The sequence below is a fragment of the Mirounga angustirostris genome, unplaced genomic scaffold (assembly GCF_029215605.1).
Source record: "Mirounga angustirostris isolate CCGP_5_RB_7025 unplaced genomic scaffold, mMirAng1.0.hap1 SCAF_10, whole genome shotgun sequence".
NCBI lineage: Eukaryota > Metazoa > Chordata > Mammalia > Carnivora > Phocidae > Mirounga > Mirounga angustirostris.
The window spans coordinates 17,684,187-18,171,773 of record NW_026991718.1 but is presented as its reverse complement, the minus strand read 5'-3'; the positions used below and the strand labels follow the sequence as shown (position 1 = coordinate 18,171,773).

General features: G+C 42.6%; 1 long non-coding RNA gene across 1 annotated transcript; it reads left to right on the top strand.

Moving 5' to 3' along the window:
* Positions 1–1,851: 1,851 nt before the first annotated feature.
* LOC135361838 (uncharacterized) lies at positions 1,852–445,746 on the top strand. The gene is made up of 6 exons (XR_010405979.1): positions 1,852–2,140; positions 156,590–156,773; positions 273,118–273,220; positions 288,254–288,366; positions 404,170–404,285; positions 445,548–445,746. It is a non-coding gene; the product is annotated as an uncharacterized LOC135361838 (long non-coding RNA).
* The last annotated feature ends 41,841 nt before the right edge of the window (positions 445,747–487,587 follow it).

The following is a 487,587-nucleotide window of genomic DNA, read 5'->3' as shown; positions in this document are numbered from 1 at the left end:
TGTTTGCAAATTCCTTTAGTTTTGTTTGTCCTGGAAGCTTTTTATCTCTCCTTCAATTTTCAATGACAGCCTAGCTGGATATAGTATTCTTGGCTGCATATTTTTCTCATTTAGTGCTCTGAATATATCCTGCCAGTCCTTTCTGGCCTGCCAGGTCTCTGTGGATAGGTCTGTTGCCAATCTAATGTTTCTGCCATTGGAGGTTACATATCTCTTCTCCCGAGCTGCTTTCAGGATTTTCTCTTTGTCTCTGAGACTCATAAGTTTTACTATTAGGTGTCGGGGTGTTGACCTATTTTTATTGATTTTGAGAGGGGTTCTCTGTGCTTCCTGGATTTTGATGTGTGTTTCCTTCCCCAAATTAGGGAAGTTCTCTGCTATAATTTGCTCCATTATACCTTCTGCCCCTCTTTCTCTTTCTTCTTCTTTTTCTGGGATCCCAATTATTCTAATTTTGTTTCATCTTATGAGATCGCTTATCTCTCGAATTCTGCCCTCGTGATCCGGTAGTTGTTTATTTCTCTTTTTCTCAGCTTCTTTATTTTCCATCATTTGGTCTTCTACATCACTGATTCTCTCTTCTGCCTCATTTATCCTAGCAGTTAGCACCCCCATATTTGATTGCACCTCATTAATAGCCTTTTTGATTTCTACTTGGTTAGATTTTAGTTCTTTTACTTCTCCAGAAAGGGTTTCTCTAATAACTTCAGTGCTTTTTTCAAACCCAGCTAGTATCTTTAAAGTGATGATTCTGAACTCTAGATTTGACGTTGTACTAATGTCTGTAATGAGTAGGTCCCTGGCAGTCGGTACTACCTCTTGTTCTTTTTGTTGAGGTGATTTTTTTCTGTCTTGTCATTTTGTCCAGAGGAGAATAGATTAATGAGAGAACAAAATGCTAACAGGGTAACAACATTCCCAGAAAATATACTCTAAACAAGTCAGAAAAGACTTGAAGTAGTGGGAAAAGAAAGGGAAAGAGAGAAAAAAGAAAAAGAAAAAAGAAAGGAAAAGAAAAAGATAAAGTTAAAAACAAATAAAAACAGAACAAAACAAAACAAAAAAACCAGAATGTGATCAAATATGATCAGGCTGGTATATAGATCAGTGCCACACACTAGATTTTGGGTGTATTTGGTCTGTTAGAAGAAAGTGCCTCCCAAAATTTTAAAGAAAGAAAAACTTATATATGTATAAAAATAAGGGTTGATATGATGAAGGGATGGAATATGACTGTAAAGATGGAAATTATAAAAAATTTTATAAAAGGAATTGATAAGAAGTTGTTTGAAAAAAGAAAGAAGAAGATTTTTAAAAAAAAAAAGGGGAGAGAATGTGATCAGGCAGGGGAGTAGCAAAAAACCATACAGTAGAGATTTAGGGTATATTTTGATCTGTTAGAAGAAACTATCTCAAAATTTTAAAGAGAGGACAACTTATATATATATGCCAAAAATACAGGTAACTACTATGAAGGGATAGAATATGACTCTAAAAATGAAAAATAAAAATGAAAAATAAAAATGTTTTTTTTTTAAAAAAGGGATTGATAAGATGTTGGTTGAAAAGGGAAAAAGAAAAATTCAAATAAAACAAAAAAAAAGACAGTTAAAAAAATTAACTTTGAAAGACTAAAGAATCATGGTAAAAAAGCCATGAATTCTATGTGCATTATTCCCCTAGTGCTGGGGTTCTGCCGTTCTCATTGATCGGTAAACTTGGTCTTGGCTGGCTGTTCTCGCTGATCTTCTGGGGGAGGGGCCTGTTGCCCTGGTTCCCAAGTGTCTTTGCCAAAGGTTGAATTGCCCCGCCCTTGCCCGGTCCGGACTAAGTAATCTGCTTGGGTTTGCTGTCCGGAGCTTCTGTTCCCTTCAAGCTTTCCCTACAGCTTTGGAGGCGGAGAATGAAAATGGTGGCCTCCCAATCTCTCGGAGGAGCTGAGAACTCGGGCCCCACTCCTCAGTGAGCCCCCAGAGAAAAGCCGCCAGTCACTCCCGTCTCCCCAGTCTCCGGCCACACTCCGTGCTCACCCGGCCTGTGACCACGCGTTTCTATCTCTGGCACCCGGCCCCGTGTGGAGTCTCCAAACCCAGCAGATCCCTGCGGTGCACTCCCGCACCTCTCATCCCGGGGGAAGAAGGTGAGTCTCCCCGGATCTGCCACTTGTTGGGTCCCTGCTGGAGGAGCAGGGGCCTGACTGTGCCATGGATCTCAGTTTATGGCAACCCCAAGCTGAGAGCCCGCGCCTGGGCTCTGTCTCTGCCACTGGCTTCCCTGCTCAGATACCTGGGACCTCTGCCGCACTCAGGCACCGCTGGTCTTTCTGTGACCCCGAGGGTCCTGAGACCACACTGTTGCACGAGGGTTCCACCCCCCGTTTATCCACCGGAGTTACGTCCCTTAGCGGAGCAGACTTCTAAAAGTTCTGATTTTGTGCTCCCTGGCTCTATCACTTGCCAGAAGCGGCTGACGGAGTCCCCTCCCCCGCCATCTATCCTCCCGAATATTGCCTCGGATTCACTTCTCCGCACGTCCTACCTTCCAGAAAGTGGTCGCTTTTCTGCTCAGAGAGTTGTTGCTCTTCTTTTCTTCGATCTCCTGTTGAGTTCGTAGGTGTTCAGATTGGTTTGATCCCTATCCAGCTGAATTCCTGAGAGGAGATGAAATCCGGGTCTCCTACTCCTCTGCCATCTTGCTCTGCCCCCCCTAGACCTTAGTTGTATATGTAATTTTGGTACGAATGCAGAAATCACTTGTCAAATTACCTGGAGAGTTTGTCATCTCAGTGGCTGAATATGTAAAGCTCAAAGCAAAAAGGACCCCTATTGTTATAATGAAAAAGTTCAGTTTTAACTCAGCAATGAAAATAAATGTTCACCAATAAACCTTATTGTGTCCAGAAGGTTTGAAATGACTTTTGCCATTTGATCCACCGGTATCCTGGATTAGGACATCCCCATCAAACATGTCTGCAAAGTGAAATCTCATATACCAAAACCATATTTCCAGTTTAACCAAAAATATGTTCTGATCATAGACTCACAGGCAGTGTTCAATTTATATTGATTGGTTAATTAGTTGTCTGAGAGCACTAAAATATGGCCATGGTCATCCCTAGTCTTCCCAGTACCCAGTCCCCTCCTTTTACTCCATGAATAGACCATAGCAGAGTTTAGCAAAGCATTGCAGCCCATGACCAGAAAAACATGACAAGTGGTTGCTTTGTGGTCATTTGAGACATGGCTTCAGGGCTGACACGATTTCCTTTGCATGTATTTGGGTCAAGAGAGGGCTTTTGAGAAGTATGTGTTAAATGAATGAGTGAACGAATGAATGCATGCCAGGTCGCCTTCAGCAATGTTCTGACTTGAGCTTTTTACACATTAGAGGGCGGATCTGTGGATTTCTGAGCAGGACAGCATTCTCTCCTTGACTTACACATTCATCGTAAACCTGACCAGATGATGCTCTGCGAGTCCTCAGCATAGCTAGACCTGAAAACATTTTTTCTCCCCGCCCTCCCCCCACCAAGTGTGTTTCCTTCACAACCCTCCAGCCAAGCCCACTCAGTCTGGGAGAGGTGCCAGGAGGGAGGAGTCAGGGAGCATGCCTTAAAAGGCATTTAAGGGTAATGAGAAAAACACATCTCGCTGTGCACACAGCTCCTTCTGCTTCTGCTGCCTGTGTGAGCTTGTGGGAGAGGCTGAAAAGCACATTCTTTAAAATCCTGGCCCTTAAAAGGAATGCATTTTGGGCTGAAATGTCAGTTTGGCTCTGCCCTGACCGCAGGACAGTTCCTTTATTGCTGACTTTTTGACATGGTAAAACCCAGCCCCTTCCCTTCCACTCTGGGGATGGTTCCTAGAACTGATGAAATTTCAACTGTATTGGATTTTTATCACAATTCAACGATTTTACAAATTGCATTTCTATCCTTCCTTTTTGTCTTCCTCCCCCACCACTCCTGTCTCAAAATCACATCTTATCCGAACCAGTGGCATTAGATGTCCAAGTAAGCCTTTGCTTCGGACCCTGGGGTCAGCTGAGTCACATCCATTTCTTTCCACCTTTTAAGAAGCCAATACGGGCCTCCACCTCTCTTGCCCACAGCAGGTTGGGTCAGATTGTGGGTGGCCCAAGGATGAGCTCATCAGCTTGTCTCACTGCCCAGCTCACAGCTCCTCTTGCTGAACCGTCACTTGCTGAGTTAAATCTGAATTCCTCAAACATCATTCTTCAGCTATTTTCATCTTTGGAGATTTTAAGCTTCTTTAAATGTATTCCAACTTTGTTTGGAAATTTGGTTTCTCTGACTTTTGACCTTACAACAGGCCCCCTGGGTTTAATTGCCTAACATTAGTTTAGAATTGACCAGACATTACTTCAACTGTGACTCCTACAGACAAGGGGCCTCTAACTGGCTTTGTTCACCCCTGTCCTGGATTTTCATAGGCAGACATGGCCATCAGTCTAGTGGCTTTCTGTTTCAATAGACAAATACTCATTGTATACCTACTTATGAAAGATACTCAAGGGTGGTCTGATAAGACTGCTGCATAGAAAGTGGAGCTCTAATTTAGGAGCCCTAATAAAAGACTCTTTTGTTCATTCATTGGTCTGGGGGTTCTATGGCCCAGCATGGCAGGAGGCAGTCTGGCGGTGGTAAGGATAGCTAGTTTACCTTTTAGGGGTTTGGACTTATGATGAGATAAGATGTACATACAACAAAGTGATATCCCAGCAGGATGAAGCTATCACAAGCAAAGTCCCTGGGTTCACAGGAAGGAGAAGGAGGTGTGGTTGGGAATGAAGCAAGCATGGTAAACCGTGTGTCTTGAGCACTGGTATAGCTTCTGCAGGGCCTGAGCGGGGCCCAGAGAGGAATCCTCTCCTATCTGCAGGCTTAAGGAGCTCGCAGTCAGCTGGGGGAGAGGAGGCCCATGCAGCACACTGTGACAGCTTGTCCAGGGAGAGGCACATTCCTGAGACTCAGCCGTGGCTGGCTGTCACTGTCCAGTTAGCCCTTGTCATTTGTTCTCCTTACTGCATGGTGAGCAGCTGGCCTGAAAGTTACAGTCATTCTGGAAAGACTTGTGTCTCCATTTCCAGCCATAGCTGTCAGGGATGACCAGGACAGACTGGCAATGACCTGAGCTTTGGTGACCACCTCCCATCCTTACTCCAAACCAGGTTCTAGCCATCTCCATTTTCTAGGTTCCTAAGTGACTTTGATTTTCAATATAGTTACAAGTGTCTTGGGCCTTTAAATGTAATGAAATGGCTTTTAAATAAGTGCAGAGACACAGGAAAAAAGGGCATGACAGATTTTCCCCTTAGCTCGCTGACCATTAACTACTGGTCTTTGCCTGCCTGGCCACTGGAGTAGAGCTGGAGGGCGGGTGGTGACAGAACGAGAGGCACAGAAGGAAGGAAAGGACTTTAGGAATCAGCATTTTGAGTGTTGGTTTTTTTTTTGTTTGTTTGTTTTTCAGTAGGAATGGCTTTGTTGTCCCTATGCCGAGAAGTGGGCTGTCATATTTTCACTTCTTCCCATGAATGATCTCTGAGTAGGTGGGAAATTGCCAGGCTGGAGGGATGTTTGTGCTATGTCCATATAAATGTCCTTTGAAAGTCCTCATGTCTTATTTTTTATCATGCCTTTCTCCTGTATGTGTGTGCACACACATGGATAACTCAGGTGCTCGTGGGACCCTTGAGAGGTAGATGGCACGAGGATTGTGGGGACTATTTTGCAAGACCATCAGGTTTGTAAAACCAGTGCTATGTTGGAACAAAGCCCTGGCCTGGGGATGGGTAGGCTTCAGGTCTGGTTCTAGTTTTTTTACCCAGTGGAGCTGCGGGGAAGTTATTTTCCCTTTGGCCTCCTGTATTTCTCAATTGCACTGTTAGGTGTTAGACAATCTTTGAGGGCTCTTCATGATTCTAAGGATTTAACTCCCTATCTTACTGACCTCTCTTGAGATGAGGCAGAGATCAGGTATTGGCCCAGAATAGACCTTTAGGTTCCACTTGGTGAGACATGGAGTGGAAGTGTCAGTATGACAAGTCATGTCTGGTAGGGGCCAAAGCTGACAATTGAGTCCAAATGTGTTGTCTGTCAGTTAGCTCCAAGGAAACCATGGGAGATCTGCAAAAACCACTTTGTGGTTTTACAAATACAGTTAAATCTCATATTCTCACTCTAAGTTCTCTGGGATTTGGCTCCAACCATTTCTTACCCCGCGCCAGCTTTATTGAAATATAATTGACATATGGCATTGTGTAAGTTTATGGCATAAAATGTAATGATTTGATATATGTATATTTTGTGAAATGATTACCACAATAAGGTTTGTTGACACGCTTGTCACCTCACATAGTTACCCGCCCCCCCTTTTGTGGTATGCTGCTATTAACAAATATCAGGTACAGTACAGTATTGTTAATTACAGTTCCCATGCTGTACATTAGATTCATCTTATCATTGGAAGTTTGTTCCCTTTGACCAAGATCTCTGCATTTTCCCCATCCCCTAGCCTCTGGCCACCACCAATCTACTTTCTGTTTATATAAGTTAGATTTTTAAAGATTTCCCCTAGAAGTGAGCTCGTCCAGTATTTATCCTACTTTGTCTGACTTATTTCACTTATGTAATGCCCTTAAGATCTATCTATGCTGTTGCAAATGGTAGACTTTCCTACTTTTTTATGGCTGAATAATATTCCATTATATTGAATTCAGTTTGCTAGTATTTTGTTGAGAATTTTCTCATCTATATTCATCAGGAATAGTATTCCTTCCTTTTCAGTTTTTTGAAAGGTTTTGAGAAGGATTGGCATTCATTTTCTTTAAATATTTGGTAGAATTCACTGGTGAAACTGTCTGGTTCTGAACTTTTCTTTGTTGGGAGATTTTTAATTACTGATTCAATCTCCTTATTATTAGTCGGTTCAGATTTTATGCTTCTTTATGACTTAATCTTGCTAAACTGTATGTTTCTAGGAATTTATTCATTTTGTCTAGGTAGTCTAATTTGTTGGCATATTCATAGTAGTCTCTTATGATCCTTTGTATTTCTTTGGTATCTGTTGTAATGACTCGTTATTCATTGATTTACCTGAGCCCCCACTTTCTTTTCCTTGGTTAGCCTAGATAAAGGTTTGTCAATTTTGTTTATCCTTTCACAAAAAAATCAACTCTTAGTTTTATTGATCTTTTCTATTGGTTTTCTGTACTCTATTTAATTTATTTCTGCTCTAATCTTTATTATCCTTCTGCTAACTTTGGGCTTACTTTGTTTTTCTTTTTACAGCTCCTTGAGGTGTAACATTAGGTTGTTTATTTGAGATATTTCTTTTTTTTAATGTAGGCATTTATAGCTATAGACTTTCTCCTTAGACCTGCCATTGCTACATCCCATAAGATTTGGTATGTTGTGTTTCTATTTTCATTTGTCTCAAGATATTTTCTGATTTCCCTTTTGATTTCTTCTTTTATCCATTAGTTCTGCAGGAGTGTGTTGTTTAATGTCCATTGTTTGTGATTTTCCCAGTTTTCCTCCAGTTACTGATTTCTAGTTTCATGCCATGTGTTCAGAAAAGATACTTGATGTAATTTCTTTTATTTCTTTTATTTTTTAAAGATTTTATTTATTTATTTGAGAGAGAATGAGAGAGAGAGAGAGCACATGAGAGGGGGGAGGATCAGAGGGAGAAGCAGACCCCCTGCTGAGCAAGGAGCCTGATGCGGGACTTGATCCCGGGACTCCAGGAACATGACCTGAGCCGAAGGCAGTCGCTTAACCAACTGAGCCACCCAGGCGCCCTTGATGTAATTTCTATCTTCTTGAATTTGTCAAGACTTGTTTTGTTGCTTAAAGCACATGATACCTCTTGGATATTGTTCTGTGTGCCCTTGTGAAGAATATGTTTGCTGCTGCTGTTGGATGGAATATTCTGTATATGTTTGTTAAGTTCATTTGGTCTATGGTGTTGTTCAAATCTTCTGTTTCCTTATTAATTTTCTGTCTGGATGATCTGTGCATTGTGTGTGGGACACTAAAATCCCCTATTGTTATTGTATTGTTGTTTATTTCTCCTTTTAGATCTGTTAGTATTTGCTTTAAGTATTTAGGTATTCTGATGTTAGGTACATAAATATTTACAACTGTTATAATTCCTTGATAAATTTACCCCTTTATCATTATACAATAAACTTCTTTATCTCTTATGACCATTTTTAGCTTAACGTCTACTTTGATGTGTTAAGTATAGCTACCTCTGCTTTGCCTTTTTTTTTTTGGTTACCATTTACTTGTAATATAATATCTTTTTCTGTCCCTCACTTTTAGCCGATGTGTGCCCTTAAAGCTAAAATCAGTCTGTTATAGGCAGCATATCATTTGATCTTTTTTTAAAACCCATTTTGATATTCTGTGCTTTTTGATTAGAGAATTTAATCTATTTACATTTAAAGTAATTTTTGATAAGTAAGGATTTACTGTTGCCATTTTGCTAATTGTTTTCTCACTGGTTTGTTGTTCCTTTCTTTCTCTATTGGGGTCTTCCTTTGTGATTTGATGACTTTTGTTGTAGTATGCTTTGATTCCTTTATCTCATTTTTAAAATGTATCTTCTTTGGGTTTTTCCTTTTGTTTACCATGAGGCTTACATAAAATCTCTTATGGTAATCCTATTTTAAGCTGATAACAACTTAATTTTGATGGCATACAGAAACTATGCCTTTTCTTCTCACATTTTAGGCTATTAATGTTATAATTTACATCTTTTATATTGTGTACCCAGTAACAAATTATTATAGTTGTTTTTGATACATTTATTTTTTAACTTTTAAACTTGCACTGAAAGTGATTCAAAGAACACCACCATTATAGTATTATAATGACTCTGACTACATATTTACTTTTATTGGTGAGTTTTACACATTCATGTGTTTTCACATTGTTAATTAGCATTCTATTATTTCAGCTTGAAGAATTCTCTTTAACATTTGTTGTAAGTCAGGTGTAGTGGTGATGAATTCCCTTAGTTTTTGTTTGTTTGGGGAAGTCTTTATCACTTCTTCTTTCTGAAGGACAGCTCTGCTGGGAATAGTGTTCTTAGCTGATAGTTTTCTTCTTTTTGATATTTTTGATATATCATCCCTACCCTCTCCTGGCCCACAAAGTTTCTGCTGAGAAATCTGCCCATAATCTTATTGGAGCTCCCTTGTATGTGATGAGTCCCTTTTCTCTTGCTGTTTTCAGAACTCTCTCTTTGTGATTTTTAGCCAATCCCCTAGATAAGGAGTAATGAAATATTTATCAGTACAGGCTCTGTCAGGATGAGAGCCACAAAAACAAATGAGTGCCAGCCATAATAACCAAGATGGTGGCATTGGTGTGTACCAGCTGAGCTAGGCTTGCTGTAGACCACCTATGGGCCACTGGCTTAAACAAGAAGAAATTTATTATTTCAGATAAGAATCCTGGAGGTAGGGTGTCAACTACTAGTTGATTATTTCAGTAACTCAATGCATAATGGAAGAGTCAGCCACTTTTCATCTTTTTGCTTTGCTGTCTTTAGGAACTGGTATTATCTTCAGGATGATAGCCTCCTACTAATTCTTGAGACAGAACAAGAAAGGATATAATCCTTTTTCTTAGAAAGCCCCAGTAGAAACCCCAGTAGATCTCATCTTACATATCATTGCCCCGAATTTGGTCATAGGCCAATCACTGGCAAGGACAATGCCATCTACAGGAGTGGCTTTTACCAATCAGCATTTACTCCAGTTAGAAGAGGGAGCAGTAGACACAGGAATAAAATCAGGGCCCTCCCAGCATTTAAGAAGAGGGCATTGACCTCTGGGTAGGTAAACAAAGGTATCTGCCATATCATCCTTCATAAAAGGGAGAGAGAATCTGCCAGATTATCTTAAAAGATCTTGGACTTATTTAAATCTTATGTTAAAAACAAAACACCACAGAACAAATCATAGTCAGATATAAATAAAACTGAATATGATCCAAGTCCAGGCTAGCCTTTGGGTAGAAATCTTTGCATTTATCATAGGGGTTGTCCAGCTCAGCACTTCTAAATCCTGAGAATTATTCAATCATTTGAGCCTTTAGGGAAATTGCTTATGATCTGAGACAAACCAGATAAGCATACGTTTCCTCACATAAAACCTATTTCTACTATCTATAAAAAGTATGTGAACAAAATTCTCAGTGCTTGTGTATCTTATTTCTAATTACTTATAGATCAGGGTTTTTGTTTTGTTTTGTTTTGTTTTTGTGGCTCTCATTTCTTATTAGAAAAAAACTAAAAACCTCAGCAAGATACCTCAGACCCTCTGTGATCAGGCTTGCTGTTACCTCCCCAGCTCTTGTAATTATGGCATCCTTACGAGTCCCTAACTTTGTAGCCACACGGATGTACTTGCAGTGTCTTAGAGATGCTTGGTTCCTTTTCTTTATCACTTTTATTTTTTGACCTTTCACTTTTGTCAATCTGGCAACCTCCACTCAGCCTTCATGACCTAACACAGTTGTCGTTCTTGTAATGACTATCATTTCCAGGCTTTGCCAGACAGTTCATGTGCATCTGCCTGTGTGCAGCCCCAACTTGAAAGCAGTCCTGTGTCAGAGCCTTCATCACATAGCTGTAGTTAACTATTCTTCCGGGATGTGGGCTCCCTGAGCCAGAGGGGTCACTTCGCTGCTCTCTGCCACCTGCTTCTGGCAGAGACCCAACATTTAATGTGAGTAACAGTGGTAAATAAGCGGTTTCACATGTAAGCTTAGCATTTTCTTAATCAATTAGGGATACCTTGGTAGCTGTATTGCTTACTGCCCTCCATCATGTCCAAATTGGAGTCATAATCTGATAATTTATGAATAGATTAGCTACTTGTAAATGGGCATGTTTCTGCATATTTACCCTGACGTATATGTACTAATGACAACCAGAACCATTAGTGAATTCATTATTTTTCAATCCAAGTTGCACTTCTACTGCTAAGGTTAATTATTGATTTGTTTTATTCTATGATTAAAGCCATTAGCCACTATTAGCAAATGACGATGTTTATGCATGTTTGAATATCAGCTGGGTTGCATTTCATAGCAGGGGCCCAACGCAAATTAGTATTCTCTGGGACTGGCATCTAGAATGGTGATACAAAGCCTTGCTGAAGGTAACCGTGTATTTTGCCTTGTGATAGAAGGATAAACAGAACCTGATTGCCTTCACTAATTATTCCTTCTGAGTGCAGACCCTGGCCAGAATTTAGTTCTAGTTGAATGTGCCTCTGTCCCTTTTGATTTTGAACCATCAGAGACTCTGAGCAAGACTTCAAGAGTCTAAGATGTACCCTGGCTCTCTGCCTGCAGACATCACTTTTTAAATTTTCCTTTATCTGAGAGGTAGAATGGGCTGATTTGCTCTTTGAAACAGTGGGAATGGACTTTGCAGAGATTGGCTTCACCTGAACACGGATTCTGCCAGCGAGAGAAAGACCCTGCTTTTCAAAGTACTCTCTGGGCAGGTCACACCTTTTCTAGCTGTGCCCTATGTGGGGGAGCATTGGCCTGAATGGACCTGGCACCTGCAAAACTGCATGGCCAGAACTCTCAGCCACCCAGAGGCAAGGCAGGGTGGGGAATGTAGTTCTGTCTGGCAAAGCACAGGAAACCATTTGGGAAATGACTGGCCAGTGTCTGCTGCAACCTCCTTTGCTTCTTTCTAGTGGAAGAAGCTAAGCTGAATTGAGAGGGTTTTCCCACCTGGGCCACTTTCTCAGCCTATCACCTGTTTCTTTGATGTCCCAAGGAAGCCACCTCCAAGTTCATCCTTCCCTGAAGAGTCTTCAAGCTTTCAAGACTTCAAGCTAGGCAAAGGCAGAGAAAATAGCTTGAGGGCAGAGACAACCAGAAACCTGAATTCCTGGAGATCCCAACAGGGCATGGGGCACAAAGTAAACATTTGCTGAGTGATCATTGGTGGGCTGAATGATTTTAGGTGAACCTAAGGTTCTTGTCATCTGACTGTGACATATATTCATTTTAGAAGACCCATCTCTTTACCCTTTGCACAAGCCTTCCTGATTGTTATCTGCAGTTCATCTTTCCCAGGGAGATGGTTTAATTAAGACAACTCAAAATGAGTCCATGATTTGAGGGTACAGTTGACTACACTCTGATTAACTCCCTGATCGTCAGTCACAGAGATATATGATGGGAATTACCAGAGCAGGCAGAAAGGAGGGCAGACAAGCTAGTGGGGAAGGGAGGTAAACAGCTGGAAGATCAGAGTTTTGGGGGTACAAAGAAGAGGAAAGTGCCAGGAGAAGGTGGGGTTCCCCAAGAGGAGGAGAAGCTTGGAAGATAAGATGAGACAGCACATAGTCTTTAAGAAGTGTAATTTTGATGTCATAGCATTAGAAGGTCTGACTCTCAAGTTGAATGGAACTTTCCTGTGTTGTGAAAAGGAAAATAAATGTTAGAGGGTGGGAAAGACTGATGAGTTAGAGGTTCAACTAAACGGATTTTGAGGACTTGTAGTCCAGCCTGTCCTCAGCCATGTGATACCGGTACCTGCTTGAATCCAGGAGTGATGGTGCTTCTCACCCAGACAGGCTGCTGTTCCCCTGATGGGGGTTAGAATTGCTGGAAAGACCTCATGGTATCATTACCAAGGAGATGAGGAAAACACTCAACCTCATAGCCAAGCCCAGAATCCTCATGTGATGCCAGATCCCTGTATCCCATGTCTACCAAACATCCCACCTAGATGTCTCATGAGCAGAACACAGGAAAAGACCAGCTCTTCCTTGCCTCCCCTTCTGTGCTCTCCTCCCCTGTGGTTCCTAGCTCAGGGAACGACACCACTATCCACAGAGACTCCAGAAATGTGGACATCCTCTGCGACCTCCTCCTCTTGATTCTCATCTGTTATATTCAATTGTCCACCAGATCCTACAGTTCCACCCTCTTAACACCTCTCCAGCCCCACTGCCACATTCCTCGTCCAGGCTACCAGGATGCTTGATCTGGATTATTGTACCAGTTTCCCAATTGGGCTCCTTATCTCCAGTCTGGCCCAGCTGCAATCCAACTTCTGCACATACGATGAAGTGGCCATTCTGGGATGAAATTTGCTTTAGTCTTGGCTTTTTCTTGTCTTCAGTATAGAGGTCAATCTCTTCCATCATTGCTTCTGACAGTTGCACATTTGTCCATCCTCCTCTCTGGCCAGTCTTGCTTTCTACTCCCTGCTCCAGCCATGTGGGAGTACTCGTTCCCAGAAGACAACATACCCCTACTCCCGCACCCCCACACCTCTACAGTTTCCTCTGCTGGGAACCATTTTACCCCTACCCTACTCCCATCTACCTAGAAACAGTGGCTTGTGTCTCATGAGGCAGGTTAGGCCTCGCTTCTCGATCTTCCAACCTGTGGCCCCTCTCCTCTGCTTTCATGACACTGTTCCTCCTGCGTGATCTTCTTTCGTCACACTGCTGGGCTTCATGCTCCTACAGTTAGCCTGCTCCAACTTACTCTCCAGAACATGATTTCTGACACACAAATAGAATTCAATCCCTGCTCAACTTGAAACTTTTTTAGGGTTTTCCCCTGACTTTTAGGAGAAATTTTTAGAAATCCTGAACATCATTTCATGGCCCTTTATTATCTGTCCCATTTACCTCTCCAGTCTCATTTTGCCCCACTCCCCTTTCATTTCGGTTACTCTGTGCTGCAGCCACAGATCCCCAGATGCACCCTGCTTTCTCTTGCTTCACCTCTAGACCTTTGCACTTGCTGCTCCTTCTGCTGGGAGGTTCCTTCCCTCCACTTTGTCTTTCCCCCAACAGCCAGTTACAGTTTATACTTCAGTTAGACCTCACCTCTATCAAATCTCCCTCAAGTCTCAAGAGTGTTCTGCGGTTCTCTGCCCTGTCCCAGTGGGGGTGGGCTGGGGTTTGCATCTGACTCATTCTTCTATCACAGAGCCTAACATGGTGGCTGGCACTAGGCCTGGCTTCGTGGGTGTGTGACCAGTGCAGCTGTAAGAGGCCCTGTGCTCTGAAGAGCCCTGCACTCGAGGTTTCATGTTCTGTGTCAGCTGACTTGAAAGTCTTAGCAATATTATCTTTGAACTTGTGTTTTGTAAGTGAAACCCAGTGGAATAATGGAGCACTCACTGGGGGTCCCACCCTTCCATGATATCACCCAGACAGTGTCTCAGCTGCTTGGTTCCTGCCTCGACCTGGCAATGTCTGCCATGGTCTGCCCCCAGTGGGGACCTGGGCAAGGGTGTGATGCTGAGTCACAGGGTGGGCCCCTATGATGGACTGCATTTGCCCTGTGAGTGTCCCTAAGGCAAGCCCATTCTAGAAGATGCAGGTCTCCTCCCATATTCTGGGTTGGCTTGAGGCCCTCCCTTAGCCTTGCTGAACCTTTGTGGAATGGTGCTATGGTCTAGAGAGGTGGAGAGAGTGAGGAAGAGGGAATACCCTTTCCTGCTTTGGAACAAGTGGCCCTGTATCTCCTGTGTGTTCATGTTGCAAATAGCCCTGCAGACTGCAGTTTGCTGAAGACAAGCTATAGGCCTGGCACTTGGTAGGTGCTCAGGGATGGCGGGGTCTTAATCTTCTTAAATCTCTCTCTAGTGCACCCACATCCCTTCCCTTCAGATTCCACCACCCTAATCCAGGTTTAAGCTGCTCCTTGAACTATTGCAGCAGCTCTTTGTTCATCCTTGTGTCCCAGGTAGAGGGTTTGCACAGAGCAGGACCTCAGTAGGCATATGATGCATAAATGAAAGAATTAAATAAATAAGAGAATAGTCATTTTAAAATAGCATGCTGTCCATTCTGCAGGTTCAAGTGCTTTGTTAAAGTGCCTCTCGGGTATACCATTAGGAAATGTCCTTGGGAATTGTTTATTCAATTCTGTACTCTGGCCTCTCCTAGGAGCTGGTCAGAGCCCTGGGCTGATCTGTGCAGACAGGTATTGCCTCACCCTTCACCTTTAGAGAGCCCAGCTTTAGGCAACACCCTGGGAAACTACAGAGCCTTCCAAGCTTGGAAGCTGTTTTTGAAGCATTTGAATGACCGGGGTGGGGGGGAAGAGTTTATAATCAGAAACCGAGACATCTTAGGTCCTCAGTGATTGATCATGGGAGGCCACATCTAGATAGTAACAGCTTTGCTGAAAGGGGCAGTGATGTGGCCCCATAGCTTAACACAGTGAAGGGAAGGAGGTATCGAGAGAGTGGTGCTTGGTTTTGGTTTTACTCCTTTGTCTCAGTTTACCCAATGAGGCATTTTGTCTGTGGGTCTCTAGGAGGTTTGCTGTAGTGTATGAGAAAACTGCTTCTGAAGAAGTTGTGTAAGGTTGCCTGTATTCTGGCTGGTTTAGTCTCTGCTACTCTGGATTCACTGATCCTCAGTGAAGACTAAAAAGTCCAGTGAGCTGAATCTGCTTTGCATTTACCTAATCTGAGTTCCCATCTAAGCAGGCACAGAATTTATGCTCACCCATCACTGCATTGGTCACATCCTCTAATGCTTCAGTGGCTCTTACATTGGGTAACAGTCAAGAAATTCATAGCTGTGATGCCCATAACAGTACACACTATTGTAGGTGTGTTCTACTGATAATGTGCCAAGAAGTACATGTAGTGGCCTTTGTAGTAATATTGGACTATTTTATTGGAGCAGGTGTATTTTTCTGTGGTTCATGCAGTTCAGAACAAGGCAAGTTATGTCTGTCAAGTATTGTTTTGACAGGTGTCATTGCTACAGAAGGCAAGCATGGTTGGGGTGTGGAAGGTCTTTCAATGGTGGGTGGTTCCATTGGCATGGTGACTCATGGTGAGAGGAGTGAGCTCTGCTTTTTGGTGATTGCTGCAGCTCTAAACCAACAAGTAACAAGGGTATCAGCTTTTTTCCACCCACTTCCTTTACTAACAGAAGATAGAATTCAGATGCTGTGGACAATTTGGGAGTTCTTTCTAAGGTCTTTATGGGATCCACCATTGCATTAATTTTAAGGTCATACTCCTTGAAGGCTTCTCTCAGCCAACAACTAACCATGGCATGGGTGCTAAGGAAGAAGAGATGTGGGACTGCTCCAATAGATGAATTTGGCTTGAGTACTTCCAGTGACCTGGCTGAATCTTTTTGAAACTGTGCTGCAGTCCAAGATTCTTCCTCCCAGAATCCTCTTTCCTTTTAGGATTGCAGGGCTGCATCATAATCTGAAGATGCTCCTTTCATTCTCCTTCTTACTTCTCCAAACAATCTCTTTGATGTTTAATCACCTTTTGATGTCCCCTTCTCAGGGACCTAAATGAAATGCAGTCCCTTCCCCCATCTATCCATCCTCAAAGAGATAAGTAAATTTGCAGTATTTTTTGTTATTGAGGGTTGTTGGTGCTAGGGATCAAGTTATTTTATTTAAGAGGTAGAGGAGACCATATTTGGAGAAGGGAGACTGGAGAGGTGCTTGTGGTTTTGGTGTCTTTGAAAAATGTGGAACTGGGGCACCTGGGTGGCTCAGTCAGTTAAGCATCTACCTTCAGCTCAGCTCATGAACCAGGGTCCTGGGATGGAGCCCCGCATCAGGCTCCCTGCTCAGTGGGGAGTCTGCTTCTCCCTCTCCCTCTGCCCCTCCCCCTGTTCATGCTTTCTTTCTTACTCTCTGTCTCAAATGAATAAAATCTAAAAAAAAAAAAAAAAAAGAGAGGGAGAAATGTGGAACCCTACACTGCCTCCTATGCAAGGCCCAGAGAAGGGAGGGTACAGAAGGGAGGGTATAGCAGCAGTGGAGGTTACCATTCCTGGCCTGCATTAATTTAGTAACAGCATAGTAAGGATTAACTTTGAGCTCATAGAGGTGGTGGTGATTTACAGTAATAAAGATCAGATTCATTGTCAGTGACCAAAACTTCTCCATGTTCCAATGAAAGTGAAAATATGACAGACCAAAATTTGTGGGATGCATCTAAAACGGTACTTAGAGGGAAATTTATAGCACCAAGTGCCTATATTAGAAAAGATAAAAAGTCTCAAATCAATGATATAAACTAAGAATTGTCAAACTATGGTAAATGTGCAAAATTGAATCTACTGCCTATTTTCATAAATGAGGTTTTATTGAAACACAGCCATGTTCATTGATGTATGCATTGTCTATGGCTGCTTTCATGCTACAACAATAGAGTTTATTAGTTTAACAGAGATCATATGAATCTCAAAGCCTAAAATAATTACTCTCTGACCCCTTATGAAAAAGATTTCCTACTCCTGACCTAAGCTTCCACCTTAGAAACTAGAAAAAGAACAAATGAAACACAAAGTAAGCATAAGGAAGGAAATTATGAAGAGCAGAAGCCAATGAAATAGAAAAAAAACAAAAATTAGCATAATCAATGAAATGAAAATATGGTCCTTTGAGAAGATCAATAAAATTGACAAACCTCAAGATATATAGAGCAGGAAAAAAAAGAGAGAAAATACAAATTGCCAATATCAGAAGTGAGAGAGGAAACATCATAAAGATGGGCCACCTTGGCATGAACATTATTTTGAGTTAAAAGCAATCAAAACCAGAGGTTTTAGGAAAATATCTTTACCTCCCCCTCACTGCCTCTTTGTACCAGGAAGAGAATTATTCACAGAGATTCCTCTCTACCTAAGAAACTTATCTACATTAACAGAGCAATCTTTGTTTTCCAAACGTCCCCTTTCACCTTCCTGCTAATGGTATTTGTCCCTTTTGTATCCTCAGACCCTCCCCCTCTCCTTAGCTCTTGAGCCCCCTGTTGCCTGACTGTTTTTGGAATTTCCATGTCTGTGTGGGTTCCCTGTACAGTACATATCCTATTAAATTAGATTTTCTCCTCTTAATCTGTCTCAATCTGATTTTAAGTCCAGCTAGAAGGACCTTGAAGGACAGAGGAAATTCTTCCTCCCCAACAAGATCTTACAGACTTCACAATAAATACAGGAATATTATGAACAATTTTATACCCATCGATGTAGGGAAAGATGTTAGGGTTCGAAGCCAAGGGCCAAGAAAGAGTTCTTGAGAGGTCTTTGGTGCAAAAAGGTGATTTTATTAAAGCACGTTGACAGGACCCCTGGGCAGAAAGAGCTGTCCCTGGGTCATGAGGAGTGGCCCATTATATACTTTCAGGTTGGGAAAGGGTTAGGGATAGAGTAAGTCTCTAAGGAATTTGGAAGCAAGGTTTCCAGGACCTTGAGGGGGCTAGCTATTGTTGGGAAAACGTCATGTTATTACCGTCTAATAAAACCTTAGTCATTAGACCCTTCAGATGTATAACGGTGGGTCATATGCTTGGGGGATGATTGCCAACGTGTATCTTGGGGGGTAGAGATAAAGGAAGTTTCTAAAGGAATTTTTATATATTGAAGTAGACTTAAAGGATCCTGGGGGTTGGGCTAAGAGTGCCTTTTGCCCTAAGCAAGGTATTAACTTTGAGGCAATTGAGTCCCTAGAGGAATGTCACTCTACCTGTTTCAAGGACTTGTCAATGGGCTGTAGGTAGTAAGGAAATTTAATAATTTTTCTTCTGCCTTTGTTTCCCACATCAATAGCAATTCTGCAACCCTTCCAGAAAATTATGAAAATTAATCAAGCTGTATACTTAAAATTTATGCATTTCATTACATGTAAATTACACCTCAATTAAAACAGAGTATGGGAGAAGAAAATAAATAAAATTGCATCTTCCTGTCTCCTTGACTGCCTCTGCCTTCAGAGATAGCTATCATTAACCATATACCTCATATTATTTATTTCCCTTATAGCACTTCTCTAATTTGTGAAGATATGTATGTACATAAAAAACTTTTTAGTTTCTTTTTAAATAGTGGGTTCAGTGCTCATTACAGGTCTTTTTTTTTTTTAAGATTTTATTTATTTGACACAGAGAGACATAGCAAGAGAGGGAACACAAGCAGGGGGAGTGGGAGAGGGAGAAGCAGGCTTCCCGCGGAGCAGGGAGCCCGATGCGGGGCTCGATCCCAGGACCTCAGGATCATGACCTGAGCCAAAGGCAGACGCCTAACGACTGAGCCACCCAGGCGCCCCTCATTACAGGTCTTTTGACCACAACTTCTCCATTTGTTCTCAAATGGCTAGATTTTGTCATCAAAACTTTTTTTACGTAAGGGACTAATGAGTGCTGTAGTTCCCGAGTTCCTGTAAATCTGTGAATGCATGTCCGACACCTTTATACTCAGACAACACCTTGTTGGGCCTACAACTTTTGGATGACACTTTTTTCCTTTACAAACTCACATATATTGTTCCATTTTTCCCTTGTATTTTAATGTTGCTATAAAGAATTATGAGGCTAGCCTTATTCATCAGCCTTTTAAGTACATTTTTTTTTCGTTTCTTCTTTTCAAATGCCTAAGGAATTCTTTCAATATTTTTTATGTTCAGTAATTCACCAGGATTGATCTTGGTAGTGCTCATTCTGTCTCAGATTTCCTACAACATGCTGGTCTACTTGGAATGGTCTTTCAGTTATGTAGATTCAGTTCTTCATTTAAGGAAAGTTTTTTTTCCCCTATTATCTCTTGAATTTGTTTTGTATCACTTGTTGTGTCTCTGCTTCAGGGATGCCAGTTATCCTTTGTTCTATTATCATCATTGGAAGATACCTATTATCTTGCAATTATTTTAATATAGTTATCCTAAGTACACAGGCGCAGGCTTCTGCCTCTCTCGCAGATCATGAGCTCTCGGGGCATGGATGGGAGGCCTTGCCGACAAGCTGGAATGACAGGATTCAGTGCAGGCATCACCTTAGCCACGTGGGCACGCGTGGCCCCTGCTTTGCAGAGTCCACTCAAGCTCTAAGGCCGGCTTTCCTGCAGCAACAGCCATCCTGTAGGGTTGTCAGGATTTCCTCTTTCCCTCAGTCCTTCATTTCATCTTTTGTCCGCCTTCATGCCAAACTCAGATCCCAGAAAATGATCTGAAATTGACCAACAGGCCTCCTCTCCCAAGCTGGGCTCCTAACTCCCTGGTCCCAAACCCTTCCCTGGGTTTGCAGAGCTCAGGCCACAGTGTGCAGAGTTGAGGGGTCTTCCTGGTTGCACTGACTGCACCCAAGTGTTGGGTGGTGGAAAAGACTCACCTGCCTGAATTCCTCACTGCCTATGAGTGTCACATCTCCAATCTCAACCCCCAGGGCCCTGCTTTCTGTGTCGTGCCTGTCCTTGTCATCCAGGGTGGGGGTGCTTCGGGAGTGCTGCTCTGTCTCCCACCTGCCCACTCACCTTGGCACCTGCTCTGAAGGGCGCCCCACTCCTCACTCATCGGGGTTTTTCCTCTCAGGTAGTTCCTGCTGTGCAGAAGATTCCTTTCACTCTCAAATGAGCTGTGTGTTTCTAGTTTATTGGAAACATCTAATATTTGTATGGAGCTTGATAAAGTGTTAAGTTGGGGAAGGAAACATCAGAGACAGAGAGCTTTTCTTAAAGTGTAATTGCTTTTATCACTTTTATGGAAAAAGTGCTCGTTAGCCTAGCTACTTGAAACACTTTTCACCCTTCGATTTATTTTAGGGATCATTGAGATTTTAAAATACCCCTCACAAAAGTTATTTCCAGAGTTGTTTTATGCATCCAAAGGCAGTAAGATGGGTGGGCTCAGATTGTCATGTTTCTTTCTCTCCTCAGGTGGAAATGCTATCTTTTGCAAAGAGCCTTGTTCCGTATGGGGCCAGTCTCGGTCACTGGTTTCTTTTGCTCTCAGCAAACTTGTTTCTTTCTGATTACACCCAACCCCGTTGGCCTTGTCAGGGAATAAGCTGTTTAGGGCCTATCTCTTCATCCATTTAGCCCATGATGCTGGACATGTGTGCTTAATTTCACATTCTTCACAGTGCCCAGAATTCTGTAGGGCTCGGGGAGGGGGGGGCGCTCCAGTGTTTGCTGAATGCTGTGTGGCTTTCTAATCATGGTGGGGGGGGGGGGGGCGGGAAGCCTTTTGAAATGCCTGGGCTGCCACGGATTGGTCACTGCAACCCACTTCTGGTTTTCTCCTTCCAAAAATGATGCTTTGATTCTGACTAGTGGTTCTGGTGGTTTCAAAACATAAAAATCTCAGCCGCTGTGGTCAGTCAGTCTGGCCTTCAGACTGAGTATTTCCTCATTTATATGGTTGGCTTGTTTGAAACGCGGTCCAAAAGGGAATGGAATGATGACTTTTAAGTAAGATGCCACTGATCCCAATTGGACAGAGTCTTTGAGCCCATTGGATGTCAGAGCCCGGACGCTATGTGTCGCTCAGAGGTAACTTGCAAGCAGATAGATTAGTGCTGCTAGATAAACCGTAACTCTTCATTCCTAAACAATGTCACTTTCAAATTCTCAACCCCAATGTCATAGCAATGTGCATTGCATTGAATAATAATTGTATTTCTCACAGGACATCACCAAGTTTTGGTCTGACCTTTAAGAGGAAAAGCTTTTTATTTTTAATCAAAGTATTTCCTTTTGAACTTTAAGGAAGGGCTGCTGATTTACTTCTCTTAAGACCTTGACAAAGAGACATCTCTACTTGAGCCAAAGGTTGTTCACTGTTTACTAGAGTGGACCTCATTTTGGATACTAATGAAGTGGAGGCTAATGGGGACAAATTGATCTCTTCATAATTTGTCCAGTGAAGAGTGGCTAGCTGAAAATTTCATTATCATCACTGTTCTAGGAAAACTGTAAAAAAAAGTTAACAAAAGTCAGTTTCATAAAGTTTCCTTTCAGGGTGCGGAGGATTCTTGGTTGTCATTCATCGAAGAATCTGCTATAGTTTCTCTGATGCTGTAGCAAATAAAAAAGTGATTTGTGAAGTTACTCTCAACTCCCTTTGAAATGAAGGAGAGCCTCGTTCCATTTTCTGAAACTGAAAAATAATTTAAGGAGCAGCATTAAGAATTGCTGTTCTAGCCATTACAAGTATGATGTAGTTGCACATTTATCGACAAGGATAGATAGTCATATTATGTTAGTATACAACATGGATTACAAAATAGGATGTAAAGGATGATCCTATTTTTGTTTTTAAAAGGTGTATATATTTGCATGGGAAAAATCTAGAGATATGCTTGCATAATCGCAATGAGAAGTAAGGAAAAAAGATAAGCACGCCAAAAAAATGAACAAAGCATACAAACATAGAATTCATAAAAAAAGAAATATAAATACACAAAAATAAGTGAATATTTTATACTTTATTTGTAATTACAGAAAATAAGTTAAAATGATAATGAGATACCTTTATTTTTGTCGGTTTGGCAAAAATGTTTAAAATAGAGGAATACTCAGTGTTAGGGAGAAGACAAAAGGCATGCCAGTATATTCCTACTGGTGATTTATTTTAGCACAAATTTTAAAAAACATATATTGTTTACAACTTTATTGGGGTATAGTTAGCATCGGAAACCACGCCGAACACTGTGCATGGTGTCACAAAGGTGTACACCACTTAAAGTGTACAATTTGATAACATCTGACGTATGTATCCACTAATGAGACCATCGCAACAGTCATGATACTGAACACACCCAACATCCCCCCAAATTTCCTCCTGCCCCTGCATGTGCCAGCCCCATCCCAGGCATCCGCTGATCTGCTGTCAGTCATTACAGATTTTATTTTCTAGAATTTTATATGAGTGGAGACATACTATACGTACCCTCTGTTTTATCTGTCTGGCTTCTTTCCTCCAGTGTAATTATTTTGAGATTCATCCATGTTATTACATGTACCTGTAGTTCATTTTTTTTTTATAGCTGAGTAGTATTGCATTATGTGAATATTACAATTTTTTCAACTCTATGTGTTAGATACTATTTTTGTCTCAGATTTTAAGAATAGGAAACTGCGTTTATAGAGGTAAATTCACCCAAGGTAACCCAGATAATAAACAGTGGAGACAGAATTTGAATACACTTTTACTTTATTTTTTTAAGTAGGCTCCACACTGGGCACAGAGCCCAATGTGGGGCTTGAACTCACGATCCTGAGATTAAGACCTGAGCTGAGATCAAGAGTCAGATGCTTTACCAACTGAGCCACCCAGGTGCCCCGACACTCTTACTTTTTAGAATCCACATTCCCAACCACAAACTTTGAAATATTGTTTATATGATTTAGAAATACCTTAAAATCCCAATAATAGGGTAATAAGTTAACTGTTTTACATGTCTGTAATAGAGTTTATGTAGTCACTTAAAGATGATCTTGGAGAATATTTGAAAAAGACTTCAAGGATATGTAATAACGTGATGCCAGTTATCCCAAGTGATGAAATCATAGGTGATCTTAATTTTCTTCTTCTTTTTTTATCCTTCCTTAGAATTTTCAGATTTTGGGACTTTGCTCATAGAGAAAATAAATAAATCAAAAGGATAATAGCTCTGGGTGCTTTCCTGTCCATTAGCCATGAATGAGTTCTAAAAGTTGGGCTTTTGGCCCACATTTCTGATGTTTGTAGGCTCCCTTTTCTTTTGCATTCTCATCTTTTCCTTCTTTCCAAATTTTACCCCATCCTTTGTAGCCCACCTCCTGTTTAAGCTCTTTGGGAGTATCTACTGTGGTTACGCCTACCACCATTTTCCCACAGCATATAGCATGGAAGGGACCATTAACCAGTCCAATGATTGTCTCTCGGTGATGTTCTTCTCTTCCAAGTCTGGTTACAAACTTCTGGAGGGCAGTGTCACGCTCTGTATGATCCTATGTCCCTTTCTCTGGCCTGGGGCCACGGTAAGCACATTGTGATGAGAAACACCCTCTTGGACCACAGGACCACACAGGGAAAAGCTGCTTCCTTGGCTTTTGGCTCATTCTACTCTTTAGCAACCATCTGCGGTGGTGGTGATCGGGTGCGTGTGTGGGGGGGTCTCGTAACCCCTCTTTTATAAGGAAGTGTACTGAAGCCTGTATCGGGGAAGCAACTTCACTGAATACCACAACTAGCAAGTAGCGGAACAGGGATTAAAACACAGGTGTCCCAAGTGCCAGCCATGGTTCTATCTGTGCTGTCAAAGGCTAGGGGGAATAGTCATGAAGCCTAATTCCAAGTCTGAGCTCCCCCGTCCCACCCTCCTTTTGTCTCATTTCAGCCTCTTGCCCTGGCTGCCTTTAGCTGCTTTCTCTCTGGCTTGGAGGTTCACACGTGACCCTGGAGGCCATCAGTGCTTCCCCATGGATTATCTGTCCCAGTGGATTGGAAAACACCTGCTTTTGAAAAATAAACATGGCATCTATTATTGGCTCATTCCCCCCCCCCCCCCAGGCCCCAGGAGGTGAATTCTTAATGTCCCTCTCCCACTGCTTGAATACTAATTTCAATGCCTTGGGCCTTTTTAGTTGGTTTTCAAGCCTGAAGGGCTGTGCAGCTCAGGTCTTTGCTTCCCTGGGCCAGGTGAGGCATCCTTTCCTCCTCTTAATGAATAAAGGGTTTTCCTATTGGAAGTTTCTTCCTGAACTCCTTACTGTTAACTCCATATATGTCCATGTGGCACACCTTGACCTTGGAATTTATAGACTTTAGAGCTCTGACTGGATGCTTTCCTGAATCCTGGGAGAAGTTGGCCACTGGTTGGGAAAAGTGTTGCACGTCCCTGACACTTACCCTGGTAGATTGGGCAGGCTGGCAGCAGTCAAAACAAGACACTGGGTCCTCATCCAAGGAGGTAGCTTTAGCCAGAGGCAATAGTTTTGATTTCAGGCCTAGTCTAGCTGCATACTCACTTACTTTGCCTTTTCTGATCTCAGCAAGGGGGAGACCACCCAATCATTCGCCTTTCTCCAGAAACTTCAGCCTCAGCTTTATCTCCTGGTCTTTGTAATTGCCAAGACCCATGCTCAGAAGCATCTATCTCATTCTGATTCATCCTGTTTTCTCCTGTTTCTTACCACCCCCAACATGGAGTCAACTCTCCTCTGTCCCTGTGTAGCCCATGGTTCTTCTGGCTCTCAAGGCTTTGCTCCACTGTTCCTACTACTTCCCAGATTCAAGTTCTGCTCTTTCTTGGTGGCTTAGCTCAAATTCCTACGTCCTCCAGTCTGCCCCATCAGTCTTTGCCCCTCCAGAGAACTTATGTGGGGATTGATTATATTTGGTTGTCACCCTATCATTACACTGCTTCCTTCTCTCTTTTCTTCATGGTTAGACACGTAAGTAGGCTGTGAACTACTTGAGTCAGGAGTGCTCCTGCGATGCGCAGCATAGTACACACGATAATTGCTCAATGGCTTAAATCTTTAGGGTGTTGTGGAATCTCTTCGTTTAGTTATATTATCTCCTAACACTGCAGTAGTTCTAGTGAGAGGTAATGAGAACTCTAGTCATGGGGTAGAGAATAAGGTTTTCAGGGGTTAGCACAGATAGTGCTTAGAGTTCATGGCTGTTGGGGAACAGAGGAGGGAAGAGTCTAGAACTATCCAGATTTTGGCTCCAGCAACTAGGAGCATAGTGAGGCCATTCATGGAGATAGTATAGGAAGAGGAGTGTGTGTGTGTGTGTTGCATAAATGCGTTTGTGCTATACACGTGTCATGTGTGCGTGTGCAGAAGGGATGGTGGGGATGATGCATTCCCTTTTGGATGTGTTACATTGGAGGCATATGCAGTCCAAACCTCCTCTTGGGCCAGAGCAGACACGGTTCAGGCTGCAGCCAAGGGAGTTGTGGACAGACTTGGTCCTCAGGGATTCTCTGTGAGTTAGCCAGGAGGAAAAAGAGCCAGAGCAATGAGCCTAAGCCAAAGTCCTTAGTAATGCTGAGAGTCAAGTCAGGAAAATCAATGCAGTGTGAGTTCCCTGGCATGTCTCCGAATCCCCATGCAGGTCATCTTTGACAGGCTAGTCATGGGCTGCTGGCCTCTGATGTATAAAAGGATGACTTTTTTCTTGAGACAATCAGCCATATTGGTTTTAATGGTATTAAAACGTGAAATATACTTCGGAAAATTTGAATTTTACAGTGTTTAAAGAACATGCACCATAAAAATGTGCCCAAGAACATTTTATTCTGCTGTATTCTGTTTTGGATGAAATATGGTATTTTTGATGAAGAGTTAGTTGAGATACCATTCCTTCTTTGAGTCTCGTGATCAAAATTCACACAACTTAGCAATCATTCCTCTTACCTCAATCTAATTTCGTATTGCAGATGACAATATTATTTGGAGGGAAGGCGAAATACATAATTCAAGTTTAAATTTAATAGGGGATGGAGGTTTGAAGATGAGAGGGACATTGCCACAGTCTGGGTCTGGAGCAGCTCAAGCTTCCTTGTGGGCTAGGGCCAGGCCTGTGTGAGGGCAGGGGGACAGCATATGGGAATTCAACTGGATGACATTTCAGGTGGGGATTCTGGTGCCATGCCACGGTACCATAGGCACTGGCCATGGAACTCAGTGGCCTCCATGTGTCAGAGTTTGAGTTCCTGAACTAAAAATGAAAACCGTTTTCACTCTTGGATTCTTCCATTCTGGAATTTTTTAGCTTTGTGGTCAAAACTCCCTTGAGGTGTGGGAATATGATCTTCAGTCATCCATACAATCCCTTAAATACAAAAGGCACAAGGGTATTTATGTCCATCGTATCTAGAAGAGCATAGAGCTGGGAATAAGCAAGATGACCAGCTCCAGGGAACAGTAACCATATCCTGAATCCATTACTCCATGGAGTGTCATATGTTATATACAGAGAGGAGGCCAAGCCCTAGAGGGATGCTATCTCACCCTTACCCAGGGCCTTATTGATGTCATGCAGCTTGATGTGGCTGCGGCTGTTCAGTTCTGTGTGCCCAGAAACCCATTGTTGTCTTTATAGACAGAGGCCAGGTCCATACCTTCAGAGATGAGACGCTAACCATGCCACTGTGAGCCTGATGTGTAAGTGGGGACCAGATCATGCATTTACCATGGCACACTCCTAGATGATCACTAGAATGCTTCATCTCATCCCCCAGAACAGTCCCATCTCTGGACAGAATTTCTGGAAGGATGGGTTGTTACCTCCAACTGGTGACCAAGAAGTTAGAGCCAAGGGCCCAGGTGGAGTCTGAGAAACCACTCTCAGTCCACAGAGGAGGCCACCTCTCCAGTGGCCAAATGTCTTTGTCTCCAGTTCTGGGCCTCTCTCTCAGGTACTGCTGGACATACATCCTGGATCTTCAAGCTGTTGTTTTATAGCCCTGGTTCCCTGAGGCTATGTTGGTCATGCTGCTATCTCCAACATTTCAGATCCTGGCTTTCCTTTGTGGCTGGCTTAGCTCTTCCCTGGTGAACCCAACTTACTAGTTTTATACTTGGAAGTTTCCTTTATTCTAGGAATCATCTGAATTCTCCCCCCTTAAATTATGAAGATTATAAAAATCAAGACCATATGACATGGAAACTGTAGAACTTGGAAAAAATACAAAACATGATAATACCACAAGAAAGAAGGATACACAATTTTACTTAGACTCTTCTTCTGGGTGGGAAAAAAATGTGTGTGTATGTGGACAAGGAAGACCAGAGATTATAGAGAAATGTAAATTTGATGTGATTAGATAGTGGGAGTTTGTATGTCATAATTTCCCCTGACATTATAAACATATTTTCATCATAAATGACAAAAAGATACCTTGACCTTTGGATACAAGAACTCCAGTGGGCCCTGAGCAAGCAATCCATCTGTCTGGGTCAGAAGAGGCTGGATCCAGCTTGTGGCCAGAATAGACCTCTCCTTGGATTCCAGCCTTTGTGATCAGAATCTTCACTTTCTGCCTAAACATACACCCCTGCCTGGCCAGACCTCCCAGGAGTGTTGCAGGGTCCTGGGGAGCTCAATTTGCAAACTTTAGCATGGGGGATTCTGATGGGTCTGAGGTCAGTACCTGGAGGACAGGTCAGGTGATTTCTGTTTCAGACAGATTCTCAAGCTTGAACTCCCCCAAAGGGAGGCCATGATGGGGAAATGACCAGGGGGCTTTTTAGCTCCCAGTTCCTATGTGTATATATATATATATTTTTTTCCCCCCTTGAGTCCCACCCATAGTTTTTGAATCTCTTCTTCTCTCCCTTTTTTTTTTTTTTCTGATGGACCCTCTGTTATTCAACTTTCTCTGCCTTTTGCATTCTTTTCTCCCTTAAACAAAGAAAGCTTTTGTTTACTTGATCAAGTGAGATAAGTGTTTTGTAAAATGCAGAAGGCTGCACAACATAGAGAGTTACTCATGGTTATTTTGCCAGCACCGATTTGGAAGGATCTAACAAAGCCGTTAATTTATAAAATAGTCAATGCCATAGAATTCCATGTGTGCTCATCAAGGGAGGTGGGAAGTTAGTTGGGCAAAGCAGAAAACAGACTCAGGGTTGAAACATCACTTTGGCGCCTTAGAGCTTTGAGTGCATATTGATTAAGGGGGTGACTGGCACTGGGGAGGGGTGGAAGACTTCATGGTGAAGTGTCTGGAGAGTAGGACTGAAGTGTGAATGTCTTAATGAGTGGGACTCTTGGCTGGTGTCTCATGCCTTAGTGTCTTCATTTGTAAAATGAGGGAGTTGACTGGGGGGCTCTCCAAAGGCACTTCTAAGCATAATGTTTGTGACTCACGAAAATGTAATTGAGATATTTGGTTCTCCTATTCTCATTTTTCATCATGGTAACTTGCATGTTACTTGAGTATAATCAGAGTTAGAAATCCAGAGAGACTGTGGTGTGGTGGGGTTTCTGAGATTTGTGGTTTCTTTTTTATTGGAAGGTCTGGTTTGTAAATGAAAGTCACAAAGGTACACTCTGGAGCAGGTGCCCACAGCAGATGGAGAATTTCATAGTCCATGCCTGGTCGGCAGGTGGAACGATATCTCAGCATGAAAGACAGAAGAGGTCGAAGACAAGAGCCCGCTGTAACAAACACAGCCCAGGCTCAGGTTTCTGCCGGGAGAAAGTTTGGCCTCTCAGGATGCATACGTGGCCTCAACCCATGAAACGATCACAGAAATCTAATCCTAGCACTTTTCATGGGTCTGTGCCTATAATGCCTCCTCACATAAAGACATACCCTAGAAGAGAAAAACCAAGATGAAGTACTTTATTTTTATGCATCGTGGGTCCTCTCCTGAAGAAAGCCGAAGAAGTTATGGCATTGGTTAAACTTAAATTGTGGTTGGGAATTACCCACAGATCAGAACATTAACTGATGATTCAAATCCACATGCATCCTGCTCTGGTAGCTGAATGGGGCTGTGAGGGATATGCCTGCAGTATGATGTGTTTCACTGTGGCATTGTAAGGCCAGGTTTGTGCCCCATATTGAATGTTATATATAAAAAAAAGATATATAAGCTGGTTCCATGTGTCCATAAAATGTTGGGTAATACACGTATATACAAATATATAAATGTGCATATGGTAAGTATAAATACAATAAAAATTGGGGGGATAAAACTTCAAATAAGAACAAGGTTAAAAAGAAAAGTTTTTATTTAAACTTTTATTTTATTTAAAAAGTTAGTTTTTATTTAAGCTTTATAGCAGGTTTTCAAATTTCAGTGTGCCCCCCTTAACAGCTGTCTTTTACTGTTGGAGAGTAGTTTCATTGGCCGAAGTGACATATCCACTGCTCCAGGCTCATGTTTGCATATGGCACTGTGGAAGGGACAGCTGTGGCAGGAGCTGAGATGGTCCACATAAGGCTCATCTTTCAGAAAGTAAGCTGGAGTTGAGGTACCAACAAAATACCTAGACCCCAAATCATAGCATTGTTACTATCTGTTGGCAGCATTGCATTAAAAGAAAAAGATTAAGTTCTCTTCAAAGATTATTAGTTGAGAACCAGCTATGGCAGCATCTATAGAAGATTTTAAACAAATGCAAGTTGTAGCCCCTGCCCTAAGGAATTTATTTTTTTTGTGAATTCTGGAGGTTGTTGATAATTAAAAAAAACATACTACATCGTTTTAGTAAACAGACTTAGTAGAGGGGTAAGTCCAGCCGATGGGTCATTGGAGGAGGGAAGGAGAGAGAGAGAGATTAGGGAACAGATAACCAGGAAGCCCAGATCTGCTGCTGAGGGGAGGCTGGGGGAATCCACCATAACTTTGAGAATATTCCTAAAGTGGAATATTGAGAATCCATATTAGGGAGAGAAACAAAAATGATACGAGAATACAAATACATTTCTAGTAAAATGGTTTAAAAAATGTTTGCAATTCAGTCCCTTTCTAGACTTTAATCTGATTGTCCTCTGGGATAGAGAGGGGCCACGGAGGTAGTGGGAATTTGGTCTTGATCCGCTGTGGGATGGACACCCCAGCCAAAGGGCCTCCAATGGATAGCCAAGACCTCCGATCCCTTTCAATGGCTTTTGGAAAATGTCCATATTAGGAGCTGTTATCATACCAAAAAATCTTTTAATTTTGTCATTTATTTCTAAAAAGCCCTGGAAACAGAAGAGTAAAAACCATAAGCGTTTACAGAATGTCCAGGAAAAATAAAGAGAAATATAAAATCCAGACATTTATAAAGCACTTACCACGTCTGGTACCACATGTGATCTGATTCAATCCTTGTAATTATGTATGTGGCATGTATGAGGTATGTATTATTATTCCTGTTTTATAGATTAGTCATTAATTAGGACAGCAGCCAAAATGGAATGCACGGTTGAACAGGTAGAGAACCCAACTGTCAAACCTGGTGCCCTGGTTAATTGGCGGGTTGTTGATGGTAATTATCTGGCTGATGGGTCTTTGCAAAACTATGCATTGACTTTGGTGCAGGAGAAAACGTCTTTGGTAAAAATGAATTTATCTGAAATAAACATCACAATATTATGTTTTAAATCTCATGTATAAAAATTCAAATACAGAATACACATATAATTTTCCCCTTCCTTTTAGGTCCTTTTGATTTTAAAACTACTGTAACAATCACAGTCAATTTTAAAGTGTTGATGATAACAATACCGTCCTGAATTTTTATAGAGACTTTTTCTTGCAAGGACCTTGAAGTGCTAAAAATGTTGTCATCCATATAGGCAAACCTCGGGAATATCTAATTTAGCAAATGTCAGTGATAAATTCTTCTGGTGCCATTCTCCATGTCTTTGAATATATTAGAACGCCCTGGAAATAAGAGTGTTTATTCTATAGCAATTGACTGCTAGTAATATGGTTAGTTGGTATAATTCCACTTGTTTATTATTACTGTTTATCTTTTAAATAGCTATTGAGATTTAAAAAAATCCTTTACGTTTTCTTTCTGTTTCTAAAGTGGTAGGTATTACCCACTTTTCAGTGCTTTCTTCAGGTGGTCTAAGGGAACACTGTCTTTAGCAAACTTCATGTGCTGCTGAGCACCCTTTCACGAACACAACTGGATTTAAAATAAAAATTGGAATGTTAAAGGCCAAAACACACAGTTCCAGTGCAAGCAGGAAGCAGTGGAAACCGTGAGATCATGGAAGGCTTGGAGGATGCTGGGAGCAGATACCATGGGCCTCCCTGGGTCTTTTGAGCCCACTCACCCATTAGTTGACCAGCCTGGTTGGAGACGCCTGGGAGGAGACTTAGCGTGTCCCATGCTTTGTTTTGTACAGATTATGAAGTCATTCTGTTTCATGGAATGATTGTGAGCTGTTCAGTCTTTGCTCTTTAATTTTTAGTGACTTAATTAGTGACAAACTTTGTTCACAATAGATGCGTTATGTTTAAGAGTCAATTAAAGGCTGGGCAGTGTCATTAAATGGAATAGTGCAGCCAGCAGCATCTGCGGGAGCTTGGGAATGAACTTGCAGTGCCTGGGCTTCTTGGGCTGTGGTCGGGCCTGGCCTCAGAGCCCCTTCCCTGGTCCCCTCTGGACCAGTCGCTGTTGGCCAGGTCCCCCTGCTTCCCCGTCCTTGCCATCATGTTCATTCCCGACCCCGTGTCCTTCTCACACATCAAAAGCCTCCCTAGTCCTTAAATTCCAGTTTCAATCCCTTCATCCTCAAACTATCTCAGATTTCTCTGCTCATTGCCAGCCCCCAGTGATGACAGGAACCCCAGTTATAATTTGGAAATAGCTATTTGTTTCCGTATCTGGGGGTGGATCTGTTAAATATTAGTCCGGACAGGATATAAAGGTAGAGGCATGTCTGGATTACATTTAAGGATGGGGCTTTGTTGCAACAGTGCCTGAGAGCATGAGGATTGAGCAGGGAGAGGGCTTATCTTGACGAATTCAGCAGTCCCTGCCTCAGGGTGGGGGGCCTGGGAGTTCAGTGGGGTTGCTGATCACAGAGACAATGGCAAACTGTGGTCAGTGTGAGCCACGGAGAGCTGGGCTGACTGATGTCCCATATCTGCATTGATCTTCTAGTTGGCCCTATATTCATAATTCCTTAAGGGCGGGGCCCCTTGCCCTGTGTAGAGACCCCTGATCTGAGTTGCCTTTTCCAGGCAGAGCTTGGAGCTCTCAGAGGGGTCATGACTAGAAGGCAGGGACAGGTGGGACTATGTCCTCTCGTATCCAGAGAAGTAGGGTGTCTGTTTCATTTAGTATTCTAATGTGGACACTTCGGAAGTGAATGATTATGCTGGGACCACAGGTGTAAGCCTGGATAGAAGAGGGAGAACTAAGTGGGTGGTCTGACCCAGAAGCCACCTAGCATGATGACAGTGCACGGGGCTCAAGGCTCTCTCTGTTTCATCTGAACTGGGTCCTGCAAGTTTACAGCATCCCACTGTGCAGAGGGGGGAATGCAGACATGTCAGAGGGTCCTGGGGTGGTCGCCGGATACAGATGCAGCCGTGAGCTGACACCCACATCCCACTCTGCTGATGAGAAGGAACCCCCACTGGCAGCACACTCAGCTCTGCTTCAGAGGGGCCTGTGCCCTGCGTCTGGCCATGGGGGCTCAGGCCGGGCACCCCCAAGGACACTGCCCCTAGAATAAGGCTCTGTGTCCTCAGAGACCTGCTGACTTGAGGAGCAGGGACCCTAAACTCATAAATGCACCAGGAGATCTCTTCTTTGGTCCACTTGCTTGGCTCACAGAATTGTTTCTGGGTCTAAAGGCAGCAAGCTGCCTGTCCTCCCCCTGGAGGGGCCTCCCCCCAGGCTGTTGCCCTATTTCCCCCTGAATTCCAACAAGGTGTAGGCCGTTCACGTCACCGGAGTCATCTTCCAAATGAACAAATTGTGTTTTCTTCTTCGTTGAACCTGATATTTGAGCCAATCTGTGCAGGCAATTTCCTCCTCTTTGTTTTGCTGACCCCGAGCGCTCTCCAGCCCCGCGTAATTATCAGGCCTCTCCTGCCTCTGGGAGTGCGGCTCCTGTCTGCAGCACTAACAGTTCTGCTGAACACAAAGGGAAAAAGGCCCTGATGCTGGGGCTTTGTCTCCCTCTTAGATGTTGGTTATTTACAAAGTCTTCATTTCAGTGTCGAGTTAGAATTTCCCGGTGACACGTGGGAAAGCGTGGCCCGTGCTGTGTCTTCACTCTTCCCCAGAAAGCCCGACTGCTCCCCAGAGGTGGTACCCCCAGCCCACGTTCACCTTGGGGTCACATCGCTCGTCACCGCTTCCATCCTTTTCCCAATATCGTGTCTCTGTCCTGGGGCTGTGAAGGGAGCAGGGGAATTATCAAGCAGGTGCTTCCAGGAGAAAGGAGAGACTGTGGGGGAGGAGAAAGGGGTCAGCCTTTTCCAGCTCCTTGTTCCTGCCTTTGGCTCTGTCTGTCCCCAGCAAACACCTGTTTAGCAGCCATTCTCTTTTGTTGTCCATCCGTCTGTCTTTCTGTATCCCCCCAAACCATTCCACCAAACCCACAGCATTTATTTTATTTTTATTTTTTAAAAGATTTATCCATCTATTTTAGAGAGAAAGAGAGCACTTGAGCGAGCTTGGGAAAGGGGAGGAGCAGAGGGAGAGAGAGAGAATCCCAGCCAGACCCTCCCTCGACTGCTGAGCGTGGAGCCTGACTCGGGGCTGGATCCCAGGGCTCCGAGATCATGACCTGAGCAGATGCCAAGTATTGGACGCTCACCTGATTGAGCCACCCAGGTGCCCCAAACCCACAACACTTATTAAGCACTTAGCAATTGTTATGGGCTGAATTATGTACCTCCCCCAATTCATATGTTGAAATCCCAATCCCAGTAGCTCAGAATATGACTATATTTGGAGAAAGAGCCTTCAAAGAGGTAATTAAGGTAAAATGAGGCCATAGGGGTGGGCCCTCATCCAATCTCACTAGTGTCCTTTTAAGAAGAGATTAGGACAGATGCACACAGAAGGAAGACCAGTGTGAAGATACAGCAGTAAGATGGCCATCTACAAGCCAACGAGGAAGGCCTCAGAAGAAAGCCACTCTGCTGACACCCTGATTTTAGGCTTTCAGCCTCCAGAACTGTGAGAGCATAAATTTCTGTTGCATAAGCCCCCCAGTCTGTGGTATTTTGTTATGACAGCCTGAGCTGACACAGTGTTCTCTTGCAATGGGAACCCAGTGATGAGTAAAGAATCTTTAAGTTGCTCAGAGCCTAGTGAGGGACCTGGAACCGTAAAGAAGTAGAGGCAAAAAGAGATAGGTGGGCAGTTCCTTGGCTTGCTCTTCTTTCACATTATCTATCAGACAACATATAAAGGAAGGAAGGATGTGCATAAGCAGTCAGAGTGGTAGCTGAAAGGATGGATCCTAGCAGGACAGTGTGGCCTGTGACACATGATTATGACATAGGGGCACCATCTTGGTAGCTTAATAAGATAGAAGAACAACAGAGCACACATGGACCATATCCAAGGACATGCTAAGGGGGTAAAGCAGTGAAGCAAAATTGATGATGATCCTAGTTTGTATTCCTAGGCACGTGAAGCTGGGTTATATGAACACTGGTTTATAATTTTGACATTAATCAGTGAGTGTTTGTTAAGCAAAGAGCCTTATCCTCTGATGGGCTGATTCTGCACTGGGGGAAGGAGGAGGAAGAAACCAAGGCCTGTCCTTGCCTTGAAAAGACCTGGTCTAGGCCTTGGGGACACTCCTGGTCACATGGGGGGAGACTTACCCATGAGGGGATGGGAGGAATGTTCTGGACAACATGAAAGTGGCAGAGTGAGTGGTTCAGACCATGAGGTCAGAGCTGAGGAAGATCAATGTGGGCTAGAGCAGTTCATTTAAGTAGCAATTAGTTATAATTAATCAATTATGTAATTGAGTAGCACTTAATTATTTACTGCCTTGTTCAGTTTTCCAACTGCTCACAAGTGTCGGCTTTGTTTCCCTAGCCAGAGCCAAAGCTCCCCAAGAATAGGGACGGGCTCATTTATTGGTCAGATGGGGCCAGGGTCAGATTCTCACATCTCAGGGCAGTGATCTGAGGAAACAGAAACCATGGGACAATTGCTTTGAGGTCAAAATTGCACGATTCTGCCAAGAAATGACTGTCAAGGGAATCAGCCTTTAAAATAAATACAGAACAGTGAGGAACAAAGGCAGTTCAGATGGGTGTGTGGTTTTTCAACTGAAATTGGGCAGAAGGAGTGGCAGGGGGAGGACAGGCCCCCTTGGGAATGAATGGTGATAAATAACCTCATGACATCTGAGTACAGTGTGTGAGGGTGTGTCCCCATAGCTTCCCTGGCACGGGGATATGGGCCCTGTTGATGCTTTCTGAAGGGTCCTAGGCTGACCCTCTGAGCCAAAACCCAGCACGTCCATCTGGTGGTCTGAGTTAGCAACAGGGGCTGGAGAATGTCATGTGAACTCTGAGGACTTGCCAAATTCAACCTCAGGGGCTTTTGGTGCTCTAATGGTATTATTCTTTGGGATCAAGAGATGCCTCATGGAAGTCAGATAGACAGTGGAGGGTAATGCAATGAATGGTTTTGTAACAATAAGTGTAGGGTGTCCCAGGGTTTTAGGCTTATGGGAGGCCCTGCTAAGCTCCAGCTGTATGGCCACTAAATGACTCTGAAGCTCCTGAAAGGACAGATCCCCACCGTTAATGCTTAATGAGATCCTGAGCTTTGTGGGGGAAGCCAAACACGGCCACCTTCTAATTCCAGGTTTCCCTGGTTGGCTCAGGTCTGGCTCCTTTGCAGAGAACTATGGTGCCTCCTTTCTCTCCATGAGGTCAGTGGTATTATTACCTGTATTCACAAATGGGGCAGAACACCCCGAGACTTGCAGACTGATTGCTTTCATTAACTTTAATTGGATTCTTTCGCACTTGGAAAGAGAAGTGTAACCGGGGTTTAATTGGAAGAGCATCTCAGACCCAGGGTAACACAGGATTGTAAACATTAACAGTGCTACAGCTGCGTTGGTGGGAAATGTCGAAGTCACTTACATTGTTTGGAAGAAGAGTTTACAGATTTGGGGATATTAGGAAGTTCTGGGCGTGCCACATTTGGGGATTATTTTTGTGCCTGTTTAGAAAAAAAAGTGGTGGAATCAGATGTTTGTAACTGAAAGTATGGAGGAGACCAGACACATCCCAACTCTGCCATGTGCCCAGAGAAGCCCGCAGAAGCCGGGGGACCCTTGGAGTTGGTACATTCCCTGGGCTCGCCTGGGGCAGCATGGCAAGTCTTTACAGTTGAGTTGTACTACTTCCTACTGACTCTTCTCTCTGCTTCCTTGCTTTCCAACTATCATATCTTCTGCCTAGCATGTTCCTCTCTCATATTTCTGCATGGCAAACTCCCACCCAATATTTAAGACCTGGCTTTTGTGTCACAGCTCAGAAGCCTTGGCCAACGGCTCTACCGGACTTTGCTCCCCTGTGTGCCCACAGCTTTGTTCATACTCAGCAATGCAGGTAAATAAAAAGCAGGGAAGGGAGAAAGAAGGGTCATGGATTTCGGATTCCAAATAATAGTTAAAACACAATTATTTGGGGGAGTAAATGATGTTTTACAGGAGCTGATTGGGACCATGGTGCTTAATACGCATTTGTTGAACACGTGAGTAAGTGGATTGATTGATAGCCTAGGATTGGCTCGGCCCTCTGCCAGGTCAGGACTGGGTTGCTTCGGACCGGCTGCTGGCCTGGTGGAGGCCGGTGGTGGAGAAGTCAGGCTAATGGTGGCTAGCAGCCTGCCCTGAGAGGGCCCCAAGAATCCCGAAGAGTGGATTGTGCCTGAATCACTGCCTCAGCCCTGTGTCCCTCTCTCTCTCATGGCCTGACATGTCCTGTCTGCCCTCCTGTCTTCTTTCCTGGACTTACTTTGTTTAGAACCTGCTTTCTTTACTCTAAAGTGAGAGAGTGACTCTGGGCTGTCCTGACTTAACTTTCAGGCAGAGGTGCTCATGGTGGCATTGCTGAGCCCTGGGAGGAGGTCACAGGGCCACTAAGTCATTCTGAGCATTATCTAGTCACTGCTGCTGGGTACGGGACATTCTGAGCTTCCTGGACGCCCTGGATTAGATTTTCAAAGAACTGTCTCCAGCACGTTTTCCCACTTAGCCCTCTAGGAACCTGCTTTCAATCTCCTTGCTCTCTGGCGGCTCTCCCACGACCTGTGGATGCTAGTTGGCTGCAAGAGGGCTCGACACTCACCTTGCCAAGATGTGATGAGCTTTCCTTCTGGAGGCCAGGCTCGTAAGTGCAAAGTGTGTGCGCAGGTCGCTGGTGAGGGAGCTGCTTCCCCCTAAAGATTGTTCTTTGATTTTAAAAATAGTCTTTCCTAATTCACATGAAGAAACGAGACATGCTCTCAGAAGTTTTTTAAAAAAATTTAACTGTTTCGTCGGGACTCAGAAGGGCAGCTCAGATAGCGGTAAGAAGGTAAGAAGTGGGGTCTGGCTCGCTGGGCCAGGGCAGAGTGGGCGTCCACTGCCCAGCCGGGTCCCACAGGTGCAGGGGCCGGCTTTCTCTGGCCATTTTGGACTCACGGGTGAGGCACACTGGCCTCCGCCTTGGCCCTTGTCTAGGACATCCCCACTGGGTGTGGAGGACTTTAAAGGAGATTATGTAGCCTGCACTGCTCAAAAGGGAGCCTGGGAGCCGTGACTGGGCATATGGAAGGTGGCCAGTCCAATTGAAGCATGCTGTATGTGTAAAGTAAGGATACATACCAGATTCAAAGACTTAGTACAAAAGGAAGAATGAGGATTGTCTCATTTCTTAATAAGTTTTTATGATAATTACATGTTATAATGATAATATTTTGAATTTACTGTGTTAAACAAAACACACTATTAAAATTAATTTTGCCTGTTTCATCTTTTAAAGTGTGGCTACTAGAAAATCTAAAATTCTATGTGGCTTGCATTCTTTTTCTATTGGGCAGTGCTGGTCTAAGTCCTCTAAGACCAGGGAAGGTGGGGGGAGTTGGAAGACCTGGCGGGCATCAAATCTAAGAAACCCATGGGGCCAGGGACCTGAAGACATGCCACTTACCTTCTAGGGGTGAATATCCTTTGTTGACTTGCCCTGAAGACGATGGAGGTAGCATTTCCCTTGGAATATTGATTCCCTTTTCGGATCTGGGACCAGTATAATATGAAGCACATTTTGGACGGGATTGGATCTTCAGACCCTGTTCTGGGAGAGAACTAAGTTGACCAGATCTTCGTATTTGGGGCTTTGTTATTGTGACGCAAGTTGCCAGTGGGGTTTCCTGGTTGAGATAGTCTATCCACAAAAATTCCCAAACCAGTACTTCAACTCAAGCTGGATAATGACCAACATGACTAACTGAGGGCACTCATACTATGAAATAAGAACTAGGTAGAGTTTACTAACCAGTTATCCTAAGTCTGAGTACATATAAATAACTATTCACTGTACATTTTTGGGTCTGATTTAACTTTTAATTCTCTTTTGGGGTGGAATCAGAAAGTATCTTAGGAACATCTGACTAGGGGAAAACTCTTCCGTAGGGTTCCACCTTGTTCTTTTGTCTTTTGCTGCCATGGCTTTATTTCTATACAATGAGCACATCTTCTTCGATGTCCCATGTACTCCCGTGTTTTGTGCTAGTCAGTGCCAGAAAAGTCATTTTAGACTTCTTGGTCTTACCAAATGCAATTTCTCAGGGATAGTTATAGCTCTTTATATCTGTAAATAATGTCTACATTTAATTCATATATATGTTTGAATTAAATATTTTATTATTATAACATTCACTCTATAAACTTGTTATAATCATATACAGTTCTTTGTGTATTTATACTAACAGTACACTGGTTTTAATAAGGAGAATTAGAAATGGTTTCAGCGTTTATCAATAAAGGAATGTTAAAACATGTATCACCAATTCTATGGAATACATCACATAACCATTAAAGAGTAATTAGTAATTTGTGCATTTACATTGCTTGTAATTATCGTCAGACTTGACATTGTTTCAGGCAGCCTGTGCTTTCTCCTCTTTCACCTGGTTCATATTTATGCTTTTCTACTTGGATTTTTCTTTTTTTAAATAAAAATTATATATATTTAAGGTGTACAACATGGTTTTGATAGGTATATACGTTGTAAAATAATTATTATATTCAAGGTAGTTAATATATCTGTCACTTCACATAGTTACCTTTGTGAGTGTGTGTGGTGAGAGCACTTAAGATTTGCTCTCTTGTCAAGTTTTAGATACATAGTGTGATTAACTAGAATCACCATGCTGTACATTAGATCTCTAGAACTTATTCATCCTACATAACTGAAACTTCATACCTTTGACCAGCATCTCCCCATTTCTCTTAACCCCCACCTCCTGCCTCTACCACCATTCTACACTCTGTTTCTATTAATTCTACTTTTTTAGATACCATGTGTGAGATTGTACAGCATTTTCTTTCTGTGTCTGGCTTATTTCACTTAGTTCTAAGTGTTCTCCAGGTTCTCCATGTTGTTGCAAATGATAGATTTCCTTCTTTTTAAAGGCTGAATAATATCCCATTGTGTGTGTGTATGTGTATGTGTGTGTATGTGTATATATATGTGTATAACCATCCCATAGTATAGTACAGTTCTTTCTTTCTCTCTCTCTGCATATGTATATATAGTATGGTATATATATCGTATGATTACAATCCCTTTATTCATCTATCAACGGACACTCACACTGTTCTGTATCTTGGGTATTGTGAATAATGCTGCAGTGAACATGGGGGTGTAGATATCTCTTTGAGATACTGATTTCATTTACTTTGGATATATACCCAGAAGCAGAATTGCTGGATCATATGCTAGTTCTATTTTTAATTTTTTGAGGAGCCTCCATATTATTTTCCATAATGACTGTTCCAATTTATATTTCTGCCAGCAGTGCATAAGGGTTCCCTTTTCTCCACATCCTTGCCAATATTTGCTGTCTTTTGTCTTTTTGATTATAGCCATTCTAATAGGTATGAGATGATTTCTTAATATGGTTTTGATTTGCATTTTCCCTGATAATTGATAATGGTTGAGCATCTTTTCATGTATCTACTGTCCTTTTATAGGTCTTCTTTTGAGAAATGTCTATTCAGATCCTTTGCCCATTTTTAATTGGGATGTGTGTGTGTATATATATACACACACATATATATATATATATATGAGTTGTATGAGTTTCTTGTATATTTTGGATATTAACCCTGTGATACTGTGATTTATAAGAAATGTATATTTGGTCTTTGTCAACAGTTCTCCTTCACAGCTCTTCAAAGCCTTGGAATTCCTAAGTGTGGAGAGTGATAAAGGTGTCTTCTGTTATGTTAATGAGGCGATTTCTGGAAAGCATCTAAGGATTGGGGCTGGTTACCAGGGGAGCCAACCACCTGGTTAGAAGGTTGGAACTTTCAGTACCCACCCCAACCCCCAGACCTCCAGGAGGGAAGAGTTCCGGAGGTTGAATCAATTGCCAGTGGGTTAATCAGTCATGCCTATGTAATGAAGCCTCCATGAAAACCCAAGAGGCCAGGGTTTGGGGAGCTTCTGGGTTGGTGAACATGTGGAAATTCCGGGAGAGTGGTGCACCTGGAGAGGGAATGGAAGCTCCATGTCCTTTCTGTGTATATTGCCCTATGCATCTCTTCCATGTGGCTATTCCTGAGTCCTATCCTTTTATGATGAATTGGTAATCTGGTAAGTAAAATATTTCTCTGAGATCTGTAAGCTGCTCTAGCAAATTAATCAAACCCCAGGAGGGGGTCTTGGGAACCTCTGATTTATAGCGAGTTGATCAGAAGTATAGGTAGCAACCTGGGTTTGCAACTGGCATCTGAAATGGGGATGGGGGGAAGTCTTGCAAGGGCTGAGCTCTTCTCCTATGAGATCTGATGTTATCTCTGGGTAAACAGTGTCAGAATTGAGTGGAATTCTCCTTAGACACCCAGAGGTCTAAGCTAGGGTGAGTCATGAACACCTTAGTGTGGCTTAGGTTACTATTTCTTTTCTCTTGCTAAGGCAACCTATAGAGGATCAACAAACACTAAATAGATAAAATAAACTTTGATATTGGTATGCAATTAAAATAAACACTAAACCATAAAACAAGTATAAGAAGGTCCAACAAAATTCTTTCTGCAAAATTCTTTCCAGTGATTACTTGGATGTTTTTTTTAAAGTATTTCCAATATCAAATTTGTTCAGACATTTATTTTGATGCTTCTATTTTTCTGGTGTTCTGAAGATGTCCAGTGTCCTGGCTAATGGGTGCTGTACCAGAGCTGTGGGCATGAAATGGGAGGGGGGGTGGATATGAGGGAGACAAATGCCCAGAGGAGACAGAACTTCCCTGATGGCCCCTAGTATGGGGCATTGGCCTTGCATTTCAGAACTCCTGGGTGGGGCTCTAGTCCTGAAAAGTCGGGGGTCAGTGGAGGCAAATCTCTCCACTGGATGGATTTTTTTTTTTTCCTATGCTGTGTTTAGTGACCTACATTAGAATATGTGTTACCATTACAGTGCTCATAGAGAAGGCAAGGCCTCACAGTCTACCCTGACCAACACCCTTGTTTTAGAGTGCAGCAAAATAATACAATCTGCCAAAGCCAGTGACAGAGTTGTCGCTGGAACCCAAAGTCCTTGGTCTGGTGCATTTCCCAGAGCCCCTCTCAGGCTGTCATAGGTATAGGGAAAATATATCCCGAGATGCTTCTTGCACAGTGCCTGGCGTATGTCGGCACTTGCTGCATTTTTGCTGATTGGATGAATGAATACATAAATGATTTATCCATGATGGTTTCAAGCCATACAGCATCCTTTTCAATGACACATTGGGACAACAAACCTTTTAATATTAGGCTAAATCTCTTGAAATAATAGTAGATACCAAATATTTATCTATTAGATTTTTAGAGCAGCATTCTTCATTCTAAAACCTCAGGGTGCATTTGAATAAAATCACAAATAATTAAAATCTTTTAAAAAATCATAAAAACCTTAAAAGCAAAAATGATATTTTATGGTTAATAAAGCTAGAATGTAGGCATGATTATATGTTATATAATCATGTATGTAATTATTACATAAATAATATATAATCATTCTAATAAACCATGCAATTTCAGCCACTCCTTCCCCTGAAACTTCTCTATTTATAGGCCTGATGTAGTTGGCAGGGGGGAAGATAGATTTAGGGGAGGCTTGAGGATTAAGCACAGTGTGTAGCTTGGAAGGGCCTGTGCCGTTTACTAATTTAAGAGAATCTGTATCTGAACTGAATGAAGAAACCAGCTCTTAAGGGAATCACCTGAACCCAGTGAGCTGGTTCCTCCCCATTCCCACCTACCTTGATCTCCCACTCTGAGCCACACACAAGAGTGCCCTTCCTCATTTCTGCCTTTTCACAGCCAACTAGTATCCCTGGAGACTCATTGCTCCCCTCCCCATACCCTCCCACCCCCTGTAGCAGTGCCAGTCTCTGCAAAGCAAGTGGGTCACATAGTCTGGGGGTCTTTGATCATTTGCCAATTGTGTATGGATGCCGTTCTTGCTCCATTTGGCTTGAACTCCCCACAAGGCTGGGGCAGGGGATGGGCCCTCCTCTTCCCTGGATCTCACTCACCTCTGTTCCAGTGGAGGAGGCCAGTGGACTAAGCCAGGCAGTAGCACTCATCTTGGGATGGAGACACACCTGCTTCAAACATGCCACAAATCCTTCGGGCAGTGGCTCTCACACTTGGTCAGAATTATCAGCAGCGCTGGTTAAACCCTGTTTTCTCCACCTTCTTCCTCTTCCTCCAACCAGGATTTCTGATCCAATGGGTCTGGGTCTTGATAATTTGCATTATTAACAAGGTGAGGGGGACTGCACTGTGAGAACTCCTGGTTTAAGGAAATAGCCTACGGGCCTGTTGTAGTTTCAAGGCTGTGATGGATTCCAGGGTGACGGTGCTAGTTCTCTCCTAGAGTTGTGTGTGCATTACTGTTTACAAAATACTTTCTCATATATTCTTCCACAACCTTCCCAGGCAATAGGCAAGGTAGTGTTGATTCTTGTCTAGTTGCAGAAAGGTTGGATGCCTTGGTCAAGGCCCCTGCTGACAGGCCGGGGAGCTGGGGTTCGGGCCCGGGCCACTCTCCCACGTGTGCCATGCCTCTCAACACTTCCTCTTTGGATGGGACTGGTTCTGCTGGTTTGAATTTGCAGGCAGCTCTTCATCTAGTGATGCAGGCAATGGAACAGAATGTTCACTCGCTTCCAGGAGGGTTGATTGCTCCAGGAGTCCTGCAGAATCCGTGATCACAGGCTCTTTTCTTTGATCGATAAGCACACTCTTCTCACACTGCAAAGGAAACAGGTGGTAATTTGCAAGATGATACACGGCCTGAAGTTTGGACTCATTTCAGGGGCTGTTAGTAGCAGCTTCATTGTGAGGAGAGACAAGACGCACTGAGTTTGGCCATTGCCCACTGCTCCTCATCCAGGGGATCTTTCCAGTGACATCTCTCTGACCTCAGGTTGTATAAGGCCAGGGCTGCTGCTCAAATCACTCACGGGAGCCAAGCAGCAGAAGGTTTGTCTTTCAAATCTGTCCAACCTGTGACCACGGCTAGGAAGTAGAAGTCTCCCTCATCTCGAGGGCCCGAAGTAATGATAGGGTACCTGGGAATATGCACTTTACCAACCTCACTGTTTATTTTCATCTGAACATCGCATTCTGTTGTCAGATAAAGCCTCTGTCGAGCTACTGTTCAAAATCTGTATCCATTTTAGTAGGGAGATAATCTATTTGTGATAGATTTCTCTCATCTATTAGAACAGAAATGCCATGTTTTGGCAGATTATTACCTAAGGATCCCTCCATTGTAGCTCGTTCCACTGTATCCTCTCCCACTTTCTCATGGAACACTCTGAACATCTGGTGCCAACAAAGCCTGTAGGTCATGGTCAGTTGCCTAAGTCTTGAGCTCCTCAAGTGACATCCAGAGAGAAGAGAATAGTGGAGATATGTGTTTTATTTCATGATTCTACTTTGTCTTATTCAGAAAACACTTGTAGTGAAAAGAAGAATTTCTCAGAGACATTTGTATTTTCAACAATGAGTCTCATACTAAAAAAAAAAAAAAAAAAAATCTAAGCAGCAGCTTCTAGGTAAAGAGAGCTTGGATTGAAAAGAATTTGAAATGCATGAGCCCAGTCTGAGACCTCCATTCTGGGAGGGGGTCTTGTGAATTGTTTCCCAGGCATTGATCATATTGGGGACTCAGTGGCTTTAATTGTCATCGACACACTATCCCATCTTGCCTTTCATGGTACGATGGATGCTGAGCTGTCCTGGCTTCGATGATGTCTTTTTTTGGGCTTGTTTATCCTTGGGGCTCTGTGGGGAGCTGATGATCCTTTCACGAGATGCACATGCCTCCAGGACTGCGTTGCACTGGATGGACAATCGATGACCTTGTGGTCACTGCTGTCCTGCAGAGGGCGAGACTGGGGCTATTCACAGCTTGGTAATTGGCCCCGATGCTGAGATCTTCATCCTGAGCAAATGCTGGCATCAGGGGGCAGTTTCAGATCAAGGCAGGGGCGCCGAATACACAGGCCCCAGAAAAAAAATGCCAAAATCAAAAATGGATTTGTGTTTAGCGTGCATTGTATATCCTGGTCTGGTTATGAATAATTTAGCCTTCCCCAGGCTGAATAGACTATATTTAGCAAGCCTATTTTGCTTATAATACGTCCTATCCTTTTATGAAGAAGCATAAAGCATAGGACAGCGGCTCTGAATTTGGGATGACTTCATTTGGTGGGAGCAGGAGTGTGGAGGTGTTCTCCCTGGCAGCCCTTTGCTCATAACATAGGCCTGGGACAGCCAAGGGCAGAGGCCTAATGGCACTGGAGCTGAGAAAGGCATCAGGATTCTCTCTCCCTGCCTGGGCATGGGGTAGGACTACTCTTCCTGGGACGTTGGTGGCTCCCGGCTGGATCACCTGTCCGAGAGAGAAGGGACGTGGCAAGATTTGAGAGGTGCCAAGTGGTTTCACTTCCCTCCTGTTTTGTGACAGTCCCAGCAGAATTGAATGGCATGCTCAAATCGAGCAATTTGAGAAGACTTTATAGACTCCATGCAAAGGTGTAGGCAGGATGAAGGGGAACCCACAGGGGATGAGGCAGATTCCCAGGGCAGGAACAGCAGGGCTCAGTGAGGGTAGAGAGCAGTTTCTGGAACCCAGGAAAGGGAGGGCTGTGTGGACTGGCTGTTGAACAGAAATTCAGGCTTTGGTTGGGGACAGCCTGTGGTGACTCCATGGCGGGGAGGAAACTGGAAAGATAAATACCTGGACTGAACTTTCTTTTTTCTCCTCCCCTGTGGATGCTCCCCTATTGATTGACCCCAATAGAAAGCTAGGAGCAGGGGAGTCCCTCATGTCCTCTATATAGGCCAGCCTCCCAGGGAGAGAAATGTGGAAAGCAGATCTGGAGGTATAAATGGAAGATGCCAACCCCACAACACCTCTTGTAAGGAGACTTCTGCTGCGGGTTGCACTGCACTAGCTCAAGAAGGTACCTATTAACTTACAAACATCTAACCTTGGCAAAGTGATAGAGTTAGCCATTAGTAAAAGGTCTGGGGTGTTCATCAAATTGGTTGGCCATCAGCTATCTAAGGGATGGCACACGGGACAGGCACATTTTATGGGTAAGATGGAAAGAATAGTAATGGGAGCCTAATGGGTGAGCTCTCCACTGGGGGCCTTTATTTGTGTAACTGCTCTGGACACCTGCATGGTGGGGGTGAGGAGGATGGGGGTGGGGGCATGGATATGGAAAACAGAAGTCACTGGCCTGGTTTGGGGGCCTGCCAGACCTTGAGGTCCTTGGGAAGCAGATACTCAAACCCACTGCTGATTGCCAGGGGTATCCCAAGAATTCATCCCCAAGTCAGTTTTTTTTAGAATGTAAAACATATCTTCCTGTAAACAGTAATTCTGTGAAAATTGATTATGATTCTCAACTGCTCCTCAAAAGTCTATTTAAATGCTGGGTGGTAAGTACAAGGGCGTTTGTTAAATTATTTTCCTTTTTTTCCCGTATGTTTGAGATATTTCATAAGTAAAAATAAAATAGATTAAAAATTTAGTTTAATACATAATATTCTGACCTCCCCATGTCCTGGGAGGTGGGCCACTGGAGATAGAGAAGTTAAAGAAGTTAAAGAAGGAAGAGAGTCCTCTTTCCCTTATTTTTGGGGGCAAAACTTTGAAACAGGGTATATATGTCCTTGACTTCCTCCGATGTTCCCTTCTGCACCTTCAACGAGCTCCTGCCTCATCCAATGTGACAGCTCCATACCCCAAGTCAGCCCTTTGAACACCATGCCTTCCTGTTCACTCCCTTTAAAACCACCTTGTGGCTAGTCTTGGGAAGTGGTTAAGGATGCTCAATGAATGGTCTTAAAGCAATCATCATTTTATTTGCTCATGCTTCTGTGGGTCAGGAATTTGAAGAGAACATATGGGGATAGATGACAGTGTGTATGTGATCCTTGATGTCTGATTTTGATTGGAAAGGTTCACATGGCCAGGGGCTGGTTGGGACAGCTCAATGGGATCATATGTTTGGGGTTCTGCTCCTGGCTGCTGGTCGGTTCTCTGGTTTTCCTCCATGTAGCTTTTTCATGAGCCCAGCTTAGGCATCTTCACAGCATGGTGGACTCAGAATATTTTGATATCCTACATGGTATTCAACTTCCCCTGGAGGAAGTGGAAGCTGCTGGCTCTTTGAAACACTAGGCCAATTACTGTAGAGCCACTTTACCACATGCTGTATTGATAAAGCTGGCCCAGATTCAAGGGGAGGGGAAAGAGTAGTACCTTTGATGAGTGATGTGACATGAGTGTAACAGCGGGGGAAGGAGTCAATGGTGGCCATTCTTGGAGACTGACTTTCCCACAAAGGAATCAAGCTGACTTAAATTTTTCCTGGGGTGAATGTCAATAGCCTTGTATGGTGTTAAAAAAGATGGCTGCGAATTCTTTGATATTCCTTCCTAGAGACATGGTCTTCTCTTGGATCTGGGTGGGCATGTGGCTGGTTAACTAAAAGAATGTGGTGGAAGTAAGTCTGGTGACTTTCAAGGCTAGATCAAAAGGGCCATGAAGCTTCTGCCTGGTTCTCTCCAGATGTTCGCTCAGGTAAAAGCCAGGTGCCCACATAAGTCTGACCATCCTGGGGCCACCATGGTGGAGAGACCACATAAAGGGGCTCTAGTCTGCACCTCAGCCGAGCTGCCAGCCAACAGCCAGCATCAACTGCTCCCTATCTGAGTGTGCCATCTTGGACATCCAGGCCAGTCAAATCTTTACATGTTGCAGCCCCAGCTGACATCCACAACCCCAAACTTGAACATCCTGAGAGGCCAGAAGTAAGAACCCCTCAGACAAGCCCTTTCCAAATTCCTGACCCACAAAATTGTCAGGAAAGAAAATGGTTATTTTAAGCCTTGAAGTTTGGGGGGATTTGTTATGCAGCAGTATTACCAGAACATCTTATAAAGCTCCTGGAGATATCTCCATTTAAGCTGTTTCCATGTGAGGAATGGAATTCAGCAGTGAGATAAAAATGTGGGTAATGGGGAAAGACATGAGTTGGTGGTGATATAAAGTAGTCAGACTTGCTTTGGCTGAGAGTCTGGCTTCCCTAAGTGGCTCCTGCTTTTCACAGACTCTTGTTTACTCCTATATGAACCTGCAGATTGTCACAACCTCCAGGCAAGACAGAAGCCATTTCTCTCTCTAAGCTCCAGGGCCCTCATCTGAAAACAGGGGTACAAATACTTCCCTGAGTTCCTGTGAGACTTAGATTAGGCAACATTCAAGAAATCATCTAGCACATTGTCTGCCATATAATTGTGCAAAAATTTACTGAACATGAATCTGAGAACACGTTCATTCACCAAATATTTACTGAGCAATTAGTTTGTAAAACCTTGTGTTAGGTGCCAGGATTCAGGAGGTTCTTGGGACAAGAGATTGTCTGTATCTCTTGATTACTTTATATCCAGTTTCTGCACATACAAGGTCTCCCCCGAGCTGAGGCTGAGAAAGGGGGCAAATAGTTATGGCTCAGGGACGGAATTTCATTCCTGAATTGTGGCTCTATCTGGTCTCTCACTGTGAGGTGTGCAAGGAGCCCAGGGCCCAGAAGGGCCCGGGAGTTACATGTCAGGAAAAGTTTAACATTTAACATAGTGATTAGGAACATGGGGATGTGGGGTGAGATTGCCAGGACCCAATCCCAGATTTCCCACTTAATAGCTAATGAAATAGTGATAATAATAGTAACTAACCTCATAGGATTATTGTGAGTCTTCAGTCTGAGTGTCAGGCACACTCCTGTGTTTCATCTAGACCAGCCCAGCTCTGATGATAATGAGGATATTGTTATATTATCATTGTTATTACATTTAACCTTGAAAACTCAGCACAGACATGAACAGGCAAATTCCGGGGTTAGGCTGTTAAGGTCTTGAATGGGGGACATAGACACTGTGTCCTATAGACAAAGGGGAATTTCTAGCTGGAGTATGACAGGATCAAGCTCCTTCTCCCCTCCTCTCTCCTGCCCCTTCTGCCCTTGCTTTCTCATTTCCTCTTCTCTCCCCTCCTTCAAAATGATGACAGTATGTTCAAGTTGTGCAAATCAAAGGAATAGATTAGAAACAGAATAAATGTGCTTAGCAGACCCCGGAAATCTCCAGGGGATTGGAATTGATTACCCAGCATGTGACATACAAAACAATCATTTTTCTGCATGTGGTGAACAATGGGAATGAAGTAACTCCCCACTCCAATCCCCCTAATCTTAATGGGGTTTTCTCAATAAAAAAAATGGAGTGGAGTCACAGGGGTGAACAGGCTCGAACTGGGCCACCTCCCAATGACCTTTTTTTTTTTACTGGAAGTGTGGATGGCAGAGGGAAGAACAGAACGCTTTCCAGTGCGCTTACCTCATTTAATTTGGAGAGGAGACTGTGCATTTCCTGGGAGATGCCAGGACCTTGAGAAGTTTTGTGGGTGAAAGGATTGATGCTTTGTATTGAAAGTCACTGAGGCTTATAAAATGTATCCTGTTGCCTTTCCCCATGTGAGGAAGGACCTCTTCACATGGGCTCTGTGGGAACCACATGGCCTCATTATCATCTGGGGTGGTTTCCTGGTGTTGGACTTAGCTGGGAGCCCAACATTCCTTCGGTACTTGGAGAACCCCAGTTGTAGGATGGGTGCAGGTTGGAGAATGTTGTGCAGGCCATGAGCGTCAGAGTTTTGTCATTTTAGTTTCAGTTGGGATTGACTATAAGATCCTGGCTCAGATGAATTGAAGTCACTATAAGGAAGAGTCACCAGTTTTGGTTGAGTTGCTGATCCATCCATCTGGAAGGGTAAGGTTCTGATTTCTACCTGTTGCTCATTTTCTTTCATTCTGAAGGTTGAGACCTATTTGAATAAAGGGATGAAGATGGCATGAGTTGACAACCTATATGATGTCTTTGTGTTTATCAGGGAAAAAAACCACACACTTTCAGGGCATATTAAACTAAAGACTTAGGAGCAAGCATGGCCTACATTGTAACCTCCTATTATCCCCTGGTTGGGGAGAATTTGTGTAGTACCCACCTTGCACATCTAGATGTGGCAGTCTTGCATAAAAGGAAAATTCATAAGAATAGGCTGACCCAGTGCTTCAGAGAAGTGCATGAGCCTGGAAATCCTTTCTGATTTAGTGGTCTCTGATTAATAGTTTAGGGTTTCTGACTTATTAGATCTGAGGTAGGCCCCAAGAATTTGGATTTCTACCAAGTTCTGGAGTGATGCTGATGCCCTTGGTCTGGGGGCCCCGTTTTGAGATCCACTTCTCTGGAGCATAATTCCCTGACCCAGAATTTCCCACTGCCAGGCATGTGATTTGCTCATGCATTCTTATTTAGTGGTGCAGTTTGGTCCCAAATACATGGCTCCCCTTTCTGGAAGAGGTGCTCTCTAGCTTGTAGGAGTTTCCTGTTCTCTTGGAACCCACGGACATATTTGGAGAGAGTCCGCAGCACCTTGACCAGCACAGCCACCAGCATCAGAGTGGAGTAGAACCAGTTCTCCTTTCCCAAACCCCTCATAGTCTTCATAATCGCTTCCTGGACTCAGACATCTCCTGCTTGGTTTTAGTCTGGAGACCTAATTTTTATAGTCTGCAGAGAATATGCTCTGCTATTTTTTGTTACCTAAGTGTAAAACAATAGGACAAAACTTAGTGTATTAAGAATGAGGCAGAGACAATTTGGTACTTAGGCACCTTAGAACACACATGTGTGCAAACACACACAGGATGTACACAGGGTGACACAAGCTTTGGAGACATCCCTGAGTCAGGATGAATGAAAAATGGGCTGTCCTGATACTTAGAGCTGAGCCCATGAAGTTTAGACTTACTGGAGCTTGGTTGTTGGTGTTACCATGCTCCCTCTGGACCCGCAAGGAGTGAATTGGGACACTAATTTTTAGAGCCGTTGGAATTTCAAGCTCCTTTGCAGTCTTGGCAGTGGACCTGGCACGCTTTGAGATGTGGATGGCTTTCCCACTGACACCTCGCAGGACCACAGGACATTTTTTGAAAGGTTGAGCACCAAGTCACCACATCTCATTAGTGACAGCAGTTGCTTTATTTGTGAGAATAACTGTCCTTCTTAGTTTCTCACTTTGTCACCTGTGCAGTGATTTATTACCTTACAAAGCTGCAGTCATTGTATAATGATGCAAAAATAATGACAATCCACTCTGATAAACTTTATTACCTGTAGCATCTTGTATTCCAACTGCATTCCAGGATGCTCTATAGGATTTCAGAGCACCCCCACATGGACGACAGCTAGCAGGGAGGGTAGCTTCTCAGGCCTGGGAGGAAAAGAGAAAAATAAATGGTTCTAGAACTTCCTGAACAGAGGCTAAGAAGAAATGGGCTGGGGTGAGTTGATTCCATTTGGGGCACACATGTCAAATGGAGTTACCTTCATTTTTATCCCAAGAATGCTGTATTCACTTGACTATGTTAAATTGGGAATATAGAAGTGGCTTTTAAAAAAATCTTTAATGAAATATATGTTCATAAGAATGTATATAAATGGTGTGCAGTTGAATTTCTATTTTTTCTTTAACCCCCACCTTTAGAGCCTCTCCTTTTTATCAAATGACTAAGCTTTCAGCTCTCGCATGGGCTCAGATGATACCTTCCCTTGAGCTGGGTTGTAAAGCACTGCACAGTGTTCTCGTGCTAAGGGTTTAAAGGACTCAAGAAGGCTGCATTATGAAGTAACTTTCAGATTTGCTTCTCATTTTGGAAAAATATATGAAGTTAAAAACCCTTCATCTGGAATTGAGAAATGGGGTACAAAATTTTAATCAAATATGGCTGATAAGAGTGTTCTTCCAGTAACCAGAGCTTACTTGATTTTGGTCTATGGTTGGGGGTTGACAGGGGTAGGTCACCCCATTAATTTCCTGAATCAAGAGTAATGAGGGCCCTTCTATAGCTAACTGTGGAGGCAAAGATAGGAATCCTGGTCACCTTCCATCTCCTTCATGAGGACATGCCATGACCTGAGGCAATACCTCATTATTTTTTTTTAAAGATTTATTTGTTTATTTTAGAGAGAGAATGTGCACAAGTAGGGGGAAAGGCAGAGGGAGAGAATCTTCAAGCAGACTCCCCACTGAGTGTGGATCCTGATGTGGGGCTCAATCTCATGACCCATGAGATCATGACGTGAGCCAAAACCAAGAGTCAGATGCTTAACTGACTGGGCCACACAGGCACCTAATGCCTCATTCTTTAATGATAGATTCCCTTGGGATTGTACCAGTGGGCCTTGGTCAAGCCTGTGTCCTGAGTGTGGGGCTCGGTGGTGAGGACTGGGAGAGACTAGAGTACAGATGTTGCTAGTGCTGCCAATGTTCACTTTTCTCATCTTCACAGGCTCAGAGTAGGACTACATTTCCCAGCCTCTCTTACAGCTAGTTGGGACCATGTGACTTGTTCTGGCCAATGGAATGTAGGCATTTCCAGGACTGGCCCCGAATCTCCCATGTGTGATCTTCCTTTCTCTCTTTCCACCGCATGCCATTGCACAAGACCAATGCAAGCAGAAAAACCAGAGATGGGTGTGGCCTTGGGGGTTGAGTCACTGCTTGGAAGAGAGACTCCTATGATTTCAGTGGACTGTGTTGTGAATGAGAAATACATCTTTTTTTGTGTCAAGACACTGAGATTCCAGTTAATTTGTTAGCACAGTATAATCTATCCTATTCTGACTTCTTGGCTCTGAGAACCTGTGGAAGAGGTTAGTCCTAAGCCCACAGCTATGTCCTGACCTCCAGGAATTGACCTAGGTCTTTCTAATTGACCAAGGTTTTATTTTCCTCTTCTGAGTTTTCAGAATTGGGAGACATTTCAGTGTGAGAGTCCAAATGGTGATTCGAACTCTGGAGAGGCCCAGAGTTACAGCTGCTTTAAGGGAGACAGTGGTTTCAAGGCAAGGGCTAGAGCAGGCTTTCTCAGTCTTGGCTCTATCGACAGTTGGGTTAGATAGTTCTTTGTTGTGGGGGCTGATCTGTATATTGTAGTAAGCTTAGCAGCATCATTGGCTTCTCCCTACTAGATACTAGTAAGTGTACCCCATAGTTGTGGCAACCAAAATATTTCAAGATGTTGCTAAATGTCAGTGGGGCAAAGTCACTCCTAGTCAAGAACCACTGGGCTAGAGAAAGGCACATCCCCAGCCTCAGACATTGGGAATGTGAGTTTCCTTCTAGTCTGTGGCCAAAGAAATGTTTTCCTGTTTCTTTTCTCTACCTCTTGCTGCATGTTGAAACATTCCTTGCTTCCTCATAATACATTAAGACCAAAGCTGGCTTTTTGGCATTCAAGGCTCCTTATGAGTGGAAATGTGTTGCCTCTACTAGCTTCCTTTCTTCTCCCATATCATATTAGTTATCTGTAGCTGTAAAACAAATCACCCCAGAAGGTAGTGGCTTCGAGCAATAATAATTGATTATATTATAGTTCCTGTGGGCCAGGAATTGAGGAGCAGCTTTGTTGGATGGGTCTAGTTGAGTGTCTCTCGTGGTTGCAGTCAGGGCATTGGTGGGGGTAGTCATCTGAAAGTTTGAGTAGGGGTTGGGGATTTACTTCCAAGATGGCTCCCTCCCATGGTTGTTGGCAGAAGGCCTCCGTTCCTCACCATTGTAGGTTCTCCATGGCTGCTTGAGCATTGTCACAACATGGCATCTTGCTCCCTGAGAGCTAGTGGTCCAAGAGAGTGAGAGAAAACCAGGAGGAGGCCTCAGTGTCCTTTATGACCTGGTCTCTGGGGTCACACACCATCACTTTTGCTTTGTTCCTTTGATTAGAAGCAAGTCACTAAGTTCAGCCCATGTGCAAGAGAAGGAGAATTGGCCTCCACCTCTTGAAGAAAGGAGTATCCAGGAATTTGGGGACATAATTGGAAAACCATCATATCCCTCAGCACCAGGCTCTGTCTCCTTAGATACACTGGGCTGCTTGCTGGGCTGAGGCCACATGAAGCTTATTCCTAGATTTTGAACACCCCCCCGCCTTCTCCTACCCATAGTACCTTCACTCCATCTTTCAGACTCCCCAATTCCCACTGGATCGTGAACTCACCCAGGGCTTCCCTTTGGAGAAGCGTCTGATAAGCTCATTCAGGGAAGTTGTAAAATAAAGAAGGTTTGGAGTTTGGCCCTTCCTAGAGGTAGTTGGCACTTCATAGGAACTCCTAAATTTTGTTGTCCCATGACCAAGTAAGTCATGCTAATGGTGGGATTTCAGATCCTATGACAGGTGTGTGGAGGAAATTGAGAAAGGCTGTTGAGTGCTGACACTGGAGAGCTGACTGCCACCTGCCTCCCAATCTCAGCCCTGTCCAGATTCCCAGCTCCACCTGAGCCTAGTGAATGCCTCCCCAGCAGCTCTTGAACCCAGATCAGGTAGCACAATGGTAAAGAGGACAGACTCTGGAGCCGGGCTGCTTAGGGTTAGATCCCAGATCCAAAACTGTGGCAGACGTGGCCTGCTGACCACCTGAACTTTGTGTTTCCTTTCATAGTGTAGAATGGTGACCAGAAGTGGCCACCCAGCCTGGGTCAACATTTCTCAGTCTTTACTTGAATCCGGGCAGGTCTATGTGACTGAGCTTGGGCCCCTGGAAAATGGATGGAAGTCATATGCTCCTTCTGGGTGTGGCCCATGAGCACCTCCCCTGTGATTCTCCATGTTCCCCACCCCTCATATGTTCTGGAGGTAGGTTCCCAGAATGACACCAGACATCACCATGTGAGGATGGCAGGCTGCACCTGTCAGTGAGGTCCTGACTGACTGTGTGGGACTGAGCCTCTGATCTTCCCACCAACAACGCTTTCCGTGAGTGAGATAACAAGGTTCTATCATGTCACACCTGGAAGATTTCAGAGTTTATTATAGCAGTTAGCATTACTTAATGAATGGAATTATTTTTTAATGGTATAATGTTGGGAAGATTCACCTTTCTTGCCTTGGTTTCTTTTTCTATAAACTGGGTATCCTGAAAGTCATTATCTCATTATCTCATAGGGTTGTGATAATGGATAAATGAGATCAATCCACATAAAGCACTTAGAACAGTGTCTGGCTCATAGAACATGCTCACTAAGCTTATCTATTCTTATTGCTAATTGGAATAAATAATTGCCATCTGCCTGAGCTCTGTTGTGTGGAAAAGACTTTTTGGTTCAGAATAATTTCCCCTTCTGATTTATGGAGACTTGCTGGGATCCATCTGGGATCCAGCTACAAGGCAAAGCTCTTGTGTATTCTGACTTAAGGAAAATCCAGGTGGGTGGTGGAGCTGGGGCTGCATCATGGTCCTCTGTGGTCCTAGCTCTCCACAGGCTTGACAGTTGCTTCTGGCCGTGGACATAGGCAGTGTCCTCACTATGCAAACATCTGATAGTCAGGCCACACCAAACCAATGCACTGGGTGGACAGCTGACCTCAGAGAAAGGGGAGTGGGATTCCACAGCTGGGCGGTGTCCATGGAAGCCGTGTAGTGGCATCCAGCATGGCACCTTCCCTATCCAGGCTGCTGGTCCTTGCTAAGCCCACTCCTAAAACCAGAGAAGTAAAGCCCCCCCCGTTTCTCCTTAAACAGCCCTCCTTCCTGTTTAGCCAAGCCCATTTCCCCACTTGCACAAACATAGAATGGCCATTTTTGTTTTGCTGATGGAGCTGGGGCAGGGGGCGGGGTTTGCTGGGCAGCAGGAATTCACTTAGACTTTGCATCATGACCCGTTGTCCTCACCACCATTTTTCTGTTTGGATACGTCAGGCACTCTGCGGGTATTTGTAGTAGTCCTAAACAGTATTATCGAGTTGGGAGATGCACTTGGGGAAGCGTTCACTGCCTCAACATTTTGGCCACATCTGTACAGGCTGGGGATTTACTGAGGTCAGCAATGGTTGGAGGATCAATAAAGCATTTCAGATAAAACTCCATTTTTGCCTCCAGCAAATTCCCCCCGTTACTTTGCCTTTGTAAACAACATCTTAAGGAATGCTGATTGTAAATCATCTCCAGTGCACCTTTACACCCCTCTTGCCACGTGTTCTTCCTGATAATTTTTATACTAGAGGCAAGAAGGGGTCTTTGTGCCAGCGAAGACATGGAAGCCCAGAGCATTCAGGTGACTTGCCTTAGGTCATGGTGAATTAGTGTGGGAACATACAGACTCCCAGGCTCTCAGCTTCTGGCCCAGGGACTTTGCCCCTGCTTGGCCTAGTCTCCAGTGCCTCCCTTAACTCAGGGCTTGGAAGCGCTACTGACCTGGCTCTTTGCTCCTGCGGGTCTGATGAGCGCTAACCAGTGGGCGGGCTGCAGGCAGCCACAAGCTCAGGAACGCTGTCTGCACCTGAGGCTTCCCTCACCTGTTGGCTGGGCAGCCTGGCAGGAGATCAAATTTGCCTCTGGACCTAATTACCCGAGAAGAAAAGAACATCTCCCTGTCAGTTCCTTGAAATACCCTTTAAGCAGCCTGCAGGGAGGGGTAAGCTGAGGATGGGTCCTGCCTAGGAGGGAAAAATCCAGATGTGGATGTACCATGCAGCTGACCTAATGCTTGCTGGGTGGGTCTAGAATATCAGCTCCGCTGGGTTCTCATCAATCCGGAGAGAAGCACCGTCCAGGCTGTGGTCAGTGTGGTGGATGTCAGTGCGGGTCTGGACATGGTGATGGACCAGGGGGTGCTGGAGAGCACTGCCCCATTCCCAAGCAAAACGGCAGCGTGAAAGGGGCCCCAAACACACATCATATCCTTGTACCGAGCCTGAAGAATGCAGGACACGGGGCTGAAGATCTCGCCGGGGTTCTTTTGTCCAACCCTGCAAACATCCCATTTCTGGAGAGCCAGCACATTTCTGCCCCAAGCAAGGCTTTCCCTGAGGTGCTGACAGCGGATGTGTGTAGGAATGGCTCCTCACCTGTGGAACGAGGGTTGGGATCCAGTTTTATACCTGCAGTGGCTCTGTCCCTTACCCCAAGCTACCAAGCCACCTTCTGGGAGGAGAGAGAGGGGAGTCGGCTGGCAGCACCCACAGGTGCCAGAGCAGGTCAGGAGCCCAGCGGAAGATACAGCTGTGGGCCAACTATGGCTAGGGAGTACCTAGCGTGGATTACGAGGGCTAAGGGTCTGCCCTCATGTCACTTAGGGTTCAGAGCTGACTGTTAAATTTTGGTGAACTGATTGATATCTTCTTGATAGTTTCTCATTGGCCATGGTGGGAATATTTACACCATGAAAATTGGCAATGCTCTCACCCTGTTGTTAAACATTAACCGATACATCCCTACAGAGGGTTTCCCGATGGTGGGGTTTTCTTAGCCTTGTGCTCGACATGCCCTGATCTTGCTACGACTTACATATTTCCTCTCAGTGACTTCCAGGCAACCTCTCTCCTGATGTGGCGTGATCCCGGGTCTCTTCATCTCTCTGTTCTGGCAGGTGCACAGCAGGCTGTGGGGCTCTCCTGCTGGGGAGGAATTCTGTGTCCCCCTCAGCTGGGGGAGAGGCTGGTCGACCTTGAGGTGCCACTGCGATTCCTCTTGGTGTTGCTTGTCAGACACACGAGCTGAGCTGCTCTGATCTCCAGCTTCTCTTGTTTCTCCTCCTTCCCGGGCTCCATAGCCCATGGCCTCCATCTGCTCAGGCCTCCTCCCTGCTCTCAGGGTGGACCCTCCGCAGGGCCAGCAGATGCTGCAGAGGTGCGCCCTGGGCTGCGTCAGTCCCCGGCATTGGTTGGTCGCATCTCAGATCTTTGTTTTTCTGTACCTTTCAGAGCTTAGCTGATCTAAGGGATGACCTCTAATTTCATTTCACCTTCCTGAGCCAGCTCCCATCTCTGGGTGCTCACCATGTGCCAGGAACTGTGATGCACCCTGTTCTTTCTCAGGTGCTCTCCCCCAGCACCCCGTGAAGCCAGCCTGGCTGCAGGCTCCATGTCACCGACAGGGAATGGCAGCCAGGGGTGTCAGCCACGAAACTGTTAAGTGGCAGGAGAGGGATCCAGATGCAGATGGTTGGCTTCAAAGTCTCCAACCATAATGACTCTATTTCACTGTCCTTCTATCACAGCGATGGTCCAGGACATGCTATGAGGGTCAGGAGTGAGACATCACCTTTGACCTGTAGCACCTGCAGGGTTCTGGAAGCCTTCGGTAGCCAGGAGTGTTGTGGTGTTGGTGCAGAGATTTTAGAGGTAGTTCACTGTGTTTGGGATGGACATGAGTTGGAAAATACTTTTGAGATACACTGCTTGCTTTTTGTATTAGTTTGCTGGAGCTGCCGTAATAAGGGACTACAAACTGGGTGGTTTAAATAACTGAAATTTATTGTCTCACAGTTCTGGAGGCCAGAAGCCTGAGACTGAGGTAGTGGCAGGGTTGGGCCCTTCTGAGGGCTGTGAGGGAGAATCTGTCCAGTCTTCTAGCTTCTGGTTTGCTGGCAATCTGTGGTGTCCTTGGCTTAGAAAGCATCACCCAGATCTTTACCTTCATCTGCACATGGTGTCCTCACTGTGTGCATGTCTCTCTCTCTGTCCACATTCCCTGGGTTGTAAGGACACATTCTTATTGGGTTAGGGCCCACCTTGATGGCCTCATCTTAACTAGATATCTCTTTAGTGACCCTATTTCCAAATAAGGTCATGTTCTGCTGTGGTGCCGTACTGGGGGCTAGGACTTCAGCATATGAATTTTGGGGAGACACAGTTCAACCCATAACATGTTTGTTCATATTAGCTCTCAAGCTGAGAAAAACTATTAAAGGAAAATCTTTGTTCTTTCTGTTTCTTGTTGTAAAACTTTTTCTGTGCTGAAACTCCTGATCAAAATGAAGTAGCCACATGCTCTCTTTTCTGCACGGATCCCTTCTCCTAACTGGATTGAAAGCAACTCCTGAGGCCATCTGGGAGTGTATTCCTTGGCCCCCTGAGGACTTGTCCAAGCCCGGTCCCTTGGATGTGGTGAAACCACACGCAGGGTCAGTGCTTTGCCCTTTTCCTTCCCCAGTCGTCTGACCTGTTTCCCTCCCAGACCCCAGAGTTTTCTCCTCTACTGGGCTTTATTTTGATTCTCATCTGAATATTCTGTGGAACACGCAGCAGGGATGAAAGGCTTTGGGTACCTCTGGCTAAGCTAGTGGCCGCTGCTGACAGGGCTGTGAGAAGCTTACCCGAAGTGGGTGGTCCACCAATGGAATGAGTGCTCTTACACAGACTAGGTGGGATGTGGCTCCTGGGGGGAGGGAAGGTGAGCCTTGACTGAGAGCTGAGGACCTGGACCGACTGCAGGATAGGTGGGGGCTGGGGAGTGGGCAGAAGCCGCTTTGCCCTGGGGTGCTGCTCCTGGGGTGCTCATTGGCATTCTTTCAGGGGTGCAGCCTTGAGACCCTAGAGGACCCTCTGTGTCTCCCTGACCTACCGGCTGATGCAGCTCTTTCAATCATGGACTAAAAGTGTTAGGGGTCACATGATGACACCCTGAACTCAATCCGTGACCCAAAGATTTCTCCCAGACCGGACATTTCCACTTGATCATTTATTCACCCCTCTTTTCACTCAACCAAGGACAGAACTGGCTGGAAGGGGGCAAGTGGGGGACGGGGAGTGTTCTGGGTTCAGAAACAAAGGGCCAAAGGGTCAAAGAGGGTGAGAATGTAGTCTGTGCCTGAAATGAGAGAGGGTGGACCTGGCTGGAGGGAGAGTGAAGGGGAGTGAGTGTGAGAGAAGGGGAGACACTGGGCATCACATCAGTGAAGTTGGCACTAAGCCTGGATGTGTCCCAAGGGCATTGGGTGTCCGATGCACGAGAGGTGGAGGGGGCCTGATTCCGATGCAGGTAATGTCAGGGGCAGAAGTTGTGTAGGGGGCTCTTGTAATAATGCAGATATTGGCCCACTCACGGGTTCCTGCATCCTCTCTGTGTTGCCAGGGAGCGGCTGGAGTTGGAGGGGGCACTGCGCGTGGGGACCTTGGCTTTCAGCACCGCAGAGGTGCCCTCCCTTCTCTTCCCTGCGCTGACACCGCTGCGGCACCGGTGTGCTCTGGCCTGGGAGCCCTGTGCGTTTCTCTCCTTCTGAAAAGACACTGGGAGAGTGGGAGGCTGTCAGCTGTGTTTCCTGCTTTACAAGGAGAGCTTTGTTTGAAGAAGTTTCTGAGTGCAAAAGCCAGATTGAATACAATGGAGACACAAAATGAAATTGCTCTTTACAGGAAACCCAGGCGCAGTAAAGTGGAGATACACTTGTTTCAACACTGCAAATGTCCTGAGCATGTCTTAGGGCTACTGAGTAGGTGAAGCACAGGTGGGAGCCAGCCAAGGAAAGGATGAAGGCCGGTCAGAGAGGTTGCTGGGGTGCGTGCGTCCATGTGTGCACACTCACACGGACCCACACGTGTAACTGGGATACCCGGACTGGACAGACTTGAGGGATCTGGCCCTACGCCTGGAAGAGCAGGATAAGAGAAGAACAGGGAGAGAGGGCAGTGTGAACACAGAGGTGAACAAAGAAGACTCTGTATGTGTGTGTTCTGGTGTCTCAAGGGGGCACGAGTGTCCCATGGGTCTAGCAGACAATGTGGAGATGGCTGGGCTTGTGTATCCTGCCTGTGGGTGGTGGATCCTTAGACTGGAATGTGCAGGGGCTCAGCATCTTAGTCAGTAAGTGCCACTGTAACAAAATTACCATATCCTTGGGGGCTCAAACAAGAGACATTACTTCTCACACTTATGGGGGCTGGGAAGTCCAAGATCAAGTTGCCATCAGATCAGGTATTTGACGAGGATCTGCTTCTTGGTTCATAGATGGCAGTCTTCTTGCTGTGTCCTCACATGGTGGGAGGGGTGGAGGAGCTTTCTGGGGCCTCTTTTGTAAGGACACTAATCCCATTCATGGCAGCTCCACCCTCATGGCCTCATCACCTCCCAAAGGCCCCTCCTCCTAATAGCATGACACTAGGAGGTAGGATTTCAATTAATAAGAAATTTGGGGGGGAAACAAAAGCATTCAGTCCATTTGCACAGTAAGATAAGGGCTGGAATTGGACTTCCATGCTCCCATTTTAAGGAACCTTAGAGTGGAGGGGATGGCCCCAAAGAGGTCCACTTGTGCCCTGCTGAGGACCACCAACACCGAGTTAGGTAGCTTTGCTTGCATTCTTGTTCCACTCTCTTCCCAGCCTGGTGCCAGAGTAGCCTGGCCTTGACAGGTTGGGAGGACTAAGGGGTCAGAGTCCCCTAGGGCAAGCAGTCAAGCCCTGTCCCTAGCTTAGAGGGAGGGGAGCAGATGACATATAAATTACCCTTGACTTTTAATAAAGAAGCCATCAGAAAGTCATGAAGTTTGAGAAAGGTGTTAGAGAACCAGAATGGGGCCTCCGATGAGCCTTAACCAAAGGCAGGGGATGGAGAGAACTCATGTTTCTAGGTCATCACGTTGAGACGACTCCATAAACTAGTTGCATGACATTTTATATTACTGAAGCATGATTAAGTTCAGAAGAAACATCGGTGATTCAGACCACCCCTGCCCTGGGCTTGCTGGTCAATGTGGAGCTCCAGTAGCATCACCTGGATTCCCTCAGTGAGTGGGCGGCATCGAGCTCTCACAGTTCCTCTGGCCAAGGTGCAGAACCCAGTTGTTGGCCACATCACAGAAACAAGGGGAAAAGGTCTTCGGAAACATTTAGTGAGCACCGAGTGATTAAATTAATCATTAAAGTCTACAAAACAAGGAGGAAACAAAAAGAAGACTTTCCTAAGCATCTTACAATTGGGAAAACCCCAAAGAGGTGGCAGGCAGCCACCATCTGGTACAAGCCTCATGTGCACCGGAGAATGTTCTTGGCCAACTCTTTCTGATGGTGAATTTTATGGACTATTTGGAACAATGACAGCCACAGGGGCTCCTGAACTCTGAACCCTCACGAGTCAGGGAGTGTTCCCAAACAGCTAGGAACTGGCTGATGAAGGGCATCTTCTTTGTGTGTAAACCTTCTCATAAAAGCACTGAGGACTTTTCTTTTTTTAAAGAGGGAAAACACATTCCTAATTCCCAGCTCTCTTTCTTTCTAACAGGATAACTAGCTTTTTCTTGGCATGTTTTGTGTTTTGGCCACAGCATATATATTTTTACACAGTGAAAATCACAGTGTAGATACAGCTTTGGTCTCTCCTTGAAAGGTAAGCATAGACTTCCAGTTCCTCCCCTTCATAGCTCCAGAATATTTTATTATAAATCCCAGGGCACATTCCACTGTCCTCATGTGGATATTTGTATTTTTAAGATCATATGTGCTACTGTAGTGAACATCTTCATCCATGTAGTTGTTTTCTTTTGAAGAATGTTCTGTGGAGAGATTCCCAAGGGTGGGATTTCAGAGTCAGGCTGAGTGGCTGTTGTTGCCCATGGCCGTGTTTTCCCGTCACTGGTCCTGACTTGCACAGTGCACACGGGGTAATGCGTGCTCCTGGCAGGTGCAGGTGGGCTGCCCCATGAGGACACCTCGCAGGCAGGGCCACACTGCATGGGAGAGGGAATGCCTGACTATTTGTAGGCAACTTACTAACCAGGATAAAGAGTTTTGAAGGAATGGAGTTGGCTTTCTAAGGCTTATGCAGAGAGGGCATTTATTGATCTCTCATACTTACCCAAGATCAAGTATGGTTAAACTCTTGAGAGCCTACTTACTGTCTGCCACTCTCAGCCCTTCAGGTAGGATGGAGTGCAAGTCATTTATTCACATAAATCTTGTTTTGGAAATGGTTCCTGTACCTAGACCCATGTGGCTAGGTCTCACGGGGAGGGGACCGGTGAAGAACGTATAACCCTTGCTTTGATGCAGCTTCCTTTCACCCATTGCCATTCTCTGAGGCTGCTGTAGCGTGATGATAGTCATCACCGCTCACATTGGAACACTGACTGAGTCAGGCACTGCCTGCACCTGACCATCTCATTTCGTCTGCACGGCCATCCTCTGATCTAGGTTATGATTGTCCCTCTTTACATAGAAGGAAATTGAGGCATGGAGGGCACATAGCTAACAAGTGGTCATATTGGACCATGAGGTGGAAAGTTGACTAAGACTCAGCCTCCAGCACCTGTGTGTGTGTTCACATGAGATACACTAGTAAGCTGATAGAACAAAACTTCCAGTGGCACTGAAAGCTCTCAGAAGGGGACACCTACCCCATACTTGGTGGGGGGTGGAGTTATAGTCAAAGTTTACAGAGGGGGCAGATGATAAACTAAATTTTTAATTGGGAATAGGAGTTAGATAGGAGAAGGATACCTTATGGTTAAGGAAAGACAAGATTTACTCAGAAAAGACTAAAATATAATACATGACTCAAGATTAGGGGTAAATGCAGGCCCCGGCCCTCTGGGGGAGTTGTTGAATCGAGGGGGTCAAATCATTATTGAGGTGGAGACAACATGGTAGGAGCCACACTTTTTTTTTTCTTTTTTACAGGTTCTTTATTTTTTATTTTTTATTTATTTTTAAGTTTTATTATGTTAGTCACCATAAAGTACATCATTAGTTTTTGATGTAGTGATCCATGATCCATTGTTTTCATATAACACCCAGTGCTCCATGCAATACGTGCCCTCCTTAATACCATCACCGGGCTAACCAATCCCCCCTCCCCCCTCCCCTCTAAAACCCTGTTTGTTTCTCAGGTCCATAGTCTCTCATGGTTCATCTCTCCCTCCAATTCCCCCCACCCATTTTTCCCTTCCTTCTCCTAATGTCCTCCATATTATTCCTTATGTTCCACAAATAAGTGAAACCATATGATAATTGATTTTCTCTGCTTGACTGGTTTCACTTAGCATAATCTCCCCCAGTCCCATCCATGTTGATGTAAAAGTTGGGTATTCATCTTTTCTGATGGCTGAGTAATATTCCATTATATAAATGGACCACATCTTCTTTATCCATTCATCTGTTGAAGGGCATCTTGGCTCTTTCCACAGTTTGGCTATTGCGGACATTGCTGCTATGAACATTGGGGTGCATATGGCCCTTCTTTTCACTACATCTGTGTCTTTGGGGTAAGTACCCAGTAGTGCAATTGCTGGGTCATAGGGTAGCTCTTTATTTTTAAATTTTTGAGGAACCTCCACACTGTTTTCCAAAGTGGCTGTACCAACTTGCATTCCCACCAACAGTGTAAGAGGGTTCCCCTTTCTCCACAACCTCTCCAACATTTGTTGTTTCTTTCCCTGTCCATTTTTGCCATTCTAACTGGTGTAAGGTGGTATCTCAGTGTGGTTTTGATTTGGATTTCCCTGATGGCTAATGATGATGAATATTTTTTCATGTGTCTGTTAGCCATTTGTATGTCTTCTTCAGAGAAGTGTCTGTTCATCTCTTCTGCCCACTTTTTGACTTGATTATTTGTTTTTTGGGTGTTGAGTTTGAGAAGTTCTTTATAGATCTTGGATACCAGCCCTTTATCTGTAGTGTCATTTGCAAATATCTTCTCCCATTCTGTGGGTTGCCTCTTTGTTTTGTTGACTGTTTCCTTTGCTGTGCAGAAGCTTTTTATCTTGATGCAGTCCCAAAAGTTCATTTTTGCTTTTGTTTCACTAGCTTTTGGAGATGTATCTTGAAAGAAGTTGCTGTGGCCGATGTGAAAGAGGTTACTGCCTATGTTCTCCTCTAGGATTTTGATGGATTCCTGTCTCACATTGAGGTCTTTCATCCACTTTGAGTTTATCTTTGTGAATGGTGTTAGAGAATGGTCGAGTTTCATTCTTCTGCGTGTGGCTGTCCAATTTTCCCAGCACCATTTATTGAAGAGACTGTCTTTTTTCCATTGCATGTTTTTTCCTGTTTTGTCAAAGATTATTTGACCATAGAGTTGAGGGTCCATATCTGGGTTCTCTATTCTGTTCCATTGGTCTGTATGTCTGTTTTTGTGCCAGTACCATGCTGTCTTGGTGATCACTGCTTTGTAATATAGCTTGAAATCGGGCAACGTGATGCCCCCAGCTTTGTTTTTCTTTTTCAACATCTCCTTGGCGATTCGGGGTCTTTTCTGATTCCATACAAATTTTAGGATTGTTTGTTTCAGCACTTTGAAAAATGTCATTGGAATTTTGATTGGGATGGCATTGAAGGTATAGATTGCTCTGGGTAGCATAGACATTTTAACAATGTTTATTCTTCCAATCCATGAGCATGGAATATTTTTCCATCTTTTTGTGTCTTCTTCAATTTCTTTCATGAGTGTTTTGTAGTTCCTAGAGTATAGATCCTTTACCTCTTTGGTTAGGTTTATTCTGAGGTATCTTATTGTTTTTAGTGCTACTGTAAATGGAGTCGTTTCTTTAATTTCTCTTTCTACAGTTGCATTGTTAGTGTATAAGAAAGCAACTGATTTCTGTGCATTGATTTTGTATCCTGCCACATTACTGAATTGCTGGATGAGTTCTAGTAATTGGCGGTGGAGTCTTTTGGGTTTTCCACATAAAGTATCATGTCATCTGTGAAAAGAGAGAGTTTGACTTCTTCTTTGCCAATTTGAATACCTTTTATTTCTTTTTGTTGTCTGATTGCTGTTGCTAGGACTTCTAGTACTATGTTGAACAACAGTGGTGAGAGTGGGCACCCTTGACGTGTTCCTGATCTTAAGGGAAAGGCTCTCAGCTTTTCCCCATTGAGGATGATATTTGCTGTGGGTTTTTCATAGATGGATTTTATGAGCTTGAGGAATGTTCCCTCTATCCCTATACTCTGGAGAGTTTTAATCAGGAAAGGATGTTGTATTTTGTCAAATGCTTTTTCTGCATCCATTGAGAGGACCATATGGTTCTTCTCCCTCCTCTTATTAATGTGTTCTATCACACTGATTGATTTGCGAATGTTGAACCACCCTTGCATCCCGGGGATAAATCCCACTTGGTCGTGGTGGATGATCCTTTTAATGTATTGTTGGATCCTATTAGCTAGGATTTTGTTGAGGATTTTGGAATCCATATTCATCAGGGATATCGGTCTGAAATTCTCCTTTTTGATGGGGTCTTTGCCTGGTTTGGGGATTAAGGTGATGCTGGCCTCATAAAATGAGTTTGGAAGCTTTCCTTCTGTTTCTATTTTTTGAAACAGCTTCAGTAGAATAGGTATTATTTCTTCTTTGAATGTTTGGTAGAATTCCCCAGGGAATCCATCAGGCCCTGGACTCTTGTTTTTTGGGAGGTTTTTGATCACTGCTTCAATCTTGTTACTGGTTATTGGCCTATTCAGGTTGTCAATTTCTTCCTGTTTCAGTCTTGGCAGCTTATAGGTTTCCAGGAAGGCCTCCATTTCATCCAGATTGCTCAGTTTATTGGCATATAGTTGTTGATAATAATTTCTAATAATTGTTTCTATTTCCTTGGTGTTAGTCGTGATCTCTCTCCTTTCCTTCATAATTTTATTAATTGGGTCCTTTCTCTCTTCTTTTGGATAAGTCTGGCCAGTGGTTTATCAATCTTATTAATTCTTTCAGAGAACCAACTTCTAGTTTCATTGATCTGATCTACTGTGTTTCTGGTTTCTAATTCATTGATTTCTGCTCTAATTTTAATTATTTCTCTTCTAATGTGTGGCTTAGGCGTCGTTTGTTGCTTTTTCTCTAGCTCTTTAAGGCGTAGAGTTAGTTGGTGAATTCGGGATTTTTCTATTTTTTTGAGTGAGGCTTGGATGGCTATGTATTGCCCCCTTAGCACTGCCTTTGCAGTATCCCATAGGTTTTGGACCGATGTGTTTTCGTTCTCATTGATTTCCATGAATTGTTTAAGTTCTTCTTTGATTTCTTGGTTGACCCAAACATTCTTGAGCAGAGTGGTCTTTAGCTTCCAAGTGTTTGAATTTCTGCCAAATTTTTTCTTGTGATTGAGTTCCAGTTTTAGAGCATTGTGGTCTGAGAATATGCAGGGAATAATCTCAATCTTTTGGTATCGGTTGAGACCTGATTAGTGACGCAGTATGTGGTCTATTCTGGAGAAAGTTCCATGTGCGCTTGAGAAGAATGAGTATTCTGTTGTTTTAGGATGGAATGTTCTGTAAATATCTATGAGGTCCATCTGGTCCAATGTATCATTCAAAGCTCTTGTTTCCTTGTTGATTTTCTGCTTAGATGATCTGTCCATTGCTGAGAGTGGAGTATTGAGGTCTCCTACAATTAACGTATTGTTATCAATATGACTCTTTATTTTGATTAACAGTTGGCTTATGTAGATGGCTGCTCCCAGGTTGGGGGCATAGATATTTACAATGTTAGATCTTCTTGATGGATAGACCCTTTAAGAATGATATAGTGTCCTTCTGTGTCTCTTATTACAGACTTTAGTTTAAAATCTAATTTGTCTGATATAAGAATTGCTACCCCAGCTTTCTTTTGAGGTCCACTGGCATGGAAGATAGATCTCCATCCCTTCACTTTCAGTCTGGATGTATCTTTAGGTTCAAAATGAGTCTCTTAGAGACAGCATATGGATGGGTCCTGTCTTTTTATCCAATCCGCAACCCTGTGCCATTTTATGGGAGCGTTTAGGCCATTCACGTTGAGAGTGATTATTGAAAGATATGAATTAATTGTCATCATGTTGCCTGTGAAGACGTTGTTTTTATAGATTGTCCCTGTAAATTTCTGTTGTAGATCACTCTTGGGGTCTTTCTCCTTTTATAGAACCCCCCTTAATATTTCTTGCAGGGCCGGCTTAGTGGTCACATATTCTTTCAACTTCTGCCGGTCGTGGAAGCTCTGCATCTCTCCATCCATTCTAAATGAAAGCCTTGCTGGATAAAGTATTCTTGGCTGCATGTTCTTCTCATTTAGTACCCTGAATATGTCTTGCCAGGCCTTTCTGGCTTGCCAGGTCTCTGTGGATAGGTCTGACGTTATTCTGATGTTCCTCCCTCTGTACGTAAGGACTCTCTTCCCCCTAACTGCCCTTAAGATGGTTTCCTTGGTTCTAAGATTTGCAAGTTTTACTATTACATGCCAGGGTGTTGGCCTGTTTTCCTTGATCTTAGGAGGGGTCCTCTCTGCCTCTAGGACTCGAATGTTTGTTTCATTCCCCAGATTAGGGAAGTTCTCAGCTATGATTTGCTCAAATACATCTTCTAGCCCTCTCTCTCTCTCCACTCCCTCTGGGATTCCAATTATTCTGACATTGCAATGCCTCATGGTGTCACTTATTTCTCTGATTCTATTTTCATGGATTCTGAGTTGTTTTCCCCTGGCCTCCTCTTTTCCCTTTTTATCTATTATACTGTCTTCCAGATCGCTTATTCTCTCTTCTGTCTCAGTTACCCTAGCTGTTAGATTATCTAGATTGGATTGGATCTCATTGATAGCATTTTTAAGTTCTGCCAATTCACCTTTTATTTCTGCCCTTAGAGACTCTATGTTGCCATTAATTGATCTCTCCATTCTAGCCATTGTCTTCACAATTGGTAGCCTGAATTCCATCTCCGACATCTTGGTTATATCTGCATCCATTTGTAAATCTGCAGCATAAGTCATAATCTCTGAGTCTTTTCTGTTTTGGGGGCTCCTCCTCCTAGTCATTCTGTTGATGGGTGTTTGAGGGAATGTATAGAGTCGAAATTATTGACCAGAACCCAAGCAAGATGCACCTGTTTTCTTGGGACCTTAGGGTTGCTGGCCTCTTGTTTTCCCAGCCTGTCTTCTGGGGGGGGGCCTGCCTTGCTGTTACTCAGGCAACCCTGTTTGGGCGGAGTTGCCCTGCGCCCCTGTAGCGGGGGATGGGCTCAGCGGGAATCAGTCTTTGGGGCTTTTGTTCTCTGGCGCCTTTCCCTGGCGGCTTTCCGCGTCTCTTCCGCGAGTCAGAGCAGAAGAGACCATTTCCAACCCTCTGCCTCAGAGCAGAGAGACCTCAGTCTGTTCTTCAGTGAGCTCTCCAGGCCACACTGTCTCTGTTTCTGTCTGTGCTGCTATAAACTGCAGCGTCCTGGGTTGTGCGCCCCTCCGCAGCGCCCCCAGTCCTGCCTCCAGGTCGGGGCTCGTCTCTGCCCTTTGTGCTTCTAAAACTGCCAGCTGCTCCCAACTCGTGCGCGCGCGGCTCCACCACTCGGGGTTCCGTCCCGGGGACTGCAGTTCGCATGTGTGCGACTCCGCTGCTCGGAGTTTCCACCCCGGGGGCTGCAGTTCACCGGCAGGACCCAGCGCACCGGGTTTCCGTCTCAGAGGCTGCAGTTTGTGTGCGCGCGACCGTTGCTCCGGTTTCTGTCCGGGGCGGCTGCGGTTTGCGTTTGCGCGACCCCGCTGGTCTGGTCCTCCACCCCGGGGGGCTGCCCTAAAGTCCTTTCCCGACGCTACCGGTCTGCGAGTCTGTGCCCCGCCCGCAGCACGCGAGGCCGTTGCTCACCGGCGGTGTAGGATCCCCACGTCCAGCCTCCCTCCCGCTGCGATTTATCCTCCGATATCTGCCCGCGGAATCACGGCTCTCCGCTTTGTACCTCAAAACCAACCGCCTGCAATATTCTGTTTGTAGAGATCCAGATCTTCTTACATCTCAGGCTGGTTTCGTGGGTGCTCAGAGTGGTCTGGTAGTTATCCAGCTCAATTCCGGGGACCAGTTGAAATAGGGTCCCCTACTCCTCCGCCATCTTTCCCCCCTCTCTCAGGAGCCACACTTCTGAATGTGGGGGCGATGTGTGGCGGAAGAATATGCTGGGTCTCTAGCTTCCCACTGGTGGCTGCGCCTGGGCCCGGGGGACAGTCCGCAATGGGTCACACAGGCTGCTGGAGCTCACTGGCTGACAGAGAAGTTGTGATGCTGTATTTTGTTTTCTTCAACGACACTCTTTTCTTTTATTATGAGGTTTCCACTGTATTTCCTTGATTCTAAGTCACCATTGATATTATGGACTGAACTGTTGCCTCCCAGATTCATATGTTGAAGCCCTAATCCACCAGTGTTAAATAATAAGGATAAATAAGGGCATAAGAGAGGTCTGCAATCCAATAGGACTGGTGTCCTTGTAGGAAGAGGAAAAGTCACCAAGACTGCAAGAGTATGCAGAGGGAAGGACATGTGAAGACACAGCAGGAAGGCGACCGTCTACCAGCCAACGGGAGAGGTCTCAGAAGAAACTAAACTTGCGCACACTTTGATCTTGGATTTCCAGCCTCCAGATCTGTGACAAAATAAATTTCAGTTGTTTAAACCACTCCATCTGTGATATTTTGGCAACCAAGCACACCAATACAATTGATTTAAGAAACACCATCAATTTAATCGTACTTTCTTGGGGGGAAGAAAAAAATCCCACTTCATTCCATGTGTATATCAATTGCAAGGGTGTACCAAATTTCAAAAATGTTAAAATGTGAAAAACGGTGCCTAATTCCCAGATTTTGAGTCAGTGGAGCAGAGGATGTAAACATTTTTATGATTATTGATACATATTGCCAAAAATTATAGGTAATGCTATTATTCCCTCTCCTAACCTGGACACTGGATTTCAGATCTAATGTGAGCAGCAGATATACAACAAAACCATGATTTCTCTTTCCTGGATATAATGGACAAGTTAATTTCAGTATAAACACAAGGGTATTTTTATCTTTTTGTGTTTGATTTGACTTTAGATGAGAAAGTAATGGCTCTCTTTCAGAAACAGATCTGATAGAATATGTAAGACAGAATCCCATTGTTCTGGAATTTGTGATGGCAGTGCAGTGGGGCTGTGGGTGAAGTATGGGACTGGGTTGTATCATCCACACCCTTATACAGGAACCCCCAGGTCACTGCCCGGTCAGGACCCCCTGGGGACAGCAGGTCTCTTATCTCTGACCCTCAGTGGTGCTGGCTTGAGTAATGGAAGGCTCCAGCACTGATGACCCAAGACCCAGACTGTTATCTGAGTACTTTGGCCACCTTTCATTGCTTACACTGTCTCCAGGTCCATGAAGTCAGCTAGAAAGCTGTGCAGAAGCCCCACTTAGGAGAGCCCTTCCTCACCATGGGTGGAGTCTGTGACTTTGCTTCTCTTCTGGGATCCCATCCTTAAGGGGCCCCTTCACTCCCCTACCCAGGACAACATCATGTTTTTGTTTTTTTTTTTAAGATTTTATTTATTTATTTGGCAGAGAGAGAGCACAAGTAGGCAGAGCGGCAGGCAGAGGGAGAGGGAGAAGCAGACTCCCCACTGAGCAGGGAGCCTGATGCGGGGCTTGATCCCAGGACCCTGGGACCATGACCTGAGCCGAAGGCAGACGCTTAATCGACTGAGCCACCCAGGCGCCCCGACAACATCATGTTTTTAGAAGAATTAGTATGTCATAGCAGTTTTAAGATAATGAGCCAAAAGATAGGACTTTGTATTTTATTTGGACCATGCTTTGCTTCAACCTTGTTCTTGGTACAATATCTTTAATATAGATCTGTATGTCACATACATTGCTGTAACATTGTTTTCATATAACCATATTTGACACCCCGTTTGACAATGTCAACATTCACAGTGGTTCCTCAATACATTTGACAGTATCAGCCCTTAAAATGTTTTCACAATACTTACATGTAAGCACATTTGGCAGGATCAGCTGTTGAAATGTTCCACAAACCATGCACTCACAGTTTTGAATACCAGCAGCTATTGCGGTCACCATATCTCTGTAGAGTGACTGCTCATTTATTCAACTCACTTTTCTTTTCTTTTTTGAGAACTTATGAAACACCAGGCTTTGTGATAGGTTCTTTCCGACATCAGGTACAAAGATCATTAAAATTTAACTGACATAAAAAAGAGTTTTCATAAAACTCTTAGCAAAATCAAGTAAATATTAACCAACATTTATTGAGCACTTACTATGTATCATACATTGATCCAAGTGGTTTTCATGCAGCAACTCCCTTAATCCTTGCAACTACCTCATTGATCTAAGATAGCTTATATCAATCCCATTTTACAAATGAGGATACACGGTACAGAATGGCTAGAAGTTTGCCTGAGAGCACATAGCTTGAGAAAGGCAAAACTGGGATTTGAATCGAAGCAGTTTGCCTGTAGAACTCTTTGTGCTTTCTCCCCTCACTATGCACTCTCTGTTATACCATAATTATTACAATAGTGCGTGAGCACATAGTGTGAGTAATATGCTTTGGGGGCAAGGCAAAGGAGCCACCTACTGTCAGGTGGTGTTGAAAGAAGCCTTCAGGAGAGGGTAATATTTGAAGAGACCTCAAAGGTTTAGTAGGAGTTGGGTCTGATGGAGAAGCTGGGAAAATGTAAGAGTGTGTATAAATTCTAGGAGACACTTACTGGTAACACTTGTTAGGGGACTGGGTCAAGTTTGGGGTGGGGCTGGGAGGTGTGTATGATAGAGGCAACATTGGGAAGGACTTTGAATACGTTAGGAGGAAACATTTTTCCTCTACCCTCTTAGGTTCAGTACCTGAGGCCTGCATGTTAAATTAAGAACATATGGGGGGGAAAGGCACACAATTTTTATCAATATTTATGTGCCTAGAAGTTCACAGAAAATAAGTGAAACTCAAAGAAGTGGTTAGATTTGGATGCCTGTGTACCATTTTAACAAGGGAAAAGGGCCCGCCACTCCAAGAACAATAAATTGTGGAGAAGTAACTAGAACATATAAAAAGGAACTAATCAAAGATTAAGGTTATTTTAATAAGATCTTTTCTGCAAACTCATCTCAGTGTTGACTATCTCCAGTGACAGGAGTCCCTCTTCCCTTCCTGGTATTGCTGGGGCAGGGGCGGGCTGTTAAACATCTTCATGAAGGGAAATATATGTCCCATTTACAGGTGAATAAGGAGAGGGCAGAGAAGTCTTCCTACATCTGTTCATTCTCAGTGGCCTTCAAGTCAAAATAATCCTTATAACAATGTGGCATATTCTGGGGTGGTGTCTTCTGATCCCCTTCAAATGCCATGCTAGGAAATTTGGGCTTTATTTTATAGGATAGGTAGTTTTAAGCCTTAAGTGACATGGTCAGATTTGTGTGCTTGAAAACACATTCTGGCTGCAGTGTGGGGAAAGGTTTAGTAGGGGAGATGCTGGAACAGGGAGGCTTGTTCCATGGGGCTCCATGCAAGTACAGAAGAAAGAGAGGGAAGGCACTGCGTTTGGATTCCCTCTCCCCTTTATGTCCTCCTGAGAAAGCTGGGGTTTCCATTTCCCTTCCCCTGTGTGGCTACAGTTTGGAGGCCGCTTCATCTGTGCAGGGCTTATTGCTGCTGCTTCCAAGACACAGAACCCTGAAGCCTTTTGAATTCTACAAAACCCACCTGGAGAGCAAGAGCACACAGGTCACCCCAGACCTCTTGAAGGACCTCCTCAGAGGCTGTGCATGAGGAGTCACCTCTATCTTGTCCACCGTTGTCTGGTCCTCAGCAGGTCTGTCTTGCTCAGTGCTGCTTCCAACCCGCTTCATCCCTCCTTGCAAACGTTTAACTTTGGAGATCAGCTGTTCCTAGGGGACATGCAATGGGGGCTTCACTTTTCTTTTTTGTTTTAGAGTGTGGGGAAGCACCCGTAGCTGCATGCACTGGGGCAGGAGTTAAGGAGGGGGTCCCCTTGCTCCCCTCTCTCGGCACCGACAGGCAGAGAGTATGCCCTTGCCCACGCCTGTGCAGCCCCAGGAAGCCAGCCCTTCCTCATCCACTCTTCCTGCTCGGTGCCCTCCCCCCTGCCACCTTGCTCCCCAGGTTCCTGAGAGACTAACAGCCCAGTTGAGCTCTCCCAGCTGCTCCCCTCCCCGAGACAGTATCTTTCCAGAGCTGGTGTCATAGCTTAATGATGTCCCTTCAATAAGGGGAAGGTAATTGGTTGTTAAGTGAAAATATAAATTGTAATTAAATCCGTCACATTTCAGTTTTTCATTGTCGTGTGACCAGTCTCATAGTGCCTTCACAAGGACTGCAGGGATGGGGGAAGGATGGAGAGAGAGAAGAGGAGAACTGTCCTGTGTTGCCACATCCAGCGTGGTAGGTGGGCTTCACGGGGACTCTTGCACACGTGGGAGTATGTGTGGTGTGCACGTTCACTATTCACAAGGTCACATGAAATGAGGTGAAATACTTCCAGGTCCTTGGCTGCAGTATGCAGGTCTGGTTTGAGCTTCAAGTCTGTATTTCTAGCTTCCTTTTGGACATTTGGATTCTTTAAGAAGCTCATATATGCTAGAGGCATCATGCCAAGCATGTTCACTGTTGTGATCTCATTCCCTATTAAGTAGGAGGTATAACATGGTGATTAAGAAGTGGGCTTATGCTCCAGGCTGCTTGGGTTAGTGTAGTCGTTCTGCCGCTTACTGTGTAGGCTTCTAAGTTACTAACCTACCTGTGCCTCTGTTTTCCCATCTGTAAACTAGGCATAATTCCTGTTTACTGCTTAGGACTATCATGAGGATTGCATAGGGTTAACTTGGGGAAAGCACTTAGAAAAATAGATGCGGTAAAAACCCAATAATTATTAAAAACTATTTTTCAGGAACAGTGTTGTGTTAGTATGAGTCTGGGTACCTAGAAAACAGAGCCCAGGGCCAAGCTCCTGAGTTAGTGGTTTATTGGGAAGAGGGGAGGGTTAACCCCCAGGTAGCAGGAGTGACGGAAAAGGGGAGGTAGGGCAGGGAAGGAAGGACAGCACATAATGGTGGGACTTGTGTGGGGTTTCCAGTTTGCCCCAGCTTCAGGAAAACACAGCTTGTGTCTCTGTCACAGGAGATTTCTCCACAGGGGCGATATGGAATGATGCATCTCAGAATAGTCGGGGGGTGGGGGAGGAGGAACGGAGGGAAATTTATCTTTTGGCCGTTCCTAGCTCCTGTTTCTGGCCAAAATTCACTCCATAGGGCCTTGAGTCCCTGGAATATCCCCTGGCAGATGCAGGGGAAGTCCGAGCCTCTGTGCCTCTGGTCAGGCCAGACCTAACTGCCAGAGTTCTGGAGGCTCCTGCCCCAGGGAATGAACAGGAAGCCTTATGTGTGCCATCCCTGTGTTTAGGGCGCAGGGGAAACGGTGGCTAAGGTTCTCCATTCACCCCATAGCTTAGGCCTGGGGGATATGTGGGGCCTGAACCCTTGCAGATGGATAAACTAGGCCCCAAATATTTTCCCCTGTGTCACATCAACTCATACCCTCATACGAGTTTTTTGTTTCATTTTTCAAAATTTCTCATGAGGAAACCGTGCTCTAAATTTTTCCCTGAACAGAAAGGTGCTAACTCAGTCCTTTAAGGAATGTAGCCTCTATGAAGGCAATATATGTATGTGTATGTATATATATGTATATATTTTTTGAAATAATTTATAGTCCCATCTTGTGGTAAAGTATCTGCCATCTACAGATATCAGTAAATGTGTTGAATAACACCTATCCATATTTTCATCCATTCATGTCTTACTGACACTTAATTCACATAAGATAAAATGCATAGATCTTAAGGGAGGTTCAATTTGATGGGGTTTGACAATTGTGTACGCTTGTGTGACCGTCTATCAGCTTTCATTTCTCTGATCAAATTCCTCATCTTTTCACACATGTCGTTGATGATTTCTTTTAGATCCTTTAACATGTTTGGCATAGATTTTCTTTCTTTCAGATTCCTTGTATGAGAAATCCAACATCTGGGCCTTCTCTCAGTTTGATTGTTTTGTTCTTTTCTTATTTAGACCGTGGGCCACATTTTCAGGCTTCTTTGTGTGTTTCCTAGTTTTTTAAACTCTACCAGAACATAGGTATGAAGGGACAGAAGAGGCAAAAGTAAGTGAGTTGTACACCTAGAAAAGGGAAAGCCCCTCCTGTCGGGCTGGTAGAGTAGAATGAGGAGAAAATCCACCGTACAGTTGAGCTGGGCCTCAGCAACATTGCAGCTTTGCTTAGATTGGGTTCACTTCTGGCTTTAAATGCTTTGAGGGTGTGATCAAGACTCTCCCTTCAGCAGGGCTGGGGATCTGAACAGAGGTGAGATTCAAGAGATCGCTTTCAACTTTAAAGCTTTCTGAACTGTGGGAGATTCTGTCCGTTTTGTAGCCCACCTGCCCACTTTCTCAGTCCCTTGAGAATTCTGTTTTCTCCAGTCCTGCTGCTGCTTTTCTGTTCCTTCAGAAGGTTCTTTCTGTCCTGCTCTCAGTCTTTGGGGGGCTATTCCGGTGAACCAAGTGAAGCCCCTCAGAGCCTTTGTAGGGATTGGTCTTGGCTTTCCTGCCTGCCCCAGCCCCAGCCTTCAGTGGCCTACACCTGGGCACCAGATGTAAGTCCAGGATGTCTGAGAGAGATGTTCTCAGATCTCTTGCTCTGCCTCTACCTTACAGTGGGTCCCTGTCTTTTGCTTAAGGAGGGTCCCCTATGTTTTGCAAGGGGAGATCTCTTTCAGGTCTCTGCCCTGCCCCCAGCCTTTAATATACTACTCCCATACACTCGGTGAAGGCCTGTGAGAAAGAAGTGGGGCATGGGTGCAGAGTTATCTTGTGGAAGGGATGCCATGGGCTTCCTATCTCACTAGCTCACACGGGGCCACGAGAGACTTATAGAATGTTTGGCTGGTTTCTCCTTACCTTTGTGTATATTGAATTCCTTCTACTACTACTCTGCCAAGGATGAGAGCAACTGTGGGTCTCTACTCCCCAAGGAAGTGCTCACTGCTTTCTGGAATTTAATTCATGTAAGCTAATTGACATCTTCAGCTCTCTGATGGGCTTAAACACTACAATTTTACAGCTTATCTGGCTCCTTCTGCTCTTAGCATGGGGGTGACCCTCCTCTGTGATTTTCTGCATTTTAAACCCAACATCCATGTTTTGTAGCGTGGCTCTCTAGAAGTCTTCGCTGTGGGAAATAGCAGGTTTCATCTCTGGACAGTGAAAGATTATTAAACTCCAACCAACGGTTGTTTTGTTCTTCTGACATCCAAAGATCCATCCATACAGATGCAGACGTCAACATTCTTAAATAAAGCTTCTCACTTTTCCAGGTCATCGCTCCTAGCATTTGGGAAGCAATATCGGGAGGCAATATTAATCTGAATAGGCTGATTTTGGTTAGGGGGGTTTAATAAAGCAAATATTTTCTCTCTGACTTTAAGCAATGGTTCAAACCAGGTCTGCAGCATCAGGGAGACCAGGGCAACCCCCGTCCTTTTCTGTTTAAGCTAGAAACCTATAGTCAGGGGAGGGAGATGAGTTTCACAAAGTACAGGGTCCTCTTCATTTTTCATTCTGTAATCAGGGATGACTAGTCTGAATGATCCCCAATATTTACCACCCATTTCACATAAGAGCACCTCCTACTCTGTCTGGGGTCTTATTTCTTCTGGAGGCCCAATTTCCCTTTGGGTTTAGGGCTTTTTCTACTCCTGATCATGGTATCTTAACATCCCATAATGTCCTTTGGGAGAAGTGCTGAGAAATCACTAGACACTGACAGGGTACCTTGGAGGGCAGAAGGGCTCAGTAAATCAGGAGGAGGTGGTGAGTGTGTGCTTTGTCAAACATCACAGTGACTGCAAGGAGTACTGCAGTTACTGTAAATCCCTGGGTTCTATTATGTTGAAGCACCATGGGCATGATTACAGTGCCAGAGCTAATGAGGCACTTTTCATAGTATAGTAATAATAATTTTAATTAGTGAAGATCAGAGTGTAGCTTTTCATGCTCACAGGCAATCATGCACCCCAATGTACATAGGAGGTGTGCATCTAGAGACAGGCAGGTGGGCTGGAGAGGCCACTCTTTATACTTTGCCATTCCATGGCTCATGGTGGCAAGGTCACCCCCTTTTACTTGGGTTTGGCCTGTGATGGTGAAGTGAGGAGTGCTAACTCCAAGGCTGATTTCTAGTGAAGGATAGAAATACTTTCTTCAGTAAGATGTCTAAACAGACCCATAAAATCTTACAGAGGTAGATTTCCCACAACTGTATCCTGAAATCATAGGAATAATTGTCCCAGATCTGTGAGGACAACATGATTGAGAAGCTGGTAATACAGAGCATGGACCCTGACTCCTAGGTCAATTTGCCACTAGATATGGTGAGTGTCAACATTATTGCAAGTAGCCTTGTAGATTTTTGACCTACTTCCACTGACTTTTTAGGTGGCATCGATGAAACCATCTGGCGTGGATATGTTTTCATAGCCATAGTCTGTGGAGCCATACATGATGTCACCACTGGGCACCTAATACACAACCCAGACTTGGCAAGTTCAACATAGAACTCTTGATTCTTCCCTAAAACTCGTCATGCCTCAGTCGCCCTCATCCACCACTTTAAAGCCACAAATCTAAGCACCATATTTGATGTTATTTTTTTCTTTTATTCTCTATATCCAAACCATTTGCAAATCCTATTGCCTTTTCTTACAACACATACCTCAACCCACCTACCATGTCAATGCATATGTATGTGTGTGTGATATTCATGGGCATGTGTGCATGTACATATGTGTATGCTTATGTATGCATATGTATGTATATATGGATGGATGGCGATATATTTTATGCCTCTCTTCCCACCCTCCCAACTAGCATGTGAGCTGCATGAGAGCAAGTCCCTTGACTACCAGCTTTTTGTATCCCTAGTGCTTAGACCGTTCTGAATACCTGAATAAATCCTGAAAGAAAATGTCTGGAATTGCAGTTGGGAATTAAATATCTTCTACACAGGGGGCACCAAGCTCCAGAGAGGCAGAATCATTTACCTAATTTCATTGGAGAAACAAGTTCTTGGCCCAAACAGATACTGGGGAGATGCCTGGTAATGGATAAAGATCATGGATTTAATGTTCTGTGGAACAAAGTCACCCACCACCAGTCTAAGGTCTAAATCTGGCCTGCACAATGTTGAAAAAATTTTGAATTATTTGACAACGTAAAACGCAATAGTTGTTCTGTGTCTCTTGAAAGTCTGGGTTGTCTGGCAACACAGGACTCGTAATCCTGTCTAGCGACACACTGGTAACTGTACTGAGCAGTGGCTGCCCTTGAGCCAGGACCCTGCTGTCTGGTTGGCCACAGAAGGTTCTTCCTTGGCCCATTTCACTCATTTGCATTACCTGCCTGGCCTCTGTAGGCCTCTGAGTTTGAGACTGGGCCAATTTAGATTTCTACAGACCATCCTTATGAGCGGGCATGTGGCGAGGATGCTTCCCCGGCACCTTTTCCTTATCGCCCGCCTTGGATCGGTCTCCAGGTATAAACAGGCTTGTGGAGACTTGACGGCCAGTGTCTGGTCCCCTTTGGGCCTGGTCATGTCATACCACAACCCAGTATATTCCTTGTTCTCTGGTTATTTCCCAGACGTGTTCCTAAGAGCACGGTGAAGCGAGGGTGAATGCTAGTGTCAACCATAGCCTTTAGGCCTGAGGCAATGATTTAACACGTAAGTCCTGACAATTTGGCCTCTAGGGTCATCTGCCCAGGGCTATGTTGACTACGTGGAAGAAGTAATGGCCCACGTGTCAAGCTCTTCCATGTCAACCACAACCAGAACATTTTATCCTCCACTTCCCTTGACCAAAGGATGCCAGTGTTAGGCAGGAAGGCCTCTGAAATCCTGTTCTTCAGCCTCGTCACACTTTTGTGCTTAGAAGCCGGGGGTCTTCCAGGAGAAGAATTAGCCAGCCTGGGTCAGAATCAGGGCGTCACTCATCCTGTGTTCTTGTTCTCCGTGTATATGTGGCCAATTTCCTGGAGATTTTTATATTTCTCAAGGGTGGCAGGAGGTCAGACTTCTGTGAGAAATTACTCCCTAAGATGAAGTTGTGAATCAGAATTTCTCTTAATGTTTCCACAACCATACAGTGCAGCCGTGGAGCCCAGGAGATTTCCCCTGGGTTGGAAATGCCTATTCATTTTGTTATGTTGGTGGGTTACTTTTAAGTCACAGAAGGAATATAAATAGACAACACCAACTAGCACATGCATGGCATAAAACTCGGGCTCAGATGGCAACCTCTACATCCTTTACCATGGTCACAGCCTGGCCATCTCCTCATTTATCCAGTTGTTGTTTTAGAATATTCCAGTGATCAATATGTTTAACTCCTGTCTGGGAGGGTCCAATGAACAAAAAGGCATTGGCTGCAGAGGATGGCACTTTCTATGATTACAAGCAATTTGCTACTTTTCTTAGAAGAGCTTAAGAGGGGGGCACCGGGTGGCTCAGTGAGCCCCACATTGGGCTCCCTGCTCAGTGGGGAGCCTGCTTCTCCTTCTCCCTCTGCTCTTGTGCTTTGTCTCACTCTCTCTGTCAAATAAATAAATAAAATCTTTAAAAAAAAAAAAAAGAGCTTAAGAGGATTTCATGAAATGTCTGTTTTCAGAATCATTAACCATCGATTAAACTCTTTGTTTTACTTTGGGAAAATTCTGTTAAAAACAAAGGGTGAATAACAGTGCGGACCACCGCGCACTCACAGGACAGTCCAGCCTGGGTCTGCCTGTGGTGTGCTCAGTTTCAGGCTCTTTGGAAGGCAGGGCTGCCTGGGAACCTTTTGCCTGTCCGGGGTATTCAGTTTCTCTGACAGCTGTGTGTTTTGCTGCCCAGGTTCATCCTTTATGCTGATTTCTATTAGTGAATTTATAAATACAGCCTGAAGAATGCTACCTGTCCCTTAGCTCTTGAACCATCATTATGATCCAGAATGGTAAAGCCTTTGTAGGAGTCACCTTGGCTCAGCTGGGAAAAAAAAAAAAAAGTTATTGATGTGCTTTGAAAAGGTAGAGAGAGTTAGAGTTTTTTTTTTTTTTTTTTTTTTTTTTAATATAGCTGAATAGGATTTTAAGAAAGCAGAATTATAATGTGGAGTCAAAAGAAAAGCGAGAGGTTGGGTCAGAAACTGGGTTATCAGTACAATGCAGAAAGGGAAAATAAATGCTAATAGACTGCACATGTGCCCTTCCCGCTAGATTAGAGACCAGGAGGGCGCCTGCTCAATGCAGCCCATTGTGCAGCGGGACAGAACACAGGTCTGGGCTATTATCCCCTCCACACCCCCTTGTGCTGCAGATGGTGGTTCTTGCTTCTCTTATCGGTCAGTGCATTCAGTCTCTGTAGCTTGATCTCTTCCTCACTCTTGTGCTCATGCAAAATGGATTGATCTGCTAAAAGAGAGGGCCTGGGAGAGGGGCTGTCGGGAGAAAGAGGGGGCACATGGGGACAGACAGCCTGGGGGGCCAGGTGCAGGGACAGCGGGGGTGAGGAGAAGGGAACAAGCCACTGGGTGCAGCACAGGGACAGCCCTCCGCTGCCTGGAAAATGGCCTCGTGCCTTTGCGCTCTGGAGTGCCAAAGCTCGCAGCTGTTGAACAAGCAGCCTGACCCCTTCCGTGGGGACATGGAACCTCCAGGGGGGCCTTGCTTTCTGCCCTTGCTGCTCCCTTCCCAGGAGAGCCCAAGCTCTGCGTCTGAGCTGGCGGGCTGGAGCTGTGAATTCAGTGAAGGTGAGCTGGTGCCCGGGACCGAGGGCTTGAGGGGGGAGGGATTCCTCCCAGGAGAGCCCGCCCGGAGGGATGGAAGGGGTCACACTCAGGGCTGAATCCAGAGCCCCGGGGTGGCCTGGCCATAGCTGTTTTTCCTGATGCACATGAAGCCTGATGAATGAGTTCACATCGGACTCTCCCAGTTACCAGCTGGGAACCCTGGGAAATGTACTCAGCTTCTCTGGGCTGTAGTTTCTCCTCTACAAAATGGTACCTAATTCAGAGTTCTACTGTGAAGATGAGATGCGTTAATTCAAAGAAGGGGCTTAGAACAATGAATGGCTTAGAACAGGACCTTAGAAAGTGAGCTATTATTATGACCATCATCATTATTATCATTACATTGTATCATCATTATACATTGCCATGATATTACCATGACCTGTTATCATCATTATAACATACATATGCTATAACATGTATGTCGCATGTGTGTATGCATATATTTATATATGGAGATGGTCTAATTGAAAGGACATGGGCTTTGGAGGCAGGCAGTTTGAGACCTCACTCTGACGCTTAGCATGGGTGTGATTTCAGTAAGTCACTTAGTCTCTTCCAGCCTCCTTCTCTGTGAAGTGGGGCTCAGCGGTGGGATGGGTGGGAGGATAATGAGGTAATGCCTTTAAATTCCCCAGTACAGAGGCCGGCACATTGAGGAAGTTGGTCAATGGGGCTTGTGTTACTTAAACTCACCTGTGCAGACATGTGTTGTGTGCATCTGCCTGTGTGCTGTTGGTGTCCGGGTGGCGTGTTTCTGTTTTGGATGCATTTGTAGGACCATGCATGTGTCTGTTGGCAGGTGCCTGTGGGCTGCAGGCCCGAGGCATAATTGGTTGGGTCCTGTTTATGGCTTCTGTGAACCTTCAAGCCCAACTTTATGTCTCTCCCAGAACTCAGCTGCCTAATATAGCTTAAAGCTCCCAAATGCAGTTTTTAGGGGTGAGCTTTGGTCAGGGAGTTAAGAGAGGAGTTAATCCTCCTCACCAGCAAAAAATGGGAACTGAGGCATGGCTTTTCCCCCTCCCTGTGCCTTAGTTTCACCAGGGGCTGCCCCACATGAGCCCCAGATGCCCCCCCGCCACCCAGCTCTGTCACATGTTGGTTTCTTGAGTTCTAAGTTCTTATTCATCTCTGGTCTCCCCTTTCTACATTTCATCAGCCCTAGGGTCCCCAAAGAGCCCTTCTTTTCCATTCCTCTAGACAAGAAGTATGCTTGTAGAAAAGAATGAACAGTGTATGCCCTGGGGAGTCCTATCCGGAGGAAGTGTCCTGTCCCCTGAGTGTCTCTCGCTCTACCTTTACAGTGGAGGCTGGAACGTCAGAGTGAACCCAGAGGCAAGTGTGCAGTGCAGCAACCCAGGCTGGAGAGAGGAAGAGGTTGGCAGGAACTGATATAATCAGAAAGATGACCTCAGGATTCCTTGACTCATTGCCCTCATATACCTTTCCCCTTTGTTGCGGGACGAGATGTCCTTGTCTGAGTGAGGACTGGAGGAGACCCTAAGTGGGGAGGCTGAGCTTCCCCAGGTTCCAGGTGCTGCCCCCTGATGGATGACACAGCTGTGCCTTACCCCTGACTGGCACAGAGGTACAGGGCCCACATGGTTGTGAGCCGTGCCCGAATGACCCAGGAAGCACCATTCCCATTCCTAGTCATCCCAAGTTTACATCACCATTATGACAATTTTCTAGCAGATGGCCATGAAAGTGTCTTGAGAAAGCAAGGGCCATTTCTTTGTGATTTATACAAGGTCACCGTATTGGCTAGTAAGGGGTCTGTGATTCAGGATCTCCTTGGCTGCCTCTATCTGTTCTTCAGCCCTCCCTGGGGCCCCCTTCCAGGTCCCATGCCACAACATCCTTCCTCCTCCCTCCCCCCCACTCTTGGTTTAACCCTGAGATTTGCACTAAGTAATTGCAGGAAAAATTAACAGCCATGGGGAAGGCATACAGCTGGAGAAGCTTTAAAGCATGCCCATCTCTGTTTTCCCCAGAGTCCCAAGGGGTGTGATGGGGTTGAGCTCCTTCCTTGATTGTTTTCATTTCTTACCTCTCCTCTTTCTAGTTTCCTAAGCGGGCGCTCCTTCCTTCCCATTCAGTTTGCTTGTTAAATATTCCTGGGTTAAAGAGCCTCTGTTTCCTCTCCCCATCCTTGTAGGTGGCAGTAGGTCTTGCCCCTGACTGCAGAGGTGAGGCCCTCTTAATGTGTAAGTCCTATTGAGCCTCCAAATCCATTTGCTGATGGTAAGAGGAGGGGCCAGCTTCTCTCTCCTTAGGATTTTGCTCATCCATCAAAGCTGTGACCCCAGGCAGTTCTCAGAAACAAAGCAATATTACCAGAAAGGTAATATTTTTAGAATGGGCATTCATGAGTGTGGAGGGCATGGGGCTCCTAGGTCCCAGAGTGTCCTGGTTTGTAGTCCCTTTAGCCTTCGTGAAGAAGGTCATCTTTTGAAAAGAGCTTGGACTAGGAGGTAGGGACTAGAAGTCTGAGTCCCAGCTGTTACTTTCTACCTCTGCCACTTTTGGTAGTGATATAAATCTTGGACCTCAACTTTCTTATCTGTAAAATGGAATGCGGTTGTGTCCTCTTACCTGAGATTTTGCTTTCTAAAGTTTCAGTTACCCGTAGTCAACCACAGTCCAGAAACAGATGCTCCTCCTTCTTAAAGTCAGTAGTAGCCTGATGCTCCATCACAGTGCTTACATCATTCCCCTCACATTATCACAAGAGGAAGGGTGAGTACAGTGCAAGGTATTTTGAGAGTGAGAGAGAGGCCACATTCACATAACTTTTATTATAATATATCATTACAATTTTTCTATTTTGTTATCAGTTATTATTGTTAATCTCTTACTGTGCCTAATTTATAAATTAAACTTTATGATAGGTATGTATATATGGGAACAGTATAGTGTATATATATAGGGTTCAGTACTACCTGTGGTTTCAGGAGTCCACTGGGGACCTGGGAACATGTCCCCCAGGGATAAGGGGGGAGACTACTGTAATAGTAGTTAACTTGTCTATAGAACTGGATTTTCTGACACAAATTGGAAGAAAGCATGAAAAAGAGTTTGAGGACTGAAAATACTAAGTGGAAAGTACCCATATGCACAACAGGAATTCTTGACCTATGCCCTTCCCCCTCCCCCTCCTCTCTTAGGCAGTACCACAATTTTGAGATCCTGGCAGTTTTGTACCGACTGTCTCCACCAAGGGTAAATAAACATTAGTTATGTTTGATGATTTATCTTAACACTCTTCCTTATTTTTCCAGCATCTGGTATTAAGTCCCTGCTAAACATCAAACTTGTGAAGAAGAGTGATCAGTACATGACGGGGATGCCCACTGGGGAACCCCCCTCCTTCCGTTACCCCGTTGCGACCAACTGGCCCAATGCTTGACCAGGGGAAGGATAAATCCAGCCTTAGGTGTAAGCTCCTGTATTTAATGTTGTTCCCCCCCCAGGCAGCGATGCCTTCCAAGTCTTCCCTCCCTGAACTGGCTAATTCTCATGTGCTAGGGCTCTGACTGAGGGCTGAGATGTACACTGGAACCTCTGGCTGGCCTTCTCAGCTCTCCACACCAGGTCGGTTCCCAGAACATGAATCTGCAGATGATCCCTTTTCCCATATGCACAGCCCAACCCTGACGAGGAAGCGGGACATCTCCCCTTGCCCTACTGTGGCTCTGCCCGGATGGCTGCCTCTGAAGGATGGGGCCCCATTGCTTCCCTGCTGAGAAGAGCCAGGAGTCCAGACCCTTCAAATGAGGCCTCCCTTGGGGGCAGTTCATGGGTCTGCCTGAACCACTTCCTTCTTTTGTTTCCCACAGGGTCACTTGCCAAAACAAAATTGACTCTGAGACAAAAGAAAAAAAATTCCTCAGCATTTTGAATACATTAATACATAGGTGAAACAAATCAGTTTGAGTTTTTCTACACTTTCCACACTTTGTTTCTGAATAATAATAAAAAAAAATCCTTGCAGCAAATACTATTTTGAGACTAATTTCTGGAGGCTCCTAGCAGGCAAATCATTCTTTTTCTTGCTGTGATGTTCCTTTTAGTCTTAAAAAGAAAAGACTTAGGGAAGATGAAGGCTTGTATTTTTCAAACATTGAGCAGGTGTGTGGAGGAGGAAGCCCTGAAAGTTTTGGTGGCTACAGGAAGCAGAGCTGGGGGAGGCTGGCAGAGGGGCTAGCTGGAGGTTGAGGCTGGCAAATAGGATACTCCAGTGCTGTGATTCCCAACCAGCCTTGCTTCGGTAATCGCAATTGAGCTTGACTCTGGTATAGAGCCTGGGAATTGTGTTCTTTTAAAGACCCATTCTATACCTAGGGAATCAGAATTACCATAGGAGAAAAACATTTTTTAAATTGTCTACAGTGATTTCTGATGCAGGCAGGTCCCGGTGCCCAGAAAGGCATTTTCCTAAAATGACTGGCCCTTTCAAGATGCCCTCTGAAGTTTTGGGGCTCCTGTTGGGATAGAGACCGCAGAGCAGGCATGTGTACGTACAGGTGCAGCAGGCAGTTCCTTGCTAGGGGTGGGTGTGAAGCTGACTGACGGTCTCAGGGACTTGCTTTGACTTTGCATCAGTAGCTGGAGATGTTGCCCTTGTAGCTGATGTAAAGCCATGTTCACATCAAGTCCAAGGTGAATGGAAGATGTGGTTGGAAGGAAAGAGGCCACTGAGGAGGTGGTGGTGGTAATGCAACCTCTTTAAACTCTGGGAGTAAGCTATGGACTTTCCTACCTTGGCAGTTTTGTTTTACAAAATCTTCCTGCATCAAACACTTTGCACATTCCCCTCTGTGTATCCACTTAACCATCCGTGAAGACTCATCTCACATTCCATTCTCCATGAAGCCTCCTTTTGCAGGCATGTCAGGTGTGGAGCTGAGTGGTAGAAAGAATTGGAGGAAAATTAACAGTCACCTCTGCACAGCAAAGCTGGAGGCTAGTACTGGCCCCATGAGATGAGAGATCCAGGTCCTATCCCGGGATCTTGGATTTAGGGCAAGAGCTGGTGGTGCCTGTGCCTCTGGAAGCTTCCACGCTCGGCACACCTAGGAGGTCATGGTAGAGAATTCAGGGCTGATGATGGCTGGCATATCTATGGGAGAGAAGCACTAAGGTTTTGCCCACATTAGGAGGCAGTGAGCTTAATTTATCCCCAGATAATGTTCTGCTGTAAAAACAATCCAAAACAAACCTTAAATCCAAAGACCTAGTTTTGGGTCAAAGTTCTGTTCATTTTTAGTCATACGCCAGAGATCTTGGATAAGTCAGTATTTTTGATCTTTAGATTTCTCATCTGTAATATCGGGGTAATAGTACATAATTGGGTTGTCAAGAGATTCAGCAGAATTATGTTCAGTGCTGTGTAAATTATAAATGTTCTAGAAATGTGAACTATTAGTGTTACCCAAAACTCTAGTTTTGCGAGAATTAGGGAAAGCTTGTATCTGAATCCAAAGGATTTTACAAAATTGTTTAGACCTTTAATTTTCAGAAGAAAAAGTCTCTTTTCCTCCTTCTCTCCCTCCCTGCAAGACACACATGAATTGGACACTTACTATGGGGCTTGGAACTGGCGATGCCAAGAGGGACTGGGTCAGGTTTATGCCTTGGTACAGCTCATAGTGTAGTGAGGGACAGAATTAACGAAGAAATAAATTATTCTAAATTGTGATATGTACCATGACAGAGCGGAATGCCCTAGGTTCAGAGATTGGGCAGAGGAGGGAGTGATTAAGGATGAAGGCAGGAATCACTTCTTAATAAAACCGATATTTTCACTGATCTTGAAGGAATTCTCCAGGAAGATAGGGAGGATTGAAGTGTCTAGTCTTTTTGGATTGTATCCAGGACTTTCTAAATGATACATTGTAGACACTCTGGATTATTCTGTTTAATTCCTCTGATTTTTTTTTTTTTAAGTAGGAAGTTTAACTTCACTGAACTAAAACTCTAAACTCTGTCTCCACTTGTGGTGGCAACAGCATGACTGTCCCGTTTGAGTCTCAGTTGGCCTTCTTCATGTCTGTCCCACACATGTGTTGTTTAGGGGCAGCCAGAGATTTGGGCAGAATTTATATGTTCCCCCTCCTCAGCTCATTTCCTTTAGGGTTATTTTCCCCTCTTTTCCAGCAACTAGGGGTACCCTGAATTCTGTCCTCTGGTTCTTCAAGTCAGTAAGATTATGGGGTTCCTACCAAGTTTTAGCTGTTCTACTTGCTGCTGACTGAAGTCTGCCTTCAGGTAAAAAAAATGTCAAAGTGGAGAGTTGACCCAGTGCCATTCCTTTCTTCCAATGGTAGTCTTCCTTTACATTTTTCTTGTTCTTCATACCTTCCTGTGGCGGCCTTGAAAATATTTTCTAGTTTATAATTGTTATCTGCAGGAGGGTTGGTTTAATACCTGGTCATCATACTTGAGGAGCAGACTGTTTAATTAGAGGGACAGGAATCAAACACCAGGAGAAACCAGAGAATGAGTCCAGGAACATGATACGGATGAGTACCTCATTCATTCATGTATTTATTTATCCAAAAAACAGTTTGGAGCATCTGCTGTTGGGTAGAGCTCTTCTCAAGGCGTAAGATAAGATAATGTTGGCTATGGGTATATATTCTACAGTCATTCAAGATAAGAGATTATTTGGAAAATGTTGATTTAAGAAGAGATTTAGGAAGAAAAACAGGATTCAGCTTCTCAAAGGGGAGATAAAAGTGGCCTACATATTTGCTTTCCTGTACGGTTTCCATCAACCACAGATGGCTATTGATCACTTGAAATGTGATTAGTCTGAAATGAGATGTGCTGTAAGTATAAAATACACATCAGATTTTATAGACTCAGTGTGGAAAAAGAATGTAAAATATCTCATTAATTTTTTCCTAATGTACTATTTTGGATATATTTGGTTAGATAGATTATTACAATTAATTTCACCTGTTTCTTTTTACTTTTTTAATGTGTAGAATTCCGACACCAATTTCAATGTGGGTGGTTTTCCCACACCATCAAACAATTCTGTGACACCAGCTGGGTGTTCCACATATTTAATTCAATTCTGACACTGTCTACCTAGAAATAGCATCAGATCCCACAGGTCAGGGGCTCAGTCCCACAAGACTGCCCCCACTTCAGATGCTCATCACCAGTCCAGCTGGTCACCTGTGCTTCTGACTGACTGGCGGGAGATTGGAGGCCCCCACCACTCCCTCCTCCGGGTTGATTAATTTTCTAGAGTGGCTCACCGAGCTCAGAGGAACATTTTCCTTACAAGATTGCCAGTTTTTAAATTTGTTTGTTTCTTTGTTTTTAAGATTTTATTTATTTGACAGAGAGAGAGAGAGAGAGAGAGAGTGCACAAGCAGGGGAAGTGGCAGGCAGAGGGAGAGGGAGAAGCAGGCTCCCAGCAAGCAGAGAGCCTGATGTAGGACTCGATCCCAGAACCCTGGGATCATGACCTGAGCTGAAGGCAGACGCTTAACTGACTGAGCCACCCAGGCGCCCCTAGATTGCCAGTTTATTACAAAAGACTGTAACTCAGGATCAGCCAGATAGAAGAGACACATAAGGTGAGATATGTGGGAAAGGGCGTGGAGCTTTCATGCTTTCTGAGAGCACCACTCTGCCCAAATCTCCATGTGTTCTCCATGTGAACCCTGTCCTTTGGGTTTTTGGGGAGACTTCATTACATAGGCATGATTGATTAAATCATTGGCTATTGGCAGTTGATTCAATCTCCAGCCCTGACCCCCTCCCTGGAGGTCAGAGGGGTGAGACTGAAAATTCCAACTCTCCAATCACAGGGTTAGCTCCCCTGGCAACCAGCCTCCATCCTTAGGTGTGGTCCAAAAGCCACCTCATTAACATAAACTCAACCATGGTTGAAAGGGACTTGTGAATATCAAGACATCTTCATTGCTCTTATTACTTAGAAAATTGCAAGAGTTTAATTTTATTATTTTTTAAAAAATTTTTATTTATCTTCTAGTTAACATACAGTGTAGTATTAGTTTCAGGTATACGATATTGTGATTCAACAGTTCCGTACAGCACCCGGTGAAATTTCCAAGAGTTTTAGGAGTTCTGTGCCAAAAATGGGATGAAGACCAAATATATGTATTTCTTATTTTAAATCACAGTATCACAGTGTTCATACTAGAAAATGTAAAGTTACATATGTGGCTCACATTTTTCTATTGGACAGCACTGGTCTAGATCAGGGTCAGCACACATTTTTTTTTTTAATTGAAGTATAATGAACATACAGTGTTATATTAGTTTCGGGTATACATTTCACCCACCTCCTCTTTGGCAACCACCAGTTTGTTCTCTGTATTTAAGAGTCTGCTTTTTTTTGTTTGTCTCTTTTTTCTTTGTTCATTTGTTTTGTTTCTTAAATTTCACATATGAGTGAAATCATATGGGATTTGTCTTTCTCTGATTGGTTTATTTTACTTAGCATTATACTTTCTAGCTCCATCTATGTTGTAGTAAATGGCAAGATCTCTTTCTTTTCTTTAAACAGTCGGCTAGTAAATAGTTTAGACCTTGCAGGCCACATGGTGTCTGTTGTTAACTACTCAACTCAGCCATTGTATTGTAAAAGCAGCATAGCTAATCCATAAACAAATGAGTGTGGCTATGTCCTACTAAAACTTTATTTATAGACACTGATATTTGAATGTCTTATAATTTTAACGTGTCCCCCCAAATCATTATTCTTTTGACTGTTCCCCCCGCCCCATCGTTTAAAATATAAAAACCATTCTTAGTTGGCAGAACATAAAAAACAGGGGACAGGGTAAATGTAGCTTATGGGCCATTGTTTGCCAAGTCATTCTGAAGGACCTGAGAAACAATTTGCTTTGAAAAGTGTCATGGTAAATCAAACCCATGGTAGAATGAATTACTGTCTGCAGTTCTTGCTCATCTCCTGCATTGGAATTCCATATCCACAACCTATCCCATGTGACTTTGTGGTACCAGTTAGTAGAGGGGGTGCAGGGTACATCTTGACTATGGCACTTGGCTAATGGGATGAAGGTAAGCGTGGCAGTGTGCCAGGTCCAGCTTAAGGCTTCAGAGATTTTATGTGTTTCCACCTACCTTCATGAGATTTCTGTCATTATCACGAATAAAGCTTCTCTTTATTCCTGTTGTTTCATCCTATCTCCCAGAATAAGTACACGTGGAATAGACCAGAGCATGGACGTCAGTTGAGATACACCAATCTTAGCCCAATCTGCAGCTTGAAGCAGAGCCACCTAGACAAGCCCAGGATAGATCAGCAAACTCACAACTGACCCACAAATATGAGAAAAGTAAATGTTTATTGTTGTGTTACTAAGATTCTGTGATTATTCATTACACAGCATTTGCTGACCATTACAAATTCCGTTTTCATTTTCCTTTCATTGTATCTTACTTTATGTCTGTCCATCTTGTCCTAATCAGCAAAATCTGGGCTCTTCCCTGCCCATCAAGAGAGGTGCCATGGCAGCTGCATTAGTTCTGCACTTATTTCTAGGATTTCTCAGTTGAAGGTATTGTTTATTTCATGCTGACAATGGGAAAAAGTACAGCCAGTTAATCTAGATGCAATTGAATTTAGAAATAACTCAAATCTAGTTTTACTCACTTCTTCGTTCCCAAGTTACTCTTTCTGCTTCCTTTGGTTGTGTGTGTTTCAAATCATTTCCCGCTGTTTATTTTTAATTTCTACTTTATTTTAATTATTTAATAGGTGGCATCTGTGCAGCGCCTGTCATTCATCAAGCCATTTGTTTTCTGCTTATGGAATCACAAAAATACTTTATCTGCTGCTTCAGTGGTGTCACCGTCACTCAGACTCTAGAACATGGGATCCTTCCTTCTCGGGAAGAACAAAATTCTCTAAGGTGACCACAGTGCTTTGAAAGCCCAGCACCCAAACTGAACCTGAGCCCCAGTGAAAGGCAAGTAAAGAGGCTTTCCCTCTGTCTCTGTTGCTTTTGAGCAAATGCATATCTTCTTAAATGTCCCAGGTAACCTGACATGGATGACCTGCTCAGTGATTGGTGTTAGGGACCTATTCACGTTTTCCCAAGTCACATCACCTCTCCTTTTTAGGGGTGGGGTATGCTGGAGGGGGTGAGCCAAAATGCATATCTGTAGGATTATATCTACTCATACTCTAGGTACATGACTCTAGAAGCCAAGTGAGTTTTGAGACATCAAATGTAGTTTCCACAGAAAGGAAGAGGTTGGAGGAGATGGAGAAAGGCTCCCTGGAACATAATTAGCAGGATAATAATGATTATCAGCAGCATTCTATCCATTCCCAGAGTGTTTTGCAACTTTCAGAGGTTAGAACAAACCAATTTTGTGGGTTTCCTGCTGATGCCTTCCAATTTGGAGATTTCTGTTCCCTCATCTCTAAAATGGGTTGGCTCCATTAAACAGCCTCTTACAGCTTTGCCATCCCAGGCATTGGATGAATTCCATGTTCTTCATCTAATTTGAGAAAATTTCAAATTTGAAAGAGATGGTATCACTTTTTCTCTTGTACTGCTCCAAAGGGCTTAGCATTCTGCTAGAGTCTTTGCATTTGTGCAAAGTCTCTTGTGGTTTCTGAAATGATATTGCTAGAGGTCCATTTTTTGAATAGGAGCTGAAGAAATGCCCCTTAGACAGGCAATATCATTACACTGGCCACCTTAGTGAGAATCAGTGTGTGAGGTTAGTTAGTCTGCTAGCACCATCTGAACAGGAGAGGACTGTGGGTAGGGGCAGGTTGAGCATTTGCGGGAAGGGTATGGTGTCCAGGAAACAGTGGTATGGGTGTATTTGCTTGCATTACAAAGGAAAGGAAAGCACAGGGAGGGGAATATAGGGAAGCTGTTTTGGGCCCTAAAAAGTTCCCTGGAGCCAAGCAGTGGGGTTTCCAGACAGACCAGAACAGTCTGCCCTGGAACAGATTGCAAGTGAGCTTGGAAGATGATACACAGGAAGCAGCAGGAACAAGCAAAGAGAGACTCCTGCCTGGGCTCCCAGCCTCCACTCTGGGTCCCAAACAAGCTGTTCCGTACAACACAGAGCAGCCAATGTGAGCATTCTGAGACTCACATCAGACTGTGACTTTCTTCAAAGCCCTTCAGTGGCTTCCTGTCACACCAACAGTGGACTGAATACACTTACCATCCTTGATCGAACCCTGTCTCATCCCTGACCTCATGTCTTCTCTGCCTCCTTCTTGCTCATGGTTTTCTAGATGCGTAGGCCTTGGTTTTATTCATCTAACACACTTCCTCCCTCAGCCTTGGCTCTAGGCGTTCCCTCCCGCTGAAAGCTGCTTCTGTCAGATTCTAACGTAGTCCATTTCTTCACTGAATCAGGTCTCTTTCCAGATGTCATCCTCTCCACTTTCTTTTACCACCTGAAATAGACATCCTCAGTCACTGTCCATCGATACCACTTTATTTTCCTCTCTAGCACTTATCACTATGTTCTTATATACATATAGCTGTAATTTCTTGTTTGTCTCATGAGAACAGAGACTCTTTGAAAGGACAGGAACTTTGCTTCTTTTTTTTTCCTGCTGTAGCCCTAGTTTGGAGAACTGTGCCTGGCATATTGTAGATATTCCCAGAGAAAGTATTGAATGAATAAACTCACAGATAGCTTCAGTGTCTGGTTATAAGGCAGTAAGGCTACAGGTGCTTGGGAGGACTTGGCTTGTTGAAATTTCATCCATCTGGTTGAACATTTGTACTAAGTAGGTGATAGTAGTTAGATTGTGATAGATGATGGATAGAATCAGCAAACTGTCACTCTGTACAGACATTGTATGGGGGTAGATGGTATGAAAGGATGAATGGAAGAGGTCAGCTTAATGATATCGTTCCATTATCACACAAGGAAAGAGACTATAAGCCATCCTGTGGAATTGATACTGACTTTCAGAGATGTTCCAGAACTGAGCTGGGGAGAGGAAATGCTTCCTCTGTTGCCACAAGGATTCAAGTAGGACCAGCATGGAAGCCTTGTTAGAAATGTTGTTTCTTTCTTTTTTTTTTTTAGAAGAATTTATTTATTTCAGAGCTAGATGAATCATGATGTTCCTCCACGATTCTCAATTTTTTCTAATCTCTCGTTTTCATCTGAAAGCAGCATAGTCTGAACTCATGTTGCTCCTTGTTCGTTTTTTCTTCTTTCTTTTTAATTGTAATTTTTCTACTTTATCTTGTTTGTGTCTGGAAAAATCCTTCAAATAGCTAAATCAGATGTTGGCGTCACCTGTAGGGCTGAGGAGGTGAAACGTGCTTCTTGGCAGATTGAACTTTATTCTTGAAGGGGTGATTGCTCCTAGCCGGTGTAGTTGGGGCAGGTTTCTGGAGGAGGCAAGGTTTGAGCTGGACACTGACAGATGGATAAACTTAGGAAGAGAGGAAAGGAGGAAATTTAAGTACCACGGTGCCAGCAAAGGGCTCTGAGCTCTGCAAGTGGTGACAGCGCCCTCCTAGCTTTCCTGCTATGGAAGAAAAACCTCTCTCCAGGGCCTCATTACATGTAAAAAGGAGGGAACTAGGACGGTATGTCCCCCTTGCTTAGCACTGAGCTTCATGCGAGCTCTCTCCCTTCACACGTGCATCCACCTCACTCCTGGGAATGCACTTGTAGTGAGCACTAATTCTTGCCCAAATTCTAATCCTCGAAGTCTCCAAAACCCTGCCTCCACCTACACTACCCTTCTCCCCTCAGGCCTCAAAGATTAGGAAGGGAGAAAAAGACACAAACCCGACAAATTGGTATAAATTTGAACCACAACCAAGTTTATTTAGATAGGCAACCAAAGTGGGCTAATAAGGTGGGGTCCTGGACCTGTAACTGGGGTAAGTGGAAAGCAAATTACTGAAACCAAATGTTTAAAATAGAAATGGTAAAAAAGGGGGGGCGGAGCAAGATGGCAGAGGAGTAGGAGACCTGGATTTCCTCTGGTCTCAGGAATTCAGTTGCATAGGGATCAAACCATTCTGAACACCTACAAACTCAACAGGAGATCAAAAAAAAGAATAGCAAAAACTCTCTGAACAGAAGAGCAACCACTTTCTGGAAGGGATCCAACAAGTGGCAGATCCGGGGGGACTCCCCTTCCTCCCCTGGGAGGAGCAGTGAGGGAGCACACCGCAGGGATCTGCTGGGTTTGGAGACTCCACCCGGGGTCAGGTGCCAGAGATAGAAACGTGCGGTCACAGGCTGGGTGAGCACGGAGTGCGGCCGGAGACCGGGAAGACGGGAGTGATTGACTGCTTTTCTCTGGGGGCTCACTGAGGAGCGGGGCCCCGAGTTCTCGGCTCCTCCGGGGTGGAGATTGGGAGGCCGCCATTTTCACTCCCTCCAAATCTGTACCGAAAGCTTGCAGGGAACAAAAGCTCCTGAGAGCAAACCCGAGCAGATTACTTAGCCCAGATCGGCAAGGGTGGGGCAATTCCGCCTCTGGCAGACATTTGGGAACCACGGCAACAGGCCCCTCCCCCAGAAGATCAGCGAGAACAGCCAGCCAAGACCAAGTTTACCCATCAATGAGAACGGCAGAACTCCAGTGCTAGGGGAATACTGCACATAGAATCCATGGCTTTTTTACCATGATTCTTTAGTCTTTCAAAGTTAATTTTTTTTAACTGTTTTTTTTTTTTTTTGAATTTTTCTTTTTCCCTTTTTCAATCAACATCTTATCAATCTCTTTTTTAAAAAACACTTTTATTTTTCATTTTTAGAGTCATATATATATATTTTTTCATTTTTAGAGTCATATTCTATCCCTTCATAGTAGTTACCCTTATTTTTGGCATATATATATAAGTTGTTCTCTCTTTAAAATTTTGAGATACAGTTTCTTCTAACAGATCAAAATATACCCTAAATCTCTGGAGTATGGCTTTGTTCTAGTCTCCTGCCTGATCACATTCTTCCCCCCCCTTTTTTTTTAAATCCTCTTCTTTCTTTTTTCAAACAACTTCTTATCAATTCCTTTTATAAAATTTTTTGTAATTTTCATCTTTACAGTCATATTCCATCCCTTCATCATATCAACCCTTATTTTTGTACATATATAAGTTTTTCTTTCTTTAAATTTTGGGAGACACTTTCTTCTAACAGACCAAAATACACCCAAAATCTAGTGTGTGGCACTGATCTATGCACCAGCCTGATCATATTTGATCATACTCTGTTTTTTATTTGTTTTGTTCTGCTTTTGTTTGTTTTTATCTTTTTCTTTTCTTTTTCTTTTTTCTTTCTTTCCCTTTCTTTTCCCACTGCTTCAAGTCTTTTCTGATTTGTTTAGAGTATATTTTCTGGGGACGTTGTTACCCTGTTAGCATTTTGTTGTCTCATTCACCTATTCTCCTCTGGACAAAATGACAAGACAGAAAAAATCACCTCAACAAAAAGAACAAGAGGTAGTACTGACTGCCAGGGACCTACTCAATACAGACATTAGTACTATGTTGGATCTAGAGTTCAGAATCATCACTTTAAAGATACTAGCTGGGCTTGAAAAAAGCATGGAAGTTATTAGAGAAATCTTTTCTGGAGAAATAAAAGAACTACAATCTAAGCAAGTTGAATCAAAAAGGCTATTAATGAGGTGCAATAAAAAATGGGGGTGCTAACTGCTAGGATAAATGAGGCAGAAGAGAGAATCAGTGATATAGAAGACCAAATGATGGAAAATAAAGAAGCTGAGAAAAAGAGAGATAAACAACTACTGGATCACGAGGGCAGAATTCGAGAGATAAGCGATACCATAATACGAAACAACATTAGAATAATTGGAATCCCAAAAGAAGAAGAAAGAGAGAGAGGGGCAAAAGGTATATTGGAACAAATTATAGCAGAGAACTTCCCTAATTTGGGGAAGGAAACAGGCACCAAAATCCAAGAGGCACAGAGAACCCCTCTCAAAATCAATAAAAATAGGTCAACACCCCGATATCTAATAGTAAAACTTACGAGTCTCAGAGACAAAGAGAAAATCCTGAAAGCAGCTCGGGACAAGAGGTCTGTAACCTACAATGGTAGAAACATTAGATTGGCAACAGACCTATCCACAGAGACCTGGCAGGCCGGAATGGATTGGCATGATATATTCAGAGCACTACACGAGAAAAATATGCAGCCAAGAATACTCTATCCAGCTAGGCTGTCATTGAAAATTGAAGGAGAGATAAAAAGCTTCCAGGACAAACAAAAACTAAAGGAATTTGCAAACATGAAACCAGCCCTACAAGAAATCTTGAAAGGGGTCCTCTAAGCAAAGAGAGAGCCTGAAAGCAACATAGACCAGAAAGGAACACAGACAATATACAGTAACAGTCACCTTACAGGCAATACAATGGCACTAAATTCCTATCTTTCGATAGTTACCCTGAATGTAAATGGGCTCAATGCCCCAATCAAAAGACACAGGCTATCAGATTGGATTAAAAAACAAGACCCATCGATATGATGTCTGCAAGAGACTCATTTTAGACCCAAAGACACCCCCAGATTGAAAGTGAGGGGATGGAAAACCATTTACCATGGTAATGGACACCAAAAGAAAGCTGAGGTGGCAATCCTTATATCAGACATATTAGATTTTAAACCAAAGACTGTAATAAGAGATGAGGAAGGACACTATATCCTACTTAAAGGGTCTATCCAGCAAGAAGATCTAACAATTGTAAATATCTATGCCCCTAACATGGGAGCGGCCAATTATGTACGCCAACGAATAACAAAAGCAAAGAAACACATCAACAACAATACAATTAATAGTGGGGGACTTTAACACCCCCCTCACTGAAATGGACAGATCATCTAGACAAAAGATCAACAAGGAAATAAAGACTTTAAATGACACACTGGACCAAATGGACTTCACAGACATATTCAGAACATTCCATCCCAAAGCAACAGAATACACATTCTTCTCTAGTGCCCATAGAACATTCTCCAGAATCAGTCACATCCTAGGTCACAAATCAGGTCTCGACTGTTACCAAAAGTTTGGGTTCATTCCCTGCCTATTTTCAGACCACAATGCTTTGAAACTAGAACTCAATCACAAGAGGAAAGTTGGAAAGAACTCAAATACATGGAGGCTAAAGAGCATCCTACTGAAGAATGAATGGGTCAACCAGGAAATTAAAGAAGAATTTTAAAAATTCATGGAAACCAATGAAAATGAAAACAACTCTTCAAAATCTTTGGGGTGCCACAAGGGCAGTCCTAAGAGGAAAGTATATAGCAATACAAGCCTTTCTCAAGAAACAAGAAAGGTCTCAAGTACACAACCTAACCCTACACCTAAAGGAGCTGGAGAAAGAACAGCAAATAAAGCCTAAACCCAGCAGGAGAAGAGAAATAATAAAGATCAGAGCAGAAATCAATGAAATAGAAACCAAAAAACAGTAGAACAGATCAACGAAACTAGGAGCTGGTTCTTTGAAAGAACCCACAAGATTGATAAACCCCTGGCCAGACTTATCAAAAAGAAAAGAGAAATGACCCAAATCAACAAAATCCTGAGTGAAAGAGGAGAGATCACAATCAACACCAAAGAAATACAAACAATTCTAAGAACATATTATGAGCAACACTATGCCAGCAAATTAGATAACCTGGAAGAAATGGAGGCATTCCTAGAGATGTATCAACTACCAAAACTGAACCAGGAAGAAATAGAAAACCTGAACAGACCTATAACCACGAAGGAAATTGAAGCATTCATCAAAAACCTCCCAACAAACAAAAGCCCAGGGCCAGATGGCTTCCCAGGGGAATTCTACCATACATTTCAAGAAGAATTAATACCTATTCTTCTGAAACTGTTCCAAAAAATAGAAATGGAAGGAAAACTTCCAAACTCGTTTTATGAGGCCACCATTACCTTGATCCCCAAACCAGACAAAGACCCCATCAAAAAGGAGAATTAGAGACCAATATACTTGATGAACATGGATGCAAAAATTCTCACCAAAATACTAGCCAATAGGATCCAACAGTACATTAAAAGGATTATTCACCACAACCAAGTGGGATTTATCCCTGGGCTACAAGGTTGGTTCAACATCCACAAATCAATCAACATGATACAATACATTAACAAAAGAAAGAACAAGAATCATATGATCCTCTCAGTAGATGCAGAAAAAGCATTTGACAAAGTACAGCATCCTTTCTTGATCAAAACTCTTCAGAGTATAGGCATAGAGGGTACATACCTCAATATCATAAAAGCCATCTATGAAAAACCTACAGCGAATATCATTCTCAATGGGGAAAAACTGAGAGCATTCCGCCTAAGGTCAGGAACACGGCAGGGATGTCCACTCTCACCACTGCTATTCAACATAGTATTAGAAGTCCTAGCCACAGCCATCAGACAACAAAAAAGAAATAAAAGGCATCCAAATCGGCAAAGAAGAAGTCAAACTCTCACTCTTTGCAGTTGATATGATACTTTATGTGGAAAACCCCAAAGACTCCACCCCAAAACTGCTAGAACTCATACAGAATTCAGTCAAGTGGCAGGATATAAAATCAATGCACAGAAGTCAGTGGCATTCCTATACACCACCAACAAGACAGAAGAAAGAGAAATTAAGGAGTCGATCCCATTTACAATTGCACCCAAAACCATAAGATACCTAGGAATAAATCTAACCCAAGAGGCAAAGGATCTGTACTCAGAAAACTATAGAATACTCATGAAAGAAATTGAGGAAGACACAAAGAAATGGAAAAACGTTCCATGCTCATGGATTGGAAGAACAAATATTGTGAAGATGTCAATGCTACCTAGAGCAATCTACACATTCAATGCAATCCCCATCAAAATACCATCCCCTTTTTTCAAAGAAATGGAACAAATAATCCTAAAATTTGTATGGAGCCAGGAAAGACCCCGAATAGCCAGAGGAATGTTGAAAAAGAAAAGCAAAGCTGGCGACATCACAATTCCGGACTTCCAGCTCTATTACAAAGCTGTCATCATCAAGACAGTATGGTACTGGCACAAAAACAGACACATAGATCAATGGAACAGAATAGAGAGCCCAGAAATGGACCCTCAACTCTATGGTCAACTCATCTTCGACAAAGCAGGAAAGAATGTCCAATGGAAAAAAGACAGTCTCTTCAACAAATGGTGTTGGGAGAATTGGATAGCCACATGCAGAAGAATGAAACTGGACCATTTCCTTACCCCACACACAAAAATAGACTCCAAATGGTTGAAAGACCTCACTGTGAGACAGGAGTCCATCAAAATCCTAAGGGAGAACACAGGCAGCAACCTCTTCGACCTCAGCTGCATCAACTTCTTCCTATAAACATCGCCAAAGCAAGGGAAGCGAGGGCAAAAATGAACTATTGGGACTTCATCAGGATAAAAAGCTTTTGCACAGCAAAAGAAACAGTCAACAAAACCCAAAGACAACTGACAGAATGGGAGAAGATATTTGCAAATGACATATCAGATAAAGGGCTAATATCCAAAATCTACAAAGAACTTATCAAACTCAACACCCAAAGAACAAATAATCCCATCAAGAAATGGGCAGAAGACATGAACAGACATTTTTCTAAAGAAGACATCCAAATGGCCAACAGACACATGAAAAAGTGCTCAACATCGCTTGGCATCAGGGAAATCGAAATCAAAACCTCAATGAGATACCACCTCACACCAGCCAGAATGGCTAAAATTAACAAGTCAGGAAACAACAGATGTTGGCAGGGATGCGGAGAAAGGGGAACCCTCCTGCCCTGTTGGTGGGAATGCAAGCTGGTGCAACCACTCTGGAAAACAGTATGGAGGTTCCTCAAAAAGTTGAAAATAGAGCTACCATACGATCCAGCTTTTGCACTACTGGGGATTTACCCCAAAGATACAAAAGTAGGGATCCGAAAGGGTACGTGCACCCCGATGTTTATAGCCGCAATGTCCACAATAGCCAAACTGTGGAAAGAGCCAAGATGTCCATCGACAGATGAATGGATAAAGAAGAAGTGGTATGTATATATACAATGGAATATTACGCAGCCATCAAAAAGAATGAGATTTTGCCATTTGCAACGACGTGGATGGAACTGGAGGGTGTTATGCTGAGCAAAATAAGTCAGTCAGAGAAAGACATATATCATATGACCTCACTGATATGAGAAATTCTTAATATCAGGAAACAAACTGAGGGTTGCTGGAGTGGGGCATGAGGTAGGAAGAATGGGGTGGCTGGGTGATAGACATTGGGGAGCGTGTGTGCTATGGTGAACGCTGTGAACTGTGCAAGACTGTTGAATCACAGATCTGTACCTTTGAAACAAATAATGCAATATATGTTAAGGAAAAAAAAAAAGAAGAAGATTGCAGGAGGGAAAGAATGAAGGGGGGGAAATCGGAGGGGGAGACGAATCATGAGAGACGATGGACTCTGAAAAACAAACTGAGGGTTCTAGAGGGGAGGGGTTAGGAGGATGGGTTAGCCTGGTGATGGGTATTAAAGAGGGCACATTCTGCATGGAGCACTGGGTGTTATGCACAAACAGTGAATCGTGGAACAGTACATCTAAAACTAATGATGTAATGTATGGTGATTAACATAACAATAAAAAATTTAAAAAAAAAGTAAAAGAAAAAAACAAAACCCACAATAGCCCCAAATTTGAATTTCTGTTTTCCCGGCCCATGATATCACATCACTGTGTTTGGGGCTGAAGATGTGTACTTATTCCTCATCTTCCTTAGGGCAGAAAGTGATCTAAGAGCTTTGGGTAAAAGAAGATGGTATTGATAGACGAGCACATGAGCCAATGTGAAGAGAACACATTTCCTGGTACCAGGAGGTAGCCGCAGCCTCTAGATGATCTAAGACTTTGTGAACAGTCCCTCAAAGAGTATATATATAATTGAAATTTAATCATTTAATTTCGAGACCTGTGGAAGATAGAGAACAAATATCGACCCTTGCTCCCTAAAAGGCACAGACTTTAGACTTATTGAAGGAACTAGAATTACAAAATTATCTCAGAAAAAAAAAAAAGATCCTTTACATCTTTGCCTTTTAAAAGAAAACTGTGTAATCAGCTGGCCTGTTAGGCTGTTTAGCAAGGTAAAGAATATTAAAATATTTGTCTTGGCTTTTACACTTTCTCAGTGCTATAAAAATCATGGAACAGAGCCTGCCAATCATTTATTTGGCTGCTTGGATGAAGGAGCTTAATGGGCACAACAGTCTGTAACTACACAAGATGCCTGCAAAATTGGGTTCTTGGGGCTGATGGAATCTCCCGGAGTGGGTCCTGGAGCCAAAGTAGAGGCGGCTTCCTCAGTGGGCATGTGGCTGGCACTAATGAAGCTGCTGGACTCCTTTGGAAGATCGTCACCAATGTCTTCCTTGCATGTGGTTATGGAGGGGTCAAAACCTACCCTGGAGCTGCCAGTGCCATGGGGTTCGTGCTAAGAATCCCTTTGTTTTCTTAATCCATAATGTTGTCATCTGTTGGGTTCTCTAAGGAAGCTTCCTATGAGTAGGAATCCTCTGGTGTTCATGGCTCTGAGGAAGTTATGAATTGAAGAGTAAGGATGGGTTCCAAATGCATCACTGATAACAGCTAAGTTGGAGGTCATGAGCATAATTTGGTTAGCTTGTGGGCTGGTTAATTCTAAGCCCCAGATGGAAGCAGGTGCATCCACCCAGTGATCGTCACACTGAACGGGACAGGGTTTTTCACAGAGGGACGGCTGCCCAGGCCAGGGTTGTGGGAAATCTCCTTGTCCTGCATGGACTGGCTGGCTCCCACAGGTAATAAAGTTAGAGTTCAGCTGAGCATCCTCACTTATTTTTCTCAAAATCACCAATCAAATGAGTGATGTGGGAGATGGGCAGAGGCCAGAGTTTGTCGATGATAGAGTTCCCGCCACTTGCAAGGAAACATCAGGAATGGAGAAAAAGCTTCGTTTACCTTTAAAATCAGCTTGGGCAGGAAGGGTCCCTAGCCAGCAGGCCAAGGTCTCAGGCTTGTCTGCTCAAGTGTACTCCATCTTCTGTGTTCTGTAGCCTCCCCAGTTCTTAACACAGACACGGTTGCTCCAGCTTTAACCTACTGTGTTCAAGATTAGTGCCATGCACCAAACGCAAATGGAGGGACTTTGCAGTAAGGTGGCTCTTAGATCCTCTCTCTGCTGTGTTTCCCAAGGCTTCTGTCATGCCACGGATTGATATTATCTCCCATTTATGGGAAGGCACTAGTCTTCTCAGGGACCTCCTGGAATTCTCTTTCCCACACTGTAATTCACACTGCATGCTATCACTGGACTAATTTTCTGAAAACACTACTCTTACCGAGTCAGTCAAATTCTCTGAGCCTCCATCTCCTCATTGCTAAAATGGATATGTTTATGTTTTCCCTGCTTGCCTACCTCATATTGTTCCTAAAAGGATCAAAGAAGATCCTGGAAGCAAAAGTGCCTTGTAAATTGAAAAGTGTTGTGGATATGAGGGTGTGCCTTCCCATCAGAGGATCTGTCATTTCTTCCTGTGGTCTATCAAGTCAGGTTTGTGCTGTTGGGCTTGGTGTTCAAGGCTTCATTCAGGCATGTTCCAGATCTCTCCTCCCTACAACCCTGGCTCTCTTTCCCTTCCCTGCCTGTCCCTTTGGAAAGCCTTCCTGATTGCTCCTACCCTCAGGAGTCTCCCTCTCATCTGAACTTTACAGATTCTACATTTGGAATAAATGGGTCTCAACCATGGCTACACAAAGCTTTTATTTTTTTTTTAAAGATTTTATTTATTTATTTGACAGAGAGAGAGACAGTGAGAGCAGGGACACAGCAGGGGGAGTGGGAGAGGGAGAAGCAGGCTTTCTGCAGAGCAGGGAGCCTGATGTGGGGCTCTATCCCAGGACCCTGGGATCATGACCTGAGCCGAAGGCAGACGCTTAAAGACTGGGCCACCCAGGTGCCCCCCCCAGAAAGCTTTTAAATGACATCATTGACTGAATCTCAACCCAGAACAATTTAATGAAATCTCACAGGATGGGACCAGGAAAACTGTGTTTTCTAAAAGCTCTCCAGTGGCTCTAATGTACGGTCTAGGTAAGGAACTCCTAGTTTGTACCTTAGACTTAACATTGAATTGCTTTTGTCTCATGATTGCATCTTTCCCCCATGTGCTGTGTGGATTCCTTGTAGTACAGAGGCCCTGCCCCATCTCCTCAACCCTTTCCCTCCTTCTGTTGTCCTTCTTGTCTTTCCAGAACACATCTGGTTTCTATGAGTTGTACTGAGTGAATTTGCTTACTCTCCCTGTCTCCCAAATCTAACTCAGCAAGCTTTAGTGAATATGATGTGGAGGGCCATAGATGAGTCCAATCTGTGCTCACTGACAGCGTTCAAATTCATCATGTATGCTTGGTCGATTGATGAAGGGCATCACAAGAAGCCTCTTTGTATCTCTTGGGAGAGATCTACCTCTCTCAAGAGGTGGTCCCTTCCACCTCTTGGGAGAGATCCATTTTTTGAGGTTATGAGAGTCAGGAATCAACAGAAGTAAACATTTAGAACTAAGCATCTAGAACCAACATTAGGAAGCAATGGTAAGACATTTTCACGCAAAAAAGAAAATCCGGAAGATACATATGTTCAAGGCCTGGATGCTTAAGACAAATGTCTTTTAGTGATGACATTGTAGTTCACACCTTGTAGTACACAGTGGCCTTCCTTTATGTTCTGGGCTCACTATCCCAACGGGATCCTATGTGGGGGTTTGTCAAATCCTTCTGGAGATTGGATGGTTCTAACTATGGAGGAGAAAAACATTTAGAGCTTAAGAATGGAATTCCTGTTTTCAACAGATACATGCACTTGTGCATTTATTTCTCAGGCACCATTCAGGCACATGCACATAGACGCTGTGCACGGAAGTGATTGCATGCCTGCTCAAGTATACCCTTCCTGCAGAGGGGTTGTTCTAATTACGATGATTCTTTCAACTTGATCAGCTCTGGACAGCTTCAATTTGGTTGCAGTTTTAATGGCATGGTTCCATTTCATTTCTGTTTTTTTTTTTTTTCCTTTTTATATGATGTTGGAGTTTGTGATAAATTCCAAGCATCATACAAGGTCTTCTACTTTTCCAGGGTTTTCTTGACTATCTGCTCTGCTTAGTTTCTCTTCAGAACACATCTGGTCATTATGGGCTGCACTTAGCAATTTTGCTTTGGGACACATCTACTCTTTGGTGCCTGTTACCTGAGACGCCTTGCTTTGGTTTGTGGAAAACAAACAAACAAACAAAGAAACAAACATGCTTGATTGTATCGTGCTGCTGCTGTATGCTGAATATCTTTCTTATGGATACAAAAACCAGACTGTCCACTGTACTTCATTTCTAACCTAACCTACCAACCATTTAAATCTCACTCCTAATCAGTCATTTGGCATAAACTCAATAGCAGGCTTGGCTTGACAGGCTCATTGTTAACAGTGACTAAGGCACCTTATAAAGTCAATAGTGCCCGTTACAAATGTCTTACCTTAGCTCATACCGGGACAATTCTCTATCTACTGAATGCCTGATTCTCGAGGACACTCAATCCGTGTCCAATAGTGAACATTGTGCAGTGGGATCATAGTTGAGTCTGATTGGTGATCACCAATGGAATTCCGACGTGGTGTGTGCTTGGTAGACTGATACAGTGGGCCAAACAGAAGTACTTTTTGGTTTACTAGCTGGCTCTCTGCTGGCTAACTGGCTTAAATGCTTCTTGGCTTGTCTTTTTCCCTAGGTTTGTTCATCTCTTTCTTATCTCTTATTCCTGGAAGTCCTCATGACTCTCCCTCGGGATCCCTGAGCACTTAGAGCTACTTTCCTCTTCATGGTCAGAAAAATAATATGTTCATGAGCTCAGAACTTGGAGAGGGTTGCCCGTGAGTGTTTCTTGGGCTTTCGTCTGATTGTAGATCAAGCTGTGAGGTGCTCTCCTTTATGATGGGAAGTTTTACACTAAGTAGGCCATAGGTTCATCTCCTTTGCAACAGTTTCTTCTGAAATAGTTACAACAAATTGTTTAGATTACTTTGTAGTAGTTAACATGTTTAGTAAGACATAGTCCAGATACAGTGACTCAAAGATTTGGGCTGATAAAGTACATCAATACTCTTCATTTGCCTTGACATTATACATGTGTGTGAATGTGTATGGTCCGCAGTAATTATGGTGTATGCCACCTGCTACAGCCCAGAAGGTAGCATGAGAGCATTTTTGCATTGGTGGAATATTTTCCAAAATTGACATTTACTTCAGTAATTTCTCTTCCCTCTCTCAGGGTCAGTTGGCACATCTGTGGAGATTATTACCCCTTGTGTCCTGGCACTGGAGGAGATTGGTGAGGACACCTGGTCCCTTCCTGTTCATCACAGAGGGAGAGGCACAAGGGTTGTGAGCTCAGCAGTGAACATCTGAGTCTCATGGAGACATTTCAGCAAATATGCTGGGAGGGCATATGCTTGGAGTTATTCTTCCAGAGTTGGGAATAGAGCCAGAAGTACTTTATTTCACTCATTCCTTTGTTTAACATGATTTAGGTTGCTAATGTGTGTCATTCCTTGTTTTGAGAGCTGTGAGGGCTAGAGAAGACAGATTTTAATAAGGTATTTCTGCCCTGGAGTCTGGGGAGACCACACACACACACACACCCCCCCCCTCAAGAGTGATCTGAGGGAGGAGAAGCAGCCCTGGATGCTCTTAGGTGGGGTGAGGGGTGCCATTTTGAGCGCTGCCCCCTAGTTCCTGCCATGATCAGTTTTCAGCTCTACGTTCATTCACAGGCCTAACTGGTCTAGCTGCTGAGTGAAATCAGCACAAAGAAGGAAAAGGAATATTCTGTTTATGTTGAATACCAGGAGGCTGGATGGAGAAAGCAGGGGTCCATCTGTTTTGCATCAGTGTTGCAAGACTCAGACATGCCTTTGTTGAATGCCTTTTGAATGTATCCTCGAGTTTCTGGGGTTTTGGCCCAGAAAAAGATGCATTTGCTGCAAAAGGTGCATTTGCTGTAAACAAACATTCTTGTCTGAAATGAAAGCAGTAGATGTGTTTGCTCAGTGCTTAGTGACTCCAGCCCTTTGAAGGATCTGAAAGAGATCCCAACTCCACCCACAACTGTGCCTAGCCGGGATACAAACAGGTGGGGGTATTGTGGGGAAAGAACGGTTTACTCAGAGGACTGAGTAAAATCTATACCAGGTGGTCAGGCGATAGAAGCTTTGATTAGGGGCCCTTCTCCCAGGTCCTCATCCTTCCGCAGAGGGTGGGAGGATACTTGGAAAATAGGAAGGAAGAGAGGCCAATGGCCTAGGCTGCATTTTTGATGGGTCCCAGTGTTCCAGAAAAAAAAAAAAGATGAGCGTCTCCCCCTTCCCCAACTGGGAGGTGGATCTCTAGGGTATCCCAGTTTGTGATCTTTTATTCATGCACACAATCTGTTTGGCTCTGTCTTTGGGAAATTACTTCTATTTAGTGCTCTTAATTACTTAAATTGCTGTGGGTTTGCTGCATTTTAAAAAATTTGGTAAAAGACATGAGGAAAGATTGACAGTAAAATGTTTATCAGGTGAAAATCTTCACAGATTCACAGATCCAGTTTCATCTTGTGAATACTGAATTTGGAGGCCCAGGAAACAGATGAGAAGCCATTGATTTTTCACTTGTCCACAAATAGCAAGTAATAGAAATAATAACAGTCATGGTTACAAATTTTTGAATAGCCCCAATATGTTAAGCACTGAGGATTTTACATCAAATTCAATAGACAAAATGAAAGAATCTGTGATTCTGCTCCTGGCAACTCTGTGACTTCTAGGTCTTAATCTTTATGACCACTCCCAGTGCTCTGTGAAGCCCATCCAGCCAAGCTAGGGAAAGTTCCAGAAAGATCCTGCCCCCCCCCCGCCCCCCCACCTCCTGCTCTGAGGAGAGCCCTATAATGCCTTCCCGTTTTTATTCATGGCCACACCTCAGGAGGGAACTGAAGAGGAGAGGTTCTGGGAACCTGTTTCCAGTAAGCCCGCAGAACTGGCACTGGGCCTCGAACCCAAGAAAGTCAGAGCTGCCTAATAGCAGACAAGTGACCACAGCAGCTGCTGCATAGATGCCTTTGAACCTTGGCTCTGTTCCCCATCTGCGACTCTTGACTCTTTGTAACTGGGCATCTAAGGTCATGTTCCCTTTTTTATTTACACTTGGTGTTAGTTGATCTTGCTGACCTCTTTCCAGACAACATCTGTATTGTTTGTTACAGCAAATCCGAAAAGTGACCTGTTCATTCATTCATAGAGTTTTATCAGTTGCCTGTGGTGGGTGCATCATTGCAGAAGGGCATAAAGCAAATGTTCTGAGCTGAAATGTCCAAACTTCTTTAGCATTGGTGTTTGCTGGAGCAGGAATGAATGCTATCTGTCTGGGGTTCCCAGATCTGTGGACCACGTGATCATGATTCTGTTCCCAATCTAATCAGTAGTTTACAGAGCACCCTTGATCTCTGGAGACATTGCGTCTCTGAGGGGGCATTTGGAAGTGGGTCAGGGGCCTTTGGTTGACCCCATGATGCATTTGCTGCAAAAGGTGCATTTGCCTCTAAGTACTTTAATATGCAAAGGCAGGAGGGGTAGGGATGGGTCCTATATATGAGGAATTGTCCTACATCCTACATGAATCTCCAAAGTTTCAAGGGATGTTGATGTGTGTGAAAAACTCTTGATAATTAGCTGAGCATAGATCTTAACTGTTCTATATGCAACATAAGGTGTCTGTGCACAATTCTGATCTGCACTGACTTTCTCAGGGACGTTTCTACTGTGCAAATTTTGAGAAAAGATTGCATTTTATTACATTCGGAAATTTACCAGGAATTGTTCACATCATTCTGATCATGGAAAAGCATTATCACCAATGGCAACGCCTCTCATGGTATCAGAGTTGCCTTACAACATACCTGGAGCAATCTGTGCTCATAGCTGTCTCAGTCCTGGTGAGTCTATGTAGACATGAGCCTCTGCCCACTTCTTTATGTCTCCTAGTAAGGGATCCTCCTCTGCATTTGCAGATTGAAAACTACGTTATTTTGTACGTTGTTTTCCATCTATTTCTCTGTTACACTGGAATAAGTTCATTATATTGGTGATTGTTTTTGCATGTTTTAAATGAATGCATCTTTTCCGCTAAGAATGCAGGTCTATTGAGAAACGAGGTAAGGTTGTACTTTATTGTGCTCAGAACTTTACCAAGAGTTTTTCACCATCTTGAAAAATGAGCTCACTGATAGAAACAGTCTCCAGTAATCTCAGCCATAAATTCAAGACGCTTGAATCTGCCAGCATTTTTAGGTGTCACATTCATGATGATTCTTTCAGATATAGGGGTGACCATCTGATGACTTGATGTCTTCTAGTGCAGTTATGATCGCTTACGTATGGAGATATGGATTTTACTGTAAGTTATTTCCTTTAATCTCTCTACTTATAGTTAGGACGATGTATTTCTCGTTTTAAAAATCATGTTGGTAGGATATATTACCTGTGACTTTTGTTTTGGGGTAGTAAGGAGCATGACTGGAAGCTAGTTATCAAAAGGGGACATTGGGCGCCTGGGTGGCTCAGTTGGTTAAGCGACTGCCTTCGGCTCAGGTCATGATCCTGGAGTCCCTGGATCGAGTCCCACATCGGGCTCCCTGCTCAGCAGGGAGTCTGCTTCTCCCTCTGACCCTCCTCCCTCTCATGCTCTCTGTCTCTCATTCTCTCTCTCAAATAAAATAAATAAATAAATAAATAAATAAATAAATAAATTTAAAAGGGGACATGGTTCTTACAGGGCTCTGATGGGAAGTGCCGAGGAAAAGCTTGGGTGCAGGCATTCCCTGGCATTAGGAAGGTTCTAGTTCATCTGCTTCAAGCCTTCATGGGTCAACATGGGCATCCAGCTTTCTGTAGTCAGGTTTTCTTTCCCTAGACACTCACATGACTTGTTAAATATCAGTTGGAAATTTATCTATTGACCAGTTGGTCTAAAATTCAACTTCCTTCCAAGTGTTTTACTTTTCATTCAGGTGTTCTATAACCTTTTAACATTTTTCCCCCTAAAACACACTACCACATTTGCCTTACCATTCTCTCTTTCTCCCTCTCTCTCTCTCCCTCTCTTTCTGTATATCTACATATAATATATATGCGCATACATACTTCTTTTTTTTCTAATACATTTGAGATTATGTGCACAATGATACTCCTCTAAGTACTTTAATATGCAATTCCTAAAAAACAAGGACACTCTCCTCTAAAGCCACACTGCACCTCTCATGATTGGGAAATGAAGATCGACATCTTACCACCACACACATGTATTGCCGTGGATCCCATTCACAGACCTTGCACGTCCCAATACTGTTCTTTGTAGGTGTAGTTCAACAACACTCATTTAGTTGTCATGACTCTCTAGTCTCGTTCAACCTGACATTTTTTAAGAGGACAGGTCAGTTACTTGGAAGACTGTCCCATAGATGGGTGTTGTGTGGTGCTTTTTCCACAGTATATCAGATTATGCATTTTGGGGAGCAGTGTCACAGAAGTGATGCTGTGTGCTTCTGGGTATACAATTTCGGAAGGCACATGATGTCGGTGTCCCCATTCCTGATAAAGACAAAACACTGAACTTTTATCACTTAGTTAAAATGGTGGCTGTCAAGTTTCTCCACTGTAGAGGGAATTAGTAGGTATTTTAAGGGGGGGTTCTTTGAGACTGTGTACATAAAGCTCCTCCTTATCAAAACTTCACCCTAGAGCATGAGCATCTTTTGTTGAATCTCACCTGAATCAGTTCTCGAATGGCCATTTTCTCCATGTATGAATTAGCAGTCTACCATCAGGTAGAACTTCTATGTATGTATGTATTCAAGGGTTTCTGTTTATTCAGTGGGTTATAATCCCTCACCATCATCATCTATTTTGGTGCTCAGGTTGTCCTGCATTTGGCCATGGGACAGCTGTCAAGATGGATCCCTATCTTTTGGATAGGTTCCTATCATTCTGGCACAAGATGGTCAGGCTTGTATATTCCCTTCCCCAGCCCTGGAATCAGCCATTTTTTTCCCCAAGAATTCCTGATTTCCTTTAGAAACCAGGGTCTGATACTGGATGTGCTCATTGCTATTGGTTTCTCTTGCTTCCAGGCCTCTCAGACAGAGCTAGAATATTTAGCTAGCTAGCTAGCTGCATATCTATATCTGTTCCTATATACATGTATACATGCATATTTATCTGTCTATTAGGAACCGTAAGTTCACATCAGTATCCCTAAATTCAACCCAACATCATATGGATTATTCTAACATTCTCCTTTCCATTTTTGAACACTCATTCTCAGTAGAGAGAAACCTGGTTTGCATATCTTAATTTATTTGCTTATTTTCTCAGTCACCTTGTATGTAACTAATCTCTCAACTACAGGAGCTGTCTCTGGCTAAGCACTGCAAACTCCCACTGCTTCTCCCATGCAGAGACATTTCTCCCTCCTTCAGCCCTGGTTGATGCCACCTTACAGTTTGCCTATACTGATATTTTTGAGGTTATGTGGAAAAGAAAGGTTATATTACCTGTAAATTTTATTTCAGGATAATGGGGCAGTGTTGGAGGAGGACGTGACCTCTGGTTGACCCATGAGCCCAATCTAGGCAATAGGAGGCTCCTTCCCACTCCTCTGTCCTTGGAATCTACCTTCTGCCCACTGTTCCCATAACCAGAGCCATTTTCAAGGACACAGCCTTGAGAGAGGTTGTCGAGACTATCTGGACAGTATATCCAATGAACCCAGTTATTGCCTGGGTTCATTGCCTATGAACTTTTAAGATCCTGGCCCTGCAGACCTGGAGATCTCCTCCTCTGGTGGTGCCCAAGACAAGCCTCTTAGGTAAGTTCCCTTGGGTATTAAACCTGCCACCTCCCAGTCTGGAGTGGCCTGGTTCTCTCTCCCCTCCCTCCTTGCCCTCCCAGGACGGGGGCCAGCTTGCAAACCAACAGGCAGTTTATCTTTATAATGATATATATTAAGAAGTATTTATTTTTAATGATATCTCTTATCAATTGCCTTTTCTGTGCTCAAAATTGTTTCTCATGTATCATATCTTCCATCTCGTTTCAATTTTCTGTCTGAAAAGTGACTTTATTTTGCCTTTTTCCTGAAATAAGAGTTAAGCTGGCTATAAACACTGCCAAGTGTTTCTCCTTCCACATTTTGAGTATGTTAGTCCTTTCTCTTCTGGGATCTAGTTTTGACTTTGGGAAGCCTGTTTTCAATCTACATGTGATAGCTTTCTTTTCAAAGATAGGTTTTAAGATTCTTTGCATTACCTGTAACTTCTATAGTTGCACTATGCTTTGTCTAGGTATAGATTCATTTTTATTTTTCCCCTCCTGATAAATTGAGGGCACTTTATTCTCAAGATTTCTGTCTTTCTCAGGACACCTGGGTGGCGCAGTTGGTTGAGCATCTGACTCTTGGTTTCAGCTCAGGTCATGATCTCAGGGTTGTGAGATTGAGCCCTGCCTCAGGCTCTGTGCTTGGAGATTCTCTTCCTCTGCCCCATTCCCCACCCCCCCTCTCCCCCCGCCCCGGTCTGTCTCTCTCTAACGTAAATAAATAGATCTTAAAAAAAAAAAAAAGATGTCTGTTTTTGTCTACTTCTGGAACATTCTCAGTTTCCAGATACTGTTTCTGTGCCCCTGCCTCCATTCCCTTCTTCCTGAGCGCTTAATTCAACCTGTGTTTGCACCTCTCCCTTTACTCCATCTTTCTTAAGGAATCTTTCCTATCTCTTATCTTTTTCTCTCTGTGCCTGCAGCCTCTGGATGTACTTCTCCACACCATCTTTGCCTTTACTACTTTGCTTTCACTTCCGTTTCAGAGCTAGAGTTTCTCTCGTTTATCGATTTAAAAATCCTGCTTCTATTTATTACTATGATTTTCATTTCTGATTCTTACTGATTCATTTTCATATCATTTTCTTGTTTCACTTTTGCCTTTTCACCATAGAACAAGAGTTCATTGAAAGGATGTTATTCTTTCATTAATCCCCTAAACATGCTTATTTCCACACTTCAATAAAGGGATATAGATTGATTTTGTGTTTCAACTGCTCATTTTGTATGCTTGCTTTCTTAGTGTAATATTTCTTTGCATGGTTTGGAGTTTTGATTTATGGCTTCGTTTTGAGGGGGGAGATCCTATTGGTTCTTTCTTTTTCTCCTGTGAAGGCTCATTCCTATCTGAGTGGTTATGTGGTTGCCATTACATAATCCCAATCCCTGATCCTGAACAGATCCTGCAGGGGTGGTAGTTGTTTCCAGCCCAATTATATAATCAGAGAAATTATTAGCCCTGTTCCCAACTAGTGGGTGCCTTGCTTCCTTCTTGATCCTGGGCTGGATTTGTATTCTGTGCCTCCTGGAGTACATGGGAGTAGTCCTTTTCTGCTTCCTTTCTCAAGTGTTCTGTGTGTGTGTGTGTGTTGGGGGGTGGGGGAAGGATCTACCCCCTAGCTTTAAGCAGTGGGCCTGCTTTTCACCTCCTATTGTCCCAGAGGAATTGAACTCTGGGTCACCGCAGTGTTGGTCTGGGCCTGTGATTTCGGAGCTGTTTATGTTTTGGAATTGCTGTTCTGCTTCTGATCCATGAAGATATTTACTTGTTTCTGAGCCTGGCTGTGTTTCTTCGGTTGTTTTAAATAGACCATGGCTACATGTTTGGAGCCAGAGTGGTAATGTCAAAATGTAAATTTACTGGAGCTATTTGGATCGAAAGTTTCTTACTTCCACTAAGCAGAAGTAACATTCCAGTAGGGTAGTCATTAACTTCAGCGAGGCTGCTGGCACACATTCTCAGGTCAGAGCATTGAGAGATTTTATTCCCATCCTTCACCTAGTAGCAGATTCCCAGTAAGCACCGCTAAGGTGGACCGAGCCTATCTTTCAGTGCAGGGAATTTTCCATGGCAAGTTGCTGTGTCTCGGTGCCTTTCATTGTGGTTCTTGTGTGTAAAAACCTCCAGTTTATCTCCCTCTCTTGGTGGAGCACAAAGGGCACACTTGACACATGTATTCTTATAGAAGAAACTCAGAGATGTGTAAACCCAGCATCCCTCCCCACATTGGCATACACGTTAGTGGTTTTAGGGAAGGCAATTGAATTTTTCAAAACCCATACAATGGTTGCCCAAGGCAATCTTTATAGATCCTAAAGAGCAATATGACCCTTGCTGACATCTGCAGAGTTACAAAGTTTCCTTACTATCACGTCCAAATAGACCTCCTTGTAACTGCTACCATAATGATACTCCTGGCGTGGGAGCTATTGAGACATAGGAAGACATTCAGTGTTTTACATTCCGACTTTTCTCCTTTGGGCTAAATTCCCCTATTTCCTTTAGCACTGTCGCCTATAGTTCAGATGCCTTATTATTCTGTTGCCATCTCATTGATAGGTGTTGGGTGTTTCTTGGCCGTTTGTTTGGCTCAAGTGCTTATGCAAAGGATCAGGCAGTGCTATAATTTTTAAAGGAGGAGAGTGGAGAGTCCCATTTGGTATTGCATTCCCAGATCCCCTCAGCTGTGAAGAGGAAGGATTCAGTTGACTCTGTGGCCGGCTTCGAGGGTTAGTGGGATGGTGTGATTACATTTGCTTGTAGCCTGGGTTGTGCAGGCCACACTTCCCCCAGGCATGTGTCCACAATCCTGAGCTTCTCCTTTGGGCTGGTAAGCAATTCAAGCAGTTCTGCAATCCTGCCTTGCTCCTACTGCAGCCTGGGAATGGTTGCTTGCAAACCCCTTCTGTAGACAGGGTAATGGGGTATTGATTGGTGAACGAACAGGTGGTAGGGGTACAGTTTGATTTTTAGATATAATTCTGTTTTCTGCCTTTTGGCTTGTTGCTGGAAGGTGTTTATGCTGTAAACTTATTGTGGGATAATTTTGATTTCAATGCTTGCCAGTAGTTTTCATTTCTATTGTGTCCCCCTCCCCTTTTTTTTAAAACATAGACTGACTGACATGGTGCACTGGGACCATGTGATGATTAGGCCAAGAAAAACTGTGATGTGATTTGCTAAACTGGGTATGTGCAAAGAATGGATTCTCACTCAGGGACCTAAGTGAACCTGTGGGCTGAATCTTTTAGGGAAATGTTTCACAATACATGCTTCATGGAGTGCTGTAACCCTGTGGGATACTCTGTCAATAAGGGGTTCCATGATCATATTATTTGCAAGTGATGTATAATATGCCTCCTTCTTGGGAAGAACTTTAAATCTGACCATATGGAAGGCTGTGAGGTTTTCAGCAGCAAAGGAATATTTTTAGCTTTCTTTAATTTAACGTTGACCATGCTTATTTGGCCATGAAAATCCTGGAAGAGAAAACTGTGGTACCCATTAACATCTTGGGAAATCAACATTCCATTGGACACATGCTGGGAAATGCTTGACCACTCTGTGTGGTGTGGCTAGGAGTGTGTGTGTTCTGTGCCTCCTCTCACACATGCCAAATGCCTCTCCTGTCCCACCACTGTCCAGAAGACATTCTCTTGCCTCTTGCTGGGGAATTAATTGGACAATTCATCCTCAAGGGGATAGCACCAACCCCACAGAAGTGTGGTCCCTGAGTGAGAGGGCATTGAGCCGTTTGTGTCAGGAAATGGGGAATGACCGAGAGGGGGAATCTCAAAATGAGTTGGAGTTCATCCTAATGCCCTCTGGTAGATCTCTGAAGTGAAAATTTTGGTAGCTGGAGGCAGCCAATTCGGCCAAGTCAAGGCAGAAAAGAATTAATGAATAGAAGATGGGTGGAGAGCAAGCATGTTCCATGTCTTGGCTGATGCACAAGAGATGTGCGTTGACAAAGAAGAAAGGACATTGCTGTAGATGGACAAATTTAGAAGACAACTAATGAAAGACAATCCTCCCTGCAGAGTTTGAAATAGCTGTGAATGGTGTTCAAGACCCCCTTAAAGACCTCCAGGGAGGGCACGCTAGGATGTAAGTAATTTTCATGGGCCAGGGCCCCTTTGTCTGCTGTCAGACATATTTGAGGTGATTCCTGGCCTGAGTGGAGGCTGTAGGGATGGGGGATGGGGACAATTTGGGAGAACTTGATGATTACAAAGGACAGAGAGAAGAATCCAGATCAAATCAGCTGCTAGGGTCATAGTGACTGGGATCCAGGTGTTTCTGAAGGGTATCCTCAGGTCTCATAAAAATTGGTTTCCCCTTCCTCCTTGAAACAACACTGGGGTTGTCAATGAAGTTCTTAGCTGGAGGCTACCCAATCGCCATCCAGTCATTAGGAGATAAAAGCTATCGATCATTATTTGTCTGCTGCTTGTTGGAACCAGCAGGCCTCCTGCTAATATCTTTATCCACTTCTAAGGCTGTCAGCCTATTGACTGTTTTTTTTTTTTTCAAACCAGCTGATTGGAGTGTGAGGTGCTGAAGAAATTACTCTTAACCAAATGATGGGAAATTTGAGCATGGGACATCTGTAGCAGAGCATTCAGAACTTAAGGGGACTCTTTTCCAGTCTAGTGAAGGGGGAGGGGTGACAGCGAGAGGTTTGTCTTTTCTATTTACCTTACCATCTCATCACTTGAGAAAAGCCCAAAGCACAAAGAGAGTCAGAATGAAGAAGCAAGGTTCAGCAAGTGACCCAGAACTGCCTCCTCAGTCTCGGTTTACTCATCTGGGCAAGGAGTTACTTGGCACCAGACCTTGTCTTATGTTCTGAGGCTGTGGTAATGACAGGGGAGCATAGCACGTGGCTTCTCTGCCAAGGCTGCTGGACCCCTGGGGTATGCAAAGCACGGAGAGGACCAAAGCAGCCCTTGGTCTCTGGTTTTCGGCAGTGAGTGCCGCACTGTAGCCACCTGCAGGGAGTTCTAACATGAGCAAGCACACAAGACCTTTCCTGGGGCATGCTCTGATAGGAAACACAGCTGTCCCTGACAGAGGCAAAAAGGCTAAAGGCACAGAAAATGCTCTTCTTTTTAAAAATTAATCACATGTCATGACAGAGTGAAGAGTAGCCTCATGAGGGGGATCTCTCAGTGGGAGATTCATCAGCAAAATCATCAATGTTTTAACTGAGGCTTCTTGGGCCCAGACCTAGGCAGGTAGAGGAAGGACCCTGATGACAGGGTTCCTGGTCTTGGGATCACTGCTGGGGACAATGGTCAATGGTCTTTAATGGGTGCTGGTCACACTGTGTGTTTTAAACAACTTTATTGGGGTATGACTGACATATAATAAACTTCCTGTATTTGAAGTATACATTCTGATAAGGCTTGACTGATATGTACACTCATGAAACTATGCCCAATCAAGATAATGAACTATTACCCACAAAAGATCCTTGGAGCCCCTCTATAATCCCTCACTCCCACCAGTGTCTGCTCCCCATCCCCTGTTAACTGGTGATCTGCTGACATGATAAATTTGCATTTGTGAGTATTTCATATAAATGGAATCTGACACTAAGTACTATTTGACTGGCTTTTCCCACAAAGCATAATTATTTTGATACTCAGCCATGTTTTGTGTGTGTGACTAGTTCATTTCTTTTATGGCTGAGTAGTGTTCCACTTTATGGATAAACCATCATTTGTTTATCTCTTTACCAATTGATGGGCATTTGGGTCTTTCCAGTTTTTGCTCTTACAAATAAAGCTGTTATGAACATTTGTGGACAAATTTTGCATGTACATATGATAGCATTGTTCAAGTGTTCTATATTCTTTCCAATTACTTTTTGTACTTGTTTCTATCAATTTTTGGGAGATGAATGTTGAAAACTCTGACTGTAATTGTGGACTTGTCTGTTTCTTCTTGAAGTTCTATCAATTATTTTCATGTATTTTAAAACTCTGTTATAAGTTGCATAAACACTTAGGATTGTTCTGTGACTCTGGTGAATTGATCCCTTTATCATTATGACATGACTTTCTTTAACTTTGATAATATTCAGTGCTCTGAAATCCACTTCATATGCTATTAATATAGCCATTCCAGCTTTCTTTTTATTAATATTAACATTTACATATATACATATGTGTAAATGTACAGGTAATATATATATATTCCATTATTTTACATTTAACCATTTATGTTTTTTATATTTAAAATAATTTTTATGACAGCATAAATTTGGTCTTTTATATTTTTTGAATCTGAAAATCTCTCTCTTATAAAAGATTTTTATTTTGAGATAGTTGTAGATTCATATGCAGTTGTAAGAAATAATGTAGATAAATCCTTTGCTCCCTTTGCTCAATTTCCTTTGATAACAACTTGAAAACTGCAGTACAATATCAAAATCAGGATATTGACATTAATACAATCCATCAGACTTGTTTATATTTCCTGTTTTGCTTGAACTTATTTGTGTGTGTGTGTGTGTGTGTGTTCCCCAGTCAAGATGTAGAAAGTTCAGTCAACACAAAGATCTTCCATGTTTCTCCTTCCTCTGCTCTACCCTGCCCCTGTTTTTAATACCTAACAACTACCAGTCTGTCCCCCATTTCAGAAATTCAATCTTTGACCATAACTATGGTGTGAGCTGTGGCTTTTTTTGGTAGATGCTCTTTACCAGGTTAAAGTAATTCCCCTTAATTCCTAATTTGCTGAGAGTTTTTATTGTGAATGGATATTGGACTTTGTCAAACATTTTTTTTCTGAATCAGTTGAAATTATCATATGATTTTTCTTTAGCGTGTTGATGTAGGTTATTGATTGATTTTTCAATGTTGAACGAGCCTTGCATACTTGGAATAAATCCCATTTAGTCATGGGACATAATTCTTTTTATACATCACTGGATTTGATTTGTTACTATTTTGTTAAGGATTTTTGAATCTAAATTCATGTGAAATATTGGTGCGTACTTTTCTTTTTTGTACTTTATTTGTCTGGTTTTGGTAATCTCTGTCTTTCAATTGGAGTGTTTAGATCATTTATATTTAATATGACTATTGATATGGGTAGGTTTAAATCTATCATCTTGCTATTTGTTTTCTTTTTCTTTTTTTTTTAAGATTTTATTTATTTATTTGACAGAAAGAGAGATAGCGAGAGCAGGAACACAAGCAGGGGGAGTGGGAGAGGGAGAAGCAGGCTTCCCGACGAGCAGGGAGCCCGATGTGGGACTTGATCCCAGGACCCTGGGATCATGACCTGAGCCGAAGGCAGACGCTTAACGACTGAGCCACTCAGGCCCCCTTGCTGTTTGTTTTCTATTTATTCCATCTATTTTGAGTTTTTCTTTTCCTCTTTTTCTACCTTATTTTTGATTAACTAAGCACTTAATTTTTTTTCTATTTTGTCTTCTTTATTGGTTGACTTACAGCTATAACTCTTTGTCTAATTATTCTAATGGTTTCTTTATAAATTATAGAACATATTTAATCATGATCTACTTTCAAGTGATATTATATTATCTCACATGTGGTAAAAGTCCTTATAATAGTAAAGTCCAGGTCCTTTGGACTTTCAACTCTACCTGCTTGGCTCAGGCTATGTGCTGGTCTCTGCCTAGGTCCCTCTGTTTGGGTCATGACATAGAGACTCTCTCAAGGCAGTAACTGGGCATTTATAAGGCTCTAAGGCTCTACTCCTTTGTTCTTCCTCTTTCAGGGATCACTGTCCTTTATTCTCTGATGTACTGAATCTTGAAAACCATTGCTTCAGATATGTTGCTTTCTTGTTTGCTCTTTTTGTTTGTTCATTTGTTTCAGGCAGGAGGATGAATTTGGTTCCTCTTACTCCATCTTGGGGAGAAGAAGAAATTCCTTACTGTTATTTTAATGTGGATTCTGTAAACTTCATATTAGGGTCAAAGCACTAATCCTTTTTTTTTTTTTTTAAAGATTTTATTTATTTATTTATTTGCTAGAGAGAGAGAGCATAGGTGAGAGAGAGTGAGAGAGAGTACAAGCAGGGAGAGCTGCAGGCAGAGGGAGAAGCAGGCTCCCTGCTGAGCAAGGAGCCCGATGCGGGACTCGATCCCAGGACTCTGGGATCATGACCTGAGCCAAAGCCAGTCGCTTAACTGACTGAGCCATGCAGGTGTCCCCAAAGCACTAATCCTTTTAATACAGTCTCTGTTGTGGATCATAGAGAATGATCATAGAGAATCAAAGCATCCAGGCTATGTGACATGTATTAGGTCTTTCCTTTCAGAAAGATCCAGCCCACATGCTGGAACTTCATGGCATGGCAGATGTTTATGTGTGACGGTAGAACCCATTCTCCAGAAAGAGGAGGTGATTTGTGCCGAGGACTTTTGTTACATGTATATTTTTTCTCCATCTCACTTATATCTCTATGAATGAGACTAAATCTAGGACCATGAAATCCCCATTTCACATTTATCAAATAAACAACTCTACACCAAAGGCAAAGATAATTGGAGAGAAGGAAGGGCATCACATGCTGAAAGATTCACATAGTCTCAGATTCAGGAGGGTCCTCGAGAATAGCCCCCTGCTTCTAGGAAAATAAGATACCATCATCTTCCTTTTATATATTCTGGCAACTCTGAATATTATGGACTTACCCAGGGTCTTGTAAAGAGTAACCTCAGTTCTCTCTCCAAGTGTAACAGACACTTGCTTTTGCAATGATTCTGTCTGCAGTATTCTTCTCTCGCTCATTTTACTGTCTCGGGGGTGATTTCCTTCCCCCTAGCTTTGCCTGTCTTCTGATTAGCTGATGACATGTCCCCTAACGGCTTTCAGCATATTCCGCCTTTCTGGGTGAGGGCAAAACATACTTCCCTCTGAAGTTTCTCTGGGAAAGCTTTAGAGCTATACAATTAAAGTTTCCTCGTTCATTTCTGTCCCCTTATGGTCCTGGCCTCTGACAGCGGATGGATGGCTGTATCATAACACTCCCTCCACATCATTTGTCACGTCTTGGCACTGTGACAACAGCTTCTCTGTTTCTAGAAGACCAGGAGCTAGAATGTCAGGCAGGGAAACTAAATAACTTTTCACCCTTAGGACATAGTTCCTTCTTCAGAGAGCTGCGGGCCACTGAGAGCTGGTGTGAGGCCGTTGAGCTATTGAAGCATGGAGCATTTCTACCACCCTGGAACACGACTGTGAAGGCTTTATTCTTACCATGCCTGGTCCCAGAAAATTGATTTGGAAAAATGACCTGGAAGCTTTGCAGACAGTGGGATCTGTCCTCTTCCCTAAAGCAATGAGCTACAGTGCTCTGGCATCTTTCAGCAAGGTGCTGTCTGCTAATGGGAATTATGTAGAGCCAAGAGCAACTGTCATTAACAGGACAGAGAGTTTGGTTTGGAGAATAATAATAACCATAATGTTAACAGCAAACATCTTTATAGGGATTGTCTGAGCCAGGCACTATTCTAGGTCCCATAGGTATATTAGCTTATTGAATCTTTGCAACAACCATTCCAGGTAGGTACTGTTACCATCTATATTACAAATGAGAGAGCTTAGTGACTTATTCCAAGTCACTCAGCTAACAGGTGGCAGAACCTGGATTCAGACGCTGGCATTATGACTCCAGAGCCTGTGGTCTTAATTTCAATACCATACTGCCTCTGATTAAGGATATAAAATTCCTCTTCCTTATCAAATCACAGCATGGAGAGAAATGAGGCTTTAGATAAGAAAAGGTGGACTTCAGTAGCAGAATAGAGAGGAGATATACCTTTGTCCATAGAATGAAATGGCTGTTTAGTAGGTGGTGCAGACTTGGTCCTGCAGGGATTTCTGTAGACTTCTCTATTTTTCTACGCTTACTTGATTTAGATTCACCATGTGACTAGTTCTGGCCAATGAAATGTGGGCAGAAGTAATATGGACTAAGGTGGTTAAGTAATCCTGTGATTTCCTCTACTCCCTTCCCCCCATCTGCTGGCTTGTGAACAACCTCGAAGGGCAACCTCAACTCTGTAATAAGGTAGAACCACAGGAGAGGAGCAGCCCGGATCCCTGAACCGCTCCTTGGAGGAAAGCTGCTGAGGAGAACTACCAACCCACGTGGAACTTGGAGCAAATGAGAAATAAACTGATACTGTGTTGTTAAGCCATTGAGATTTCAGAGATTGTTTCTTCTCCTAACAAAGATAAACCAATCCTGATTAATACATAAACTTGCATGTCCCAGGTGCCTTGTGGCCTTTTCTGCTCGAAGGCCCTTTCTCTTCAGATCTTGAGAGACACTGCGAGCAGCTAGGGAGGAGACATTTTCTGCCAGGAACAGTTCAGTCTTTCCCCAGCTTTTGTTATCCGCTCTACAGGACATACAAGAGACAGGGGAGAGGTCTTAGTTTTCTAATATACAAAATGGGTAGAGGGCACTGTGTTATCTCTAAGGGCTCTTGAACCTATATAAGTCAGTGATTTATGGTCCTGTATCAGGATTATAATATGAATTTTTTTTGGCTGCTTGGAATTTCAGCTAATGCCACAAATCCAATAAAAAGGTATGCCAAATACCCTCACAATTTAAATGATAGGCTGGCCATCTATAAAGGGCTTTAAAAAGAGGTGACTCCAGGGCGCCTGGGTGGCTCAGTCGTTAAGCGGCTGCCTTTGGCTCAGGTCATGGTCCCAGAGTCCTGGGATCGAGTCCCACATCGGGCTCCCTGCTCAGCGGGAAGCCTGCTTCTCCCTCTCCCACTCCCCCTGCTTGTGTTCCTGCTCTCACTGTCTCTGTCTCTGTCAAATAAATAAATAAAATCTTTTTTTAAAAAAAAGAGGTGACCCCAAACTCTTCTGTCAGCATTAGCGCATCACCCATCTCCGGGGTATAAAAGAAAAGAGGTGGAAGATAGGAGGACAGGACATGGTGCCTTTGGGGAAAGTTGTCGATACATGGTGATTTGTTCTCCATATATCCCAAGTAGGGAGGAGTGGTGGAGGCTTCTCTAGTCAAGGGAGCTGCTCAGGGAGCTTTGCCCGTGTTCTCTGGCTTTTGATGGACCCAGCAAATGGACTCTTGGTTAGCTTGGGCAGGGACAGCAGAGAGGAAAGAATCAGAATTGCTTTGGGAATAGCCTGCCCTTCCAGGGTGTGACAAGGCCTATGAAGTGAATTTCCTGCAGAATAGAGGAAGTTCTGAGAAGGAGGTCTGCACAGGGTCCAGCTGCCCAAAGGGACCCTATGGAGAGGTGAGGGGACCTAGGAGTGGGGTAGACTAGAAGACGCTGATGGCTGAGGGAGTGCTGAGGGTCACAGGAAGCATTGTTTTTGCAAGAGATTGCAAGATTGGGGTCTCCAGTAAAGCACTCCATGAATAAAATAGCTTTGGATGATATTCCCTGCATTCCAAGAGCACTGATGCTGAACTATATCTGCACCATTCCAGGAAGACCTTTCCTGCCTCTTTCTTTCCCTCTGTCTCCCTTGTACTTACTCCTGTGGGGCCACACATAAGCACTGTAGAGTGTGTGTGTGTTGGGGGCGGGGGGCGGGGCAAAAGGAAAGAGCCAAGAAGCTGACTTCTCCCCCAGCCCTCCAGGGCCACCATTAAATTGGAGGAGATTTTAGAATTTTAATATTACATAGGACTGGCCTCCTTAATGTGCTCCACAAAGGAGGTTATTTGCTTTCTTCTGAGCATTAACAGAAAATGTTATGAGACTTGTTGGCTATTCATTCAGGAGCAGGGAGGCATGATCCCACAGAACAGGTTGAAAGGGGGCAGCTGTGACAGAGAAGTCAGGTCCTGTTGCTTGTGCCCTGTTGAGTCTGGTTCATTCATTAATCAGTCAAACGTACATAGTATCTCTCTTTCTGAAATATATCCATGTGCATTATCTTTTTGATACCTACCTGTCTATTGCCTGGTTGGGTGCACATAATTTGTACATAACCCATTTGTGCTCAGGTATCACTTCTGTGATATTTCCCTTGCTGGGCCTCAGATGTGGGCACTGCTATATGGGGACTGGTTCCTTACAGCCTCCGGTGCTGACTGCTGCCACTCTCATATTTGGACACTCCAGGCCATGAGCAATTCCAAGAGACACCTGGGAAGGCTTCTGAGCACCTTGGAAGCTTGGCCCACATGACTTCCCTGGGTGTCTAGAGAAGCGAGAGTATTGTGCACCCAGATGGTCAGAATGGTTCAGGGCAGAGGGACACTTGCATTGATGGGACTCTCCCTAACCCTTATCATCTGCCTCCCACTGCTTCCCACTCATGACCCTCCTTTCTCTACACAAAGCCAGCCTTTTCATGATTCCCAATAATATCCTGCATTCGCCCACCTCTGAGGCTTTTCTCAAGTTCGACTCTGTGTCTTAAATGCCCTCCTTCTATCTTCATTGTCCATGTCTTGACATTCTCCCAAGTCATGTCAAATTCCTGTCTCACCCCCACAGTCCCAGCAAGCCTTTTCTGGTGCCTCATAGGAGAGTTGCTTCTGTCTTTAGTCCTACAGTACGTTGTTATGTCTCCATGTAGTCCCCATGGTCATGGTGGCCAGATCATGACATTTGTGATGGTTTTGTCTCTCTTACTAGTTTATGAGGTCTCAGAATACAGAAATGTGGCTCCACTCATTTCTGTATCATCCCTGGAATCCTGTGGGTACTCACTGAATATATGTTAAATGGAATTAAATGGCAAATTACCAGTTGTGGGTGAATGTAAAGGATGTGTGATCTGGCATGTCAAAAATATCTTTAAAAAATGTGGGGCTCAAGCCCTAGCTCATGTTAAAGTGCACCGGAGTGTTTCATGACCCGAGTGGTCCATAGAAAATCCAGGTGTTCCATTCTTTTAATTCATATTCGTGCCCTGTGGCGGCTCTGTGAACCCGGAGGGGCAAATATGTGCATCCTGATTGGAAAAAGAATGGGTAAGTTGTTGATCTGGTTAATATCCTCCACAGCCACTCTTTTGCCAGGTAAAGAAAAAGTGAATTAATTGGGGAAATTATAGGTCAGGTTAGGGAGGGTAGGGCCAGGTATTATAATTCTGGATTAGGGAGGGCTCCCAGTATCACAGAGGGGAGATTTCTGTAGTCTGTGCAGGCCTGGGGCCATTAAGAAGTGGTTCTCAGAAGGCTAGATGGTTTTTTTTTTTTTTTTTGCCCTAATTTATTTTTTTTCTTTTTTTCCCCCTTTTTACTGTTATGTTAATCACCATACATTAAATCATTAGTTTTTTTTTAATTTTTTTATTCTTATATTATCCCCATACATTGCAATATTAGTATTAGATGTAGTGTTCCATGATTCATTGTTTGTGCATAACACCCAGTGCTCCATGCAGAATGTGCCCTCCTCAATACCCATCACCAGGCTAACCCATCCTCCCACGCCCCTCCCCTCTAGAACCCTCAGTTTGTTTTTCAGAGTCCATCATCTCTCATGGTTCGTCTACCCCTCCGATTTCCCCCCCTTCATTCTTCCCCTCCTGCTACCTTCTTCTTCTTCTTCTTCTTTTTTTTTTTTCTTAACATATATTGCATTATTTGTTTCAGAGGTACAGATCTGAGATTCAACAGTCTTGCACAATTCACAGCGCTTACCAGAGCACATACCCTCCCCAGTGTCTATCACCCAGTCACCCCATCCCTCCCATCTCACCCCCCACTCCAGCAACCCTCAGTTTGTTTCCTGAGATTAAGAATTCCTCATATCAGTGAGGTCATAGGATACATGTCTTTCTCTGATTGACTTATTTCGCTCAACATAATACCCTCCGGTTCCATCCACGTCGTTGCAAATGGCAAGATCTCATTCCTTTTGATGGCTGCATAATATTCCATTGTATATATATACCACTTCTTCTTTATCCATTCATCTGTTGATGGACATCTTGGCTCTTTCCAGTTTGGCTACTGTGGACATTGCTGCTATAAACATGGGGGTGCACGTACCCTTTCAGATCCTTAATTTTGTATCTTTGGGGTAAATACCCAGTAGTGCAATTGCTGGATCATATGGTAGCTCTATTTTCAACTTTTTGAGGAACCTCCATACTGTTTTCCAGAGTGGTTGCACCAGCTTGCATTCCCACCAACAATGTAGGAGGGTTCCCCTTTCTCCGCATCCCCGCCAACATCTGTCGTTTCCTGACTTGTTAATTTTAGCCATTCTGACTGGCGTGAGGTGGTATCTCATTGAGGTTTTGATTTGCATTTCCCTGATGCTGAGTGATATTGAGCACTTTTCATGTGTCTGTTGGCCATTTGGATGTCTTCTTTGGGAAAATGTCTGTTCATGTCTTCTGCCCATTTCTTGATTGGATTCTTTGTTCTTTGGGTGTTGAGTTTGATGAGTTCTTTATAGATTTTGGATACTAGCCCTTTATCTGATATGTCATTTGCAAATATCTTCTCCCATTCTGTCAGTTGTCTTTTGATTTTGTTGACTGTTTCCTTTGCCTTGCAAAAGCTTCTTATCCTGATGAAGTCCCAATAGTTCATTTTTGCCCTTGCTTGCCTTGCCTTTGGCGACGTTTCTAGGAAGAAGTTACTACAGCTGAGGTCGAAGAGGTTGCTGCCTGTGTTCTCCTTTAGGATTTTGATGGACTCCTGTCTCACATTGAGGTCTTTCAACCATTTGGAGTCTATTTTTGTGTGTGGTGTAAGGAAATGGTCCAGTTTCATTCTTCTGCCTGTGGCTGTCCAATTTTCCCAACACCATTTGTTGAAGAGACTGTCTTTTTTCCATTGGACATTCTTTCCTGCTTTGTCGAAGATGAGTTGACCATAGAGTTGAGGGTCCATTTCTGGGCTCTCTATTCTGTTCCATTGATCTATGTGTCTGTTTTTGTGCCAGTACCATACTGTCTTGATAATGACAGCTTTGTAATAGAGCTGGAAGTCCGGAATTGTGATGTCGCCAGCTTTGCTTTTCTTTTTCAACATTCCTCTGGCTATTCGGGGTCTTTCCTGGCTCCATACAAATTTTAGGATTATTTGTTCCATTTCTTTGAAAAAAGGGGATGGTATTTTGATGGGGATTGCATTGAATGTGTAGATTGCTCTAGGTAGCATTGACATCTTCACAATATTTGTTCTTCCAATCCATGAGCATGGAACGTTTTTCCATTTCTTTGTGTCTTCCTCAATTTCTTTCATGAGTATTCTATAGTTTTCTGAGTACAGATCCTTTGCCTCTTGGGTTAGATTTATTCCTAGGTATCTTATGGTTTTGGGTGCAATTGTAAATGGAATCGACTCCTTAATTTCTCTTTCTTCTGTCTTGTTGTTGGTGTATAGGAATGCCACTGACTTCTGTGCATTGATTTTATATCCTGCCACTTTACTGAATTCCTGTATGAGTTCTAGCAGTTTTGGGGTGGAGTCTTTGGGGTTTTCCACATAAAGTATCATATCGTCTGCAAAGAGTGAGAGTTTGACTTCTTCTTTGCCGATTTGGATGCCTTTTATTTCTTTTTGTTGTCTGATTGCTGTGGCTAGGACTTCCAATACTATGTTGAATAGCAGTGGTGATAGTGCACATCCCTGCCGCGTTCCTGACCTTAGGGGGAAAGCTCTCAGTTTTTCCCCATTGAGAATGATATTCGCTGTAGGTTTTTCATAGATGGCTTTTATGATATTGAGGTATGTACCCTCTATGCCTATACTCTGAAGAGTTTTGATCAAGAAAGGATGCTGTACTTTGTCAAATGCTTTTTCTGCATCTATTGAGAGGATCATATGGTTCTTGTTCTTTCTTTTGTTAATGTATTGTATCACGTTGATTGATTTGCGGATGTTGAACCAACCTTGCAGCCCAGGTATAAATCCCACTTGGTCGTGGTGAATAATCCTTTTAATGTACTGTTGGATCCTATTGGCTAGTATTTTGGTGAGAATTTTTGCATCCATGTTCATCAGGGATATTGGTCTCTAATTCTCCTTTTTGATGGGGTCTTTGTCTGGTTTGGGTTCAAGGTAATGGTGAACTCATAAAACGAGTTTGGAAATTTTCCTTCCATTTCTATTTTTTGGAACAGTTTCAGAAGAATAGATATTAATTCTTCTTGAAATGTTCGGTAGAATTCCCCTGGGAAGCCATCTGGCCCTGGGCTTTTGTTTTTTGGGAGATTTTTGATGACTGCTTCAATTTCCTTAGTGGTTATAGGTCTGTTCAGGTTTTCTATTTCTTCCTGGTTCAGTTTTGGTAGTTGATACATCTCTAGGAATGCCTCCATTTCTTCCAGATTATCTAATTTGCTGGCATAGTGTTGCTCATAATATGTTCTTAGAATTGTTTGTATTTCTTTGGTGTTGATTGTGATCTCTCCTCTTTCACTCAGGATTTTGTTGATTTGGGTCCTTTCTCTTTTCTTTTTGATAAGTCTGGCCAGGGGTTTATCAATCTTGTGGGTTCTTTCAAAGAACCAGCTCCTAGTTTCATTGATCTGTTCTACTGTTCTTTTAGTTTCTATTTCATTGATTTCTGCTCTGATCGTTATTATTTCTCTTCTCCTGCTGGGTTTAGGCTTTATTTGCTGTTCTTTCTCCAGCTCCTTTAGGTGTAGGGTTAGGTTGTGTACTTGAGACCTTTCTTGTTTCTTGAGAAAGGCTTGTATTGCTATATACTTTCCTCTTAGGACTGCCCTTGCTGCATCCCAAAGATTTTGAATAGTTATGTTTTCATTTTCTTTTTTTTTTAATTAAAGATTTTATTTATTTATTTGCGAGAGAGAACGAGAGACAGAGAGCACGAGAGGGAGGAGGGTCAGAGGGAAAAGCAGACCCCCCGCTGAGCAGGGAGCCTGATGCGGGACTCTCTCCCGGGACTCCAGGATCATGACCTAAGCCAAAGGCAGTCGCTTAACCGACTGAGCCACCCAGGCGTCTTGTGTTTTCATTTTCATTGGTTTCCATGAATTTTTTTAATTCTTCTTTAATTTCCTGGTTGACCCATTCATTCTTTAGTAGGATGCTCTTTAGGCTCCATGTATTTGAGTTCTTTCCGACTTTCTCTTGTGATTGAGTTCTAGTTTCAAAGCATTGTGGTCTGAAAATAGGCAGGGAATGATCCCAATCTTTTGGTACCGGTTGAGACCTGATTTGACCTATTATGTGATCTATTCTGGAGAATGTTCCATGGGCACTAGAGAAGAATGTGTATTCCATTGCTTTGGGATGGAATGTTCTGAAAATGTCTGTGAAGTCCATTTGGTCCAGTGTGTCATTTAAAGTCTTTATTTCCTTGTTGATCTTTTGCTTAGACGATCTGTCCATTTCAGTGAGGGGGGTGTTAAAGTCCCCCACTATTACTGCATTGTTGTCGATGTGTTTCTTTGCTTTTGTTATTAATTGCCTTATATAATTGGCTGCTCCCATGTTAGGGGCATAGATATTTACAATTGTTAGATCTTCATGTTGGATAGACCCTTTAAGTAGGATATAGTGTCCTTTCTCATCTCTTATTACAGTCTTTGGTTTAAAATCTAATGTGTCTAATATAAGGATTGCCACCCCAGCTTTCTTTTGGTGTCCATTATCATGGTAAATGGTTTTCCACCCCCTCACTTTCAATCTGGGGGTGTCTTTGGGTCTAAAATGAGTCTCTTGCAGACATCATATCGATGGGTCTTGTTTTTTAATCCAATCTGATAGCCTGTGTCTTTTGATTGGGGCATTGAGCCCATTTACATTCAGGGTAACTATTGAAAGATAGGAATTTAGTGCCATTGTATTGCCTGTAAGGTGACTGTTACTGTATATTGTCTGTGTTCCTTTCTGGTCTATGTTGCTTTCAGGCTCTCTCTTTGCTTAGAGGACCCCTTTCAAGATTTCTTGTAGGGCTGGTTTCATGTTTGCAAATTCCTTTAGTTTTTGTTTGTCCTGGAAGCTTTTTATCTCTCCTTCAATTTTCAATGACAGCCTAGCTGGATAGAGTATTCTTGGCTGCATATTTTTCTCATGTAGTGCTCTGAATATATCCTGCCAGTCCTTTCTGGCCTGCCAGGTCTCTGTGGATAGGTCTGTTGCCAATCTAATGTTTCTACCATTGTAGGTTATATATCACTTCTCCTGAGCTGCTTTCAGGATTTTCTCTTTGTCTCTGAGACTCGTAAGTTTTACTATTAGATGTTGGGGTGTTGACCTATTTTTATTGATTTTGAGGGGGGTTCTCTGTGCCTCCTGGATTTTGATGCCTGTTTCCTTCCCCAAATTAGGGAAGTTCTCGCTATAATTTGTTCCATTATACCTTCTGCCCCTCTCTCTTTCTTCTTCTTTTGGGATCCCAATTATTCTAATGTTGTTTCGTCTTATGGTATCGCTTATCTCTCGAATTCTGCCCTCGTGATCCAGTAGTTCTTTATCTCTCTTTTTCTCAGCTTCTTTATTTTCCATCATTTGGTCTTCTAAATCACTGATTCTCTCTTCTGCCTCATTTATCCTAACAGTTAGTGCCCCCATATTTGATTGCACCTCATTAATACCTTTTTGATTTCCACTTGGTTAGATTTTAGTTCTTTTACTTCTCCAGAAAGGGTTTCTCTAATAACTTCCATGCTTTTCTCAAGCCCAGCTAATATCTTTAAAGTGATGATTCTGAACTCTAGATATGACATTGTACTAATGTCCGTATTGAGTAGGTCCCTGGCAGTCGGTACTACCTCTTGTTCTTTTTGTTGAGGTGATTTTTTCCGTCTTGTCATTTTGTGCAGAGGAGAATAGATTAATGAGAGAACAAAATGCTAGCAGAGTAACAACGTCCCCAGAAAATATACTCTAAACAAATCAGAAAAGACCTGAAGCAGTGGGAAAAGAAAGGGAAAGAGAGAAAAATGAAAAAGAAAAAAAAGAAAAAGATAAAGTTAAAGATAAAAACAAACAAAAACAGAACAATACAAAACAACAACAACAACAAAAAACAGAATGCGATCAAATATGATCAGGCTGGTATATAGATCAGTGCCACACACTAGATTTTGGGTGTATTTTGGTCTGTTAGAAGAAAGTGTCTCCCAAAATTTTAAAGAAAGAAAAACTTATATATGTACAAAAATAAGGGTTGATATGATGAAAGGATGGAATATGACTGTAAAGATGGAAATTATAAAAAATTTTATAAAAGTAATTGATGAGAAGTTGTTTGAAAAAAGAAAGAAGAGGATTTAAAAAAAGAAAAAAGATAAAAAAAGGGAGAGAATATGATCCGGCAAGGGAGTAGAAAAAGACCATATACTAGAGATTTAGGGTATATTTTGATCTGTTAGAAGAAACTATCTCAAAATTTTAAAGAGAGAACAACTTATATATATATGCCAAAAATATGGGTAACTACTATGAAGGGATAGAATATGACTCTAAAAATGTAAAAGAAAATGTTTTTTAAGAAAGGGATTGATAAGATGTTGGTTGAAAATGGGAAAAAGAAAAATTCAAAAAAAAAAAAAAGAAAAAAAGACAGTTAAAAAAAATTAACTTTGAAAGACTAAAGAATCATGGTAAAAAAGCCATGAATTCTATGTGCAGTATTCCCCTAGCACTGGAGTTCTGCCGTTCCCATTGATTGGTAAACTTGGTCTTGGCTGGCTGTTCTCGCTGATCTTCTGGGGGAGGGGCCTGTTGCCGTGGTTCCCAAGTGTCTTTCCCAGAGGTGGAATTGCCCTGCCTTTACCCAGTCCGGGCTAAGTAATCTGCTCGGGTTGCTCTCCGGAGCTTTTGTTCCCTGCGAGCTTTCCGTACAGCTTTGGAGGTGGAGAGTGAAAATGGCGGCCTCCCAATCTCCGCCCCAGAGGAGCCGAGAACTCGGGGCCCCACTCCTCAGTGTGCCCCCAGAGAAAAGCAGTCAGTCACTCCCGGCTCCCCGGTCTCTAGCCGCACTCCGTGCTCACCCGGCCTGTGACCACGCGTTTCTATCTCTGGCACCCGGCCCCGTGTGGAGTCTCCAAACCCGGCAGATCCCTGCGGTGCGCTCCCACGCCGCTCCTCCCGTTGGAGGAAGGTGAGTCTCCCCAGATATGCCTCTTGTTGGGTCCCTGCTGGAGGAGTAGTGGCCCGACTGTGCCGCGGATCACGGTTTATGGCAACCCCGAGCTGAGAGCCCGCGCCTGGGCTCCGCCTCTGCAGCCGGCTTCCCTGCTCTGTTACCTGGGAGCTCTGCTGCACTCAGGCACCGCTGGTCTTTCTGTGACCCCGAGGGTCCTGAGATCACAGTGTCCCGTGAGGCTTCCACCCCCTGCTTAGCCACCGGAGTGACGTCCCTCAGTGGAGCAGACTTTTAAAAGTTCCGATTTTGTGCTCCGCGGCTCTATCACTTGCCAGAAGTGGCTGATGAAGGCCCCTCCCCCGCCTTCTATCCTCCCGAATATCGCCTCGGATTCACTTCTCCGCACGTCCTACCTTCCAGAAAGTGTTCGCTTTTCTGTTCAGAGAGTTGTTGCTCTTTTCTTTGATCTCCTGTTGAGTTTGTAGGTGTTCAGAATGGTTTGATCCCTATCAAGCTGAATTCCTGAGAGGAGACGAAATCCAGGTCTCCTACTCCTCCGCCATCTTGCTCTGCCCCCCTACATCATTAGTTTTTGATATAGTGTTCCATGATTCATTGTTTGTGCATAACACCCAGTGCTCCATGCAGAACGTGCCCTCTTTAATACCCATCACCAGGCTAACCCATCCTCCCACCCCCTTCCCCTCTAGAACCCTCAGTTTGTTTTTAATCTCAGGATGGGTTTTAATTCATACACAAATACGGCAGCTTAAGAATGAATCAGGGAATGGTTTTGAGCCAAGTAGTATTTAGGATGACCTAAATGTCAAGGATGATGGTTTTCCCTTTTGCTGGGGATATGGGAGGCTGGTGGATCTCCTATTCAGTACAGAGGGGTAATAGATGTGAAGACATTGGCATCCATATGACATTTGCTCCCAGTTGTCCTCGGTCCTCTCTTTGAGTGTGGGCAAAGCACTGCAGGCAGAGGGCTGGCGATCTGCCAGCATGCATGGCTTCTGTTTTAACAGGGTCAAGCTCTGCTATTTTGCTCGCCTACTGCTCCTGATCATTTTTCTCTTCTGCCTTTTATTTTTCCCCCAGACCTTTTGGTACCCAATGATTTTTGATTAATTTATTTATCATCGTTGGGTGATTGATGCTGTTTGGTGCTGGTACTTTGTAACTTTCCAATTCTTCTGGTTGTCAATGTGACAGCCTCTTGATGATTAATTAGACCCCGTCCCTGCTCTTTTCATTCTCCATGTGCGCCAAGGCTCTTGGTTTTTAGCAAATATAAATATTTCTAAGTGCACATTTAATGATTGAGAACACCCAACAAAAGCCAGAAAGATCTATGATCCTTTCATTCTTCTTTACTTTCCTACTGAAATGTAATACATTGTGTTTTTTCTCTCCCTGTTCTTTAAGTTTTGGGAATCCTCTTGCCTTTTTTGGGAATTCTCAAAGCTATATTCCTGCTCTTCTGGTGTCTCCATCTATTACTTTCTCATCTTTTGTCCATCTCAGTTTAGGTGAACTTGCTTTCTTCTACATAATACATAAGCTTGGGATGGTAGGAAGAAAGGAAACTGATATTTGTTAAATCCCTATTGTTTTCCTCAAACTACGAGAGACACTTTTCTATCAGGTTCATAAAATATTTATTGAGCGCTTATTATGGGCCAGAAACCCCCCTAGAACCTCCATACAAGATAGTCATCTTTATTTCTATTTTATAGACATGAAGCTGAGGCTTTGGGACAACAATCAAGGTGCTTTAAGTCATAGGAAAAGGCAGAGCAGAGATTTGAACGCAATCTTTCTGACTTTATTAACTTGTATTATTTTCTGTGACACTATTCTGCATAGATAAAGGATTCCTAGAACCCCAGAATTTAGAAGAGACCATAAACTTTATCTATACATGTGGTTCTCAAACTTAGGTAATTAGAACCCTGCTTGATCAGCTACATAAAAATCCCTTGGAATGCTTTTTAAAACACAGATTTCTGGGCTTTTCCATAATTGTTGAAGAAGTCTGGATTGGCCCAGAACTGTGTATTTTTAAAACACTGTCTACATTATTCTGAATCTTAGCCAGGTTAATGAGCTGGTGCTATCAGCTAACTATTACATAGTGCAGGACTTTTCTTGACATTCTTCACTGAGAGATGAGCATCCAGCTTTTGGGCAGGGCTCACTGTCCATGTGGTAGCTTCCATTAGTGAGCAGCCCTCAGTACTCCCGGAACATTCTTCTTCATGTTGCTCTGTTACCAGTTCTTCTGTCACCACAGTCTGTGATCTTTGCAATATAAATGATAGGGACTGGTTATTAAGAGTTCACTGTGTGCCAGAGATGTGCTAAGTGCTTTAGCTCTCTTAGGCACTCAACTCTGTGAGGTTGGCATTCTTCCTGCATTGCAGAGGAGACCATTTCGTTCTGGAGGTACAAATAATATGTTTATCTATTGTCATCATCCGTCCAGATATTTGCAGATAACATTCTTCCCAATCTCCCCATACTTTCATAATTTAATATGATAAGAAATTTAACTGGGTACTGACTTTTTCCAAGGCAAGTTGCTAATGTTGCAAATATGAGGAAGGTCTTTTACCTTGAGGTTCTACAGTCCAGTGGGAAAGACCAGCATGGACTCTAATGTAGTTTTGTGTGTGAACCTTGCTTCTCTAAGTGGACAAAGGGTCCTTGAGGGCAGAGCCTGTATTCTTCCCTTTTCTTCCCTACAGTCGGAGGGTTGAATTTGTGATGGGGAATCAATAGAGATACATTGTCATGGATTGATTGAGACTCTTTTTTTTTTTTCTTTCTTTTTTCTCTCCATGTTTCCTGAGTGAGTCAAGCGATTGGGCAGGGAGGAGGGTATGAGGCTGTCTTGAATTTCTGAAACATATGCCTTTGAGGTGGTTCATGAATTTCTTTGGAGTCCACACATCTGTTGATGTGGGGAATGTCTCCCTTGGAGAAAATAGCTGTGATGGTTAATTTTTAAACTTAACTGGGCTGAGGGGATGCTCAGATAGCTGGTAAAACATTATTCCGGGTGTGTCTCTGAGGATGTTTCCAGAAGAGATTAGCATTTGAAACAGTAGACTGAGTAAAGGAGACCCACCCTCACCGGTGTGGATGGGCGTCATCCAATCCACTGGGAGCCCAAATGGAACAACAAGAAGGAAGAAGGACAGATCTGCTTTCTTTTCTTAAGCTGGGACATCCATCTTCTCTTGCTTTCAGTGTTGGAGCTCCTGGTTCTCTGGCCTTCAGACTCTGGAAGTTAACACTAGTGGCCCCTCTTCTGCCTCCTTTGCAAAGCACCCTCCCCCAACTTTTTCATGCCATCAGACTTGGATTGAATTATACCACTGGCTTTTTTGGCTCCCCAGCTTGCAGATGGCATATCATGCATTTCTCAACCTTCATAATCACGTGAGCCAATTCCTGTAATAAATCTCCTCTTATGCATCTATATGTTTCCTATTGGTTCTGTTTCTCTAGAGAATTCTAATACAATACCTGCCCACAGTATCCTAGCCCAGTAGATTAAAATACAGGGTTTATAACCAAGACCATGTGGGCATCCTATCTACATTGTTGACTTTCTCCATGATCTTGGATCTAGCCTTACTCCATGCCTTGACTTTTTCCATCTGTCAAATGGGAATACCAATTCCTTATTAGTTCTCAAGGATATCTAGAAGGAAAATATTAGTTATTATTAATGTACTTCAAACTTTGTGGTGACACTAGCTGCATAAATATAGATCTTTCTTGTTTTAAACAAGTGATGCTAAACAAAACCAAAGAATATTAAATTATGAATTACAGAAGAGATAAATTATGGAGGTAGTTATTATTTAAATTGCAGAAATATTTCTCATTTTCAGCCCAGGGTTCCTTTACAAAGCAATCTGTCTTGTGCTTTTAAAAAAGTAATTCCATTTACCAAAATTTGATTTGCATGCAACTTTTTAGAAACATTTATCATGTAAAGTGAGACATCATCTGACTAAATTAGAGAATTTACCAATATGTTTTGGCTTAAGATGAATATCACTTCCTCCAAGGATGGGAATATTGGCAAATTGAATTTTACTTCTCTGCTTCTCAAAGTGAGACTATCCAAGTCCAGTTTTGAAGCATCTGGTCTGAGAATTAGTAGTCATGGTGGACATACTTGGATTCATGCTCTAGATCTGTCAATAAATCACGCATGTCTCAGGGAGGTCAACCTCTCGAGGCCTCAGTTTGCTCATCTGGAAAATGAGATTGTTGGAATTGATGGTCCCTTCCAGCTTTTGGGCTCATTGGTAGTGCTCAGCACCCACTGACAGTGCACAGAGGGCAGCCCCTGGCATACTCTCAATGTGTAATAAATATTTCATCAATGGATGAATGAAGTCTTGGCTTTCACTTCCTTCCAAGCCAATTCCAAAAATTCCAAAGTGGATTATAAAAACAAAATCAGTTCAGGAAACCCCTTTCCGTACTCATCACTGACTTGACCTCCCTCTAGCGTTTTTCACATCTTTAAGCCTGGTGAGAAAAAGACATCAGCTCTGTGTGAGGATCGGGATTTGCATTTCCAGTTGGTAAATTGCAGATGACAGTTGCAAGCCTGGAGAGACCCTGAGACAAGGTGGCCCCTCGCCTCGTCTCGCACGACAGCCCTGCACCTGCCTTGGCATTTGCTGCTTGTGTCCTCCCGGCGGCCTGGCCCGTCTGCGCCTTCCTCCAAGCCGTGCAAGAAGGCTTGGAGAAGCCAAGAGGTACCGAGGCTTCTCCAGCTTCGTGGTCCCGGCAGAGGTGTTGTTTCTTCTAAAAGTGGAGGGGAGAGAGAGTTGCTAAGGAACACCATTAATATGCTGACGGCACCGCACTCGCCCAGAGTTTTGGCCTCGGACGTTTGACTCTAATCAGGAAATCATTTTTAGGAGGATTTGTCAGTGTAAGAAAACAAGCTCCTGAACTAAATTAGGATCTGGATGATTTTTTTCCTCCTCTTCCAATCTGCGGTGCGAGGCAGATTGCTGAGCCCTCACGGTTTGTGTGTGGGTGAATTTGTTTCTGTTGCACATTTGAATCTGGAGCTCCCAAAGGCGTCTGTGTTTCTAAGGACTACGTTTTGGAGTGGTCCCCTCGGAGGTTTGGGGCTTGTCTCTCCTTGTCTCACACTGGTTGGCTTTCTTGGCAAGGTGGCCAGCTTGAGGACTCTAATCTGATTGTCTTTTTCTTTTCCGTTTTTTCCTCCCTGTAATGAATTCACCGCGTGTCTCTGGGAAATTAAGGTAATCCATTATACTCTTGTCTGCCCATGGTTGCTGCAGGGATAATAGTGTTTAACCCAGCTTGGAAGTATCCTGAGTGGCCTGTCAGGGTCTCTTCTTTAGAAGGACAAATTGAAAACATTTTAATAAATGCTCCTTAAGTGTATGCTTTAAAAATACATGGGGCCAAATGGCAAACGGCTCAGTAATAACTAGTCCAGCAAACAAGACTAGCCATTCATCACTCTCTCTGTTATTTCTGTTTGTCTCCTCTTCCTCACTCCACATACTTCCATTTCTCTGGGGGTATGCTGTCTCTGTTCGGGGTTAGGATCTTTGGGGGAACCTAGGGTTTTGGTGGTTACAGACCAATGCCTGCTGCCCGTGCAAATCCAGCCATCTCCTACCTGGGAGAGCAGTCGAGTTTCTCCCCCTGCAGTGCTCCTCCGTGCTTCTCTGTGCTCCCAAGAGATGTGCCTGAGGACAGAGAGGTGAGTGCCCAGCTCGGGTACTGCAGAGAGGACTGGGTGGCCTGGCCTCAGGTCCCATTTCTGATGCAGTCAGGGACCAAATCACACTTAGGATGTCATGGCCTGGCCTGGGCCTGTCAGGCTGATTTCCTCCTGCACTCCAGTGGAAATGTGTGTTCCCGCAAACCACAGGTCTGAGGCCTGGGGGCCATTCTTGGAGAGCAGGGTAGAAAGTGCCTTTTAACTTCATCTTCTTATCTGTTATCTTCTTATCTTCTCGGAAGATAAAGGTGGCCACAGACAGGACATGGAGTGGGGAAGTGCCCATTGGTGCCATGTGAGCCTATCCTGAAGATCAGAAGACAGAGTCAAGGCTGAGCCCTTTTATGTTTGCAGGGCTGGCTTCGTGAGGGGACAGGGCAGCTAGCTGTGCCCAGAGGCTTTAGATGTCTCTCCCATGTGCACTCAGAGTATCCAATATTCAACTGTTAAAGAGTTCCATTCCTTGGGTGTGGGGGCTGCTTGGGAATTCTCAGAAATGACATGATGTTAGCTCTGAGAGGAATATTCCTCTGGTGCTTTCTGCGGATGCCATGTGCTCTTCAGTGGAGGGTCCTGTGCTGATAAATGCCTCTCAACCTCTCAGACAGAGACATCCTAGATAAAAAGACTTTATCTATAAGAGGACCTGATGACCCAGATGAGCATCCAGGTAAATCTGAATGTTCTCATTTCTTCAGCTCATAAGAGACATGTTAAATGCATTGGGAAAAGAGGAGTTTAGAGGAGTTCTCCATGAAACAGTATGTGATGCAGGAACTGCCCTTGTTCAATCTCAAAACAGTCCCTTGGACAGGATTGACCAGCAGGTCAAGCCTGACCCTCTCAGGAAACACAGTCCTTGGCTTTTTACTCTCTGAGCTCCTGGGACGTGTGCTCTGGAGATTCCACCAGCAGCCGAGTTCTGTAACCAGGCTTCCAAGCTGTTCAATGAGGGCTTCTCTCATCTCCTCAGTGAGATTAGGAGACTTGAGCTTGAATTTCTCAGTCCTGGAGTAGACCACAGAGGTGATCATGCTCAGTGGATTCCATGTATGTGTGTATGTGTGTATTTAAGCAACCTTATCTCCTGCCCTCACCAAATAATATGAGGCATTCGAAAATACTAAACAGGTACGGGGAGGGGGGACATTCTCACTGAAGTGGGCAGGGGGTAGGGATTAGAATATCATCTACTTGTCCCTTCCCTGGCCCCATCTCCCATGTGGACCCTGCCCCTCAGTGGCTCCCAGGGTACTTTTGTGGAATCCAGAGCTGTAACCATCATGCTTGACCCTTGCATTTACAGATGAAGTCACTGAAGCTCAGAGAGATAGCTTAGCCTTGCGTTGCACCGTGCACATAGGAAATGTCCAACATATAAACCAAACACATGAAAATTCTTCCTATGCTGAGGAAGAGTTAAACTAAAACAGCCAGAAAAGTGCTGTGTGCTTTTGTCTTCCGTGGGAAGGAAGACGACTTTTGTTCTCCCCTCTGTTTTTCCTGCTTTTATGAGCCAGCCTGTTTCCTTCTGGGCCCTCACTGCTGTGTACATGGCTAGCAGGGGCTGGGATGAGCCCACAGGAAGGGGCTCTCCTTGTGTGCTAATGCAGGAAGGAATGTGGCATCGATCTATCTGCAATTATAAGCTCAATGTGTTTCCCTTGAATTTTTAGAAAAACCAGAGGTACTTTGCAAGTGCAATAGAGCTTCCAATTAGGCAGTTAAGTTCCCCATTTCTATTTCCCTAATGACTTGACTTGCTCTCTTGCTTTATGAAATGAAAATAGCTTTATTTGGGCACGAGGATGCAGCTGATCACATGCTTACTATGCTTTTGCAACAAGTTCCTGCCTGTTCCTGGCATATGCAATGGGCAGAATAATACATTTCTGTGCTGCTTTCTGTGATGTATAGTGGTCATTTGCTATCATTCCAAACCTATGGTAACTGAGGGTGGTGCAGTTTGATGTCCAGAAGGCTGGTGTTCTCGCCTCCAGAGGAAAAGTGCCCTTGAGGGCAGGGCACTGCCCCAGGGCCCTGTTTGTTGGGGGGTGTGGAGCTGTGGACTTCAAGTGCTGAGTGGTGGAAAGCGGTGGTGGGGCAGGTAGAAATCATGCAGCAGAGTTGAAGCAGAGCAATGGAGGGCAAAGAAAAGGCACTGGAAGGACATCAGCTGAGTTTTAAGAAAGAAATGGTAGGGATGAAGAATTCAGCTCTGTGAAGATGAAGGGTGGGGGTTTGGTAGTTGCTTCTTCACTTGAAAATAAGACTTGAAAATAAAAGATGTGTCCTCCTCCAACTTTACCTGGTTGAATATTGCACAGAGCCAGACCCCAGGCTCCAGAAAGCCAAAGGATATGCCTTCTCTATCTTTCCAGTTTATAGAAAACATTGCCTCAATCATGGATGGCCCTGAGAGTTGTTCAGATATCTGAGCAGCACCTTTGAAAACCACTTCAGAACATTCTCGATGTTCTCTGTCCCCACTCTTACCCTTTTTCTGAGCCTAGAAGCCTTCTGAGGGTCTCCGGCTGGTGCTCTGCAGACCCATTAATGCTCTCAGCCTGTACCCTGCTCCCAGCACTGTCTCCCAGCTCATGCATAAGACCATTCCTTTTCTTCCCTGGCCCCCATGGTGAATAGCTGGGCGCAGGTGGTATTCCCAGAAGGTGTGTCAGCTGACTCACAGGAAGTGGGACTGGAGCACAGCCAATTTTGGCATCCTGGTTGGCAGCAGTAGGGAGGGAATGCCCTCGGGTTTCCCATTGCTCCTACCTGGGTGGGTTTTTCATGTGGCTTGTTAGAGGCAGAGCCCTCCATGGAGAAGACCACAACCATGGCTCGGTTGTCTGGAGTGCTTTGCAAAGCAGAGTGTAATCTGTCTCTGAGGGGCCGGAGGTTGCTCTTGGCTTTATTGTCTAAATTGCCCTTGATCAGAGCTGAGATTATAGAGGAACTTGGTCATTGCTTCAAGGCAGCCATGGCTAAAAAATAGAAAAAGGAAAGAAGATCTCACATGGGTCAGCTCCTCTTTGTTTCTGGGAACGCTCTGGGCCTTCCTTAAAGTGCATCACCTGCATAGCAGTGTTGGCTGGTCTGCTGATGGGAAGACCTGCTTTCCAAGTCTGAAGGAGACCCTGAGGTCATTGTGTCCATTCCCCTGCCTTCAGGTAGGATTAGAGATAAGCCCTGCCAGAGGATAATCTCTTCTACTTGTAAAAGCTTCCAAAGCAGACCTGAATCTCTCTCTAGACCATTCATTGCAACTTTTAACAACCTTCACCATCAGGAAATTCTATCCTAAATCCCTTATGCTGTGGATTAAGTTTCTTTCCTTGTTCCATCCTCAGTAGCCACTGCCAAGACTTTGCTGGCACTGCCTGAGAGCTCTTATACCTGAAGATTGTGTTAAATCCGGCTGCCTGTCCTCCCCTGATGAATAATCCCAGCCTCTTATTCTCCCGGCCCTGCTGCCCGACCTGCTCCTCACCTTTGAGGTTGCCCTCTGACCTCTCTCTGAGTGCCAGTGTCCCTGGTGGGAGCCCAGAACCAGACTCAGGAGTACAGTGTGTTTCTGACCCATCTTAGGTCTGCGAGAGTCTGTCTTGAACCCACGGCATGAACATTACCTTCTTGCTCGGGCACCTGTGTGGGGTTTATGGGTTGGTGACACTCTCACTCACAGGCTTACAGTCACCTTTCAACCTACTAGCATATCAGATCATTTTCCTTTACTCCCTTGGATGTTAAGGGCAAGATAAATCACCCCCACCAGCAGTGGCACTGTATCATTTTATCTGCACCAACACTGACCGCTACTACCGCCGGAAAACAAGGGGAAGGGAGAATGGGGTCAATTCGGAGTGCCTGTGGCTCTTCTAGAAGGTTTTGACAAAAGCATGGAGCAGAGATGGTCAGTTGGTTGGATGGGGGTCCTCACACTGCTCTAATAACAACCAGCTTTCTTGGTCTGATGGCTTTCCTCCCGCTCCTTCTCAGTACCCTCTCTTCTGGTCTCCACTGCTCCCTACCACCCCACCCAGCACACTTACCCCATGACTATCCCATGCCAGGCTAACTCCAAGCCACCAAGCAGGTCCCAGAATCTGCAGAGCCAGAACGTGCTCACTGTGCACTGGGTGGAGACCCAGATGGGTGAGGCGGCCCCTTCCTCAAGGGGGTGAGGATGAGGCAGGGGCTTGAGACACAGGCCTGGCAAACTACCAACAGCGTGTGGGATTTGGCTTGTTGTTCACAAGAGGAGAGAGATGTCAAAAGGCAGCCCTCTGAAGAGGGCCACATGTGTTAGATAGGCATTCTGTGCAGAGGACCTCGGGCCAGCAGTCAGAGAGGTTTCCTGGAGGAGGTGGGGTTGGATGGGAGCTGGCCCTCAGGACGTAGGTGTTGGCTGGGCTTAGAGTGTCCCCTCCAGATTCTGTAAGAGAAGTCTGTGAGAGCTGGGAGGTGCTTGGTTGGCTCATGACTGTTGTTCTCCTCCCCCACCTTCAATCCTTCCAACTCTTTCCATCTCTAGTTGCCAGAAGAGAGAACTTTCCTCCTTTTATTCCATTCCTAAGTGAAAAAATACTTAATGAGCATCCTCTACTTGCTGGAACTATTCCAGGCCAGAGGCAGCCGATAACATGCTGCAAGACCATGACTGGTTCTGGTGTGTGGGTTCTGATTCCCTTGGTCCCTGGGCTGGACAGACATGGCGTGGGCTGGTCAGGCTCCTGGGTCTGGGTCACTTCCAGTTGCTTTCTGACTTTTTGCTGTGCATTATTCTCATTTTCCACATCTACTCTGTGTGGTTGGGGGCACCGTCCTGGGCCTTGGGATACAGAGATAACAAGGCAGGTAAAGTTCTACTCTAGTGGGTGAGGCAAGCAGCATTCTAAGATGGCCATCAAGATTCCCACCCCTGGTGTATGTGCCCTGTGTAATCCTGTCCCCTTGAGTGTGGATGTGGACTGTGAATATGATGGGACCTTCAATTTCATGATGAGGTGGTGTTATATGGCACAGTTGATTTTAAAAGTGATTGTTCTGAGTGTGCCTGAAATAATCAGGAAATCCCTCCAAAGGGACTTGGCTCTTCCTAGTGGGAGAGATTCACAGTGTGATGGGGCCTGGATGTGAGGAAGATTCTTTGTTTCTGGCTTTGAAGTTGGAAGGGCCACATGACAAGGAAGGTGGGCAGCCCCTAGGAGCTATGGGAGCCCCTGGCTGACAGCCTGCCAGGAAATGGCAACCCTCATCCCACACCTGCAGGGAGCTGAATCCTGCCACCACCACAGGACCCTGGAAGAGGACCTCAAGCTCCAGATGAGGATGCAGCCCAGCCGACACATCTTGTGAGACTCGTCTAGAGAGCTCAGTCACTTATGATGAATAGGCAGCTAACGAATGGGTGGTGTTGTAAGGTGAGTTTGTGGTGATTTGAGATGCAGTGATAGAAACTGAACATGAAAGATGCAGATGGTGGTAAGGATTACGTAGAAGTAGACTAAAACCCAGGAACGTAATGGAGAGAGGTTGCTGCAGGTAGCCAAGGAGACATCACCTTTGCTGAGGTAACATTTAAGCGGAATGACAAGAAGGACCAACCTGGCGAAGAGCAGGGGACAGAGCCATCCAGATGGAGGGAACAACTAGGGCAAAGTCCTTGGGGCTACAGCAAGCCTGTGGTAGTTTTCAGGTATGAAAAACGGGATGTGTGGCTGGATGCAGTCTACAGAGGCAGATACCAAATCATCCAGGGCTTTTGGAGATTGAACATGGCATTTGGATTTTATTTTCAGTGTGAGGGAAGCCAAGGAGGGTTTTAAGCAGAGAAGTGACATCTGCACTGAAAAAAAAAAATTTCTTTCTTTTTTATTAAAGATTTTTCTATTTTAGAGAGAGAACATGATCAAGTGATCGTGAGTGGGGGGAGGGGCAGAGGGAGAGGGAGAGAGAATCCCAAGCAGACTCCGCTGAGCATGGAGCCCGACATGGGGCTTGATCCCAAGACCCTGAGATCATGACCTGAGCTGAAACCAGGAGTTGGATACTCAACTGACTGAGCCACCCATGCACCCCTCTTTATTTTTTATTTTTTAATTAATTGATTAATTAAAAGATTTTATTTATTTGAGTAGAGAAAGAGAGAGATAGCAAGAGAGACAGCAAGAGGGAGCATGAGCAGAGGGGAGAGGGAGAAGCAGCTTCCCTGCTGAGCCAGGAGCCCCATGTGGTGCTTGATCCCAGGACCCCGGGATCATGACCTGAGCTGAAGGCAGACACGTAACCGACTGAGCCACCCAGGTGCCCCTATTTCTTTTTTAAACTCATACCTGTTCTTCTGTCCTTATATGAGGAGGCTGAGGGCTGTTGGGGCTGAGCACATGAATGAGCATCTGGGGTCTGGATAAATGTAAGGCAAAAGAGGGGGAACACCCACAGGGCCCAGCTCCCTGGGGCTGCAATGGCTCCCTCCCTGAGGCTGGCTGCTCCGTGGGGCACAGTCCCAGGGAGGCCAGCCCCTGGGCATGGGGCGTCCTGGTCACACATGGCTGGTGCTCCGCCATTGGCACCACAGTTTTCCCCTCCCTAGAGAGACTGGAGTGTGGAAGTCACACTTTCCGTGTCCATGTTGCTGGTGCCACCCCATGCCACCTGCGCTCCGAGCACAGAGGTACCTGGTATGTGCTTGGCCATGGATGATGGCGACGTGAGGTCGAGCTGACTGTGCACAGAAACTGCCATGTGTCACTTTGGGTTATTCTTTCATGCCTTTATTTACTCTGGTCATTTTATTGAGGGACTGCCCTGTGCCTTGCCTTGTTCTAGGGGCTGTGGATACCATATCACATAGACAGACTGTACCTTTTCTTTAAGGAGCTTACATTCTTAAAGGAGAGATAATTTTTTTTTTTTTTAAGTATAAAAACAGTGAATCAAAGAAAACAATAACAAATGGAGGTAAGTGCTATGAAGGAAATCAACAAGGAAACTAAGTGCTTGGGCCTGGAGCCTCCCAGAAGGACTAACTCCAAGTTCTGAAGGTATAATTTAATGAATGAACAAATGCACGAATCAATAATTTTTCTGCCCCTGGATTTGCTGCATTCTGCTCTATTTCTCTTCTCTGAGTCTGTTTCTCCTGGGAGGAGGACCGTGTGTGTTGGAGGTGGGGGCAGATACTCAGGAAAGGCTTTAAGGAGAGGGGAGCAAGCTGCAATTCCTATTTTAGAGCCATCTGGCTGCAGTGGGAATGGGGTGGGCCACCTGCTAGGATAGAGGCTCTTCTCATGTTAGGGGGTGTGATGGTGGGGCCTCAGTTAATGGGGAGAAAGAGGTGGATTTGAGGGACACTGTAGGAGTCCTAGAGATAAGACTTGGAGGTTTATTGGTTAAGGGAGAAGGAGGTTAAAGGTCGAGGGACAAGACACCATGTCCAGGTGTCTCTAGTTTGGACAACCGGCTGGCTGGCTGGAAATGCTAATTTATTAAAATGCAACATTAAAGATAAAGAGCAAGGAGGGGTGCGGTAAAATTTTAGTTCTGGTTAAGCTTTGTTCAAGGCCCTTGTCTGTGAGGAAGTTGACGCACTTGTGGTGTGCTCGGGCCTGAGGGCTGGGCTGGAGACGCAGGTGTGAGGGTTATGGGTGCACGTGCTGGATGCCCAGTGGAGGGCCTGACGCCAAAGAACCAAACTTAAAGATGGGGAGAGGAAGAGAAGCTGGCAAAGGAAAAAGTTAGATATTCAGAGAGAATTAATAGAAAAGAGACCTGGCTTAGGAGGTGGGGGGTGCAGACCCGAAGTGCAGGAGGTGCCCTTTGTGGGGAGGGCCATGGAGTCTGCTGGAGGGGATCTGCCAGGTGTGTGCACGCCGGAGGAAGGTGAGGGTGCCTATCTGGTGCTTTCTGTTTTCACTGCAGGCAGCATCTTATGAGCCCTCCCATTTTTTTAAGGGGTAAAACTCTGGCGCAGTGAGATTCTCCCAAGAAGGAGCCTGCGAAGCTGAAGGGGGTTGGAGGTGTGGGAGGGAAGGGCAGGCACCCGAAGGGGGTGTACAAGGAGGAGGACTGCCTCTTCTACCTTTTCAGCAGGAGAAGATGGGTAGAGATGATGCAGGGAGTGTGTGTGTGTGTCATATGTCTATTTGTGGTGTGTGCGTGTGTGGTGTATATGCATGTAAACAGGAGACTCAGGAGATCATGTGTTGTCTGTGAAGTTGGAGGCAAGCTTCTCTGCAGATGAAGAAGGTGGTGGGAAACAGGTGGGTGAGAGGTGGGTGCTTGGAGGAGAAGGAAGGGGTGAGCTGGTAGCACTGAGGGGTCTCTGCGTTTGGGCCCGTGAATAATTCTAGACCATGCTGGGTGGTCTGTTTGTGCCTGTTATTTGAAGTTGTTTGGATCTAAAGCTGAACAGGTTGAGAAGGTCAGAGCTTTGGACCCAGAGCATGTGCTTCTTTCTCAGCCTCCCGGAGGTGACTCAGGGGAGGTGGCAGTGGCAGAGGGTGGCCTGACTTACTGCTTTCCTGGGTGAAATTGGGGGGGCGGGGGCGAGGAGACCAACCCGTGAGTTTTTAAGATAAGCTTGTGTGATCTTTCTTTTTGTTTCCATTTTTGTATCTCTTGTCTCACCACCTGTCCTTTCCTCCCCAAATCTCCATAAGTAAGTAATGACTGGGACGGCGTGTTCTGTTCCTAGAACTGAAGACACCTTTTGGCAGCTTTGGAAGTCTTGTGTCGTTCTTGGCTTCAGAAGCTGAGCTGTTCACCTGGGGTCTAAAACTGTGGCTCCAGACCCTGCTTCTGAGGGTTTTTGCATTATGGTGAGTGAGGAGTCAGCACTGCCATCCCCTTGTGGCTCTAGGACCCGGGCAGATGACACTGAGCTCCGGGGACCAGCGATGGGTGTGAGGGTGGGAGGAATTTTAACGGGTGGTAGGGGGCCAGATTCAGTAGAAAACACTAGATTCCGTGTTGTAGAAGTATGCTGTCTCAGGTCACGTCTCCCTGAAGCAGAGCCTGAGATGGGGAATTCTTCAGAATGTGCTCTTGGGAGCAGGGGTGCAGAGAAAGCAGAATCAGGCAGGGGAAGAAGGCTAAGGGAGGATGTGGCCTCAGCTGCACGCCAGCTCCCTTTGGTCCCACAGCAACCTCTGGAATGTGAATTGTACCCTAATTTATTTGGACTTGCCTTGTCTAGCCTTTCCTTGGCTAGTGGGGAGACAGTGGCCATTATTTCTCCTGATGTCCCCACTTAGACCAAGATAAGTCTAAGAGAGCACCAACAGTTTCCATTACTATGTCCATTTACTTTGTTTCATATAGCGAAGCCATTCATTCATCCATCTATCCATTCATTCATGCATTCATTCATTCATTCTACACATACATATTGTGACTGGCTCTTCCCCTTACCCTGACTTTTCTGGCCATTTCAGACACATTTTCTTAAATGCTGTACTAGTCACTGATAGCCAAAGAATTATATTCTCTCAGGAGCATCAAGAAAACTCCCTTTTCTCTGGGTATCTGTTGGCCTAGCTCATTGCTGTGTTTCTTGCCATTTCCACTCTATCTAAATAAGTTTACACATCTCAGTGGGGTGGAAAAGGAAGAAAACAAGAGAGCATTGTAGCCTTAGGAGGAGGAAGAAGGAAGGACAGGGCGAGGAAGGGAAAGACCAAGGGTCCCTGGGCAGGCTTCCCAGTCCTTGCAGCTATTGCTCATGGACCACACTTGGATGGGAGAAGATACAGGAGAGCTTGGCTCTGTGGATGGCTCCTACCTTTCTGGTATGGATGCTGGGGAACTCAGGGGCTGGACCACGGTCACCTTGGGAGTTTGTTGCTATGCAAGCTCTAACTTAACACTGAGAGGCTGAGGCTTTATGAACTCATCACTATACTTTGATGTCAAAGAGATGCCACTGTCACTCACTCCCCCATTGCAGCCCCATTTGCAAAATCGAAGCTTCTGGTAACTTGATCTTGAAGTCCCATTCCGGGTATAAGGGCCTCTATCTTAGTGATTCCTGGTTTAACTGGTGGAGAGCAATTAATCTAGTCCTGAGAGGACATATCTACTGGCAGGAGACGCTGTGTATGTTCATTATTTCATCTATGGCTCGGATGAGGGATAATGGCATGCTGCTAGGGTTTTGGGGGGATTGAAACAAGTGTGAGAGGATCCATGATCGTCTTGGAATCCAGACTTACTAATCTTGAGAGGCTGGCTGAATGGATCAAAACCCGAAAGATAAAATGCTGCATTTTTGGTTAAAAACTCAAAATTGCTCAAACACAGAGGAGATAAAGCTGGTGTATGAATAGTTCAAGTGAAAAGACGAGTTTTGGTTCAGGATATATTTATTTATAACTTCAGTAAATATTAATTGGGTGCCAGGCACTGATCCAGGAGCTGGGGACGCAGTGGTGAATAAAGTGACATCATCGTCATGTAGCTTACATTCTAGTCCTGTACTGCAATGTGATATACAATATGCACTATGCAAGACAAAGAAGTAGGTGACATGGTATGAGCTGGCCATGGGTGGTAGGAGGAACGGCAATGGGAAATATAATGATGGGGTGCGATTTCAAATGGGGGAGTCAGGGAAGATTTGTTTGAGGAGGTCACATTCGGCCCATTAGCTGGTTGACATGGCTGCTAAAAAGCTACTGAAATCAGGGTTCTGTGATGAATTATTTCCACTAATGAGAGTGACCTGCCTGGATGCCTCTACCCACCTAAGTTCACCTGACTTCCTCCAGCTGCAGGCTCAGCCCTGCAGGCCCAGCTGGGCCTTTCAGGAAATTAACAAGCCAGCCTTCCTGACCTTGGCCTCATTTCAGGAAATCTGCCTCTCTCCTGCTCTTGAGAGCTATCGTCCCCCGCAATACACTGTGTCTCCGGTCACTTCCAGCCACTGCACCCCACTATCTGAGACAATGCTGCAGACAGTGGGGGCTGGCTGGATTGCCCCCAGCCCCAGGCTGGGGCCACGCGCCGTGCCCAGATGACCCTGACTTACCCCACCTGAGCTGTCGACTCCCTCACTGTTTCAAAGTGCTCTGCTGGCACCGGCTCCAGAATAAGATTCAAAGGGAACATTTTCTGTTTTATTGATGTTCATCTTCCTAAGTTTGCACAGTGTGTGGAGTAAATGCTAATTTTTCTAGGTGGGAAAAAAAAAAAGTTTTCTCCCAAACTTCTTGCAATTTTATTAATAATGTAGCAAATGAGACAACATATTCTGAGGGCTTAGTCAATCCCGGGGAGGCAGCCTGGGCCTCGGAGCGGCCGTGTTCTTCCTCCCGCTGACTCCATCTCTCCCTCGGTCTCTCTCTCGGGTGGGTTGCTGAGGCACTGAAGAGCAGAGGGCAGGGGGAATTATGCATGAGCAGAGAGAGGAGACGCTGACCTTCTGTGTTTAAAGGTTAAGGTGATTTCTTGGGAAATGGAGCCAACTCACTAATCAGAAGCTGTTCTGAATTTTTCTGCAAAAATTAGACCCTGTAACTCACTTCACAAGCTCTGTTTGTGAGGATATCCGTATCTATATATAAAACAACTAAGCCGAGTTCAGCCTAAATTTATTAAACACCTACTGTGCTCCCAGTCTTAGGAAGAGTTAGGCTAAAAGGGGCACAAAGAAGTAAATCAAAACCCTTAGTCACCTGTAACTCATATAAATAGACATGCAGTCATCTTTCATCCTCATGCTACTTAAAAGAAACAAGATAGTTATTCTTATTCTGGGGATTTAGTTAAAAGCAAACACGATCAGGGCGCAGCCTACCCCCACTTCCATAGTCATGGTGCTGATGTTAAAGCAGTGCTCAGGATGAAGGTCATGGGTGCCATGTGATCTTAGCCAGTAAGTTGAATTGAAGAGAGACACAGGAATGGCTTGGAACTCAAAAGTCAGACATGTATGGAGTACATTCTCTGTGTCCAACACTACAGTAGACACTTCAGTGCAAATAAGACACAGCTTCTGCCTTCTAAAAACACAAGCCCAATTAAGGTAAAGACCTTTTCTGTCTTGTTCTCTGCTATATTCCCAGAACCTAGAGCAGTGTCTGGCATTTAGTAGAAACAATGATGTTTGATGAATGAGTGAATGAGTTTGTAGTAGAGAGGGAGGCAGACATGAATATAAGTGTCATGCTTATTGTGTGTGTGTGTGTGTGTGTGTGTGTGAGAGAGAGAGAGAGAGAGAGAGAGAGACAGAGAGAGAGAGATTAGGGCACAGTGGGCCACTAAAGAGAAAGAGGTTGGTTTTCTCTGTTAAGTGGGAACAAGATGTGAGAGAAGACTTAACAGGTATATCAGGAAGAATTCTTATTTTAGACAATAGAAATTAACTCTTTAAGCACAAAAATGAATTTATTAAAGAACAGGGACCTCACGGAATTTCTAGGAGTGCAGAAATATGAGGCTTGACACTATGGGATCTAGGAATCCTGCTCAAAGTTGCACGACAGAACTGTGTAGTCTAGAGGAGATATGTTGCCCCTTTGCTGGACATTGTCATGGTGGCTTTCATTCTTGACATCACAGTACTAGACACAGGGCTCTGACACTAGAGCTTGGACATTGCTGTCCTCAACCTCACCAAAATGAGTTCTGTGCTGTGCATCCTTCATGCTGCTGGCCATAGGTTCACAGTCTGACTTGGGTTCACTGGCTGGGGACACTGAAGTCACCTCAGGAATCCTGCACCCTAGCTGCAAGGGAAGGTGGGAAAGTGAGCATCTGCTTGGTGTTCTCCCAAAGAATTCATGAGGTGAAGAGTTTGTGGAACATGGAGGAGTGTTCAAAAGGGTTAGGTGGTAAAGAAGAAGGATACATGATTTGTTACATAGCACAGATAGTCCTAGTTTGCCAAGGATGAAGTTGAAGAAATAGTGGGGACAGATTATGTAGAGTTTTGTATTAACTTGTTTAAAAGTTTGGACTCTTTCCCATAAATAGTTGGGAGGCAGTAATGGGTTTTGTGCGGGGGTGTGACAAGGTCAGGTTTGCATTTTAGAAGGCTGGCCCTGAAGGCAGAGTGGGGAGAGTGGAAGAGTGAGTAGGTGTGGGGGAAGAGGGATGGCAGTAGGTTCTGGCCAGAGCTGAGGAGGTGGAGCAGGCAGTGGAGATGAAAATGGGGAGGTGGGCAGTAGGGGGGACATTATGGAAGAGGAGGGCAAGTGGGAGCGGACTGTGGATAGGTAGTGGCTTTGCCCTGCAGTCCAGGTGAAGTCACAGGACTCATATGGGTGTCATTCTGCAAGCTGTGGGCTCTTCTCAAGGACAAGCACAGCGGCCAGTCCGGGGAGGAGCCAGCTGAGGTCTGGGTTCCAGCAAGTTGGGGTTTACCAGTAGGTCATCAGGGGTCAGAGCAGCATCCTCAAGGCAGTTGGACCCAGGATCAGATTACCCCGAGATACGTTTCTGGTTTTGGGGTAAAAACAAAGCATTTTTTTTTCAAGATTCGTATAACAAATTGTGCAAGTCCATGGTAGAAGGAAAAGTGTCTAAATACCTGATAACTGTTTGGGATAAGAAGTCCTAGAAGTTTCATTGACTAAAAACTCATTATGGGTGAAAGCCTGCCTTTGGCTTCTCCAATCCTCCTGAACCCTTCCATCCAAGCCAATACAGTGATGCTGAGGCCATGGGATTCCTGACATGGTGCTTTCCTTCCTAAATCATCTCCCCTGGACAAACCATGAGTGCACAGACCCAAAGTAATGAAAAGATTTTTTCTAATGAAAGATTTTCAGACCTTGGGGAAGTAGTGAAGTGTCAAAAGCAGCAATGTGATCTTTGGCTGCATTACTAAAGGTATGTGCTTGGACTTTAGAAGGATGGCTGCCCTATTTGTAGTCTGTACTGGTCAAGCCACATTTGGAAAGTTGCACTCAGTTCTGGGTGCCACTGGTATAGAGTGCATTGTACAATTTGAGTGTATGGGAAGGAGTCAAGGGAATCAAGGGGGTTCATGTTGGGACGTAATTCTCCATGGATCTCTTGAGTTTCTGTCCAACTTCTGAATAAAAGGCATTGATAGCTTATCAGTGCATGCTAGAGATAGTTTAGAAGGGAATTTTCTAACTGTATCTTAGGATGGAATAAAATACTCCCAAGACCCTTGTTGTAATGTATTTTTGAAAGTCAATAATATTCCTCATGTTTAGAAATTCATCAGCTGAGAGACATTATTTTGGATCTTTGGTTGCAGAATGCTACCTCTTGAACTGAAAATGCTCCTGGAAGCTGGGTATCTTGTTGTAAATTCCATGACTTATATCAGGACTCCTGGCTTGGACCAAAAGGAAGCACAGAGAAGGAGTGAAGGCAGTGAAGGCAGATAGTACCAGTAACTATTCTGTGAACAGGGTCTCAGATCTTTTCCTCTCCCAGTCTTTACAAAATTAACTTCTCCCTTCCCTCCAGCCCTTTGCTCAGATTGGTTTGCCTTTCTATTTTATTATCATCAGCAAATAGTAACAGAGTATGTAATGTGTGATATTTGCAGAAGGAATTAATGAAATATAAAATGTAATCTTTGACTTTTATATAATTTAATTCTTTCATTCATTCCACAAACTATTATTGAGAACCTACACTGTACTAAAATACAAAAGTGAATAAAGCATTACTTCTTGCCTTAAAGAATCCACACTTTATTTGGGAAGACAGGATCAATACACAGGAAAAAAATGTCAAAAAAGAGGGATATAGGATGAGTTAGATGATGGGATACAAATTCATGAGTTCTGCATGTTCACAGACATTACTCTTCCCAGAACTCCAAAGAGAATCACATGCTTGTGACCCCCACCCCCTAAAACCCCCTTCCTGTGTAGTAAAGGAAGAAAGAAAGCCTCATGGGCTGGGGGAGGAAGGGCAGCTTTCTGGGGAGGGGCCAAGGAGCCTGCTGCTGGAGTAGCTTCAGAATGGGAAGGCAATTGATGAACGAGGGTTTTAATAAATATTACTATAAACTATGCGTTGGGAGACCTTTTCGTGCCCTTTGGGAGATGTGAATAGAGAATAAAATTCCTTTTTAATTACTTTGGGCAGTTGAAATTTTCCTTCATGAAATCAGCCCCACTCTGAGACAGCACTTTCTGGTTACAAGTAATATGGATAATGCTGAACCAGTATTGTTGGGGAAGACTTCACCGTGGAGATGAACTGGAGCTTGATTTCTGAGACTGGGTGGGAAAAGGCAGGCAGACAGAGAGTAAAGGGAGGGCATCACATGGTGGAGGGTGGGGGATGGTGTGTGGAAATAACAGTGGATGTGCTGCGGAGGAAAAGCTGAGCGCATCTCCAGAGGCCAGTGGAGAGGCCCAGGTAAAGGAGAGTTTAGGGGTACCAACCCAGCCCATTGGCTTCTCTGGGAGCCCTCTTCCAACCACCAAGACTTTCTCCTGGATGTCCTATAATTTGTTGTCTACATGCAGTGAGGGCGTGCCCCTTCTTGTCTCCCTGACAGTGTTATCCCTTCGCACTGAAATCCTACTGCTCTCTTTGTCTCTCTAAGTTTCTCCACCTGTGGTCCTCGCTAGAAGAGTGCTTATACCCTGTTTTCACTCATGTGAGGCTTTGGATCTCACATCTAGGGCTGTTTCCTAGATGGCAAAGACAGGATTGTAGTCACACAAATGAATAAAATATTTATGGAGACCTGAGAGGCTAGTTTAATCACACACATCTCTTTCCTCTTGTGTATTAATTAATCCTGATAAATCCCCCTACCTCTTTTTTTCCCCTGCTGCATCCAAATTGCTCAAAAAGACATGTTTGTGGAAGACAGGCTGAGGGAGTGTTTCAGGAGCATCTTCAAAGAATAAACCCTAAATATTTCGGATGGAGCAATCAGTGTAGCAGATCCATCATCAGAGAATACAATTTTGTTGACTTCATGAGAAACACCCATTTTTATGGACTTGAAAACTACCCTGAACTCACTCTGGTCTCTGTGACCTCCTCTTTTATGACACATATCCAGCAGGATGGGTCATGTTGGAATCCATCAAAATGAAACCATCAGTACCTACTAAGTCATAACCAAATTGTCTGGATATTTTATAGTAGAGGATGAGGAAAAAATGGGAAGAGGTGTCAGAATTATGACCCCCTTTTAATGCTCTGGCAACTCCAATAAATCCTTTCCTGTAGTTAAACAATGAGTTTTACCCTGAAGATGAATCCACCACTGGGATGGGTTGCTGCCGATGAATCCTAGAGAACTTTACCTCTGTCTGTTCTTCTCATTTACCTTCACCAAATTTCCCATTATTTCCAGAGTAGCTTCTGATTTGGTTTTCTTACTCTGATTCAGCTTTTCTATAATGAATAAGATTTAACAATATTCAAAATGCAACATAATTTCTGACATCCATTTCCAGGGGAAAAAAGAATCTGATTTAGGAGGCAATGTCTTAGTCTGTTTGGGCTGCTATAATAAAATAGTACAGCCTGGGTAGCTTATAAACAATGGAAATTTGTTTCTCACAGTTCTGGGGGCTGGGAAGTTCAAGATCAAGGCACCAGGGTGGTCTCATTTGGTAAAGGCCCTCCTCACTGTGGTGCGTCCTCACTGTGTCCTCACATGGTGGAAGGGACTGGGGATTTCTCTGGAGTCTCTAATAAGGCACTAATCCCATTGATGAGTATTCCACCTTTGTGACTTAAGAACCTCCCAAAGGCCCTATCTCTTAATAGCATCATCTTTGGGGGTTAGGATTTCAACATGAATTTTGACGGGTCACAATCATTCACCATAAAAGGTGGGAAGACCTTGAGGGAGATAGTAACATCATCCCTAACTTGAAGATTCTCCAAGTATGGTGAAAGAGATCTGGGGGTCTGGGAAAGTACAGTGTGCATGAAATAGGACATCTATTTCAGTGTATGTGCAGGCACGTGATGGGAAAAGCAGCAGAAGAGAGAAGCAGGGGCCAGAGCACAGAGGCCATTTTATGCCAGCAAATCTCAAGCTAGGCTCCTCATGAAAATCTCCTGAGGAGATTTTAAGAAATACCATCGTCAAGTCCTATTTCAGACTGATGTATTTTTAATAATTTATGTGTTAGAGTGAATTAATTCAATTAGATTGCTTTCCCTCTAAACTTTAGTTGAGACCACTGAATAAATAGAAGTTTTGTTTGGGGGAGTTAGTTAACCTTAAAGCATGGATTAATTAATTAATTAAGCAACCATTTGTGGGTTGTTTTTCTAGGCACTATGCAAGAATGAGGAGATAGGGAAGTCTTTGCCCCATACTTGGAAGAGCTTACCCACCAGTAGAGAAGATATGCAAATAAACAGATATTTTGCAATAATGCTCTTGTCTCAAAAATTTTCTAGTCAGCCCTGGTTCCTTCTAGCATATTGTGCTTTACATTCATATTTCTGGCTCTTACAAAGTCTAGAGGGGGCCTGGAGATATTCTGGAAGGGTGGTTTTTTTCTTTTCTTCTTCTTCTTTTTTTTTTTTTTAAAGGTTTTATTTATTTGACAGAGAGAAAGACAGCCAGAGAGGGAACACAAGCAGGGGGAGTGGGAGAGGGAGAAGCAGGCTTCCCGTGGAGCAGGGAGCCTGATGTGGGGCTCGATCCCAGGACTCTGGGATCATGACCTGAGCCGAAGGCAGAGGCTTAACGACTGAGCCACCCAGGCGCCCCCTTCTTCTTTTTTTTAATGGTTTCTCCTAACAGCTGATGTGGGCTTGTCAGATGCATTTAAAGGGCTGAAGTAGAAGGGGTACTAATTGCCACATGTATAACATTGTTTCTTGGGGAAAATGCATTCTGTATTAGGAAAGGAAATAACGTGGAAACCAAAGACATTTAGATTCCCATAAAAATGGGGGCATTATTGATGCTTTTCTTTTGCTTCATCAAGTAAATGGAATGACAAGGTACCTACGTGATATGATTACTTGAATTTTCTGCTTATAGGCAAGGAAAGGAAAACTCTTATTATTTCAATTACCATTGGAAATATTTCAAGAATATGTTCATCTGCTTTTCTGCGTTGGTGATAGAGTATAGTGGATATAATGGAATATTTGTTTCCCTGAAATCCAATAGCCGTGCATTTTGATGTTTTAATCACATATCTCCTTGTGTTATTTAATAATTATATCACTATGAATCTTACCTCCCTGTTATGGTCTGAATATTTGTGTCCTCCCCAAATTCCTATGTTGAAATCCTAACCCCCAAGGGTAATGGAATTAGGAAGTGATTTGGGTGGTGATTAGGTCTTAAGGCCAGAGCCTGCATGATTGAAATCAGCACCCTTATAAGAAGAGACCCCAGATAGCTAACTCTTCTCTTCCACCATATGAGGACACAACAAGAAAGCACTGTCTGTATACCAGAAAGCAGGCTCTCACCAGACACTGAATCTGTTGGTGCCTTGATCTTGAACTTCCCAGCCTCTAGAACCATGAGAAATAAATGTTTCTTGTTTATCAGCCATCCAGTTTATGGTCTTTTTGTTACAGAAGCCTGAATAAACCAGACACTCTTCAAAGAGTCTATGAATTCCTTGGGAAGCAGAAGATATTTCCTATATTTTGAGCTTCCCTATAAAACCAAGCTCATTGGCTGGGGCATTAGCAGTGACCCATGAAGAGTTGTGAATGGGACACCAATCCTTTAGCTGTTATGGTCTGAATGTTTGTGTCCCTTCCCAAATTCATGTGGAAATTCTAACCCCCAAAGGTAATGGTGTTAGTAGGTGTGGCCTTTGTTGGTGATTAGGTCTAAGGTAGAGCCCTCATGAATGGGATTAGTGCTCTTAGGGAAGAAGTCCCACAGAGCTCCCAGACCCTTTCACCATTAGGGATGCAGTGAGAAGTGGGACTCTGAAGAGGGCCCTCACCTGACCATGCTGGCATCATGATCCTGGACTTCCAGTCCCCAGAACTGTGAGAAATAAATTTCTGCTGCTTATAAGCCACCCAGTCTGTGGTGTTTTGTTACAGCAGCCTGAACAGACTAAGACAGCTGCTTTGGTGTCCTGACACGTAAGGTGCCATGGATGCTTGCCTGGTAAGGGATGGTGATCAGTGAAAGAGGGTAAATGCATTAGCATTAAGAATAGACATGACAACACATGGAAAATAGAAGTTTCTTGTCAAGGCTTGGGGCAAGCCTGTTAAAAGTAAATTTGTTAACTGATTAAATGTGTGTTTTTCTCCCATTTGAATCCTAGACTCTGAAGTCTGAAGAGAAAAGAGCACCTGAGGGCTCCTTAATTTGATGGATGCATATTGGTGACCTTCGGAGACCAGTCATCCTGCAGTTATGACCCACCTGGGAGGCCCCACTTCCTGTCTGGGCAGAAATTCACCTCCTTCAGCTCCCTCTCTGCCTGATGAGCACCAATGCTGGCAAAGGTTGGATTTAGCAGCTAAGTCTAGACTTGGGAATGTATAGAGAGGAGATTTCTTGTGAAAGAAATGTTTTTTAATGTAGACTCAGTATTTTAGTTAAGCATTGTTTTTCTGCACAAGGGAGACAGGACTCATGTAACTGACATCCACAAGTGTCATGATTGTATAACTAATCCAGGCCAGAGGCCACATTGTGCAAGGCATCGGAAATATAAGCTGTGTGTGTACTCACAGGCACACACACTCCCTACATGCACATTTTCTCTCTAGGATGAGCATGGGTAAGTTATCTTTGGGCCATAGGCAAGAGTCACACTGTGGTCTGGCCTTCACTAATGTGTTTGTCTTTCCTTGAAAGAAGGCTTTAGCTGTTCGATTTAGTTTTGTTTATTTGAGATGTTGTGTTCGAACTTTGCCTGCATGCCTAGAGGCTGGAAGGCCATGGAAAATGTGTGTATCTAACTAAATCCAAAAGCACAATCACATCAACTCAGACATGGACACCTAGGGACCATCTTTTACTCCAAGAAACAGCTTAGGTTGGAAAAGAAAGCTCTTACCAACCTTGAAAGGATGAAAAGAAAAAAAAATGTTTAGAAGTGAAAATTCATAAAACAAGATCTTTTATCCAAAAACATAACAAAATTTCCAGCAGGATATTATGAGCGAATTGACTTTTACAGTAGTTTCATTTCAAATGATTGTGTGTCCTTTATAAAGTTGCCTCCTCGTTTTAGTTTTTGTTAAATCAAGAATATGGTTTGTCCCCATATGATTTAAGTAATATTGAGTGGAACTTTCAGTTGTATTCAATGACAATGTATTGTGGCAAAAGGAGAGAGGACATCAAGAAAATCTGTTGGTAACACTCAGAAGGGTTAGCTCTTCTGTCTCAACAACAGTGCTTAAAGAAAAATGTTCCAAATTAATAATAATAAAAAAGATGAGTTCTCTCCTAAACTATTTCAGATAGTTTATAGTTTATGAGAATACAGATTACTTTGCAAAGGGATTGTCTAGTGATTGGAGTTCAAAGCTAAAATAGAAAGAAAAATAGGTTTGGGGTTTCATAATGTAGGAAATATGGGAGAGATTAAATCTGGTTTTTGAGAGGTCAAGCAAATCACCATAATTAGTATACAAAAACAACCAGTGATAAAATATGTTTTATGCGTTTGGTACAATGCCCAGCAAACCAAATGTGCTTAATAAATTTTAAATGGTATCAACAGTATTGCCTTGTTGCTGATAGAGAGTTCATGTCATCACTTTGGGAGGCTTTATTAACCCTTAAAATATCAAGGTTACTTGACTGAGTGAAGAGGGGAGAGGGTTCACCGGAAAACAGCAGGGGTGGAAATGATGCTTCTCCCCACCATGAACAGATGTCTTACATCTCACTGGGATAATCGATTCTAATATTATTAAGCACAAGCCTAATAAATCTGCCCCTGTATTTTTCTGATACAAATACAATATACCTACCACTGCTCAATATCTTTCATATGTGAGGTAGTAAAACTGATCCAATATGAAATCTTGTACTTTACATGTAAATTGGATTGCTATGGGCCATTAGACTCTTTACATAAACAATATATTTTGTTTAAAAGAAAACTGTGCTCACTTTCACATTCTGAAAGTTCATAATGTGCAAAACCACATTAGCAGAGTAAATGGTGTCGGGAAGGAATCTGGCATGGCCAACAGAGGCATAAAGGAGAATGGGGACTTCACTTCCAGCAAAGCGACTTTTCTCTCATGGGCGGTTTTAACGAGATGGCTGCCAACAGGTGAAAGCTCACTAGTGTCAGGTGTAATTAAAAACTTTAATTTCAGAATCATTCTCTAAAGCATTCACAATGTACCATGCCCAGGGGCTGAGGCGGAGAAGCCTAACCAAGGCAGCAGATTATTTGCTTCTCCAAGAAGACAGCCATTGCTGCACAGAAAGGTGATGACATTTTGAGGCCAAGGCTGGCAATATAATATGATGTCACAGTATCCATTTTTGATATTAGATAATGGCCTTCATTCTGATAGGTCAGTATCTCATTCCTTGGCTTATTTATCTCCATTATGTACAAAATCTGCAAACCAGAACTCACAGACAAACCTTACCCAAGTGTACTGCAGTATCTGCATCTTGGCCTCCTTTGCAGCACTGATCCTTGTGCTCTGCCACAGCTATCAGAGTAATGGCTTTTTCCCCTTTTTATCTGGGTTGGCTTTATTCCCAGATTCCAAATGAAAGAGAGAGCATTTTACTTGACCACCCCATTCCAACCGTTAAATACTGTGCCTTCAGGCTCTGATGCTCTAATGGTCGATTAAAGTTGATAACAGTCTGTTCAATTTCCATTTTTTTAACATTCAGCCTGCTGAAATTGTAATATTGTGAAAATCTGAAGTCTACAGGACCTGCGTGAGAATCTCTCTGGATGTCAACACATAATAATAAACAAGGGGGGAAAAGTAATGGCAACAGGCCTCAGCATTTGCAGAATTTGGGTTAGCTCTGTAGCCTGGCCAGTTTGTGTAGGGTAGGAGTGGGCAATAGATCAACTAGTCTATCAAACAGGATATAGAGTAGAGCCACTCACGGGGTAGTTTATGACTGCAGAAGGCAAACATCCTCAAAAATTCTTTAAGTCAACAAACAGCATATACATTCTGTTCTTACCTGCCTCACCCAGTGCTCTGTCCTTGGTCTTATTAAAAGCCTTCCTTAACTTGTTTGGCAGACACATAACTCATAGCTCCCGGACTTTGTTGTTAGGGCTGAAGGGTCACAAAGGTACAAATCTAATTGAAGTATTTTCAGAAATCTGATTTCTCAGGGGATCAGAATAAAATAGTTTGAAATAATCTCTTTTTCAAACCAACATTGGTCTTTCTTGAGCCTTAGAAAAACAGAACTAAAACCAGGAATGCTGAGATGGATTTGTAGACGAGTAGAATTTTGAGATAAGTGGTTTGATACCAGTCTTCTAAGTGATGGAAAAAAATAATGGTACCATGAGACATACTACCTGTATGTATAATATGCAGACTCTATTCTCTTCCTTTCGCTGGACTAGTCAGCTTGCCTTTCTTAGCCACGCTTGGATTCTTTTCTGAACGTGAATGATCTCCCAGAGTTCTCATCTTTGGTAGGCTGGTCTCATTTTTTCCCATCAAATACTCAACTACAGGATGCTTTTTTCATGTTGTGGAAGCAATTGCCCATTTTCTGAGTCTTTGCTCTAAAAGTAAGTGCAGATGAGTCCTTCAGACTCTGAGAAATTTATCACTGTTGATAAATATGACATTTCTGGGAATGTGGTTTCAGTCTCCTTTTTCCGAGGCAGGTCGAAATGAAGACTAGAGAACTTGAAGGGTCAAATATTTAGTTCTCCTTATTATTACCACATCATAGAGCCTATGCTTACTTTTTTAGACAAATAATCTTTTTGTCTAAAAATATGGGTATTATTGCTTAAGAAAAGGTTTCACTCTAACCCCATCCAACAATTTGAACACTAACTCTTGTCCATTTTATCTCTGTCATGGGAGGGGTCTTCTCTTTAAGGAAAGGGAATATTCATAGTTTTCTCACATACAACAACATAAAAGAAGAACATGGAGAAATTTAACATAAAAAATTGATGTGACTCCAAAATTTTTTTTCTCCTGTTTTGGACATGGTGGCATAGAGTCTGCCCCATAACACATATGCAATGATGACATTTATCTTTATTCTTTTTCTTCATATTACTGAGGATGTGGGTGCTTAATGTTTATTGCCGAAATGCTTTTGAATTCTGGAAAGCCCATACTTCAGACAATGTGTGTGAATTAAAGGGGAGAGAAATACTCCATCTTCCAGGACTATCTTCATTTCCCAGAATTAGCTATTGATGTTTGCCTGGTAGAAGCTTTCGGCCACAAACTCTGCCTCAAAAATCCATTTCTATTTACATGTTTGCCCCAGTCTCATCAATTTTCTTCTGCCTTTCCTGAAACCCATGAAAAATCCTTGCATGTTGGATGATGATGATGATGAGTAGGAGGAGGAGGAGGAGGATTAGAAGAAGGAGGAGGCTGGCAGCAACTAACAAAGCACCTTATCCTGTGCGAGATAGTTTTCCAAGTGCTTTACAAGGGTTAACTTATTTAATCCTTATGACAGTGTTGCAGGGTAGGTACTATTATCCTCCTCATTAAACATGAAAGAGCTGAGGAATGGATTGGTTGCATAACTTACCCAAGGTCACATAGCTAATAAGTGGTCAGGTGAGAGTTGAACCCAGGACGTATGACTTGAGAGTCTTCTGCTTAATTTATCCTGTGGGTGGATATATTCATTTGCTTAGGTTGCCGTAACAAAATACATAGACTGGGTGGCTTAAACAACAGAAGTTAATTTTTTTTTTAGGCAAGAGTTCCAAGATTAAGGTGTGAGCAGGTTTGGTTTCTTTGGAGGCCTCTGTCCTTGGCTTGTGGACTGCCACCTTCTTGCCGTGTCCTCACATGGTTTTTCTTCTATGCATGCACATCCCTGGTATCTCATTGTCCAATTTTGCTTCTCTTATAATAGCACCAGTCAGATTGGGTCAGGGTCCACCCAAATGGTCTCTTCATTTTAGCTTAATCACCTCTTTAAAGGACGTATTTCTAATTCAGGCCATAACAGTGAACTTTTGAAGATCTGTTTCCCTGGCCTTTGACTCTTCTGCATTGCTTCATCATTGGGTATCTCTTTTCCTCCCTCCCTACCTGATGTTCTACTCTGCATGCCCAGACCTCCTGTCCAAAGAGGCTCATACCCTGCAGACTTTGTCCCACCTGAAAACCATACTGAGTCTCAATTAAGAATCCATTTCCACTGTCTGTGATGTCTGGAATGAGGTATTGCCTAGAGCCTGCTGTTGACATTACTGAGGGATGCTTGGGTATTCTGTGTGCCTCTGAGTTGTAGCATTTCCTCAGTTTCTTTTGGGCGTGCTCAGTTGTGAGGTCTTAATCCTCAGTTTTCTGATTATTCTTCCACATTCCTTATAGGCTGTGAGCCCTGGGCTTCAGTGTTAACTTTGTGTTCTACTTTAAAAAGTTCAAACCCCATGGTCTACATTCATCTCTGAAGTGTCTTCCAAAGCTCTTCCAGGTGATGCTCGATAATGCAAGTGAGTGGGAAAGAATATTACAATAGGAGGTTGGAAGAAAATAGAAAATAATTAGAATAATAATTGGAAAAAAAGCAAAAAAAAAGTCTGTTATACATACAATGTGTTTTATGGATTGTATAATTTATAGGAAAGTGCTTGAAAAGACTTCAGCGCTCTCCAGTGGGAGGTGGCATTGTTATTATAATTGTATTTGTTTTATTATTCTTACCTCACGATTCTGGTTTCTGTCACAGTTGAACATAGAAATGAATCAGTAAGTGGATTAGAAATCTGGAAGGCTGAGGTGCTCTTGAACAACTGAATGGGGAAACTGTCTTCTCGAGCTCCTTCCTGTCCAGTGAGCATCCTAAAGATCAAGGGAACATTCAGTCTAGCTTCCTAGAGGAGCAATTGGGTGTTGAAGTAAAAGGCCTGTCTGGGCTGTGAATAGTAGAGGGGAAGGGCCAATTCCTAAATCAAGGCCGTGCAAGATTAGTTCAGACTGCAGGGACAAAATACAGGCCACCAAAACACAGAACAATTCCAACCTGGCAAAGGAGTTAGAATCAGAAACACTCTTGCAAATATAGCAGAGAAAGAGGCAAGGCTAGAGAAAAAATAGGCCAAGTAATAAGTGTGAAAGGGGATTGAAGCTAGTAATGACTCAAAAACGGCTGAGCTGCCAAACTTATTTAAAAATCCTCTTAAAAACAGAAGCAGAGAAGAAAAGGAACATGGACACAAGTGGCACAGGGATGACCTTGAAGAATAATTAAACCAAAACCAAGCGAGGGGCTATTTTGCAGCTCAGAACATAGAAAAACCAGTGTGAGATGGCAGGATTCCGAAGGCATTAAGGGAGCCTGTGCTCCTAAGCTAATTAGTTCACACACTTTCAGTTATTTTGGGGAAAAGTAATAGGGGTTTAAAGATGCTAAGAAGAGAAGGGAATATAAAAGGTGGTTTCAATCTTAAACCAAGACAGAAGCCTTATGGAAATGCAGTTCAATACAGCTGATGTCAACATGCAATGGGGGCTATGAAGGAGGGACCCCAGCATCCAGAGGGTAATGGGATCATTGGCAAGAACCATGATTGATTTTTTTCAAGAACAAAGCAGGCCCAACAATTGATTTTTTCTTGTGCACAGGAATTGGCCGAATTTAAAAGATAGCATAAATCTTTGAACTTTCCTCATATGTTTGGCACCAGGGTTCACATCATTTATTTCAAACCTGGGGTAGGTTGGCTGTGTGGGTCCTTGCCACATGGATTGAGAGTGGCCAGAAGACCAAGGCAAAGGAGGGGGCAGATGGCAGTTTATCCAGCTCAGAGTTGGGTGGGGAGTAAATCATTCAAGTTAATTAAGCCTTCAGGTGATTCTCAATTGGAGGATTCTCATAATTCCCTCAGAATGTGAAGTCTTGCACAATGAGATTTGAAAATTGTGAGATGAGGTTTGGCTGAGGGCAAAACTGGATATAGTCTTAGTAATATAACTCAGTTTGAAAAGATTCTTGCCTTGGATGGATGACCAGACTATATGAAGTCTCATGTTCCTTACATTTTTGGTATTTTATAATTCTAAGAATAGTGGTAATTTTTGAACGGTGGGATGAAACAGGCAGGCAACAACCAGAGGTTAAGTTGGAAATCCAAGGAAAGAGAGTTATCCCAGGGTATTAAGGGTCATAGACCCTTCGATGTTCTTCTTTTTTCATCCCTGCTTTGCTTCATTCCAACATTGAATATGCTGTTTCTATTGCCCCAGCCATCTCTGAACCCTGCACTTTTCACCCCGTAACCTATAACTCATCTGATTTCCTGAGTACCCCCATTGTTATTCCTAATTTGAGCCTGGGTATATTTTAGGTAGAATCTGTCTTGTGAAAATGCAGAGTAGGCAAAATATTAAGGCTATAGAGATCAAGAGGAATACATAATCTACTAATTTTATGGTTTAATTCAGAAATTCTTGTGGGCAAAGATACATGTCTGTATGATTCTCTATGGGTAGAATGAAAAAGCAATCAACTTTGATAAAATGAAGGACAGGGTAATAGATCATAGAGAAGGTCCTGGCTCATGATCCTCCTGAAAGCCCTCTTTTTATATGATTTAATTGCTCTTGAAGCCTCTAGTGCAGGGTATTTTCCATTTTATAGATGAGGCTATTGAAACACAAGTCAAGGGACTTCCAGTTTTAGCTTCTACATGTAAAGAGCTTGGAAGTAATCACTCCCATCCTTACAACAAGGAGAAAGCTGAAAAAACTGGATATCGATGACTTTTCTTGGACCATTAGAGAATGGTATTGTAGAGCAACCATCACTTTAAAATCTGGAGAGACGGGTGAATACAGAACAATCACACTGAAATATGCTTACCTGGAACAGAGGTAAAATAAAATTCTTTATATTTCTTATCCTTAATTGATCTAAAAGATAGCTGTTGAAGTGATAATAGAAATAATTTATTTGTGTAACTGTGTGATTGTACGATTTGGCTTTTGGATAAGTGAAATGAGTAACAGCATTCTTGTAAGGGACAGAGAGGAGTATTTTTGATGTTATAGGGCATTTTTATTAAATGTGAAGCAGTATAACTGTTATTTGAAGGTGGACCTAGATTAATTAAAAATGTGTATTTCAAATTCTGGGAAAAAAATTTTTTTTTTAAAGAAAATAATTTATATGCAAAGAGAGGAGAGAAAATGGATTCATGTAAAATGCTCAGTTAAAACCAGAGAAAGCACAGAAAAGGTGTGAAAAAGAAACAAGTGCAATGAATAGAAACACATACAAATATAGATATTAATCAAACTATATAAATAATCACTTAGTGTAAATGGTCTAATTATACTAATTAAAAGAAATTGTCAGAGTAAAAAAATAAGACCCAATTATATTTTGTCTATGAGAGAGCCACTTTAAATGCAGTGACTCATGTATGTTAAAAGTAAAGGGATGGAGAAAGAAGGGCCATGCTAACATTAATCAAAAGCTAGCTGGAGTAATTGTATTAATTTCAGACAAAGCAGACTTCAGAACAAGGAAAATTATTAGCAGCAAAGAGACACATTATATAATGATAAAGGGGCCAAATCTTCAAGAAGATATAACAATCCTTAATGTATATGTAACTAACCCAAAAGTACCAAAATACATGAGGCAAAACTGACAGAACTTCAAGGGGAAATGGAAAAATCCATTACTATAGTTGGAGACTTTAATACCCCTCTTTCAGTAATCCATAGATAAAGCAGGCTGAAAATCAGTTAGGTTATAATCAACCTGACCAACACTATCAATCAACTTGATCAAATTGACATTTATAGAATATTCCATCCCATGATAGAATACATATTTTTCTCAAGCTTGCATGGATCATTCACCAAAATAGACTACTTTCTGGGACATAAAATACATCTTAACACATTTAAAATAATAGAAATCGTACCAAGTATGTTCTCAGACTGTAATAAATTAAATTGGAAATCAATAACAAAGATAACTGGAAAATATTCAAATATTTGGAAATTAAACAAAAACACTTCCAAATAACACATGGATGAAAGAAAAAAGTCTTAAGGGAAATTAAAAATTGCTTTGAACTAAATGAAAATGAAAATAAAATTAAGCAAAATTTGTAGGATGCAGTGAAGGCAGTCCTTAGAGGGAAATTTATAGCTTTAAATGCATATATTAGAAAATAAGAAAGATCTTAAATCAATAATCTAAGCTTACACCTTAGAAAACTAGAGGGAAAAAAAAGAGCAATTTAAGTCAGAAACAAGCATAAAAAAGAAATAGTAAAAATTAGAGATGTCAATGAAATTGAAATATGGAAAACAGTAGAGAAAATTAATGAATCAAAAACTGGTTCTTTGAAAATATTAATAAATTGATAAATATCTAGTTAGATTAACCAGAAAAAAAGAGAGAAGACACAGAATTTTCAAAATCAGAAATAAAAGAGATGTTCTCACTACTGAGTTCATGGACATTAAAAGGATAACAAAAGCATACCATGTGTAACTGTGCTCACAGCATTGATAATTTAGATTTAATAGTTCAATTCCTTAAAAGATGCAAACTGCCAAACTCTTATAAGGATAAATAGATTGTATGAATAGCCTTATATCTCTTAAAGAAATTAAATCAACAATTAATAACCTTCCAAAAAAAGTATATCAGTTTCAGTTTCAGATGGTTTCACTGGTAGATTATGCCATGCATTTAAGGAGGAAATGATACTACTTTTCAACAGTCTCTTCCAGAAAAATAGAAACAGAAAGAACGCTTCTTAACTCATTTTATGATGTCGGCATTAATCTAAATAACAAAACCAGATAAAGATATTATAAGAAAGGAAAGATACATCAACATAGAAACAAAAGTCCTCAATAAAATATTAGTTAATTGAATCAACTTTGTATAAAAAGAGTTATACACCACAAGCAAATAGTGTTTATTTCAGTTATGCAAGGCTAACTCAACATTAGAAAATCAATCAGTGTAATCCATCACATTAACAGGTAAAGAAGAAAATCATATGATACTGGTGGCTCAGTCGGTTAGGCATCTGCCTTCAGCTCAGGTCATAATCCCAGGGTCCTGGGATCGAGTCCCACATTGGGCTCCTTGCTCAGAGGGGAGCCTGCTTCTCTCTCTGCCCTGCCCTGCCACTCTCCCTGCTTGTGTGCACTCTCTCTGACAGATAAATAAAATCTTAAAAAAGAAAAAAAAATCATATGATAGTATCAACTGGTACAGAAAAAGAATTTGACAAAATCCTACACCAGTTCATGATAAAAACTCTCAACAAATTTCCTCAATTTGATGAAGAATATTTACAAAAACCCTACAATTAACATTATATTTAATGGTAAGAAAATTTCCCCCTAAGATCAGAACAAGTCAAGGATGATCTCTCTCACCATTCCTATTCAACATTATATGGAGTCCCTCTTAATGCCATAAGACAAGAAAAGGAAATAAAGTTATAAAGATTGGGTATGAAGGAATAAAACTGTCTTTTTTTACAGATGACATGGTTGTCTATGTAGAAGTCTCAAAGAATTAAAAAGCCTGTTTTCAGATCCTGAAACTAAAAGAGAACTTCAGCTTGAAGGACTGGATTTTGATATCTTCTTAGTAAGAGCAATTTAAAAAAATTAGCCAAATTGATTAATTGTCTAATTTGTTTATCTTTGGTTTTAGAAGGCAATGCATGCTCAGAGTGATAAATTCAAATGGTATAAAAGATTAGGAAAAGTAAGTTTTTCTTTATTCCAAGAAGCAGTTACAGTTATCAATTTATAGTATGATTTTCCAGAAATGCTCTAATCATACACTATTTTTGGAAGGTAGATCAGATCTTGTAGCTCAAGATGTAAAGGAGAATGTTGACTGTCCATTTGTGAAATCTTCATAAACCATACATTTGTGGAAACTTTTTCTTTCTAGTTTGCATTGTTTTAATTTTTTTATGATGAATAGTTACTGATATCATAGTTAACTAATAGATGCAAATTTTTTGGTTAGTGTAAACTTTCCAGCTTCTACTACCTTCTATTCCTTTTGGGTAAATAATTCAAGAGTGGGGTCAGAGTTGGTGAGATATTTTCTTTCCTTTTTGAGCGTGCATTGAGTATGAGTATGTATGTAGAATTTGGAGAGGAGATCTAAAAACGATGAAAGCAGGAGAGAAGAAAAGCCTTCTCCTTCTGTGTGTCAGGACTGCTTAGGAGTGTGCAAAGGGGTATTTCCAGGTCATAAGATCTTACCTGTGGACATCACTATTTGGGAAATGCTTTAGAAGCAGCAAAGCCTTAAGCTGAAGCAGGCCTTTAAATCCTGGGACTGTGGTTTAGAGGTATGAACCTATGCAATTTTCCAGGGTCTGACAGTGGATAGGGAAGCTCTGCATCTTTAAAAAGATCTCTCTGCCTCCCCATTTTGAATCTCTTAATCTTCTTTGTTAGCAAAGTCTGTATGAAGTTAGAAGGGAAATGTGCACCAACACATTTGTGCACTCATTATTATCATCATCAATACCTGGCCCTGATTAGAACCAATTGTCTTCTTCTTTTCCACATTTTGAATTTCTTGCAGATTATCACAGACATATCACACTTTGGAAAGAAAATTGCATGCCATTTTAATGAACTTAAAAAAAAAAAGGTCCAGTAAGCAGGAGTTTGATATGCAAGAGTGAACACTTTGATGACCCTGGTGCATGACAGTTGTCTTGACCAATATCATATATGAAGACCTTCTTCTGGGGGTTCCATGTGCTCTGAGATTAGAGCTAACAGGAATCTTCTTTCTGAGTCATGGCATAGGCATTGGAGTGAGGCCCTTGGGTACAGGGTCCTGTGGTGAGGTTAGGGTTGAAACTAGGGTTTGGAGAAGGAAAGGAGGACATGAGAAATTGGAGAAGAGAGCTTAAAATTTAGGAAGGGAGGCAGAACATTTGAATAACCTTAAAAGCATTATTTTAGAAAAAAATCAAATAAAGCATCTATATCAGGGAGTGCCTCAAATGGTGCAGGAACCTGTGTGGGTGTAGACAGAAGCAATGGGATGTGGTTGGAAGGTACCACACTTCCACAGGGCGTCCAGGAGAACCTTTCAACTGTGATTGGCAGACTGTCTCCAGTTCACCATCTGGAGGTTTCATGTAGCAAGGTCACATTCCCAAATGCTTTGCTTATGGAGTCCAGCCAGATGTGGCCACTAGCTTTGCTCAGAATTTACTGGATGCCCTGTCTGAGATCCTTTGGCTTAGTGACATTTCCCTGTAATGTGGCACGCGATGTCTGTATAGTCATGTGCAGCCCACTGACATGAACTCCAGGGGGAATCTGGTGGTTCTGGTGTTTACCCCTTAATAATTTGAAAACCAGCATGTCTCTCTTTCTGGACAATACTGGTTCTCATCTTTCCAGTGGCTCTTGTCTTGGTGAAGATGATACAATTGTTATTTTTGGTTCTCATTATTTCTCAATGGAGTCATTGTGTTTTTGATGCCCTGTGAAGAACACCTTGGAGTGCTCTGAAAAAGCATTAGCTGAGGCCAGTTGTCCATCAAATCTGTAGATATGTGCAAGGGCAGGATGGGTGAGTCAGATGCTTCCCATCACCAGATGAATCACCTAGAAACCTTGTTAGGAACTTTCCAGTGACAGGCTCAAATATATTTACTTGACATTACTGGGTTCTTTTAACTTTAGCTTACTCATCTCAGAAAGTAGGAGGGTGGTGCTGGGTGCTGCCAGCTGTCTTTGTTTGCTCTGGGGAGCACACGGTCATGGAAGTGTTAATTTGTTATTGATGCATTTGAATACTGTGAAGTTCAGAGTGGTAAGGAAGCTTGATGGTATCTAAACCATGCTGCAGCTTCCAAGTTGGAAGCTGCTCCTTTCCCCCTAAAATGTGTTCATCCAGTTTCTGTTCTGTGCCGGGCACAATGCATTGCCAGGCACTAGTCCTCCCCTCTAATTCATTTCTTTAACTCTCACATTAAGTGAGGCCCTATCTCATAGATGAGAAGACTGATGTGGTGCTTAAAGAATTCTTGCACAGGGGGCACCTGGGTGGCTCAGTCGTTAAGCATCTGCCTTCGGCTCAGGTCATGATCCCAGGGTCCTGGGATCGAGCCCCGCGTCGGGCTCCCTGCTCCATGGGAGGCCTGCTTCTCCCTCTCCCACTCCCCCTGCTTATGTTCCCTCTCTTGCTATCTCTCTGTGGCAAATAAAATCTTTAAAAAAAAAAAAAAAAGAAAAAAAAAAAGAATTCTTGCACAGTTAACTCACCCAGTGTACCCCCCAACCAGATTGTGTCAGAACAGTGGCAACACCATTCTGACTTCACTTTGTCACTTGTTGGAAGCCCTCATGTGGTGGAGATTCATCTCAAAGACCTCAATTCAGGCTCAGCCTCAAGGAGGATGTCCTGGGTGTGGGAGGCAGACTGCTTAAATTGCTGGTGAAGACATTTGAGGACTAGGGGAGAAGTTCTGATTTACTGTTCACCTCTTTGTCCTTCCTTGAAAAGAACACACAGATTTCGCTAAATTCACTTACCACCCGCAGCCCCTCCAAAACATTTATCGTATCCAGTTTCCATTTTTATCTGCTGGCCTAACTCATCTGTAAGCCCACGTATAACCATTCTTTCTTTTTCAAATTGTACACTTGCATCTGTATCCAAAGTGGTTTTATGGTATGATTTGGCTGTTTCTGCATGTTAAAAGATTACCCTGAGAAATTATTTTTTCCCATTCCAGTGATATCAATAAAGCTAAAGTATATTCAGTGTCAAATACAAAGGCTAGCTTTATTCCTTCACTAAGATCTTCACTCTTGCACTAATCTAGCTTGGGTAAGGCAAGTTCATCTCCATACCACTCTTTTTCATGTATCTGTCTGGGCCTTAGTTTTGATCTTTGTAAAATAGAGATAGTTACAAATCAGATGCATCCAACCACCTCAAGGCTGTTGTGACGACAAAAGAAGTTAATAGTGTGCTCCCAAAGAACTTGGAATATATACAAATGTAAGGTCTTATCATGATAAGTAGTGGCATTGACTTTCTATTTTGGCCTCTTGCCTTCTTCCCTCATACTTTAGTCTTCATACTTCAGTTTCAGGTGTGTGGTCACGTGTTTCTGAAGACTTCCATTGTCATACCCCATGTATTAGTCTGTGAGGGCTACCATAATAAGGTATCAACCACAGATGGGGTATTGCAAACAGCAAGTATTTATGTCTTCATAGTTCTGGAGGCTGGAAGTCCAAGATCAAAGTATCAGTAGGGTTGGTTGCTTTGGAGGGTCTCACTCCTTGGCTTATAGATGGCTGCCTTCTCCTTGTGTCTTCACATAGTCTTCCCTTTGTGGATGTCTGTGTCTTAATTTCCTCTTCCTATAAAGGATACTAATTATATTGTATAAAGGCCTGCCTAATGACTTAATCTAGCCTGAATTACCTCGTTAAAAAACTTATCTCCAAATAAGTCACATTATGAGATATTGGGTTTTAAAACCTGAACATATGAATTTTGGGTTAACAAAATCAATCCATAATGCCTCATTACTCTTCCCCATTTCCTATCCTTCCAAGATGCCCTTTCTATGTGTTTTCACACTCCATTTTTTCCTTATCATGGCACTTACCATTCCCATAACTTCTTATTTGCTTATTTTTATTCCACACTAGACTCTAGTAAACCTGAGTAGATCTCTGCTTTGTTCTCACTGTATCCCCAGTTCCTGGAGCAAACAGATTTCCAATTAATTTTTGAATATTTGTTGGATGATTGAGTCCATGTTATTACCTCTAACTATGTGCAATTATACCAAATATTCCATATTTATGTCTCAGATAATTCACATATCTTATTTCATATAAAAATCACAATAGTGCCATGAGGTAGATACTTCTGTTAACATCCCTGTTTCATAGTTGAAGAATTTGTGGAACAAAAATGTCAAGCAATTTACCTAAAGTCAAAGGGCAAGTAATACTAGGGAAGATGGAATTTGAGCTCAGGAGGTATGACTTCAGAGCTCTCATGGTTCAATACAAGATTGAGATGTTTCTTGGTAGAACAATAGTATGGTTTCCAATACCCCAGCTTCTGGCTTTCTGAGCTCAGTGGAGCATCTCTTTAATCCATGTCTTAAACCAGAGAGCTTCTTATGGTTGTCTTAGAGTGGTAGAATGGAAGTAGAGGGAGGGGCGGGGAGAGATGGGCAGGTATGGATCACACACAGCGGTTGTATTTGAAGCCAGGTCAGGTGGAAGAGAAACAGTGAAGGAACTGGAAGGGGAGGTAGTCTAGATGAAAGAGGATTTGCTATAATTTTTATCATCCCATCTTACCTTAGAGATGAACAGCTTACAAGTCTATAGTATTCAAAGCACTCTCCCTTATATCATCTCATGATTTTCAAAACTGTCAACTGACATAAGCTGAGAAGGTATTATTATCTGTATTTGATTGATAAGGAAACAGATTGAAAGTGGTTAAGTACATTGCCTAACATTGCCAAGCTTGTCACTGTAGGTCCCTGTGATTGAATTCTAAGCCTTCTGCCATTCTGTCTCTGGGACTGAGTTTAATATGGGAAAGGAGTAGAGAGAGAGCTGCATTTCAGGGGACCACCTTCAATCAGGAAGTAGAAAGAGCATCCTGAAGAAGAGACTGTATAGTAGGCTGCTAGAAAACACTGAAGGAGCACTAAAAATGTGCTGGTGGAGGAAGTCAGGAGATCAGGGAAACTCAGAGTTGAAGTCATAAGTGAGATGACTTATGAATGCTTCCTACATGTGAATACTCAGCAATTTACAATTGGGAACCACGGAGCATGTTCCAGAACATGTTCTCAGTGGTGTGGCAAGGTCTACGTCCAGATGAACTCTACTCTCTGAAGGAAGTTTTTTTTTTTTTTCACTAGAATTTGCAAGAGCCAAATACTGCCAATTTGCTAGCTACCTTTTTATTTGCTTTCATTTATTTCAGTTTTATCTGCCTGAAGATGTACTACTCTTGAGTCTTTCCTCAGGATGGGTCGTTGCAGATTGTTTGCAACACCAAACTCCATGTTTGTTCCTGCCTCCCTTCCACAGACCCAAGGTCCTTTTGTTGTGATGCAAGCAAGATTATTATTTTAAAACTACTGCCTCTGAGATGTGGCATCTTAATTTTTATCCTGACTTTCTTCCCTTTAGTTCTTCCTTCCATGAGTTAGAATTAAAAATTAGATATGTTTTAGAAATATGTCTAGAATTAGAAATAAGGTGTTTTCTCCCTCATGCTGTGAGGGTTCCTCAGCTTTCCTTTCTCCCTCTAATCCATTTCTGACTCTGTAAATTGTGCTGTGGTGGCTGCTCTATGAGGTAGCCTAACTTGTAGTGAGAATGTGATGTGCCTAGTTGGAGTAACAACTTGGCAGTGAGGTCATTGAATTCAAGACAGGTAAACAAAATGTTATTTGTCTGACTTCTAAGGATCCTTATGAATCCCTCTTCCTGGCAGGACTAACCACCACCAAATTTTCTTATTTACCAGGATTAGAACACAATAGTTGAAAGAAATGTTGTCCTAGTTAACTTCATGGATAACTTTTTGGGAGAGTCGTAGGGTGAAAGAATGTTTGGTTTGGATGTGTCTGTGTACTTTAGCAGCATATCCTACTGTGGCCAGAAATCTAAAAATTTAATTTTGGTACTGGAAGTCATTCAATTTTTGACAAAGTTGTTCAGCTCAGTACTGATGTACAGAGCCTTAAGTATTCATTGCTGCCTCTACTTCCTCCCTTGATGTGGAGAGCTTGGGGACTGTATACATTGTATCTAGGTTTGGGTCATGAATTTGGCCTTGGATGGACAGTGTTACCCTTCCCAAAATATAATTGATCCATTCCTGCCTCTGAAGCTTTGCTAATTGCTCAAATGCTCACCCTCATTTTTTTTTCTGCCTGTGCAAATCATACCTGCTCTTTAAGTTTGATCCAAGTGCTTCCTCCTCTCAGAAGCCATCCATGATATGAAAGTCAACAGTTCTCCTGTGTATTCTGTTTGCTCTTGTCTCTGGCCATGATCCAGCATATATTATTAATTTGTTTTCTGCATGTTTAATCTTTGCCACTAGATTGTAAGCTTTCCAAGGCCAGTGCCCTTTTCAAGCTTTGCATGACCAGCATCTTTCTACACAGAGATTTGTTTATAGTAGGTGTGAAATAAATGTGTGATATTGGTTGATATATGAGTGTGCTCCCTAACACGAGACATATGGAGTTCACTGGCTTGGTACTTGAGTGTCACCACCCTCACCCCACCCCTTTCTCCAAGTTATCTTCTTGGCCTGGCCCAGCTGAAGCTGTGGAAAGTAGATAAATCACCCAGCTCCTATATCAGACAGCTCAGAGACAAATGAACACAGCAGGTCGTTGCCACTATAATGATGCAGTGGCTGTGCTGTTTGCCGGTTTCTGGACAACAATAGATTGCCTTCCTTCTCTTAACTTTAATTCCATTTCTCATAAGCCTGAAATTGCACTTGCTATTTTCCAACTTCTTCCCCCCCCCCCCGCCCTAGTTCATGTCACTGTTTCCTTAACTAACATTTTTATGGCTTTAGAATCAATTCTCTACCAGATATAAAGACATACTCTGTCTCTAGCCTTTGTTCTCAGCACCAGCCTCTGCACCCTCCATTAGCCCAGTGACGTGGCTTCAGACCCACTTGAGAGTTTCTAATCTCTGATTTCTTTTTATTTGAACTCTGTGTAGATCTGGGTTGATGTTTATGAAATAGACTTTCTCATGCTGACTTTTCATTGATTCCCAGATAATGAAATCTTTGGAATTATGGAATTGAAAACATACTGGCTTGAGTAATTCTTGTTAATTGGAACCCTCACTTATTTTACACTGTTCAACCTGAAGATTTTGGAAGAAAGGAGAGATTTGTGGGTTGAGGCAGAGGGTTTGGAAAAGACTGTACTGACTCTCAATGGCCAGGCTCAGAGAAGTATTCAGGATCCTTTACAGTGTAGATTCAGATCGCCTTTTATTTTCTTCTTCTTTCTGGTAGCCATGCTGATCTTTAAATTCAGCACCATGGACAGAAGAAATTAGCTCAGGGAGTAGTTGGAGCAAAACTCAGCCTGAGGAAGTTTAGAAGGACTTGGTAGGATCACTTTCATTCTCAGGGATAGCCTTATTTAAAAGCACATGAGGGGTGGGGCGCCTGGGTGGCTCAGTTGGTTAAGCGACTGCCTTCGGCCCAGGTCATGATCCTGGAGTCCCGGGATCGAGTCCCGGGATCGAGTCCCGCATCGGGCTCCCTGCTCGGCAGGGAGTCTGCTTCTCCCTCTGACCTTCCCCCCTCTCATGCTCTCTCTCTCTCATTCTCTCTCTCAAATAAATAAATAAAAATCTTAAAAAAAAAAAAGAAGAAGAATACAACAACCTCTCTACTGCTCTGTCCCACGAATATTTAAAAAAAAAAAAAACACACACATGAGGGGTGCCTGCGTGGCTCAGGTCATGATCCTGGAGTCCCAGGATCGAGTCCCACATTGGGTTCCCTGCTCAGCAGGGAGTCTGCTTCTCCCTCTGACCTTCCCCCCTCTCATGTGCTCTCTCTCTCTCAAATAAATAAATAAAATCTTAAAAAAAAAATAAAAGCACATGAATTTCAAGTTGAGAAACTCCATAAAGGATACCTTTGTTTCCCTAATCACCTAAACTGAAAGGTTCAGTAAAAAGCATGCACTTTGGAATCAAAATATCAAAACTTGAATTCCAACTTTTATATTTACTAAGGGTATGACTTTGGGTCTGGTACTATCTCTGAGAAGCAGTTTCTTTATGTGTAGATTTGAGAAACTACTACCCTTAGAAGATGTGGAGTGTACTTCTAAGGACTGGATTTGAATCCTGGCTCAACTCTTTGCTAGCTTGGGCAAGTTACTTAAATTTGTATAGTTGTTTTCGTATCTCTTAAATGTGGATAAAAATGGTACTTTTTTCATAGTGCTGATGGGAACACAGATAATATGCATAAAATTGTTAGAAGTATACCTGGCATATAGTACTATTACTATCCTAATAATTATTTAATAATATTATTATGCAAAATAGATGAGATAATATATGTAGATATTGGACAGAGACTAGACGTGCGATAAATTCTGATTATGTTTTTTCCTCTTTCCACTAACATTGGAAACAACCCTACAGTTCCTTTGAGTTAAGCAATGAGCTCTGAGCCTTGTAAGCACCCTTGGAAGGGGATGCATATTCAGATAAACTGGTATAAATTCGAATTCATTTATTACTTACTGTGATACAGAGAAGCATAAAAGTTTTGGGTGCCAGAGCTGGGGAGAGTGGGCCAGGAATGGAAAGGAAGAAGCTTGCTATCCTGTTTTCTAGTTTGCTGGAGTTAAATGTGATTTAGAGAGCTGGATGATCAGAATCCTCTGCTTGATCCTGTGCAAAAGGCTCCCCATTCATACATTGTAGCTGCAGGCATTTTGTGATTTGCTATATGAGGCTATGAAATTTGGTCCAGAGTGGAAAAGGACTCAAATAATATGAATACAAATCCAGGAGCCCAGCCCATTGGTCTATGAAAATTCTACCTATAAACAGGGCAGAATTTTGTTTTATTCATTCACTCATTCATTCATTCATGCATTGGTATATTAAGTCATTTATATTCAGTAAGCATTTACTGATCATTTACTGTGTCTAGGCATAATGCTGAGGATTATAGCAAAGTAGGATCATTTAGACTGGAGCCTGCCATCAGGATTAGGGGAAATAAAACATATATGAAAATCATTAAATAAGTGAGTCAATGAGTATTAAGTACATACTGTTGTACCTGGCAAATAATAGGGATTTAATATTTATTAGCTGTTTTTTTTATTCTTATGTTAATCCCCATACATTACATCATTAGTTTTAGATGTAGTGTTCCATGATTCATTGTTTCTGCATAACACCCAGTGCTCCATGCAGAATGTGTCCTCCTCAATACCCACCACCAGGCTAACCCAACCTCCTACCCCCCTCCCCTCTAGAACCCTCAGTTTGTTTTTCAGAGTCCATCGTCTCTCATGGTTCGTCTACCCCTCCGATTTCCCCTGCTTCATTCTTCCCCTCCTGCTACCTTCTTCTTCTTCTTTTTTTTTTTCTCTTAACATATATTGCATTATTTGTTTCAGAGGTAAAGATCTGAGATTCAACAGTCTTGCACAATTCACAGTGCTTACCAGAGCACATACCCTCCCCAGTGTCTATCACCCAGTCACCCCATCCCTCCCACCCCACCCCCCAATCGTTTCCTGCGATTAAGAATTCCTCATATCAATGAGATCATATGATACATGTCTTTCTCTGTTTGACTTATTTCGCTCAACATAATACCCTCCAGTTCCATCCACGTCATTGCAAATGGCAAGATCTCATTCCTTTTGATGGCTGCATAATATTCCATTGTATATATATACCACTTCTTCTTTATCCATTCATCTGTCGATGGACATCTTGGCTCTTTCCATAGTTTGGCTATTGTGGACATTGCTGCTCTAAACATCGGGGTGCACGTACCCTTTCGGATCCCTACTTTTGTATCTTTGGGGTAAATACCCAGTAGTGCAATTGCTGGATCATATGGTAGCTCTATTTTCAACTTTTTGAGGAACCTCCATACTGTTTTCCCGAGTGGCTGCACCAGCTTGCATTCCCACCAACAGTGTAGGAGGGTTCCCCTTTCTCCGCATCCCCGCCAACATCTGTCATTTCCTGACTTGTTAATTTTAGCCATTCTGACTGGTGTGAGGTGGTATCTCATTGAGGTTTTGATTTGCATTTCCCTGATGCTGAGCGATATTGAGCACTTTTTCATGTGTCTGTTGGCCATTTGGATGTCTTCTTTAGAAAAATGTCTGTTCATGTCTTCTGCCCATTTCTTGATTGGATTCTTTGGGTGTTGAGTTTGATAAGTTCTTTATAGATTTTGGATATTAGCCCTTTATCTGATATGTCATTTGCAAATATCTTCTCCCATTCTGTCAGTTGTCTTTTGGTTTTGTTGACTGTTTGCTTTGCAAAAGCTTTTTATCCTGAGGAAGTCCCAATAGTTCATTTTTGCCCTCGCTTCCCTTGCCTTTGGCGATGTTTCTAGGAAGAAGTTGCTTCGGCTGAGGTCGAAGAGGTTGCTGCCTGTGTTCTCCTTTAGGATTTTGATGGACTCCTGTCTCACATTGAGGTCTTTCAACCATTTGGAGTCTATTTTTGTGTGTGGTGTAAGGAAATGGTCCAGTTTCATTCTTCTGCCTGTGGCTGTCCAATTTTCCCAACACCATTTGTTGAAGAGACTGTCTTTTTTCCATTGGACATTCTTTCCTGCTTTGTCGAAGATGAGTTGACCATAGAGTTGAGGGTCCATTTCTGGGCTCTCTATTCTGTTCCATTGATCTATGTGTCTTTTTTTTTGCCAGTACCATACTGTCTTGATGATGACAGCTTTGTAATAGAGCTGGAAGTCCAGAATTGTGATGCCACCAGCTTTGCTTTTCTTTTTCAACATTCCTCTGGCTATTCGGGGTCTTTCCTGGTTCCATACAAATTTTAGGATTATTTGTTCCATTTCTTTGAAAAAAGGGGATGGTATTTTGATGGGGATTGCATTGAATGTGTAGATTGCTCTAGGTAGCATTGACATCTTCACAATATTTGTTCTTCCAATCCATGAGCATGGAACGTTTTTCCATTTCTTTGTGTCTTCCTCAATTCCTTTCATGAGTATTTTATAGTTTTCTGAGTACAAATCCTTTGTCTCTTTGGTTAGATTTATTCCTAGGTATCTTACGGTTTTGGGTGCAATTGTAAATGGGATCGACTCCTTAATTTCTCTTTCTTCTGTCTTGTTGTTGGTGTATAGAAATGCCACTGATTTCTGTGCATTGATTTTATATCCTGCCACTTTACTGAATTCCTGTATGAGTTCTAGCAGTTTTGGGGTGGAGTCTTTTGGGTTTTCCACATAAAGTATCATATCATCTGCAAAGAGTGAGAGTTTGACTTCTTCTTTGCTGATTTGGATGCCTTTTATTTCTTTTTGTTGTCTGATTGCTGTGGCTAGGACTTCCAATACTATGTTGAATAGCAGTGGTGATAGTGGACATCCCTGCCGCATTCCTGACCTTAGGGGGAAAGCTCTCAGTTTTTCTCCATTGAGAATGATATTCGCTGTAGGTTTTTCATAGATGGCTTTTATGATATTGAGGTATGTACCCTCTATGCCTGTACTCTGAAGAGTTTTGATCAAGAAAGGATGCTGTACTTTGTCAAATGCTTTTTCGGCATCTATTGAGAGGATCATATGATTCTTGTACTTTCTTTTGTTAATGTATTGTATCACATTGATTGATTTGCGGATGTTGAACCAACCTTGTAGCCCAGGGATAAATCCCACTTGGTCGTGGTGAATAATCCTTTTAATGTACTGTTGGATCCTATTGGCTAGTATTTTGGTGAGAATTTTTGCATACATGTTCATCAGGGATATTGGTCTGTAATTCTCCTTTTTGATGGGGTCTTTGTCTGGTTTTGGGATCAAGGTAATGCTGGCCTCATAAAATGAGTTTGGAAGTTTTCCCTCCATTTCTATTTTTTGGAACAGTTTCAGAAGAATAGGTATTAATTCTTCTTGAAATGTTTGGTAGAATTTCCCTGGGAAGCCATCTGGCCCTGGGCTTTTGTTTTTTGGGAGATTTTTGATGACTGCTTCAATTTCCTTAGTGGTTATAGGTCTGTTCAGGTTTTCTATTTCTTCCTGGTTCAGTTTTGGTAGTTGTTACATCTCTGGGAATGCCTCCATTTCTTCCAGGTTATCTAATTTGCTGGCATAGAGTTGCTCACAATATGTTCTTATAATTGTTTGTATTTCTTTGGTGTTGGTTGTGATCTCTCCTCTTTCATTCATGATTTTGTTGATTTGGGTCATTTCTCTTTTCTTTTTGATAAGTCTGGCCAGGGGTTTATCAATCTTGTTAATTCTTTCAAAGAACCAGCTCCTAGTTTCGTTGATCTGTTCTACTGTTCTTTTAGTTTCTCTTTCATTGATTTCTGCTCTGATCTTTATTATTTCTCTTCTCCTGCTGGGTTTAGGCTTTATTTGCTGTTCTTTCTCCAGCTCCTTTAGGTGTAGGGTTAGGTTGTGTACTTGAGACCTTTCTTGTTTCTTGAGAAAGGCTTGTATTGCTATATACTTTCCTCTTAGGACTGCCTTTGCTGCATCCCAAAGATTTTGAATAGTTGTGTTTTCATTTTCATTGGTTTCTATGAATTTTTTAAATTCTTCTTTAATTTCCTGGTTGACCCATTCATTCTTCAGTAGGATGCTCTTTAGCCTCCATGTATTTCAGTTCTTTCGGACTTTCCTCTTGTGATTGAGTTCTAGTTTCAAAGCATTGTGGTCTGAAAATAGGCAGGGAATGATCCCAATCTTTTGGTACTGGTTGAGACCTGATTTGTGACCTAGGATATGAATCTATTCTGGAGAATGTTCCATGGGCACTAGAGAAGAATGTGTATTCCATTGCTTTGGGATGGAATGTTCTGAATATGTCTGTGAAGTGCATTTGGTCCAGTGTGTCATTTAAAGTCTTTATTTACTTTTTGATCTTTTGCTTAGACGATCTGTCCATTTCAGTGAGGGGGGTGTTAAAGTCCCCCACTATTATTGTTGTCGATGTGTTTCTTTGCTTTTGTTATTAATTGCCTTATATAATTGGCTGCTTCCATGTTAGGGGCATAGATATTTACAATTGTTAGATCTTCTTGTTGGATAGACCCTTTAAGTAGGATATAATGTCCTTCCTCATCTCTTATTACAGTCTTTAGTTTAAAATCTAATTTGTCTGATATAAGGATTGCCACCCCAGCTTTCTTTTGGTGTCCATTATCATGGTAAATGGTTTTCCACCCCCTCACTTTCAATCTAGAGGTGCCTTTGGTTCTAAAATGAGTCTCTTGCAGACATCATATCGATGGGTCTTGTTTTTTAATCCAGTCTGATAGCCTGTGTCTTTTGATTGGGGCATTTAGCCCATTTACTTTCAGGGTAACTATTGAAAGATAGGAATTTAGTGCCATTGTATTGCCTGTAAGGTGACTGTTACCGTATATTGTCTGTGTTCCTTTCTGGTCTATGTTGCTTTTAGGGTCTCTCTTTGCTTAGAGGACCCCTTTCAAGGTTTCTTGTAGGGCTGGTTTTGTGTTTGCAAATTCCTTTAGTTTTTGTTTGTCCTGGAAGCTTTTTATCTCTCCTTCAATTTTCAATGACAGCCTAGCTGGATATAGTATTCTTGGCTGCATATTTTTCTCATTTAGTGCTCTGAATATATCCTGCCAGTCCTTTCTGGCCTGCCAGGTCTCTGTGGATAGGTCTGTTGCCAATCTAATGTTTCTACCATTGTAGGTTACAGACCTCTTGTCCCGAGCTGCTTTCAGGATTTTCTCTTTGTCTATGAGACTCGTAAGTTTTACTATTAGATGTCGGGGTGTTGACGTATTTTTATTGATTTTGAGAGGGGTTCTCTGTGCCTCCTGGATTTTGATGCCTGTTTCCTTCCCCAAATTAGGGAAGTTCTCTGCTATAATTTGTTCCAATATACCTTCTGCCCCTCTCTCTCTTTCTTCTTCTTCTGGGATCCCAATTATTCAAATGTTGTTTCGTCTTATCGTATCGCTTATCTCTCCAATTCTGCCCTCGTGATCCAGTAGTTGTTTATCTGTCTTTTTCTCAGCTTCTTTATTTTCCATCATTTGGTCTTCTATATTACTGATTCTCTCTTCTGCCTCATTTATCCTAGCAGTTAGTGCCCCCATATTTGATTGCACCTCATTAATACCTTTTTGATTTCTACTTGGTTAGATTTTAGTTCTTTTACTTCTCCAGAAAGGATTTCTCTAATAACTTCCATATTTTTTTCAAGCCCAGCTATTATCTTTAAAGTGATGATTCTGAACTCTAGATCTGACATCGTACTAATGTCCGTATTGAGTAGGTCCCTGGCAGTCAGTACTACCTCTTGTTCTTTTTGTTGAGGTGATTTTTTCCATCTTGTCATTTTGTGCAGAGGAGAATAGATTAATGAGAGAACAAAATGGTAGCAGAGTAACAATGTCCCCGGAAAATATACTCTAAAGAAATCAGAAAAGACCTGAAGCAGTGGAAAAAGAAAGGGAAAGAGAGAAAAATGAAAAAGAAAAAAAAGAAAAAGATAAAGATAAAAACAAACAAAAACAAACAAAACAAAACAACAAAAAAACCCAGAATGTGATCAAATATGATCAGGGTGGTATATAGATCAGTGCCACACACTAGATTTGGGGTGTATTTTGTTCTTTTAGAAGAAAGTGCCCCCCAAAATTTTAAAGAAAGAAAAACTTATATATGTACAAAAATAAGGGTTGATATGATGAAAGGATGGAATATGAATGTAAAGATGGAAATTATAAAAAATTTTATAAAAGGAATTGATAAGAAGTTGTTTGAAAAAAGAAAGAAGAGAATTTGAAAAAAGAAAAAAGAGAAAAAAGGGAGAGAAATTGTTCAGGCAGGGGAGTAGAAAAAACCATATACTAGAGATTTAGGGTATATTTTAATGTTAGAAGAAACTATCTCAAGATTTTAAAGAGAGAGCAACTTATATATATATATATATGCCAAAAATACGGGTAACTACTATGAAGGATAGAATTTGACTCTAAAAATGAAAAATAAAAATGTTTTTTAAAAAAAGGGATTGATAAGATATTGGTTGAAAAAGGGAAAAAGAAAAATTAAAAAAAATAAAGATAGTTAAAAAAAAATTAACTTTGAAAGACTAAAGAATCATGGTAAAAAAGCCATGAATTCTATGTGCAGTATTCCCCTAGCGCTGGGGTTCTGCCGTTCTCATTGATCGGTAAACTTGGTCTTGGCTGGCTGTTCTCGCTGATCTTTTGGGGAGGGGCCTGTTGCCGTGGTTTCCAAATGTCTCTGCGGGAGGTGGAATTACTCTGCCCTTGCCCCCTCCTGGCTAAGTAATCTGCTCGGGTTTGCTCTCGGGAGCTTTTGTTCCCTGCGAGCTTTCCATACAGCTTTGGAGGCGGAGAGTGAAAATGGTGGCCTCCCAATCTCCGCCCCGGAGGAGCCGAGAACTCGGGGCCCCGCTCCTCAGTGAGCCCCCAGAGGAAAGCCGTCAGTCACTCCCGTCTCCCCGGTCTCCGGCCGCACTCCGTGCTCACCCGGCCTGTGACCGCGCGTTTCTATCTCTGGCACCCGACCCCAGGTGGAGTCTCCAAACCCAGCAGATCCCTGCGGTGCACTCCTGCGCGGCTCCTCCCGGGGGAGGAAGGTGAGTCTCCCCGGATCTGCCGCTTGTTGCGTCCCAGCTGGAGGAGCAGGGGCCCGACTGTGCCGCGGATCACGGTTTATGGCGACTCCGAGCTGAAAGCCCGCGCCTGGGCTCCGCCTCTGCAGCCGGCTTCCCTGCTCCGTTACCTGGAAGCTCTGCCACACTCAGGCACCCCCGGTCTTTCTGTGACCCCGAGGGTCCTGAGACCACACTGTCCCGGAGGGTTCCACCCCCCGCTTAGCCACCAGAGTGACGTCCCTCAGCGGAGCAGACTTTTAAAAGTTCCGATTTTGCGCTCCGTGGTTCTATCACTTGCCAGAAGTGGCCGACGGAGGCCCCTCCCCCGCCATCTATCCTCCCGAATATCGCCTGGGATTCACTTCTCCACCCCTCCTACCTTCCAGAAAGTGGTCGCTTTTCTGTTGAGAGAGTTGTTGCTATTCTTTTCTTCGATCTCCTGTTGAGTTTGTAGGTGTTCAGAATGGTTTGATCCCTATCCAGCTGAATTCCTGAGAGGAGACGAAATCCAGGTCTCCTACTCCTCCGCCATCTTGCTCCGCCCCTCTATTAGCTGGTTTTATTGTAAGCTACTATTTCTGCTACTAGTATTATTACTCATATGATAGTTTGGTGAGGGACTCTCTGGATATGGCGCTTAGAGGTGGAGGGAGTGATTGGCATTTTGGGAGTTTCAAGTGGTACTTTCAGAAAGGAGGTGGCATTTGAGATGGGCTTTGAGGCATGGGTATAACTTGATCATGGACAAATGGAGAGGAAGTGGGTCTCCATTTGAAAGATGTGGTGTGAACCAAAGCGGTAGCGGATCATGGGGGGTTGATTGTTAGGGAATAGCAAGTACTTCAAAGTGGCAGAGCATTATATACAAGAACTGAGAGATGAGACTGGGAAGGCAGGTTAGAGGTTGATCCGGGTGGCCTTGGATGCCAGACTGTAGACTTTGGGACTTAGAGTGTGAGTGATGTGGCACTATGCAAAGTTTCATTTTGTTTTGTTTTACTCCAGGAGGGTAACCAGGTATTTATCTGTTTCTATGGTAGTCTTTTTTTTTTTTTTTTTTTTTTAACAATTAACAATAGTCAACAGTAGCACCATGGTTCCTATTCTATTTAATTAAATTTCCCTGTGAGAATATTAGGTATACAAACTGACCCTACCTACTCAGCCCAGTTTATGTAATAATCTCTTGATTTATGATATTTTATTAACAGATTCAGCCATTTCTTCATAGGACCCAGCAACTAAACCTGGACCGAAGGCCTCAGGTCCTTAGTTATTAGGGTGCATGTGGCAGTGGTATCTGTGCTGAATTGGTGCCCAAAAGACTCCTGTTCTTATGGGAGAAGTGATATTTCAGTTCTGTTTTGTTCTCTTATCTGGAAGCTGCTATTACTGAACACACAGTCTTCACTATCTGATGCTAATGAAACAGAATTCTATACAGGTGAAGGGCTGAAAGGTGATGATGTCAAAGGAAGTGATGCAGGAGATGAGAAAGTTCTTGTTGCATTTCCTGTTCTTGCTTCTTTCCCCTTTTCTCTCTTCTCTCCCTCCTTCCCCCTTGCTCCCTCTCTGTCTTTCATCATATGCATCCATGTACATACAATGTGGACTCTCAGACTGCTGAGCAGAGGCAAGTTTATATGAAAGTCAACTTCAGTTTGCAATGGGCGTTTCATTTAGTCTCCTATAATTGACACAATAGCCTCTCATATCCTTTCCTATAAATCAAAAGTAGTCTTTATGTTGGCAGTAGTTATGTGGTGCTAGTGATTGTGAGGCAGACATTAAAAGTGATTGTGACAGTGCAGCTCTCATTGACCTGAGCATATTTGGAGAGTGTACAGAAATGATTAGGATGAGTAGCTGTAAAGCACCAGCAGAGAATGGTTAGATTTGAGGATGTGATTTGCCAAGGAATTGAGCCAGTTCCAGGTACTCCAAAGCAGCCGACTTTATTGAAGACGAGTGTGTATTGTCTTTTGTGAAATGTGGCAACCCAGAAATCGTCTATCTTTGCAAAATAACAACCTTGTTTATTCAGTCAGTATTTGAACACCGACCGTGTGCCAGGACTGTGCTGGGGTTTACAGAGATAGCAGCAAATAAGACAGAAAGAAGTTCTATGCTTATGGAGCTCACTTTGTGGGACAGATGGAAGGAGTCATCTCAGAATTGTGGTCTCCTGAGATTACTCCCCACTTATCATCCTCCATAGGTTTTAGTGAAACACTTCAACCCAGATAGGGGAGATGGTTGGCCCTTGTTTCTACAAGGGGTTCAGAGTTCCAGATTCCAGTCTGCTGGTTATATTTAAGCAGATGGACAGGGATGGAAGCCTCTATTCCAGGATGGATATTTTGGGGAATGTTGGTTGTTTTTCACCCATTTTGAATGAAATGGAGTGGAATGGGAAACAAGAAGACAGAGAAGCCCAGCTCCCTCCCCCCAGAAAAAAAAAACAAACCCAAAACTCAAGGAAGGCTTCTAAGGTGTAGTGACTTGATGGACCTTTAGAGAATAAAACTTCCTCCCAAGTATGGGATCATAGGCCAGCATTGGATTGACTAAAACTGGGTTGACCCTTGAGATTGCACAGAGAAACCTAAGAAAATCACCTAGAAAGACAAGGATTGAGCCAAATTTGCCTAAGCTTTGAGAGCTTTGTGTGTTTCTCCTGTACTTATTTCTTCCTTTTTTGCTTCTGTTCTGGCATTGCTATTGGCATGGCCCTTGGTATCTTTCTGAGAACCTTTCACTGGCTTGTCTGCTACTAAATGCTGCCAGATCAAAAGTAGAACCTGATCCCTACACCTGGTGCTCACTGACACAGTCCAGTCTTGTTGCATCAGATGTAACACAAACATTTCTGTCTCTACCAGAGACCATGTGGCAGCCTGAGGCACAGAGGCCTTTGTGGGAAAGCTATATTGAGATGGGCCTGCTGGCTCTTTTGTTTGCATACACCAAATTTGAAATGGGCTATCATTAACCAAATGGAGAGCAGCTGTGCTTATTGAGAAAGTATGCTTCTTCAGATTTATGGACATGTTAGAAATTCTTTAGCCACAATATCTGGCTCTAGAGGCCTCAAGATCCAGTAAAAAAAGTCTTAGTTAATGTTATAGAAGGTCCCCTTCTCTTTGGACTAATATTTTTTGGGCTGATTCAGTGATGAATCCTTAGGTTCCTTACTTAGAAGATTATACCTTTGGGATTAATAGGGTTTTCCCAGTTAAAAGGCAAATTCCACTAGCATGATGTCATATTAAACAGTTTCCAGTCAGTGACACCTTCTTTAATGTGAGTCAAGGGTGGGCAACTTCCTTTGGAAATTGAACACAGAGCTGTAAGAGGACCATAGGAGGGAGAGAAAAGACCTAGAGTTCCCTCATAGGGAGTCTGCCAGGGATGAGGAGTTCACAGATGGAAGGCAGAGTTGCCAGAGATCAGGTTTGTATACCTCAAAATTGTGTACAGTATTGCCCCTGGCTGAAATCAGATTTATTTTTGTTGTTCTTGCCATGTGATCAAAGTTATGGTTAGATAGACCTGTCCCACCTTTTTTCTTTCTCTTCTCTCTTCCTCCCTTCCCTTCTTCCCCCACACCTTTAATTTTTACCTCTCCCTCTTCTTGTCCTTCTTCTCAATGGTCCAAGGTCCAAGTTGCCACCTAGAGCCCAAAGTGCAGGTTGCCATCACACCTTTAGGAACCCAAGAAAGACTTGTGGAGAGGTGATTTCTGGAATGGTGGTGTGAGGAGCATGGACCCTCTCGTTAGCCTAAAAATGTAACTGGTGCAAATTACGGATATTTACAAAAACATTCAAAGTCTCTAGAAATTGTCTTCAGGGAATACAGCAGATGAAGAAATATTTATTAAAGAAGTTTTACTGAGTCTTGGTAAGAGCAGGGGAAGTCTGGGGCATTTGCCTCACGATTTTTGCCTCCTTTCCCACCCTCCCAGGTTATAGTGCTGCACATCCACTCTTGGAAAATGCAGTCAAGAGCACAAGGCTCCATCTTTACTCAGTTGGGAGCTATGGTGTCTCCCAGGGAGGGGCAGACCATTAGCACTTCTTATCCTACCCCCCACTCCCATGTCTGTGTTTCAGAGGTTCTATTCCAGGCAAGAGTAACTGAGAGATATGGGGCTCTCTTCCTCTCCCCAATCCCCTTTGTAAAAAAAAAAAAAAAAAAAAATCTACCCTGGGCATAGAAGTCCAGGAAGAGGAGTCCCAATCACCTCAGCCTAGCTTTATTGTAGGGCAAAGGCTCCATGCCAGGAGAGGCAAGTCACAAAGACTAGAGGTTTTTGCCACATCCCACGGTAGCCCTAATGAAGCTCAAGGAGTAGAATTGTGCCTCAGCAAAGTAGGCCACCATCCCTACTGTCAGCTGTGGAGCAGTGGTGCAGATTTGTTGCTCAAGAGGAGAAGTAAGCCATAAGAACAGAGAGCTCTGAAGCTCTTCCCAGGTGCACTGACTTTATTTGTACCATAGTGTGAGGAAATTCCAGCCTAGGAGTTCTCTTGGAGACAATGGAGATTTTAGTAATATGCAATTAAGGGAAGACTGGTAGCTCCATTAGAGCAGTAAGGTAAACCTTAGATCATTTGGAAATTTATTAGAGAGAACTATGGAAAGAGCTAGCTAATAAGAACCCTCCTGGGGCTGACACAAATCTCCAAGACTGGTCTCAAAGATTACCCCTGCAAAAGGATCCAAATTTAATTGCAACAGACTGTGGAGCAATTTGTGCCTCAGGGGATTGTCAAAAATAATAATTAGCCAGCAATTAGTGGAGGCTAATAACTAGGCATGATATTGATGGAGGCAGACAACAGAGAGATCAGGGAAGGAAACAAAGAGAGCACTAGTAAAATCACTGCCATCCCAGAGTGACAATGTGCAGGGTCTTGGCTGTGCCTTTTGAGCAGTAACAGCAGAGGGGGTATTCTTAGGGGCAAATAGACCACTAAAATAATCCATCCAACTTTCCAAACAAATAAATAGACAACAACAATGAGGCCCAGAGGAGGAGGTCAGTAAATAGAGTTGCTACAATATATTATCTAAAATGTCCAGTTTTCAATAAGTTATTATGAGGCATGTATGCAAAGAAGTAGAAGATGACCCATATGGAAAAAAGAAAGCTGTAGAAACTAACTGTGATCAGCCCAGATGTCAGACTTTGCAGACAAAGACTTCAAAGCAACATATAAGTATGTTCAGAGAGCTATAGGAAACTATGTTTAAAGAAGTAAAGGAAGGGGGGAGCATATAACAACAATGTCTCATGAAACAGACAATAACAATAAAGAGATAGAAATGATAAAAAAAGAACCAAATGGAAATTATGAAGGTGAAAAGCACAATAACTAAAATTAAGATTTTACTAGAGGAGTTTAAGAGTAGATTTGAGCTGGCTGAAGAAAGAATCAGTAAACTTAAAGATAGATTGATAAAGATTATTCAATCTAAGCTGAGAAAAAAAGAAGAAGAAAAATGAACAGCCTCAGGAAAATATGGGACAAATATGTGTAATGAGATATCAGAAGGAGAGGAGGAAAAGCAGAAAAATGTTTGAAGAAGTAATGGCTGAAAACTGAAATTTGATGAAAACCATTAATCTATACAACTAAGAGGCCCAACAGAGCCCAAATACTATAAACACAGATCAACAACCAGACATAGCATTATAAAAATGCTGAAAGATAAAGAAAATCTTGGAAGCAGCAAGAGAAAATGACTTACCCCATACCAGGGGACCTTATTACCAACTAACTTCTCATCAAAACAATATAGGCCAGAAGGCAGTGAGATGACATCTTTAAGGTTCTGGAACAACAGTAGCAGCAACAACAAAAACCAAACCTGCCAACCAAGAATCTTATATCTAGCACAACAATCTTTTGAAGATGAAGGTAAATAAAAACTTTCTATAAACTATATAAACACAATCTGAGATAATTTGTTGCTAGCAGACCTACAAGAAATACTAAAGGAAGTTCTCCAGGATAAAAACAAATGACTTCAGACAGTAATTTGAATCTACATGAGAAACACAAAGAGTAAAGATCATTATGTCATTTCTTTCTATTCTTAACTGATTTAGAAAGCAGCTGTAGTAAACAATATGATTATAATTGTATTGTTGAATCTTTAGCAGAGAGAAATGTAATACTTGACAATATAAGTGCCAGGAGACCACGTGGGAGAAAAGCTGGACTAGAGTAGGGAAATGACACTAGTTAGTAACTTGAATTCACAGGAACAAAGAACCGGAAATGGCAAATGAGAAGGTTAATTTAAAAAACTCTATAATTAAATACTTGTTTTCTTTTGTTCCTTGTTTTAAAAACATAAAATTGTATAAAGTAAAAATGATAACAATGTATTTGGGGTTTGTGGCATATCTAGATGTAATGTGCATACTAATAATAGCACAACAAGGGGGAAGAAGGTATAGGATTACAAAGGAGTAACATTACATGCCTCGCTGGTATAAATCTGAAATAGATTTTAATAAATTAGTATGTAGATGGTAAGCCCTACTGCAACCACTAAGAAAATAACTTCAAAAATGTTGAAATATCTTTTAAAAGAATTGAAGTGTTGCTTTGGAAAATATTTGCTTGATGCAAAAGAAAACAGTAAAGGAGAAATAGAGGAATGAAAAAGAGATGACATACAGAAAACGACAAGCAAAATGGCAGCCACAAATTCAACTAGAGTTGAACTATGAATAATGCAGAGGTTAGGAGCACCAGCCCCCTTGCAGTAAAAATCCATGGATAACTTTTGACTCCCCCAAAACTTAACTACTAATAGTCTACTTTGGATTAGAAACCTCCTGGATAATATAAACACTTGATTAGCACATGCTTTGTATGTTATATGTATTATTTATTATATTCTTACAATAAACCAAGCTAGAGAAAAGAAAATGTTATTAAGAAAATCATAAGGAAAAAAGAAGATAGCAGGAAGGGAAAAATGAAGGGGGGAAATCAGACGGGGAGACAAACCATGAGAGACTATGGATTCTGAGAAACAAATTGAGGGTTCTAGAGGGGAGGGGGGTGGGGGGATGGGTTAGCCTGGTGATGGGTATTAAAGAGGGCACGTATTGAATGGAGCACTGGGTGTTATACACAAACAATGAATCATGGAACACTACATCAAAAAAAAAAAACTCAAAAAAAGAAAATCATAAGGAAAATACTTTATAGTGCTGTCCTATATTTATCAAAAACTCCACATACAAGTGGATCTTCACAGTTCAAATCTGTGTTGTTCAAGGGTCAACTATATAACAATAGCATTAAATATGGATGGATTAAAATCCAATCAAAAGGCAGAGATTGTCAGACAAGTTTACAAAAAAGTCATGATCCAACTGTATGCTGTCTCTAAGAGATACATTTTAAATTTAAAGACACAAGTAGGGGCACCTGGGTGGCTCAGTTGGTTAAGCGACTGCCTTCGGCTCAGGTCATGATCCTGGGGTCCCGGGATCGAGTCCCGCATCGGGCTCCCTGCTCGGCAGGGAGTCTGCTTCTCCCTCTGACCCTCCTCCCTCTCATGCTCTCTGTCTCTCATTCTCTCTGTCTCAAATAAATAAATAAAAGCTTTAAAAAAAAAAATAAAGACACAAGTAGGATGAAAGTAAGGATGGAAAAAGACCTATCATGCAAACATCAACCATAAGAAATTGGGAATGGTTATTACTAGTATCAGATAAAATAAACAAAAGGCAAAAACAAAATGTTAAAAGAGACATTTTATAGTCATACAAATATCAGTCTATCACGATGCTATAACAAGTACTGTATATACACCTAACAACAGAGCCCACAAATACTATTAGACCTGCAGGGAGAAACACACACTGCAATAGAAATAGCTGGAGACTTTGATTCTCTACTTTCAATAATGGATAGAACAACTACGCAGAGGACTAACAAGGAAATAGGAGACTTGAACATTACTACAAACCAGAAGACCTGACAGGCATCTAAAGAAAAAACAAGAGCCAAGTGTACATTCTAATCAGGTACACCTGGCACACTCTCCAGGCTAGCCCGTATGGTAGTCCATGAAAAAAGCTTTGATAAAGGTCAAAGAGTTAGAATCCTACAAAAGAATGAAATTACAAATCAATAACAACAAAAAAGAAAATTCAAAAACATAATGGAAATTCAACAACCCACCCCTACATGGCCAATGGGTTAAAGGAGAAATTGAAGGGAATTTAGAAAATACTTCGAGATGAATGAAAACGAAGATACACATACTAAAACACATACTAAACACCACTTAATGGTGTTTAGAGGGAAATTTATAGTTCTAAATGCTTGTATTAATAAAATAAAAGAAGAGAGATCTCAAACTATTAACTTGATCTTTCCTCTTAAAATACTGGAGAAAAAAAGAGCACCCTAAATCTAAAGCAAACAGAAAGAAGTAATAAAGATTCAAGCTGAAATTAATGAAATATAGAATAGGAAAACAATAAGCAAAAGATCTTTCCAAGATCTTAAATCACTAAAATCACAGAGTTATGGAGGTCCTGGTCAGTGAAGTACCAAAGACACACACACACACGTTGATTGAAAGGAAAGATACAGAACTGCTACTGTCTTCTTATAAAAACCATCAAAATAAAAAAAAAAAAACCCTATGAGAACCAATGAGTGCAGTTAGGAAGTAAGATGACATAAAAATGTAGTGTTCTTCCTATCAGAAGTAAAAACTTGAAGACATAAAAGAACGTAAAGTACCATTTGCAATACCAACAGGACCTCACAAGATACCTAGGTATAAAATATAAATGGGAAAAAAATCTTTTGAAGTACACATAAGACTTTTAAGAAAGGAAAGAATATACTTAATGAGTGCTCACCACATTAATCTGTAAATGCATGATGTGGCACTCTTCCCGGACAGCTCAAGTGACTGGCTGCAGGGAAGGGGCTGACGCTTGCAGACCTGGCCTCGTTCCTGGGAGGGCCACACCATGTCAGGGAGAGGATGGTGAAAAGAGACCGGTGGGGAGAGAGGCAGAGGCAGATAGGTGCCTTCCTGATCTCTCAGTGTAGAGAGGGCCCCAAGGAGTGTACTAGGCTGCAGGAACCAGTACACCCAGGAGTTGGGTCTACCTCTGTCAGTGACTCTTGTCTGATTGTGGGTGACTGCAGAATGTTTCAGAATTGCCAGGTACACAGCGAGGGTATGATCCTGAGCAATTGCTCCTCACAGGGTGGTCACGAGGATCCAGTAACATAATGGAAGTATTCCTTGAAAAATGTTAGAACACTCTGTGGCATCCAAGGTGACATTCCAGCTGTCTTGCTAAGACATACAAAATGCCACTCAGGTTCTAAACATCAGAACCTGGTTTCCCATCTTTTATGTCACTTCTTTGTACCCCAGTGGAGGGCCTTCGTGGGGCTGGGGTTCAGTAGGAATCAGTGCCCAATGGCATAATAATTTCAGCAACTTATGGAGCCATACTTAAGTTCCAATTTAGCACAGCACCTATGAAACACTGCCTCTGATTCTCCCCTCTGCATGCGATCGGCGGGGCTTCCCAGTTCTAGTAGGTGCGGGAAACATGCAGCAAATGTGCTTCTGCAGCTGGCTGGGTGCTTAAGCTGGAGGAAAGTAAACATGATAGGACTCAGCTCCACCAGGAACTTGGGATCCTAATTTTAAGGAGGGTCTGTGCAAGGCTTTTAATAGGAGGTTGAGAATGGGGAAGCCCTCTCTGGGATATAGTCTAAACACTGGGTGTTATACTCAACTAATGAATCATTGAGCACTACATCAAAACTAATGATATACTATATGCTGGCTCACTGAACATAACAACAACAACAAGAAAACAAAACACACTTCAGACAGTTTTCAGAAACAAGTAGGACTTCTCTTGGGATCAAAGTCACCAGGATTTCATAGTAACCATATCTTTCACGTAAAGGTTGGGACCCTTAAGAAGAGAAGCAAAGAAGAGGGTGAAGTCTGGTGTATCTGTCTGATTGTCTTATTTTCATTTATTAATCAACTAGATATTTGTTGAATGTGTAGTATTTTTAAAAACTTTAAAATAGCTTAATTTTTTGAATCTCAGTTGCCACATCTTTAAAATTTGGGGAAAAATCCAACCTGCCTTGCCAGGTCAAACTTCCTTAGGAGAAGGGGGGGTGATCTCATCTAAAGATACACTAGCTGGCTCTTTCTCATACTAACATTGGTCTTGCCTTCTCTAGGAAGCATAGGAAGCATTCACAAGGTATTGCTTACATATGCCCATCCCCACAGGCCAACAGATTGAAATGGCTCCAGATTGTCTGGAAGGGGATGAGTGGTTGTCTGCTGGGGTTGGCTGAATGTACAAGTGAGAGAGCCTGGGAATATGGTGGTTGCTGCAGCTTAGCTTGGGAAAGGTGGCCTGAATCCTTGATGAAAACCAAGGGCTTCCTTTGGCTCCTTGGAGGTTGCAAAAGCATATTGCAGGATTCTCAATAGTAAATATCCATATCCTGGGTAGAAAACTGGAGTTACTGAAGGCTGGTTGTCCTTTGCTCACTGACATCCAGGCCTGTATGCTAAAGATTTGGCAGTTTGTGAGAATCCAAGATAAGACAAAGACTCTCACTGGGTTAGAGGGTGCTGAATCTTAGGGATAGACCCAAAGGGACAGTTTTCCCCTGTATTTGTTCTTGTTTATCTGAACCTGTTTTTGTGCCAAGTGGATGGAAAATGTGGTGTAAAAAATATGTTTGGAAGAAATATAAGGAAGCCATTTCTTGCCCAGAAAATCAGGGGGTGTGAATGTCCCACCAAATAGCATTTGATCGTTTGATCAGTTAACCAGGTTGTAGGCATCATGCAGGAGGGAAGAAGGAGAAGACATGAGCCAGAGAAACCACATGTTTTATCCCTGGGAGGGGCAGCCTTCTGTCTTTTACATTTACTCTGTTCCAGAAGTACCCCTTCTCCACCCTTGCTTGACCCTGGATTTAGAGCACATAGGGCACGGGGCTGGTGATACTCCCCCCGCTCTGCATCGCACGCTTCTTCTGAAAGCCATTTCTCATGCACAGTCAGACATGGAGAAAGAGAGCTAAGAAGTGAGGTCTCTGTTTTCACTGTCACTGCTCTGAGTTGTGTTCAGGGTGGCATTGGGGAACAGGGTGTCAAGTTGCTGGGTTGAGGGGTTGTCAGTGCTGATCCTGAGTATAATTGGGTAGTAATTGCCATCAGAATCTCCCAAGGGAGATCAGTTTGTGTGCATACACATATACTTGTTTTTCTGACTAAAATCCCAATTAATTTACATATAAACCAATTTTAGAAATGTTATCTTTGTTGGAATGGGGTGATCTAGATAGAAGATGACATTCGCAAGGTGCTAGTGCGAGAACAGGAAGGTATCAAGACAGCACAGATACGTGGATTGGGGTCTGACGGGACTGAGAAGTTAGCTCGGTTTAGAGCAAATGCTGATTGAGGTGGCGAGGGCTTTTCTGTGATTTGATAGGACCAGCTTTTCTGCATACTCCCTTCTTCGAGGCTCTTTCTGTAAGCAACAGGCCTGTAATTTGGGTATATTGTGGGCTGGTAAACAGAAGTACCTGAGATGTGGCCCCAGTGTCCACACAGTAGTTTATGTATGGGTATGGGTCAATGGAGAAGAAGATTCTTATGTTTTCCAGTCAATTAGAACATTTTTCCAGAGGGGATTCAAGTCACCAGCATGACTGTGGTCCCCCCCGTCTCTCCTTTTCTGCTTTTGCCTGAGCACAGAGGTGCAGGACAGCCAGGTGAAAAGGAAAGAGAGAAAGTGGTAGGGTCATTACATTCTCTAAATTGGCCAGTGAGGAAAACAGTCTGCTCATGGCTAAGGTGGGAGAAGGCTGGGCACAAGCTGCCAAAAAGCCTCTGGATGTCAACCTGGTTTGCAATTTGGAAGCTCTCCTCGAGGGACTGTTTTTGAAATAAAGATTTAGGATAAATTAAAAGGAAGTCCTCTGATGAACTCAGGATGTAAAAACCAGGTTAAACAATGAATAAAAAACAGTCTGAATTAGTGAAAGAGGTACCAAGCACATCTTGGAATTTTATTTATTTAACATCGTGCTCTTTAGGACTATTTACTGAAGATTTTCAGGTTTAAAGCATGCTTTTAAAAAGTGGCATTTTTATGAAGAATTTTTGAGCATACACAAAGGTAGACAGACTCTTAGGGAACCCTCATGTACCCATCACCCAGTCCTATGGTGATTTACCCTAAGCCCTACCTGCTCCATCCACACCCTGGGCACATTCTGACCCCCCCCCCCATATTATTTTGAAGCAAATCTTGTAAATCATATCATTTCCTCAATAAATATTTCAGTGTGTTTCTCTAAAAGACAAAGCATTGCTCCTTTAATAAACAAGATAAACCTTTTGCTCATCCATCTAGGCCTGGGGGGGGGATGAACCCTGTGACAGGTGAGGTCATACTTAGGTGATCTTGGTTCCCCCTGGGGGATCCAGAGCCCGCTAGCCTCTTGAGTTCTCGACCTAGAAACTTAAACTTGGAACAGAATGGAAAATGATGCAATGTGTAATAGCCCCGATGCTACCAGGGCTACTCCTCAGTGTGTACAGGACGGTGTTTTTATAGTCAGCCATGTTCTCAGCCAGGCTGGATTAACTTAGGTTACTAACTGCAGAGGAAGGAAGGAGAAATGAGGTTTAGTATGGTCAAAGGAAAAGAGAGAGGGGTTTCACTGAAGACATACTTTTATTGTCTGAATCAGGGCAGGATGGGCACAATTAGAAGTGGAATGCGATGCAATCAGCACCAACAGGCAGATGTGCTTCCCTGTTTCAGGAAGCAGACACAGGTGATGGAGCCTGGCTGCAGCTTTGTTCTGAGGCTGGAGGGCATCCTGAGTGTGAGGATTAAACTTATGTGTCTGCTTGACTGGCCTCAGGGATGCCCAGATAGGCGGCAAAACATTATTTCTGGGGATGTGTGTGAGAGAGTGTTTCTGGAAGAGATTATCATTTGATTCATTAGACAAGTGGGGGTGGGGCATCATCCAATCTGTTGGGGGCCTCAATGGAACAAAAAAGTGAAGAAAGGGCTGATTCTCTCTCTCGAGCTGAGATGTCCATTTCCTTCTGCCATCAGACATCAGAGCTCCTGATTCTTCTAGCCTTTGGACTCAGACCGAATTTAACACAACCTTTCTTGATTGTCCAGTTTGCAGATGGCAGACTATGGCCCTTTTTGGCCTCCATAACCACGTGATCCAATTCCTATAATAAATCTCCTCTCCCATAGCTCTCTATACATCCTTTTGGTTCTATTTCTCTGGAAAACCATCACCAATGCACTGAGTCCTGGATCCTTGCTTTCCCTCTCACTCAGTCCCTGGGGTCCAAGGTCAGCCATATGGAGGGAAGAGTCAGGGGTGTGCCAGTCTTCAGGCTTGTCTTCCTAAGATGGTGTGGACCGCATTAACAAGTGCTCACTCATGCTCTTTTTTTTTTTTGCAGCATATACTCACAATAAAATTGTGCATTAACTGTTTACATTCTCTATATCACAGTAAGTATGCTGGTGTAGCAGCAGGCTAGGAGGAGAGGGGTGGATACGCAATCTAGAGACAAGCCATTAAAGCTGCCTCTTGTAGGTGTAATAATTTCAGAAATGTGATTCCCTCCTTGATTCCTGAGTTCCAAGTATGAATCTCTTTCTGATAGGTCATCAGGCAGCCTTATTCTAGACTAAACCCCTCTGTGGCTTCTAAGTGGGGCTAGCTCCACCATGAATCCATGCCTGGAAGAAGTGGGTGTGTCATACTGCTAATTATGAGATGTAGGTATCAACTGGATAGAAGAGACATAAGGGCCTCTATAGCTCTGGTTTCTGGGTGCCCAGGAATAAGAACCACCACCGTTTCCCAGACCTATAGGGAATTTGCCATCAGAAAGATCTCCAAGCCACACAGAGAAGAAAAAGCACGGAAGTCAGAAGATGTGCATTTGAACCCCAGATCTACCACTGGTTAACTTGGGGACTCTCAATTTCTCACCTGTGGAAAGGGACAACAGCAGTAATATTTTCGAGGTTGTCAACATAAGCCAAATTAGATCATGTAATCTTTAATATCGCTACATGTTTTATTGCTGATGCTATTGTCATTGTTATTTAAAAAGTAATTTTTAAATAGATTTATATGTTGACTATGACAGTGGTCTGCATCTCTCAGTGGCATGATGATACTATATCCAATAGTCAAAAAAAAAAAAAAAAAGAATATTCCACTCCTGCTGTTCATTGGCTGGCGTAATTTTAACGAAGACTACTGCCCTTTTCTCCCTCCCTCTCTTATACACATATATACACACACACATATATATATAAAGCATTTCCTGATAGTTGTAGCAATGCCAAATGCTAAATTCATTCTTGTTTTGATTTCCTGGCCCCAACCCAATTCTTCCTGAGTGGGCTGATTGCAGTTTTTCTTTCCCTGATTTTCTTTTCCTTGAGGACAGAGAATATTCACAAGGCACAACATTTTCCTTTAAAAAGACTTCCCCTAAAGTCCAACTGTTATTAATGGATCTTCAGTCTCTCCTGGAAGACACTGACCCAAATAGCAGACACAACTGAAAAACCACACAGGCATGCAATGGCCTTTGAGTTTGTACCTGCTTCTCCCCTCTACTCTTTCTGTTGGCCTTGGGTTAGTAGCATGTATTTAGAAAGTCACCTAGTATACTGTTCAGTAGTATTTGACACATATTGTTTTATATTTTCCTACCAACTTGGTGATGGAGTAGAAGCTCATTTATGAAACCCTCAACTATTTCATAGTAAATAAAGTTTCTTACAAATAGGGCTTATTTATTTCTTTATTCAACAGCAATTTATTGAGTGTCTACAATGTGCCAAGCCCTTTGCTAGGCATTGTAGAGAGTAGAAAGGTGAGAAATTCAGGTTCCTGGCCTCTAGGAGCTTATATCAAGGAAGCAGATAGGAAAACAAGTAGAGAGATAAATGGTGGATTTTGCCTGGAAGGATGGAGACAGCTTCCTGGCATGGCTCACTTTTTACTGTTCCACATCCTGCGTGGACACTGTTTTCATGCCGCTGCCTCTGCCAGTTCCTACATATCTCACTTCTGAGTCTGCTGGCCTAGCATATAGTTTATGTGAAGGTGGGCATGGCTGCTTCCCATCTTTTGATGTTATACCGCTCATTTGCACTTTCGCCACCATAGGGGTTGTGATTTATGTCCTTCAAATGTCTATCCTGAGGGATTCCAAAGTATTTCCAGAGAGGGAAGGTGGAATGTTACCCAATCGAACCCATCTCACCTCCTCCCTCCTCCTCCTCTGTCTTCTCTCCAGCTGGCCAGGTTGCATGATGCAGGGTATTGGAGTCCCATTGTTGCTGGAACTTGACAGAAGATGTGTGAAGACCTAGATCCAATGGGCCATTATACTCAGGTCCTCACAGCTCATCTCTGTGCTTGGCCAAGCTGAGCCACCCTGGAAGTAGGGCAGGGGTGGAAGAGGAGAGGCCCCCAGGGCTGATAGTGTTCCTGGGGGGAACCAGAAATTACCAGAACAAACTGTTACATGCTCAGCCCTGTGCTAGGCCTTGCTGGAATCTTCAGATAGGTTGTGGCCTTCCAGGAGCCCTAGCTGTACAGATTTCATGTTTGAGTGTATGGTTGAGCAGGACAAATTAACAATCCCCAGGCCATATGTGCTCGGAGCCTAAGGAGGATCAGAGGTTGGCAGGGCTAAAGGTGTTCAGAGGGGTAGAGACTTCCTAGTCTTCAGTAGTCAGAGAATGTCCTGGAAAGAGGTGGACAGGGAGGTGGAACTGGGGGTCAAAACTTCTGAGGGATTTTGATGAGGCAGAGAGGGGTTGCATGATGCCACTTTCGCATCCCTGGAGTCCGAAAGGTTTAGAGGTGGTGTTTTGTAACATTAACTGATCCATTATTTTGGGTTGAGTCTAAGATTGGTGTGGATTCTAAAAAATCCATTTTTTTTTTAATTTTTTTATTCTTATGTTAATCCCCATACATTACATCATTAGTTTTAGATGTAGTGTTCCATGATTCATTGTTTGTGCATAACACCCAGTGCTCCATGCAGAACGTGCCCTCCTCAATACCCATCACCAGGCTAACCCATCCTCCCACCCCCCTCCCCTCTAGAACCCTCAGTTTGTTTTTCAGAGTCCATCGTCTCTCATGGTTCGTCTACCCCTCCAATTTACCCCCCTTCATTCTTCCCCTCCTGCTACTTTCTTCTTTTTTTTTTTCTCTTAACATATATTGCATTATTTGTTTCAGAGGTACAGATCTGAGATTCAACAGTCTTGCACAATTCACAGCACTTACCAGAGCACATACCCTCCCCAGTGTCTATCACCCAGTCACCCCATCCCTCCCACCCCACCCCCCACTCCAGCAGCCCTCACTTTGTTTCCTGCGATTAAGAATTCCTCATATTGGTGAGATCATATGATACATGTCTTTCTCTGTTTTACTTATTTTGCTCAGCATAATACCCTCCAGTTCCATCCACGTCGTTGCAAATGGCAAGATCTCATTCCTTTTGATGGCTGCATAATATTCCATTGTATATATATACCACTTCTTCTTTATCCATTCATCTGTTGATGGACATCTTGGCTCTTTCCACAGTTTGGCTATTGTGGACATTGCTGCTCTAAACATCGGGGTGCACGTACCCCTTTGGATCCCTACTTTTGTATCTTTGGGGTAAATCCCCAGTAGTGCAATTGCTGGATCATATGGTGGCTCTATTTTCAACTTTTTGAGGAACCTCCATACTGTTTTCCCGAGTGGCTGCACCAGCTTGCATTCCCACCAACAATGTAGGAGGGTTCCCCTTTCTCCGCATCCCCGCCAACTTCTGTCATTTCCTGACTTGTTAATTTTAGCCATTCTGACTGGTGTGAGGTGGTATCTCATTGAGGTTTTAAAAATCCGTTTTCATTTTACTGCTTAATTTTCTCATTGTAGCTCTTTCTTTGCCCTAGACAGAGATGCTAGACTCTCCCTATGTCTAGATTTTCTTTTTAAAAAAATTCTATAGATGATCTTTTTAAATGACTTCCCATAGCAGACAGTTTATCTAGCCAAGTGTTGGACAGAATATATTCTGAACAGATGCTTGAAACAGTCATCCTTGTGTGAATGATTCTCCACCTAGAGCTCAATCTGTATCTCTTGCTGGTCTCCAGACCTGTATGTCCAATTGTTGTCTGGATTTCCTCCTGGATATCCCGTAGGTTAACATTTCTAAAGCTTTTCATTGTATGTGTCATCCTCCCGCCCCCAACACACATTCAACCTAGTTCTCCTTCCTCAAAACCACTGTGGCCAAAGCACTAGTCATCTCTGACTCTTCTCTTTGCCTTCCTCACCCTCTCCCTAGAGTTGGCGGTCCACGTTCCATACTTGTAGCTACTACATCACTCTCACTCTCGGCCTCGCTCCTCACCATAGCTGCAATTTTAGGCGAGACCCCTCAGCCTGTTGCTTAGACTACGCAGTAGAACAGAGTTGGTATGCTTGCCTTGAGATAAAAATCTTTCCCATCAGTCCCTTGCTTAACCCCCACCTGTGGGTTTGTCTCCAGGATGGAAACAAAACCTGTGAATGTGCTCACAAAGCCCTTGTCTTCTTGCCCCCATCCTCCTCTCCGCAGTCGCTTCCTCATTCCCCCAGCAGACTCCTCATGATCTTAAGCACGCCCACGTTTGTGCCTGACTGGCTTTGCTGGTTCCCATAAATATGCTTGACTTACTCCCTTTCCTCGTGTCTACATCTGGAAAACTCGGGGCCCGGGACCTAACATCAGGTGTTTGCCAAAGCCTTCTCTGACGGCCCCGGCAAGGGTCACCTCCTTATGTGGGTTTCTGTGCTACCGTGGCTCACCACATCTTTATAATTATATTTAAATTTGTGTAATGATGATCTGTCAGACTAAGAGGGAAGGGATTACGGTCTTATCCGTCATGGACACTTCATTGCCTGGCTGAATGCTCCGTGTTTGTTGATGGTTAAAATAGAGAGGATCTGAGATCTTAAAGAGTCTCTCCTACTTTAATGCCTCTTAAATTCATTTATTTACTCATTCATTCATTCGCTCTTTGTGCAAACATTTACTGAGTACCTACTATGTGGAAACTCCCTCTGTCTCTCCAGGCAACAAGGCCTTGATTAAACAGACATAAAAGAGAAACAGCTACCAGTCCTTCCTCCAGAAAGCTCTGATCCGCAGGCCTTCACTTAAGAATGCTGGAGCTTCAGTTTCCTCTCGTCAGCTTTTTCCTTAATGGCCAAACTCATGGTGGCAGTGACAATGGGTTCTGCATTAGTATTAAAAATTTATTCAATAAATAATGGATTAGAAACCTCTGTTTAATAATTATTAATGCACTGCAATTTCAGTTGCCCAAATCACAAGATGTTTTAAATATAACTAATTGAAAACACAATTAACAGCAACTTGCCGAAATAAATCTGAAAGGCAAAACACCCTTGAAAGGCTCAGACTGTAAGAGCAAAAATTCCGAAGCAGCCCCCAGCCCACACTGCCCCAAGACGCAGGATTTGTGCTGGGCTCTGGCAGAGACGCTGGGAAGGGGGGTGGTGCCTGGCAGGGTTTGGGATGTGAAGGTTGGTTTGACGGCAGGTTCTCTGCAGCTACCGAAACTTGAGGTGACCACCTCGTTGTGCCTGTGGTAATGGGGGGTTTGCTTGAGCAGTATGCTGTGCCCAGTCACTTATGTCAGATGGGCCCTTAGAGAGAGGCTGATTCAGTTACCTCATTATGTGCAAACTCAGCAAAGCACAGGCCAGCCGCTGGGGTCTGGAGGACCTGGCGCCTCGAGTCCAGTCACAGGATGCGAGAGAGTGGCAGACCTGTTGCTGAGAAGCCTGGGCCCCACGTATCTGACCCTGTGCTCACTCACCAGTCCACTAGCCCTGGTGCCTCCCATGTTCTTTCTGGGGCTGGGTCTTCTTACCTGACTCAGCAGAAACAGTGCAGCTGGGTCTTTGGATGAGGGGCCTAAGACAAGGGCCCTTTTGACTTTGTTGCTTCAACAGCAGTCAGCAAAGAAAAAAACAAATGTATTGAAGCACTTACAGGATGGGCCTGGGACTGGCTTTTGGATTCTAGGATTCCAGAACAACATGGGAGGAAGGTGCTGGCCTCTGGACTGGGTTTAGCATGGATTTCCCCCCCCCATTTTTCATCTTTTTATACCTATTCCCACTCCACTTTCTATCCCAGGGAGGCTCACTCCTTCGTATTCACTTTAGGACTTGGGTATACTGGCCTCCTAGTTTCCATCAGTCCTTCATAGGATTCTTTTGATGCGTATTCAGTGAAACATAATAGGGGAATTAATCAACAACAGGGTTGGCCAGTGGTAGGCACTCAACACATGGTAATGCCCTTCCACTCCCAGCAATGTCCACTGCTCCTGCCTGGTTAATCTATCCCCAGGATTCTGAGCACTGCTGTGGGCATGCTTTCAACAGAATAATATGGTTATTGGACACGTGGATGTTATTCCTGGAGAACAGGAGGTAACTAAGGAGAATGCTGTCCATTCTCAGGGGATTAGTCTGGACGGCAACTTGGCTGGACTTTGAGTTATGGCTAACAGGACAGTGAGTGATGTGACCAGAGACATAGGATGGTGACATATTGCAAAGTACCTGGAGAGCCAGGCTAGCAAATGTGACTTTCATCTTCGGGGGGGGGGCGGGGGACATTGAAGGATTTTTAAGTTAGAAAGTAGCATAGATTTTAGCTTAATCTGTGTACTAGAGAGGCATGATTCTTAGATGTTAGTGTGCATCAGGAAGGCAGATTCAAACTCCAATTGCTGGATCCCACCTCCAGAGTTTCTGATTCAGTAGTTCTGGGATGGAGCCTGAAAATTTGCATTTTTATCAGGTTTCCAAGTGATGTTGATGCTGCTGGTTCAGGAACTATGCTTTGAAAACCACGTGTTTGGAGGATGGGCTAGAGGTGGGTAGGCCTGCAGGCACTGAGCTGGTTAGGAGACTGGCACAATAACTTAGCTGTAAGATGATGTGAGTCTGATTTAAAGCAGGAGCTGTGGCTCTAGAAAGAAAGAGAGAGCACAGAAGAAGAGTCAGGAAGATTTTCTGGCCCAATGGGATGAGTGGGAAAGGGAGGTAAACCTTCCAAGGGCTTTCTAACTGGGAACCTGAAAGAATGATGGTGCTTCTCAGGGAAGGGCCACAGAGCAGAGACTCCTGGGTCAGGATGGAAGACAGGCATTGGATGCATGGCTCCTAATGGTCCTGGGTGCAGGTGCAACCCGAAGCCTGAGGACCCTCAATGGCTTCCTACCTGGGACCTTGAGTATGGTGTGGCTGTGGGAGCAATACATGCACAAAGGGCCTACAGGGTTAGAGCGGGTCCAGCAAGGGATCTGGGGCACAAGATTTAAGGAGGCGTCACTCAGGGCTGTGCCAGCTTTGCCTGACCCCAAATCCGAGCCCTAGTTACACTTTATGCCCCAGCTATCTCCGTGGACTCGCCTTATAGCCCCAAGGTTTGCTGAAGCTGTTGCTGTTGCTTAAAGATCTTGCTTCAAGCCTGAAAGGGCCCCGGTGGCAGCTCGGTCAGCAGGTGGAAGGAAGGGCCATGGACCCCAGCTGTATGTTGAATCCCATTTGTCCGTACTGGAAGCAAGTCATGTGCCTCAGGCATCTTATCGCCGGAGGTACCTGTACTCATACACCTCTTCGTGACTTGTACGGATCCAAATTTTGTGTCCACAGGACCATTGAACGGAACTGGTCCCTGGAGACACAGATGGCCGGAAAGCCTTACAAATCTACAGTGCCTTCTTGGGCGATGTGGAGGCAGTTCTAAGGCGGTAGCAATGGCTGGTATTCCTGCACTGGAATTCGTGCACAGAGCCAGCTGTTCTGTAGAAGGGCAAAAACGGAGTCTTGGAACATCTTTCTTGAGCATACTTTTAAACACACTTGGTTGTTGTTGTCTGTTTGTTTTTGTTTCTGTTTTGTTTTAAGGACTTAATCTATGGTGCTCCATCAGGCAACCAAAGCAATCCAAGTTTAATCTCTAAGCATTCATGTCCCAAGTTCAGATTTTTCTTGCGTCGTCGTCTCAGCTGGTGCATTCCCCAACTTCTGAATTTCTAAAAATACCCAGCGTGGTTCCCTCTACAAAACACCAGCACCCTGCCAGCTCTTAAATAAATAAACTCAAAACAAAAATGCTGTAGTTGTGAAATGAGATATATTTAATTAAATAAAAAAGGAAAAGCAAGTGCTATTACAAGAACATAAAACTGTAAGGCATAAGATAAAAACTAAATTACTACAAGGCAGCTCGATCCAATCTAATCCTTAAAGATAAAGATGAAACCAGAAAATTGCATGTATTGAGAAATCAACATAAGCCCTGAGCAAATATTAACTAGAGGTCTATAAACTGGTTGATAATAAACAGTTCTATGAACATTAGGATTAGGAAGGGAATGGAAATGGAGCCACATTGGGGTGTGGGGGACTCGAGTGCATCTCTCCATCCTGCTCACAGCAAGCGTTCGTGCAAGGATCCTGTTCGGATGACTTTTCCATTAGCTAATTTCAGCAAATCTGAGAGGAAAAAAAATCAAATGGCGCAGAGGTACCTGGGCAAATTTCTATCTGTCATCTTTTGAAAGACACAGAGATGGATGTGATCTCCTCTTACCAGGCTATAAAATGGAGCTTGCAGATAAAATGTTTGCCTTTTACTGTGGGTTTCTAACTTAGCTGTTGACATGATTTTAACAGTGTGTTTAAGCATGAAGAATGGTCCAATTACATGTTAAGTAGCCTTTTTTTATAGTTCTAATAAAGGTTCATTTAGACGTTTATACTGACAACTCAGTTCTTTGGAAGGGCATTTTTCAAGTTGCCTGCTAAAAGAAAACATTTCCTGGCCATCCCCACCCCCCCCCCCCCCCAAAAAAAAGAAGCAGAAGCAGCAGAAGCAGCGGCCTGCTATTAGCTACAGAATGTTGCTCTCACTTCCGGAGACGCCATTTGTAGAGACGCCGGTTCTTCTGTTGGAGAAGCCAGCAGTGTCAGCTGAAAAAATCAAGCTAATTCACAGGTGAAGATGCCCTTTTCAGGCTCCGGGATAAAGATGCTCTTTTGAGAGCATTCATGCATTTCACACCCCACAGGGGGAGCTTCAGAATACAATCTGAATGGGAAGGACTCCGAGAGCGAGGGGGCCGGCTCTGCCAGGCAGGGAACGCTGTCCTCCACCAGATCAAGGTGCAGGGACAGCCAGGCTCTCTGAGGGAACTGGAAGGCCCTATGGGGACAGAGTTAGCGTTCTCGGGATGTGAGTGACCTGCAGGCTCTTAAAATATAGTTGTGTGTTTGTTTTTTTTTTTGCCTCCAGTGAGACTCCAACTAAAGCGTTCCTGACAGAAAAAGAGCTATCAATGTGCTCTTAGCTCTGGAAAAAGTCTCCACAGCCTCCTAGAGTCAGGACCATTAACTCACTGTGAATCATCTTGGAGTCTCAGACTCTGGCTGCTAGCTTCTTGAAGAACGGGGCCGTATTCGTCTGCTAGGGCTGCCATAGCCAAGTACCACACAATGAGTGGCTTCGACAAAAGAAATGCGTTTCTTTGTTTTTGTTTTTTTCCACTATTTGGAGGCTGGAAACCTAAGATCAAGGTGTCTGAGACCTCTCTCCTTAAGCTTGTAGGCAGCCATCTCCTCTGTGTGTCTTCCTATGGTCTTCCCTTTGTGTGTGTCTGTGACCAGATTTCCTCTTTTGAGGACACCAGTCATACTAAATTAGGGCCCACTTTAATGATCTCATTTTAACATAATTGCCTTTTTAAAAACCCTATCTCCAAATAGAGTCACATTCTGAAGTACTTGGGATAAAGACTTCAACACATAAATTTTGGGGGGACACAATTCAGCCCATTACACGGCTGCATCTTTGATCCTCTTTGTGAATCTGGGAGTACAAATACATCGACTTCTGACCCTTTCTCCAGAGGACTGCTCAATACTTGGTAGGGGAGGGAACACAAAATTAACGTCATCTATACCCTCATTCTGTTAATGGAGACCAGGAGAGAAGCTGCCTTGCCTAAGAATTTCTGTTGTAAGGTAAAGAAAACTTTACTCTCAAAGTGTTTGCAACCGTGATTCTCAACCATGCCTGGGCCTCCTCTCCAGAGCTGCTCATCGAATTGACCCGGGTTAGGTTCAGACATGGACAACTTTTCAAAGCTACCCCCCACCACCCCACCCAAAGTGATTCTACCATGTAGCCAGGGTTGATAAACCAGTGTTCTTAGGGCCTCTGGGTATGTGAATGTGACCCTCAGGGACACCTGATTTTGTTCCATCCTCATTTCTGATGCATTGGTGGACTCCTGGACACAGTCTGGAAGGAGAGAGAAGACCAGTAGCTATTCTGTGTAATAATCTGCAGGGATTTTTACGTGCTCAGAAAATGTTTCTCTTCTTACTATGGATTCAGGGTGTGCTAAATCCTGTATCTGAGAGTTATTGTATGTTTTTGGGAAGAGAGTATCTGTGTGTGTGTGCGCGCGCGCGTGCACATGCATGCATGTGTGTGATTGAGAATATCCCAAGAACCATGAGGTGCTACAGCTTCCTCTGGGCCCCCATGAAATGAACATGGAGAGTCACCTCCCTAGAATGATTTGCTGAAAGTTCCTGTGGGGTTTTTCTGGATTGAATATGCCAGATCTTGGAAAGAATAGTGTCTCCAGGCTTGCCCTGGTGAGCAGAAGGGAGATGAAAGGCTAAAGCCGACCTTCAGGGGTAAAGTGTGGGGAGGGTCAAGAGCTGAGGGGCTGAGGCTCTCTTTCAGAAGACAGGGTGGGCTGACCTGACACTGGGATGCAAGGCTAGGGACTGGGGTACGCTCGTGAGAGTATCTCCTGCAAAGAACTTATTTCTCTTGAATTTTAGGAAAATCCTACTATATCTCATTTAAATGGTACCACCACACATTGTCATTCCTCTCAGCAGCTGACACACCTTTGGTAGAGTCTGCTCATCTTCTCAGTCACTGTGGAGGTGCATAGTGCCACAGGTTTTAACTGGCTGCAACAGGGAGGGCTTTTCAAAACTGCTAATGTGTGGGCCCCAGCTAGACCAGTTTCATCAGTCTCGGGGTGGGGCCCATGCAGCCAGAGTAGAGAACCCATGTAAGAGAGATGGATGGTGGTCCTAAAGCTCCAGGGAGTGAAGGGCCAAGCCCCGCAGCAACTCAGTGAGAAGCATGAGAAAGAGCAGGTGAGACAAGCCTATGTCTCCATCTACCAGATGAAGGGGAGCCGTGTTGTGTTGGTGGGAGTGACATTTGAACCTCTGTTGTGCCCCTAGAACCTGGTAAGGAACTTAGTGTATAGGCAGAGATGATCTTTGCTGTACTCATCTGTATACTTGTGTTATGTACTTCTCAGGAATATTGGAACATCCACCACAATGCCGGATAAGTATGATGAAGCAGAAGTAGACATGTAGTAAGGTATTAAAATTGTTCTTATGTGTCACCCACATGCATCCTATTTCAACTCCCCTACTCCACTGTCAAGATCAATACTGCTTGGCCACAGTCCTTCACATAAGCAAATATTTATTGAATATTTAACTATGTGCTCAGCACATGGACTTCTGGGAAGTTTCCAGTTGAGTTGTGAGGATAAAGTATGTCTACATGAAAATATAAATTTCTGCCTAAGTCTAAATGCTTTGGGAACAGTCTGTGGCAATACTAGGCAAGCACTTAGAGGAAGGGTTGCTCCTTAGGGGCCGGAAAGAGGTTGGATCCATGGAAAGTCATAGAAGATGGGGATATTTGTATGTCTGGGTGAAGGGGAAGGATATCTAGGTAGAGGCAACCACATGGCGGGGGCAGACACAGTGCATATGATGGGGCGTGGGGAGAGAGCAGTGATACAGAAGTCTGACTACAGGGTTTGCAATGGGGAAGATGTAGGAGACCCTACAGATAAAGCAGGGCACTTTGGAGGTACTGGCTGGAAATGCAGAAATGTGGATTGAGTGGTGGGTGGGTAGATGGTTATTGCCTGGCTCCCTGGTCCTGCTCCTGTGCGCTGCCCCTCCTCCCACTGCTGCAGTGCTGTGGCAGTTAAGACGGAATCTCTGAGAAGCTACCAGAGACCCATCTCTCAGAGTTGATGAACACTAGGTAGACAGAGGTGGGGAGGGGCCATTGAGTAGAAATCAAGGGGAAGAGGCAATTGTTTTATTTTTGCAATAAAAGAATGAAAAAGTAGATTAGATGTGGATGATTTCATGCTAGACTCAAAGGCTCCTTAAAGTCTTCCTGTCTTTTCAGCTGTCTGTTATTAAGACTCTATGGCCATATTCCTAACCTACTTTAAGGAGTCCTATTTTCCAAGTCATTAATTGTTTTCTTGCATTCTTAGAGATCCTCAGGTTTCTTCTAATCCCTCCCAAATCCTGAGCATTTCAGAGGTAACCTGGAGAGGCTCAGAGTGCCCTAGAGATGCTGAAAAACCTCCGAATACTACATCTGATGGAGGGTTTTTTTGGTCATTTGTTCCTGCATTTAATTCATTTAATTCATGTGTGTGTGAGTGTTGACCCCCCCTCCCCCCCCGCCCATCACAATGTGTGGGGGACAGGAACCAACTGATCAGAAAACAAATTAAACTCCAGCACTCACTTTGCAGAATGGGAGTGGGCTATACTGGAATTTCTATTACGTACATTGTAAAATCAGATATGTAAAAAAGTCACCCTGGTTTATATGGGATGTGATCCTACCGAACTGACAAGCTTTTAAAAAATCACCCCTTAAAGGAAAATAACAGTGACACAAAATCACATCAGTAAGGCTCTGTTATCCACAATAAGTCACAAAATTTAAGCAAATATTAAAATTCTTAAATGGATAAAATTCTAAAATTCTAAAATGGAATGTCTTGGCCAGAATTAGGATGAGGTAGGGGCTTTCATAGAAATCATCCGGTATGATTGTTTCCTGAGCCATAACTAGGTATCCAAGGGCATTTCTTTTTCCTGTGGCTTGAACTTGCCAGCCTCCTGCCCCGAGGACCCTGGAGGGGCTGTTAGAGGAGCTTGGGGACAAAGGGAAGCAGCCCGTGGGGCCAGAGCCCCCTGTGCAGGCGCCACGTTAGTGGGGTGAGGACTGGCGGGCTCCCAGCCCGAGCCTGTGCAAACTGCCCCACACCTGACTGTCCTTTGTCTGATGGCCTGGGCCTCATTTGGAGCTGGCAAGACATCACAGGGTGTCTGTGTTGCTTGGTGAAGATGAGGAACCAGAACAGAGGGGAGCAGAAGGAGACTTACCGTCTAAGTTTGGGAGTACAAGGAAGGCGCAGTTATGGTTATAGAAGTGACTGGACTTCTGTAAAACAGTGGAGTGGGAAGCAGTGACGTTTTCTGGTGCAGGAGCAGAGGCCCTCTGAGGAACAGAGGACAGGGAGGTCAGTACCCTGTAGGGTCACCTAGCACCAAGCACTCAAAGACTTCTTGCTCTGGGGGTGTGGTCAGCCTTGGCAGCCAGAGGAGTTTATCACCTTGATGAGGCAGGAAAGGGTACCCTGATATGACTTCCAGGGTGTGGGGTGGAGGAGTGTGAGCCCGCCCAGGAGACGGGCTGGTGGGCCTGGAGGCTGCTGACCCTCTGGACAGAGGAAAGGGGCTAATGGCAGGTGGAGTGGCAGGTGGAGGCTTCGGTACCAGGAGAGGCTCCCTTCTGTCTTCTGCCCAATGTGCCACACTTGGCCCAAGCCCTTTGCTTCTGCTGGGTCCCTGGGAAGGGTGTGTGTGTGTGTGTGTGTGTGTGTGTGTGTGTGTGTCCCAGGCCCTTTGCTTCTGCTGGGTCCCTGGGAAGGGTATGTGTGTGTGTGTGTGTGTGTGTGTGTCCCAGGCCCTTTGCTTCTGCTGGGTCCCTGGGAAGGGTGTGTGTGTGTGTGTGTGTGTGTGTGTGTGTCCCAGGCTCTCTGCTTCTGCTGGGTCCCTGGGAAGGGTGTGTGTGTGTGTGTGTGTGTCCCAGGCTCTCTGCTTCTGCTGGGTCCCTGGGAAGGGTGTGTGTGTGTGTGTGTGTGTGTGTGTGTGTGTGTGTGTTGCACAGGGCCTGGACTTAGAGGGCATATGTGAGAGTCTCCAGAAACCAGCCTACCCATTTTCAGTATGAGGGGGGCAAATTAGAGACACTGAACCCTTTGGTGCTTTCAGCTTCCTTCTGACTCTGCCTTGGGCTGGAGGCCTAGGGGAAGGCCTGTGGCATCAACATGAGCAGTAAGAGCAAAAAGGTTGAAGTGTGTATAATGGAGGTGCCTCCGTTCTCTGGGGCGGCCCTGACAAAGAACCACAAACTGGGCAGCTGAAACAACAGGAATTTACTGTCTCCCCACTCTGATCAAGGTTTTGGCAGGGTTGGTTCTTTCTGAGGGTGGTGGTGGGGGGTTCTGTTCTTTGACTCTCTCCTGGCTTCCAGTAGGGTGCTGGCAACCTCTGGCATTCCTTGGCTTGTAGATATTTCACCCCATGTCTGACTTCATCCGCACATGGTGTTCTCCTGTGTGCCTGTCTGCCTCTGTGTCCACATTTCCCCATTTTATAAGGACATAGTCATCTTGGATTAGGGGCCACCCAGTGACCTCATCTTACCTTGATCATCTGCAAAGACCCTAGTTCCAAAGAAGGTCACGTTCACAAGTACCGGGGTTTTCGAACTCCATCATCTTTTTGGGGGACAGAATTCAACCCATAACGTGGGCAAGCGTGCCCCTGGGCTGTAAGACAAATGGGGACAAATATGAGTCTTAGGAACAGGCTGCAGCCCTGCAGGGTGTGAGCTCGGTGGGTCACTCAGTACTTGTGTTCTTAGCTGTCAGATGAGGGTTTCCGGAGTGCTGCTTCCCAGGGCTGGTGTGAGGGTGATGATGTATCTAAATACCCCTTAATTTTTGACGAGGAGGCTCCCATCAGTTGTTATGTCTGTTAACGTGTCATCCATACATTCTCTCCCTGAAGACGCTCGTCATATTCTTAGGCCCCTTGTTTTCTCAACTGTGAAACGGGTTGAATAAATAATGTGTTAATTTGACATGTAATCCTATGGCGTGATAGTTATGAAAAAGGATAGCCATGTGTGTAGGCCGTGTGTGGGTATGGGGTGTGGGCAGGGAGTTAAGGTCACCAAGGATCGGAAGCTCCGGGGCATGTGGTTAGGCCAGAGGAAGGGGGAGTGGCACTGGGGATGGAGGGGTTCAGGCATGGCGGAGAGCAGCAGATGTTATGTGGCATAGCATGGAGACAGAAGATGTTCTAAAGCTTTGTTTGCAGGGGTGTTCCAAATGATGTGAACATTCCAGTTCCAAATAATTCCAATGCTGTGGGTGTTTTCCCCACAATAAGTAAATCTCTGACACCAGCTGGGTGTCCTGTAATTCAACTTAATTCTGACACTGTCCACTAGGAGATAGTATTAGGTCCCATAGGTTATGAGCTCCGTCCTATAAGACTGGCCCCCCAGCCCTCAGTCAGATGCCAATTGCTAGTCCAGGTTGTTGCCCGTGCTTCTGACTGACGGGCTATAAATTGGAGGTTCCCTCAACTCCCTCCTTGGGTTTAATTAATTTGCTAGAGTGGCTCACAGAACTCAGAGAAACATTTTACTTACTCAACCACATTTCATTATAAAAGGATATAGCTCAGGAACAGCCAGATAGAAGAGATGCACAGGGCAATGTGCACCACTCTCCCCAAATCTCTGTGTCTTCACCAACCCAGGAGCTCTTTGAACCCTGCACTTTTGAGATTTTATGGAGGCTTCATTACACAGGCACAATCGGTCATAGCTCCATTACTGTCACTTCTCCTTTTTTAGGAAAATGGGCATTGGGGCTGAAAATTGCAAGTTTCCAGTCATGGGTTGGTCTGTCTTGGTGACCAGCCCTGATCCAGGAACTCACCCAGAGTTGCCTCATTAGAACCAAAGACACTCTTATCGCCCAGGAAATTACAAGGGTTTTGGAAGCTCTGTGCCAGGAACGAGGGGCACAGCAATCAGTGTATTTTCTATTATCTCACAGATGCTATTTTGGAGACGCTATCCACAGTACACCCCACAATCCTATCCTTGGGTCACATTGACTGTGACCTCTGAGATCCCTCCCAGAATGGGAGGCCTGTGACTGGCTTCTGGAAAGCTCCATATTAGCTCTGCTACTTCTGTATTAGCTCTGCTATGGGTTTTGGATTCCTCCCTTTGGTAGCTCTGTTATTTATAAATATATGTTCACCTCTGGTGTTCTAGCCTAAGTCAAGGGAGCCATTCCTTGGGAGCAACAGAGGATGGCCAGCCCCTCCACTGTGATCTTGATGGTTGAACCATCACAGATGTTCTGGTCAGTGCCCCTCCATGCTGTACTCAGCCTCCCCTGCACCGGTGGCCTCCCCAGTGGGCCAGAATTTGCATTTGTACACATACATGTTAACCGTGGTGTTTCGTCTTTTACTCTCAGGATCTCTCCCCTCAGCCCCTCTCTGATTCTCGGTCTTCCCATCCACATCATTGTTCCTAGACTGACTTCTTATTACTTAAGGGCTGTAAGCCCACACCTTTCACTGCAGCCTGAAAGGGGAGGCAGTTGGTTACAAAGAAAGCTATGGCTGGTGATTTTTCTTTTTCTCCCTGCTCAGTTCCGAAGCTGAAAAAAATCATGGCATACTTCAAACTTGAGCAGTGGCTATGAATGTATTCACTCTTGAATTCATCTGTGAGGTTATTATATGCAGCTTTGATGTTACAGCAAGACTACCTGGGTCGTTTTGTTCCAATTACTCAGTGCAGAGGAGGACTTCATGCCGCACGAAAGCGCCCCACTTTGATGTTTTGTTGAGGCTGCCCTTCTTGGGGCTGAGGCATCGGGAGAGATGCTGGGCTGCTGGGGCCACGCCCGAGTGGTGGGGCCCCATCCCGGAGCCGAGTAGCTGGGTGCTCTCCATACTGCACGCCACTGTCTGGCCCCGAGGAGCTGCAGGGGGAGAAGCCATAGTGTGGGCCTGGAAAGCACATTTGCCATTGCATCACAGAGGATCTGGAAATAACTTCATTTTCCTCAATTAGGAAGATGGAGATTGTAGTGGCTGTACTTTCCTCTCCTCAGACGTCTTTCATCTCTGCATTGCAAAGTGCTCTGAAAGCATGATTAATGAAGCTTCCCGACTCCTCAGCTGGCCAGGCGCCCCACCGCCTGCTTCTGTCCAGGCTAAATGGGTGAGGCCAGCTTGCTGGGGGGGCTCAGGGTGAAGGGAGATCCTGCTGACCCCAGCGCAGGGCAAGGGTGGTTGCTGGAAACTCCATGGGGTAGGAGCAGGAGGAAGAAGAGGCAGCGCAGGGGCTGGGAGGCAGGGGCCTCAGAGCTAGCCCTGGCTGTCCCACTGGCCTCCCGTCAGCGCGTGGACCTGGGACCGCCATGCCACCCATCCCCATCCAGGTCTCAGCGTCAGCTTGTGAAAAATGGAGTGGAATTCGAAGATGTCCCAGGTCCTTCCTGGCTCGGCCACTCTGCGTCGTGTGCTGATGTATCTGACAGCCGCGGACGTCCCAGGCCAGCTGCTGTCTTGCCTTGTTGACATCCCTGCTCAGACCTGGGTGCTCCTTGGTCCTAGGGAATGCCCCTGCCTTGCAGCTCCCAGAGCTGTCCTCATCACCTGCGTCCTCCATCGCTACCCTGTCTCGTGTACACGGCCCCCCACACTTGTACTCCACACATACCACTTCGGCATGTCATCTCCGGGTTCGACCGCCCGGGCCAGCTCGGCTTTTCTTTCATGCGTTGCCTTCAAGGTGCCTTCTCCCACGCTTACCTCTTTCCTTTGCCATTCCTCCAAAAGGAAATACCGGCTCCTTTTGTATTTTTGCCACACTGGATTGCTCTCTCCTATCCATTCAGGTCGGACCTCTCCTCTAAGACCCTCCAGCTCCTGCGAAGCCTCGGGCTCTTTGCTCAGGCATCACCTGCCCACCCAGCGGACTGTGATTTTAGAGCTTTTGTCATCTGCTTCTAGATTTTCTGTCTGTTCACCCCTCATTGCTACCAACATTCCTACCTGTCTGTTGTGGTAATTCCTGTTTCTTTCCCAGTTAGCTGCCCTCGTATAGCATGGGCTAAGAACCAAACTCATGGAGCTGTTGAAACGGAGGTGTGACAGGAAGGCTGAGGCTTCCACATCTCTGCACAGATAGTGATGCCTCTAACCTGTGTGCTCAGCTGCCTCATTAGGACCTTTCCTTTCTCAGCTGTGCTCCAGAGGGCTGAGGTTGTGGGATACTGGAGTTTGGGATGGATGGGACATAAGGTAAGTGCAGAGACAGGCGGTATACAGAGGAGGCCCCAGAGAAGGGAGGGCAGCAAAAGGTCCCTTCCCTTCTACTTGAAGAGTAGTTGATAGAAAAAGCAAAGAAAGAAATTAGACCTGTTCTTTCTTATTGGTTGCTAATATATGCTTCCAGATACTGCATTTTGAACCAGAAATTGTGATGCTAGACAAGCGAAGTTTTCCACCGGTGTTTTGGCAATCCCAAGAGTTTGACAGGTGAAACATGCCTTGGAGGTTGGCATCTCAGTTGGAAGATGCTTGTTCTTGCCCTAGACGTCGCGCCCTGCCTTCTGGCTCTCCCATGGGAGGGCTCTGCCTGGGGGAGGTGCTCGCACTCGGCTTTCAGGAGCTGAGGCAGGGTGCGGCCATGCAGGAAGGCTGCCCCCGGATGCCCCACTTGTGGGGTGCTCTCACCAGCCACAAAAGCAGTCCTGGAGAGGAGCTGTATTTCGTTGTAGAGGCTTTCAAGTGTGAAAAGCCCAGTAAAATTTAATTCTGTCTCTTTTCTGGAACAAACAAAAAGAAAACTGCTGAAGTGGAAAATGCAGAATGGGAAATACAGGATAGCCACGAGGTTGGAGTTTTAAAAACAGGAAAGAATTCCTTTGGGAATGCCACATGTTCACACAGGGCGCTCACCACCTGTTCATCAGGCACGGACTCGGGTCTTAAGGGCCTTTCTGATGTGAATGAGATGCTTCGAGTGGACCCCTTGTGTGAGCTTCCTTCATCTGGCCTCATTGCCGGTGCTCCCTTCATTCTGGTGCCCCCCCTCACCCCCCCAAGTCGCTCACAGACAGGTTCACTGAGGCCGCCAACCACAGGCTCGGTCCTGGGGGATCCGCTCCAAATACAAGCCGTGGCAGGGCCCCTCCTGTGGCTCTCCAGGCCCCAGAGGACCAGTCTCTGCTATGCTGTCAAGTGTTTCTGCTAGCGGGCCTCCTTTGCTGCCACCAGTCCGGAACAAGTGTCCCCAGGGGCAGCCGTCGAGGTGCCACCGTGGAACTGGACTGCATCCTGACTCCTGAGCTCTGCCATCACAACCTGCCTTCTTCTCCAGTTCTGTCCAGCACAGCGGCCGTCCCGCTGCCCTTTGACCAGTGACCAGAACTGTTGCTGCCTGGCTCACCACTGCTGATGTCCACAGGCTGCAGAGGGGCACGGCCACGGTGCCACCTGTGGGGAGCAGGCGGCTCTCTGAAGAGACCGATGCTGGGGGGCATCTGAGGGGCCGCACTGGTGAACCCACCATGTGCAGGAAAGGGATGGGGAGTGGGCGACAGGAGGAACCAGCTGCCCTCCCCAGGGCTGGCGTCGGGCTCCCATTTGGAGACGATTGTGAGAGGGTCTTTTTTGGATGCTGAAGTAGCAGAAGAAGAGTGTGAATTTTCTTTATCCTCTCTTTAGGACACTTATCACTGTACTTTGTGCCTCATGGCATCTAGCTGCGGTGGCCCACCATTTCATAGGTACCCTGGATGCTCACTCATGCCCAGTCCGTACGATCTTGTTGGCAGAAATGGTCACCCCACCCCACCCCACCCACTCGGCTGGCCCGGGGGGCTGTTTCCACCAGCATCCCTGTGTTTAGGTGGCGCCCTGTGACAAGCTGCTGCAAGTAGGAATGTGAGTGGAACCCATGAGGGGCATATCTGAGCCAAAGCATTAAAAAGTCTCCCCACATGTCAGCTGAGGGGAGAGGCCTGTGAGGACCTGGAGCGGGCAGAGCCGTGAGCCCGAAGGAGCCTGGAGCCCCGCGTGAGCACGTGACAGGTGCTCGGTGGGAACCAGCAGACCTGGACTGTGATGTGAGTAGAGAGTGTGTTTTCATTGTGTGAAGCCCCAGGGAATTCATGGGCCTTTAGGGGTTCACTAGTACCGTAGCTAGTATTACTATAACTAACACCCATTGGTTTCAACAACCCAAAGCCTTTTTGGTCCTAGCTGAGCATTAAGTGTCTGTGTTTCTTCTCCCTCCTCTCTGCCTTCAGGAGCAGCGGCTGCTGAGTGGCAAGGTTTGCAGAGAGAGTGATATGAGAGGACAAACAGGGTATAGGTTAGGGTTGTTATTGAAGGAGTTTCTTCTCTGGGCCCTGTGAGAATTTTTTTTTTTTTAATGATTTCTGGGTCTCTGGAATTATGAAAGTAATGGAGTCATGAATATAATTACCTCTATTCTGTAATTACCCAGCAAATATCATATGAATACATAGGGGGTTTGAGTCAGCAGATCTGGCAGCTGCAGAGTTTGATTATGATGATTTAGCTGTTGGGAAATGCCAGGGATTAATTTCGGTCATCAGTGTAGGAACAACAAGGAGAAATGGCCCCAAATTAGGAAGGGACAAATGCAGGCTGTGTGGTAAGAACCCTTGGGGATTAGGGGTCAGTTGGACAAAGACACCCCCCGCCCAGTAGAGCGCCCCCCCCCCCGCCCCCCCCCAGCCAGTGCTGGTCCTGCAGGATGGGAGTGCACAGCGCTGTCCCCAGGTCACTGCTGCCTGAGACTCACATGTGGGATTGCAGAAGGTAATGGATGTGTTTGTCTGAGCTCTCTGGCTCTCTCAGCGGGTTTCCCATCCACTGTGGCCACGGTGCTCCTGTGAGGGGCAGTGGGCACAGCCACCCCCATTTCACAGGTGGCAGCATGAGCCCCAAAGGAGGGGATCCCTCAGTGCAGCGCAGTGAGTGAGAGCCCAGGTCCCCCATGTCCTTTCTCTTCTCTTGTACTGGCTTTGGTGAGGAACGTACCTCTAATTATAATGTTTTTCTAGTGGAAAAAGGTGGTTTCTTTTATGATTGCTCTTTCAAATGGTTCTCAGGAAAGTTTTATGAAGAAAATGTGGTACCTGTCATCAGATCAGACCCTGCTGTCTGAGGAAAGAAGTGGAGAAGACCCTCTGGCAGCTCCAGGACTCTTAACAGAGGCCAAGGACCCCCATGGTCTTAACTTTGTTGTACAGCTGGGCTATGTGGTGTGTCCCTTCCTAATTTGGGGCCATTTTTCTTTGTTGTTCCTACACAGATGACCAAAATTAATCCCTGGTATTTCCCAATGGATAAATCATTATAATCAAACTCTGCAGTTTGATTTTACTTACGAGTTTCTTGGCCCCTACTCTGGACAGCACCCAATCACCAGCACTAGATTAGAGAGGGTAACGGTATCTGGATGAGGTCAGTACTGCCCTGAGAATTTTCCATTAGTCTGAATTGCTCTTTACACCTTTTATTTTGGGACACAGTGCTCACCACTCACTGTCCTAGGAAGTCCCTAGAGGCTGAGTGATTCAGCTCCAAATCCGGCTACCTGGGAAAAGGGCCTTGGATAAGGGACAGTCAGGGCTGTTTGGGATTAAGGCTGCAGTGTAGGGGTGTTCTGGGCACAGAGGTGTGCGAACTCACAAATAGAATCTGTCTGGGCCTGGACCTATTCCCTGTTCCAGGTTTGAAGACATTGGAGTGATTTCTTATCTTTATCAATGGAATAACCAGGACTTCCTTTACTTACTAAAGCCTGACAGGCTAGCTGCTGGTTTGAGGTAGGGAGGGTAAGCAAGCTGGGGGTGGGGGGTTGGGGGGAAGGGTGACTCAAGATGGAGAGAAGTATGATGCCCTGGGGTGCTCCTTATTCATGTCCACAAACAACGCCAGGGACCCAGAGTGAAGCTGCTCTGGGCAGCAGTTGTGTCCACCTTTTGAGTTTGTGGAATGGTCTCCACCAGATGTGATTCCAGACTCATCTGCACCTTGCCCACACACATAAACCTGTCTCATTTCTCTACCCCAAGCACAGGCTGACCACAGATTCTTACCCAGGATTTTGTCATTACTTTAAATGATAACATTCCTGAAGATCTGAATTTAGATCTAAATATTGCTTTTGATTGAGTGTCCAAACTATCTTCGTGATGCTGACTTGGACTCTAACAATAACCCTAAACTTTTAATGTTGACCCTAAATCATATCTTTTCTTTTTAAAGATTTTATTTATTTATTTGACAGAGAGACACAGCAAGAGAAGGAACACAAGCAGGGGGAGTGGGAGAGGGAGAAGCAGCCTTCTTGCAGAGCAGGGAGCCGGATGCAGGACTCGATCCCAGGATCCTGGGATCATGACCTGAGCCAAAGGCAGACGTTTAACCGACTGAGCCACCCAGGTGCCCCCTAAATCAAATCTCAGCAGCTTCCAATATATAAACTAATCCTAAGGTCTAAATAGAAGTCCAGCCCCAACTGAAACCCAGACACTAAACTTCATTTGAAACAAGGTTCTCATCCTAACCTATAGCCTAACCCTAACCCTCCCTGTCACACAGACATTAACTGTAGCTAAATCTTACCACTGTATATTCAAACTTTAACTTTAACCCAGCCTTAAACCTCACCCAACCAAGAAATGTTTCTAAGGTCTGACTCTTCTGAGCTGGAATACGATACCCTCATCTATCATCTGTAGGGGAGGAAAATTTTCCTCTCACCCTCTCACATTCTCCAGCTGGGACTGAGAAACAAAACAAAAGAAAAACAACACAAACAAACAAATGAAAAACCTGACAATAGGCAGGTTAACAGGATTACTCTTGTTAAATTTAAAGAGAAATGACAAGACAAAGGAAAGGGACTTTGAGCTCCTGGGGCAAATTGTAGGAAGGCAAATATGTGGGGAAAGTAGTGGTGGATAAGGCTGAGTTAATAAGGTTCATTTGTGTAGACTCTTTCTCTGTGCCCTCTCCTCTCTGGTGATAAGGTTGTTAGCCCCTTCCTGGCACAGGAAGTAGATTGGGGTGGGGTGGGGGCACCTTCACAAGGGGAAGTTATGATCTATGTTTAGGCATGGGGGCACTGCAGAGAGCTCATCTTGTGTCTGTGTTTTCTCAATTGCTTTCAGCTCAAAATAATCCTCATGCCAGAGTAGTGTATTTTGGGGTGCATATTCTGGTCTCCTACACACCCTTTCCCTACTTACCCCTCCATTCCCATGTCTGCTGCTGCGGGCTCCCAATGATGATGACCCCTCTCCCCCAGGCAGGATTTTGAGTCTTGAGCTTTGAACTTCTATCATTGCTTTTTGATTCCCAAGATGGAAGATGAGCTGATTTGATGATAGATCCTGGGCGGTGTATTAGTTGAGGTGAATGGGTTAAGGTGTCACCTTTTTGAGAATTGATTTCCATTAAGAATCTGTTACCAAATCCTAGGCTCTTGGGGTAAATGGAGAAAAATTTAAAGTAGGTAAATATGATGCTAAAGGGGGTAGGGGATAGAATGTAGCTTTTTGCTTGGGTTTATCATCTTTTTATGCCTCACTCTTCCAAAATAAGTAGGGATACAGTGAAGATTAAATGAGCTAATATATTAAAAATGTGTAGAGCACTTGATAAATGTTTATTATTGTTATTTATCATCATCATCATCATCATAGTTCAGTCTCTTAGGCCCTGAATAGATGTGAAACCATTTAAATTTTCACAAAAATAATTTGAAAATGTGAACCTAACATTTCACTGTCTTTTCAACAAAAGCTACCATTTGGAGATATACACATTTTTGGTAAGTGTAACTTCTCTGAAGGTCAGCTTCATAAAGTTACATAAATAACTTCCATGGAGCAGAGAGATCAGTGGGAGATGCTGAAAGAAGGTACATGTGTGTGAAGCAGAAATCACCCTAATGTGTTCCCTTCAGTGTGACACAGGGAAAGAACACCGCCTCTGGAGTTTGATGGGTTTATTACAGCCATGCTCCATTTCCTACACTACCAGTTATGGGCAATTCATTCGTTCGCTCACTGAATCATGCCCTTCTCTGTGTCGATCACTGAACAGAGTACACATCATTCCAGCCCTCATGGAACTTTCAATCTAGTGACGTATACTAAACATGCAAACAAATACGTGTAATTATAATTTGAGATAAAATTCAAGATGTAAAATGGGGTGTAGTGAAAGAGGGTAACGGGATAAACAGGATCTCAGTTTGAGATTCTAACTCAGTGGCAGGATGGGGGAGAGAGTTTGACTTGGATAAGGCTGTCATCTGGAGGGGAATTAGACCTTATTTGACAGTAGTGTGTGTGGTGCTTGTGTGTGACTTTGCAGCTGTTTCCATATTAGGTTGAGATTATGGTAGTTACTAGACCTGGAGCTGGCTCCTGTTAGGTAATACCTTGATGAAGAAGCACGTATGTTATTGCTACATCACAAGTGTATTTTTTAATAGACTATTTTTTAGAGAAGCTTTAGGTTCACAGCAAAATTGAGCAGAGGCTACAGAGATTTCCCCTATACCTCCTGTCCCCCCTTACGCATAGCTTGCCCCACTGTCAAAATCCTTCACTGCAGTGGTATGTCACAAATGTATTTTTGCAGTAGTATTTTCATATAATTGGTTCCCTTTGCAATCCTTTGCATTTGATTTTATACATTAAAAAACATTCTGAGCAGGGCTCCTTTGCCAGAGCAGTTCAGAGCACAGGAAGGGTTAAGATAGTAGCCTGTGGAAGGAGCATCCTGATGTGAAGCCTAAGAGTGTAGCAGGAACAGGGTCAGCTGGGAGGACAGTGGCACCACGGGGCTGGACAGGTCTGGGGGGCCAGAGACTGGAGAGCCTTGCTGGCCATGTTGAAGAATTTGATTTTCTCTAACGGCAAATGGGAAGCATTGGAGAGTTTTATGCAAGAGATTGACTTCATGATTTGACTGATGTGAAAACAACATTAAAACACCCCTCAACCACCACCTCCAGTAGCCTCTTCATGGGTGCGTGTGAGAATAGGAGTGTGGGGATGGTGGAGATAAAATTGGGGTCCCTGCAGCCAGGAGTAGAGTGATGGCAACTGGAATGTGGCAGAGGGAATGGAGTTAAGATCTATTTTGGAGCTGAAATTAGAAGCTTGTGGTCATGAATTCAGCATGGGAGGTGAGAGAAAGCAGAGTGTCAAGGATGATCCCACAAGTTTCTTACTGAAGTCACTGGCAGATGATGGTGCCATTGTCTGTGACCAGGGAGACAGAGAAGGAACAAGCGGCAGGGAGGGCTCGGTTTCAGACATGTCAGTTGAGATGCCTGGGAGACATCCAAATGGATGTGTCAAGTAAGCGATTGGATAAATGAGTCTGCAGCTTAAATGAGATCTGGGTTGGAGATATGAATTTGGGGATGCCAACGTATAGATGACACTGAAAATCATGGAGATGAATGAGACCACCTTAGGCAAGAGTGAGATGAGAAAAAGGCCCAGAATGGCTTTGTGGAACTTCAGAACTTAGACATGGTGTGATAACAGATTGTCAGTGATAATACAAGGAGCTAGCATTTATTGAAGTTTTCTCGCATGCTAGGCATTGTTCTAAACAGGCTGTGTGTATTCATTCCTTTATTTTCACAGCAACCCTTTCACAGTTTATGAAGTAAACTGAGGCATGAGAGGTGAACTATTTTGCTCAAGATCATTAGGAGGTGGAGGAGCTCAGAGTATAAACCCAGCAATCTGGCTCTGGAGCCTCTTCCCTTAATCCGTGTGGAGCCAGAGGTATAAGGATATAGGCAGAAAACCAGGAGTGTGCTGTCCTGGAAGCTGAGAGTCAAGGTGGAGGGGTGGTCCACCTAGTCAGATGTTGCTTGGGTCCAGTAAGATGGGCTCCAAAGATTAGCCAACATGGCAACATGGAGGTTGGAGGCAACATCAGAAAAGGCAATTGTGGTGGAGCAGTAGGAAAGTAGGAGTAGAAACTAGTTGGCTTGGCTTGGAGAGAGAAAGAGCTGAGGATGTAAAGATGGCCTTGTTCCTAACTGTCCCCTGAGGATAGAGTACTTTCTTTGCAGGGTAGATATAAGGCTTGGAGAAAGTATATCTAAAGCACCTAGCACCATGCTTAGCACAACGTTAACAATTGTAATACAAGTCTGCATAATGTTGAAGTTACAAAGCCCTGCAGTATTGGTGACACAGGGACAAGAATAGAAATGCCCAATATTTGGTCAGCCAGAATGCCTGCGCTCGAGCACGCACGCACACACACACACACGCACGCACGCATGCACGCACACACTGTGACATGTTCAATGAGAGTTCAGGATGAAGAAGACAAATTCTACCCCCTGGATGAACTGACAGTCTGGTCCTAGATGAAAGGCATACCTATAAATAGGTACTAAGGCTGTCTGTGACAGGCCAGACCCCGTGAGTGTGTAGATAGGGAGGCTGAAGGAGTTCGGAGGAGAGATCTCTGGGCCCCGATGGGATGGCACATGTCCCTGGAGAAGAGTCGGACTGTGTTGCCAGTGTCCCTGTTCTCTGCATAAGGAACCAGGGCCTGGGTCGGGGCAGTGGCTTTGTCCTGAGCCTTGGTAGGTTCCAGGCAAAGCTATCAGTCACACACATCCCTCTCGCTAGCAACAACACTTCACATTTAGAAGTACCTCTCTCCACAGGGCTGAAAGCAATTTGTAAACAGAACAGAATGTATCTCATTACTCCTCACCACCCAGCCTCCCGTCCTGCTGTGACTGATGGCTTGGGCTTGTGGGAAGGAGCCAGAAGACCCCGGTGTGACTGAAGACAGCATCAGGAAGCTCCCACAGAAGTAACTTGGAGCTCAGAGTCAGAAGACTGGGTGTAGGCATGGGTTGTTCCTAGAGTTCCTAAACTGCTCTTCACATCCCTCCCTAGGGGAGCTGGCAGTGAAAGCAAGCCTCATTCACCCTTGGATCCTTTAACTGCATGCATCTGCTCACCGAAGAAAGGTGGATCCAGCTCAGTGCCAGGTCCCAACCATCTGCCTTCAGAGAGTCTCTGGCATTTTCCTTGCCCCTGAGGCTGTGCGACTAATGACAGAAAAGCTAGGCTTCTTTACATTCTCGTAGTGGACAGCCCTCCCTAGATCCTGCCACTTTGCTTGGACCTCTGATCTGTTCCCTGGGCATGGATTAGGGGTGGGGGGCCAAGCGGGTCATGGAGGGTGGGCTGCATGACAGAGCTGAGGGTTCCTTCAGGAACTGGGGCAGGCCACATGATACACGGGCACCAGATCTCCTGACCGCAAGTCCTGGACTAATTTGGGGTGCTGTGTGGCTTTCTGAATCATTTGGAACTTGCCACGGTTTTTCCGATATTAGCACATTGCTCTTCAGTAAGTATTCTTTTTCACACAATTTATATAAAACCATCTGCAAATGTGTGGAGTGCCCTTGATTAATTCCTGCAGAATCTCTGGGTTCTGGGGGCAGTCTTTGGAGGGGGTTAAAATGAGTCTGGGGCAGACTGGGCAGGAACTAAGCAAGAATGTCTACTGTGTGGAATTAAAAGGAAATTATTTCTCTTTTTTGCTCACTATCCCATTGCCTCCTAGCTCGCCTAATCTCAGCCATCATTCAAGGCCCAGGTTAAGTTCTGTATCTTCGAGAAAACCCTTTTTGATAATTTTTTTGAAGTATTCCTTTATTTTATTTTATTTTACTTTTTTATTGAGGCAAAAATTAATATAATATAAAAATAATTTTCAAGTGAAAAATTTAGTATCATTTAGTATACTTAGAGTGTTGTGCAACCACCACCTCTGTTAGGTTCCAAAACATCCTTATCACCCCAGAGGGAAGCCCTTTCTACATTAAGCAGTTACTCTCCTCTACCTCCCCATCTCCACCCTAGCCTGGCAGCCTCCAGTCTGCTTTCTCTCCTATGGATTTACCTATCCTGGCTATTTTATATAATTAGAATCATATAATGCAGGATGTTTTGTGCCTGGCTACTTTCAGTCAGTGTAATGGTTTCTAGGTTCATCTATGATGCAGCATGTATTGGTACTTTATTCCTTTTTATGGTGGGATAATATTCCATCAAATGTATATACTACAATTTGTTTATTCATCTGTTGATGGACAACTGGGTTATTTACAGTTTTTGACTATTGTTAATGGTGCTGCTGTGAACACTTCTGTGCCAATACTTGTTTTAGTTTTGTTTGTTTTTTTTTTTTCCAGTTCTTTTAGGTATATACCAAGGAGTGGAATTTTTGTGTCACATGGGATTCTATGTTTGGCTTTTTGAGGAACCACCGAGTTGTTTCCCACCGCAGCTGTACCAATTTGCATTCCTATCAGCAAATCTTGATCTTTGTATTTCATAGTAACTCTTCTGCAAAGAAAATTATGGTATTTTTTTACCCATGTTAGATGCCTTCTGGGTTCTCTGTCATTATTTCTATATTATCTTTTAACTTAATTTTAAGCTCTACAACATCAAGGACAAATCTTTATTATTTATCCATTTGTTAATTCACGGATTCACTTAGTAGTTAGCATTATAGTTTAGTAGCTACGAATTCTGGCTCTGGAATCAGACCACCTGGGTTCAAGTCCTGAAGTGCCAGTTGCTAGGTGCACGATTTAGGACAAGTGATTTCACCTTTCTGCATCTTAGCTTCTTTTGTAAAATGGGAATAATGAGAGTTGCATCAGTTTCATATTGCTGCTGTAATACCACATATGTGGTGGCTTAAAATAGCACAAATTTATCATCTGACAGTCCTGGACATCAGAAGTCTGAAATGGGTCTCCTACGGTGAAAATCTAGTGCGGCAGGGCTGTGCTCCCTCTGGAGGCTCTAGGGGAGAGTCTGTTTCCTTATCTTCTCCAGCTTCTAGAGGGTGCCTGCATTCCTTGGCTCATGGTCCCCTTCCATCTTCAAGCCAGCAGCTGTATCACTCTGGCCTCTGCTTCCATTCCATCTCCTTCTCTGACTCTACTGCTCCTGCCTCCCTCTTACAAGGATCTTTGTGATTACGTTAGCCTCACCCAGATAATCCAGGATAACCTCCCCATCTTTAACTAAATCACATCAGCAAAGCCCCTTTTGCCATGAAAGGTAACAAATTCACAGGTTCTGGGGTTTAGGTTGTAGATGTTTTTGGAGGCCATTACTCTGCCTATCACAATCATGATGCCTCATACAATTATTTTGAGGATAAAATGAGATATTTCACTCAAAGCAGAGGTACTCAAAGATGTTAGACGTTATTGCTGCTCTTGCCAATGATGGCTGTGCCTATGGCTATTTCTGGCCAAATGCTGTTAGATTAGGACCGTGAACACAGCAAGTGCTCTGTGACTATCTGGGGACTGCATGTGTCTGACTCCTAGAATGCGCTGCCTTTTCTCAGTAAGAACAACGTCACTTAGCACATTCCTTATTCAGAGTCCTCCTTGGCGTTCCACTTAGTTCAGACCAATCTCTTTGGTGATAACAAATCTGAGCCCTATAGCTCTGGTCTACCCCAGAGGTCTTATATGTTTATGTTGTCTCTGAATTACAAAATCAAAAGTTCTAGGTCACAAAAGACACATTTGATAAATGACTGTTATCCAGAATATACAAAGAACTCTTAAAATTCAAGGATAAGAAATTAAACAACCCAGGGGTACCTTGGTGGCTCAGTTGGTTAAGTGTCTGACTTTGGCTCAGGTCATGATCCTGGGGTCCTGGGATCAAGCCCTGCATTGGGCTCCTTACTCAGTGGGAAGTCTGCTTCTCCCTCTGTCCCTCCCCCCAACTTGTGTGTGTGTGTGCACACACACTCTCTCTCTCAAATAAATAAAATCTAAAAAAAAAGAAATCAAACAACCCAATTAAAAAATGGGCCAAAGACTGTTTTTTAAAAAGATTTATTTATTTATTTGGTAGGGGGAAAAGGAAGGGGAGAGGGAGAATCTCAAGCAGACTCCTTGCTGAGCATGGAGCCTGAGATGGGGCTTGATCCCATAACCCTGAGAACATGACCAGAGCTGAAACTATGAATTGGACGCTCAACCAACTGAGCCATCCAGGCACCCCAAGGGTCAAAGTCTTTAACAGACATCTCACCAAAGAAGATATACAGGTAGCAAATAAGCATAGAAAAAGATGCTCCACATCCTATATCATCAGGAAAATGCAAATTAAAACAATAGAGAGATACCACCATGTACCTATTAGAATGGTAAAAATCCAGAACACTGACAATACCAAATGCTGATGAGGATGTAGAGCAATCGGGACTCTCATTCATTGGTGGTAGGAAAGCAAAGTGGTACAGCCACTTTGGAAGATGTTTTATGGGTTTCTTACAAAACTAAACACACTCTTACCATAGGATCCAGCAATTATGCACCTTGGTATTTACCCAGAAGAGCTGAAAACTTGTGTCCCACAAAAAGCTGTACAGAGGTGTTCATAGCAGATTTGCTCATAATTGTCAAAACTTGGAAGCAACCACAATGTCCTTCAGTAGGTGAGTGGATAAATTGTGGTACATCCAAAGAATATTATTCAGCACTAAAAGTAAATAAGCTATCAAGCCATGGAGGGTCATGGAGGAATCTTAAGTGATATTACTAAGAGAAAGAAGCCAGCATAAAGAGGCTGCATACTGTATGACTCCCAATTATGTGACTTTCTGGAAAAGGCAAAACTATGGAGGCAGTTAAAAGATCCGTGGTTGCCAGGGTTTGGCGGGGGAGGGATGAATAGACAGAGCACAGAGGATTTTTTAGGGCAGTGGAAATACTTTGTATGTACCGTAAGGGTAGACACATGTCATCACACATTTGACCAAACCCATAGAATATACAATACAAAGAGGGAACCCTAATGTAGATGACAGATTTTGGGTGATGAAGTGTCAGTGTAGGTTCATCGATTGTAACAAATGTACCACTCTGATGGGGGGGAATGTTGATGATGGGTGAGGCTGTGCACGTGTGGAGGTATATGGGAAATCTCTGTACCCTCCTCTCAATTTTGCTCTGAACCCAAAACTACTGTAAAAAAAATAAAGTCTTGAAAGAAAACCCCCAAAATTCTAGGTCCCTGGGACGTCATAGTGAGGCTCAAGAACAAAAGGTTGGGAGATAATACATATGAAGAGAAGCAGAGCTGGAATTTGTATTGAACTATGAAAGCTTCTGAATTGCTGTACCTGATATACTTTTAATCCCAAAGAAGATAAGAGAGGTTCCCCTAGGCAATGGTAGAGGGAAAGTCCCTAGAACCCTCTGATTTTGTCTTGCCTCAGAAGATGGGCCAGAAGGTGAAGAAAGAATGGGGATGAGGACCTTCAGACAATATAACACCTGCGTGTAGTCACTTAGTCACTTGGGGAGAGAGGGAGAAGATTTTCTTCTTGCTTTTGTCAGGCAGCCCTGCTAATTGAATTTGCTATAGCAGTCCTGGTTGGAAGATGTGCAGCTACTCTCAGACCTCATGGCAGGAGCAGAGATTCTTTCCCTGTGTGTAATTTAGGGGCCTGTGAATGGAGGCCAGGTCCCTGGATGAGAGCCTGTGGGTGAGGCTGGGGAACAGAGGGTTTGGCTCGTTAAGAAACTTAAGTTCCTTAATTTTCCCCTCTTGGCTTTGGTCACCCCATCTGAACAAGGTGGGTGGATTAAAGATCTTGCATAAGTCCCTACAGCCTGTGATTCTATAACTGTATAAAGAGTTATGCCAAAGAATTTTAAAATAAATACTTCTCTGATGATGCCTGTGAGCATCATATCAACAAAGTGTGACTCTTGGGTTTTGACTCAGTCCATGGAAATGTCTAGGTCATGTCCTTCCCACTTATGTTTACTCATCTGCAATGCTTAGAGAAACTCTTGGGTCTCCTGAGTCCTGCCTTTTATCCATACCCGCATTTTGCCAGGATCAGCTGACCTCTCAGGCTTTCAGATGTGCCATAGTTCCTAAGAGGCAGGGGAGAGAAATATACACTGCTGGCCATGGAATGTTTCCCAAGAAGCATAGAAATAAAGCTGCTTTTTTGGGCCATTGCAGTTGTGGAAAAAGAAGACCAGAGACTGAAAGCCCTGAGGCCAAAACAGGATTTAAGTAGCTTCCCCGATGGGGAGCACCCCTTGGACCACAGAGAATATGGTACTGAAAACCAGAGTGCCATGAGTTGACCCCAGAGTTAATGACCTAAATGGACAAGTCAACCCTTTGGACACTTTCTGGGACGCTTGAACTTTGAACAGAAGATGAAGAGTTCTAGATTGAAATGGATCTTTTTAGTAGTTAGAATGATATGACACTACAAGAAGGGAAAAGTGAAGACACATAGGTAAGAGAGACCCCCACCAGGGCCCACTGTGGGGAGAAGGGAGAAGTCAAAAGGATGGAGGAACAGCAGAAGAGGCTGCATGAGCAGAGATCCAGGGACAAGAACAGGCACTCTGTGTTTCAGAAGCTACAAGAAGCTGAGTGTTTCTGGAACGTGGGGTGAAGGGGAGGGAATGACCAGTACTGGCTGGAAAGGTAGGCAGGGGCAGTCCAGGGAGAGTCTTGTGGACCAGATAAGCTGTTCAAACTTGATCTTGTGAGGCTGTGGGGACCTTTAAGGGTATCAAGCAGGGACACATCAAAGTCCATTGAGAGTTCATGAGCCATAGAAGATGGGCCAGCCACAGAAGATGATAAGGATTCCTTGTCATTAGGTGCATGTGCATCGGGGTGTCCTCTTGATGCTTAATTACATCCTGCATGTTTTCATGGAAAACACTGAGGACACAGCATGTTTGTGGCTGGCACATGTCCAGCTATGTCTGATGATACCATTTCCCCTTCCCTAAATATTAACCCTCAAAAGCAAAGTAGACTCCATTGTGCACTGAGCAAGGGCTTCTGGAAAAGCAAATAGAATGAAAGGGAGAAAAGGAAGCTCCTCTTTCTCAGTCTTGCTGGACATAGGAGGTGTGGCTGTGATGGTCTGTAGAGTGGCCGGAGGCCCTCATGTCAGAACTCATCCTGATCCGTGGCTATGAGGGGAAGGGCACCGTGATCCGTTTCAGTCCATTTGTCCACTGAACAGTTGTGAGACCTTGGGCATCTCATTCCCTCTCTCGACATTAAACTAGATGTTCTCTTCTTGCTCCCAAATGCTGTGTGTAGTCACTGGAAGGGTTCTTCCTCCAAGTCTGAGTCCTTCTGCCCATTTTATCTTAAACACTTTTTGATGGTGTTTATTATTTATAACCAGCTATTTCCAAAGAGGATTATATAAGGGATGTGGCCACAATGGAATCATTAAAAGGCAATTAATAATCAAATGTCATTTGATAGCCAGTGGTGATAGAGTGAAAAATATACCAGAAGCCTATGATGAAAATAGCTTTCTCAAGTAAGTACCAACAGAGTGAGTGCTCTGAGCTCCCTGGCTGCCAAAGAGAAGGAAAGCCCCTATCGCATGCTCAGAAAGAGCCTTCTGTAATCAGACAGCTGGACGCTTGCTGGCACCAACGTAAGAGGTGCAGTGAGCACTTGAATCTACAAGTGATCAATAGCACTTCTATAAAGATGCAAGATACTCAGGATACTCTACATGCAGCTTTGCTTGTTTTCCTTCTCTTAGAGATTCCCATTTCCTTTGGCAGCAGCGAACAGATGTGTCTCAGAAACTGATGAAGTCTGACAAGGTTTGCATTGAGCGTTTTCTAGAAAGTGGGAGAAATAAGTAGGGTCTGCTCTTGGGGGGGTGGATGGGAAGCTTGAGCCTCCCTTCCTGTGGAGCCAGCCCTCTGGGTCTTGGAAAATCTACATTGCATGTGGGATTTGAGCCTCTCCCGTCCCACTCTACCCCCCCTCCCCCGCACCCATGCCAAGCAGCCCGCAGGCAATCCTCTCCCCCACTGCCGAAGCTGCTACCTCATGAGCCTTTCTAAGGAGCCAAGCACAGGGCTTTGAACAACTTTTTTCTCCTGTTGATTTACAGAAACCTTTTGGGGGTTTGGGGAGTCTACCTTTCCTGCTCTGAAAGCAAGCCGAGAAAATGGCACATACTGAGTAGATACTCTGCACAGCAACCTGTTGAAACCAGAGAAAATAAAAACTTAGCTTGAAAATGAGCAAGTGTTTTGTAGCCACCACATCAGAAATACATGTCCGCTGCCTGCACTGTGGCAGAGACAGAAGACTGTCCTTCAAAGGGCTGGGATCCTGATTCTGCATAAATTCGGGAGTGGCTCTGGGAACTGTGGGCTCTGAGGCCTCCCCTCTCTCCACTGCCTGTGTGACTAACTCATGCTAAGGATAATACAAGATATGTAGGCGCTCAAGCTTGAGCAGAATTTAACCCATAGCATGGTGGAAGCAGTATGTGTGTGTCTATGTTTAACTCAGGGCTGGGAAAAAATGCTAAATTAAGAGCTCAGAGCATTAGCTCTACATCCATCCTTAATACCATGTGACTTTTAAAGCTGAAAGGGTTCACTTCTATTTAATCAGGCTGCACACAGGATGGAGGCTCAGCTGAGAGGCTCAGCTGACCCCACACTCAGCATAAAGATCGGTGGGGCTGGAACTTTGGGCATCTCTAACTAGGAAAGTCTAAGAACTCCAATCTTATTAACACCTTCCTGACTATTCCTCCTGATTTCCCCCAGTCTACTGAAGTCTCCCACCCCCATCACTAATTTTCTTTTTCTCTCTATGAACTCTGACTCACATTCTCATCCTGTTTCCTCTTTGAAATTTCCCTTGACCGCTCAAACCGGCAGTAATTACAGGATTGTAAACTCAGGGAAGATCAAGGTTGGCGGGGCTCTAGATAACACGTCATGTCCTCTCTCCTTCGAGGGAAGAGATTCCTTAGAAAGTATCTCTCACTGGTGCTCCCCCAGCTTCTGCTTGAACACTGTAGTGATGGCAAGCTCACTACCTCTTGTGTAGTGTGCTACTTAGCCTGGTACTCTGCAAACAAATAGAGTTAGGTTTGAAATAAGTTCTGCCACTTATTTATTGGTTGTCCCAGGGCAGTTTTTGTGACCATTCCATGTCTAAGTGTCTTCACCTCTAAAATGGTGTTAATAACAGTGTCTATTCAATAGGGTTGTTAAACTACCCTTGGGTTTTGACCAAGGTTGTGTCTTTTAGAGACTAGCATTTGTAAAAGATAGTTTTAGGGAAATTGTGCCTTTTCATTTTTAAAGAAGTGAAGGTTTATAGTTATCTGAACTAGATATGAAATAAAGCCAGCACATCTTCATAGACATTTACACAGACGCGTGTTCTACTCTGGACAGTTGATATTGGGTTTATTAGTTTGCTAAGGCTGCCGTAACAAATACCACAAGCTGGGAGGCTTAAACAATGAAAATTTATTGTCTTGGCAGGGTTGCTTCCTCCTGAGGCCTGTGTGCGCAGGATCTGTTCAAGGTCCTTTCTCCTTGTATTCTCTCTGTCTCTTAACGTTGTCTTCCCTCCATGTGCATCTCTTTTGGTGTCTAAATTTCTCTTCTCTATAAGGACAGCAGTCATGTTGGATTAGGGCCCACCCTAATAACCTCATTTTAACTTGATTACCTCTGAAAGATCCCATCTCCAAATAAGGTCACGTTCTGAGGTGCTACTGGAGATTAGAACTCCAACATAACTTATTTGGGGGGACACAATTCATGCCCCAAGATTGAGTAATGGACAAGGTACCATGCTGGGCATCTAAGAGCCTTGGATTGGGTTCAGATTCTGTCAGTGACTGGTTGCATGTTTTGCTGATTCTCTAGACTTGCATTTTCCCCACAGTGACATGGGTAGGTTGACCTGCATGACCAGAATTCCTTCTAGCCTTAGAGTTCTATGGTTTGAGTGGCCCATTTGTTTTGACAGAGATGCAAAGGGAAGATGCTAAGTGTGGGGCTCAGATAGTAAGGGGACAGGTGTTTCTGAGTGGGGAGTCTTGTGCTGTTGAGTTGCCCTCTGGAGTTGCCCTCAGATCACACCAGATGGTTGCAAGATAATGGACAGCAGCTTTCCGTGGTTCTGAAAGAATCCTTTCCTTCTCTAACATGCTGTTTAAAATCCTGTTGCTTGGGGGAATGGCCCTATTTTAGCTCCAGTGCTGTATTTTGAAGGTCCTAAAAGCTCCATAAAGCAATGATTTGGCATGAGGTAGCTGAGGAATTCAGTGACTTTAAGAGTATATTTATAGTATTTCATAAAAATAAATCAACTTTTACCCTTTATGGGAGTAAACATTTTCAATTGGGCGAGTGGTGGTTTTCCCCCCTCTACTCTAATTCTTAGAATAGTCTTGCAAAAATGGTACCCAGGAGAGTCCTTTGCACATTTCTGCCTCTTGACATACTGTTGAAGTCATTGTTAGGATGGTTTTATTTTTGTTAAGTGCTGGTGTTTAAGTGTTGGTCCATTTTAGCAGAACACTAAAGCCATCAACATATAATTGTATTAATATTAATTCTCATTTCAATAAGAAAGGCACTTTGTAATCACTTGTTATTTAACCCTGACAGCAACCTTTCCAGGAAAAAGAGGACGTATTGACAGATCCCTGCATGCTGTAGGATGAGCCATTTGTGATCTCTCTCCATTCAGGAACAGAGAGGAAGAGAATGCCACACACATTCTCACACAGCACGGCACTGAGCACACACCAGGATTTTCACAAAGGGAAAGGGAGATCGGTCTTTTTTTGCTGGATATAGGAATCTAGACTTAAGCCTAGGTAGGGAAAAGTTTAGGGTTGTTGATGTTTGTTGAATGTAACTAGGAGATCCTGACTCAAAACAGATGTATCCTCGGTCAGCTCTCATTTTGATGCACTTGATAATGCAGTGATATGTTTGTCAAAGTTTTCTCTTGGAGAAAGTAACTACCTCTTGGGATTTGGAACAGGGTATCTTCCAATGAAGGAGAGCTTTTCTCAGAGATCCCTGAAGTGATCGAGGCAGGGAATGAGGGCCAAGGTCCCAGGCCCCTCAGTTAGTGCTACCATAGCCAGAAAACTGCCATTTGGTCATATTTTGTGAACGGGACACCATGGCTAGCTGTCCCCTCCCTCCGGAAATGAAGCAGTGAATACTATGGAAATCTGGGTACAGCAGGAGCTTATAGGAGAGCAGTTTCACCATCTGGAATCTCACAGCCTGGCCTGGCTCTTGAGATGGTGAGAAATTTAGGCTGTATCTGGATATTTTGCTTTATTCCTTTGTGAAGAAGTTGCCAGTGGTGTCCTAACTCAGATCAAGGAAATCCTGGCATGCTTTTCCACGGGGAGGGGCCCTAGGAGCTCCAATTGACTCAGAGGATCTAGGCCTCTGCTGTTGGAGCACCTGGTGAGTGTGGGTCAACATCCTAAATTCCAGGCCAAGTTACAGCTGACTTATTCTGTCTCTCATTGCAGCTTGAAGAGCAACTGATGCATTGCAGAAACCTCAGGAAAATATTTTGATCAGGGAAAATTGATTTTATAGGTTCTAATGTGAAATCTTTTAGTAAGTGAAGCATTACAACCATGGTTGTGAGAACCTTTACAAATGACAGGATTTCTTCTTTTTCTGTCTATAACCAGGGAAGTCCCAAGGATGGGGCTTAGTTAAAAAACGCTCCCCCCCCCCCCAAAAAAAAGTGGTCCTGCACGTGGAGGGGAGTTGGGCTGGTACATGCCTGTTATGTGACCAGTCTCCTTTGGTAGCAAGTGTGAGTCAGGCTTCAGAAGTCTTCCCTGGATTTGGGTTGAGATAACCGTCATTTCTATAGAGGTCAGGAATTAATTATCCTTCCAGTATTCTACCTTCCATGTCTTTTCTTTCCAAGGGAAGGGCAGAGCCCAGGTTGCTGCATCTGCCTCCCTCCCATCTTCTCACAAAGCCTGCCATTCATCAGTGTCTTTTGTGGCCCTTTCTTGTTCACTGAATAAATTTCTATTCCTCTTGGAAAGCGAGCAGCCGTCTTTAGCCACCACTAGCTTCTTCCCTCACCCCCATCACCATTACTGTCTCTGTTCTTTGGATACCACGTCCCCAGACAGGAGATCTAAGGAGATAGGATGATGTTTGGGGCTTCAGCTCTGTGGAGGTTCTATCCTTACACAAGCAAAAGCTGGATTAGCACCTAAGAACCTTCTTCTTGAGGGATCCAGTCCTCTGCCCCCCACCTGCGGTTTGGTGGGGGGACAATGGGCAACATCCTGTCAGGGTCAATGGGAAGGAGCAAGCAAGGACACTCTTCAGCATGCTGAGTCCAATTTGAGTATCCAGCCAAGCATTACCCGAGGGGCCAACAAGTACCAGGGCCCCGGGCAGCATGGCTGTGAACCCGCTGTGCTTCTTACTCTCAGGAACTCAGCTTCTTGAAAAAGACAAGATACCCATGCGGAGAGCTGCCTTCTCTGAGACCTGGGCTTAACGTCTGCCACAATTACTTCACAGCAAGGAATCCATACCTGTTTTGATGAATAATTAAATGAATAAAATGCCAAAGGGCTGCTGGAAAGGAATGTCCAGGAGGGAGAGTGCTCTGCGATCTGGGGAAGTCAGCGGAGAATGTCTGGAGATGGCTCGGGTAGCCCCACAGGCCTCGCGGGTGTCGACGAGACGGAGAAGAGCAGGAAGGCCTTCCTGGCAAGAGAGTGGCCCCAAGGCTGGGAGGGACAGAGCAGAACAGAAGGGAGCTGAATATATACATATTTCTTTTAAAAACACTCTTTTAAAGTTTTCTTTTCCTCATTTTTACTCTTACTAACCCATTTTTGCCACTGCCCCCCTCCCACCCCTCAATTCTGATTTGCTCTTTGATATTATGTATTTTTTTCAACCAGGCTGGGGAAGCACTGCATTTTAAAGCCTCTTTCGCCTGCCAAGTTGTGTTCCCAAGCCCTCTAAGCTCCACATGCTGCCAGAATAACTTTAGGATGAAGCTCATTAATAATGTGCATGTGAAATCACATCCTCTGTAGGAGGCCGAGAGGGGGGGCTCTGCCCCTGTCATTGAGCTTTCAGAAATGGCAGCTCGTAAATAGGACACCCTGTCCCCACTGCCTGGAAGGCTGGAGCTGTCTACACAGGTGTCCTGGGGGGACATTTCTTTGGTGAAATTTCTCCATCCGAGGTGGGTTCTCAAGTGCAGGAGCTAAGTCGCCTTAAATATACTTGCTTTCTTGCCCAGCATCTTTGTTGCGTCTCTGTGGAAGTTCTCAGTTGGGGGAAGGGGGTTTCCAACGGCATGTCACTTAGCATGACTACGCCCATTAGTTATAATTAAACAGGCTGCTGCAATGATTGCAAATAAATTTAGCACCAAAAGGATTGTGCAGATACTCAGAGCCATAATAGCGGTCTTCAGATGACAAATCAGCCAGGCTTTCCAGCAGGCTCTGGAGGGGCTTAGGGGACAGTCGTCTTCCTGGTGGATGACCGAACATCTCAAGGATGATGCTTCCTGGGAGCAGGCAACATCCTCAAACCCTGGGACCCTGGGAGTGTCATCTTCCTTTTCCTAACATTTGTGAACCATTTTTTCCCTTGCTTCATCCTGAATACATCTGCATCATCCATCTCTTGCTTCCTTCTAGGAGGCAAAGATACCTGCTGTTCACAGCAGGTTTTCCCTGTGATCTGGCCACTCGCAGCGTCTGTGCTCCTGCAGGATCTGGAGGAAGCCTGAGAGCCCACTTTGACACCTCACCCCTTAAGCTGGAAGCCGTTTTGTGGTCTCCCTGAGACAGCCATCAGCAGGTGAAGCCAAATCCCACCTTGTGCACTTGTGGTTAACATATCGATATCAGTCTGGCTGTTTTATGTTCCAGAAAGCTGTGCAGTTGTGCCTTTGGTATCCCCACCCCCCAAGTAGGCAGTGTTTCGCTAGACTTCTTGAAATGGGGACACAAAACTTGAGGGAAGGAAAGGAGTATCAAAACCCAAACACCAAGTAAATTGGGAGAGGAGTAATGAATGACTAGCAGGTTCCCTGAGCAGAAGGCAGGGAATCAAGAGGTAAGACTATTATTTATAATAAAAATGCCAGTTATTTATTATGCCTGCCTTTTGCATGAGGGCAGCAGGGGGCATGATCAAGAGTACAGAGCACAACTTCAGTGCTTGATTACCTGGCTTTGAATCTTGGCTTTGGTGCTAATTAGCTCAGTGACCTTAGGCAAGTAGCTTAACTTCTCTGTGCCTTATTTCCCATGTGTAAAATGGGGGCTGAGTATTATCTGCCTCATAGGATTGTTGTGGTAGTTAAAGGAGACAATTTGTGTGACATGTACAGTGAAGGATCCATGTCTTGTGAAGGTTGGTTAGTTCTGTCAACTCAGTATTTTCCAATACTTAGTCATTATTACCTCCATGGTTTTGCTCTCATCATACACCCATGTATTTGCCTAATGCTTAAAAGACGTTGTAGAGCTTTTTAAAAATTATGAATGTAACAGACATATTGGCAGGTGCACAGAGCATAAATGTATAAATCAATAAATTATCATCAAATATCAAGAAACTGAACAGGGTGGAGACCTTGGAAACCCTTCTTGTGCCCCACTCCTGCTTCTCTAGAGGAAACCTTGTTCAGATTCTCATACTGTATGTTTTAACTTTGCCTGCTCATTGTCCGTATGGGATCATGGTATACATTTGTGTGTGTGTCTGGCTTCTATAATTCAGTGTTATGTTTGAGAGAATACCTCTCTTGTTACATATGGCTGGGGTTCCTTCACTTCCATTGCTGTGTGGTATTACATTGCATGAAAGGAGCATCATCATGCATTGATTTTGCTGTTCATGGACACTTGTGTTGTTTCCAGTTTGGGGCTATGATGAATAATGGTAGTCTGAGCATTTTTGTACATACCTATTAAAACATGGGGTGTAGGGACTCCTGGGTGGCTCAGTTGGTTGAGGGTCTGCTTTCGGCTCAGGGTTCTGGAATCAAGCCCCACATCAGGCTCTCTGCTCAGTGGGCAGCCTGCTTCTCCCTCTCCCTCTGTCACTCCCCCTGCTTGTGCTCTCTCTCTCTCTCTCTCATTCTGTCAAATAAATAAAATCTTAAAAAAAAACCATGGAGTGTAATTGCTGGATTATAAGATATATGTATGTTCAACTTTAGTAGGTAGTGTCAGACATGCTTTCCAATGGTTGTGCCAATTTACAGTCCCAACTATGCGATTTCTTGTTACTCTGCATCCTTACCAACACCTAGTATTATCATTGCTTTCACTTAGTGACACCTCGTTGTGATCTTAATTTGCATTTCCCTGATTACTAATGGGATTAGGCATCTTTTCATATTGGCCATTTGGCTATCTTCTCTTGTGAATGCCTGTTCAAGTCTGTTATCTGTTTTTAAATCTTTTTATTGATTTGTAGAAATCTTTTATCTCTTTCAAACATGAGCCCACTGTTGGTGACATGTGTTGCAGATACATTTCTCATTCTGTATCGACTTGGTTTAAACTTTAGATTTATCTTTAGTAGTAATATTTGTGAAATTGTGAGTATGATGTTTTTTTTATTTTTTTTATTTTTTATTTTTTCTAAAATATGCATCTGTTTGGATAAAAGTTTACCCTTGTTCCAACTGAAATTGTTTCCTATACCACTGCTGGTATGCCTTATCACCTTTTAGGAATCACCCCGTTACCTTATTTAGTCTTCATAAAGAAAGAAGGTAGATTCCCTTGTTACCACTGTTTTCCAGGTTTGCCATTGGAGGCATTGAGAGGTTTCATAACCTACTCAAAGACACACATCTGAGATGAGGACCCAGGTATAACTGGTTCCAGAGTTCAGACTGTTTCTGTTGTTATCACTTATCACCTGCTGTTGCTCTACCGACTGAGCTATCCAGGCTCTTCACTTATCACCTGCTGTATACTCAATATTTGAGAGTTCCTCTGCATCCCTGTAGAGCCTTATATGTGGTAGAATCCTCAGCAACAATTTGGGGGATGGATGGAAGGATGGTTGACTTTGAAGGTCAGTGTTTTCACAAAGGCTCTCTGCCTGGGGAGGAGCCTATTCTCAGGCCAGGCCCTGGATGTCTGAAGCCTGGACCATGGACCATACAGCAGTCCTGCTCTTCTCTCCTCAGTGGCCTTAGGGTGGAGCTGAAGTGAGGAATGGCAGCCCTATTCTTGCCTTTGTTGAGAATGAGAAGAGGTATGACCTTATCTTCATCAATGCAGTGGCTGTTTTAGAAACTCTTGCTTGCAGGTGAAGTGAACATGAGTGGTCTGCCTCCTCCCATGAATTATAAAACCTCAGGACCAGGGTTGGGATGCAGGCTCTCCTTTGAGATGGCTTTCAGACCCCTGTGTGGAGAACCATTCTCTGCTCTTTCTTTGGGCAAAGAACAGGCAGATTCAAGGGTTAATCCCCATGATCTCAAAGCCCACTCTGTTTGATTTCACCTCACTTGCACTTTTCTTTGCCAGTGAAACATGGCCTTGTTCACTTGAACATTTGCTAGTTCTGTCCCAGGAGCTGATCTAGGTGTTTCTTTGGAAAGGATGGTAAATTGGATTCTGTCTAAAGAGCACTGATGAGGATCCCCGCAGGGAAAGCTCCACTGGGGGTTGGGATGAGGTGATCTGAGTGTCACTGTTTCTGGCTGTAAATCTCTCTTGAGGTATCTTTTGAAACTTTGTTCATAAGTAGCCACCAGCACCTTTTCCCATTCTGAGTGCTGATGATGTGCTATTCTGGACTCTTTCTGAGCACTTGCCTGGGAAAATGCTTGTTGTATTTAATAAATTGCATTGATTTATTGCCTTTATTGATCTGCTGGAGCACTCTGTATTATCAGGGGTGATAGCCTTCTTAGGAAAACATGGAAGTTCTCTTCATTAGCATCCATTTTTCTACGAGGCTTTGGAGGGTGAAATACCAAGATGCACAGTGTTCATTCTGGTGATATATTGAACACCATCAGGGTGAACAGTGGCTTTGGCATAAATCAGGTGGAAGGAAGGAATTGAGACCATTTGCCATAGGCTTGCTAGAGTTTTTGTGATGGAAGGAGCAGGCTACTTTTCTTTCTTTCGGTGATGACAACTCTTCTCTTAATTTTCCACAGGGAAGTAGCAGCGGGCTAAAGTGGCTCCTTAGAGACAAGCATGCCCCCATAGCCCGATCAGTCTGTGATGTTTGAGTACATCTCGCTTAAGGCTTGTGGGGTGACAGCAGGTAAATCCCTTGCCACTTTGGTGCCTCTGCTGTCCTGTGCTAGTTCATGTCCTGACCCTTCCTGTGACAAGCTCTCTTTCCATCCCTCTACTTCCTGTCCCGGATCCAGCTGGGTCTGGGACTAGTTCTGGGGTTTCCTGCAGGCAGCAGGCACTGAGTTCCAGGGAGAAGCCCGGATTAACCTGAGACAGATGCTGAGAACCAAAGGGGGCATTGCTCTCTTCCGCCTCCTTCCTCTATATTTGGCCAGCCTCCTTCCTGGGTCCTGCTGAGGTCCTTCTTTTCCTCCTGAATAAGCCTCATAAAGTCTGGTACCTGCCTTCACCTCCTCACAGAAAATTCTCGGGCTTAGGAGCCCCATGTCTGGGAGCTTTAGATCCCAACAGCTGCAAATGCTCTGCCTTCCTTGTGGATGTGTTACCTCCTTGGATCTTTTCGACATCTGGCCAGAAGCAGATCCCTCTCCTTGAACACTTACAGAGAACATGCTTTCTCTCAGGGGACCTCAGGCCAGCATCTGTGGGGACCAGGGACAGTTCTGAGTTGGAATCTAGTCCCAAGCTGTGTGACCTTGGGCAGATTACTTAGTTTCTCTGAGCTTCAGGTCCCTTATTTGCATGATGGGGATAATAATACCAAACTCAAAAAGGATTATTGCAAGGACTAAATGTTTGCCAAGTGCTTAGCAGTGTCTGACACATAATGCCTGTTCAAACAATACCAGCTATCATTATTAACGAAGTTTCTCTAAATGCACATTAAGCAGGCAGCACTCAAAGCTGTGGCCAAATATGTGCCCTGTTCTCTGTAGGCCCTAGGGGTAAAACTGTGAGAAACATGGCCCTGCCTGCAAGGAGCTTATTATTCAGTGGATGAGACTAGCAACAAAATAGACCATTAAAATAAAGCAGAAGTTCTATGGCTGGGGCTAGTGGTGGGTGGGGGAATCATACGAGGAGCATACAGGAGGGATCTCTCATCCAGCAGGCATCAGATTAAATGCCTTCCACTCCCCTAATGTCACTTTGCCATTTACAGATTATGTGTGATCAACCTGATTTCTCTTGGCAATTACTTGTGATACCTGCCCACTATTCGTTCTTCCTTGCTGGAATGTGTGCTCCCTGCAGGCAGGGCCCAGGGCCGTCAGTTACACCCACTGCACGTAGCACAGGGGACGGCAGTTTTGCACGCTCAACAGTATTAATGAACTACTTGAGATGGAGTGGACACTGAGATTTGCCACACACGTGCCTTTCACAAATGTCCAAGGTCTTTGTATATCTCCCTCCCCTTCCCTCCTTCTGGCTAGCTGGTGACTGGCTCCCAGGGGGGATGCTCTAGGCCCGGGCTGGAGCTTGAGCCGGGAGTTGTCTTCTTCCTGACAAATCTGCAGCCAGTGGCCCCTCCCCAAGCTGGTTTCAGCTGTTTGCTCTGGCAGTGGGCTCCTTGTTCCTCAAGGCTGCCTCTGCTCCGTATCTGATAATCAATGCTGCCCTTATCTTTAGAGGAAATGCTGCCCAGTGATACCACACACTGAATCAATTAAAAGCAGAACTTTGAACTCCTCTGTTTGGAGAGGTTTCCTTAGAGAGAATCACTCAGTCCTCCTGTAATGTGGCCCCGAGGCCTGCATGAAGCCCCACCTGCAGCTCGGAAGCAGCTCCGGGGGCGTGGCTGGAGTATCTTCACATGTGAGCCTGGGCAGGAGCCTTTTGATGTATTCATCTGCAGTGAAGTTACCGTCTTCGACCTGTCCCTCTTCAACTTTTGGGTTGAGCTCCGTTCCAACAGAACAATCTCGATTTCCTCTGTTTTCCCTGTTCCTGTTTTGATTCTGTTTTTTAAATCCAGAGCTTCCCACCATTGTATTTTCCTTGAAGAGAAAATGCCCACCAGATGGATGTTTGCATCCATTTGGATCTTCCTGGCCCTCCCCTGGGTGGGATGTGACAGTGCAGGAGCTGGTGTCTTAACTGAGAGATGAGACTGGAAAAGGGAGTTCAGGAGGAGGTGTGATCAAAGGGTGGTCTGTACGATAGGCAGTGGGGGGGTTCAGGAGTCTGGAGGGAGACCCATGTGTCCCAGAAAGGCCAAGGGGGACTCCACTGAGGGAGTGGATCTGGAGTTGGGTGTTGGGGGTTAAAGGAAGGATTTGAAGAGGCAAGGGGTGGGGTAAGCATGCTTGTCAGTGGGATGGGGAGGGGTGGCTTGACAAAGCACAAAGCTGTGGGTGAGCACATGTCCCCAAGGAGAAGAAAGAGGTGCAGTTGGGGCAGACTGGCTAAGCAAGCTGATAGAGTGTGCCGAGTATGGAGGTCCATTTAAATGTCATCCTGGCTAAGCTGTGGTACCCAGTCTTTTTGTCAGATACCATCTAAGGTTGCTGTGAAGGTATTTTTTAGATATTAATATTTAAAGCAGTAGAGTTTGAGTAAAGCAGATTACCCTCCATAATGTGGGTGGCCCCATCCAATCAGTTGATGCATTAGAAGCAGGGGCTGAGGTTTTCTAAGAAGGGATTCTCCTCAAGACTGTGACATAGACACCTTGCCTGTGTTTCCAGCCTGCTGCCCTGTGGAATTCAGATTCAGACGGCAACATTAACCCTTAATTACCAGCTTACTGGCCTGCCTTACAGATCTCAGACTTGCCACCTCCCACACAATCCCATGAACCAGTTCCTTAAAACAAATCTCTCCTTCTTTTCATCTATCTACTTATATCCTCTTGGTGCTGTTCCTCTGGAGAACGCTACAAAGTGGGGGCTTTGCTGAGTGATCGCAGTCAGAGGGCAGCTTCTGAGAGCCAAACTTCCCTTGCAGGGAATTTGAAGACCAGACATTGAGTCAAATTCTGCAGCCAAGTTCAATGTCCTCCAGATTCCCCAGAAGGGAATCCTGGGGGCTCTTTAAATTAGAGCTTCCACGGAGACATGTGACAAGTGTGTTGGGTAGAGCCTGGCTCAGTTCCAGTTTTTCACTTCTTGGGTAGAGTTGGTTTCAACTGACAAGAAGTCTCTTTACTAGTGGACATTTTCTTGTTAAAACCAAAGCTCTTGCATTCTGTTGTGCAGCAGAAAGATTGCTTTTTTGGTAAGCAGGCTCGGAATTTTTTGAGCTAGTTGTGTGAGAAGTATCTCTTTTGAAGGCCACTGTGCAAGTGAGTCCCCACAGAAATGTGCCTGGGCTGTCAGGTGTGAGGAGAAATATCTTTAGTAAGAGTAGGTCATGGAATGAGACGTCCCCACTGCAGCGTGGATGGGCAGAGGGGGTTTCCACAAGGACAATTCTTAAGAATCTCTGTAAAAATGCATGAATCCATCTGTCTCCTCTCTCTTCCTTGGCTTCAGATGAGCTGAGCCATTTAAAAATTCCCCAACAAGGGACCCGAGGCACCAGAAGAAGTGATGAACAGATTTTCAATTTGGCCCCGATTTGCATGAAAGTTTTTCTTTTTCTTTTTTTCTTTTTTCTTTTTTTTTGCAGTTGTAATAATTATCTGAACTCGAGGCTGGAGATGGGTCGTGGGTCTTCTTCATAAGAGGAAGATTTTTGATTGGTTTGGACAGACTGCTGGTGCTCCTGGGTTGAAGGCTCTAACCTCAGCTTCTGGAGAGAAGGAAGAGATGGAAGAAGGGGAGGCAGAGAGGAAACAGACCATCAGAGCAGCACCTAGGGGTCCAGGGAAGGACTTTGAACCCCTGCTGGCTAGGCACGTGCACCCTGGTCTCCCAGAGTTACAGCTCAGTAACTTCCCCAGAGTGTCCTCTAGGGGGTGTCTCCTCTTCCATGGGGCTGACTGACTCCTTCCTATGAAGGAGGCTGCCTTGTAATTTATCAGAGGCAGGATAGTGAGGACCTCAGACAGAGCCTGGGGGCCCTGGGAACTGGAAGCTGACTCTTCTGAGGGAACTGCAGAATTTCTATAAAGGTGGGGGGTGGGATTTGGAGAAGGCTAGAAGAGGAGGCCGGAGGACATGTGTTGAGGCTCCTGGTGCTGATAATTTGGGATGTCTTTGGTGGTAGTGGTGGTGGTGCATGAGTGCTTGGGAGGACTATAGAATAATAACAATGGCCAATGTTAATTGAGTGCTTATTTTGTCCTAGGCACTGGCCTAAGCCTTTACTCATTTTTGGTCATTTAATTGCCACAGCATGCCTATAAGATGCTCTTACCATTCTCATTTTCAGATGGGGAGAGAAGTCAAGAACTTGCCTAGCTCCCTAGCCAGTAGGCAGCGGTGCAACCAGGGGAGACCCAGGTGGTCTGCTGTAGAGCCTGTGTTCCTCAGATCTGCACATGCTCACACTCTCCTATCTGCCTCTTGGTCTCGATACCACGTTCTTTTCTGCAGCCTCACATGTGGGCCAGTCCCTGGGCAGTCCTTTGGATGCCAGTAGAGACCTTCCTGGAGGCTACCGCAGCCTGTGTCAAGGATCGTCCAACACAGAAAGGAGTTTTCCCTGAGCCTTGTTCAAACCTTTCATCCTGCTGACATCCCCTCCAGCCTCCCTCCTCTCGCCAAGTCACATCCTCCCACTGGCCCTTGGAGGCCCCAGCTCTGGTCCTGCCCACTCAGAGACAGTGTGGGAAGGGCCACCTCCTGGGACAGTGTTCTTTGGGGAGAAGTCTCAGTTTGATCTGGCAAGTACATTGGATTCTCACAGTAGAAATACCAGTATAAGCTTCAAGTCTAATGGAGAAAAAATACAATCCTATAAGCAGGATGTTTGTGTCCCATGGGAAGATGTGGACTGACAGGCAAGTAGGAGTGCCTTTCTTGACTCTTCCCTGCACACTTGTGAGGGCAGATCCACCCATGGGATCTGGGTCTTGTTTGAAGTCCCTCCTACAGGGCACAGAAAGAAAGGGCCAACAGCCTGGGTCTGGGCAAGAAGGGAGACCAGTGGGTGTGAAGGTGCGTGTGGCAGGGCGGTGGGGCAGGGGCAGGAAGCTGAACCAGGGACCTGTGCCGTTTCCCTTGGGGAGACGAGAGCAAAGCTTCCACCTGGTGCAGTGGCTGGGCTGTGTGTCACAGCCGCCCCTCAGCCCCCGGGCAGCCAGGCTGCTGGGCAGCTGGAGCTCCTGGCCTCACCAGCCGGCTGCCCCCTCTGGGCAGGAAGTAGCCTTTCCTGTGTGTGCTGTGATGTCGGAGAAAAATGACTGAGAGACCTGTAATTAAAGTGTTGACCAGAGAGAATTAAATTATACAAATGCAAAGAGCGGCTCCTAATTAGAGCCTGCTGGGCCAGAGGGGCTTGGGTGAGGGCCGGCGGGCCGTTCACAGGACAGGTCTGCGGGAGCTCCGTGAGTAGGCAGCAGGTGGCCCCTGACCCGAGGGCCATGCTTGACGGACCCCGCAGCCTGGCACCACTCAGCCCCCTAATTTTATACGTGGGGAACCTGAGGATGCAGACAGGAAAAGTTGCTCAGGCCAGGTCTCAGAGGACCTGACCCCCAGGCCCAGGATCCTTGAGCCTCGGCTCAGGCCTCTCCAAGGGTTTCATACGGAAAGGATCTACTCACGTATGGATATTGTGCGGCTGGTGCTTATGATTGTATTCATTCACTCACTCAGCCATTCATTTCTTTAACATATATTTACAGAGTGCCAGCCATGGGCCAGATACCATTCTGGATGAGGGATAGAGCTGTGCACAGAAGCAGACATCCCTCCCCTCATGGAGTTGCTTATTTTGGGGGTGGGGAGTGAGACATAAATTAAGCACACATTAAATAAATAAGCATCATGGCAGAAGGTGGTAAAGACAATGGAGAAAAGTGCAGACAGGAGGGTGCGAGGTCCGCTCTGGGCCGATCTTGGTTGGAGAACAGCAGACCCCTTGAGCAATAGGAGGAGCGGGGAGCGGTGGCAAGATGCCCCCTTGGCAACAGCCCTGTCGACAACCTCTCCCCTAGCGAAGGGCCAGCCAGGAGGGTGGGGGGCGGCCAAGAGGCAGAGTTCCCCGGGGGCACCAGTGAGGGCTTTCAGGCTGGGGCATGGAGGACAGGGAATTGGGGGAGGGCAGATGAAGGACAGAAGGAGAGCTTCCCACCGGCAGGGAAACAGAACATGGGAGAGGAAGAAGGTGAGGGATGACGTGGGAGGTGTGGTTTAGGAGCAGCCATGTGAAGACCGGGCTACACAGGCTTTACCTCCCAGGCATGGAGCTCCTTGTGCTTATAGCTAAGGGATGACATTGGGAAGAGGCCACTTGATAAAGATCCCTCTGGTAGGCGCTGGAGGGTTGCACTGGAGCCAGAAGATGTCTAATCTAGAGAGTGACTGTGGGGTGGAGGACCCTGGGGGACAATCATTAGGAAAATATAGGGTCAGTCCAGGACTAGAGGAGAGACACATGATCTGTTCCCAGAAGACCATCTGGGAAGGGGGCTTGAGGGACCTTCAGTGTACGGAGTCTGGTTGCACTGCAACAAAGAAGCCTCAGGGCAGGTCTGGGTTCCTGGAAAACAAGAGATACAGCTTAGGGAGGCTGGGGTCCAGGGACCATTTTGAGGATCTGACTTGTCTGGGTCCCTTGGCTTGTTGCAGCCTGGCAGGGACCTTTAGGATTTTTGGGTGGACAGGGCCTAACCTAATGTTCAGTGTATCTCTCACAAGACTCACGGTCTCCAGCCTGGGCCCAGGACTGGGGCTGGGAGGGGAATCTTGCTGTGATCCCAAGCTTACTAAGGCCCCTGCTGGGATCCTGACATGTATTCCCAAAGCAACCTCTGGGCAGACCTGGCTAGGCTGGGGGCTCTGGTATCTAAGGAGCCCATGCCTGTGAGAGCCTGGATGCTGTTCCTGGGGTAGCTCCTGAGGCCTCTGGACTCGCTCAGCCAAGAGAGCATGATGGGGGCCCCAGGCTCTTGCATCATGGACAGTGGCCAGGTGGGGAGACTGGATGAAAACCTGGAGGCTCAGGATGTGAAGGGATCTCTATTTAGTGGCGGAACAGAAGCTAGAATCCTGGCCCCGCTCCTCCCAGCCCTCTGCCTCCTCCTTGACCCCCTGGGCTCCCAGATGGAGCCCTCCGAGGCCACTGCGGGACAGCAAAGCTAGAGAGCCGCAGGGTGAAGCTGGTGCTCTGCACCGACTCAGCGAGGCCGCTTCGCTGTGCTGTGTTGGCTTCCCCACCCTCTCTGTGCAGACTGAGGTGGGTGTGTTCTTCATGCTTAATTATAGCGCTCATAACCAGAGATGAGCTGCTTGGAAGCACACATGTCATTTTGTTTGGGGATAATAGATACAAAGTCTGGAAAATATCTATTAGATCATCCCATCCTGCCCCTGCCAGAGCTGGTGCGACTGGTGTGGGATCACTGGTGTTTTCTGCAGCCTGTGACTCAAGCCAGGGTTGGGGGGGCGCACGGGGGCCCCTGGGACAGGGCAGCCCCACATGTTTTTCCCGAGTTCTGCTCTCATTTTCTTTCTTTCTTTTTTTTTAAGAGTTTATTTATTTATTTGTCAGGGTGATAGAGAGTGAGTGCCCAAGCAGGGGGAGCAGCAGGGCAGAGGCAGAGGGAGAAGCAGGCTCCCTGCTGAGCAAGGAACCCAATGTGGGGCTTGATCCCAGGACCCTGGGATCATGACCTGAGCCAAAGGCAGATGCTCAACCAACTGAGCCACCCAGGCATCCCTGCTCTCATTTTCCTTGTCTGTCTACTTGTTTTTTTCATCCACGGATCTGGCTCTGCAGGCCTTGCTCCTTCGTGTTCTGCCAGCAAGCTTTGATTCCTCGAGCTCCTGTGTGGGGAGCCCCTGCTCTGTGGCCGGCCTGCCTGTGCTTAGTTCTGGGGGTTCAGGCAATGTTATCAATCCACTGTCCAGTCGAGAGCAACGTGAGAGAAATGCCCATAGATAATTCAAGTTTATGACTAAATGTGGGAAGCACCATGCTGGGAATGCTGACACAGGTTGGGCAAAGAAGAGGTCCCTTGGCTCCACTTGTTGGGGTGGCTTCATAGAGGAGGTGGCTTGTGAGCTGGGTGAGAGCTCACAAGGTAGGAGAACGGGGTTGAGGCCCCACAGGAGGATCCTGCAGCTTCCTTCTCCCCCTGCCGCCTGCCTGGGGTCTGCTTCACAGACTTGGACTTCACCTCATCTCTTTGGCTGTAGAACTGAGTCCCTCTAAGTCTTACCTTTGCCGCCTCATCTCTAGGTCTCCCTCTTCTCCTTCCACCTCTGGCCCATTGGAGACGCAGTGGGCAGGCAGGTCAGGGCTGCCGCAGTGGTGGGAGTCAGGGGGCCATAGCTGCCACCAACCTTCCGCTTCCTCATCTGCAAATTGCGGGGTGAGGGTGATCCTCTGAACCCCTTAAGTCTGATGTTCTAGGAATTTCTAAAGCAGAGAGCCACTTGGCTGAGCCAGAGTCTGGAGGTTGGTGCCTGATGTCTGTTTCTTCCTCATCATGACTGCAGCCTCGGCCACTAGCCTGGCAGCCCCCAGATGGGCATCTCCAGCACAGATCCCGCACTGAGCTAGGGAAATACACACCCCACCGCTCCCTGCTGGTCTCTGTGGAGGGGCCTTAACATCGGCATATCTCACACCCCTCTGATTCTCTCAGCTGCCAGAATGCATGTGTATTACGTACACACTCATACACTTCTGATCATGTTACTCTCTTGCTTGAAACTACTCCCCCAGGATAAAATCCCAGGAAAACCAAGCTTGGTGGGGCACAGCTCCTTTGTGACCTGAACCCAGGATCATCTACCACCACGTCCTACTTCTGTAGGTATCGTACTTAATTCAATTCTAACTGCTGAACATACCTTGGCCTCTCACATCTCTGTGGTTTTCTGTGTGTTCTTTCTGTGATATAGATCACTATCATTCCATGTTTTTTTTTTTTTTTTAAAGATTTTATTTATTTATCTGAGACAGAGAGAATGAGAGAGAGAGAGCACATGAGAGGGGGAGGGTCAGAGGGAGAAGCAGACTCCCTGCCGAGCAGGGAGCCCGATGCGGGACTCGATCCTGGGACTCCAGGATCATGACCTGAGCCGAAGGCAGTCGCTTAACCAACTGAGCCACCCAGGCGCCTTCATTCCATGTTTTCTTGATGAACTATGTATTCATCAAAACCCAGCTTACATATCACTTCTGTGATGAAGCCTTCCCAGACATCACTTTTTCCAGTTAATCATTCCCACTCCTCTTTGTGAATACAGTTTTTATAGCACTTGCAAATTATTATCAGTTTATGGGTCTAGGGGCACCCCATCTCCCACCCATCTTTGGCCCCAGTTTTCTCTAGCACAATGCCCACCACCTGTCAAGTGCCAAAGTTTTTATTTTTATTATTTATTTTTTATTTTTAAAGATTTTATTTATTAGAGAGAGAGAGACAGTGAGAGAGGGAATACAAGCGGGAGGGGGGTGGGAGAGGGAGAAGCAGACTCCCTGCTGAGCAGGGAGCCCAATGTGGGGCTCGATCCCAGGACCCTGGGACCATGACCTGAGCCGAAGGCAGACGCTTAATGACTGAGCCACCCAGGAGCCCCCCAAAGTTTTTATTTTTAAAACTGAGCTGAACTGTGTCCTGGTTACTGACCTGTGAGCCTCATGGCATGTTGACTGTTGGCTCAGCCCAAAATCAGGAGTACATTTCCAGAGGGCTGTGCAGTGGGCAGTCGCAGTAGGAGCCTGTGTGTTTTCAGCTTGATGCCTGCCCCTGTGTTAGGTGTTAGGTGTTTTCTCTTTTGCAGGCTTGAGTGAGCCCTTGAACTGACCCAGAAGTTCTGAGCATTTATCACCCAGCATTGATGACCACGTATTTTGCCTCCCCTCTTTATGACTAGAGATGAAGGAAGAAATACAAACTCATGTTACAAAGAGTATTTCCCTGGTTTATCAGCTCTCCCTTCTCAGCTCACGCTCAGAATGATTTCTTAGTTCTTAGCTTTTATTCCTCTGATCAAAGTGCCCGAGGCAGTGAGCACCGGGAGGCATGAGCATTTCTGGCTGAGTCTCATGCTTCCCCATTCTGGGCTGTTTTAAGAACCTGTAGCCCAGAGTTCTCCAAGCAGGTGGTGTGGCCTGGTGGTGGAAGGGTCTCCAAGGACTTATAGGTCGGGGCCACCCTGGGCTATGGTGGGGGGGGGGCAGCCACCCTGCCTCCCTGTAGGAGATCAAAACCCCTTGCTCCTTGCCTTGTCCTCCTTTCCCACCCTGTTCACTCAATCACCCTTTTCTCTCCAATGAATTAAAAGCAGAAAATCCATGAGCAGGATTTCTCTCTTCAAAGGATCAAATAACTTTCTTTTTTTCCCCCCTTCTCAAATTTTTCCCCCAAGCTGCAAAAGGAAAACATACAAACAGACTTCGAGTTAAAGGTGAGAGGAAAGAAAGAAAAGTTGCTGCAAAATAATTTCAACTTGAGAAGTGGAGCAGTTGAAACCCAGAAAAAATGTATGCTCAGCAATATGGTCCTCTCCTACAAATTAATTAACCCAGAGCGCTTGTGTAATTAGTGCGAGGGGCAGGGAATTGCGGAGCTAACAATATCTCTCACCCAGTTGAGATCTATGTTCACAGAAGGCTTTCCTCTTCCTTTTCTGAGAGGGATTGAGGCAGTTGCCTGGTCATTCTGGAGTTAGCATGTGCCTTGGCTGGAGCTGTGTTTGGGGGGTGGGTTCGGCCTCTGAGGAGGTGGTCTTTTGGCTGCACCCTCTGGCCCCTTCCTTTGTGCATGGCAGAGGTGGGCCTTCACAGAGTGGGGGTGGGGGCTGCTCAGCTCTGCTCCCTAAGAAATAGACTCTGAGGGGCTCCAGAGATCAGATCTCCTGGCCTCTCAGTCCTTCTCCCCTCCCCTCTGTGCTGCATATAAATCTTTTGAGTTTTTTGGTGCTTTTGACAGGAGTGTGGATATTTATCACCTTTTGAGACACTAAGAGGACTCAAGGCTCTAAAATGCTCAGAGAGCAGCAGTTCCTGAGCCTGTGGCTGATGTCGTCATAGGAAACTTTGTGGGGAGGCATGTTTTATAGGGTTCATGGTGGGGAGCTTAACCATCTTTCCCCTTTTTCTCCCTAGACTTCTTTGGCATCTAGTGAGGTCTTTGGACTTGCTATAGATGAATGTATGTGTCCCCCAAATCCATATGTTGAAGCCCTAATCCCCAGTATAGCAGTATATGCAGGCAGGCTTTTGGGAGGGAGTTAGGTCATGAGAGTGGAGCCCTCACATGTGGATGAGATTAGTGCCCCAGTAAGAAGAGGTGGGAAACAGATGGTCTGTCTGCCATGTGAGGATAGAACAAGAAGGCGGCTATCTGCTAGAGTTCCCTCACAGGACACTGAATCGGCCTGTACCTTGATCTTGGACTTCTCAGCCTCTAGAATTGGGAGACATAAATGTTTATTGTCTAAGCCCCCCTGCCCCAGTCTGTGATATTTATTTAGTCCCCCCCCCCCCCCCCAGCTAGAACTAAGATAGGACTTGTTCTCGGAATAATGTTTTTTAAATGCACAAAATTAAATATACAGGATTACAAAGGAAACTGATATTGTTGACACACAGTTATCAAAATATAAATAAACCAGATATGTGGTATAGTCGTATATGTGCTTCTTTATTAAATCATTGAAAAGCAAGATCTACTTATAGTCCTAATAACTGTCATATACCTGAAATAAATAATATTTTGAGAAATCTGCAATAATCATGCTATAGTAAATATCTGATTTCTACTGTTGATTAGTCGTAGGCATTGCTAGAACTGCAGTGGTTTATTGTCCACATTCGTAACTGAAGGAAATGCTGAGCTATAGTTCAGTTAGAGGCCAGTGAAAATAAAGATAGACATTTATCCTGTCTTAAGTTCATTGACCCTCTGAATTCTACCCATGGACCTTTGGCTAAGTGTCTACTGATGGATAGGTTTCTTGTGGCTCTAACTGAGCCATTGTGGCTTCTACTGAAACCTTCTCTAAGTTTCTCTACTTTGGGGGAGACTTTGCCCCTCTCTGAAGACCGAAGGATTGATTTCTTGGAGCCATTGAAGGATGTGTTATTAAGGAATTGGAGGACCAGGAGGATGGAAGTGATGAGAGAAACATCCGTATACGTATGTGCAAGCCAGGAAGCGCTAGATTTGGCCTGCGCTATGAGACACATGCACAGTTATGGAAGGGCATGTGGTCCTGGGCTACACCATGCTTCCCACAGGGGAAAGGCTGGATGGGTGCCTAAGGGGTGAATTGGCCAAGTCATGTGGCAAAGGGGAGGTCACGTGGAGCCAGGCAGGGTACAAGGAATGGGGGTTGGGACATCTTGGCAGTTAAAGGTAGGCTACCTGAACATGCCCCTCCTTGGGCTGTAGGTAAGTGGAGGCTCCTCCTGGCTTATCAGGATAAAGGACACATGTTGGTATTGCAAGCCTATTGATCCTCAGATACACCTGTTCACATGATCCGAGTTCCTGCTCTTCCAGGCTGCAAATTATCATGTGTACTTTGAACATTTTTACCCACTGGTCATTTGATTACCAAAAAGCCCCTCCCAGTTTCTCTTAAGTAAAAGATTCAGGCTTCCCCATGAACAAACATTTGTGAGCAGCTGCTCATTTGCCATCTATTTAGTGCCTGTGATAACTGAAATAATCTCTGAATAGGAAAATATTTTTATCTTTCTTAGTTGCTATTCAGAGGGCTGGGGGTGGGCAATTGAACTTCTCTGCTTGAGGAAGATAAGTTGTTCCAGGTAAGATTTAATTTTTACTAAAGAAAATCTGAAAATGACTTTTTCCCTTAAGTTAATATTTTTTTGTCCTTGAAAACAAAGCCCACACAATACAGGTGAATGATAGCTTGAAGTCTTTGTTCTCCAGGCTGAGTCTCAGAGATAAATGCATCAGACTGGGGGCTAAAACTTGTATGCAGAGGTATAGAATCCCCAATTTCTCCCTCTTATGATTGAATCCCAGGCTCTCCCAGAGCACTGGGCCAAACCCTAATAACCAGGTTCCCATCTGGAGACTTGGTGGTGAGAAATTGGGTAACAATCCCTGTTAAATATTAAAAGTTATTAATGTGATACTTTATATTCTGTCTTTCATACTACATCTTCAAAATCCAGTATGAATTTTACACTTACAGCACATCTCAATTCAGACTCGCCTCATTGTAAGTGCTTAGTGGCTACATGTGGCAAGTGGCTGCCATATTGGATAGTGCTTCTCCAAGTCTTGCTCTTCACCATAAGCTGTGCTGCCCCTTGGCTAATCTGCCCATGGAATCAGAGGAGCATTGGAGGTTGGTCTGTAAGAGCAATTGCTGTGTACCAAGGCACACTGTCATGCAAGGACACAGGAAGAGGCACGGTGGGTGATGTACTTATGATGCCAGGGCTTTTTTTTGCAAGAAAGAGGAACCTGAAGATTACCATTCCCTTGAGAAACTGGAGAGGGCTCCTCCTGGAGTTTGTGGATGTTCTGACACTGGGAAGGTGTCTTCTTGGAGACTGCCACAACCCTGAGTGTGCAGTAGATGCCTAGAGCACAGGAAAAAGATTTGTTCACTAAGAGGCACCGTGGGCAGAATAACCACACCAGTAAGGCCAAGATGATGACAAGAAGAGAAGGAAAAAGAGAAAGTGTCTCCAGCTTCCTCTGGCAGCTCCTGCATCATTGCTGCTTTTGTATTTTGTTGACTATTCTCTTATTTATCTGCCTGAATTCCATTGCATTCCTCAAGTAAACTAGACACAGTTTACAAAGATAGTTGGTTGATAGCAAGATGGCATAAAAAACTTCAAAAAATGGAGCAGAGAAGTAAGAATAGGAAAGCTGAATGGCACCACGTGTGAGGTTGGTTCAAAAAATGCATCCTTTAATGTCTCCCATATTTGTAGAGATGACCTGTATTGATCTGAGTCTAAGCTTGCCAACAGCCAAGGCAAAGAGGGAAGCACAATGACTGATATGGGTCACAGCATAACTAAATAAAAACAAAGCAGGCACTGGCAAAGACCATCATTCTTAGGACTTCTGGATTCCTCCTTGAAATGAGATGTCATCAGGCCTGGATGCCATCCTCAACAGCACCTTGCATACGTTGGTGTGAAATCCTCCCCCACCTTCCTACTCACCCAGTGTTGCTCTCTTGTCTCTGTTTACACTGGGGGCACATCTCTTTGCTGTTCTATAGAAGCTGTTCTGTGGGAATCTGCATCATGCTGTCCAGATACTCATCTTGTGGATGAACTGGCTTAATCTGGGTCAATTTAAGGGAGTTAGAGTAATGCATTTCCATGACAGAGACTACTTTGAGTTCACTAAAGCCTGTGTCCTACCCTCCTGGGCCCATGAGTACTCTTCCCAGCTTCTTTTGCAGCCAGGTGTGGCTTTGACATTGGACGTAAGCAGAAATTGTGTGTCACTTCTTAGCTGAAGTGGTTGGGAAGTGGGTGCATTCTCTCCATGACCCTTTTCCCCATCTGTTGGCTGAGAGAAGGCTCCCAGGACCCAGGGGAGGGTAGAGCCACATGAAGGAAGAGGTCTGGACGCATACCCAAGCCAGAATGCCTTCATTGGAATGTGATATGCACAAGGAACCAGCTTCTCTTGTGTCAAGCCACTGAGGATTTGGGATTTGTCTGATAGAGTAGCTAGCATTATCTTAACTAACATGATTCCCCCTTGGGAAATACTCTCTAAACACAATTCCTCCCAACCAAGAGGAATTGAAACGTTTGAGTGACACCAAGTTCAAGGCTATGTTCCCTGACAACTACCGGGAGTGCAAATATCTTCTGTTGCAGGGAAGTGGGTAGGTGTAACCATCACCCAAGGTGGGAGGAAGATTAACACACTCTTGTCAAAATTGTGTCACCTTACAAGAACTCCTGCCTGAAAAGAAAGCTCCTGTATCTCCTTTTGGAGATAAGCCAGGGTGTACCTGTGGGGAAGGCCAAGATTCTCCTCAGAAAGTCATTTTAGGTCTGCCTTAACACATGGAAAAAATGGTAATCAAGGCCACACGGTTTCATACAGTGTAATCTGCTATCGTAATTTTAACTGAATAAAAAAAACTGAAAACAGCTGTAACCCTATGACTGCTGCAGCCCTTAAAAAACAAAACAGAACTTGGACGCGAACTTGGCCAAGTCCCTCTCACCCTGGGCTTTAGTTTCCAGGCATGACGGATGATAAATGGATGCGATGGGCCAAAACTGCAATTTACAATCTGGGGGTATGATGCCAAACAAACCTCGCTTAAAGCACTCGTCTATAGCGTGTCTACAGGAAATACAGTTCTGTTCCTGTTGTTCTGACAAGGTGTAAGCACTAAGCACCAGCAAAGGTGGCAGAACAGACATCGCCAGGTGTCCCGCCCACTACACAAAGTGAGATGCTCTGAGTCTTTACGGCTTAGGTCCTGGGGGACCAAACCGGGAGGGCGTGGGACCCCTGCTCCTCCCAGAGAAGCACTGTGGGCACACAGTCCTGCTTAGTGGTCACTGGTGGCTGGCTGGCTGTGTTGCCATCAGTTAGACGGTAAGGGAGGCCCCAGGTTTGTGAGCCTCGCCGGTGTGCAGGGCCCAGTTGCTCCCAAGGGCAGTTTGCTGTTGAGTCATCGGCAGAGCTTGGTGGTATGCCCGGGACTGAGCTCAGAGCTTCTCCAGATTCAGTAAACAGACAAGAGTCGCGGCCCTGATGGAACCGAGTGCTGAGAGGGAGCTGGCCTCAGTCCTGGGCCCGTGGGCCCGCAGCTTGGCCTGGGCAGTGATGTCTACCCATGGGACATAGCCACCTTGAATTTCACACTTCACCCAGGCTGCCTGGGACTTGAGTCCTTTGTCCCTTGATCGGGTGAGGCCAAACTCTGGCTCACCGATGAGAAATTCACAATGAAGCACCCCAGATCTGACTTTAACTCTTATGGGTGACGTCCTAAATCACCCTGGATTTGAGCTCCATGATTTTCCCTCATCCAGGAAGGTTCTAGGATGGGGTGAGTGTGAACAGATGCTTCCTCACTGTAGAGGCTGGGTGGCTGGGATGACTGGGGTCCTGGGGACATTGGATTATAGTCCAAAGTGCCTTTTACCCCAACCCAGAGTTATGACCTGGGGGTGCTGTGTGCAGGAGGGCTTTATTGCTTCATGCCTCACCAACTATCCATCCTCCTCCGTGGACAGCACTTTGAAAGAAGCATGCATGTCCAATTGTGAGAATATTCTAGAAGCCTCTGGGACTGTGCCTCTGAAACCTTAAATGTGCCTAAGAATCACCTGGGCATTTGTAAACATGCAGATTCTGAGTCAGCAGGTCTGGGGTGGGGGCTAAGGTTATGCGTTTCTAACCCCCTTTCAGCTGCTACTGCTCCTGCCCTGAGACCTGCACCCTGCATAGGAGGGCCCGGTAGAGCGTGCCAGGTGGAGACTGCTGTTTGAACAAGCCGTGCTTCTGCACAGCTCACTGGAGCCTGCCGCCGAGGCACAAGGGGCCCATGATGAGAAGGGCGTCCACGAGAAGACTGTTTGCTACTTTCCCTGGCTTGGTGCTTTGTGTCTGTGTCTGCACATTTAGAGGGGTCTCACTGTAGCCCGTGTGTGAGCCAGGTGTTCAGACCAATCTGAGAACAGAAGTCTGGCCAGGGGCACAGGAGCTGGCTGGCCTGCATTCTTGGCCCTTTGCTCCCTACCGGGCATCCCAGGTCAAAGCCCAGCTCGGCCTTGTTCTTCCCATCCTCCAGGATGTTGAGGAGGAGGATGCCTCCACTCTCGGAGGGGCTTGGCTCCTTGCATCCTGACACGTGAATGTTTTCTGTTATAGAGGAAGAAATGTGGCTTGGCTGGAGGCCCACGTTTCGTTCCAGCACATCCTTTTTACCAAAAGCGCCGTCCCTGGAGCTGCCAACAGTGTTTATGAGAAAGCCGTCCAACACTACTTTGGGTCTGGGAGCGTGGCCTGACCAGAGACTGGCCTTCCCCACCCAGCAAACATCCATCAGGAAACCTGGCACTTGGTGTTGGTGTCTTTATTTTTACCCCAAAATGTTAAAAAATATAAAGCTGGTTTCTTTCTTTTTTTCTTTCTTTCTTTTCTTTTTTTTTTTTTTTTTTCTTTTTCCAGCTGGGAAAACTCCTGTCAGTAGATGCAGTGTCCTTTCCAGACTCAATATTATGCAAACTGCATATCGGCAAGTGGAGTAAACAAATATGTCCATGAAGCTTCCTGATGCACAGAGAGATGGGGCTGCCCCCAAACAATGGTGTAGACCTGCCGCTTTGCATGGCGGCTGCTGGGCCTGCCACTCTGCCACCACCTCTCTCCTTCAGGACGTGTGGCCAGAGTCTGAGAGCCTGGGGTGACACCTGGGCATGACACTCAGCATCAGGGGGCAGCTAGCAGTGACAGACTAGGGATGGCTCTAGATCAGATGGGAGCCATCATTGGCTGGGGTGGGGTGGGGTGAGGGGGGCTCAGTCAGGGTGTCAGAGTGAAGCTCACAACCCAGCTGGTCCTGCACTGCTCTAAGCCCCACCCTCTTCAGACCCACACCCAAGGGTGAGGGTCCCTAGCCCCGGGCAAGCTGCTGAATTTTTGCTTTTCACCCCCATCTCTCCTGCCTGGCAAGCGTGGGCAGGAGGCAGTACCCCACAGTGAGTCTTTCACAGTGAGAATGTGGCCAAATCCCTTTCCCATCACGGGCCTTATTTTCCTGGCTCCTGGCATGCAGAGTGTTAAAACGGGTGCAAGGGGCCAAAGGCTGGCTCAGCTCTACAATTCTACCATCCAAGTGTGGGAGGCTTCTGTGTAACTCTGATTTCCAGCATGTTGCCATTGCAGTAACCCTGTGAGATTAAGTACCTTTTAAATGTTCCTTCTAAGCAGATGAGGAAACAGATTTAAGGGGATTAGAATGTTCTGTTGAAGGGTGGGCAGAGAACAAGTGGAGAACCTAGCAGTTAGACCTGGGGCTCTCTTTTCAAAAACCTTCCACTCTCCTTTTTGCACATTGGCATCATCCTTCCCCAAACACCCCTGTATTCAGAAAGCAAACAAACAAAACCAAACAAAGGGACAAGGAATACCCAAAGAGTACATCTTCAAAGCCTGAAATGGAATTTTTATCCGTCTATCCTCCACGTCCCACCTCTCCTACCCTGGCTGGCATGATAATTTTTTCTTGTAGCTTCTGTCTCCTTTGTGACAGGGTAGGGAAGGAAGGCATCAGAGAATCTGCCCATCTGCCTTTTTGGGGAGACCCATATTTCCCTACATGCTTGTTTCTTCAGACAAACAGAAATTGGCCCGTCCTCTCCCTGCTGGTTTGTGATGAGGCAAGAGTCCCTTCTCCCCATTAACTCTGTCATGGAATCTGGCTTTGCAGAAGCAGCTGCTCTTGCAGACTGGGTTCAGTCACCACGAAGATCCTTGAAATCCCAGAATTGCTGAGAACAAATATTTGCAGCTCTGCTAGCTGGGCCCCTGATCAATAGGGCATGCCTGTCCTTATTGAGAGGAGGGAGATGCCTTCTGAGATGTCAGAGGAATGGCCCTGTACCCAGTTGCCTGTCCCAAATGGCGTTCCTCGGTGCCTGGGATGCTGTATTGCTGAACAGATGGCCATGTCACGGGCATGCTTCTAGTGAAGAAGAGTGGGATGAGGCTGCATGAGCCCCTCGTGCTGACAGCTTTGGAGCCTGCCTGCTCTCACAGGGAGGCAGGGGGATGGGAGCTGAGCTGAGCCACAGGACGGATAACCAAGGCCAAAGCTTCATGCGTTCAGGAGCTACACATCTTTTTGTGGAGGCTGTTGATGAATTGGAGATCTGTGATCCAATTTGCAGCACCTAGATTATGCCTGATATTTTCAGTAGGTTTTTGATGATCAAATTATGGAATTTTTCAGATCTCCCTGTTTTCTAGAATCTCATCGACTCTATTCTTTCTGGTGGGAAATCAATCCACCAAAATATTCTTTGACCAATCACTGTGCCTGCTCACTACTCAGATGCCATTGCCACTCCAGACCTCCCAAGAATGTCCCAGGTAATACATTTTTTGAGGATTTTCATCAGACTAGCTTATTTGTTTCCCTTTCCATACCCTGAACTCCTTTAAAATACATGATAGATGATAGGGACCCTCACACCAGAGTTATACCAATGAATTCATAAACAAGGAACAACACTAAGTAAGTGACAGCGGTGTGCAGTGGGCAAACAACTTTCCTCTTCACACTGCCCAAATTCCTGGTCTTTTGTACCTTTTATCTGGCTCACTGTGGCAGAATGTGTGGTGGATGGTTTGTACTATATGCTTGCTTCAGAGAGATGGCTTTCCAATTGGTTTCCATGTCCGTCCCATCCATTCGCCGTGTGGCAGACTCTGAGGTGACCACCCATGATCCCTATTTCCTGTTCATGTCCTGCATAATCCTCTTCCCCTTGAGTGTGAGCCGGTCCCCCGACTTTCTTCTCACAAGCTGAATAAGTGATGGGATGCCACTCCTGTGATGACACCGCATTGTAGGAGACTCTGTCTTGCTAGCAGATTCACTCTGGAGATGCGTGCTGTCTTGATGAAGTAAGTGGCCATGTTGGGAGAGCCCACATGGACCTCTGCAAATGGCGGGTGCCTTCTAGTTGCTGAGGGAGGCCTCCAAGCATTAGCTGGAAAGATGCTGGGACCTCAGTCCTTCATCCATAAAGAAATGAATTCTGGCAGTAATTTGAATGAGCTTGGAAGCAGGTTCTTCCCCAGTTGAGTCATTAGTCTGATGAGTACAGTGACTTGCTGTGACGGTGGAAAGATGCATCTGGGTGCAGACCAGTGTTCTCAGAGAACGTCTTTGGTGCTTCCCTAAACTGTAGGCAGAGCAGAAACTAAAGCCATTTAAAACTATTTAATTATACAAATGTCTTACATGTTATGTACAACTTACTCTGAAATAATATATTTTGTAGACGCTGGGGATTTAATTTTCCGGCTAATGCCGGCATAGAAAGTAGTCATTAATTTCTAAATAATTATTTTTAAAAATGTCTAATAGCTTCTCATCTAAACAGTCATCAGATCTTCGAGCGGTAGTAATGGCACCATCTTTTTTTTTTTTTATTAACATATAATGTATTATTTGTTTCAGGGGTACAGGTCTGTGATTTCATCAGTCTCACACAATACACAGCGCTCACCGTAGCTCATACCCTCCCCAAGTAATGGCACCATCTTAATTTCTTGTAGGTAAAGGCATGTTTCTTTTCTCTTCTCTTACCTTATTCCACAGTCTAGAAGAGCACTGTCCAAAGCAAGAGGAATGCCAGTCGCATATGTTTTTGAGATGGTGGATGAGTACTGGTAATTACCTAAACTGGAGTATTAAAATGTGGCCATATCGGTGTACTGGGGCCGCCACCATGGACTGGGTACGTTAAACTACAGAAATTTATTTTCTCACAATTCTAAAGATTAGAGGTCTGACATCAAGATGTTGACTGAGTTGGTTCCTTTGGAGGCCTCTCTCCTGAGCTTGTGGATGCCTGTCTTTTCCTTCTGTCCTCACAGAGTCTTTCCTGTTTCCCTCTCTGTGTCCAAATTTCCTCTTCTTATAAGGACACCAGCCATATTGGATCAGGGCCCACCATACTGACCTCATTTTAACTTAATTAGCTCTTTAAAGACCCTATATCCAAAGACAGTCACATTCTGAGGTTCTGGGGGTTAAGGCGTCACCATAGGAATTTTGGGAAGACACATCAGTCCATACTGATGACCACATATTTTTATCACCAAAATATCACTTATCTAAGCTTTTTGCATCTATAGTCAAATGAAGTCAGACTGCAGTTTCCTTTGTGAATGAACTCTCTTTGCCAAATTGTAGATCAGGGTTAACTTCTTATAATAGCTGAGAAACTTTTTCATCTTTCTGTATGCTCTGTGATAGTTTATACAGGCCCACAAGGCCTGTTCTGAAACCCTTGGGACCAGAAATGCTTCAGAATGTAGAACCTTTGGATTTTTAGAAAGGTAATAAAGGCTACATACTGAATATTACATATCTCACCCAGTGAGATCTGGGGCAGCAGTGCATAAGAAAACACAATACTATTTTACACCATGACATGAAAACAATAATTGGAATAAAAATTATATATATCAATCCAGGTCAAATTTTACTGTTAAATGAGTTCCAGTCAGGTTTGTCTTCAAATGTTTTATGAAAAAAACCACATTTGGGATTTCAGATTTGTAAATAAGGGACTGTGGGTCTGGGTACCAGTGAGATTGTCTTTTTCCTGAGAACATGAAAGTTTCATCTGGGTATAGCTTGGTTAGAAACAAATCATATATATATATATGTATTTATGCACATGAAATTATATATATACATATGTATTTGTGTATATATATATTTAGGTTGCAAGTCTTTCAAGTTTGATTATTAAACTCTTTGGGTTGTTTAGTTTGTGAATGCATTTTGGTGATTTATAGATTTTCTAGAAACTCCTCTCCTAGTGATTTTCAAATTTACTAGGAGGGTTAAAATAGTAGTCATTTAGTTTTCACAAAGTAAGCTTCACATTTGCGGTTAAACCACATTTTTACTTCTAACCTTTTTTTCCCCTTAATTATATCGACTATATATTTTCCCATTTCCTTGAAAAGTCAACCCTTGGAATTATTTATTTATTTCTGCAGATTTCTCTCTAAAAGAGCATTAATTTGTAATATCTTTATTTCCTTTTAAAAGATTTTCTCGTGCCGTTGTGTTCTTTTTTCTGACTTTTGAGATAGACGCTAAATTTCTCTATTTCATTCCTTTTTGAAGCAACAAAATTGAGTCTCAGAATGTGTCTGAGGGCTGCTTCATCTCATTCTGTGAGTTTGATACACAGTGTTTATAAATTACAGGCTTGATTAACTGTAAGGCCACTGGCTCTACCCTTTCCTGACCCCTTCTCTTCCCCAAAACTTCAAAACTTGCCAGCATCGATTTCCCTCTTCTTTCCTGTTTGTTCTCCTCTTCCTTTGATTGTAACCTTTAAAAAAAAAAACAAAAAAAACCACACAAAATCTCATCCTCTCCTACTAAAAACCCAAAGAAGCAAAAGCCTTCCCTTGGATCTGCCCTCTTTTACACTGAAATATCAAGAGATGCGGTGTGCCGCACTTGATTTAGTGGCTCTTGGAGATGGGACGCTTGGGGGATGACAGGTCCAATGAATGACAGTGGCTGTGAGTGGCTGAAGTGCAGAGGTCAGTGAAGATGGACAAATGAAGGACCAAGAGGCTGAAGTATTGGGTTAGGATCCTGGATTCATCCAGAACGACGGGACTCAAGAGTGGGGGAAAAGCCTGTGGGTGCCACCATCCTTGATGAGCAAGCGGGAGAGAAGGTGGTGGAGAGGCAGCAACAAGAGGCAGAAACTCTGCATAATCATCCAGAGGGCATCAAGGGGTTCTGTTTTGGTTTGTCTTTTAGGAAGGCCTGCTTTGTTTTAATTCTGCTGTCTCATCCTTTTTACTATCTCTCATTTATGCCTCCTTTTTTTGGGTGGTGGTGGTGATTTGCTTCTGCTTTTCTTCATCCACGTGGTGTATAGTCTGATTTTCTTTTTGGTAACTTCTGTGGAATATAGACCCCTTTAAATTCTATTAATGTTACATCAAATAAATATTTTAGCTTCTATTTCACTTGATATCAATGCCAAGTTTTCACTAACTCTCTCTCCAGCCCTAGGTTAAGCCTGTTGGGTGCCTCATGATGGGGACTTGGGGAAGGAGGGATTTTCTTTCACGTTGACTCCCATCCTCGGCTACATCACTTACCCTGTCTACAATGACAGTGGACGTGCCTATAGGACCAGAGGCCAGAAACATTAATGTCACACTTACTTGGATTTTAGCCACGCCACACCTTGCCTGAGAAGCAGAGCCCTGTGAAAGTTCACTGATTTCCTTTTCCTGGGCAAATTTTTGTTGTTCTATAAGATCCAGAAGACTGTTCCTAAGTAGCTTTGATCTTGGATATTTGGCTCATGAGTTTGTCAAGAATCAAACATTTCCCCTAGGAGCACTCCAAGTATTTTTCTGAGCTTTTCAATATATGCATATTTTCTTTGGGTTGATAAACGTTTGAGAAATTTCCTGGAAACTATCTGCAGATGTCCTGGGAGGTTGGCAGTGCTCTGAGTGGGGACTTAGGGGAGGTGGACCTCTGGACATACCTGAGAAGAGATGGTAAACACTCCTGCATTGTCTCCATCCCAGTGGTACCCTCACTGGTTACAGTCCTCATAGAAGATAGAGCAAATGTCTGGATGTACCAGATGCCAAAGATACTTCACATGCTTCCCTGGGACACCATCCGGGTCTCCATCTGAGTGTGACTGTATTAATGAACTCCTGTCGTTCAGGCTTGTAGGCCCCCTGGGTGTAAGACAGCGCTTGATTCTTCTCCAAGGAAAGGACTTGGGCCATTGGACATAACACTTGAGTTCAGATTTGGCTTGCAACACGTGAGGGTTCAAGTTGTTTTTAAGAGTTGAAGAAAACCTATAGGCTTGGATCCATTGGCATTGATTTCCTAGTTTGGGGCTCTTTTATTTTACCCTTTTTTTTCAAAGTGGGTATATGTGTATGTGTGTGTTTCCTGTTCATGGGTTCACTCACGCTGTCTAATGTTTGTGGCTGTATCTTACGGTGCACCTCTAGGTGTGGTCTGAGCTGAGCAGCATCACTTGGGAGCTTGCTTGCCATGAATATTCTGAGGCCCATTCTATACCCCCTGAATCAGAAACTGAGCATGGGACCCAGCAATGTGTATTCTAACAAGTCCAGCAGGGGACTCCGGTGCACATTAGGAGTGAGAACCACGGTTTTAGCGATCATCCAGTCTTCCCTCCTCAATCTGCACAGGAGGGCTTAAGACTTCCCTAGAGCAGAAGTGACTTGCCCAGAGTCACATGGATGGTCAGTGGCAGATCGGGGATTAGAACCCAGGCCTTACACACGAAAACAGCTGACATCGTGTCTGGAATATAGGAGGTATTCAAGAAATTAATTTTGCCTCTTTGCTTCTGCCCCTCTCTGGGGGCAGCGGGGCATCATCACCTGGAAACCCACTGCTGTCCCTCAATGCTTTTCTCTCCTTTCAATTCACTGAGACCCTCGGGAAGGTCCCACACATGTGCTGTTAACTCACTGTGGGTCCCAGGGCTAGCACCTGGACCATGTCCCCACTGTGAGGATGGAGAAGTGAAGGGTTGGTCTGCCTCGCTGAGGTCCCCTCCAGTTCTGACTTTCTGAGGTCCCATGGCAAGCTCTGACACACATGTTTCCGTGGGCAGCTCTCAACAGCCATCTGGCAATTAGCAGTCTCTGAGGCAGCTAATCCCACTCTGAGCTGGATTAAAGCTGAAGTTTAAAACATGGAGATAGGCGGGTGATTTATGTGAGTCTTTGGGTCCTGCTGTCCCTGGCAGCCTGGTGATGGACGACAGAAAAGCTGATTTCCTCCCTTATCTCTCTCGGGAGGCTCAGCAGAGCTGGATCAGCTTTCCGGAGGGACATCCGGGGCTGAGAGATGTGCTGGGCTGCAGAGGGTGTGGGGTGGGCTCCAGGGGCCCAGCCCCGGCCATCTGGGGCACGACAAGGCTGGCTGCAGAAAAATGGAGAGAGCCAAGTTCTGTGTCCAGCGCTGCATTGCCAAAAGCAGGTGTGAGGAGGAACCTGGGGACTAAAGGCCAGCTCGGTTTGGACCATGGCTCCCAGATGCCACATATGGCCCTGGGGTGGAAGCTGACAAGCCCTCCAGCTCCTCTGGGGTGTCCTCTCATTAGGCAACATGGTCAGAAACTACACTCGTGTGTTTGTTCATAGCCCGAGGAGATAATTAACTTATCTCCATGGAGGGACTTGATTACATTCCTAGCATGAGCAGAATGTGAAGTCTGAACTTGGAAACACGGGTGGTGCGGCGGGGGGGGGGGGGGGGGGAGATATTTGCAATGGTTGGCTGAGGGGCCATTTGTTCAGAAATTGGGCAAGTAATCAGACAAATGCCTCTTTTCCTAATTGTTGATAAAAATCAGCTATTATGGCAGAGCCAGGGACTCACTCCTGAGACAACACATTACTTAAGGCGAGCATGCATCCGAATATGTTAGGATGATCTAAAAACATCTCACAGAGCTTGGGTTTAAAAACAAGTTGTGCCCGTTGTGAATTGTGTAGAGAGCTGGGCATAGGGAGCGTGATTTACTGCCTGCCTTTCATGGCTGCCTTTTACTGCAGTCAGGAACCACCCTGCACACATACTTACTCTGGTTAGATATCTGCTGAGCACCTGCTGTGTGCATCTCTGTGCTAGGCACTGTGGTAGATTCTCTATCCTTGAGGAGTTCACTGCTTATCTTAATGGAAGAGTTTTATAAAATATCCTTGCATCCTGAGTTGTGCAGCTTATTTGGTGAGGGCCGTGGATGTTCAGTCAATGGAGGAGTCGGAGTGGACCAGAAAATAATAGCTAATCCTTCTGGAGAGCTCACCTGTCCCAGCACAGGGCTGAAGCAGGATCGCACTCACTTCTCACACAGTTTTATGAAGTAGCTGCTAATATTAGTCCTGTTTTGTATATGAGAAAGCTGCAGCAGTGAGTGGTTAAGTGCCTTCACCATGATGGGCGAGAAGCAGGTCCAGGAGGCGCCTCCAGGTTTGTGGACTTGAGGAGCCCAGTGTTCCTGGCGCAAAGGCTGCGGAGAAATTGGCTTCTGAAGGCTGCACCTCCCTGTCCCTCCACCTCTCCCACCTGCACAGACATCCGTTAGCCACACTGGCCTCTTGCAATCCCGTGAGCACACCTGGTTGCTTCCTGCGTTCGAGCTCTTTTCTTTCTTTTTTTTTTTTTTAAAGATTTTATTTATTTATTTGAGACAGAGAGAATGAGAGAGAGAGAGCACATGAGAGGGGGGAGGGTCAGAGGCAGAAGCAGGCTCCCTGCTGAGCAGGGAGCCCGATGCGGGACTCGATCCAGGGACTCCAGGATCATGACCTGAGCTGAAGGCAGTCGCTTAACCAACTGAGGTCACATGCCTAGTATATGGCAGAGCTGGAATGGCACCATCCATGGGCCTTCTGATGCCTGGTTGGGTGCTCTTGAACCTGCACCAAGAAAGACCCATTCCATGTGACCAGCAGTAACGAATTTCATTACTTGGGGTCCTGGAAAGCATAAGCCACTGAATTAGCCAATGACATTGACTTAAAGTTTCTCACGAGTTCTTTCACAAGCCCCTCCTTCAACATGTCATGTCAAGTGGAACAAAATAAGATAGCCCTAGGTGATAAGAAATTTGATTTCTGGGCATTTGAGACAGATCAACTAGTGAAACAAAGCATAGGCTATTTTATTAGTTTGTATGCCTATGTTAGTCCTCAAAGTTTCAATTTGGCTACAAAAATCTGTAATAAAACAAGATGCATAAATAAGAAATTAGAGCAAAAGAAGAAAGAAAAACTAGCTGGAAACATAAAGCGTCCAGAAATGAATCCCCAAATGCAAGCTTAAAAGACCCATCACTCTGAATTGGACATACTTTAGGCTCTACAGTTTCTAGCAGATGTTGTCAAAAGAAAAAAAACGTGGTTGGTTACATAATTCCAAGTGTCTTTCCATGAAAACTGAACAGCTACTCAGGAGAAAATAGCTATTTCGTTTTTTAAACTGGAGGTTAATTTCTCTTGAAAGCATCTAGTACAGTGTTTCTCCATTTTTCTAAGCCTATGACCTTTCTGATAGCAATAAAAACTCTACCCTTCCATTGAGAATTATTGATGAACAGAAAATGGATTCTATGTTCTATAGAGTCCCATTAACTAAGACAATTTTGTGGATCTTTTCGTTCTTCAATAGATTGTAGTAAAAATAGGTACTGCTTTATTTTCCAAGTCAAAAATTAACCCATCGGATCCCTCAGAGGTAATGATATACCCCTTCCATGGGGCATGGTGTCCCTTCCCATTTGGCCCCATCATTGGCTTAGGCAAGGGTCAACAATAGATGCTGAAATCAGTGGGTGAAAATTTGATGAGGACAGGATATTTGCTTAATCTCAAAGTATCTCCACTTATTTTTTTTATTTAAAAAAAATTTTTTTAAAGTATCTCCACCTCTTAATTACAAAATAAAAAGCACTAATTTTACAATGGGCCCCGGTTTCACAAAATGATCAAGGTTAGCCCCATTTATGGGACACATCAACATATGCCTCCTGATACAATATGCTGAGAAAGTAAAATCACCTCTGTGGCATTCCTGCCAAAAATGTATGATCCAAATATAATCATAAGGAAGTGGCAGACAAAAGCAAGTTATTCTACAGAATAACTGGCTGGTACTCTTCAAAAAGTGAAGGTCAGGAAAACAAAGAGAGTGAGACTGTTCCAGATTAAGGGAGAAAAAAGAGATATGATAGTTGGATGCAGTGTGTAATCCTGTATTGGATCCTGGACCAGAATTTTCTTTTGATTTTCCTTCCTTCTTTAGTTACCGCATTTTTTAAAAAACATAGGGGCTGTTGTCAGGGCAGTTGACAAATTTGAATAAGATCTATAGATTAGATAATATGAAATATGATTTTCCTGATTTTGATCATTTTTATCCTAGTTATTTAAGAGAGTGCTCAAAAATAATACACACTGAAGTTTTAGGGGTAAATGGGTATCATAAATCTACAACTTACTCTCCAGTGATCAGACACACACACACACACACACACACACAGAATGTGGTAGAATGTTAACAGTTGTAGAATCTGGAGGATGGGTATCTAGAATTCTTTTAATTAGTCTTGCAAGTTTTCTGTAAATTTGAAACCAAATACAGCCTAACAATGACAGATCTAATGAGCTGGTTTTAAGGGGTCCTTGGCTAGCAGGCTGCAGCTCCACCTTTAAATGGGAGGAGCACCTGTTTGCCTGAGAGTAAATTTCAATCAGATGTCAGGCAGCGTTTTGGCAGACTGTGTTGCCATTTCAAGGAAACTTTGTTTTTAATTGACTTGTTTTGTAGACTCATCTGATCTCCCTGGTAAGGTCCTGTCTTCAAATCTTATTGTGATAGAATTCCTTGTTAGCAGAGAGAAAAGACTGACACTCTAAGAAGTTTTTAAGTATTTCTCACCTTAAAATATCCTAGTTAATTATCGGCACCTTCCCCTGCCTCGGATTCCCTGTTATTTATATCCCGCTGGGAGGATTGCCACCAGCATCTTTCTGTTGCCTTCATCCACCTCTTTTTGATATATTTTCTTTTTCAAAGCTTTTTCCTTTCATTTTTGTATTTTATTTTATGCCGACAGTTTTATAAGGAATGATTTTAATAGGTACATGTTGTAAAATGGAACTGTTTTACTGGGATATTACATAAAATACACAGGAGAAACTAGGATATAAATTATATTTTTATCATAAGATTTTACTGCAAATAAGTTCTCATATACAATCGTTTATTTATGATAAGAGCAAATTCTTTTTACTTATAGCTGCTTTTGAATTTGGTGCTTCAGTGAGGAAGCTTATGTATAGCTACATAAAAGAAGGTTCTATTTTGGTGAGAAATGAATCTCTTATTTCAGGAGTGTTATTTTTCCTGTTGACTTACAGAGATAGAGAAAAGAGGAGGTGGTGGTTGTTGAGGGATGTGGGGAGGTGTCAGTTTCTGATGATAAGAGAAGTCTGTGCTGTTCCCTGACACTTGCAAAGGGCCCCATATTGCCAGCCCTCCACTGGGCCTCAATGCCAAGGTAGCCCCCACCTACCCTCAGTCTACCCCGCCCCTCCTCAGTCTATCCCCACCCAACCCACCCTGCCAAGCTCCAGCCTTTTCCTGCATCTTAGCAAACTCTGCTTATGGACTGAGACCCTGGACACCTCCATGGGATGAGTTTTTCATGCTCGTGGAAGCAAATGGGATTAAAGTATATAAATACGATCTCTTGTTTCTAAACAATAATGCAGTGATCTGTGTGTCTCTCCCCAGAGACTGACAAGATACCTTCCACAAAAGTGAACTTCTGCCACAAGCAAGATTATGAAATGATTCGAAATTCCCTGCTTAAAATTATTCTTTGTTTGGAAATTATGCTCTCTTGTTTTTTGTATTTTCACTTAGACATATGAATAATTTGACCCTTGGGGTCCCACAATGCACCTATCCTTTCTGCCCTCAGGGAAACAATACAGAGGGTGAGATGCTTCATAGAAGATGTTCAGACTGGCTCCGCTCCATTGCAAACCAGCTCCTTCTGATCTGCACCCAACCTATTTTGAACTAGAGAGGCTCAGATTGCTTGGACAGCTGAGGAACCCACTTATCGTCAGTCATCCTTAGGCAGAGGGCAAGAGCTGTACAGACAAGGTCTGGCTTATTTCTGGGCCCTACATTTGACTGAGAGTACAAGACTAAGCAAACTGTGTAGCCTGCCTCTGTTTCTTGCTCATGTGCAGTTTCTATCTTATTGAAATAGGAAATTAACTGAAATGTAATCTTGCCCCTTGAGAGGAGGTATTCCTAATTTTGGCAGGCCATGAAAAATGTCCTATTGGAAACTGAAACAGAATGAAGAAGACACTTTCATTTAATGGTCTATTCACAAACATTTATGGAGTCCTCTTTATAGGCTTCTGTTCCTTCCTGAAGAACCTCCTCTTCTTGATTTCCCATTTCTGTTAATCGCGCTACCGTTTTTCCCAATCCTTGGGTGAAGTTAAGCAACAGCACCTTCTGAAATGCAGAGTTTTGGGGAAGGGTTCTTAAGAAAATCAGTGGGTCGATTTATTTGAATTTTAACTGGCCTCTTCTTGTTTTCCCTTCGTCAAATCAGAAATTATTTCCCTCCTTTCTTTTCTTCTTTTTTTTTCATATCCCTTTTCTTCCTTCTCTTGCTTATCTTTCCTCTTCTTCCAGAACATTCTTTGAACAGGGTGGAGAGCTTACTTAGAAAAACAGCACCAGGATTAATTTTTATGAAATGGTCCTGAGAAGTTCTTAATTAATTAATTAATTAATTTTATTTTTTTAAAAATTATTTATTTGAGAGGGGGGAAGGGCAGAGGGAGAGGAAAAGAGAGTCCCAAGCAGACTCTGCGCTGAGCACGGAGCCCAGACACAGGGCTCAATCTCAGGACCCTGAGATCATGACCTGAGCTGAAATCAAGAGTAGGACACTTAACCGACTGAGCTACCCAGGTGCCCCGGTCCTGAGAAGTTCTGCTTTTATTTATTTTTCACACAGTTAAGGTTTTGTGCAAGTCCTCTTTATGTATGGCAACTCAGGACAAAAGGTAACTGGCATTTCTTCTCCTTTTTACTGATCCATTTTTATGATCTACTGATGTGCATACAGATCCCATCAGGAATAATCAGTGGCTAACCACTTAGGACATCTGGCTTCTGGATTCCTCTAGTCAGTTGATATTTTGATGGTCTTAGGAGCTCTGATGATGGAACAGCTAGCCGCTGTATGCACTTTAAGGGTGCTATGCAAAGGGAAAATCAATTTAAAAATTGCCATGATTTTGTTTCTCTAATAAATTGACCTTTGCTGTTGCTAGGTTCATGTGCAGTCTTGGTCCAAAGTGCACATTTGGTTTTAATTGGGTTGTAGTCAAGGTATAGATACATTTTTACATTCTGCTTTTATTCTGTTTTAAGCACTTACCAATATTGCCACATAATTTTATTTTTTTTAACCATTACTGAGCACCTGTCGTTTGTCAGCTCTATGTTAGAAAAGAGAATGAGACGGTATGATGGCTAGACAGCTGGAATCAAGTGGATCAGCGTTCAGCTTTTGGCGAAACCATTTGCTCACTTGGTGCCTTTGGCACAGACTTAACTGTTTTGAACCTCGGTTCCTCATCTTTGAATTGAGAATAATTAACAACATACTTTATTAGAGTTGTGAGATTTTAATGAGATATAGAGCTAAAATGCAAAAAGCATAGCCCAAATGCTTGGCATATCATAAGCACTAAGTAAATGTGGTGAATGAAATGCTGATATGATTGACTAGGGTGATATGTCATGACCTCAAGGAGTTTGGACGAGGGAGACCTATGTAAAAACACCTGCAGTAAGTGCTGACGGGAGCTATGATGAACTTCTATCATGGGTTTATTAGAGGCCCCAAGACAAGCATGGCTGATTTCACCTGACAGTGGAGGTGGAAAAAATCAAGAAAAAATCTCGACACAGAGGCAGCAAGTAAACTCAGTCTTGAAGGCAAACTGTCAGGTGTTGCACAGGCAAAGGCCTCACTAATTCTAAGGATGCATGAGCAAAGCCCAGCTAACATTGTCAGTTGGCTTGTGAAGGCTGAGAAGGATTTTGCCAGTTGAGATGAAGGAAGGATATTCCAGGTAAAGAGTACAACTGATAAGCAGACATCGCGTTATGGATGTTTATTTAGGAAATGAATGTGTTTATGTGGGGTTCAGTGCAGTAGGAACAGAGGCCTCTAGATGGGGCCAGGGCAGGAAAGGAGGCTGGAGAAGCAGGTGGTACAGAGTTTGCAGAGGCCCTAGGGGCTTCTCTAAGAATTTGGAATTCCACCAGGCAGGGCTGTAGTGGGAGGGCCATATTCCTAAGACCCCTCTGGTGGCACGGTGGAGCCTGGATTGGAGAGGACAAAACCGGAGATAAGCACAAACTTACTGCAGTGGTCCAGACAGGAGGGGATGGGGCCTGAGCCAACTCTGTATAATAGTCTACCATATTAATGTTCTGTATAAGATAAGCATCCTCTTGCTCATGGACACAAATCAATTTTGAACTTTTGCTGTTCTCAATATTGCCGTGGTTGGCATCTCTGTAAAGATACTTCTTTCAGATATTTTCCTTAAGATAAAGGATGTAAACATCTGTATGACTCTTGACAATGATAGATGAATTTGTTTCAAATGGGTTTTCGAAATTATATTTTCAACCAGGTACGTCTGTATAGGAGTTTCACACCATTGGCAATGTTTGCTGCTGCCATTCCTTTCTTTGTTGTTTGAGAAGGCATAAAACTGTTGTTTTAATTTGCCTTTCCTTAATATCTACAGAAATAAAATGTTTTCCCCATTTGTCTTCTAATTACGTGTCCTCACTTGTGAATTGTGTGTCCTGTCCTTTGCCCATTTGATAAGCAATTGTGTTAAATCCTTTTTTGGCTGGCCTCTCTCCTGGCAACTCTCCACATACACATTTCCCCACAGGCTCTCTTTCTAATTTCTTTTCTCTTTGATCTATTGAAACCAAATCCTTTTTCTAACTCAATATTACAATAGACATAACAATTCTAATTGCTCTATTGATTCATGGCCACTGCAGTCGTGGGCACATTAGGAAGAACAAGGTTTCACTACCAGAGACCAGGGTTTGAGAGCCTGGCTTTGTGCTTTCTAGCTGTGTGGTTTGGTGCAAGCATCTTAGTCTCTCTGAACTGGTTTGTTTATCTGGGAAATGGGAGCAGTAGTATATGTTAGGGTCAGTTTGAAACTGTATTTGGTCACTGGTAGCACCCAAGTATAGTGGCTTAAATTTGAAATAAGTGGTAATCTATTCCTTCGTGTTAAACAATTTTGAAGGTGAGGAGCCCAGTGCTGGAATGGTACTTCCATGAGCCCTTCTTCTGCCTATAGTGTAGTTGCGGGGTTAGACTGTAGAATTAGCTTGTGGGATTGGATAGCCTTCTTTCTTAAAAGATCAAGAGAGCAGTTGGTTGATAGGGTTGGATAGTGGCAAAGCTGAACCTATTCACTTACTCATTGAACAAATATTTCTTAAATACCTATAGTATGCGGAGATCTAAAATTTTCCCTAATGGGAAATATACATGCTAAGTCAAATAAGGCAATCTTGGTTATTACATTGATGTCTAAATCATGGAGATTGATTATCTCCTTCTTTAGGTAGACCCACACTTGTAATCTCTTCGTTCCAAGATAACTCTGTGGCCTTCTACCTACTTGCCCAAGTATCCTTACAATAACCTCCCATCCCATAGAAGGCATCCCTATAAACTAACCAAATACAGGCTCATAAATAGGCTTCAGGATTATTCAAAAGAAGAATCCATATCCTTATCACCAGATCAAGTCAATAATGGATGTTTGCTTTCTGGATCTATGTATTCTGGTATGTCGATTAGAAGAATCAGCCTCATTATTTTATGGTCACACTATTTATACAGATGCTTCTGGAGCATCACGAGACCATGTCACAGACAGAGGGTCTCACAGATCCCCTGCCAGCTTAGAGAACAGAATCCATTGTTTCCTTTCATATGGTTTATTATTATTACCAGTAGAATCATCATAATTCTACTTTTGTCAAATGTATTCATTACAAATAAAATTTCTGTTCAGATCTCGAAGCTCATGCCTAAAAGCAAAGATATTAGAGTTAATGAGCGTTTTTGATGATGAAAAGAAAAATCACTGAAGGGTGATTGGACTTTAGCCTTTTAATGGGTTTGATATTCTTCTTTCATTAGGGTTGACAGGGGCATATCTGGCTCCCTCATGCTGTGTGCTGTGGTTTAAGAATATACTTTATGTGACACGAAGCTAGCTTTTCTTTCACAACAAAATAGTCCAGTGATCATGAGTCCATGTAAACAGACCTCCCCTGAATAGCAAGTCTGGCAGAGGAGAGTGCCAATGTTGACCTTGTTAGCAGGTGGTGGAAGGGCTTTGGTTGGCTTATTAAAATGTCCGTGTAATTTGTTTTCAATTTTTCTTTTATGCAGTAGGCACCAAGGATTTACAAAGAGCAAGCCCCCTCAGGAAACCCACTCAGGGAACGAGGTGATGCTGAAGGAACTGCAGGTGGAGACAAGCACCACAGTGCTGGTAAGCAGGGAGCACAGACACAGACGCCTTTTACCTGTGGTTCAAGTGGATGTGGATGAGCTCTGGAACATACTGTACAGAGGGTGCTCACTCACGGAAAACACAAGATTAGAAGCCTCTGGGGCCTTAGGAGCTTGGGCAATCTTATTGACTGGGTTGGGGAGAGTTTTCATACTGAGGACAGGCACTTTTTTTTTTTTTTTATCCTAAGGCCATGAAATTATGGGAACCAGGGAGACGAAGAATTGAGGTATCAAATCTCCTAGGCTCTGTCTGTCCCCATTCTGTGAACGTGCTCTTCCGACGGACAGGACGTGGGGCTGCTGGAGGCCTGGTTCACAGCGTGCTGCCTCTGGGGCTTAGCCAGCACGTTTCTCTCAGAGGGCTGCAGACTCCCACATGAACCTAACCGGCTTTTCTGTACTGATTCTACTCACACTCTAACACCAAGTGGGTGGGGCTTCCCCCCGCGCCGCTCACTTCTCCAACATCAACTGGGTAGACGACAATTCAGTTTAATCTGGCACTAAGTACCCAGAGTCAGCACAGAGCCCACTGGTTAGGGGCTCCGTCCCGTGAGACTGCCTCCATGCCCATGTCAAGTCTCAGATGCCACTTCTGACCACCTGGCTCTAAATTGGTGTTCCCATAACTCCCTCTTCAGGTGTGACAATTTGCCATAACAGCTTACAAAACTCGGGAAAACACTTTACTTATATTTACTAGTTTATTACAAGGATATTATAAAGAATACAAATGAATAGCCAAGTGAAGAGGGACGTGGGGTGGGATCCAGAAGGGTCCTGAGTCCAGGAGCTCCTGTCATGGGTGGTTGGGGTACACCACCTTCCCAGCACATGCATGCATTTACCATCCTGGAAGCTCTCTACACCCTGTTGTTCGGCGGTTTTTATGGAGGTCACTTTATAGGCATGATTGGTTAGATCATTGGCCATTGGTGATTGAATTCAACCTCTAGCCTTCTCCCCTCTCCGAAGCTAGGGGATGGGACTGAAAGTTCCAAGTTTGTGATTAAGGTTTGTTTTTTTCTTGTGAACAACCCCAATCCTGAAGCCACCCAGGAGCCCCAGAACCAGTCCTCTCGTTAGCACGCAAAAGACACTCTTATCACTCTGGAGATTCCAGGGGTTCTAGGAGTTGTGTACCAGAAACCTGGGACAAAGACCAAATATTTATTTTTTATTATGTCACAGACCTCATTAGCCAATGGACCAAAGAAAGTGGGGCCGAAGTAGGGAGTCACTTGGGGAAGACACCATCAATAGCTGAATACAAGTTGCAGGCTGTGCTGTGGTACTGGGATAGGGTTGTCAGCCTTGTGTCCCTGCCCTGTTTTGCAATCCGTGTCCAGCATTTACTGTGTGCCAAGAATTTTCTTGGGCAGTGCGATGGATACATATGTCAGCTAGACATTGTTCATCCACCAAGGATCTCACAATATTGGAGGGGATGGCATGCAAGCAACTGTATATAATACATGTGGGAAGCCGTTTTCAGAGTCTTCCAAAAGTGCTCTGGGAACATAGAAGAGAAGGCAATTAATTATGCCAGGAGATTTGGCTAAGTTGTCACAGGAGACATAACATTTTCAGCGGGGCTGTGAAAAATGAGAACGATTTTACTGAATGGAGGTGAAGGAAGTATATTCCAGGTAGAGGATACAGCACAAGCAAAGACATTGAGTTGTAGATGTTTATTCAGGAAACAGGGAACTGATCAGCATGGTTATAACAGAAAGTGTTTAACCAGGAGCAATCATAATAGTCAAGATTAATCAAGCACTTATTATGTGCTAGGGACTTTTTTATGCATATGAGTTTATTTCATCTTGAAAACAACCCCATGAAGCAGTTACTAATATTATCTCCATTTTATACAGGAAGACTTAGAGGCCTAGAGAGGTTAGAAAAGTTTCCTAAGGTTGTAACCTAGGGCCTGGAGCCAGGATTAGAGAGCAAATAGGCTCTAATTGACTAGAAAGACAGATTATAGGACTTTATATCTCAAGCCACAGGCTTATTCTTAATCTCTGTCCCTCCCAGGATCCTCTGATACAGGGTATACAGCATGATTCATTTGGATGCAGGAAGAATATTATTGAATTTTCTATTTGTTTTGTCTCATCTTTTTTATGATTATTTAATTTTATTTTTAATTTTAATTTTATTTTTTTATTTTTTGACAGAGAGAGACAGTGAGAGAGGGAACACAAGCAGGGGGAGCGGGAGAGGGAGAAGCAGGCTTCCCGCGGAGCAGGGAGCCCAATGTGGGGCTCGATCCCAGGACCCTGGGACCATGACCTGAGCCGAAGGCAGACGCTTAACTAGTGTGTTTCCTAATATACCCACAGTGTTAGCGCCTTAGAACATGCATATAATTTGCATAGGTTTAAAGACCAGTGACCTAGGGCAGTAATTTTCGTGTGGGTTTCCTGACCAGCAGCATCAGCCTCACCTGGCAACTGGTTAGAAATGCAAATTTCCAGGTCCTACCATGGACTTGCTGGATCAAATGCTCCCAGCATGGGGCCCAGCAATGTGTATTTTCACAGATCACCTGAATGAGACTGATGGATCAAGGCAATGCAACTGTTAAGGTGGAATGTGAGACAAGAACAATAATTCTAGTTGGAATGAAAGAAATGAGATACCAGAAACATGGAATTCTTCAAAAGATTATGAAAATCATCATGGCAAGAACTGAGCAGAGTCTAGGTCAAGTAAGAGAAGTGGATTTTAGACACATTTAAAGAGATACATCATGTATGACTGGATTTGGGGGTGAGGGAGAGGGAATTAAATCCAGATATCGCACCCAGTATTCTAATACACAGCATTGCTGTCTCTGTGTATGTCTCGGTCTCTGTGTGAGTCAGAGCGTATGATGGCAAGAGCTGATAATGAAGGATCCTGTTTAATTCAAAGTGTGTGAAGGTATTCAAGATGAGCATGCAGTTGGAAATTTAGACTTTCAAACTCAGAAGAGACATGAGATTTGGAAATACATATTTTTTAAAATTTTATTTTATTATGTTATGCTAGTCACCATACATTATATCATTAGTTTTTGATGTAGTGTTCCATGAGTCATTGTTTGCATATAACACCCAGTGCTCCATTCAATATGTGCCCTCTTTAATACCCATCACCAAGCTAACCCATCCTCCCACCCCCCTCCCCTCTAGAACCCTCAGCTTGTTTCTCAGAGTCCATAGTCTCTCATGGTTTGTCTCCCCCTCCGATTTCCCCCCCCTTCATTTTTCCCTTCCTACTATCTTCTTTTTTTTTTTTTTAACATACAATATATTATTTGTTTCAGAGGTACAGGTCTGTGACTCATCAGTCTTATGCAATTCACAGCACTCACCATAGCACATACCCTCCCCAATGTTCATCACCCAGCCACCCCATCCCTCCCACCCCACCCCCCACTCCAGCAACCGTCAGTTTGTTTCCTGAGATTAAGAGTCTCTTATGGTTTGTCTCCCTCTCTGGTTTCATCTTGTTTCATTTCTCCCTCCCTTCCCCTATGATCCTCTGTCTTGTTTCTCAAATTCCTCAGTGAGATCATATGATACTTGTCTTTCTCTGATTGACTTATTTTGCTTAGCATAATACGCTCTAGTTCCATCCATGTTGTTGCAAATGGCAAGATTTTGGTTTTTTTGATGCCTGCATAATATTCCAGTGTGTGTGTGTGTGTGTGTGTGTGTGTGTATTATACCACATCATCTTTATCCATTCATCTGCTGATGGACATCTTGGCTCTTTCCATAGTTTGGCTATTGTGGACATTGCTGCTCTAAACATTGGGGTGCATGTACCTACCCCTTTGGATCACTACATTTATATCTTTGGGGTAAATACCCAGTAGTGCAATTGCTGGGTCATAGGGTAGCTCTATTTTCAACTTTTTTTTTAAAGATTTTATTTATTTATTTGATACAGAGAGACACAGCAAGAGAGGGAACACAAGCAGGGGGAGTGGGAGAGGGGGAAGCAGGCTTCCCGCGGAGCAGGGAGCGCGAAGCGGGCTCAATCCCAGGACTCTGGGATCGTGACCTGAGCCGAAGGCAGATGCTTAACAACTGAGCCACCCAGGTGCCCCTATTTTCAACTTTTTGAGGAACCTCCATACTGTTTTCCAGAGTGGCTGCACCAGCTTGCATTCCCACCAACAGTGTGGGAGGTTTCCCCTTTCTCCGCATCCCCGCCAACATCTGTCGTTTCCCGACTTGTTAATTTTAGCCATTCTGATTGGTGTGAGGTGGTATCTCATTGAGGTTTTGATGTGGATTTCCCTGATGCCGAGCGATGTTGAGCACTTTTTCATGTGTCTGTTGGCCATTTGGATGTCTTCTTTGGAAAAATGTCTGTTCATGTCTTCTGCCCATTTCTTGATTGGATTCTTTGTTCTTTGGGTGTTGAGTTTGATAAGTTCTTTGTAGATTTTGGATATTAGCCCTTTATCTGATATGTCATTTGCAAATATCTTCTCCCATTCTGTCGGTTGTCTTTTGGTTTTGTTGACTGCTTCTTTTGCTGTGCAAAAGCTTTTTATCCTGATGAAGTCCCAATAGTTCATTTTTTCCCACCTTCTCTTGCCTTTGATGATGTGTCTAGGAAGAAGTTGTTCTGGCTGAGGTCACAGAGGTTGCTGCCTATGTTCTCCTCTGGGATTTTGATGGATTCCTGTCTCACAATTTAGGTCTTTCATCCATTTGAGTCTATTTTTGCGTGTGGTGTAAGGAAATGGTCCAGTTTCATTCTTCTGCATGTGGCTGTCCAATTTTCCCAACACCATTTGTTGAAGAGACTGTCTTTTTTCCATCGGACATTCTTTCCTGCTTTGTCAAAGATGAGTTGACCATAGAGTTGAGGGTCCATTTCTGGGCTCTCTATTCTGTTCCACTGATCTATGTGTCTGTTTTTGTGCCAGTACCATACTGTCTTGATGATGATAGCTTTGTAATTGAGCTGGAAGTCTGGAATTGTGATGCCGCCAGCTTTGCTTTTCTTTTTCAACATTCCTCTGGCTATTTGGGGTCTTTTCTGGTTCCATACAAATTTTAGGATTATTTGTTCCATTTCTTTGAAAAAAGTGGATGGTATTTTGATGGGGATTGCATTGAATGTGTAGATTGCTCTAGGTGGCATTGACATCTTCACAATGTTTGTTCTTCCAATCCATGAGCATGGAACATTTTTCCATTTCTTTGTGTCTTCCTCAATTGATTTCATGAGTATTCTATAGTTTTCTGAGTACAGATCCTTTGCCTCTTTGGTTAGATTTATTCCTAGGTATCTTATGGTTTTGGGTGCAATTGTAAATGGGATCGACTCCTTAATTTCTCTTTCTTCTGTCTTGTTGGTGTATAGGAATGCCACTGATTTCTGTGCATTGATTTTATATCCTGCCACTTGACTGAATTCCTGTATGAGTTCTAGCAGTTTTGGGGTGGAGTCTTTGGGGTTTTCCACATAAAGTATCATATCATCTGCAAAGAGTGAGAGTTTGACTTCTTCTTTGCCGATTTGGATGCCTTTGATTTCTTTTTGTTGTCTGATTGCTGTGGCTAGGACTTCTAATACTATGTTGAATAGCAGTGGTGACAGTGGACATCCCTGCTGCGTTCCTGACCTTAGGGGGAAAGCTCTCAGTTTTTCCCCATTGAGAATGATATTCGCTGTAGGTTTTTCATAGATGGCTTTTATGATATTGAGGTCTGTACCCTCTATCCCTACACTCTGAGGAGCTTTAATCAAGAAAGGATGCTGTACTTTGTTAAATGCTTTTTCTGTTTCGAGAGGATCATATGGTTCTCGTTCTTTCTTTTATTAATGTATTGTATCACATTGATTGATTTGTGGATGTTGAACCAACCTTGCAGCCCAGGGATAAATCCCACTTGGTCGTGGTGAATAATCCTTTTAATGTGCTGTTGGATCCTATTGGCTAGTATTTTGGTGAGAATTTTTGCATCCATGTTCATCAAGGATATTGGTCTATAATTCTTTTTGATGGGTCTTTGTCCGGTTTGGGGATCAAGGTAATTGTGGCCTCATAAAACGAGTTTGGAAGTTTTCCTTCCATTTCTATTTTTTGGAACCGTTTCAGAAGAATAGGTTTTAATTCTTCTTGAAATGTTTGGTAGAATTCCCCTGGGAAGTCATCTGGCCTTGGGCTCTTGTTTGTTGGGAGATTTTTGATGACTGCTTCAATTTTCTTAGTAGTTATGGGTCTGTTCAGGTTTTCTATTTCTTCCTGGTTCAGTTTTGGTAGTTGATACATCTCTAGGAATGCATCCATTTCTTCCAGATTGTCTAATTTGCTGGCATATAGTTGTTCATAATATGTTCTTATAATTGTTGTATTTCTTTGGTGTTGGTTGTGATCTCTCCTCTTTCATTCATGATTTTATTTATTTGGGCCCTTTCTCTTTTCTTTTTGATAAGTATGGCCAGGGGTTTATCAATCTTATTAGTTCTTTGAAAGAACCAGCTCCTAGTTTCATTGATCTGTTCTACTATTCTTTTGGTTTCTATTTCATTGATTTCTGCTCTGATCTTTATTATTTCTCTTCTCTTGCTGGGTTTAGGCTTTGCTATTCTTTCTCCAGCTCCTTTAGGTATAGGGTTAGGTTGTGTATTTGAGACCTTTCTTGTTTCTTGAGAAAGGCTTGTATTGCTATATACTTTTTCCTCTTAGGACCGCCTTTGCTGTATCCCAAAGATTTTGAACAGTTGGTTTTCATTTTCATTTGTTTCCATGAGTTTTTTTTTAATTCTTCTTTAATTTCCTGGTTGACCCATTCATTCTTTAGTAGGATGCTCTTTAACCTCCATGTATCTGAATTCTTTCTGACTTTCCTCTTGTGATTGAGTTCTAGTTTCAAAGCACTGTGGTCTGAAAATAGGCAGGGAATGATCCCAATCTTTTGGTACCAGTTGAGACCTGATTTGTGACCTAGGATGTGATCTATTCTGGAGAATGTTCCATGGGCACTAGAGAAGAATGTGTATTCCGTTGCTTTGGGATGGAATGTTCTGAATATATCTGTGAAGTCCATTTGGTCCAGTTTGTCATTTTTTTTTTTTAAGATTTTATTTATTTATTTGAGAGAGAGAATGAGATAGAGAGAGAGCATGAGAGGGGGAAGGGTCAGAGGGAGAAGCAGACTCCCTGCTGAGCAGGGAGCCCCATGTGGGACTCGATCCCGGGACTCCAGGATCATGACCTGAGCCGAAGGCAGTCGCTTAACCAACTGAGCCACCCAGGCGCCCCAGTTTGTCATTTAAAGCCTTTATTTCCTTGTTGGTCTTTTGCTTAGATGATCGGTCCATGGAAATACATATTTGAGAGAGAATAGTATATATGTAGCAGTAGAACCATTGGATAAAATGGATATGGATAAAATGGAGAACTTCTATCTTACCTAAAATAATATTTGAGTTGGAATTATCTAAAGAATGAGGGGGCATAGGTGAAAGAGGGACCTAAAACCTAAAACAGGGGCTGATACTCAGAGCAACTAATGTGGGAAATAGGAAGGGAAAGCAGAGCATGAGAGAAAACCAACACATATTGATTGGCACGCTGGCCTCTGAGAGCACGTGGAGAATCCCGTGAGCTAAGTGCCTATAGTGTGGGCTGCAAATCAGGGGTTTCTAACGTTTTGTAGCCATGGACCCCTTTGGTAGTCTCAGGAAGCTCGTGAATCCTTTCTCAGAAAGTTTTTTAATACCTAAATTAAAGCACATAACATTAAAAAGGAAGCCAGTTGGGCTCCCAGCTCAGCGGGGAGTCGGCTTCTCTGTCTCCCTCTGCCTTTCCCCCTGCTTGTGCTGTCTGTCTCTCTCTCTCAAGTGAATAAATAAAATCTCAAAATAAAGAAGCCAATTATGATAAAATATTCTCAAAATATCAATAGAAAATTTGTGGTATAGCAGGATATATATTATAGTAACATACATACATATATATATATTTTTAAGATTATTTATTTATTTATTTAGAGAGTGAGAGCATGAGTGGAGGCAGGGGGTAGAGGGAGGGAGAGAGAGAGAGAGAATCTCAAGCAGCCTCTGTTGCAGGCAGCCTCTGCGCTAAGTGTGGAGCTAATGCAGGGCTCGATCTCACGACCCTGAGATCATGACCTGAGCTAAAATCAAGAATCTTTTTTTTTATAAAGATTTTATTTTTTTATTTATTTGAGAGAGAGAGAGAGAAACAGCATGAGAGGGGATAGGGTCAGAGGGAGAAGCAAGCTCCCCGCTGAGCTGGGAGCCCGATGTGGGACTCGATCCCAGGACTCTGGGATCATGACCTGAGCCGAAGGCAGTCGCTTAACCAAGTGAGCCACCCAGGCGTCCTAAAATCAGGACTCTTGATTAATCAATTAACTGATGCTTAACCGACTGAGGCACCCAGGCACCCCTACATATATATCTTTATTAATGCATTTAATATTGAGTGGGATTAACAACCCTGAAGTCAAAGTTGTGATGAGTATAAGTGATAATTTGAGATATCTGTAACAACTGTTAAGTGAAGTGAAAATACTGGTGATTAACTGGGGACAAAAATCAGACACTTATAATACTTTTCTGTTTTGGTGTCTGCATTCATAATGGAAGTTAATGCTAAATTCAGTTAAAGGTTAGGGAGAATGAGTAACTCTTTTCCACGAACACACACGGACCCCCTGAATTCTATCTGTGGACTCCATGAGAGTACATAGACTCTGAGTGAGGAATTCCTGTACTAAATGAATAGACAGAAGTGTGTGCATTTACCCACATATATACATAGTCACCAATCTGCAGATAGGAATTAATCTCTGGATCAATTTTCATATGCCTCATTCAAGGGAAATTTTGTTTGAGAGACTTAGATGTTTTAGATATAAATTAATTTGGGTGCATTTAGCTAGCCCCCATGGAGGGTTATTGAGGACAAATTACTTTGTCTTGCTCCAAAAACATTATTCCTGGTAACCCATCTTCAACTAGAATGTTGGTTAGCATGTCTGGACAATAATTCTCCAGTGTTTTCACTCTATTTCTGATGTTTTAGTCAGAAGTGACAAAGTTTGTAATGCTTACTATCTGTAGATGCTTTTGTAAGTAAGATTATGGCAATTTGATAAAAACAGTTACATGTGATTTTGCTAATTTTGTGAAATTAGAAGAAACTTAGAGGTATGATTCAAATCTTACATTTTGTTGGTGAGGAAATTGAGACCCACAAAGAGAAAGAGACCTTTTTTGCTATGTAACACATTTCCTCAAATTTAACAGCTTAAATGAGAAATCATTTTATTTTTTCTCACAATTTTGTGGGTTGGAAATTTAGACAGAGCTTATTTAGCTGGGCAGTTTTTAAATTCTACATGGCACTGACTGAGGTCACTCTGTAATATTCAGCTGGTGAGTGGGCTGGTCCAGAGGACCCAAGAGAGCTTCATGCCATGTCCAATCTTCAAGGCAGAGAGCTGGAGGACTGTGTTAAGTCAGAATGTCCACTGGAATGCCTACCTGCATGGTGGTTCATGGCTCCCAGAAAGTGTTGTAGGAGGCCCAGGTGAAAGCTTTAAGGCTTCTTATGATTGATTCTCAAAAACTCCAAGACGTCAATTCTGCTGCATTCTATGGTCAAACAAGTCACCAACGCCAGCTCAGATGAAAAGGGATGAATATGAGACTGCACCCTCCAAGGGGAAGAGTATCAAACAAACTGAACGTCCTGTGTCTATCACAAACCATTTATATTTCCCACACTTACAAATACATTTACCACCTCCCAGGACTCTCAAAATTCTTATTCCGTTCTAGCATCAGGCTTAGGCTGAGGTCCAGGATCTTGTTATATAAAAAAGTCTAGAGGGGCACCTGGGTGGCTCAGTCAGTTAAGCATCTGACTCTTGATCTCAACTCAGGTCTTGACCTCAGGGTCATGAGTTCAAGCCTCTTGTTGGGCTCCACGCTGGGCCTGGAACCTACTTTAAAAAAAAAAAGCCTGGTGATGGGTATTAAGGAGGGCACGTACTGCATGGAGCACTGGGTGTTAAATGAAAACAATGGATCATGGATCACTACATCAAAAACTAATGATGTATTGTATAGTGACTAACATAACATAGTAACATTAAATTAAAAAAAAAAAAAGTTTAGAAACTAATGAAATGCCTCAGGGCTGGTTCTTTGAGTATGTCTGGATGTGAAGATACGTTAAATAAAGAGACAAGTTATCTGCCCTTTTGCTACCAACAGACAATGGTGATGTAGGGACAGTAGAAATATAATAGACATTCTCATCCAAACAGGAAAATGGGGAGCACATAGCAGTTACTCGTCTAGACCCGTTCATAGAGCCCGCTAATTATAAAATCCAGCTGGGGCCGTGTTTCTACTTCCTTGACGGGGCCAGTCTTCCTCCCTGGGAATGGTTCTCCTTGGTTCCCATATCCGTTCTCTGGGCTCTTGGTTTTACCCATAGTCATCTCTTCTTTTGCACAACGAGTAGCCTGTGTTTTCAGCTGAGTCGTTTTCTCAGTCGGCTTCCTTTGTGGGCACAGAGGTGTCTTTTCATTTTGGACAGTGTGTCTAGCTAACTGCTTCTGTAATACAATTCTCTTAAAAACTTCAGTGTTTGCATAACTTTTTGGGGGGTTAATTCCATTAGAGAAAAGTCACACACTTATCTTCCAGAGAAGCTCCTCTCTGGTTTGCTGTGACACGGGGTGCTGTGGGACAAAGCCTTCAAGATTCTGGATGCCTTTGTATTTAGATGAAACATTTTACAGTATTTTATCCTTAAGGTTCTTAAAGGCCCTTCTCTCCCGCCCCCCCACTTTTTTTAAAAAGAGGGTCCTGGTATATCCTTAAGATTCTTAGAAATCATGCTGGGCAAACCCTTAAATCTTACTGAGTCTTAATAAAGGTCTTATTTTTTTTTTTAAGATTTTATTTATTTGAGAGAGAGAGGGCACAAACAGAGGGAGCTGCAGAGGGAGAGGGAGAAGCAGGCTTCCCGCTGAGCAGGGAGCCCGACGCGGGGCTCGATCCCAGGACCCAGGGACCATGACCTGAGCCAAAGGCAGATGCTTAAATGACTGAGCCACTTAGGTGCTCCTTAATAAAGGTCTTATAAAAACACCTTTAAGGATCTTTACCCTGAGACTTTTTTTTTTTTTTTTAACTTTGAGATTATTTCACCATCCAGAGATTCTGGGACTGGGAAACATGTTTGTTTTGGAAACAGTAAGTCCTGGCTTCTTTATATTCCCTCTAAATTCTGCATGAAACTGAACATTTTCTTATTTGATCTCATCCCTCTCCATCAGTATTTTATCACATAGAGTCAAAAGAAACCAGTTGGTACTTTTGATATGCTGTCTGGAAATCTCTTTAGCCAGGTCTGACAGTTCCTTAGATACTTCTTAAAATTTTTTTATTTTTGTTTTAAAGTTTTTATTTATTTATTTGAGAGAGAGAGAAAACAGAGGGAGAGTGAGAGGGAGAAGCAGACTCCCCAGTGAGCAGGGGGCCCCATGTGGAGCTCCATCCCAGGACCCTGAGATCATGACCTGAGCCAAAGGCAGACGCTTAACAGGCTGGGCCACATAGGTGCACTTTAGATACTTTTTCTATTTGCTACATTACTATAGGCAACAATTTCACGAAACTTTTTACCACTGCTTCTTTTCTCCAGCCTCCAGAAACATCTTCCTGCTGCCCTTTGACACTTTACCAATAGTTGCCTCCAGGTCTTTTACCTTTCACTCACTTCTAGGCTCCAAAGCCAATGCCATGTGCCTTAGGGTTATGTTACAATAGCATCCCACTTCTAGGACAGAATTCGGTTTCACTTACCTATTATTGTATCACAAGTGGCTACAAAATTTGGTAGCTTAAAGTGGCAATGATTTTATTATATGTCATAGTGTTATGTCTCAAAAATTCAAGAAGGCCTCAATTGGGTGATTCTTTTGTTCTACATGATGTTAGCTAGGTCATCCCACCCACCATGTTTAGTTGACAGAAGGGCTGATCTGGAGGGGCTAAGAGAAATTTACTCAATCTAATTAGTGAAATGGCTGGGATTGGAAACCGATCTTCCATCTCCTACTGCAGAGAGCTTTTCTTCTACATCAGGTGATCAAATCTGTCTTTGACTTTTCTATTGTAGGAGGAGTTCTTAGGCTTGTATTCAAACCTTTAGGAGGGAGAGAAAGAGATTTCCTTCATGGATAGGGAATCATCCTGGACATCCTTGAATCTCTGTGTGTATTCCGTGGGATGTTCTGGACTCATGCTTTGCAGATGCTCTTTGCATGTTGGTACCACACTTGGGAATAATATATAAATATGATGGGTTTTTTTCTCATTTTGTCCTCATTGTCTGAGTGACAGGGCTTTCCATTATAATTTATCTTTAATTCACTAAGCTCTTTTCTGCCTAACCTGCCTTTCTGATGACCAGGCAAGCTTCCTGCATCCATGTTTCCCTAATGTTATAACTGGGGCTATCCAGTAAGGAACTATAATCCTTGCCCCTAGAAATAGGGTTTATAGTCAGGATGTCAAGGCTACAACATCAAGTCCTGTTCTGACCTTGTACTGAGATTTATAGAATTTCCAAGGCCTTCCTTCCTACTCAGTTGACTGAGGCCATAGCCTTGCACCCACAATCTGTTTTGGGTTTCACTTTTGGTTTATTTTGCCTCTGTCTATTTTTATGTGATTGGGGTCCATCTTGCTCTCATTCCATCAGATAGAATATGGGGATTATTTTATTTTATTTATTTATTTTTTTTTTAAAGATTTTATTTATTTATTTGACAGAGAGAGACACAGCGAAAGAGGGAATACAAGCAGGGGGAATGGGAGAGGGAGAAGCAGGCTTCCCGCAGAGCAGGGAGCCCGATGCGGGGCTTGATCCCAGGACCCCGGGATCATGACCTGAGCTGAAGGTAGACGCTTAACGACTGAGCCACCCAGGCGCCCCATGGGGATTATTTTAAACTAGTGATAAAAGCACATCAGAAATCTTTTGGTGGGAAGGATTAATGTGGATTTTGGGGGGAAAAAAGATCAGTTTACTTCTTTGCTAAAAAACACAATGAGTAGAGGAAAAATGAATCAGAAGAATAAAAAAGACACAGGACATTATCTCGAGCAAAATGGACATGAAACAAACTACAAAGCAAATACTGTGCACAATTATTGACCAAAAAGGAGAGAGGCTAGGTTTAGAAAACAAATATTTTTCAACACAGACACATACGAAGCCAGAAGGCATTTTAATGTTCTGTTTTTGGTTTGTTTTTTTTTTTATCATCTATGCCAGGAGAATTTATGATCAGAACATTTCTTCATCATTTTTAGAATTAATAATAAAAAACGGAGAATGGCATATTAAGTGAGGATTCTGTTTTCCACAACACGTTTGGCAATAGACACCCAGAATGACCCAACGAGCAGTGAGGAAACAGAGGCTCGGGAACCCCCACATTTAGCTTTCTCTCTTTTTTTTTTAAAAGATTTTATTTATTTATTTGACAGAGGGAGGCACAGCAAGAGCAGGAACACAAGCAGGGGGAGCAGGAGAGGGAGAAGCAGGCTTCCCGCAGAGCAGGGAGCCCGATGCGGGGCTCGATCCCAGGACCCTGGGATCATGACCTGAGCGGAAGGCAGACACTTAACGACTGAGCCACTGAGGCGCCCCTTTTTAAAGAACTAACACCTAACAACCCAGGGGCTCAGATAAGCTCAGATTAGTATGACCAGTTTAAGAGTTTAAATGGTCAAGTTACTTAAACTGATACATAATAAGCTATTTACAAGATTGCTAGTTACTCCCGAAGTAATTTTTTTTTCCCGCAGAAAAAATGGTTTTATGAGGCCATATTATATAATATGGTATATATGGACATCCCATATATGTCTATAACTAGACTTTCACATTGAATGGGAAGACTGGAGCCATGTCAGACTAGTAATCCAAAGAGTGCTTCATTTTTGTTTTGATCCAAATGTACAGAAAAGATCTTCAGCTGACTAGATTATTATATTATACTGTCTCATTTGAGAATTCGAGACTATGTTACAAAGTTGTGGAATGAAGTGCTGTGAGGCCCCTTGCTGCACTGGTGACGACATGGGCCTCAGAGAGGTCGAGAAACCTATCCAAAGTCACACAGCCGGCCAGCATTGGAGCCAGGGCTGAATCCACTTTCTGCATTCCCATATTTGAATTTTCAAATCTGGACCTCTCCCCAGGCATACAAACATAGTATTCACTGTCTAAAAATCTGATGTGTCTTTTCATTTTTTTTTTCTTTTCATTCATATGGTTTTGGATTTTCATTACTTCTCATTTACTCATTTGTTCATTCAGTCAGCAAATATTTGAGTGGCTACTATGTGCTGGGCATGTTCTATGCTCTGAGTGATACAGCATGTATGGACTTTATATTCCACTTGGAAAGATAGGTAAAGAGAGAAAGAAAGAAAGAAAGAAAAGAAAGAAAGAAAGAAAGAAAGAAAGAAAGAAAGAAAGAAAGAAAGAAAGAAAGAAAGAAAGAAAGAAAGAAAGAAAAGGAAAAAGAAAGAAAGAAAAGGAAAAAGAAAGAGAAAGAGAAGTAAGGAAGGAAGGAAAGAGGGAAGGAAGGAAGGAGGGAGGGAGGGAGGGAAGGAAGGAAGGAAGGAAGGAAGGAAGGAAGGAAGGAAGGAAGGAAGGAAGGAAGGAAGGAAGGAAGGAAGGGGGCCAAGGGTGCTAGGAGTAACTTTTTGGACTAATGGACAGAGGGACAAGTTCTCTAATACAAAGTGACTTTGGAACACAGATATGAAGGAAATCGGGAGCCGGGAAGGGCAGGCTTCATGGGTATACGACCTATGCAGTGCTATAGGGCATCACACTTGGTTTACTGCTCTACTGTCACCATCTTGAGATTCTTAATGATTTTTTTTAACAAAATGTATTTTCATTTTATACCGGGCCCAACAGACTATGCAGCTGGTCCTGGACCAGGAATGAACTATGTGATAATGGAGGAAAGAGATCTGCAGACGAAAGATACTAGTGAGCACACAGGGGCTAAAATGAACAAGGAATAGAAGGTGAGTCAACTGGAGTGGGGCAGGAGGAAGGGAGAGTGGCAGGAGGTGGCATCGGTGAGGTGGGCGGGGGGGCTTTGGCTGCCACTCTGAGATGGCAAAGCCATTGACCAGAACAGTGACATGATTTGACCTTCATTTAAAAACAATTATCCTGGATTTGAGCTATTTGGCTATTGTAAGAGTGCAGTGTAAGATTAACCTATTTCCCAAAATAGGCTAATAGCAATTTTACCAAAATTAGTTCCATAACTTATAAGGAAGCCTTTTTCATTTTTTTAAAAAAAACTCAAAATGTTAAACAAACATATTAAAAACTTCACGAATGTGACAAATTATCAACTCTCAGTGGTTATACAGACCAAATGTTTTTAAAAATTTATTCCTTTCCTAGATGGTTTCAATTTTTAGATACTTACAGCTGTAATTCCTAACCACAAATATTCCTATCCACAGAAATATCCTTTTCTTTATCTAGTTTTACTAGGAGGACCATACATATCCTAGAGAATGTTAAATCTTCTGCTATACTTCGATTCCCTCCCTTGAGAAAGAGAAGAAAAAAAAATCATGCTCCATTGTTGAATAACACCACTATTTCATGAAAGAAGATGTTTCTGCCAAATGTCCAAAGGAAAGAATCTTAATTCTAATGCTAATTGGAGCATTTCTTTCTGAAAAATTAAAAACTATAAGTTTCAGAAATGAAATCTGAAGATTATCCAGTGTTAAATACATGGAATCAAAAAAAAAATGAAATTTGATATAAAGCATGAAAAAGAAAATTCAGAGTTGCCAAAGGATATTCTAGAGTGAAAGAGAGGCATGGGGTCCATGAAATACATTCGAGCTTTATATTTGTAGTTATAGAAGTACCTTTGTAATGTGGGGTCCAAGCGTGCCTGTCAAAGTTGTTGGGAAATTCTTACGGGAAAAATAATGTTCCCTCAAGGATGTCCTGTGCATGCACAATCCTTCCAGCAACGTCGCAAGTGCTTTCATATCTTTTCTCTCACTTCATCCTCACCATTTCTGAAATGAGTAAGGTGGGTTTTATTTTAATGTGTAGATGAATAAATGGAGAGTAAAGGATTTAAATAGTAAGCTCAAGGTCAATAGCAAAGTAATGACAACAGGAATCTAGATGTCTTGACTCAGTTCAGTATTCATTCCGTGTCCTCATACGTGTTCCTTTCATGCTAAGGAGATGCAGTGGCAACTGGATGTGCTTAGTAAAAATAGGCCAAAATATACCTGCTGTACAGTGGTCACTTACGGGGGCACAAGGAGTAAAAAGAGGAAACACACACACACACACACACACTCTGTTAAAAAGGAATATAAATTGAACTTCTTCACAATTAGAAACTTGTGCTTTGCAAAAGATACTGTTAAGAAAATGAAAAGACATGCCATGGACTGAGAGAAAATATTGGCAAAATACAAAAGTCTTGTATCCAGAATATATAAATTACTTTGCAAATTCAATAATGAGAAAATATCTAACACAATTAAACATTAAAAATATTTGGACATTTGGATACACACTTCGCCAAAAAGTGGTGGATGGCTAGTAAGCCTGTGGAATGTTGCTCATCTTCATTAGTCATCAGAAAAATGCAAATTAATATCACGATGAGATACTGCTACGCACCTAATACAAACGCTAAAATAAAAATATCAAGACAATGCAAAAACGAATAAGCATATGAAGCAGTGGAACTCTCATATATTGCTGGTGGGAATGTATTTTTTTTTTTATAAAACATTATTTTTTAATTTTATTATCTTATGTTAGTCACCATACAATTCATCATTAGTTTTTGATGTAGTGATCCACGATCCATTGTTTTCGTATAACACCCAGTGCTCCATGCAGTACGTGCCCTCCTTAATACCCATCACAGAGCTAACCAATCCCCGCTCCCCCCTCCCCTCTAAAACCCTGTTTGTTTCTCAGGTCCATAGTCTCTCATGGTTCATCTCTCCCTCCAATTTCCCCCGCCCATTATTCCCTTCCTTCTCCTAATGTCCTCCATGTTATTCCTTATGTTCCACAAATAAGTGAAACCATATGATAATTGACTTTCTCTGCTTGACTTATTTCACTTAGCATAATCTCCTCCAGTCCCATCCATGTTGATGTAAAAGTTGGGTATTCATCTTTTCTTTTTTTTTTTTATTTTTTTATTCTTATGTTAATCCCCATACATTACATCGTTAGTTTTAGATGTAGTGTTCCATGATTCATTGTTTGTGCATAACACCCAGTGCTCCATGCAGAATGTGCCCTCCTCAATACCCATCACCAGGCTAACCCATCCTCCCACCCCTCTCCCCTCTAGAACCCTCAGTTTGTTTTTCAGAGTCCATTGTCTCTCATGGTTCGTCTACCCCTCCGATTGCCCCCCTTCATTCGTTCCCTCCTGCTACCTTCTTCTTCTTCTTCTTCTTCTTCTTCTTTTTTTTTTTTCTTAACATATATTGCATTATTTGTTTCAGAGGTACAGATCTGTGATTCAACAGTCTTGCACAATTCATAGCGCTTACCAGAGCACATACCCTCCCCAGTGTCTATCACCCAGTCACCCCATCCCTCCCACCCCACCCCCCACTCCAGCAACCCTCAGTTTGTTTCCTGAGATTAAGAATTCCTCATATCAGTGAGGTCATATGATACATGTCTTTCTCTGTTTGACTTATTTCGCTCAACATAATACCCTCCGGTTCCATCCACATTGTTGCAAATGGCAAGATTTGATTCCTTTTGATGGCTGCATAATATTCCATTGTATATATATACCACTTCTTCTTTATCCAGTCATCTGTCGATGGACATCTTGGCTCTTTCCACAGTTTGGCTATTGTGGACATTGCTGCTCTAAACATCGGGGTGCACGTACCCCTTCGGATCCCTACTTTTGTATCTTTGGGGTAAATCCCGAGTAGTGCAATTGCTGGATCATATGGTAGCTCTATTTTCAACGTTTTGAGGAACCTCCATACAGTTTTCCAGAGTGGCTGCACCAGCTTGCATTCCCACCAACAGTGTAGGAGGGTTCCCCTTTCTCCGCATCCCCGCCAACATCTGTCGTTTCCTGACTTGTTAATTTTAGCCATTCTGACTGGTGTGAGGGGGTATCTCATTGAGGTTTTGATTTGGATTTCCCTGATGCTGAGCGATATTGAGCACTTTTTCATGTGTTTGTTGGCCATTTGGATGTCTTCTTTGGAAAAATGTCTGTTCATGTCTTCTGCCCATTTCTTGATTGGATTCTTTGTTCTTTGGGTGTTGAGTTTGATGAGTTCTTTATAGATTTTGGATACTAGCCCTTTATCTGATATGTCATTTGCAAATATCTTCTCCCATTCTTTCAGTTGTCTTTTGGTTTTGTTGACTGTTTCCTTTGCTTTGCAAAAGCTTTTTATCCTGATGAAGTCCCAATAGTTCATTTTTGCCCTTGCTTCCCTTGCCTTTGGCGATGTTTCTAGGAAGAAGTTGCTTTGGCTGAGGTCAAAGAGGTGCTGCCTGTGTTCTCCTTTAGGATTTTGATGGACTCCTGTCTCACATTGAGGTCTTTCAACCATTTGAGTCTATTTTTGTGTGTGGTGTAAGGAAATGGTCCAGTTTCATTCTTCTGCATGTGGCTGTCCAATTTTCCCAACACCATTTGTTGAAGAGACTGTCTTTTTTCCATCGGACATTCTTTCCTGCTTTGTCAAAGATGAGTTGACCATAGAGTTGAGGGTCCATTTCTGGGCTCTCTATTCTGTTCCACTGATCTATGTGTCTGTTTTTGTGCCAGTACCATACTGTCTTGATGATGACAGCTTTGTAATAGAGCTGGAAGTCCAGAATTGTGATGTCGCCAGCTTTGCTTTTCTTTTTCAACATTCCTCTGGCTATTTGGGGTCTTTTCTGGTTCCATACAAATTTTCGGATTATTTGTTCCATTTCTTTGAAAAAAGTGGATGGTATTTTGATGGGGATTGCATTGAATGTGTAGATTGCTCTAGGTAGCATTGACATCTTCACAATATTTGTTCTTCCAATCCATGAGCATGGAACGTTTTTCCATTTCTTTGTGTCTTCCTCAATTGATTTCATGAGTATTTTATAGTTTTCTGAGTAGAGATCCTTTGCCTCTTTGGTTAGATTTATTCCTAGGTATCTTATGGTTTTGGGTGCAATTGTAAATGGGATCGACTCCTTAATTTCTCTTTCTTCTGTCTTGTTGTTGGTGTATAGGAATGCCACTGACTTCTGTGCATTGATTTTATATCCTGCCACTTGACTGAATTCCTGTATGAGTTCTAGCAGTTTTGGGGTGGAGTCTTTGGGGTTTTCCACATAAAGTATCATATCATCTGCAAAGAGTGAGAGTTTGACTTCTTCTTAGCCAATTTGGATGCCTTTTATTTCTTTTTGTTGTGATATTACTGTGGCTAGGACTTCTGGTACTATTTTGAATAGCAGTGGTGACAGTGGACATCCCTGCCACGTTCCTGACCTTAGGGGGAAAGCTCTCAGTTTTTCCCCATTGAGAATGATATTCGCTGTAGGTTTTTCATAGATGCCTTTTATGATATTGAGGTATGTACCCCTATGCCTATACTCTGAGGAGTTTTGATCAGGAAAGGATGCTGTACTTTGTCAAATGCTTTTTCTGCATCTATTGAGAGGATCATATGATTCTTGTTCTTTCTTTTGTTAATGTATTGTATCACATTGATTGATTTGCAGATGTTGAACCAACCTTGCAGCCCAGGGATAAACCCCACTTGGTCGTGGTGAATAATCCTTTTAATGTACTGTTGGATCCTATTGGCTAGTATTTTGGTGAGAATTTTTGCATCCATGTTCATCAGGGATATTGGTCTGTAATTCTCTTTTTTGATGGGGTCTTTGTCTGGTTTTGGGATCAAGGTAATGCTGGCCTCATAAAATGAGTTTGGAAGTTTTCCTTTCATTTCTATTTTTTGGGACAGTTTCAGAAGAATAGGTATTAATTCTTCTTGAAATGTTTGGTAGAATTCCCCTGGGAAGCCATCTGGCCCTGGGCTTTTGTTTTTTGGGAGATTTTTGATGAATGCTTCAATTTCCTTCGTGGTTATAGGTCTGTTCAGGTTTTCTATTTCTTCCTGGTTCGGTTTGGTAGTTGATACATCTCTAGGAATGCATCCATTTCTTCCAGGTTATCTAATTTGCTGGCATAGAGTTGCTCACAATATGTTCTTATAATTGTTTGTATTTCTTTGGTGTTGGTTTTGATCTCTCCTCTTTCATTCATGATTTTATTGATTTGGGTCCTTTCTCTTTTCTTTTTGATAAGTCTGGCCAGGGGTTTATCAATCTTGTTAATTCTTTCAAAGAACTAGCTCCTAGTTTCATTGATCTGTTCTACTGTTCTTTTAGTTTCTATTTCATTGATTTCTGCTGTGATCTTTATTATTTCTCTTCTCCTGCTGGGTTTAGGCTTTATTTGCTGTTCTTTCTCCAGCTCCTTTAGGTGTAGGATTAGGTTGTGTACTTGAGACCTTTCTTGTTTCTTGAGAAAGGCTTGTATTGTTATATACTTTCCTCTTAGGACTGCCTTTGCTGCATCCCAAAGATTTTGAATAGTTGTGTTTTCATTTTCATTGGTTTCCATGAATTTTTTAAATTTTTCTTTAATTTCCTGGTTGACCCATTCATTCTTCAGTAGGATGCTCTTTAGCCTCCATGTATTTGAGTTCTTTCCAACTTTCCTCTTGTGATTGAGTTCTAGTTTCAAAGCATTGTGGTCTGAAAATAGGCAGGGAATGATCCCAATCTTTTGGTACCGGTTGAGACCTGATTTGTGACCTAGGATATGATCTACTCTGGAGAATGTTCCATGGGCACTAGAGAAGAATGTGTATTCCATTGCTTTGGGATGGAATGTTCTGAGTATGTCTGTGAAGTGCATTTGGTCCAGTGTGTCATTTAAAGTCTTTATTTCCTTGTTGATCTTTTGCTTAGACGATCTGTCCATTTCAGTGAGGGGGGTGTTAAAGTCCCCCACTATTATTGTATTGTTGTCGATGTGTTTCTTTGCTTTTGTTATTCGTTGGCTTACATAATTGGCTGCTCCCATGTTAGGGGCATAGATATTTACAATTGTTAGATCTTCTTGTTGGATAGACCCTTTAAGTAGGATATAGTGTCCTTCCTCATCTCTTATTACAGTCTTTGGTTTAAAATTTAATTTGTCTGATATAAGGATTGCCACCCCAGCTTTCTTTGGTGTCCATTAGCATGGTAAATGGTTTTCCACCCCCTCACTTTCAATCTGGGGGTGTCTTTGGGTCTAACTTTGTTAGATTTTAATTCTTTTACTTCTCCAGAAAGGGTTTCTCTAATAACTTCCATGCTTTTCTCAAGCCCAGCTAGTATCTTTAAAGTGATGATTCTGAACTCTAGATCTGACATCGTACTAATGTCCGTATTGAGTAGGTCCCTGGCAGTCGGTACTACCTCTTGTCCTTTTTGTTGAGGTGATTTTTTCCGTCTTGTCATTTTGTGCAGACGAGAATAGATTAATGAGAGAACAAAGTGCTAGCAGAGTAACAACATCCCCAGAAAATATACTCTAAACAAATCAGAAAGGACCTGAAGCAGTGGGAAAAGAATGGGAAAGAGAGAAAAAAGAAAAAGAAAAAAAAGAAAAAGAAAAAGATAAAGATAAAAACAGAACAAAACAAAACAACAACAACAAAAAAACCAGAATGTGATCACATATGATCCGGCTGGTATATAGATCAGTGCCACACACTAGATTTTGGGTGTATTTTGGTCTGTTAGAAGAAAGTGCCTCCCAAAATTTTAAAGAAAGAAAAACTTGTATATGTACAAAAATAAGGGTTGATATGATGAAAGGATGGAATATGACTGTAAAGATGGAAATTATAAAAAATTTTATAAAAGGAATTGATAAGAAGTTGTTTGAAAAAAGAAAGAAGAGGATTTAAAAAAGAAAAGAAAACATAAAAGGGAGAGAATGTGATCAGGCAGGGGAGTAGAAAAATACCATATACTAGAGATTTAGGGTATATTTTGATATGTTAGAAGAAACTATCTCAAAATTTTAAAGAGAGAACAGCTTATATATATATGCCAAAAATACGGGTAACTGCTATGAAGGGATAGAATATGACTCTAAAAGTGAAAAATAAAAATGTTTTTTAAATAAGGGATTGATAAGATGTTGGTTGAAAATGGGAAAAAGAAAAATTCAAAAAAAAAAAAAGAAAAAAAGACAGTTAAAAAAAAATTTAACTTTGAAAGACTAAAGAATCATGGTAAAAAAGCCATGAATTCTATGTGTAGTATTCCCCTAGCGCTGGAGTTCTGCCGTTCCCATTGATCGGTAAACTTGGTCTTGGCTGGCTGTTCTTGCTGATCTTCTGGGGGAGGGGCCTGTTGCCATGGTTCCCAAGTGTCTTTGCCAGAGGTGGAATTGCCCCACCCTTGCCCGGTCCGGGCTAAGTAATCTGCTTGGGTTGCTTTTGTTCCCTGCGAGCTTTCCATACAGCTTTGGAGGCGGAGAGTGAAAATGGCGGCCTCCCAATCTCCGCCCCGGAGGAGCCGAGAACTCGGGGCCCCGCTCCTCAGTGAGCCCCCAGAGAAAAGCCGTCAGTCACTCCCGTCTCCCCGGTCTCCAGCCGCACTCCGTGCTCACCCGGCCTGTGACCACGCATTTCTATCTCTGGCACCCGACCCCGTGTGGAGTCTCCAAACCCAGCAGAACCCTGCAGTGCGCTCCCACACCACTCCTCCCGGTGGAGGAAGGTGAGTCTTCCCGGATCTGCCGCTTGTTGGGTCCCTGCTGGAGGAGCAGTGGCCCAACTGTGCCGCGGATCATGGTTTATGACAACCCTGAGCTGAGTGCCTGCGCCTGGGCTCCGCCTCTGCAGCCGGCTTCCCTGCTCGGTTACCTGGGAGCTCTGCCGCACTCAGGCACCCCCAGTCTTTCTGTGACCCCGAGGGTCCTGAGACCACAGTGTCCCACGAGGGTTCCATCCCCTGCTTAGCCACCGGAGTGACGTCCCTCAGCGGAGCAGACTTTTAAAAGTTCCAATTTTGTGCTCCGCGGCTCTATCACTTGCTAGAAGCGTCTGACGGAGGTCCCTCCCCCGCCATCTCTCCTCCCGAATATCACCTCGGATTCACTTCTCCGCACGTCCTACCTTCCAGAAGGTGGTCGCTTTTCTGATGCGAGAGTTGTTGCTCTTCTTTTCTTCGATCTCCTGTTGAGTTTGTAGGTGTTCAGAATGGTTTGATCCCTATCCATCTGAATTCCTGAGAGGAGATGAAATCCAGGTCTCCTACTCCTCCGCCATCTTGCTCTGCCCCGCTGGTGGGAATGTAAAATGTATAGCCATATAAGTCATTGTACAACCCATAATTGCCACTCCTAGATACTTACCCAAGAGAAGTGAAAGCTTACGGTCACATAGAAACCTGTACCTGAATGTTTATAGCAGCTTTATTCACAATTTGCCCACACTGGAAACAACTCATATGTAGTTTAAGTAATAAATGGATCAGCAAACTGTGGCATGTCCATGTAAAGGAATACTATTTTGGCAATAAAAAGGAATAAGGACTGATATATGCAACACCTTGGATGAATCTCAAATGCATTCTGATAAATGAAAGAGGCCAGACTCAGAAGACTGTGTGCTATATGATTCCATTTACTTGCTATTCTGGAAAAGGCAAAACAGATCATTGGTTGCTGGGGTGGAAAATAGAGGGAGAGGTTAATTGTCAATGGGTATAAGGACGTTTTTGAAGGTCATGGAATGTTTCTACATCTTGATTCTGGTAGCTCTTACATTATTTGTGACCTGATATGTCAAACTCCTAGAACTGCACATCAAAAATGGTCAATATTATTAAATGTAAATTATTTCACACTTTTTTAAAGAAAAGAATATAAATACATGAAATCTAGTTGAAACCAAAAGACACCATATCTGGTTGATAGTAAAATAAAAAAAATATGCCAGACAATAAGAAAAACATAAATTGTATAGAATGCCTCATATTTGACAGTAAATTTAAATTAGCAATGGACATTTCCAATTACTTTGAAAGTAAAAATTAGAAGCCATCTGATTGGGATAGAGTCCATGTTCAAGTTTAAAAACTATATATTAATGATAATCATAAGAATAAAATAGAGTCATGAGTGATGTAAATAGCTCTGTAAGTATAATTTTTAAAATGAAAGCGTAACTAAAAAAGTTACTGATTTATTCAGCCACACAGAAATAATCTGAATAATCAAGCCTCTAGGATATAAACCCCCAAATCTTGACTCAACAAAGGCAAACAAAAGACAAAAAACATTACTGTTGAGGGCCATTCTTCAATTGGTCAAAATGTACTGATGGTCTGTGAGCCCTTGGGAACTTCAGTCCTTAGTCCTGTATGTGATTATTGCTTATTTGCCCCAAGTATTTGATACTTAAGTATTTGGCAAGATGCCGACATGGCAGGTTTGCACTTACCCTATCAGTCTTTTTCATATTTCAATTCTGGTAGTTTTCATGATCCCATTGTCCTAATGCAACAGCCTGATCATTTTGTGGAATCTCTTTCCCGGACGTGGTCTTTGATTTTCTGCTCTCTTATCAAAAGTACAGAGACCTCAAGTTTAATAAACACAGTCAGTCATACTTTTCCACAAGGTAAAGAAGCACTGCTTTGTATTCAGGTAATCAGATTTAAAAAAAATAAAAACAGGAGAATCAAAGAAGGAGTGTAACTTTGAAATACCATTTTAATATCTACTAAAATAACAATAGTAAACAAACAAAAAATCATAGTTCTCAGTCTTGTTGATGATACGATGAAGGCGGTACACTTATTTTTGCTAAAATGGCCTTGTAAGTTACTAAAATTATTTAAAATGGAAGTACATCATGAGATCTTAAAAATGTACATTTTGATTAAATAGTTCTCCATTTAGGAATTTATCCAAAGGAGATCATTTGATGGGAACAAAATGATGCCTGACCCCTATATCATCTCAGAATGAGCTAAAATAGCATTAAAATAGAAAGCTAATTAAATGCACACCACTAGGGGAATTTGATAAAAAAAGAAAAGGAATTTGGAGGAATACAGGCAGCAGGTACGTCATAGGTAGCATGAGATTTAGTTTTAGCGACCTGTAGTCAGCACCTACATGTGAGCATCTCCTGCTTCCTCCCCATCCTGCCCCTACACTGATGCCAAGCACCATACTACAAACTACACGTTTTGTTTATTTTCTTCATTAACTGTCTCCTTTAACTAGAACAAAAGCCATCCCATGAGCGCAGGGATTTTGCCTGTCTTTTTCACTGTTATATATTTTTTTCTTTGTGCCTAGAGCAATTCCTGACACATAGCAGATATTAAATAAATATTCTTTAAAAAAATAACAAAACATGAATGAAAGATAGTCAGTAAGGACTTTTTCATGGCCTGATGTGGATTCTGTTTCTGTTTTGGCTTTTTATTCAGCCATTTATTTGTTCATTCAACAGATTTTTTCTAGGCCCCTCCTCGGCGCCAGACATCACAGTCAATCCTGGGCAGTCGTGATCCTGCAGTAGCATGGAGCTCACTGTCTGATGGGAAAAATGGCCACTAGAACAGTGATCATGAGGGAGATGGAGGGTAAGTGGAGGGCACTATAGGGATGGATACCATGGAGAACTCTCTTCCTTAGGGATTAGTGATCCTTAGGGATCAAAGCCTTAGATGACGAGGAGGAGCTCACTAGGAGAGAATGTTCCAGGCCTGGTGGACACATGTGTGAAGGACCAGAGCCACAGACCATGGCACTTCTGAGGACGCAAGGAAAGTCAACGTGGCTATGGCGGGGGTTGTGACCAGCGCAGGGAGCACAGTGCTTGATGAGGACATGGAGGGAAACAGACGGGGGTGCAGAGGCCCTGGAAAGCTCTCTTTGGAACTTTGGTCTCTGTCCCAAAGGTGATAGGAAACATTTGACAAAGTGGAAATTTGAAGAGGGGAATGATCTGATCGTATATGAAGTTTGCAGACACGGCTTGTGGCCGCAGCATTGAGCATGGGCAGGAGGCGGGTGAGACTAGAGGTGTCTGGCTCCAAGGGTGGCACAGCCCCCGGGCTGGCGGCCAGAAGTCCTGGGGCCCATCCCCATTCTGCTCCCAGCTCTCCCTCGGATAAAGGAGCTTTCTGTGCTGTGTGTCTCGTGGAGTCTCTAAGACACGGAGGCTGCGGAGTGCTGTCACTGTGACCCGCCTTCTGCCTTCCTCATCTGACTGGAAAAGGAGATGATCGCTATGAAAAGGAGGCCTGCATTTTCTCAGGACTCAGTGGCAGCTGAGAAATGGGCTTATTCTCACCAACAGCCCATCTGGACAGAACGCGAAGATAGTTGTTGGAGTCATACTTTCAGTTGGGGATGCGCGCCATTAAGGAATCTGGGGTTTCCACTGCTTTTACCACATAGGTTAATTTGGTGGCAGAAGCAGAGGGGCTGTGAAGAAGCTGATGCTTCCAGAATTCTTTTTGCTGTCTCACATATGCCTGGGCCCTGGCGGCAGACCCGAGGGAGGCAGATGCCCTGTGGGGTGCCCCCAAACAGGGGTGATGCTGACTGCGGGCTCCCCGTTCTCCATTTCTAATCAGTGCCTAGCCTGCTGCGGCTTGGTGCCCAGGCTTTCAATTATTCAAGAATTGGGAAATATTTGTTGCCTGATTCAGGATTTGCTTGTGTTCAATAGAACAAAACCCTGGTGGGTGAGATTCAGCCCCCAGCGCAGCCAGGTCTCCAGATGTGAGCGGATTATGGACAGAGGAATAGTTGCTCTGGGAAGGGGTCTGGTTCAAACAGCATATAGAGCGGACGGAAGAAGGGAAAAAACCACAAACCAAGATGAGTAGAGAACATCCTGAGTTTGCCCTCTGTCTGTTTGGCTAGAAAAGCAGAGCACGCTGAAAACACAGAAACCTGAGGCTGTGGTTGAGCGAAGAGGCAGCTTTTCAGGGAAGCAGCCCCAGGCAGGTGGTGAGGGCTCCGGGTTCTAGCCCAGATGCTACCGCTAACCTACCCTGTGTCTTCAAGGCAATCATCTCTTCTCTTTGGGCCATGTCTCCTCACCTGTGAAATGAGGAAGATGGATTATGATCTCTAAGGTTCCATCACATCTCTGTCTTCCAATTTCAGGGTGATTTTCAGGTCCTGGCGCCCATTGTCACTAGATCCTCTGCATAGGATGGCGCTGGTGTTGTTATAATCACTTCTGTTCATTGTCATCTGTTCAATCTTTTATACTTTCTTTCAACAAACAAATATTGAGCACTTGCTGTGTCCCTGGGGGAACCTCTTCAGGGGATCCCAGACTGTGGGTCTCACGTGATGCATCTAGATGATGAAGGCAAGTGGAGCATTACTTCTACTTTTCCTTTCATGAGACTCTGAAGACTGGGTTAGTTCTAGAAGCCATGATACCCATTCACTTTTGCATTGATTCATTGAACAAACAATCCCTGAGCATAGACTATAAGCTAGGTGGCATATAAGGGAAAATCAAAGATGAGTCAGGTGAATGGCTTGCCCACAGATTTACATGGTCTTGTTGATGAGGCTGATGTATAATAAGAAAACTATAATGCAGAGAGAGAAATGCAAGAAAAATAATATATACAGGGAATTATGAGAACACAGACACTGAACACTGGAGAGCCCAGGAGCACCTCCCAGAGGGGCTGGGATCTGAGCTGAGGATTGTTTTTAAATAGTTGTATTACTTTATTCTGATTATAAAAGTTATATACACACACATATATGTATATATGGCTATGTATAATATATATAATTATGGGATAACTGGTCATCTTAATTTTCTTCTTCTTTGGAAGTTCTGAATTTTGTTTCATATATGCGTATATGTATGTGTATATATATGTGTGTGTATGTGTCTGTATGAAACAAAATTCAGAACATCCAAGAGAATAAAATTGATATTACCAGTTATCCCAGAGTTCAGAGGTAATAGCTAAAAAAGATTTAAAAAGACATATAATTTTGCTATATATTTTTAGGAGATTTTTTTGATGTTTTTTCTTCCTGTTCATTTTTTTGACAAAAAAAAATCACACCATGAATACTGCTTTGTAAGCTGCATTTTCATTTGATAACATATCATTGACTTTTTTACATCAATAAATAAAATTCTTCTTCATTATTTTTAAGAGCCATATATCATATTCTATTGTATAGATGCCTTGTTATTCTTTTAACTAATGCTTTATTGATAGATTTGGGTTATTCCAGTTTTTCAGTATTATAAACAACATTGTGATAAACATGTTTCTCCTTAGGACAAATTCTTAGAAGCTGGATATCTAGGCCAAAGGATGTTTTAAATATTGACACACATTCCCAGATTGTACTTTAGTTTAAAAGCAGAAGTGTGTGAGTGTGAGAGTGTGTGTGTGTGTATACTAGCAAGTGCACGTGTGTTTGCTTTAGTTAATATTAATTGAATACTTATATTCCAGATATTAGACTAAGAACTTTATACACACCATCTGATCTAATTATTATAATATTTCAGCTCAAACAAACCACTGGTCCATAAACTCATTATAAAAGATACTTGAAGAAAAATAATCCAGAAACACATTTTATTTGCCAACCCAAGAAACTTAGTGGTATTTGGATGCAGGAGGGTGAGCATATTATGTCCAAAAGGAATAATTGAATCTTTGTTTTAGCTTTGTTACAATGTCAGGCATTCTGTGCCCACTGGCCAGAGTCCATGACTATAAATTTAAATCCAAATGGGGAAATTGTCCAAGGAAAGTCTGTGATTGTGGCCATGATGAACATCCAGACCTGCAGTAATCCACTACATTTTTAGTTCTCTGTACTAGCTGATGTTGCTAAAGTTTTTCTTAGAGATAGGGAGACCTAAGGGGGCACCTGGGTGGCTCAGTTGGTTAAGCGTGTGACTTCGGTTCAGGTCAGGGTACTGGGATCAGGCCCCGCATCGCATTGGGCTCCCGACTCAGCAGGGAGTCTGCTTGTCTCTCTCCCTCTGCCCCTCCCCCTGCTTGTGCTCTCTCTCTCTCTTTCTCTCAGATAAATGAATAAAATCTTAAAAAAAAATAGGGAGACCCTAGGTCTTGATCTGCCTAGGACAGTCCTGTTGTCTTTAAGTAAATATCGATAGTGCATTCTTTTGTTCTCAAAAGTATTCCAGTTTGGGCAATAATTTACTTTGAGGAAACTTGTTGCAGATGGAAGAGCTTGCTGGTGAGACAGAGACAAGTTTGAGCAGTGGGCTCTCCAACGAGTGCCCATTCCCTTATGCTCAAAGGCAGGCATCTAACTTTCTAAAGAAATTTACCTCACCTATCATGCAGCAGGGTATCTGGTCGCTTCACTTATCCAGATAATAGCTGAGAATCAGAGAAAAAGCCAAGGTACCTGTGTTGCAAGAATTAGCAAATCCTGTGATAAAATTCTTGCCCTAGTCTATGGGAAAAATTTGTATTCAAAGCCTGTCTACTCTTCCTTTACACACAGATCCCCCAAAAGCTTGGGTATCTTATTTCCTCCCCACAGGTAATTAAAAGGATAGGTTAGAAAAAATAACAAATGCCTAAGGCAACACTTCGGCATGAGCAGGAAGAGAGGGAAAGTGGCTTATCCAAGAGGGAGAAGACAGGAGGCCTAAAAGGAAAGGCGAGGACCACCATCATGTCAGCTCGGCCACTGCAGTGAAGCCTGAGAGAATCAGCACAGCGGGCATCAATGGGGGTTCATAATGATGACCTTGAATTATCAAGAAAGTGTTTTCTGCATTTGGTAGGCTGTATTTAAGAAGGTCGGGTAGCCTGAAACATTTTAGATGAGCTCTCTATCCAAAATAGTTCCTATTATTGAAATTAGACTTATAAGAGGTAAGTGTTCAGCAAGCTGAACGCCTTGATTATATGGAATGATTTAACCTTCTGAGAGTCCTGAGCAGCAAAAAAAAAGTAATATGTAAGAAAAGGCATTTAAGTCATCTTTCCTGCCCTCAAAGACTTCAAATTCTTGTTGATAATGTAAGTTTTCACCCTTTCTAGATATCTTTGCATTTTAAAAAGGACTTTAAAAGACTAAAATGCCTTATAATCCCAAGGGAGTCAAGTTCCAGTAATATAATTCCAGGCACTGAGAACACAAGAGAAATGTTTTCAGGGCCAAAGGATTTTTCTGGTTATCCATGCGGAAAGCCTTAGTTTTTCTTCCTGTGACGATAGTCCTGTAAAAAGGGATGGCCTTCTTAGCTGCTCATGTCCTTTGGAGTCCTAAACTCCCACCTCTGAGGGGCCCTCTGGACCTGAATCAAGTCCACAGGACAAAGAGCAGAGAGTCAAACATGCTCATGGCCAAGCAGAAGGCTAAGGGGTCCCCAGAGCAGCTGAGGGTACTACTCAGAACTAATGAGAAACAAAATTATGTATCATTTAAGTGACAAGTGGTCCTAAGCTCCCAGAGTCAAGACCGTTGGGGTTCTGAGAATTCTGGCTGAATATCCAGCAGGCCTCTGTTCATTAATCCATCCATGGCAATGTTTAAAGTGTAATGAAAACTCAATGCAAAAAAATTAGAAGACTTGGAGCTTTTAATAGTTATCCCCAGGACACATAGCCCGAAGACAGAGAATGGAGGGCACAAGAAAGATAGATGGGTAAGGCCACCTCCACTGCTTTGTTGCTCTCCTTGTGGATGACCCACAGGAAACTCAGCCTGGTCTGAAGATGGCTCCCTGGCTGGATAAAAGCTCTAAATGAAAGGAGTACTGCCTGCCCCATTAGTGGGTCAACCTTCCCTTTTGCCTAAAGCCTCATCTCAACAGAGTAGCTCTGAGGTATGGGACAGACAACACTTGAATATCCGCAGAACCATGATGCATCCCTGCATCTCCTTCCCCAAAGTAATTTCAGTCTGCATCTCCCTGCCAGAGGCTCAGTTCCCCCTCCCAGAATGTCACTAATCCAATACCTACTCTTTGCCTGGGAGGTAGAACCTGGGTTTCTGATATCTGAGCAGGAAAAATAGCCACTCAGACCCGAACAGTTCTCTGTTGACTTCCCTTGTCATTTAGATGCTTTTGGAGGCTGGTTTCTCATTCTTTCCTGCTGTAGATAGAAGGCAGCAAGGCCATAGGCAGCTGACTCAGATATGCAGGGACCAAACAAAGCTCGTGTCCCAGACTTGGGTTGAGGCAGGGAGAGTAGCTGCTTCCTGTACATGACCTCTTCCTGTACGTGGATATCTCCTTTATGAAAACCAATATTTATTTTCTGTGGTTAACATTTGTGATTCCATTATCAGAGGCTTACTCCCCTGCGGCCTGTGTAGGCCCACCTTTCGTACCTCTCCTGTGCTGCAAGAAGGTGTGTAGAGGGAGGGGCCCCAGGGATGATGGGGACCCCGGGCGTCTGAGAGCCGGGGATGTGCCCCCAGCACAAGAGCAATGCTGACGACATCAAGGACACCTTTCACTTCTCCATCCCTGGTGCCTGTCTCACGCAGCTTCTGTTCTTTTGCCACGTGTTTTATGAGCTGAATTGTGTCCCCCCCGAATTCACGTGTTGAAGTCATAACCGCGGTACCTGGGAGTGTGACTGTGTGGAGACAGAGTCTTTAAAGAGGTAATTAAGTTAAAATGAATTCAGTAGGATGTGCTTTAATCCATTCTGACTAGAGTTCTTGTAAGGAGAGGAAATTAGGGCACAGATAAGGACAGAGGGAAGGTGATGTGAAAGCACAGGGAGAAAGGCGGCCATCTAGCAGCCGAGGAGAGAGGCCTTGGAAGAAGCCAGCCCTGGCAGCACCTTGATCTCAGACTTCTGGCCTCCAGGGCTTTGAGAAAACAAACTCTTGCTGTATAAAACCAGCCTGGGGTACTTTGTTATGGTGGCCCTGACGGACTAATACACTGCATCATACCACCGCTGCCTCAGTCACTGACCAACCCAGCCCTACCACCTTCATGGACTCCTGGAACTCCTGCTGAGTTTGGCTCAGCTCTGCCACCTGGCCATAAAGTATGACTTTAACATCTAAAGAGAATCATATCTGCTGCTGTGCTCAGAAAAGCCAAATTTAAAAGACTTTAGGTTTCATCTAGTTCACAGGTTGAAAAGTTGCTGTACATAGTAAGAAGGAGGCTCGGGAAATTAAGGGAAGAGAGGCTGACCCCAGAGTAGAGGCTCCGAAAAGAGTTTCTGATGTTTCCTAAAGAGGTGTTAACCACCATCCTTAGGCCAGAGAAAACCCTTGGCGTAGAGCTGGGACTTAGGGAGTTGTAGAGTCCCTAGGATGGACATGGCTGTTAGATCCCTCACCAAGTTCCAATGAGAAGCAGGGTCTACTATCCTCCAGGGAGAGCCCAGGCTGAGACCATAAGCCCTGGGGACAGGCACCTAGGCTCACTGTACACACAGGAGCACACAGGCATGTACACACACACACACACACACAATGGTAGAAGACTGGGGCCTGCCTGCCTGAACAAAAGGGTTTCCTAGGGTAGCAGGATGCTCTCAGTTGAAGGAGGGTTCAAAACAAGGATGGGGAGATAGGAGTCAGAGAAAAGCGAAGCCACCAGCTTAATTTTACTCCCCGAAGCAGGGTGTTGCCCTGAGCTAGTATAGCCAGCAATCACAGAGGCCCTTGTCACCTGTCATGTATGCCTGTCCTTCCCAAGGTGTGAGCCAGGACAGCCCAGCCCTCTGTGTAACTCATTTCCACATCATCTATACTTTCCAATAAGCTCTTACTCTATTAGATTGCTTCCTGAAAGAGCCACGTATTGAAAATCACCAGTCAGTTCTTAATTCTGTTAGTCACCAAACTGATTTCTTAAGCTCAGAACCAATAAAGCTGTGACAGCGAAGAACGGATATGGATTTCTCATTCTCTCACACTCATATATAATAACAATAAAACTTTATTAAACAAGAGACATGTTGTTTCAGGGAATTTTTCTTTCCCATCTCCAGTGCCCCAAGGCTAAAATATACAATCTTATTAACTTCCTGGAAGAAATACTCCATTCCTGTGGGGCACATGCTGAGCATTCATCTTCTTGGACCTGGAAAATGAGACAGGTCCTTGACATGAAGGCGTGTGGGCCACAGTTGTATCCAGGGAGATCTAGGGGAGCGAGCCTGATGAGGACACTCCCAAGGAATCTGCGTGGAGTCCAAGAAGCCCTCTGTAATAGATCCTCTGCATGTCCCAGGCCAGGAAGAAAAGGAGAAAGGATTGGCACAGCAGGGCATGCGGATGTGCGGGAGCCTGAAGATAACATTTAGTTCACACTCCCAGACAATAGTTCGGGAGGCTGCAGTTCAGACAGGGGCTGACATCCACCCAGAGTCACACAGAATGGACCATACAGCAGGAACCAGAGCCCTGGTGTCCTGTTCTGGGCTCCTTCCTTCCTTGCCTCCCACCCCACAGCCCCAGGACTGATCTCAGGTGAAGGAGATTCCACTGTGATGCCTACCTGACTTGTGAGGTGGCTCCACGCTCCTCAGGGAGGTCGGGGGTCCTGTCCAGTCTTCCTGTGTCTGACTACAGCTGAAACAACCACCACACAACTCACACAGGCAGGAGCGTCTGCCAAAGTCAGCCGAAATCTGTTGAATGAATGAACGACCTCAACCAGATGGTGAATAAGATTAGGACTCAAGAATCTCATTCATGTCATTCCAGCTGACCACAGACAATGTTTGGTCCCAGGAGGACTGACTTTCTGAAAATCCTGAAGCAGCCTGATGGTGGGAGCTGCCATCCGGTCCTCTGGGGTGGGAGATAAGGAAGAAGGCCCTCCCCAAAGTTATCCAGGCCAGAATATTTGTCACTTCCTCAGGAAGGACTATCTCCAGAAAGCCAGGGGTGTAGGGTTACATTTTCGAGGATGGAGGAAGGGACTGAGGACTAGCTGAAGGGGTGATCCCTGGGAGGAGACCCGTGGATCCCAGGCACTGACTGGGCCGCGAAGCAGAGGAGCATGAGACAAGTGGTTCCAGCTCCACACTGCTGTGCACAACCGAGTCGGGGTTCAGGCTGGTCCTCAGGAGTGGGGGGCTGTTATGGCCTGAATTGTGTCCCTCCAAATTTCACCTGGTGAAGCCTCATCTCCCAACGTGACTGGTTTGGAGATAGGTCCTTTAAGGAGGGAATTAAGGTTCCTTTAGGTCACTGGTGTGGGGCCCGAATCTGATAGGACTGGTGTCCTTATAAGAAAAGGGAACCTAGAGCTCTCTCCCTCCACATGCACACAGAAGAGGCCATGTGAGGACAGGATAAGAAGTCATCGTGAGCAAGTTGAGGAGACAAGCACAAGACCCCAGGCCTGCTGGCCCTTGATGGTGGGCTTTTAGCCTCCAGAACTGTGAGAAAATACATTTCTGTCATTCAAGCACCCCCTCCCCCTACCCCGTCTGTGACATTTTGTCATGGCAGCCCAAGCAGTCTAACACTGGGGCTGGTATCTCAAGCAGGGGAAGCACAGAGGGAGTTAGGGCAAGGCAAGAAACCAGGAGACTCCTGTTCTGGGTGACAGCTCTGTGTGGGCAAGCAGTCCCTATTTGTAAGTCTTAGCAGAATGGCACAGCCATGGGCTCTTTGAGCACTGGTATTCTGTGTTTCATCCTTTTCCCGGGGTCCTACAAACAAGCTGGAGTCTTTCTAGGAAAATGGGAAAAAGATCAAGCAACCTCTGGTGGCCTTTGTAGCCCTAAGACCCTGACTACAACAGATGCAGAGGTTCATCATTGAAAATGATTTATTGGGATTTTTTAACTGCAAGTTTGGAAATCTTTTAATGGCCTATAAAAAGGAGCCACAGTGGGCTAATTATAAATGACTATTTATATATATTTCAGGTTATATATTTCAGATACTTTTCAGCGAAACCAAATCAAATGATGGTCAAATACACATGGTGTCCAGCAGAAGTTGTCTAGATATTTCCATGGTCTAGGAGATACTTGGAACATATGCAATAGCTGCAAAGCATCAGGCAGATTCTCCGGCTCACCCTCGGCCCACCATAGTGGAGTTAATTTGTGGGGATCCTCTCAAGGTCCCTCGGACTCCCCCTCAGTCGGTATCCATGCTCTAGCTCTGGACCCTGAGCCCAGCTTCCACCCTCAGCCTCTCTGGCTGCCACATTCCTCTAGATTCCATTTCAGATCAAACACCACATGTTGTCTGGGCAATTACTGTGCACTCAGCTCTGTGCTTTGCTGGACCGGGAGATAGCGTTGGAAATAACCTCTGAGGTTACTTCCAGCCAGAGACAGGGGAGGCTGTAAGAATGTGCATCCTCAGAGAGCTCAAGTATTGCTTCCTCCAGGAAGCCTCCCTGATTCTGCAGACAACAGAAGTGGGTAGCAAGCCCCATTACTTCCTTCTCCTCCTGCACACAGAAATAGACTGCATTTTCTTACAGTCCCTTCATGGAGATGCAGTCCATGTGACAAAGGAACATGGATGGGAGCGATGTATGTCACTTCCAAACTTGGCTCCCAACTGCTCCCTTTCCTCCTTGTCTGCCTGTGTAAAAGGCTGAGGTCCTGGGAGATGGTGGGATCCGCCATATCCGAGAAGCCTGGATCCCTCAGTGACCACATGGAACAGAGCTCCCCACATTTGACTGTGACAAGAGCGAGAGAGAAGCTTGCCCTGTGCGCAGCCTCTGAGAGGCAGAGGTGGTTCACTGCAGCAATTGGCCTGTCCAGGCGGCTACACTGACCAACTCTCAAGTTGAAAATCAGAGTCATTTGCTCTCTAATTGAACACACCCTCAGATAGGGAGCTTGGGAATATGCGTGGACAACCTTCTAATTTGATAGGGCTATGAATGTAAACCATGGCCTGTCTGACTCAGAGAGCGTGCTCCTGGTCCATTTCTCCTTTGTCACTCTCTGGGCTATGGTGGTAGCCAGCAGGTGCCGTGGAAGACTGTAAGGGAAAACCTAACTCACAACATTTCAGAGGTGGAGAGAGTTTTGCAAATTGTGCATATGGGCATTTTTGTTGTTGTTGTGTAGTGTGAATTGTGTCTCTCTTTATTTCACAGGCATATTCCTATCTCATTCCCCCACCTATATTCTCTCCAGAGAAGCTGAAGCAGCTTTAGAGCTGGATCTAGAACTATCTCCTGGGGTAACCCTCGGGTTGAAGGCAGCAAGCTCAGAGAGTAGGCTTCTGCAGATGGCCGCTGTGGCACTTTCCAAAAACCTGCTGGGCTGCCGGGAGCCTGGCTGAGATGCAGACAGGTCTGGTGAAATGACAAGATCTGCGGTCCACAGGCACAGTGGCAGAGGCCATCCAGGCCTGGGGCAGGGGCCCCACGACTCCCGAGAGGCACTTCTCCTATTAAATTGGGAGGTTCACAGATTGAGAAATTCATCGCATTCTCAATGATTCCCTTGCTCGGCTGCCTCCCCAGTCCAGGCCTTGGCAGCCCTTGGTTTGGTATAAATCACATTCCATCAGCGTAACTGCAGGGCTTCGGGGATCGTTTTGGAATACTAGGATGTTAATGCATCGGGTTTTGTTCCAAGCAGTGAACCACCTCCTGGGATTTGGGAATCTCTCTTTTAAATCCAGATAGCACTAATGAGCTAGTAAGGGCTCCTGACCTCCTTGACTCATTTCCTCACTCCCATGGCTGCTCTGAGCATTGGAATCAGCCACATCTGCACCGCAATGCAGCCAGCCACGGGCCTGATACAGCTGCGGGCTTTCAGTGCAACTGGTTCTACCTGGAGGCATTTAAATGGCAGTTTCTTTCTTCTTCTTCTTCTTTCTTCTTTCTTCTTTCTTCTTCCTCCTCCTCCTCCTCCGCCTCCTCCCCCCCTTCCCCTTCCCCTTCCCCTTCCTCCTCCTCCTCTTCCTCTTCCTCTCTTTTCTCCCCTAAATTATTGCATACACCTAAAAGTGCTTTTCACATACAGGCTCTGGGTGAATGTTTGTGGTTATTTTGATGCCAATGGTGATAGTGTCCTTTATAACAGGGTTTGGCCAGGAGCTGTCCTTTAATTCTATACCCAAGCAAAAATTATGCTGGGGTGTCGAGGAGGTGGTCCTTGAAGGGGTGAGTGATAAGACACATATTGACAAGCAGTTAAATATCATTTACCCTTTTAGCCAAGCATGTCTCTTAGTGCCCGCAACTGACATTTAGTCACTTGGAAATGCCTCATGTAATGCTTATTATGTATCGGGGGCTGTTCTAAGTGGTTTACAAATATTTACCAGTCTACTCTGCGACACCGTTTTTTATGTTCACTTTCCAGTAAGAAACCTAGGACAAAATAGAGAGGTTAGGGAACTTGTCCAAAGTCACAGAGCCAGTAAATGGTGCTGTCAGGACTTGAAGCTACAGTCTCGGGCTCCAAGGACTACACGCTTAATCACAGTGCTGGGTCTCTCCTCCACGGTTTTTCCTACCTCTCAAGCTTGGCTCAGACTGTTCATCTTATCTAGAATGTCTGTCCCTTTGCTCTTCACACTTCTAAATTCTAGCTCATCTTTCAAGACCAACTTACAACCCAGTTCCTACAAGAAGCCTTCCTGAACAATCTGAACCGTGCTTCAGTTGACTGACTCTGATCTCCAATAGCAGAGTGGTTCAGAGCATGGCATTGGGCACTAAACTGTATAAACTTCAATCAGACCCAGCCCTGGCTCTATGACCTTGTGTAAATTAATTAACTTCTATGAGCTAAGTTTTCTTCTCTGTAAAGTGGAGATATATAGTGCACTTACCAACAGGGCTGTTGAGGGGATTAATTGGATTGGCATATCTACAATACCTGGAAGAGTGCTCATTCCCTCTGCCTGCTATATATGTATTTTATTAGTAGTATTGCTATTATTGTTGTCATTATTGCACATTTGCTTTTCCTATTGCTCTTGTGTCACACTTATGCTTTCCTTGTCTGATCCTTATCTCCTGTAAGACTGCAGGATTATTTGCACCCCTTGAAGACATAGATTGGTTGTATGTGTGTGTCTTCCTTCCTTCCTTCCTTCCTTCCTTCCTTCCTTCCTTCCTTCCTTCCTTCCTTCCTTCCATCTATTTAATTCTCTGGCACTTAGATTAGTATCCTGCAAATAGTAAGCATTCATTTAATGGCAATAATTAATTAATGAGTTGAAGGTAGCTAATATTATATCCCTAGGCACAAGAATTCAAAAATCTCTTTCTCTCCCACTGAATTGCGTATAAATATAAGTCACAGGTCTTCATTGATCTTGGAATGGTATATCTCAGGGGAAATCGAATCTGTCATAGTTCAAAGAAAACCCACTCCTAAATAAGTTACCAGATGCATTCATTAACTGAGGTGGTCCAGTTAAAATAGGGCACAATCTTGGTGGGATTTGAATATCAATAGTCTGTAGAGAAGCATCAGCTTCCAAGAATTTTTGGCTCCTGATGTGATCTTCTTAACCTTTGCTTTATAGTCTAGTCTTCAGAGAGGCTGCCGCTTATTTATCACGGAGATACTGCAGATATACCATGCGAGGTAACTGAGAAACCATTTGAAGACTGATGTCTTATTATCTCTCGAAGCACAGAGCAAAGAACCACTTACAAAGCCTTCTCTATTATTTGACTGTTTAGACCCTTAGGTCCATTGACTTCAGAATATTTTAAAGGAATCACTCTGAAGTCAATAAGGCTCCATGACTTGCAAGGAGTCAGGAAGCTACTGAAAGGCTCTAGGTCTGCAGTTGACTGGCACACTGTAAGACAGAGGCATGTTGCTCCCGCTGAAAATTGGGACAAGAGTTTAACTGCACGAGGGCGGCTGGCTCAGCACAGGTCCGTATACTCAACGTCAAAGGACAGGGTCGCCTGTAGTCTTCCTCTGAGCAACTTCACATTGTTCTGTTTTTGTTCTGGAAGTTGGCCTTTGGGAAGGTGGCAGGAGAACAGTTATGAAGAGTAGGACCTACTTTTCTCATAAATGTGCTCTGGTTTCCCAGGGCATGCTTCCCAGAGCACTGGCATCCTCTGCCATCCCCCAGGGCCTCAGTAGGCCTCCAAATAGCTGAGATAAGGAAAATGAAGCACCAGGAAGCAGATGTGAACCCCAACGGTTCTGTTGCCTGAGCCCTCCACTCCCCCCTTCTCAAACTATTTCCTACCTGCTTTCATATAGAACTCCGTATAGCATTGAGATTTTTTGTCTTCCTGTTTAGGGACAAGTGATGAGCTGATATGTCATCTCACACTTTCCTGGCTGCCCTGAATGAACTCTACATTGAATGGCATCCCACAGATTGCTTAGCTTTTTTTTGGCCTTCTAGCTTGGCAGGTATGGAAGAACAGATGATAGGTTCAGGGAAAAGGGAAGTGGTGAGTGTCAACCCCCACCCCCAGATGGTTTTGGTAGCAAAGCAACAGCCATCCTGTGGAGTTGTGTACATAATTTGTGAGTAGTTTCCCCAGTTTTCTGAAATAACACTCCTTATATTGCTTTTAAGTCATGCTCAGTATTGTAAACAATTGTGAAGAACACCCATTTCCTTGTTACACCTCAGCAACTTTTCCGTAACATTATACCTTTCTTCATCCTTTTTATTTCATTCAATATTCCATGTGCAGTGTAAATCATAGGCACTAATCACCTCTCAGTTTGTGGCCCTCATCTCAACAACCAGAACTCTGGTCTGGTTCTCATCTCTTGCTCAAATGATGGTGGTTCAACTGGACATTCTCCTCTTTGCTTTGGGCATACCAATTTATTCTGTGCTCCCTGATGGATTAATCTTCAGTCACTACCTTGCTCAAGAAAATTCAATGGCTCCCCATTGTCTACTAAAAGCTGAGCTTTGCCTGGCTTTTAAGGCCCCTTTAGAATCTGGCTCTAATATTTTTTTTCCCCAGGAGTCTCTAATATGTACTTCATAATTCTCATCCCCAAATTTACTCCAGTCCATGGCTCTTTGCATGGCCACATAACATGTTCTCTCCCCGAAATGCCCAACACTCTCTTCTGTGATTTCCCTGTCAAGTCATCTAATTTATTTGGCAAAGAAAGAGTGCCTCCAACTTGGGCTCTCTTAAAGACCTGGCTTGTCTTAACTACTTCACATCTATTACTCACTGCCTTGTTTTCAGAAATCTAACTGTCGTCTGCCTACATTCCTGGACCATTAGCTTGATGCCATATAAAGTTTACCATTAGCTCTGTCACCCCTACCCAGATTTTTCCCCCCATGTCAGTACTTACCCAATAGGACCAGGATTATAAGTGCTCCATAAATATTTTAAATAAAAATTATCTAGATTTCACCTTTGGGAACTAGATGGTTGGGGTACAATCCTATGCAAAAGAAAAATAATGTGTTTTATAGTCAGTATTATTATGGGGGACATACTGGAGATACCACCTCCTAGTAGAATCTCTCTTTACCTGAGGTGACCCTGAGTGGAAGGAAGGCCCACCCCTGAGTTTCAGGAGGATAAATTGCCTTGCTCTCTCTCACCTTCTTTGCTTTATTATTTCCTCTGCTTGGAATTCTCTGCCCTTTTTCCCCCTTGATATATTCTTTCCCGTCCTTTGATGTTAACACAAAATATTATCATACTAGTGAAGTCTTTGCCAGGCCTCAGCTCTCCATTGTCATTTTATGCTATTTAAAATAAAAAGACATAAATATAAAAGTTAACACAATTGCCCAGCACATATATGACCTGATTGGGGAATATAAATCTTATCCCCTCTGTGGACCTGTGGCCTGTCTTGAATTGACCCTCCTTGCTGCTTTCTCATTGTCATGGAGAGATGCAGGCTCTGAGCATCTGTCCCTAGTTTTTCCTCCACAGAATGTGCTGGCATTCTGGCCTTCTCTGCTCCCACCTGGGAGAATTACATTGGTACATTTTTCTGCCTAGATACCAGACACCTTCCTCAAGGACAAGCATGCTGTGATTTATACCTCTCTGTTCTCTCATTGCTAATTCTGGCATCTAGCACGGAAGTGGGACTTGGTATCTATTAACTCACTGAGTGAAGGAACTGAATAAACACCAGCCACTTTCCTAATCTTTCCTTATCTCCACTGGTGTGCCCATCCTCAGGTGTATGACTGTGTATGTACTCATGATTAAGGAGAACTAAGTAGGTCAAGGGACAGAAAGCAATGCACAAATACATAAATTATATTTTGATTTAGGTATCTTACTCTTTACATAATAAGGCTCTCTGCTCTACTGTAAAGCTTTCAGGCATCAGTGGGGAAACATAGAGGCCTTATCGTTGTTATATCCCCAAAACTCTTACTATTCCGTGCCCCATACTACTATCTGCCTTGAAGTCAGACCCATCCAATTAGTCTACCCTTATTTCCACTTTACTGTTCTTATCCCCATTATATCCCATAGGATTCTTCAATGTGGGAAGCTCCAACTCTTCTAAACCATTTTACTCGTACCATCACTACAGGGAAGTATAATGAAGAAATAATTAACAAATATGGGGAAATTACAAAAGCTTAAAAATTTCAGTCATGTCCTCAGTCTCATTTTTTGGCCTTTCTAACATGGTCACTGCCTGTAGGAGGCAGGGTTACACAGTGGTTATTTTGAATCCCCAACTCAGCCTCCCGCTAACCGGGAGGGACTTGGCAGCCTGTGTAACTTTTGCACTCTTGGTTTTACCATCTGCAAAAAGGGGACACCGAATCTGCCTCTCAGGGTGGTTGTGAGCATCTTGCGGGATGATGCAAGTGTGCTCCTAGCTGAGAACGTGCGACATCATTACGGCTCTGACTATTGTTGTTAATGTCACTGAAACAAAACTTGCTGGAGCTTTTGCCAGCTGTGGTAGGTACTGGACACAGCTGTGACTTTGTCTTCCCAGGGGTGACACTGCCTGAAATCCTGCTCCCTACTCAGCCCCATTCCTGAAACTAGGGCAAGAACAAACCACCTGGAGCTTCATTGACCTTCTAGGCAAGATGTAATGAACCAAGTCTGGAAAATTCAAGCCAAGGAGCACAGAGGTAGAAGGCAAAACCAAAGTCTAGCTCAAGGATAAATGCAAGTTGGGTTTCTTGAGAAGGCCTCTGGAAGGAGCTCAGATACTCATAGTTTAAGTCAAATGAACCATAGCTGAACAGCAGATACAATTTCTAGATTTGCCTGAAAGTTCTTTGGGTGGGATCAAAATCATGCAGAATATGTGTTGCTTATCTCTATGGGTGCTTGGGCTCTCTTCTAGGTGGCTCTGACTTGACTCCTGTTGCCCTCCTTAATAGCAGAACAGAAGCCCCAGCCTCCCCAGATATCAAAGATAAGATGATAAACTCTTTTTAAAGGAATAAATAAATGGGTGAGAGAATGAATGAATGTATACATGAATATAAGAAGGACAAGGCCCCTATGACAGCAGAAGCTGTCTGCAGACAGTAATCCCAAATCCAGACCTCCAGCCTTTCCTTGGAAGGACAATATATATGTAAATAGAGCCATCACATTTAGAATGTCAGGCCTCAGAGGGTTCCTCTGGAGCTTACAAAGGCCACTTCACATTTCTCCATGAAATTACAAAACTTGACAGCTTTCTTAACACAGTGATGGTGAGGAATAAAAACTTCAGAAATTATGCTATTTGAAAAGTAAACTATTTACTGTTCAGAGGGAAAAGTCTGAACTTAACTACTTGGCAGCTGTCAAAATGTAACCCTATGACACAACAGTGATTTAAAATGTAAATAGAGCTTCAGGCATGCAGAGAAGGAACTAGCTATCCCTGCCCAAGCCTCGTTCTGTGGCACCTTCACCTGCAGGGAGAGGACCGCGGCCCAGGCACTCACCCGTCTCTGCCTGGACCAGATCGTAGACTACTTAAATTTGTGGGTTTAACTCTACCTGCACCTCCTCACTCCCAACGATATAAAGGAAGCATCACAAAGGAAGGCCTGGAGATACATTTTCATGAAGGAAGTATGCACTAAATGAAGTCTAGGTTAATAACCAAGGCAGACATTCTTTAGAAAAAAATTAGTATTTGACCTCCAGGAACAAAAGGTTGTGTGTGAAATGCATTGCGCCCCCGTGTGTTCTCACTGTGAGAGTTAACCGTGTCCAGGTCTTGAGGGGTGCACACGTGCCCATGCAAACACGCTCATCCTCTAGAGCTGTGTGCCTTGAAAATAATCAATTTCGATAAACCTCCGATGTTTCCGTTTAATTTTGTAACGGGAAGACCAGGCAAGGCTCCTTGGTGGGCAGCAGTCAACACAGTCCTCACTGGCCTATGTGCCCCTCCTTAGCTGTGGGCATCTGCTACCCCAGGGCCTGGCCGTGTGGACGGGGTCGGTGCCAGTGCCTGGGGAGCCAGTGCTGTTCACAGTTTCGACATGAGCTGGCAGACGTTGCCTGGGGTGGGGGTAGGGGTAGATGACCTCTAAGTTCCCTTCTCGTCTTGAGAGCCTGCGATGAACTTAGCAGACATGACCCCGATTTTCTGCAATATTAATCACCCCGACCTATAATTCTGAAGACTTTTTGTGTGTCCCTCCCACGTTTTCTGGAAGACTTGTCCAAAATGTGCAGCCTGTAGACAGAAATGTGATCCATCAGTTTTGTTCTTACTTTTTATTTTTTAATTGCACCATAGTATTAATATAATTATGTGACAGCACGTGACCAAGTATGAAATGCTCCATAACAAAAAGTCATAAACACTTTATAATGGCAGCCAAAGCACTCAGAAGCTCTGGGCAGCAGTAAGCCAAGCTTAATTTTTAGAGGAATATCAAAGCCAAAGAAACCAAACCAAGGAAGTTGCCTATGGATGTAAAAATTTGGGCACAGTTCAGTTCATTTCGATTCCTTTCAAAAAATATATGTATCTACGAGGTAGGCACGGGGCACCGTCCAGGTTCCTGTTCCATATGAAGAGGGTTTGCTTGTGTTTAGGGATTGGCACTACACAGATGGTTTCAGAGAGATGGTGAGAGGTGGATCAGAGCAAGAGCACAAATACACAGTTTTCCATTTAATAATCATAATTATAAAAACAATTAGAAAAAGCTACCATTTACTAGAGTGCCAATCCTATGCCAGGGTTTATGTCACACCAAGCATTCTCTGTGTGTATGAGTGCTCACATACATTATTCCTAATCCTTGCAGCAACTCAGCCAAGAGAGTTATTCTTATTTCCCATTTTCTATAGGAGAAAACCAAGTCATGGGCTGGTTATGTGTCTTGGCCACGGTCACGCAGCTCTCAGGTGCTGAGGCAGAGTTTGAAGACATAATTGTCTAACTTCAAAGCCAGCACACTCTGCATCACACATACCTGCATTTACCTCCATCTCACCACCTTCCACAATGGCCATTACTACTTAGAAGAAGGGGTGGGGGGGGCCTCAACCTGGCCTGTGACTTTTGGTGAGAGCGGCTCACAGGTGCTCAGCCTGTCCCTCCAGACCCTTCTACTTGCTGCCTAAGCCAGGCACCTCTCCTTATTATTCCAAGTGGAGCAGTCGATGGTCCAGGCAAGAAGTGGAGAGACAGCTTTGAACCTGGCTTTGAGCTCTGTGAAGTCCTCTAATAAGTCCATTTCGGCTGAGTATTTTCCAGCCACCTTCACAAATTCTTCCTTTCTTCCGTTTAAGTCGATTTGACTGCAAATACAACCTTGCTGACCTGGAGTCTCTCAGTAGCTCTGAGTAGGGCCCATCTACCCCGAGGCAGGGTTCCTGGTCAGAGGGCAGAGCCTGCGTGGGAGTGAGTCTTTGAAAAGGCAGTTGGCTTGTCCCTGAAGTAGGTCACATGCTCTCAGCCCTCTCGTCCTCCTCCTCCTGTTGGATCCACCCAAGGGGAAGCTCATGTGAAAACAGCAGGTTACTCCCCATCAGCAGAGATACATCTTTGCCCCCCGTGATGGGCTCTGCTGGTCCGGCAGCCACAGGCAAGCTGTGTTTTATTCGTGAACATCCTTCTTGTTTCAGCAGATGATGGACTCTAGTTAGGAGACAACACAGTAAACACAGCATAAACATTGGGATGTGCAGCTGGAATGAGTCTGCATATAAATAAGAGTGCTGGGAGCCAGGGAGGTAATAAGTCAGGAATGCAATGGAGAAAGGTTATTAAAAGCGGAGCTTGTAAAAATCTGCAACAAGGCTGAAAGCTTGGAGCATTTCTTGATTACAGAGGACTAAAGGCATCGGCCTGTCTCATCTGTGCTCTGCCTCGCTGGGTGACTGGGCTCCTCACTTAAAATCCTGCTGTTACTCACTTTGTTCAGTCATAAAGTTGGGATTTTATACACTGAAAACAAAAGAGAGTTGTCGGGATGTTGTGAAGACTGTACATGAAAGCATTATGAAAAAGTTGATATTGCTGCATGAACAGAAAGTTATGTGATTCTTAATTTGGGTAAGTGGCTGAAATTACTCTTTTACACAACTGAGCCCTCTTCTTGGTTGAGTATCAAGCAGAGTTAATCTTTTGTAACAGAAATCTCTCAGGGACATATCCGGCATAAAAGGAACCAAGAGTATTTTCTGTTGTGTTAGAGTCAAAACAGAAAGGTCCTTTTTATTAGCTTTATACCAGTCAGGATATGGTGGGCTTTGCTGCAATAAGAAATAAATCCTGAAATCCCACTAGCTTAAAAATAGTAACAGAAAGGAGGATGTTCCTGTCTCTCTGACACGACACCCAGCATGTCTGTGGCATTTCTGTCACAATCAGTGAGTCCCGAGCCCTAGGCTGCTCCCTGTCTAGTAGCTGCACCATGACTCCTTGCTTTGCCTTGTAAGGGAAAGAAAAGGCTGGATCCCACGAGGAGATGTTTTTAATAGTCAAGCGAGGAAGTGGTTTATCACTTCCACTCCTATTCTGTTGTCTGTAACCCAGTCACGTGGCCCCAACCGAATTATAAGGGAGGCTGTGATGCGTGGAGGAGCCCAGCGATGTCTCGGGTGAGTTCCATGCCTGCCTCACCTAACTTAAAGTTAGTGTCTGGCGACTGGATATACAGGAGTACCTTGTAGTCATGGAAGACACGATACTACTTTGATGTTGCTCCGATTGCTTGTAAGTGTCTGGCCAGGATTAGGAGCTTGCATATTTTGGGGGCAGAACAAGACTCCCCAAAGGATTTACCAACCAGCTGTAAACCTCTATATGACACTGTGATTTTAATTCTGGACACTGGTGCTTCTGAACCCTGGTTTATTCAGGATAACACTTAAGTAATTTAACCATATTTCCAGGCTAACTGTTGCCATAGCCGGCAGCTATGATATAATGGGGATAGCCTTACCTTTTAGCCTTCTAATGCCGAGGCCAATAGCTTTGGTCAGGCATTTTACTCTTGATTGGAACACTTTATTAAAACCCTGAATTGTGCAAAAAGAAACACTTGTTAAATGCAATCATATACATCTTATAGCCTAACATCTGGCATTTTCATAGTCTGAAGTCATTACGAATTGCTGACATTCATTGCTACCTTAAAACTTTCTGAATTTTAAAGCGATTCAATGGTATCTTTCAGAGTTGTAGAAGATATCTCAGCATTGAGATTATTTAGATTTAAATTAATTAAACCAGGAGGCCGTTAGACTGATATAGTTCTAATGCCATGGCAGCCTATGGAAGCAAACCAAAATCTAAGCCTGTAAATGCCTCAAGGTGACAAAACTGAAACCTGTGGACAACCAATCACAAACAGCGAACTAGGCCTTAATCAATAGCCAATCAATAAGTTCCTTACTTTGCTTTTGTCTTTTCTTTATAAAAGTCTCACCCCTGGAACTCTGGTCTGGGGGTGAGGGCAGGGGAGGGCGGCTCTCCACCACTTTTGATCGATGCTACCCAATTCGAATCAATATTTGCTCAAATAAACCCTTAAAATTTTGAATATGCCTCAGTTTATCTTTTAACAGATTCCAATGTTATATTATTGGAACAGAACGGACATCTATAGAAAGCAATTGCTACCTTAAAATAGCACTCTGAATTTAAGTTAATTTTAAGTACCTTTTCCAGATGGACAACCAACTGTTTTCATCAGTTTGGAACTTCCTAGCAGTAAAATGCTGGTGTGTAAAGGTTAGTCTTTCATTTTATCTTCAACAATGCAGTCTGTTCTTAGACCCAGTCCATCCTCTCTCCGTTTGTGAGCTTGATGATTTGAATTCACCAATCCTAAACTCCATCTGTTTGTTGCCTGAAAACAGTTGAACAGATTTCAATAAACTTAGAAACCGTAAATAAATTGTTAAATAAGCCTGAATGATGGGTAGGATTTCAACATTGAGGATGGACAGCCATTGTATTCATTTAAGACTTACAGATGCGGATTTACTCATGTCTCATCATCCACAAGGTCAGGTAAGAATTTCCTACTGTTTCATACTCCAAGTGGTGACATCATTTCCTTCCAAACTTTGCAGAAGAAAGTAAATCCAGACTGAATTTAAACCGCAGGATCTGTCCCTTCTGATTTCCCTAGGTCCTTGAAATTAATCATCCATACATTCTTTTTGCATTTCCATCAGTTTTCCTACAGAAGAAACACATGATAAACAAAGGGAAAATGATAACACAATATAAAAAACATTTGTGTATTATTTATTCTTTAAGAATTTGAATATGTTTTAACAGCAGAAGTTATGGTGCTTTTAAAGGCATTGTTGAAACCCCAGGAATTCTAGGGAACACATGTTGTTATAAAACATAAGTCACATAACAAGAGCTACCTTTTTTTTCCCTTCTAATTACTATTTACTGCAGGTATATTTCAAGCATTGCTTAGCATTTTCCATATGGCATTCCATTAATATTTGCACAGAATTTGTCAGTTATACTTTCTGGTCCTCATTTAACAGATGAGAAAAGCAAGTCTGGAAGAGGCTAAGTAACTTGCCAAAATAACAAGGGTGGCAAGTAGAGGAGCTGTGATTCTAATGCAGGTCTTTATCCTCTCCTTTAGGTTTCTTTTGTTTTTTATTGAAGGGGTTGGATGGTGCCAGTGAAATAAGACGCATCTTTCTTCAAGTTCTTTGTTGCTTCCAGAAAGTCTGTGTTGATTAGGTAAAAGATGCTCAAGCTTTTGTTTCATTGATGTTCTTTGATATTCCTATTTCAGATAATTCTTTTAAAGGGACAGCAAGGGCATGTGTGCTAACTTCCTTCTATGTCACATTACTCAGAGATGAATACAGGCATCTGAACATGATTAGAGCCCTTATTTTTTTCTGTATTTCTACCATGAAATACGGATTCAAAATACATTTCAGGTCCTGTTTATTTTCATATTGACAAACCTCTTGTATCCTCCACTGATTACCTTTTTAAAAATTAAACTTTGTTGAGATCTAATTTACATAATTAAGATTTAACTATTATAAGTGTCCAATTCAATGAGTTTGGGTAAACATGTATACCAGTGTAACCACAAGCACAATAAGGACAGAAATTTCTATCATTCCAGAAAGTTCCTTCCTATTTTTTGTAGCTCATCCCTATGATCACATGAAGTGCAATTTAGCAATGTTTTCTTCTATGGTTTGTGTTTTTTTCTCTTCAATCTAAGAAATCTTTGCCTATCTCAACATCACAAAGATTTTCCCCTGTGCATTCTTCTAAACTTCTGGAGTTTTAAGTTTTCACATTTAAGCCTATAATCATTTCAAGTTAATTTTTATGTATGGTATGAGGTAATGGTCAGGCTTTATTTTATATAGATACCCAGTTTTCCGGCACTTTTTGTTGAAAAGATTATCTTTTCCCCGTTGAATTACCTTGGTCCCTGAAAATCAATTGATCATATGTGTATAGGTCTATTTTCAGACTCAGAATACTTTCCCATTGATCTTTTTGTTTACCCTTGTGTCTTACTTGGACTTTATGGATTTTGAAATCAAGTTCTGTAATTCTTCCATTTTTTTTCTTTTCAAAACTGTTTTAGGTATTCTATATTTTTTGCGTCTCTATATACATTTTGGAATCAAGTCACTGAGAATTTGATTGGGAATGAGTTGAATCTGTAGATCAATTAGGGAGAATTAACAAGTTGAGTCTTTTCAGTCCATGAACATGTAATATCTATCCATTTATTTTAGTCTTCAATTTTTCTCAGCAAAGTTTTACAGTGTTAACAAAACTTGCACATATTTTGTTAGATTTATTCCTAAGTATTTAATTTTGGGTGCTATTCTAAATGGTATTTTTTAAATTCAATTTTTAGTATTTTTCTTAGTATACAATTGATTTTTGTATCTTGTTTCCTGAAATGCTGTTCAAGTCATTATTAGTTCTAAAAGTTTTTCTCTAGATGTATTAGAATTTTCTTCATATAAAATTGTGGCATCTTTGAATAAAAACATTTTTATTCTTTCTCTTTCAATCTGTATGCCTTTTTCCTTTTTCTATCCTTATTGAATTAGCTTAGACCTTTAAGTACAATGCTGAATAGTTGTAGTGAGAGAAAACATCCGTGCCTTGTTTTTGTCCCTAATGGGAAATAGTTTAGTTTTTACCATTAAATATTATGTTAGCTGTAGATTTTTCATAGATACTCTTTACCAAGTTAAAAGAAGAGAATAGATGTTAAATTTTGTCATATTATTTTGCTACATCTATTGATAGGATCATGTGGTTTTTTTCTCCACTATTTTTTTAATATGGTAAACTATAATGATTGGTTTTGAAATTTTATGCCCATCTTCTAATACTTGAATAAGCCCACTTTGTCATGATATATTATTCTTTTTTATATATTTCCATATTTGATATGCTAATATTTTGTTAAGGAATTCTGTTTCTTTATTCATGAAGGTCTTCAGTTTTCTTATACTATCTTCATCTATTTTGGTATCAGGTTAATACCAATCTCATAAAATAAATTACAAAATATAGTAAGGAAGAAGTAGAACTTTCACTATTTGCAGATGATATGATACTATATATAGAAAACCCAAGAGGGGTGCCCTGGTGGCTCAGTCATTTAAACATCTGACTCTTGATTTTGGCTCTGGTCATGATTTCAGGGTTGTGAGATGGAGCCTTGCAGCAGGCTCTCTGCTCAGTGGGGAGTCTGCTTGAGATTCTCTCTCTCTCTCTCTCCCCCTCTGTCCCTCTCCCCCCACATCACACTCTCTCTTTCTCTCTCAAATAAATAATAAATAAATCCTTAAAAAAAGAAAAGAAAACCCCAGAGACTCTACCAAAAAACTATTGGAACTGATAAATGAATTCAGTAAGGTTGCAGGATATAAATACAATATACCAAGTCTGTTGCATTTCTAGACACTAATAAAGAATCAGCAGAAAGAGAAATGAAGAAAACAATCCCATTTACAATTGCATGAAAGATAATAAAATACCTAGGAATAAAGCTAACCAAAGAAGTAAAAGACCTGTACTCTGAAAACTCTGATGAACTGATGAAAGAGATTGAAGATGACACAAAGAAATGGAAAGACATTCCACACTCATATTGGAAGAACAACTATTGTTTAAAATGTCTATACTACCCAAAGCAATCTACAGATTTAATTAAGCAATCCCTATTGAAATACCAACAGTATTTTTTTTTTTTTTTTTTTACAGAACTAGAACAAACAATCCTAAAATTTGTATGGAACCACGAAAGACCCTGAGTAGCCAAAGCAATCTTGAAAAAGAAAAGCAAAACTGGAGATATAATTTCAGACTTCAAGTTATATTACAAAGCTATAGTGATCAAAACAGTATGGTACTGGCTCAAAAATAGACACATAGATCAATAGATTAGAACAGAAAGTCCAGAAATAAACCCACAATTATATGACCAAATAATCCTCAACAAAAGAGGAAAGAATATCCAATGGGAAAAAGACAGTATCTTCAACAAATGGTGTTGGGAAAACTGGACACCCATATGCAGAAGAATGAAACTGAACCACTTTCTTACACCACATGCAAAAATAAACTCAAAATGGGTTAAGGACCTAAATGTGAGACCTGAAACCATAATAATCCTAGAAGAGAGGACAGGCAGTAATTTCTGTGACATCAGTTGTAGTAATACCTTTCTAGATATGTCTCTAGATATGTCACCTTACCCAATTGGAAGCCTGGGTTCCCACTCTGTTGCCTTGTTTAGAGGCATAGCCCTTCCTCTTCTCACACAAGGTCATAATGTGTCAATGTCCCAGAGGGGCCACTGGACTCAGTTTTTGATGGAGGCAAGGTCTTTGCATCAAGAGGAAGCATACAGAAGAAGATAGCAGATATTGAAGCCAGGTGGCAGCCTTCTAGGGGGTGGCAATAATTAGAGCTGGTGATTGAAAATTTTCTAAGACTAGATTTCCTTAGTACAAAGGTTAGCCTAAAACTTCAGTGCCATCCTTTCCTTTTAAAGGGATGTATGCAGAGAACCATCACTTTCAATGGTGTTTTAGGTTTCTCAAGCACTCCTTGAGAACAGCACTCCTCCCCTACCACCAATCTCCCAAGCAATGCTATCCAAGGCAAGCCTGCTAACTGCTGAATTCAGCTTTCTGGGAAACAGGAAACAACCAGGAGTTGGCATGTTGTGGTGTTTAGGCCACGTGAATATTAAGACCTATTTGCAAACAGTATAGAAAAGCTAAATTGAGTTAATTTCTATTTCTTGAGTTGAAACACTGAATTAAAAAACAATTTAAATGTCTTACTCTTTTGGAAAAAAAAGTCAATGCTTTAAAATGAATTTCATTTTTTAAACTTATTGTTAATTCAATAAAGCCTTTTGGGCTTTTTAAGCTAATTGTCTTTGAACTCATTTTAAATTTAAAAGTTTTTATAATTTTGATTTTTATAATTTATAATTTTGATTATCCTCACTATATGGCAGTTCACGTTATAATCTTAGAAGGGTACAGAAAAAACCATCAAGATCCTTGTGCAAGAATGACACAAATAGTTTTGAAGCATTACTATTATTTTTGTAGAACAATAAGAATTATATTATCCCATTTTGTTTAATGGGATCATATGTATGTATGTGATTCCATTATATAATGGAATCGTATGTATAGAGTGAAAATTTATAAATTCGTAGAAAAATATCTGAAAGGTTGTATAGTAGAATGTTTTAGAGAGAGAGCGCACATGAGCAGGGTGGGGAGGGGCAGAGAGAGAGAGGGAGAGAAAGAGAATCTTAAGCAGGGTTCACGCATGGAGCCCAACAAGGGGCTCTGTCTTACGATCCTGAGATCATGACCTGAGCCAAAATCTACAATCCTGAGATCATGACCTGAGCCAAAATCAAGAGTCTGACGCTTAACTGACTGAGCCACCCAGGCACCTCATCAATGTGGGTATTTTACTATAATTTTTGTACTTCTATTTTAACTTGATTATTTCTAGCAAGTTTTTAAGAAATTTTATAACTGATAAAACAAGTAATTTAAAACATATTTCAGGCCATGAATCAAACAGTTTGTTTGAATGTGGTCAGATTTATTTTGTCCATGTGTGAACAGAACCTAAGGCTCTTCTTTTTTTGGGGGGGGGTTCCTTTTTTTAAATTTTAAGTTCAATTAATTAACAATATAGTGTATTATTAGTTTCAGAGGTATAGTTCAGTGATTCATCAGTTGCATACAACACCCAGTGCTCATTCCATCACGTGCCCTCCTTCATGCCCACCACCCAGTTACCCCCTCCCCCTCCCCACCTCCCCTCCAGCAAGCCTCAGTTTCTTTCCTATGCTTAAGAAGTCTCTTATGGGGGCGCCTGGGTGCTCAGTCAGTTAATCGTCTGCCTTTGGCTCAGGTCGTGATCCCAGGGTCCTGGGATCGAGCCCCTCATTAGGCTCCCTGCCCAGCGGGAAGCCTGCTTCTCCCTCTCCCACTCTCCCTGCTTGTGTTCCCTCTCTCGCTGTGTCTCTCTCTGTCAAATAAATAAACAAAATCTTAAAAAAAAAAAAAAAAGGAAGTCTCTTATGGTTTGTCTCCCTCTCTGGTTTCATCTTGTTTTATTCTTCCCAAGGTTTTTTTTTTACTAACCAGAATCATGCTGTATGTATTGTTCTTTGATGTGCTTGTTAGAGATGTTCTCAGCCTAGCACACTCCTTTTATCCATTCCATATTCCACAGAAATAGATGTTTGGGTTACTTCATCCTGCTGTTATAATTATGCCCACTTTTGTGCACAAACTTGAGCACAGGGGCTGGAATTTGAGGGGAAGAGTGTCAATTTGAGCCCTTGGCAACCTGAGGTGAAGGCGTGTTGACTTGGCATTGAGCAGGTGGCAGGCTGTGCATGCTGACTCAGGCAGGAGGGTGGCTGGACTATGAATTTGGGACCCACAGGCCGATGGCATCGTGTGTGACAGGGACGTGGCTGGTTTTGCTTTTAATTTTTGTTTTTCTGGGAAACTCGGTCTCTCCCTCTATTCTAAATGAAAGCCTTGCTGGATAGGGTATTCTTGGCTGTAGATTTTTTCCTTTTAGCCGTTGGAATTTATCATGCCATTTTCTTCTGGCCTGCAGAGTTTCTGCTGAAAAACCCACTGATAGCTGTATGGGGTTTCCCTTGTACCTACCTGCTTTCCTTTCTCTTGATGCTTTTAAAATTCTCTCTTTATCACTACTTTTGGCCATCTTATTTACTTTGTGTCTTGATGCAGACCTCTGTGGGTTGGTTGTGTTGGGGGCTCTCTGTGCCTCCTGGATCTGGATTTCTCTTTCCTTCCCAAGATTCAGGAAGTTTTCAGCTATTATTTCTTCAGACAAATCTTCTGCCCCCTTTTCTTGCTCTTCTCCTTCTGGGATCCCTATCACGCGACTGTTATGCCTGACAGTGTTGCTGTGTTCCCTGGGTCTATTTTCATTTTGCGTATTTTCTCCCCCTCTCCTCTGCTCGGCTTGATTGCTTTCCATGACTCTGTCCTCCAGGTGGCTGATCCTTTCTTCTACTTCCTCTTGCTTGCTATTTATTCCAGATGGTCTATTTTTATTTCCATTTAGTGATTCCAGTAGCTCTAATTGGTTCTTTTTTATGTCTTCTATCTCTTGGTGGAGGATCTCATGGAGGTCCTGCACTCCTTCCTCAATTCCAGCGAGTATCTTTATGAGCATTACTTTAAATTTGCTATCAGACATATTACTTACCTCCGTTTCACTTAGGTCTCCTGCACTGATTTTGCCCTGTTCTTTGATTTGGGACACATTCCTCTGTCTCCTCATTCTGTCTCTTGCATTTTCTGTTTCTCTGTGTTAGGAAAGTCAGCTCCGTCTCCTGCACTTGAAAGTAGTGGCTTTATGAAGAAGTCCTGCAGTGCAATGTCTGTTCCCCAGAACCTGGTGCTCAGGGGGGTCTCCTATGTGTGTTGTTCCAGGGGTGTCCTCCCGTTGTGGCTGGGATGTGTTTGCCTTCAGTCCTGTTGTCTGCGATGGCTCCCTGCCTGTTGTGGGCAGAGTCTGGTGCCCGTGGTGTCAGTGGGTTGCTCCGGGGCTGCCTTGGGCTTAAGTTGAGTCAGACCAGGCGTTTGCCAGAGATGCAGGAGCACCAAACTGCAGGCACTGTCCCTGTGTCGTCCCCTGAGAAGCTTTTGTTGGTGGGTGGGGCCTGCAGTCAGACCCACTGCCTGCCCCCAGCCCACGGCTGTGGTCACAGTCAGACTGGTGTGTGGTTATCTTCCCCTCTCCCTGGGGCAGGACTCACTTTGGAGTGGTGCTGACTCTTTCCTGGGCCGCATGCACACTGCCAGGCTTGTGGCACCGCTTTGATGGGATCTTGCCAAGAGCGATTGGAGGGGCTGGATCTGCTTTGCTGTGGCCTCTTGTCTATGCTGGGCTGTGGAGAGTCTGTTCTGCCAGTTTTTGGGCTGCTTTCTAAGTTATTTATGCCGATGTGGGTTCTCTCTAGGAGGCCACATGGCAAGAGGTGAGCCCAGGGATGTTCTACTCTGCCAGCTTCCCAGCAGCCTCTGCTCCCTAAGGCTCTTCTTAAAAGTTTGGCCACAGGGCACCTGGGTGCCTCAGTCGGTTGAGTGGCCAGTTCTTGATTTTGGCTCAGGTAGTGATCTGAGGGTTGTGGGATTGAGCCTCATGTCAGGCTCTGCACTCAGCGTGGAGTCTGCATGGGGTTCTCTATCTCCTTCTGCCCCCCTCCCCACTCCCTCTCTAAATGAATAGATAGATAGATAAATAAATAAATAAAAGCTAAAAAAACATATTTGGGGGCGCCTGGGTGGCTCAATTGGTTAAGCAACTGCCTTCGGCTCAGGTCATGATCCTGGAGTCCCTGGATCGAGTTCCGCATCGGGCTCCCTGCTCGGCAGGGAGTCTGCTTCTCCCTCTGACCCTCCCCCCTCTCATGTGCTTGCTCTCTCTCATTCTCTCTCTCTCAAATAAATAAATAAATCTTTAAAAAAAATAAAAAATAAAAAAACATATTTGGTCACCTATTATGAACATCTTCCAAGTCATTAGTCTTCCACAGCAATGATATTTTCAATAGTTTCATAATATTTTGCTTTTTAAGTGTATAATCACTTATTTCTAATTTTCAAATTTTTAATTTCAGTGAGAACACATGCTCACTGGGTGTAGTACAGAGGTCAGGCAAAGCGAGAAGTAAAGCACTCTCTTCTCAGCCACTTTCCACCTCCTTCTCTACATGAACACATTTGTAAGAGTTTAATGTACATTTTTCTGGACTGATTACTACTTCGTGCAAATTCAGTCAGTACACGCTCTTTCCCCATCCCACATCTTCTTTTCAGTACTTCAATTTCTGATTCTCCCAGTGGTAATCTAGATATGATTTACTAACTTCAAATGTCATGTGTTGATTTGCTCAGTATACGGGGCGTGAGAGCATTCCCTCTATTTCCTTCTCCATTCCATCTTCAATCATCATGTTTTAGTTTTAAGTCTATTGTTTTATTTTCTAGCTTTGGAATTGTATTAAAATATCTATGTGTTGACCCATCTCCATGCAATTACATTTGCCTTGCTCCTTTAGGACTGGGGCTGGTAAAGGGCTAGATTCTATATGTTTTGGATTCTGTAGACTCTTTATGAATTCTATACATTTTTCTTGGCATCTGTGTGTATATACCAGGATTCTGGCTCATCCAATGACCCCACTTTTCCTTCCAGAGCAGCCATGGACCCCAGGCTCACAGACAGCAGCCTGCAATCTGACTGAGAGAAGACCCACAGAGAAAGGAAAGGCAGTGAAAATGTGTCACCAAGACTCCAGATTCGCCTTCCTCCACTGTCTTGCATTCATTTGCGTCTGACTTCTTTGTGTGTATGGGCACAAGGCCCATAAAGGCTTTAAGGCTATGACTAAAGAACGTATTTATTTTCTTCTTTGGACATGCTCATGAGCAAGGAGGATGAGGTCAGGAGATGTGTCACCAGATGCTCTTTGATATTCCCAAAATTAATAACTGTCTTCAAAGGGGTTAGGTTACCAAGCAAAGAGCCGGGATTTTCTGGAAGTAGTTTCTCAGAGAAGCCTTATTTCGATGGCCCCATCTGTCAGCCTGGGATCACACACAGGCTTTGCAGACAGAGTAGGGTTTCCAATAACTTCTGCTACTTCCAGGCAGGATGGCAGAGAGGATTTGAAGGAATAGCAAGTGCTGTGACAGAGAAGGAGCGGTGCCGCTCACCTTTCTTTGCCTTTTAGAAATAATCCTCTTATCTGTACAGCACTTTTCAAGCCTTCCTTAAATGAATCTTCAGGTGCTTACATAATAAGGCTTTCCCATCAGGCAGACCTAATGCACCCATTCTGTAGCCAAGAAGATCAAGGCCAGGGCCCCTCACACTGCTTGTTTAGATCATCAGGGACTTTCCCCCTTTGTTTCCACTGTACTCCAGCTCTGCCTGTTTCCTCACTGTCTCTGGTTTCCCACTCTTGGCTCCACTTCTGCTTTTTTGGCAAAATCCTCTGAAATTTTTATGATTTTTATTTCCTATCTTATATAGTTGTTTTACCAACTGATTCGCCTGCCTCTTTTTTTTGTTGTTGTTGTGGAAGTCACTCATCAAGTCTTTGTAAGGCATCCCACTTGGTATACATCAAAAGAGCTCTCTGTTCATGTTCAGCTGTCATTGGCTGATGTGACCATTTAGTTAAATGACATTATTACGAGAGCATATACAACTGGTGTAAATGGGTGGGCGTACAGTCACAACTGGCATGGCTGAGCATCCAACTTGATTGGTGGAACTGACAGTGTTAGCAGATACCAGAAATTAGCCACTTAGGGGAGAGCCTTCAGTGTGCTGTGCCATCCGTCAATATGATTTGCCCAAGACATGGAGAGGATTCATTAAGCAAGTGGTTGTTTAAAGCAGAGTGGTGTAGAGAGCTTGCACTTCTGCAAATCCTATAACGATTAGTCTTCAGAGCTCTTTCCACATCATAGGGGACATTGCTCTCTAGCTTGCCTCCCTGAGACCTGAGTCTTGATTAGCCTATGTGGCTAGAACCTCAGCAGATCCATTTTGGGTGTGGGGGTCTGGGAGGAGGTGGGATGGTTCAGACTACTCTGAAATTGTCTTCTCAATTTCAGGTTCAATGCCAAGATTGCTAACTTGTGAGCCCAGCATATCTCCAATTATTCCTTGTGTTAGAATCCTTCTCTCCCTTCCCTAAAGATGTCCATATTCAAATCCTTAGAGCCTGTGAGTATAGTATATGACATGGCAAAGGGAACTTAAGGTGGCAGATGGGATTAATGTTGCTAATCACCTTACCTTAAAATAGAGAATGATCCTGATGGGCCCCATGGAATCATGGAATCAGAAATGTCCTTGAAAGTGGCAGAGAGTGGGTTGGAAGATGTGCCTGTGGAGAAGCTCAGAGTAATGCAATGTCAGAAGAACTCAGTGTGCGATGAAGGGGCCATGAGTCAAGGACTGTGAGTACCCTCTAGAAGCTGGCAAAGGCCAGGTTCTCCCCCAGGGCCTTCATAACGGAATGCAGCCCTGCCTGCAGCATCAGTTTAGCCTTGTGAGACATGCCTCAGACTTCTGACCTCCAGAACTATAAGATAATAGGCTGCTGGTTTTTAAGTTTGTCATAATTTGTTACAACAACAACAGGCATCTAATGCACCCACCTTCTTACTTCTGTGACATCCTCCATTTTCCTAATAAAGGAAATTACATGTAGAGGATTTCTTTAACGTAAGCTCCGAATTTTACAGCCCCTTTCTACTCCCCACTGTTATTTAACAGTAGTTTTAAAGCTGCTGCTTGTGTCTACAGGAATGTAAAACAAAAGGCCAAACCTCTTTACAACAAAATGTTTAAAATGCTTCAAATATCCGAGGAGAGCTTTTAAACAGCAGTTCTGTCATGGATGGCGAAAGAGCAAGGAGCATGAAGTGCTCTGCAATGTATCATGCTTGATAAGCCAAAGCCCGGAGTGAGCAAGTGTCAGGCCCCCACCTTGTTGGTGGGAGGGCCTCTCAGGGCAGCCAGTGTCCCCTGCCCCAGCTTGCTCGGCTGGACGGGTCACCGGAGTGACCTTGTAAATACCAGTCACCACCAAGTTTATCTTGGCCAGTGTTGTCTATCAGCACAGAACCTCTTACATTTAGACAAAGAGACCCCAGGGAGTTGCAAGGAGGAGAAATGCTGAAGGGAACATGCACTGCTAAGTCACTAGGGCTTTGTACAAATCACCCGAGGAAGCAGAGTGGGGAGCAAGACATCCAGCAACAGGTGTGAGGCTTGTTGCTACAGGAAGTTAGAGGACTGTGAGGAGGTGGGAACGTTCCCCAGTTCAGAGTCCAACACAGAGATAAGATCCCTGTGCAGACAAACATTAATGGAGGATGGTGATGAAGTCACGAATGAGTGCCCAGGTGGTCACTGTTTTGGCATGCAAAGGAGGGGCTTTCACTCTCAGCTCAGGTGTCTGGGGGCCCAGTGGAAAAAGAACAAAGCAAACAGAAGAGGAGATTGGTGGGTTTCTACGTGGGGGCCAGACTGTGAGCAAATATACTTGCTCACGTGACCTCTGGTCGGCAAGAAGGAATAATGTGGGAGATTCTGTTATGGGACCCATCCTGAGTAAGAAGCTTGGGTAAGCGGACTCTTGGCAAATTGTGGCGATTCCTTAATTGCAAACTAAGAAAACAGACCTGCTCTCATTAATAGAGATTCTCTGAGGTTCGTGAGTATTGAGGTGACACACATAAGCATTTCGGAAATATTAAGGATTTAGAGATGAAGGAGAGGGTTACCCAGGATGGATGTGTGACTTGTATAAGGCATTTCACCTAAGACTTGATTCCCTTGTATAAAATTGGGTCAAGGAGCCTCCCCTGTATCCTCAGACTTAAGAATAAAGTGGGATATACATAAACTATTTTGTAAGTTTTGAAGTACTTTGCTTAAGTTATGATTAATATTTTCATTGCTCTTAATAGATTGACTTAAATTTATACAAATTCATCAGAATTACCGAAGCTTTATAATAATTTTTCTGTCAAAGTATTTTGTGGCGAAAGAATGAATTGATTTCTTTTTGGTCCTTCCTTTGTTATCTCTTATCTGTTCTCCTCCTCTTGACCAAATTCCACGTTTCTACTTTCTCAATGGCTATTCACTCATCTGTCCACATCACATTGGCCTGTATATCCCCATTGGTTCATTGAAATTGCTTTGGACAAGGTCACTAATGATCCTCTAATTGTCCGATTCCATAATAATAGTAACAATAATAATGATGGTGATAGCTAATTCTTACTGAGCCATAATTGTGTCAGGCATGGCTCTAAGTGATTTGCATATATATATATTTTTTAAAGATTTTATTTATTTATTTGACAGAGAGAGACACAGCGAGAGAGGAAACACAAGCAGGGGGAGTGGGAAAGGGAGAAGCAGGCTCCCCGCAGAGCAGGGAGCCCGATGCGGGACTCGATCCCAGGACCCTGGGATCATGACCTGAGCTGAAGGCAGTCGCTTAACCAACTGAGCCACCCAGGCGTCCCGTGATCTGCATATATTAAATAGTTTAAATTTGCACTACTTTGTGAAGTAGGTATTATTATCAATCCGATTTTATTTTATTTTATTAAGATTTTATTTATTTATCTGACAGAGAGAGAGAGTGCGCACAAGCAAGGGGAGCAGCAGAGGGAGAGGGAGAAGCAGGCTCCCCATAGAGCAGGGGGAGCCCGATGCGGGGCTCAGTCCCAGGACCCCGGGGCCATGACCTGAGCCGAAGGCAGTCACTCACCAGACTGAGCGACCCAGGCGCCCCAATCCAATTTTAATAAGAAGGAAACTGTGGCAGAGAGGTGTCCCTTGCGTCGGTCACAGAATTAGAAAGTGGCAGAGCCCGGGCGCAAACCCAGGCTGTCATAGTCCAACACCACACCTGTACCCATTACGAGATGCTACTGCCTCCTCGTCGGACTGCCCTGTGCTAGGTGTGGGTGTTTGCTCCCCTGGCAGCCCCTGGCTGGGGATAGGGCATTGGAAAGCGGAGTGGGTGGGTATGCTAATGCAGTGGAGCTGGTGTTAGACTTAGGAATTCTGCTGCTCTTGACATGGAGAAGTCTGTGGCACGAGCCAGGGTTGGCAGCCTTTCCGAGGGTCCTTGGTCTGGGGCTCTGAGAGGATATATGCAGAAGGACTGGCTGAAGAGGCTGGTACAGAGAGCTGGGTGGTCCTTGCTAGGTGTTGGGACAAGAGACCAGCAGGGAGGAGGGCTCAGTTTCTCTAGATCTGGGGTGCAAGAAGGGTTATGATAATGGTCCGTGGGGAACCATGGTGACTTTCAAAGCCTCTTTGTGGCATTTTGGAGGCTTCAGGGTCTTTGGTTTCCTGCTGCCTAAGTGTCCATGCCTTTTCATCAGGTTCTATGCCTAATATGCCTTGGTGGTCCACACATCTTCAGGTTAAAATGGCCAATGGGTGATTCTAATAAAGCAGGCAGTACCCCCTTATACTCTCATGGGCTTCCTCTCAGCCTTCCTAGGGAAGAGTGAAGCTGGACAGAAAAGGCAGAGCCCACTGAAGTCTGCCCGTGGACATGCCTGCGTCCTACAGAGATGTGAGCGAAAGGGAGGGAAGAAAAAGTCACTTTCTAGAATGCTGTGTTGAGGAAAAACCCTCAAAAACGAAATAAAGTTTTAATCAACTGGAATACAAATGTGTTAGCTGGCCTGTTCTGGGATAAGTTATTTTTTCAGATGTACATAAAACAATTTAGCCGCTCATAAATTTGACAAGTCAAGACATAGTCCCTTAAAAAGCAATGTTGAGGGGCGCCTGGGTGGCTCAGTTGGTTAAGCGACTGCCTTCGGCTCAGGTCATGATCCTGGAGTCCCAGGATCGAGTCCCGCATCGGGCTCCCTGCTCGGCAGGGAGTCTGCTTCGCCCTCTGACCCTCCTCCCTCTCATGCTCTCTGTCTCTCATTCTCTCTCTCAAATAAATAAATAAAATCTTTAAAAAAAAAAAAAAAGCAATGTTGAGTAATTTGCCTGTTATTTTATGGAAACCATTTAGTAACCATATAAAGTAAGTGAGAGTAGACAGTATAAATATTCCTAGCACTCCTAATCAATGAAGAGAATCCCTAAGAGAGGACTCTGAGAATGTCCTGGAACAACCTTGTCTACCGTGTCATGTGGGTGTGAATGCAGGCATGAATGAGGACAGCTTTGTCTGTGCAAAGACATTTTATTTTGTTGACAGAATGAAAACAGTTTGACCATGGCCATCTTGACTCTCATGGCAAAGAAAGCTTTGATTGGTCTTTGTCTCCAGAATAGAACACGTTGGGTCTCTGGAAATCTTATAGCTACTTAAATAATTTATTCCAATGGGCACCAACCAGGACCGTGTCTATTTTGGGAGCCCAATTTCTTCCATGAGTTTCCCACCTCCCCCAGAAATCCATACCCCTGTTGGAAACATCACTGAGATGCTCTGCTAGTCCTATAGAAGCCCTCCAGTATCTGTTCCCTGGGCAGAGTCTCTAATTACCTACCATTATCCTTTCTTACTCTCTCCCTCTTAATAATACAACATTACCCCCACCCTGAGTTTTAGCTGGGAACATGGCCCACATCCACCCAGTTAGAGGCTGATTACTCAGCCTCCCTACAGTTTAGCTGTGGCATGTAATTAAATTTTGGCCAAGAAAGTGATAATGGAAGTGATGTATGCAAACTGCCAGACTGAGTATAACGAAGCTGTGTGTCTTTCATTCTTTCTTTTCCTCTCCCCTCTGGCTGGGAAATGGCAGTCGAAGCTGCTCCTTTGGACAGAGATGGAAGCTTCAAATTGAGGATGGCACCGCTGTCCAACCTCTCAGCACTGTTGGATGAGAGAGGAATGAATTTCTGTGTTATTTAAGCCTCTGTATTTGGAGTCTCTTCATCAAAGCAATTTTACCTGTAATCTAAGTAAGACATGGCCTAAAAGATCTATATGTAGGGCCCGTTTGTGCCCTGAAATACTTGGGTTGGTATCTTCCCCCTAAGTGTAGATCTACTTCCTGATGACCAAACAGAGCTACTGTGTGAGTCTCTGGGGGGCAGAGCTGAGGACATTGTGGTTTGTTTAAACCATTATTGCTTAGAAAGCTAAGGAATGGAATTCATGGCAGTAGCTGGGAGAGCACCACCTAGAAATCCACAAACACCCGTTTTATTGTTGCTGATTATGTAACTTTTTATTTTGATATAATTTCAAGCTTATACAAAACTTACAGAAAAGTTACAAGAATATTACGGGAACTTCCGCAAAACCCCTTTTCAAATTTTCCAACTGTTTATATTGTATCCGTTTACTTTATCATTCCCCTCTCTGTGTGTGTCTATCAATGTATCTTTTAAAAATTACTTGAGTTGAGGCGCCTGGGTGGCTCAGTCGTTAAGCGTCTGCCTTTAGCTCAGGTTGTGATCCCGGCGTCCTGAGATCGAGCCCCACGTCGGGCTCCCTGCTCAGCGGGAAGCCTGCTTCTCCTTCTCCTTCTCCCACTCCCCCTGCTTGTGTTCCCTCTCTCGCTGTGTCTCTCTCTGGCAAATAAATAAAATCTTTAAAAAAATAAAATAAAATAAAAATTACTTGAGTTTAAGGAAGCTGTCTTTCATGATCTTGTACATTTTGAAAAACATAGCCCAGTTATTTGTAGAGTGTTCCTCAGTCATGATTAGATGTAGTTTGTGTATTTGGGGCAGGAATATCACAGAAGTGAGGTTGTGCCTCTTGGTGCCTCCTATCAGGAGTCAAGTGATGCTCGTTTATCACTTTGATCACTGAGTTAGAGAGGTAGCCACCAGATTTTTCCATTGTAAAGCTACTTTTTTTTCTCTATTAGTAAATAATGTATAGGCAGCTACCTTGAAACCATGTAAATATCCTGTTACTCATCATACATTCATTACCAGTTTTAATATCCATTGATGAATTCATACCTAGGAGTTTTAACATGGATTTACTTGGAGAAAGTATATTGTCTCAAAAAGGGCTTAGGACTATGTAACTTGGAAAAACGGGGTTTGGAGTCTAGTTTCAACCAATCAACCCCAGACCTTGATGTCCTCTTTTGCAAAACAGATGGGATGGAGATGGTGTTCTTGGGTGAAGTGGCTTCTATCTAGCTTTCTAAATCTAAGGATCTGGAGTTTGTAGACATAGTCTGACATCCTGGGGAGACTATTTCTTTGAGGTGCAACACTTCACATGCTTTGTTCGGATCTTCAACATCCCTGACTGTTAATCACTAAAGTCTCAGAAGTTTTCTACACTGGAGAAGTTTTAAAGTATGGCTATTCATACTTTGACACTTATCCCATCAAGAGGTGGGACCTAGACATGTCCCCTTGAATCCGGGCGTGCCCATGCCCACTTTGGCCAATGTAATACAGCTACAGCGACATTATGTGACCTCTAAGGTTTGGTGCTCAGAGGCCAGGGAGCTACCCCCTTGTTTTCAGGAAGTCTTCATCTTGGATTCCTGAGACATCTTGTAAGAAATTGGTTACCCTGGGGCTGCCATGCTGTGAGGAAGCCCAGTCCCTATAGAGAGATCATAACATCCATATAATTGCTTTGGCAAACAGTCCCAGCTAAGCCCCACTTTTGAGTCACTTTGACCCAGGTACCAAACTAATGAGTGAAGAACTTCTCAGCTCTTTGAATCTTCCTAGCTAAAATCTCAAGTGTTGTGGAGCAGAGACAACCGTACGCTGTCTGAATTCCTGATCCTCAAAATCTGTGAGCATAATAACATGGTGGTTGTTTTATGTCATTTTAATTTGGGGGGGGGGTTGCTATGCAGCAACAGGTAACTGGAGTATCTACTGCCTTCCGAGTTCCCCTGAGGGGACTGTACAACCGCAGGTGGGGCCACTATGGATTGTAGCCTAATGCTTTCTCTTTCTACCACTTGTCAACAAAATATATTTTAAATCAAAATATTATGATGTGCTGAATGTGGTATGTCTCTCCTGTGTCCTCTGGGGGGAAGGGGATCATGACTTTCGTGGTTTCTCTTTTTTTTTTTGTAATGTCAGCAGCCCTGAAACTTTAACTGCATTTACTCTCTGAAGCCAACAAAGAACCATGGCATGTTTATGGGACACAGATAACTTCTAAACTAAGTACTTTATAATAAGAAATGTCATTTGTACCCTGCATTTTCAGCTGTGATCCTGAAAGGGTGGTGATGAAATGGATTCCATAGAGGGAATTGTATTTCTCTAGAGGTGTGACTTACACATTTGGAGATGCATTCTGGAGTCTTCTGTCTCCTTGCCCTGACACTGAAGACTGGGTAAGTGGGGAGAGTGAGAGCTTGTGAGTAGTCTCTGTCTTGACTTGACAAAGGCACTACAGCTGCTTTCTCTTGATATTTCATAGCTGCCAAGCCTGAGAGGGAGGCAGAATCCTAAAGATTCATTCATTCATTCATTCATTCAATAAACCAGGCATTGTACTTGGTTTGGGTGGTGGAGCATTGAAGAGGGCAGGCACAGTTCCTGTCCTCATGAAGCTTACAATCAACCTAGCAGGAAAGCCAGTGAATGGGAAATTTATAAGTTTGGTGAATACGATAGCTTTGTGCTTCTCAAACTGTCTGTGGCAAAGGACCTGTTCATTTTTTCCTATTTATTTACCTACTTTCCTATCATCTGTATAGCATTTTTGACTTCTGATCTGTCATGAATAGGTATGTCCTACCACACATTACTGAACACAGGTGAGTAATAACAATTTACCATCCAAGTCCGACAACACCCAGACTCATCTCTATACTGTTCAAAAAAGATGAGTCTGTAGATTCCCTCCTTGAATGTTGTGGCAATGCCAAATTGCCAAACAGATATTGACACATTCACTTTTAATGCCTGTATTTGTCTCATTGCAGATCATTGACAGGTGGTTTACACACTGGCCCTCGTGCACAGACCACACTTTGAGTAGCACAACTATAGATAGGGAGCAGTGTAGGAGGGGGTCATGTTGTCAATTGCCCTTCTTCACACATTTCTCAACGAAACTTAGAAAATTGGAGGGAGCTTTCTCACAACGCACAGACTGTCTTATGTTCCACCTTCTTATTCCTTAATTTTAGGCTGATCACAGGAGAACTAATGAGCAGAATCTGGGAGTCACCCTCTCACCTTTTAGAATCTACTAGTTGCTGCAAGGACATGCAGCTTCCTTTTACATTGTTTCTAGGGTCATTCAGTTCAGGGCCTGGTGGGGAGGGTGCAGACAGAGTTGACTTGAGGCATTCCAAGTTCTTACATTCCTAGTGTTGATATCAGTGTTTTCCAAGGAACAGCGTTCTTGAGAGGGTATAAGGAAGACTCTTTTTTTTTTATGTTATGTTAATCACCATACATTACATTATTAGTTTTTGATGTAGTGTTCCATGATTCATTGTCTGCATATAACACCCAGTGCTCCATTCAGTATGTGCCCTCTTAAATACCCATCACCAGGCTAACCCATCCCCTACCCCCCTCCCCTCTAGAACCCTCAGTTTGTTTCTCAGAGTCCATCGTCTCTCATGGTTCATCTCCCCCTCCAAATCCCTGCCCTTCATTTTTCCCTTCCTACTATCTTCTTTTTTTTTTTAACATAGAATGTATTATTTGTTTCAGAGGTACAGGTCTGTGATTCAACAGTCTTACACAATTCACAGCATGCACCACAGCACATACCCTCCCCAATATCTATCACCCAGCCACCCCATCCCTCCCACCCCCCACCACTCCAGCAACCCTCAGTTTGTTTCCTGAGATTAAGAGTTCCTCATATCAGCGAGATCATATGATACATATCTTTCTCTAATTGACTTATTTCGCTCGAAATAATACCCTCCTGTTACATCCATGTCATTCAAATGACAAGATTTCATTCCTTTTTATGGCTGTATAATATTCCATCATATATATATATATATATATATATATATATATATATATATATATATATATATATACCACATCTTTTTTTTTTTTAAAGATTTTTATTTATTTATTTGACAGAGAGACACAGCGAGAACAAGGAACACAAGCAGGGGGAGAGGGAGAGGGAGAAACAGGCCTCCTGCCGAGCAGGGAGCCCGATGTGGAGCTCAATCCCAGGACCCTGGGACCATGACCTGAGCCGAAGGCAGACGCTTAACGACTGAGCCACCCAGGCACCCCATATACCACATCTTCTTTATCCATTCAGCTGTTGATGGACATCTTGGCTCTTTCCATAGTTTGGCTATTGTGGACATTGCTGCTATAAACATTGGGGTGCACGTACCCTTTCAGATCTCTATATTTGTATCTTTGGGGTAAATACCCAGTAGTGTAATTGCTGGTTCATACGGTAGCTCTATTTTCAACTTTTTGAGGAACCTCCATACTGTTTTCCAGAGTGGCTGCACCAGCTTGCATTCCCACCAACAGTGTAGGAGGGTTCCCCTTTCTCCGCATCCCCGCCAACATCTGTCGTATCCTGACTTGTTAATTTTAGTCATTCTGAGTGGTGTGAAGTGGTATCTCATTGAGGTTTTGATTTGGATTTCCCTAACACCAAGCAATGTTGAGCACTTTTTCATGTGTCTGTTGGCCATTTGGATGTCTTCTTTGGAAAAATGTCTGTTCATGTCTTCTGCCCATTTCTTGATTAGATTCTTTGTTCTTTGGGTGTTGAGTTTGATGAGTTCTTTATAGATTTTGGATATTAGCCCTTTATCTGATATGTCATTTGCAAATATCTTCTCCCATTCTGTTGGTTGTCTTTTGGTTTTGTTGACTGTCTCTTTTGCTGTGCAAAAGCTTTTTATCTTGATGAAGTCCCAATAGTTCATTTTTGCCCTTGCTTCCCTTGCCTTTGGTGATGTTTCTAGGAAAAAGTTGCTGCGACTGAGGTCAAAGAGGTTGCTGCCTGTGTTCTTCTCTAGGATTTTGATGGACTCCTGTCTCACATTGAGGTCTTTCAACCATTTGAGTCTATTTTTGTGTGTGGTGTAAGGAAATGGTCCAGTTTCATTCTTCTGCATGTGGCTGTCCAATTTTCCCAACACCATTTGTTGAAGAGGCTGTCTTTCTTCCATTGGACATTCTTTCCTACTTTGTCAAAGATTTGTTGACCATAGAGTTGAGGGTCCATTTCTGGGCTCTCTATTCTGTTCCATTGATCTATGTGTCTGTTTTTATGCCAGTACCATACTGTCTTGATGATGACAGCTTTGTAATAGAGCTTGAAGTCCAGAATTGTGATGCCACCAGCTTTGCTTTTCTTTTTCAACATTCCTCTGGCTATTTGGGGTCCTTTCTGGTTCCATACAGATTTTAGGATTATTTGTTCCATTTCTTTGAAAAAAGTGGGTGGTATTTTGATAGGGATTGCATTGAATGTGTAGATTGCTCTAGGTAGCATTGACATCTTCACAATATTTATTCTTCCAATCCATGAGCATGGAACGTTTTTCCATTTCTTTGTGTCTTCCTCAATTTCTTTCATGAGTATTTTATAGTTTTCTGAGTAGAGATCCTTTGCCTCTTTGGTTAGATTTATTCCTAGGTATCTTATGGTTTTGGGTGCAATTGTAAATGGGATCGACTCCTTAATTTCTCTTTCTTCTGTCTTGTTGTTGGTGTATAGGAATGCCACTGATTTCTGTGCATTGATTTTATATCCTGCCACTTTACTGAATTCCTGTATGAGTTCTAGCAGTTTTGGGGTGGAGTCTTTTGGGTTTTCCACATAAAGTATCATATCATCTGCGAAGAGTGAGAATTTGACGTAGGAAGAAGTGACTCTTAAAATAGCTTTAAGTCACTCCCCTTATGAAATTCTCAGTGATATCATCTGCATTTTACAGGTAAAGAAATAGTAAGATACTAATTTAGGAATGCTCTTGGGTGAACAGATAAGAAAATGGACTCTCAGATTCTGAATAGATTTTTTTTTACCAGGATTTTAAAAAGTAGAAAACAAAACCACTTTCAAAGTTTGGAGGAGGGTGGCTTTTTACTATCTGGAATTTCTTAATAAATCTAACTGTATATTTTATTGTATTTTAAAAAATATTTATTTGAGAGAGAGAGAAAGCACACAAGTGGGAGGGGCAGAGGCAGAGGGAGAGAGAATCTCAAGCAGAGATCTCATAATCCTGAGATCATGACCTGAGCTGAGACCAAGAGTCAGACACCCAACCCACTGTGCCAGCCAGGTGCCCTTAACTATATATCTTAAAGATTATAAATATAAATATAATATAAATATTTTTTCTTACAAATGATCCTTTTGAAATTAAATGATCCAAAATGCAATGGATTATGTAACATCTAGGCATAATATTGTCCTCAAACACTAGTTTCCTTTTTGCAAAATGAGGAAAAAAGTGCACTCCATTCCAGACTCTACCTACTAACTTGGCATGAGAGGACTGGCCTTGGGAGCATTCAGGGGCGAGGTGTCTGGGGAAAATAATGTGGCCTCTCTACTTCTCATGTCTAATCTGGCCACAGAGCAGAATTTTGCTAAATCAAAATGCAGGGAAATCAGCTAATTGTTGGCATCTTGCCAGCTGTGGAGTATATTCACGAAGGAATTAGAGCTGGCAAATAAAGTCCTGCTGCTTATGTCCAGATCTATTTGTCTGAAAAGAATCATTCACACACACACGCGCACACACACACACACACACACTATCCAAAGAGCAAACAACAACAGCAACATCAAAACTGAACAAGAAATATAAAAGCCACCCAATAGTCATTTCTCCTGCTTTTCCTTCAAAATATCAGTGTTTATTTAATAGACCTGCAGCCCCAGGATGGAAACAAACAGATCAATCACTAGGCTGTTCCATTGTGCCCATCATCCTGATGTCTGTTGATGGTATTTACCTGAGTTTGAAAGTCATGACATGGATACAGGTGCAGCTGATGTGGCATGACATTGGCGCTGTATAAAGGGCTGTGAGTGACAGAATGGAGGTAGAGTAAATTATGCCTGAGTGCTCCGGGTCGCCAGCCCACCTCCCAGCCCTCCTGCCACCCTCTACCTTAGCAGAGTCACCTCCTGGTCACAGCCACCATGTCTCATCATTGACTTCAATAGCAGTGGGCACTGGGCTTGCCTCCTGCTCTGCCTGTGGCTAAGACAGAGGAATATCTAATGGGCCCCTCTTTCTCGCTGGGGTGAGCTCCTTTTTGTGTCACTCCCTAGCATGGAGCTGTGCTTATTTCTCAGACAGGCTACAAGTTTCCAGGGAAAGAGTCTGCTTGTATCCAGAAGACCAAGACTGAGGCTTGAGATTTATGAGCTAAACACAGCTCTCACACAAAGTAGAAACTTAAGGACACTAAAGGCAGTGTGGGTCTTCAGCATTTGAAATACTGGTTTATGAATGGAGGAGAATTAACTATCTACCACTAGGAGCCACATCAAAGCATGTACTTTAGGTAGCTTAACTACATAAGCTAAATGAAATGTCACAAAATCCTTGAGCTTGTCCAGGTACGCTGGTGGGCTGGTTGCTTGAGTTGAAAGCTACACCCCGGGTACTTGGGCAGGGTCATCGTGGAGAATAGGCACAGTCAGCAAATTTGGTGATGAGCCAAGAGTCACCATCTTCCCAGGGTCTCAGAATTAAAGCTATGGTAGGAGAATCCTAGAATCCTAAAATTGTTGCAACTCAAACTCAATCTGGATCAGCATCATTTTTCTCATCTATAACATGGGCTGACTTTGATGTATGTAAAGGCTCACTAAGTAACTCACTAGGTTTTGTGAAACATGGTATAAGGTGGGTTGTGTGTACACAAGCAGGTGGGGTGGGGGTCTGAGCGGAGTTAGGTGTCCTGTAGGACCCCGAGAGGGGAACTGGAAATTTCAGCTGTGCTGCTGTGTGCATATTGTTAAGCTTGCCCAGCATCTGCCTTCAGGAAGACTCTTCTCAGGGATCAAAACTCTTAATAGTTTTTAAAGTAGCGTATGCATTCCTTCATTTAGTTATTCACTCAACCATTGATTCTTGCATTATTTAATTCAGTAATTCAACAGATATTTTATGTGTAAACAGTCTGTCAACCCTTCTCACTAGGATATGTGTAGGGCCCCCAGCTTAAGTTCTTTTGGAAGGTTTAGCTATCCTGTTCATTCATTTATTCATTTAATAATATTCTTACCCTCTGGAGCTTGCATCCTCCTCCACAGCTCTTTATTTTATTTTTTTTGACCATATGATTTCACTTATAGGTAGAATCTTTTTTTTTATTTTAGTTTATTATATTATGTTAGTCACCATACAATACATCATTAGTTTTTGGTGTAGTGATCCACGATTCACTGTTTTCATATAACACTCAGTGCTCCATGCAGTACGTGCCCTCCTTAATACCCATCACTGGGCTAACCCATCCCCCCACTCTCCTCCCCTCTAAAACCCTCAGTTTGTTTCTCAGAGTCCACAGTTCTTTAGAAGAACTCAAATTCTTTGCCCAGAATGTCTGGTGTACAGCTGGGATGATTCATGGCTGCTTAGGAGACACCTAAGCTAGAGCCCCCAGAAGGTTTGCCTCACAGGGTCCTCCAGAAGGATGGGTGTCTCTTTGCTATGGAGGAGATATGCTAGGAAAAAGGGTAATGATTTCTGACTTTAAAACCTCTCTGTAGATGTTGTGTAGGGCACAGCTTTATACCTGTGAAAGCATGAGGCAGGAGGAGCAGAGTTATTGTGTCTTTGAGTTAGTTTTGCCATTGTTAATTACCCACGCGTATTATCGTCCACCTCATGTTATCAACCCTAGCTAAATTCCCTGTTGTTTTCCTGTTACTCATTCTTTGAGCTTCAGCTCATGTACGCCTCTTCCAGGAAACTCCCTGATTATAGCAGATTGATTATATATGGCCCCTCTGAGCATCACCATCCCTTAGTATCTGTCTGCATATTTCATGGAGACTTCATAGCTCATAGAGGACTTATTGTCTCTCTCTGTCTAGACTCTGGTTCTCTTTGGAGAGCAAACATTAAGTGCTGTCCCTCTTGTTCTATTCTTGAACAGTGGACACGTTGTTCTGTGGGCACTGCTGACTTGATGATACTTCAGTGGGCCGGTAGGTAGTTGGATCACTCTCAGGTTACTTCACGGGGCTTTCTGTACAGGTACGAACTTAACCCCTGCAGCAGTGAGGCCCATCTTCTGCTGTTTCCATTTCACATGTTTCCTGTTAGTGGTGCCCTGAGGGCTCCTGCTGCATCTTCCCAGATTCTCCTGTTGGAACTTTGCATATGTCAGTTCTCCTGAAGACACCGCTCTGCTATGATGTCACAATTGCAACTTGATGAGAGCAATTTTCCTAAATGAAACAATCCTGGTGATTAGCTCTAGCTCTCTTCTGCCAGCCAGTACAGCTGGGATGGGTTGCAGTGTCTACACACTCACATATGCATGCACACACACAACCTGAGGGTCTGGTTTCCTGGGTGCTCTAGGACCCACCAGAGCTCCCTCTGTAAGCCCTCCCTCCCCTCCTGAGTTAACAGCAGTGTCCCAGATACATGCATAACAGGTTTCTAATTTATTTCTTTCAACAGCCCTTGGCAAACATTTCTTCCCCCCTTTCTCTTTTTATTGCTTGCCTTTACTTTATCTGCTAAATCCCTGCTTGTGGGTCTCCAGCTGCCTTTATAGCACCTGGCCTTGTTAATATCTCTGTGTTGTTGCAGTTGCTGCCCTTGGGGTCTTAATGAGGAGCAGGTGGATATTATCAGGTCACTTTCAGGAAAGAGGATAGGAAGGGAACCTATTACCAACCAACACATTATGTAGGTTATCTCATTTAAAACCATCCTTGTGCAGTAAATATTATTTCCCTGACTTTATGATGAGAAAAACTATCCCCAGGAAAGTCCCCAAATATCATTCTTTTGAAATTCCCTGTAAGAGTCAATCTCTCTTCTGTTCAAGTTCTTTCAATGGAGTCCTAGGATATAATACCGAATAAAGATCACATTCCTTAGCCTGGTATTCACAATCCCTCATAGCCTGGCCCTCATCTACGTTTTCTGTCCCCTTCTTCGCTACTTAATATTCAGTCATAATCAAATTGAGTTTTTTTACTCTTCTGCATAAGTACCTGACTCTCCCCCACCTCTGTACCTTGGCTCCTGTGATTCTCCCCTTTACAGTGCTCTCCTCAAACTGTTTTTTTCTCACATATAAGATTATGCTTAACTTTGAAGAAGCAGCTCAAAAATCACAGGCTCCACACGAACTGACCAGACGTCCCCAGTTGGAAGTAATCGTCCCCCACTCCACCAACCATGGCACCTAAGCTGGATCTCTCCCGTGGTCCTCCTTATCATCGGCCTATCTGAAGCTGTGATCTCTTTGAAGGTGAGAATCACCTCTGGCTTTAATTTAGCATCTCGCACTATGACCAAGGCAGTGCTTTTCTCAGAGTTGATGCTTTAAAAAAAATAGCCATTGAATTGATGATTTGGGGAAAGTCACTTCATCTTCTTCTAACTACCATCTCCACCTATGGTTAATAACTAGTACTAATTAAGATACTTCTGCCGAAAACTTACAAAAATCAGTGCTAAATGATTAGCTTCTGAAAATTTTGCTTAATGAGGTTAGTTCTTTCATACTTCCTAAATAGTTTATCTTCAGTGACTATCTTTGTATTTGCTTAAGTGGATATGGGTCTCCTTGAATGTAAATCTGAAGTTTCACAATAGTGAAAAATTCTTTCCCTCAGAAAAGGACATATGCAAATCAGGTTTAAAGTAGGCTAATCCCTTTATCCATAGACAATTGATTATGCAAAAATGTACACATGAAATATGAGATATGCTTACTGGAGAACTTGCTTAGTGTTAACTTACCTCTCTTGACCTCCATTTAACAATTCATTTAATCAACAAACATTTATATGTGTAGTCCTATATCTTTCCTACGTTTTAGACCTGTATATTCGGTTAACAACCCAACAACTCTGTGTGGATGACCCACAGCCCTCTGGAACCCAGGAAACCTAAAATTGAATTTATAACCTATACCCCTGTCCAGCCCCCAAGCCAAGTCACATATGACCTGTTCCTTCCACTCTGTCTGGATCAGATAGCAGTGCCCACCCATCTCCTTAATGAATCTGGTAATTATCCTGTATATTTCTTCCTCCCTCTTTTTCCTCACTCCTGCCAAACCAATTATTTAGTACTATTGATTATCCTGCAGAAGTACCTGTAATATATTGCTCTTTTTCTTTACCTCCCCAGCTACCGAGTGCAGCTTTTTTGAAAAAAAACAAAAATCCAAACAAAACAAAATGGCAACCGGCCAATACGTTAACAATAAACTTAAGTTATTAAGTGTCTATGATGTCCTGACAACATACCAGGTTCTTTATGGATGTTATCTCATTTATCACTCACAAAAACCCCTTGAAAGGAAGTCATTTCAAACAAATTTCTTCTTAGGAGATTAAGACTTACAAACTTGGGCTGCCTAGTAGTTCACGACTGGTAGGTGGCAAAATGGGATTTAAAGTGAGTCTCTGAGACTCTGAAGCCTAATCTCTTTTGCTGTGCTATATTGCCTCTCAGAGAAGAAAATGATAGTTTTGGTTAAGAACATTCATCAGTTCAGCAGGTCTATTGAACATGCATATGTGCTGATATGTGCTGGGATTTGTATTAGGCTGATGACACGGTGATAGATACAGTCCTAGATGGACTCTCAGGGCCATCAACACTGGCCAGGCTGTGCTACCAGAACAGACATCTGAAATGTCTTGGTCACTTCAAGAACATCTGTTGTCCTGCTCACTATCACCACTTGCCTACTGATAGGTGGCTCAGGGCTCTGCTCTGTGTCCTTCCATTCCTCACCCCAGGGCCCAGGATGATGGAGCAGCTACTTTCTAGAACATTGCTAGTTACCTTTCCAGTGGGTAAATAGAGTTTGGTGGAGTAAGTGCTACTCTTAAAGCTTCTAACCATGAGTGTTGTCATCTGGTCAGGAGCACATTCTTCACTGGCCAAAGAGAGCCACAAGGAGGAAAGCAGGAAGGTATAGGGAAGGCAGTAAATATTGTTGAACAGGAACATAGTTTACCACTGGTAGAAAACACATAAATATGTAAAGGCAGTCATCCATATACTACTGGGAGAGGAAGGTTTAGTCTCCTTTCCCTTCATCAGAAATGTCCTGAGAAGGGCGCCTGGGTGGCTCAGTTGTTAAGCATCTGCCTTCGGCTCAGGTCATGATCCCAGGGTTCTGGGATCGAGCCCCGCATCAGGCTCCCTGCTTGGTGGGAAGTCTGCTTCTCCCTCTCCCACTCCCCCTGCTTGTGTTCCTGCTCCCACTATTTCTCTCTCTCTCTGTCAAATAAATAAATAAAAATCTTAAAAAAAAAAGAAATGTCTTGAAAAATGAAAACTTGCTAAAATGCCTGATCATTATTCAAGGCACTAAATCCTGCTGCCCTAAGGTAGTGAGACAAGGATAGAGCTTCTCCTTAGGAAAGAACTAGCTTGTGCCCCTCTCACTATATCCTGCCATATTTGATAGAAGTGGCAAACCAAGGTAGCTCCTTCTTTGGTGCCCAGCCATCCCTTTTTCTCCTTGGTCTGGTCTTCATGTGATCACTAAGATGATGCTAGGAGGCCTAGTTTAGACTTCACAGAGGTGGGGGAGGGGGCTAGCAGGCTTGAGCCAAACCCACTTCTCTAATCCACTCTTGAGGGGAGCTCAGCACTGGACAGTGAACTCTGAGTTCAGCGCTGGGACACTCTCTGAGCTAAGAGCAGAATAGTACTTTGTTAGCCATATAGCTACAGTTCCTTGAGACTCTCTTTGTCAAATTACCATTGAGGAGAAGCCCTGATTAGTAGGATTCATTTTTTTTTTTCTTTTTGGAACTCTTGCCTTAATATCATCCAATTCCCATCAGTATTCATAAGCTGTGCCGATGGAAGCATACACACATTTTATGGATCACAGAGGAAAACAAAATGACCAACATATTCTGCAGGTATATAAGGAAGGGAAGGATAAGTTGCCTAGGTCCTGAAGAGTGTGAGGAAGGAGCAGGGCAGAAGGAGCAGCAAACATACAAGAGTCAAAAAAGAGCATAGTATACTAGGCGAATAACATGTGAAGGTACTGGATTCAGAGCAAAGGCTTTTTGGTGGGATTTGTCAAAAACAGAAGATGGAAAAACCAGATTATTAAAGGTGCTAGATGATAAAAATCTTAAACTTCTTTTTTTTTTTCATTTCAAAATCTCTAGTACTTATTATGCTGCCTAGGACAGAATATTCAGGGAATGAATTAGTGAATGGAAGAATAACAAGTATCATGTGCATAGGTTATTCATGCAGGCATGAGATCATTATATCTCTACATGATAGATTACTATTGTTATGCCCATAGTAAAGATGGGATAACTGAGGCTTAGCAATATTAAGTGTTTGATGTATCATGCATCTATTAAGATGCCTTTGGCTGCAAGTAAAGGTATATTTGTGAGATAATAAAAAATACGTATATTGGTCTCTGCTACAGTTCCTGGTACAGAGCTCCAAGAACCCTGGTAATTTCCTAAGTGATAAGAATACCAGGGGCATCTCGTGTTGTAATATTTGGTCTTGGACCCTGTTTCCTGACACGGAGTTTCTGAATCCCTTGGAATTTCTGTGGTGATAGCAGTGCCTTTTGTTCTAATGAGATGACTCTTTCTGGGCTCCCATCTCAGGACTGCTCACCAGAAAGACCAAACCATGTTAGAAGCTTAGAATTTTCAGCCCTCCCTGCCCTTGTCCAGAGAAGGGAGAAGGGCTAGAAATGGAGTTCGTAATTAATCATGCCAAGTGAGGAATCCTCCATAAAATCCCAATAGTAGGGGATTTGGAGAGATTTCAGGTTGAAGTGTTTTTGTGCGTTCCATGAGCCACTCTAGCAAATCAGTCAAACCCAAGGAGGGGTTGTTTTAACCTCTGACCACAGTCAGGGAATAACCAGGGCTTGAACAGGTATCTGAAAGGGGGTGCAGTCTTGTGGGACTGAGTCCTTAACGTGTAGGATCCGACACTGTTTCCAGGTAAATAGTGTCAGAATAGTGCCAGATGCACTTGTCTAAAAATGTTTTAAATAATGATAAAAGAATGACATGCTTATTATTTCTTATAAAAAGAATTATGGTGGTAATTCCTTTCAGGGTTAATTTTTCAGCTCCCAGGACCTTTCTACTCTTCTATTCTTGACCCTTGCATTTTTCTCCCTGTGGTTACAAAATGACTGCCACAGTTCCAGACATCATATGAACCATGATGATGTCAGCTGACAAAGAGGGAACCATGATGATGTTTGCATGTCCTTATTAGGAAAGAAATCCTTCTTAGCTAACTATCTTTAGAAAAATATCTCATTAGGCTTTTTGATGTGGCCATGAGAGCATGATCTATTTGTAAATAGCAAAACACAGAGTGTTACATTGCTCTGTTTATGGTGCTAGGTAAAATCTGGGGTTGGTGTAAGCAGAGAAGTGAGAGAGAGAGAGGGAAAAGAGATTAAAACAAAAAGGACAGTGAGTTGAGTGACATTACTGGGGATCTGGGAGGCTGAAGGAAGTTTTTGAGAATTTAAAATTTTTTTAGTTTTAAAACTTAATGTCTTTGAATTCCTGTGGTCTATATTCCCTCCATTTTCCTGATTCCTCTCTAAAGACTGAAGCATATATAAATTCCACTTGTTTGTTTTGGAGAGAAAGTCAAGAAAAGGGACCTCATTCCCTGACTTCAATTGGTTTAAAGCTCTGAATTTAGAATAATTCTGGGAAGATTTAGGGTTCAGTCGTTACAGAAACTGGAAGATGATGCACTGAGAATCATCAGAAATCTTGAGGAAGACTTTGGAACTTCCATAGACGATGAGATAGAGCCTTGGAATTGTTTTATTTAATTTTCAGAAGACAGGAAGGCCTCAGATGACATGTGGGTCCTATACAAAATGTTGCATTAAGTATTCCTAAATGTCAGTCTTTGCCCATATTTCTGATAATTCCCTATGTATAAATTCCCATAAGAGCAATTACTGGTCCAGAGGTTGTGCCATATATAGCCCTTGAAATGCATTGCCATTTGCTGTGACAGAGCTCACTTACCCCACCCCCTTGCCAACACTGGAAGGTATTGTGATGTTTCAGAAACTTTGAAGGGTTTAAATGCTTGGCCACTGATCCTGAGAAAGTGTCCATGTTTTCTTCTGGAAATCCCTGTCCACCTGTAGCCTCAGCCAGGGTTTTTTTTTTTTTTTTTTTTAAAGATTTTATTTATTTATTTGACAGAGAGAGAGATAGCGAGAGCAGGAACACAAGCAGGGGGAATGGGAGAGGGAGAAGCAGGCTTCCCGCGGAGCAGGGAGCCCGATGCGGGGCTCGACCCCAGGACCCTAGGATCATGACCTGAGCCGAAGGCAGACGCTTAACGAATGAGCCACCCAGGCGCCCGTCAGCCAGGGTTTTTGATTGTATCCCCGATCTAGAAGGGGCAGAAAATGTCTGAAGGAACATGGGACAAATGAAGGATCCAATATAGTTCGTGTCTAAGGAGGACGAGAATGGTAAATGGCCCAGTCTTAAACGAAACTATGAGAAATTGAATTTCTGAGAAGGATCTTTAAGGCTGAGATAGACCTCTTAGCCCCAAACTTGAGGTTAGGTGCTGTCTCTAAATTCTAATTCCCTTTCTATTCCCTACCCCACACCACTTCTAGTACCTGCAAGCACACACACATACTGCAGTCCTGTGCCACTTTCTGAGGTTGCAAAGCTATTGCTTTGCCCTGAAAATGCAGATTGCATGGTAAGATTTCATCGGAGCTCATTCCTCCCAAGTAGCTTTGAAGGTAGGACCCAGAGTGCCAAGGGGTTGGGTGAAGCACTCCTTTTGCACTGACTAGCACTCTTCCTTTTTAGAAGGAATTCATTTTTGCCTTTGGCCACCTGGATTAGAGACAGATCTATTCACAGGAAGCAGAACCCAGCACAGCACTAGAGGCCTGGGCTGTATTTTTGCTCCAGGGGAGAAACCTAATGAGGGATAACACTAGGAAAAATTAACTGATTAGGTGGTATTTTATTTCTTTTCTACACCTGTTGTTGTATGAGGGCTGTGTGCATCTGGGGGATGGAGCAGGGAATGAGAAGTGCTGCTGGGCACCAGATAGCTGGAGGTCCTTCTGCACAGAATTTCCATGTTCCTGTGAGGCAGTCTCCAGAGGAAATTCACCAGGCTTCAAAACCCAGTTTGCCTAAGTTCACTTAAGTATATATGCTGGTGAAGTTTGGCAATTATTCATCTTAGGATATGCCACTTCTGATATGTTGTCCTGGTTATAATCACCATCTTCTCCATTTCTCTTAGAATCCTAGAAGCCCAGGGGTGCCTGGGTGGCTCAGTTGCTAAGCGTCTGCCTTCAGCTCAGGTGATGATCCCAGGGTCCTGGGATCGAGCCCCTCATCAGGCTCCCTGCTCATTGGGAAGCCTGCTTCTCCCTCTCCCACTCCCCCTGCTTGTGTTCCCTCTCTCACTGTGTCTCTCTCTGTCAAATAAATAAATAAAATATTTAAAAAAATAAAAATTAAATAAAAGAATCCTAGAAGCCCAGAGTGAATTTACAAACAACTGGCACTTCTGTTTCTCAGGGCTATGAAGTAGTGTGAGGGTGGGAACCTTCTGTCCATTCATCTACGCAATCCTAGTGTTCTTAAAAGGCACCAGACGTATTCTCCCTGTATTTCCCAGACCAATGGGTGAATGCATGCACAGAGGAATAGTGTAATATCATTATTCAGGAAGGCGCCTCTTTTGTTTCATTTGATTTTAATTATTTTCCTTTTCAAGTCCAGACCCCCCTCCCCTTCTTGCATAGGCACTTTCTCCAGTATATGTAATGTAAGTCCTCCCAATTCAGCTTCCACAGTGATTTATATATATAGCCTTAAAAAACCTTTTGTTATGTACATTTAATTCATAGAAATAACATTGATTAAATTCCTCTTTTTACTTACTACTCTCCTGTTATTCTATGCAAAACTAGTTGATGATTTCTGACTATTGCCGAGTATTTCACCGTGGGCTCATACCACGTTTCATGTAACTGTTCTCTGGCTGTGGATATCTGGGTTGCCCCCAACTTCCTGTTGTCACAAATAATGTGGCCATCCTCGTAAATGTCTCCTTGGGGACCTATGAGAGGGCTACTCTGGGATATCCACTCAGAGATGGCATGACTGGGGGGCCGTGGTCCTTGCATATGTTTAATTTCACTAAGTTTTTCTAGATTCTTTCCAGAAGGCACCAGCAGTGCATGAATATTTCTATTTACAACATTTAGTTTTTCCTACTTACCAAGTTTTGCTTTGCAAAGTGATACTCACTGATAACTACTGGGTATGAGCATCTATTATTAGCCCTTGGATCTGCTCTGAGTTGCCTTTTCTTATCCTTTGTCTATATTGTATTGGGTTTGTTATCTTTTCTAGATGATTTACAGAAATTCTTCATGTATCTAAATAGTAATTCCTTATTAATATCTTCTTCCAGGCTTTTCTTATTATTGACTTTGCAGAGTGACATTTGAGGTACAGGAATCTTTTTCTGTTTAGATTTTCCCCTCATGGTTTATGTATTTTGAGTTTTGTTTAACAAAGCCTTTCTCGCTATAAGGTAAATACCTGTCCAATCTTATATAAATATATGTTCTACTATATTTCCTCTGTTAACTTAATACTGTTGCCTTTCACAATTTTTTTTTTAATCCACATATATGTCTGAACTTGGTATATGACAGACCCTGCATCACAGACCAGTGGAAGAATGAATAGATCATTTAGTAAAGTTTTGAGAAGAATTCGTTCATTTTTATAAGAAAATAAACTCCAAGCAGATTTAAGACCCGTCTTCCTTTCAGTGTATAGTCTATCTTCAACGTTGGTTGTTCCATTTGTTGTCCTTTTTTTATAGTGTACCTTGTCTTCAGATTCCTCACTTTTCTCTCTGAGCTCACCTTGTATACCCTAGGACCACCAGCTGCCTTGCCTAGTAATGCTATCAGGATGGAGGAGCAAATCTTAGGTCCTAGATTGTTCCTCTTGGTGCATTTAGGAAGATGTGGAGGCGCTGGTGTTGATTTTTATGCTTAATTGTCCCTTGTCCTCTTTCCCAGATGATTTCTCCGTGCTCCCTATTCCAGAGCATCCCCAGCCTGCTGTGGTAATGTGTAGGCTGGTTGGGGCGATATGAACAGCTACATTCCTGTGTGACACCTTGTGTTTAAACAAGCCAGAAAATGATATGCTGGGGCCATACTGGGACTCAGAGTGGTAGACCAGCTCTTTCCTAATTGAGTCCTGGCCTGTCCCACTTTAGGCCAGTGCCCAAATTCAACTATTAATCTTCTGTCTCTCCAGAAACTTCACACACACCTCACTTAGTTTTTAAGTAGCCCCCCCCCTTAAATATACAAACTTCTTTTTTTTTTTCTGGTGTCTTCCTAGTTGGTTGGGGAGGGTGCCAGCAGCCTGTATTTGTTGGCTGCCATGTGGAGAGCTGGATGCCTGTCAGAAACTCTCTCACTGGGCATCTGGTATTGGAGATTTGTGCATGTCAAGCATAACTGTACAATGCTTTATGAGCTTTTACTGTATTTGTTTTGTTTAGATTGCATGTGTCATCTTTTAAGTTAAAAAAAACTTCCAATATTTAGTCTTACTTGTTGGACACATAATTATAACAACAGGTCTGTTGAAAGTAATAATGTCAAACTGAAGAATAATCTCCATGAAATTCTGTGTACTCCTAATTAATCATTAATTTGGTCATCCAATATCTTTGTAAGAGCAGTAGGTTCTCTGTCTTATTTTAAAATGTGGAAACCAGGGTAAAGCTGCAAATCACATACTCAAAACCAGAAGAGGTATTGGTGTCCCTTCCTGAGACATAACTGTGGAGGTCTCTGTTAAAAGCCTTGTATTTCAATAATATGGCACGGGGTCTCCTGCCTAAGTCCCGCAGCCATCCTAGCTCTATTTTTCAGGCCAGTGGAAGCTGTATTCAACATTTAGCTTTCAGTAGGAAGGAACAGCCTATTGCCCATAACATCCCCACTTAAAGGTAAGATATGTGGGAAAAGAGCCTAGGAATGAAAACCCAGAGACATGGCTTCTAGACATGGAAGTCACTTCTACCCTGTGACCACCTGAATGCATGATTTTAGGCTAGGGTCCTATCTTCTCTGGGCCTTACATTTCTGATCTGTAAATGAGGAAGCTGACTAGAAGCATGTCCCTTGTCACTCATTTCTAAAGAATTTGGGGTTTTTGATTGGGGGTGGGGGTTCAAGCAGTCCCTGTCTTCCATCCAGAAGAACTGAGTTTACTTCCCTTTCAGACCAGAAAGTCTCAGCATCAAAGGCTTGGAAGGACCCTTAGAGATAATCCAGGCAGATGCTAAGGCTGGGATTCCTTTTGCAATGGTGTGAGCCTAGCATGCCTTAGGAGCAGACATCTTTTCCAGTATATTCCTAGGTTTCTCCAGGTGTTCCCTGTCTTCAGTAAACCTGCCCCAGTTGCTTTGCCTCTCTTCTGTCCTGCCTTCTCCCTTTGTAGCCACCATATAGTTTCCAGAGGCTGCTTTTGCAAATGTGCAGCCTGGCACGGGGCCATGTCCACAGAAGGTGCTTATGGAATATCGGGTTGCGTTGTGCTCATCGATCCCATTTTTACAGCTTTGATCTACTATTATCAACTCTATCAACACCTGGGCCAGTTTTCATCCTGAAAATCCAGGCAGATGTTAACCTTTTAAAGGCCCCCAGTTGTGGAAAGAGCTTGAATGGGATAGGAGGAGACTGGATGATATCCAACACTAGATGGAAGGATGCGAAGAGCAGCAGAAATGAGCAGAAAGCCTGCCCCAGCCGGAGAGCCTCTGATGCTGGTGACCAGCGGGGAGTAAGTGGAGATCTCAGCATCCCAGCTTTTTGGGTTCTGGCTGAGCCCCTCCTGGGGCCCAGGTTACTGCTCCCTGTCTGGAGGTGGCAGAGAGGTAGAGGAGATCTTTAAAACCGCGCAGCAGATGGCCACTCCATAGGAGTATCCATTTTGACAAAATAAACTGTGGATTTGTCTGAAGAACTCAGGCAGCAGGGATTGTGGCCTCCTCCCTGGTCTCATGCTTGAAGACTTTTTCTCCCCGTAATGAGAGTGCAGAGCGAGCAGGCCTTTCCCCGACAGCGCTGGCCGCGGGACAATGTGTGCCCGGGATGGATTTTTCTTCATTGATTCTAATCTTCTTCCTGACTGTCTGTCTTGGCTGCTTTGACATATTGAACACTGAATAGTCCCTGAGTAATTCTTGAACATTTGGGGATCATTTTTATTTTTACAAGACAGTAGAATCCAATGGAGTGATTTATACATGTACTAGAAGAAAATGAAGAAAAAAATAACAAAGTGGTTTCATTTTGGGAATAAACACGGGCTCAGTGATGATTAAAAACCACACCAAGCAAAAGGTCCACACCCAATTTTCAATAATTTCATGATTTTGTAAGGATGCACGGAATTATGTAGAGATGAACAGTAACGGATAGAGGGCTTTCACAGCTGTGGCTTCAGCCATGATTGATGAGAAAATGCTACTGGAGGGAGAAAAGGAAAATGAATATTTATTAATGGAATAAAGTGTCGGGGGCTTAAGATCTAAGGAGATCCATCATTTCATATTCAAGGTTGGATGCATTCAAAACAGAAGGTTCAATACAACGGCCCCATAGCTGAGCCATAGACCAGAAAAATTCATAGGCACTGCCGTCATTCGGACCATGGGGGACTTTCTGGAGATGTTATTCCCATTTCAGCCCCCATTAACATCACCTGAACAGGGCAACATTACATGAGTTATCACTCCAAGAATGCCCTGACAACAATTGCCTTCACATTTTAGAACACCCAGAGCTATGTGGTCTGGTCATTCACCCAGAAATTAATATATCATGTCTGCATACTTTCTCTGTATATGGTAGTCATGGTCTCTGTGCTGACAGCTTAGAAATTATTAGTAAGATTGTTTTCCTACCATGACTTCATGAGTTCTTCCTTGCACCTTTATAAAGGCAATATTTAGGCAACCAATAGCATCTCTTCAAATCTCCTTGCATATTTTCTCCCTGTAGAACCCCTAACCTGTGCTTATTCTCTTTAGGTTGGCCAATTAGTTTAAAAAAAAAAAAAAAAGGCTGTTCCCTTTTGGTGAAATGTTACTCACCTGACCTTAACATCTTAAAAAAAAAAAACAGTATCAGAAATCCAAGGAAGGCATTGTGGATCTCTTTGGTGATGGTATTATTTCTCCATGTAAGCAGCTTGTGCAGACAATTAACAATAGTGATATTGTGGCTTGTTTTGACAGGAAAGGAGAAATTGACTGATGGCATTTAACTGCCTTAATTTAACTTAAGGTGTTGGAAGTTTCAGTGTGTAGATTTCAGCAAGTGATAGTATCCCCCAACTATATCACCCCTACCCCCATAACCATATGCACACAATGTCCTCAGCTCCCTAGACTTCCCTTGGGACCTATATTACTTTATTATAGAATATGGCAGTGGTGGCTTATTGGTCCTATAAATCCACCTACACTAAGCTTTTGAAATCACTGTCCTGATAGTCTGAGTCTTTAGACTGTCACACTCATGTTATTCTTAGATATTACTTCTAGGTGGCAAATCTTGGACTGCAGGAGCTGGCTATTACTGGTTCATTGTATATGTTATACCAGAAGAAGAGTTGCTATTAGATAGTGTTTTTCAATTTATTCTAAACCATTGATTCTAGCAGATCCTTAGCCATAGATGTGAATGAGTTACCTCTGTTGGCCATCTTTGGGAGAAGGCCAAGAGATTATAAATTGTATTGTTATTTCTTCTAGGTCATGTACACTTCTCATCTCCCAAGACAGGGAAGTTTAGTCTATAGGAAAGGGCTAGACCAGAAGTAGGTTCCCAACAAATATGTAACGGGTTAACTTATTAGTACTGTTTGTTATTTGGACAAAAAGCCATATTGGAGTTCTATTCTGTCTGGAAAAAAAGATTCACATCCACTGATAATTATGCAGCAATGACCAGAAGGTATGTGTTCAGGGAGGCTGCATATCTCAAAAGATATAGTTGAAAAAGCCTCCAAGTTAGAAAAAACATCTCTTCAGAGAGTTGTTTTGAATGGCTACAAATAGGGTATTGGGCAAGTGAGCAAGAATGTTGAGCAATGAAGCTAGAAAAGAGTTAATTAGGGGAAAGACCCAGAATATTCTGGTAGTTTCTGGCTAAAGACTTTCAATTGTGTCCTATAAGCAATGAAGCATTAAGGACCTATGAGACCAAATTAAACAAACAATACTTGGAAGGTGGCAATAGTGGACGAAGAAAAAATGGTAGAAGATTATTTCCATAAGCTAAGACAGTAGCCATATTGTTATGGACTTAGTTGTGTCTCCTCAAAATTCTTGTGTTGAAGCCCTACTCCAAGTACCTCAGAATGTGTATTTGGAGATACGGTCTTTAAATAAGTACTTAAGTTAAATGAGGCTGTTAGGATAGGTTCCAATTCAATCTGACTGATGTCTTTATAAGAAGAAGAGGTTAGGACATGAGATATATACCGGGCATGGGCATGCCCTGAGGAAAGACCATGTGAGGACACAATGAGAAGGTAGCTGTCTGCAAGTCAAGGAGGGAGACCTCAGGAGAAACCAAACCTACTGACACCTTGATCTTGGACTTCCAACCTCCAAAATTGTGAGAAAATAAAATTCCATTGTTTAAGCTACCTAGTCTGTGGTATTTTGTTACGGCAGCTATATTAGTCCGAGTTCTCCACAGAAGCAGAACCAACAAGATATATCTGTCTGTCTCTTTGTTTATTTACCTACTTATTTATTTTAAGGAATTGGCTCATATAATTGTGGAGGCTAAGAAGTCCTTATAGCTGGCAAGCTAGAGACCCAGGAGAGCCAATGGTGTGATTCCAATTTGAGTCCAAAGGCCTAAGAACTAGGAGAGCAGATGGTGTAAGTTCTGGTTCAAAAGCCAGCATGCTTCAGACCCAAGAAGAGCCAGTGTTTCAGTTCAGGTTCAAAGACAGGAAGACCAACGTCTCACCTCAACCAGTTAGGCAGGAGGAGTTCCATCTTATTTGAGAAAGGGTCACCCTTTCTGTTCTATATAGGCCTTGAACTGATTGGGTAAGGGCCACTCACATTGGGGAGGACAATCCATTTTACTCAGTCTACTGATTCAAATGTTAATCTCATCCAAAAACACCCTTAGGGACACACCCAAAATATGTTTGACCAAATATCTGGGCACCCCATGGCAGAGTCAAGTTGACACATAAAATTAAATATCACAGCAGCCCCATCAAACTAATACATGTAGCCATAGTGAAGAGAACATGTGAGAAGAGAAAAATATTCTAAATGAAATCATAAGGACTTGGTGACTGATCAGATGTGAGGAGTAAAGAAGAGTAATGAGTCAGTAATATCTTCAGTATTCCTATCCCAGATGATGGAGTGGGTGATGTGCAGGGGAAACACAACACAATACACACCCACACACCACCCCCACATACACCAACCTCTATTAGATATGCATAAAGTTAAGGGGTAAATTGAACTTTAATCACTTATCCAGAGTTCACCATTCTTCATAGCTGTTTGGAGCAAAGCTGTTTATAAGTAAGAATCCATGCAAATTAATAATAAAGGTAAAGGTGGTATTAAATTCATAAGAGAGACCTTGAGATTTTTAATTGGAACCTTTGAACTCATTTTGCATGGATATCTGTTGTTGTTGTATTTTCCCCCCAAGCCCACATCTAATGGGAAGCACTGCATTTGTTAGTGAGGAATGGGAATATATGTATCTGTGTGTCGCATGCAGGAGAGAGTCCTCATCAGGTGGATTAACCATCTGTAGAAATGATTGCTAAAGCCCAGTTTTGAGAAGAGAGAGCAAATCTATAGGAAATGGTATATAAAGATAAAAACACAAAAATTTGAGGCCATTTTGACAAGGCATAAGTAGATACACACTCTGGTCCTGAGGTCATTGGTAACTGAGTCATCAGTAAAAGGTTGTATATGGAGGTCTGATCTACTACCTAATTACACAAAGAAATAATTGGTAGGTTTTATAAATAATCAAAATACAAATGAATTTTGAATTAAAAGTAGGATGTGATGTTATAGCCATTGGCAGGGGAGTGAAAATGTTGGCTGGAGTTCCCTCGTGATTGGACAAAAAGTCCAGAGTGGGGGCAGTGGGTTAGGGAGAGTTCTACCCATGGCTCATCCTGGGGCCCAGACTTCCTTCTGCTGCACCTGCCACATGAGGTACTAATCTACAGGATGTTTGCCCTGAATGGTGCTGCTACCATGGATTGTTTTTCTCTGCCACAAATTCCCAGCCCCAGCCTCATGGTCCTTTGACTGGTTTTTGACTGGAGGGATTTGATGAGCTTCAACAAACAGAAAAGTATGGGAGAAATAAAACACATCCTGTCTGTCCTAAGAGGCTTTGCCTTTCCTTGTTATTTCAAAAGCTACAACTTCACATTCAGTCCAATTGTTCTTCAGGTGGTCTCTTGGGTGGAAGGAATTGGTTGGCAAAAGGGTGGACACCTGTTTGTGGAGAGATTGGTGACTTAGTGTCCAGAGACCATTGGCATTCTGCTGTGCAAAGGACTGCTCCCTCTTTGGTCTTTAATTTGTTAGTACAATTTCAAGTGAAAACTCACAAAGAATTGCATTACAAGCAATTTTTTTTTTTTTTTGGTAGAACTCACATGTGATACAGGGAGGCTGGTTCTAGATCAGCTTCTGATTCAGTCTTTTATGAAATAAATTTATCCTTGATTAAAGGCCTATGTGTGTAGGGAGGAGGAGGGGGCACCTGGGGAGGGTAGGGGAGTGGAGATATAAATTCAGGGTAAGTCATTTGTACAGTTAATAGAAAAGGCACTAGTGATATTAGTAAGAACTAGCTCATTATCATACATATGTACATACATGAAAATACTTAGCACATGAGTGAGCTTGGGAGCAGATCCCATCCTGGTTGAACCTTTGGATGACTGAAGTCTGTTGACCTCGATCGCAGAGCTGTGAGGTGGAAGATGTGGCTAAGCCACACCTGGACTCCTGACCCGCAGACAATGTGAGATAATAAATGTGTGTTGTTTTAAGCTGCTAAGTTATGGGGTCATTTGTTACACAGCAACAGATAACAAATATACCACCTAAGATTTTCGATAAGCATAACTTAACCGAGGGCTAAGTCAATTACAGCAAAGAGATTTCTGTTGATACAAGGATAGTCACCTTCAAACTATCCCTCCCCCATCTCCCACCCACACCACCCATCTGCCCGGGTGTGCACACAGCTCGTGATAGGTTGCTGGGCCAAGTCTGTGTACTTAGGATGAGGAAGCAAAGTGATGGTCAGAGTTTTTGTCTTCAAAGATTCCTTTGGTTATACATTAATCTTAAGTTTTTTTTGTTTGTTTGTTTTGGTAAGAAATTAGGCCCAATCATCCCTACAAATGACAATGAATCAGCGAAGCCATACTTACTAGCCCATTTGGAGATACCAGGTCAAATAAACCATTAATATGAATGAGCCCTACAATGATAGAAAAAATACAAGTTAAATCATGACAGCTCCTCTGCTTAAAGAACCTCCTTTGTTTGTTTGTTTGTTTTTGAGTATGAATGATGCTCTTCTTCCTTCTGAGGGGTGAGAAGACTGACATCCTACTCAATCTAGAAAACTTAGTCTAGAACAGTACTGTCCAATAGAAATATAATGCAGGCCACAAATGCTATCCCCATATGTAATATTAAATTTTCTGGTAGCTACATTAAAAAAGTAAAAAGAAGCAGTTGAAATTAATATTAATAGTATATTTTACTTAACCCTACATATCCAGCATTTATCACTTCGGCCTGCAATCGATATAAAAAATCATTAATGAGATTGTCTACATTCTTATTTCCATACTAAATCTTCAAAATCCAGGGTGGATTTCTGTTGCACTTAGAGCACATCTTAATTCACACTATGCACATTACAAGTGCTCCTTAACCCCATGTGGCTGATGGTTGCTGTCCTGGACCAGCCAGGTCTAGAATGTGTGCAGAGCAGTCCCTGCCTCTTGGGCTACTTTGAGCCCACCTGCATGCCATTCTGCATGCCATTCTGCAGTCTAAGGAACTACTGTGTTCTTTCTGCCCCACAGCCTTCTTGCTCTGTGCCCTTTTCCTGTGTCAGCTCTTTGAAAGTTTTGACTTTCTCATCCTGTATAATTTGGCCACACTTGGGGATGATAATTCAACAGCAGCTTCTTGTGATGTTCCTCTTAAGCTCTCTTTTGAAACAGGAACCATAACAGGATATACATTATGGCAACATTCAGACTGTTCATCAATTATCCATTACATCTGCCATCTCCCTTCTGCTAATCGAGGTAACTATGTTATTACAAAAAAAATCTTATTTTAATTATAATCCAGTCAGAAGATGCATCCATTAAGTAGCGTGCTTTGGCATGTTCTAAGGATTTAATTTTTACCCAAATAGCAGAGCAAATGCTGCAGAGAGGAAAGGGTTTGTTCAGGTCTTCATGAATTCAGTCATTAAAAAAATACATACCGAGCACACGCTAGGTGGAGGCATGGTGTTTGGTAGGGGACACAAGTTATACAGACCGTGGCCCCAGCTCCCACGAAACTCACCCTGAAAGGGGAGAAGAACCTGGACAGAAGCCAGAGTGGCCGTGTGTTGCAAGGAGGGCTCTGAGTGGGGGTACTGGGTAGATGTCTTGGAGGAGGTGAAATTACACTAAGTATGGAACGCGTGGGTAGGATTTTGATGTGTCACCAGGGATGAGAAGGGAGAGGCAGGGAGATGATTTCAAACAGAGACTGGCATGATTCTGTGATGCAGGGAGGTAAAACCACATGTTGAAAATATGCACAAGGAGGCATCTTTTTCACAGGGGAAATGGAGAGGGGGTCCGAGGGCCCTGTGGTCAGTGAGTGTGCACAACTAGGTCCTGCTAGACTGTGGTATGATTTTTGTGCTGGCTAGGAGACTGTATTGCATTTCTGGGCTGGGTGGAGCCATGGAAGATTCTGAGCAGGGCTGTAAGAGGATCATAGCTGTGCTTCAGGGACAGACCTGACGTGTGTGCATTTGTGCACTGAAGTCTGGGGGATGGTGGGGGGAGGGCTGTGAACACTTTGTCTCTCATGGGAACCAAAAATATTAAAGTAATGGGTTTATGCATTTTTTGACCTTTAAAAAATGGTATTTTCTGCAAACTTCCTCCTCCCCACCTTACCCTTGTTAAATATTTCATCTCAACTGGAAAATACCCACAACAATGATTTTTTTTTATGGTTTTAGCCTTTCAGTAATAAACCAAAACAAACAGTGGGGAGCTTAAAAGGCCTTTCAGCTGAGAAAGATGAAAGCAGATGCCTCTGGTTTAGATTATTGTTAGAAAGTGCAAGAGTCCATTTCTTCTGGAAATCCTGTGAGGAGAAGAGAGCAGGAGGAAGGGCTGGTGCCATGACCACCCCATCCCTGAGATGACATTTTGATTGCTATGTTCTTACTTGCCCAGGGTTTATATGTGTCTGAAGCACAGTCCTGCTTTCCCTCCCTGTAGCTAGAACCCACTTGTTTCTTGATGTGTAGGGAAAACCCCAGTGAGAAAGATGTAGAAATTGGAACCCATTTTTCGTAAAACTATTGAGAAAACAGAGATGCCTTTATGACTTAATGCCCTAGGTGTGACAACAAAGTTTCCTTTGGGCTGGAGGGATGCTTTCTTAATGCAGCTCTTTGCCTGGACCATTGACTTAAGATGCATCTTGTCTCTATGACCTTGAATTGCTCAGGGGTCTTGTTTTAGCAACAAGCAAACACAAACTCTTTGTCTGCTTTACACCATTACTTACCATGAGCTTTGCTTCCTCCTTCCCTCCTAACCTAACATAGCCTGCCAATTCATTTGTTCAGCCAACATTTAATGAGAACTTAGTGCTAGAGCCCAAGGATTCAGAGATGAATAAAACATGGTCTTTCTTGGGTTTATGGGCAAGTACATAGGTGTTAAAATAACTCATGGCAGATACTACGATTGGCATAATATTTAAGGCTGTGTGGGCGCTCAGCCCAGCCTGCGACATCAGGGCTGTCTTCTCAGAAGAGAGGATGTCTTCTTCTCACTTAATGACCTAGGGGCTAATGTTCCTTCAAGACCCTCCACATTCAGCACATCTCCCCTGACCTGGTGTCTCCTTCTGAGCATTGTCACTTGCCCACCACATGCTTGTCATTGTTACATTTACTTTTTAGACTATTGCCTATCTCTTTTATTGGAACAAACAAAGTAATGAATTTATATATATTTTGACTTTTTAAAGAAGAATAATTTCAACAAACTCCATATCGCTCAAGTCTTTATTAAATATTCTGTCAACTGAAGAGCACCTGATAACACTTTGTGGGGGGTCATCAAGATTAGGATAGGTTAAATGAGCTGATTTTTTCATTTAAAAACCATATTTTAAGCACCTATCTTGTGATGTTTAAAATGTGAACAAAGCAAATCATAGTCCCCCTCTCATAAAGATTACATGGTAGTGGTAGCATACACCAGTAGATAAAGACCAAACCAAACCAAACCAAACCTGGGAGAAGCACTATGAAACAAAATAATGAAAAATAAAGCTTTGGGGAGGTGGGCCTATGATTTTATTCTCTCATGCTGCACTCATTTTTGTCAGTGTCCACGTTGGTCACTTCCATGGCCCATAGGGAAGATTTGGTGCTGATGGGTGCAGGGTATGAACTTTTAGGAAGGGCTCTTTGGGGGTGGCTAGCAGTCACAGGCTTGGATCCACTCCAGGGAGTCTTGCTGAGTTGACATCAACTCTCAAGGATGTCCTGAAGCAGGCACCTCGGCATCCAGAGCCCCGTGAGGGTCCCTGGGTAATAAGCCACACTTCCTCAGATCTTTGCTCCCTTTCCTGCAATGTGCTAGGATGTCTTCATGTTTCCCCCTTCACTTCCCTTGTAAATACAGCACCCCATGGGATGAGATTGGGCTCATCAGAGACTCCAACCAAAAAAAAGTTAGCAAAGTCAGTTTTAATTTCTGACCATTTTCTAAAGAGATGTAAAGGAAAAGTACAAACTAACTGCCTTGAAAGAGGGCATATTAGGGGGCGGGAGAGGGGGACTTAGTGCAGGATGCTAAAGCAATATTCAGCCATGCCCTTTGATGACCATAGCCTGGTTTCAAATGGATTTCTCCCCTTTTCCCTAAGTGAATGACAGAAAGGGCTGGGCAGGCATCTTTACGGTGAGGAAGGTTTGCCATTTGCTTGCTATAGTTGGTATTAAGGACCAGCAGAATAACTTAACCATTCTGAGGCAATTTATAAGACTGCACATCTGGTGGGAGAAATTTTTTCCAGTTTTGTTAAGATAAAATTGACAGATAGCGTTGTATTAGTTTCAGGTGTATAACATAATTTGTTATTTGTATATATCGCAAAATGATCACCACAGTAAGTCTAGTTGACGTGATCACCATACATAGTTACAAATAATTTTTTCTTGTGATGAGAACTTTTAAGATCTACTCTCTTAGCAACTTTCAAATATACAAAACAGTATTGTAAGTTGTATTCACCATGCTATACATTACATCGCCAGAACTTATTTATCTGATAGCTAGAAGTTTGTACATTTGACTATCTTCATCCATTTGAAGCTTATTTAAAATGAGTCCCAAAATGTCCCTCGTCCTCTTTGATAGAGCTCAAAAGCTTTAGCAGTAAGATGTGAAGCTTGAGGAAGTAGCAGGAATGAAGAGATGTCCCCCAGCAGAGACTGTGAGAGAGCAAGTCATTGCCTGTGGGTTCTTGGGGCTGTTCTCAGAACCCCAGCCAGAGTCCTCCTGGACAAGGCCCAGATGGAGTGGCCTGACCAGCTGGCCCAGCAGTTAGCCTTTCTTGTGTGTTAGATGTGAGATGTGTGCAGTGAACCATCTGACAACCGACCAAGATGCTTTAATTGGTATCTGCTGTGTGCCTTGCCCATGCAAGATTACCACGGGGCGAAACCGTCCAACAGCATAGATGGGGACGCTACCTGCAATGCCGGTGATGCAGCCCAGACAGCTTGCTGGTGGCCGTGCACCAGCAGCTGGCCCTCCAGCGATCCTTACCCTTTGGTGTGAGATAAGCATTCCAGAGGTGCTTGGTAGGGCAGATTCCTGGATCCTGTGCTGGGAGATTCCAGTTTATTGGGTTTAGGTTGGAATTTTTGGCAAGGACATTCTACTGTAGGAGACACAAGTTTGAGAAGACCTGCCCTCACGCAGCTCAGCCCAAGCCTTATTAGTTTTTTAATCTAGCAGGAACTTCATTTTTATTTTTTAAGCCACTTTATTGAGATCTGATTGACATGTAGGAAGCTGTGCATATTTCCTGTATACAATGCCACGAGTTTGGGGATATGTGTGTACCTGTGAAACCATCACCATCATCAAGTCTGTAAACATATCCATCACCTCCCAGAGTTCCCATCTTCCCCTATTGTTATTACTAATTATTATACTTATCACTTTGTGATAAGAACGTTTAACATAAGATCTACCCTCTTAGCAGATTTTCAGTACAGGGTACAGCCCTGTTAGCTGTGGCGCTGTGCTGAATAGGCCATCACCAGAACTTACTCATCTTACACAATTGCAGCTTTGCTCCCTAACCACCACCTCCTCCTTTCCACCTCCTCCCGGCTTCTGGTAACCTCCATTCTACTCTCTCTGCTCCTATGAGTTGGATTATTTTAGATTCCACATGTAAGTGAGATCATGCAGTACTTGTCGTTCTGTGCCTGGCTTAAGTCACTTAGCATAATGCCTTCAGGTTCATCCATGTTGTTGCAGATGGCAGGGTTTTTTTCCTTTCCTAAGGCAGCCTGATCTTTGGTGGGAGTAAATGGCGCAGGGTCTCAGGGGTAGGGATAGTGTAGCCAGCTTTTTACAGAGCCTAGCTTTCCTCTGAGTCTGATGAGCTGATTCCAGCCCAATTCCCTCTTCCTCCGACCATGCCAAGGTGTAGCTCACAGTATTGGTAGAAGGAGGCCTCTGGAAGGTGTTCTCTCCCTCCCAATACAGAAAAGCAAAGGGTCACTCAAAGGAGAAAGGGACGTATTTATTGAAATACCACAGCTGTTATTACTGCTATTACTAATATTTAAAATTGTGATTGTTTATTGAGAACTACTGTGTATCATACACTCATCTAAATTCTTTGCCTCATTCCCTTATTTTATCCTGGAAACTGATCTTTGAGATCTAAACTATTATTATCCTCATTTTACAGATGGTGGAAACTAAGGGAGAAAAGTTTAAGTAACTTGTCTGGGGTCACACAACTGGTAAGAACAGTTCATGGCTCAGGAACCCCAGTGTGAAGGACCCCTACAGGGTGAACATGGTGATGGTGCGGGACTGGGGCAAGAGAATGGTTTCCACTTCTGGGCTTTTGTTTCCCTGCCCGTGAAATAAGGGTTTTGGACGATATGACCCCTAAGCAAGGCTGGCTTTGTGCATGTGTAACCTGTAGAGTCAAACAGGGCCCCAGCATCAGAAGGGTCGCAGGCTTGGTTCCATGATGTGCTGTTGCTGTCTTGAAATTGCTAATAATTTTTGAACAAGGAGCCCCCCCTTTTTCATTATTCATAGGACCCTGCAAAACAGGAGGCAGATTTTGTCTCCTAAGGGCTCTTCTTATTGTTACACTTTCTCAGCTTTTTTATAGATCCTTCACAATTCCCTGTGCATCAATGGCCATGGAACCACCATCTGCCATGGCACAGTGGGCTGACTTGGACCACATGGTAAGACGAGCTTCTGGGCTTGTGATGTGTGCCTACGGCATGTCTACAGATGCTGGTAGGCACCTCGTGGAGCAGAGCACGTGGAAAGCTCTCGGTGGCTAAGGGTGGTATGCCATGTGCTACTGGCTCTTGAAAACAGCCACAGTGCCAGCCAGCCTGGGGCTTGTGAGCGGTATTGCTAAGTAGCCGATCTATAGTGTGTTAGCAATCCCTCCATGCAGAAGATGGAGGAGGACTCAGGGACAAGAGGTTAATGAATTCAGTTTTCCCTGAGAGGCTTTTCGGGTCTTTGCTGACCATCCCACACCCATTCTTTGGCAGTGGCCCCCAACCCCACTTACTCACCAGCAGCCCCGCCCCCATCATTTCTGAGTCCCAGGAGTTTGTCCCTGTGTGTGATGCCTGGAACAAGTTTTTCAAAATGCTGGTTTCTTCCTGACAATATCTAGTGTTAACTATACACACAGTGCACAAACTTCATTACACTTGCTGCCTGAAAGTTTTGGCTCAGGAACAAAGGAAGGAAATGTTTATCAAGTGCTTATCATGTGACCTTCTTATTTTCTTTCCCCAGCTCTTCCTCTGCGTCAAGTCCTAGTCCCTCTTACCTTCTAAGAAAAAAAAAAAAATTCAAAGAGTGCTTAGCGGGGTTAATGACTTAGATTCCTATCAGCACTGAAACAAAAAATTCAGACACAGACGATCCATCCAAAGCGTAGCATAAAAGGTTCATTCTTCACACCTTGATGCATATACGCAGAACAAAGATAAGCCATGGGGGAAGCGTCTGTGTGTGCCTGTGTATGTGTGGGAGGTGTGTCTGTATGTGAATGGGGTGTGTGTGTACGTGTATGTGTGTGTGCATGTGTGTGTGTGAGTGTGGGGGGGTGTGCTTCTGTGTGTGTGTGTGTGTGTGTGTACATATGTATGTGTGTGGACTGGGAATGCAGAAAAAGGTAGGACCAGTTCTCTTACTCTAAATGGGGCATCTTCCCACTCCATACTTCTTTTCCCCTTCCAACTTCTAGATCTTTTACAAATTACATTTGAACAGTTCTCCTCATCAAAGCCTTGCCACTGCTTTCTTCTAGACACCTGCCCTTACCACAGCCCAGGTCTGGGTCGGATGTCTGCCTTTGTGCCCCAGAGTACTCGTCCCCAGCCTTTTCACACCCACATCCCTCTGGTTGTGATTGTGTATTTACTAATATGGAGCCCCGTGGGCTGTGATCTTCACCTGGGCTGGCAGGGGGACTGTCTTGTTCGCTGTTGCAGCCTCAGCGAGGATTAATAAATATTTATTAAAATATTCAGCATGAGAAGGAGCTACAAATGGCAGTGACTGAGCCCTGGTGTTTCAGGTGTGAAGACAGATGCCTGGCATGGGCCACAGTGTAGGCAGCTCCATCTGCAGGGCCCGGCCAGGAAAGGCTCCCGTTAAGTCTGTATTTCTCAAACACTCACCAGGTGCTCCATGCAAAGGACTTTGCTTGTATCATCTTAGTTCATCCTTACAGCGACTGGGCAAAGGAGGCCCTGATTAAGGTTTTATGGAGAAGGTAACTGAACATTGAAAGGCTGGTCAGGAACAGAAGACAGAGAATAGCTTCTCATTCATAGAGAACCAGTTGAACTCTGTCCCAAGGGTGTGGAGACGGGTTTGGGTGAGTGTGTCTATGGCTGGAGGACAATGGAGAGTAGTTGAGTGAAACGATAATGTTGAACGTTACCTGTGCTCCCAGAGACAGTGGCTATTAGATAGTCTCCCCACTCTTCTGTGTTCTAAGAAAAACTAACTACAAACACCCCTGTAATCTTGCATATTCCTGGATAGACCCATCTGCATTCTTCTTCATGACTGCCATAAGACTGGCCTACAGCTCCCTTGTCTCTATAAAACTCAAGGCCTGTCCCTTTATCTTTGATATGTTCCTCATTCATGAATGTGTTTCCTATTGCAGTAGGAATAACTTGAATAATGTCATCTCCTTAGTTGTCTGGTTATGTTCTGTCTTGCACAGGGGCTGCAGCTGATAAGAGAGAGGGGGACCAGATCATGGGGGCTGTGTAAGCCATGGGCGGGAGCTTCTGACGCAATCCTGTAGGCATGGCAAGCCAATGATGGGGCTGAAAGGTTTTTAGCAGAGGACTGGCAAAGTCAGATACACATTACAGAATTTGTGTATGTGATTTGTATATGTAAGAAGGATTAGAAGGAGAATTCCCTGAACACAGAGAAATTTCAGATTCTGATAAGAAAGGATGGGGCTATGAGCTGGGGTAGGGTCAGTGATGGGTGATACATCAAGGATGTATCCTTTGGGACATACATGGTATCTGGATGTGAGGCTATGGGAAGGCGCTATCAGCTCTCATGAGAGAGGCTGTCTTCCATCTGGACCGTGGAAGGTGAACAGCATGGAGAGCCATAGGCTGGCCAACTGCATAGGACGGTTAAAGCAGGTCTGATGGTATCATCAGAAACAGAACTCAGAAATACATGCCTGCAGGGCTCCACGAATATCCTAATAAATGACTATTGAGGTGGGGGGGAGCTGCTGAAGACATATATGACCTCAGTCTAATTGGGTCTAATTTATTTTTATTTTTCAATAAAAATTTAGTCTAATTTAGTCTAATGTAGTCTAATTAATTTTTCCCCAAACTACAATCCTGCTTCCATCAGAGAAGAGATCTCCTAGCATCATGATCCCAGCCTGAATCACTTCAAGAGGGGCTGCAAGGGGGAAGAGGTGGACATTGAGGTGCCCAGAGAGATGGCAGTTGTCACTTCATTCTGCCCAGCTCCTGCTCTGTGGATGGTTAGCAATAGTTGGGTCCATTGGAGACCTGGGTTCTGGACCCCTTTAACCTCCCACCTGCAAATCAACACTAAGGAAGGGTAGATACTTTATGGCAGCTAAGGGGAGAGTTGTTTCTGTGGTAGGTACCATACTTGAAGGCCGTGGATGACTCAGGTGCTAATTCCTCAGGGAGGGAAGGCACTGTTGTTACATGTCTTCAGAAGCCTGTGCTCAGGCTGGAGCTGTGAATTGTAGACAGCCTGGTGAAACATTCTTCTTGGTTGTTCTCAAGATATCTGTGGGCTTTTTTAAAGTGTTCTTCACACATTAATACCATTTTCAGGCTTTTTTTCCCCCGGTCTTTGATTGCCTGAAAGCTTAATGTAGATGTAAGCACTTCCCTGGATTCTCAGTGAGAAATGTTACATTAACGTAATTACAGCAATGATGATTCATATTGTCCCAGTGTCATAAATCTGGGCCTACAGAAAACTCTTCACATCGAGCTCTGACTTTGTCTTTTTCCCCAGAAAGTGACATCTGCCCTCTGCGCAGTGGCTGCCTGGGGATGCCTCAAGCCTGGACTATGCCTGGGGACCCCCTTCCATACCAATGCCTTCAGGATGGCTTAGATGCTGGGACCTTTCTAGGTGATTCTGAGCCCCCTCTTCCGTCCTGATATCTGGGCCAGAGAACCAACTGTTCACCCTATATCACCATCTGGCTTTTCCATAGAAGACCACAAGCCCTGCACATCTCAGTATGGAATTTGTCATCTTTCTGACCCATCCATCCCTCTCCCTCCAAACTGCAGTTGTTCAGCCGTCAGAAGGGAAGCATTAAGACAGATTTTTGAGAGGGAATCATGCTAAACTTAAAGGATAAAGGGGTGTTATCCAAGCAAACGCTGAAGAGTGCCGTTGGGCCTGAGGTCTCTAGCAGGTCAGGAGATGGGCAGAGGCTTCTTCCTGCCTCCTGAGTGGATGGGTGACCCAGCTAGATAAGCTGGATGGCGCAAGGCTGCCTCTTACTCGAAGAGTAGACCAACAGCCTAGAGCGCACTGGCACTGGGGTGTTGCATGGGCTCCTGTCACTCTGCATCCCTGTTTCCCTTTACTCTTTCCAATTTCATTCTTAAATGGAAGTTTTTTATAAAAATCTCCCAAGTCCTGACTGGCCATTAACAAAGTTCATAGTCTTCATAGAATGGCGACTTTCCCAATGCAATACCCATGTCTGTGACCCAATCTGGACATGAGAGGAACAGCTCTCCTGTAGAGGGGCAAGGGCTTTGTGCACCTCTGAGATACAGGGAGGAAGGGAAGATTGTGGGAGTGGGGAGCAAGTAAGGTGATTCACCAAGGGCTCACTTGGGTTTAGCAATTCTTCTTTCTTTCAGGACTTTGGTTTGGGGTTGAGGGTGTGTTGGTCCCTGGTAGGGGAACTGGCAGCAGCTGCTCTAGGCTTTATTTGCTGCTCAGCGAGGCCAGTGAGGCCAGTAGCTCCTGCCATTTTAGAGGAGGTGATGCTTGCTTTGTGGGGATGGTAAGTAGGGGGATTTGGTAAGGGAGAAGAGATCTGTGTGGAGAAAAGGATTGCTTCTTAAATGCAGATAAAGCATATTTATGGTCAGTTTTCTGGTTTTTACATATTCCCAAAGTGACTGTGATCAGTTGAATGATGACATGTTTCCCATGCCATGTAATCTCTGCTCCCATGGCTCCCTGCATGGTAAACGCGCTGTTCTTTCCTTGCATCTGTTATGAATCTACACTAAAACCGCAGTGCCTAGTGGCCAGGAGATTGTGGGACTGAAGTAAAGGTGGTGGTGGAGGTGTGTGTGGGGGGGGGCTGGGGGAGGGTTGGTTGGACATGCATGTGCATCAGTGTACAAGTATGAGCTGTGTTCCTATGAGAGAATACATTTGCAAGGTGTTTTGCAAGTAAAGGCCCATTTCTTTACAAAAATAGAATTGGTTTTCTGAGACAGATGTGCTGAGTAAGTGGAAGGACGGCTCTGAGTTTTAGAAGGAGCTTTCCAGAAATCGGTGCAAGGAACTTGCTAATGGTACTGGGAGATAGAAGGGGAGATGCACAGGCCATGCTGTGTTTTGCATTTCAATCTCTGTGGATCCTCTCTCCCTGCCTATGCATATTTAAAATTCCTTTCAATATATAAATAGGATAATTCTCTCTCCTCATCCCCACCAGAGTTCATTTAACAGGCACAAAAAGAATTGCACATCCAGGCCTGTCTTTTCCTGCTTCCCATTTTTACTATTTATTGGTTTTTTTCTCCTCTTTTTCCCCCTCCCACATTGCTCCCCTTAGATTAAACTGTGTTCCAAGCTTGACTGGAGGGAAAAATGCCATTCCTTATACACAGGGCTGAGCCCCAGGGAGGTGATCTCTAGGTTTGCCCTGCTCTTTGGTACCAACCCAGACCTTCCAGAACTCCACTTTAAATAGAAAGCCCTGGGCCTTAGATACCCAGGTTTTTGCAACCTCCCCTTAATGCCACTTTTTTCCTATTTTGCAAACAGTTACCCATTTTGCCTCATGAATGAAGCCTGGGTACTTCCCAGTGTCCCAGAGGCTCAAGTGAAAGGATTCTTGATGGGAAGGCTAGGGGCAAGGATATGAGCTGGGATCTGGGGAAAGGCACCTATGACAATAGCCAATCAAACTCTTATTTTTAGAAAAAGGTTCAAGGAAGCTTTGGTTAAGTCTAATGGCCTTGCTTCATGTTGCTAATGTGAATAGTGCAATCATTTTGGAAGAAGTTAGACCATACCTTCCAAACATTGTCCAGATTTCAAAATACCAATTAGTGAGGCCTATAGGGCATGTGTTCTTAGAAAGTTGTCCTACATCATTTTGCATTCAGTGGAGATACCACTGAATTGGGAATCAGGAGACTTGAGTTCTAGGCCTGCCTCTGCTAGTGTGAAGCTCACACTCGCTTTCCATCTCTGGATCTCACTTAATTTATCTGTAGAAGGAGAAAGGTGGTTTTATTCACATGCAGTGACTTCTCCAATTACAACAAAATCATCAGCTTTTGTATATCCTTGGATCATAAGTGGTGGCCAAAATATGTATAGTGAGGCATAGAATGGGGCACTCACTGGTCTGTCACCTGTGATGTAGGAATGGTATCAAGGACAGGAGGACCTTTTCTTTAAAGGTGCTCTGAGCTTGACTCTGGGACTCATTAGGATCTCCTTGCATGAGTTGAGCTCTCATTGAATATTGGATAGAATCCAGAAGCGGGTGACCATGGTAAAATGTCACTGCTGTATGACTCAGCACAGGACCCAGGGAAACTTTATAGCAATTTCTGTCAATTAAAAGTAAGGTGAGCTGCATATGTGACCTTGAAGAACTTTAAAAATAAGGCAGATGGTGTATTTTTTTTTCATAATTACTTCAGGTTTTCTTTCTTTCTATTGCTAATTAATAGTTTGTAATTCTTTTTTAAAAATTTTTTTGTTCAATTTATTTAAACTAAAACAAAAACAGTTCACCCATTTCTACTACCCTGCCCCCTGCCTCTTCCCCTTGTGACCACCAAACTGTTCTCTGTACCTACGAGCCTTTTTTTTCCTTGATTCCACATAGAAGTGAGATCATATGGTATTTGGTATTTGTCTTTTTCTGTCGGACTTATTTCACTTAGCAGGTTCCATCCATGTCACAAATGGCAGGATTTCCTTCTTTTTTATGGCTGAATAAATTCCATCGTATATATGTACCATGATTTCTTTATCCTTTCGTCCATCAATAGACAGATTGTTTCCATATCTTGGCTATTATTTACAATAGCATTTTGCATTAGCAAAAAGTTATATATATATACACCCCCATGCTCATTGCAATGAGTGTATATATATATAACTTTTTGCATTAGTATTTTTGTTTTCTTTGGATAAATACCCAGAAGTTGGATTACTGGTTCATATGGTATTTCTATTTTTAAGTTTTTAAGGAACCTGCATCCTGTTTTCCATGGTGGCAGCACCATGTACATTCCTACTGACAATGCATGAGGGTTCCCTTTCCTCCACATCCTCATCCTCATCAACACCTGCTATCTCCTGTCTTCTTGACAATAGCCATTCTGACAAGTGTAAGGTGAAGAATGTGGTATTTCTGAGAGATTAATTTGGGGGTACAACCTACCTCTCACTCTAATTTGCTGATTAGATGACTTCTTCCAAGATCAGGAGGTTGGAGGAGAGACTTCTGGTCCAGACAGAGCTAGGGACACAAATGCAGTACATGAAGGTTGCAGCTGATGTCTCCACTCAGCAAACAATTGACATACTTGGCTCCCTGTTCATATGCTTTGCTGTCAAATAATCTACTTTAGAAAACTGATCTCTGCAAGCCAGGCTGTCCTTGGAAGCCTGAAGCATGTGTGAATTGCGTCAAGTTCCAGGCCTCAAGAAAAAAGCAAGGACTCTCCTTATAGGCCAAATCAGGGGTACTCTGCATCACACTGGGGAATGCTGAGGGATAGGCGGCACAAGCTGTGGGTTTCAGCTCCTACATGGGGCACTTGATTTGGAGGAGAACACTGCTTTGTGGTCCCTCCTGCAGGGCCTCTCATTTGGGATCCACAACCAGTAATTTTTTTTAAAAAGATTTTATTTATTTACTTGAGAGAGAGAAAGAATGAGAGCAAGAGAGCACAGAGGGAGAGGGAGAAGCAGACTCCCCACTGAGCAGGGAGCCTGACATGGGGCTTGACCCCAGGACCCTGAGGTCATGACCTGAACCAAAGGCAGACACTTAACTGACTGAGCCACCCAGGCTCCCCTGCAACCAGTAATTTTCATACCTGTCCCACTTAGGGCTTTTTCAGCCCATAGGTACAGATAAGCACAGGTTGCTCGCCTCGGCATCCTGAAATACCAACCTACAGAGGGATCCCGCACGCTGACTACAAAAGTCATCTTCACTTTTTCTATATTACAAACACAGGAAAATATGCAATTCATTCTGAATATTTCTCAAGTGCTGTAGTAGGCTCGGTGACAGCCATTACTATATGTAGGAGGAGCCATTGTCCTTCCAGAAATATCCATGGCATCAAGTGGGGGTGGTTATGTTGGGAGATCTGCACATTCCCTGTAAATTCATTATCAGAATTCAAGGACATCACCAAATCCCTAGGTTGATACTATACTAGGAAAGAGCCAGACCTCTTGAGGAAGAGCATTTCTTAAGAAGGAGTGAGATGTCAGGGCCTGAACATGTGTGTCTGATCAGGGAAACTGCTGTGTCTATGGTCAGATAGGCAGTGATTCAGGACCATTGTTATTACTGTGAAAGAACCCTTGACCTTACACATCCTAAACTGAATGAGGAGTGTGCCCTTTACCCATGATTTGTTGGAGTATCAACTGCACTTTGCCCAAAGGTATTACATAGTAACCCTTGATACTTTCTTGATTCTCTAACTTGCAAACACCTCGATGGTGGAAAATCTCCCAATAGAATGCACGTGCAGAGCGGGCCAGAGCAGGGAGCTCCAAAGAAGACTACTGGGACACAGCCCTGAACATTCAGCAAGGCTCACACATTGCTCATCGGTTCTAGCACCTCACCTTTCTGCAGCTCAGCCTCAGTGAAATTATCAAAGGCCAGAGGCCAGTGGCCTTCACATTCTCTTCAGGATCTCCGAAATCATGAAAATGGTATCTGCGAATACCAGAAGTCTCTTGTACTGGGATCAGAAATGTGGAGTTGAGGATTTTGGTTGCTGACCTTTTTGAACAATCATGCTTTCTATCTTTGTTTTAATTGTTGTTGCTTACTTGTTTTTGGAACTACAGAGAGTAGTTAAGAGGCTGGGCTCTTGAACTAAAGGGCAGGGGATCAAATGCCAGCTCAGCCACTTCCTAGCTGTGTAATCTTGGGCAAATTACTTAACCTTTCTGTGCCTCAGTTTCTATATATGTAAAATGTGGATGACAGTAGGGTCGTTGTAAGGATTAAATGAGTTCACGTGCTAACGGCACTTAGGACTGTGCCTGACAGCAGAAGCGCACTATATAAGTGTTAGCTTCTCTTATTGAAAAGTCACCACGGCTGTTACGTTGACATCTGGAAGGTGTGCTGAATAGCATGTCCTGCATGAAAATATGATAATGGCTCTTGTGTTTGCAACTAGTATCTATTAATTAAGAAACCGTCATTTGTGCTCTGTAATTATATTTATTAAACCGTAACTCCTATCATAACAATAATTAGTTCTTGCTAATTAAATTTATTAAATTCCCCCTGGATTCATATCTTAGGTAAATATTTAGTAGCCCTACACTAATTATTTTAATCAACATGGAGTGTATTTCAAATGACTACAAATAGTTCTAACTAATTAAACTGAGTACAAAATAATATCTTATGTAATAAATTTGCAGGTGCTAAAAAGAGTGGGAATGAGCCACAGGATAATGTCTCAGTGACCTAACCACCTGACTTAGTGATTACAGCATTTCCAAAGCTCAGCTAGGGGAAGTAGCCTGAGAAGGTTTATTGTTTCTGTCCTGATTTGGTTTTTTACTGCCAGTGTTTTGTGCATGGAACAAGCTCTGTGTGTGATTCAAGAACATGCCATATGATTTGAAGTTGGACCCATTGACACTAGTAATTAATGCAGAAGCAAGAAGCCAGCAGCTGTGGCAGTAGGACGAATCCCTGCTTCAAACAGTGCAAGAAGGCAGACTCTCTGACCGTTCCTCCTTCTGCAGGCCTGGTTTCCTCATCCTCAAACCACGCTGTCAGTTCTGCCTCATGCTGGGAAGTCCTCCTGCACACCTCCCTCCCCTACCCACCCTCCTATGCTCCCAGCTCCTTCATAACAAAGATGAATCCTTGAATTACAGCTAGCTGATTGGCATCCTGTTGCTAGGAAACTGTGAAATGAATGTATCATATTTCATAATAAAAATGCCTCTGACCCATCCTTGGAAAGCCATGCACAATGAGTTGAGACACCGTGTGGAACAGGCCTGCACTGACCTCCCACCTCTCTTCTCCTCTGCTCCCTTGTGGGGCCACTGTAAGAGGACTGGTTCTCCTTAATAATGTGGTCATTCTCTGGCCACACACAGCGCTGTCTGTTGTCTGACTTAGGGTCCTGTGCATGGCTGAGGTTGGGAGAGTGGCCATCTATGCCCAGAATGGGGGGCTCAGTCTATAATCAGGATTGGCAGGATGTTCAGTTCACCACCGAGGTTTTTTTTTAATTTTTATTATTATGTTATGTTAATCACCACACATTACATCATTAGTTTTTGATGTAGTGTTCCATGATTCATTGTTTGCGTATAACACCCAGTGCTCCATGCAGAACGTGCCTTCTTTAATACCCATCACCAGGCTAACTCATCCTCCCACCCCCCTCCCCTCTAGAACCCTCAGTTTGTTTCTCAGAGTCCATCGTCTCTCATGGTTCATCTCCCCCTCCGATTCCCACCCCCCTTCATTCTTCCCCTCCTGCTATCTTCTTCTTTTTCTTTTTTTTTTTTTAACATATAATGTATTATTTGTTTCAGAGGTACAGATCTGTGATTCAACAGTCTTGCACAATTCACAGCGCTCACCAGAGCACATAACCTCCCCAATGTCTATCACCCAGCCACCCTATCCCTCCCACCCTCCACTACTCAGTTTAGGATTGGGATTAGGATTTCAGTTGTGAAGTCCTATTTGGGAGAGAAAAGAAGGAAATGACCGTTAAGAGTTTTGGCAGTTGAATTATATTATAATAAAAATGATCTACCTCAAGAATAAAAATGGTGAGTTCAAGTTTCAAACAATCCATGTAGAAAACTAAATCTTTTAAAACTGTCTCCAGCTCTTTCCTGTAAATGACAAGTGAATTATCATAAACAAGCAGCCAGCAGTGGATGCTCAGGGCATGGCATCTGGGATTGCTCCGGGCTCTCCCGACCTCCCAGTGTCATCAACTGGCTGGTGAGGAGGGGGCTTCATTGCAGCTGACATGTTACATTCTATTTTTGTGGAGGAGGTGTCTCGAGTGGGCATGGGAGGGATCACAGGAGACAAATCTGATGGTGGATCTGCACTTACACCTCTCGGAGACGTGCACAGACACATGAGAGTTATAGAAAATGCCCGCACTTTATCTCCCCCTCTCATTAAGCTGCCATCTGCTTTCAGAGCCGATCTATCTCTTGGTTCTGAATACCACTTCCCTCACTTCTAGCTCTCCCTAGAGTATTTGTGATCTCATGCAGCCACCTTTATGATAGATGAATCATTCCTATGGCAACCACAGTCATCATGAATCCTCTGAGTGAGCTAGCAGGAAAAAACCGCTTTCAAGAGAACAGAGATCCTAGGAGGAACCTAGAGCAGTAGGGAAACTGGAGAACATTGAACCCATAGAAGTGAGATCACATCATGTCAGAACTGGAAAGGATGAGATGACTGGGGCCCAGAAGAGGGGCTGGTTTTGCTTAGTATCACACAGAACTAGAACCCAGGCCTCTTTTTTCCTTGCAACATGGTGTATAAGTAAACAAATGAGCACAGACTTGCCGTGTGTCAACTGCAGGCAAATAGGCTATATTGTAGAATCTTTATGTGTTGTTTATTTGAACCCATTGGCCTGAACGTGAAGTTTTGTTCAGAGAAGTCTAATGCTTCAGGACCAAGATTTCTTCTGGACCCAAGGCATGTTATTGCTGCAAATCTCATTTTCGTCCAACCCATTTCTTCTCCAGAGGATGTGCTCCCTTGTGATGGTGGTAGTGTTGGGACCCCCACCAATGGAGGCAGCCCTGAAGACAGCAGTGAGAAAGCTTCTAAGAGAAGGCACTGGAAAACCTTGCTATGTCTTTGCTGTGGTTGGCAGAACATGTGGATATAATTTATTTAATAGAGTCTTATAGATGGGGCTTAGCATTCATTTTAATGGAGAGAAGATCTTCCTGAATGGAGCTGAGATCAGGTCATATATACACATGGATTTTTTTCCCTTGTGACCACCACACGGTCACCCATGCACATGTTGCTTACCTGTTAGTTCTGAAGAGTCATCATCAATCTCAACTTTGTGCACAAAGATGCTCCCTCATCCCATTTTTGCCCAAATATGTCCAGAGAATGTTTCTTTTAAAGAATGAAATGCCTTATTTTATGCTTTGAACAATTTTTATCCTGGATTGTGACTGAAGAATAGGAAGAAAGCTTACATCTTCTGAAAGAATCCACTACAAAAGAATATGATGTGCATGGAAGGGAGGCATTGCAGCTGTTTCATTTCTGTGCCTTGCACTGGAGTCTCCTGAGATGGCACCCTGAAGCCTGCCAATTGTTCTTTCTCTTTAATAGATTATCCAGCAGAGATCCAAAGCCCTTGGCAGACTAGGCAGAGAACCACAATGTTGGAGCACATTACTGCTCATTCTGAGAAGAGTGGAGTACAAACTGTCATTTTTCAATCCACGGTCATATGGCTGCAGTCCTGCCAGTGGCACCCAGGTCTTCTACAGCACTAAATCTAAAAGATAGTTTGTCAGTCCTGAACTTTCATCAGAATTAAACAAAACCAACCATACACATCTTCCCTTTCTTCTCTTGGCTCTCATAACAATACACTTTTCCAGATTTTTCCTCTCTGTTAGCTTTATTTTAGTTCCTTTTGTTGGGTTTTCTCAATGCTGATTCCTAACCTTTTTTCTTTTCTATATTTATTTATTTAAAAAAATTCAATGACCACCTATGCCTGCATTGTCCAGTATGGTAACCACTAGCCAAATGTGGCTGTTGAGCATCCAGCAGGTATCTGAATTAAGATGTGCTAAAAGTATAAAACACACAACAGATTTCAACAAACAACAATAAAAAACAACAGCAAAAATGTAGTTATCTCAATACTTTTTATATTGATTGCATGTTAAAATTATAATGTTTTGAATACATTAGGTTAAATAAAATATATTATTAAAACTAATTTTACATTATGTTTCTATTGGGCAGTTCTGACCTATGCAATGAAAGCACCCGAACTTATCTCTAGCTCAGATCTCTCCTTTTAGCTCCAAACAATAAAACTAATTGCCACCTTAACATTTCTGTTAGGTTATCTGCCAGCAATTAAAAATCACCATGTCCAAAATGAAATGTGAGATGTTTTCCCCTAAATACCATCCTATTTTAGGGACTGGTCCTACCATCATCATCATTTCCCTCTTCTCTTCTCCACTGGCTTTCTTTTCTAGAATTACAGAAATGTAAAATGTCCATGTGGGAAGGCTGTGTACATAACCACTAATTCTATGCTTGTGCCTTCTTTGCAAGATCAAGTTTTTATGTGATCATCTGTAGTGATGGAAAGCTTATTTCCTCATAAGGCAGCCTATTCCATTTGGGGGCCTTATTGAACTAGAATCTGACTTTTATTCATGTTTCTATTCTATCTCCTGAAGCCATATAAAGCAAGTTTAATTCCTCTTCTACTTGTGAGAATTGTTTAATTCTCTTCGTTGCATTGACTTTACTTGAGTTAAACATTTCTTTTTCCATTGGCATGACTTAAAGTCTTCTCATTTATTCTTGCCACTTACATTTGAACACAATGTAGTTTGTCTACCTATAAAGAATGCAATTGTCAAATGTTCTACCAATTTTAACAAGTTTGTCGAAGACTAGAAAGAGACTTTTACTTTAAGTAAGTAGACTTTTACTTTATTCTAAGTCTCATTAAAATCTGTACCTCTGCTTATACCACTTGGGAGTATATCCATTTATTTGGGTTACATCAAACACAGATACTGTTTTGTTTTGGACTTGATTTTGTGTAACTCCATTATGTCTTGGATATGTAATGTAATTAAGCCAAGTCTCTTCCATCTTCTGTTTTCATAGGTGTATATAATATATTTCAAGTCTGTGGTTATACTTATGATTTGGCCCATTGAACCAGCAAGCTTATCTAGATACTATTGATTCTGATTCTTTCACTCACTCATTTTTTTACTTAGATCAATATCATCCAAAAAATGATTAGTAAACCTATATTTTTATAGAAATGAGCAAAAATGTATAAAGGACAGGATGAAATTCAGGACTCTGCATTATACTATGAAAGTCTTCTATCCAAGTTATGTCATTCTGTTAGTTAGCAGTCCGTATTATAGAGCATAATCATTTAACCAGCTGTAGGTCTATGTAACATTGTTAGTAAGTTCTTTTATATTATCACTTCAAATATTTTCTCTGTTCTGTCTTCTTCTGGAACTCTAATTATATTTCCATTGATGATTTCATACTGTCCCGCTGCTCTTGGATTTTCTGTTCTGTTTTTTCTCCTCTTTTATTCTTTCTGTGTTTCAATCTGGATCATTTCTATAGGCATTTCTATTTGGATCATTTCTGTTCTTCAAGTGCACTAATGTATTCCTACGCTGTTTTCACTCCGCTGATGAGCCCACTGAAGGAATTACTCATTTCTGATCTAATTTTTATCTGTAGCATTTCCATTTGATACTTGGTTTCCATCTCTCTGCTGACATTCTGTATTTATTTATGCACATTGTCATTTTTTTCCATTAGACCAGAGGTCAGCAAAATTTGTTTTTGTAAAAGGCCAGATAGTAAGTATTTTAGGCCTTGTGGGCTCTTTAGTCTCTCTCATTACTCAGTTCTGCCACTATCAGGCAAAAGAGCCATAAATGAATGAATGTGGCTGTGTACAATAAATTTTATTTACAAAAACAAGAAGCAAGCTGGGTTTGTCCTATAGGCTATAGTTTGCTGATCCCTGCTCTAGATCCTTTAAAATACTAATTACAGTTATTTTAATATCCCTGTCTGATAGCCTTAGTCATCTCTAAGTCTCATTATATTGACTATTTTATTTCTTGACAATGAGTTCTTTCCTTGCTTTTTTTGTTTGTCTCATAATTTTTAATTAAATGTCAGAGATGGTATGTTCAAACAGAAGAGACTGAAGTAAATGTTATTTACAAAAGGAGATCTCTTTCTGTGGATGATAGAATCAGTCTGGTAAATGTTTTGACTGGATTTTTTTTTTTTTTTTGGTGTTGTTCTATGATGGTACTTCTGGTATAACACAGCCATCAAAATTCTCTAGTGTGTTGGGGCGCCTGGGTGGCTCAGTTGGTTAAGCGACTGCCTTTGGCTCAGGTCATGATCCTGGAGTCCCTGGATCGAGTCCCGCATTGGGCTCCCTGCTCGGCAGGGAGTCTGCTTCTCCCTCTGACCCTCCCCCCTCTCGTGCTCTCTCTCTCTATCTCATTCTCTCTCTCAGATAAATAAAATCTTAAAAAAAAAAATTCTCTAGTGTGAGTTGTTTTTACTTGTACTTTACATAGGGAATGGTGCTGAAGGCTTTTTCTTAGTGTTCTTGATCTACCCTTAGCTTTCAGTAGTCTTAATATAAACACATGACAGGGGGTGTTTCTCCTTCTCTCACCCAGATTGGAGAATGCTATTGCTTTTTACTTTGGGTTAGACTTGTGGTATAGATGGAGTGGGGAGTGGTCTCTTATGTGACAGCACTTGAATTAAGTAATATCTCAGTATTTCTATTTCTTGTTTAAAGTGATATTGTGAAGATCCAAATAAGTATTCTGACAAATTTTCACTTATAGCTACCTCTTTGTCCTGAATTATCAGAGAAATAACTTTAAGAAAGCAAAAATAAGTAGTGATTTTAGACATGATTTCTTTTTAGAAAAGAAATGTTAGCTTCCAATAATTGTTGTTTCCTCTATAGATTCTTTTGAATCACACATAATTGATTCAATAATATTTTATGGAATCTTGCCAGGGGTTGATATCAAGACAATTTGCCTCTAGATTCCAGTATCAATCTCATTCATGTTTAACCTGGAATAATGTTTGCTTTTCTGTAATCACCTGCGTCTTTCTCACATTCTCTGTGGTTTAAGTCATTAATATAATCACATAATTGAAGGTCTTTTTCCCTTAACATTTCTTCACCTAATTTGGCCTAAGCTTCCTTCTTTTAACATGTATACTATTTACTATATGGCTGCAAATCATTGTAATTTACATTGTAACTATGGACAACTACATTCTTTAATTTATTCATTCAACCAAAGTTTATTTAGTGCCTGATATGTGTCAAGTTTTAGGTTTAAAGCTTGAGAAACACACTTGAATAAAATTTAGCCCCTACCTTCAAGAAGCTCCAAGTCTAGATGCTAAGGCAGTCATGTAACAAATATTTAGACAGTAGCATGGGATAAAATCAATCATGGCAGAATGGCTGATAAACTGTAACGAAGGGTAGGGAAGGAGATTTGAGAAGATTTCAGAGAGTTGGTGATATTCTCAAAAATTATTTAAAAAGGCAAAGACTTTCACTTGATACATGAGACAGGAAAAGACATTTCAGACAATGCAAAAACGTGTTCAGAACTGTGGAGGTTGAAAGTAACCTCATGTCTGCATTTGCATAAATTTCAGCAATGGTGGAACATGGTGGCATGTCATGACAAAAGATGAAACTGGAGAGGGAACTAGGGCCAGGCTGTGAAGATCATGCTTGCCTATTAGGGAATTTGGACTTGTCCTGTAGGTGACTAAGATTAATAGAAGGATTTTAGATAGAGGAATCACATGATCAGATTTACATTTCTAAGAGTGTAGTTTGGCTGAATGAATATAAAGAGTCAATGAAGCTTTATTGTTTAGGCTCTGCAGGCACATGCCTAGGGCCCATTAGCTTTACAATGGCCCTCAAATTGTTTGAGACATGGGGGAGAAGAAATATTAGCTTTATAATTGAAAAGCTGCCAAGTCAAAATAAAAATTATTTTAATTAAAAGCCTATAAACCATGGAGTTATGTTAACTACTTAACTACAGCTTGACTAAACTCTAAAATAGTTTCCTACTAATTAGGGAAGTGTTGTTGAATAAGCAGAACTCTCATAGAACAAGATAATATAACAACTTCACTTTATTCCCTCTCTGTCCTTTCAAATCCATTCTGTGGGGCTAGTTCTTTCCCTTCTCTTTAGATAGAAGATAAGGAAAGTTCTATGGCTTCTCTAGTCACTGTTCAGGAACTAGTCTATGTTCAGTCTAGTCCCCCAAACAATCTTAGTTCAGTAGTTAGAATGCCCAGTCCCACCAGTAATCAAAACTATATATTTATTTAAAGTCAATGGTTCTTTTCTCCTTTGCTTTGGGAATTTTTTTTTCTACCCTGGGTAGAAAGAGGGATTTGGTTGGCTTGTTCTGAATTCAACAGTTAGGGATTTTAATTTGCTTTCTCCACTCACTAACTGCCTCTTGATCTTCTATAGTTGAAACATGGTGGAGGTAGTGTGGTGGGGTGGGGGGGCTGATTAAAAATGGAAATGGACAACATGTTCACAAGTTATAAAGGAGGTATATGTATAGCTTGGCCACTTAGACTTGAGAGTGAGAGAAAAGGAAGCATTTACAATGACTTCCTTCTTGTGTGACATACTGTGGTGGTACCTCTAACTAGACCAGGCTCTGCATTTATTCATTCAAGAAACATTAACTGCCAACCTTATATTTAGATCCATTTGAATGAGACATTTCCAGTTCTTGAACAGCTCACAGTCTGTTGGGGAGAGTAGCAAACCCATAACTCAAGTGTTCTGTGATGAGAATTATAACAACACTATGCTTTAGAAATTCTAAGAGCATAATGGCACACACCATGCAGCTTAGAGCAAAATGGGAAGCAGTGGCCTCTGGAAATGTCAAATAGCCAAACTTATTTTGGGAAATATTGATTGTGGTATCTGTGAAGAAGTAAAAAACAGTATTGGTTGTATATAGATCTAGGGCTAAGGAAAGGGTCTGATTTAATATAGAAGTTTAGGAGTTATCAGCATAAATGTATAAGGAGAAGCAAATGAGGTATATCATCTAGAGAGAATATTAAGTCTCTGGCTAATATTCATGAAGGGCAAAATGGAGGCATAGGGAATATGTAAGGGATAAAGAAAGACTGGAGAAGGATGCTGAGGATAACTGTGCAGAGGACTAGGAAGAAAACCCAGAGAGAGGAGTCCTAGAGGCCAGTGGAGAAGAACTCTTTAGGGATGAGAGAATAATTATTACTGTAAATACTGCAAAAAAGCTCAAGTGTTGCATTAAGGAACCAGCATGGTTGCTGGGTCAGATGGACCTGGATTTCCCCCAGCTTCTGCTTATAATCTGTGACTCTGAGCAACTTGTCTAACCATTTAGCAGTAAACTGTGAGTCTTTGGTGCTCCTTCTAGTTGTTCCATAGAGTACGGGATACTGATTCTCTCACAAGAGCCATGTTCATCATTTGTGCTGAAAGATGACCAAAAGAATATGTCCAGAGACACTTCTCCTTCCCTACCCTCTGCATCTTTCTTCTCAGCATCTCTTTCTATATTATCTAAGTCTTTTAACGTCAGACTTTCTTTTAGTTTGAGTCCCTCCTGTCCCTGCTCCTTTCTCTAGCTTCTCCCTCTCCTGCAATTCAAGGCTCCTGGAATGCAGAACTGCGTACAGATGTTTCCATCCTGTGAGTGTTTGCTGTTTCTCAGATGGTGTCTGAGCAGATGTTCTGGTGTGTACCTCCCTTTCTCTGCTGTTGTGTTTTCTATACAAACACCAGATTGCATTGCTGCCTCCTTCTTTCTGGAGAAAACCCAATTCACACCGGTAATGGAATAGGTTGTGCTTTCAGGCTGTTAGATATGGTCTGTGGTGCAAAGGCTTTGTGGAGCCGAGTGTTAGGCCAAAGGGCTTAGAAAATGAAACTCAGTGCTGTGACTTTATCTACTCATGACCTGCTGCATTTCTTCCATTGAACTGGTGTTCTATAAGAACATCTCTTTCCTCTACTTCTGTAGTCTTGCCCTGTGTTCCCATGTTCCTCTCTAGGTCTTTTGTAATTGTGCACCCTCACATGAGCCTTCCCAACACGCTGGGTTCTTTATCTTCTGACAACACATGGGGTTAGGAGATGGAGTCAAAGACTCCATGGAATTATTGTACTTTACAATAATAGATTTGAAGAGCCTTGGTGAAAATAGGGAGGAGGCAAAGTTACCTGCTAGATTAGGCTTGCAGGTAGGTGAACTGTCCTCAGGAGGGTCAGTGGTGACATGTTGCAGTGGTCTGCCTTCCCTCTTTTCATTTTCTCTTCATTCGTGAACTTATCTTTGATTTCTTACTGAAATTTAACTGCAGCAAGGGACCCAGGAATATGGACAACAGTCCCCTGCCTTTAAAAAGGAGGCTCTTTTACCTTACCTCTTGATTTCCCCTTAGGAATTTATAATTTGGCAAACACTTTTCATTCCCATCTTTGTTCCATTTACAGCAAGTAAATACATTTAGTCCTTCATGTGATAGAATGAGTTGCATTCACTTGTCTCTGGCCATCTCTCCTTATTGGAAATAGCAGTCTTGTTGAAGCTGCCCATGGTCCCTACCCAGACTCCTATAGACAAGGAGTACTCCTGTGCATTAATTTGAATGTCAAGTAGGACCCTGGAGAGTTAGGAAAAGATCCCAGGAGAGTGGTGATGGAATCAGGGGAGCCAAAGAAGAGGAGGGGGCTGGACTGACTCACTAACCAACGTTTTGTCCATATCCAGACAAGGCACCTAAGTGATTAAAAGCAAAAGTGGAGCTCAAATCTGACAGGTCTCAAAGCCACCAGTACGGAGTGCATTTTATAACCCAGGCTTCCCTCACCTTACATAACAGATTATGTTCTGAAAACTTATATGTGAAATTCTCTCATTTATAGAAGCCAGCTGTACATTTATTTATAAAGTGAAGAGTATGCTGCAAGGAAAAAAAGTATGACCTTTAGAAGCAGACACACCTGAACCAAACCATGGCTTTACCACTTCATTCATTCATTTATTCAGCCGCTCAGTCATTCAAAAATATTTGTCATGAGCATTCACTGTCCAAGGCGTGATGCCAGGAATGAGGGAGAGAATACTGGTAAATTTTCTGTGTCAACGTGGATAATTTAGTAACTTCTCTCAGCCTCAATTTCTCATCTATAAAATATGAATGATATTACTTACCATGCAGGTTGTCATGAAAGTTGAAACAAGGATTCAGTTTCTGGTATATATCAATTTTTGTATGTTGAGGATTATAATTAAGTAAGTAATATTTCGTTTCACATATCACATGAGGTTTTTTTTAAGTGAAGCCTACCTATTTACAATGACTTACAATAATGTTATCCTTATTGAGGTTCCCTGAATAAACATTTCTGTCTTACTAATAGATTAAGCTTCTACTCACTCAAGCTCATTGCAATAGAGATTTCAGAAATCAAATCAAGTTGTAAATGTTAACAGCTATAACATTGGATGTGGCTTTCTTCTCTACAGAAGAGCTCCAAAGAGCACAGGATTGGAAGTGCCCAGGCCTGACTTAGTCTTAGCTTTGACACAATATAACCTGGGATTCGTTTGCCTCTCTGGACTCCATATTCTTCATCTGTGGGATAGTTATAATAATTTCTTTACTTACTTTGTAATGATTTGGAGAGATTAAATGCAATAAATAATATGAGAGTATGTTAATACTTTTACTGTGTAATTTTTTTGTTTTGTTTTCTTGTTTTTAAGGGAGGAATAACTGAGATGTCTTGCTCAGTTCTACATCTTCTTACAAATTATCCTATTTCTTACCTTTCCTAAATTTGCACACTTAGATATCTATTCTGAATGATAAGCAATAGTGTTGGTGTATCCTGATTTGAGAAAGGTGGGTTTGCCTAAATTTAAATTTACAAACTAGATACATTTGAGGATAACTGTTCACATTAAGAAGTATTTTATTTTACGAAAGTGTTTTTCTTTGACTTCCTTAAACTAATAGGAGCCAACAGCAGTGACTTAAAGCATGATTAATGTTTTAAAAATATAGCTATTATACAATTTGAAATATCCCTGTATAGTAATATCAGAGCACAGGTTAATATTAGGATTTTTTGTTCCAAAACCTAGCTCAATGTACATAGTGATGGGATCGAGTAGTGTCTCCAACTACACAAAACACTATTGAGTCTTTTGCTATGTGTTTACCTGGGGACTTTGGTTTGGGGATTGGCTTTGAATTAATTCCAAAGAAACCTTTATACCCAGAAGGTCTAAAAGGAAATAAATTGAACGAAGTCTAAAATATAATCATTCAACCCACAAGTCCACCCTAAGTGCCTGTTGTGGGTACTAGGTCCTCTGCTGGGAGATGTGCAGTTGGGAAGTCTTTACTGAAGAAGTGTCATTTGAATTGAATCTTGAAAGTTGCATAGGTGTTTAGCAAGTGAAAAGGGAGTCTAAGGGAAAACAAGGCAGAGAGGACTGTGTGGTCAGTTTAGAAGAAGGATGATAGAATCCAGGAAGCAGTTTTGAGTGTAGGGAGCATTTGGAGGAGTTCTGATGGAAGAGGCTGGAGAGAAAGTCAGGAGACAGATTGGGGAAGGCCTCCTATGCCATGTTGTAAAGTTGCTGTGAATGCAGACAAAGGAGTGAGTATTTGATAAAACAGCCCATACAAAGCACATCAGTTATTCTCCTCTGGACATTTGCTCTATAAATTTTCTCACTGAGAAATTCTCACTGAGTTGAGGCAAGGGCTATTTTGTTGTTATGCAGAGGGCATTATGGTTCTTTGCTAAAGATTGCACTCCTTAGCCCAGCATGCTGATGAGCTAAGGTTTACAAAGATACACTCCTGCCTGGGTAAGTCATGTTTCATGTGTTCCACCCATTAATTTGCTGTAGTAATAAACCATATGGATTATTTTTTTTTCCTGAAATGCTTGCTGTCTCCTTAGTGTGTGCCATGTTTATGGAGTTATTAAAAGGTTATCACAGAATCATATAAACTGGGGTTGGAAAACTGTATGATCTCTGAGAGCACAAAAATAGCACAGGTAAAGTCAGTCAGCTCTGAGATGGGGGCCACAGAAGAGAAGAGGTGGGGATAGGGGTCAAGGAATGGGTTAGGAGAGAGGGCATGAGCTTAAGGGGTTTTAGAGGGGAGGTTGGTGACAGGGACAAGAATGATAGGAAGTCCTAAAACTTAAGACTAGGACTCTGAACTTGATTTTGGAAGTGCTTGGAAATAGAGTAAATTACGAATTTCTGTGGTGCAGAAACTTCTCTGGTGGGAGCCATCTGGGGAGTGAGAGCCACAAGGCAAAAATAGGCATTAAGCTATAAGGCTCCCAGGTCCTGAGCTTGCCTAAGATTGCAGAAATACAAAAGAAAAGCGCTTTGAGAAAAGTCAGAGGTTGTCTGCTGCAGCAGTTGGAGGCAGACTGAATGCGGGAAGCAGAGAAACGTGGAATCTGGGAGGACTCCTGGGCTCCTTGGCCGTCAGGACCTAGCAGGAAATGGCACTGTTGAATGCTTTCTTGCTGTTAATCATTTTTCTCATTTTCCCTAGTTGTTAACCCTGGGACCATACTAATCAACTCCTCGTTTCCCTGCCCGTGGCTTACATGGTTCCTTGGTTATTACATCTGAGTTTAATCATTGTCCAAACTGAGCTCCATGTCTTCCTTGCAATTTCACCCCTGATTCAGTTTGTTTTGCCAGGAAATGTAGCTGTGTAGAAATGGAAAGGATCTATTTAGAGAAAGGAGAGTCAGTCAGACAAGGGAGATAGGACTCTCCGGTGATGTATGGAAGACTCACGCCCCCCCCCGCCACCCGATCCCCAAGACAGTGATGAAAAAATTCAGAAAAATAAAAAACCAATGCTATCCATGACTTACTACATTTCCTCTTTTTCTCATTGCATAAAGAAACCGGAGAGGTGAACTGGACAGCACAAAAGCATCAAAATGCAGTCAACTTGACATTTAAGTAGGAATCATTTGGAAGTCACGTTTGGCTTCCACTCACATCTTTTTCTGCATGGCCACCTCCACTCTAGAAGTCTCATGTTTCAGAACCAAAGTGTGGAGGAGGCAGAACTAAGTCGATCATGGGTTCTTCCATTACGAGGAAGTGTCAGTGCTGGCTATTGTCAGTTGATCCCGTAAGACTTCAGAAATGTTATTTATCTCTCTCTAAGGTTCCCTGACTTGGAGATGGCAAAATTTAAAATCAGCTCCTTAGAGACCAGCTCTCAAAATATTAAGGGGATTTATGAATAGATATGGGTACATTAATTTTTTTCCCTCGGAAAATGCTGTCAGATATTCTGATACCCTAAGGAATACCTCACTCTAGAGAATGGAGTATTTCCATCATGATACAAATATACCATTATTTTTTCCATCTTTAAAACAAATAAACATATATAACTTGACCCCCATTTTCCACATCAGCAACCATCTCATTTTGCTTCTTTAAGAGCAAATCTCCTTAAAAGAATCATCTGACATACACTACCCCCAAATTTTTCTCTTCCTGTTCTCTTTTGAGTCCACCCAAAGCAGGCTTTCTCCTCCACCATTCCAATAAAAATGCTCTTGACAAGATCACCAAAAACCCCCATGATAAATCCAATAATTACTTCCAGACCCTCACCCTACTGAATTAATCAGGAACATCTGATACAGTTGTTTATCTTTTCCTACTGGATCTTGGATAATGCCTTTTTCAGTTTGGCTTCTAGGTGAAACACTCCCTGTGTTCCTGCATGTTACAGGCCACTCCTTCCTGGTCTTCAATGTTGGTTTCTTCTTATTTTTCCAACTTCTTAATGGTGGAATGTTGCAGGGCTTAGCACTCGGTCCTTTTTTACTAGTTTATCTGCACTTATTTCTTCATGATCTCATTCAATCCTATGGTCTCACACACCATCTATGAAATATGACTCCCCAATTTATCCTCCAAGCCCAGACCACCTCCCTGAATTTCATGCTTACATATATCCAACTGATTACTCAGTATTTCCACTTGGATGTTGGATAGAAATCTCACACTTAGTATGTTCTTGATATTTTTCCCCAAATCTGGGGAAAGTCTTCCTCTTCTCAGTTATCCTGTGTCTGTCTGTATGCCACAGAGCTTGTTGGCATTCATCTCTTTCGTGGTCCTCACCTAACCATCAACAAATCCTACTGACTCTACTTTTGAAATACATGCAGAAATAGATCACTTTTCTCACCCATGTAACCACTGTCATTCTGGTCCAAGTCATTATCTTGGGTCTGGATTGTTGTACTACCGTTTATTCTTTGTATCCAGGTGGGATGAGAGGTGGAGACTAGAATCCAGAAAATAATGTAGGTTGCCAGTTCAGCGGTCTGATATTGACGTGAAAAGTGCATGGATGCATTAGTGGAGTGGGGGCGATGCACACACAGAGGTCTGTACCAGTTACTTCTGTCCACCTGTTCACCACAGATCCATCTTCCACCATGTTGTGTTATGCCCTGTGCTCCAGAAACCTGACCTCTAAGCATTACATCTCACAGGCTCTCTTGCCCTCTGCTGTGTTTGGGGTCAGGCAATGGAAGATGTGGGTGGGATCTCTGAGGGCAAGAGAATAGGTCATAGTCCTAAGCCCTCAACCCCTACCACACATCTTACAGTGACTTTGTTCCTATCATAGCACATTATCAAATTGTCCTTACTGCATAGTTCCACCTCTCCCTGGGCTCTGCAAGCACCACTTCCTCCTCTTACTCCTTCCAGATTATGAGTGTTAACTGGGTGTCTCATCCTGCCTTGTCAGTTCCTTTAACTCTGCCTGAATCTCTAAATAATCCCTTTGTTGGGCTCCTCTAAATAATCTTTGTTGGGCTTCAAAAAGATGTTTCCTTCTAGAATCCTTCTTAACATAGGTAGAACTATTCTTTTGGTATGTAAATAAGTATTAAATTAATTACATCTTATGAAAGTAAACAACTATTCTAAAACACATTACTCATAGAAATTTAGAGATTCAAAAAATCTAAAGGGAAGAAAAATGTTCATTCCTTACTGCAATGTCACTAGATAGCCACTATTAACATTTTAGTGAATTGTAAAAAAAATTGTAACACAATTTTTTATTGTGTTTAATTTGTATTTATATAATTTTAGTCTCCTTGTGATGTTTTAAAACATTAATATGTCTTTTTCTTATTTTTTTCTTCTAAAATTTTATTTAAATTCAAGTTAGTTAACATATAGTGTAGTATTGATATAAAAAGAAATGTACAACATTTGGAATACATAGAAAATACAAAGAACAAGAAAATAAAAAATTCTATCACTTAAACTTAGAAAAATTAATTTTCTTAGAATCTTTCTTTGGGGTTTAATATAGTTCCTACTTTACAGAACATGGTGATTTTTAAAGCATAGGAAAGGCAGATTTGTTACAATTCATAGACCAAAAGGGAAATGAAGAGAGGCTTGGAATAATATTGACCACTGGTTAATTTTTATTGCTCTGTCCTATGATAAGGAAAATTTACTAGGGCTATTAAGTTGGAGTTTAAATTCTAAAAATCAACTATTCAGTTACCTTGATATAAAAGTTGTTTCTTTATATGCTTTGTGCAACTCTGCTTTTGTGGTTGGGAGAGAAAGACTTTAGTAATTTTCTTGGTCCTAAACTAAAAACTTGTAAATACTGGAACCAGCGTTAGTGGTCTTTATCACAGTGGAGACATCCTTTTCTCTTAAAACAGATTTCCACACAACAGTAGAGGAAAGATATGTCTTCAGAGAATTGCCCAGTTCTGTGAAAAGAAAGAAATTTGCCGAGGAGCAAAGCAGGTTCCATTTTGTACCTGGGATACATAATCTAAATTTGGCACATAAATAAACTGATTCTGAATTAGAGGTCCAAATGAGAAAAGAAAGACTGTCAGATCTCTTTTTTTTTCATATCATAACTTTCCTAATTGAGCTTTATTCATTTTGATTTTTCCTTGAGTCACTCAATCTGTCTTTAACAAATTGTTTCAAAGGGGGTAGGTATATCAGTGCTTTATGTCCGAATCTCTTGAATATTTAACTCCCTCTCTGTTCCTTTAAGACATGAACATCAATTTATTTGTGTATGTAATAATTAGGTTTCAACATTTTTTTCCTCAAAACTTTAGGTGGTTTATATTTTTGATATAGCATAATGAATAGGTAAGAGGTCAGTATAATCCTGTCTTTTTGAAACATGTATTTTCCTGCGTATTTACTTAAAAAAATATATATATATATATATAAACAATTTAAGATAATTTCCAGCAGGTTACCAGGAATGGCATAGTCCTTTCATTGATTTTTACCAAGCATGTAGCCTAAGCCCTATTAATCAATATATATCATGTATCTGTTCCAACTCTACACTAAAAAAAATTGCCTTGATTATGACTTCATTACAAAATGTTCTTTTTTTTTTAAATTAGAAATGTGCGTTGTGGTGAGGTTGAATATCTCTATTTACTATTTCCCCCATTGTTTTCCATCTCCTGTTTAGTTTTCTCCTCACTCTCAAGAACTTCTCCAAGTTGTTCTAAAAGTCTGATTTGGTTTTTCACAGAATCAAATCTGCTCTTTACTGCCTTTGATTTGAATTTTAATTCTGCTCTTTTTCCCATTTTATTTGTAATATTCCTTTTTTCATCCATATCTCTTTGTATTTTATCTTTTAATTTTGGCCTGTATCATTCTTATTTTTTCCCCCGCTCCCATTTCTTATAGCATTTTCAAGGAAATACTTATTTTGTCTAATTTTTACTTTTCAGCATAAAGTTTCAGCTAGTGTTTCCATATTAAATTTTTTTTCATCTTTCATATTGAATTCTATGCTCTTCATTGAATATTGTTTTTTGTTTGTTTTTTAGTATCTTCTCCCTTGGTTTCTTGTTCTTTTTTTTTTTTTTTAAGATTTTATTTATTTATTTGAGAGAGAGAGAGACACAGCGAGAGAGGGAACACAGCAGGGGAAGTGGGAGAGGGAGAAGCAGGCCTCCCGCCGAGCAGGGAGCCCGATGTCGAGCTCCATCCCAGGACCCTGGGATCATGACCTGAGATGAAGACAGACATTTAATGACAGCCACCCAGGCACCCTGATTTCTTGTTCATTTTTTTTTTAAGATTTTATTTATTTATTTGAGAGAGAGAGAATGAGAGACAGAGAGCATGAGAGGGAAGAGGGCAGAGGGAGAAGCAGACCCCCTGCTGAGCAGGGAGCCTGATGCGGGACTCGATCCTGGGACTCCAGGATCATGACCTGAGCCGAAGGCAGTCGCTTAACCAACTGAGCCACCCAGGCGCCCCTCTTGTTCATTTTTAATGATCTTTTCTTTTTTCTTCTTTAAGACATTTTTTAGTGTTTTCAAGGAGCCAAGTTTGATATTGTTAAACACTTTATGTTCATATTCTATTTTTATTAATTCTATTCTTATTATTTTCTTTTTTTATTTGAGTTTGTTTTATTATGTTGATCTTTCTTAAGATGGATATTTAGACCATTCATATTCAACCTTTCCTTGTTTCTAATATAAGGATATACATTTCCCTCTAAATACTGTGCAAGTTTTTCCTTTTATGTTTAATTTTTTCTTTTTTAAACCTCTAATTTCTATGTTTCATTATAATGTTTTTTTTATACGTGAGTTATTACAAGTATGTTTTATAGTTATCTTGGTGATATTGAATCCAGACCTAGTCCTATGGTGGTCAAGTCTATTCCTCAATTCATTCAGTGATTATTTATTGAGGTTTACTGTGTCCAGTGCACCATTTCAGATGTTAGGACTTCATCAATGTATAGACCAGACAGACTTCTAGCTTTTTGGAGCTTATATTCTAAAATGGGGAGAGAGACAGTGAATGTAATCAGTAAGTAGGAATTTTAGAAGGTGGTAAGTGCCATGTAAATTTAAAAGCAGGGTAAAGGAGATTGTTCATGCTGTGTACGTGTATGTGCATGCATACGTGTGTGTGTGTGTGTTATATGCTGTGGTGGGGAGAGCATGGGGTTTTAAATAGAGTGGTCAAAGAAAGCCTTCCCAACAAGGTGAGATTTACATATGTCTTGAAGGAGAAAGGGGATTCTTCTCTGGGGAAGAGCATTCCAGCCAAAGGGTGCATCCAATTCAAAAGCTCCGGGGAAAGATCATGCCTGGGTGTTTGAAGAAGCCAGTGTAACTGTGATAGAGTGATTGAAGGGACATGGTAGAAGAAGAGATGAGAGAGAATAGGAGTGGGGACAGTTAGGGTCACTTGGACATTGGCAAAGAGACCCAAGATCGTGATTTATTTTTATCCCATCTTCATGAAAGACTCGTTTATTCAAAGGATATTTTATTTTTCAGATTTTTAAAATAGAAATGGCTTTACCTTGACCTCTAGGAATAAGTAGATGACTCCAACAAATAGTACAGGATCTTTTAGGCCTTTGTGAAAACTTTGGCAATAATCGCTTAATCTGTGCTGAAGGAACTCAAGGTTTTGCTCTCTTTTAATCTGATCTTTATATAGGAATCATTCACTCATTTAGTCAACAAATACTTATTTTTTTTCAAAATTATTTATATAAATGTTCTTTTGCTTACCTCTAGGAGATTTAGACAAATCAATGCGCAGCCATTCCATCTGGTTGTTTTATCTTAGAAATTTGAAGGACCTCAAACAGTTACCATTATCACAACAGACCATTACCCAAACTCTGCCTGAATAATTCCGTTCTTCTTGTTTATAGCTGAATTCATTACTGGATACTTTAATATTTGCCAATTTTATCTTGCAATCCATCAGATATTTGAAAATAACTCCCAGACTCCCCTGAAATCATATCTTCTCTGGCCCTTGCATTCTAGATCTTTCTACCGTTCCTCAAATTCCTCATATATCTGGTGTTTCAGACCCCCTGCCATTATGTTCACCCTCTTTTAGACAAGGATGTTGTGATTCTTACATTTCCGTGTATGAAAAATTCCTGCTCTTGAATTTAAATTTTTACTTTTTATACGTAAAACTTCAACATTGGTTATGGACAAAAATGTGATGAAAGCAGATCAATTTGATCCCAGCATTGATAGCCATGTTAAGTATTTTGGCACTTTATGGAAAGAGTTTCCTTCTCTCAAAGAAAAGTTCTATAATAGATCTTCCTCAACCTTAGTGAAATTGATTAATTACTTCAACTTAATTGATTGTATGCAGTTTTCCAACTGTTTCAAGATCCTAGAAACCAAACTGAGCCTTGAGTCAACATCTTTCTATTTGGTTCCATCTGTGTTTATAACTAGCATGACTCCTGGTTCCAAACAAGTACCCAATATGTTGCAAAAGCAGAGAGGCTAGGTATTCTCCTACTTTAATTTCCTATTTGTGATATGAATGAAGTTAAGACTAACCTGATGAGGTGTAACTTTTCCTGTTCTATTTTTGCCCTGGTGATGAATAGCACTTTCCCTTAGTGTCATGTGAATTTATTCTGTTTTGAAAAGACCCTTGCTTGATTTATCGAAAAGTTAAGTTGGCAGAAGAAGTTCTCAAGTTATATATAAAGCATCTGTCCACTCATCCAAACCTCTTCCCAACAGAGTTTCATTTTATACTTAGGGAGATGTACAGGAGGTATTTCTTCTTTGGAATCTTCTTAGAACTTTTGAAATCCCATCTATCATTCAAGATTCACCTAAAAGTTATTTCAATATGAAATTTTTCTTCCTCAGCCAGAGTAGCACTTTCTTTCTTTAGGTATCAAGATCTACTCCTAGTACCTCACCTGTAGATTCTATCCTACTTTGTTGGTGTCAGTTGTATGCATCTACACATGATCAAGCTTCCATTTGCAACTCCTACTTCATACTGAAAGTCCTGGTAGACATTTCTTTTTTCCTTTCTTTCTTGACTGACAAGAATCTTAAGTCTTGCTCAGGTAGAATATATCATTGTGTAAGTTATGATGAGAGGCCCTGCTTCTGGCTATAGAGACCTAAAAGTCTGGAAAATAGTCTTCTTTTGCTCCCGACATTGGGGCATGGGAACATGACTTAAATTAACTGATAGCATAGTCCTACCTAGAGCCCTAATTTAGAACATTGATGCCCATCAGTAGGGGCTTTTGAGAATTGGTGTTAGTCATGGTAGGGACAGGAACCAATTTTTTGGTGGGGATCATGGCTCTGGTCCAGGAGTGGTTTCCAGTGTCTAATGGTAACATCAGTAGTGTCCCATCCAGACCATTCCTATAATGTGATCTTGCCTCTGGTTCTGGTTCCTGCCCATTTTCTGTAGCTGGCTCTTCATTTACATGTTGAGTTTGCAAACTACCTGGTACTCTTCTAAGAAACCATCATTTTTTTTGTTTGCAACCAAGAACCCTGACTGGTGGAGGAAGAATCTTTGTTTTATTCAGATTTGTTTACCATGTGCCTAATAAATGTTTACCGAATGATTTAGAGCATGTTGGATATGATGTCTGTGGGAGCCCCATGGGGAATCAGAAGGCCAAATTAGCTCATTAATTACACTTTCATGTTAAATTTTAGAGTGTGTGATTCTAGAGAAAGCTTTAGAATAGTCTCTCTCCCTTTATCCTTCTTTTCAGTTCTGAAGATCTCAGTATAGATTTTCAGCAGCCTGTGGGGTTAGCTTGTGCCTTTTTAACTTTTGTTGGTTGTGATGTTCAGTTGTGCTGGAAATTACAAGCCTGAGAACTTTCCTGGACATCTGGAGTCATTAATGGACTGAAAGTACAGGAGGGGCATAACTGAGTGGATTGCTCATTCTTCCTGCTGTGTGGCCTGTGGTGGCTGCTTTGGAATTGCAAGTACCAGGGACCTACTAGGCAGAGGGGAGAAAAAGTGGCACCACAGCAGTTTCTCCTTGTTACACTTTTACTAGGTCCTGATCTTGCCAAGGAATTTGCAAAGATGTGAGCTTTCCAGAATCCAAGAACAGAAGTCAAGGGAGGGGGAGAGGAGCCCTGTCCTTCCTATAACCAGAGCTGAGGGCACAGATACTCTGGGTCTGGAAAAGGGCCTGAGGTTTCCTGGTGGCTCCATTGCTCTGCCACCTCCTGCTGGGGCTTTCCTGGCACTGGCAGAGCCCTGCGCATGCGCGCGTGCGCCATGTGCAGGCTGAGGCTGTCAATCCCTCTGGGGGGACTCACCGGCTGACAGCGAGTGATGAGTTTCCTAATGCTCCCGATGGCTGCAGCCCCGCCTGGAGGCTTGGCTCCTGCTCAGCAGCTGCCACACAATCGCGCTGCTGGCCTTCCCCACAGCCTCAGGGGAGCCCCGCTCCAGGTTTGTGCCACTTCACTGACTCCAGAAAGCTGTACATTTACACCATGGGGAGTGAGAGAAGTGTGTTTATCAACCACCAGGCTTGGAATGAGAGTCTTCTCCTTGCGGGAATGCATCAATCACTTCTCAGGACTGACCCTTTGTGGTAGTTCCTCGTGTAAATGATGTTTTGCTTTCCCTGATTGCAGAACGAAATGAGAGCTTTATAATTAAGTGTGCAGTAAACGACGTGGTGGTGGCCCTTTGGGTCCTCGGTCCTCTCAAAACAGCTAAGCGTGGGGGTAGCAGCTTTGGGAAAGATGAGATTGATTGGGAATTTCTTCCAATGTCCTGGTTACAGTTAGCGAAACGGCTACTAGGTGATTTCTAGGTGACACTTGACCTCAAACACGGCTTTAGGTTTCTGCTTGGGAACCTGCCATAGCTCAGTTTATGCCAAACCATTTAAATGGAAAACCCACCGGAAGCCTCTTGTGTTTCTACTACCCAGTGAGCGATGGAACCTAAGCCCAGGGCTTGAATTCCAAAATTGGAACGAAGGGGCATTTGTTCTGTTTCCCGAGTGGTGATGAAGCATTTTCAAGGACGTTTGGAGACAAAATTATGTTGATTTAACTTAGGATAAGACCAATGGGTTGTTTTTCAGAGAAAGATGAAAGGCCATCACTTCTTTACACACCCCCTCTATCTCCTTTGGAAATAGACAGCCAGTGAGAACATCATCCCATGTACTTATTAGCAGTACTTCCAGGCTGTGCCTATTAAATGAATTGTTCTGAGGTCAACATGAAATGCCAACTGGAATGTAACAAAAAGATATCAAAATAGAACAGCCCTCTTTGTGATCATTAAGACAAAGTTAAAAAGGGAGAAATCTATACTATTGACCCAACTTTGATATTTTCTGCTTTCGTTTAGGGTCATCACCACAGATCTCAGTTACTAAACTCATTACATGTTGTAGAGGTTTCCTAAGCTGTGTGATTAATAATCCTCCTCTGAATCAAGGCATCACAAATAGTGTGTTACTCTGCTGCATGAGAAATAGAGCCACCAGGACCAACTAGTGTCGTCTGCAGCCAAGGACTGTGATTTCTTTCGTATCAGCCTCTTCTGACTAATGTTCGGATCCTGAGTCTTGTATGACTTAAGTTGCGCTGAATGACAAACAATGCTAACTGTATTATGGGTCTTTGTTCCTTACTGGCTCTAGGTAGGTACCATCAAGAAGCCTTCTCAAGACCAAAGGGGAATACAAAAGAGGTGCCAAGATGATAAGCAGCTCTGTGGGGCTTATCTGTCAATGCACATCCTCTCCATAAATATTTTCACCTGGAAGTTAAAACATCTAACTCATAATAACAAGAACAATAGCAGTAACTACTCTCTTTTTTGAGTATAATTACAAGATGATGCAATGAATCCCTTGCACTGTGTATTGGAGTTTCCTCTTTGACAGGTGGATTCTGTTATTAGATCACAATATTCCAAGGCTTGTTTTGGTATCTCCTGAAGGAGTGGGACATCATGGATGGAGTAGCCTGATTTCAGCCTGAAAAACCGGACTTTGGAAGGCAGACCCTGGATAGATTGGAGTGGCAAGACTTGCAGACCCCCTCACCACTTTATCCTCTCCATTTTGGCTTTGAAAATGGGAAGATAGCTCTTTGATTTTGGTACTCTGCTCATAGGTTGGATGGGAGCCAGGTTGTGGGTGCCTCAGAAGGCAAGCTGTCCTGTAAGTGGACTATCAAAGTGTATACTTTGTGGGCTTTTCCTTTTCTTCTCTTTCTCTCAAAATTTGAGATTCTTGGCTATATGGATATGTATATGTTTATGTATATGTGTGTGTATTCACTATATATATATATATATACACACACACACATATATACATATATATATATATATATATATGTAGTGAATCTTATAAACTGTCCTTGAATTATATAGAGGATTATTACATGAAAGATTTTGGCTCTCCTATTTATTTTTTTATAGCAGAAACCATGCCTTCTTGAAGCTAGGGTAATCCTAGCAGCAGTTTCAGGCAAGACTATCAAACAAATGGTGATTTGGGCTGCTGTTCTCTTTTGGAAATTGTCTCTTTGGATGTCCTGGTCTTCATTTTATTAATGATAGAAAATAAAGGAAATAGAAATATTCCCATATTACAGATGAAGAAAATGAAGCTTAAAGAGGGTGTCATTCTAGTAACAAAAGCAAAGGTGGACTTGGGACCTGTGTTAGTCTGGTGACAAAGCCCATACTACATATGTGATGATAATATTTCATGGCCTAGAGGAGAGGCTCTAACTTGGCCCAAAGGAGAAACCCATCTTTCCTCCTCACCTCATTCTCCAACAGCTTCATACTATATACACATGTAAACTAAATAGAATAAATTACTCTCTATGGTCATCATGGCCAAGGCAGTGACTGGGATGCTGCCAAACAGGGAGGCTTTTCTATGTGACTTTAGACCAATAAATTGTCCTAAGGCCCAAAGCTCTGCAGCTATGACAGTATTTCTTGGCAAGCTAGAGAAGTCATCCTTGTAATGTTTCCTGACTCAGAGTTGGTACTCAACGAATTTTTATTAAATTGAACAGAAGGTTCCAAGTTTAGTGTAAACCTTAGGAAGCTTTTGCTTTTCTAAATACTTGCATATTTATTATCTTATGTGAGCTTCATGAAACATCTATGAAAATATCCCCACTCTGCAGAGCTGACAAGCTAGTTACCAGAGGACTTGAGACTGTCCCAAGTTCATAGCATAAGTCAGTGTTAAGCTGGGCCTGGGAATCAGGTCTTAAAGTTCATGGTGCAGTGTGCTTTCTGATTTCTTCTTGAGTATTTCCAACTGGTCTTTAAGTGTCTTGAATTGAGAGGAAAAAGACAGTATTTCTCTAAATGCTGAGTTCTCTTCCCCTTAAAAAAAGGAGGAACTGATGGCAATGATGGTGATGGTGATGCCAAATAATTCTGTGTTGAACAATCGATCCATATCCTTGTGTTCTCACCAGAACTCTCCTGGTCCTTGATTTCCTGTGGTTGTCTGAGATCAGGGAAATCTTAGTCCACCCTAGAGCCCTGTAATCATAGGCTGGGTACACACAGTTTCCATAGGATTTTATTCTGAAGATCCTAAATATGGCTAAGTCCCCAAACACAGATAGTGCTCTCTTTAGGACTGGGTACTTTTATGGCTTGGGGAAGAAGGCAAGACTGGTGGTCTTTTTTTGGTTGTAATTTTAGGTCTATTCAAAAACTGGTTTCTAGTGATGCAGGAAAATTATGGCCTGGGGTGATTATGGGCCTGGTAGTTATTGCTCAGAAGACCTCAGGAGTCAGAATTTTTTATTGAGTTGGGGACTCCAAAGTTTAGATCCCACAATGTTTGAAGTCAAAAAAACTTCCCCCTAGAATCTTCTTACTCAAAACATGGTCCTTAGACTAGCAGGATTGGCATCACCTGGGAATTTTTTGGAAAAATGTAGACTGGCATGCCCCTCTTAGGACTGCTGAATCATAATCTGCATTTTAGAGAATCTACATGTGATTAACATGCATATTACAGGTTGAGAAACACTTTCTGTGATATCATGATTTATCATAAGAAATACATAATTGATCTTGTCCCTGGTTTCTGGCACAGAGCTCCTAAAACCCTTGGAATTTCCAGTGAGGAGAGCAAGGAAGGTGTCTTTTGTTATGTTAATTAGGCGACTTTTGGAATGCACCTGAAGTTGGGGGCTGGTTGCCAGGGGAGCCAATATGATTAGAGAGCAGAACTTTTAGTCACTCCTGGACCCCCTTGGAGGGGAGAGGGCTGGAGGTTGAATCAATCACCAGTCGTCACTGATTGATTTAGTCCATCATGCCAAAGTTATAAAGCCTCCATAAAAACTCAGATGAAGCGGTTCTAGAGCTTCTGGGTTGGTGAACATGTGGAGGTGCTGGGAGAGTGGTGTCTCTGGAAAGGGTATGAAAACTCGTGCCCCTTCCTACATAGCTATTCTATCTGCATGTTCATGTGCATGTTTATGTTGTCTTTTGTCATATCCTTTTATAATAAACCAGTAAACGTAAGTAACATGTTTTTTTGAGTTCTGTGAGCCCCTCCAGCAAATTAATCAAACCTGAGGAGGAGGTCATGGGAACCTCTGATTTATAGTTGATCAGTCAAAGTCGCAGTGACAACCTGGACTTGGGATTGGCATCTGAGGTTGGGGGCAGTCTGGTGGATCTGAGCGCTTAACCTAAGGAATCTGATGCTGTCTCTTGGTAGACAGTGTCAGAATTGAGTTGAATTATAGAAACCAGGTGGTGTCCAAGAATTGGTGGTATGGGGAAAACCCTTTACACATTGTAATTGAGACCCAGAATCATTCACTTCCCAAGATAGTCTTAAGGGATACTGTATTAATCAGGGTTCTCCAGAGTAACAGAGCTGATTGGAGATATATGTATATATCTCCAACATGGACACACCCAGAAATAATGTTTAGACAAATATCTGGGCACTCTGTGATTCAGTCAGGTTGACATAAAATTAACTATCACAAGATATCCAGTCACCTGACTATACCTGCTTTGGATTAAGAATTCTATTGTCGTTCTTGCAGAACAAGGAGAGTAAGCTGTCAGCCTCCATTTATTAAGAGCCAAGGACATTGCTAAATGGGCATTAAAGTTGATTGGAGGCTGTGTTGATTAGTCAGTGTAAGCTTGAAGTTATAGTTCCAGCTATCCATGTGGTCCATAGACCATAGCATTGGTAGCACATAGAGGAGAGCTTATTAGATGTGCAGAATCTCAAGCCTGCCTCAGTCCTGTTATATTAGAACCTGCCTTTTAACAAGATCCCCAGGGGCTATGTATGCATATTAAAATGTGAGAGGCACTGCTGGTATTTGATCCAACCAGAAGTGCCTATCTCTTTTCCTTAACTAAATGAGGAAAATATATTAGGGTTCCACCACAGGCTGTTTTGGGGATGGATCCTTCTGGGGGCACTCCGAAGAAAAATAACCGGGCACCCTAGAAAGCAGTGGTTCTCAACCCTGGCTGCACACTAGCATCACCTGGAGAGATTTAAAAGGAGCCTAATGTCTGAGACACACTTGCTGATAATCTGATTTCATTGGTCTTAGGTCTGGCCTGGTCTTGGAGACGTTTCCATCCTTTGCAGATGAATATAATACCACTGCTGTAAACGGAGCACGGAAGCCCTTCTCCAATCTCGCTTCAGTTCTGAGTCAGATCAGAGGTGAACCTTTTGAATGCTTATTTTAATTTTTCTTAATTCTGAAGTAATCGTCAGGATGGAGAGAAAATGTGGGCAGCTTGTGGCACTGAGGGAAGAAAGGTCGAAGGACACAATGAAGGAACAAGGCATACATGGGGAAGCAGAGGAAAGTAAAGCCTCATCTCGATTCTTTGGAGAGTAAGAATGTTTTCCCTGAGGAGGCAATGACCCAGCGTGTGTTACTGTTACAGTAACAGTAAAAGGTCTTGGAGGAATGAGCATTTCATATAAGGAGAACAGTGAAGAGATTCATAGCCCAGCCTAGGAAAATGAGTATATAGATACAGAACAAGAGAAAAGGCAGGGTGCCCATTTCAAAGTCTGGAGGGATGCACATCATTTGTCTTTATTTCCAGCTATGATGAGTGTTTCAAACAGGTGGTTTAAATTAAAGAAAAAAACAAAGTTTTCTGGATGGACAGTGATGAGCAAAAGTTCTTTTGCAGAAGGACTGTCATCTGTTTGTTTGGGTTGATACGGGCCTTTGTTTCATTCTATGGAGACAAATGACTCTATGTCTCTCCGCCAGTTACATTATTAACTATACTGGCATTTTATTTCTAAGTCAAGGGATAATCTGAGGCTGAGCAAAGAGGAAGCATTGAGAAGAGGCCTTGCCACAGGCTGCTGACTACCTGACATTTCTCAATGAAGAATCATTGCCTCAGAAGTATTCTGAGCTTCTCAACACTCCAATCAGACAACTGTTCTGATAAAACTCAAAGTAAGTTTGTTCAATCTGCTATCAAACCACAGGTATAAGGAATCATATTCCACACATTAAAATAATTAAAGCCCACTCCTTTCTTGGTCAGTGACAAAGATGTGTCGGTACACCTACCAACATCCAAACAGCATCCTGTGTAGCTTCCCAAGTGAACTGCAGGGACTAAATGTTAAGAAGGGCAGTGTGACTTGGGGAGGTAGAAAAGTTATGATGGAAATAGTCGTGGCTAGAAATCATAAGATATCAAAGGCAAGATGCAGATGTTTAAGTAACCAACATGGTTCAAAGCCCAAGCTGCTGATAAAGACAAAGACCCAGTCTATTGAGGAGGATAAAGATGAAGACAGTGGGTTCCATTGAGAGTGGTTGGAAGTACATGATATATCAAAAGAGCAGAGAGTTCAGTGGACTGGTTAACACCAGTTCTAGTGACATTTAAAGTTGTCTCTGAAAGTACAATGCCCATGAGCTTGATACCTGATTCTGAGAAGAAAGTATGAGTTCAAACAGCAGGATTGCTTGGGTCACAAGTGTTATTGTAAACACCCATGCCCTTGTCCCAGAGTATGACAGGATTCAATATCTTTATTGCCTATTCAATATCTTTACTGATGGCTGAGATGAAGGAATCGACAATGTGCTCATCAGATTTGCAGACTATACTAAGTTAGGCAAATTCACGAATAGCCCCACAAGACAGGAATATAATTCGAACTGATCTTGACAAGATGAAGTGACTTCCTAGTGGGTCACTTTGCACATAAGCAAGGGTTCCAAGCTGTCCACAAGCTAAATACAGAAGTCAAACTTCCCTCACCTTTTCTCTTTTCCAGACCTCCATTAAAGTTCTGGATTACATTCTCGACATAAAAAATGTAAAGGAATCTAAGGAAACAAGGGTTCAAAAATGCAAAATGTATACATAATCAAAGGGAAAATTAGAAATTATGTCCACGCATACAGAAGGTGCTAATAGCTGTGTATTCAGTGGAGAAGGATGGCAGGAGGGAGGGAGGGAGGGAAGAAGACAGGAGGAAGATAAAAAAATGGTAGCATGGGATAGAACAAATGAGACTCTTATGGGTAAAATCTCTGTGACCTTTAAGGGAAGAATCATTACTCAGAGCTGGAAAGAGTAGATATTCATCAAATTAAAACAGGACGGCACCAATTGGTTTCCTGGTGTCCCACTCAGCTTTGAAATTTTATGATACCTGACTTCATAACTGGCATTTCCTGTCACTGGGACTAAGCAAAAAATCACAGTTGGGATGTGAGCCCATGGTTATGGAGAAGTATCGAGATGAGGCTTTACTTATGGAAGGGAAATCACTTTTTTTCCCCCAAGTTATTCAGGAAAGACTTCATGGAAGAGGTGGAATTTCAGTGATTATTTAAAGGATAGATGATAATTGAGAATGGTGTTGAATTGGGAAAAGGATAAGGGATACACGTTGCCAGCCAGATTACCAGGAACATTAATCCCTGAGTCTATTAACGAGAAGCTATTAGGATATCACCCCGGAGCAGTTATGTGTACTTTTCCCAAGGCCTTCCAGAGACAATGACTGAATTGTTATACTGTGCTTTTCAGATATTCCAGGGGGAATTTCTAATCTGCTGACTAGAGAACTGATTTCACTGAAGTCAAAGAAATGAAATATTTCTTACCTACTCTTTCTCCTCCTTTTCCCTGGACCAGTCCTATTTTAAAAAGAATATAAAATATTTTTTTTTGCAAAAATGCTATAAACCTACTACTGATCAGACAAAATACTACATAATTACTTAGTTGTCTGATATTCTAAGAAATGAGTTACTTGCACACAAGTAAATGTTCTGTCCATCAAATCAGTTGGAAAGCCTCCAAGAACAGGACCCCTACAGTCTCTAGATTTAAGGTCCGTGAGTTCTTATTCATCTCCAGTTTATCTTTAGTGCATGCATGGAGTAGGACTGAAAATAAACACTTGCCAAAAAGAATGGGAATGCTGCATATTCTATATAAAGACATCTTGACAGGGACTGTATGCAAAAGTGCATCTAGGGCATGTGTCCATATAGGGTGTATTCAGAAAGTTACTATTTTGGTAGAAATCTTTGTGCCACCTTACCTATTCTTTTCCTTAATGCTTCCAGGCTAGACTATATTTCCTGATATACAGTCTTGTAAGAATCAGAGCAGTATGATCCACTGCCCCAAAGTTGATTTTTAAAAGTCCAAACAAGTATGTGAAAGAGATGCTTTATTGTAAGTCACCAATGTCTTTTTTTTTTCTTAATGACAGCCAAGTGTAAACACAGTTGTTATAGTGTTATACAGGTCCTTGTTTTGTATGTTTTAACAAAGAGTTATAGATTTTTAACTCCACAGGAAACTCACAAGTGCCTTGCGCAGCACACTTATTTTTATAATGAGGAGAAACCAGTGCCTTCCTCCAAAGTACACATCCGGTTGGTGGTAAGGCCAGTGTTAAATGCAAGTTCATTGGATTTTATTCTAGGACCCTTCTATACTCACACATCCACCGTCATATTTATGGGAAACCTTCAAATGCCTCTCACCTCTTCAAGGGAAAATGGCTGGCTTTGCCAATGAGGATGGAGGAGGCTCTTATTCACTAAAAGAAGGGATGGAGTGGGAGGAGGGGGTCTCCATGGCGACCCCCTCCTCCAACTCCATCTCAGGCTTCAGGGGGACAAAAACAGGAGGAAGGCAAGGTCAGAGTGGGAAGCCAATGGCCAGTAAACCAGTTCTAATAGTGCAGAGCTGAGGGTCCAGAGCCAAAAATCTGAGGTACCAGGGAGTAGTAATCAGATTAATAGATAATATACAAGACAGAAATAACCTGGGAGATTGCTTGGCAAACCACTGTTGTCTGAAGCCAGCTTTTTTTTGTGCTGGCTGCTAGGCAGAGGATGAGTGGGCCAGCTCATTTAAAGGGCCAGCTTGGCACAGGCAGGAATCAAAGGAGAACATGCGTCAGTGTAGAAGAGAGTGTTGATTTTTATTTTGCTTCCAGAATAAGAGGCAGTTTGGTGAAGTAGAAAGGGAACATAGGCCTTGGAGTCAAACAGATCTGGGTGAAACTTCAGCTCCCTTACTCATTTGATGTGTGGCATGACTCTGAGCAGGTGATCCTGAGCCTCGTCTCCCCTTTGTAAACGGGGGTTTATGATACCCAGCTGGGTGAACGTATGTAGTTAGAGTACTGAGCACATGGAAGGATTTCAGCTCAGTAAATGTGTGTCTTTCCTCACAAATCTCTCCCCTTGCCTTCTCACCTTGCCATCCCTGCCCTGTCTTCCACACACCGTCTATGTCTGAGACGCACAGTTCGAAAAGAACAGGCGAACAATGGAGGGGGAGTTGCTGTGACTTTCGGTGAGTGAGCCATCAGAGGGGGGAGGAATAGCAGAGGCACATGACTGTATTCACCTGCAAGTAGGGCTTGACCTGTCCACGGGTGTGAACATGTTCTGTGTGGAGAATCTCAGCATCACCAAAGACTCTGATCAGAGGACTCGGTGGGTCTGTGACCAGATTAGCCTTCCCAAACCTTCCTTCTTCCCTGCAGAAGAAGCCAGTGTGGAGTTCCAAGACTCCACAGATTCTTCAAAGCCCCTTCCCTCTCGCCCCAACGGTTGCCAGAATTCCCCTTCTATCTCAGGTTCACTAATTTTCTCTGCCACCTGAACTTTCCAAAATTTCTCCCTAATTTGCTCATCCTAATTTAGTCAGTCAACCCAGAATTGTGGAATACATATTATAAGCACAGTATTGTATAAGGGACTTGCCAAAAAAAAAAAATAAATAAATAAACAAAACCAACATTGTTCTTGTTTTCAAAGAGTGTATAATCCACAAGGAAAGTCAGGTATTTCATAATTCATCACAATAGCACTTAATTTGTAGAGCTATTGTAACAAAATACCCCAAACCGAGTGTCTTAAACAATAGGAATTTACTGTCTCACACTACTGGAGGCAGCAAGTCCTAGGTCAAGGTGTTCGCAGGGCCTGGCTCCCTCTGACGGCACTAGGCCATGCCTCTCTCCTAGCTCCTGGTGCTTGCAGGCCATCTGATGTCCCCTGACTTCTCCTGTATCACTCCTATCTCTGCCTTCATCGTCACATGGCATTCTTCCTGTGAGTGTGCCTCTGTGTCTGAATTTCTCCTTTTTACAAGGACGCCAGTCATATTGGATCAGGGGCCCACCCTCCTCCAGTATGAGCTCATCCTAACGAAATAGATCTGCAACAACTTTTTATCCAAATAAGATCACACTCTGAGGCATGGAGGGTTAGGACTTCAATTTATGAATTTTGGGGGACACCATTTAACCCATAAAAGCCCTTAATGAAAATTAAGGTGGGGGAAGTCCGGGGTTCTGTGGAAAATTTGTTCTGTCTACTTTCTTCACTGGTGCAAATTCCATAGGTCCTCCTCCTCCCCAAACTCCTGCTTGGCTCCTCTACTCCATGGTGACCTCCCCTCTTTGGTTCACAACCTTCACTGGGCCTATGTCCTTTTTCCTCTACTAGACTCTAAATTTCATAAAAGCAGAGAATATGTCTTCTCCTTCCCTTGTGACTGCTTTGGCAGTAATGAATCATCAAAGCCACAATGCTCAGTGGAGTTGGTGACTTGGTGACTGCAGCATTCAGCAGAGTGGTGCAAACACCAGTCTTCCCTGCCCTCACCTCCACCCTCTCATTAGTCTGTATCCGGCAGCCCTGGCTTCCTTTGGTCATAAAGCCAACAGGAAATCTCTCACAAAGCATACACCCCTCCAGAACCCTGTCCTGTGGCAGGGACACTGAGCAGAGTACTGGCAAGAGGCACCAGCAAATGTCTCAGCACCTGGACTACTCCCTGTGAAAAAAGCACGGTAGCAAACTACATGATTCATTAATGAAAAATGACAACATCATCAGAGATCCTAATGATATCCTTAAAAATCACAGGGTGTACATAGAGCATCCTTGCTTTTAGCAGGGAGATCAGATCCAGGAATATATTCACAGAGCTGTTAGTGTTTTGACACATAACATGGAATGAGGGAAAAAAAAACCCATATGCATCTTCATTTGCATCCATAAAAAAGTCCAAGAAAATATATGTACTTAATCTATAATATTCACCTATTGTATAGAATATTGAGCCTGATTACAAACTTATGCTTCTGTGACCTTTTTGAATAAATAATTGGGTTTTGTGGACCTGAGGTTAGAGATCCTGGATGATCCTAAGACAGCAAAGCAGATGGTGCATTAATAACGGGGGTATTAGGAGGATCGGCTTCCCAATTCCAGTGCATTCATTAATATACTTTAGACAGTTTAATTGCTTCCTGAAACACTAATTGAAAGAGGTTCATTTGCAAATGCCTAAGTTCTAATAATATAAATCTGGCACGGTGCCACAGAAGCCCCTTAAATACTATTATAAGACAAATTGTGGCATTTAAATAAAGGCAGCTACATTTTTAAAATAAAATTGGTACATTGAAACATAATGTATAGAATTTTTTCAGAGTAGGAAAAAGAAAGCCCAGTAGGTGCTGAATCTTTCCAATATTGGGGTTTATGAAATACTCACCAACATCACGCTACTTGAGCCTTGGGATTGTGAACATCTGGTAGACTCTGTGACTTCAGCAGCACAAAGCAGAATGTTCTCGTTTACATAAACTCATTTCCTGGAGGGATAACTCTGGAATCTGTTATTTCAAGAGAATATGTGACTAAATGTTACACCTCTGAAAGAAGGATTTTCCCCTTAGAATCACTCTGCCTATTGACCTTCCTTAAGTTGTATTTCATGCCTTTTTATAGGCATACTGATTCTCCACACACTTCCGCAGTATTTACTAACCAAAACTCTGAGCAGTAGGCTAAGAAGACATAAGGAGTTTGTTTCCATGTGAAAAAAATTAATACGGATGGATCAGCACCAAGATTTTAGTAATTTTGTTTCCTTTGGTGGGGTAATTCTTAAATGAATGGGCGTGAGTGTTGGCTGGATTGCTTATTGGCTGATAGAGCTATGGGTAATCGATGAACCTGTTGTACTAGATAACAGTGATCACCAAGTGCCAAGTCTTCCACCAATGAGTGGGCCCTTTGATGGTTTCCTTTACTTCTGTGAAGCAGGAGCAAGATACTTGACGTAAGTGGTCATTGAATAACTTCTAAGAGCTGAACACAGTTTGGTGCCCAGGACTCTTCTGGGAACAGTGGAAGTCTTTGAGGAAAGACAAATGAGAGCCACGGACAAATACAAGGCATGGCTTGGTGTTTGATGGGCCAGTGAGTTAGGGGTGCACCTGCTTCTTTTCAAGCAGACAAGTGGCATTAAAAAAGTGGGAGAAGGGCCTTTCTGGAGACTTTGTGATAAGACCAAGGAGCTCTTTTGTGTCAGGAGCTACTGTACTTTTTTGGGGGGGGTAGTTTTCCTCAAGAAAATAGGAAATGACTTGTTGCATTTGAATTTTTTTCTCATTCCCATTGATTGCTGTCCAGGTGTAAATCTTTCTCACTTTTCTACTTTGAGTCCTACTTGTGGCAAAGACTAGCTGGCTTCTGATAGTGTCTATGTATTGAATGTACATGATTCCTGCAATACATTGTACTGATTGTGCTTTTAATTTTATTATGCCCTTAATTCCAGTTATAATTTAAAAATTACATTTTTAGAGGCAAACTAAATTTTTTATTTAAACTAATTTAAATATAAACAACAAAATGACCTTATCTTTCCCTTATCTCTTCACCCCCTTGGCCCTATATTCTTGACAGGGATTCTGACTTTAATCAGATATTGAATGTAGTACCTACCACAGAAGCAGTTATTGCAAAATAACTTATTTTATCCTCTCCTTATCCCATCTTCTGTTCTCTTCTCCTTTTTTTCCTCTTGCCTTTATCCCAAGAAATGATCACAAGTAGACCATCAGTAAACTTTGGTTAAATTGACTTGGAGATAAATATTCTTGAGAATGGATTAAAAGAAAATCAACCTTACTTCATCCTAGGCTAAAGAGGTCCTAAGTCCTGGGGTCCCCATGTTTGATTTAGTTGCTGGATATGTGGAAATGTTGGTTTGACATCCTGCAAAAGGACAAACTTTGAGAGATGATTTAGCCCTCTTAAATAGATATATAAATATATTGTAATCATTATTAGGGCCAGAAGGAAAATAGGACTCTGCTGGTTCACAAAAGCCAACATACCTTTTCTTTTGTATGTCTAAAAATCTTCACCCTGATTTCTTTCCATTTTGATATGGCTCCTCATGGCCTATTTCACTGCATACCCACAGACCTCTGGCTAAGCTCAGAAATAAGGCATGTCTGCAAATGAACCACCTCCTTCATCATCCCTTTCTTTACTTCCTGTCTCAGTGAACACACTGAGTTATTCTCAGCCCCTCCCCTCTCTCATCATACCCTCATCTCATTGACCACTAATTTTTGCCTGTCCTATCTCCTCAGCTTCTACCTCATGTTCTCGTAATCCTTTCTTCACACTGGTTCCCAGGTGAAATTCCTAAATGTGAAATCTGACCCTGTCACTCTTCTCCTGCTTAAAATCTGCAGGATAAAGTTCAAATGCTTTAAAAGGGTATTCTTCCTTTAAAGCTGCCCAGATCTTTTTTAGTAGTGGAGTTCTGTTCCCTACTCCAGGTTCCCTATTCCCTCCTTTAGGCCTCTATGGAGACTTTTGAGTTGCTCTGTTATAATAGGATTCACAGTCTATAATTACTTGTTTATTTCTCCATCTCCCTAAAGTTGGCCCTTGGAGGCAGAGCCCCAGTTTTGTTTTTCTTTTAAGTTTTTCTGTCCTCATCACTTGCCAAAAATGGGCGTGTATTAGGTGCTCCATAAATGACTATTGACTGTAATTGAATGTAACAGGAAGGTGATTTGATTTTTGGTGAGAAAAGAAACTTGACAGAATAAGAACTATATAGTGTCAAAGAGGAGTCAAAGATATGTCACATTAGAAGGTATTGTGCTGAATATTTGAGAGCTCCATCCATACACAAATGTCTACACTATAGAAACCAGACCTTTGAGAGCTAAGATCTATATGACTTTGTGGCTCAGAACTTCATAGCTCCTCTGTTTAAAATAACTAGCTCTCTCTCTATATTTCTGCATGTATGTACCTTGATATATGGCTCTATGTCTTCAAAGACTGAGAATGCATCTTGAAATGTATAAACAGTGATACATTTTTTTGTAGTTTTTAATTTTATTATGTTATGTTAGTCACCATACAATACATCATTAGTTTTTGATGTAGTGATCTACGATCCATTGTTTTCGAAAAACACCCAGTGCTCCATGTAGTACGTGCCCTCCTTAATACCCATCACCGGCCTAACCAAACTCCCCTCCCCCCTCCCCTCTAAAACCCTGTTTGTTTCTCAGGTCCATAGTCTCTCATGGTTCATCTCTCCCTCCAATTCCCCCCGCCCATTTTTCCCTTCCTTCTCCTAATGTCCTCCATGTTATTCCTTATGTTCCACAAATAAGTGAAACCATATGATAATTGACTTTCTCTGCTTGACTTATTTCACTTAGCATAATCTCCTCCAGTCCCATCCATGTTGATGTAAAAGTTGGGTATTCATCTTTTCTGATGGCTGAGTAATATTCCATTGTATATATGGACCACATCTTCTTTATCCATTCATCTGTTGAAGGGCATCTCGGCTCTTTCCACAGTTTGGCTATTGTGGACATTGCTGCTATGAACATTGGGGTGCATATGGCCCTTCTTTTCACTACATCTTTGTCTTTGGGGTAAATACCCAGTAGTGCAATTGCTTGGTCATAGGGTAGCTCTATTTTTAAATTTTTGAGGCACCTCCACACTGTTTTCCAAAGTGGCTGTACCAACTTGCATTCCCACCAACAGTGTAAGAGGGTTCCCCTTTCTCCACAACCTCTCCAACATTTGTTGTTTCTTTCCCTGTCCATTTTGGCCATTCTAACTGGTGTAAGGTGGTATCTCAGTGTGGTTTGGATTTGGATTTCCCTGATGGCTAATGATGATGAACATTTTTTCATGTGTCTATTAGCCATTTGTATGTCTTCTTCAGAAAAGTGTCTGTTCATCTCTTCTGCCCACTTTTTGACTTGATTATTTGTTTTTTGGGTGTTGAGTTTGAGAAGTTCTTTATAGATCTTGGATACCAGCCCTTTATCTGTAGTGTCATTTGCAAATATCTTCTCCCATTCTGTGGGTTGCCTCTTTGTTTTGTTGACTGTTTCCTTTGCTGTGCAGAAGCTTTTTATCTTGATGCAGTCCCAAAAGTTCATTTTTGCTTTTGTTTCACTAGCTTTTGGAGATGTATCTTGAAAGAAGTTGCTGTGGCCGATGTGAAAGAGGTTACTGCCTATGTTCTCCTCTAGGATTTTGATGGATTCCTGTCTCACATTGAGGTCTTTCATCCACTTTGAGTTTATCTTTGTGAATGGTGTTAGAGAATGGTCGAGTTTCATTCTTCTGCATGTGGCTGTCCAATTTTCCCAGCACCATTTATTGAAGAGACTGTCTTTTTTCCATTGCATGTTTTTTCCTGCTTTGTCAAAGATTATTTGACCATAGAGTTGAGGGTCCATATCTGGGTTCTCTATTCTGTTCCATTGGTCTGTATGTCTGTTTTGTGCCAGTACCATGTCTTGGTGATCACTGCTTTGTAATATAGCTTGAAATCGGGCAACGTGATGCCCCCAGCTTTGTTTTCTTTTTCAACATCTCCTTGGCGATTCGGGGTCTTTTCTGATTCCATACAAATTTTAGGATTGTTTGTTCCAGCACTTTGAAGAATGTCATTGGAATTTTGATCGGGATGGCATTGAAGGTATAGATTGCTCTGGGTAGCATAGACATTTTAACAATGTTTATTTTTCCGATCCATGAGCATGGAATATTTTTCCATCTTTTTGTGTCTTCTTCAATTTCTTTCATGAGTGTTTTGTAGTTCCTAGAGTATAGATCCTTTACCTCTTTGGTTAGGTTTATTCTGAGGTATCTTATTGTTTTTAGTGCTACTGTAAATGCAGTCATTTCTTTAATTTCTCTTTCTACAGTTGCGTTGTTAGTGTATAAGAAAGCAACTGATTTCTGTGCATTGATTTTGTATCCTGCCACATTACTGAATTGCTGGATGAGTTCTAGTAATTTGGCGGTGGAGTCTTTTGGGTTTTCCACATAAAGTATCATGTCATCTGTGAAAAGAGAGAGTTTGACTTCTTCTTTGCCAATTTGAATACCTTTTATTTCTTTTTGTTGTCTGATTGCTGTTGCTAGGACTTCTAGTACTATGTTGAACAACAGTGGTGAGAGTGGGCACCCTTGACGTGTTCCTGATCTTAAGGGAGAGGCTCTCAGCTTTTCCCCATTGAGGATGATATTTGCTGTGGGTTTTTCATAGATGGATTTTATGAGCTTGAGGAATGTTCCCTCTATCCCTATACTCTGGAGAGTTTTAATCAGGAAAGGATGTTGTATTTTGTCAAATGCTTTTTCTGCATCCATTGAGAGGACCATATGGTTCTTCTCCCTCCTCTTATTAATGTGTTCTATCACACTGATTGATTTGCGAATGTTGAACCACCCTTGCATCCCGGGGATAAATCCCACTTGGTCGTGGTGGATGATCCTTTTAATGTATTGTTGGATCCTATTAGCTAGGATTTTGTTGAGGATTTTGGAATCCATATTCATCAGGGATATCGGTCTGAAATTCTCCTTTTTGATGGGGTCTTTTCCTGGTTTGGGGATTAAGGTAATGCTGGCCTCATAGAATGAGTTTGGAAGTTTTCCTTCTGTTTCTATTTTTTGAAACAGCTTCAGTAGAATAGGTATTATTTCTTCTTTGAATGTTTGGTAGAATTCCCCAGGGAATCCATCAGGCCCTGGACTCTTGTTTTTTGGGAGGTTTTTGATCCCTGCTTCAATCTCATTACTGGTTATTGGCCTATTCAGGTTGTCAATTTCTTCCTGTTTCAGTCTTGGCAGCTTATAGGTTTCCAGGAAGGCCTCCATTTCATCCAGATTGCTCAGTTTATTGGCATATAGTTGTTGATAATAATTTCTAATAATTGTTTCTATTTCCTTGGTGTTAGTCGTGATCTCTCCCCTTTCATTCATAATTTTATTAATTTGGGTCCTTTCTCTCTTCTTTTGGATAAGTCTGGCCAGTGGTTTATCGATCTTATTAATTCTTTCAAAGAACCAACTTCTAGTTTTGTTGATCTGATCTACTGTGTTTCTGGTTTCTAATTCATTGATTTCTGCTCTAATTTTAATTATTTCTCTTCTAATGCATGGCTTAGGTGTCGTTTGTTGCTTTTTCTCTAGTTCTTTAAGGTGTAGAGTTAGTTGGTGAATTCAGTATTTTTCTATTTTTTTGAGCGAGGCTTGGATGGCTATGTATTTCCCCCTTAGGACCGCCTTTGCAATATCCCATAGGTTTTGGACCGATGTGTTTTCATTCTCATTGATTTCCATGAATTGTTTAAGTTCTTCTTTGATTTCTTGGTTGACCCAAACATTCTTGAGCAGAGTGGTCTTTAGCTTCCAAGTGTTTGAATTTCTGCCAAATTTTTTCTTGTGATTGAGTTCCAGTTTTAGAGCATTGTGGTCTGAGAATATGCAGGGAATATTCTCAATCTTTTGGTATCGGTTGAGACCTGATTAGTGACCCAGTATGTGGTCTATTCTGGAGAAAGTTCCATGTGCGCTTGAGAAGAATGAGTATTCTGTTGTTTTAGGATGGAATGTTCTGTAAATATCTATGAGGTCCATCTGGTCCAATGTATCATTCAAAGCTCTTGTTTCCTTGTTGATTTTCTGCTTAGATGATCTGTCCATTGCTGAGAGTGGAGTATTGAGGTCTCCTACAATTAACGTATTGTTATCAATATGACTCTTTATTTTGGTTAACAGTTGGCTTATGTAGATGGCTGCTCCCATGTTGGGGGCATAGATATTTACAATTGTTAGATCTTCTTGTTGGATAGACCCTTTAAGAATGATATAGTGTCCTTCTGTGTCTCTTATTACAGACTTTAGTTTAAAATCTAATTTGTCTGATATAAGAATTGCTACCCCAGCTTTCTTTTGAGGTCCGCTGGCATGGAAGATAGATCTCCATCCCTTCACTTTCAGTCTGGATGTATCTTTAGGTTCAAAATGAGTCTCTTGGAGACAGCATATGGATGGGTCCTGTCTTTTTATCCAATCTGCAACCCTGTGCCATTTTATGGGAGCATTTAGGCCATTCACGTTGAGAGTGATTATTGAAAGATATGAATTAATTGTCATCATGTTGCCTGTGAAGACGTTGTTTTTATAGATTGTCCCTGTAAATTTCTGTTGTAGATCACTCTTGGGGTCTTTCTCCTTTTATAGAACCCCTCTTAATATTTCTTGCAGGGCCGGCTTAGTGGTCACATATTCTTTTTTTTTTTTTTTTTAATTTTTTTTTTTATTCTTATGTTAATCCCCATACATTACATCATTAGTTTTAGATGAGGTGTTCCATGATTCATTGTTTGTGCACAACACCCAGTGCTCCATGCAGAATGTGCCCCCCTCAATACCCACCACCAGGCTAACCCATCCTCCCACCCCCCTCCCCTCTAGAACCCTGTTTGTTTTTCAGAGTCCATCGTCTCTCATGGTTCGTCTACCCCTCCGATTTCCCCCGCTTCATTCTTCCCCTCCTGCTACCTTCTTCTTCTTCTTCTTTTTTTTTTTTCTTAACATACATTGCATTATTTGTTTCAGAGGTACAGATCTGAGATTCAACAGTCTTGCACAATTCACAGCGCTTACCAGAGCACATACCCTCCCCAGTGTCTATCACCCAGTCACCCCATCCCTCCCACCCCCCCCACTCCAACAACCCTCAGTTTGATTCCTGCGATTAAGAATTCCTCATATCAGTGAGATCATATGATACATGTCTTTCTCTTTTTGACTTATTTCACTCAACATAATACCCTCCAGTTCCATCCACGTCGTTGCAAATGGCAAGAACTCATTCCTTTTGATGGCTGCATAATATTCCATTGTATATATATGTGGTCACATATTCTTTCAACTTCTGCCGGTCGTGGAAGCTCTGCATCTCTCCATCCATTCTAAATGAAAACCTTGCCAGATAAAGTATTCTTGGCTGCATGTTCTTCTCATTTAGTACCCTGAATATGTCTTGCCAGGCCTTTCTGGCTTGCCAGGTCTCTGTGGATAGGTCTGACGTTATTCTGATGTTCCTCCCTCTGTACGTAAGGACTCTCTTCCCCCTAACTGCCCTTAAGATGATTTCCTTGGTTCTAAGATTTGCAAGTTTTACTATTACATGCCAGGGTGTTGGCCTGTTTTCCTTGATCTTAGGAGGGGTCATCTCTGCCTCTAGGACTCGAATGTTTGTTTCATTCCCCAGATTAGGGAAGTTCTCATCTACGATTTGCTCAACTACATCTTCTAGCCCTCTCTCTCTCTCCACTCCCTCTGGGATTCCAATTATTCTGACATTGGAATGCCTCATGGTGTCACTTATTTCTCTGATTCTATTTTCATGGATTCTGAGTTGTTTTTCCCTGGCCTCCTCTTTTCCCTTTTTATCTATTATACTGTCTTCCAGATCGCTTATTCTCTCTTCTGTCTCAGTTACCCTAGCTGTTAGATTATCTAGATTGGATTGGATCTCATTGATAGCATTTTTAAGTTCTGCCAATTCACCTTTTATTTCTGCCCTTAGAGACTCTATGTTGCCATTAACTGATTTCTCCATTCTAGCCATTGTCTTCACAATTGGTAGCCTGAATTCCATCTCCGACATCTTGGTTATATCTGCATCCATTTGTAAATCTGCAGCATAAGTCATAATCTCTGAGTCTTTTCTGTTTTGGGGGCTCCTCCTCCTAGTCATTCTGTTGATGGGTGTTTGAGGGAATGTATAGAGTCGAAATTATTGACCAGAACCCAAGCAAGGTGCACCTGTTTTCTTGGGACCTTAGGGTTGCTGGCCTCTTGTTTTCCCAGCCTGTCTTCTGTGGGAGGGGCCTGCCTTGCTGTTACTCAGGCAACCCTGTTTGGGCGGAGTTGCCCTGCGCCCCTGGGCTCAGCGGGAATCAGTCTTTGGGGCTTTTGTTCTCTGGCGCCTTTCCCTGGCGGCTTTGCGCGTCTCTTCCGCGAGTCAGAGCAGAAGAGACCATTTCCAACCCTCTGCCTCAGAGCAGAGAGACCTCAGTCTGTTCTTCAGTGAGCTCTCCAGGCCACACTGTCTCCGTTTCTGTCTGTGCTGCTATAAACTGCAGCGTCCTGGGTTGTGCACCCCTCCGCAGCGCCCCCAGTCCTGCCTCCAGGTCGGGGCACGTCTCTGCCCTTGTGCTTCTAAAACCGCCAGCCGCTCCCAATTTGCTCGCGCACGACTCTGCCGCTTGGGGTTTCCACCCCCGGGGGTTGCAGTTCACCCGCGCCACCCCGGGGCACCGGGTTTCTGTCTCGGAGGCTGCAGTTCCCGTGTGCGTGACTGTCCCTCTGGTTTCTGTCGGGGGGGGGGGCTGCAGTCGGTCTGGTTTTCCACCCTGGGGGCTGCCCTAAAGTTCTTTGCCGATGCTACCGGTCTGCGAGTCTGTGCCCCTCCCGCAGCGTGCGAGGCTGTCGCTCACCGGCGGTGTAGGGTCCCCACGTCCAGGCTCCCTCCCGCCGCAGTTTATCCTCCGATATCTGCCCCGGAATCACGGCTCTCCGCTTCGTACCTCAAAACCAACTGCCTGCGATATTCTGTTTGTAGAGATCCAGATCTTCTTACATCTCAGGCTGGTTTCGTGGGTGCTCAGAGTGGTCTGGTAGATATCCAGCTCAATTCCGGGGACCAGTTGAAATAGGGTCCCCTACTCCTCTGCCATCTTTCCCCCCTTCCCCAGTGATACATTTTAATGAATATAAAAAGTTACCCAGGTAGGTTACTTGATATCAAATGTACTTTTTTCAACCTGCTAAATCCTATCCAGCCAGAGTTAAAAAGTTTCAAATTACCTTCTTTAGGAAGATACCTTTGTATTATAATAGTTCCATAAGTAATGTATTGTTTGCTGATGAGAAGTTCACATGATACTGTTTTAGGTAAGGACCCTGAGAGAAAAGGGTTTGGAGAACTGGATCCTAGACCTTAGGGGTAACAATACGATTAGCTGATACTATGGTGTGGGGAGGAATAAAGGGAGGGTAAGGTCTTAGATTTTGAGCCAAGTTTTGACTACCACTATGTTGCTTTTATTTGATTTTGAAATATTGTGAGATTGTCTCTTGTAATTGGTAATTAGTGAAAGCAGATTCAAGTGATAAGAACACATTTAAACACGGGTAAGGGCAAGGTAAGGGTGAGGGTGCTTTAAGGTTAGATACTTTAGGATATGGAAGTCCCGGGTTTTCATGGTAGAACTAAAAGTGTCATCTCTAAAGAATTAACTACTATAAATGTTACTGATTTGGGTCCTTGGGCTCTCCAAATAATAGAAATTGACTGGGGCCAAGTGGAAATTCCAGGCAAGACTTTGATTGGGGCTCATGCTTGAGCACAAGGGAGACAGCACAAGGGAAGGAGTCCTTCAGGCTGACTCTATGAACAAAGGCCAGGGAAAATTTTTAAAGAAGCTAAGGTGGGAAAGGAAAACACCTAAGCATGTAGAGGCGGGGGTTGACACAGTAGACAGAACATGCTCTGTCATGTATCATAAGTCTCATTAGCATGTTGAGTCTCCAGCCCTGGGCATGATTTTTAGCCTTATAATGAGGGGAAACTTTAGTGAAAGGTCATTGCTGGTCAGTGCTAGTCAGTGCCCCTTGGTAAGTATCTTCCTTCCATATTTCTGCAAGATATGCTAGTCAAGAGGCATAGAGTTTCAGCTTTCAAGGTTTCACAGTAAGGATTGAGGAGACCTGAGTCCAGTCCCTGCTCTGTCTCATAAACACCAAATAGCCACAGTCTCAACTGCACATAAAGCATTGATTTAAGGATTTTCACTAATGTTTGAATCAGATCAAGAAAGACATTTGAGGATTCAAAAGTTATATCCACCAGAAAGGAATCAGAGCATAAAATGTATGTCTTTGATATTGATAATAATTCCTAAAACATTCTAATAGAAAAATTTAAAGTCAGTTGCCCTAGACTTATATTCATTGATGTAGGTATGACTACATAAGGAAACTATTAACCATTAGTTAACTATTGATCCATTCATTCACAAATAGAAACCAAGCCCCCTCCACTTCAATTTCTATCTCTCATATACATGTATACATATAGTGTAGATCACTAAAATCTACAGTAAATAATTTCATCTCACCTTGTTTGCATTTTCCTTTGTACAAGTCTTGAATGAATTAGTCCGAGAAATCTAATATGACAATTGAGAGTGAAAGGAGGCATGTTGAGACTAGAAATAAGATTATTTTTAAGGACTTGGACTGAATTATCTGTGCGTGCAAGTAGGTATCTCATTCATACTCATTAAAGCAAGTTCAAATAAATTCCTGCTAGGGGATACTTCTTAGGACTTGTCTCTACTTGAATCTAGTGAAAGCTCTCTTTTAAATAATCTCATGTTTCACACTGAACACTTAAGCTGGTTTTGTGTCGGAGACTTTGTCATATTTAATGTGCCTAAATATCTCAAACCCCTTCCTATTTTGGGGGGGCATTGCACTTGATGAGTCTTAGTGGAAGGTCCACACTGGAATTTAAAGGAAGCCAGAGGCTCCATTTCCCCTTTCCGTTGTTGAAAAGGTGAATCTTACCTAGTAGACTTCATCAACTGGCTGCTCTTGTCCCAAGACACAGAGATGTAAAGACTATTTGGAATTTATTTCCATGGTGGTGGCATCCAGTGTCAGCAAGAGCGGTATCAATCATTGGGGTCCTCACTGTACTTTTCCTGTGACTTGATTTTGGTGCTGATTTCTGTTCCCTCTTCTTTCTTAATTTAGCTAAGAAATGTTTTTTAAGATTATTAAAAAAATTATCTCATGATCATTTTTGGTCAATTTATATAATTTAGGTCCATTCTTCCCCATGTGTACTTTTTGTCCTTTCACATGATATGTGTAGAATAATATATGCATTCTTACATGTCCGATGTAGTTTTAAATAAATGGATTTCTATTAAATTTTCCTTGGTAAAAGTGTTGTATTTGTGAGCTGTCATTACTTGAATGTAATGGAATGACTTTGAATCTCAGATTTTACCCTGGCTCCTTTCCCTTCTCACAACTAATGCCCTAAATCTGTGAGAGTTGACTAGAGTTAAACTTTATAAAAGAGTACAGTTTGTTCCGTTTTATATTTTGGTGTGTTGAATTATCACTTGACATTATTATCTAATCTGGGTTATGTTTAAAAGTCAAAGTCATTAAATATTTTAAGCTTCCTCTGAGGTTTGTCTTTTCTTATTAGGGCTGGGGCATGGAGAAAATGTACATCTGAAAGAAATTGGTAATGAAGGTGCCAAATCTCATGGGGAAAAAGGGTCAAGTTCTTATGTAAGACAGAAAAATTCTAGCTCCTATACAGATGAACTAAAGAGAACTCGATTCCAAGTCTGAGACTTTCAAGGAGATTTAGAGGTCAACTTTTCCTTCTCCTACCTAATTGTGTAGATAAAGTCTTAAAAAAAAAAGGCTCAAGAAAATTGTGAAGCTGGAGGAGGGGCTGGAAACAACTTAGCAACTTAAAGGTTCTGACAGTGGTGTCATTAATAAGTCTTTAAAGCCAAATCAGTTTTAAAACCTGTTACGTTGTAATAGAAACCCAGCTTTCTTTTCCGTGATCTGTCTTAGACTAACAGAAAAAAGGTCAGAACTGGGCTGATCAAAATCAATCAGGCTGTAAGAAAATGCTACTCCAGATTTGCCCGCTGGGGGCATTGTCTTAGATGACAAGTCCAGCCAGCCCTCCAAAAATGGTTCAGCGGTGAGGCAGGCTGCCCACTCTACAGTGTGGACAGATACAGTTCATGTGTTTGTGTTTCTGCTCTGTGAGGATATTTAAAGAGTTACTTCCTCTTTTCTTTCTCTTCCTTCCTTCCTTCCTTCCTTCCTTCCTTCCTTCCTTCCTTCCTTCCTTCCTCCCTCCCTCCCTCCCTCCCTTCCTCCTTCCTTCCCTCCCTCCCTCCCTCCTGCCTGCTAGGATTTGGCTATACTTCATCCATTTTTTTTTTTAAATAGGATTTTTAAAATACAGTCCTAAAGAACATTTGGATGACAGTGGGCAAATCTGACTTTCTACATGGCTTCACGTAATTGATGTGACAGCTTTAGACAGACATATTGATTAATAATTCTGTCCCTGGCAGTAAGTATCCCCACCAAGCCAGTTTCCATTTTATTATCGTGAAAATATGTAATCTGCCTAAAATTAAAATTAAAGCTGTTATGTACTTGAAACATCGTCTGCTCAAAGATGTTTATTGTACAAAACAGCCATGGCTGAGGTTGCTACCCTGTCTCTCTCTCTCTTTCTCTTTTCTTTATTCAATCCTAATTTTTCCTCTCTCCACTTAAGAACTGTATTCCCTTGTCATTATTCCTTCTGAACCATTCTATTATCCATCTTAGGCATCTCTTTATGAAGCCAGAAATGATTCTGAGTGTGAACATTCGGTGTTCATGTCACCACCTCTGCTGAAAATCGAACTGTTAAATTATGAATTTGTGGTCTCGTTTCACACCATAGTAGCCCAGGCTAAAGTACTCCCATAAGAAATGTCAGTTTTCATCTAAATGCACTCAACAGTAAATGTCTTCTCCCTGGAGCATGCCCTATTTGTTGAAAAGAGACACAGAAATTTCAGAGTTCACATGTACTTCAGGATCACACAGCTGGTTTAAAAATTAGTGCATTTGGAATAATGAATGGCTGACTGGAGGCATTCTGCTGTTAAGTATGGTCCAAAATGTTCTTGACAACCAGAATGTTAGAAAATTTTTCTAAAATTCTTAGATGTCAGGGTGTTTAGAAGACATATCCAAACGTCCAAGCTTGTGACATGTCTGTGCTAATATATTGTGAATATTAAATGAGTTAAAAAATGAAGTATCTACAATTGTATCTCATACACAGTAAGTGCTTAATAAAATTATCTGTTATTATTGTTCCTTATCTTAGTCCAATGACTCTTATCTTGCATTAGGGTATTAACAACTGATATTAAAATTTACATTATGGTCATCCTGGAGAATAATGTAATTTCATGAATTAGGTGATTTGTAGGGCTGCAGAAAAGGATTGCTTAAGGAACAAATAACCTTATGAATTCAGGAAAGGTGCCTCTTAAGCCTTTCATTCATACTTATTGGTTCTTAGAGGATAAATACAACTCCAAGCTTGAATAGAACCCAGATAGAACGCTATTTGGAAACATGGATCCAGGTTTGCAAAGTAGCTCATGCTTCAGTTAGAAATGTCCAAGACTTGACTAGTGGGCAGACCTTTCTGTGCTGGTTTAAACTTCCATGGGGACTCCCCTATCTTTTAACTGGTGACTGAAGAAGAATAAGTAGATATGCACAGAGTGATTTTCAGCAAGGCAATCAAACACTGAAAATGCAGGAAGAGACTGTGGGACAAGAGCAGATAAGGAACACCCCAAATGGTCCAGTCCCAACCCTCCTCCTACTGTAAAAGGTGGAAATTCTTTGAGGTCTGTTAGTTTATCTCCCCAGTGAAACTGTGAACTCTGTGAGAATAGGCACCATGTCTTGGATTCACACAGGCACAGGTAGGCAACTGCCAAGGTTGAAGCTATGGGACTTACTGTCAGCATATTATCAGAGGGACACCAGAGAGAAAGGACATAGGAGGAGATAGACGATCTGGGTTCCTGTTAGTACATCCACATTTTTGAGCTTAGGCAAGTTTGATTCATGTTTAAGCTACATCTACAACTAAGATCACAGCTACAGAACTTTGTACATAGAAGGTACTTATTCCCTTCTATGAAAGAATGAATAAATAAAAGAAATGGATTAAGACGTTTAGAACTTTGCTTAGATTTTTCTTAAGTTTCTCACCTGAAGTAAAATCCACACCACCACATAGACCCTTGGGAACATTTTCCATGACAGTGCATTGAGTCCCATTCCATGGTAGTGGACTAGAAGGCAGGTGATTGGGGTTCTCAGGCCCATATTTGTGTGACCTTGAACAGTTTTGTGAAGAATGATCCAGAGTGTGACAAAAAGAAAATCAACCCAAGTCATACTGGCCTCACTGGGACAGAATTGGAATTTCTGAGTAAATATCTGCTTTGGACTCTATCATATTCAGACATTCATTTCTTCAAAATATTTATTGAGTGCCTAACTGGGCCAGCCATTGTTCTAGGTGCTAGGACATAGCAGTGAGCAAACCTGGCTAAGTCCCTGCTCCTAGAGCTTATAATCTAGGAGGAGGAAGAGAGCACTATCAAGTAAGCAAGTAGCTGTAAAGTATGTCAAATAATAGAAAGCACTCTGCAGAACCACAGAGCAGGGCACAGGGCAGTGGGGATGGGGCTTAGAGAAAGAGATACTCCTCAGTGGGAAGACCTTTCAAGTACATTGACCCTTGTTTAAGGACCTAAGGGAAGTGAGAAACAAGGCTCATGGGCTTTCAGGAGTCCAGTAGTAGGCAGGCCACTTAAAAGAGGTTGGATATTCAAATAAAGACTTGCAGTTCAGTAGCTGAATACTGTAATCTTCAGGACTGGAGATAGATATTTTGAAATTCAACCAATGGGAGGCATTTCGAGTCATGAGATGACATGTGTCATCAAAAAGAATGTGTAGATGGAAATAGAAGTGTCCAGGGACTGAGCCCATAGGAGCTGCAGATGTGGAGGTTGGGGACGTGAAAGGAGAGGCCTAACAGAGACTCAGAAGGAGTAATTAGTGAGATAAGTGAAGCAGGACTGAACAGTGGCTCAGAAACCAAGGGAAAAGATAAAAATATCTAAAAACAAATAATTAATACTAAATCAATTAAATGTAAGGTTGATAGCTGACATCAAATAGATTGATATCCAGCATGTCTTATTTCTAGTATGACCACAGCTAAAAGGCTTTGTAATTTTCTATATATTATTTTTTTTTTAGATTTTTTTTAAAATTTATTTATTCATGAGAGACAGAGAGAGAGAGAGAGAAGCAGGCTCCCAAGGAGCAGGGAGCCCGATGCGGGACTCGATCCCAGGACTCCGGGATCATGACCTGAGCCGAAGGCAGACGCCCAACCGTCTGAGCCACCCAGGCGCCCTCTATATATTATTAAGCAATAATTTCCAGCATTGGGAAAGTAGTATTGATGTCTCTGAGGCATTTCCATTGGCTTAAATGGAAACCAAATGTTTTATCTGGAAATTACTCGAGAATGCCTGAAAAGTCTTTGAGCATTTAGCTTCATTTCCAGGGAGGCATGCCTGGTCCTTGACAGAGTTTGGATTGATTGATTTAATTCTCAAACATGCTTCAGTGTTAGCAGAGATTGAAACAGTTGTCTTACACCCACCATCTGGGGCTGGTGTCCCAGATGGAGTGCGAGTTCTGATAACATTAGGTGCCTTCAACTGGGGCTGTTTCTGGAGAGGGTTAACAGGAGAGGGTTCATGTCAGCACAGGAGAACTTAAGAATGAATAAGGAAAACAAACTCTGATCATAAGTGAGTTACCCGGGGAGAACAGTCAGCAATTTGTTTGACTGAGAACCTACTCGGTGTCACAGAGTATTGCCAACCAGTATTGTCAGGTTGAACAAAAACGAGAAGGGAGAATATAGTCAAGTTAAGTGAAAAACAACAACAACAACAACAACAAAAACCAGGATACAAAGTTATATTATTTATGGGGCATTAAGGGAAAAAAAAGGTAAAAAATTCATGTATGAAGAAACTGGAAGAAAAGGAACTTAGGGAACTAGGAAATATTCTAATTCTCAACAATTTTCCATTTTTTCCCAGTTTTTCTAATTTGAGTGTAATTGGCTTTTATACCAGGAAAGTAAACTTTCATGACAGGAAGAAACTGGAAACTTTCTACGTTTATTTTTGCTTTAACTTCCTATAGGGGCAAAAAATAGTGCTTATTCCTAGTTATCCTTTCATGGAGTTTATACCCTATTTATGAAATTCAACTTCATCTATGCTAATGGTTGTGAAAATCAGGCAGTCACCCTACCTGCTATCACTGTGGATTGCCTGGGGTGCTGTCTTCTCAAGCTGCTGTTTTATTAATGATCTTGAAACTGAGAGACTAGGGGATGAAGAAGTGTTAAAAAGACTTACTGATATGCTACCAACATTTGCCAAGAAAATGAAATCCACTAAGATGAGAAAGCACTGGGGAGGCTGAGGAGAAGCCAAATGTTCCATGTTCTGAGCCTCTGACCTCTACAGTCAAGATTTCCAAAGACCAGCCTCCCCTGGCCAGACTTGGGCTGTCCACCCTCTGCCTGTATGCAGACAGCGGTCCTCTGAGACATATGATTTGTCCTTGACGAAGCTTGGGTTGATTGATTTTATTTTCAAATGTGTTTCAACTGCTGCACGGTTACAATTTGGGAGGGGGAGAAAAAAGGCTTGAGGCCTTATCATACTGTTATTAATTTTTTTTAATAAAGGAGAAGGATTATTCAAGATATGATTATCCGGTGGCCCAGTTTGCTTAAGTTAAATTACATATCATTAATATGTTAAGTTTTATAAAATTAAAAAGCACTGTTAAATGATTCCAGGATCTTTTTTTTTTTTTCCTTTCAAGCTACCTGCAGCTATGGTGTCACCACTTGTTTTATTTAAACTGAAGAAGACAGTGTTTGTGCTGAGGCTGTCATAGATGCCAGCTACAAATTAAACACCAGAAATGGAATTGTGGTCAATGTGGTCTATAGTTGGGTATTTCTATAGACAGTCATTGTCGGGGCCACTTTGCAGAGAGATGCCTAGGCCTTTGGGATCCCCAGTACATACTTGGTAAAACAAGACTATGAAGCAAGGTCACTGAAGCATCAAAAGAGTTCACTCAGTTTTTAAAATAGCGGATGTCTTCCATGGGTAAATAACCAAAGGGGAGAGCAACGACCTGAAGACTTATCTTACTAGGTGGGTGGTATCAAAGCTGCGGTCCAGTTACCCTCGTTTTGACAGAGCTGAAGGAACTGGAGGGATGACCGGGGAAACTGCAGTAGCAGAGGGAATGGGTGGTAGGCATCATGATCTATTGAGTGCTTGGCAGCGTATGGCCCGCATTTTAGAAACTCTCTTGTGTCCTGCCCACCAGTGGTCTCTTGAGTGGGTGGTCACCTCTCACCTTCATAGATGAAGAAATGGAAGCTGAAAGAGGTTTCATTATTTGCCTGAGGGAACAGTGCCCATAAAGCTTTCCAGCTGTGAGTCCAGAATTCCCTTAAACACTACACTAGTCCGGACTTCGACTTTATTAGATTCCATGTCCTTATGTTGCTGAGTTCTTTATTCCTACTTTTTAAAACTTTCTGAGGGACTTCTAAAAACTTTTTTCTGTTGTCTCATCCTGAGCATCTGCAAACAATCAACACCTCTAAAATGAAATTCACCCAAAATAGCAGGGCCGTCTAGTACAATGAAGCCCATAAAAGGCACACCTGGTATTCTTGAAAAATAAGTGCTGTGTTTGATGGATTTAAATTGGACTTCAATAATAGACATATTCAATCATGTTATATTTGACCTAAAAATCCCCTCGAAGTTGTCAGATGTACCTTTGTGAAAACTTCCATCAGATAGTGTGTGCTGATGTGATTTACTGAAGGAGGTTTGACATGAATGGCTAAACTGTCAGAAGTAATGCAGCGATTTTTAAAAAGTGTGTTCCCCCCACCACGTGGAAATGGTGAGCTTTATTAGCATAAATGCCTGTGCCGAGGCCATCAGGCTTTCTCCAAATGCCCAGCAGTCTAATTGGATGGCTTCTAATCCAGGACTGTTCAGACTCCTCATCACTTCCTACTCAAGAGCTCTGATTGATTGGACAGTGATGAGTTATAAGGATTTTCTCGGAAAGTGTGTCCCTAGGCTTCCATACGTCAATAGCCAAAGGAACAGGGCCTGAAGAAGCCTGTGAGTGAGACTCCCAGCTTGTCTCTTGTTCCTGAGAATTATACTCTCAGCTTCTCATAATGGGATAAGATGATTTTCGCGTCTCCTTTGTTGCTTATCGACCTGCTCCATCTGTTGCTGTCCTTCAGTTTCCTAACTTAGAATCCCCTTCTCTGCTTTTCCCACCAGAGGTCCTGCTTCCTTCTCTCACAGTAATTAGTTAGACTTTTCATTATTCATAATAAACAATCAAGGATATGCCAACACTGAAGTGGAGCCTGCTTTGCATTGATTCATTAAGCAAATACTTACTGAACCTGCACGAGGCACTGTTGGAGGCATTGACTATAAATCAGGGAGGAAAAAGGCTCATGAAGCTCATGTTCCTGGAGTGGGATCAGATAACAAACAGATAACAGACTAGAAGGTCAGACTGTGATAGGTGCTCTAGAGAAGAATAACACAGGGGCGAGGGGATGGAGGTGCTGGGAGGAGACGCCATTTTATTTTGATGATCAAGGAAGATCTCACTTATGACCCTTGAACAGAAACCTGAAGGAAGTGAGGGGAATTCATCTGGGTATCTGGGGAAGAGAGTCCTTGACTGAAGGATCAGCAGGTGCAAGGAGCCTTGGAACAGGAAGGAGGTTGCTGTGGCTGCAGGGGAATGAGCAAGGGGAAGCAAGGTTGGAGGAGAGGCCAGGTGGAAAGCTGGATCATGTAGGGTCTCATAGATCACTATAAGGGCTCCGGCTTTTACCGCAGTGATAAATGAGGCCTCTGGATGGGTTTTTAGACAAAGAGTGATGTAATCTGACTCTTATTTTAAAAGAAACACTGTAGGTGCTGAGATAAGCATAGACAAGATGAGGGTAAGGGAAGAAGTGGGGAGACAAGTGCAGTAACCTACAAGAAAGATGATCATGGCCTTACATCAGGTGGAAATAACAGAGGTGGAAAAATCAGTTGCATGTGGATGTATGTTTGGTAATTCTCTTAGGAAAGCTTGAAATTAGTTATTGCAAATGTTTTAGACTTCTCCAGCTCCCCAAATTGTCATGTCCAGCAAGAAAGTTTCCAATCTTGTGGATGTCCCTGACTCTTCTATCTCAGGTCAGGAGCTACATGATACCATCAAGAAGAAGGAAATGAGGTTGGTGATTGGTAGTCCTAAAGTGAATCCTGATTCAACAGATTCATGATTAGGGAGAATTACTTTCCTCAGCTTCTTCATCTACAACATGGAAATGAGAGCAGCAGCCATCTCTTGGGTTTGCAGTGAAGATTAAATGACATAAATTTATGGAAAGTATTTGGTGCAACAACTGGTATTTTGGCAGAGTTCAGTCAATGCTAGCTATTGTTACCGAAATTATTTTTAATTATTGTTATATGCACATTCTTATTCTAAGCCTTCAGTGAAGGCCTAACATATTCTATTCTTCTCGGAGTCCTGAAGCTTTCCTTATCAGCTTTCCTTTTCAGCATCTGAAGCAGTGCCCATCTGCTACACTTCTGTCTCAAGTACGTTGCTTACAGCTTCTATGAATGATGGCCTCCCGTTCCTCCTCCTTTCCTGTTCCTTCTGAGCGGTCCTCTCTCTCACTTGAGTTTTCACTTTAATGAAGGTTGCTTCTCTCTCTTTTATTTCCTGGGTATATCTAGGAGCCTCTTCTTCACTCTTATTTCCTGGATTTCAAACTCATGCCAACAAAGCCTGACTCTGAGGAATACTCATTAGATCCTTGTATCGGTTTAGTTTCACTAATGCCTCTTTCCCATCCTTTACTCTTTCCAAGCTTCCCCTTTCTGTTTCTGTCTTTTCTTTTCAATCCCTAGCCAGTCCAGAGAGGCTGCCAGAGCCTTGCTGGTTGACCCCTCCCAGGCCCTGCTTGCTATGCTACCAATACAGCCCCTATTCCATCCCCATCTCTCAAGTTCTGGGTGCAGTTCCCCTTTGCTATGCCTTGGCTGTCTTGTATGGGTGGGTTTTTTGAGGGTGGATGCCTGGGAGGAGGAGCATGTCTAGTGTGTTTTTGCCTGCCAGGTATTTTCTTGTACCAGTGAGGAGGTCACTAAATCCTAGATATGTTCTGATGAGCCCCCACCTTCTTCTTTGCTTGCTAACAGAATCAAATGTAAGTGCTGCTTTTGGGATTCACCCTGCCTGAGTCTGATGGCCCCATTCTACATTTCTGCTCCTTGGGGACCTAATTACTCTGATGGTCTTGCAGTTCCATAAAGCTGGGTGTGATCCTTTTATTTTTATTATTTTTTTAAGATTTTATTTATTTATTTATTTATTTGACAGAGAGAGCACAAGTAGGCAGAGTGGCAGGCAGAGGGAGAGGGAGAAGCAGGCTCTCTGCTGAGCAGGGAGCCTGACAAAGGGCTCGATTCCAGGATCCCGGGATCATGACCTGAGCCGAAAGCAGATGCTTAACCGACTGAGCCACCCAGGCACCCCTGGGTGTGATCCTTTTAATCTTACACTTATAAAGTGTGCTGTGAGCCTCCCCAAACTTTGGGATTCATCAATGAAAATAACAACACAGTATTAACTTTTCTCTATTTCACATTTTTGTGATTCCTGATGATGGCACTTGTATTCTAGATGCGTTCCACAGAGGACTCAAGAGCACTAACACACACTCAATTTTTATTACAAAAGAAGATAAAAGAGGGTCCTCAAGAAACAGGATGTCATTAAGAATTATTATGGAGTGTAAAACTTTATTTTTAGGATGTGACATTGGCATCCTGAAATTCCCTGTTTTTTTAATTTAAAGCTCACATTTTTTACTTCATTTTTTTAATCAACAGACAAAAGCATTTAAATAGCACTTATCATTTGTGACGTGCATTTAGTCCCATTCTGTTATTCAGACAATATCTACAACACAGAAATCTTTATGGAGAGAGACAAAAATAAATGCGTTTTCTCCCCTCAAGGAGTTTCCTCTCTGTGGGTTAAAGACAGATTTAAAATAACTTATGATTGTGCAGTTTGAATTCTCATTATTCCATGGTCAAGCTAGGGCTCTTTAATAGATGCTATATCTAGACCAGTGGGAGAAGGGCTGAAGAAGCTTCTGGTGCATCTCTCTCTTTGCTGGCTGAGCAGAACAGCTTAATCCTTAGCTTTTCCACCTGTCTTCTTCGGAGTGCCAATAAGTTCCCACCCATTCCCCCAACCTGGCCAACTGTGCTGGGCTGGGTTTGTGAAGTGATTGCATATGTTACCAAGAAAATTATTGGGATGTCAAATGTGGTGTCATCTTTCTGGCAACATATTCTTGAGCAGATTGTGGTCTAGTGACCTACAGGCACATCATTCAAGATGCCGGTCCCACTGCTGGTCCATCCCATACCTTTGTCTCCAAGCTGGAACCCAATCTGGCAAAGGAGAAGTACCAATAGATCCAGAATTCTATTTCTTTAGCCTTTTTCTAGAGCTGCTGCTCCCAGATTGTCAGCCATGCCCAATACCTGGCAAGGTGACGCTTGACCCATATAGATTAATTGCCTTTTGTCCTTCTCCATCAACTTTTCACATCCCACACAAGAGCTTCTCCCTGCAAGTGCAGTAAACTCTATAAAAATTGAAGAGGGATGACAATTTCTTAAAATAGTTTGAATCATGATTTTTAAAAATATTTTAAACCACAAAATAAATAAATACTTAATATACATTAAAATATTTGCTCAGAATAGTTCCTCCTTCGCCCCACCCCGATATCAAATACTTTCCTGTCCTTTTCTCTTTTCTTGAGATAATTGTGTGTTTGTGTTCTTGTATTGCCCCAGGTTTTTCATGTCCCTTTGAAGTAGACCTAGTTTGATATTCTAGATGAATATTGTGTTTATTTTAATTACATAAAAACATAATTCTTTTCAAAAGTCAAAAGCATGTTTGAGCTCCTCAAAGCCTGCCCTACACACATCCAGTATGAAAGTCTAGCTTGTGTAATTTATTAGTATGTAATCTTCCATTAATTTCCTCTATGAATTATTATTGTATATCAATAAGGGACAAATTACTTACCATCTCCTCTTTTTCTTATCTGCAAGTAGGGAAATGATGTCTTTCTCACAGAATTCTGCTGTTCTTTTGAGATGGTGTAGTCCCTAAAACTAGCAGGCATTAGGAATTAGAGATGTCCATACCTGCCAGCCACCTTAGGTAGCTCTGCCCACCTGTGGTTCACGATGGCTTATAAATTGTGAAAGTATTATGAAAATGTTCATATACATAGAAAGCTTAAAAACATAACCTGAGGCATCTCAGTTGCTCTAGGGGGAAAATAAAACATTTTGGATGCTTAGGATTTTCTTAGTGGGAATTGAAAATTTAAGGAATTCACATGCTTGCCACCTGTGGGGTCAGATTTTTAGCACTCCATGTAATGCATTCTGAATGTATATTGTTTCCTTTGTCTTTCACCTCTAAGAATCAGAGTGCCTTGCTCCTTTGATACTAAATTCTGGTTCCCTCTGCATAAAGCACCTTTGTCCAAGTCTCTATCTGGAAAACTGCTTCCTTGCTGCCTCTTTCTGATCTCTTTCCTCTCCTCCTCAGTCAAACATAAGCACTCATTTATCTGCTCATATCAAGCTCTGCACATATCTCGGCTGTGGCACTATAGTAATCAATTGTAATTATTTATTTGTTTTTATTATCTTCCTAATATGCACTAAATATAGTGTCCTTAATACCTATAACAATAACTGGTTCATAGAAACCATCCAATAAATGTTGAAGGGGGCACCTGGGTAGTGCAGTCAATTAAGCATCCAAAATCTTTGTTTTAGCTCAGGTTGTGATCTCAGGGTCCTGAGATCAAGCCCCATGTCTGGCTCTGAGCTCAGTGCAGAGTCTGCTTGAGATTCTCTCTCCCTCTCCCTTTGTTCATCCCCCCACCTTTCAAATAACAAAAAAATAAAAAAAATGTTGAAGGAACACAAGGAGAAAAAGAGGGACAAAAGGACAAAGAAATACAGGGAAAGAAGAATAAAGAAAGAGAAAAGGCTAGAAAATATTCTTTGGTCAAATTATGTCAAGTATGTTTTTCTACCTTTTCTTTTTCTTTGGATTTAAAACAATAGGGAAGTAAACTATGATCATTGTAAAATAGTCAACCACATTATAGAAAGTTAAAAAATAGAAAATGGGATCATGTTTTGTTTTTTCCACTTAAAAATATATACTGGATCTCATGTAATAACTCTACTATTAATCTCTTAATTTATTTTTGCAAAGCAGCAAAGTATTCTGTGGGTGGATCATAAATTAAATTTCCACTTGTCTGTCAATGGATATTAAAATAGTTTCCAATATTTTCATTTTCAAACATCATGCAAAATATTCTTTGCAGATAGGAGTCAATATTTATATAGAATTCTTAGAAAATGAAGTGATGGATCCAAGCAAACGTGCTTTACCTTTTTATAGATCCTGCCAAAATGTCTTCCACCATCAGAGGGACAGTTTCGCCACTCTTGGCAACATTGGACATTTTTTTTTTTAAAAGATTTTATTTATTTATTTGAGAGAGAGAATGAGAGACAGAGAGCATGAGAGGGAGGAGGGTCAGAGGGAGAAGCAGACTCCCTGCTGAGCAGGGAGCCCGATGCGGGACTCGATCCTGGGACTCCAGGATCATGACCTGAGCTGAAGGCAGTCGCCTAACCAACTGAGCCACCCAGGCGCCCCCCTTTTTTTTTTTTTTAAATATTTTATTTATTTATTTGAGAGAGAGAGAATGAGAGACAGAGAGCATGAGAAGGAGGAGGGTCAGAGGGAGAACATTGGACATTTTTAACCTCAACTTTTCCTCTAGGTCAATTTTATAGATAAAAAAAATTATTATTTTTTTCTTTTTCAAAACAAATTTTATTATGTTAATCACCATATATCACATCATTAGTTTTTGTTGTAGTGTTCCATGATTCATTGTTTGCATATAACACCCAGTGCTCCATTCAATACGTGCCCTCTTTAATACCCATCACCAAGCTAACCCATCCTCCCAGCCCCCTCCCCTCTAGAACCCTCAGTTTGTTTCTCAGAGTCTATAGTCTCTCATGGTTCGTCTCCCCCTCCAAATTCCCCCCTTCATTTTTCCCTTCCTACGATCTTTATTTTAAACATATAATGTATTATTTGTTTCAGAGGTACAGGTCTGTGATTCATCAGTCTTACACAATTCACAGCACTCACCGTAGCACATACCTTCCCCAGTGTCTATCACCCAGCCACCCCAGCCACACCATCTTTCCCACCCCCTACCACTCCAGCAACCCTCAGTTTGCTTCCTGAGATTAAGAATTCCTCATATCAGTGAGATCATATGATACATGTCTTTCTCTGATTGACTTATTTTGCTTAGCATAATACGCTCTAGTTCTATCCATGTCGTTGCAAATGGCAAGATTTCTTTTTTTTTTGATGGCTGCATAATATTCCATTGTATGTATATACCACTTCTTCTTTGTCCATTCCTCTGTTGATGGACATCTTGGCTCTGTCCATAGTTTGGCTATTGTGGACATTGCTGCTATAAACAGTGGGGTACATGTACCCCTTTGGATCACTACATTTGTATCTTTGGGGTAAATACCCAGTAGTGCAATTGCTGGGTCGTACGGTAGCTCTATTTTCAACTTTTTGAGGAACCTCCATACTGTTTTCCAGAGTGGCTGCACCAGCTTGCATTCCCACCAACAGTGTAGGAGGGTTCCCCTTTCTCCGCATCCCCGCCCACTGTCGTTTCCTGACTTGTTAATTTTAGCCATTCTGACTGGTGTGAGGTGGTATCTCATTGAGGTTTTGATTTGCATTTCCCTAACACTGAGCGATGTTGAGCACTTTTTCATGTGTCTGTTGGCCATTTGGATGTCTTCTTTGGAAAAATGTCTGTTCACATCTCCTGCCCATTTCTTGATTGGATCATTTGTTCTTTGGGTGTTGAGTTTGATAAGTTCTTTATAGATTTTGGATACTAGCCCTTTATCTGATATGTCATTTGCAAATATCTTCTCCCATTCTGTCGGTTGTCTTTTGGTTTTGCTGTTTCTTTTGCTGTGCAAAACTTTTTAACCTGATGAAGTCCCAATAGTTCATTTTTGCCCTTGCTTCCCTTGCCTTTGGCGATATTTCTAGGAAGAAGTTGTTGTGGTTGAGGTCGGAGAGGTTGCTGCCTGTGTTCTCCTCTAGGATTTTGATGGACTACTGTCTCACATTGAGGTCTTTCAACCATTTGGAGTCTATTTTTGTGTGTGGGGTAAGGAAATGGTCCAGTTTCATTCTTCTGCATGTGGCTGTCCAATTTTCCCAACACCATTTGTTGAAGAGACTGTCTTTTTTCCATTGGACATTCTTTCCTGCTTTGTCAAAGATGAGTTGGCCATAGAGTTGAGGGTCCATTTCTGGGCTCTCTACACTGTCCCATTGATCTATGTGTCTGTTTTTGTGCCAGTACCATACTGTCTCAATGATTACAGTTTTGTAATTGAGCTTGAAGTCCAGAATTGTGATGCCGCCAGCTTTGCTTTTCTTTTTCAACATTCCTCTGGCTGTTTGGGGTCTTTTCTGGTTCCGTACAAATTTTAGGATTATTTGTTCCATTTCTTTGAAAAAAGTGGATGGTATTTTGATAGGGATTGCATTAAATGTGTAGATTGCTCTAGGTGGCATTGACATCTTCACAATATTTGTTCTATCAATCCATGAGCATGGAACATTTTTCCCTTTCTTTGTGTCTTCCTCAATTTCTTTCATGAGTATTTTATAGTTTTCTGATGTCTTGAGTTTGATAAGATCCTTTGCCTCTTTGGTTAGATTTATTCCTAGGTATCTTATGGTTTTGGGTGCAATTGTAAATGGGATGGACTCCTTAATTTCTCTTTCTTCTGTTTTGTTGTTGGTGTATAGGAATGCCACTGATTTCTGTGCATTGATTTTATATCCTGCCACTTGACTGAATTCCTGTATGAGTTCTAGCAGCTTTGGGGTGGAGTCTTTTGGGTTTTCCACATAAAGTATCATATCATCTGCAAAGAGTGAGAGCTTGACTTCTTCTTCGTCGATTCGGATGCCTTTTATTTCTTTTCGTTGTCTGACTGCTGTGGCTAGGACTTCCAATAATATGTTGAATAGCACTGGTGAGAGTGGACATCCCTGCCATGTTCCTGACCTTAGGGGGAAGGCTCTCAGTTTTTCCCCATTGAGAATGACATTTGCTGTGGGTTTTTCATAGATGGCTTTTATGATATTGAGGTATGCACCTGCTATCCCTACACTCTGAAGAGTTTTAATCAAGAAAGGATGCTACTTTGTCAAATGCTTTTTCTGCATCTATTGAGAGGATCATATGGTTCTTGTTCTTTCTTTTGTTAATGTATTGTATCACATTGATTGATTTGCGGATGTTGAACCAACCTTGCAGCCCAGGAATAAATCCCACTTGGTCGTGGTGAATAATCCTTTTAATGTACTGTTGGATCCTATTGGCTAGTATTTTGGTGAGAATTTTTGCATTCATGTTCATCAGGGATATTGGTCTGTAGTTCTCCTTTTTGATGGGGTCTTTGTCTGGTTTTGGGATCAAGGTAATGGTGGCCTCATAAAATGAGATTGGAAGTTTTCCTTCCATTTCTATTTTTTGGAACACTTTCAGAATTATAGGTATTAATTCTACTTTCAATGTTTGGTAGAATTCCCCTGGGAAGCCATCTGGCCCTAGCCTCTTGTTTGTTGGGAGATTTTTGATTACTGCTTCAATTTCTTTAGTAGTTATGTGTCTGTTAAGGTTTTCTATTTCTTCCTGGTTCAGTTTTGGTAGTTCATACATTTCTAGGAATGCATCATTTTTTCCAGATTATCTAATTTGCTGGCATATACTTGCTCATAATATGTTCTTATAATTGTTTGTATTTCTTTGGTGTTGGTTGGGATCTCTGCTCTTTCATTCATGATTTTATTTATTTGGGTCCTTTCTCTTTTCTTTTTGATAAGTCTGGCCAGGGGTTTATCAATCTTATTAATTCTTTCAAAGAACCAGCTCCTAGTTTCATTGATCTGTTCTACTGTTCTTTTAGTTTCTATTTCATTGATTTCTGCTGTGATCTTTACTATTTCTCTTCTCCTGCTGGGTTTAGACTTTACTTGATGTTCTTTCTCCAGCTCCTTTATTTGTAGGGTTAGGTTGTGTATTTGTGACCTTTCTTGTTTCTTGAGAAAGGCTTGTATTCCTATATACTTTCCTCTTAGGACCGACTTTGCTGCATCCCAAAGATTTTGAACAGTTGTGTTTTCATTTTCATTGGTTTCCATGATTTTTAAAAATTCTTCTTTAATTTCCTGTTTGACCCATTCATTTTTTAGTAGGATGCTCTTTAGCCTCCATGTATTTGAATTCTTTCTGACTTCCCTTTTGTGATTGAGTTCTAGTTTCAAAGCATTGTGGTCTGAAAACAGGCAGGGAATGATCCCAATCTTTTGGTAACAGTTGAGACCTGATTTGTGACCTAGGATGTGATCTATTCTGGAGAATGTTCCATGGGCACTAGAGAAGAATGTGTATTCTGATGCTTTGGGATCGAATGTTTTTCATATATCTGTGAAGTTCATTTGGTCCAGTGTATCTTTTAAAGTCTTTATTTCTTTGTTGATCTTTTGCTTAGATGATCTGTCCATTTCAGTGATGGGGGTGTTAAAGTCCCCAACTATTATTGTATTGTTGTCAATGTGTTTCTTTGCTTTTGTTATTAACTGCTTTATATAATTGGCTGCTCCCATGTTAGGGACATAGATATTTATAATTGTTAGGTCTTCTTGTTGGATAGACCCTTTAAGTATGATATAGTGTCCATCCTCATCTCTTATTATAGTCTTTGGTTTAAAATCTAATTTGTCTGATATAAGGATTGCCACCCTAGCTTTCTTTTGGTGTCCATTAGCATGGTAAATGGTTTTCCACCCCCTCACTTTCAATCTGGGGGTGTCTTTGGGTCTAAAATGAGTCTTTAGCAGATACCATATTGATAGATCTTGTTTTTTTTATTCAATCTGATAGCCTGTGTCTTTTGATTGGGGCATTTAGCCCATCTACATTCAGGGTAACTATTGAAAGATAGGAATTTAGTGCCAGTATATTGCCTGTAAGGTGACTGTTACTGTATATTGTCTCTGTTCCTTTCTGGTCTTTGTTACATTTAGGCTCTCTCTTTCCTTAGAGAACCCCTTTCAATATTTCTTGTAGGGCTGGTTTTGTGTTTGCAAATTCCTTTAGTTTTTGTTTGTCCTGGAAGCTTTTTATCTCTCCTTCAATTTTCAATGACAGCCTAGCCAGATATAGTATTCTTGGCTGCATATTTTTCTCATGTAGTGCTCTGAATATGTCATGTCAGTCCTTTCTGGCCTGCCAGGTCTCTGTGGATAGGTCTGTTGCCAATCTAATGTTTCTACCATTGTAGGTTACAGACCTCTTGTCCTGAGCTGCTTTCAGGATTTTCTCTTTGTCTCTGAGACTTGTAAGTTTTAGTATTAGATGTCAGGGTGTTGACCTATTTTTATTGATTTTGAGGGGGGTTCTCTGTGCCTCCTGGATTTTGATGCCTGTTTCCTTCCCCAAATTGGGGAGGTTCTCTGCTATAATTTGCTCCAATATACCTTCTGCCCCCTCTCTCTTTCTTCTTCTTCTGGGATCCCAATTATTGTAATATTGTTTCGTCTTATGGTATCACTTATTTCTTGAATTCTGTCCTCGTGATCCAGTAGTTGTTTCTCTCTCTTTTTCTTTCTTCTTTATTCTCCATCATTTGGTCTTCTATATAAACTAATTCTCTCTTCTCCCTCATTTTTCCTAGTAGTTAGAGCCACCATTTTTGATTGCACCTCATTAATAGACTTTTTGATTTTTAGTTCTTTTATTTCTCCAGAAAGGTTTTCTCTAGTATCTTCCATGCTTTTTTTTTTTTTAAAGATTTATTTATTTGACAGAGAGAGAGTATAAGCAGGGGGAGGTGCAGAGGAAGAGGAAGAAGCAGAGTCTCTGCTGAGCAAGGAGCCCGAAGTGGGACTCGATCCCAGAATCCCGGAACCATGACCCGAGCAGACACCCAACCAACTGAGCCACCCAGGTGTCCCTTCCATGTTTTTTTCAAGCCTAGCTAGTATCTTTATAATTGTCATTCTGAACTCTAGTTCTGACATCTTACTAATGTCCATATTGATTATGTCCCTGGCAGTCGGTACTGCCTCTTGTTCTTTTTTTTGAGGTGATTTTTTCCATCTTGTCATTTTGTCCAGAAGAAAATAGATGAATGAGAGAACAAAATGCTAACAGGGTAACAACGACTCCAGAAAAATATACACTAAACTAATCAGAAGAGACCTGAAACTGGGGAAAAGAAAGAGAAAGAAAGAAAGAAGAAAAAAAAAAAAAAAGAATATGCTCAAATATGTTCAGGCTGGTGAATACATCAGTGCCACACACTAGATTTTGGGTGTATTTTGGTCTGTTAGAAGAAACTGCCTCCCAAAATTTTAAAGAATGAAAAACTTATATATGTACAAAAAGAAGGGTAAATACGATGAAGGGATGGAATATGACTGTAAAGATGAAAATTATAAAAGATTTTATAAAAGGAATTGATAAGAAGTTGGTTGAAAAAAGAAAGATGAGAAATTAAAAAAAAGGGGGGAGAGAATGTGATCAGGCAGGAGACTAGAACAAAGCCATACACTAGAGATTTAGAGTATATTTGGGTCTGTTAGAAGAAACTGTATCCCAAAATTTTAAGAGAGAACAACTTATATATATATATATATACACACCAAAAATAAGGTTAACTACAGTGAAGGGATAGAATATGACTCTAAAAATGAAAAAAATAAAAAAAGACTTTTAAAAAAGGGATTGATAAGATGTTGGTTGAAAAAGGGAAAAAGAAAAATAAAAAAAATAGAAAAAGGAAAATTAAAAAAAATTAACTTTGAAAGACTAAAGAAACATGGGGAAAAAAGCCATGGATTCTATGAGCAGTATTCCCCTAGTGCTGGGGTTCTGCCGTTCTCATTGATCACTAAACTTGGTCTTGGCTGGCTGTTCTTGCTAATCTTCTGGGAGAGGGGCCTGTTGCCATGGTTCCCAAATATCTTTGCTGGAGGCGGAATTGCCCTACCCTTGCTGGAGTCTGGGCTAAGTAATCTGCTCGGGTTTGCTCTCCGGGGCTTTTGTTCCCTGCGAGCTTTCCGTACAGCTTTGGAGGCCGAGAGTGAAAATGGCGGCATCCCAATCCCCGCCCCGGAGGAGCCGAGAACTCGGGGCCCCACTCCTCAGTGGGGCCCCACTCCTCAGTGTGCCCCCAGAGAAAAGCAGTCAATCACTCCCATCTCCCTGGTCTCCGGCTGCACTCTGTGCTCACCTGGACTGTGACCGAGCGTTTCTATCTCTGGCACCCGACCCCAGGTGGAGTCTCCAAACCCAGCAAATCCCTGCAGTGCACTCCCCGCCGCTCCTCCCGGGGGAGGAAGGGGAGTCTCCCTGGATCTGCCGCTTGTTGGGTCCCTGCTGGAGGAGCAGTGGCCCGACCGTGCCGCGGGTCACGGTTTATGGCAACCCCGAGCTGAGAACCCGCTCCTCGGCTTCGTCTCTGCAGCCGGCTTCCCCGCTCTGATACCTGGGAGCTCTGCCGCACTCAGGCACCCCCGGTCTTTCTGTGACCCCGAGGGTCCTGAGACCACACTGTCCTGCAAGGGTTCCACCCCCCGCTTAGCCACTGGAGCGACGTCCCTTAGCAGAGCCGACTTCTAAAAGTTCCGATTTTGTGCTCTGCGGCTCTATCACTTGCCAGAAGCCGCCAACGGAGGCCCCCTCCCCCGCCATCTATCCTCCCGAATATCGCCTCGGATTCACTTCTCTGCACGTCCTACCTTCCAGTAAGTGGTCACTTTTCTGTTCAAAGAGTGGCTGCTATTCTTTTCTTCGATCTCCAGTTGCGTTCATAGGTGTTCAGAATGGTTTGATCCCTATCTAGCTGAATTCCTGGAACCAGATGAAATTTAGGTCTCCTACTCCTCCACCATCTTGCTCCTCCCCCTCAAAAAAAATATTAATTTTTATTATAATTTGCATGTACAAGATTACTAATGAGGTAGAATATCATTTTATACATATTTATCATTTCTAGGAATTACTTTATACCTATCATTTATTCATAGTTATGCTATATCAAAGATTTTACCTTTGTGTCTATTGTATATGCTGTAAATACTTTCTCTGGGTCACTTACTAGATTTTGGATAAAATTCTTATGAAGATCCACTGGGTAATGTAATCTAATTTCTTTACAGTTGTTGATCCATGTGTCATTTGCACAGTACTCCTCTGTCAACAAGAATTAGCCAGAGCCCTCCTGTCCCCAATGGTGCTGTATAACAAGTATTTCACACCACTTCAGTCCCAAAGGGAATCAGATCCTATATGTAAAGCAAGGAGTTCCTCATGATGCTGAATATTTAATGAAATTGTGCTCTAGGTTGGACTGATATGATATGCATGTGCTGCTTCCTTCCTGGTGAACTCTTTAGTGTTCTGAAAAGCATGATAGTGATTCTGACGTGCCCTTCATGGTTTAACAACTTCTTTCAAGAGAAACTGCACACCTGCAAATTGTGCTTGCATTTGATCTGGCATGATCAGGACCCTCGTTATTCTGTAGCAGGTAGATTTTCTTAAGGGTAATGTATAAAGTTGAAGCTTTCCATTTTAATTTTGTTTCAGAATACTCAGTCATAGGATATTTATTATATTTGCAAGTTCATTTTCCTTTTGTTCATTTGATTTGAGTGTCAGATGTAGAAATTTAGCCAATTCACATCACCTTTAAGGGAACATATTAACTCATTACTAGCTGTGGAAGAGTACTTCCACCTGCTTCCATCCTGCATTACCAAGGAGAGTTTTACTATAGAAGTATATATATTATATAATATAATAAATATATTGTTATAACTCCTTTTACTAAAGAATTTCCTAGAACTCCTCAGAACTAGAAAAGAAGAAAACACTTGTGTAGAAAAGCAATTCAAGTGCTTGTAAACCTCAGGAGCATAATTTATTTAGGACACACAAATACACTAATCTTGTATTGATATTGTTCATCATACCAAGTTCAAATCATCTGTCTGCATTTTAAGACTAGCATTGGGCTCTACCAATCAATCTTTATCTACTTCCTTTTGTTTTTGAAATTAAGTATAATTAACATATAATAAAATTTACCATATTAAGATATACAGTTTGATTAGTTTTTATAACACTCTGTAATTGGGAACCATTACCACAATCAGGATATATATGGAATATTTTTATCACCCCAAAATGTTTCTTTTTGGCCCTGCCTAGTTAAAAGCACCCACAGGGCCCCAGGTAAGTACAATGTTTCCTGTTCATATAATTTTGGCTCTTCTAGAACTTCATAAAAATTGAGTCAATAGTAAATAATAATTTATATCCAATATCTTGTACTTAATATAATGTTTTGTGATTCATCTAGGTTGTCACATGTATAAATATTACTGAGTAGTGTTCAATTACATGTATGTACCACAGTTTCTTAATTTACCAGTAGGGGTGTGTGTGTGTGTGTGTGTGTATGTTGTTCCCAATTTTTGGTCATTGGGAAACAAACTGCTGTAAACATTCTAGTAAAACTATTTGTGTGAGCATATGTATTTATTTATCTGTTTAAATACCTACTGGTAAATCTGCTGAGTCATATGGTAAAAGTATGTTTAAATAGTTGAGAACTGCCAAATTATTTTCCAAAGTTATTGTATAATTTGCAATTCTATCAGCAAAATATGATAATTTTAGCTGCTGTATCTTCCCTAGCACCTGCTATTGTTAGTCTTTTTAATTTTACCTACTTTGGTGGGTGTGTAGTGAAATCTCATTGTGTTATTAAATTTGCATTTCCCTAGTGACTAATGACTTTAAGCAAGTTTTTTTCATGTGCTTATTTGTCACTCATATATCTTTGGTGGTGTTTTAAAAATCTTTTACCCATTTTTAAAAATTGAATTTTTTGGATTTTTATTATTGACTTGAAAAAGTTCTTTATATATTTTGTATGCAATCTGATGTGAGGTACATGTTTTGAAGTATTTTTTTTTTTCTAATCCATGACTGGTGTTTTATTTTCTTAAAGTGTCTTTTGAAGAGCAAAGGTTTTTAATTTTGATAAATTCCAATTTATCACTTTTTGTGGCTTGTGCCTTTTGTGTATTCTGTAAGAAATCTTTGTCTACCAAGATTACAAAGATTCTCTCCTTTGTGTTTTTTAGAATGTTATATTTTTAGTTCTTACATTTAGGCCTATAATCCATTTCAGGCTAATGTCTGTATAATATGTGAAATAAGAGCCAAGGTTTATCATTTTGCAAATCCAATCATCTCAGAATTATTTTCCCCACAGAATTACTCTGGTACCTTTGTTAAAAATTTTTTGACACGTGTCACTCCATTTCTGGACTTTCTGGTCTCTTCTAGGGATTATATACATATAATCACACTAGTATAACACTCTCTTGATTATGTTACTTTATTTATTTATTTATTTATTTATTTGAGAGAGAGTAAGAAACAGCATGAGAGGGGAGAGGGTCAGAGGGAGAAGCAGGCTCCCCACTGAGCTGGGAGCCCAACACGGGACTTGATCTTAGGACTCTGGGATAATGACCTGAGCTGAAGGCAGTCGCTTAACCAACTGAGTCACCCAGGCACCCGATTATGTTAGCTTTATAGAAATTTTTGCAATCAGGTTGTGTAAGTCTTCCAACTTTGTTGTTTTTCAGAATTATTTTGGCTACTCTAGGTTCTTTGCATTTCTATATAATTATTAGAATCCACATATCAATTTCCACACAAAAAAAGAAAAAAAAATAAAAAACCCAAGAACTCTAGACCAATTAAGGAAGAATCAACGTCTAAAAATATTGAGCCATCTGATCTAGGATCATGGTATATGTCTCCATTTTTTTTTTTTTTTAAGATTTTATTTATTTATTTGAGAGAGAGAGAATGAGAGACAGAGAGCATGAGAGGGAGGAGGGTCAGAGGGAGAAGCAGACTCCCTGCCGAGCAGGGAGCCTGATGCGGGACTCGATCCCAGGACTCCAGGATCATGACCTGAGCCGAAGGCAGTCGCTTAACCAACTGAGCCACCCAGGCACCCTGTGTCTCCATTTTTTTTGTAGTCTTTAATTTCTCTCAACAATGTTTTTTAGTTTTCAGTGCATGGTTTTGCATATTATTGTTAAATTCAACAAAATTTTGTTACATTTTTCAGACGTAAGTAAAGGAATTTGAGATGGGAGAGTGTCCTGGATTATCCGGTGGGCCTAGTGTATTCACGAGGATCCTTTTAAGAGGGAAAGAAGAGCATGAGAGTCAAAGGAGATGTGACAAACAGGAGCAATGGTAAGATTGGGGCCATGAGTGAAGAAATGCCTTATGTACTGTTACACATATCTTTTAATTTCTCATGAACGGTTATATTTCTTAGTTCTAAAAGTTACATTTGAAGATTTTTTGAGGGTTTAAGCTTTATAATTTCAATCTCATTATCAATTTTCTTTACCTATGATATTGGTTTGTTGAATAATATTTATTTTTTTTAAAGATTTTATTTACTTATTTTGAGAGAGAGAGAGAGAAAGAGAGACATTGTGAGTGGGGGAAGGGGTAGAGAGAGAGGGAGAGAGAAAATCCCGAGCAGGCTCCACAATCAGGGCTCAGCAAAAGTCTGACATGGGGCTCAATCCCACTACTCTGAGATCATGACCTGAGCCAAAATCAAGAGTTGGACACTTAACTGACTGAGCCATTCAGGCGCCCCAGAATAATATTTATCTTAAAGTCTGTATTTGATAACATCAGAACCTAGGTCACCTATGGATCCATTTTATTATCTGTATTATTTTCCATGGGTCCTTTGTTTTTATGCACAGAGAGTTTTGATTGAATGTAAGACATTGTGTAAAAATGTTATAGTTTCTGGTGGACATTATCTTTCTCTGGTGACCATTCTCTTTGTTTTCTGGTAGATAGCTATGATAGAGCAGATCATCTTTAATCACAGTCTGAGCTTGTTAAAGGCTGGGTTGCCATTGACATCAGGCTAGAATAGGTCATCTTAGTCCTTAGATACAGATCTCCAGAGGTACCAATTTTGAGCCTGGATTGTTTGCCAGGATCATTTCCCCCCAACATCATTCTAGTGTTTATCTTTTCAGCACTTCATGACTTGAACATTCTGCTCTGTTACCCAGCTATTTTTCTGCTTGGTTTCTTAGTCTCTTACTCTGTCCACCCTAAGGACTTAGCAGATGCTTCAAGAGTCTAATCTAGTGGTTCTCAATTAGGGCGATTTTGCTCCTCAGGGGACAATGGACAATATTTAAAGATATTTTTGGTTTTCACAACTCTGAGGGCAGGGGGCAGATTGCTACTGACACCTAGTGGGTAGAGGCTAAGGATGCTGCTAAACATTCTACAGTGTTCTATAGGACAGCCCCCCACGATAGAGAATTATATGGCCTGACATGTCAATAGTGGAGGATGAGGAGCCTGGGTCTAAACCACTGAGTATCAAGTTTACTTCCTTCTACCTCTCTTCTCTCATAGACTTATTTCCTCCAGACTTGACTGTCTTGGCAGCTGCAAAACTCCATATTTAAAAGAAAAAATCTTCAGCCTCACAAGATATTAAATATCTTTGCTAGTTTTCTGTCTTGTAGCAGTGAGGCTCTGCCAAGCATCTCAGCTTCACCTCCTGTGCCAAGAATAGGCAAATCCCTAAGGGTAAACATGGCTTACAGAAAATTGTGCTCACTTCAATGTGCCTTCTTTTCTTTGTGATCAGGCTTCTCAAATCCAAGTTTGTGTCTGTTTTTTCCCAATTGTTCTTGACCAGAGCACTGGCCTCTACAAGCTACCCTTTCATAGCTAGAGGCCACAGTATTCCTAGATGATGAGAAAGCAAGAAGGGATAGACAGAAGTTCAGCTCAGAGAGGTAACTGAAGAAAAGTATTCCTTATTAGATGGGAGATAGGAAGTAGGCTCAGTGTCTTCATCACAGCCAGTAAAAGAAAGCTGAGAAAATCTTTTGCAGAAGATCTGCTTGATCCATGGCTTTAAAGGAAAATGTGGGTTAGAGAGGTAGGAGGGAAAAAGAAAGAACCTCATGACAAGGAAAGCAGTAAAGCCATCAGCTGAATCTGTAATACTCTCAAGAATCACTGTGTGGCAAAGTCCTGGCATCCCATTTAAAACCTAGTTCTGGGGTCTGGCATGAGGCTGAGTCTGACATTTTACACCAAGAAGACTGAGTACAGAGGGAGAGGGTCCCTGCACCTCAAATGAGGCTGAAATACATCTCTTCACCACATGAAGAAATCAAATATTCAGAAGGAAAGAAAGCTAACAAAACTAGTAATTCTAATATCAGTTCATTCCTGTGAAATAGACTTTGTTATTTAAAACAAGTACCTTTAGAAGATCAAAAGATATATAATTGGAAACTACCTATTGAAAAGGAGAAATTATGACAAAAGCCAATTTTAAAAATGTAAAAGGATCAGATTAAAATCTTGGAATTTATAAGTATTGGAATTAAAGAATTTAATAGATTAGATGAAACATGGAATGGAGCCAAAGGAAAAACAGTTATTTGAAGATGATACAGAAGAAATCACCCAGAATCCAGTAGTGACGGGAAAAACAGTAAAAACTGGAAAATCATTATGAGAGTGGGTGAGATTGATAAGCTCCACCATAGGTATGATAGAAATTCTGGAATAAAAGAGGGATGGAGTGGTGGAGAATTAATATAGGAAGACATAACAGGTGAGATTTCTCAGAAATTAGGAAACTCTGAGTCCTTAGGGAATACACAACAAAAAATAGACAACAAATGCCATGCAAGAAAACTAAAAACAAATCCACAACTTAACACAGAGAAGTGAGATTGTGAAACATTAAAGAGAAAGAAAAAAATCTTAAAAACTAGTCTCTAGAGAGAAAAGACGAGTTATCTGCGTGTGAAGTGTCTTTTGACTGAAAGCAGACAGATCACGCAGAAGAAAGTCCAAAAGACAATAGAATCATATATTCAAAATCCTGAGGGAGCTTCACTGTTAACCTAGACTTTTATACTCAGCTAAATCTTCATTCCCATGTGAGGGTAAGGAAAAGGCATTATTCAGTCATACAAAGACTGTTGACCAGTTATAGAATGATACCAGAGGATTTATTACAATATGCAGTGCAGGTAGTGGAGATAGGAACTCAGAGCATGGACAAGAGGATAAAAGTGAGCAAAGAAAAAATAAAAATCTATCTGTCAATTAAAAAGCATTTTTGGTGTTTAAAAAGGTAAAATTAAACATACAGCAATAACCTAATGGTGGGGCTATGATTTTTTTAAGGCATGCTAAGATTTTTGACAAGTTTTGCATAAGAGGAAATATTGAATAACTTTAGACTGTCTTAGATAAATGTGGAGCTAAATTTGGGTAAAGTATTTGAATATTAGGAACATAATTTATAGCTTCAAATCAGTGGACAAAAATAGATGATAAAAATATTTGCCCATCAGAAATCAGGAAAAAGAAAAAAGAAAACAAAGAAATGGTAAACAACTCAATTTTAAAAGTCCCTATCATATATAAATTACTTCAGAAAATTAAAAAAGAGAGAAAATCATCTAACTTATTCTATAAGACTTTTATAACTTTTATACCTAAATAAGAAAAGGCTAGAATAAGACAAAACATGGACCAATTACACTTTTGGTTACAAGTCCAAAGATCTGAAATGAATGCCAAGGAATAGAATTCAGTGGTGTTCCAGACAGTAACAGATTATGACAAAATAGATTTTATCAATAATATGAGGCTGCCTTCATATTAGGAACTATATTAATAGCAAAAAAAAAAAAAAAAAATCAGAAACTTGCCAATATCATTTGTTGGCAAGCCAGCACAATTTCTTGTGATAAAACGACCCTTATGATATGACTAGAATAATTACTACAAATAATTCTTTTTTTAATGAAAAAGCACAGTACACAGTCAAAAGTCACCAAGCATCAAAGAAAGAAACCACCATGAGACTTTATCCTAGGCATGCAAAATTATTTTAATATTAGAAAATCAGTCCATGTAATTCATTACCATTCAAATTAAAGACAAAAATCATATTGACTCACAGGAAGTGTATCATCAACTTTACATACAATCTTAAAAATAACTTAGGAAATTAGGAATAGAATGTATTGTTAAAATTTACAATAGATTCTACTGTTAGATTGTTAGTTTTCAGACAATCTACAAGAAACATAATGCTTAATGATGAAGTGTTGGACATTTCTCCCTGAGATTGGGATCATAGTACAGTATGTCACCAGCGTTTCTCACTGGTATTAGGGTGGCATCCTTCTACAGTTCTCCCTAAGAAAAATTTAAAATGTTGGTGGGATTGTGACAGTTCTCTGCTCAAATCCCTATAGTGGCTCTCCGTTTCAGAGTGGGGTAGAGGTCCCTGTAGGATCTGGCTCCCTTACCTCCTCTCTGCGTTCTTGCCCTAGTCATGTTTCAACCCCACTGGCATCCCTGGCATTTCCTAAGCATTCCAGGCACACTCCTGCTTCCCGGTCTCTGCCTGCACTGTTTCCTCTGCCTGGAAAGCTTGTATCCCATCTTTCAGGTTTTCCCCACTTGTCACCTTCTCTAAAGGGTCACCCTGACTCCCCTATGTGATACTGCAGCCCCCACTCTGAGGTCCCCCTTCTCTGATCTTTGTGTTTCTGTCCCCCAGTACTTACCACCATAGAATGTACTATATAATTTTTGTCAAATGTATTATGTATTGTTTGTCTGTCCCTGCTATAACCTAAGTTTCACTGGGGCTGGGATCACGTCTGTTTTTTTTCCAGAGGCCTAGGAATAGTACATCACATTTAATAGACAGCCAAGCAATATGTGTTAAATGATCCAATGGGGAAATTTTGTGGGAAAGCTACATATGTTTAGAAGTGCATTTTGGAAAAAAAAAAAATACAAACAGAGTCACCTTGGGTCTTTTGAATTAATTATCTGTATTCTAAAGTGAGCACTTTTCAATATATACATTAGTAGTCTCTATTTTATTCATTTTAAATATATTTTTCCCCTAGCAGGACTTCAAGATGCTTGTAAGAATTACTGTATCTGAGACTACTTGTATATGTTCCAAAGTGGTATGAGAGGCTGCTTTCTTAATGCTTTTTCAACTGGAAGGCCAATCAGTCAATATTTAGTTGACTTTAAATACTAAGCACATAGTTTTATAGGGCAAAAGCCACCAGATTACTTACTCTATTAAATGGATACTTTCAAGATACATACATACATACAAACATATATAAACACACATATTCATATCTATATAATGTGTGTATAATGTGTGTATATATGTGTGTGTATACGTATATATGCGCATTCAAGGAAACAGTGTGAGTTTTCATGTTGCTGAAGGTATTTAAGTTCTAGTCTTAAAACTGCCATTTACCACATTTATTATGAAGGGAGAGTCACTTAACTTTTCTGAAGTTTTACTTTTCTCATTTAATGATTCAGTTTACCCAATCCTTTCCCCTATTTGCTTCCTTGCTTCTATATTTATTTGTACTGTTTGGTTTTGGTGGACTTTGCAAATGTATACACACTGGAGTGAAGAGCACTACCATCGCTTAGGTTCAGATCTGAGATCTACACATTACTGGTTGTACAGCCTCGAGAAAAATACTTACGCCTTCCTGGTGTCACTGTCCTCATATGAAAAATAGAGATACTAGGAGTACCGAACTCATTGGGTAAGATTCAGTAAGTTCATAGGTGTAAAGCACTTAGAATGATGTCTGGCACATAGTTAGTCCCAGATGAATTTTTTCTTCTTTTTAGTTTGTGGGGGAATGAAGATGGGTACTGGGGAAATAAATGAGAGGGACTTTAATTCTCCCACATACACCTTTTCTCAGACAAGCCCAACTACTGTGTCTGCAACATCCTGCTGTTTCAGGCATCTGTGTCTTCATACACATTGGTCTACTGGGAAACTTTCCATGTTTCTAAATTTTTAAAATGCTGTCCTCCTTACATGCTCACCCTAATGCTTACCCCCACAAGCACTCTGCCTGGCCGCCCCCCCACCCCTGTGATCCTTGTCCTAGCCCCTTCATGTGCAATATAAAAGTGTCAACGGATACACACAAAAAATGAAATACCAAATTTAACAAATGCTTTAACAAATGCTTATTAGATTTTCCCTCTATATTCAGCATTATGCTAATAAGTTTATTTGTATCACATAGTTTAATCTCTCTCAGTGATGCTCTGAGATGTTAGGTGTTACTTCCAGTATTTACAGATGAGAGCACTGAAGTTCAGAGATGAAAGTTGACTTATCCAAATTCTCAGGCAGTAAGTGGTGGAATCATTTGACTTCTTCAAGCCAGGGAATTTTATGTTGAACTGTTGATGGAGGTAGGCTGAGTCCAAGAGCCCTGGAGAAGGTCCCACAGGACCAGCCAAGAGGATCCTTGGCTTCCGGCAGGGTAGAAATTGGCTTTGAGCCAGAGCAAATGGAAACAGTGTTTATTGAATAATGTTAGTGACAGGTAGAGAATAGCAGATGGAGTGTCTGAGAGACTTCGAAGGAAAGGAGAATGAGTCTCGTTGTTGCTTGGGGCTAGGGGTTTGTATTGGAAAGGGGTCTGAGGTGCGTGTTCCTTTAGGAATCCAGAGTAGGGCCCAATCAAAGGCAAGTGTCAGATGAACAATAGGAGTTAATCCATAAATTATTAAAGGTAAGGGATGTTGATGCCAGCATCAGCTGAGGTTGGTTCAAAGCTAATGGAACATGTTTGGGATCCGGCTCTTCTTGGATGTCGTTAGGTGTCTGGAGCTAGGACAAAACACAGAGAATGATGAACTTTCTTGCTTCCCCATTGGAGTGGGAATGTAGCTTCTTTGGCGTATTCAGAGGCAAAATACAGAACATAAATAAATGAGGCCTAACAGAAAAACAGCAGAGGAACCTTTCTGAAATGGGGTCCCTTCAGCTTCCCTACTTCACTGTGATAGTTGATTAAATTGTCTGTCTCTTCAACTACATTAGAGCTCTATTTTACAAGAAATGTGATCACTTAGATTTCATACGTATAGTGCCAGAACAATTTCTGATAAAAGGCATCAGGTAACTATAGGTTGAAAGAAAAATGGATGAACAAATAATTTATGAAGGAGGTGGCAAGAAATTAGGAAGCATGTGGTAATTTGAAAACAATCTGGGAGAGCTTTTTATAATATTTAGTGAGTTTGTGCTTCATCCTATAGGTTTTTAGTTGCTAATACCACATTTGACATTGAAGAATGACATATCAAGATATACATTTTCAAAAGATAACCATGGTGGGCAAATTTTGAGGAGAGCAAACTGGAGGCAGAAAGAACTTTTAGGAGGCTGTTGCACTAACTGAGAGCCAGAGCACTCACCAAGACAGCAGGTATGTCAAAAAAGCACCTCAAACTCCAGAAGTTACAACATGAGTCAGGAGTCTGGGCAAGACTTAGCTGGTCTTCCACTCAGGGTCTCCCAGGACTGCAGTCAAGGTGTTAGCCAGGCTATGTCTTATCTGAAGCTCAAAGTTCTCCTCCAAACTCATGGGGTTGTTGGCAGAATTCAGAATTCAGACTGAGGTCCCCTTCTCTTGTCGGCTGTCACCTGGGGGCTGTGCTCAGGTCCTTACCAGGTGGCCTTCTCTTAGGTGCTCTCATAACATGGCAGTTCACTTCTTCAAACTCCGTAGGAGAATCTCTCAGTCCAGGTCGCTAAGGCTCCATCTTCTATGATATAACGTAATCATGGCAGACTATCGCATCACCTTTGACATATTCTATCATCTGGAAGAGGTCTCAAGTTCTTCCTGCACTCAAGGAGAGGGACCTGCACAAGGTGTGTCACCTATTATGATTCACCTTAGGGTACATCTGCCACAGGATTTATTTTAAACTCAGATATTGAGGTGCAAGGGTTGCTTACCTACCATACGGGCATGCTAAGATTGTAGACTCCAAAGCCAGATGGCCTGAGCACTGTATAACCACAGGCAGGTAACCTAGCCTCTCTGTGTTTCAATTTCCTCATCTGTATATGAGGAAAATAAAACATTGCTGTGAAATGAGGTAGTGCATGTGAAGAACCTAGAACTTGCAAGTGCTCATTGCATGTTCACCAATACTACTATAGATTGATCAAGATGGCCCTAATTTTCCCTTCAGCTTGACTAAACTTCAGACTGGTTCCTGATCTCCCTTTTCTCAGAGCACGTATTTTAGAAAACCTTTAGTTGTCAATTCTCTCTCTGCTCCTTTGAGATTGAAATCTTCTCCCAGCCTTTTGCCAGTTTTACCACCCAGGAATGTCTCAAGGACCTGGGAGCCATCCCTTTGAAATGTAATTATCAAGAAAGATAGGACCCTTATCTTTCAGTCTCTGTGGGAGGGTAGGAATCTAACTCTGATAAGGGACAATTAGCAAATATAGGTGACTTAATCACATAGACCAACCACCTCCCTAATGTCCTCCAGTACTTTTCTCCCAGCTCACCCAAGTGCTTAAAAATGTCCTATTATTTGACACGGAAGAAGTTTCAGTGGATTTGAATCTCTCTCTCCTATTGCAATAGTCTTAAATAAAGTCTTCCTTGTCTGTTTAATTCTGTCTGGTACAATTTTTCTTTGTCGATATTACAGTAATCCATAGGAGAACCCTCCTTTTCTGACCTGGCTCATGGGTGGCAGCTTTGGAATATGGCCAGTGAGTAAAGAAGAGAATCAGTGATTTTTTGGCATCATTCTACCTTCCCTTCTCTCTACCTATTTCTCCTGAGTGACTGTTGCCCTGATGGATAATTAAGGCCCTTCATGTAATGCCCACACTCCAGACCTGTTTTTCCCCTTTGCTACTTGGTCCATATAACAAAGGATGTTATACAGATTTCCTCAGAGGAGTAAATGTCAGATAATGACTTCCTGTATTACCTTCCAGGAGAATTTAGCAAGGGGACTTTCTTCACTCAAAAGAATTTTCCTGAACCATGGAACTTTATCATTAATTCCAGCCTGGGGGATGAGGCATTAATATACTTTGGCACTTCCTAGAACTTGCAATTAACTGAAAAAAATTGCAACCTATTTAACCACAAGTAGGCCCTGGTTTGCAAAAATGGACAGAGTATACATTTACACAGAAAAGAAATAAATGAGCAGATCCACAATGAAACAGAGAGAAACCCAAATCTACCTGGGAAAAATTGAATGACTCAGTTTTTTTCTGTAGTTTAGAAACAAATAGGTAAAATGGCATATATCTTCAATTATAATTGTCAGGAGGATTAAAAATAATTTAGTATGTCTGATATCATATAAATGTCACAGAAGCTTTATCTCTAGCATACTAGCCTAAGTCTTACCAGTTTAATACATGTCCTTCCAGAGAGTTGCTCCCTCTCAGAGGCTAATCATAATTTCAGAGGACATTGATGTTCAAATAAATAAATCTCTTTAACTGAGGCAATATAGGACCACATATCTGAAACCTTGTGTACGTGCATGCGTGTGTGCATGTGTGTGTGTGTGTAAAATGGTGGTATATGGAAGAATAGGGTAAAATACTGCTCGGATCTACTTTCTCATTTAGGAACTGTGTGTGTTCGTGCACGCGTGTGTGTTTGTGTATGTGTCCATGTGCACATGTGCATGTATGTGTGTGTGTGTTGGGGCTCGTGCTCAGAATGCCTGTGTAACAAGACAGAACTGCACCAGGTCTTCCAAGCTCAGGAAGGAGGTGTGCAGAACCTACAGGAGGACATTCTGTTGACCGAACAGAATATTAATATTTCAGAATATGGTATATGCATCAGTGTGACTTCCAGTTTTGGAAACAGTTCGTATGGCTCTCTGCACTTGTATCTTCCTGAATATTGACTCCTTTATCAGAAAATACCTGCTTCCAGGGGCTTGTTTTTGCAAAACTAGAAATCTTATTTCTAGAATGAGGAGTCCAGTAAAACCAGCTATAAACTCATCAAGATCTTATCTTTGATTTTAATTTTTTTAAAGTTTTGATAGAGTAAAAAAAGTGGTGCATTTCAAGCCTGAAAATAAATTGAAGAAGCAAAAATCCAAATTGAGTCATAAAACCCAGTTCTCTTCAAACTCAGAGAAGTGTTTTCTTGATTTGCCTTCTGTGTGGTGTTAGAGGATTTCTTGGCCATTCAGGTGACTTGTTCTTGCAACACCAGGCTCTTTCTTGCTGTTTTTGAGACCTGGGATTTGGAGTGCAAAGACAGGTTGTGACCTAACCCCATGGTCATCATGTGCGTTTCAGTACAATAGGACTTAAGAGTTCCAGAGAAAAGCTCCCCACTTGCTAAGGGCTGTGCTCTTCTGTCCAAGATGGAAGTGCGGGGAGAGGAGAGTTATGTTTCAGTGGCAGAGCAAGTTAAGTAGCGTGTTAGGCTCCGTTCCACTAAAGGAGACCTAGTGAGCAAATGCCAGCTCCTTAAATCTCCTTGCACTTTCATGCATGGGACGATGCCAGTGATAAATGACGTGGAAACTAACCACCGTGAAGTACTTCAGACAGTCTCTCTAGAATTAAGCTGGTCACGTATAGATCTAGGAGTCAACCTTTTCAATCTGCAGGGAGCAGCCAAGATCATGACCTACAACCAAGGCAGGAGGGAAGGCTTAAGTTGAATAAAGGGAAAAGTGCTGTGAGATACGCAGCTTCTTACTTTATTAAACAGAGAGGCTGGGGCAGGAAATTAGATCCCAGGTTAGTGTGGACATAGATTTTTGATACATTTCAAAAGGCCTGGACTTGACTTCCTGGAATTATTCACACACACACAACACACACACACACACGTGCACACACACACACACACACACACCCTCCTCCTTCTCATGGGATAGGGCTGGTGGGGAGAAGCATGTAGCAAGCATTCCTGGTCTTTGACTCTCAGTGAGACCTTGAAGACTTTAAGCAGAGAGCCTCCCTCTCAGGCTCTGCACAGAGCAGGTGTCCCTCTCACCCCCCATGTGGCCCTGTGCTGCTGGGGGCCAGGAGTGCACAGACAGTAAAGGGGTGATATCTTGGCTGCTGAACACGATTATGTAAATTAACGATTTCCCGGATGCTCTTCCCCAGTCCTGCTTTCTGACACAGGAGTTAAACCGTTAATTTTGCAGAGCAATCAGGGCTATAGCACTGAGTCAGCCTAGGAGGGAGCACAGAGATAAGCCCCCCTAAATCAGACATGTGAGGCTGAGACGGGAAGAGGAAGAGAAACTGGAAACAGAGGCACAGGGCTTAAAGGGACATGGGATGGTGATAAATGCAAAATGTGTGCTCAGGAGAAAGAAAGGAAAGTGCACAACTGTGCACCCTCCTTAAGCTCTCCTGGGACCAGTGCAGAAGTGGTTTCAGTAAAAAGGCCTACACGAATAAGGAAATCCTTCCTGCTCCAAATGGCTCCCCATTTCTGATGGCCTCTCTCAGTCTTGTAACATTCACACCTCCAACCCAAACAGACAGTATCAAAAGTAAAACATGAAGCATATTTCCTATAACCTTCAGAGAATCAGTATGTCAACTCTACGGTCCCCAAGTGCACAGACTGCTATTTACAACCACTGGAGTATAAAGAGCACTTGGCGCAGGGAAAAGAATCCTGGACGAGCTGTGAAAATCCTGGTTTACGTCATGGACCCATTATTTCACCTCCATGTCCCAGCAAGTGAGAGGATCCTGAGTATTCTGTACTTCACTTAGAAAGAAAGTAGAGTTTGGAAGACATTTTAAAGATTTTAAAATTTTTTTTGACAGAGAAAGATACAGCAAGAGAGGAAACACAAGCTGGGGGAGTGGGAGAGGGAGAAGCAGGCTTCCCGCGGAACAGGGAGCCCAATGCAGGGCTCGATCCCAGGACCCTGGGATCGTGACCTGAGCTGAAGGCAGACGCTTAATGACTGAGCCACCCAGGCACCCCAGGATATCTCTGTCTTACTTAAGTATCATATAAAAATAGCATGCAGGCATGTCTTGTGGACCACAAAGCCAGTAATTACTACACATGTTGATTTCCTTTGTCAGTCTCCCTAGTTAGTCTAAGTGGCAGGGAAATAATAACAAGGAAAAATATTTGTGAGAAGTCATTGCAGGCTCTTCCATGGCACTCATCCTGGGACAGTGACCACAGTGTATTCTGACATTCAGTTATGATGTTTTACTGTCAAAACAATAAGATATTCCTTAAAACTATAAAACACCACCCAGAGTTGTACCAGCATAACATAACATTTAATTCCACTTATATTAATTTTTTAAAAAATGTTGTTTATTTATTTGAGAGAGAGAGAAAGAGTGTGTGTGCAAGTGGGGGTGGGATGGGGGAAGAGCAGACTCTACACTGAGTGTGGAGCCTGACAAAGAGCTCAATCTCAAGACCCTGAGATCATGACCTGAGTTGAAATCAAGAGTCTGACGCTTAACCAACTGAGCCACCCAGGTGCCCTTTTTATATTAACTTCTAACTTTTATATTATTATATATATATATAATAATATAATACTTATATATTATATATATTATAAAACTTATATATATTATGTTATATTATTAACTTTTATATTAACTTCTAACATATATTTATACTGTAAAAAAAATGCCATCATAGAGTGCGCGTTATGTTGTACTTTATCAGTTAACGTCATATGGTAAACATTCTAGGCATGCTCCTGTGCTTCTCTCTGGTCCTCAGAATTATCCTTCATGGATGCAGGATGTTGCATCCCGTTGATGGATTCACACTTAATCAACCCTCTCTTACGAATTGTTTATATTACTACCACTGTTTGGTCAATGAAGCCTGACAAAATGCTTTGTATCATGAAAGAAGATTCAAAGTAGAGTAAGCATGGCTCTCCGAATCATTTTAAGATGGAGTCAGAAGGCCATAAGGCAAATAGGACTATGCACATCCACAACCAAATAGAACTTTGAACTTGTGATTTTTGCCAACCATAATCTACCACATTCTAGAAAGCATCCTCATACCTGGGACTGAAGGAGAGATGAGCAAACCTGTTAGCTAAATAGCCAATCATGTATTAGATGTTCAGCTTAAACTCACCAACACCAAGCATAATTCATTAAAAAAAATTGGGGTAAGCCTGTGGTTTCTGCCTTTAAAAACCCCTGCCTCTTGCCTACACCTTAGAGCACACCTTCAATTTGGCTTGACTTTGTGTCTCCTGGACTGCCATTCCCAAGACCCCAGATAAACACATCCATTAATTTGGCAGCTTATAGTTTTGCCTTTTCTTGGTGGGCAGCATCCATTCTCAAAAATGGGGCTATTGATTCTAGCAGCTCAGGAGCCTGCAGTGAAGGTTGTGGATTTGGGTTCCCAAATTAAGGAGAAGGTGACCTGGCTTCATTTCAAGAGCTGAGCATTTGAGGTTGAATACTGCACACCCCTCTTCTTCACTGTCCTCTTTTAGATCCCTCTCCATGAAGAAATTAGAAAGAAAATCAAATACACTATGCATAGGACTTGAAACCTATACTCTCTTCATAAGAAATCTAATGTATTTGGAAATCTCCCCATAACGTCAATTTGATTTAACAAAATATATTAAGGAGCTACGATGTGGTGAAACTGTCATCTCTAAGGAGTGAGTAATGGTTAAGTTCAAAGACTCTGACCCAAAGGCCTGGGGTGACATCTCTGCTCTGTTACATAATGACTGAGTAGGTGCAGCAGTGACTTCATCCTTTTAAGATCCAGTTCTTCAGTTGGAAAAATGGGGAACGTGTGAAATAATACAAGTAAAATATTTAGTACATCTCTAGTATATATGGGTCAATGTACCAAAAAGCATAGCTATTGTTATTATTATGATTATTATGTATCTTTTAGGCTAAGCACCGGAGGCAAGTTATTCAACTTCCCTAAGCCTTGATTTCCATACCTATAAAATGGAGTTCATACTAAGACTTACCTTATGGTCTGTTATAAAATTTAAAGGACATAATGCATGCAGCTAATTCAGACCAGTGCCTAGCACACAGCAGTCCTTCAAAAAATGTGAGTTATTCTAATTTTTTTTTTTTTTTTTTAAGTGATCAGGGCAGCTTGCCTAGGCACGTATTACTACCTCTCCTTGTACTGGTCAGAACATGAAATCCTTGAGGGGTTAAAAAACCTAGGTCAGTCACTTACCTATTGTTTGTAAGTGCCACAGTTTAAACTAGCTCTTCTTGACTTCACACCTTTCCAAACTCTGGGGGGATTCTAGATGAAGGAGACAAGGTTCTTGATGGTCAGAATCCTATAATCTCGCCAAGGAAACAAGCAAGTGTGGATATCCAGGATGGGAGGTAGGGGCCCCTTGGAGACTGAGGGAGGCGTGAGAGCCCCTGCTGGGAGGACCAGGACAGTGAATCCTGCCTGGGGTTGGGGGGCTGGGGAGACCTGTCCTTCTGCTCCCTGAACTGATATCAATTGTGAATTCCAGGAGAGCAGTGTCGAAATGAACTTAATATTTCTCCCGATGAGAAAAAGTGCCCCTGGGGAAGAAAAACCTGGTTGGGCTTTGACATTCAATTTCCAAGCACTTTAGCTTCTAAGAGAACTCTAAAGATGCCTTCCTGACCCACTTTTCTGCTACATTTCCTTGGCCCCCCTTTTCGCTGCAGGCTGCTGCTCAGGCCACAGGCCATAGGTTCTCTCCCTCTGCTCTGGGTCCTTAGAGGCAGAATTCCTGACCTGGGCTCTTCTACTGGGAAGGCCGAAATAAAGGGCTGGAAAGTGGAAAAACAAAATGAATGACTGAATGAGGAATGAAGAAAAACCCACAGTCCTGCTTTCCTCTTCTTTAATTCATTGGCAGCCAATTTAATGGAAAGGCATTGTGTTAAAAAAAAATAAATAAATAAAATCCCAGTAAAGTCCTTGTAGTTTGGAATATAATTTGGTATTCAATGGAGAGTCAAAAAGCATCTTTCTGTTTGAATTAATATTTGGAGTGACATGTCTTTCAGCGCTGGCTGTACTGACCCATTTGCCTGGTGGAAATCCTTCGAACATTTCTGAGCGCTGTCTTTTGAGTAAGTTGTAGATTGGGGAGGTGCGGGACAGTAGCCCCCGTACTTTCAGCAAACACCGAGGACAACTTGTTCAAGGTGTCAGGGCAGAAATGGGCTGCCGTTTCTCCTTTCACCCAGAGGGGTCTTACTCTCTATCCAGCCTCATGTAGGAGCAGCAAACACCGTCAGCTGATCTCCTTGGAAGTAGGTGGGCTTGGCTGTTGATGATGCCGGAAGGTTCAATGGGGCTCAGAATTCCAGGCCACACACTTTTTTTTTTCATTAGTACAGAATTTTGTCTGTATAAAGGCAGCAACTGTATCATATCACACTTGTCCCCAATGGATACGTCTCTCTTCGTTTGGCTGGGAGCTCCCTGCGTCGAGATGTACTTTAGCACAGTGTCTCGGTGGGAAGGCTGCTCAGTAGCAGTATGGCGGAGTGAGCGGGAAAAGCAAGGATTCTGGAGGGAGGCAGCCTGGGTTTAATGCTGGTTCTGATGCCCGTCCTGTGACGCTGGCCAAATTACTCGACTTCTCTAAAGCATCAGCTTCTTCATCTGTAAAATCAGGCTAATTTTTAGTGCTTATCTCAAAGGGCAGGTATTTGGTCAGCTGAGGACCAGCTGTATTGAATCCCTTGTTGGACACCTTAAACCCCTTCACCAAGTAGGAGCCATTGCTATAGTTACTTTTACTGTTGTTGTTTTCATGTTTAAAAACCGTAGAAAATAGAAGGGGAAATAGGCATGTGTTACAATGAACATTCTGTTTTTGCTTTGTGTCCTTTCCTTCTTAGTCTGAGTTTGGATATTAGAGGTAATGATTTCTTTGGATAGGGAGTTTCTGGCTTACCACATATGACATACTATAGTTTTACTTGCATATTTATTTGCCATGTTTTCCTCTACTAGCATGCAGGGACTTTTGTTCTAGCTCTTCACTGCACAGTGCCCAGCACATAGTAGTTACTTAGCAAATATTTGTTGAGTTAGTGATTTGATGATGGAAAATATATCAGGGGTTTTATATTTTCCAGTTGCAGACATCACCAGAGACAGGGTCTATCAGTTTCGAGTTCAAAGGTCCCAAGGAAGGGGTCCTTAGTCTAGTTTAGGTCAAATGCCCACTCAGTAGGCCTGGGACAGGAGCACATGGTAATATGGCTCTTGTGCAGATAGACTGGAGGGAGACGGGGCAATTCCAGAACAAGAAGGCAATACTGAGCAGAAAAACAGCAGATGCTGAACAAAAATTATACAGTTCCTTCTCTAAAGAGTTTACCTAGAGCAATTTCATCCTTTTCTCTCTAGTTTTGAATTTAGGAAGGCCAAGGCCATCTTGACCCAGAAAAGCCCTTTATGCATTTACCTGAAGGAAGATTACTTCCATCTTATCCTACAATCAGGCAGTAAGTATTTACTCTGTAATGAGTGCCTGCCAACAGCATGCAGTAAGTACCCTGTGATGTAGAGAGATAGACATGCAAAGTAGAGAAATAGATTTGGGAGTCATTTACATCCTGGTGAGAGAGGAAGCATTGCAAGCAGATGAGCTCTCCGAGAAGACAGGTGGAGAGGGGAAGGAATAGAATCCACGGTCCCAGGAGGCACCTCCACAGAGGGAGGGAGGTTGGCACAGATGTGCCAGTTGGAGCCGAGGGAGGACAAGCTTCAGAGAGCCCTGGTTCTCCATGGGCCTGGGCCCGAGGAGGTGCCTATGTGCCTAGGTTAAGTAGGAGCCCCTCCCACAAATACCATGCATGGCAGAGACTGAAAAGCCTATAAATAGGAGCACCTTGTGGACACAGGTTCAGTCTCAGATTTGTTGTCTCAGTCTCTAGCACAGGCTCTGTTTCTTACACAACTGCAGGTGATATACTTGTTAATAAAAAGTTCCATTCTTAATATACACATTGCGGCCTTTAGTGGTCATGAAGAAAAACCGCCAATCTTTCTATCCTCCAAAAAGAAAGGACAGAGGGTCCAGTGCCAGTATGCTTCCTGGTCTAATGTTGGTTACTGTTAGTTAACAAGCCTGTCAGCTCCCCTCTATGCTTTTGAGAGATCCATAAATGTGATAATCTCAGGAATACATGGTGTCCTTAGGGATATGCAAGCACACAGATTCTAAGAGCATGCAAGCTAAATTGATAGACTTTTTAAAATGATTGACAATTACCAATAGCTGGAGGTTTTAAAACTTATTTCACGTGCTCTGTGAATACACTGCTCCAACTTCTATTTCTTAGAGGGCTCATGATTCATCCATTGCAGAAGGAACATTTTAAAAATTGTTCAGGGGGAATTTGGTGAACAGAATTACCCAGACCTGATCAGATACTTACTTGATGATAACTGAATCACATGTTGCTGACTTTGTTCACCTTCTGTGAACCCTCCTACCATGCCAAAGGCAAACGTGTTCATCCACTTAGCATGGATCATGCCCCCTATAATGGTAAGGGCACATCTTTGCACTTAAGGAAGTTTATGGCTAAGAAGGGAGGATAAGATGGATACACAGATAACTATAATACAAGGCAACAGGTGGTAATCACCAAACGCCTGCATATTTCCCAACAAGACAAAATGTTTCTGAGGAAACGAATGAATGAAAGCATCAACTGGGTGAGTGTATGTGAGCTTGGGGCAGGGAGAAGGGATATCCCGAAGTGATAGTATATAACTTCCTGTTGGATATGGACTTGGATAGCAAGGAGACAGTTTGGGCATGTAGAGATAAATAGGGGAAAGCAGAGCATATATTTGGGGGAAGAGCGTGGGCAGAAGCACTGAGACAGGAATCAGAGAAACTGGGGAGGCCATGCGGGCAGGTTTGCAGCAGATGGCAGGCAAGCTTGCTCAGAGGATGTAAAGGAGACTTGGAGAGTCATGATATTTATCATGCTAAACACAGTGTGCTCGGGGACCTGATTCTCATTTATAAAATAGATAATGGGCTCTCTCTGGACACAATAAGTCCTACTGAGGGCAGGCTCTCATACTACAGTAGTATCCCCTTCTCCTAGGGGAGTACATTCCCAGACCCCCAGGGGATGCCCAAAACTGTAGATAGTATTGAACCCCATACATACTATGTCTTTTCCTATACAAACATACCTATGATGAAGTTTAATTTATAAATTGGGCACATTAAGAAGTTAGCAACAATAACTAATAATAAAAGAGAACAATTATAACAGTATACTGTAATAAAAATTATGTGAATGCAGTTATCTATCTCTCTGGTTCTATCAAAACATCCTACTGAACTGTGCTGACCCTTCTTGTGATGATGTGAGATGCCTACGTGGTGAGATGAAGGGGTAAATGACGCAGGCAATGTGATGGAGCATTAGGCTGCTCCTGACCCTACGATGATACGTTAGGAGGAGGATCATCCATGGGTAACTGGAACCACAGAACCACAGAAAAGGGGGGGCTACTGTAGACATGAATTAGTACATTATATTGGGCCTTCCACAAACTTTGTGCCCCTTACATCCATAAAATTAGTGGACATAATCTATAAACAGCCTTTAAAAATAATAAAGAGGACAATGACGTGTGTAATTATGTATATAGTATTTTGGAAATCCTCTAACAAATATAAAATGTCTACTTTAAACAAAATGGTGGTCACATGGTCAATGCACAGTCTCACTGAAGCCTTTCAGTGTTAAGAAAATAATTGTTCTTTAAAAGACATTTCATGATTTCAAATACTTCAAATAGAGTTAAGGGAAATCACTCTTGTTCTCTTTTTGTTGTGAACAAATTAGGTAAATATTGAGAACTTCTTTCAAGCATATGGTGTCTGGACATTCTGAGGTGAAGGCTCTTTGGAGGGCCTGACTTTGCCCACCATGTTGTCATAATTGTGATATTCTGGAAACTCTTTCCTTGCTGTGTGATAATTTGCTTGAGGCTCAGATATTACTACTCGCTGGGAGAGAGGTGCAGAAATAGGGCTGACTGATGGAGATGTTACATTTGAATAAACCAGCATGTGAAACAGACAATTTTATTGGCTTATTTCATGATAGATCACCTCCTGCACGTTGCAGCCTGGGCTATGGGTTGGCTTTTATAATATTTAACTACTTTATATTCTATTTTAATAAATGATGGTATAATAAGTAAATAAGTCTTTAAATATGTTATACTAATGAAGTGTCAAATTAGATTAAATGAAAGCGGCTATCACTCCATATCTGAAACAAGTTTGTGAATTTATTGCATGCTAGGCCGGGGAGAGCTTCACAGTTGAGCCTTCATTGAACAGAGACCTAACCTTGTATAAGGATGCAGGAATTGTGGAATTCAGGGATTGGTAGAATTTCAAAACTAAAAGTGTTTAGATATTGGGTGATCTTTAGCTGTGAAAACATAGTTACTTGAAAATCATTGTTACGCATTGGCTGATTTTCAGAAGCAAGGTTACTGATGTGAAGTCATCCTTGATCAATTAGGATGGATTTGAAATTGGTTCTAGTGATTACTTACTGCTCTGGCTGAAGAAAAAATCGGTCTTTTCCCATGAGGGTAGGGACTGTTTTTTTATCACTAGAAACCATTGTTATCATCCTTCATGCCTAAAATCTCAAACTGTAGTCTGACCTTTTTTTTTTTTCCATGTTGAGAAATACAGTGAGAAAGGGATAAAATTCTTTTTACAAGATAAAGTATAAAAAAATACTAAATATTAAAATGTGCTGTCAGAAGTTTTGACAGGTGCAGATAACAAGTGATATATGAATCGTTAACTTTTGAATTAAAATTTTATATCTCTGGCTATATTAAAATCCCGGAATGGTCTAAGTTTGACTATGTATTTGCATTGCCTTCCATATTATCTAGAGCATATTCATTTACTTCAGATCTGTGTCTTCCGTTGAAGAAAAATGGACATGATAAATTGAATTAGTTTGACATATTAGTTTGGAAAAAATAAAGGCGTAAAAAGGTGTCAGGTTTAAATTATTACTCTTTTTCTTTCTTCTTTGTAAAAGCTCTCTTTTTATGGGAACCTTCCATTCCAGGACTCTAAAAATGAGGCTGGTACGAAGGCCACTGGCGTAGAGAAGAGTGTGGAGCAGAAGAAATCGTTTGAGAATAAGGAAAGAGGTTCTGCCAAAAAAGATTTTACTTTTTAAATTCAAGAGTCAGTCTGGAACTAAAAGTTCAAATTTTCTATATGTACCAAAATGAGCACATTCTCTTGTGAGGATATGGACCAATCTCATGGTGCCTTATTTAGTACTGCTAGAGAAATTTGTCATATCATACCCTGAGACCATCCTCAGGACTACTAAAATATTCTTTCATTTTAAGGGGTACTTGGGTGGCTCAGTCAGTTAAGCATCTGCCTTTGGCTCAGGTTATGATCTTGGGGTCCTGGGATCCAGCCCCGCATCAGGCTCCCTCCCTGCTCAGTGGGGAGTCTGCTTCTCCCTCTGTCTCCCCCCTACTTGTGCTCATGCACGCGCTCTCTCCCTCTCTCAAATAAATAAATAATATCTTTTTTAAAAAATAAAATATTCTTTCATTTTTAAGCATCTAAGACTGAAAGGCCCATGTAGCCCTCTGGGGACCCCCACAGATTGGTTAGAAAGAAAGCAAAAGCATGTGTGTCACCCATGTAGGATAAGATGGATTCTGGTGAAGAAGAAGAAGGTAGCGGGAGGGGAAGAATGAAGCGGGGGAAATCGGAGGGGTAGACGAACCATGAGAGACGATGGACTCTGAAAAACAAACTGAGGGTTCTAGAGGGGAGGGGGGTGGGAGGATGGGTTAGCCTTGTGGTGGGTATTGAGGAGGGCACATTCTGCATGGAGCACTGGGTGTTATGCACAAACAATGAATCATGGAACACTACATCTAATACTAATGATGCAATGTATGGGGATAATATAAGAATAAAAAAATTAAAAAAAAACTAATGATGTAATGTATGAGGATTAACATAAGAATAAAAAAATAAATATAAAAAAAAAAGATGGATTCTGGTGAGAAGCATAAGAAGGGAACGGTTAGCAAGGGAAAAGGTGATGAGGAAGTCACCTGGGTGGCGGGTGTTAACACCATCATGAGGGAAGTTGGACATGGGCCTGTGGAAGGGGAGTCAGACAGAAACCAGAGTATCAGCCCAAACGGAGCTGGACAGCGGATGGGAAGGAACAAGAGCTGGGGGGCATCGCAGCAGCGCAGCAGGTGCCGTGTCTGAAGCATCTTAGCGCTTCCGTTAGTCCTAAGCAATGTGGCCAGGAAGAGGTGACAGGGTGACGGAGCTGGGAGCGAGCAGCCCCGTTCTTTACTGGAGACACACTTCTGGGCCCTTCGAAGCACTGATAATCACTCTACTGAAAGTTTTCCCGCTTAATTGCATCTGGTCCTGTATTGTCTTCTAATTGTTTCAGGTGTGTCTAAGTCAGGCTTCCCAGAGGGCAAAACTGCACTCTGCTCTCTTAGTTCTTTTTTTTTTTTTTTTAAAGATTTTATTTATTTATTTGACAGAGAGACACAGCGAGAGAGGGAACACCAGCAGGGGGAGGGGGAGAGGGAGAAGCAGGCTTCCCGCAGAGCAGGGAGCCCGATGTGGGACTTGATCCCAGGACCCTGGGATCATGACCTGAGCCGAAGGCAGATGCTTAACTGACTGAGCCACCCAGGCGCCCGCTCTCTTAGTTCTTCACAGCAGAGCTAAACACATGGCTGAGAGCATAATTAAGCAAGCTCTCATTTCAGACTTGATTGGCTGACTGATTAAAATGGAAGTAAACAGCTCAGGTGATTATTTTGTCCATTGGTGAGAAGACTGGAAGACATTCATCTCCTAACTGTTGCCAGATGGGTCCGAGAAAAGTTATGGCGGCCTTCCCTCCTTGGACCTTAGTGTGACAATCGGTAAAATGTGGTGGATAAACTTTGGCAACAGCAGCTTTTCTCCAGAAGCCTGGGAGTTCCATGGACTGGGATTCCAACCCGCTCTTTGCAAAGCGTTGGTAGCACCTTGTGAAGTGATGTGCAGAGTTTTGTGCTTGGAATTTTAATGCCTGGGAAGAGCTAGTGTGAGTTATACTTCTTTTCTTGCATTTAAATTCTTTTAAAAAATGGTGAAATGGTGAAAACATCTTGAGAAATGTTTTACTATTTTACTTTTGGTTCCCAAATTATGCATTGCCTGGATTTGTGTACCCCTCGATAACAAGGAAACATCACAGGCTAGAGCACAACAATAACTCCTCAATAGGGTGAGAAAGTTGTTTATCTTTCTGTTTCCACTCTGCCGGCAAGCATCTGAAAATCACTAACATTCCTATTTGAATAAATATTTTGGTAAGATATGTTCATTTGAATTTTTACCCTCAATAACTTAGATTGTGATGGGAAGAAAGGAAAGAGATGAAATAGTTTTTATTAAGAATTTCAGCTGCATTTCCGAAAGCTGTTAATACTAGAATATCTTTTTCTATTTGATAGTTTTCTTTTTCCTGAACAGGTTTGACACGAACAGTTAGAGGTATACTGCTCAGTAGGGAGATGTGTATGGGGAACGACAACAGAGAAAGATTGGAGATACCCCTTATCCTCCTCGTACATTTATCACCTGCTCCCTGCAGTGTTGCCAATTAAGTTATAGCTTTTGCAACCCCAAAGCCTTTTTTAAAAAATTTCTCTTTTGGATTTTGAAAGGTAGATACTGGAGTAGCTAAACTCAGTTGAATTTGGTGCCCCCTTGATACTAAATGCCTAACTTCCCCAATTAAGGCATTTAAGAGGCTGCTAATGATAACACATCTTGATGGCCCATATGGAAGATCAGGAGGAAAAGCTAAGTTGGAATAGAAAGTCTCCTCCAGACTGTGAACAGTGCTTAACCTAATAGCAGAAAAAGTGACATGTTGGAGGAAATCAACAAATAGTCACTGAGGACCTCCTGGAGTTCGTCCCATTTGCTGTGGGAAATAGCTGAATATGACAGGATATCTGGCCTGGGGAAGCTCACGGAGTTGAGGTAGAACAGGGTAAAATGACAACAACAATGATGATAATGATAACGAAAAATACCCAAAACCAACTAACCAAACAAACCCCAAAACCAAAAGTCCCAGCGCCCCCAAAACACAAAAAAACATGGCCCAAAAGTAAGTCAAGCATAGTTTCAGGGGAGGTAATGTATCACACAGCATCCAGGGTTTGCTGCACTTGACTTGAGAATGCAATAATGCAATAAATAATGTCCATACATTCAATTATTGTTATCAATTGATACAATTTCTTCTCTTTTCCTCTTAGGCGTCTGTTGTTCGTTCATATTTTCCAGGTTCCTACTTCTTGCTCACATAACTTCTTTTAGAAGTCTGTACCTTCCCATCCTAATATTTTCTGCTATCTGTATATAAGCTGCCTGAATTCTGGATTATATCTCTCCAGCATAGAATGTATTCTAACTATCACCTCCTGTGACCTGGATAGTATTTCTCCTTTTACATTTCCCAAGATTACATCACATTTTGTCATGCAGCATCATACTGTAGTCTTCCATTAGCTTATGGACAGCTAAGGCCTATGCTTCATTTTCCACATGAGTTTTTATTAAGCCATATCTCAAGGGAATTGGGAAATTGAAATTTGGAAAGCTGTGCAGGATTAACTTTGATTTTTGTTAAAATTCAGCCAGGTTTTTTTTTTTTTTTTTTTTTGACCCTACTATTTTCACCAATCACGTTTTTTCTTAGATCCTGACAATATCATCCTATGTATCAGTGACTCTTCTCAGCCTTTAGGAAACCATTATTGAAATTCTTTAGGATATCCATGCAGTTTTCAAAAATCTCATTCTGTATTGCTTGGAAAGATTGAAAAATTAGATTTATTCACTCTCTTTGCTCTAGGAAAAAGTTACATGTTGCAAAAAGGCCATTTATTCTTTTTACTGTGACATCAACCAGATTTCTAAATGGCCTCTCATCTCTTTTATTTTTCCTTCCGAAGACGATGGCTTCTTTGATTTGAGCTTGGTTCCTAAAGAGTTTACCTTATCATAGATAAGGTGTTATCTGGTGCAGAAATAGTCAGCTTAAGTATCCAAAGTTGTAGTTTAATACATTTCTGAAAAGGAGTAATAAAAAATACTGTCTCCCCCACTGCGCCTTCCAAAATGACTTATGTTGCTTTATGCTAATGTTAACGGGCTGCTTCAGGCTGGAGCAACGTGCTGGAAAATTGTGGTCTGTGAAGCATTGTCTTTGATGTCGTCCCATCAGTGAAGGTTTTCACCGTCTGGGCTGGGCTAGCTCTCAAAGTGGAGAACAACCCCTTCAGCCCCACTTTCAGGACAGTTACCTGTATACAGCGATCATCTTCTGTTTCATTTAAGACTCTTCTGCAAAGGACAGCTCATGGTTTCAAAGGAAATATATTGTCATTGCTCCTCTTTTAAGTAGGACTTGCTTACTGGTTTGTTTGAATAGAATGACATTATTATTATATTTTAAGGACAGTGAAATTTGAGAGGAGGAATGGTGTATCAACCTTAAAAGATACATTATTAGATGGCTATAAAATGCTCTATAATATTAAGACATCAGATACAACTTCCACTCTGATAACACCATAATCACCCCCTCACCATAAAACACTAAAATTACTACCACAGTGAAAAAACATTACCTACTGAGCCTTAGCTTAATAATAATGTAATCGCTGAAAATATATGTGCTAAATGCTTTACCTGCATTATCTCATAAAATCCCCATAATCTCATGTGGTTGGTGCCATGATCAAGATTAGATGCTCAGGCTCTGAGGATAGGGTACCTGGTTCAAATTTTGCTCCACTTCTTATCTCCTGTATTAAATTGGTGAAATTTCTGACCCTCTTTTAGTCCTAGTTTTTCCATCTGTTAAATGTAGCTAATGATGATATGTGTCTTATAGGGCTGTTTTAAGATTCAACATAAGATAGTGGCTGTAAAGTATTTATCAAAGTGTCTGGAAAATGGGTATAAAAATAGCTAACGTTGAGCGAGTGCCTACCGTGTGCTAGCCACAGTCCTAAGAGCTTTATGGCCAGCATTAACCTAGTCCTCACAAAGACGATGACCATCTCATCTTCCTATTAGGAAGATTAAGTCAGTGAGGTACAGTAACTACTCCAGGGGCACACAACTCACTGGGAAGTATATAGCAGTAGCCAAACTGGAATCTAGACATATATGCACCTGGCTTATGTTAAGGAATCAATAAACATTTATATTCATGGTTGTTGCTACTCTTAGCAGCTCAAATATAAGAGTAGAAGCCTTTCTTTAACATGAGACAGAAGATGATTCAACAGTTATTCACAGAACTGAATTTATGGACACAATCTAGTGAGCATGACTATTAGTATAATTAACCCACTTACTGAGCACTTAAAAGCTACATAATACCTTTGGCTTGTTTCTTCTAGAAAAAGCCCATACAGTCTCTGTCACTGTGGCCTGTTTTATGAGGCAAGAAACCAATAGCAAACCTCAGGAGGGAAGTCAGACATGGAGTTTGTATTCTAAATCTCTCTTACCTGCATGATGCTTCCCTTGAAAATCATACACTCAATAAAGGGAGGGCTGTCCTGTAGACCATTCGGTGCTGATGGAAATATTCGATATCTGTATTCACCACTACACACATGTGGCTATTAAATACACAAAATGAGCCTCCCACAACTGAAGAATTAAACTTTAATTTAATTTTATTTATAGTTATTATGACCTCAGTTCTTTTCACAAAGGGCAACTTTAAATCATAGTTTAGCTTCTTAGACCACCTCTCCCATATATTTTCCCCCAAATCTTTTTTTTTCCTCAGTCTGAAACTCCAGTTTAAAATCATATTATGCTGGATGCAGGTGATTGAGAAGTAGCTTTCATCTAATAATAACACAAAATATATTCCTTCCTCACTCTATCAGACACAACATCCAAAGTTATATTCTATTCATTCATTTTCCTGTCTGGGTGGTTATCTTACAAATGATATATGCAAATCATACCATAGAATTGAGAATGAGCAACCTTAAAACAGGACTGAGCAGTAGAAGATTTGCTACCTTTTTCTGAATCTTTACTTTTGGTGCTTGCTCCACATTATGGCATTTTTGGCTTAATGCACTTGATGTCACATAGCCGTCAGCATCGACTATTGACAGGCTGTCAGCAACATTGTGGAATTATCCACCAGTTGTATGCAGTTTCTTGAAGACAGTGTTTCCAGAAACAAGGAACAAAGCATATGCCTTGGAACTTCGCAGATATAAAATATTTTCTGCTTCTTAATTTGCAAAATCCCCATCCCAAATATGAATTAAGGGAGTATTAAAGGACAAAGCTGGAAGAGTTGAAGAAAAGAAATAAAATAACATATGCACCCTGAGATCAGTTATATTTTTGAATATGCTTTCTTTAGAAGTGATAGAAATGAATTCAATCAGATGAGACTGTGAGGACTCTTTCAATTTGGCAGAGACTCAGCGTCCTATTACAGAACAGAATTTAGTGTTGACAGCTCGGGGAGAAGAGGGAATGCACATCTTCTGTTCTTGAGTTCTGATCCACAGGAGGACTAGATTTTGTGCTCTCATCATTAACCTGGTGTTGTGAAAATTTCTTACTCATCGTTCCAACAGGACAACATATTATAAAATTATTGCTTGTTTTAGAACAACATTATGCCATAACAAAGAGCAGCTTATCAACTCAAACATTTTTTTCTGACCCTGAATTTCATTCCACCGAGTTCACCAAATGGAAGTAGGTAATTCTAGTCTCAGAATCTTAAAGGTTTGCATTTGAAACATAGTATAACCTTAATAGATGTCTACTTTTCTCTTGCTCCATGGTAAGTGACTTTTAGAAACCTTTAACTTCCCTGTTGTGTCTTAAAATATATGCCTGATTTGGGAGGAAATAGGTAGAAGATGCATTATCAATAACAAGCCACATGGTCAGAGGCCATCACTGAGGTGACAATGGAAAGTAAGTAGTAATGATGGAGGTCTTCTTTGGTCCCTTTGCCCCAGCTAACAGAGTGTTGTAGGAAACAAAACAAAATGAAACAAAAAAATCCCTCACCTGGGAGTCAAAAGACCAGGGCTCAACCCTGACATGAACAATCTAGGTTACTTTTTTTTAAACCCCTCTTTCCATTTCTTTGTTTGCAAAGAAGAAATGATAAATTTTCCTACCCTGATGTCGGTGCTATTTGTACATCAAATAAAATAATATTTGTGAAAACACTTTGGGAATTATGCTATTTTGAAAATACTGTGATTTGTTCATAGATAGCACTACAGCTATAAATTTTCAGCAGTCTGATATGTAGAAGGATGACATAGGGGCACGAAAGGAAAGTTTTTTTGTGGCCCAGAGGGGACAGTGCCGGAAAAGGCTGTTGGAGGGAAAAAGGCAGGCCTAGGCTTTGTATTACACTTAATTATGGAATATGACACATTTTTTCTGGGTCTGAAAAAGGGTCAGTTATCAAATATATTATAGAGTGAATTCCAGTAATAGCTTCATTCCATAAATAATAAAGTCATGTGAATTCAGTTTGGAAATTGTTAAGCTTACATAAACCAGGATGGTTTTGATTTTATAAGCATAAAATCTAAGCATAAAGTAAAATCCATATGTTTAAGTAAAATCCATATGCTAGGTTGAAAGAATAGTTTTTCCAAAGGAAAGAAGAAGGTCTATAATGAAGTGCCCTGATTTTTCATGATGTGTATTGTGCTTACCTCCCCAAATCTAGAAAAACATGATGTCGAGTTCCTGGGCACCAAGGTACAAGCCATCGTAAGTTTTCCTGGAAAAAATGTCTATGTGTGCAGCAATAATAATAATGTAAGAAAAAAAGATCGTAAAATGAAAGGACAGAGTTTCCTGTTTGTTATTTTTCAAAATAATGACTGTGGGTTCTCTCCCCACAGAAAAGATGCTATTTATTTTTTAATGATGAGCTGTTTCCCAGAGAAACAAAGTGGCATTCTGTCGACACCATATGGCGGCGGAAAAACAGATTCCACCGTGTTCCATTTGTTAGACTGTCTTCTGCATTTCTGTATCCATAATTTATGTGGGGGCCTCTGTGATTGCCAAAATATTCAAATGGGTTTCTCTTAGCAGGGCAGCCTGCATGGGGGGAGAAAGGTTTTCAAAACAGCAGGACCTGAACAGTCTCCTGCTGCTCAGAGAAGAGAACACTTCCAACTTCTGTCCTTCTGGCGGCTTTCATTGTAATACTAATTTACATCCTCAGTTTAGGGACCGTGTTTGCATTCAGAAAAAGCAGCTTATGTTCTTTTATGCTAATACAGTCATACTTGAATTATAACCCACACCCTTAAAGTCATATTACTCCTGTCTTGGTGTAAGCATAGAACCTGGCCTTTAAGAAATTAAAGGTAGCCGATACGTAGCAGAGGCTGAATGAGACCACTTTCAACACATTGATTCTGCAGCTGGTTTGCAAAAAAGACATCTGAAGTGGTTATAGATACATTAAAAATAGTCATGAAAGGCTTCCTTTGCTGCCTAAGCATATGATTACCATCTACGTATTCAGAGGCTGTTTTCAGCGGAAGTTTGAGTGGTGTTCTCTGGTGCGTAAATAGAAACATGTCCCATACATGATACAGAATATAAAGAGAAGATTCGATGAGTCAGACTAATTGATATTTTGGCGAAATGGAATGTCTGAAAACAGTTCCATGTTCATGTGCATACAAGATAACAAGAATCTAAATCATAAGTATTCTATTGCAAGTGTATATATATATTTATATATATATATTATATATACATATAATATATATATATATATTTTACTCTAGAGAATCTCAGATATTCTTTCAGTGGGTTTAGCCATTTCATGTACCACTGTAGTGCATCAGGGAAACATCACATAATTTCATATGGAGAAAGAAAACACGTGGAAGAAATACTGTTCAATTACAGATGGAAGGTAGAGCAATAATGCAATAGTATTACTAGAAGGGTCTTTTCCTCAACCAGCACTAGTATGGCTAAAATTTCAGGCTGCCAAAAATAGGTGGATCATATCTGGTGTTTGTAAGTACAAATGGAAGGTTAAGGCTTTGGGTTATAAGGGGCAGAACTAAAGGCCCAGAAACATTGACAGATTCCCATTTCTTCAAAATCAATTTGGACGGACTCCTGGGAATCTATGCTGTTTTTCAGAATAGAAGGGAGGGGACACCTGAGTTCACTTTGCTGATGCTTATTCTTGTTAGGAAGCAGAATTCCCACGGTCCCACCTATTGGCCTTATTGGCATAAGTGTCCCAGCAACTTGATCTCCCATTAGAGAGCCTCCTCATGGAGGCTCAGAAGATGATCAACTACAAAGAACCCTCTCGCTGGAGTTCATAAAGACAGAATGGTCATTGGACTATCCAGCTGAGGTCACTGAGGACCCCTATCTTTTATTCTTTATATAAAATGTGAAATCTTTAGCCTCGATATGGGTCAAGATATCAGAGGCAGAGTTGTCAATAGTCTCGGGTGGTTTCCCACATGACTCAGGAGGTACTGTTTTCTGACCTGGCTGGAATCCTGGTCGTAATAGATAACACTCACTCATTTCTCCAAATCCCAAAATATATATATATATACATATATATATATATATTTTTTTTTAAGATTTTATTTATTTATTTGAGACAGAGAGAATGAGAGACAGAGAGCATGAGAGGGAGGAGGGTCAGAGGGAGAAGCAGACTCCCTGCCGAGCAGGGAACCCGATGCGGGACTCGATCCCAGGACTCCAGGATCATGACCTGAGCCGAAGGCAGTCGCTTAACCAACTGAGCCACCCAGGCACCCCCAAAATATATTTTTAATGCCATGTTGATACCTGCCTATTAGGACATTTTTAAGAACCTCAATTCTTCCAGGAAAGCTTTTTGGAAGAGAAGGATTTCAGTTGCGTCCACCCTTTTGTTAGAACTCAAATCTCATACTTTTTCCCCTTTTCAATTAAAAAGTTATACATTCAATTAGACTACATCTGTGAACTTGCTTTATCAGTAATTAAGATGAACATTATGATATGGGTAATAAAAAGTAATAGGCTCCTTCAATCTCTTGGGTTTTTTGAAATACATTTTCTCAATGGAAATCAAATTATTTTATTGCATAGAAGGGATTCCTCTCTTCAATAAGGTGAAATGATGCATGAGCTGTTGCTTGTACAACTACTAAGTCAGAATCATTAAGAATGGAGTTTAGTAAATAAAGTTATTGGGTGGCTGCTTTTTCACAAAAGGTTTGGAACTGTATTAAATTAACAGGAAATAGATCTAGAGTTTTCTCTAACGTATCCTCAGTGGGGAACAGAAATGAAATGGCCTTATTCAAGGACATCCATTTGAAATCCATAAATATTTTATAAGGATGGAATAAATTGCTTATTTTAAAACAGGTGCTATTGTAAAAATTATTTTGATTTTTCTTTTGCCTCAGGGCCCTTGAACAAAATAACAGTATATCATGTACACAGTGCTTAGACATTAGTTTATGTCTGTGTTTTCCATTATTGGCTCAGGTGGAGGGAAGCTCACACTAAGGGTTCTTCTGCTGTCTCCCCAGTGTCTTACCATAAGGAAAATCATGACTTAAATAGGACCTGCATCTCATTGCTCATTCTGCAAATTGTCAACGAAAATGGTACCATTTCCTTCAAGATAATGACACTAGATTGAAATATGTTCTGCCAACTTATTTGATAGATAATTTCTACCTTCCATCAACACATTCAAATGTTCTCTATATTTTGTGGGTGATTTTACATTTAAGCAAAAACAAACATTTTATTAAGACAAAATATTTTTCTTCTTTATTTTTGATTTTGACTTCATTTTTCTTTTGGATTGTAGGTTTTCTTTAAGTAATGCATATATTATGGAAGTTTGAGATGGAAAAATTGGCTCCTTCAAAGAAATAATGTAAGGAAAGATGGTGCCATTTCCCCACCATCATTTACTTCTGGTTGTATTTCTGGGAGGGAGAAGAAGCTGAGTTGAGCCATCTAAATTCTACTTCTCTGTCCTATAAGACTAATGATCTCAGCAGCAAGGTTTTTCAGGCTGAAGTCAGGATCTGATGTGTGGTTAGGTCTGGAATCAGTGAGTGGACAAAGACATAATTCATTGCATGCAGAGTATTAAGATGTTGAGAAAAGACTAGATCATTTTCTGGCCATGATCAGGTGGCCAATAAGTAATTGTGAAACACTGTAAAATGGACTGATTTTTATGAATATAAAAATCTTGAAAACAAAGATATGCGTATCTCAAGGGGAAATTGCCCGTACAGAATCCAAATGACTAGAAACCAAGAGAATTGCCAACAACGCGATGATGGTAACCAAAAGAAAACTATTCTTGTATGTATGTGATCACTATTTCACTGCTTGCATCCTTTTTAAGAGGATTTCCCCCTGATTGAAAGAAGGAACTCCCTGACCCTCTAGGAACCAATGATAGGCCAGGCTGATCCAAGTCAGTTTCTTCCTTTTGAAAATTTGAACTAGGAGACAGAAAATGTGCAAGTTTGTTTCTGAGTCAAGATCAGATCATTGTGCTACCCGAATAAAGGTTCAAAACCTGCCCCTGTTGCTACTGCCACCGCTAGAGTTTCTGTAGTGGTACAGATGGCCATGGGTTGTAGATTACATCATTGGCCCCAATTCTAGATTTCTCTCTATCCAAGTCCTTTGCCATGTAACTTTGCAATTCCTTTTATGAAAAGAACAGGGAATATTTCCCTTTCCCTTGATATCATGTTTGGCTATTTGCCTTGCTTTGACCAAAAGAATGGGGTAGAACTGATGGTATTCCTGTTCTGAGGTGAGGCTCTGAGTGGCCTTGTGTCTTCCCACTTGCCCTGGTGTACCTTTCCTTTAGCAAGAAGGAGAGCACATCCCAGCTCATTTGCTGGTTAAAGGTGTAAGAAAGACAACTGGTGCAGAGCTACCAAGATCAACAGATACACTGCAGTGAGAAATAGTCACTTCAGCCACTGTGGCTTGAAGCAGAGCTGCCTTGCTGAGCCCAACTTGAAGCATTCAAACATCACCAAACCCATAGGCTCATAAGCAACTATTTAATAATGCTGTTCAAGTCACTGAGATTTATAGTCATTTGTTGTGCAGCAATAGCTAATCAATAGATGACAAGTCCTCTGTTCTGATCATCATTTTCTTGCATGCCCTGGGATCTGGTTCCTTCTAATACAGCCTTTTTATGGAGCTACTTCGAGTGGATTTCCATTCCTTAAAAACATGTTTCCTGCCTTAGGCTATCACAAAAGGACCTTTAGCCACGTCTGTAGCAAAGAAGAGCCTACTGCTTGGATCTGTTGGCATAACACTGAGAGATGCCACAGAGAATGAGCAGCTTCTCCCTTTATTTCCAAATTCTCTTATGGCAATTGTCTTTAAATAAGAAAAGGGGGGGGGGGAGAACAAAAAGCTGGGATCAGAACCCTGTCTCTTAGTGAGGGATTTGCAGTAATAAAAGTCACACAGGTAATGGATAGGTCCAAAAGCCGATTTGGAACATGTCCTTCCCAGTATCAGGGAAATTTGGAAGCCAAGTTCATAATTAGAAATTTCCTTGTGAACATGGAATTAGAATGACAGAAAGTTTACTGCAGGATTTAAATATTTAAAGTTATTAAACCTGATACACCAGTTCCATAATCCCTGCAGTGGGGCCTGGTGTGCCTGAATGCCTGGGGAGAACCCTGCATATCGGATGGCCTTGCCAATGCCTCTGCATAGAACTGACATTACCTTCCTGCCTTAATGTTCTTCAGCCATGTTAATATCTTGAATTTAGTGTTCTACCCTGAAATCATCTTTCTCTTTAGCATGACCTGTGCATCTCTCTTCTGATTGAATATGTGTTGATAGAATTTCATACGCAAAGAGAGTTTATAATTTTTCTTTTTAAAGCATATCTGGAAAGCATACTTCTATTGATCCCAGGAAAGTATAGAAGGAAACTATGATCAGTTTTTACATAAATAACATTTACTGTTGAACTTCTTTGAAGATAACAATTTTACCTAATATTTCTGGCAAAATGTGGGGACATAATTTTATCTCGTAAGCAACCTAATATCTTGCTTTTTTTTTTCCTTTTCCCTTCATGGTATTCTGAGTGTGGTAATAGAGTTGAAAGTGTTATTATGTAGAGGAATTCTGACCTCCTCCTTCGGGGCTGAGAGATCACACAGAGAGCGGGATGCACGGGGCCAATGATCTGTTCCTGGTGGAGCTAATTGATAAGGAACATATTTTATGAATGAAGTTACAAGACAAAAACTGAGACTAATGAAATACCCCAATGACTCCAAAGTAATTAAGGAAAGCATTCCATACACTACCTCTAATTAGATGCTGAGGCTGAGAATTCACAATTGACTCGATATTCTCCAGTGGTGCTGACCCCTTGTTTAATATGACAGCAACTGAGGATATTCATAACCAAGAAAAGTAAAACCTTCCTTCTAAGGTGACAATGGGCCATTTAAGTGAGGCTGGGGTGGGTACTAGACAATTAAAGGCATAGAAATTTAACACAGTCTCTCTGTTTTTCAAAGGATTCCTTGAGCCAAACAAGTTTAAGAATGTTTTTAAAAATAATTTTTATGAAACAAGTCTTTTCAGCTTTTAGAAAAATGATTAAAAATAAGGTCAGACCATGTGACCTATTAAAAATGTGTTTACCTGTTTCCTCTCATCAGGCTTTTCTTCAATTCTTCAGTCTAGTCTTAGAGTTTCCTGTAATCATTATTCCCATAAAATATAATATTCTAAACTCACATCAGATCTTACCCATTGAGTAGCTTGTTTCTCACTTCTTATTTCTCTTTCAAAAGATTGCCCTTTAAATAACCCTCACTGAGACCTTTCTGTTTCTCAAAGATGTGGTGAAACCATCAGAAGCCAAAGAATAAACTTTAGGTCAATAGGTATTTATTAATTTGAGTGTGTGATGTGTGTTACAACCTATGCGAAAGCAGAAGAAAATTTAAACAGGTATCCATGATTTAGAATATTACAGTCTATTCTCAGAAATGAAACATACATATAAGACAGAGAAACTAACAGCATATGACAGAATATAATTATATGTGGAACTGTGCACCAGACTTTGTTTTGCAGGAGTTTGAATGAGAGGAGAGGAAGAAAGTCTAAAATACCCGGGAAGGTTTCTGAGTGGGAAGAGAAACTCAGAGGGCATGCAGAAGGCACTGATTTGGACAAGTGGAATGGGAGGTAGTGGGCAGCAAGTTGAGTGAATGTGCCAGACAGAGCTTTGCTTGGGTTGTTCATGACAAAGGGAGAAAGGTGTTATTGTTGCTTGTGGGTTTGTCGCCATCACTGGCTCTCATGAAAACCAAGCCAAAATCATATATAATTATTTTACTTGCAATAAATCAGGGCCATTTGCCAGCTTATGAATAATTAGAGAGGGTAGGATGGAATAATTTCAAATCACTTTTAATCCTTCTTGATTTAAAAAATCTTCCCTAAAGAGCAATAGAATCTTAGAGCAGACAGAGACTGTGAGGGTTATCTACTTAAAGATTCCTCTCAATGTGGAAACTTATTCTGAACCATTGATGAGGTGCTTGGGATCAATGAGCCCCCAGTATGCTATGTAACATTTTGTTCAATATACATATTTTTGCATAGAGAAGTTTATAGTTCTATTGTATTTCTAAAGGCATTTGAAGCTCGTGCACTTGTGATGAGCACCAGGTATTGTATGGAAGCGTTGAATCACTGTATCATACGTCTGAAACTAACATTACCCTGTATGTTAACTGGAATTTAAATAAAAAGTTTAAAGAAAAATCTCTTTCAAGTCTTAAAAACCAGTGGTTTATAGTACCTTTGCCAGGTGATGAGCAAGAAATAGCGACAGGGAGGGGCGCCTGGGTGGCTCAGTCATTAAGCGTCTGCCTTCGGCTCAGGTCTGGGATCAAGCCCCAGCTCCCTGCTCAGCCTGAAGCCTGCTTCTCCCTCTCCCACTCCCCCTGCTTGTGTTCCTGCTCTTGCTATCTCTCTGTCAAATAAATAAAGAAAATCTTAAAAAAAAAAAAAATAGTGACAGGGAGCTCACCACCCATCAATTTAGCCAGCTGTAATTTCTGCAGTTCTGCCTCTCCCTAAGTTGCCCTGAGCCAGGCTCCCGGTCAGAGGTCATATTTTGGCCCTAGTTTGTGGGTGCATATCTGAATCCAGGGGGGTGATTTAATTAAGAGCCAGTCAGGATGAGACCCCAGTACGTAATGCTCAGGTATCTCTATCCACAGCATTGATAACTAATGCATAGTCCTCTGTCTGAAGGATGTGAAGATTGAGTTACTTGTTTTTAACTTCCTCATAAAATGAAAATAAAATAAAGAGTCAGACCCAGGAGACCATTTGACAGCTCACGGAGCTCAGGATACATGCAGAGCCTTGGTATGGTGAGCAACAGACAGACCCATTTCCACTGATCCTCTTTGCTTCACTGAGTAGACTTGGGAGGCATTTTTCCTTTGGGTTCGTAGGTTTGCTCTCTAATGAGGAGAAGCTTTTTACAGTGATGTACTGATTTAGAGTTTTCTCTGACTTTCTTTTTTAACATGATATATTAGAATCCCCTTTCTACTCACATCTTTCAGAAGTGGTGCCAATAACGTGGGGGACAGTAAATTATTCAAACAGGAAGCCAGCAGTTTATTAAAGATAGCTGCACACAAATGCGCATTTGCCAGCAACGTCAACAACAAATCAGAAATGATATATGACCTTTCTCACACGCCTGCAACATTTAATATCTTTGAATGACATTAAAGATGTCAAATGTTTAGACCACAGTCTGAGAAGCAGTGAAAATATAGTATCAGTGTTTGCAAATAGGCTTAGAGCTGGGTCACAATTCCCTGTGCCTGTCTTTTCCTAAAGGGTAAACATCTTCCACATATTTGTTTGCTAGTGTACTTTGCTTTGCAAAATAGTTCTGATCCTGAGGTGGTGTTTGCTAATCCAATCCCACTTTACCATAAACTAGAATTATCATTTCAGAGGCAGTTATACTTCATTTATGTTCAATTTCCGACTCGGGTAGGCTCCCATAATTCACATTTATTTATCCTCCTCCCCCTGCCCTGTGTTTAATATTGAATGATTTATAAGGCAACTACTGTAAAGCATTGAAGTAACTGTTTCCTTTTAAGCCAAATAGTGAATAGTTTTTGAAAGTAAAATATCATTTTACTAATTCTTTTGCTTTATAAGTTAGATTGTGGTTTGTGTTCATTTTTAAATTAATTTTATTATAAAATATAAATGTGGAATAATAGAATAGTATAATGAATCCCATGTGCCCATCACCTAACCTCAACAATTATCAACTCATGTCAGTTATGTTTTAACTGTACTCCCATATTATTTAATTTAAAGCAAATATTAAACAGTGTATCATTTAACCTATAAATACTTTCTTGATGTGTCTCTGAAAAATATTTTATCAGTTCTTCCTCTATTTCTCTTACTTTTCCTTGCTTTTTATTTGTGCAAAAAACTGAAATGTTTGTCCTATAGTTTCCAAAAATCTGTGTTTTGCTGTTTGAATCCATGTTTGTTTTTTTTTTTTTAAAGATTTTATTTATTTATTTGAGAGAGAGAGTGAGAGAGAGAGAGAGAGAGCACAAGAGGGGGGAGCGGGAGAGGGAGAAGCAGACTCCTTGCTGAGCAGGGAGCCCGATGTGGGACTCGATCCCGAGACTCCAGGATCATGACCTGAGCCGAAGGCAGTCGCTTAACCAACTGAGCCACCCAGGCGCCCTGAATCCATGTTTTAACATGTATGTATTTCTGTCCCTGTATTTCTTGTCAATTGACAGGTATAGAAGCTTGAATAGATTCAGATTCAACTTTTTTTTTTTTTTTGGCAAGACTTCTTCATAGGTAATGTTACACGCTTCCATCAGAACCACATGTCTGCTTACCTTTCTGTGATGTTAGCAGCATTGCTGTATCTCTAAGTACAGATAGTATGAAAATCTTACAACTATATACTTCCATTTCTCTTTTCCTGTCCTTTTGTGTTCTTATTTTCAAATATTTTACTTTTACTCTAAAATATATTACTTTTGCTTTAAATGGTCAGTTTTTTATTTAATTTAAAAAATATTTTATTTATTTGACACAGAGAGAGAGAGCGTGCACAAGCTGGGGAGCAGCAGAGGGAGAGGGAGAAGCAGGCTCCCCTCGGAGCAGGGAGCCGAATGCAGGGCTCCATCCCAGGAACCTGGGACCCTGGGACCATGACCCGAGCAGAAGGCAGATGCTCAACTGACTGAGCCACCTAGGTGCCCCTAAATAGTTATTTTTTTAAGTGATATAAGTAATAAGAGTAAAAGTGTAAAAAGTACACTTTTTACAGCCTGTACTCTTCATTCCTTTTCATCAATTCAGGTATCCACCTGATCTCACTGGAATTCCTCTAATGTTCCTTGTAGTGCAGGTCTTCTGATGGTGACTTTTTTTAGGATTTATAGGTCTGAAGATTTTTATTTCATCTTTTTTTTTGAAAGATATTTCTTGGGTATAGAGTTCTTGGTTTACAGTTCTATTCTTTTAGACACCATTAAAGATTTTCTACTTTTGCTCATTTGCATGGTTTCTGAAGACACCTCTGATCTCACTTTTACATTTAGTCCTTTGTATCTAATAAGACATTTTTAATCCGGCTGCCCTTAAGATTTAAATCTTCATCTCTGGTTTGAATCAGTTTGATTATGATATGACTTGATATCATCATGGGTCTTATGCTCTTATGGTTCCTTGAGCTTAGATTTTTGGGTTTACAATTTTCATCAAATTTGGAAAACTGGTTGCTGAAGTTGCCTGACTACTTTTGTGGCTATGTTAATGTTTTCCAGACTTTTCTCTCTGTATTTCACTTTATTTTTTATTGCCATGTTTCCAACTTCACTAATCTATTCCTTTGCAATTCCTAATTTTCTTTTAATACTTTTTAGTATATTTTTTATATTTATGCATTGCTGTTTTCACTTTTTGACCCAAATCTCCATGTAGTCTCAATTCACTTTTATGTGAAGAACTTTCTTTAGCATTTTTGTGTGTGAATCTGCTGGTAAAGAATTCTGTGTTTCAGAATGTCTATTTCCTCTTCATTAAAGAAAAGCTTTTTATTTAGAAATTATTTCATACTTTTAGGAAATTTATAAGAATATTAAAAAGAATACTTTATCAAGATTCACATCTTGTTACCATTTTGCCAAATTACTTTATCTTTTGTGCTCTTTCTTTTCCCCGTATTCCTAAATTTTTTAGTGTGTGTTTCCTAAGATGAAGGATATTTTCTTATATAACCAAAGAACAGTTACCTCTTTCGGTAAATTGAACACTGATACAACACTTTAGTGTACTGTCCATGTTCCAAATGCTTTTAAAACATTTTCCTCCAAAAGAGGAGCTAGTCAGGGTTCCAGGATTAGATTTGATACTCATGTCTCTTGAGTATTCTTCAGTCTGGAAGAGTTTCTTGGCCATTTTTATGTCTTGGTATGTGTATTTTTTAGACATTAATGATTTGTGGGAATACAATATTCTCCACTTTGGGTTTGAATGCTATTTCCTCATGATTATGTTTAGTTTATGTATTCCGGGGCACAATATTACATAAGAGATGTGTCATTTTTTAGGATATCATGTCTGAGGCATATGATGGCCATTTGTCCTCTCCCTAGTGATGTTAATTTTGATCACCCAGTTTGATTTTTCCACTGTATAACTTCTGTTTTTTTCCCCTTATAACTAATAGGAAAACCGTAGCCCTGCATATATCTTGATGATCATAATATCTCATATTAGGTTTAGAATCAATTGATGATTTTACCTGAATTGACCTTTATTTACTTTGACAACTGCACAATATTATTTTCCAACTTGAGTACATTTTATATATTTACCTATCAGCCCTCTACATTGTATTATAAATAAGTTCCCTCTGTCTTTTCCCTCCCTCCCTCCATCCCTTCCTTCCTTCTTTCTTTTATTTCTTTTCTTCCTGCCTTCCTAATTAATTATTACAAGAATTTTGTAGGTTTCTATTTTTTGCTTCCCATGTTTTATAATTTAATACTGACTTATTTTGGGGCTCACAGTGTTCCAAATTTAGTTAGCAGAACCCTCTTTAATCTATTTCCTTTATCTGTGTTATTTTGCCTTCATTTTATACATTTTTTGTCACTGAATATAGAATTCTTTATTGAAAGTTGTTATTGTTTTAATACCTTATAAAATAAATCTCTTTTGACCTCTACTGTATCTGATGAGAAGTTTCCCATTCATATTGTTATTCTCTTGTAAGAAGTGCTACTTCTCTCTAGATGCTTTCATAATATTTTCTTTATTTTTTGTTTTTAGCTATTTGACTATGATATTACTAGGTATAGTTTTCTTTGCAATTATCCTTCTTTGGGTTTGTTGTATTTATTAGATTTGGAAGTTGATGTTTTCTACACCATTTGGGAAATTTTCAGTTATTGCTATTATTTTTCTACCCTATCTCTTTGTCGTCTAAGATTCTAATTATATATGTCTTAGATAACTTGATATTGTCCTGTAGGTCACTGAGGCTGTGTTAATATCATTTTTTTACTTGGTTCTTCAAATTAGATAATTTCTATTAATATCTTTTTAAGTTCCCTGATTCTTCATTCTTTAATCACTAATCACTCTTAATGCCATCCAGTGAAATTATTTATTTCAGTTTTTATTCTTTTCATTCTAAATTTTCCATTTGGTTTTTCTTGTATAGTTCCTATATTTCTGTTTATTTATCACGACCATATTTTCATTTAAGCCTTTGAACATATTTATAAAAATGGCTTTAAAGTCCTTTTCTGCTGGTTTCAACATGTGGAATCTTTCAGGTTAAATTCCTATTGTTTTTTTATATTAATTTGGGTCATGTTTTCCTGTTTCCTTACATGCCTAGTAATTTTTTATATTATATTGGATATGATGTGTGATATGTTGTAGAAACTTTGGATTCTATCATCGTCCTCTGAAGAGTGTCTATTTTTGTTCTAGCTGGCAGTTAAGTTGACTAGACTCAAACTCCAAACTCTGTGTCCCATGTGATGGGTAGCATCCAGAATCTCTGCTTAGTTCATTCAGTATTCTATCTTTTGCTTTCCTTTGGGTTCATGGCATTTCCCAAGATATTCACAGTTGGGGTTCAAACAAGGATTTGGGTAGAATTAATATAGAGATATTGAGTCTTCCTCTCTTACTTGGATCTTTTCTCTTTCCTCACTTTTGAAGTACTTTGGAAACCCTAACCTCCATTCTAAGATGTCTCAAGTTAGTAACACTATAACTGTCTGCTTGAGTTCCTGCCAATCTATGCTACACTTACTGAAAAGATCTTTCAGGAGAAGAGCCATTAAATGCAAACCTTACCCAGGGTAGTTCTCTTATAAGTGACCGATCTCTGTCCAGTCTCTGCCTGATTTTTGGCTGCTTTAATTTCATGTACTTTATATTTTGTGAATTTGTAATTATGTCCCATGGAGGGATTAGTCCAATAGAAACTACTTTACCATTAGCAGAAACGGAACTCCTACTTTTCTTTTCAACCCACCCAAGTCAGGCTATTGTCACCTCCAGTTTACTAACACTGCTCTAATCAAGGTCTTGCTGTTTTCCACATTGACAAAATCAATTGTCATTTCTAGTCCTTTTATTACTTGATGTATGGATGGCATTTGACCATGGTATTTCTTTTCTCCCTCCTGACTTTACTTGGTGTCATTACACAATACTCTTTAGTCTACTTCTGTTTCACTGGTTGCTACTTGGTGTCCTTCTCTTTACCAAACTCATATTCTTACCTTAACATTTTGGAAGGCATCAGGGTTCAGACCTGCAACTCCTTTGATTCTTTATCTATAGCACTTTCAAGTTGACATCATGTAGTACCATGGCTATAAATACTATGTACCATTTTCTTTTTCTCTGACTGGATCTCTGCCCTGAATTCCAGTATCAAAAATCTCACTATCTTCTTGAAATTGCCCCTTCATGGTTTGTTAGGCACTTCAAACTCATCCTGTCCACATATTAACTCTTGATCTTTTCCCAAAAGACTATTGTCTTTCTTTCCCTTTAGTAAAATATTCTCTCCTCTGTTACAATTAACTTCATCATGCTGTTGCTTTGTCCTTAACACATAGATGATTGTAATTCTTTTTTTTAATTCAAATTCTACATCAAGTGAACTTGAGAATTGTCTCTTTTACCTTTGGAATATGTTCAGAATCTGACCACTGTGTGCCACCTTCTCTTTTTCTCTCCTATGTCTTCTCTTCAAGATGTTATCAGCTTTCACCTGGATTACTTTGAATACTTTCTTCTTCTGTACTTGACCTGTTATATTCTTAAAGTCTGCTACTTGCACAGTAGCCAGAGTAATATTTATTTATTTAAATTCAATTAATTAACATATAGAGTATTAATAGTTTCAGAGGTAGAGTTCAGTGGTTCATCAGTTGTATATAATACCCAGTGCTCATTATATCACGTGCCCTCCTTAGTGCCTAATATCCTGTTACCCCATCCCCCCACCTCCCTCCCCTCCAGCAACCCTCAGTTTGTTTCCTATGGTTAAGAGTCTTTTATGGTTTGTCTCCCTCTCTGATTACATCTTGTTTCATTTTTCCCTCCCTTCCTCTATGTCCTATTTTGTTTCTTAAATTCCACATATGAATGAAATCATATGATAATTGTCTTTCTCTGATTGATTCATTTCGCTTAGGATAATAACCTCTAGTTCCATCCATGTCATTGCAAATGGCAAATTTCATTTTTTAAAAAAAAATTTATTTATTTATTTGAGAGAGAGAAACAGATAGTGAGAGAGAGTACAAGCCAGGAAGAGAGGGAGAAGCAGTCTCCCCACTGAGCAGGGAGCCGGACATGGGGCTTGATCCCAGGACCCTGGGATCATGACCTGAGCCGAAGGCAGATGC